Here is a 536,781-nt window from a genome sequence, read left to right on the forward strand (position 1 = left end):
TCTGTCATCTGGCGTGTTGCCGCTTGCTCTGCTGGTGTTTGTGGCAGAGGTCCGCACCGTGTGACTCATGGTTGTGTCACTGAGCTTGATCCGAGCCCAGTGGTTCTCCTAAATGGCTTGGTGTTACCTTGCACACTATGGTCCCCTCTGAGTTTCTTCCCTGATCTCTATATGGACACAGGCCTAGTGGGTTATGAATCATCTCACCCTTCACCAGAGTGGGAAGGATTTGCTACATCAGCCCTGCAGAAAATTCCGCTGGGTCTCAGTTCATGTGCCTTCACATTCTACCATTGGGACCAACATTTTGGGTCTCATCTATATCATGTGGGAGTAGAAGCAAACTCTGGGGGCCTGGTTTCAAACCTCTCTCTCTGCACATTTACACTGGGTTGCCTTTTTTCCCTCTGGCATGGCATCCTGCCTACCTCATAGGTGTGGGGACTGCCTGAGAGGCAGCCTTCTCCTGTAACCCTAACTGGAAGCAGGATGAGATGCCGTCCCTGCCCTCAGCATCACCCTTAGAGTAACCTAGGGACTCTCCTCCTTCCTTCTGTCTCTACGGCCCCAGAGTGAGGCAATCAGGATATCCCACCCTGCCTCCCTTGCCTCCTTCCTTGTCCTTCTTTTACAGTATTTCATTCATTTGAGGGTGCTCTCTCCACTCCTCTCTGTATTTTAGCATCTTTGAAATTGGGTCTTAGAATTCATGTCATGTCCTAGTTTAACTAGGAGAATGTTTTCTTTCTTGGTGGAGTAACGGAACATCTTACAATCAATGCTGACCTAGTGCAGGCTCTATAGAACACTCCATCTCTTCATTTCTCCTGTAGCACGTTCTCCTACCTTCCACTTGATCTGCACAGCTGAGTGCGTTAATGCCATCAAAGGCAACCCCCCTACCCTGTGGCAGATGTTTCTTGTTGAGTGGGAGCTAAAGCATTTAGTAAATTCATTTTCTACCTGCCCGGATTTCTACCTTACTGTCTTGATCAAGAAGCCCCAGCCAGACACTTCTTGCCCTAGTACTCTAAACCTCCAATGCTTGGTCTCTGAGGTGGATGCAGCATTGAAATCTGATATTGGGGTTGGGGGTAGGGTAGGGAATAAAATGCATCTGTTGAATAGTTGCAAAATGTGATTATCTGTTACACTCTTAAAGTATCATAACAATAAATACTTTTATACAGGTATTCGCTAATACAGATAGCATCAATTTCATGCATAGTTTTTAATAAATTTTAATTGTTAATGATAATTAATTTTCTAACATTGATTGGAAAGTAATATAGATTAAACCACCTTCAAAGATTTTATTTATTTATTTTTAGAGAAAGAGGAAGGGAGGGAGAAAGAGAGGGAGAGAAACATCAATGCTTAAGAGAATCAACGACTGGCTGCCTTTCACATGACCCCAACTGGGGACTTGGCCCATGCAACACAGGCATGTGCCCTGACTGGGTGTTCAACCAGAAACCTTTTGATTCGCTGGGAAGATGCCCAACCCACTGAGCTACATGGGTCAGGGCTACACCATCTTTAAATTCAATTCTTTATGATTTAAGTAAGCATCTGAGAAACAGCACATAAAAATTTATTCATAATGGAAGTATGTTAACTACCCACTCTTTAGGAAAAGCTGGTTTCCAAATGATTTAGATAGGATTACTTTATTTTTTGAAAACTTATTATTTATATGAATATACATGAATAATCAAAAGGATATATCAATATGATTAGAACATTTTTCTCTGAAAGGATATTGGATGGTTCTTTTCCTACCGTCAATCTTATTTTCTACTTTTCTACTATAAGTGTGATTTATTTGCGTATTATTTTTAAAAATTAGGCAAAGTTTTTTTACTGCTATTAGGATTACTGTTATTAGGATTCATAAGGAAAGATAGATTTGTATATGACACAATACTCTGAGAGGAGAATGAGATGGTTATAATTTAATTCCTGATTTATGGTTAAGTCACCTAATTTATTTGGTCCTTAGTTTTTGTTCACTTGTAAAATGGGAAAAAATGCTCTTCATTTAGCTATGAAGATGTTATCAAGTGTATTCTTTTTGCGAGATCAATAGGAAAATTGAGTTCAAAACAAAAAAAGAAAATGGGCCAGAAACAGATACCTAAGCTTACACTCAAGTCTGTACGGCTCTTCCCTGAGAGCAGGAGTCACCCAGAGAACTGTTTCAGTTCCGCCCCCATTTTGCATTGTTAGTAAACACCAACAGAATTAAATGTGTAAACTTCTTCACCTATAAAATCTGAAAGGAATTTTAAAATATTAACTGAAAATGAGATGTAGAAATCGTCACCTTATTAGTGCTCCCTTTGGGATATTAAAGTAACGAATACTGTTGACGCAGTCATGTCTTATAGTGAGCATGAGTAATATGAGCTCATGATCCTCGATTCCCTTCACTTCTCCGAGGCGCACCCTCCGCTCCTGCAGTATAGCTTGAATCGTATGTTATAAATTATGTCGAACAACTTGATGAATAAGGAATTTCCTGTTCAGCTGGCACAGGCAGTCTTCCAGGAAGATCAAAGAGCTTTCATTTCAAGGGACATAGTGCTTTGTAGAAACTGGCCAAGAATAGAGATTTCACCCTTACACAACTGTCACAAGTTTATATGGGAATTTTCTTCAGATCCCACCAAGTTTAATATAACCTTTGGAATGTTTACCAAATAGAGAATAGATGCATTTTTTGCTAATAAAATCCGATTTGAGAAATTCCTCTAACTCAGAATAAAGATGAAAAATATGAAGGTGAACAAACTAAGTATGTAGCTGGAAGCTACTGGGTGCTTTTTATTTATTTATTTTTTTGGATTTTTTTAAACTTTATTTTTTTTCTCATTTTTTAAATTGTTGTTCAAGTACAGTTATCTCCATTTTCCTCCTGCCACTCCCCCCACCCCAGCCATCCCCACTTCCCACCCTTGATCCTTCCCCCTTGGCTTTGTCCATGTGTCCTTTCTATTGGGTATTTTTTATTACAAATTAGAGGATTGATTAAAAAACAAGAAAAAGCAACTTTTTTTTATTTTCTCAAAATGGTACCAAAGAAACAAATTCTAATAATCTAATAACATACATTGTACTTTTGTTTGCATTTACTGATATGTTCGATAATTTCAGACCAGATAATTTTTTTTTTACATTTTCTCCCTTTTTTCAATGTACCTATTTAAGTATATATAACTCAGCTGGACATAAAAGTAATTCTGAAAATTGTAAAATGTTAAGCTATGTCATAAGTGATAAAGTCATTTTGAGCAGTCCTCGTATAAATGGTTAGACCAAGAGAGTTTTGTTATGATAAATCACATCAATTGTTAATATTCAGACACTTAGGTCTTTATCCTACAAGCAGACCACGTTGTTCAGAGTGACTTCGATAGGGAGTATTCTTCCTTCCTGGCCTTCAGTGAGGTGTTAGTTGAAAATTGCAAATGAGCAATAGGTAATTGACGATGTGTGTTGTTGCTTGATTTGATGATCATCACGGTTTCCTGCTTTGCTTTGGCTTTGCAAACACGTCTTTATCATTCACAGTAATACACATTAAACAACAGCACATGACCAATCAATGTATCCTCAGCTGCAATTTTTTCAAATGTAACATAAATCCAAAATACACTGTAGATTTGATCAAAATTGATGTGCAAGTATTTTTATTAGTTATTTGGGAACAAGCTGTATCCTAGAAGCAATCAAAAGCTTGGGAAAACAAAATCAGAAAATCTCAGTGTTCAGTAGTTTATTATACATGGGAGACCATTATTTTCAACCAAAATGGATCTTTTTATTTCTTGTAAGTCAGTCACTGGAAGCACTGATGTTCTGACACTCAAATAAAGAAGCAAATGCATGCCAGTGAGTCAGCTGATCCTAGAGCGCGGACTCTTCTTATCCCCGCTGGCCTGCCTCATTCTGCATCCATCCCAGGCGGTGTTCTTCACCACCCTCTTCATTTCCCTCCCCTGGCCTGCCTTCTACTCTTTCCCTTCCTTTCCTTTCCATTCCTTTGGCTTCTTTTTTTTCTCTGTCTATACATTTTAAGTTTGTGTAACTTAAAAAAAATTCCTATCTTTTCCTTCTTTAAAATTGATAAAACACATTTGCAAGGGTCAAGATACACTACCAAATAATACTGGATTATAAGAAATTCACACACAGAGACTGAAAACATCATGCATTTATTTCAGTTGAGAATACATTATGGAAACAAATAATAAAACATGTTTGGCTTTTATAAGTAGAAAATACTATTCCTACTGATGCTTGATTTTACTAGCTATTTTGGTGAACTAATACTTTAATGTACTTTGTGTGAAAATATTTTGTAATCCCTTAGTTATCATGCAAATTACTGATATCTGTTCTACCCTTGAGAGTCTCTATATTCAATAATTATCTTAACGATGTAAGTTTTTGAAATTTTTTTTGTATGTATGTGCTATTATACTTCCTGTTCATGGGTGACAGTATATGGTTTGATTTTTTCCCTTCAAAATGCCGATTTTCTAAACTCTCACCCCTCCACCAGATTCTTTCTTAATAATACACCTGACAACACAGCCCTATCAGAGGGAGAGGGCAGCCCAAGAAATTCAGGACCTTAACTTTGATTGTGAAGTTGAAGTATAGTTAAGTTGTTCAGAGAATAAAGAAGAAAACACGAAGTATTTTTGCCTGCCTGTCGGTGGGTGTAGCTCCCAGAGACGAGAGGGCAGTTGCTCATCTGCTCTTCTCTGTTTCTGCAGTGTCATCCCTTTAAGAGGAGGAGTATGCGACAATTCTTGATGAGATTCTAATGCTTAAAGGGTCATTCAATTTCACCTTAACTCTAATTTTAGAAATCCATCTTCAAGCATGATGCAACTGTACTACATAATTCATAAAACATTAACTTTTTCCTTAATACCTACTTGATTTTACACCACTTACCAACATATGCTGGCATTTTCTAAAGGATGTTTAGGTCAGAATTCTTGAGGGCAGAAACTATTTTTTTGTCACTCTTAAAAATTTACCACTTATCATGGTTCTTAGCATATAGGAGCAGCTCTGCATATTTGCTGAGTGAATTAAGTGACTGCCAGTATGTCACATTAACTTCGAATAAGCTGTTATTTTTAAAGCATTTACAATGTTTACATCTATTCTCGTTGTAAGAATGGTGTCAGGCGGCTGACAACACAATTAATTTTATGTGTCCAAATCCTGTGTCTTATTGGGCAACACGGTGGCCCAGTCATGGATGGGAAGAACACAGGGAGAAAACGAAGACTGATTCTTTCATCTGTTAGGTCGAAGAAATGGGTGGATATTTAGAAGTGGAGCGACGTGAAACCATCCAATGCGATATAAACTTCAACAGGACTCTTGGGAAAGACCAAAAGCTACATCCGAAATAAACAAGAATGGTGCCTGGTGGCTGATGCCCCCTGGATCGGTGGGCTGTGTTTAGCAAGGGGTGACAGTAGAAAGAATGAGCTCTTTCCTCTCCATCTGTTTTTGGTCCAAGAACAGGGCTGACAGTAAGAAAATCTGTGAAGCAAACAACAAGGTAGATAAATACTAAGTTGGAAGAATATACTAATGACTAAAAATCAGATGACTCAAACTCTAAGAATGCAAAGTAAGGCTAACGTAGATTTGTAGTATAGCTGCTGAAAAACCAATATGGTATACATTTTCCTGGGTGTGTGTATACCTGTGAATTACAGGAGATTGTACATATTAAGAAAGCTTAGAATCAGAGATATGGACAATTATGGAACAACTCTAGGGGAGATGTGGGAATGGAGGAATTGTGACCTGTGAGTAAAAGAGTCTCAGAAGCAAACGGAGCAGATATTGCAGGTTTATTTTCTTAAACTTGCTAGACTACTCCCTATCCACCCTTCGGTTCCACCCACGGTCATCTACACATTCTTTTAGAGACTCTTAAACAGCCTACAAGGAAGTGAGCACACATTCAAAGCTGGCATTGCATTATCTCATTTTACTTACAAACATGGGTAGGAAGTGATGGGGGAGGCAGGTGTCCATCCTTTCAGGGAAATGAAAGTCTGTGTGAGACAGCTGTGATGAGTGCAATATTTGAAGGTAAACTGAGTTTTCTCTAGCGTAATCCTACTTCAATAAGAAAAATACTAAAGATTTATGCAATAGTCTTAAGGCATTCTGGAGAGTAGATGTGATCTGATTTGGGAGAATTCAGGGAAGCTGAGTTGAGGTCCACTATTGGAACACCTGTATAAAGCTCAGATTGAAAAGAGTTTAGCATTTTATCTCTCTATCAGGACTTCTGCATCATTTATTGCAAGGTTAATTCAACAGCAGGCTGCTCCAGTTTGATAAGCAGAGATTGTAACGGGGAACAAGACCAAATTCTTGCTTAGCCTAAGGCCCATAGCTAAGGGAAAAATGATAATAAGTTTAGTTGCAACACTTTCCTGGAACATAGGTACCTAGAAATCTGCAGACTCTAAACACTGATAAGGTTGCCATGGAGAACTACATTCCAATCTTAAATCTGTCTCTGCTGAGAAGGGCGGATTTGAATTCTACAGGCTTCTTGAATTTTCACCAAGCCCCTTTATCTGCTGCGATGTTCTGAGAGATACCAGGAGACACAGACCCAGCAAAACCTGATTAAAATGCCATAAAGCTGTGTGTGCTCTGCTTATGGTTTCAACACAAAGAACATGATAAACATTTTCTTTCTTTTTTTTAAAGATTGTATTTATTTATTTATTTATTTAGTTTTTTAGAGAGGGAAGGGAGGGAGAGAGAGAGAGAGAGAGAGAGATGAATGTGCGGTTGCTGGGGGCCATGGCCTGCAACCCAGGCATGTGCCCTGACTGGGAATCGAACCTGTGATGCTTTGGTTTGCAGCCCACACTCAATCCACTGAGCTACGCCAGCCAGGGCAACATTTTCTTTACAACAGGCATTAATAGAAAAAGATCAATGAAAAAACCAAAATCAAAAGTTTCCTGGCATGTCTTCTGCACAGCTGAATGTAGCGATGGCTGTCTCCACTGCTCTGCCTTTGTGCTACTGTGTCCGCTCAGAGTTTGTTTTAAAAAATCTTTCTCCTAATGTCTTTTGAAATTTTTCCACGTCAAAGCAAATGTCATTTATTGCTCTGTGTTTTCATTTTAAAAATAATATATACTCTTCAAAAGGTTAGGAAAGTAGAAAAGATTATTTCTAGTTTTATCTGGCAAATTTTTATTTCTAGTATGCTTTTTCCTACATTTTAGTGACCATGCTCAGTAGAACTTTTATCTTGCTTTTTAAGTTATGATATAAATCATTTTATATATTATGAAATATTCTTTTTAAAAATTTTATTTTTCAATTACAGTTTACATTCAACATTATTCTGCAGTGGTTAGTCATATTTCATACTTTGCAGAGGGTTTCTCCCCCGTATTTCCAGTCCCCATCGGGCACCACACAGCTATTGCAGTGTTACTGGCTGTATTCCCTGTGCTGCGCTTTGCATCCCCATTGCCATTGTATGACTACCAGTTTGTACTTCTTCATCCCTTTACCTTATTCACTCAGTCCCCAAACTCCCCTCCACTCTGGCAACCATCCATCTATTCTCTGTATCCATGAGTCTGTTTCAATTTTGTTTGTTTATTCTGTTCTTTAGATTCCACATCTAAGTGAAATCATATGGTATTTGTCATCTTCTGACTAACCTGTTTTACTTGGCACAATATCCTCTAGGTCAATCGGTGCTGTTGCAAATGGTAAGATTACATTCTTTTCTATGACTGAATAATATTCCATTTTATGTACTACTGCTTTTTTACCCACTTGTCTATTGATGGGCACTTGTGTTGTTGCCATATCTTGGCTATTGTAAATAACGCTGCAATGAACATAAAGGTGCATATATTCTTTCAAATTAGTGTTTTGGATTTCTTTGGATTTAAACCCAGAAGTGGAATCACTGAGTCATGAAGCAGATCGATTTTTAATTTTTTGAGGTACCTCCATGCTGTTTCCCACAGTGGCTGCACCTGTCTGCCTTCCCACCAACAGCGCACGAGGGTTCCCCTTCCTCCATGTCCTCACCAGCACTTGTTGTTTGCTGTATTATTACATATTCTTAATAAAACTCACAGGCCACATACCATGTCAGCTGCTACAGTTGATGTCAGTAATATGCTACTGTTCTATATTTATTTTGATTCCAATGTTTACTTTTATCAATACTGTAATAAACATAATTATAAAGAATAAATATAATTGCAGATAAAGGTTTTTTATATATAGAATTATTTCCTTTGGGTGTATTGCATAGTTCCATATCGCCATTTAAAGTGGTTCTACAAGATTTGAGACTGTTTTTTTCTGAGCACTGGTTATACTAAAAGATAGCTTTGGTAATCTGACACATGAGAAAAGATGTCTCACTATTATATTACTTCAATTTCTTGCCTATAATAAAACTCTTGCTTATAATATTTGTTTTAAATTGTTTTCTCATTTTTGTTTCCTTTTAAATTATATTTATTAGAATTTCGATGTTAAAATTTTAAATTGTTTGAGTTTACTTGCTATTTTGCTTTGCTTTCATAATAATGAACATGTATTTCTAAGCTAAGAAATCCCTTAATCACAAAATGTTAAATATTAAACTTCATTTTTAATACTGAATAATAATATAGTCACCTGAATTTATTTTTATCTTAAGATACCATGTGATATCCTAAAACTGTGATCACCTGGTATTCTCCATATAAGTAAATAATAATCTTTTTGATGCTTCCATTATCATATATCGAGCCTTACAAATAATCAGGCCTGAAGTCTGTGGCTTTGTGCCTACCTGTACAAGAAGCTGCTTCAGCCTGGTCCCTGACCCCATAAGATGCCTTGCTCTGACACTACACGTACAGGTCACACATTTCCAGGAGCCTCCCTAAGGAGGCCCAAGTTTCTGACCTCTGTGAGGTTCACACCCTTGGTGCTTTCCAAATGTACCTAGCATTTAACGAAACACAAGCACCTTGCTCCTCTCAGTCCTTTAGCTATTTACTTGGTCTACATAGCACCAAATGACTTGGGAAGATAGGAAAGCCCAGGGGAAGCAGGCCCATCTCCGGAGCATTTGCCACAAGCAGAGCATGAAAGGGAAGTATGAATAGGATTCAAGAGTGTTTCCTGAATGACTTTAGCACTGGGTGTGGGTGTCGGGGTAGATGCAAGAGAAGTAAGTACAGGACAGAGCTCTTGCCTTGAACAAAACCATGTTTTGGTTGGGTAATCAGGGTCAGGGTGTATATGTCTGAAATAACACGCACAAGCAAGTCCATAGTGTGGCGGTGTACATGAAAGAAAGGAAACCAAGGCAAACTTGGAGAACGGGTTGGGTGTGACAAAAAGACTTCAGGACCTTCTCCTTGGGCACATATTTGCAGGTTTTGTCTTTTTCTGAGTAGTAGTGCTATTTTTTCTTTTCTCCCCATGTGCCTTATTGGGTGGCCTTTGGTATGTTCCTTAACTTCTCTAAGCCTCAGTTTCTTTAGCTACAAAATGGGACTAACAATAGCAATGATCTCCTGGGGATTATTAGATAATGTATGAAGAGTGCTCAGCAGCAGACTCAAACATGAAACTTGTTTAAGTATGTTAGTCTCCTTCATCACAGTCTATCTCTTTTCCCTCTACCAAGAAAATAAATGAGAAGAATTCAATAACCACATGATTTCACTCATATGTAGGTTATAGAAATGAAAGCAACCAATGAATAAACAAGAAAAACAAACAAACAAAAACTCATAGACACAGACAACAATATGCTGGTTACTTAGAGGGAAGGGGGTTGGGGCATAGTGAGGAGTAAAGGGGTTTAAATATATGGTGATGGACGATGATTTGACTTTGGGTGGTGGGCACGCAATGCAATATACAGAGGATATGTCATAAATTTGTACACTTGTAACCTATATAAATGTACTAACCAATGTCACTCCAATAAATTTAATTAAAAATAATTATTCTCATGTCTTTCCCATTGGCATTTACCAGTTATTGACTTTGGCCCTAGCAGTCTGTTTCCATTCATTAAAAGAAGTTAACCTTTCAGAGTGGTCCAGAATACTGGGGCATCTTAGAAGCTGGTAGATTTTGAGAAATCTCTCATCTTGGAGATTTGGAGAAATCTCTCTTAATTTGAATTTTAGGAACAGAACTGTCCAAGCTCTCCTGCTTGTGATCACTGGAAGTCTGTACGAGGTGGCTGGTCAAAGTCCTGCAGTACATCTCCCCACTGTCCTCCAGGGGACCACAGGCATGACAGCGTCCTTTGTTGTTAGACGGCAGTTTTTCTGTGGGTTTTATCAGCTCTCTTCTGGGCAGAGATAAAAGCTGTCGGCCGGTAGAACAAGGGTTCCTGTGTGACGTACTGAGTGGTTTTGCAAACCAGCCTGGACATTCACCCACTTTGTTTTCTTGTCTCAAAATTTGTTTCCTCAATTATGTCTGACATTTCCTTGTTAAAGATTAAATTTTGTTCCCTTACAGACATTTAAAAAATTCAAATGCCTTTGTCAGAGATCAAAATTGCAATAATTATGCAACGTGAACTACTGCTTACTGAAGGGACTGATGTCTGAATGAAAGAGCTGTTGATGTGCAGTCACAGAGACGGGTCAGTGCTGGTGTCATCACTGCGATGACTTCTTACACAGGTTATACCGTCTTTCGTGCATGTGTGTTTTCATGATCCTCAATATTAATTTTCTCTCAGATAGTGATATTTATAAAAATGGCTGACATTTATTCAGGACTTACTTTGTGCTACATGACACACCAAGCCCTTTAAACATATTTTCTAATTTAAACCTCACAAGGACCATAGGAAGTAGACACCATTACTGTCCTCATTTTACATATAAGGAAAATGAGGCCTCAGAAGTTAAGTATTTCAGTAATTACTGGCAGAGTGTAAATTATTGTGTTAGTAACTTAAACCAGTTCTAGGCAATGCTTGTCTTCTTAAGTATTCTGGTGTACAGTTATGGTATCCTTTTTAGTGATTGAAAAATGCTGTCTTAAGATTTAGCTGGAAACATAAAATTGTACTTTGGAAAGAATTGTTGCAAATGGAAGTAGTCAAGATTTTAAATATTAATATATTTTTCTTTAAAACTCCCATTCTTGCCCTGGCTGGGGTGGCTGAATGGATTGAATGCTGGCCTTTGAAGCAAGGGGTTGCTGGTTACATTCCCAGTCAGGACAAAGTCAGGGCAAAGCCTCGGCTGTGCTCCAGGTCCCCAGTAGGGGGCGAGCAAAAGGCAACCACACATTGATGTTTCTCTCCCTCTCTTTCTCCCTCCCTTCCCCTCTAAAAAAAATTTTTTTAAAAAAATTCCCATTCTTCTCTGTTATCATGACTGGGCCATGAGCAATTCAATAGCAGGCAATGTAAATATCTCTAAGAGCCTGTGACCCTATCAAATAGGTCAAAAGAATTTTCTCATTTTTTAAATTATATTTTATTGATTATGCTATTATAGTTGTCCTGATTCTCCCCTCTTTTCCCCCTTCCACCTAGCACCCACTCCCTCAGGCAATCCTCCACCCGTGTTCAAGTCCACAGGTCATGCCCGTAAGTTCTTTAGCTACTCCATTTACATCCCCATGGCTATACTGTACCTACCTGTTTGTACTTCTTAATCCCCTTACCTCTCCGACCATTCTCCTACATCCCCTTTCATCTCTTTATCTTTAACCTTTGGCATTTTAATTATGATGTATCTTGGGGTGGGCCTTTTTGCATCCATCTTTGTTTGGGACTCTGTGCTTCCTGGACTTGCCTATTTCCTTCACCAAATTAGGGAAGTTTTCTTTCATTATATTTTCAAATAGATTTCCAATTTCTTATTCTTTCTCTTCTCCTTCTGGCACCCCTATAAAGTGAATGTTGGAATGCTTGAAGTTGTCCCAGAGTTTGCTTACACTATCCTTGTTTGTTTTGGATTCTTTTTTCCTTCTTGTTGTTTTTGCTTCCTTATGTTCCAACTCATTGATTTGATTCTCAGCTTCATCTACTCTACTATTGTTTCCTTGCAAATTGTTCTTTATTTTAATTAGAGTATCTTTTGTTTCTGACTGGATCTTTTTTATGCTATTGAGGTCCTCACTAAGATCCTTGAGTATCCTTATAACCACTGTTTTGAACTCTGCATCTGATAGATTGCTTTATCTTTGTTTCATTTGGCCCTTTTTCTGGAGTTTTCATTTATTCTTTCATTTGGGCCATGTTCTTTGTGTCCTTATTTTGGCTGCCTCCCTGTGTTTGTTTCTATGTATTAGAGCTGCTATGACTCACTGTCTTGGTAGCATGGCCTAATGTACTAAGTGTCCTGTAGGGTCCAGTGGCACAGCCTTCCCTATCACCCAAGCTGTGTACTCAGGTGCACCCTTAATGTGGGTTGAGTACACCCTCCTCTTGTATTGAGCCTTGGTTGCTGTTGGCAGATCAATGGGAGGGATTTATCCAGGCCAGTCAGCTGCAAGGGCTGGCTGTGACCACTGACCACAAACCCCTACTCTCTGTGGGGGATCAGCTTTGCAGAGGCAGGGTGGTGGTGCTCTGACGTGATCTAAAGCTATCCGCTGGGTTCACGGGCCCTGGGGTTTCCTGAGTGGTGCAGGCCAAGATCTGCCCCCACCTGTGTTTTGTCCTGGGCCATTGCCTGCATTGTTAAGCAATCTGAGATGGCTGCTACTTGTACTGGGCTTGGATATTTCCAGGCAAAGTCAACCTGTGAATCTAGGGTGCTAGTTCTGGGCCTGCAGCTTACTGAGGCCAGATGCTGCTTGTTTGAGAGGATTTAGGAAGGTGTGAAGCATGATCAAAGATCAGTCATTCCTATGGAAAAGCAGCTTGGAAGGGCTCTGTGGGGTGAGGGCCCAGAAAGGGGACAATGGTCTCTGTTATTCTAGATGGCAGACACTTCAGTTTCTCCCTCTAAGCCACTGGTGCCTTTTAAGCTCCTACCCTAGTGTTGGAGCTCAGAGGGAGTGAATTTGAGTAGGTGAGTCCATGTGTGGGTTTTTAAAGAGGAACTGCTTAGGGCTCTTGCAGTTTCTTGCACAGACTCAGTCTCTACTGGTTTTTGCAGACAGAAGTGATGGAGACTTATCTTCCTGGCACTGAAACCCTGGGCTGGGGGTTGAGGGTGTGGTGCTGGAACTCCTCCCTCCTGAGATATCTCTCCTGAGTTTTTATCCACCACACATGTATGTAGGACCAGCCATTCCATGTCTGCGTCCCTTCTACCAGTCTGGATGCATGTAATTTCTTTAATTTTGTAGTTGTCAGACTTCCATTCAACTAGATTTCTGATGTATGAAATATGATTTTCTGAAATATGGTTGTTCCATATTTTAGTTGTAATTTTGTTGTAGCTGTGCGAAGAGGCGAGACATGTCTGCATACGCAGCCATCTTACCAGAAGTTCCGAAAGAATGTTTAATAGAATGTTAAATTGGGAGTTTTAAGGGAGGCATAAAATACAATAAATAAGACCAAGATGCAAATTTTGCAAGGAAACATTTAAAAAATCAGGGCTATAATGCTTAAAAATCCTTCTCCCAGATCAAAGATATAAACTGATTGGGTGGGCTGTTGGGGATAAGAGGATTTTATGATGATGAGTGCTTTGGAGTGAGCTGCTACCGTGTTCTGAGGCCCACCCTGCCCCTGTGGCAAAGCAGAGGGCCCTGAGCTGAGGGGGTGGGACATGGGGTGAAATGTAGTGATTGACTTTCCTAACTTATCTAGTGAGAAGAACTTCAGATTTGCCACTTGGGGAGTTGGTGTTTGTCCCCATCAGGTAGGGAAGCAATGCAGGCTGATGTCAGGCTCCAAATTTGGAAACAGAGATGTTAAAGGTCAGGAGGTGGGCTGCACAGCAGTTTTGGCGGAAAAATCAGATTTATTGCTGCTTCTGTGTTGGTATGTGTTTCTGTAGTTTTCAATGCTAAGGCATTGTTTCTAGTGGACCAGACCTTGAAAAGAGAGCTGGTTTGGAATCATTCCTAAACTCTTATCTACCAGACAAGAGTTTGACAGTGATCAACACTAACGTTATCAACAAGGGGGCTCATGGGCATCATGTGCTTGAGGTCAGGATACCTGGGGAAGGCCACATCGTCACTTGTAGTCATTTGGCTGGAAATGTCTAATCACATCGAATTATGAAGAAATGTAAGACAAACCCAAACTGAGGAATAGCCTATAAATAAACAGTCTGTATTCTTTTTAAATGCCAATGTCATTAAAGACAAAGGATGGCCAAGGAATTGGTATAGATCAAAAGAGATTGATGAGGTGTGACAACTAAATTCTGTATGTGTCTTGGAGGAAAAAATGCTATAAAGAACATGATTTGGACAACAATACATTGAAATAGGGACATCAGATTAAAGTTTTAGATCATGGTATATTTTCTGGACTTGATAATAGCTGTACTGTGGATATATGAGAATGTCTTTGTTCTTAGGAATACAGTAAGTTTTAGGAGGTAATGGGCATGTTGTATGTACCCAGTGCTCAGATGATTCTGAAATAAATTGTGTGTGTGTGTGTGTGTGTATAGAAAAACAACCATAAAACAACGGTGGCCAATTATAAAAGTTGCTGAATTTGGGTCAGAGTTATATATTTTGTTGGCAAATTTTAGATTATTTCAAAATAAAAAACAAGTCATTTTGTCATCAAGGCTTTCTCACTAGCCAAGGTTTGTTTCGGCCTTGCCCCTTGTCCAGGCCCACACACAACCACCCCCTTTAGAAATGCTAATAAGCACCCCCCCCCCCCCGCTCATCCGGACCTGCTCAATGAGAATCTCACAGGATGAGGCCCAGGGAGCTGTGTTTTTACAAGCTCTCTAGATGGTTCTTATACACACTTATGTTTGAGAAGCACTGGTTTAGACTAGTCTGGACCCGTGCTTGGAGCTGGCGGTGGTGTTAACCCCATTCAGGCTGTTATGTTAGACATGAGGAAAGGTGGGCAGATGTCAGGGAGGCAGGCACATAATCTACCTCACAACAGTGGCCAAGGATGGGGATGAGATGCCCCCTCTACATATGCCTCATACCATTCACCCTTCTCCTTCCACCTTGTACCCGGAGGCCTCAAGTACACACATTTTTTTTTTTGCCCAAAATTTCACAGCAGGAAGTACAAATGATTAGTGTATGTACATTAGAGAATAAATCTGCAGAAATCTCCATAGTGAATAAGGATTGATTATGATGAATTGACAGAGTTGTCCATTCTGGCCCTAGTGAAGGAGTAAGGGCTGGTAGGGCTCTTGCCTCGTGTCCGGAAGATACTTTGTAAAGAGTGGCAGTGCCCACAAGGAGAGGCACCTGACCCCGAATGTCCTAATGTAAGGCAGCTTGGTTGGTACCTGGTATGTCAGACTTGTTGATCTGAGTAGGAAAAGGGGAATTGGAAAGAAAAAGATTGAAGGAATGAAGGAGACCGTGGAGCAGCTTATATACCCATTCTGGTGTGATAAGGTTACATAATTTGCAGAGCTCAGTGCAAAATGAAAATGCAGGCCATTTGTTCAAAAGTGATCAAGAATTTTGAGATGGCACCAGCAAAGTATCAAACCAGGCACAAGCCCTTGTGTGCACGTGGTGCCCGGGCTACTGCACAGGTGGCACGACCATGAAGCAGGCCCTGCCTGAATCTCCCATGGGCAACAGAAGGGTGAACTTGCAACCCGAGTTGGCTAGACAAGCGGCAGTTGTTAAGAGAGCACTGAAATCACACAACCAGTTCAGAACAATACATTTGCCCCTTTCATTCTGATCTGACTTCACTGTCCCAACACACAAGGAGCTCCAATGTGAAACTGTGTGGGTAGGAGTGAAAGAATAGACCACACGCCTTTCTCATGGCTGTCCCATTGACCTGACTCAGCCTAGAAGAGATGAGACCAACATTTTAAACTGGACTGAACCGAGAAGTGTATGTGTGTAACAAAGGAAAATAACTAAATCTAAGGGCTGTCCTTGAAATATCATTGAGGAACAGAACATGTAGATTTTATTGTTGCAAGGGAGTCATTTAAAAGCCCACATTTTATTTGTACCTTATGAAGCAGATAGCTCATTAAAAACACTTACATATTAAAAATTATATTTATTACAAGGCAGGAGAGTGAGGACAGCTACTCATGAGAGGCTCAGTTGACAGACAACAGATTGCAAACCCTTTCATTGCTAGTATTGATCTGAGCATATCCAAGTGAACAAGGAATCTAAATTACCCTGAATGCATCTATGATGGAAGAACTCTTTACTGGAACCTCATTTTTAATACAGTCAATCCTTCGGGAATAAACATTTCAAATATTACACTCTGCTTTTTTTAAATTATTTCTCTCTGTAAATGTTTTAGGGCAATGATGACTAGGGCTTTTGCACAGGAGACTCTTTGAACACCATTTGGTTGAACTGATGTTCATGACAATTACTGTTGTCACCATTAGAGGTAATAAAATATTTAAGAATTCAAAAATTTTGCATGAGTTATTTATCATTTCATTTATTTACCAAATGTATATTGAAGTCCTAAATGAGTAATTGGACACTGACCTCATTCTCAGGGGTGCTTCTATTTTGGCAAGACTCAAGATGTACAGAAATAAGAAGCAGGCAGGGTGGAAAGGGTTAAGAAGGACCTTCAAATGGTTGTGCTCTTAGATCAGGCTAATGGGCTCCTGTTCTGGACACTGAGGAGTTCTGGACAAAGGGGACATGTCCGCAAGGAGTCTGAGCTTTCTCTTCTCCCATCTCTAGACTATACCTGGGTGTCTGGATTCCAGAATCCCATGCATAAATGGGCCCCTACTCGCCTTCCCAAGCGTGCACTGCACAGCTGGTACACATAGGAGTGGTCCACAGTGTGGCCTGATGGTGGCTGTTCGCAGTGATGGTGGGCAGGAAGAATTTGTAAATGAGGGCCAACTCTCCCTGAAGTATTTTGAATAATTTCTTAGCTTAATTAGGAACTTTTAATATTTATAATATTTATGAAGGCCTCCAATTACTCTTGCCCTGGAGACCCACCAATGTTAGAGGCAGAGTGGCCGGCCTGGCTGCGGGGAGTCAGGAGAAAAGGGAACTGTGCCTTGGCAGTATCTGGGAAGCTCCACTGGGGGCGTGGGGCTCGGGCATGTGGAGGTGGGAGAAGGGAAGGAGGAAGAGGAATTTCGGGAACAGGGACCAATCACACTCAAAGGCATGGAGACAAAAACTGTCAGTTCATATGTGGGGAGTCTGGCTTTTCATGAGGAACCCAGATGTGGAAGGGTGGAAACTAGCTCATAAAAGGAGAAGGAGGCCAGATCATGGGCAATGTAAAGGGCCGGGTCATGTTGAAGTGTCACATATTCTGACTGTAGGGGAATCCATTTAGATGGACTGATGTTCACAACATCTGACATTCATGCCAGCTGATGAAAGCCTTTGAGGTTCCTTCTGCAGACAATGGGGCGTCATGGAAAGTTTGAGTGGTTTTGATCATGTCCACTCTGTAAGGTGAGTGCTCTGGCTTTCCACGAGGATGGCAAGTCTGGGAGACTGGAAGGGTGGACATCAATGAGCCGGCAACAGTATAGAACAGAGAAAGGATAGCAGGGAAGGTAAAGAAGACACATTTCGGAGATAATTGAGAGAAGGAAATAGGTAGAGGAGGGAATGAAGACTGACTGCAAGACTTTGTGCCTGGATTCTTAAGAGGTTGGTGATGCCATTTGATGAAAAAGATGATTTTTATTGGAAAATGCAACATTGTGTTCACGGTTTGAAGGCAGAGCTGGCAGAACTGCTGATGGATTGAATGGGGGGCATGAGAGGAATGAGTTAAAAACAACTCCAAGGATAATAGTCAATAATATTGTAATTACCACGGTGCCAGGTGAATATTGAAAATATCAGGGGGAACAATTGGTGAAATGTATGATTGTCTAGCCACTATGCTGTACACCTGAAATCAATACAAAATAATACTGAATATAAACTATAATTGAAAAATAAAATTTAAATTAAAAAAATAATTCCAAGGTTTCTGAGCTGAGCAAACGTAGGAACAAAGTTGCTGTAATAGTTAATGCTGGGAAGACCGTTTTAAGGAGGCTTTGCCGTTGCGGAAGCAGCCTTCGCCGGTTGCTTGACCACCTCTGCCATCCAACACAGAAGTGCGGCTCAGTCCAATCCTGAGACACTATTGGACACCTCAGTGGGCAGTGGGTGGAGGGGCTGAGGTCAGAAGGAAGAAAGACATTAGGTTTGAGTAAGTTTGTACCTGTTCGTTAGCCATTAGCATAAATACCCACTTGTTTTGTAATATGTTGTCCACAGATAGGTTGTGCCTAGAGGAAGCAATAAAAAACAGTAATGACTTTGATCAATAGTTGTTGAGCAGTGCCCTGGCCAGTGTGGCTCAGTGGCTGGAGTGTCTTCCTATAACAGGAAGGTCAAAGATTGGATTTCTGGTCAGGGCATATAGCTATGCTGCGGGTTCATCCCTGGGCCGGGTGCATATAGAGGCAACCGACTGATGCTTCCATTGCACTGATGTTTCTCTCTCTCCCTTCCTCTATCTAAAACAGCACATGAAACTGTCCTCAGTTAAGAAATAATAGTAGACCATCCACTAGATATATGGCGCAGGAGAGTGCAATATGAGGAATAACAGAATGTAACCTGTGCATCTCTTTGATAAACAGATACATCCATTTCCAAGGTCCTCATCTTGTTCTGACTTAAGTTTTTGAACAGCTCATATGACCAATGTCGTGGAGGCACCCAACAGTAATGTTATGTGTGTAGACAGATGAGGGCTTTTAGCATATAACAGGAATATCTAAGTTGCTAATTAACTTTTCAAAGGAGAACACAGAAGTAAAGACAGATCTGTCAGCTCTACAGTAGGACAATGACTGGGTCTAGTTTATCTTAATACTTACAGGCTTTGCACTGGCATTTCCTGGATTCTGCGTCTAACACTCTATTCTCGATCCTCCAGGCTTTCTAAACACAAACATTTGAATATTAAGCTTATTCTTCTTTCATGTTCCATTATGTGTTTATAAGGCTCAACCCAAACCATTTTTGAGCTGTAAGATACTTTTCAACTGTAAATTACAATTTTGGCCAGTTGCACAATTTGGCACACACCCCTCTGCACGCCCTGAGTTCCTCTGCTTTTTTGCAAACCTGGCTCTGTGGGGATTACCTGGGTCACAATTCTCAGGGTGGGGAATGTCCTAACCACCGCCCAAGGAGTTCACCCTCCCCAGGTGGTCCAGAAAGACAGGGCAAAAGGCTTCTAACATGGTGTTATAGAATGATGGGGGCTACAAAAGGAACAGAGAAGGTGTTGAGCTTTAAGAGCAGCATTTTTAAAAAGATTTTATTTATTTATTTTTAGAGAGGGAAGGGAGGGAGAGAGAGAGGGAGAGAGGGAGAGGGAGAGAGAGAAACATCAATGTGCGGTTGCTGGGGCCATGGCCTGCAACCCAGGCATGTGCCCTGACTGGGAATCGAACCTGTGATGCTTTGGTTCACAGCCCATGCTCAACCTACTGAGCTACGCCAGCCGGGGCAAGAGCAGCATTTTTTTAAAAAAGAAATATTTTTCAATTACAGTTAACATTCAGTATTATTTTTTATCCATTTCAGGCACACCGCATAGTGGTTAGACAATCCTATGCTTTACAGCGTTCCCCACACTGCCAGTTCCCACCTGGTGCCACACAGAGTTATCACGACGTTATTGACTACATTCCCTGTGCTCTACTTCACCTCTCTCTGACTGCTTTGTAGCTACCAATTTTAACTTAATCCCTCCACCCATTTCACCCCCCTCCCATAAACCCCTTCCTCCGTGGCCACCATCAGTCCGTTCTCTGTATCTGTGAGCCTGATTCAGTTTCATCTGATCATTTACTTTGTTCTTTAGATTCCACATATAAGTGAAATCATGTGGCATTTGCCTTTTTCAAAAATCAGCGGCTTTAAAAGTAAAGAAACGAAGACTGTCGATGAGACAGTGGCTGTGGGCTCCAGAAGGTGGACGGCTAAACCTGGGCTTGGAGTCAACCGCGGGAGGTGCAGCCTTGGAGACTTAAAAGAAAGTTCACCGCCAACCGTTGGCTACAAAAATTGTTGGCTCGGCCAAGTGACGTTTCCCTCCTTGGGGGCTCACCTGCACCTGGACGTCTGCTGACAGGTCAAGTTTCACTAACGCCATGTACTTGAGGCAAAAACCAAAACTACATACTCCAAATAGAGACCCTTTCTTCCTCCCTCCCTCCCTCCCTTTCTTCCTTCTTCTGTCTCTTCTCACCCTCTTATTTTTCTTTCCTCAGTATGTATTTATTTTTTATTTCTGTTGTTTTTGTTTACTTCAATACCTTCCCCTCCCTTTCTCAGCAAATACCCACCCCACCCTCCCCACTCCTGCCGCTCCTGCTCCTCCTTTTCATCTTCCCGCGAGTCGCTGGTTCACCCCACCGCTCCCTTCCTTTGCACCCGCCTTCTCGCCAATTCTCATCTTCGCTGCCCCCTTCAAGCTTCAGGAAAGCATTTCGGCCCCGCCATCCTTCACTGTCCTAGGCGGTGACTGCCGCAGCCCAGGTCTGGCCTCTGCTGGGCAGCTAGACCAAGCGACCTCCCCGGCCCTGGGCCCCTGCCACCCCTCCAGCGCCTCCCCTCGGCCCATCCGCACGCTGGCAGACTAGAGGCTTCCCGGGTGGCCAGGCCTCCCCGGAGTTGCACCGCCCCTGCCCAGCTCCGCCCCAGGCTGCCGTTCCCTGATTGGCCTTCTACTCCCTCCTCCCCGAGCTCCTCTCCTCCCCTTCGCCCAATGGGCACCACCACCTAGTCCAAAAATTCCCCCGAGGGCAACGAGAGGCTTGCAACCACCAGCTCCTTCCCGGTGGTGTTGACTGCATTGGAGGGGCGCAGAGAAGGGAGGGGGCTCGGGGGAGGGAGGAGGAGGAGCAAAGGTGTTGGAGAGAAAACTTCTGAAAGGAACAGGAAACCTGCTGGGGAGGCGGCCGCTGCGGATCTCGGGGCGTCAGGGCTACGCTCATCGCTGGGTGTTCGTGGCTGCGACTTTGCTCCTGCCAGCTCCCCCGGCTTGGGGCAGGGCTCAGCCGACAGTCAGGTCACTCCAGCGGTGCCCTCTGCAGCTGCTCTCGGTGCGGCAGTCGTGCGCTCCGTTCGCCTCAGCCGCGGCTGCTCCCTGGAGAGGGCTGCGAGGCGCAGAGAAGAGGAAGAACGTCTACTTTGGAGCATGAAGCAGTATGTCTGATAAAATGTCCAGCTTCCTCTACATAGGGGACATCGTGTCTCTGTACGCGGAGGGCTCGGTCAACGGCTTCATCAGCACCCTGGGGTAAGCCGAGGGTGGGCCAGGCGCGTTGCGTCTCCTGGGAGCTCTGGGAGCACATCCCGCTCCTCCGTGCGCCGCTGCCGCCGAGCGTGGCCTGGCGGCCGGCAGGGTTTGCGCCTGTGGACAGCGCGCGGCGCTCGGCTCGCCTGCGCGCAGGAAGCGGCCCGGAGAGGCACGATTTTCTCATGAAACTTCATCAGCTTCAACTCAGAAGCACATCCGAAAAGGAGGAAGTGATTCAGAAGCCCTGAGACAGGCCCAGCGGAGAAGTCTTCGCAGGCTTCTTTACGGGTCGTGCGATCACAGTGTTTGTTTTCCCCTAAAGGTGAAAGAACGCACCTCCCCTCCCCATCTTTTCTCGCTCCCGCTCTCAACCCCTGTCTCTCAGGGCCAGGTTTGTAAGAGCTGGCGATAAAAGTCCATGGCCTTGGACATGACACCCAAGCGAAGTAGTGAGCCAAAGTGTGGCTTTGCCCTGCGGGAGCAGCAGCCCGTGCCCTCTTCCCTTAAGTAATTTCCTTTTGGCCTTGCCAAACCGGGACTCGCCCGACTGTCGGGGGCGGCCAGGGGCCCGCCGGGGCTGTAGGACCCTAACAGGTAACGTTGGCCTCTTGGGCGCTAGAACTCAGACCGGCTTTCTCCACTTCCCCGGGCCTTGGCCCACCGAAATGATGAAGCTCTTCGGGAACTCGACTAAGTGCCGAGCTCTTGAGATTCCAGTTGATTTATGAATGGGATACATATATATGTAACAGTGTGCTAGATGGTGAAATAGGATTTCCGTGATTGCTAGTATTTTCTCTCTGTTTTGATTGAGAATACCAGTTCACAGTTTAAATGCACACTGCAACACAGATCGGTGCGCATATGTTTCTTTTGTTACCCCACGGTCTCTGTACGTAGAGTGCTGAGTGTTAGAGAATTCAGACTGCGGACTTGGTGGTGGCTGGTCACTGTTTTCTGCTCTTCGGTTTTAGAGTGCGTGACTTAACCGGCAGTGTCCCCAGACTGTGACTTCCAGACATGTTACAAGGAGTGGTGCCTATTTGACAGGGGTCGTGGAACTCACCAGCATTTCCACAGTTTCTGTTATTAGTGCATCCTCCCACCCCCAGCGGGTAAAAGAAGGGAGATTTAAGTTAAACTCCTTAAGATCAATGTCATTTACTTGTGAAACTGAAATGAAGGGGAAAAAAACAACAACAGCGTGGCCAGTGCTTATGCCGAGTTTGTAAGTCTTCTGAAATAATTCATAGGGTAAGTGCAGTTTCAGGGACCCGCCAACATTTTGCAGATGAACTCCGCTGCATTTCACACTTCTCCTCAAACTCTGCCTGGGGCAGTTAAGCAGGAGGTGCACCAGGGTCAGAGTGCTTGGGGTCAAATCCTGGCTTCTCCACTTGTGAACCTTATGACCCAGGCAAGTTACATAATTGCTCTGTATCTCAGTTTCCTCATGCGAGAAAATGAAATAAAATAAATGTGAACAATAATGGTTTCTGTCTCAGAGGGTTGTGGTGAGGAAGTTAATATATGTAAAGTGTTAGCATGATACCTGTCCATTAGTAAGCACTAATATAAAGTGTTAACTGTTGTATCTGAGCAATAGTTACAGCTGTGGACAAAATAGTAAAAAAGAATCAGGGATAAACTGTAAAACAGACCAACAAAAGGTCATGTTTTTATAGTGTATGGGTAACTGTACCTATATGTACAATGCACATACACATATATAATGCATATGTATAATGCATATATGCATATTATATATGTATGTATATAATGTGTATATACACATACATACACATTTAGGGCTTTGGATGGGAAATCAGGAAGCTACAACTTTAGCAGTTGTGGAGTTTGCCCTACTGGTTTTAGAGATAGAGAAACTGAGGGGAAGAGACTTACTACACAAGGAGCAGAGGACATTAATGCCAAAGCTGGAACTTTCCCTGTCTCCAGATTCTCACTTAAGTGCTAGTCTCTTTGGTTGCACATCATAATCTTTAAGCCTCGAGTTAAAAATAAGCTTGACCTTTCTTGGAGCATATATGTTTGTATAAATATTTCTTATTTGTATTCAGGAGTTCTTGCTGGTGTTTTGAAAACTGAATTTCCTTAGAATGTGTTTGTGCAGCATTATTTTTCTGTTAACAAACTGAGACTTGTCGAAGTTAGTATGACAAGACCTTTGTGCAGCTAATTCTAAAATGAGGAAGGATCTTTAGAAATGCTGTATTGGTGAAGCTTGGTGTTTTGATTTGATATTATTTTTCTTTAACCTGTGGAACCTCATCACTCTCAGATTTTTAGGAGTGAAAAAGCCCGCAGGAGCTTGTGCCATGCCACATAAAATGTTCTCTAGGCAGAGTAGCATCATCTGCTGTATTCGCTTACAATGCAATTGGTAGAGATTTATTCTGCAAGTTGGTTTTAGGGCTTTGAAATCAAAGCAGCGTGGTAGTTATAGTTTTTCATTATATTGTTGTAGGGTCAGTATTTATATACTTTCTGTACCAAAGACAGAGTGCATACTTACTTCTACTTGAATTTCCTTGCTCTTCTGTTAGTTGAAGATCTTGGTCTAGGTCTGTTGCTAATTAGCCAGGTGACCTTGTTCATATCATTTATTCTTTTTCTGTATCCGCTTGTCTTTGGAGACTAAGGACAGTATATGCTGTGTCCATCCCCTAGGTGTATTGTAAAATTGAGTGAAAAAGACAGAAATGAAAGAGTCCATTTTTTTTAAAGTTACTAGGAAAATCCACATTATGCTTATATTTTTGTGGCCCTTAAATTTCTTCGAAAGGTGTGTGATTTGTTGAAGTGAATCAGGAGCTGGGTCAGAGATACTGGCATCGTAGCTAGCCAACAGTGTTTGTTGCACTTAATATTAAAAACTCAATGAAAGAGCTAAAAATGAGGTCTAAGGTTTCTGATTTTTATTTTAGATCTTTATCTATTTGACATTTTTGACAACAGGATGGTTTTTTAATTTTAATTCTTTAATTTTTATCCTTACCTGAGGACATGCTTCTTGATCTTAGAGAGAGGGTAAAGGAGGGAGAGAGAAAGAAGGAGAGATACATGGATGTGAGAGAGAAACATACATTGGTTTCCTGTCCCACACGCCCCGCCCTGACTAGGAAGAACCCGACTGGGAATTGAACTTACTACCTGTCCAACTGAGCCACACCTCTCAGGGCAGGATGGTTTAAAAAAAAAACCCAACATAGGGTAATTAATAAGAACAGAGTTTACACATTTCAAGGTAATTAATGTTTGTCTGCAAATAAATTTCACCTGATTTTTAACATTGACCTGTAAATAAATTTGGGAGGCTATACATTGTTATTATTTAGCCTGGGAAATTTTTGCAATAAGGTAACACATTTTTTTAGCTGAAAAAAAACCCCCGCTGAGTTTTACTATGTTAGAGTTTAGCAGACCCTCCTTAGAGACCCTTCCAACTTGAAAAGTGGAAGGATTTTCTTAGGCTCTGTGATATAGCTCATAAATGTGGCTTTTCAGTCTGTGTGAAATTAGAATGCTCCAGTTGCAAAGATTTGCATTTTCCCTTTTTCCTGTAGTTACTCTTTAACCAGTATTTACCTGATGCTTCTGAATCTTGCATTGTTGCAAACTGAGATATTATTCTCCCTGTTTGTGTAGGTGCAAGAGGGGCCTGTTTGTATTTTCTAACTTAATTTTTCATCTAAGGATCTATTTTGGAACACTTACATAGATAGACTTCAGGAAATTTGCTTTAAATCTTACTGAATGAAAATGGTGAATATATTTTAAATAAATGAATTTTTTGCTACTGGCACATTTTAGGGTTATAGTTTCTATTTTTCCTTTAAAAGGGAAGGGGGAAGGTTTGGAGTGTGTTGTACAATTTCCAATGCAGTCCTTTTGCATCGATTGTCCTTTTGAGTCGATTGTCCTTTTGAGTCGATTGTCCTTTTCCCCTCCCTCCATTATCTTTATTCTGAGATTTATTTCCCTGGTTGTTGCCACATCAGACACTCCACATGTCTGGGTACATCAGTTCAATCAACGATCAGGCCGCACACAGTGGCAGTGAACATAGCAGGATTCCCAGGATGAGTGGGATAGTGGAAGCAGTGAAAGGTATATAATTCCTTCATTGTCTCTTCTCTGCAAGGTTGATTTAGATTAGTAAATGACAAGTGGTGTATATATGTATTGGTGTGTGTGTGTGTGTGTGTGTCTGTATTCATATGTTTAAGTGACTGCTGCCTTTGGCTTGAAGTGTTTTCTTAGGATCTACCAAGAGTCAACACCCACTAATTCAGGTCTCAGAAAACTATTAGGTGACCACATATTAAGGCAGTGACTGCAAAGCATCATAGTGGTCTCATGAGCAATTGGAAAGCTTTGGTCAACTGCATATACAACGGTAGTCCCATAAGATTATAAAGGAGCTGAAAAATTTCTATCACCTAGTGACTTCTTAACCATGGTAATGTCTGAGCACAAAACATTACTCATGTTTGTGGTGATACTGGTATAAACAGACCTACTGCACAATAAGTTGTATAAAAGATAGCCTATGAAATTACAGCATAGGCTAGAGCATCTAGGTTTGTGTATGTGCAGTCTATGATGTTCGCATGAGGAAATCACCTGAGGATGCATTTCTCAGAAAGTGTCTCTGTCGTTAACGGGCATATCTCTCTAGTCCCATAGCCAGAGAGCTTGGGGCCCTCATTTTTACTTTGTGCTTGATTTTGGCCAACAGTGAACTTATCAATTCTTTTGTTTCCATTGTCAAAGATGGACATCAGGTGGGGTGATGGTGGGTCACACAGCCTATAATTCTAAGGTAATTCCTTAGATGAACAAAACTGTGTAAATGGCTACATTTTATTGTTCTCAATTATAGTTCCTTAAATTTCTCTGCCTGATCTTTTTTCTGGCTTAAATTTTTTTATATTTAATGCTTACATATTGGATTTATTATCTTTTCTTCTTTTGCTCAATTATGCTAGTTATTATAGTTTAAAAGTCTTTTCTTAATAGGACTGTGTGATTAGTGTAAAGTCATAGATGAATGAAGGGATGGTTATAGTCAACTTTTATTTTTGCATAATTTGTGACGTAATCTTTAGTATTTTCCAAATAGAAACTTTCCAAGTAACAGCCATTATTTCCTGCTAAAACTAGGCGTGTAAACTTAACTTTGTTTTGACTAAGGCATATGTTAGTGTGATAAAAATATTTAAAAATTCATTAGACATTTGCATGTGTTGCTTAGTGGGGAGGAAGAAAAAAATATAATCTTGAATACTGAGTTGTTTTGGAAAGTCTAAGGATTGGTAGTGTCATGTCAGCTTGAGTACAAAGAGTTTCTGAAGCGGTGCACATAAAAACTATTATAAGCTGAAAGGTTGACTGTTTCTTAAACTTAGAAGTCATTCCATAAATAACATTGCAGTTTTTAGACCCTCTCTTGGAGAGATCAGTCAGATAAACAGTCATCCCTCTTCAGGTGCCCCTGGTGCTTGGCTTTGGTGGAACAGAATTCAGAGGCAACTGCTTGGCCTCATTCTAGGTTTAACAGAAGCTTGCTTTTCTTTCTTTCTTTCTTCTTCTTCTTCTTCTTCTTCTTCTTCTTCTTCTTCTTCTTCTTCTTCTTCTTCTTATATAGGTAGCACTTTGGATAATTACGTTTTCCTTTTGGAACAGTTCTTATACAGGTACTATGTAGATAACTTAGAGAATATAGACAGAATACCATAGACTCAAACTTTAAAACTTAAATTCCAGGCACAGGATGTAGCTTCATGTATAAATATAAAAGAAGAAATAACTGGACTTTTCTGACAAATTTAGAGCATAATAACAATGAATTTTACTCCTTTTTTTAATGACAGAATTTGGTTACGGAGCCACCAGATTATAATCAAAGTAGTGAAAGTTCAATGATCATTCACTCATTCATTCATTTATTGAGTGTGTAACACCGAGCCTTTGCACTGTGTCGATGCCTTTTCTGTGATCATCTTTCCACTCCCATGCATGTTTAGTTGGGGAAGTTTAATACACACCTTTAGGAAGTTGTTATTCTAATTAGAAATATGTAAAATAAGATACATGGAAAAGATACATGGAATAAGATACATGGATACATAAGATACATAAGAAAAGAGAATCAAATAGTGTTGACACTGCACGGTGAATGGATGGGTGGTTTTAAATTCTGTGTCTGACATATTTCCTAGATTCTATGCATGTTTCATTAATTACATATTTATTACTTTTATAGTCAGGTAAGTCCGCTAAAATGAAAATAATGTTTTTAAGAATTCTTCAGTTTCTTATTACTGTTAATGGACAATATTTATTTTAAAAAACATAAACAAAGCATTTTTCTGGTCATGGTCAATGCAGGAAAACCACAAACTAGGAAATTGCATGTTGCTGAAATAGATGGTCATATGCTTCCCATAAAATATTTTTGTTCATTGTTAGTATTGGTATTTTAAAATGTATTATGGAAAATTATTTGGCCAGTAAAGCTGAGTAATTACAGATGCTTGATTTAACTTATGTAGTAACTGTATGGTTTAATTTTAGAAGATGTCTGTTTATACATGTAGGAAGTATGCTCTTTGGCATGACTGTCTCGGTCATTTTAGTAATCGTGGTATTCACTATGAAACTTTCATTGTCTGAGTTAGTTTCTTTAGGTATTAGTTTATGAGAAATTGTGTGTGTATGATTGAAATCGATCGATTAAATGTTTTTTTGACTATCTTTGAAATGTATAGATTAGGTCTCTCAAAATCCACATCAATGGTTAACAATAGCCATCTTATAGTTTATACTAATACACTTTCACAGATCCCCAACTCTTAATTAAGAATAAGTTAAATTGTTTACAGTGGACAAATTTGATAACCTGCTTTAATCAAGCAATCAAGGGTATAGTCACCAGCTGATGTCCTGTGATGAGAGCAGCCCTTCACGTTTGTAATATTTTCCCCTCAAAAACCTCACTCCAGTATAATTAGGAGAAAAAAAAATCCAAACTGAGGGATGTCCTAAAAATATACCTGACTAGTATTCTTCAAAACTGTCAAAGTGACTTAAAAAACAAGAAATGAAAAGACTGAGAAATTGTCACATTGTAGACTCAGGAGACATAATAACTAAATGCAGTGTGGTATACTGAATTGGGTCCTGGGACAGAAAAAGGATGTTCATGGGAAAACGATTGAAATTCAAGTAAAATCTGGAGTTTTGGTCATAGTAATGTGTGAACGTTCATTTCTTGGGTTTGATGTACTATGGTTATATAAGATGCTAACATTAGAGGAAACTGGGGGAAGGGGTGAAGGGTACATGGGAACTCTCTGTGTTATCTTTGAAACATCTCCAAAATTATTCCAGAATAAAAAATTATGTAACAGAAAAATAAATTATCAAGTTATTCAGCTTTAATCCTACAATTAACAGCATGTCCACGTCATGAATGAAGCCCATGCAACTTCCCTGGTGATGTGGTTTATGTGAGAGCTTGCTGCAGATTGAATCATTAATTCACTCAACAAACACTTAATGAGTTCTGTGTGTTGGGGATACAGTATGAAGAGATGCCAGATATTAGGCAATATTTAATTATTATCACAAAAAACTCAAACTTCCTTTGAGAATTTGTAGTATCACATTTGACTGGGATTGATGGGAGACATAAAGGCATTTGAAACCTTTTTTGCTTAAGTATTTTAAATGCCACAACATAAAGAACTGACTTTTTAATCCTTGTATGCTTACCACCCAACATAATTCCTGGTGTGTGTAATAATTCCATAGGAGGTGTTTAATAAATAATTGTGAAATCAATATAGTAGTTATATGGTAATGGAGATAATACTAGTATTGAATAACCACAACATAAAGCAATTTTCTTCTCAGTGCCATAATGATTTTGAAAACAGCATCACAGGGAGTTATAAGAGGATTCTTTGTCTCTGCCTGGTGTGACCTGGGAAGGCTTCCAGGAGGAGGTGGTATTTGAGTTGAACTTTGAAGGACAATTAGGATGGCTATGTGTCTCAAATCTGTGCCCATAATTTCATCATATATTGTTGATAATATTTTCTTTCATTGGAAGAAATTGGTGAAGTTTTACTGTCCATTTTAATAGCTACAAAAAGGAAGCTAACAATTTGATGTCATTGTGATATGCAAAGCTAGAATATATAATCTATGAACATATTTTATGCTTATTTACCAAATGTGAGAACTTTAAGTTTGGTTCAGACCCTCTGAGTTTATTTAGATTGCCGTCATTCCTTGTCACGTATGCTGAGTTTAACTGTGATAATGAGAACAGGACTATAAAGTCCAGTAAAGAAGAAACTAGGCAATTAGTTGGGAGAATTTATGTAATGTTTCCAACTCCCTTGGGTGTTTTCTTGTTAATCCTTTCTTCCTTATTTCTCTCCATTTCCAATGTTTCAGAGTTTTTCTTCGTAAATCAGGAACTTAAAGTCTTATAGATCCTTGGAAACTTTGGTAATAAGGACAACTTTTGTAAAAATTTTTAAAAATTTATTTTTAGAGAGAGGGGAAGAGAGAGAGAAAGGGAGAGAAACAACACTGTGTAGTTGCCTCTCGCAAGCCCCCTACTGGGGACCTGGCCTGCAACCCAGGTGTGTGAGCCCAGGCTGGGAACCGAATTGGCGACCCTTTGGTTCACAGACTGGCACTCAATCCACTGAGCACATCAGCCAGGGCAGGACAACTTTTTATCTAAAATAGTTCTAAATGATTTTTTCCCCCATTATAGTACCCATGACTACTCATGCGGACACACACACATGTATACTCACAAACTCCCTCTTGGTATAGATGGTATACCATCTATTGTATTGTGTGTGTGGAGTCCAGTATACCCCATTTTCCTTTTGGTGTTTGAACAAGTGATAAAAGCTGTAGATAAGAGCCCCATGAATGCAGAGACTTAGGAAGTGAACAAAAAGACTAAGGAAGTGAACAAAGCATAATCTTTACCTAAATTCTTAGAATTCAAGCATGATTACTGAGGTTCTACTACTAAGGTGTTTTATCCTCTGTTAAAACATCATCATAAAAATCTCTGTGAAAATTACAAAATGCTGGACTTTACTGTTACAGTAGTTATTCAATTTCTCAACATAGTCCTAGAGAAAAGAGGTTTTTAATTAAGTAATTCCTAGATATCTAGCTCTCCAAGACCTTGTGGTAATGACTAATTATGAAACAATCACTAACAGCAGACATTATTGCTCTCCACATATTATCTCCTATTAAAAAGAGGACTCTTCAGATTGTGTAAGGAATTATGTGAATCATTAGAGCTAAATATAAGAGCCCAAACAAATAAGCGAAAACCAATGAAAAACGAAAAACAAAACTGAATCAAAAAGGTGTTGATTAGCTTTTCTTGTGGTAAATCGAAGTATATAATTGGTAAAAATTTCAGAGAATAAAGTGCTTTCCAACTCATGTTTCAGTCCACATGTAGTTAAATTATTTGCAATCTTTGTATTGAATTGTTTCAGAACTTTTGAAAAACAATCTATAGGTATTCCTCGCTATTGTAATTCTCATTACCTGATCTCAAGGCCCAAAGGATTTGGAAGGCAAAGGAGACTCGTATATCACTTTGCCCACATGGATAAAGCTGAACAATTGAAAGATTATTTTATATTAGAAGTAAGATTCTTTTGGGTATAAGGAGCAGAAACCATCTCTGGCTTAGCTTAAGCAAAGAAGGCAATTTATTATGAGGATGTTGGAGGAGCTCCAAGAAATTGAATGAGACCTCAGCAACTGAGTGTTAAGAAAGGCAGACACCCAGGGCTTCTGTTGGAATCTCAATAGCAGATCCGTTTCTCTGCGTCTTGCATTGCCGTGACTCAGATACAGCAATTCCTCAACTGTGTGTCTCTATACTTAAATTTCCAGTTCAGAGTGACAGAATCGGCTCCACTTGGATTATTCCCTTACATCCATGAAGGCAAGTCTCAATGCCAGATCTGGTTACCTGGGAAATCACTGTGAGCAGGGTTTGATTTCTGAGGAAGTGTGGTATGACAGACAGAGAACAAAAAGGACCAGGACATGAACTTAGATGTCGTTGCTTAATAGGTAATTTAACAGTAACTTCATAGTGCCTTTTAAAAGAAATTGTGGTAAAATATACGTAACATAAAATTTATCATCTTAACCATTTTTAAGTGTAAAACTCAGTGGCATTAAGTAAGTGCATTCACAATGGTGGGCAACCATCACCGCTGTCCACTTCCAGAACTTTTTCATCATCCCAAATAGAAACTCTCTACCCTTTTGACAATAACTCCTCATTTTCTCTCCCCTGCCCCTACCCTCTTTATAATCCCTGGTCTATTTTCCGCCAATGAGTTTATCTATTCTGGGTGCCTTATATAAGTGGAATCACACAGTATTTGACATATTGTATCTGGCTTAATTTACTTAGCCTAATGTTTTCAAGATTTATCTACTTTGTGGCATGTATCAGCACTCCATTCTTTTTTATTGCTGAATGATGTTTCATTGTAAGGATATGCCACCTGTTTGGCCATTCATCAGCTGATGGACATTTGGGTTGTTTCTACTTTTTGACTATTATGAAGAGTGCTGTTATGGATATTTGTGTGCAAGTCTCTGTGTGAACATATGTTGATAATTCTTTTGGGTATACCTAGCAATGGAATTGTCTCAGCCTTTCCTATTCTAATTTTCCTGCTTTATATTTTTTTTCGCATTATCATATTAGGTAGAATATATTTTACTATTTATTGTATCCAGTATCTATCACCTGTTTATTCCTGGTAGAATTTCAGCTCTTGAAGGCAGGGATCTTTGGTCACTGAGTATCTCAAGGGTTTGGCTCCATAAATATTTCATGAATGAATATTTGTTGAATTAGAATATATGTATCCTCAAATCTTTAAGTAACTGCTCACATTAGTTCCTCTCTGGAAAAAAGCCAGTGTAATTGTTTTTACTTATTAAATATTTTGAGAATCTGTGCAGGTAATTCTTTTAAAATGGATGAAAGTTGTCACTGGATTTATGGTGCCACTAAGTCTTGCTATATAAAATAGAAACTTTAATAATCTCTTGGGTCATAGATCTGTACTTGCCTACCCCAACATCTGATAAAACTTATAGTTTGGAAAAAGTAATTATATAGCTTCATATAATGGTTTGCATATTATAGCCACCTTAAAGAAAAGTTGTTATTTTTGAAAGTTTAGCTTTGTTTTCACATGTGCAAAGAGTGAATTTGTAAGCATTTTGTGGGATTTCTTAACTTAGATTGGCTCTTTCTCTTGATCGATAATACTGTAAACAATGCATGCAGTACTTTGACTACTGTTGGCAGAAAATTTAGTTGTAGATAATTTGCTAATACAAAACCAGAGAGTAGTTGAGGAATAAATACAAGGGGACACATGAGCACTTGTAGTTTTAATTTTATTTTTCCAGACAGATTCAGGAATGTGTTTGGAGAAGGTTAAGCATATAAATACAGGTTGAGGAGACCCAGTGGTTAATATATTTGTTGCTCATTAATGTGTATGCTATCTATTGATTAAGTCTTTTATAATGTGCTTTGCCTCAAGCTTATTCCCAAAGATACTGATTTGGCCATTCTCTTTAAGAACTTGCAATTCAGTGTTGTTATCCGCTCTTATTCTTGGATTCCTTACAGATAGCAGTGTGCAAATGAGAACTTTGAGAGTATACTTGCATATAGTACACAGAAATAAAATGAAAGATATAGGTATGTACAGATTATAAAATAATGTTTAAAAGTAAAACATCCTAGCCCCTCTAGTTCTAACATGTTATGGTCCTCTATGATACATGTTTAAAAATGTTTAAAAATGTATTATCTTTAGAAAAGTAATTTTGAGATGAAAGATACAAAATATTATCAGAGTTTTGCTTCATTTCTGTAACATCCAAACTAATCCAGTTGAAGCACGTCATACCAATTAAAGACAGTGACTTAGAAAATCTGTTACCCAAATCAACAAATACTGTTAACTTAGTAATTCAAAGTAAGTTAATGATTTAAGGACTAAGTAACTTGTGTTTGGCTAAAGTGTTCAAGGTCATTGCTAATATCAGGGACATAACTACTTAAACATTTGCATTTCAAGTAGATTTTTGGCTTCAACCATGTTTTCAAAGAGTGTAATTTCAGCCCTGGTTTGTTTAAAGAAAACCAGGGAAGGTAGAGAAAGGAATTTCGTTGTATTCAGGGCTATATACTTGAGGCTAGGGATGGTAAATATTGTGACATTTTAAGTTAAATCAAGACTCTTTGACAATGAAAGTGTTATTTCAAACTTTACTAAGTTAATCCATCTCTAAGATTTGGTAACAAATGAGAAAAGGGCCTTTATTTACCTTACTTCCCTATTGACCTGGCAGGATATGATTTAATAGACGAGTTCCAATTCTAAACCCGCGTGAAGAGTGAGCCTCCTTTCCTGACCAGTGCAAATGAGGTCATTGTTATCTCTTGGGGCAAAACCACGAGCTCATTTCTCAAGTCTTAGCTGCTAGAGAATCACTCACAGTCTCTAAAAATATCATAAAATTGCAAGCATTAAAACACTTTGTTAATTGTTGGAGCATCTGAATAAAAAAATTGTTTAAGTAAATTATCGTGTAGAGGTTTCAAGAGGCAGTAATTAGTTGGGCAATAGCTATCCTTAAAGTTATACTATAAACTTTTCCTAAAGAGTAGATCAACATTCACATTGCACATTTTTTTCCAAAGTGGAAGTTATAATGACTATAATAAACATCAAAGAATTAATATCAACTGCATAATTTAGTTTGAACCCTAAATTAGAAAAATGCATATCAATTTCAATTTCTATATCTATATTTATTCCTTCAAATTTGTTTTTTCCCTTCTTCCATACTGACAGAAGTACACATTTCCTGGCCTCCCTTGCAGCCAGGTGTGGCAATGGACTAGACTTTGTGGTAAGGCCTTACTTAAAGGAGGCTTTACACTGCCCTCCTTCCCTCCCCCGTCCCCCCCACCCCCTTTAGTTCAAGTGTTTCTAATATAGACAGGGATAAAGCCATCTTGAACCATGCTGACGAGGCCAATCTGTTAGGAATAACAGAGAGTCAAGAAATGAACCTACTGCCTGGACATCCTCACATCCTGGCTCTAATATATCTACAGAAGGTGGAACTGGATGGGCTGACAGGGCCAGATCATGCATTCCCCACTAAGCAGTGTGAACCCACTGAAGGAGTTTTAAGCAGGAGAATAAAATAATCAGGTTTTGCTCTAGAAAGATCAGACAGTGGTAACAAGGGAGAATGTGGGAGAGGGCAGCAAGTGGTAGGCACGGGAGGAATTGGGGTGACACAGGAAGGCCGCCTGAGTCAGGCGGCCGTAGTGGGCCTGAAAAGTAGCTTGTCATCAGAATCAGCAAAGCGCCGATATCTCTGTTTGGTGTTTCACCTTAGCCCTGGAAAGATTTAAGAATTAAAATATTCATTGTTACCTTTGAGGCTTCACTACTTTTAAAAACAGAATATATGGACTTGTAAGAAGTTTCTATTTTATTTGCTTACATTTAGATAAAATGTCATTCAGCTCTGCGTAACTTCCTGCTTTTCCAGGGTTCTGAGATACAAGCCGCATCTTGTACCATGCTCTCTTCCTCTGGCCCTCTGCTTCAGGCACAAACGTCTGTTATTTTTCCCCTGTCTTTAGTTGCACAGTAATTCTGAGCTCCCTCTTGCCACAGGGCCTTCTCACATGTGCTTTCCTCTGCCTGGTAGGTTTCCCTCCCAATCTCCATGCCTTTCACCTGAGCAGTACCTGCATGTCACTCAGATTTCAGCTCCATGACTCACCTGCAGTGACCTTTTCTGATCTCCCAGACTGTGAGCTCCTTTTGCCTTATGTGTGCTTACACAGCACCATCTTCTTCTTTCAGAAGTTTTATTACAGTTGTCGTTTTAATTTTACTTCTATTTCTATGATTGTTGGATTGTATGTTTCTCCCAATGGACTTTAAACTCTGTAAGCTTAGTGACTGTGTTGTTCACAAATATGTCCCCAATGCATTGCAGATGTCACATAGTAGGTACTCAGGAAATATATTGAACAGATGAACACCATTTTAGCACCATGGTTTAAGAAGATGGGTTTTTGATTCAGACAAACCTGGTTTCAAATTACAGCTCCACTGTTTTGCATGGTAGGATCTTTGGAAGTTAATACTAAGACCTCAATTTCCTTATCTATAAAGTGGTATTATTCCCTTATTTATATATTGCCTGGATGCTTAATGGCAATTAACATATGTAAAACATTTAGTAAACATCAGGCACTTAAGTGTTAAATAGGTGGAAACCATTATTGTTATTATTATTATTACTATGACTATCACTATCATTATATCTAAAAAAAATCATCATGGCCCTGATGGGTGTGGATCAGTTGGTTTTGGGCATCATCCTGCAAAGCAAAAAAGTCGCTAGTTTGATTCTGGCCAGGGCACTTGCCTGGGTTGTGTGTTCAGTCCCCACTGTCTGGACGTGTGCAAGAGGCGGCCAGTCAGTGTTTCTCTCTCACATTGATGTTTCTCTATCTCTCTCCTTCCCTTTCCACCCTTTAAAAATAAATAAATCAAATCTTTAAAAAAAATAAAAAAAAATCAGCATGAATATTTTGGGAAGATTGGCTGAGTTCATTTTGCATTGATGTTAAGAGTTCTGCTATGTGATGTTTATAAAATTTTGTGGTAAGTCAGTTTTTAAGCTGATATTTGTTTAGTAGGCTGTTCAAAGGCACAGGGCCTTATCTGTTGTTTATTTTGGTTTTAGACCTTTTTTCCCCTCCTTACTCTGATAATGCAGATGAATAAATTGCAGGCACTTATATTTATTTTTTCTAGTGATTTGATACATGCTGTCCTTTGATGTAGTGCAAACACCTGAACTGTGTCAACATTAGTAATAAGCCTAAAATTGCTTGGCATATATATATATATATACCATATTATCCTTGACTAGAATTTTCAAGTCTTGTTTCATTTTAGAGCCAACATGTTATTTTAGTTGCTAACATTTCATTCTGACTAGAACATAGAGAAAACAATTTTGTTTTATTTATTAAGACAAAACAAATGTTTCCTTTGGAGCCATTAGAATAGAGGTTTCTTTCACAAGTTTCCATTGGACAGCTGGTGCTACTGTCCTCCCTCTGAAGTTTCCTGCTGGACAAGAATTCCTGTTGGACATCTGTGACTGTTAGAGGGATTGGCAAAAAACATTTGTTTAATTTGGATAATTAATCAGTTCACAGATAAATTTGTCTAGGCCAATTTTGTCATATTTTAAACTGTGACTAATCTAATTATGATGGCTGCTTCTCTTGGGAATGCTAATGACTTCTAGACAAAACCGTAGGGATCTGAAAGGAGGAAAATGTATCTTGCTCCTGTTTCTGAGGTGTGCCTATGAACAGAACTTATTCAGGTCCAAGTCTTCTTTTAGTTATGCTATAGAGGGCATTTTACTATAATATTTACTGGAATCTGTATGTGTGTGTGTGTATACAGGTATATGAGTTATATGAACCATTGAAAATTTAAGCACTAAAAACACTTTTAAAAAAGCAATTTGCAAATGCTTGCTTGAAAATTTCTCTTACATTTCCTTTCAGCTAACATGAATTCCTTATGATGCAATTTATGTCAGTTTGCTATTTCTAGTCATATTGGAGTAACTGGTAATGGATGGAAACTTGAAAAGTGCCCCATTCCTTGTTATGACAGAGAACGAGTGAAGCTGAAGACTGTTTCTTAATCAGGACGTTTTGTGGTTGTAAGAAACAGAAAACCCAGTTGGAACAAAAAAGAGAGCTTTGCTTTCAAGGTAACTGAAAGTCTAGACATGTTGTTAGAGACCCTTTCTCTTTATTCTCGATTCTGTTTTATCATTAATGTTAGTCCTAACCCCAGGCACCCAACCGCTGGTGGCAGTGTGGCTGCTCTCAGCTTTGGCATTACTGTACCCTCTTCCCTTACACCCAGAGCTGGAAAAAGAGCAGCTCATTGCCTCAAACTCTAGAAGTACTACCACAGTCATCGCTGTTGCTAGGACTAGGAGAGTCTCACTCTTAGCCAAACACCACAGCCAGGGTAGGAGATGTTCTGATTACAAAGGTGATGTCATCAAGCCCTTGTCCATCCTTGTCAGGGCTCTGTTGCTAGAAGGAAGGAAGGCAGTGGGTGGTGGAAAGGCTAAGACAACACGTGTCCATGGCAACCAGACAGGACCAGCCCTTGGCCTTCACTAAGCCACATGTCCTAGGTCCTTACAGTTGTGTTTTAGGATGTGAAGCCTTTCCTTTTTTTGATACTTATGTAAAACTGTTCTCTTTCCAGTTTGCTGCTTTTGGGCTTTATACCAGCACTGTTTTAGTGGAGTGTTTCCTGATGAAAAGGAGAATTATCTGAGGACTTTAATGTGCCATGCCCAAGCCTCAGTAGTCCAGCCTGGTCTGAACTTTTTTTTGGCATCAGCTCCTGCAGAAAAGGATTCAGAAATCAAGGGTAGGGGTCATAGTAAAGGGTCAAAAAGGGAAGGTATCCATTTACTGTACTTGAATGATACCTCAGTAATAAAACAAGGCACCCTGGTCGGGGTGCTCAGTTGATTGAAGTGTTGTCCTGTACACCAAAAGGTCACAGGTTTGATGCCCAGCCAGGGCACATTCCTAGGTGGCAGGGAGTGTCCTGAGGCAACCGATTGGTGTTTCTCTCTCACATTGATGTTTTTTTCTCTCTCTCTTTCTTCTTCTTTCCCTAAAATCAATAAACACATCCTAAAAAAATAAATAAAAAAGGGAGGGGAGTTTATGAAACAACTGGATAAAAATGAGTACATGATTCATAAGCATCTGAATAAATGTGCTTTGATAAGTGAATTTCATCCATGAAAGTATATTCATTTGAATCTATTTATCACAGTAAATTTGATTGTGAATGTATTTGCTTTTAGATAGCTTTTGTTTAAAAAGAGGTGGCTTATCTACTCTATGGAATAATTGTGGTAACTTATGTGTACATAATGTCTAAGAATTAATTATTATTATGTTGGACATGTGTACAAAGCAGGATGCACTATAAGCTAGATTTAAAATATAAATTTTTAAACTAAAAATCATTAATTTAGATCTTAATAATGAGGCCATTTTTGTTGCTAAACTGTTTGTAATTAAAAATTCTCCCAGTAAAACAAATATATTTTGTGCTAGACCTAGATATGAACTATAATTCCTAATTAATATGCGTTTGACATGAGACATCTGTGTAACTGTTTAGAAAAGACACAATATGTTTTTCTAACTCCCAAGAGTCAGTGTCTTCAACTCTTTTTTCTCCTATCTTAAATATTGAAAACGTGAGTCCATCTTGCATTAGAGGTAGGTTAAGATATGACTACCTAGAAATCATTTAAGTTCAAGGTTGAAGTTGAATTGTTGAGTAAATAGATGTTTGATAATGAGTTTCTAAAGGCAATGTGGATTTTGGAAAGCGGTTTTTAATTGTTGAGGTTTGAATAGTATTCTACCCTAAAGAGGTTCTGAGAACTTAGGCAAATATTTAATCTCTGCATTCAGTTCCCCATCTTTAAATGGGGAGGACTAATACTACTTGTCTTCTGTTCGTAGTGGTTCTTTGGGAGTAGGAAATGACATTATACTAGTGTGAATATTTGGAAAGCTAAACTGGTATGTGCTTGATGTTTTTTAATTTTTTTTTATGAGTTAGTATACTTTCTAATTATCCTGGCAGCTGATGCCATCATTCTGCATCGATGTGGCCTTTCAGTGACAGAGCTTTGGTGTACAATCCAGAAACAACACATAATTGAAGAATTGTTTGTCTCCCAGTGGATGTATTTTTTTCCATTTATTTGGCTATTATGAGTGGTATTCTAACTTCCATGTGCAGAGCTAAAAGGACTTGTAAAAAAAGTTGAAAGTTGTGTTAGTTTATGGAAAAGAGTGCCTATATTACTAAATCTACATTTGGTCACTGTATCTTGTCCCCTAAGACAGGGTAACTGTGGAGGTTTGTTTTCTGTTTCTTGATTAGAAACTTGGTTGGAAATTATCAGCTTGACAAGAGGACTAGATCCTAAAAACAGTTGCTCAAAAAGACAGTTTTAAAAGTACTTCAGAGAAGTATTACTCAAAGTCTATTCAAAGCTTGACATTATAAAAGGAAAAGAGTGAGATAGACAGATATAGATAGAGAAATAAGGAGACCACGCGTGTGTCCTGCTGGAAGAAAGTAGCTGGCTTTATTCATGGCTGAGGATGACATTGTTTTTCTCCCACTTGTCCAGGGAGAAAGAGTTATACCGTCTTGGAGGGAACTGGGAAAATCTTACCAAAATGTCAGAGGAGATTGCCTATCCCTTGGGAGACATCTTTTAGAGAAGAGTAAAGGTAGTGGGTATATGGTGAATATGAATCGGTGGTGGGCTAAAAAAATTCATTGTGTACATTTGATTACCTGGGCTTCAGTTTTATTTGTCAGGATGGCAGGATGTTGAACAATGTTTCTTTTTTTTCTCTTTTTCTTTTGTATTGTAAAGGAATCTGCTTTTTGTAGCCCAGTAGTAGGAGCAGCCAAAATGAAAGCACCAAATCACATTTGTAGAGGAAGTTTTGGTGAGAAAATAGTGATCACGCATCACCTGCTGTTTAAATCTCTCTGGAAGACCTTTTGGTGAATAAGGGAAAGCGGTGACCCTGATTCCTGTTTTTCATTTTTACCAGATAGGAATCTGACCAGTGTCAGTTTCGAAGGAACCGTTTGGCAGATGAAAGGAGATACCTTTCCTGTTGGGTTCAGGAAGTGCAAGTATGAAACTGGCTGTATCTGTGCTTCAAAAGGAATCAGAAGATTGGGACTGAGATATTTCCATCCATTCAAATGACGGGCAAATGCAGAAGATGATACCTTTCTTGAGCTTGTCTTTGTAAAATTATTTCTCTCTCATTTAAAATTCTAAAAACGAGGCATACAAATTCGAGGGGAGCTTCTATAATTTTAATTTTCCTATGACTTTCCAGAGTTATTGACATTTTCCTTGCTGGTACTTGATTGCTCTTTTGTTGTATTAAATTATAACATAGAGACTGCCAAATTTAAATTAAGTTGTGAAGGGAAAAGAAAAAAATAAAGTTGGCCATTGATGATAGCAACATTTGTCAATGGGGCCCTTTAAAACTTAATTGATACGACTGGCTGGCGTAGCTCAGTGGATTGAGCTCAGGCTGCGAACCAAAGCATCACAGGTTTAATTCCCAGTCAGGGCACATGCCTGGGTTGCATGCAATAACCCCCAGCAACCGCACATTGATGTTCCTCTCTCTCTCTCTCTCTTTCTCCCTCCCTTCCCTCTCTAAAAATAAGTAAATAAAATCTTAAATATATATTTATATATAATAAAATAAAAAAGAGGAAACACTTCAAAAAAAGCTTAATTGAGAGGAGGTCCTTCTTTGGAAGAGATATGTGCAGTTTCTTTGCTTTTCCATAAAGAAAAGTTATCCAGTTATATGTGGCCATGGACAGCGTCCTTGGAAGATGCGACTGTGATCTAGAGGAGAGCATCTGTTTTCTCCTCTTCTCCATACAGCCCTTAATTATGGTGTTAATATTTGAGATGCTTATTTGGGGTTAAAACAACCAGTCATTAGCTGTTTGGTTTGTTTCCTTTGGAAAAAACCCCCAAAATTAAAGGAGCTATCTTCCTAATACATTTGAAAGGAGAATGATGTCTATGAAATGCCTGTTGAATAGAGTGTGTCTTCTTTGAAGAAAACTCTGCGAACATTAAGATATGAGAATTTCCATAAGAACTTTGATAGTCCTGGCTGGGTATCTCATTGGTTAGGGTGTCATCCTGATACACCAAGGTTGTGGGTTTGATCCCTGCCAGGGCACACACAAAAAGCATCCAGTGAATGCATGAGTGATGGAACAACAAATTGGTGTTCCTCTCTCTTCCCCCGCTATCTAAAATCAATGAATAAAATTTAAGGAGAAAAGAACTTTGAGACATCTTGATACCAAAGTAGGGTTATGGTCTAAGAATTTTTCTTAAACTTGTTGGGGTTCATATGTCCCTTTGAGATTAAGAGAAAATTTATGTTGCAATTTCCCATGAATATACACATATTTGAGGATGTACAAGACTTCCTGAAGTCTCCTCCTTGGACCCAAGCTCAGGAGTACTTATGCTAACATTCAGTTGTGGCGCTTACACTGAAATGTAAGTTCTGGACTTGGTCCCTCTTGCTGTTTCCCCAGTGCCTAGAACAATGCCTGGCTCATAATCAGCATGCAATGAATATTTGTTGAATGAATGAATCAGTAACAAAGTGAACATATTTTACTTTTTGGTATGTGGCTAGCTTGGAGTTTCTGGTTGCTTATACTTTATCAGCTCTTTACTAGCTACGAGACCTTCATTTACTTATTTACTTTTTTAAAAGTTTTTTTTTCTATTGATTTGAGAGAGAGAGTGGGAGAGAGAGATATCAGTCTGCTATTCTACTTATCTATGTATTCACTGGTTGATTTTTGTGTATGCTCTGATGGGGGATCAAACTCACAACCTTGGCGTATCAGGACGACACTCTAACCAACTGAGCCACCTGGCCGGGGCTTCACTCACTTCTTGTGCACGGAACAGAAACCCAATCAGTTTAAATGAACTAGAAGATTTTTGGTATGCATTACTGGGAGTCCAGGAGTACGTTCTGGGTCAGGTGCAGCTAGAATCAAGGCTTCAGATGATGAGATCCAAATTTTGTCTCCTTCTTCACTTCTTTTCTTCTGGTAAACTTTTTCCACCCATGGTGGGGAAAAATGGTTTTTGGCAGTTCTAGGTCTACATTACCCTCATAATGCCTGATCTTAGAAGGAGATAGAACCTCCTCCTTTTTCTTTTATTGTTCTATCTGCTTCTATAAAGGCACTTTGGCCCTGCTTGGGTTGGTACTCTTCTCTGGACAAGTACTGTGTCAGGGGTGATGGGAGAGAGAGGGGCCAGCTTAGGTCTTATACCCTCCTTGAGTGGTAGAGGGGTTCCATCATTTCTTAACCATGTCATATTAAGAGTCTTAAATGGGAAAGAAGTTTCTCAAAGGATAAGGGCAGAATAAAAGGTAAGGTAGGCCCAAGGCATCTTTCATACATAGTCATGCACTGTGTACTATTTCAGTCAATGATAAATCGCCCATAGGATGGTACTCCCATAAGATTGTAAAGGAACTGAAAAATTCCTGTTGCCTAGTGACATTGTAGATGTTGTAAGGTTGTAGCTAAAAGGTTGAAAAAATCAACAAGGCTGTGATTGAGATGACAGTCAGGTTTAACCTGGGTGTGGATGAAGGTGACATGGAGGAGCTCCTAGAGGTGGTTCCTGTACAGCTGACCAGTGAGGAGTTGCTGGAACTGGAATGGGGTTGCAGAGCTAAAGAAGGGGCAAGAGAAGATAAAATTGTGGAGGATAAGGAAGAACCCCCAAGTAAATTCACAGTGGAGGGAATAGCAGAAGCTTTTGCAGACCTTTACAAGGTCATGAAATGCTTGAACACATGGATCCCCTGACACCAAAAGGTTTACATTAATAGCGAAGAAAGTTCATGGGGCATTATCTGCTTACAGACAAATCTATGATGAAAAAAAGAGACAAACCAGGCAAACCATCATGGACATATTTCTGAAAAGTGTGGCAGCTCCTTCAGCAGGTGTTCCAGAAGAAGGCCTTGCTGTTATCGGAGATGACAGCTCCCTGCGTGTCATTGCCCCTGCGGGAAAGGATGTAGAGGGAGAAGACGGTGGCACTGATGGTTCTGACCCTGGGTAGGCCTAGGCTAATGTGTGTGTTTGTGTCTTAGTTTTTAACAGAAACGTTTAAAAAGTAAAACAAGATAAAGATAAAAATAGAAAAAAGTTTGTAGAGTAAGGATATAAGGAAAATATTTTTGTACAACTCAACACTTACTTGTGTTTAAAGCTGTGCTCAAAAGGATCAAAAGTAAAAAAAAAACTCTAGAAAGTAAACATGTTATGGTAAGCTAAGGTTGATTTATTATTAAAGGAGAAATTTTTTATTGTTGATTTCCCAGAGAGAGAGAAGCATTGATGTGAAAGAGAAACATTGATTGGTTGCTGCCCACATGAAACCCGACTAGGGACCAAACCTGCAAACTTTTGGTGTACAGAACAATGCTCCCGCCAGCTGCTAAGCCACCTGGCCAGGGCTCTTTTACATCATATTTTTCCTGTACTTTTTCTATGTTTAGATGTGCAGATACTTACTGTTGTGTTACAATTGCCTGTAACGTGCTGGGTAGACTTACATCCTGGGAGCACTAGGCTGTCCCACAAGCCCAGGTGTGTGGTGGGCTGGACCATCTAGGTGTGTGTGAGTGCACTGTTTTGTTCGCACAACCGCAGAACTACCTCGTGTTGAATTTCTCAGAAGTTACCCCTGTTGTTAAGTAGTGCATGGCTGTAAATTAATGTTTAACTGTGTGCGTCATGGGCAGTAGGACTAAGTCATTTTTCTTTTATTAAAAACCATGTTTGAATAACATTTCACCAAGAGGTTGAATAAATTGACTTATTAAATTGATTATTAAGTGTTTACTCAGTGCCAGACACTGTCTAGTTTTTCGACTTTGAAGTACTTAAGTTCACCTTATTTATGATAACTACTATGTTGCTATCAATACTAATTGCCATAATACTGTGTGGCAAATAAATATCAATAATATGTATAATTTCACACCCAAGTCAGTATAATAGCCCTTAAAGAGACAATAGCTGTTTACATCTCTCCTGAGTTTTCCTGCTGTTCTCTTTAGTTAGGATACTGATCACTTCTGGGGGGCATGTTTACGGACCGGACCCTCTCATCTGTCCCCAGGGTTACTGCGCCAGTCTCTAGAGCAGGCTCTGCTCCTGTCTCCCTCACTCCCACCAGTCTGTGCTTCGCTCGGCAACCAGAGGGCTCTTGTTACATATCAGCCAACCACGCTGACCTTTCTCTGCTGCAGACCTTCCACTGGCATCTGTCTCGTTCTCAGTCAGAGTCTTTACTATGACATGGGAGGCCCTTTAGGATCCGGCCCCCCTCATTCCCTGGCCCTTCTGACTTCCTTCCCAATCTGTCACCTTACTCATTTTCATCAGCCGTCTTGGCTTCCTTCCTTGCATGTCCTCAAACAGGGCAAAAGTGTTCCCACTGCAGGATCTTTGCCCTGGTCATTCCCTCTGCCTGGAATGCAGTTCTACATACTCCCTCACCTCCTATAAGTTTCTTACCATGCTTTATGTTTCTCTTTTTTCCATATCATTTATCCCTTAGCACACTATCTGATTTATGGAATTATTATGTCTATTGTTTGTTGGCTCCTCTCCACCCTCTCCCATAAGGGCCTTGGCTTTGTTTGCTCTTAGGACAATGCCTGGCACATAGTAGCTGCTCAGTAAATATCTGTGGAATGAGTGAATTCCATGATGGAAAGATTTAGATTCATTTTTTTCTGAAGTGATTACCTCACTGGTGAGCTTCTTTCAACAATTAAGTGCTAAGAATAAATAATGATGAAAATGAGGGTAGCTAATAGTTACTGAGTAAATAGTTTGTGCTGGGCATTTATAATAAATAATGTTGATGGTGATGATGGCTAACATTTATAGAATGTTAAACTTAGTACTGGGAATGTTGCATTATCAAATCAGTTAATTTTCAAACCAGTCCTTTGAAGTTATTACCAATGTAATCTCAACTTTATAGTTAGTTCAGAGAAGTAACTTCCCAACATCACACACTTATAGAATAGTACAATTATGACATTAGAATTCTGAAAGGAAATAAAATACTGTTAAATTTATATTATCCCATTTTGTCCTATTCTGGCAGAAGCCAATAATATCACTCTTTGGGAAATTTTACTTGTGGTTATGAGGATTACTGTTTGAAGGATTAGGGATTAGAACTAGGAGTATCCTTACATTTAGAGATAAATTCATTACTTAAGACTACTAACAAATTCTACTTTAAAAGCACTACTATTTCTGCCCCTAGAGGCTGGAAAAAATTTTGTCCAGCCTGGAGGCGAGGGAAATAATTTAATTTAACACACATATGTGTAGCTCTTTTTAGTCACCAGACTTTTCTGCTTGCTTTTCTTTACCTTTGGTTTTACCCTCAGTTGGCTCTGCTCCACAGAGGGCCTGTGGGTCGCTTCATTATTTTCTGGTAAGGATTCACTCACTCTGTCCCAGAAAGAGAGGTCTCTGCTTTTTAATTAAAACACTCCAGAAGAGGGTGTATCTGTCATTGCAGCCATAATCACGTCCTTGCCAGTAACACAAACAAGTTCTTTGTGTACAGAAATGGCTTAAAAGTGTGTCTTATACCTATTGATTCCATCCATACTAATTATAGGTGTGCCTGTAGAATGACATTTGTGGTGTTTTTAAAACCCATATTTATTCACATTTAGCCACTGTTAATTAAATGTCTGAAGCTGTATTTCTGAAGGAATTTTGTGAGTGTGGGAAGGCTTTGTTTTGTTTTGTTTTGGCAGTTCTTAGAAATGTCCCAGTTCCTGGTTGATGCAGAAACAAGAGCCATCTGCCCGCAGCTTTAACAAGATAACTTTTATAACCTGCAACTTTCTGGAAAAAAAGTCTAATTTCTATGCTGTAATGACTGTGAAAATTGGTCTGTAGTTGCCAGGAATTTTTCTTGCCAGGGTACTTCTCTTGCCAACTATTTCCTCCTAGGTATGTTTCTCTTTTATGTATAATTAGCCAGGAAGTGGTAGTTTGTTTTCATAGCCGTCTCTTTTTGAAAAAGGTGTCATAGTAAAGGAACAGGGAAGAGGCAGATCCGTCCAGCTGTAAAACTGATCACCAATGGCATTGTACTCAGATTTCAAGGCAAAGAAATGTTTTTGTTAAATTTCTGTTCTGCCTAGGAGTTCGTACTGACTGGGTTATTTCTTTGAGGTCTCTTTTAGCTGTTCATTTTTAGAATATATACTTAAGTGTCCCTTTATGGTTTGCTGGAGGGATGGCCCAAGGATGAACAGTTGGAGCATCATTACATACTTCATCTTTCCTTCCTGTGATCGTCCCGCTACGCCATCATCAACCTCATTTTGTTTTTTTGCAAGTTGTTTTCTTTAGCTTTGTGGCCATTAAAGTATCAATTCATTCTTTCAGCAATTATTTTTTGTACACTGATGACAAGCCAATCACTGTGCGAGGAATTGAGGATATAAAGATTAAAAATATACTGTTGTGGTCCCCAAGGAGCTCAGTGTTTATTAGAGACATGCAGCTGGGTGTATAATATGATAACAATTTGAAAGGGTGCCTGTCAACTCTGGTGAGATCATAGAAGGAGACCCTAAACTTGGTTCACTATGAGCCAAGAGAATAATATTTTTTAAAAGCCTGTACATTTAGGCTATAGTTTAGAAATATAGTAGGGATATGAAAACCCAACAATTAAAAGACCTGGTATATTAATGTGCTCAAATAGAAAATTTCTCCAGTTGTTGCATCTCATATATCTCCATGAGAAGTTACATGTTTTATGTACATGCTTTAGATGTACGTACATAAGGATGATTAATTATGGGTTTCAAAACATGTAGCCTTATTAAATTTTGTCTGTCCTATCAGTGATTGAGAAGTATGTTGTAATCTTCCACCATGGTAATGCCTCTGTTAATTTCTACCTGTAGTTCTCTAAATTTTGTTTGATATAATGTGTGGATATTACACGTAAGTTTAGAATTGTTATATTTTCTTAGAGAGCAGAAACACTTCTCATATAGTGGCCCTACTTACTGTGCATATTGCTTTGTCCACTTGAAGTCTACTTTCTGATACTGTCCCTGCTGCCGTAGCTTCTCTTGGCTAGTGCCACTCAGCTTCCGGTCTCGGGAAGACTCATGTGAACAGCACATGGCTGGATGTCTTCTATCCAGTGTGAAAATCTGTCTTTTAAATAAGTTAAAAATTATACTTATTATGATTCATATTGACTTATTTCTACCCTCTCACTTTGTGCCTTACATTAATCATAATTTTTCACTGATTTCTTCTTTTTAAAAAAATACTTTGGGATCAACTGAATTTGCGCTTATTTTTTTCTCCTTATTTTATTTCTTCCTCTTTATTGGTTTTGTATTTATATACTCTGTTTTCATTATTTCAGTAGTTTCTTTTAAAATTATAATACACATACCCTGATTGGTGTGGCTCAATGGATTGAACGCCAGCCTGCGAATGAAAGGATCACTGGTTCCATTCCCAGTCAGGGCACATGCCTGGCTTGCGGGCCAGGTCCTCGGGGTGGGGGGAGGGGGGCGCATGTGAGAGGCAACCACACATTAATGTTTCTTTTCCTCTTTTTCTCTCTCCCTTCCCTTCTCTCTAAAAATAAATAAATATAATCTTTAATATACATGTTCAAATTATAAAGTCAATTGGCATTTTATCCTGTTCCTGTGCAGTTTTGAACCCCAGGGCTACTTAACTCAGGTCACTTCCTTTCTATTCCTGTGCAGGTATCTGGTACTTCAGTGCCGTGCTCTTTTAAACCCACATGTTAGTCATTGTTACTCTTTTGCACTGAGACAGTGTTTATTTAGTTTAGTGCACATGTTTCAAGAGTTTTCTCTCCCTATTTTTTATCAGAACTCATATTTTTCTACTAAGGTAATTTTCCTTTTATCAATACCTGAAGCACATTGAAAGTCTGTTAGTGGTAAGTTCTTAGTTTTTACTTATCTAAAAATATTTTGATATCCGCCCCCATTTTAAAAGTTAATTTTGCCCAGTATGCAATTTTAACTTGATAGCCAAATTTTCTTTCATCATTTAGACAAATGATTCCACAGTCTCTGGCTTGTATTGTAGAGTCTGGGAAGGTGACAGCCCAGTATACTGTGTGTTCTGTATCAGTGGGCCCGTATCTTTCATTAGCTCTGGAAATTCTCAGCCTTTATCTCTTCAAATACTGCCTCTCTTCTCAAAACCTGACACCACTTAATTGTGTTGGTCAAAACTGTAGGGTCAGCACAGAAGATCTGCTCAGTCCTTTCAAAGCCCAGTTCATGTTTCTAGTCTCTTGAGGCCTCTCCCAGGCTCTGTTCCCCACATTTTCTGTGGTGACTGATGAGATATGGAAGCATTGACTCTCAAAATTGGAAGGATCTATCATGATAAAATGCCTTCATTATTCTTGTTCTATATTGGTATCTTTTCTTAACTGGAATCATAAAACATCTTATGTATAACAAACTGAGTAGCAATAATGAAACTTTCATAATCACTGAATATTCCTGCCTTGGAAAGAGTTGTAGAAATGTGCCCAAGGCTGCAGTGACACTCAGCTATGCTGGTGGATTCAGGAATCTTATGTCAATGTTAACGTAGATGGAGGGATTCAAAGTATACTTCAGAGTGTCTAGTATTGAGATTTGCCAAGACATAGCTACAAAGACATTCCAGAGACAGAGCATCAAAGGATTTATAGAACTCTGGTACTTCTGGGAAATGAAGAAGACAAGGGATCTAGATGTCAAAGCCTTGTACCAAGGCTTGCAAGTGGAGCCTTCTGATAACCCCAAGATAACCCTGAGACCTGAACCTGGTCTTTGATATGCCTTCTCCAGATGACTAATCCTGTGATGCAGCACGGCAGGTGGCAGGAATCTCTCCATAAGGAACTCATTACCTGTGTTTATATCAACACAAGCCACAGGAAATGTCAGTAGTCCCCTTCGCCAGGAATGAAGCGTAAAGGAGAAAAATCATCCACAAAGGAAAATAAGAAATCACTTATTGTTTATGGCTATCATAACAAAGAAGTTTCTGCTTAAATAATTGTCTCTCTTCCATTCTGTTTATTCTCTCCTTCCAGGATGCTAATGTATAAGCATGGTAACCTCATCCTACCTTTATATTTATTTCTTAACCCCTCTTTCATATTTTCTCTGTCCTTCTGTTTCACTTTGAGTAATTTCTTAAGATCCATCTTCCAGGGTATTAATTAGCTGTGCCTAATTTACTCTCTTAAACCTGCCTACTTATTTCAGCAATTATTTTTCATTTCTAGGATTCCTTATCAAATCCATCCTTATCAAATCCATTTTTGATGGGTTCTTATTTTTTGCTGTTTTAAAAAAAAGTTATCTTTCATGCTTGTAAACATTTATAATAGATGTAGTTGTCAATTAAAATACCTGCTTGAAGTTGTTTTTGCTGATACATGCATAGCAGCCTGTTGCCTTATCAGTAATTTTAAAAATATTTGAGACCATATTTCTTGAATTTAATTTTCAGTATAACAACTGTAAACGCTGGACAAAATATAAAAAACAACTTTGTGAAGGTGTGGAAGAGTGACCAAAACCAGGCAGAAATATGGGGTAGGGGAGGGGTCTATACTTGGAAGAGAGTGTCGCTAGGTGAATTTCTCACTTGATGACCTTTCTGTGAGAGCACCTTCAGATTTGTGCCAGCCAGGTGGTGAAAACTCAGGATCTGAGCTTGGCCTACTGAGTCAGTATTTCCAGAGCCTATGATTTTTCTAGCTCTTTGCAGATGCTTGAAAACTGATAGTAGTTAAGTCAACTCAGCCATCACTAAACAATTGATTTCAACTCCTAGAGAGACCCATTCGTTATCCTGAGAAGTACACCTTGCCCATACTTTGACTTTCAGGGGGACAGCAATGGACAGGCTAGGAGAAAACACTACCCAGATTGACTTGCAATAGTAATAGGTTCAAAGATATCTGGGAGGCAGGGTATGGAGGATTAGAAGAAAAAGAAGCACTGGGTTCGAGGAGAGAAAGTCATGATTTCTTTCTTTGGTTGGGTTAGGGCTTTAAGCTTTCAAATACTCAAATCCTTTCTGAAATCATGGTCTGATATCCACGTTCCTCTTTGAATGGCAATGTGTAACTCAATTAGTTTCTTTTCCTACCAGTTGCCTCAATATTCATACTCTGAACAGAATTGTTTCACAAAATGATGGCTTCTTGCAATGATTTCGAAAAAGGTACCATGTGAATGACAGCATTCCTATTGTAGTCCACATGATACCTATTTTTTTAAAGGTCTTTAATTCATTTGGTCTTAGTGGATCAAAAATTTAAATATAAGGATTATCTAGTATTTTCAAGGTTTCCTTCCATGTAGTAGCACTTCAAAATTTAGTGTTTATTGTGTAATTTAAAAGTGGTTTAAAGTGATTTTGTCTTTCATGGAAACATAACTGGAAACATTTTAAATACCCAAGGAGAAGCACAATCTCAACTTGGGAAGGCACCCATTTAGAAATATTAGCAACAACCAACATGTGCATGATTGAGAAACTCACATAAGGAGTTACATACCTGTTTCATACTTAAGCTTGAAATACTTGTGTTAGTGAAAAAGTATTATTAAAATAAGACATCTGAAAAGAGAAGAGAATGCTAAATTGTATTGGTTTAACTTTTATAACCCTCAATGTCAAGTAGCAAACAAAAGCAAATTTAACTCTTCTGCTCGTCATAGACAGGTAAGATGAGTCCAGCAGTGAGGATTTGGTATGTTGCATCTGTGTTGCACTTACATGTTGGGACACTTTTTGGCAGAAATTTTGCAGTGAAGTTACCTCCTGCTTTGCTAGATTTCTGGCTTTGTGCGAGATTGTCTCCACAGGGCCCATCAGATATGTGAAATAAAATCGGATATTTGTAGAACCTAGTATTTCTTGTTAAGCTACTGTGACTTATGAGACAAATTAATTTGCATACAAACAATAATCTACAGGCCTTGAGGTTGGCTCCTAATTTGGGCAACTTGAGTATTGGTAAGTAAAAAAAAATTCTGTATTACTACATAGCAAGATCTTAAGATCTTAAATGGTGAGTGAGTGGAACAAACTCACATACTAGAACTTTGCTTGGAATGCTGAAATAATGTGTACACTTTAAAAAAATTGATATAAACAGTTACACTTTCTAACTACAGTGCATAAAATATTATAAATAATACAATCTGCTATTGAAGGATACCACAAGCCAACTCTAATTACAAAACAGTATCAGAGAAATGAATAATCACAGAAATAGAACGAACTGGGAGATCACAACTGACCCACTTAAAAATGAGGCACAGGAAGGCTAAGTGACTCGCATAAACACAGCTGATGATGGAATGGCTGATGAAGGGTCAGAACTGAAGTGTTTTGTCTTCTATTTTAGTACTACTTCTAAATGGAGGGGCAGGAGGGAGTTGATGTTTCAGCGTGGTAGGGAATTTGTGGTAGGGAACAGTTTGGGGAAGGAGCCAAATTTATTTACTTTTGAAATAGTTATACAGTGTATGAAATTATTCATTTATTCGTAATTTATTTGTGCTCCTTCTGATGGACGTTCGTGTTTTCCCATTTTGCCATCTGGAGCAGTGTTGCCTGAAGCACTCTCGCACGTGTCTCCAGATTCACATTTGCAAGCGTTTCTCTGGGGGCCATATCTATATACCCAGTTAACATTACACTCATATATTTTTAAAAAGTCAATGGTACTCTGTTTACTTCAAAATTTACAAACAGAAGACCTCATAGGCAAAGACAGCAGTGTTGTAGTGACAAGAGGTGCAGGGGGCTGGGGCAGGGGATATAGTAAAAGCCACATGTTTTTGATTCATGCGTATGTATAAAATCAAAGTATCTACTGAAATCTGCTCATAGATACCTTGGAAGGTCTAATAGTTGAATGATTTTTTTCTTATAAATTAAAATGAACAAACAATTTACAGTTATGACCTTGTAAAGAGAAGAGAGATATGAAGGATAACCGGTTTTACGATAGCTGAGTTTCCGTTGACAGATTGAGAATTTTAGGCGAGTGCTGTAATTGCTTCACTTGCTGATTCAGACCTGACAATAATAAATGCAGCCCATTAAAAGGGCACTATTATGTTGAGTTGAAAGATGCTGTATGAGAAATTGTTATTTAGGGCAGGCCATCTTGGCCTTTGATATTTTTGATAATTTTCTGAGATGCATCTGCATGGGGAAAATTTCCAGCCCTTTCTTCCATCTACTATTATGCAATCATTTCTTGGTTCCAGGTATTTTTACTGTTTATAGGATCTGCCAAAAGTGACACTATTGATTTATTCCATGATTCAAAGAGTCAATCAGTCACTCACTCCAGTAAAATTATTGAATACCCCCCATGTTTGAGGCCTAATATTTGAAGTTGGGCATGTTATGGTGAAGAAAACAAAAATGAGCTCTCTTGGAACTTATAATTTACAGTGTTAGAGACATGTGTAACAAGGAATTAGTATGGAGTGCGAGCTCTATTGATCGAGGTGTGTAGGTACCACGGGAGTACAAAACAGGCATTCCTGGTCCATTTAAGGAAGGTTAGAGCCTGGTTGGCGTAGCTCAATGGATTGAGCTTGGTTTGCGAACCGAGGCATTGCAGGTTCGATTCCCAGCCAGGGCACATGCCTGGGTTGCAGGCCATGGCATGTTTCTCTCTTTCTCTCTTTCCACACATTGATGTTTCTCTCTCTCTTTCTCCCTCTCTTCCCTCTCTAAAAATAAATAAATAAATCTTTTAAATTTTTTTTAATAAAAAAAGGAAGGTTAGAGCGCTTTTACAAAAATACAGATTCTTATTCCTGATTCCCCAAAACTTTGATTTTGTAGGTCTATACCAAAGAAGCCCTCTGTTTTTGTTGTTACTCTTATTATGATCGTTATTCATTATTTTAACTCCCCATAGGATTCAGCCGATTAGCCGCTTTGGGAAACACGTTATGAGTGATGAAAATGGGCAGCGGTCATGGCAGGGTCTCAAAATGAATTATCTAGAGATGCAGTAGATGATTTCCGGTGCTTTCTACTCAGAGACTATAGGTTGATCTTTATATTTGTCCCTATTCAGTTGTAAATTCTTGTCCTCGGATTATAGAAGAGAACTGTCCCAATGGCAGATGTGGGCACCTTTCTTATCAGCAGTACACATGAAAAGATCCTGGAGTTGTTTAGCTATAGAGACCAATGAACGTCAGAGGTAGCCTTGACTGCCAAGGGAGCTACCAGGATCTTAGGATGCCTCACTGTAAAGTTAGCCTCACAAAGAAGGGGGAAGAGTCATCTGTCCCACTTGTTTGGGGCACATCTGGATTCCCGTGGATAGTTTCTAGGATCCCATTTAGAGTGGATTTTGACACTTGGGTATATGGAAAGATGTGGAGCTCCTTGGTAAATATCCCAGTGAGGAAGAACTGGAGAGAAATAGCCTTGTTTATTTCAGAAAAAAAGAATATATGGTCTGTCTAGTTACAGAAGGAAGAAATGGAAGCAAAAAGGAAAGTTGTTTGAGAAGGAAGTCTCACTTCTTCACTGACCGATATATGCATATAACAAATATTTATTTAGTATCCCTGTCACTAATTCTAGAAGATGCCAAGGATATAATGGTAAACAAGATGGATTCAGTTCTTGACTTAATGGAATTAGTTTTTTTAAAAAAATATTTTATTTATTTATTTTTAGAGAGGGAAGGGAGGGAGATAGAGAGAGAGAGAAACATCAATGTGTGGTTGCTGGGGGTCATGGTCTGCAACCCAGACACGTACGCTGACTGGGAATCGAACCTGCGACACTTTGGTTCACAGCCCGCGCTCAATCTACTGAGCTATGCCAGCCAGGGCTATGGAATTAGTTTATTGGGAGATCCAGACAGTTAAGCAAGTCATTATAAAAAATGTGTTAAGTTTTGTGGTGGGAAACACGGGGTGCTATTTCACCTCCATATGAGACACATTTCTAATATCAGTACTGTCAGAAAGTTGGTAAATGAGGAATACTCTGGCCCTGGAGGTAGGTATTCAAGAAGAGGGTGTTGGGAATATTGTAGAAGTTGTGCCGATGATTACCATTAAAATCCTGTTTAACTTTTAGCTTAAATGATCGTATATGTCAGTGATTTTCAACCCTTTTCATCTCATGGCACACATAAACTAATCACTAAAATTCTGTGGCACACCAAAATTCACCAAAAATATATTTTTTGCTGGCTTGACCAAAAAAAAATAGGTATCAGTTTGATTCATTCCACTAGATGGCTATTGTGTTGGCTTTTGTCATTTTTTAATTTGACAATCTAAGGGATTGCCTCCTGACTAAATAGTCAGGTATTGTAGGTTTAAAAAATTTTTGTGACAGACCAGTTGAAAATCACTGGTATATGTCTTTATAACAGATTCACACTTGCTTCTTTCTATCTTTCCCTTTCTTCTATTCCCAGTTCCAGTTCTTTAAGTTTGCACAATGAAATGATGGTCTTTGTGATTTTTACAGACATTTGGGTATAAGGAATAGGGCAAATTCTGAAAACTGAAGTCATCATTGATTATGTGTTTACCTGAGCTACTAGGTAATTGAGGGTAGGTATACGTGTTTATATAAATGCACTGTGATCTGATTTACAGCTTTAGTTTTTCCCAGTCCTCCGATGGCCAGCCCATGCGGGTGGGGACTCTCAGCTGCATTCTAGTGCGAACCTGTAGTTCCCTGGGAGTGGGTAGACACCAAGAATGGGTAGAATGTCATTGCTACTTTTTATATAATTTTAATATGCTCTAGAAAGTAAGACTATGTTTTTTTATTATGTTTAGAATTCTTAACATGTCGTAACTCATTAGAAAAGTGGACCTTTCCCTCACAGCATGTTTTAAAAAAAATGCAGTGTTGTGTTGTGACATTCTCATGCGCCTTTTTCATTCAATGTGATGGACTGAAGTTGGGTATTGCAGGGGGTTGGGTTTGCTTCCTGACCCAATGTGACTTCCTGTTTCTAAGAAAACAGTTTTAAAAACTCTTAAAAGGAATTTCTTGAATGCTTGGCAGCTCTTGTAAAACCACATTTTTGTAAACTAGTGTGAATGATGTATATTAAAAAAAGCAAAGAAAGAACCTTATTGCTTCACTAAATTAACATTTTGTTTTGTGGAAAATGGGTCCTATAGATAAATCTGGTGACTTAGGAAGTGTCTGCTTCTGGTAACCAGATACACCAGGAACCACACTTTCAATTTGGATGATCAGCCTAGCTCAAGTGAATGTTTAATCACAAATTGGGTTTTACTCTGTGTTGGAGCTGACGTGTACTAGGGAGTCTGGTTAATATTTTTTGTTGTTTTTAAAAGAAAGTTGCAACTTGGTCATTTTCCTTCAAATGAATTCACAAACTTAGAACTAATTCACAAGCATTTTTACAATATCCTGTGGGAAAAAACCCAGTTATTCCCACCACTCAGTCACTGCAAAAAATGAATGTTAGTAAGTCTTTGGTAGTTACATATTCCTCTTTGGACAGGAGAGTCATATTTCTTGGTTCTCAGGGCAGAAATTCAGCTGTTCTCTCAGAATTGTCCTAGAAATTGGCTTCTCATAATTATTTTAATAGGGATAAAATATGTTTTTTGTAACCACAAAGGCAATTTATTAATTTGATTAATATTTATTTATATATTTATTTTAAAAAAATATTTTATTTTTTATTGTTCTTTACAGAGTGGGGAAGGGAGCGAGAGAGGTAGAGAAACATTGGTTGGTTGCTTCTCGCATGCACACGGCTAGGAACCTGGCCCCAAACCCAGGCATGTGCCCTGACAGGGAATCAAACTGGTGACCCTCTGGTTTGCAGGGTGGCGCTCAATGCAATAAGCCATGCCAGCCAAGGCTGATTATTATTTATTGAGTACCTACTATGTGTCAGGCACTCTTCTAGAAGCAGACAGTATGATGAGGAATAAGGCAGGCAAAATCTTTGATTTTATTTATCTATTAAACACTTATTTAAGGGCTTACAATATGCCAGAAACTGTACTTAGTACTTTGTGGATAGTAAGTCATTTAATCCTCCTGACAGTGCTGTGAGGTAGGTACTCTATCCTTACTTTGCAGGCCTGAGAGGGAGGAGCAGAGGCACCTGGCTGGGACGTTGCTGAGCCAGGGTTTGAATGTGGGGTGAGTGCTTATAACCACCCACTCACTCTGCGGTCACTCTGTAAACCTGTCCTCGTAAGCTTACACATTGCTTGTGAGAAAAACAAAACACACACTCAGGCAAAAAGGGAAAATAAAAACTACAGGTAATCTGACCAAGGTTAAAAACTACAGGTAATCTGACCAAGGTTAAATGTTCCCTTCTTCTAGTATGTGTATGTAAGAGGTGTGTGTGTGTGTGCGCATGTGCTCATGCGTGTGTGTATGTTTGCAAGCATATATGAGATCTTATTGATTTATTACCACTTCTTTTCACAACATATTATAAATGTTTGGCAGGCTGGTACATTTTCCAGGTAGAATTTTACATAACTCTCCAGTGTTCCATGGTGCGTTTATGTCATGATTTATCTACCCAGGTTCCTACCGCTTAACAATGTTGAATTGTTACTTCAATTTTGAGTGTCATAAATGCTGCTTTAATTAGTCCCTTTATGACCAAACCTTTTTGTAAATCCATGATGATTATAAAGTTTTTTAGTGAAGAGTAGTAAATATACGATGCCCACGTGCCATCTGCGCTTTTTGGCTCTGATGAGGTTGACAATGTCATCATGCTTTCCCTTCCAGGTTGGTGGATGACAGGTGTGTGGTGCACCCGGAGGCGGGGGACCTTGCCAACCCTCCCAAGAAGTTCCGAGGTAAGACATAAATATATATTTATGACGTGACCTAAGGGGATGAGGCTATTTTTCTATCTTAAAATAAGTAATGTTAAAACTTTATTTAACATGGAACTTTCTAATATAAATGTGTTCACTGAAAATGTTTTCAATAATTTCTCCATTGTTTTTCTTCTTTTATACATTGAAGGATTTATAATGAAAGAATAGTTTCCATGTGATTTTTTTTTTTGCTAGACAGTAGCCTATCCCTTCAAAGGCAATCTTAGAAATTAACTGCAAGAGGCCACTTTTCAAACCAATAAATAAGATACATATATATTTCTGTGACAGTTATACTGTAAGTGTTAGTGTGCCCTTAGCAGCTCTTTAATTTGTCTTCATAAAATCTCCAGGAAGGTGACAGTGATGTGTTTGCTTAGCTTTTAAAATGCCACTTTGGTTGGTGTGTAATAGCTAACAGTTGTCTTAGAACCCTTTTCTAAGTAGAGTTTTATAAGTAGCTTGATAATATCACTGAGAAATTGGTCATTGTAGAAGACTGAGTCTTATTCAACTGTTATAAAAGAAAAATTAATAGAATCTGCAAAGAATCATACACAACTAAAACCAGTAATTAAAAGCTTGCTCAAATCAATCCCCAGTGTGTATGTACTTATAAGAATAAAAATAATTTTAAAACAATATTCCTTTCAAACACACTGTCTAAGCATCCTTCTCGCAGGGTGAAAAGTGGCTTTAATAAGTGGTACAGATCTGGAGAGAGGGCCCAGAGCCATGTTGTGATTTGCGACTTACTACCCTGGGGAAGGAAGATGTTGAGCATTTGGAAAATATTTCACATATTTCACTCTGTGATAGGCACTTTCCACACAATTCTCATGATAAGAATATCATATTTTATTCTCCTTAAACTCAGAATCTCAGGGAGAGAGTGACAAGCATAGTAAATGTACTTTGAATTACCTTGGTCATTTCGAATAAGAGATCTAAATTTCTCCTCAGGTGGAAAAATTCACATAAGACAGGCTGTGGGAGACACACTGCCCACTAGAAGCACCCACAGATGCTCATTAGGGACACTCTTCTAACCTGGACAAATGAGGTTTTTCTCACCATAAAGAGGTCCCACTGAGATTGTTGTCAAAACCCAAATATGTGTGTCTGACACTTTGAAAGGCCAAAACTCACAATGTCAAAGTTTCAAATAAGAAAAGATATTTTGATTGAGAAGGTGCTGAGAAGATACAAGATCTAATTGTGCCTCAAATCCACCTTAACAGACTAGGTTAATGGTTTTTAAGGGGCTAGGGGAACAGGTATGCAAAGTGCTGGTGGGGCACATTTTAATTGGAGGACCTTGGAATGTGGCTATTTATAGTAAAGGGGCATCGACACTGAATCTTCCTGGACAATGGACCTTTGGCTTCTGGAAGGGTTCTGCTGTTCAAGTTCTGGCTATGTCCTGACTCTTGGGTTTAGTGGGGTGATGGTAGTATCATGATGTTAGTGGGACTTTGGTTCCTGGTGCATCTGGAGGTCAAAGGTTTCTCCTTTGCACGTGCTTTGGCCACATGACATACAGTTTTGGTCTGTTGTCTCTGAAAGACAACTTAGTATCTCACTGAGCATGATAGGACCAATTTGAGCTAGTTCTGCCATTGCAAGGATAAACTTACAATAAAACTACTATGAGGGAGAATCAGCAGTTGTCACAAAACTTGGTATTCCAGAACACCCTGCCAGAGACTATACAATCAGTGATTTCAAAGATAGAAGAGGGTAGAGAACCCTAGTGAAAGAATAGAGAATATGAAAAAGAACAGATGGGTTTTAAAAAGTTTGATCTAGTATATTTATAAAGATGAGAAGAGAGTTAGTGCTTTGGCAAAGAGACCCAAGGAACTCACCTAGGATACAGTACAGAGATACAAAAAAGAAAAGTATCAATGAAGTAACTCAGACAACACTTATGGTCAAGATGGAAGTGTAGGTAAACATGGATTGCCTCTTTCCACAACCACATCAAAATTACAACTAAACTACAGAACATCCATCACTCAGAACCATCAGAAATTGAGCTGAATGGAAGTCAGACAACTACGAAATTAAAGAAACCACATCCATCCAGACTGGTAGGAGGGGCAGAGATGCAGAATGGGCTGCTCCCACATCCACACATGCTGGATAAAAATTTGGGAGGGATATCTTGGGAGTAAGGAGTCCCTGACCTACATCAGACCCCCCCTCCCCCCCAGCTCAGGGTTTCAGTGCCAGGAAGATAAGTCCCATAACTTTTGGCTGCAAAAACCAGTGGGGACTGAGTCACTGGGGAGACTTCTGGAGTCCAAAGCAGTTCTTCTTAAAGAACCCACACACAGACTTATTCAGACTCACTCCCTTTGAACTCCAGGGCTGGGGTAGCATCTTGAAGGGCACCAGTTGCATACAGAGAGGAAATGAAGTGTCTGGCATTAAGGAACTAGTTGGAGGACAGTTTTCTTCCAGACAGAAAGGTGGGCAGGGGCCATTGTCCCTTTTCTGAACCCTTCCCTGAAAGAGTCTCAGAGCCAGCAGGTGGGTTCCATATCTAAGACTCCCTCAACCTGGCTAACACTATTTGCCCCACCCTGGAGATTCCCTGAGGCACTGTGCCACCCAACTTATGGCCCACCCAAGCTGTTAACAGTGGCTTTTCCATATGAATAGCTGGTCTTGGCTCATGTTTCATGACTTCCTGAATCCTCTCTAACAAGCAACAGTCAGCCTCACTGAGCCCTCAGCACCCAGTACCTACACCTCTTGTTAAGTGGCCTCAGTCCTGGTACAAGCAGCAGCCAGCCTAGGTAAACAGCTTGGCTTTGCCTGGGAACCTCCAAGTCTGGCACAAGTATCAGCTATCTGCAGATTGCTTTATAGCTTATGCAGCATGGCCCTGGGCAGAACACAGGTGGGGGCTGACCTTGCACTGTACTACCCAGGAAACCCCAGAGCATGTGCATCCAGTGGACAGCTGCAGACCATGTCGGAGCACCACCACCCTGCCCCTGCACAGCTGATCCTCCACGGAGGGCAGAGGGCGGTGGTCAGTGGTCACAGCCAATTCTTGCAGCTTACTGGCTTGGGTAAATCATTCCCATCAACCTGCTAACAGCAATCGACTCAATTACAAGAGGAGGGTGTCCTTAGCCCACACAAAGGGCACACCTTGAGTATCCAGGCTGGGTAATAGGAGAGGCTGTGCTACTACATTAGGCCACACTACCAAAATAGGGAATCATAGCAGCTCTACCCAATATATAGAAACAAATACAAGGAGGCTACCAAAATGAGGAGACAGGGAAACATGGCCCAGAAGAAAGAACAGATCAAAGCTCCAGATAGAGAAATAAACAAAATGGAGATAAGCAATCTGTTAGAGCAGAGTTCGAAACAGTGGTTATAAGGATGCTCAAGGAACTTAGTGAAGACCTCAGCAGCATAAAAAAGAGCCAGTCAAAATGAAGGATTCACTAATTGAAATAAAGAACAATTTACAGGGAAACAACAGTAGAGTGGATGAAGCTGAGAATGAGTTCAATGATTGGAATGTCAGGAACCAAAAAGACAACCACTCAGAACAACAAGAAGAAAAAAGAATACAAAAAAACTAAGGTAGTATATACAGCCTCTGAGGCAACTTCAAGGGTTCCAACATTCACATCATAGGGGTGCCAGAAGAAGAAGAGGAAGAAACTGGAAATCTATTTGAAAGAATAGTGATAGAAAACTTCCCTAATTTGGTGAAGAAAATAGACATGCAAGTCCAGAAATTGCAGAGAGTCCCAAGCAAAATGAATACAAAGAGGCCCACTCCAATACACATCGTAATTAAAATACCAAAGTTTAAAGATAAAGAGCAGCAAGAGAAAAGAAGTTAGTTACCTACAGGGGAGTTCCCAAAGACTGTTGGCTGATTTCTCAAAAGAAACTTGGCAGGCTAGAAGGGATTGATAAGAAATAGTCAAAGTAATGAAAAGCAGGGACCTACAGCCCAGATTGCTCTATCCAGCAAAGCCATCATTTAGAATAGAAGGGCAGATAAAGAGCTTCCCAGACAAGAAAAAGATAAAGAAGTTCATTATCACCAAACCATTATTATGTGAAATGTTAAAGGGACTTATTTAAGAAAAAGATCAAAACTATGAACAACAAAATGGCAATAAGTACGTATTTACCAATAACTGAATCTAAAAAACAAACAAGCGAGCAAGAAAAGCAGAGACAGGATCACGGACACAGAGAGCATTTTGATGGTAGCCAGATGGGAGGGGATGTGGGGGAATGGGTGAAGAGGTGAGGGGAATAAGAAGTATAACCAGGTAGTTACAGAACAGCCATGGGGATGTAGAGTACAGCATAGGAAATGGAGTAGCCAAAGAACTTACACGCGTGACCCATGGACATGAACAATGGTGTGGGGATTGCCTGAGGGAGTGGAGGGTGCTGGAAGGAAGGGTCAAAGGGGGAAAAATGGAGACAACTGTAATAGCATAATCAATAAAATATACTTAAGAAAAGAAGTGAAAAAACATGAATGAGTTTGAAGGACAGACTGAGAAGGTTTGGCAGTATCTAATCAAGTTCTAGAAAGAGACGCTAGAACAAGTGGGAATGAAGCAGTGTGTGAAGGGACGTGGGTGCAGACTCTCTGAAACTGAAGAGAAACCCTACGCCTCAGGTGCAGGAGGCACGTGGAGTGCAGAGTGGTAACGGTGCACAAAGCCGCAGCCACAGAGGCTCTTCTGTGTGCCGTAGCTCCCCGAAGAGAAAAAGTTTTAAAAGCAAACTTGGGCAACAAAATCTGTATTTGTAATTGTAAAAGGATAAAAGCATGGGGTTCAGGTTTTCACTGTACTTCTCGCTGGCTGTGTCATTTTAACTAGGTCACCTAACTGCTTTGAGCCTCAGAAGACATCTGTCATTGGCTGGTGCCAGTAGGGGTGGGTAATAACAAGAGCAATGCCAACCACACAAGGCTCTGTGAGGCTTGAAATCTTTCCAGGGAATAAATATGAAAGTGTTTTGTCATTATACAAATGACAGTTAGAGTAGGTAGGCACTGTGTGGTTCCTTTAAACATATGCAACTCTCCTCTTACATGATAAGCTCTTCAAGGGCAAGATTCTATTCTTTTCTACCTGTGTTTTCCAGGCATAGAGCTTTGCCCATAATAAACATTTCTCCCCTCCTCCAGCAAAAAGATAGCCATTGGATGCTTTTGAATGAGAGACCCAAACTCTGCCTGGGATTGTACTGTTACATTGGTTCCCAGGGGTGCCACACACTCCACTACCAGGAGCGTAGGTACGCTTATTTCTCTGTCAGTCAGGGGTGAGTTATCTATCAAAGATAAATTTTCAGGTCTCGTGGCCACTTTTTTCTTTTTCTCTTTCCCAGTGAAGTAAATTATTTGAAAGTGCAAAGATTATTTTAGTGTGTCTGAGGGAACCCGTAGGTAACAGCTTTACCCAGCAGGTAGTTATATAGAGACATACAGATATTTGGCGTCTTACTATTCAGCGGGCACTGGGTCAAAGCAAGGATCCCTCATGGTGCTCCATCCAGCTCCTGGAGGGCTGGCTCCTCCTGGAATCTAACATTGTCTGTGCTAGCTTGCTCTAATTTCCTATCTCTAGCTTAAGACTAAACTATTTCTCTTCCTCCACTCAGCCTGGGAGAAGGAAGGTATTTTTCCTGTCAGAGATTCAGGGTGTCCTTTTATAGCTCCGACTCTTCCCCTGTGACTTTGGAACACATCCTGATGGGGCCCCAGAGGAGAATTTCTGGAGACAGGCTTGTATCCGCCCTAGTCTTCAGGGCTACTCAATAGCCATGAACTGACCTTGGAGTTCCCAATACCTAGTCTTTTCACTTGGTTCACAGCTCTTGAATCACACCATTCTCTGCCCAAGTGTATTTCCCCTGCCCCTTTTGACTTTAAAAACCATAGCTTTTCCACAGACGTGTCTCCCAGAATCACCACCCCTGCATTTCCAGACTGCTCTGCCAAGTTTCCAGAGTACCCTCCCTCAATATTACTCTTTAGATAACGTGAAGAAACAATAGCATGCAATTCACCGCACCTCAGTTATTCTGGCCTCAGCCAGACAAATGGTATTCTCAAATTTATTTGAAAAGATTTTTGCTTTTCATACTCTGAGTTTTCAAGTGAATCATGCAATTTTAGAGCTTCTAGGCGATTAAAAGTAGAGTATGACTGCCCCAGTTTTTTGAATGAGGAACTAAAGTTCCAAAAAGGCTAAAATGCTTTTCCTCAATACACACAATTATACAATGAAATGTTTTTTCTTGACTGTCACATTGCCTCACATATGAACAGAGGAAACTAAGTTTTAACAAATAAACAGCTTTCCAAGGGTTATTAAAACTTGGCAGACAGCTACTTTTCAGTAGAAACCACACAATCAGAATACTATTAACAGAAGCACAGTGGCTTTCTCTTAAGTGAGTATAAGATTCCTTTCATGATGAAATATTCTCTATTTTTAAGAGATGAACTTTAAACTTTGGAATAGACTCAGACACACAGAGGAGATGTATAGGATGCACTATGAGGGAGAGTTCCCTTCTACCCAGTCTCTCCAGTGTGAGCATCTCACATGTCGTGGTGTGTGAGAAGCTACCATTTTTGTACATTGTTCTTGGCCGAATTCCAGACTTGCTTCAGATTTCATCTGTTTTCCACTATTCTTCTTTTCCCATTCTGGGTCCCATCTGGACCCCGTGTGGCCATCCGTCATCATGGCTTCTTAGTCTAATCTGGCCTGTGACACTTTCCAGGTCATTTTTAGTTTTTCAGGACCTTGATACACTGCTGGTGAGGTATTTTGTAGAATGTGTCTTGGTTTGTGTCTGCCTAATGTTTCCTCATGATGAGGCAGGGGATAGGTTTTAAGACTCCTGCTGAAGTTCAGGGTCCTTCTTGTGTCATGTCAGGGGTACATAATGTCAACAGGATTTATCACTGTTCGTATTTTTTGATAGACAGTGTAACGCTCCCCCTCACACTAAATGATGGTAGCTATTTTTGTTGATTCTATGTTATTTTGAATTTCCTTTTTTTCTTGTTCCTTTACGCGCTTCTTCCCTACCCCCACCCCCCATTCTCTAGAGAACCCCGCTGTTGTGTGGATTTTTCCAAACGTGTGTGCTTGTCGATACACGTTCATTTTCTTTTAGAAGGAGTAGCTCATATAAGTCAAGCAAGCAAGCTTTGTGTGTCCTTTTATTACCAGTGGGGCGATGAACAGAAGTAATGGAGGACAAAGTGAACCACTCTCCAGGGGGACTGAGGGAAGGAAAGGAAACCCCTTCTCTTGGTTAATTAGATACTCCCCAGGGGTTGGGCCATTTGGTTTCCGAGTTTCCAACTCTGAGATTCTGTTGTCATTGACACATGACACACGACTATTTTACAATCTACCAGGCCTACCAAGTGACCACTTCTGGTGAGCAAAAAGTCATTTGGAACCAATAAGTCAGAATGCAGCAGGAACTGATACTGAAGTAAGGATTTCTTAGCTGTGCAGTGGAACACTCAGGCAGGTAGTGAAGACAGGGGACTTGGAGGGAGATGGACGAGATCTTTCTTTTTTCAACCCAGCTCCTTCTCTTCAGATATTTCAGGGAAGTTGTTTGGAAGGCTAAGACTTTTACCTTTTGCTTCTTCTCATGGAGTTTCCACACTCAAGTGTGTAAGTGAAAAAGTCATTTTGCGAGGTATGTAGTTGAACTTTTTTATGTAGTTGAACATGTCAGTCTTGTGTCACGCAGTGATTTTCCAGTCTGAGCCAATTACAAATACTTCCTCTACCACTGTAACAATAGCTTTATTGAATTCCTTCAGATTTGCTATTAGTGTGATTTTTTTTGACGAAGATCCAAACTGTTTCTGATTTGAAATAACTAGCATTTATTGTGCATTCATACATGCTACACTGTGCTTGGGGCTTCCTATGCATTGTTATTTAGTAATCACAGTAACCCTGGAAGTGGACATTGTTGCTATCTTAATTTTGCAGTTGAGAGAGTTAAGTGTAAAGAAGTTAAACAACAATCTTAAGGTCACTGAAGTCATTGCTGAAAGAGTTGGGACTCAAAGAAAGTTTGACTCCAGAGCTGTTTGTTTTTAATTACTCCAGCACACCATCCATTGAATTATACCCTCTTCAGATTTTACCTGTTGGTCCTGTTCAGCCACATAGATTAAATCTAATCCTTTCCCCACAAAATGCCCTTTAAGTATTTGTTTAGAATGATCATATCCCCACAAATCTTTTCTTCTCCAGCCTTAATTTTTAAAAATTCTTTTACCTGTTGCCACTACAATTGTGAAGTAATTTTTCTCTGGTCTTCATCATACTGCCTTGTTCTCTGGTTAGGCTGCTGTTTGGGAAACCAGCTGACAGTCTTACGGCAGCTCCCTTGTAGGTAACTAACTGCTTTTCTCTTTCTGCTTCTAAGATTCTTTCTTCGTCTTTAACCTTTGGCATTTTAATTATGGTGTGTCTTGGTGTATGCCTCTTTGGATTGATCTTGTTTGGGACTCTCTGTGCTTCCTGGACTTGTACATCTATTTCCTTCACCAGGTAAAGAATTTTTTTCTGTCATTTTTTTTAAATGGGTTTTTAAATTTCTTGGTCTTTCTCTTCTCCATCCAGTATCCCTATGATGTGACTGTTAGTACTTTTAAAGTTGTCCCAGCCCTGGCTGGCGTAGCTCAGTGGATTGAGCACGGGCTGGGAACCAAAGTGTCCCAGGTTCGATTCCCAGCCAGGGTACATGCCTGGGTTGCAGGCCATGACCCCCAGCAACCACACATTGATGTTTCTCTCTCTATCTCTATCTCCCTCCCTTCCCTCTAAAAATAAATAAATAAAATCTTAAAAATTAAAAAAAAATAAAGTTGTCCCAGAAGCTCCTTAAACTTTTCAAATTCTTTTTTTGCTGTTCAGATTGATGTTTTTTACTTCCTTATCTTCCAAATTGCTGATTTGATCCTCTATATCTATTCTACTGTTGATTTCCTGTAATGCATTCTTCTTCACTCATTCTATTAATCATTTCTGTTTTTTTTATAATGTTTTTTAGTTGGTTTTATGTTTCCTATCTCTTTGTTAAAGTTCTCATTAAGTTCATCTACTCTTCTCCTAAGTTCACTGAACACCCTTTAAACCAGTGTTTTGAGCTCTGCATCTGGTAGATTGCTTGTCTCTATTTTGCTAGTCCTTTTTCTGGAGTTTTATTTTGTTATTCCATTTGAGACATGCTTCTTTGTCTTCTCATTTTGGCTCCCTCCCTATGTTTGTTTCTATGTGTTATGTAGAGCTGCTTCATCTCTCTGTCTTTGTCTTATATAGTAGGTGTTTTTTAAGGCCCAGTGGTGCATCCTCCCTAGTCACCCAAATGGGGCACTCCACGTTTGCCCTGTCTGTGCACCATGTACACACTCCTGTTGTAGTAGAGCCTTGATTGCTATTGGCATCTCAATGGGAGGGATATGCCCCCAGGCAAGTTGGCTGTGAGGACTGGCTGTAATGACTGTGGAGGAGCTGTTATGCAGGAACTGACCCCACAAAGCAAGAATCGCTTCAGTCAGGCTCTGGTTCCCACTGAGTTCACTCCTTGATGGTGGTTGGGTATTGCTCTGGCATGGTCTGAAGCTGTCCCTCAGGTGCACTGTTTCTGGGGCCTCCCAGGAGGTGCAGGCCAAAGTCAGCTGCCTGTTCCCTGCCTGGGACCACCTGACATGAGCTACAAAGCAATTTGAAGATGGCTGCTGCTTGAGCTGGCCTTGGAAGTGCCTGAGAGAGGCCACACTGTGAACCAAGACCAGCCACCACTAGTACCAGGCCTTGGAACCACTTAGCAAGAGGTACAGAGCACATTGAGGCCAGATGATGTCTGCTTGAGAGATTTTAGGAAAGTCTGCAGCATGAGCTAAGACATGCCATTTGTATGGTAAGCCACTGGAAACAGCTGGGGTGGACCCACAAGTAGCGTTTGGGGTGTGTCTTGAGGAATCACCAGAGTGGGGCTAACAGCCTTAGCCAAGTTGATGGAGACTGGCTTTGTGGAGGGAGTGTTCAACAAAGAAACAATGGCTCTGTCAGCACTTCTGTCTGGGAGAAAGCTGCTCCTCCAGCCCTTGCCCTGAGGTCAGACAATTCAGGTCCTCCTCTCTGTCTCTGGCACCTTTTGAGTTTCTCCCCCAGTGCTCAGGCTCTGGGTGAGAGAGTCTGAGTAAGATCATGCTTGAGCCTTTAAGAGGAAAGCCTGGGACTCCAGCAGTCTTCCTTATTTAGCCACAATCCTTGTGGTTTCCACAGCCAGAAGTTATGGGTACTTAGCTTCTGGACACTGGAACCCTGGGCTGGGGTGCCTGGTATGGGGTTGAGGCCCCTTGCTCCTCATGGGGGATCTCTGCAGCAGAGATAACCCTCTTGATTTTTAATTGCCACACTTAGGCATTGGACCAGCCCATTCCTCATCTCTGTTCCTCTTTCCTGTATCAGAGTGGCTTCTTTTTTATATCTTTACATGAAGGACTTCTGTTCAGCTAGATTCCAGGTGGTTTTGAATAATGGTTGCTCTATAGTTCAGCTGTACTTTTAGTGTGGTCATGGGAAGATGCAAGTATCCCATTTACCTATGTCACCATCTTGATCAGAAGCCCTATTTTATTATAATCTAAATTTAACTTCATTAGTATTAAATATGCATTTTAACATATGAACATGTAGTGTGAATAGCAGAAGACAAAAATCTTCTACATGTGTTAAGTGAAAATTTTTTTTAGGTTATAGCATTTTGTAGTTTGCTGCTACTCAAAGAGATGGAGGGATTGAAAAATAAGGAAAAAAGACTCATGGACATGGACTACAGTGTGGTGATTGCTGGGTGGAAAGGGTACAAGGGGTATAAATGGTAGTGGAAAACTACAATAAAAAAAGAAGTTTAGAAAATTGCAATGGGCCATAGCTGGTGTGGCTCAGTGGATCAAGTGCCAGCCTGCGAATCAAAGGATTGCCAGTTCGATTCCCAGTCTAGGGCACATGCCTGGGTTGTGGTGAGCCAGGTCCCTAGTAGGGGGTGTGCAAGAGGCACCCACACATCAATGTTTCTTTCTCTCTCTTTCTACCTCCCCTCCCCTCTCTAAGATAAATAAATAAAATCTTTTTTAAAAAAGAAAATTGCAATGGATTTGCAAGCTAACAATTAAATGATTTATGCTAAAACATCTTTAAAATTCTTTAGTTGAATGTTACTATAGTGTTGATCCTGTGTATTTGTGGTGATTCTGTTAAGAATCTTCTATAGCTAATCCCCTATTAAACTCTTAAGTGGCAATGCAAATTAGGTAATAAGTTTACCCTTCTTAGTGAGCTTTCAGAGAAGGAATGAAATAAAAACAGATTATAATGCCTCTTTGCTTTTCCTGTTGAAGCTAGTCAGGATTATAAAAGTACTTGCATCTTTAAATACTTTAGTCTCTAGTCAAGGAAAGTTGCTGTGGTTCTGAGTGGAAAAATAGGACTTCACACTGCAAGTGTGTGATGAATTGCTGTTAAGGCAGCACTCACACAATTAATTGTGTATCTAAAACATATACAGTGTATGAACTTTGATTTGTGGCTTTAAATTATGAAGTCTAATTCCCTCCCTCAGGAGTAAGAAGTAATGGGAAGAAAATGAACACTTGTGATACTTGTGATGTAGTGGAGTGAGAACAACTCTCTGACTCCTTTTCTTACTAATCATGTATCTGGGGCTGATTTTCCCGGGCTGCTGGCTCGTGTGTAAAGTTTTCCTTCCAGTGTTGTCTATGAAGTTAGTTGTGTGTCCAAATCCCTTTTAAGTACGGAAGAAGTACTTTTTGTCTATGAGTGTTTCAACTTAATAGCCAACAGGACTCTTTCCAAGAATAGAAAGTCCTTAATATTGAAATTTTTAACTTCGAGAACTTATGATGGCTTTATCCATTACCTTACTTAATTCTTAATAACCTCATTTTACAAATGTGCAAACTGTACTTTTGAGAAGTAGAGTAACATGCTTGAGGTTGTAGGGTGAGGCCGCTTGCAGGGTGAGGCAGGTTTGTGTGAAGCTAGTGTTACTTTTTAACACTCTAAGATCTTAGATGCATTTAGTGGAGACTTATTGAATATCTACCATGTGCAAAGTGGTGTGTGAACCAGTTGCTATGGTTCAGATGAGTCAAAAATGAACACTGCTCTCCAGGGATTTCTAATCCAATGAGAAAGATAAGGTGAGTATATAAAGAATTCCAAGTGAGGAAGCAGATAAGGGCTAAATGAAAAGGTGTGGTCGAAGTATAGTGGGAGGATGGAGATTTTAATTTCCTGTTTGGAGAGATGAAGAAATCTTCTTAAGATAGCACTTAACCTGTAACTCCAAAGATTCGTACCCACGGGGAGGGGACATCTAGGCTTCTCAGGCCTAGTATGTACCTTGTCGTTAAAGTACTTCTTAGGGTAGTAATTGGTTTGCAAAGCTAAGTTGCATTTCCTCTTTAAACAGTAATGGAATGTTTGCTATTCTTTTGAGTATAATACTGAGACGAAAGATCTTTATTTATCTGAGTATAAATAAAACCATTACCTCAATCTAAATTTGTTCTTCAGGAAATAAAGTAAATCAATGTTAACTAAGTATGACCAGAACTACTCTACGATCACTGCTGCTAATCACACACATTTATTTAGTCCTTACTGTGTGTCAGGTAAGGTTCAAAGGCTTTATATTTTGTTTAATTTAAATTTTTTTGTTTTTATTAATTTTATTTATTTTTTTCATTACCATTTAGTCCCCTTATACCCCTTCCCCCCAGTAATCACTACACTGTTGTCCATGTAAAGGCTTTCCATTTTAATAGTCCATTTAATCCTTGTGCAACTTTAAGTAGTATGTACTAGTAAGATATTATTACCTGCTGTGTTAGATAAGGTGCTATATCAGAACTAAAGAGCAACAAAACCAATGGGTTATATAAGATACCATTTTATTTCTTTCGCAACAGATCCTAGGTGAGTGATCCAGAACTGTCTTACAACTCTGCCATCCTCACACGTGGCTTTCAGAGTTGCTCTGATAAGTCTCCATTTTTCCCTTGGTAGAAAGTGGGTAAGAGGAATCAAGAACAGGAATATCCTTTCACAAGGACATCTGGAATTGTATATATTCAAGTCCTATTCATGTCTTAACAGTTTCCTCGTGTGTTAGGTAGATCCCCTCCAATAAGTCCATGGCCTAATATCCAGCCCTGTGAATGTTACCCTATTAGGAAAAAGAGCCTTTATAAGTATAATTAAATTAAGACTCTTGACTGAGATTATCTCGGATTACCAGGTAGGCCCCAAATCCAATGACAAATGTCTTTATAAGTGACAGGAGAGGAGAAGACACATGCATTTAAGACAGGCCATGTGAAGACAGAGACAAACATGGAATTATGCTCCTGTAAGCCAAGGAATACCTAGCGCCATCAGAAGCTGGAGGAGGCAAGAGAGGATTCTCTCCTAGAACCTTCAGAGGTAACATGGCCCTCAAGACACTTTGACTTTGGACCTCTGGCTTCCGGAACTATGAAAGAATAAATTTCTGTTGTTTTAAGCCACCAAGTTTGTGGTCATTTGTTATGGCAGCCATAGAAAACTGATGCCCATGGCTGTGTCTTGCTGCAGGGAGGCTGTAGAATGTGTTAGTGGGCTGGTCACGTGCTTGCCTGAAACTCGGTAACTTTGTTACCTAAAGGAAGAAGAGAGTGGGTATTGGGGGGAAGGGGTAATTTTTTTTTGTCATATCTCATTTTGTGGATGAAAAATGTTAGGTACCAAGAAGTTAAGTAACTTGCCCCAAATCATACAACTAGAAAGAAGCTAACCTTTAATCGAAATCCAGACTCTTAACCACTAATTACCCTGCCTTAAAGCCCAGGGGGATACAGAGAAGAGGACTGTAATTGGCTTGGGGATTCAGTGGAAGAATGGAGGTGAGGTGGAGCTATGGAAAATGGGCAGCTGTTATCCAGGTGGGAAGGAGGGGTCGAGGTGGAAGAGGCATTTCTGGCTGAGTCACAGAGGTGTGGAGTAGCATGACCCATTTATGGCTATGGTTTATAAGAATGTTTAAAGTGGCCCTGGCTAGGTAGCTCAGTTGATTAGAGCATCGCCCCAATACACCAAGGTTGTGGGTTCGATCTCTGTTTGGGGTACATACAAGAAGTAACCAATGAATGCACAAATAAGTGTGGAACAACAAGTCAATATTTCTCTCTTTCCCTTTCCTTCCTTTCTCTTTCTCAACTCAATAAATAAAAATTTAAAAAACCCCAAGAAGGTTTGAAGCTTAGGAGAATGTGTAACAGTGGCAGAGATGAGCTTGGGGTATAGTCCAGGGCCTAACGGCCTTGTATGCAGTACTGAGGCTTTTGATTTTTATGTTAAAGATAGTGGAGATATATTGAAGGGTTTTAAGCATGGCTGTAACATCAGCAGAAAGGAGAATTTGAAAGACTGTTCTCTTACCTGGAAAGGTTGAAAATGTAGGATGGGATATCAACCAAGAGACTGTTAAAATAGTTCAGAGCATTTGATAATGGATTAAGATAGTAGCCATAGATAGAGAGAAGGGGATGTGCTTAGGACGTGATGACTAATTGTATGTGGCAGTGGAGTAGGAAGTTGGGGTGAAGGAGAGAAGGTGTCCTAGGATTCTCCCAGGTTTCACATTAGTAGCATTTACTAAGCTATGGAATATAACAGAATCTAATCAATAGGGGTGGTAATTGTATCAGTTCTCTATTACTCTGTAACAAAACATCCCCAAAGTGAGCAGCTTTCTCAGGCTCCAATGATTTAGCTCATGAATCTATAGGTTCACTGGCTGACTCTTTTGTGCTGAGCTGGCTTGGCTGACTTTTACTGAATTCGCTCATGTATGTGTTGTCCTTTGACAGCTGGATGGTCTAGAATGGCTTCAGTCACATATTTGCCCATGTATAGGTTGTTGATGGGGGTGGCTGGGCCAGGTGTCTCATTGTCTGGGAGCCTAGTTGAGAGTCTTCACATAGGATTTTAGTGTTGTGAGAACAGCAAGAGAGGGCAAACTCCAGTGCTCAAGCACCATTCAGACCCCTGCTTGCATCACACCAATGTTCTATGGCTAAGTTCAGATTCAAAGAGTGAGAAGTGGACTCAGCCTTCTGACGCTGGGAAGCTGTAGGTCACCTGCAGAAGGACATGCATACAGGGGTTGGAATCTTTTGTGGCCATTTTGCAGTTTGCCACAGTAATGAATTTGGTTCTGGCATCCATTCTGCCAAAACCAGAGGTGGAGAAGATCTATGAGATTGCTGGGTATGTTAATCTAGAAGCTCCAGAGAAAAGTCTAGATGGAAAAGCAGATTTGAAATTTACTAGCATATGGATAGAATTAAAAGCTGTGAGGGTAAGAAGAAAAGAGTACCCTGAACAGATCCCTGGGAATGGCAACAGTTAAGTTGCCCAAGGAAAATGTAACAATTTCAAAAGTCACAATAAAGTACCACTGCAAAAATGGCTAAATTCAAAAAAATACCAACAATACCAAGTGTTGGCAAGGATGCAGACAGACTAGGTTTTTCCTACCTTTCTGATGGGTGTACAAAATGCTACAGCCTTTTCATAAAGTGTTTGGCAGCTTCTTATAAAGTTAAACACACACACACCATGTGCCCCCCCATCTTACATTTAATTACCACAAGCACCGACAACTTAAGGTCACACAGAGGTCTGTACATGAATGTTTACAGTGAAAACTGGAAACGATCAAAATCGCAACTAGTAAATGAACAAATAATACACACAATGGTATATCCATATAATGGAATACTTCTCATTAATAAAAAGGAACAAACTACTGGTAAACCCAACACCACAAATGAATCTCACATGCATTATGCCAAGGGAAAGAAGCCCGTTTCAAAAAGCTACATGATGTATGACTCCATTTATATGCCATTCTGGAGAAGGCTAAGGGGAGGGAGGTTGCGGCCCTGGAGGTGTGAATTTATCCAACTTGACAAAGAATGGACTGGAGTGAGGAAAGTAACCCTGAGATGGTTCATTTAGTTGGCCCAGAAACACGCTGTAGACTTCACTGAAAAAAATGAGGTCTCCCCTCTGTGTTCTTCTGTGGCTTTTCTCACCCCTAAGGTTGGCTATGTGGAAAGATGGAGAAATGCCTTATTTGCCTCTCTGGGTCTTCATAGGAAAGTTCTTGGTGAGGTCTTTGGATACAGCTACCATTTTAATTTTGGGGAAAAGAATGATCCTTATAATAGTACAACAAAGTACATTTGACTCACTTTTATAGGATGTTTGATCTAAAAGGCTTGGAGGGTTGGAGTATTTCTATGCTTATTAACTTTGTATTCCTTAGGAAAAGAACCCCAATTATTTTATTCCAGTGGAATTTCCTATAGGAAATGCTTTCTTTTTTATAATAAATGCATTCTTTTTTAATAATATGTGGTGAAAAGAATGGACTGTTTGTAGATTTGTAACTATGGCTCACTAAAAAACTCTTCGGTGAATTAAATAGTAGCTATTTTAAATAAACTATTTTCCTTATCCTCTCTTGTCATGTATTAGGCACATTAAAAAGTCAAATCACTTCAGTTCTCACATACTCCATGCATAAGTAGTCTCTCCAGTGGGAGGGAGAGTGTCACACACATATTTGTTATTTTAAGTGGAAGTGTGTGTGAATTGAGATTGTACCTATATGGTTTATGGTAGAGGTGGGCCTTACTTGTTTTATTCTCTTCTGAGTTTTAAGTAAATTAATGAAAGTTATATTTTGTTTATGAAAGTATCTGTGTATTTCCATAAAGGTTACTAATCATTAACTTATTCAGGACACCACTAAAATAAAAGATTGATTTGTACACTGTGCATTCAAGTTCAGGTCAACTGCCTTTCCTTCCCAGGTGTTAATTTAGTGAGTGAGCAGTTTAAAGATCTTCTCTGATCAGGTGCCCTTGCTGACATTTTGTGGTTTTTAAGGTAAATACAGCAACTTCAGAATAAAGCAAACATTACTGGCAGGTGGCATTGTTTGTTTTACAAATACTTGGAAGTAGTTTGGAAACTTTGTCTTTTAAAGGATAAGATAGGTAAAAAACTTACAGCCCTCCAAAGAGAGACCCAGCCTCAGTTGGCAATGCACCACCAACTCACCCTTGCTTGCACCGAGCCTTGCTTGCCACTTTTTAGCTGGCGACCCCTACAAAGAGAGATTTGTGCCCCGACAATGAAAGTGCTGGACCCCCAGGAACTCACTGCTTACTAAGTCTTGGTACAGTACTTCTCTGTTGTTTTGCTATGTGACTGTGATTGAAGTGTGTGTGAATCTTCCACTGGAAAAATTAGAGGTACTTAAACTTAAATTTCCAGAAGCTTCCAGGCCTGTGCAGAAATAGAAGACAATAAGCTCATCTAGAGAGTGTTGGAAGCATAGGTATATGCTAACAATGGGTTTTAAACTACATTTTCTGCCCTGGCTGGTGTAGCTCAGTGGATTGAGCTCAGGCCTGTGAACCAAAGGGTTACTGGTTTGATTCCCAGTCAGGGCACATGGCTGGGTTGTGGGCCAGATCCCCAGTTGGGGGTGTGTGAGGGGCAACCACACACTGCTGTTTCCCTCCCTCTCTTTCTCCTTCCCTTCCCCTCTCTCTAAAAAATAAATAAAGAAAATCTTAAAAAAATAAACTAGCATTTTCTAAACAACAGCAGCTTCAGCTCTGTTTAGAAATAGGACGGAAGAATAAATCCTTCTGGTTCTACTTCATGCACTGTGCGAAGCACAAGTACAGCTGTAGTCGTTGTAGAAAGTTTCGCAGTTATGCAGCTCATAGTCTGATCGTATCTGCGTAATTAAATACTCCAATGTGGGTAAATATTGAAGGAGAGGAGTTAAAGTTAATTGTGGGCTTAGGGTAGGAGTTGGTTTCAGTAATGTTATATAAAAGAAAAAAATGCAATACCCAAATGTCATGTTTAAAAAAACAGTGTGAGTATCCAGTGGACAAATGTAAAAACAAAGCAAAAAGCAACTGATTGAATGTAACTAATGTTTTGGCTTCATAACAGTGGACGTCCTTTAATTCCTGTTTCTTTCTCAGCCTTGTTTTCTTCATTAATAAAATTAAAGGTAGTATGTGCACTGACTGGCTTCTGTGTAAGCCAGGAGAACAAGAGATGGGTAGCAGTATGCTACAGGCTTCTTTGGATATTCTGTCTGTTCCTTTCTTGCCTTCCTAAATAAAGTTTATTCATTCAACAGCCTGGAATCCAAAGTTTCATCACTTAAATAGCTTAGACCATAAATAGCCTAGAAACCCTGACCCAAATATTTGGTTCTTGGAAACTGATGGCCACTTTTTGCAGAGAAAGCAAAGGAAAATAAGAAGCACTTGTTACATGTGCCGTGAGTCATGCTGTTGTGGTGCATAGCAACCAGGCACCCCGAAGACAGTCTCCCCCGAGGCTGCCCCAGGCCGTGAAGGGGGTCAGTGCAAAGTGTGGACTGGGTAACACATGAAGTCATAGGACAGAGGCTGAGATGTGGGTCCTCAAGGTCTTTTTGGGAAGGTCTGCAAGATCCAGCTGTTTTCACAATGATACGAAGACATGACCTGCCTTTTCCACTTTTATTCTTTCTTAAGTGTGCGGTGGAGTTTTCCAGATGGTGTCATGTCTCTCTGTTGGCCAAAGAAACGTATGCTTATGTTCTATTGTGCTGTGAAGTTCTTTTAGTTTGTCATACAGTAAATGCAGAGAAAAATAGCCCACAAAACAAAATCTCTTTGGGGTCTGCAATAATTTTTAAGTGTGTAAAGTAATCCTGAGATCAAACAGTTTGAGAGATGCTTGCTAGAGGCACAGGCAGGTAGCAAGGGTCAGGCATAAGCTATGGGAAAAGGCAGGTGTGAAAAGCAATGGATAGGCAAGGGACAGGCAAGAGTGGTAGTCAGGGAAAGTAGAAATCAAGAAGCCAGCCGTGTACCAAAGACACAGGACAGAATGTGGGAACAGGAACAATAGTTATTTTCTGAGTGTTTTTCAAGGATCAGCTTTGTATCTCTTGTACTGTGTCAACAGCAGGATAGGCCTTTAGTGAATATAAGTGAATGATTGAGTTGATAAGTATGAAGACTGTAGAACCAAATATGAGTGGTGATGAGAAATGTGAGTTGTGATGCTCGCCACAGTATTACTTATAAAGGAGAAACTTAAATATGCAAAAGTAGGAAAAAGATTTGTATGTCCTGATGTGTCCTAAGTGGGTATTTAATATTTTCAAGCAATATTTAATGACATGAGAAAAGGCGGGCCTGGCCTGGTGGCCCAGCTGGTTGGAACATTGTACTGTACCCCAAGAGGGTGCTGGTTCCCTCCCTGGTCTGGGCGCACACAGGAGGCAACCATCCATGTTTCTCTCTCACATCAGGGTCTCTCTCTCTCTCAAATCAGTAAACGTATCTTTGAGTGAGAACTAAAAAAAGGAAAGAAAATGTGGGAAAAACCCTTTATGTGAAACTGTAGGTACAGGGTGGGGCAAAAGTAGGTCTACAGTTGTTTGTATGGAAAGTAAGATAATAATTAATAAATAATAACACAAGAATAAACTGTTTCACATACTTACAACTGTAAACCTACTTTGCCTCTTCCTGTACAATCCATTTCCAATTATCTAAAACATATATGTGTGTATAAGTGTGTATTTTGGCAAATGTATCTGTTTCTCTAAGGATATACACTAAGATGATAACCATGGTTAACCTTGTGGCATGAACAGAAGTGGGACTTTTATGTTCTTCATGTGTTTTTAGATTTTTCTATTATTTATTTATTTATTCATTTATTTATTTTTAATTTTAATCATTGTTCAAATACAGTTTTCTCCCTTTTACTCCCATTCCAGCCCACCCACCCAACCCTCCCCACTTCCCTCCCATTACCACCCTCCTCCTAGTTTTTGTCCATGTGTCCTTTAAATTTGTTCCTGTAAACCCTTCCCATTCTCCCCTGAAATTCCCTCTTCTCTCCCCCTCTGGTCACTGTCAGCCTGTCCTCTATTTCAGTGTCTTTGGTTATATTTTGCTTGTTTCTTTGTTTTGTTGTTTAGGTTCCTGTTAAAGGTGAGATCAAATGGTATTTGTCTTTCACTGCCTGGCTTATTTTGCTTAGCATAATGCTTTCTAGCTCCATCCAAGCTGTTGCAAAGGGTAGGAGCTCCTTCTTTCTTTCTGCTGCATAGAATTCCATTGTGTAAATGTACCATAGTTTTTTGATCCATTCATTTACTGATGGGCATCTAGGTTGCTTCTAGCACCTAGCTATTGTAAATTGTGCTGCTATGAACATCGGGGTGCAAAGGTTCTTTTGAATTGGTGTTTTAGTGTTCTTAGGATATAGTCCCCGCAGTGGAATTGCTGGGTCAAAAGGCAGATCCATTCTTAGTTTTCTGAGGAAGTTCCATACTGCTTTCCATAGTGGTTGTACCAGTCTGAAGTCCCACCAACAGTGCACTAGGGTCCCCTTTTCTCCACAACCTCTCCAACACTTGTTATTTGTTGCTTTGTTTATGATGGCCATTCTGACTGGTGTAAAGTGGTATCTCATTGTGGTTTTAATTTGCATCTCTCTGATAACTAGCGATATTGAACATCATTTCATGTGTCTTTGGATCCTCTCTATGTCCTCCTTAGAGAAGTGTCTGTTCAAGTCCTTTGCCCATTTTTTAGTTGGGTTGCTTGTCTTCTTAGAGTGCAGTCTTGTAAGTTCTTTATATATTTTGGAGATTAAACCCTTGTCTGAGGTATCATTGGCAAATATGTTTTCCCATACAGTTGGTTCTCTTTTTATTTTGATACTATTTTCTTTAGCCTTGTAGAAACTTTTAATTTTGATGAGGTCCCATTTGTTTATTCTTTCCTTTATGTCCCTTGCTCTAGGGGACAAGTCAGTAAAAAAGTTTCTGCATGAAATATCTGAGATTTTCCTACCTACATTCTCCTCTAGGACTTTAATGGTGTCACAGTTTATATTTAAGTCTTACCCACCTTGAATTTATTTTTGTATAAGGTGCAAGTTGGTGCTCGAGTTTCATTTTTTTGCACGTAGCTGTCCAGTTCTCCCAACACTATTTGTTGAAGAGGCTATTTTTACTTCATTTTATGTTGCTGCCTCCTTTGTCAAATATTAATTGACCATAGAGACTTGGGTTTATTTCTGGGCTCTCTGTTCTGTTCCATTGGTCCATGTGCCTGTTTTTATGCCAGTACCAGGCTGTTTTGATTACAGTGGGCTTGTAGTATAGTTTAGTGTCAGGTATTGTGATCCCTCCTACTTTACTCTTCTTTCTCAAAATTGCAGATTTTTCTATTTTTTTCAGTGATCACAAACCCCAAGTTTTTCACACACATACACACAGTTTTCTTTTTGCCATGAGAAAGACATTTGGGTTGTGTCATATTGGGATAGCTTTGGTTTCCAGCTCATACTTTTAAAAAAATTTCCTCACTGCCTGCGTGAAGTGAGCCTGAAGGTCCGTAGGCAGCAGAGGCAGACATGAATTACAGGAGCCATAGTTGTTCTTTACCATGGAAGACACGAATTCAAGAACCCACTTTAATTCGTATGGCAGTATCTAAGGCTCCATGGGAAAATCTTTAACAAGTTACATACTTGGGAAGGAGGCCTGGCTGCTGCAGGGTATCAAGGAAAGGACCAGAAAGCTTGGAGCAGCAAGAACAGGAAAGTGAAGAAGGAGTGACTGCCCAGAGGATCTGCAGCTTTGCCTGCCCTTTGACCTTTGGGAGGGATAAGACCTGGGCTGAGAGGTCCAGCTGGTTGCAGTGGTGTTCTGCACACCAGAGAGGCCGAGGTCAGCGTGCATCCTGATCCAGATGTTCTCTCTCATATCGATGCTTCTCTCTCTCCCTCCCGCTTCCTCTCTCTCAAAAATTAGTAAACATATCCTATGGTAAAGATTAAAAAAATACATGGGCCAATAACAGGAGGGAAATGTTAATACATAAAAATATATATTATACCTTATACACTCACACATACATACATACTGCTGGCTAAGTTTTTAGGGGTTTGAATTTTCTAGTGCTGTGGAACATATATTTGCAGAAACATGGGTTTTAGCTGTCTTTCCCATAATTGCTAAAAAAGAAAATCATAAAAATATTCAACAGTTTAGAAATGCTTAAGTGAGTCATGAAATATCAATGTCATTAAAAAGAAATATGTGCACTTTTCCATTACAGGGGTATCCATTTCCCTACTAAAGTACACGTTCTAGAAAGGCAGAAAATATAACTGTTGTGTTCACGTCTTCATCCCCAGCAAATATAGGGCTTGGGTACACTAACTGTCGAATCAGTGAATGTGGAATGTTTTTCGTTATGCTCTTCTGTGTGTTTAAAGTAGTTCATAATGAAGAAAAACGAAAAACAAAAGAATTCACCTACCCTCATTTCTACTGTGTAATATTTTGCTTATTAATAAGGATTCAAAGAGGATCTTTTGTTTTATATTTTAAAGTATTTTCCTTTAAATTTGTTAGTATGATGGAAATAGTAAGAGCAACACATACTTTTTGCCCTTCTACAATATTGGGAGCTGCTATGTGGTGCAGATGCCTCTTTGTTCCAAGTGTCACAGTCCACAACCCCTGACTCAGGATCCACTGTCACTCCAGCTGGGGGGAGGGCAGATGAGGTGTTAGGATTATTTCACAGATGAAGCCAAACATCCACAGGTAAGAAAGGAAGAGGGGAAACGTGGCCGCTCCTCTTACTTGGTAAATACCACTTGTTGGAGGAGGAGAAAGGGGAGAGGAAAAGACAGAAGCTGCCCATATGGGGTCAGCGGTAGCTTCCCCCTGTTCATCCACATTTCTCCACAGTTTGGGCTCTGCTCTCTCCAAGGGCTAAGACCTGGGGACTTGTCCAAGGCCTTCTGTTAATTCCATTTATCTCAGGGTTTAGTAGATTTATATTCTGCCATTTTTTATTTAATTTTATATTATAAGTAATTTCCTTCATGGCCACAAATTTATTATATTTATTATTTACCCTTTAAACTCACTATGGCCTTCCTTAAAAAAACTTTTATTGTGAAATAAAGCATATATTCAAGGATAGAATGAACATAGGTGTATGTGTATAGATACGTATGTGAGAGTATAAGACTACCAAGAATGTAGTTACTAATGGGACAGAGCCCCAAAGTATCCCTGCTTTAAAAAAAATAGTCATTATTATTTTCAGAGCAGTTTTAGCTCCACAGCAAAATTAAGCACATGGTACAGAGAGGTCCCATAGACCACCGGCTCCCATGAATATACAGCCTCCCCTTTATCAGCATTTCTCCGTAGAGTGGCGCATTTGTTACGATTGGGGAAACTACACAGGCACATCATTATCGCTCTGGTCCACAGTTCACACAAGGTTTCATGCTTGCTGTTGGACATTCTGTGGCATTGGACAAATGTACAATGACGTGTATCCAATATTGTACTATCACAAAAGGCAGTTTCACTGCCCTAAAAATCCTCTGTGCTGTCAATTCATCTTGGTTGCTTCTGAATTTTTTTTTGGGGGGGGGTCTTTCAACTATTTTATATTTATCACACACACACCACCAACAGCCATCATTTTCACTTTATAAATGAGAAGTTCAAGTCAGGTAACAGACCAAGGCCTCTAAGCGCTGGTGCTAACTCTTGCATACTTTCTTTCTCAGGGGAGTTGGCAGAGGAGCCGAGGCCCTCATAGCTTTAACTCCTAGAACCTGCAGGTTTCTGACACACAGGTAGAGGTGCCAAGAACCTACACCAGACCAGAAGACAAAAGCACTTGTGAACATTTAATGATTTCCCATCCATGTGGCTTCAAGCTACCAGCACACAAGCCCCACCAACACTCTTAATCTTCTCCTCAGCTCTTCTGCTGAAGAATTTGGCTTTCACAATGACAGGCTGCTTTGGGAGCTTTCCCTTCCCCAGAACTTTGTAGTAGACTGATCGCACCACATCAATGATGGGAGCGGCTCCGGTCTTGTTTTTGGCAGCATTGACCCGCGTCTGCTCACTGACCAAGGTCCATAGTTTATCCAGGTTGACAGTGGGGCAGAAGCTCTGGTTCCTCTTTAAGTGGTAGTGTCTCATACCAACTTTCCCAAAGTGACTTGGGTGATATTTGTCAAAGTTGATCCTGTGATGATGCAAGCCACCAGCATTACCTTGGCCTCCTGGGTGCTTCCTGTGCTTACTGATGCGGCCGTGGCCATGGCTCACGTGGCCCCGAAGTTTCCAGGTCTTCCTCAGTCTGGATGGCATGTTGGCGGCCGAGACGCAAAAGCTGCTTCTGAATTTTTAAATTATGAGTAAAGTGGCTAGAGAGATCAGCGTCCAAGTTTTGAGCGGGATAAGTTTCATACGGGCTGTGTGATTGCTGCATCAGATGTTGACAGTATGCTTACTTTTGTAAGAAGCCATCAAGTTGTGTTTCAGAATGGGTGTACTGTTTTGCATTCTCAACATTAGTGACTGAGAGCTCCTGATGCTCAACCTCCTTGCCAGCATTTGATGTCGTTAGTGTTTTTTTTTTTGGCTTTGGGGCATTCTCATAGGTATGCAGTTGTATCTTGTATTAATTTAGAATTTCCTAAAAACATATGGTGTTGCACATCTTTTTACATGGTTGTATGTGATCTATCTTCTCTCTGAAATGTCTATTTAGATCTTTGCCTTGTTTTTACTTGGGTCATTTGTTTTCTTATAGTCAAGTTTTAAGAGTTGTTTGTATATTTTGGATAATAGTCTTCATCAGCTGTGTGTTTTGAAAATATTATTTTCTCAGTCTGTTGCCTGTGTTCTCATCCTTTTGACAGTGTCTTTGCAGAGCAGAAGTTTTTAATTTTAATGAAGTTCAGCATTTCAATCTTTCTTTTGTGGATTGTGCTTTTGGTATTGCATTGACAAAGACACTGCCATACCCTGGGTCACCTAGGCTTTCTCCTGTATTATTTTCTGTGAGCTTTCGTTTTGCATTTCCCATCTCGGTCTATGATCCATTTTGAGTTAGTTTTTGTGAAGGGTATGAGGACTGTGTCTAGATTTATTTTTTTGCATATGGAAGTCCAGTTGTTCTGGCATCATTTGCTAAAAAGACATTCTTTTCTTCATTGTATTGCCTTTGCTCCTTTGTCAAAGAGCTGTTGACAGTAACTACTTGGGTTTATTTCTGGACTCGCTGTTCTGTCTCATGAATCTGTTTTTCTGTGTCCTCACTAATGCCACATTGTCTCAATCACAGCAGCCTTAAAATGAGTGTGAGATTGGGGAGCCCTTCTCTTTTTCGATTTGAACAAGTTTAGGTGGTCAGGGAAGATTGATACCAAAAATGTTCATCTTTTGTACTAAAGAGGCTAGGTTTGAAGATTTGGCTTAAGACATTTTGGTCAAGTGTGTGTGCTAATTCTGAATCTGTAATCAAGAAAAACTCTCCACCCAGACACAGGCTGTGTTCGGATACTCAGCTAAGCCTCTTCACTTCCCTGTGTAAGGGCTGTGTGAGCGAAAGGATAGAAAAATGCCATGGTTTCAGTGTCCCAGTTCCTAGCACCAGAAAGAGGCAGTGGAAATGGGCAGAAATTACCTACTGATAGTACTGTTAAAAAAAATATGAATGCCTACCAACCAGCTTCAGACATAGACTTACAAGTACCTAAGAAGTCCCTTTTGTGCTCCTAAATAATTGTATCTCCTTTCTTCCCCCACCAAGGTTACTATTATCCAGACCTTTACATTAATCATTCCATTTCTTTTCTTTAGCTTTGTTACTTATCACATATATATTCTTATGTATCTCTAAATTACATGTACATGTCTGATTGTTTTCTGGGTCCATGAACTTGGGTGGGAAAAACATTACATTTTTAATTGTGTTATCTTGGTTTCATGAGTTTCACTACTTTGCTGCCTTCAATTATAAATGCTGATAATAAGCCAGTATTCTGATAAATGGGCCAAGGGCTTCACCAGGTTACCAAAGGCTCTTGGCACTTTCCTGCCAGGGTATGTTTCTAGGAGCAGTATTGCTGGGTCTTAGATAACATGTGTTTTTTACACGGTTATGGGGAAACCCTCAGAAGCTCCATTCTAGCCTTTCTCACCAGGATCGCTCATCTGCCACAGAACATAGACAATAATGTAACTCTTCAGTTCTTTAAAGGATGGTGCATAACCAGGCTATTCAACATGGGTAAGACTGAAGTTAATTCACTGTACAATGAATCCCTTAGGGCATTAGGGCTTACTTCTCTGGTGGAACCTAAGTGTTGCCACCCTGTTCCTGACTGGGAGCTTTTCTTTCTGGCACTGGGTGTAATGGAGTCAGACTGATTTGGGTTTTGACCCTGGCTCTGCCACTTCATATGTATGTGATTTTGAGGTTCCTTAATCCTGCTCCCTCTCTGTGTGCACACTGTAAAATTGTTGTGAGCGGAAATCAGGCTCTTCCACGGGATCACAAGGAAAGCATTGCAAGGACCCACACACTGGAGATTGTGGTGTGGTATGGTTTATTTGGGTAGAAATAGAAGCTACAACCCCCCACCTCCGCCCCGCCTTCCCACCCCCGGTTTCCATTTTCCCATCTCTGTCTGTCCTGCCTTGAAAAAAGTCCAGCTGTAACCTCAGGAAGGCCCAAAGCAAAAGCCAGTGCAGAGTGTCTGTTTCACATTAAAGCTTAGTCCTTTGGAGTCCATGCAGTCTGCTGAGGGCCCTGGTAGCTGCTAGACCCTTGTGGGTGCACGCTTCCCTGCAAGAGAGAATGCATGGAGCAAGTGCAGGTGAGAGAGAGGGAGATTCTTTGTTCCTCTGGGGTTATAACCAGGATCTTGAGTTTGGGATGGGCAAGATGTTTTTTTTTAAATTGGGCAGTGAGCTTCCCAAGTTTTCACAGACTTTGGATTGGTTCACAGCCCCTGGTTAGACTGACAGGCCTCTATGGGCCCCCAGCACCTCCTCCTGCACCTCCCAACCATCAGGTAGTGGAGGGGGGAAGGGAGGAGTGTTCGTCCCCTTGGCTGAGCAATGCTGTGGTCCCCTGGGGTGTGAAGCTGTAGCTTCCTGGTGAAGCAAACAGGCTCATGCCCCCAGTTTATTAAGGTAAATGTCTAATTCCCTTTGCTCTCCTTTTCTTTATTTATAACCTGTTAACTACAGACAGTAACACAATGATGGTGTTATGGACATCTTGGCGTTATTTGAAAATTAAATAAAATATTTTGTGTGGAGTAACTGGCACATCTACTGGCACAAAGTAGGGTCACTAACAGTTGTTTTTTTTTTCTAACCACCATTCCCTAGATTATTAATAATCAGAGACATGGATATTAAGATAGAGTTAAATTTTCCTTCTTTCCTTCCGTCCTTCCTTGACATGCTGAGACTTGTTTTTAATTTCATCTTTATTATTCCAGTATGATCGTATTTGATTTTGGTGACCTCCATATTGCTGTGACGTTCTGTAGGTCGGACTTTGCTCAGGCTTAGTGGCAGAGTTAACACTAGTCACTGGCAGCTGTAGAGAAGATGACGCGTTCTGGGCTTGCCGGCTGCTCTTTCAGTGTCTCAGTGCCCCGTCCTTCGGTCCGCGCCACCACCTCTACAAATCTTCAGTCTTTGAAGGAATCTTTCTCGTCTTTCACTAGGCAGTTTCTGTGTGCCAGCTCATAGTCTTAGTAATTTTGTATTTAATTTCTCTGGATTTGCTTGGTGTTTGCAAAGCTAGTGTAATTTCCCTAGATAAGATATAATTTACAACCGAATGACACCTCACAATTTAAATAGCAGCTGTGAAGGGCAGGCAAAGCATTACAAGCTACTCTTTCTGTTCCTCTGCACAAGAGCTATGCTGTGATGAAATGAATAATGTTTTTTAGGTGGTACCTGGGTTTGCTACTGTGGTTTGATTTACATGGACAAACGGAAAAAAACTCATTTGAATTCATTTTCAAATGCAGCACAATTCTCCTGTGAGAGCTTTTAGAAAGAATAGCTGTCTTGTTACTAAGAGAAGGAAATTCTTTGTTTGTTCCTATAATGGCCCATCATCTACTTTTGGGGGAGGGAGTTTCTTTAGAAAGGTGAGAAGTTATATGCATCGTTCATTTCTAAAGTACTTATTGAACACTTTTTGTATGTTAGGTACTTAAAATTTAAAAAAAATTTCCCAGCTTTATTGATAAAATTGTATGTATTCAACATGTGCAGTGCGAGGATCTGACACAGGAATGTGGAGAGTGCATTGTAAACAGGACAGATTCTGCCCTCGGGGAGCAGATGGCTTGCCCTGCCCAGAGGTTGTTTAAGTTTGGTCCCGAGCTCAGCCGTGGAGGACACTGTGGGTGCAGGGATGACTGTGGTTCATAGACGGTGAATAGCCTGTTGTTGGAAAAACCTTAGGTTTTATAAATGTTTCCTTTGATATTCCCCTTGGCATTTAATGAGACAGTTTAAAATAAAATGCTGCCTAATTTCATTTGAGCTGAGGAGAGTACAGAAAATCTCTCTTCCCATCCCTGTGCCAGTTCAGAGGGAGGAGCTCTAGACTGTTGAGGGAGGGGCACGTGGGTTGCAGCAGGTGAAACACCCACAGTGGAAACTGAAACTCAGTGGGATAGTCAGGCTGCCGGATCAGCCCCTTGTTATACTGGGAGCTCTCCTTCAGCGTCTGGTCTGTGAAGGCTTGGGCATCTTTTTTCCTGATGAGAGACTTTATACACTGGATTTGTGTCTCAATAGAAACATTACAAAGTTGAAATATTTCAGATCCATTATGCAAGAAGGACTATGTTTATAGGGAAAAGATAGTGTTAAGGGAATCCTTTTGTTCCTCACCAAGAGTCATTGATTTAACAAAAGTGATCAGTTGTCCTGCAAAAACAATCAACAAACACACAAAGAGGGGAAGAAAGTAACATTAACAATCATCTGTTGTGGACGAGGCAATATTTGGTTATTTCTAAATTTTCACATTCAACTAAACTTTTAACAATGAGGAGACAATGTCTGTTAAATGAGTACTTAAATACACTTTTATGTGCTATGTATGTCTCATTAATGAAGAAAGAAGAAGTGGGGGGTGGGGAGGAGTGACACAGGTGGGAGGAGAGGATGAGAAGGAGGCCTCAGAGACAGAGATGGAAGAGAGAGCCAGGTGGGGGGAAAGGGGCTGGGAGGAGAGGTAGACTATTAATTTGGGCAATTTTCTTCAGGATCAAATTGTAGTTACAATAATTGCCCTTTGGAATTCTAATTAATGAATAAATAATTATTCTGAACACTTCTGAAGATAGATTTATTTATTTATTTATTTATTTATTTTTAGAGAGAGAATGGAAAGGAGTGTGACAGAGAGGGAGAGAAACTTTGATTGTTTGCCTCTTGCACATCCCCAACTGGGGACCTGGCCTGCAACCGAGGCCTGTGCCAGGACTGGGAATGGAACCGGCAGCCCTTTGGTTTAAGGGAGGATGCCCACTGACCCAACCCAGTCAGGGCTCTTTTGAACACTTCCAGAACTGTCTTTGAATTTCTACCAGTTCTCAGGTAGGGGAGTCATAACAGACACCTCCTACCCTTACCTGCCCATCTTCCACATCCCAAAGAGGTATATGTCTAAGGACTCTGCCTAAAGAATGGCCACAACATGGGGTCCTTTATGACAGTACAATAAAATTAAACAGATATCAGTTTGGATCAGATGGTCAGAGAAAGAGTCACACTTGAGTCAAACGTTCTCAGGTACTCAAAAAGTTGTGTTTATATGAAAAGTACCTACGGATGGTCCCTGACTTGTGGTGGTTTGACTTACGATTTTTTGACTTTAGGATGGTGCAAAAGCTATACACATTCAGCAGAAACCGTGCTTCAAATTCTGAGTTTGGTTTTGCCCCGGGCTAGCAATGTTTGCTTTGACACTCTTATGATACCAGGAGGTATCAGGCAGCCCCAGCTGCCAGTCAGCCACAGGATCAGGAGGGCGAATAACTGATACTCCACAGGGTAATTTTAAATGCCTTTTCAACCTACAGTAGTTTCAGTGGAGGGTGAGTTTCTCTGAATGTAACTCCATCATAAGTTGAGGAGTGTCTATAGTCATCATCTCAGCGGAGGATGTAATAGGAGAAACAGCCTTAAACATTCTGAGGAATTTAGCGTGAATAGACAAGAAGAGCTTTATTGTGAACAGAGGGCTGTTGAAGTTAAGATGAGTTGCAAAGATGTCTAAAATGCAATATTTGAAAGATTTAAAAAAGATTGTTTACTCATGAAACTTATTCTGCATATGCACTTTACCTCTCAAGACTATTACAGTGAAGTACATTAACAGTCTGAAGAGCAAACATCGTTTTGAACCAGGCAGCACCAAACTGAAAGTAGTTTGGTGTGTTCCAATGGCAGAAGCTAAAAGTGAAGTTCTTAAAGAGACGACATGAAAGCAAAGCCATTATTTGATTGGTTATAGGCTACCGAGGCCTTAGAGTCACCCCAGTCTAATGACACCTTGCTTAATTAATTTAGCAAGACTATAAACACATTGCTCTACAATTCTGTGAGAGTCTACTTGTGGTAAAAATGATTTTATGTCTGGGTTTAAAATCATGTTTTTCTATAGTGTTGGGCTAGGACCTCTATAACTTCTAATATAAGATGACGCTTTTGACATTTCAAGCACGGTTGATTTGAGTTGATGGAAGTTTATTGTTGGGACACAGGGACGTGAGGGAGGGCTTGAATCAGCCTCAGCCACCAGCATGCTCTGGCTACGACACTGGCTCTAGCCGTCTGAGGTTAGTCCTGGCGCTGCCACCGTGACTGCAGGGACTCTCCCCTCGGAGTGCGCGGCCATTGTCCGGAACGGAGGGTGGTAGTCTTGCAACTGTTCTGATTATATGCCCTATCAGAAAAAAAAGTAAGCATAATAGATATACATTTACTTACAAATTATACATATGTATTACTAGTGGGTTGGCCAAAAAGCTCATTTGGTCTTTTCCGTAGGATGGCTCTAGTAACGTTTAGTTGTCTTTAACTTCATTTGAAACAATTTTGTTAGATTGTATTGTGACAGCTGTCATATTAGCAAGTATTAAAAAAAACTTCATTGGCATTGGTGAATTTTGGGGTAACCATTTTAATATTGAAGATGGAAGAAAATAGGCAACATTTTTTGGCGTATTATGCTCTCTTATTTCAAGAAAGGTAAAAATGCAACTGAAACGCAAAAGAGATTTGTGCATTGTATGGAGGAGGTACTGTGACTGATCAAATATATCAAAGTGGTTTGCAAAATTTCATGCTGGAAATTTCTTGCTGGATGGTGCTTTGTGGTTGTGTAGACCAGCTAAAGTTGATAGTGATCAAATCAAGACATTAATTGAGAATGATCAACATTATACCACTCGGGAGATAGCTGACATACTAAAAATATCTAAATCAATGAAGTTATTGGTGAAAATGAAAAATGTGTCTCTTATTTTATGTAAAAAAACCATAGGGACTTTTTGGGCCACCCGATATAATTCTGAATTTTATACATTATTGAATATGTACAAAACCAAATTTTTAATGGAAGTTAAAAGAAAGTGTAATTTAGTTTTTAGTATGTTCTTCCACACCCTGCTACACTGGGCACTCCTTAGAATGGGCACACCTGCTTTGGAACGTATTGTCCTGTATTGTCCTGCTGTTTTTGCCATTATGATGGCTCAGCTGTTTTCATTGCCGGGGCGATGTTAACTAGCTGCATGATCTTGGGCAGATGTCCTCATTTAATTTATCACTATTTGTGAGGTGTTGTGTATGTGTGTAGGAGTAATTGTAGCTACCTCGCAGAATGGCTTTGGAGATTAAGTGCAACAAGATATCTGAAGATGTTAGCATAGTTTCTGAAATATTAGCTGCTTTTTCTAAAGCCATGGGAGAGCTTCTCTCCATTCCACTTTATCTCACCTCCTCTGTTCACTCATAGTACCCACTTCCTTTTCTTCTGTTTTAGGATTTTTTTTTCCTGGTTTCATTCTGTGTGTTTTTACTGGCTTTCTTCCTAAGTCTCATATACTGAGAGAGGATCTGTTTGGGCTAATTGGTTGTAATCATATGTTCCAATTTCCCTGGAACAATCCAGCTTTCGAGACGAGTATTGCCAGTGTAATTACAGTGGTTCGTTTAACTTTTAGAGATGTCCTGGTTTGGAAGTAAAGGGCACGGTCACCTATGAATCAGTCACCAAGTACAGAGAACCTCTGCTGGGGCAGGCCTCTTGAACGAAGGCTATCTCCTTGGCCTTGCATAGCCTAGAGCTGGTAATTTTCAGATGAAGGTGTTAATCTCTGGTTTACCCCAGCTGTTACCAGAAGAGAGGGCTCTGATAAGTTACTGTTTACAAGGAAATGATTAGGGCAGGGGTGAGTGTGGGGTACTGTCAGAGAGATGTCTGGTGTTGAGGTAACTATGACGACATAGAACAATGTACTATATGGAAGGGCTGGGTGGTTGGAGTCTATAGCTATGGTAACCATCTGCCCAGGTTGCAAAGTGAAAATCAAGAATTTATTGGGCATTGAACTTGGAAACCTAAATCTGTGACCTGAAGCTCAATATCATGGTGAATAATTTACAAATTGAGAAGAAGTTCTTTTAGTTTGGAATGGAATGTGCTACTTTATGTATTATGAACATTAATATTCATAATAGGAGTTGAAAATAGGTCTTCTTGTTTTTCTCCTGGTTCTCTAGAAGGACCAAAATAGTTTTTTTGTTGTTGTTGTTGTTCTTCTACTGGTTTATTGAAGACTGTTGCTCTTTGTCTTGTGAGGTTTTTCAGTTCTGGCTCCATGCTTTATACTTTTTGGCTACTCAGCAAATATTAATTAGCAGATGTGAAGGTTTTTCTAACAGTGCTGGGGGAAAAGCTCTCTGTGATTAGTAAATCGTGCACACATTCTTCACTTTCAAGTGATTCATAGTGTTTAAAATTACTGATTGAGTCAGGGAATCTATTAGAGACATCCGTCATAACAAAGGAAATTTTTTTTTGTATTTATTCCTACTTTCGTGACATTTATGGAAACTGATGACATAAGAAGCTAGCGGACAAGTTAACTTTTGCATTAAGTGGGGTCTGTAGGCTGCTAGATCTGAAACAAGCACAATATTCAGCTATGATCCTCAGACCTGAAATATCACACTCCTGACAACGTCCTTGAAAACAAGGGCCTCTCTTTCTTCTCCTAGAATCAAGGGCAGGTGGTGAATGTAGTGGGAAATACCAGTATTTCATTGTTTTCCAATTCAAAAGACTGAATCGTTTAGGGGATAGAATAACACCCCTAAGTCTCTCAGGAAGGAAACAATAATATAGGTTTGGGGCAGGGAAATTTTTTCTAGAATAAAGAATCTGTTGGAGAATATGGGAAAGGTTAATGGATTAATGACATGGATAGGTGACTTGCTGGTGGAGACTCAAGAGGAAGTAAATAACTTTGCATTCGATGTAGAAGAATTTTTGAACCAGAAGTTGTTAAAAGCGGTGTTGGAAGAAATGGATCCAGTGCTCTGGAGACTGGATTGGAAGGGGAGAGAAGGGTTCTGGAGAGTCTGGCAAGGACACGTACAGTTGTCCTGCTGAGAAGTGGTGAGTGGTGAGCTTCAGTGGAATTTTAGCAAGCGGAGAGTGGTGACTCTAAAACAGAACAAGAGACCTATTAGAAAGACCTTATGGAATTTGGTTAGACAAAACTTTATGATATTTGAATGAGTGGCATGAAGGAGAGAAATCGAAAGTGGGTTTGAACTATATGAAATTACCAGTAATTGCTTTTTAAATCTATGAAAGTGGTAGTTTTCTGTGGTTTCTTGTAATACATACCTACTGGAGATTGCTATTCTCAAAAATAGGTGATGTTATCAATGAGGAAGCAAGAATTGCAAGGGTAACAGTACTAACAGTTAAGTGAGGATGAAGGTTTTAAGTGATGGAAAATATCTTCAGAGTCTCGTGCTAGGAGCAGAGTTAATTGTAGAACTGAGAACAAAATGAATGAATGAATGAGTAAATAAATAAAAGCAAATTTCATGAATTATTTTTCTTTGAAATTTTAAACATGTACGTTTTTATGTACTAGCTGAAGGTTCAGATAAAACAGTATGGAATTTGAAACTGGGCTAAGTAGTGCTTAACCCATGCAGAGAAACTTTGGAAGACTGATTACCTCTTCAGGCAGTCTGGCCCTGACCAAAGCAATTGAGCAGTTTTGAATAATTTGGGTATTTAACAAACAAGAGTATTCTTGTGAATTTGAAAGGGGATTGAAAGTATGCTTTTCCCACTTTTATAGTCATTCTTATGTAGCTACTAAGAGAATTAGATTCAAGTTAATTAAGAAACCCAACAAAATAACACACACAATAACTGATAAGAGAACACTTGAGGTCTTTGGAGAAAAAGGCAGGTGTAGACAACAATGCACTCTTTTGAAATACCCAATTTTGCTGATCTACCTTGAAAAACCTCTGCTTTTCTTCACGAGGATCTTATAGGTGAGCACTGTGTAAATTAGTTCCAAATGGCCCAGCGGTGCCCCGGTGAAGACAGATAACAGGATTGCCAGGCTGGGTTTGTGATGCTCTGAGCAAACCAGGCACCACCGGGGCCTCTGGACGGGGTCTCCCACAGGCTGTTTTGACACAGATGAGTTACTAGACCAGCTCTCCTGAGTAGGACCAAGCAGCAGCTGGGGCAAGAAGTTTACATGTTTTAGAGTGGCAAATTGTCAGGTTGTTTCTGCTCATTTTCTATTCAAACTCACGTCCAGAGCTTCCTGAATACCACAGAAAACACTGGCCCTGTCTTCTCTGAGCTCAGTAAATGTGGGTCAGGGGGCGAACTAGAATGGGCTCATTCTCCAGGTTCCCTCCATTTGCATGCATATTTTATTGGGTCTTCAAAGAAGCTGCTCATGGATGCCATACAAGAATGTGTGTGTGCGTGCACGCGTGTGCGTAGAAATATTACATTTTGAGTTGTTTGTGCTCATTGGGGTATATGGCAAGAGATGTTTCACATTTAATCCTGCTCTATCCTCCTGGCTAGGAACTCCTGGGTTACCCAAAAGAAGTTTAATTTGAACTCCCTCTGAATTTGAGGCAGTTGAGAGGGAAGTTGGTAAAAGCAGCTCTGCCTAAAATAATTAAAGAACCACAAAAACAGTTTATAATCATTGTTGGAGAGTGGTAAGTATTGTAGGTGTTTGAGAAGGGGATTTTTGTGAGCAGATATAGTCAGGGAACACTTCTGGGAAGAATGACTTTTGTGTTTCAGAATTAATATCCATCATTACATTGGCAGTCATTGCATACACACTATTCCAGTCTCTGTTCTGAGTAATGGGGCTAAAATTTGAGTTTTGCATAAGAAACCATGTTGGTATATTTCTCTTCTTACAGGATAGGGACAGCCACTTAAATGCTTTTTGGTAACTGTGTTCCACAAAACAACATTATGACCACCATAGTTTTTTCTTTCCCTTTCCAAAACTAGCGAATTCATAGTGTTTGCCTGGTTAGATTATGGTGTGTTCCTACAGACTTCTGTACCTTTTGTCAGTGAGGATTCCGTTGAGGAAATCCTCCTCTGGAGGCTGTGGTTCTGGGAAGAGGTCCCAGGGTGCTTCTTCAAGCAGTGTGAGTCAGCCAGCTCCGTAGCAATTGCCCCAACAAGCAGACAGTCCCACATGGCAGTGTGTGCCATCGAAAAGTAATCCGGTACCATGGACCAGATGGTTGCGAGTCTCCTGAATTTACAGCTCAAATAAACTTTTGTGTCTGTGGTGCAGAGGGTTGCTTTTGTCTTTGGCCTGGATCCAGTCACACAGAGTGGGAACATCACAATATGTCACAATATGTCATCATTAGAAGTGCAATCCAAACGGCTCCCACTTAGTGAAGTCACATCTGCTTCATGTCTGTTTGTTCAAGGATAAAAGGAAAGGGCCGGAGCGCCAGGCTTCTTTTAGGTTCCCACGTTTTCATCCAGCAGGCGAGGAGCTCGGAGGTCTGCTGTTCGTCACTCCTGGCCAACATCAAAGCCCCCCATTCTGGCAAGGCCCTCGCTAATCTGTGGGCGGGACAGGCCTCTTTGACCCTGGAGAACATTTATAACGTTGTGACCTGGGAAATCTTCCTCAGCCTCGTGGAACATTTTATCTGAAAAAAGTGGCACCTACCATCATTTGCCTGGCTTTTAACAGAAAGCTTCTGACAATATAAATGAATAACATTTTCCTTGCAACAGTGTTTTCCTCCATACTCACATTTTCCTTATAAAAGATCATGGTAACCACTTTCTCAAAAAGGCCATGTAGATGGTAAAACAATCAAGAAACGAGAGCACTTTCCCTTTTGCTTTATTGTTTTCGTTTTACTTTTTAAGTGTATTACAAATAGGATCCAGTTAAATTCTAGGTTCTGTGCTATGTTTTATTATCTCTTGTTAATGGTCAAAGTAATCCATTCTTATGATAAAAAAAATTCAGATTGTACCAGAGGTTGTGGAATTCTATTCAACATCCAGGAATTAATATGACAAATATTTATTCATGTGTGTGTATTTACTCCTTCAGGAAACCCTCACTGGGCACCTGCTAAGACCAGGCGTTAATCAGATGGTGGTGTGCTGTGAAGGAAAAGGAAGGAGGGTAACAAAGAGCACTGGCTGGAGAGGGGCCACCTGTTTACACTGCCAGGGAGGGCCTCCCTGATTTTTGAGCGGAGGCCTGAATAGGGGAGAGAGCCTGACTATGCAGAAACCTTGGAGGAAAGGAAAGGGCAAGGGGCACACCAAGGTCGAAGGCCCTGAAGTAGGTTGTACTGGATGAGTGTCTGAACTACCAAGCAGGGTGGGTGGTCAGGGTAGAGCTGGCGAGTGGCCTGGGGGTTGTAGCTGAAGAGGGGTTGGGGAGGAGGCCAGCGGCTGGAGGGTTTGAGCAGAGGCTGGTAGGACCTAACTTACCTTTTGTGCCCCATCCCCACCCTGGATGTGGAGAATCAACAGGCAGAGGGCCAGGGGCAGAAACAGGGAGACGCTATTGCTGTAGCCAGGGGAGAAATTATGGTGATTTGGATCAGGTTAGTGAGTTGGTAAGGAATCAGGTTGTAGATATATTTCCACAGGAGAACCCACAGGGGTTTTATTGTTATTTTGAACATGTGATAACAAGCAATGGGAGTCAAAGATGGCTCTGGGGTTTTTAATCCAGGCAACTAGAGAGGTGAGATTGCTTTCCTGAGCGCATGCTGTGTGCCAGACACTGTTCTGTGGGGTTGACATGGTCACAGTGTTGTGAATTTCAGCAGTTACAAAATCGTCACAGGATGTAAAGTGCAGTGTAGGAAACATAGTTCGTAATATTGTAATATCTGTGGATGGTGCCCGGCAGGGCACTGGAAGTATTAGGGAGAACACTGTGATTGTCTAATCACTGTGCTGCCCACCCAAAACTAATACAAAGTAATATTGAATGTAAGTTGTAATCGGAGAGTAAAATAAAAAATAAGGTGATCAGAGGAAGAAAAACATTGTAAATACTCTTTTTAAATTTAAGGTTTTTATTGCAATATAATTCATATACCTTAGAATTCACCCTTCAAATTGCATAATGCAGTAGGGTTTTCATGTATTTGAAGGTTTTGTGACCATCACCACTCTTTAACTCCAGAACTTGTTCATCACCCCAAAGTGATCCTGCCATTAGAAGCCACTTCTGGTTCCCCTCCTCCTTCTACTGCTGGCAACCACTAATCCACTTTCTACCAGGGTGGGTTTATCTGTCCTGGACTTTTCATATAAATGGAAACACACAGCAAGCCTTTTATGTGACTGGCTTCTGTCACTTAGCATAATGTTTTTAAGATTTATCGATGTCATACCATGCATTAGTACATCTTTACTTTTTTTGGCTAAATTATATTCCATGGTGTTGGATACCATATTTATTATTTATCCTCAGTTGATAGAAGTTTGGCTTGTTTCTAATTTTTGGCCATTATGAGTAAGGTCATATATGTTCCTTATAGGACATGTGTTTCATGGACGTATGTTTTTAATTTTCTTGGTTATATAGCTAGGCATGAAAACTATGTATTATTTTGTGGCTGGTTTCTTCTGTTCAACATAATGTCTGTGTAATTCATTGATGGTGTACGTAGCAGCGTTTCATTCTTTTTCACTACTTTTAGGATTCCATTCTATGACCACGTCACGGTTTATCCCTTCTTTGACGGATGGACGGTTTGGAGCTATGAGGAATAATACTGTGTTGAACATTCTTTACGTGCCTTTTGCTGGGCACAAGCCCTCACTTCTCCTGGGCATGCGCACAGGAGTGGGCCTGCCATGTCATTCCATTTCTTCATCTGCCGCTCCACGTTGTGCAGACACGCTTGTTCACGTTGGCGCGGGGCACTCCCTTGGTTCTCTGCAGACCTGCTCCCGGAGCCCGGGCGAGCATTTAGGAACGAACGACTCGTCTTTCTGTTCCTTTTAAAGCAGTTGGGACTGGTCCTCTCCTTCCTTTTGTACTTTTTTCTTCTGCTCATTAGCATAGCAGAGTTTGACTAGCGGCTGCCTACGAATCACTATGTTTGTATAGTTACAGGCTTGAGAGCCTAAAACAGTTAGCATGGTTCATTCCCTTATAGTAGGGTCTTACAGGATTCTGAGGGGTCTAGATGCTTCTCAGAATCTGATAAAAGCTTATAGGTCGACTGATAGAAAATGCACCTGTGAACATACACACACGCATGCACACACACACACATACACACACAGAATTTTTCTAACACTTTTTAGGGGATTTGTAGACGTCTATAAATCCCATCCAGTTGTGGGTTCATGGTTTCCAGATTAAGAACTTTTTCTATTTTGTAATGCCTTAAAAAAATCAATACTCTTCAGTCTTTCCTGACTCTTTAAGATCTTCTCTTCCAAGCTGTCCCTGTCAGCTGATATAGACATGTGAACAACTGTATATGCATAGATATAATACTGGCTAATACAGAGATCATGGCCAAGCTGGCAAAAGAGGGAAGAATTACTAGCACTCCTGGTACTTGGAAAAGTCATTGTAATTGTTGTGCAGTCCTCATTGTTTTCAGTTCTGCTAGCATTTGAGAATTTTTCTGATTGCATTTTCATTACTTCTGTGAAACTGTCTTAGTAGAGAGGAAAAGGGATTACAGTTGAGCTGGTCCCTCCCAGGCTGAGACGCCACGCCTTGGCTGCAGGGACAGCTGGCACCTGAGTGGGAGTTGCACACCTGCATCGTCTCCCTCCCTCACCAGGAGCCTCACCCTCCTCAGCCCCATTCAGCTTCCTGTCTCCTATTTTCTTCATGGGTGAATTATGGGTGCTACGCCATCGTTGAGTTAGGGCATGTGTGGACTAAATGAAGTAGACAATTAAACAGTCCATAATAAACGAGATCTTTTTCTTAGATAAATGAAATTTTTTGTTTAAAAATTTTGGGTTTAAAACTTTTATAAAAATAATAAAAAATACAAAATGGAAGTAATTTTCCCTCTTCTGCGATGCTCATTTCCATTCCTCTGGGACAACCACTGTTGAGGGTTTATGTTCCCAGAATTTGTATCGAGCATCGAAAAACATGGTATGAATTTGCAACACTGCTTCTGTCTGCAACACTGAGATCATGTTATATGGTGCTGTGCAGCCTGCTTCTTCTACTTTGCAGGGTAGCACAGCTACGCTTCTGTTTGTGCTGTGTCTGTGCTTATTTATTTACCTTTCTTTTTCTCGTCTTTTTTTTTTAATAAGAGCATCAGAACCTTTATTCATAAGTATTATTTTGCATTTCCCAATAGACATATTCTAGCATCTCTAACAACATTCACTAAGGTGGCTCTCTAAAATATTTTATAAGTACTGCTAGAGGAGTTAGGTAATAAACAGATAATTCCTTAAATCCTGCCTCCTTGCCTTTCTTTTTAAATGCTTATTTTCCTTTATTTACTCATTTTTAGAATAATGAGTTGCTACCCTGACCTCCAAAGATGACCAGTAAGTATTTTTTGTAACTGTGAACTGGAGGATTTTAACGTATTCAATGTGCTTTACCAATCCAGTCATTAATGTGGATGCTCAGACAATCTCATCTGTGTTTAGTAGGAGCCTTTTTGGTCCTTTGATGTGACTCAGTAGTAGTTTGTGTTGGCTTCTTCACTTTCAAGTCTGACAAGGTATTCCAGGCTATTCTTTATTCCAAATTAATATTACATTTTGGATTAAACTCCTATTTTATTCTGTGCTGTGCTTAGGAAAATTTGCCTCACTACGTTTAACCAGATCTACCTGCTTCCCTCCTGGGTGTGGTTTATCAGTCAGTCACCAGGTATTTCTGAGAGCTGCCATGCGCAGGGCAGCCGGCTGGAGCCTGTCGTGCAGCAAACAAGTCACCCAGTCTCCTTCCTCCCATGCCAAGTCAGCCACAGCCCAAACAACAAAGGCAAATCCTTGCTCTGTCTTCAGAGTGTATCTTTAATTTTAAGAACACTTATGGGAAACCACTGATCCATAGAAAAGTAAGCAGTTTTTCTATGCATAATATACAAGTTAGGGCCATATATAAATAGAGTAATGCATTTTTCAGTTTTATTGTACAGTAATTCACATACAATAAAATGCACCCACTGTAAGTGCTCAGTTCAGAGAGTTTTGGTAAGCGCATACTGTTGTGCAGCCAACTCTATGATCGCACTTCCATTACCCAAAACGTTTCTTCTTGCTCCGTTGCAGTCAGGCCTTGTTCCCACCTCATTTCCAGGCAACCGCGGACTTTCTTTTAGTTGAGATAGCTTTACCTTTTCTAGAATTTCAAATAAATGGTATCACATAATGCATAGTCTTTTGTGTCTGGCTTCTTTCACTGAATGTGGTGTTTTTGAGGTTCATCTGTGGGTAGTATTCCATTGTTCAGACACACTCCCACCGTTAGAGTTGAGTTTCCCCCTCCCCCGGCTTTGGCCACTAGGAATAATGCTGATATGTGTATCTGCATACAGGACTTGGTGTGGGCATATGTTCACATTCTCTTGAGTATACCTTGGAATGGAATTGCTGGACCATGTATTAGATCTGTGTTTAACTTTTCAAGAAACTACCAAAATGGTTTGAACATGGCTGAACCATTTTGCATTGGTACCAGGAGTGAGTGAGTGTGTGCATGTACCATATATGCGAGTTCCCATTGCTCCATACCTCACCAGCACATGGTATTGGCATCCTTTTAAACGTTAGCCTTTCTGGTGGGTGTGTAGTTGTATGCAGTTGTGGTTTTAATTTGCATCTCCTTAATGACGAGTAATGTTAAGCATCATTTTGTGTGCTTGTTGATCTTCCATGTATTACCTTAGTAATGTGTCCATGTTTTATTGGGGGTTGTGTTATTTAATTGATTTGTAAGAGTACTTTTTATAATATGGATTCACATCTTCTGTTAGGTATGTTTTGCTCTTGCAACTTAATTTTCAGTAGAGTTTTGATAAGGAAATGTCCTATTCATCTATATTTTTATTTGGAATAAAAAAGATATAAGCTTATCCAAAGAAAATAATGATTCACTTTAAGCACAATTTTATGATCCTAGGGAGAGAAAGGAAAAAAGTTCAGAGATGAGATAAAGTAAATATTGGAGAAAGTGAAAAGGAGAAGGTAAAGAAAATGATTAGGAAAACAAAGATAAAACAGAAAAGACAGATAGAATGAGAGAGAACCTGAGAAATGGAGGAAGAGAATATCAAGCAAATTAAAGTCATGGAGAAGAAAGAGAAGAACAGGTTGGACAGAGGACAAAAAAACCCCACAAAACACAGGGAGAAGAAAATGCCGTAACTGTTTCTTATATTTCCCACATCCTGTGTCAGCTACTCTTGTCTCTTCTCCCAGTGTTCTACGTTTGATATCCAGCCTGCTTTCTGGAAGTCCTCTCTTTCCTCCCACTCCCCAGTTCCCCAGTCTTTTACTTCTCTGGCTTTCAGACTACAAAGTAGCTGGCTTGCATGGGTCCTTCCATCTTTAGAGTATAAAGGTGTAGACTTTGAAGTCGCCTGGGTTTGAATCCTCGCTCTGCCACTTGCTGACTCTGACCCGGGACAGAACCTAACTTTCAAGCTCCAGCTTCACCACCTGTAAAGTGAGAATAATAATGGCATCTGTCTCACATTTTTCTATGAAAATTAAAGAATTCTTGGGAAGCTCTTATCATGGTATTTGACCATTCAGTCTCAGCAGCTGTTAGTGTGTGTTTGTGTGCAGTGTGTGTTTGTGTGTGGGGGGGTGGGGAGATGTGTTTTGTGATTTTTCTGCTCATCTTCTTTTAATCTGGGAGTATTTTATCAAATCAAAATAGTTAAGTGAGAAATTATTGCAAAACAGCCATCATGCTTCTGAAGCTATGAGATATAAACACAACTGTATTTATTCATCTGGAATGTAGAGTTGGAAGTAATAATAGTGAATATTTATGGAGTGCTTTAACTGAGTATTGTAACTTAGTACATGCAGCTATTTAGTTAGTAGAAGAATATTACAGGGTCCAGGGGTGGAATTTCCTGGTCTGTTTAATAGTGAGACACCAAACCAAATCAGTGTGATAAATACAGCTGAGCAGGTGAGAGGGCTAAGCTTTCCATCAGCAAATGCAGGGGATGAACCCTGCATGCCAGTCCCCTCTGCCCCGATTCCCATTATAAAAGAGCAGGTGGTGTTTGGAAGGGACCTCCCTCCCAATGCACGATCCCTTCTGCACTTTTTCCCCTCTGCCACTGCCTGCACACAGCTGAAAAAGTTTACTTGCCTCTGATTAATTTGTATTTTTTGGACTTCTCCTATGGCTGGCAAGATTTTCCTTACATTGAACAAAACTTTGCTTTGATTTTGGGTCCACATGGAAAAAAGTGTCTTCCCTCTTTCACATGTAGATCTTCAACTGTATAAAGTGAGATTACGCCCCCTCTCTGCTTTCTCTGTCAGGCAGCATCTCCCGGTCCCCACTCTTGTGGCTTTCTGTGTTTAGCGTGCTGTCCCGTTTGCCTAACTTTAGACACAGGCTACTCTGTTAGGGTGCCACTCTAAATGTGCCACCTGTGACTGAGCCTGATATTCTGGGTGTGTGTAGTTGAGCCCGATTGTCTGGATGTGTTCTTATTTCTGAGGGTTGCAAGGCCATTTTTGTATTAATCAGGCTAAGGTGGCTACCTCAGCTTTTCAGCTTCCACATCACAGGACTAATTTGTTATATTTGGGGTGATCATATACTTTATCATCCAAACAAGGACACTTTTGAGGATGGAAGAGGACACCATAACTAGGCTCAGGTAACAGACATGACCCAAATTGTCCTGGGCACACAGGGATATATGGTCCATTTAATTGTATTAAGTTGAACTCGAGCCTAAGGTATAGCTTCCCCCCGCCCCCCGAGCCTTTTAATATTAGCGGTTAGTAGCCCTGGTGCTCCCCTCTATCACATACATAGGCAGTTGATTTTTTTCTGAACATAAATGCAGAACTTTATATTTAACCTTGTTTAAAGTTTAATTGCACTGTTTGTCCTGTAGAGATTATTGAAAATCTAGATTTTTGTATGTCAAATTAGCTAATTCTCCCTAATCTTTGTCATCTGAACATTTGACAAACAACTTTCCTGCCTGTTCTTGCCAGATGTTGGTAATCTAAAAGGTCCCTTCCCCAGATCTGCAGCAGGACTCCCTCTCCCCCTCCCCCTCAGGGCGCTATCCAGCTTCATCTTCGGGGGTAAACTGAGAACCAAGATCTTAGTGTGTTCCCTTTTCAGGTATTTGCATTTTAATAGGAGACAAAACAGACTGTAAAGCCTTTTAGAGAAGAAAGAGTAGGTATCTAATGATTGTTTCCCAGGTAACTGGGCAGGAGTTTTCACCACAGACTCTGATCATCTTTCCTGAATGCAGATAATAGGTCCCGAATGTAGAGTTATGTGCGAACGTGTTAGCTAATAAAAGAGAGCATCTGCAAGATGCTACAGTAAAGGTAGAGGTCAACCAGAGTGTGAATAAAAAGGTATTTTTAAAAGGGTATCTTCCTGTTCCACTGTAATTGCCTACATAAAATTTTTATGGTTCAGTTACTAAAATTATAGTTTTTGTGATTTCAAAAGTCATTGATAGAGCAAAAAAAATTTCACATGGTCTTCTGTTTCCTCTCCCCTTGCCCACAGTGTCTCTCTCTCTCTCTCTTTCTCTTTTTAAAATTTCCATTGCCTTTAACTATAACCTGTGTACATGTGTAGTCCTCAAAAATAATGACTTTCAAACACTTTTTATTGCAACATTCCGTAAGAAATACGTTTTACATTGTAATCCAGCTTGTCTGTGCACACACATATACACACTCACACCAGAAACAAGTTTCTTGAAAGACTACTTGCTACTTGTAGTGTGCTCTCTTTCCTTTCTTTCCCCGTCCCATCCCATCCCATCCCCATCCCATCCCCATCCCATCCCCATCCCATCCCCATCCCATCCCCATCCCATCCCATCCCCATCCCATCCCATCCCATCCCATCCCATCCCCATCCCATCCCCATCCCATCCCCATCCCCATCCCCATCCCATCCCATCCCATCCCATCCCACTCCATTAAAAAAAAAAAGGCTGACGGGGACCAAATACATTGGTATCCAACCTGGTGTGTACAATTCCAATTGATGAAACACTGCTCTGAAGTTATTGTCCATTGACTACTGAATGATTCGTAGAATGCTTCCTGGTGGTAGTCATGAATAGAAAGCTAATCTCATTTGGGTGTAAATCCACAATAATGATGTTTAGGATTCCATGATCAGTTTTGTTCTTATGGATAAAACTCTGCTCAGGGAGGGGCTAGCACAATAAACTGATTTTGTTTTTAGGTCTCTTATATGAAACTAGTAATTCACTCACTAGACAATGCACAGCAAGTAATTCTTCAAACTAAGTATCTGTTACATCACTATAATGGCATAAAATAGCCTGTGATAGACTTAAAAAAAAATTGAAGCTGGGAGTGTTTTATTGCCATGCTAAAATGAGTTTAAAAAGGCAAGCCTATTTTTATAAAGTTAATTTACCTGTATTAACAGGTTAATTGTCCAGCTATTCAAAAATTATTACTTTCCAATGGAGGACTTGAAGCAGTCAAGTTCCCTGCCTCAGTGTTTCTAGCTTGCTCCTTCTGTTAGGTCATTGTTATAGATAGTCAGGTGGTTTCTCTTCCATACATTTTTTGGTCCTTGTAGAAGTTCATTCAGCCTGTCTTGGAGTATGAAACCAGAAACAGCTAGACTAGCATGTTAGGTGTTTAAATTTCAGTTGTGTTTTTTTAAATTTTAATTGGAGAAATATTGAATGTCTTTTATTAAATTATGAAGATAGGCTTTGGAGACAGATTGATTTGGATTAAGAGTTTAGGTAAAAATATTCTGAGTTTTTCTTTTCTCATGTTAAAACTAATGCTTACCTCAAAAAGTTTTTAGGTGAATAAATGAGGTAATATACACAGAAATATATACTTATACATAAAAATGCCAATAAAATAGTATATAAAATAATTATATATGTGTTATCTATGTGTATATATAGATATATGTACATTTGTGTATATATAAATTCATATCCATTTTTTTTCCTTTTGGACTTGATATTTGTGTAATGGGGTTTATAGACTTGCATTTTGATTTCTGAATTAGTCTGCTTATTACACTTTTTTGATTATCTGTGTTAATATGACATGTTGAGAATAGGAAATTAAATAAAAAATTATGCATTATGACATTTTGATAGTGCTTAATGCTAATTAAACCTTAACAAAAATGAAAATTAGCATCAATGCCTTTGAATTTTATTTTTTGCTCCCACTCCAGATGAAGCAAAAAAATAAAATTTCCTTTGTTTTTGAGTATTTACCCATTGATGTATGAATCAGGTAATTAATGTTTGAGACTAAGATTTTATAATATTCCTATTGATGTCTTAACATTTATTTAATTATATAGGCACATGTGGCACATTTCCCATGAAAAAATGTTCATTAGCTTCTTTTGCAGTATTATAACTGTTGAATATATATGCACCTTGACAGTATTTCTCTAGAGCTTGTGTTGTGCTGGAAGACTGGGATGGGAAGGAGATGGAGGCCAGTCTGTTTCTCACTGTCTATACCTGCTAAATACATTAATAAGTGCTTTAATAAATGTCATAGCAAGTCAATCTTTAACAGACTGAAATCACATCATTTGTGAAGAAAGAGGAAGCCTTAGTATTTGGTAATAAAATGGTATTTTTTGAGGTGATCCTGTTATGGAAATCAACTTGAAGTGGAGATGCCAGATGGATACTGTCTCAGGGTGTGAAGGCTGTTGTATAGAAGCCAGATTAGATGTGTTCTAAATGACCTTGGGGCATATATATGTAGAATTATGAGCAGTATTTCAAATGAAACAGATTTTGCGTCAATATGACGTGCCTGTTTGCACATGGCACCACTGCATAGCAGCAGAACTTTGAATTGAATTCAGAGGCTCAAATTTCTTACCAACTTTGTGAACTTAAGAAAAGTCTCAGTTTCTTTCTCTGGAACATGAAGAAATAATTCTGGCTAACTCTTAAGGCTGTTGTGAAGATCAAACCATCTTTATTATCAATGTGTAGTGCTCTTCTCAGTTTGCATGGTGTTCCATGGCAGTCAACTGCACAGAGCAAACCAGGTGGCGTTAGTGTCTCTACACCCCAGAGGCCAGGCAGTCACTTGTCAGGGCATCCCAGCGTCCTGTGCGAGGCTCAGCTTGTTCACACCAATAATTTATTTTTATGTAGACATTTTATCACAAAGGACTGAGGCAGCTCACTCAGCACGGATTTTATCGGAAACTCCAAGTTCTAACATTTTAATAGTCTATAACTACAAAAGCCCATTTTTCTCCTTGTTCAATAGTGCAGTAAAATAGCTGGCTTTTGCCTAGAGGAAGTTATCCTGCGGTCTTCATGGTTGCCCATTCATGGGTTGTGATATGTTTTAATGTTTCCTAACACCTGCAATACATTCTCTTTGGCTTTTGTAACATTCTAGAGGACTCTTCCCCGTTCAAGTGCCCCTCTATGCCTGCCTTAGGCTGTCATCAAAGGAGGCGAAGATTAGTTAGATATTTCTGTGTTCAAGGAAAACATATTCCTTTTTAACCGCTTAGCGCAGAGGGCTTTATACACACACTCTGCTTCAGGATGTGTTTCTTAGAGAAACTGAAACAGAGCTACAGTTGTATTTCAGGCTAGTGAATGTGTATTCCTTTTCCCGACCAACTCTGAATTCTAACTGCCCCTGTCTGCCTGACCCTGACTCTCCCAAGACCCTTGCCCTCTGTGGAGCATTCTTATCACTTTCTCTTTTATCATTGGGAAGGTCCCATTGTCTTCTTTGAACTCTGCTGCATCCTGTTTGTATCACAAAGAGAAAAGCTCCTGTCCCCTCACTCCCCACCTTTCCCCACATGGGGATAATAAAGCCCTTGGCAACCACATACCCTGTAATCAGTGTGAGATAATTTTATAGGCTCCAGTCAAAGAGCCATTTCTTAAATGCCCACTTTGTGACAGGCATTTGCCAATGGTTTTATATGTCTTGCCTCATTTAAATCGTAGGAGGGAGGAGAAATGAAACAGAAAGCATTCCTCCCACCATTACCAAAGGAAGTTGCTGGTCCCCGGGTAACGAACTTGACACATGATAGCTTCAAATGGAGTTCCACAGACAGTTTTGGGGTGCGGAACCTGCCTTAGATACAGATGTTTTAGCAAGTGTTTGTATCCGTACAAAGCAAAAGCATTTAAGAGCTATTTAGATGGGCATTGTAAATGGAGGTTTAGACTGGTTTCCTGCCAGATCTACAAGGGATCATGGCCGGGGGTGGGGGGGTCGTTTATAGCTATCCAGGACGTGGAGTTCATGCTCCACACCATTTGAATGGCTTTCGTATTTCTTCCCTCCGCAGGCGTTCATCAGTAGGCTGCAGATGCCACCGTGTCTTTCAGTTTAAAGGGAACACTTCTGTGGGGATGAATCTCCTTCCACGGCTGAAAAAGAAAAGTGCTTTAATTCTAAGGCGTTATTTTTATCATGTTACGTGGCATGTTATATTGTGTGAAGGTGGCACGTTCTGTCAGATTTCTAACATTTCTGAACTGTAATTTTTGCAAAATTCTTGATCCCAGGTCTTTAGGGTAAGCTTTTCAAAATATTTAACTCAAATTATTTCCTTTAATTTGTGCTTTTTGGTGTTTCCTCTATGAGGCCAGTATTTCCTTTTTGATTATTCTGGGAGTCTTGCAGTGCTGAAGAGATTGTTGTTACCTAGTTAACAAGTGACCCTGGGCAGATTTCTGAGTAGAAAACCCCCGAAACCTATTTGTGAGCTGTGTATGTAGCTCTAATGTTAGAGAACGAGCAGGCCAAGGGACAGGGAGCTGGGGAAGGAGGGCAGGCCGTGGCGGACAGCTCTGAGACAGATGGATTCCCACTCTCTGGAGAACTCGGGGGTGGGGGGGTGGGGGGTGGTTGTGGTGGTGGTTATTCCAGGGCTCCACCCACACTGGTGCTAGTGATTGTGTCTGCCTATTTTTAAAAGATGTTTCAAGGTAGTGGAGATTGCATCCGCTGCTCTCTGCCATGCCATTTAAAAGTATTTGAGAATTTTATACAAAACACATTGCGGCATCTTAAACCAATGGGGTATGTGAATTGGGTACTTTTGGTTTGTGTTCAGGTTTAACTGACAACTCTACCTTGTGTTGCTCATTTTTTTTTCTTTCTTTTTTTTTTTTTGCTGAGAGCTTTGTAAGGGTTTAGTTATCTCTTAGTCTTAGCGAGCCATAGCTGAACAAATGAAGCAACATTAATAATAGAATCTGACATTTATAGTAGGGCTTTAAAGTTCACAGAGTACTTTCACACAGGCTATCTTTTGTGCATATCTCAGAAGCTGTGCATTAGGCATGGCAGGTGTTATTGACACTTTTATTATACAATAAATTGAGAATCAGATAAAATATATTACTAGCTCCAGACTAGTTGATTGTTTCCCAAAGAGACAGAGAGAATTACTCACACGCATATGCACCCACTCGCACACCCATCCCCATCCCCACCACCCCCATCAACCAAAGCGATTTTATGGAAGTCTGGGTGCCCTGCGTCCGCACCCCCTGCCCCACCAAATAGTCCTGCAATAGCAGTTCCCATGCAGGAGCTGGTTGGTTATTTACTGTAATGTGAAATGAGATGCCACCTGTGGGAGGTTGCTGAAGAGGGCCATAAAACCAAGGCCCTGCAAACAGAAAGGGCATTTGAAACCCAAGGCTTTGTATTTCAGACGGAGTGGGTGGAAGCTTGTTCATCTGGCCATCTTCCCTTTCCCCCTCCCTCACCTTTGCGCACCCCGCATCTAACGGAGCCTTCAGCCTGTTGATTCTGATGCTTTCTTTGAGGTCTCCAATTACCCCACAGCCCAGTTTCAGATCCTCACCATCTGTCAGCACGCTGGCTTCGTGCCGGTGTTTTCGCCATTTTGTTCACATCACCTTTCACATGGTGTAAGAGTTTAAAACACTTTACAAGTTCGACGTTTTCCATGAGACGAAGCCCATGCTCCGTAGCCTAGCTTGTAGCTCTCGGCCGACCTTGAATTCCGCAGACCGCTGCGTTTTCATTTCGCAGCCTGGGCCACAGTTTCCCCGGGAGGTTAGCAGATTCTCAGCATTTCCCTCCTCTGCTTTTGGATGCCCTTGGCTCTGTTTGTACTGTTCCTCCCCTCTGAGCATTTCAACCCCTTTGGCAATGTGCTGAATTAGAATTGGTTCCTCAAAACTTGGCCCGTGTGTTCTCCTTTGGAAAACTTTCTGGCCTTCGCTTGTGAAGTTGGCCACTGTGTGCCCTACAGCACCCGTCCATAGTTCCACCGTGAAACTCTAACACTGGGTGCATGCCTGCCGCCCCACTAGGCCCGTGAGCTCTCTAAGGAGAGGAGGGTCTGAGCGGTCCGTCCCAGCAGCTAGACCTGCCGGGAAGCCTGCATTGGCCTAATGCGCGGCTGTGCCTCACAGAAAGTCCAGCTCAGCACTCAGGATCCCAGCACACCCACTTTCCTTCCTAGCTACCCAAAGACATCACTGATCAGGAGCGCTACTGGGGTGGGTTACAATTTAGGAAAAATATTTCCTCTGTCAAAGGAGCATTTACTAAGGAACTCAATTAAAACTTTGAACTAATGGAGAACCTAATTTTTCTCTTTTCATACACAGAGGTCACAAGTGTAGGCTGCAGATTAGTGTTCACTTCTACTTAAAAGTTTGTGTTTTTGCTGCACTAAAACAATGTAGAGTTTGGTTACCTGCCTAATATAGGATAGTCAGGAACAGTTTGCATTAAATTGGGAGTGCTCTTTTGGGGATAGAGGTTGTGAACCACCTCTATATTTGTGCTTGAAAAAATTTGTATAGTGTCTTTGAAGCTGCTGATCTATAGGGAATAACTTCTAGGGCTTACAAGATATGTTACCAGGGTCAAGTTAGTTGGTTTTCACACACATGTGCCAAGTCGTGGTCCCTGTGTCATATTGTATTGTATTTGCGATGGTCTCTCACCTGCCTATTAGCAGTAAGGAAGTGCCTGTCTTCTGCTGCTACATAAAATACTTACACAGCTACCTCAATAACTTTTAAACCATAAAGTAATAATTAGTTTTCTACAGCCTTAGGTATTTATGTGGGGGAGGGTCAATCAATTGAATTTGTATTAAAAAGTCATTATTTCTTCTAAATTTTAAAAGTTCCTTTAAAAATTGTCAGAATTTTTGATTATTTATGCCATTCTAACAATAAATAAGTGAGATTTGAAAAGAGATCAAGTCCATCATTTAATTTTATATTTACTTTAACAGAGAATAATAGAATGAGCTTGTATAGTATTGTCAAGATTGTAGCCAAAATGGATGGATATTAGAGTTGATAGAATTTTATTTTTTTGACACCTTTGAACAATGAGAATGATCATAAATATTAATGCTTCAATGAAAAGGAATTTGTTGTACTGAATTCATATATCTTTTGTGAGAAAATTAAAATAATATTTGGGTTTTCTATATCATTACTCATTTATAAAAGAATATTAGGAATTGGCCTTTGTTCTGGATTACAATCCACTCCACAAACATGCAAAATTATTAATTCTTTAGTCAAGCTTCCATTTTCCTCATTAAAATGAAAAATATCTTTTGCTTTTTTGACTTAGTGGTATCACTAACTGTATTAATGCACTATGATATCCTATCTTGATACTGAGTAGTAGAATTAGGACTGTAATCTTGGTTTAGTTTTTGTTTGTTTGTTTATTTTTGCTTTTTTCCCCTTCATAACATACTGTGTCTCAGATTTGCATACTATATTCATCCCAGGTATGTGGAAACTTGGGGAATGAATGACCCAAAGGTGATTGCTGTAACTGCTCTGATTGTTTCTATTTTTTTGCCTCAATTTGCTGTCAAAGACACATATCATGAATAAGTAATTGATTATGCAGGGTCAGATATGGCAATGAAAGTCACTAATGTCATTCTATTCAATTTTTGAGACCAGATACTACATTAAAATTAAAAAGTGCTTCTAATATAATGGTTACTTTGTTTAGCTTTCTTTATAAATTATGCTAGCTAAGTACCTTGGAGAAACTTACAGTAATGAAGAATGGAGTATTTTCACAGTCAAAAAAATATTTGAAAGAGGATATTATAAAGGGAATTTAAGAGTTGGCTGGAGGATGGGCTAGATGACTTTTAAATGTTCTTTATTCTTGGGGATTCCAAGATTCCAGTGCTAGGCTGAAGGAAAGTCTAAGAAATGCTGGTTCCCTTAGTTACGGTGTTTTCTTTGTTGTTGTTTTTTTATAGACTGCCTCTTCAAGGTGTGTCCTATGAATCGATATTCTGCCCAGAAACAATACTGGAAAGCTAAGCAAGCCAAACAAGGGAACCACACAGAGGCAGCGTTGCTGAAGAAATTACAGGTAAGAGCCAGACTTCTATTTGCCTGGCTTAGGCTAGGCCGGGTATAGCAATAACAGATCTATTTCGAAGCCTCGTGATTTCCCTCAATACACAGAGATTTAGAATCGTTGTAGCAACACATTGAAACTGGGAGAGAGTTTTGAAGTTATAGGGTGTGATTACTGATTTCCTGGTGTGTAGGTAATACATTCCGCTGCTGTTTTTTAGGGTGTGTCAGACTAATTCAGAGATTCACATCAGTCTGTTCAGAATCTCTGTAGGAATATCAAATCCAGTTCTATTTTACTTGGCATAGTAAGTACTTAACTTTTTTTGAAAGACTGGAAAAAGAATTAAAACCCAGTGTTTCTAACTTGGGCTGAGTGCAAATTTGATAGAACTTAATTTGTGTCATTAAAATATCTGTTACTTTCAGAGTTGGAACTGCATTTTGAGACTTTTGAAATTCATCTACCATCCTGGTTGGTTTCTCTAGCAATATTCCTTCTGAAAGTAATTATAAGACCACAGAGCCTAGTAGTTTTCTGAAATTTCCAATATAAAAGCATCCCAAGTTATTTGTTAGTATTAAATTGAGAGAATTATCACATTATAATCATGTATTTAATTATTGTCCCCCCCCCACCGCCTCCACTGTAAGCACCAAGAGTAAAGCAACCAGCCTATTTTATTCATGGTTGTATCCTTTTTTTTTTTTTAAGATTTTATTTATTTATTTATTTTTAGAGAGGGAAGGGAGGGAGAAAGAGAGAGAGAGAAACATCAATGTGCGGTTGCTGGGGGCTGTGGCCTGCAATCCAGGCATGTGCCCTGACTGGGAATAGAACCTGCGACACTTTTGTTCGCAGCCCGTGCTCAATCCACTGAGCTACGCCAGCCAGGTGTTTGGATATTTATTATTAAAAAAGATAAGTGATAAATGATGGTGAGTTTGTGAAGACAAGAAACCCATGTACACCTCGGGTGGGAATGCAAGTTGGCACAGCCATTACACCCTTATTTCTTTGTCAGTTATTGTATTCTGTTTACTATGTTTCTATGTTGAATATTTGATAACCATTTTATAGCATGCTGCAGAGCTGGAACAAAAACAAAATGAATCAGAAAATAAGAAACTTTTGGGAGAAATCGTGAAATACAGTAATGTTATTCAAGTAAGTGTTGAATTACTTTTCCTTAAAAGAGGTGAACGTTTTATGGACAATTTGCAAATAGCATTAAAATTTTGGGGTACAAATAGTTTGTTCTCCGGTGGTAATTGTGGATGTTGTGATATTTCCAGTTAATGTTCAGCACGCTATTCCATGTGTTTGGAAGTAAGTTTGTTGTGTACACATAAAGCAGTGAGCTCCTCTAGACGTATGCACAAGTTAGTGTATCCGAAGGAAGAACACAGGGGAACAATTTTTGAAGGCCTGTAACAAAATAGTCCTTTGGTATTAATGGGACTGACAGCCCTTTATCTTTTCATTTTGTAGAGAGGGGAAAGTTTTTAAACTGTACTTCTAGGTGGAAATCGCCCTTGACTTGTTATGAGAAGATCTATTTCAGTTAGTGTGCATGCTGATTTTATCTCAGCTGCATTCCTTTCTTGTGTTTCACTCAGATCTTTTAGCTTTTTACTTGGTAATTTGTTAATTTATGCCCCACCTTGTTCCAGAAAGAGTCTGTAAGGCATTTTCAGAAATACTCACTACAGATCAAAATAAAACAGAAATAAATAAAGCAGCTGGGTCAAAGGGAAAATAATGGTAAAGTCAGGCGCGAGGCGTATAGTTTGGTAAACTTTGGCTCAAAGCCTTTTTGATGCCCGCTGAGCTATAAGGGAGGCGTAATACCTTACAGCATCTGCATAGGTGGTCCATAACGTAGACCCAAATCAGAGGTCTAGGAGCACAAACATTCCCGGGAAGAAGACCACGGAGGTATTTCTAAAAGAGCTCTCATAAAGAGGACACTGTTTAATATAGTAAACAACAGCCTTAACAACTTCCTTACAGTGGATACTATAGTGAGGCACTTCATAGAGCTGTTTTAAAAATAATATCCCTGGTGTTTTGCTATTGGCTGATGGCAAAATGCCAGAGCATGAGGCCATCAAAGCGGGTCTATGATGGGACAAGGTGAGGGCACCTTGGTCTGTAGGTCCCTGAATCTATGAGTTAATCTAATGACAGATCATGTAATGCCAAGGGCTATATGTCCCTTGGATAATCCTCCATAAATAGAGTTTCTCTTAACCACATTTTGATTACTACTAAGTGCCAGCAATGTTTCTTGTCAAGAATATATGTGGACGTGTTTGCATGGCAGGGACTGAGGCACGGGCTCCGTTTAGGATGGTGGACCCCAAAAGAGGGGTGTTGGCCTATGAGGGCTTTTATTGGTTTATGGTAAAATGAGACCAAGGATATTATAATGAGTTTTTCAAAAGGCTGATTTCTTTTTTTCAATTCAAGAATTGCCCTTTATTTTGAGATATTTTCCTTCTTATATTGTATTAAAATCACCATTCATTTTTGAAGTGATTATGATAATAGACAGGAAGGTTATCTGTTCTAGTTTTTCTACTCAGTAAAATAATGGTTTGGAAAAATTTGTCCATGGAATGAAAAAAAAAATCCCAGAAACGGTGCCTCTCCATGCATCTGAGAAGCGGCAGGCTCAGCATCCTCTTGCGGAAGCTGTGCAGAGGAAGGAGGATTAGGGCTGTCTGTGGGCAGGGGTGGTTACCAGTACTAAGTGGGCCAGTCCATCATTTTTGTTTGGTGGTTTTTCTTTAGTATATTCTGTTTCTGTAGCTCTGCAGGAATGTGGTTTGGGGGAACTTTCAGGTTGCCTCTGGAAAGCCTGGTTTTATTCTTCTATTTATAAATAGATGAAAATCAGTCAGAGGTGTCCTCTCGTTTTCCTCATGTGCTCAGTCCATTAGGAAGCAGAACTGGGGGTGCAGGTGAGGAAGCAACCAAAGAAGTCAACTTGCAAAGTTAGTGAGTTTGGAGTTTAAGAAGAGCTTTGTTTAATCTCTACCCCAAGCCATGCTTAGTGGGCACATGATACGTTTGTTAATGTATCTAGCAATAAGGTGGTAATGCATGTATTTCCCTGCAGCTACTGCATATAAAAAGCAACAAGTATCTGACCGTCAACAAGAGGTTGCCCGCTTTGCTGGAGAAGAATGCCATGCGCGTGTCCCTGGATGCTGCAGGAAATGAAGGGTCTTGGTTTTATATTCATCCCTTCTGGAAGCTGAGAAGCGAGGGTGACAATGTATGTAAATACAAAATTAAGAGAAAAACCATGCATTCGTAAAGACAATAATTTGTATTAAATGAGAGAATCCATAAAATAAAAAGGGAATACAATTTTCAGTCTTTCACATTGTTTATACTAGTATCTCTAATAGGTTAAAAGCATTTATTTATAGTACAAATTGTGCTCAGGGATTATAAAAAGTGAAAATTCAAATTGACTTAATATCATTTTCCAGCTAGAATTTGTGTCAGAAAACTTAAGTAACCTTAATAGTGGCTGAGCCTTAGGAGAGAGAGGTAGAGTTTGCTTCTCTGCCTAATCGGGAGGCAGCAGGGCTGTAAGGAAGAAGAGCTCTGCTTAGAAGATGGCGCCTACTCATGTGAGTGAATGCAGTAACACAGTGAATCATGACGGTCCATTGTTTACAGTCTGTGTGTCTTAACAGGTGTGTAAATATGAGGAGCTACAGATTGACACCTGCTGGTTGATGGCATTTAACACATGTTGCGGAATATGTGCATATTGTGTCATGTAAATTTGGTAGCTGCTAAAATATTTTCTGCCACTTTACAGAGTAAATAAAAAAGCATGTGGGATAATTCACTAGGGTTCATAGTAAGATACGTTGGTGTGTAACCAAGTAGCAGGTGATAGACCGTAGCACAGGGGAGATGCCCAGTAAATGGCGGTTGATAGTGAATGCTGCATCACTTTCCTGAATAGAATGCCTTGCAAATATTGGGTCAGGTGATCCAGAAACATGGTTGAGGTTTTACAAAATGAACATTATAAAGCAGAACAATGAAAAAGTATAATTATTCTGATAGTTTTCTCAATTACGTTTTAAATGTGTAGGATATTACTTGTCTTAGAAATGTCTTTTATGGTGAATCTGTTTTTCCAGTGAATTTTGAAGTACAAAGTCTATTCTGCAGGATGCACGTGTCATGGTATAATGTGTTAATAAGTTATCTGGTGACACCCTCCTTAGGTAAGGCCTGGGTGAAGCATGGCATGCAGGAATGTTATGCACTTTAAGTCTTGTGTTGATCCCTCAAGAAAAAAGTCTTCCTTTTTTTTCCCTTTGGCATTGAGTGATGTGTGCTGTCAGCATGATATGTGTTTTAATTTTGGTAGGTAGTTAATTACAATCAACTCTCCATTACTCAGGGACTGCTTATGTTTATGAACAGTCTGTGTCTTTGACGCCCTTTCTTGTGACGCTTGTCCCCCTCTCCAGTGCCCCACTGAGCAGTGTCTAGTCTGTAGGTTAATGAAAATTAAATGTCAAAACACACAAAACCTGAGCTCAAGCTCTGAAGGAAGCCCATGAAAATGGTTGGGTAAATCGGGCCATTAGATGAGCTGTAGGTTTATTAATGCATTCTATCCTGTTTATTTATTTATTCTATCTCTTCCTTTCCCTGCTTCCACATGCCTTTATAGGGTCAACAGAGAGTTGAATGTAATGAACTATTTCAAGTAATTAGTGGTATTGGGGAAATAAAAACAAACTGCCACCCAAACACTCCATCTTAATTAAAATGGACATTGTAATTGTTAGGTGCAATAGAAATTCTTCTTACATAGATGTGCTCCATAAAGCATGGCTAAAACAACCTTCCACATTGCTCTTTGCTGAAATGGCTCACTGTTGTTGCTCACCACTGTGCAGCTTTTGTATGTGATTAAGGATGCTGTGAAAGCCTGAGCTCAACCACAGCTCTGTATTTGCCACATAAATAATTGTGTTGTATGCTCACTTTCTTCCCTAGCAACAGGCAGCATTTTTTTTTTTCTGAAGCCTACTGTGTTTTATTGGAGGCAAATGCAAAGACTATCACCTCATAACAAGTGGTTTAGTATTTACTAATTTCCTTTAAAAGCATATTAAACTAAGAGGAGAAAATTGCAAGGTTCAAAGGACCTTTAAAAAGATATGTTGTTATTTAGCAATTACTTTCAGCCTGCAAGTATCCAACAAGATGTTTGGTGACTGAAATGAAATGGAAGAATGAGTCTGGGGAGAAAAATGCTCATATCTTCAAAAATCAATGGTTCCTACCATTTGTCATATGTCTTAAAGAATTGTGGGATAGTTTGGGGGGGGGGAATAGATTCGTGGATTCCTCAACTTCCGGCTGTATAGAAGCCCTGGCTTGCGGTCACTGGGGACAGCCTTGAACAGAGTACATAAATATTTTATTTTTGTTTATCTTCCCATGATCGAGTAGTTCATTTTTCATTTTCAACTTTGATCTAAGAAGACATTAGTTCTTTACTGTGATGGTAGACTTTAAAGGTGAGAAAAGGACAGGTTTCGTTCAATAAGGAGAAAAATTCAACTCTTAGGGAAAGAGACTCTTCAAATAGCAGGTAGATTTTGCTATTTTGCCAAACTGTATGCCTTGGATTAATAGCAAAAGCAGGACTAAAAGTCTGATGTTTTTGTCTTCTCTTGCAATGCTCTTTTCACTGGACCAGATGCCACTTCAAAGGAAGGGTAGCTGCTAATGGTATTACAATATTTTTCATTTTCAGTCAAATCCCAGCTTGAATCTCACATGGCTGTTATGTAGAATCAACAGAAGTGCTTTTGGAATTGCAATTTTTTTTTAGCTGTTTGTGCATTAGAGTGAATGTGATGTGGCAAAAAATGACTTTGTCCTAAAATTCTGTATTTAATGTACAGCTTCTCAGAAGGCACCTGACTTCTGTCGGTGGCTCAGGCCCCGAGCTGCACTCTTCTGAGAATGTTACCCATGTATTTATCCAAGTTACCTAATTAGGTGTGTGTTCTTTGAGAATAGGAAGTATTTCTTTCCTTCTTCTGTATTCTCCCTGGCACCTCTTACTGTTCTTTTTATTTCTTGTGATTGGCATGTTGTCTGTTTCATTTCGAAGTCTCGTTCAGCTTGGCTAGTCAAAGGAATCATCAGGAACATGACCGAGGACCTGGACATGGGTGAATTAATGTTGTGCCCTCCCTGTGAATACCATTCTTATGAAACCTTGGAGTCTGGAACATTTTGGTTATGGGGCTGGTCTCTTAAAATTGTATAAATCATTATGGGTGACGTTTTGTAGCACATATATCATATAGATTGACTCAAAGCTTACAAACTAAACTATAGTAAAATAGTAAGACCAAAAGTATTCTTTTAATTGGAAGGACATAGCTAAAAATATATCACTACATTTAGCAACTTAATGGCTGATATTTACCCTGGCTCAGGTAAGAATGACACAGTAAACCAAACCCAAGTGTTCTGTAAGAAACTTGGAGAGCAGATGTCATGCCGGCAGGGTGTGGAGTCAAGTCCTACCAGGTACAGTGTGGAGGGCTCCCGGGCTGCTACGTGGCTCTGAGACTTGGAGCTGCCTTGGTGTCATGTGCAATAATAAGGTTTTTTTATTTGATTGTTTATTCTTTTTGAGGATGTTGGAAATATGTTTATGTCATGTTGACTTCTATATGTTCTTGTTTATACTTAATTTTTAAAAATACTTGTCAATTCATGGTTTAAAGATAGAAAACAATATAAAGATGTACCATGAAAAATCTTCTAGTCTTTTTACCATCACCCCAGTTCCCACCCCTCTTCCAGTTAACCATGAGAAGGATTCCTTATGCGTATACTATTACTCCCTTCCTCCCTTTTTTTTAACACAACAACTTGGCCCCCTTAACCTCTCACTTATCACTGTCTCTTGTTGATCTTTCCTTATCTATACGTAGAGGGCTTCTATGGTGGGTCTTTGTGAGTCACACCATCTGATTGATGACGGACTTGAAAGGCATGGTGGTGTATAGAAGCTATTTCTGCAAACCCAAGAACAGCCTTCCTTCCCTCTGTTAGTGAGTTTCAGGCTTTTCTGTCCTATTTCAATCTCCATATACGTGACGACAGTACCATATGTGAGTGTAGATGCTGCTATACAGTCTATAAAAGGTTAATTTATATTGAAAATGTGAAATTATGTTTCTTAACGTCTTGGTCTGGGTTAAGATACAGGGAGAAGTTCTGTTTATTGTTGTTGTCTAAGTCCTCATTTGTTTTTCAGTTATCTATAAGACTAATTTATTCTAACATTCGGTTGTTATGAAATATACAGAGGGAAGGTGTTTGTTTTCATTTCCGAGATGGTGAGCAATTCTATAAATGAGAGTGTAGGTGATACAGTAATAAATCTTTAATGGATCTTAATAACAAAAGTAACTTTATTATCTATAAAATTAAACTGTTCATTATTATCATTAAGAAAGCATAACTCAATCTCCCCACATTGAGTTATAAATAAAAGTACTTGAAGATAAAGCTGATAATGATAGCATAAATAAAAAATCAACTTAGGCTTACTCTCTGAGGCAGTTTTTCCCATAATGAATTTTAATTTTTTATTTAAAAGTAAACACCAGGATTAAGGAGCAATATTAGTTTGGGATGTTTAAGGTAAAACTGAGCCAGATGCCCAAGGCCCAAACAATAAACATAGTTCTAGCAGGCTGTACCTAATTCTGCTTTTCCTGAATCCAGCTGACATTAGAATGTTTAATAAATTTCTGAGATTATAGGTAAGATCAAATTTTAGCAGATCTGTTTTTGATTTCAGAGAATATACAAATGTCTATCGTTATCTGTTTCCACTTGAAGTGGTTCTAATATTAAGGCATATTGGTTTTTGTGGCAGATGTACTCACAGAGTGAGTACATCTCGCACCCTGCCGGGCCCACAACCTAAGGCCGCATGGGGAGGAAGAATGACCTATGCATCGCTGTGGTTAAGAAAGCTCTAACTGAAACGGGAGACTAGTAAGAAAGGGCCTACATTAGCTTTATGAATTCAGACTAATGGACACTATGGAACCTGAGCATGTGATCATTTATTGGAAGAGTTTTACCTCAAAGAGAAAAAGAATTTAAACAGGCCAGGTGTTAGGTCCATAAGGAAGACTTTTGTGTAGTTATTTTTAGCTTCAAATTTAGCACCAATGATCCATGCAGTGTCTCAGATTGCAATGTATCTCTGATTCCTAGATTGTCGTGGGAGATAAAGTCGTGCTGATGCCGGTGAATGCAGGGCAGCCGCTGCATGCGAGCAACATAGAGCTGCTCGATAACCCGGGGTGTAAGGAGGTAAGTTCAGGGGGAAAGGAAACGAATGGGATGATCTTCTCATGGGAGAAAAAAGAATGTTTATGGTTTCTTTAATTGTTTTCATAAGCTTAATGCCAGTTATGTTAATTAATACTCATAAGGTGCAAATAGATAATGATTAGTTATTGCTATTTTCAGATGGTCCTTTGAATATGTTTGTATTGAAGGACATACTTCATTGGCCAGAGCTGTCTTTTTTTTTTTTTTGCTTTTACTAGTTGAAATAATAATTTCTGGTATAACATGGAATCTGTTGTCTTATAACTTAACATTTCTTCATTAATAGGTGAATGCTGTTAATTGCAACACTAGCTGGAAAATCACTTTGTTCATGAAATATAGTTCCTATCGAGAGGATGTGCTCAAAGGAGTAAGTATGTGCGACACCAAATATTTGCTGGAAGAACTGAAGGTAGTTTTACTGACCTTCCAGATGCAAAACCTGGGTGTTACTGGTGTTCATTGTTTAGAGCAGCGATTTTCAACCGGTGCGTCACAAGAATTTTTAGAGCGTGCAGTACCTGACTATTTAGTCAGGGGCACTGACCTCTTTTCCTTTAGATTGTCAAATAGCCAACACAATAATAGCTGTCTGACATGAACCAATAAAAATTTTATCTATTTTTTGTTATATTAGCAAAAAAATATAACGTATTTTTGGTGTGCTGCAGTATTTTAGTAATTAGTTTATGTGTGCCATGAGATGAAAATGGTTGGAAAAAGCTGGTTTAGAGTGACTATAAACCTATAAACTTAGAATGCGACTATGTGCTCACTAAGAGTGTTTTTTTGAGTTTCCCTTTTTACATTTTGAAATGTATAAATAATCATTAAAAGCCAAGTAGAGTATCAAAACTAGAAAGATACACCTGTTTCTTATGTCTTATGGTAACACTTTTCTTGGAAACAGTTTTCTTGACTTGTTTTTCTAGGGTGACGTTGTCAGACTGTTTCACGCAGAACAGGAGAAGTTTCTGACCTGTGATGAATATGAGAAAAAACAGCACATTTTCCTTCGCACAACCTTGCGTCAATCAGCCACTTCTGCTACTAGTTCTAAAGCACTCTGGGAAATAGAGGTGTGTAAAATACTATTTCACTTTCAATAAATATATCAGTAATACAAGATTCAGTAGGCTGATTTATTGTTATAGGCTTTATGATAGACCAACAAAACAATAATTTCTGTGAACTGACTTGCACCTCTTCATTGCTGTGACTAGTGAAATGTTATTACTTCCTTTATTTATCTTCCCTGGGGCATCTCCCTTTCTCTGTCTTGTTTAATTCGGGCCTACAAAGGATTTTGCTTTTCAAAAATCCATTGTGAACTGTTTGTTGTTGAGATTGGTAAGACTGAAGGCCATGTGCCTCACCAGCACTGGAGTTAGGATGGAGCAGGGTGACTCACCCTAAGTGAGCATCAGAGCTCCAGTCACTGCCAAGGCCACTTAGCTCTTCCGGGGACACCACTTGTTTCCATTGGGGTGAGGAAATCCAGGGCTTACAATTCATTCCATCTTGGAAAAGCATTTTTAAAAAGGATTTTATTTATTTACTTTTACAGAGAGTGGAAGGAAGGGAGACAAACACACATCAGTGTCTGAGAGATGCATTGATCTCTTTTGGGGCCTTGTGCACACCCCCAGCTGGGGACCTGGCTGCAACCCAGGCAAGTGCCCTGGCTGGGAATCAAAATGGTGACCTTTCAGTATGAAGGCCAGCACTTAATTCACTGAGCCACACCAGCCAGGGCTGAAAAGTACTTTTAAATGTTCTAATATGGTAGAGTAATTAGGAAAATGTAAGATACTGTTTTTTCTTTAAAGAACCTTTTATTACAGAGGAGGAGATTAGGTATGTATAGTCACCTCTAAACAAGCCAACATCTGATAAATTCCATCTTGACGTAACGGACGCCCATGCTTCTCTAGTGGTTCTCAGCCACTTCAAACCCATCACACCCCTTTACAGTATGTATTCCCTAATCCTTTCTTTAACATTCTGAAAAGAATTTCATAGGTGATATTATCTATACAGTCTCATGTTTAAAAATTAATAAAATGTCAAATTCTAACATAAAGAAGAAATAAAAAGAAAATAATTTATAATAAAATAATATGTATTTCAACATGTCAGTATCTACCCTGGAAGATATTATTTATGTCTGTCTTTGATGGATATGTTTGGATAGGAGAGAAGTGGTAAGTGAAGAGGATAAGACAACCTTCTATATGAGTACAGGAAAAAGAAAGAGCACTGGGGAATGTGGACCTTAAATTATCTAGCATGAGGAGAAGTAATAACAGAACAGACATATCTGTACATGATCAAAAAAGAGAGAGAAATAACCATAATTCAAGTAGGGGTAATAACACTAATTACAGACTATTGAAACAGAGAAAATGAAGAAGTATGATGTTTATGCAAATGAACTGAGCCTTAATTATAACTGTAACATCAAAATAATTCTCTAAGTTATGACATGGCTTGTAATAGAGATGAAATAGCACAAAGAGCACATTTTCTACCTTGAAACCCACTCCATGTGGAGGCGTACGTTCAGTCTGCGGCATGAAGGAGAGATCGTACCCTTCCCCAGGCGCCGGGGAGTTGAGAAGGCATTGGGGAAACAGGCGCCACCTGAGGACTCCAGCTGGCAACTTCTCTCATCACGGTGGGGCAGAAAGAGACGTGGCCTAAAAATAAGTTCATAATTAAAACATTCATTGTAACACCATAAATTTATCATTGTGCTCCAAAAATTAAAAAAAAAGTAGGGATAGCAGTAATGTGAAATGGTATTTGAAACTTCATTAATGAAATACAGTGATGAAAAAGTCAGAGCGTGACTTCCCTATCCATGGGTTTTCTGCATTTCATGTGTCTCTCTGCCTGTTTGATGTTTGGCTCTAAATTTGTTAAAAGGCATTTTGATCTTCTTTCTAATATATTTGCTATTAGTTTTATAGCATTTGCTGTAACTGTACCACTGCACACTGAAATCCATTTCAACAAAATGCATAATTGGAAATGCTCTAACCCACTGAGCACTCAATAATTTTGAGATGTCTTGAATTCATTTAAGCTTCTCTCTTCATAGTGTATTTCTCTTAAATTATTGGACCGTTCCTATAATGTGATGTAGAAGTTTTAGTATGATTATGTATCAAAGTATTACCAACTTACATTTGTGTAGGTTTCTTTCTGTAGGAGATTTGAAAGAGGTAGGCTGTGACACATTCCTCTGTTGTGTGTTGTATCATTCAGGAAGCCTGAGCATTAGGTATTTCAAGAAAAGAGGCATTTAATATAGGAAATTAAGTTTCAACGCTATTGGAAGGACTGAATGGGGAAAACTGGGGTGGGGAAGAGTGGTCTTATCTGAAGATCTGGCAATGCAGCAGCACACTACTGCCCGTCCTGTGAGCCGGCAGGCTTCTCCTCCTGTGCTTCAGGAGTCCCCACCCACCCCGCCCTGCAGGAGCCTGCACCCCACCCTTGTAGGAGCCTGCACCTAGCAGCTGCTGCCATTTTCCCTGGAGCCAAAAGAGGACCCTCTCTTTTACTCTGCTTTCCATTCTCATGGGATGTCTCCAGAACCCCACCAGCCATGCTTCCAGCCCCTGGAATACAGGGAAGCACAGAAGGGTGGAGGGAGGGATGGCCCTGAGTGTCACACATAAGAGCTAGAATGGGTGAACCCTACTGTGGTCTGCAGGCTGTGTCATATTTTGATCACTGCCCATTAATGCAAAGAGCATCCCTCCAAAGTCACTGTGATAAATGAAAGCATCTTCCTTTCTGTATCTCCATATCATTCCCTAGGGAGCTGTACTACCATTGCTAGACTGACTGATGTGTAGGATTGCTCTCAGCCTGGGATCAGTGGTGATCTTCCAGTTATTTGTTAACCTGTAACAGTTGTATACCAAATATGTGTGTGTGTGCATGAGAAAACCAATAGATTTATCGGATTCTCATATGTATCTATGACTTCCCAAGGGAATGAGAATTCACACATTGACAAGGTCACAATTGCTAGTGTAATTAGCAAAGGATTTATGAAAGAAGTTTGATTTGAGAACTGAGCCTTGTAGGATGGGCAGGTTTTTGGTTATAAGAGGAGCGGTTTTAAAGACTTCATCCAGCCATGGTGGTCGCTCAGCTGGCTGGAGTATCGTCCCAATACACTAAGGTTGAGAGTTTGATCCCCAGTCAGGGCACATATAAGAATCAACCAGCGAATGCATAAATCCCAAGTGGAACAACAAATCAATGAGTGTTTCTTTCTGTCTCTCTCCCAGAAATCAGTAAATAAGAAAAAGAAAGACTTTACCCATTTAGAAGTATTTTCATAATTATTATTTCATTTAAGCTGTTGGAGGAGAGGAAAACATAGAAGCTGGAGTCTAACAAAAGGCATTAGAAAGTTACATATAACACACAGAACTTGAGACTGGGGTAGGAGTCCAGAAGTGGTCAGTATTAATACAAAGGAGGTAACCTTTTGAGTGACAATAATGAAAAGTTTTCTTAGCATTCTGATATGCCTTATGATATTTAATCTTTATAATAATTCCATGAATAAATCCATTTTATTTTTTAAATTATATTTTATTGATTATGCTGTTACAGTTGTCCTGATTTTTCTCCCTTTGCCTCCCTCCACCCAGCAATCCCCACTCCTTCAGGCAATCCCCCCAGTATTGTCCATGTCCATGGGTCACACATATAAGTTCTTTGGCTACTTCCCTTCCTACACTGTACTTTACATCCCCATGGCCATTCTGTAACTACCTATTTATACTTCTTAATCTCCTCACCTCTTCACCAATTCTCACCCCCTCCCCCATCTAACCTTCTGGTAACTAACTTCTTTTCTCTTGTTTGTAAGAGTCACTCTAATCTTTGACCCTTGGTCTTTTAATAGTGATGTGTCTTGGAGTGGGCCTCTTTGTGTCCATCATAATTGGGACCCTCTATGCTTCCTGAACTTGTATGTCTATTTCCTTCACCAAAATTAGGGAAGTTTTCTTTCACTGTTTTTTTCAGATTTCCAGTTTCTTACTCTTTCTTTTTTCCTCTGTATCCCTATGAGACAAATGTTGGACCTCTTAAAGTTGTCCCAGAGGCTGTTTATACTATCCTCATAAAATCCATTTTATACATGAAGAAGTGGGCTTGAAGATGTTAAATTATTTGCTGTGATTATATCATAGTAGTTGGAAGGATGGGACTTACACACAGTCAGTCATCTTCAGGCTGTAGAACCTGATTCTTGCTACTGTACAAAGCCACCATCATAACTACCTATCAAAGCTTCTGCTTTTATTCTCAGTGAGCCTAGTGGCTCAGCATCTGGGGAAGGCCAGTTCCAAGGACAGGTATCAAAGGACATGGTGTCAGTCACAAATACGCAAGGGAAGGGCCAGGAATTGACTGTAATGGTAATATTTGACACAGGAAGCAAGCACATACAATGGGATATAGACAGTTTATTTAATAAATGGTGTTGGGAAAACTGGACAGATACACACAGAAAAATGAAACTAGACCAACTTTGCACATCACGCACAAAAATAAATTCAAAATGGATCAAAGACTTAAATGTTAGACCTGAAACCATACAAATCCTAGAAAAAAATATAGGCAGCAAAATCTCAGATATTGCTTGTAGCAATTTTTTATCTGATATATCTCCCCAGGTAAGGGAAACAAAAGAAAAAATAAACACATGAGACTACATCAAACTAAAAAGTTTTTTTATAGCAAAGGAAATCATCAACAAAATAAAAAGAGAACCCACAGAATGGGAGAATATATCCCTCAATACATCTGATAAGGGGTTAGTATCCAAAATTTATAAAGTACTTACAAAACGCAACACCAAAAATCAACCTAATTGAAAAATGGGCAAAGGATCTGAACAGACACTTCTCTAAAGAAGACATACAGATAACCAGTAGACATATGAAAAGATGCTCAATGTCACTAATTATCAGGGAAATGCAAATTAAAACCACAATGAGAAACAGTCTCACACCTGTCAGACTGGCTGTCATCAATAAATCAACAAACATCAAGTGCTGGTGAGGATGTGGAGAAAGGGGAATGTTTTTGCACTGTTCTTGGGAAGGTAGACTGGTACAGCCACTGTGGAAAGCATTATGGAGGAACCTCAAAAAATTAAAAATGGATCTGCCTTTTGACCCACTGATTCCACTTCTGGGAATACAAGCAAAGGAGCCCAAAACACTAATTTGGAAGAACATAAGCACCCCTATGTTCATTGCAGTGTTATTTACAATCACCAAGATATGGAAGCAGCCCACGTGTCCATCAGTAGATGAGTGGATAAAACAACCGTGGGACATTTATACAGTGGAATACTCCTTGACCATAAAAAAGAAAATTTTACCCTTTGCAGCAGTATAGATGGACCTGGAGAACATTATGCTAAGTGAAATAAGCCAGTCAGAGAAAGACAAATACCACATGATTTCACTCATGTAGAATCTAATGAACAAATGGATATAACAAGCAAAACAGAGACAGATTCATAGATGGAGAGCAGATGACAGCTAGTTTTGTGGGGAGATTTGGGGGGTGGAGGGATCAAGCAAAAAGGAAAAAGAATTCATGGACAACAGTGTGGTGATTGCTGGGGGGAGAGAGGTATAAGGAGACTAAATAGTAATGGAAAAAATATAATGAAGATTAAATTAACAAAAAGAGAAAAAGGAAAAAGGCAGAGCCAGGAGTTAAGTTAGTCCAGACCTCCAGGCCTGGACATTTGTGGTTCTCTTTGCCCGGAATGACCTCTTTCAATCTCTCTGCATGGCTGTCTCCTTACCATCTGGGTTTCAGCTCACATACCATGTCCTCATTCTGTGGGTGTATGTATTGTCATATGCTGATTGTGCATGCTGATTGTCATGTCCAAGGTAGCCTTCCCTAGTTCCTCAATCATGCCCTCTGTGTACTGCCTCCTGGCACTTGCCAAGTCTTATTCATTGAAAGCTGTAGTCTCATTTATTGCTGTGTCCCTATTGTATAGAAGACTACCTGGTATATCATGGGTTTTAAGTGCTGTCGGTTGAATGAATGTTTGAATAATAAATGGGGGGAACACCACCACATTTCCAGTTTGGGCCTGGGAAAATGCCTTTGGGAACAGGGCTGTATTTGTAGCTGTAAGGCATGAGCCTCATGCATGCACAGTGAGTTTACTGTTATGTCCTGTGCTCGTTTACGGGAATTTTGTTTTTCTGCCTTATTGTCCTCTCACGGAAACTTATTAGATTTGACAAATTAGCATTTACATGTGGGTACCCTGTGCAAACTGTTGGCATTGGCTTACTGGGTACATGAGTATCCTTTAGCCATTATTGTCCTTGCTCTTTGTGTCTGTAGGTGGTTCATCACGACCCATGCCGAGGGGGTGCAGGACAGTGGAACAGCTTGTTCAGATTTAAACATCTTGCAACTGGAAACTATTTAGCAGCAGAGGTAAGACTGATGACTATAGTGCTATTAAATTTCTGACTCTGAAATAGTGAAATAGGCAATCAGGTTTTCGAAAGAGTATTATGTTTCTAGGAGCGAGTACAAATTAGGAACATTATACAGATTTCATGATTGCCTATCATGTTCTGGGTTGGCAGATAAATTTTTCTTAAAATGTAAATATTAACTGAAGCCTTACAATAATCTTTGTCTTAAAAGTAAACAACAACAGCAGAACCCTGGAGGCTGGTTTACTGCAAGGTCTTCACCTTCTCCACGGAGCTTCACTCTTTCAGAAGGTCTGCACTGGAGAGCTGATCAGTCCACTGTTGTAATAGAGTCCAGATAGTTTCAGGTTCATCTTCAGTGGCCAGTCTTTCACTGTTGGGTGGCTTTCATTGTTCAGACCACTGGAGAGGAAAGGGTTTTCCTCCTGAAACACAGGCCTGACCAAAAAACTCAGTAAAAATGGTAAAAACATGTAAAGTCTTTCCCTTCTCTGCCAAAAGCATGTTGAGAATATATATATATATATATATATTCTCAATATATATGAATGAAGGATGGGTAGAGGTAATACATACATGTTTTAGAAAAGGTTTGATTAAAGTTTGGTTATCTAATTTGAAAATAATTTTGAAAATATTTGTAGATGTATAAAAATATCCATTCATTCTACTCCTCTCAACTCGATTTCCATTTTTTTAAAAGATTTTATTTATTTATTTTTAGAGAGGGAAGAGAGAGAGAAAGAGACAGAGAAACATCAATGTGTGGTTGCTGGGGGCCGTGGCCTGCAACCCAGGAATGTGCCCTGACTGGGTCCATTTTTTAACTTCAAATTTCTTTTGGGATTTGCAACCAGAATTTGGTCTTAGAATTTTTAGTGTAACCTACCTAACTTTGGTTTTGGGTGTGAGAGAGGGTAAGGAGGTGGGGATGGGAACTGATGAAAAAAAAGGTGTGGCACACTGCAAACCCCTATAAACACGCTGACCCCTGTCCGAGTCAGCACCCAGCCCCGTGGCCCTCTCCATCCTATTCCTCTGGGATAGTTTTCTTCGTAGTGTTAACCACGATCTGATTTATTGTGCATTTTATATTATACGTGCATATTGTATTTCTCTGTCAGAGTGTATGTTCTCTTAAGGCAGGGATTTCTTTCTTTTCTTTTCTTAAACATCACCACTGTTTCCTCAGAATCTAGGATAGTGCCTGGAACTTAGTAAGCATTTGGTGAATATTTTTGGAATGAGTGAAGCAATATAAAGAAGTTATTCAGACTTCTATAAGCGTAGAGGATGGGAAGAAGAATGTAGGGATTTGTATCTGAGAGGCCTTTGGAAACACATTTGGGCAAATTAATTTCTCTGAGCTTCAATATCCTCCACTGGACAGGCGGGATAATCACAATATTTGTATAATAAGATTATTAAGAGAATTAAGTGAGGTCGAATGCTTGACATAGTGTGTGGCTCAAGGTAAACATCCAGTAAGTTATGCCAGCGTGATTAACTTTATTATATGATAAATAGGGATTGTTTCTACTTTAATAAATACTTGACTCATTGTTTATGAATCTGCTCAACAAAAGGAAATACAGCTTTGCAATTTGTGGGCTACTTACACTGTAAATGTTTTAAAGGATTTTTAAAAGTAACCCTTGGAAGCAAAATTAAGTAGTAAGGTAGAAAATTTTGTCTAAAGTAAAAACTGGAAAAGTCTACTAGATGTCTTATAAAAGATAAATTAGGATTAAAATTCTCTTGGCTCTTATGTTAGTGGTTATTTTTCTTAATTCACTTTTCAATCAGTGGCTGTTTAGCTCCTGGCATCTAGAAAAATGATATAATTACACATTGTTAGTTTTCTGGTTAATTTCTGTAATTAAATCTTGTATCATTTGATACAAATGATTAGATTATTAAGAATTAAATTGTTTATTAACTTTAACGAAGATCCATGACTTCAATACATAAATTAATTCATTGAAAATTGAAAAGTAAAAAGAAGTTCATACCTTTAACAGAATTTGAGAGGCCAGCTTTTCATTGTGTATCTAGAGAACACAACTTTAAATGTCAAATACTATTTTGTCCATGAAAGGGTCTGGTGTGTTTATAGAATATCTTCTTTGACCTCTAATACTACTTGAGATAACATCTTTTTTATGGCAAGGTGCAGGAAGGAAAATTAAACATTAAGAACATATCTGAAAACTGAAAGCTAAGCATCTGTTTTCTACTGATTTTAACCAGTGTAACGGAATGGTGGCTTCTGTGTGGTATTCCAGTATCAGCAGAGAAATGCTGACATCTATTAGCTGGGGTTTCACACTTCACATGTCAGCTCCATCCAGGCAAGATCCCAGCACAGTCATCTCTCCGCTGCTTGTCCTGCTGGTGTGCAGCGTCCGCAGGTGTGGCCAGGTCACCATGATTATAGTCACTGTCACTTGATAAAACACTGATTTTCAATTCCGATTCCACAACAGGTGGACACTAGCCTGAGACACTTGAAAAACAGTGATTAACCTGTTATCATTTTGCTTTTTAAAGGTGCCCAGGTCTTTAATTTCAAAGCATTGTTCCCATCACTGAGGTAGAGCAGGGAGTTCCCTGCATTATGAGCTGTAACTTTCTAGCAGTATTTGTTTTACTCTGTTGTACTCTTCTTTATATGAGAGAAAAAGCTCCACGGCTTTTCTTTATTTTACGTTTCAGTTTTATTTTAATATCTAGATACTACTTAAAAGATGAGACACATATTGGGGTGTTGAAAAGGCAAGAGTTAGGAGTAATTATTTTGGAATTTATAGAAACAGCAAACATGAAAGCTTTGAGATTTCATACATGCTTTAATATGTTTTTTAAGTGTCCGATAAATGCACAGTCCAGTAGAGAATACTGCGGGTAGAGAAGGAAGTAGAAGAGTCAGTCTTTGCCCTTAAAGAATTGGCTGTCTAGGTCAGAAGAGAGCAGACAAGACACGATACAGGATTATCGGCAGGCAAGGTCCCGTAGGGCTGCCGGTGTGTGCAGGTGCGGTTGGGTTAGAGTGAGATCAGCCGAGGAAAGCTCTTGGTTGGGGTCAACTTTTCTGTGGCTCTCAAAGAAAGTAATAGACCCAGGTTGGTAGAGAAATAAAAGGACAGTCCTTGTAGATATTACCAAAGAGACACAGAGAAAGATGTGGAATGTCTAAATCATGTGTGGACAATATTAAAAGAGAGGCCAGCTAGAAGAAAAGGGTTCTAAATGAAATTATTGAGTGACAGGTTCCTTTGCTTGAAGATTTTGAATGAAGGGTTTGAATGTGATCTAATTTGTAATAGGAATGAAGTTTGAAGTTGATCCTGGTAGCTGCCTTCGAAGGTGGGTCTAGACAGCTATTTGCAAACATTTGGTAAATACCAGTGATGTCATTAGAGAAATCTAATTTCTGCCCTTGAGGCGAGATAAATGTGTTGTGGCACCACGAACCGCGGTGGGGCCCTGGAGAGCACTGCAGTGCAGCACACGTTTGGTGGAGTGCCGGGGAGGGACGGGGGCTGGCGGGGAGGCCAGTGGAGGGCCTACCTGATGGAAGAGTAGGGCAGATGGGGAAGAGAGAGAAAGCGTGTTCAGGGAAGGAGGCGTGGGGTGTTGTACAAACTAACTTCATAAGTGTGACACACATGCACATCATGCACAGGATGTGTGTGCGTTTGAAAGCAGTGGTAGAAGGTGGGTGGGGGGGGAGTGGTGGGGCCAGACAGGTAGGGCAGCTGACTTTTCCAGAACCCGTACATTAAGCTAAGGAGAATGGGTTTGTCTTTAAAGAGCTGTGTTCCAAATAAGTCTTTGTTCAAAGAAGAACACTCCAGAATCACACTGTCTAAGACGGTAATCACTAGCCACATGTTGGCTGTTTAAATTAAAATAGGATTATTAAAATTTAACAAAATTGGAAAATCAGTTTCTCAGCCATACTGGTGACATTTCAGTTGCTCAGTAGTACACGGTGTCAGACAGTGTGGACAGAGAACATTTCTGTCACTACGGGGACAGTGGTGCCCTGGAGCGTTTGTGAAGCAACTGGAAAGGATTGGGTTTAGAGGCAGAAAAGCCAGATAGGAGACAAAGATATGATACCTTCAAGGAATTTTGAGGACTTGAACCAAGATGAGATCAGCAAGGACTTTGAAGAGAGTGATAAGATCTGAAGACTGAACCACAAGAAACATCCTCTTTGAAGGGCAAAAGACTGGAAGCTTGGGAAGTCAGAAAAACAGCTGGAGAGTCAGGTGGGCTGAATCACAAATGCCAAGCCAGGGGAGATAAGAGTTTCAGAGAAGGAGGAGTATCGTCAGAAAGGTTAGGAACAACATGTATTGACAGCATTTGGCAAGAACATGGTCTTTTGTGGCTTCACTGAGATAATTTTTAGTGGAAGCCAGAATGCAGGAAACTAGCAAATGGATATGAGTGTAGACTGAGCTTTCATACCATGGCTGTGAAAAGGGAGAAACAGAGTTAGTAAAGGGAAAGTAAGAGTTCTATTAGACATGTTTTTATAAAGTCTATTTAAAAAATAAGATGGATGAGGACTGAGCTGATTTTCTATTACAGGGAAATACCTGTCAGACGCGCAGGATTTGCCAGTGTATCACTACTTTCACCCAGCCTTTCCACTCGAACGTGCATGTTTATCATTTGAAATATTACTCTAATGTGCTTGAGGTGTTCCTGGTGAATTTGATTATGTATTCTTGAACGGACTTTGAGTTTGTGGTGTCTGTATTGGCCCAGGGGGCAAAGAGAGCCTAGTATAGTGAGGCAGAAACAACCTCATGTGCACTGCTCCCGCTCTCTGACTTTAAGCAAATATTTCACCTCTTTGAACTTCAGTTCCCTTGTGTGCAAAAAAGGTGACTATATGTTACATGGGGTTACTTTGTAATGAAAAGAAAATGGGGAATGTTCAGCACCTTGTGCATAAAAGCAATTCAGCAAGTGTTAAGTACCTTTACTTTCATTGACAGGAAGGGGAGAGAAAATGCAAGGTACTGATTATTATTATTATTCAGAGCAGGTATTTGTTTGCCAATCAGATAACTAATAAAGGATGGGGGCATTTTACTGGCTCACCACTTCATACCTTGTGCCTAGACCAGTGCCTGCTGTTTAATTTACATTTAGTAAATGCTGGATGATAGAGTGGACGAATCATAGACACTAGAGGTTGTAAATCCAATCACTTCACTTAAATGAAAAGGAAGCCCTGGCCCAGAGAGGTGATTTATTCTGTCTGGTTCAGGGACAAGATAATGGCAGTATTTGAGCTGAATGCTAGACTTGCTGTGCTTCCGTGGTTCTTAGCTGAGAGTGACCTTGTCACCCCTGGTGATGTCTGGAGACATTTTTATTGTCACAAGTAGGGAGACAGTGCGACTGGTGTCCAGTGAGTAGAGGCCAGGCATGCACCTAAACATCCCACACTGCACAGGGCAGCCCCCACAACAGCGAGCTATCTGGCCCAAAACGTCAATAGTGCTGATGTGAGAAACCCTGGTCTACATTGTACTGACATCACACAATTATTTATTGACTGCCTGCTAGGTGGAAGCACTATTTTGGTATTTTGAAGAAAACGAAGGTGCTTGTCATTTGGTCCTTGTCCTCTAAGAGTTAGCACTCTCAAGGAGAATGATGTTAACTCAATCACTGGACATTGAGATTGCCTTTGCAGTTGTTTTCATCATACATATACATTTGAGATAACTGGTTTTGCGCAATGTTTAAACTATTAACATCTTTCGGTAGCCATGATTAAATATCACAGTAAGTTGAAAAGACTGCAACCTTAAATCTAAGCACAAATGAGAAAAAACACTGAAAAATTTACTTACACTTCTTAAATACAATACAGTATTTAACCAGCACTTGCTGGGTGGCTAAATCCTTCAGAAAAATGTAATAAGCCTATTGTTTGCAAAGAAATGAAGGAGGCACCATCCAAGGGAAATTAGACCATTTCATCTGCTGAAGTTTCTGTAGTCTAAGTAGAGAGACAAAACACATAAATTGCAAGCTATTTAAGGATTGCACCATTTTTTTTTGTGAATTGTAGAAAACATCCAGGAATCAGAACAATGATTTAAGCTATAATACTATTTAGATTTTATTCTGTAAGGTACTATTATAGGTCTTCTCTGATTCCAATTTCCAGTGTGGGGAGGGATTTCCTACACATAAAACAAACAATTCTTGGGTGCCAGCTGAGAGTCCTACAATTTAATCAGTTCTGACACAGCCTACACAGAGGTCGTATCAGGTTCCACAGGTGAAGGGTTCAGTCCTACAAGGCTGCTCCCCACCCCCACCCCAGCTCCACTTCAGACACCAGTGGGACCCACCGGCTACAAACAGGAGGATCCCAGGGCCTCCCCGCTGGATTTGATTAATTTGTTAGAATGGCTCACAGAACTCAGAGAAACATTTAGTTCCTTGACTACCAGTTTATTTAAAGGGATATTTATAACTCACGAAGGAAGAGCAAGATGGAAGAGATGTACAGGGCAGTGTATGGGGGAAGGGCTCAGAGCTTCCATGCTCACCCTGGGGGCATTGCTCTCCCCAAACATGCTCACCAACTGAAACCTGTTCTTGAGTTTTTATGAAGGCTTCATTATATAGTTATGATTGATTAAATCATTGGCCATTGGTGAACAGGTCAGCCTCCTGCCCCTCCCCCCATCCAGGAAGTCAAGGGTGGGACTGAAAGTCCCAGCCCTGCAATATAGCCCCATCCTGAGGTTAGGGAGGGGCCTTCCAGAGTCATCTTCTTAACCTTACAGAAGACACCTTTATCTCTCGCCACTTTGGAAATTCTGAGAGTTGTTGACGCTCTGGGCTAGAAGGGGAAACAAAGACAAAATTTAAATTTATTATTATAATTCACAATATTACAGATACTAAAGCGAATCAGGGTTTAGCAATGGACTGTTGTTCAGTTTAGAGATTCCAACAGTATTGCTTTGTAGAATTCAAGATCTGTTTTTAAGGAATACATGATGCTAGGAAGCCGTGGACAAACTGTGGAAGGACATATTTGATTGTGAATTAGATAACAAAGACATCTGTGGCTTCATCACATAATGCACTGCAGTTAGGTTCTGCCCCTGCAGGGTCAGTGTCCATGGGCCCTGCCTATAATTAGGCCACATGAGCCGAAGGAAAACAGCCACAGGTTTTGCCTTTAACAAACAGCATGGCTGGCAGCTGGCAACTGGCAGCACACTCATGGCTGGTTTACATGGATCTCTCACTCTGATCCCTGTATTAGTGTGGGAGAGCCCACAACTATATCTGTGAGGGAGAAAATAATTTTATCATACTTTGAATATCATAATAAGGGAGCCTCAGCAAATAGTTCTTCCACAGCTGTGGGAAGAATTATAAATTAGGTATCACCATTTCTGATCCACTGCTTTCTACATTCTCTTTCTTTGAAGATTACTAAAGCAATGACTTTTGATGAAACAAGATAGATTCAAGTAGTGCAAAATAAGTTTACTTTTAAAAATTTTGCTTTTTGACAACTTACTTATTTGTTTGTAGGTAGGCAAAACTTCCACCAGATGGCAGTAAACACTTATTTCCTAATTGCTCAGTAGACTTTGGATTTAATTAATTAGTTAAAAACTTAGTATTCAAGAACTTGTACATTGGCACAGAATCTTATGAATATAAGGGTGTAGTTTTAAATATTCCTATATTTAGCTCTTTGATAAATGTAACAGCCTCAGTATGTGGAAAGGGCAGGGTTTGTATGTATATGTATACATATACATGAATATAGTAGAACATGCATACCTGGTCCTATACACACAAATAAATACTTACATAGCAAATAGACATTACATATCAAAATGTAAATTGTGCTGGCATGTATAAACATTTAGTAAGTGTTGTTTTTCTCCTCTTTTTTAGCTTTATCAATCAGAATAGACTGGCTCTGAGGTGCCAGTAATTAGAGAGAGGAATGTACATATATAAACATTTAAAAATACACACATGAAGATTTAATGACTTTAATATCATTATATAATTTAATGTATTGTAGAACAATAATAGATTAAAATGCATTACATTATTAAAAAGTAACATTTTCCTTGTGAACTTAACAAGATTTCTGTCTGTTCCTTCCTGTTGTTTAGGTGGGTGTTGTGGTTGTCTTTCATTTGATCAGGTCCTGACTTTCACTGCCTGGGTGTTTATTTGCTCACTGTCCCTCTGCCACTTCTCTGTTCTGACTTGTCACATGCTCTACATGGCTTCTTTCTAGTCTTCTTTGGCCATTTAAATGAGAACTCCCTTCGAAGGATAGCAGTGGGTGTTTGACCTTTGTATTCTCTCCTTGTCACTCACTCCCATGGCTGCAGTGGTCCGTGAACTTGATCGCAGATGAACCACAGCCACTGAAACTCAGTACACACACCCGAGACTGAATTGTTTCCCTGAAAAATAATGAAGTTTCTGAGTTCAGGTTGAGAATCTGAGCGTCGTGATAAACGTACTTTTCTCTCTCAGTTTACCCAGTCGTGTTCTGCTGATTCTGCCTCTGTACAACCTTTCGTATCTGTGTTCTCCTGTCCATCTCAGCATTATCATTTTTGTTGGCACTCTATCCCCCTCAGTCCAGCCGCCACACTTGGTTCCTTTGCCTCTTCCATCTTCTGTCTTCATCTCGTACTAACCATGACCAGTTGAGGATTTTTAGTGCTTTGATTCCACAAATGTTCTCCCAAAGACATTCAAGTCCTTCTGAAGATGCGGACACATTAGCTTACAGTGGCAAGTCCCCACTGGGCTGCAGGAAGTCAGGTGCTGGCGTAACTAAAAGATGCAGCCATGGAACCTTCAGACCATTGCTTCCACGTGGCCTTGCCACTCACCAGCGGAGAGACTGAGCCAAGTGTTTCACTTGATGTGTACCAGGGGCCCCCTCCATAAACTGGGGCTAGGACTCACTTCTAATAGGAAAATTATAAGGGGAGATGATTAACCTTTAAAAGCATATAAAAAGTGTTCCCTGAGTGACATTTATGGATCTCCTCTGAGCGAGCCTCCTTTCCTCACCTGTACGACCCGCACTCCCGGCACTGCCTGTTCGCCTCACCCCCTCTTTCCTTCTCTGCCCGTGATAATTCCGCCCATCGTCAGGACTTCTCTCAATTGCTCCCTTCTCCATGAATTTATTCTTGAATAAATTTGCCCACCACAGAGTCCTTCTCCTTCTGACCTATATTATTTATAAATCATTCATTTCTATTTTATATCTCTTGTCACATTCTACTTTGTAGGCTAACTATATTTAGGTCTTATTTCTCCTCCTAGATTGTAAGGTCTCATGGTCAGGGACCATACTCTCTTTGTCTTTGCTAAAATACCATATACCACAGTGCTTTGCCCATTACAGAAGCTCTATTAATATTTATTGGCTATATGATTGAATAGCATATTAGATCATTTTCTCCAATGCCAGATTTATAATTTATTTTTAACATAAAGAAATATTTTCTTTAAAGTCCTAAAAGATTCAGGAATCTCCACACGACTATGTATTTTATCTTCTTTTTAAGAAATTTTTTGATTCATCCTTAGTCTACTTACATTAATAATTGCTGCTCTTATTGTATTTAGAGAAATAAAGCAACAGTATAATTAAAACATATATTGAAGCATATATTTATTTGGCCTTTAATTAATATGGGTAAATTTATATAGCGAGGGATTTATGGCTGGCTTCTCTTCCTTCTCCTTTCCTTCTCCCCAACCTCCTCCTTATCCTTACTATTATTATCTCTTTAATAAATTCACTGAAGCAGCAACTTTTTATTAATTATTAAAAAACACACTGTAGCCTGAGAGACACAGGATGAGGCAGAATCGAACTGATCAGCACCATCTTTAGTACTATTGCCACAGACACGAAGATGTGAAGTTTAATGACACATAATTAGTATGATTAGGCATACATTTTTCTCACTTTACAGATTTGGACCCTGAGCTCTGTGGGGGTTAAGTGACCTTTTTGAAGTTCTATGGTATTTCCCTGCAGAGCGGAGTCTGGAATCCAGCTCCACAGCCATCTCTGAGGGACTGAACTGGGCGACCCTAAACGTGTGAACTATGTGAAGACTGGATTTTAAAAAGTAGCATTGTCTTTGGGGTAGAATATGAATTATGTTTCACAGCACATAAATGATTTTGCATTTGACTTAGGTACGTTAATTCCTGTTTCTGCACATATTTCAGTTATGGATGTGATACGGCTTCCGACATGATTCACGTTACAGTGTTGCAACCAGTTGTTCCAAAGTTTGTTGAGCAAACTGTGACCGTCAAGTTTGCCCTTGGCGAAACACGTTGCATGTCTTTGGGACATAATTTTAGTATGGATTTTTAAAATTTAAAAGTCTAAATTCTTTAAACTGAAAACAAATGAAAAACAATGAAATAGTGATACTTGACTAAAAGAGCTGAATAAACCCCTTCTGGGCACCTGTTGGAACTTTCTTTCTTTTTTTTTTAAAGATTTTATTTATTTAGTTTTAGAGAGGGAAGGGAGGGAGAATGAGAGAGAGAGAGAGAGAGAGAGAGAAACATAGGTGTGCGGTTGCTGGGGGCCATGGCCTGCAACCCAGGCATGTGCCCTGACTGGGAATCGAACCTGCAACACTTTGGTTTGCGGCCCGCGCTCAATCCACTGAGCTACGCCAGCCAGGGCTGGAACTTTCATTGTTTCAAAATAAAAGTGTGTCTTTTTGAGTTTGATTAACCAGTAGACTGGAGGCTAGTTAATTAACTATCTATTTGGCTTTTTACCTTTCATTCTTGAATTCCAAAAGCAAGATAATGCTGTTTTGTTATTAATTTTTTTATTTATAATTCAAGACAATTTAAGGAGACTGGGGCACATATCTCCATAGAAAAGGGAGGGTTAGCCCCCGCTTTCCGCAAGCGCTGGCCCAGCACTAACAGGTGACTTGTAGCTGGCTTTCTGTTTTCTAACTCTCTCTATCCCCCAACTGCCAGTTTCATTATTTATATTATTTTTATGTTACATTTTTTTCTGATCATCCTATTCTGTTGCCTTTGCATAGAAGAAATGTTTACTTGTGCTTTCCCGAGTGTGCCAAACCATTTCCTGTACATTTATTTTGCATTATACCATAGAACATATTCAGAGAAACTCTGAGAAAGAATCTTACCCTTTTCTAACATACTTCGTCATCAGTCTCATGTTGTTGTGTTTTTCCTTCCCTCCTTCCTTATTATCTTTCCTTAGAGCTCTGTGTAGAACCAGATGGGTTGAGTGGATGGTCCTCTTGTTCCATTTTTTCTTTTTTTAAATTCTCAATCCTCTTTCCAAATTTTTGGCTGCAGGGCAGAGTCAAAGGCATGTTCCATGTAGTTCCCAGTTCTAGCAGAGCTTGACTCCACTTACCTGGATTCTATTGCAGTTGCTTCCCAGCAGCTGCCTCCCAGCCCCCAATCTTTTTCTGTCTCTGTATGATTGTGCAGTGCAATCCCAGCACAGAGCAGCCCCAGCTCTTTCTCCTTTCTCCCTTTTGTTCAGGCAACGCTTCTCAGAAAGCCCTCTGCCGTTGTCTGTGTCTCTGCTTTCTGTCCATTGTTTTCTGTGCTTTGTCATAACTCTTTGGTCTTGAGAAGATAGAAATAGGTAACAGGACAGTGGTTGGAAGGGCTGGGCAATTTTCTGCTCAGTCTAACATCACAGCAGCTTCTTAGTGATAGAGAAACCCTTCTCTTGTTGGTTGGGGAATAATCTGGGTCTCTGAGTCAGGGGACAGATGTGAGCGGGAACCACAGCAAGAATCCTTTTAACTGTGTCCACATGGCCACTGGCTGGGAGTGAGGTGATCATTTCATGGATATGCCATGAGATAAAAACTGGGGGGTTAACTGCCTCAGCACTGTCTACTTTATAATTACTGTCAATTCACTGAAGGTTCGGGGTTTAGGTTGTTTTTCAGCCTTAGTTTTCAGTGAGGTTGGAAGTTTTTTATTTTGTTTTGCTTTTGAGTTTTTTCATCACTTTTGTTGATAATTATTGATAAGTTGGGAGGAACATTCCTCATGGATGCTAGCTAAGTGTCATTTTGAGGAAGACTCCTGACCTTATATTTTAAATGGCGACTTTAACTACCTGAGGTTTCATAGTATATACACCAATTGATTTACATTAAAATGATTAAGTCCAATTGGACACCTCGATATTTTGAGGAAAAACATCTTACGAATTGGTTGTTTTACAGATTATGAACTAGTAGGTATTTCAGTACATCAAAGACATCCTTCTGAGACTGCGTGGTCAGGTGGGAGTCGGGAGTTCTGGAGATGTGTGGGCTGACACACGGGCAGAACTCAGCCTTCCCATTGCCATGGCCCCACGCGCTGCAGTCCCAGCCCAAAGACACGCACTGCTGTGTGTGTGTTTCCATAGGCCTCCTGCATCGGTGGCCCGCACGTCCCATACATACCTGATACCTTGTTCCTCTTTTGCTCAGTTTTCTTTTTTCATGCATATAGCATGTGGAGCATGATCTCGAATCATTGTTAAAACCCTCATTTGCTCTGTTTTTTAAAACCGCTGTCTGAGTTATGAAGCAATGGCAGGTTTTGTGGTATGTGAAATGAACTCATGGATGCTTCCTCCGACGAGGTGGGATTGGCAGTTCTTACTTGTTCAACAATGTCAACTGATCTTATATAAATAAAACCCATACACTTTGCATTTAGCTCCTGTCTCCTGAAACTAGTGTTTGAAGGTAATGTTTTAAATTTTAATATCTACTAATGGTTCCTTTCTTAGCTTTTTTCATATTAAACTTAGTTAATGGTATAATAGTGAACTGAAGTAAAGATCATTGGTTTTATTAATGTGCTTTTAATAGCAATTAAACTAGTTTTGTTTTGTTTTTTAGCTTAATCCTGATTATCGGGATGCCCAAAATGAAGGAAAAAATGTGGTAAGTAGAATTGTGCCCCCTGCCCCCCAACAAATTGTAAACATATTGTTTAGATTTTTATATGAACAAACTGAAAAGTTAATAGGAAATTTCAAGACTAGGGTCTCTGAGGGAGATTCTGTGAGCAGAGGCTATGGGTGAAAAATGAAAGGTAAAAGGTGATATGGCTTAGATTATAAGATGTCCATAGTGGGTGTTTACAGAGATTTCTAGCAACTTGAAGGCCATTTGTGATTGAACGCTGATGACAACTAGCATCTTGCAGATATGGTGGGTCTAGGTTTAGTTTTCAGATGTGAATAGAAATTAGGCAGGAGAAATGGAATTATGGCATGATACTAAATAGGATAATCTTTTAAAAAAAGATTTTATTTATTTACTTTTAGAGAGGGGAAGGGAGAGAGAGAGGGAGAGAAATATCAATATGTGGTTGCCTCTTGTGCACCCTGTATCGGGGACCTGGCCTGCAACCCAGGCATGTGCTCTGACTGGGAATCCAGCTGGTGACCCTTTAGGTCTCAGGCAGGTGCGCAATCCAGTGAGCCACACCAGCCAGGGCACAGCAATCTTTTCTGACTCAAAATAATCTGTGTTCTACTTACAGGGAGGTTCCGAAGCACCAAACAATTAGATGACTTTTCTGGTATTCTAAAGTATGCTATTCAAAAACTTCTCAATCCTATTTTAAAGCCAGTTTTCATTAAAATATTTGTGCTTATTCACTCTGCTCATTTCATCATCATGTAAAGATGATAGTTTTATGATTACAACATGACTTAATTCAATAAAAAATTCAGAAATTCAGGACAATTTGAAGTCATACAGATGGATGATGGGCACATTTTTATTTTTTGTAATTTAGCCATATATTTTGATATAAAATAGATGCAGTCTATAATTCAATTTGCTTAGGAATTTAATAATCCTTTTTTGAATTGGCAGTTGTTAGTCCTGTATTATCCAAAATTCTTCTGTGTGATAGGAAGAGTTGGAATGTTTAATTAAAATTACTATGTCTTTGCATTGCTACACAGCTTTATGTTTTATGAGGATACGATGTGGGGAGGTGAGTCCAGTCAGAATTTCTGGCTCTGAGACCATCCTGTTTGGCTCCTCTCTCCGTCTATCAGGATTCCAATAGAAATAAGCTAAAGTATCAGGTCACTGACCCAATGAACACTTGAAATTGTATCTAAAGGTAGAATTAGGCTTATCAGAGCAATAGGATCCTCAATGTTTAATTCAGTGTTGTCACCCTGTGTGACTCTTTTCCCTCTGGTTTTCCAAAAAGATGCCACAGGATTGCCGGATTCTTACCATCCTGTGATTTAGAAAAATGCTCTCTGTCGCCATGTTTTACAAGCTAAATATGAATCATAGCTTGTCTGGTTTTGACTGTAAGCTCGTCAGTGGTCTTCTAGTCAGAGACCACCAGGAACACACCGGTACTCGAACAAGGTGGGTTTGTTCCTCATCTCTCACACGTTATGGGGAACCTTGAGGCATCTAAGCAAAGCTTTGTGAGGAAGAATGTATCATAGGACTTGGGCTTGTACAAGATGATTTGGAGGAGAATTTAAAGAAGCGAGCTTTTGTGCTGGACTGGAAGGCTTTCAGGAGGTGTTATCTGTGGAGAGGGCAGACAGGAGCCAGGCTAACGCTGTCATTGGAAAGAAGCAGCAGTCACTCCTGTCAGCTCGGGGAGAGGGATCTTTCATCATTTTTGTGGCTTGGACAGTGTTCCTATTTTGTCAATGTTCAGACATGATTCCGGAGTGGTAGTGTTTTGTCTCGATCCATCCTAGTCATGGGGTGGCCTCATCTGCTGTTGAAGTTTTTCGACATTGTTCGTGTTTGACCAGAGAACACTGTGACCTTGCTGTGAGTGCAGGGCCAGCTCCCAGCCACACCAGTGCCAGCTGTTGGATGTGAGGGGGTGCTGTTCTCTTTACCTAGGTTTGTTTCTAAGATATTATGTGACTTCTTCATGGTAGAGCCAAGAGAGTCCTACTCTTAGTATCACCATTGACTTGTGTTGCCTTGGACAAGCCAGACAGCTTTCCTGAGACTCAGTTTCCTCATCTGTGTAGTGGGATGACAGTGTTTGCCCTGCAAGCCCCGGCTGCCTGCGGCAAAGTTACAGTGTGATCAGACAGACGGCAACTCTTCGAATAAAGATGGTAGTCTGAAGGTGCGGCGTGTTTCTACTAAAGGGGAGTCATCTCAAAGCTTCAAACTGTGCAGTTGAATTACATTTCTGAGCTCATCTCCTTTCAGCTGCGTACTGCTTGGTGGTGCTGCTGATACTTCTGGGCAGTGCTGAGTGGGAGGATATAGAGTATGAAGTTTTATGGAGCAGCATAAAGAATGTGAATAACAAATGCATGATGACGTTCACTCTTTGTATCAATTTGCTTTCAGATAGATTCAGTAGGGTTTTTCCTCCTTTATTCAGCTCTGAAGGTGAGAAAGAGCACTCTTCTGTTTCCGCAGCATGTAGCTGCAGGTAACATAGACGGGACTGCCTTTGCTGTGGGAGATTATGACTGGATGTCATCTGCCACTTCAGAGACACATCCAACTGGAGACATTTTATTTTATCTTTTTCTCTCCAAAATCCCTAGCTTGAAAGTAAATAAAACTGAGAATATGGAACAATAAAGCTAACAATATGGCTCCTCATTTAATAGACCATTTACCACCTACCAATAATTATGTTTCTGTGCAAAAAGGAGCCAAACCAAACCAAACCAAAGGAGCAGGTAGAGTTTCACCTGTGAAAAATGAAACCAATTTCCCAAAACAGAACAGAATGCTCTCTCACCCCAGCTCTGGGTTCCAGCAACACAGGGTTCACTGGGACCATGCTAATTATTTTCTTTTCTAATTTTCCCTGTGTTGTCTATTTAATATCCAGTTAATATTTTTCCTGTAATTTGTAAACCTGTATCAAAATGTTGCCTTCCTTTTTTGAAGTGTCAAAGGTTAATGCATGGTGCTGCTGAAATGAGTCCGTGTGTGTCAGAGCTCCCATTAAGACCCAAATTGCTGTATTTATTCTACAAAAGAGCCTATTATTTCCAATCCTACAAATGTACAGCCTCTACAGGGACTCTGTAAATATTGGAGCTGTGTCAAGCCCAGCCGGGAACCTGGCAGTCATTAGTTTCTTCTCCTTGAAAGGCTGCATCTTTTCAAATGGCTCTTTGAGGGGGATTTTTTTTGGCGGGGGTGGTAGAGGGGAATAGCACCACCCACTTTAGCCTTACCACATTTAGGTGGAATGCGATCTAATTTTTCAAGGGAGTATCTTTTGTCCATGCTGAGGGTTCTTGACCCCAGCAATATTGACATATTGGATCAGAAAATTCTTTGTTGTGGGGGACTGTCCTTTGCATTGTAGGGTGTTGAGTAGCATCCAGGGACTCTATACTCAATGGTACCAGCAGTGGCTCCGCCTACTCCAAGCTGCGGCAACTATAAGCGTATCTGCAAATTGCCAAATGCCCCTGGGTGCCAGACTGTCTTCCTGTTGAGAACCATCAGTCTTTGTGCATAAACATTCATAAACAAAAATGTTCTAGAAACCAGGAAACTGTGCTGAAATAGACTTGAAAATTCTATTCTGTAGGATTTTTTTTGGTGGGGGGAGAGGAGTTGAGGTAGGTATTCGATTCTGAAAGAAGACCCCCAAATTCCCTTGAGTTTTACAGTGGTAACGTGATAAGGAAAAGAAAGAAAGGGGGTCATGTTAGGAATTGGTTTGAGAATAACAGATTGTTAAGGAATGGCAAAAGAAGTGCTTGCTGCTTTAAATGACAGGAGTGTGTCTGTTACATAAAGTCATCAGTAGGAGCCCCAGAGGGGCTGAACAGAAATACACAGATGCCTGCACGTGATCTTGCTGCTGCGGCCCCACACAGGTCTGAGTCAGCCCTGAAAACGCATACATTGTTTCTTACCGAATGTCTCTGGCTCCTAACAACAGAAGTGCAGCGCGATGTCTCTGCTGAAAATTCGATGACTCACAAATGAGTCAACAGAGAAGGTGTTACAGCAGACTAACTGCTGTGTTGCCGCGGGCGGCCGGAGGCTGGGCAGGAGAAGCCAGGAGCCATTGTTTACCAGGCTGGCTTTGCATAAGGGATTTTCAACTCATGTAACCTGCCAGGCTGTTCGCCTTTCCTTCCAAGTGAAAATGCTAGTTTTATAAGAGCCCAGCAGCCTAGGTTAATGTTCTGAGGCCCTGCCTTCCCTAAACTGAGTGTTTTGGATAGCTGGCTGATGTTAAATTTAACACCTGTTCAAGCTCTGCTGTACCTTAATGTATTTTCATGATGCAAGAAGGAGGGCATTGTGCTTCTGTAATTCTGTGTGGGGAAGTAGTGTTTTTGTGTCTTTTTTTCTTACTTAGAAAAAGATATGGGTTCCTATCTAAAAGCCACAAGCTCACAATTTTGAACAGAACTGTCTTTGTGTTATCGAAATGTAAGACTGATTTTCTTGTATATTGTAGCTTGATCCACACATCTAAAACTTGTATGCTTATAACTCACTATTCATATTTCATTATTTAAAAATTTTGAGAGGCTGGCTTGAAGTTTACTGTCAAACTGAAGTAAGGCCTTTATGAAGGCATGTGTAAGCAAATTATCTGAGTAAAAGAGATTAAAACCAGAAAGTTTAAGAATGCAGCACTCTTAAAAACCTTCTAAACACGTCGAAAGCTCTTATTCACACAATTATTAGGTTATTTATAAATGAAACTTATCTATTCATTAAACTTTTTCCCTTCAAGGACCTAAGTAAATTATTTAGGGGTACAATCGTACATTCCACTTATACTATGTAATTAAAATTAAACCGTAGGTCTTAAATAGTACGTGTAATTCAGAATGACCTTTTTAAATTAGCCCTAAGAAATAAGGTTTTTCTATGTTTGCAAAAGATTTTTATTGTTCACTGTAAAATAGGTCTCTGATTACTCTCTTTGGGATCTCACAGGGAGACATTACCAAGGAGGATTGGGTAGAAGGGCAGTCTCTAGGAACCTGGATCTGCTTTCTTTTTATAAGTCTGGAAAATTCATTTGATTGATACTAGCATTTCAAAAGGGGAGTGCATAGAGGTGGGTTGACTCCTGCTACATTAACTGACAAATGAGTGATGTATAAACCATGATGCCAACTTTCAGTTGCTAAGTATATCTAAATTGTCAGGTCAGTTAATGCATTTTCCTTAAATGAAAATCTATTTCAAAAACTAAATTATAATTAGAAGATTGGTGTGCAGGGGCTCAAGAAATTAGATGACACATATTCCTTTTATGGATATGGGATTCCTCCAAGAAGATTGAAATACTAAGATTGTTGCTTTTATGCTAGGCAACTGTAAGAGAACATTTATGATCCCCAAGAGAGACCTGTTTCCGATAGCAGTCACTCTATATTCCCCCTCTCACCTAGGTCTGGTAGCCACAAATCTACTGTCACTCTCAGTTTGCCTATTCTGAATATTTCATATACAGACTCATACAATATATGGCTTTTTGGGTCTGGCTTCTCTCACTTAGCATAATGTTTTCAAGGTTCATGTATATTGTAGAATGTGTCTGTACTTCATTCCTTTTTATGGCCAAATAATATTTCTTTGTGCATATACCACATTTTATTTATCATTCATCATTTGAAGGACATTTAGGTTATTTCCACTTTTTGGCTATTATAATGAATGCTGCTATGAACGTTCATGGACAAGTGTTTTTGTGGTCGTATATTTTCATTTCTCTTGGGTAGATGCCTAGAATTAGAATTGCAGATTACATGTTATTATTTTGAGGAACTGACACTCTTCCTAAATGGATATACCATTTTATGTTTCCTCCACAGTATATGAGTGTTAGGATTTTCACATTCTCACTAACACTTGCTATTGTCTGTTTCTTTGATTATAGCCATCCCAGTGCACTTGACTAATTAGTAATGATACTGAGCATCTTTGCATGTGCTTTTTGGCCATTCATATATCCTCTGTGGAGAAATGTCTATTCGAATCCTTTGCTCAGTTTTTAATTGGGTTGTCTTTTTTTTTTTTAAGATTTTATTTATTTATTTTTAGAGAGGGAAGGGAGGGAGATAGAGAGAGAGAGAGAGAGAGAAACATCAATGTGCAGTTGCTGGGGGTTATGGCCTGCAACCAAGGCATGTACCCTGGCTGGGAGTTGAACCTGGGACACTTTGGTTCCCAGCCCATGCTCAATCCACTGAGCTATGCCAGCCAGGGCAATTGGGTTGTCTTTTTATTATGGTGTAATAATAAGACACCATATATCTGTGTTGTAAGTGTTCTTCATATATTCTGGATACAATTCTCTTATCAGATACATGATTAAATATATTTTCTTTCAGACTTTTTTTTAATAGACACTATTTTTTGTAGAGCAGTGTTAGGCCCATAGCAAAACCTGGAAGTTTTTCTGCCTTTTCATAGTTCAGAGGTGCTACCAATTTGTGCACCCTTTGCAGAAGGCAACAGAATGACACTGCAAGCATTTCCTGATGCAAGGAACACGATATGCACAATCTTGGGATGGAAATGCAAGTGAGTGTTCTGGAGTGATTGGGTGTAAAGTTTCGTTGTCACAGCAGCCATTAACTAAATGCTGTGGCTGGGTACTGACTGCATTCGTTTGCCTTCTGAGCATCCCTTCCCTCCCCCACTTGTATTCAACTTCTAGTGATGGTACAACGACATCTTTCTCTCATTTAAAAATTTTGTTTGTTTCAATAATATGTATAATTAATTATTTTTATGAACTTAATTGCCAAGCTTATATTAACATTTTGGTTTCTTTTGCATCAAATTCTTCCACAGGGGATTGAGACTTGGGAGAATTCAAGTAAAAATACCTAATTATCAGTCTTATATGGTTGCCTGCTTAAAATGTTAAACTTCTACTAGAAATATTGACTGATTTTCAGATCACCATTAAGGCTTTTATTTGTGAAGATCTCACTTTATTTCACTTTGTATGCCATTATAGTATGTTCTTGGTTCTAATGGAAACAGCCAATGAATGGAGTGGGAATGCTGTGGGTGATTCCCCTTCTCTCCAGGTAAATGTCCCAATTACATTTTTGGACTTAGGCAAGAGCTCTGAAACACGGCCTTGCTTCCTCTTCGATTTATGGAATCTAGGTGACTCAGCACACTGTTTCTTCTCTGTGTTTCTTTAAATGCGGAATGGTCCACACAGCCACTGTGTAAACAGGTTTCCTGGAGGGAAGGGAGCATGACTGTGGTGACTTTCAGTGCCTCGATAATTCACACAGATTCAGCCATCCCTCCAGGACTGCGTGACTTGTCACTGTTGATAATAACTCCCCCAGGGACTGTCAGGACCAACCTGCTATTTTTGGTTGATGTGAAATGTGCGTAGCTATAATCCAATGAAGAAATAATATGCAAATTTAAAACTTACCTCCCAATTGATTGGAGAGTTTAGTAAGAAACCTGATGAAAGTAAATAACCTTGTGTCTTCTCAACAGAGAGATGGAGATCTTCCGACTTCAAAGAAGAAGCGCCAGGCAGGGGAGAAGATCATGTACACCTTGGTCTCTGTCCCACATGGAAACGACATTGCGTCCCTTTTTGAATTGGATGCCACAACTCTTCAGAGAGCTGACTGCCTGGTTCCACGGTGAGAAAAAGAGTTATGGTTAAATTATACCATTTCTTTGAATGATTTTACTGGTAGGTAAGAAATTAAAATCATAATGTTAATCATAACATTATGACGTTATAATAATGTACTATATCATAATCTTTGTGATATAGAGGGAGAGAGCATCAGTGAAGAGCAAGTGTATAAAAAATCATGCATCTTTTTGTGAGTAGGTTAATGTAGTTTGCTTTATTTTCATAAATAATTAAAATATGCAGGGCCAAAGAAATTCTGAAAAATTCATGAGACCCATTTATTCTTATTACTTGTATAGACTTTGGTTACTAAAATGAAAAATACCCCAGAAGCTTTTTATTAATATTTATATAGTTTATTTTTATGGTGTTAAAGTCCATATTTCATTCATTCTTTCATTCTTTCAGCCATTCAGTCAACAAATCTTTATGGAACATTGATTACATTCTAGGCATTGCTCTTGGCATTGGGAAGACAACAGTGGACAAACTGGTTATGTACTTGAATCTAAATGGGAGAGAGAGGCGATAGACGAACATAAAATATAAGGTCAGGTCATGAAAGTGCTTTGAAGAGAAATGGTAGAGTTTGGAGAGAGTTCTGTTAGGTATGAGTGTTCAGAAATGGCTTCTCATTTAGGATATTTGAGAAAATATCCAAATGATTTCAGGGATCAGTCCTCTCTGTTGGGAATGTTTCGAGGGAACATAAAATGGGAAAATCTTGAACTTTGCCAGGTGTGCTGAAGGACCAGCTAGGGGACCAGTTGGACCTAAGTGAGCCGGAGGAAGGAGGAGGGGGATGGATAATGTGGTAGCCAGGACTTCATGTAAGAAAATATTTTACATTTTTTTGCTGGTATTTGATTACTTTAATTAAGATCTTTTGCCTACAACTGTCTACCTTCAGCAGTAACACTATCATGTAGTCTCTATATGCACAGATGAGTCTTGCCCATTTGATTAGGTCTAGTGGGATGGTTCTAAATTGTCTTTGATAGAGCATGATTGTGTTTGGCCTTGGTCAAATGGCGGTGGTGAGGCTTAAGGTACTGACACAAAATGCAGACATTGTCGTGTAGGTTACTCTCAAGGGAGGGTGAAAAGGTGCTATTCTAACACTGCTTTTTGAGCTTCCAAGGGTGTTTCATGATTATTCTCATTCCTGAGAAATGTTGCCAAATCTTGGCTTCAGGTGAGCTTTACCTCACTCTTCCCTGTTCTATCAGCCTGTAAAGAGATCCCCTCTCCTCTGAAGGTTTTACCTGATCTAGGTCTGTGATTTCTCTTCTGTGTATTGGGATGGGATCTTAATCCTTATTATGACTTCCCTCATTTTGGATTTAAACTCAGCAAAATGGAGTCCTTCTTGAACTCCAAGAAAGTTTGCATAAGGAAATGATACAATGATCTCACTATAAAGTGCACAGACCCATGACAAGTCCCCGAGACTTGCTTTATATGAAAGTGTTAGTCTATTATTATTTAGAATCTTGAAGCCTTTCTCACTATAAATTGGAACTTTGTATTGATTACTTTGCATTAAAGCTAATGTTAGTTAACACTTAGTAATAACTACTCTTACAATAGAACTCTCAAGCACTTTCTAAGTACTCAGCCCTGTGTCAAGCAACTGTTACAAATAAGGAACTAGACACTCAGAGCAGGGCTTTTCAAATTGACTTGAAACATCATCACCCAAGGAGCACTGGGGCCTCTCTGTGTCCCAGCCGCAACAAGAGGCTTCGGGGTGGGGTGCAGGCTTTGCTTTTTAAAATCATTACCTGCGTATGTGATCCTGGAGTGTGTGAACTCAAAATCTACACTCTGAAGCACTATGCTACAATGCCTTCATATTTTAGACATTCAGATTATATCAAGATCTTAATAGCAACATATTTATGTGGCATAGGTCCTAAGAGTTATTCATTTCCAGAGTTCTTGTAAAAAATAAAATTATACTCAAGTGCCATCTGGAACCCAGCAATCTAGGAGGACTCGACGAGCATGTATTGAACAAGTACACCAGTGAAGAGCAGGGGCAACAGGTGCAGGGCTTAGTAAGATACGGCTCAACTTTCCAGATGCTTAAAGTACACTGGGGGAAGGCAACTGAACCCGAGTGACATCTCTGGTGTAATTCAGTGCAGAGGATGATAAATGGTAAAGGGGTTATTTCAAAATTTCTGACTATTTGGATAAGGGATGGATCTTTGCTATTTTAGATTTTTGAAAATAAGTCTTTATTTTATCTACTTTTATAAATGAGAGAACCATGATGTTGAATGAATCTCTTACTTTCTCTGAAGCCCTTGACATTTTATTTGATTTTCTCTCATTGGCCTTTTCTGCTTTCTGCCTCATGTCATATGATCTGGTTGTGTCCTACAGTTCTTCCTAAATTCACAGGAACTGGAAGGCAGAGGGCTCACCACAGTAGTATTTTTTAATAGACACTTAAACTCATGTAGGTTAAAGAAATGATGAAAGATTCACTAGAAATGATAGTACTTGAGTTGGGTGAAGTTCTAGTTGTCCTTGCTCGGGCACTCCCCGAGTTCATATACAGGTGACACTCACTGTCCCCAGTGCCCTGAATTAGCAACTACTCTGCCATTGCTCCAGACATAAACTTGTTGTATGTGTGTTCCTGTTTGAAGACACCTTCCTTAATATATATCTTTGATTCATTAACACTGAACTCACAGCCGTCAGAACTATAAGTCATGACTGAATGAAGCTTATCTAACATGAGTATTTTCTCCTTATGGCACAGCACAGCCTTGCTCTTAGGAATAGTAGGCAGCACTTCAGCTGTATGCCTGGGGGCTGTTTTAAACAGCAACTTCACCACCAAAGAGAATATAAAGGTGGAAACATGGTACTAAATAGACCACGAAAGGACACTCGTTTGCAGTTTGTGAGCAGAAACAAGGGGGCAAAGCATTGCCTGGTCCAGCCTCCCTGGGCATGTGTGTGGTTCAAACTCTTTGTCACTCTGCATGTTTCCGAGGGTTGCCGTGACAGTGCCCTGAGCACTGATTTGGGAGTTTCAGATATAGGGAGTAGATGAATTCACAGTGTGGAAGGTATGAATAATGAAATCAGCTGTGTATGCTTTTACGTGCAGACGATTGAACTACAAAGAGCACTGCTATCAGACCGCAGTTCTAACTGAGTCGGTTACTCGATCAGTGCTTCTCACCTTAGCATCTGTCAGAAGTGTCTGGAGAGCCTGTTAGAATACTCATTGTTGGGCCCCACCTCCCAAGTTTCTGAATCACTGGACTGGGATGAAGCTCAGAATTTGCATTTCTAACGAGCTCACAGGTGATGCTGGTACCGCTGATCCAGGGGCCACACTTTGAGAGCCACCGGTCTGGGTGAATAATCCTGCAGGCTTTGAAATGGTCTACAGTTCAGAAATTTCCCATTAACCAGACTGATCAATACTTGAATCAGTTACTAGTCTACAATACATTTATGTTCATATCATGTATGAAATTGTTAAACATGCTCATATGTAAGTAGGCTAATTCTTTTATAATGTTTTTTGTATCATTTTGCTTTTAGGAACTCCTATGTTCGGTTAAGACATTTATGTACCAACACATGGGTAACCAGTACCAGTATCCCTATAGACACAGATGAAGAGAGGCCTGTTATGTTGAAGGTAAATGTTTCTGAAAATGGTTTAATTTTCAGCCAGACATTGTGTAAATGGGATTAGGGGGTGACTGGCATGTTCCTTTCAACCCATCTTCAGCAGTGTAAGAGATCACTGCAGTTCTTTTCATCAAGTGCTTGTGTCTGCTGGTTGCTTAGGCAGCTGAACTCAGTGGCTTGGCTTTAGCAGGGCTGTGTGATTCAGGAAGCTGCAGCACAGATACCAAAGAGTAGGAGCAGTGTGTGGGAAGGGGAAAAGACCTCAGGACCGAGTTTTCTCTGCTCTGTCGAAATGGAAGTAAAGGGCGAGTGTGATTAAGAGATGTGTATAGGGACAAGGGTGGATGTGGGCATGGACAATCTGTGTTGCTGCTGCCTTTCTTAGAGGATGTTGAAGGTGGGAATTTTGTGTCTGGGTTATCTACCCCTGATTTGCATTTCATAAACTGTATGAAGATATGTCAGTACTTGAAGAGTATTGCATGGTCATTGAAAAAGAAACAACTCATCTGAACAGAAAAAAAAATCACATTGCAGATTGGAACCTGCCAAACAAAAGAAGATAAAGAAGCATTTGCCATTGTGTCCGTCCCTCTGTCTGAGGTGCGAGACTTAGATTTTGCCAATGATGCCAATAAAGTGCTGGCAACCGCGGTGAAAAAGCTGGAAAATGGCACAATAACTCAGAATGAAAGGAGGTGAGTAACTTTTAAAAATGACTCAATTGTCCCCTCCCTGCAGTAAGCCTCAGGTGAATGAATGACTCTCAAGGAATATTTCGAGAGATCTCAATTGCAGTGTGCTGGTTCCAAATGAGCAGGTCCTAGTGAGTGACTGAAAAGGAAGGAGGACATTCAGTCTGCTAGAGTACTTACTTTTCTGTTTTAGTTTGGCTAGAAAACAGTTGCTTTTAGTTACTCTCTGATCTCTCTCTTTAAATATTTCATAACACATTGACAGTATCTTTTGTTGCATTTGATTTGATATTTTGGATTTCTAAAGGTTCTCAAAGAAGTAGTTGTTTTTTTTTTTTTTTTTGCTCTTATTCAAAATACATTTCTCTGCTCAGGTACCACAGCAGAAACAAATATATGATACCAGAAAATAATCTGTTTGTGTAGCTCTCTGTCCTTATAACTCCCTCAGAAACACTGGATCCTTGATTCTTCAACTCTGATTTTGGAAATAAGTGAGCAAAAGAGTGGTATTGACAGCTGTCAGTGATCTTGTCTCTACTCTGTGCCAGCACCACGTTAGGCACTGTAAATATGCTTTCTCTAACCTCCAAACAGCCCTCACATGGGCATTATTCCCACTTTACATGAAGGAAAGTTGAAAGCTTCAACAAACTGGGTAAGCTCACATTGTCAGTTAGTGTGGGATTCAGTCATCTGTGATTCTGAAGTACGTGTGTCCCTGGGACCCCAGAGCAGAAGCATTCTCCGTATTTCTCCTCTCCGTGATGCTGCTACATGTGAACAATAAAAACCACTTACTGATTTCCCAGGCATTCATACACTGGAAATCTCATACACAGCTGGTGAGATGATTATGGGTATAAGCGCTTTGAAAAATAGTTGTGATAGCGACTAGCAAAGTTAAAGAAGCCACCCTCCTCTTCTAAGAGAAATCATCCAGTGTTTGTCCTTCTGTGGTTCACTTATATTGTCACATGTGACAGAGTTTCCTTATTTATAAGTTGAATAATATTCCATTGTATGTATGCATTTTCTTGATCAATTCATCCATCCATAAACATTTAGATTGTTTTCAAATCTTAGCTATTGTAAGTAATGCTGCAAAATAGTCTGACTCATAGAAACACAGGGTAGAATGGTGGTTGCTGGGGGCTGGCGGTGAGGTGGAGGGGGGCGAGATTAAGCATTGCTATTTAACGGGTATAATGTTTCATTTTTATAAGATTAATAAGTTCTAGAGATTTGCTGCATAATATTGTGCCTATACTTAACAATACTGTATTGCACGCTTAAACATTTATAAGAAGGTAGGTCTCATTTATTACCACATATACACTTGCACAAAAAAAGAAGCAAACACTTTATGACTCACCACTTCCACTTCTAGGCTTAATGCTTTTGAACATCTGTCCAAAAGATGCTCCCACACATGTGTGCCAGGACACATATTTAAGAGTATGCAACCTTATTCTGAATAACCATAGACTGAAAACCATCCTGCTGCCCATCACCAGTTGAACAAGTGAATGCCACTTTGGTATATTTGTACAATGGAACACAGTGTAGAGAGGAAAATAAATGAAGTACATCTCTGTATAACAACATGGATAAACCTAATAAACTTTGGATTGAGTGAGAACTAGACACATTCATTCACTATACTATTTGTTATTTGTAAAGTTTTAAAGAAGCAAAAGTGAGCTCTTATTTGGGCTGCTTAAGCAATTGAGTCATGCAAGGAAATAATTGTCGCAAAAGTCAGGACGGTTTTCCCTTTAGAGGATGTTCCGCTTCCTGTTCTAGGCAGTGGCTTTATGGGGTTTGCATTGTAAGTATTCCATAACCAAACATGTGAGTTTTATGAACTATTAGAAGTACATCTTACAATGCAAAGGGAAAAGTAGTCCACCTTGATTCCTCTTACCCCTACCAATAGAACATCCTAAATACGCAAAAAAAAAAAAATGGAGCACCTGCTTCTTGGCTTCCTCTTTTCTTACCCCCTTTCCCCGCAACAAACCGGCATTCGAAAATGGCTAAGTGTGTATTCAATTGTACCTGCACTCCTGTTGGAGGTAATGAGTGAAGGCCAGCGGCGGAAACAACCGCTCCACTCCTCCACTGATAACTAGGTACCAGAGCTGAATCATGACCAGTACTGGAATCCGATGTGCATGTGGCACTTTTTATTTGCTTCTTATCTATGAATGCTTCCTTTTGATGAATCCGTTTCTTAGTCTCTGTTCCTCTCACATATGCACAGAATTTTACTCAGCCTCACTGGAAGAGTCCCCCTTCTTAAGCATCAGTGTTTCTTCAAGAAAAAACAAAAACAAAAACAAGTAAAGATGTAGAGTGCTAGTGCTCCACCCTTGCTGGCTGTAGCCCTGTGCAAATCTCTTCTCTTCAGTTACTGCTGGAGAGAATCTTAAATTAAGCTCTCCAGAAAATTCCAAGCAAGGTGGAGGGCCAGGACTGACCAGGGATGACACATTTCTACTTCCCCTGCTTCCTCCCCCACTGTTTTAGAGCGAAAACATCATAGCAAAGAGAAGATCTTGCCTGAGACATATGAAGTTGCAATTATTAATCTTAATTTAGTCATTTCAGAAAAAGCCACCCTCCATCAAAATTCATTCAAAGCTGCCTGTCAGGACAGTGGAGCTTGTGGCACAGTTGAATACATTTATATTATTGCCTCGATTTTAGAATTCAGTATAAAATTCTTTCTGAAAATACCTCACAACTCTGACTTTTTCCCTCCTCTGGAGAATGAAGTTATTGTTAGATATTCTTTTAACTGGAGGAAGAATGATACAGGGTCAAAGGGAAGGTGTTAGAATATTATAGATTGGTTTCAAAATGCCTGTGCCGCTCCAGCCCTCTCTCTCATCACTCCCCCTTGCTCACCCCAGGGATGGACCCTGGAGGCACAGCTTCTGTGTTAAGCTCCCAGATCCTCAACCTTGGATATTTTTCAGTGGGATTTTCTGATCTTATTCTGTACAAGTGCCCTAAGAGGGAAAATGGAAGGGGGATATCTATGTTTCTTTGTTGTAAAAATTTTATTTTTGCTTGTCCCATGACACTTCGGGAATGCTTTTAATCTGAATATTATGTCTTCCATCAATTCTGAAAAATTCAGCCATTTTACTTCAAATGTCGCTTCTTCGTTTTTTCCTCTCGTCTCTCTTTCATAACTCCTATTGAAACGAGGGGAAATGACCTGCAGGCTCGACTGCCTGCTGCCGCGAAAACCAAACTCATGAGAAGGGTGCTGGAGAGAAGGAAAGTGGTTTATTCAGGTGTGCACAACCTGAGGAGATGGCAGGCTCATGCCTCAAAAGCCATCTTAACATCTCAGGGTTGGCAGAGGGTTTTATAAGAGGGAGAGGGAAAGCAGAACAAAGACATCAAGGGGAGAATGTTGAAAAGTTCTTTACGCTCAGATGAACGCAGTCCATTCTCCTAAGGACGTCGACACTGGTCAGGTGATGGTCTGGTGTGCGTCATCTTGGTTTTACACCATCCTGCTTTTACAGTGGAAGGTCAGCAAATCTCCCAGAGCTGGGGTGACTGAAGATCCAAGTCTGTATCTTTTGAAGTTAGTTCTTATGATTCTTATACAAACATGGTGTTATTCTACAAGCTGCATATCAGTCAGAGTCAGCATTTACAGAAACAGTGTTAAAAGAATGTTGAGGTAGATTACAATTCTCCACTTTTACACTATTACATGCCTGTTCGAGCCTCTTAGTTCATCCTCCTGTCTCTTAACTGTCTTTTATTTGTCTTTTAAAAACTTTCAGTGCTGCTTTCTGGATGATTTTTTGATACTATCTTATAAATCACTGATTTTTCTTATAATGTATGTAGAATAGTTTATCTTCATGAATTAAATTTTTATTTAAATGATTATAACTTTAGTGCTAATGGTTCTTTTGCATATCTGCCTATTCTTTATTCATATTTGCACTTATTATATATATTGTCTTTTTTGCATATAATTTCTTATTGCTTTGAGGTTTGAAAACACATTTTTTTAAAAAGGTTATTTTAATATTGTTCTGTTACTTGCTTTATGTTGGTGACAAACTGGCCTTCTGATTTTTCAGTTTGATTACTTAGTCTGTCTCTATTCACAGATCATCTCAGCTTTTCCTATTCTATGTATTGGAGAAATTGAAATGTAGTGAGGATTTTGAGATATAGTTTGAGTCAATAGTAAAAAATGTGATTTCATTTTAGGAATTACAAATATGGCTATTCTCCCTTAAGCAGAACTACCCTTTATTGCTGGTCACTCATGGAAAAGCGTCCAATAGTGTTCTCCTATTGGCTGCTTTGTTGTTGGGGTTCATGGGCTTTACTTCATAACAGTCATTACAAACGCCTGGTCGGAGCTGGATGTGGGAGCGGGGACTGGAGGAACTGGAGAAGGGATGTTCTTTTAAAGATTTAGGTGACACTTAATGCATTAAATATTTTCTTGATTAAATAATTTTTATTATAAAATACTTTGTTTTACAGTGTTCCAATGCTTAGTGTTTATTCACTTTTCTCCCCCAAAATTAACACCACACAGTAAAATTTCCTTTTCATTTTGCAATAGGTTTGTAACCAAATTATTGGAAGACCTCATCTTTTTTGTTGCTGATGTACTTAATAACGGACAAGAAGTTCTGGATGTGGTTATCAGTAAGCCAAACCGAGAACGTCAGAAATTAATGAGAGAGCAAAACATATTGGCACAGGTGAATGCTTTCATGTACTAAATGTGCATAGTCCTAAATTTGTACTAAATTTGAATGTTTGCATGTACTAATTTTTCATTCTTTGAATTACACAGTACTAGTTTTTAAGTCAGTCGATTAATTTATTTATTGCTATATAACAAGTTACCCTAAAACCCTCTTAGTGGGATCAGGAGTCTAGGAGGGGCTCAGGTGGGCAGCTGTTGCTCACGGGGTTTTACCAGGCTGCAGTCAAGGTGTGGCCGGGGCTGCAGTCATCTCAAGTCTTGAGTGGGAGGGGAGTCACTTTAAAGCCCATTTACGTGGGCCTCCCCACAGGGCTGCCTCAAGAGCCGGCAGCTTGCTCTCCTTAGAGTTGAGTGGTCCAACAGAGAGTAAGAGGGGGCATACAGATGGAAGCCACTGTCTTTTTATGACCTAATCTTAAAAGTCACATCCCATCAATTCCAGCCCATAGTCAAGCAGACAAGATTACATAAGGGTATGAATTCCCGGAGTCAGGCATCATTGGGGGCTGTCTTGGAGACAGCCTACCACAGATTTCTAAAGAACTAACATGGTCAGAATACCTCTATGGTCAAATGTGCTGGGATAATTTTCTAGGTAGGATTTCGGGGAGAACTTGGAAACTGCCATCTTTATTGCTTCCTACTTCTTTCTCCTTCTTCACAGGAAAGTAGGGTAGTCTATTCATCGGCTCACAAGTGCTCAATATAATATTTTTATCCCAGAAGTTTTTTACCCCAGAAGTCTATCACTGCACTGATGTTGTGTCTTTCTGAAATTGTTTAGAACATGACAGTAAATTAATTTACTTCCTAATAATATGTACGTATGAATGTGCCTGATTTGATGTGTTCTTTTTGTTTTGTTAGTGGCTATGTAAACTAATGGGTATTCTTTAAGTGTGGACTCAAGAAAATACTTAAATAGAATCATGTTAATATACATGTACTATTTGTGAAGTTGGATAAGGCAAACAGTTCACATATTGTCAATTAATATTGTCTAGCTGGTTTTCTGAAAATATAAAACAACATTTTTCTCAAAGAAAATAAAGGTAACAAATCTAATGAAACAAAGTCCTTTCTGACATTAGCTGGGTTTTTTTTCTATAAATCATTTTATTTCAAGGACTTTTAGGATCTTGAGTAATTTATTATTATTTTAACTAACACGTCAAAATTTTATTTCAGTATTATAAAAATAAAATCCAAGGTTTAGTGAATAGAGAATTATTGGAGGAACTTTAATTCATATTGTATTTCATAAACTACAAGGATAATTTCTTTCCATTTTGTTTTCTTGTGTTAATGCTCATGCCCTTGCCTGGGTGCTTTTTGGTAAATGTTTACTCATTCTGCTAGCACATCTCCAGGTGATCCTACCTGCTGCTTGCTGCCTGAAAGAGTTATTTTCCTCAATACTTTTTAAGTACTTCCCAACCAGTAACCTTAGAAGAAGAGTGTGGATCACTGGATACCACCAGCTGCCCATGTGCGTCCCTATTGGTTACATTTAAATGCTGATACATTCATTGGTTTGGGAAAATCTTTGTGTATCAAGAACAATAAATTAACTATTTTATAAAGAGGTTTAGAAGCAATATTTGAAGGTGATTTTCTAATGTCAGCTTCAGATAAAAATAAACTTTTAAAAGTATTATTTTGATTTTAGAAAATCATAAAATAGATGTAATTGTAGAATCTATAGAAATCAAACTATATTTTAGTTTATCTGAATATTTTGATGTAATGTGGTACAACCCAACATGTTTATATTTCTTATTTTAATAAAATTTAATTTCTAAAAAGAATTAAGAGTTTTATTTAAATAATGTTTTTGTCACTCAATTTTGGGAATTTTCTTGTCATGTTCCTTAATGTGTTGGTCCTGAATCCTAAATTCATTTCATCCTTTACATTAATATTTTGAAAGTGTTTTTGAGTAAATGTTGCTTATTTAAAAAAAATTAAAGCAGATGGCAAAACATGTACCTCCATTCATCAGAATAGGCATTGTTTTCTTTTTTTCCCTAATAGATATTTGGGATTCTTAAAGCGCCCTTTAAGGAGAAAGCAGGAGAAGGCCCAATGCTGAGACTTGAAGATCTGGGAGACCAAAGATACGCGCCCTACAAATACATGCTGAGGCTGTGCTACCGCGTGCTGAGGCATTCGCAGCAGGACTACCGGAAAAATCAGGTCGGAGTGCGGCCCCTTCTTTTCACCTCTGTTTAACATTTAAAGGATCGGCAAGGTTCTTTGGTTACTGTTCTAGATCATATCAAATAGGAATGGGAAATCGGCCCTTTGCCATGAAATGTTTTATATTGGCAACACACAAAAATGACCTGTAAGTATTTTTGAGCTGACCTGTATTTATTCTTCCATGGAAGATTAGAATTGCCGGGGAAGGATGCCTGAGTCCTTCTGTGTGCACGGTACTAGCTCCTGCTGGGCAGGAGGCATACAGGGGGCAGTATGTAAAGAGGACTGAGACATTTCTTGGCACTTCTAGGAACACGTGAGACATCACATCATCATGTAAAGGCCATAGAGTTTACCGTCTTGTGGAAAAGATAGGACTTGTGTATCTGAAATGTAAGGGCAGGACAATGAGGGGACGTGAGAGATAAAAGACAGCGTCACAGGAATTCGGAAGAGGGAGAGCTCAGCTGTGGCTGCGGGAACCCGGGAAGGTTGCTTGGAGAAGAACGCATTTGAGTAAGATGAGAATCACTCATAAATTTTACAGGCACAGGCATTTTAGTGAAGACGGATCTAAGGAGAGAGGATGATGGTTGCTAGCTAGCAAGGGCACTTTTGTCCAAACACATTCCTGACTGCGGAGAACAGGGAAGCCAGGTGTACCTAGTGATCCAGCTAAACATTGTCAACTGCAAATGAAATTTCTTGTCTCATTTTTATCCTAAAATTACATAATATTTTGTGTTCAATAATATGCATGTTTACTTAATATAAAATTGTTTAAATTATTGTTAGGTAATTTAGTGTCCTATTTTTTTCTTAGCTCAACTCTCAGCACTTCTCACAGCTTCACTTCACAGCTTCACTCAGTCGGTACCGAGTTAAGATGAGGGACTGAGGCACAAGTTTAAATAACTTGCCAAAGATGATATAGTTTTAAAACTGAAGACAGTATTCAAACCCAGGCTCTTGCTCATCCCAGTATTTCCTCCTAGTAGTTTGAAAGTTTCTTGGCAAGAAAAAAAAATTTACTTTAAGAAAAATGTGTTAAAATACATTGGCTTTGAAATTCTGTTTAAAGATTAAGAAAAGGTCTAAAAACAATTTGTAGAACAGATTAGTGAGAAGATAAATGATATGGTAGGGAGCAAGAGCAAGGAAGGGGACTATATAAACAAACCCTTAAATACTTTTAGTGTAATCCTAGTTGCAAACATCCTTCTTCCCAAGTGAAAATGCTGCCGTTGGAATTCTTTTTCCCAGGTTCACTGTATTCCTTTGACATGTCAAGATAAAGAGTGGTTTTTATTTTATTGGAAAAAAATTAAGTTCCAGAACATTATATGACAGACCTTCAGAAAATCAGTGTCTCGGAAGCCCCCAGTATGAGGGTCTGTGTTATTCTGTGGAGGCCTGGGGTGAGGGCAGGGGGTAGAGATTGCCCAGTTTATTCCACTTGGCCTTGTGTCTCTTTGTGGGTCTAGAAACATATACTTGGCTAGACAGGCCCTCCCTCACACATACAAGCATCTTGTTATTAGAGAGATGGAGTTGACTGAAAAAAATCAATAGGTCTGCAGAGCTTACCTGCCTCTCTCAGTCCCGTGGGCCCATAGGGGCACCATCTTTGACTGTGCTCAGCCCTTGGAAGGGACCTGAGGGCTCCGTTTTTACAGTGCTGCCCTGTGCTTCAGTGCCAGTCTCGTTGGGTTTGGCTGTTCTGCCAGTCCCTTGCAGGTTGCTTGGGCAGCACATCTTAACTGGCGTCCTTTCCCAGTCCTTCAGGGTGTGGCACACGAAGGTCTTTCTCAGTCCTCTTGGTCTCAGCAGGGACTCGGAGCCTAGTGCACTGGGCATGTGCAGTTTCTCCTCCGAAAACATTCACCCTTGTGACAAGTATAAACACACACACAACGGACACTCACTCTCACAATTTCTCGTCTCCTTTGTTCACTCTACTAGGCGTACCACTTCTCCAGGGAAGTCTGTAGTCACTTAGGAGGGCGTGCTTTCTGGTTTCCTTAGAGAATGTGACTGTGGGTGGACCACCCTTTCTTTCAGGATGTCTCCTCAAGATGTAGATCACTGAGCTGACGAAAGAAAACAGTTCATAACATTCACTGAGGGCTGGATTTTATTTTCCCTCACGTTTTCATTCATGTCCCAGTTCAGTCTCAGTGGTATTTGAAAAATAGTTTTCTCATTTCTGTTGAATTAAAAATGCTTTGTATTAAGCATAGAGCAGCTTTATGATATTTTTAGAGCATGCTTTCTAAAATGTAAGCAGAATTACCTTCTCCTTTTTGCATTACTACTCCGTTTTCCTTTATCCACATCTATGTTTTGTAGAGTCTTAGTAGGGAGTTCTTTTCTGACTAAACACCAACCCAAATCTTTCATATTGAGTCTCTATTATGATTTATAGAATTTGGCAACATCTCTACTTTCTTTTGATTATTTGTCAACATCTTGATCTATTTATCAAACATCTTGGAGGTTTGCCTTACACTACAGTATAATTACAATAGTCATAAAAGTGTTTTAATCAATATGTATCTTTAAAATGATGTACTAATGGAAGACAGTTCCTTCATTTAATTGGCTATCCACTTAAAGCTCTTATTTTGAAAGGCCACAAAATTGCTGCCTTGAATATAATTATATTTGTGCAACCAATATCATTTACAAGGAATAAATAGACTTCAGTTAAAAAAAAGGCAAAACCACTGTCTAATGAATAAATTCTCCCAACAAAGATACAGAGATACATCCCCAAGGAGAACACCCAAGAAGCTGAAGTGAGAACGTTTTGACTCTGGACGGGGGGTGCGCTCAGCAGCGCTGTGGTTGCGTGAGGTGTCTTGCTTGCACACAGAATGTGAGAAATGAGCAGGAGTGGCTTGGAATGCAGGAAAATTAGTGCGAAGAATAAGGGCCACATTAAATAATGCACGACAGGCAATCCCCACGGACTTTCTCTTGCCCTTTCCCATAGCTCGGAAGGATCTGCCTCTCCAACCTCAGCTCTTGTTTCCTTTTCACTCCCTGGCCCCTAGCTACAGTGGTCCTGTTTTGTTTATAGATCAGGAAAAGCTTGGTTTCACTACCACGGAGCCTTTGCGCCTGCTGCTCGCACCGCCTAGGTGGCTTCTCTTTGCGTGCTCCTCCTTTTTATCATTTTCATCATTTCAGCACTTTAATCATTTCCCTCCTAGCGCAAATGTCACTTCCTTAGCATCGACTCCATCTAAAGTTGCCATCTTTATTCCTTTGTTTGTTTCATTTTACTTATTAACATGTAAAATGATGTTATTAGCTCATTTACTCACCTGTTTTTCTCACTAGATGAAAGCTGTATGAAAGCTTATCTATCTTGTTTACTGCCATATACCTAGTGCTTGGAATGTAGTAGGCTTTCAAGGAATACTGTATTTTTCTGTGTATAATATGTTCCTGTGTATAATGCACACCCACATTTTTGGTCCAAACTTTCAGTAAAAAAAAAATCTTTCATTTAAAATTTTTAATCCAATTTTTAATTTACATTTAGAAACAAAACTGATAATCATATTATTTTGCATATAGATGTCATTATTGCTTTCTAGAGTTACACTTTTATTGTGTAAGAATAAGTAAAAAAATTAAAAACATTTATATAGATACAGAATTAGTATTACCCATATATAATATACATCCTTCTGTTTCCCTTGAAAATTTGGGCAAAAAAGTGCACCATATACATGGCAAAATATGGGTATTTATTGGATGAATGGATCTGATCAATTAAGTAATTAATCATATTATCTTGTTTGATAGCTTTTAAAGATAAAAGTGGTATAAAATCTTACCATGATTTTAAAGAGAAGATTTAATAGATCATTGTAGTATATTGTACAAAAAGAACCCCCCTAAGTCTACCTGGAGTCTTTGTGTGGCATGTAGATCTCATGCCTCATAAACAAAATATCACAGAGTGATTTTCTTCCATAATCATGTGAAAATCATCAGTTACGACTTTCACTGAAAGTTACAAGACGGTCCACTGTTAGGGTGATGGAATCCCTAGTTACCATGCCATAGATATTGTTCTTTAGCTTGGTTTATTTTTGTTTTGACCATTTACATTTCGAAGGTATAAGCACCCATATTAAAAAATATTTCTAGGTATTAATTTTTTATTAAAATGTGTTATAAATTAGGTATATGCTAATATTTTTGCTTCCTTCCTCAAAAAGTCCTGTTTATTGAAGAATTATTTACTTGCGCTCCTTGGACAGTGATCTTCAGTGAGGTTTCTGTTATGAATAATTCAGTCAGTGGTGCTGACCATAATGAAACCTGTTATTTCTGAGCCATTTGGCAGTGCATCTGACAGCTTTTTTTTTTTTTTTTTGCAGGAATATATTGCTAAGAATTTCTGTGTCATGCAGTCCCAGATTGGCTATGATATTTTGGCAGAAGATACCATCACAGCTTTGTTACACAACAACAGAAAACTACTAGAGAAACATATCACAGCAAAAGAAATAGAAACATTTGTCAGTTTACTCAGGAGAAATCGTGAGCCAAGGTTTGAAGTGGTCTATGCAGTATTCTTTTCTGGGGGGGCAGATGGCAGCTTTTTGCTTTTATCTAAGAACTTTTTAAAGTTAAAATTATTTTATATCCCCTTCATGGACAAAACTAGATGGGGCTTATTACTGTACTAATTATGTATGATAAAGACTTACTACCTTATGAGAGACCAAATCTCTTTCTCAACATATTTAAGTGTAATTGATTTTCACTATGATATCATATTATTTATGGTACTTTATAATTTTTAAAATATTCATATACCTTATCTCATTTAAATATTTGCATGTTCTCACAAAGTACACTGGTTATAGGTTATTATCACCTATATGAGGTGATAATACAGAGATGAGGAAAAAGAAGACAAAAGAACAATTTGCTCAAGAATAGCCCAATAGTAAGGAATAGAATAGAGGTTCTGATTCCACATCAAGTTCTTTTTCTATTGCACCATGCTGCCTTACCTGGGAGAAATGAATGCAGAAAAGTCAAGCAGATTGATAAAGTTTTCTTAACTAATTAGCATAGCAAATAAATGTTGGAATGTACCAATGGTCCCAATGGCCCCCTGACTCCACTTTGATTAAGTGTGTGCCCTGTTCTTATTTTACTCAGTATGGCTTTAGCTTTGATTGGCTTTTGTTTTGATACCCTGTTCTGGGGTTGTCTGACTTTTGGGCAGACACGTGATTTTCTTAACATAGTAAGTCAGCGTGCTGCAGGATGAAGATCACCAAATAAACAGAAGTGAACTTACATCCTTTTTTGAAATAATATTTGTATTAAGTACAAATCACTTGATGTTTGTTTCTAATGATGTAGTAGATAAGCAACACATCAGAAAAATGTTTCATGGAAATAATATTTCAAAATATATCTTAAAAGTTATTTTTGTTATATCCCCAAATTTACTTTTATTATGATCTTATAAAATGCCTCTTTTTAATCTTTGATTTAATTTTTTTGCCAGATTCTTGGATTACTTATCAGACCTGTGTGTGTCCAATACCACCGCTATACCCGTAACTCAAGAACTCATCTGTAAATTCATGCTGAGCCCAGGCAACGCAGACATTCTCATTCAAACGAAGTAAGTCCAGATAATGGGGGCATCTTCTTCTGTTCATTGTTTATAAACATTATGGTTCTGTATCACGTTAGTGAGCTTCTTAATAGAGTTTGTATGTATTCTTAATCTCAAGGCTGGTCTCAATGCAAATGGACAACCCCATAGAGAGTGCCATGCTTTCAGACGACATTGATGATGAAGAGGTTTGGCTGTACTGGATTGACAGCAACAAGGAGCCTCACGGCAAAGCTATCAGGCACCTTGCTCAGGAAGCCAAAGAAGGCACCAAAGCTGATTTGGAAGTTCTTACCTATTATAGGTAAAGTATTGTAGAGAATTGTCATTCTCAGTCTCACATGTTCATTGAAAGAGTCTGTGAAACCTCTAAAAAATCAGGTGTCCCTGGCTGGCATAGCTCAGTGGATTGAGCACGGGCTGTGAACCAAAGTGTTGCAAGTTTGTTTCCCAGTCAGGGTACATGCCTGGGTTGTAGGCCATGACCCCCAGCAACCGCACATTGATGTTTCTCTCTCTCTCTCTCCATCTCCCTCCCTTCCCTCTCTAAAATTAAATAAATAAAATCTTTAAAAAAATCAGGTGTCTATGAGGAAGAAATTTAAGAAGTCATTGTGAGTTTGATCCCTGGTTGGGGCATGTGTGGAAGGCAACCGATTGATGTTTCTCATATCAATGTTTCTCTCTCTCCCTCTCAAATCAGTGAAACAAATCCTTGGGTGAGGATTAAAACAAAAATAAAATAGTCACTACTAGGGTAGCTAAAATTTATAATATTATTTAAAATATTAAACATAAAGTTAACATCTGTGTTTCCACATATACCTCTTGCAATTTTCTGGTTTCCCAGGCATTTGGAATTGTTGGGGCTGTTGTGCAGCAAAAGTTTTTTTTTTTTCTCTATTACTGATTGGAGTTGGTGCCAATGAGGATCTAAGTAATGGAGTTGAGAGAGAGCCAGAACTAGAGCCAGAGAAGCTGAGCCAGCTGCAGGCATGGCCTCAGAAAGGGTTAGCCAAGTAGTTTATAGTATATGGTGCTTATAAATATGTGGAGACCTAGGGCTTAAGAGAAGCTGGTGTCTGTGGTTATGAAAGTCCAGCAGTGGCATGTGGCAGCGGAAGTTCTGGTGGTAGTTTCTGGTGGTCAGTGTGTCGTGAGCAAGAATCTCGCTGGCGTCTTTAAACTTATGGGATAACAACTAAGGCAGATGCTCTTGGGCCAAGTTGGGCCCAAATGACAGGAATCTGAGAAAGGCAGAGAAAGCCTCCTGTTCCCTGGTTTCTACTGCTCCAGCACCAAAGCCAAAGGCTAATTCTTGATCTCAGAGGCTGACGCATCCAAGTGTACTGATGCCATTTGGGTTGATCACATTTGGTTTGGGAATTGAGTGGATCTAAACCTAGAGTGTAGATGCTAGAACCGAGAGCTGAGTGGGACAAGGGAAAGTGGGGAGAGATGGCTTCAGGTGAGCTGTAACCCATGGTCTTCAGGGTCAGTGTATTTCCAATCCTCAGAAACCTAGAACAAAGACTCCAGTGGTTCTCCACCAGAGACATTTGCCAGAATCAGCAAAGGAAATTGCAGCTGAACCGACATGGAGACAATTTCATTTGTATAATTTAATTACTTAACCTACCCCCAACAGAGTTTGACTCCAGTACTTTTAGGAATATTGGTGTCATGAAGGTAGATACTGGCTCATACTTCTATATTTAAGAACTTTATGAAGATAAGACAAATAACATATGTTTGAAATTTTTAAGGTACCAGCTCAACCTCTTTGCAAGGATGTGCTTGGATCGCCAGTATCTGGCCATCAACCAGATTTCGACACAGCTGTCTGTCGATTTGATCCTGCGGTGCATGTCGGACGAGAGCCTGCCGTTTGACCTCCGAGCGTCGTTTTGTCGCCTCATGCTCCACATGCACGTCGACCGGGATCCCCAGGAGTCTGTGGTGCCTGTTCGCTATGCCAGGCTCTGGACAGAGATCCCCACAAAGATCACGATTCACGAGTATGTTTGGAAAAATTTCTCAAAGACTTTGCATTCTGTAGATGAAATAAAAAAACAAATGATATCAATTTTGAAATACAATACATAAAAAAGCACTTCTGTGTTCAAACTCAGGTGGTTATCTTCCAACTGCATATAAAATACTCTTTTGGGAGCATAAAATGACAACCCTGGATAATAAAAAACATCATCCTGGAAGCCAATTAACAGAAGTCATATTAATAATAGGCATACCAATTTGTTAAGTGCTTAATGTTGTGGTATACTCTCAGATAAGTGCTTTACATGTGTTACTTTTTGTCACAGTAGCCTCACTTTACAGGTGAGGGCACAACATCTACAAAGGTTAATTTTTCTACCTTGCTTAAGAAGCCAGGAAGTCAAAGTATGTATATTTTCCTATTTTTTAAATGATTGCAATCAATTTAACTTGCTTTCTATTCTGTCTTTGCAGATATGATTCTATAACAGACTGTTCCAGAAATGATATGAAGAGGAAATTTGCACTGACAATGGAATTTGTTGAGGAATACTTGAAAGAAGTTGTAAATCAGCCCTTTCCTTTTGGAGATAAAGAAAAGAACAAATTGACCTTTGAGGTATTTTTTTTTTTAAAGATTTTATTTATTTATTTTTAGAGAGGGAAGGGAGGGAGATAGAGAGAGAGGGAGAGAGAGAAACATCAATGTGAGGTTGCTGGGGATTCTGGCCTGCAACCCAGGAATGTACCCTGGCTGGAAATCGAACCTGGGACACTTTGGTTCCCGTGCTCAATCCACTGAGCTACGCCAGCCAGGGCTTACCTTTGAGGTATTTTGAAAAACTGTTCATTTGTGAAGTTACTCAGTTTTTCCTGTCAAAAATGAGATACATGGAATGTAAAGATTTTTTTCTCTACAATATTTAAGATGCTTTGGTAATTGGATATTTAGTTCGTGAAGGTATGATTCCCTCTGCCATTGATTAAAACATAGATTTGATGCTTTCATTATACTAGATGTCCAATGCAAAATATTTTATTTGTAATAAGCTACTGCTTTCCTTGATTTTTTTGAGTTTCATTCTATTTGTGTAAGCTTTGATGCATTTAATACATATTTATCGTATGTTTGGATACATTTTTCCATCTCCATGGAGGTAATGCATCTAGCTTCATTAAACTGAATTGAAACACCTCTTGTTATAATATCATTTTGGAGATATAGTGACAAAATTGTAGAGAAGATGCTGCTATTACCTGGTACCTGGTACCTGCTGTTGGTACCTGTGGGTATGTAACAAATTACCCCAATGTTAGCAGCCCAAAGCAACAAACATTTAGTACTTCAGAACTTCTGTGGGTCAGGGGTCTGAGAGGGCTTAGCTGTGGGGTCTGTTCATGACTGATGTGGGGTCAGGTTGCAAGCAGGTTATTGCCTGGCGGGGGCAGTCACTTGGGGTGATGATTGTTGGTGGCCATACTTTCTTGTTGGATGTTGACAAGGTAGCCTTGTCATAGGCTGTGTGTGTCCCTGTGGCACAGCATCTGCCTTCCGCTGCGGGGAGAGAGAGAGAGAGAGCCCAGCGTGGAAGTTGCAGTCTTCTATGACCTTATCTTGGAACTGGCATGCCATCCCTTCTGCAGTATTTCGTTTGTCACACAGATAACCCTGACACAGTGTGGAAGGGGACCATACAAAGTGAGCCATCTTGGAAGCTAGTGTGTCTTATAGTATCTGGAAGACCACAAAGCCAGCATAGGGAACATATATTTCTGGACAAATTTCATGAATAATATCCATTTATTAAAGTAATTCATTGCTGTAACCATTTATTAAGTGGTATCCTACTGACTTACATGAGTTAACATTTAGTTAAGAGGTAAATCACTCTAATGTAGACTTCTTTAATTCACCTTTATACACCTAAAGTCTTGTCTTCTTGCTTCCTTGGTGGACACCTCACCTTCTTGTCACGTGGGACTTCGATGAGGTTGACGAACTGGTCTTATTTTGACTTAGTTCTAAACTTGAATAAATCAGAGTTAGTGGTTACTTTTGCAATATTTAAATTCCTAGTTGTTAAGAATTAGAATGTTTAGAAATACCTGCACCAATTTAGATAATAAAAAGTCAAAGCTAATTTTAGTTCCTAATGTTTTTCTTTTCTTTTCTCCCTTACCCCATTTTTTTTATTAAGGTGGTCCACTTGGCTCGGAATCTTATATACTTTGGATTTTATAGTTTCAGCGAATTATTAAGGCTGACAAGAACGCTTCTGGCTATCCTCGATATTGTCCAGGTCCCCATGTCATCGTATTTTGAAAGATTAAGCAAATTTCAAGATGGAGGTAAGAAATTTTGAGAAGAGTTATATTCTTTTTGATACAGTTTGGAAGTGAGATATAAAACCAAACATACAGAGAAGTGGTTGTTAACATGCACCTAATAATACACGTGTACAAATAAAAAACAATCCAATGGTAGGACTAATAATACACTAGATTTGCAAACATGCTTCTTTATTCCTAATGCTAAAACTTTGAGAGATAAATTGATAAGGTTAATGAGTTCCATCTTTAGCAATGAACATATGGTCAAACCACTAGAAAAAATATTATGTGTTAAAAATAAAAACATCTTGGTATTTGCGATCATCCTGGTATGTGGCATATGCTAGCTATGCTGCATGGCAGGGTTTAGAAAAATGCCAAGAACAGGCCCACGAAGGGTCATACTGGAAAAACAGTGAAGGCAAAGCCAGTGTGGGAGGCAGTGAAGTGAGTAGGAATGGGCTTTTGAGTCGGAGTACCTGTGTTCAAGTCCTGCCTTTACCATTTATTAGGTGATGTACTTACCTTCTCTAAGAGTTCCTTTTCTCATATGAGATACGAAGATGATAATACTAGTATCTTCCTCACAGTTTCCCTGTGAGAATTAAATGAATGCATACAATATATTCAGAGTATCTGCAACAGTGCCTGCTCATAACGCAATACAATTTTGATGGTGATTGTCTTTATGTTGAGTGCCCCTGAGGTAGAGAATTGTTTACAGAAAGTATATTGCAGGGTGCATTCAGGGTATACACCTGTGAGGAAGTGAGGAGGATGGGATTGGGCAGACAGAAAAAGCTGACCCATGAAGCAGGTGCAACTGAGACCTCTGCTGATTCTATAGGGAGCTCTCTTGCATTAGGATGGCCCTTTGACGGATTAATTCAGGGGCTGAGTTTTGAATCCTTGCATCAGCCAGCTGTTGACTGCTGGCTCTGTCATGGAGGGGGGATGTAGTCTTGAGTAAGACAGGTCCCTTTGGGGAAGGGTCACTCTTAATGACAGCTGTGAGAAGTCACAGCCATGATTTGCAGCACCTAGGGGAAGAGACACCTCAGCTCTGAAGAGGGGGGTGGGTGGAACACAATGTATCCACTACAAATTCCACTACAAGATTTAAAAAGTAAAGCCAGAAATCTGAATTCAGATATAAGGAAGCAATGTCTGGTTAGGAATTATAAATGAGGGACCTCCAGGTATCTGAAGTAACTAACTGCCGCTGTCTGCATCTGAATTCCTTCTGTGTCTCCTACTGTATGACTGATAAGAAACAAATCAAACCACATAAATCCCTCGCCTTCAGCAGAACTGGAAGACAGAGGATAGCATAAACTTTAGTTTCTGTATGTAGAAAAGTAACATCAGTTTTCAATAGGGCTGTTACATGAGTTTTCACTGTAAATCTTTGTGAACAATTCAGGGTTTCTGGAAAAAAATTGTGTGGAAGGGAGAAGAGGGGATTCTGTGAAAATCATGCTCAGAAGAGTAAAGTGTATCCTAAGTGTGAACATACTGGCAGAGAATCAGGTAGATACAGAAACACGGAGTACAGAGAAAGGGACTTAACAATACTTTGGTAGCAGTGTGGGGAAAAACAGTTCTAGGGAGAAATGAGATTAAAAGTAAGGGAGGGGCACCCTTTGGAGTCTTGTTGGTGAAGGAAAAATAAGTAAAGTGGAGAAATCTAGAATACCACAAGATAAAATAAAACTGAAAATGGAAGGACATGTAACTTCTCTCCGGTCCTCATCCCCAAAGCCACTTTAAAGAAACCAGTCACTTTAAAGAAACCAGCACATCAGAGGGTGCTCTTGAACTCAAGATCTTGTAAACTGGCTCATACTGTCAATCTTGTCTAAGAAAGGACTAGATGTAATCAGTCTTTATTTATATGAGACTACTATAAGATCAAAATAGAATAAAGAATCAAAATATTTCAGTTGGTGGAAATTCCTCTTTGAAATGCAACTATGAAGCAGAAGAAAATGATAACACTCTAATTTGAATTAAATTTATCCTAACAAATATTGGGGTATGAAATCGTCTTGAATCACAAATTCAGAAACTAAGGTTAGAAATGAAACAAAACAAAACAAAACAAAACAAGAAGAAATGAAATTCAAGTTAATTGAACTTAGGAAAGAAACAGAATGAAATGGTCGACTTTATTTATTTATATTTTTAGAAATGCAGACTAAATTACAAGATGTCAAAGGGAGAATAGACCTGAACAAATGTTTAGTAAGTACTGTTGAGCAAGGCAAGTGAACAATGACGAGAATGTCAACGACATAAAGAAACAACTATAAAGGGTCAGAGAGGAAGTGGTTGAAATGGAAGAAAGACAAAGAAGAGCCATGGTGTGGAGAACTGGAGTCCCTGAAGAAGAACAAAATGTGGAACAGAACTGATATTAAAATTACAATAAAAAAAACCGTTCTGTAAATAAAAAGATAATCTGAATTCTACATGGTGAAATTGTCCAGAATGGTAATCTCCAAGACATAGAAGAATACAGCTATTACATATAGTGTATATTCAGAAAGAGGGTAAGAGGGAGAGAGGGCCACTTTGAAAACAAATGGAGAAAAAGCGAAAGGAAAGATGTTTTTTGGTATGATGCTTTAATAATCTACAGCTTGCTTTAAATCATTCTTAAAAAGTTAGGTGATCTTGACTTTTGGTCTCAGTGCTTATATTTTTCTTCCAGAGTTTGTCCATAAAGCAAGTATTTTCTTCCTCTGAAATTTTAAAAATCTTATATGTCCTGTCCATTGTTTAGTTCATGTCTGCTATCTAAGACACATTTTTACTTTTTAAAATACTTTATGATTACTATATGTTCTTGTGAGCTCCACTTACCTCTGGACATCTTAATTATTCTTTTAAATACCTGAGAAACACTAATGATTTCATTCAATAAGACTATATGGAGTAACTGTTGTATGCCATCACTGAGAGTAAGAAATGAACAAGATAAACCAAATTCTTAGCCACAGGGAGGACAGACAATTAATAAATAAATAAATAGGCAGGCCCCCTGTATCCTGCTGCCCACTGGGGGAGATAATCAGATAATAAACAAGTGAATATGACCCTGTAACATCAGATGACACTATGAAGCACAGTGAAGTAGGACAGCATGGAGAGTGATGGAGTCACAGAGCACTTATTTTTGTTAGAGTAGATTGAACAAGTCTCTAACCCATGGGCAGATACTTATATGCATCAAGGAGGAAAACCCTGAGGCAGAGTAAGCTTGGTTTGTGTGAGGAGCAGCAGAAGACCATTTGGGCCGAGGCAAAGTGAGGAGAAATCCCCATGTATACAGGGTCCAGCAGAAGTAACGCCTGCATGAGTGTGGTTGGCAGGGTAATAATGTGGGTGTAATTATTTATAGCTTTAATTTGAACATTTCACCTAAAATGTTGTATGGTGTGTTTGAGTATGACATTGGTATGTTACAGAATTACATGGTTATGAGTTTGTACTAAAGATAACATAATTAAAAAGGGGTGTTTTTATACTGGACCCTGTATATCGCATGAACCAAAACTCTGAGGTTTCTTTCTTCTGAGACTGGTATGTCAGCATCTCTTAATTTGGAGAAATGCATTTTCCTAATTTGTAGAAAAGGGTTGGTGGATTTTGACTCTATTTTTGGAATCTAAATGTGCTTTCCCCCTGTGGAGTATTGCATACCCATGAAAGTAATTTGAATGTAAGGATCATAGTTTTAACATCACTTTAATTTATTTTTTAAGATCACATCTCTTGATATGTACAAATTGGAGGGTGAATCATTTCTTTTTTACATATCTACGATTAGGTACATGATGTAAACTGAGAAAATATAGTTTGTTCTTAAGCATGATTTGATAACAATTATAACTGTACTGCAGGTGACACGTCTGAAAGAAGCTTTCTTAATTTCTTTGAACCCTAAAAGTCCTTGTTAAGGAGTCATTTTTTCTTTTACTAACATTAAATGCTTATTTAGTATATCACTAACTTGCATACATTTGGAAGTACAGTGCTTTTTTAGTAAAACATCCAAATCTAGGTTTCTTTGAAACATAGCTATACTTGCAAGACAAAAAATAAGGCACTGTGCTTTTTGTCAACAGTGCCTTGAGGTACATTTGAAAAAGTGACTATGAAGTTTTATTTTTATAACTATACAAAATAGGAAAGAATGTGCTTCACAGGGATACGTCATTTGCTTACAAAATTGCCAGTAATGCAAATGCATTGAGTTATGCATGGATTTCAGATTGTTTCGTAAAAAGTTTTTTTTTTAAAGTATCAATATAGAGAAATATATTCAGGGAGTTTAACTAACTTGCCTAAGATCCCTTAGTCAGTAAACGGCATTGCTAAGAATTAAAGTGCAAGAAATTAGTCTTTCCATCCTTTGTACCACTTGATTATTTATTTGTCCGATGAAATTATGTTTATTGAGGTTAGAACTTTGCTCATAAATTTTGTTCTTTTATTAGCTTTATTGTGGTGACACTGGTTAGTAGGGTCACATGGGCTTTGGGTGAACACTTCCGTGATACATGTTCCGTATATTCTCTGTTGTGCCCACTGCCCAAAGTCAGGTCATCTTCATAAATTTTAAAGTTAACACCCATGGAGAGCATCAGTCTTACAATATCTTCTTTGAGTAAACAAGATACAGAGTTTAAAACAAAGAAAGGGATGAAGCAACATCCTGTGCCTCTTGCTGTGGTACATACAACATCACCTATTTAATATTTCTGACAAAAATTCATAATCTAATCATGAGGAATTATCAGAGAAGTAGAAATTGTGGGATATTTAATAGAAAAACTGTCCTGAACGCAAAAAATGTCAAAGTCATAAAAGATGATGGCTGAGAAACACCCTGATTAAAGGAGATTAAAGAGATATGACAGCGAAATAGAGTATGTGATTGTGGATCAGGGAAAATATCATGTACAGAAGCATTACTGGCACAGTTGACTGTATATTATGTATTAGGTTATAGTATTATATCAGTTAGATTTCCTGAATACTAACAGTAGTGTGGTTATATGAGAGAATGTACTTGTTTTTAGCAAATGCATGCTGAAGAATTAAAGGTTAAAAGGCCACAATGTCTGGAATGAACCCCCAAATGCTGCAGGAAAGATCTATGTCCTGCATATATGTAGGGAGAGAGAGAGTGGGAGAGCAAGGGAGGGTGCAGATGTATCAGAATTTGTGACTCTACCAAATTCGGGCAGAGGGTATTACGGCAATTCCTTGTACGATTCTTGCAGCTCTTCCCATACATATACTTGAAAAGTATTCCAAAACAGAAAAGTTAGCAAGTTAAATAATTAGCCAATTAAGAAAATGATTTATTATATGATGACACTTCAAACTTAAAGCTTGATCCTATAGCTCTACTATAAGGTGTTATTATAGCTGAGTTCGATTGGACTATAATTTCCTAACAAAAGCTCTGTTAGACTCTATAAATCCTTAACAAAGGAAGCAAGAAAGAACGCATTTCTGGAATCTCCAAATGTGGAGACAGGATTGTCAGGCCTGGGAAAAATTCCGGTGGTACAGGGTGAGACGGAGGTTGATGCCAGAGAGGAAATCCCAGATTACGGGAAGCACTTGGGGAAACAACTCTTCTCTTCAAGGACAGCCGTGGAGCCTCTGCCGTGTTGCCACGTTACCATGCCCAGGGCCGTGTTGTCTTGGCTCTTTTATATCCACAGCATCTAGATCATATTTTCCAATTTCAGTGAAACTTTATTTTCAATTGGAATTCATGGGCAAAGCACACTTTTTAAAAAATAGGAAGTAATTTTGCAAGCATTCTTGCCAGACCAACCAGTTCCTTCAAGCAATACTAGCAGTTTTCTGCTACTGTGTCTGGAAAATTTTCTGTAGTAGAACCAGGTTTTTTTTCTTTCTTTTTTAAATTCTTCTGATCTACTTACCTCTTACTGATTCTGCTCCAGCTTAGGTGGGGTTGGGCATTCAGAGAAATGGGGCAGCTTAGACCTGGGAGCAGAAGAGGAGGCGTGCCTGGAAGGAAAAGGAGTCCTGGTTCGTGCTGGCCTCCATGGCCCCTGTCTGGAACCAGGTGGACACGTGCAGCCTTCATTTGTTTTTCTTGGAAATCCTGCAGGTTTCAATGTCCATGATTAGTCTTCAGAGTGATGGGGATAGCTGGCTTGGGAGGCGGCAATTACAGAAGTTTTTCTCTTCTGGGTGCTTGGGTACAGCGCAGCCCACCTCCATGCCTCTGTGAGTTGTCCTCCCTCTAGAGCCGGCTGGGGGTCAGAGTCAGGTCCCAGGCTGTGACTGCTCACCATCACAGTTGGCATGCTCAGCAGAAATTGCTGGGCTCAGAAGCAGCTTTTCATATTTCTGCCCTAGAAGTGGTCCATTCAGAAAATTATCCAGGCTCACTCACATGAAGACATGGGGAGTGGTCCTGCACAGGCCTTGCTGTAGTGAAGCAGAAGATTCTAATCTTCAGAAATCTCAATCCTTTCATTGTCTGTGCCTCTCTTGGGAAAAGATACTGTTTCCAAACAAATGTATGCACTCCTAACAGGCTATGTTTTTCTTTTCTTTTTTTTTTAAAGATTTTATTTATTTATTATTTTTAGAGAGGGAAGGGAGGAAGAAAGAGAGACAGAGAGAAACATCAATGTGCGGTTGCTGGGGGCTGTGACCCACAACCCAGGCATGTACCCTGACTGGGAATCGAACCTGTGACACTTTGGTTCGCAGCCTGCGCTCAATCCACTGACCTGTGCCAGCCAGGGTCCTACAGGCTATGTTGAATCAGTTTGCTTTGCCTAACACCTGTTATTTGCTCCCAGTGATTTAAGAGGCACAGGCTCCATTAGGTGGAATTGATCTTTGGGGTGGAAGGATTATGTCCAGCAGTGCTTCTCTTTGTCATGTATAGAAGGTAAAAGCAAATGTATATAATGGCTGGTAAACTGGGTACTTTCAATATACTTTTTAAAGTACATTCCATTGTAAAAATTACACATTTTTTTTTCTCTTTGTGGTTGCCAAAAGATAGGCAGTCTAAGGATCCACATTGTTGCTAACTAAGACCACTTTTTACAGCAGGGTACATACCTGTATTTTGTCCTATTGCACGGTCATTTGAATAGATGAGGACAAATGTGAATCTTACATAGGCTTTTAATGAGCCACATAACATGTTAACTCTGACTAGTGAGAGCATCATCTCCATTTGAACAGAGTGTAGAGCTTGACAGTGTCTGGACATGGTTTGGGTCTAATTCAGTTATTCTTTCAATATCCTTCAACTGATCTGTGTGTAGTTGGAGTGGAACTGGTGTGCAAATTTGAACCTGCAATGTGGAGTGATAAAGTCTTACCCGCCTTTGGTGACTTTTAGGCCTATTTAGGATATCTAGGTCACCATCATCATCTCCTTTCGCAGTTGTTTCCCTGCCCTTGAACTCACCACATATAAAAAGGCAATATCTCAGAAAACTGCTAAAAGACCAAATGAGCTAAATAGTTTCTTTCCATCTTCTATCATTTTGTTTTTCCACAACTCCAAATTCTTGAGAGTTTCTGTAGTTGAGCCCTAAAATATGGGTCTGTTCCCAGTTTGTTACTAGATGATCTCCTTTGTCAGTATACATGGGGTCTGTCCAGAAGGTATCCAGCCATGTAATATGAAAAATAGACACCTTTATTGAAGAAGACAGAAGATACAAGAAACACTGTGCATAGGACAACGATGACTCAGTCCCCTTCCCCTTCAAAGTAGGCACCTTGGGACCTCACACAGTCTCCCATTCTCCACCAGCAGCCCCATCATATTTTCCTGAATCTCATCAATGTTCTGAAATTTCTTCCCTTTCAAAGGTGATTTTAGTTTTGGGGAAAATCAGAATTCTCAGGGGGCAAAACTGAGCTGTAGGGGTGCTGAGTCATCTGGGTGATCTGAGGTTTTGCAAAAAGACTCTGCACAACACATGATGCATTAGTGGGTGCATTCTCGTGATGAAGCTCCAATCACCAGTTGCCTATAGCTGCAGCCTCTGAGTCATCCAAATAGTTTTCATGGAGGAATGTTCAAGCTTAATGCAAAATGTGATGGAGGTTCATTGCTCTACTCTCTCAGTCATTTTGAAGGTGTAAGTCACGCAGTACACATGCTCACTCAGTGATGTCTACCGCCCCCACTGACTGGTACAATGAAGTTGTCATTGTTCACACACACATTCTAGTCCACTCTCCTTGGCTGCTGGGTTACATTGATGCCCTGTAAACCATTCTTGTTATATCAACAATGGCTAGACTTTTTCCGTACAGATCTTATCGTATGTTATAATATTGAAAGTGGGAAACCACTTAAGAAAAAAATCAATGGAGAATTCCATTTACTTTTAGGATTTTCTTTCCTTTGAGGTTTAAGGTTTGGAGCTGAAGTACCTTAGCTTTTAGAGAGGAAGACAGAGGTAACCACAATATAAAATTATTATCCTGCCCTTAAAGTATTGAAGCTGCATGGGGTGACATGCAGCCCTGTGGGCCCAATCCAGGGTAGGAGAGAGATAGGGAGGGTAGGTAGTGAGAGGGACTTTGGACGTATGTATGTCCAGAAGCAAGCACCCTTTGCCCTAGGAGATTTGGGGAAGAGAGTAAGAGCATGCTAACTCTCCATCTAGGGGCAAAGAACCAGCTGCTTTTTCAATGAATTTTTTTACCTCGCCAGGGACCTCACATGGTCCACCTTCAGATGCTTTTTTTGGCAGCACAGTTGCTGTTAAAAAGAAGCAGGGAAATTGAGATGGGAGGTGGAGCAGAAACATTTCTTAATATTGTGATATGGGTAGGAAAGAAAGAAAATATATACAGGCAAAATATCTGCCAGAAAATGGTTTCTTCCTTTATAAAATTAAGAGGCATGTCTAAATATGATCTTTATAGTTACTTTCAGTTGAGAACTGTGATTCTTCGAAGATTAGTATGAAATTCTCGTTCACTCACTGAATGACATTGTTTTTAATGGGCACTGCAAAAACACCACTTTTAAGAGATATCCACTAAGCTTACCTCCTGGTTAGTAGCTGTGATTGCTCTGTGTAAAGACACCAGCTAGAATGCCTTGAAACCAAAAGCCTTAGTTCACTTAAAATATTGAGTATGTCACAAAAAAGCAAGTAGCCAAGAAGGGACTTACCTGGGTGCCAGGAAGGACTCTGAGGAGGTATATCTGTGGAGGTGGGAGATGAAAAAGAAGGTGTAGTGTCGATGGGCCTGCACGGAAGATGCAGGCAGCTTCATGTTAAGGACTCTTTAGTGTTCCTACTTCTCCTTTTAAGTTCTCACCTGCCTGAGCTCTTTTCAGGTCTTTATGAAGATTTCAAGTTTGCAGTAGAGTTCACGGTGCTCAACCGTTAGCAAGGTTTACTTATCGGGGAAAGATACTACATTTACCATTTTTCATTGAAAAATTTTTTCATTGATTTTTGGATTTAATTTTTCCCAATACCATTCTGCCTCTCAAAATTCTCATTTAGATGGTTTTCTCCCTGTTCTCCCTCATTTCTGCTTTCAGTGATGTCCCTTTGCTTTAGATAGAATTCTCTTATCTCCACTGTGTGTCCTGTTCCTCACACCTGGCTACTTCACTGGGGCTGTTCTCTTCTGCCCGCACCTTCTCTCTATCCAAATCATGTGCTTCTCATAAAGGATGCTTTAGTCTCAAAGAGGAGGCAAGAACAAGTGTGCTATCCTATCACAGCAGTAGGTTTTCTCTTGTCCCTTTGTGTGTATACAGTAGTCCCCCCTTACTCACAAGGCTTTGTTCCAAAGTCCACAGTGGATGGCCCCAAAGTATGTTTGGATAGTACCAAATCCTATATATGTATTTTTTTTCCTATATACCCATAACTTTTTCCTCCAAGGAAGCACTTAATGGCTTCTCTTTGGCATATCCAAATTGCCAGCATCATTACTCTTGTGCTTTGGGGCCATTCTTAAGTTAAATAAGTTACTTAAACTCAAGCGGTCAATACCGTGGCAATCAATCTGATGAGCAAGAAGGCTACAGCATGGAGACACTGGAAGAAGGGATGATTCACATCCTTGGAAGGATGGCAGGAGGTTTTATCATGCTACTCAGAATGACATGCAATTTCAAACTTGTGAATTGTTTATTTCTGTAATTTTCCATTTAATATTTTTGGACTATAGTTGACTGTGGTTGACTGTGGGTAACTGAAACTGTGGAAAGTACAACTGTGGATAAGCGTTGGGGGGGGGACTACCGTACTCTGTCAGGGGAACATGCTGTTTTCACAATGCCTTGAGATTATTTCATTGATTTTTAAATGACAACAATGATGACAACAGTCTCTTGGCAGCTCTAGAATTACTTATTGCAGGTTGTGTTCCCTAGGAAGCAGACTCTGAGATAGAGACTAGTAGAAGATTTCTTAGGGACAGCTGTTAGGATCAGCGCCAGTGGAATGGGAGTGAAAGAAGCAGGGGTGGGCAGAGTGAGAAATTGGGTTGTGATGCAGTCATACTGGAAGCTTCAGGAGGTCTTTCAGAGTCATCTCCCATTGGAATGAAGGGGCTGAGCCTTTATGCCCCACAGGCCTCCCTGTTCGAGGCAGCCATGTTCAGTCCAGTCCATCCTCATTAAGGGCTGACACGTGAGAGGGCTGTCCTCCAAGAAGCACTCACAGCAGCTGAGGCCGTTGTCCTCCTGTCCGACAAGGGAGTCTGGGTAGCACCGTCATAGGACCCATCAGAGGCATCTTCCAGAAAAGTACCATGGCTGGAATAGCTGTGGATCAAGATTAAGTCTCGTAGGAAATGGAGAATAGGAAGAAAAGTAACAATGACTTGAAGGCATTTAAAAGCCTAACAAAGTTCTAAACAGGAGAAAATTTTCTAGAATCTATCTACTTCCAAACACCCCAGAATCACTGGCCTCAGAGCCCTGCTTTAGGCAGCAAGTCTCTTCTGAACCCCTCTTCAGATGGTAAAGTGATGTGCTGATCTTCTGCATCTGGTTCTCTCGCCCGCTCTGTGCTCTGCGGACTGCACTGCTAAGTCCTTTCTGGGTTACTACATAATGTCTTTTACACACTTGTTTTTCTGCTTAAACTGTAAGTTTTAGGAAAAATGCCTGTGTCACTGTCAGGTTCTTTCTTAGTTATCAATAGTGCCTGAGGGGACCCCTCCCCGCTTTCTGGGATTAATTTTCTCTCTGCATAGCAAGACAGTTTCAGGCACATGATCTCCACTAGATCATGTTCTTTTAAAAAATCAAATGCATGTATAAAAATAGGTGAAAAATAACTGCTTTGTACTGAGTTTCTCCATGTGCCAGGCCAAGCATTTGGCAAAGGATTACTCTATCTAGCATACCTCTAGATCTTTTGCATATTTTTATCTTTAATCCTTATCATAACCCAGCAAGCTAGATATTATGGTCCCTTTTTGCCCAGGAAATAGGCTCTGTAGAGAGGTTAAATAACTTTGCCTATGACCATTCACCTTGCAGCTTGCAGAGCCAAATTTTGAATTCATATTTCTTTTCTTTTTTCCCCTTTTTATTTTTATTTTTTCCTTCCCTTTAAAAAAAACCCCTACAGCTCTACAGTTTATGTTCTTTATGCTATTGTCATACCGATTTCTAGATAGATGACTTCTTCATTTGCAAATACTGTTTTCTGCATGTTCCAAGTTCCCTAAGAAAGTGTACAAAACAATAGGCGTTTACTAAAGACTTTGATTTAACTTGAAGTGATGGTACAGGTCGGATCAAAAAGTTTTTAAACCAAGAATCATCCCTGCAGGAGTGGTTGTTTGGCTTGTCTCAGAAACAGACTTTCAGCCACAAGTCTCAAGAGTTTTACCATTTAAATATCTCTTGGAGGTGGATGTTCCTCTTCAGTCCTTGAAGTAGATGTCTGCCTGGGCCCCCTGGCTCTGTTCTGGCTCCTTCTCCACATTCCAGCATAAGGATCCTTCCACATCACACTCTCTACCTCTTTTACTTGCTGTCATCATCTCTAGAGAATAATACTCCTTTTTTTAAATTGGTACCCAAAGGGCTTCATAAATTGACTTAGATGTCTCTAGTTCTGTTTCTTGCTGATTCCCCTGTCATACTGAACAATTTTACTTCCTAGATACTTTTCTAGGTGCTGCTTCTGTATTTCATACATACTTTCATAACTTGCTTGTCATTAGGATGAACATATGTAAGTCATATGCCTTTTATGAATATACATGCATTCGAGGGGCCAAAATATTTACAGATCCTAATATTCCAAATACATATTTATGTCTTTCTTTTGTTACTTTTGTAATTGTTTTTATGTCTTTTTCCTAATAGATTTATGAAGGGCTTGTGACTCTTAGGGTTACTACCTAGATAATTCAATAATAAACATTTAAATTTATTGATGGAGAGAGCCAGAGAGGGGAGAAAAACTATGAAAAACAAGTTTTATTTATAGTTCTATAGCTGATTTGTCCCATGCCTAATATATTATTACATACATACCTGGCTTTCAAAATTATTGAGTGAAATGCACTTGATGAATTATGTAAATTATGTTTTATCATAAATATGTATGTGTTTGAATGACAAAAATGTTTTCTAGATCATGACATTCAAAATATATAATTATTTTTCTTTTATCAGTTATGAAATTTTACTGTGGCTTTCCAGACGTCCAGTGAAGGGGAGATAACCTGACAAATACCAGTGCAGATTAACATACTTCCTGGTATTTTGTTCCTGCAATTTTATTTTAGCACTTTTAGTGATTACTGTTATACCTTTCCAGTGATCTCTGATACACCATCTTAATAGAGTTACATGGCTCAGGTACTCACTTGTTAACTGTGTCAGTTAATAAACTTCAGAAGGACTCAATGAGTATGGTGGATGCACAATTACCATGTCACCGTAAGTCGTGAAGTGACTCTACAACTTCCTTATAGTTCTCTCAGTCTGGGGTTACACATGAAGTTTTAATGTGTAAAGTTAGGTTTGTTACACTTTGTAATCTGTTTGACTCAGCAGAGGCAGAAGACTCTTGATTCTAGGTTTGTCTGTGTTTCTGTGGGAAGTGTTGCAAACAAAGGCATCGTCATGTAGCGTTTCGGGTTTTGGTTTTCCAAAGGTATCAGCCACCCAGTGGGGGAAGTTTACTGTGGAGTTTATTCCTATTCTTTAAGCCAGGAGTCCCCAACCCCCGGGCTGTGGCCTGTTACCAGTCCGTGGCCTGTTAGGAACCAGGCCACACAGCAGGAATGAGCGGTGGGCAAGCGAGTGAAGCCTTGCTGGCATTACCGCCTGAGCTCCTCCTCCTGTCTCTCCCCCACCACGTCCATGGAAAAATTGTCTTCCACGAAACTGGTCTCTGGTGCTAAAAAGGTTTGGGGCCACTTCTTTAAGCTGTAAAGTGACCCTGAAACCTCCGGAGTTACCTGGGAGTGAGTGATGGGACTGACTGCTGGCACCCAGGAAGAGCTACTGCTGCTACCAAATGGAGTTACTGGGACAAAATCAATACTTGCAGATGACCTCACAAAAAGTGAGAATGATGAAGAGGACCATGTTGTCCTCACTTCCTCTCTGTCCCAAATGTTTTCTCAAATTATAAATATTGTTTGAGCCTTACTGATACCTCTGGGTGTTAGTTAGTGCAGTGGGGTAGGTTCCCCAGTTCTCTCAATTTCTGGTCAAGAGAGTCCACCCGGGATGTACAATAAGGCACGCTATAGAACCCAAACATAGATTATAGAACCTTAGTGGGTAAAGGGGTTGTAGAAACCATTTACATAATTGATGAACTTCAGACCTTCATAAAATACCCATTACAAATGGTCATCTAGAAGAATCTCCTCTGACACCAGAGTAACCAAATTTTATTGCTGCGAAAGACAAGTCTCTCTTATTTCCAACAGCTCCAATGATTAGGCTTCTTTTGTCAGGTTATCGGAAATATACCTGCCTCTAACTTGCAGCAAGCACCCCTACTTTTGTCCCCTGGAGCCACACTGACATCTAACACCACTTCCCACATCAGTTCTTTCTACGTGTGAAAATGGTCAGCGTGTCACCCGAGTGTTTCATCCCCTCTGTTCGTGATCTGCAGTTCCGGGAACAGTTCGTCTTATGAGGCCTGCACATACAGTTTGATCACTGGTTTGGTCAGCATAGAGGCAATGCCAGTTGTTTTCTCATTCGCTTGGAACACTTTTTTGATGCAGCATAGGTTAAAATGAGCATTTTTGGCAACAGTGACATAGTATTGATTCCTACTGAATCTGAACACAACTAAAGTTCTAATTTTTGCTCTGTTATGTCACCTTTTTCCCGTCATATACTCAGTTGATTTTATTTAAACTTAAGTACCTATACTTAGGTTTATATTTTTATTTTATATTTTTATTTTACCTTGTTGTATTTAACCTATTAGTTTTCATCCTGTTGATGTAGTTTGGGATTTGGGGGAGTCATTCACTGTATTAATTACCCTTCCTTGTTTCATGTTATCGTTACATTTGAGAAACATGCCACTTTATCCATCTCTGACAAAAGGTTACTGGATCGAAGCAACCACAGAGCAGAAAGGAGCCAGAGGCCCTCTGTGCTTCAACAGTGATTGGTTCATTAATACTGCTGGGCTGTTTTCATTGAACTCAAACCCTATTTGTGAAATTGTACATCATTCAAAATGTTTACATTATTCAACATATGTGCCTCTAAGAGGTTTTGCTGGTGATGGTGAGGAGGAATGTAAGGAAGGGGATTAACTGGGGAAGGGCACAAAGGAGATCTCTGGAGTGATGAAGAAGTTTGCTGTGTGGATGACACATGATTTATATGGGTGCATGCCCTTTCTTGTCAAAACTGCTGAAATTTTGTATTAAAGATCTCTGCATTTCACTCTATTTAAATTATATCTTAATTATAGTATTTTTAGTATGTAAATTCACTTGGATTACCAACTGTTAAGAATTAAAGATCAATTTTGCAAGTTAAAATCTTGAGGTTTGGAATATTGAAATGACTTTGTCAGTATTTGACAGTGATGAAATCCAAAATAAGATGTGGAACTCAACCACTGTTTTGGATGAATTGCTTTTTCAATTCATCCTTTGAATAACACTTCTTTAGGATGTGGGATGGGAAATGATTTTCTTCTAAGCAGTCTACTTGATATTCAGAAAAAGATGGATAATAACATTTCTGTATTTTAGTAACATGTTTTCAAAAGGTTTTACCTTGTTCTATTTCTAAGCTCTTGGAAAGTTGGGACCTGTAAATGGATTTCATAACCCAATGTGTTCGGTGAGTGTTTATTTAGAATGAAGAAAAGTAGGTGCCAAATTATCTACTTTATCCATTGAGTCCTATTTATAAGCCACTCGTCTGAAGGACTTTTCCTTTTAGAGGCAATATCGTGTGTCAGTCGCGCCATAGTGCAAGAGGTTGTGAGCCATGGTTATGATCTGGAGCCACATCTCTTCATTCATCAGTAAGGGGGGACCGCTGTCAGAGGACGTATTGAAACTGAGCAGAGTTGTTTTTCCGGGGTATAGTGAGAACATGCACACGTTCTCTATTTTTAGTTTTGAAATAATGCCTTACAATTATAGAATAGCTTTGATTCTTCATGACTTTTTTTTTGCATGTATTGTATAATTTTATTCTCACAAGAAATTGGAACATATTAGGATTAAGATTCTGAACATTGGATAATGAAGTAATTTGAGAAAGATCACACTAATCTAAATCCTTCACTCCATCCAAATCCTAGGTCAAAATTACATTCCTCTAGGGAACCACTTTCCTTATCCTATAATAGTTTTTCCAAGTGGAAACGATTTCCTGAGCAATTGTGTATACTGCCTATGCTGTACTCTTACTGTTTCATCTGCTTTGTATTTGTTCTGAATTTCTTTTTTGGACATGTTTTATGTTTTCCTAGCCACATTGTAAATTCTTCTACTTCTCCTATCCTTCCTCCTCCTATGCCCATACTATAGAGCCAGACGAACATTACCATCTTAATAAATACTTTCTGAACAAGGGCTGCCCTTAAAATTAAGTTGTGTAATATAAACAAAATGCCACAAGTAATGTGTGGCCCATTATATAATAATAACTGGTTGGATGAGATCACTTGGGAAAAATGTGAGCAAATTTATTATTTGATTAATAGTAATTCCACATTTTCAGTACAGTGTTCATTAGAATATTTTCTTTCTGCATTTGGTAAATTCTCTGCATTCTAGTATACAATATTTGGAAACTAGGAAGGTGGTGGTCTTCTAGCGGAACAGGGTGGTGTGGGGTAAAGATGCACACTGACGTCAGTTGACTTGACTCCGAGGCCCTGTCCCTTTCTGACAATACGAAGTGGAGCACGTTCCCCCAGCCCCTGCCCTGCTCCGGCGGCGGGGCATGTGGACTAGCAAAAGACATGGGATGTGATGTGTCCTTGATAACAGCAGATTCCATGGTCTCTCTCATCTCATCGTTATCTCTTTTTTATTCTTTTTCTTTTTAACAATTAAGTTTTAAAGTAACATGAAATTATATATGTTTTTTAAAAAAAATTTAGGAAAGTATAAAGGAAAGCAAACAAAAGCTCACCTTGATGAGAAACAGAGTACCTTTAATGTAGTGATGTTTAATTTTTTATGTGAGCCTTATGAATAAGTCATTCTCATTTTTAATAATTCATTTGTTAATCTAATCCTTTTCTTTTATTTGTGTATTAATTTAACAGCCATATACTGACTGGCTATTGGGTGTCAGGCACTATTCTAGGTATTGGAGAGAGAGCACTAACCCAGGCCAGATGCCTGTCTTCGTGGAGCTTCTGTTCTTTTCTAGGGGCGTACAGTAATCACAGGGAAAAATATCAAATGTGGTGTGTGAGGGTCATAATGTGATGTCTAAAATGAGCAGGTGTGTGGATCCAGACCGATGGCAGTCCTTCTTTAGAGAAGGTGACACTGATCTGAGGAGGTGATACTGTAGCAGGAATCAGAAAGTATCGAGGGAGCCAGCCAGAAGACCAGCCAGATAAGAGACCTCCAGGCAAAGGAATGGCGGGTTTCTGCCCGGTCCCGCACATGGTGTAGAAACCTGACGAGGACTGGAACGCTCGCTCTCCGAAACCTGTGTCTAACTTGGAACTGGGAGTGCTGCTCGCCCATTGTTTTCTTGGGGTGTTAAATTTTGATCTTCCATTTTCTCCATATTACCTGTTACTCTGCTTATATCACTACCTTAATTAAGCCTTTGATCTTGTGTTAATGTTTTTGTTTTCTTTGCACATGGAAAAGTTCTTTTATAATCCAGACCCTTAATCACTGGGAGGAAGCATTGCTCTAGAGATTGTTCGAAATGGAAAACGTCTCTAGTTCTAGAGTGTGTGTGGTTTTCAGCAGGTGGAGGTTTATACAGAGCTGCTGAGCAGGGATGGGAAGTAGAAAGACTGCCTGATTATATCTTTATGGTTTAACAGCATTCTGTTTCAAATGAATTACTAAAACAGTGGATGCATTTATTCAAATCCAACTGTAAAGATATGTTTCAGGGGAATAAGGATGATTTTCAGATGATTCATTTTTTGGTTGCTATTACTGTAAAACACTGAGCTGACTTTAGAAGTCACAAAACAAATAAATTGCTATGAGCAATTATTCACAGAATTCTTCTAATCAAATGCCTATTTTCTCTTATAAATGCTCAGAAGGCTGTCTATTTATCTGATATCTAAACAACTGGAAAATTCAAATTATCATTTTTATTCTTATGTCCTCATAGCAGAAAGCTATTTCTAGCAGAAAGAAATAATGGATAAAGATGACTTAAAACACTAATGGACATAAGGTAAATTTAAATCAAGTAGGATGCTATTAAATGTCTTATACCTTCTATGTATCCATAAATTGTTAAAGATTGTGGAATCCAACAGTGATCACTGGCAGTAAAATGACTATTGAATAGGGAAAAATTAAATTATGGTTAGTAAGGCTTTATTGTTAGATAAATACTTTAGTGCTTCCTATGTCTATGGAATTGGTAATATAAACTTGGTTCATTTTGAACTCTCAAGGAGACAAAGCAATGTATTTTTAATCCATTCCCAGTCGCCGCTCCTAGTATGCATTTTGCTATGCCTGTTTACTTTTGAGTTTTCCTGTTGACGCAATTAGGAATAGTACAAAACTGTATAGTTATGTAATGAAGTAACCTAAACAGTTTATCTGCTTTTGTTTCTAAGCAATTTCTTCATACTTTTACTTAACAAAGATGACTCCTATTTTTTCAAACCACTTCAATACACTTTATAGGTAACTCTAAATTCTGACTCCCGGGTTCATACAAAAGACATAGAAAAGCTGAATTTCTAGGGTATAATTTTTCCAGAGGATTTATATTATATTATAGTAGCCTTTTCACTGAAAACTTTTTTGAAGCATTAACTAATTATAGTTGAGAAGAGAAATAGTAAGGTTTCTTCTTTTGCAATGTTGCTGACTGATCACCTCTGACTTAGTCTAGAATTAGAAATTTTTCTGCAGAAAAATGGATATCAGAGCCTGCACGTCTGTGATTTATGTGATGTTTGAATTATGTTTTTCAAACTGTAGTAATTCACAATTTAAGCACTTCTTCCCACCACCAAGCAACTACAGAAAAAATATATAACATTTTTTAATCTGAGACCTCTGAGCTGGCCATCCACGGAGATGTCAGGAGAGTGTGTGGCAGCCGTGTCCTCCAGGCCTCTGAGGATGTGGCGCATCTGAGGATGTGGTGCATCTGGAACGAACCCTCCCATTTCATCGACAACATGTGTTATATATTATCACGGCTCTGGTCTCCAGATTTCGATTTCATGGTGACAGGATCTATATCTGGGGGAGGAATTGTCTGGGCTAACTTCCTGTGTAATAATCACTTGGATATAATGATTATTTTCCATGTAAATCTAAATAAGATGCAGACACTGCGGGTGCCAAGGATTTCTGTGTGAATCAGGGGTAAGAATAACACAGGAGCCTGTTCTGTGTTAGTGGTGAGAAAGCATGTCTTGGAGGCGAACACATAGATGTACTCTAATCAAGTTTCGGATAAACGTGTTGGTTGAATGTGGATGACCCCGAACCGTTGCCAGCTACCAGATGTGCATCCCTGAAATCCATGCAGCACACATCGGGGGTGTTTGGAAATACTCAACTGCTATGGTTGTTTGAGAACCACAGGCAAGGAAGCATGCTGCCTTGAGGTTATTCTGATACAGTAGGGCTGTCAGAAATTCTTTGTCTCAACTTATCCAAACTTGGAAATTACCTTACATGTTTTTTTCCTTGTCTGCGTCCCCCCACCCCCGCTTTTTTGTTGGCTTATGCAAGCAGCAGTGTGATAAGAGGTGCTAGACTCTCAGAGTGAAAACCCAAGTTAATTTCTTCCTGGAAGATGCCTCTCTAGAAAAAAAAAATGTTCACTTCTTTGCCTTCTCAAAAACACACTATTTGAGCACCACCCTCTTTTATGTATACTAATTTCAGATATGGATAAGATAATAAACTCTGAAGGGCGTTGCGTCTTCCACATTATGCAAATACTAGTGGTTACCCATGGCTCAGTGGGAATTGTTGTCTGCCTATGTGGGACCATCAAGATTCTTTTGAGTCATCTTTTGACTATTTTCCTTTTCTTTGTTTGTTTGCCTTTCGATCCTGTAGGTATTCCCACAGTTTATGTTCTTGACTTAGAACTGGGAGTTTTATCTTGTCCCCTCTTATTTCCATTGTCCTTTCTCTTGGTTTGCACCCTGACACACTTAGGGAAAAGAAAATTTTTGGCCAGCTTCTTAGGCCTTTGCTTGAGGCAAAGCTCCATGAACACCCACGAAGCAAAGACCACTGTTGGGAAAGGAAAGTGCACAATTGTTCTTTTGAATCGTTGCTGCTCGGGAAACAACAGTCAGTCTGGGGAATGTAAACTGTGGCAAGGTCAGGAGGAGCCTTCTCTCTAGCTACTGGGGTGGGTGCAAGGAATGAGCGCGTGTGCAGTTTTAGTGGAAGACAAACAAGTGAGAAGCCCAACTCAGAAGAAGATGCTGAAGAGGAGAGATCCCCTCACTGAAATGATCGTGTTTGATGCTAACTTATTTCCTGTAATTACCTCAAGTGTAATTGCCCTTGTGGATTTTGAATAACGATTATCTGTTCAAATTGGATGAAAGAATGGGAAGTGTATTGGTTAACCCGTGCTTCTTCACCAGGTGAAACTTTCTTTTTTAAAAAATAAGGTTGAAACAATCTTCCCATAAGCTCTTTTATAAGCAGTGAAAACAAAGCTAAGAAGGCCTTGGTTTGAGGTAGGATTAGGACACCAGTCACCATTTAGATATTTTCATGGAATCTGTGTTCCCACAAACAACTCACTTTTTTGTGGAGATTAGCAACCTTTCTTTCCCGTTATTGTAAATGTTAGAGCCTCTTGGAGTGACAGTTGGTGGGACCTAACATGTTTCAGAAAGACCTGATCTGGATGTCCTTAGAGTAACAAGTTATTCTTGATGCATCATTTGGAAGCATTTTCTGAGAAAAGTAAACTTTCATTTTTAAAATCTTGTCATTTTGAAATGTGTCTGCAGTGTCTTCATTTCATCTGCAAGGGAAGGGCCAGCGCAGTGCTGATGCTGCCCCTTTTTCTCCTTAATGCTGCTGCTGTCATGGTTTCAGTCTGGTTGTGACCAGCTGGAGCTTGCCGCTGTTTCCCCGGGTGCTTTGTGTGTTGACTTGGGGACTTTTCTTGTGCCAGGAAACAATGTCATGAGAACCATACACGGGGTGGGAGAGATGATGACCCAGATGGTGCTCAGCAGAGGTTCCATCTTCCCCATGAACGTGCCTGACGTGCAGCCCAGCATCCTCCCCAGCAAGCAAGGGAGCCCCGCCGACCACGAGGACGTGACCGTGATGGACACCAAACTGAAGATCATTGAGATTTTACAGGTACATGGCGTCATGAAACAGCCACAAATACCTGATTGTACTTACTGGTTTAACTTCTTATATTTTTTTGCTTCAAATCACCGTAAATATTCTGAAATGCTCTTGATCTAATTTTACTTCTTTTAAGATAATGACAAGCCTAGTAAGAAGTCTCACACTAATGCTGTTTAATATATTAATTATGTTTTCTCATTTCCATTAAATACATTAATGATGCTGTCTAACAATGATGGAGTGCTTTGCCAGGGACAAAACCTCCTTCCTATTTATTTTCTTGTTTAGTGTTAACCCTAATTTACTTTTACCTTCATTTCAGAAGGATTTCAGAGCTGGCAAAGTTAATGATTGAGTTCTAGCCCTTTTCCTATTTTTAAATGAATTGCACACATGATTCTATGTATCCAGATTTATCATTGTAGCAAGAAACTAACATAAAATTTTATTTATTATTAACAAAATTTTAATAATTGGTTTTAATTGATTTTAGTATTTTATGTAAGTGACTATCTCTGTATTTTTGTTGCCAAGTGGCCAGGAATAACATATATAATATATAAAATTTATGTATAATGCAATATATCATAGATATAATTTATATATGTGTGTGTGTATATGTGTGTGTGTGTATATATATGTGTGTTAACCTAGCTTTATGAATTTAAAGAAGATAAATTGTTATTTCATGCCCACTGGTTTAGTGAATACATTTCCCACTATGGTACCTATGAATTTTTAACACTTTTTTAAAGTTTGAAAAGTAGTTATGATACTTAAATTATATATATATAGCATTTATTTCAGATTTGGAGAATGGAGCCAGGAGTTTTCAAAGATGCATTAAGATTTAGATACAATTTATTGTCTTTCATCATAATTTAAAGTAGACTAAGCTACCAGAAGTGGGTCAGTAGTCCAGGAAAAGCCTGTACATTTTTATTTAAAGTAATTAGATTTATAATCATAAAAGGTTTTACAGTTCCTCCAGGAAATCCGAGGGCCGAATCCTGAGAAATATTGGCAGGCCTCCCAACAGTGTGTTCAGGACCCTGAGAAACCCCTCAGTCCTCCTGTTCTGGAACTGAGGAAGGTAGTGACCGCCTGCCTGACCGGTGGGCCTCCTGAGCCCACAGCTGAACATCGTCCTACTCCTGGGACGACCTTATAGGCTGCTCTTTTTAGCCTAGAGTTACAGACAAAAGCAGCGTTAAAAAAATCCCTAACAGCTAAACAATGATGAGAAGGACACCCTATGTCAAGGCAGGTTAGGGCTGACTCATTGTTGCTGCCTCTTTTGGGCTCTTCATGGATTTCTTGTTGACGCTCTGCTCTCGCTGTTTTTCTATGTGTCTGGGGCTGGGTCTGATTCGCTGGGTCTGTGTCTGCACTCCTGGGTGCTGGGTTTGAATGTGTTTCCTTTTTAGAAGACCTCTTGAGGAATTTCTTTGTGGTCGCATTCCTTATGCAAGTCCCCTGCTTTCTGCGGGCCCTTCCTCCTTGCCCCCTGTTCTCCTTTCTCTTCCCCATCACTTTGCATAATTCTCCTTTTTCAGTCTGTTCCTCTGTCATTCTCTCTGCCTATGTCTGGCCCTCTCTCAACACTCTCTCTGCCTCTTTTTAAAAATTTTTTTTATTTTATTGATTTGAGAGAGAGAGAAACATCTATTTGTTGTTCCACTTATTTATACATTCATTTGCTGATTTCTGATGCACCCTGACCGGAGATTGAACCGGCACCCTTGGCATATTGGGATGACACTCTAACCAACTGAGCTACCCAGCCAGGGCCTGCTTCTGTGTTCATTCTTCCCTTTCCTTCTTTCTTTCCTCCTTCCATTGATTTTTCATAATTAAATACAGGGTCAGGCAAAAGTAGCTTTACAGTTGTGAGTACACAAAACATAGTTTATTCTTGTATTATCATATATTAATTATTATTTTGCATATAAACAACTACAAACCTACTTTTCCCAACCTATATATAAGAGGAAGAAAATTTTTATTTTGATTATATGTATAAGATATAGTTCTATGAAGTTTAGTAACTTCAACTAAAAGTTACTGTTTCATTAATTGATATTTTATTGATTTGTTCTTTACACAGGTTTAAAATAAAAACACATTTTTTAAAAGCACTTGCAGTCTAGCTTCTGCTCCCACCATTCTGCTCAGAGCTGCCAAATCCACTGATGCTGTCTCAGGCCTCTTCTCCCACGACCTGTGTCCTGCTTTGAAAATCCCCTATCAGCTAGAATCAGTTCAGACAATATGTGTTGCCGTCCGTGCTCACTCCATGCTAATAAAAGAGTCTCTTTCATGTTTGTTTTTTGCTCTGGATTATATGCTCTTCAAAGGCAGGCTTTATATCTGTGGAACTCTGTTTGTACCCTGGGTGCTTTCCTCAAGTACCTAGCCCAACAAATGTTTGTTGGATCTAACTGAACATAGCTAACTTGGAGCATGTTTGCTGCCCATAAGGAGCATAAAGGGGAGAGGGAGAGAGAGAGAGAGACAGAGAGACAGAGAGAGATTGGCATTCAACTTTGGACCTGTAGGTGTAAATAGTGTGTTGGGTGAGCAAAAAGGAGAAAAATTGATTTTGGCTGGGGAACCAAAGAAGGCTTCAGTAATACAAAAAAAGAGAGAGAGATTTAAATTGGATGTTGGAGGATACCTCAGAAGCTGGTTACTGGTGAAGAAGACTGTTCAAGGTGTAAAGTGGACACTGTGAACAAATGTGAGAAGGCAGGAGGGAAACTGCAGGTGTTCCATCCTGTGCTGTGGGAACAGAGAAGTAGGGGAGAGAGAGAGAATGAGAGAAGGGGCAGGAGAAGGAAGGGGAGGTGGGGCGAGATTCAAGTGAGACGCAGTGTGAAATAAGGTTAGATGGTACCGCAGAATACCAAGTTTTCTGAAATTGCATGATCATTGTTTACTGTGCAAATGGCACTCGTGAGCGGGTAGGGGCATGACGGCAATTTTGCTGGGACAAGGGTTACTTCAGGGCTTAGGCCAGGCACACTGGGTGGAAGGTGATGCTGTGGAAGACCAGTTCCTTATTGTTGACTCAGAAAGCTGTGGGACTTATTTTTTCCTCTTTGATCTCCACTATATTCTATAGCACATGATTTAGCGCCTGACACTTGCCTAATTATGTCACAAATATGTGTTTTGTTTTCCCAACTCAACCATCGGCTTCTTGAGGGCAGTGACTTCGGGGGTTTGCATCCTTCCCAGCGCCGAGCACAGACAGGAATCTTATTGGCACTTTGTTCCTGTTATTGTGTCACGTAAGGAGAACAGGGACAGCCACACAAACCCAAAGGAAAACAAGCACCAGTGAGGCACATTCATGCTGTATCAAGGTGTGTGACTCCAGAGCTCCTTGGACCCTAGAGCCAGGACTGACTGTGGTATCACTACCTCTTCATATAGACCCATATAGGGTACCTCCACCCTGAATAGTCAGAAAGTAACCATGGAAAGGCAGGTTTTCTTCTTTCAAAAAAATGCTTTGGGAAGCACATCACTTTTCTTGGTTTTGTGACTGATGAACTGTATGCACCTGAAGCGTTAAGCGTTTACCAATGAATTTCTAACTAGTCTATGTGATACCTTGATAGTTACATTCTTGGTGTTGTGTATTGAATTGTATTTTAAACACTGTGCTAACCAAAGAAAATTATGTTGCTTCTAATGTTTCTTGTAGTTCATCCTGAGCGTCAGACTAGATTATAGGATCTCCTACATGCTGTCAATATACAAGAAGGAATTCGGGGAGAACAATGAGAGCGCTGAGACGTCTGCCAATGGCTCTCCAGATACATTGATGCCATCAGGTATCTCCTTTGTCACAGTATCTACTGGTTGTTTTTTGTTTCCCTGAGAACTTAAAAATACATTTCATATTTTAAAACACAGTGGAAATAATCTCCACCAATGACACAAAGGGACTGAGACAATGTTAAATAACCACCTGGGATGGCAGGGAGAATGCTTGCTGTTACTTGGTGCTTGAGTGCAGTTTCTGCTGTAATCTTCAGAACTCTGCACAGTGGAGGTACTGCTTATTGTGCCATATTACAGATTGAAAAACCAAGGTCAGAGGGGTTAAAGTTACTTGTTAAAGGTCGTAAAGTGTGGAGCAGGGATTCCCTCTGAATTCTCTCCAACTCTAGAGTCGAAATCTTGTAAGCATTTTGCTATTTTGGTGAAAATCCAAGGGAATTTTCTTTTTTCTTTTTGACCTGGATCAAAGAACAATGTGAAAGCCATGGACAGCAAAGGTGTTTTATAGGAAGCCACTGTCCAACTCTTGAAATACAGACATGGCACCTCCTCATAAGTATGAATGTGTGAATGTGTGTGGTGATTTTCCTGTGCGTATGTGTGTTGTTTTCAGCTTTGCATGGTTATAAACTGTTCCTGTGTTTCAGTTTTCCACATTTAAAAAGTATAAGAATAAAGCCACTTTATCTCTGAGTGTAAGACCATAATAATGAAAGAACATAAAAATTATTGTAAAGATGTTGTGGCTATAGAAAGTACCTTATGAAACCTAAGAAATACTAATTGCCATTATTCTGGACAGATTAGGCCAGCTGCAGCAGGCTGTAAACTGTATCACATCAAAGATTTAGCCAGTTAACAGGATTCTTTTTCTGCGGATAGGATTTGTATACAGATAGGAAGCTCTTTTCTAACCACAGCCGCTGTGATGACATTAGGAACCCTCCTCTTTGTATGTCAATCAATTTGACAGGGATGATTCGGTGATCTCAAGTGTTTAGTTAAATTGGATGCTAGATCAAGTGTTCTCCTGTCTGACTCAGTGCCACACAAAAGACAGCATGCCTTTGCACACGGGTAAGCTTGCCCGAGTGAGAAGTCATTCTGGCACATTTGCAACTGTGTTGTTTTTATGCTTCCCAGAAATGCAGAACCCCAAAGGGCTGTTTCCAGGAATGATATGGCAGAACCAGAAAGTCTTGCTGCAGGTTGCATTGACAGTAGCATAAAAATTACTGGTTCTCAGGAGCCAGAATTCTGGAAATAGGAGCTCTACATGTCAGCAAAGTGTGGGAGGGAGAGTGGGGGGCACCCCAAGAAAACCGGTTCTCTGATTTACCTGATGTCTGGCATTGGTTGTATTTGTAACAGAGAGCTTTCTGGGGAGAATTCATTTTCCCTTTTTATATCTTGCTCTGTGTTTTTTGACTATGCCTTGGAAATGAGAAATCAATTGTGTATTTATCATTTAAACATGTTATCTTAATCAATATACCTTTAAAATGTTAGTTGTGGGGATGGGTGAGGAATCATGGTGGGTTCATATAAAAATAATTGGGCACTGGGTCCCAGGAGAAGGAGGTACAGAATTTGAGATGTAAGCTTAGGTAAATAAACTGTGTCATTTTGAATTACTATATAGTCATAAGGTTCATTATAGGTATATTTTGATTTTTTCAAAAACATTATCTTTTCACGCCATCACCCATTTAAATGATGTGTGTGTGTGTGTGTGTGTGTGTGTATGTGTGTGTGGTTGACGCATATATACACACATAGAGATGAGGTGGCTTCGTAAATGGTTCTTTCTGACTTTTTAAATATATCTTTTTTAAAATCTTAATTTTTATTTATTTTTATTATTACCATTTATTCCTTTTTTATACCCCCCACCCCCTGCAATCACTGCACTTAAATATAGCTTTGACTATAGCAATATATATATATTTTAAAATGTAAAATTCAACTTAAAATATTAATATCTAAGGTAAAACTATATTGTCACTTATTTTTTAATCCTCACCCAAGGACATGATTATTGATTTTAGAGAAAAGGGAAGGGAAGGAGAGAGGGAGGGAAAGAAACATTGATGAGAGAGAGAAACATCGATCAGTTGCCTCTCACATGTGCCCTGACTGGGGACCAAACCTGCAACCCAGGCGCGTGCCCTGACCAGAAATTGAACTGGTTACCTTTCTGTTTACAAGACGACACTCCAACCAACTGAGCCACACTGGCCAGGGCCAGTGTGACTTTTAAAACTCTTAATTGACTTTTTGTGGCTTAAAGGAATCAAGACAATTCTTAGGCATATAAATATACATATTGTGACTGAATTACAGTAAGATAAATAAGAGATTTTACCCTTTATCTTTGCAGCTATTGTTCCTGATATAGATGAAATTGCAGCTCAGGCAGAAACTATGTTTGCTGGAAGGTAAAGTAACATTTATGTTTCTTTATGTTGTAAATAAAATTTTACTCAGAATTTTATTGATAATTTGTTATTGTTTACCTCCTAGGTCTATCTAATTTCAAGTCATAAATTTTGCCAGAAAGGAAGCTGCTAATTTACAGTAGAAGAGAAATCAAAACTTTTTCTTTAGGTCAGGTAAAAAAGAAAGGCCAAGAGAACTGAGATCAGTGTATCGAACTTTTCCCTGAATTCTTTTTCTTTCATCAAATAAATGACAGCACACCAATGACCTTTAGCTCCCCTGGTACAGATAGTGCTGCATCTTGCAAAACATTACTTCCCTAAATCAGAGGAATTTGAGGCAAGGAAGTCACTTCTTTCACTGTCACCATTAACTTTATACACGAGAAATAAAGATACTCTCTGCCAATTGTAAATATCGGTGATTAGAGAAAATGAAACGCCTGTGTCATGACCGCCCTCCTTTGCGATCGGGAGCCCTGCTGTGTATTGTTTTTATTTAAACTTGTTTCCTTCGATTTCAGAAGTGAAATTAATAGCAGTCAAAAAGAAAACCAAAAAAGTAAAATGTCTAAGCGACAAATTATTGAGTTTCTAGCATTCATTTTTGTTGCCGATTCGCCATGAGAGCCTAAACGAGTTTATATACTGAGCCTTTTGTTGCATTTGCTTTGGTCAGGAAGACAAACAAGGAAGAATGAAGGATCAAGGGAATTGGAAGGATTTTTATCTCTAGAGAACGTTTGTTTAGCTTTTTTAAAACTGTTTTTGCTAGTTTTTGTTGTTACTGTGTGTTGTCCTATTCAAGTGTTTCATTATTCCCAGGAAGGGAGCATAAACCAGTGTCTGATAGTCGCCTCACAATGAGTGGAATCTTGCTCAGAGTCCACATGAATGAAGCGCACAAAGCTGCTGGGGTGGTGGTGGTGGTCTGCATGTGCGCACGTGCTCTAGGGGAAAACAGCCCTTGGAGCACATCCTTCCGAGTGTGTCTTCCCAACCAACGTGAGGTTGGCTCGATTCAGATTCCCATCTTTTTTCTGTGCCTCATTGACCAACTCATTCCCGTGTGCCCAGCAAACAGGGCCAGTGCTGCAAACCCACGTGCTGGAGACCCCCTCTGCCTTGGACACACTGGGACAGTTGGTCACCCCTGCTTTCGTGGACAAACAAGCTTCCCTTTGTGCTTTGTTTCCTTATCAGTTACATGAAAGAAGAAAAAGAGTAAAAAATGTCTTCCTATTTGCTTTCCATTTTGGGGAAAGAAGTGACATGACTCAGAGTGTATACACGGTTTTAACTACTTTTGAGTAGGTTTGATATAAATATAGGTTATGTAATAATTATTTTTGGTTTCATAGAAAGGAAAAAAATCCAGTTCAACTTGACGATGAAGGAGGCAGGACATTTTTGCGGGTCCTCATTCATCTGATCATGCATGACTACCCTCCTTTGCTGTCCGGAGCCCTGCAGCTTCTGTTCAAGCACTTCAGCCAGAGGGCGGAAGTTCTACAGGCATTTAAGCAGGTAAGATTGAGTACCCTTGGGGGTTCCAGAGCAGATGCTCTGAAAGTGTTGATGATAACATCCAGTCCGACTTCACAGTTGCACTGTTAATGAGACTGTGCAGCTGTTTCTGGGGACACTTTTTTTGTATTTAAAGGTGGATATGGCCTTGTCATAGACCAAGACATGATCTATTTTAAAAAGAGTTCCCATAAGTGATTTTCAGTTACTATCTTTAATGTAAATGACAGGCACTAAGATTTAGGAAGGCACAGGGGGATAATATGGTATTAGGAATTTTGTTGCCATAGCTACTATTTTGACCTCAGATTTACTGATAAATTTGGGTAGGAAAAGCAGTAGCACTGAAATAAAATGTTATATGATTGAAAAATGTTGACATATAAAAGAAAGGAATTATTATGGACTTAATCTTTCCTTTGTTATTTTTATTATTATTTTTAAATTACTTTATTGTTCAATTACAGTTGTCTGCATTTTCTCCACACTGCTTGCTCCCCACCACTCCAGTCAAACCCACCTCTCTCCCTTGCTTCCACCCTCTCCCTTGGTTTGTCCATGTGTCCTTTATAGTACACATGGACAATCCGTCTCCCCTCTGTCCCCTCCTTGCTCCCCTGTGGTTATTGTTAGATTGTTCTTAATTTCAGTGTCTCTGGTTATATGACTGAAAAATGTTGACATACAAAAGAAAGGAATTATTATGGACCTAATCTTTTTTTTATTGTTTTTGAATGACTTCAATCTTGAGACTTAATAATAAATACCTAAGTGCTTACATGTGTTTCACTAATATTTATTTTATTTATTAGAGCATTAGTCTTCCATAGGAAGCTTTAAAAGTGTTTAAAAATGAAATAAGAGTAATTATATAAATTGATATAATTACACATATATGTGTTTATCATATAATACATATAAATTATGATAAATTAAAGTTGATAAGAGGTTTAGACTGTATCAGTATTTTCTTCCACTTATTTTTATGTTTCTACTTCTTTTAAAACAGGTAGAGTCTCAGAAAAATTAACTTTAACAATGAAATTAGAATTACAGTACCTTTTATTTTAAATTACTCTTTAGCACTTTGAAAAGCTTTGTTAGGGCTCATTCCTTTTACATATGTAATTCTTTTTTTTTTTTCAAGATTTTATTTATTTATTTTTAGAGAGGGAAGGGAGGGGGAGAGAGAGAGAGAGAGAGAGAGAGAGAGAGAGAGAGAGAGAAACATCAATGTGCGGTTGCTGGGGGTTCTGGCCTGCAACCCAGGAATGTACCCTGGCTGGGAATCGAATCTGGGACACTTTGGTTCCCAGCCCATGCTCAATCCGCTGAGCTACACCAGCCAGGGCTTACATATGTAATTCTTAATGACATATGAATATATTGGATAGAGTTTACAGGTATTTCCAGGTAGATTTTCATGGTCAATATACATTTAAAATATCCATAAAATTCTAGAAATATTAATCTTCAACTGATAGAGAAATGTGTTGAAAGACTTGGAATTTTAGACATAAAGGAAATAGAAATAAAGTCATTAGGTAAATTAAGGGTTGAAATTCTTCTGTTTCCAGGTGCAATTGCTGGTGTCCAATCAAGATGTAGATAACTACAAGCAAATAAAGGCCGATCTAGACCAGCTTCGACTGACCGTAGAAAAATCCGAGTTATGGGTTGAGAAGAGCAGCAGCTATGAGAATGGAGAAATGGGTGAAAATCAGGTGAAAGGTGGTGAAGAGCCAATTGAGGTTTGTTTTCAATATCTACTTTGAAATAATTCAAATAATATCTTTTAAATCGCATGCACTACAATCAAAATTGTATATAAAGAAAAAAAGCTTTTTAGTAATAGAGCATGGAATTTTTCATTTGCCAAGTCAATTAACTATAAACCTGCACTTTGAGTAATTCTCATCAATTGCTACCACATCTTACCTCATTTTCCTACTTTTTCACTCTTTTTCTTTTCCACTATAAATCATATAATCCAGAAATCAGGACAATAGGAGGGAGCAAGATGGAGAAAAAGGTGCAGGTCTTAAACGTAGACCTAAGAAAGGAGGTGAATTTTTGTTGTTACCATTTACTGTGGCTATTTATTGCAACTTGTAAATCATTCCTTTCATTACTGCATGTTCTAATATGAGATGTAAAAATATCTAAATGAAAGGACTGATGGTGTACTTTATTGTCAACGTGAAGATACCAAAAATCTATGTTTGATCTAAAGAGTGGTAATATGGTGATCATAAACCTTCTACTGTATTAGTTTTAGTTTTCAGTGGGTTATTCAGTTGCTATTTTCACATTTCACTAAATACTAAACAACCATTAGGATTTTTTAAGCAGCATTTTGATGGTAATACTTGGATAAGCAGCCCAGTGCCAATATCATAATTGATAATATAGTTTCTTAAAATGTCTAAAGTTTTAGTTGCCTTTTAATCTGCAGACATGTAAACCATTTAGAGGGGTTTAGCTACCTCCTGCTTTTCTGTTTGTTGGAATACCCAAAATGTTTTGTAGTGAACAGCGACGGCAGACTAGGAGATAGAGTCATCAAAATGCTGACAAGTTCCAAAGGGAAGTTCCACTGGTGGGTTTCTGCTTTCCACAAAATTTTTGACTCAATCTTTTAGGAACTTTTTCTGTGATTTCATAAGGCTTTTCTTGTTGTTGAAATAGAGTTCTTCCACAGCATATCTGAGGAAATTTGACATTCATTTAGTAATTTTTTAGTACTTCCTATGTATCAGCAATTTTCAACCATTGTGCTATCAGAATTTTTAAAACATGCAATACCTGAGTATTTAGTGAGGGGCACTGACCTCTTTTCCCTTAGAGTGTCAAACTGAAAAATGACAACAGCCAACACAACAATAGCTGTCTAGTGTGAATGAATCAAAATTATACCTATTTTTGGTCAGATCAGCAAAAAATATATTTTTTGGTGTGCTATAGAATTTTAGTAGTTTATGTGTGCCATGAGATGAAACAGGTTGAATCACTGCTCTATCCCAAGTCATACAGCAGACATTTTTATACAGGTTATTTCTTTTTAAATGTTACAACAAACCTTGGAGATCATTACAGAGATCATAGGTCTAAGGATGAATCAACCAAAACCCAAGGATTTCCTCCCTGTCAAGCAGCTCTGTGTGACTCAACTGAGATTTTTAACTCAGGCCTTTTTGTTAAATTCCAGACTCTTTAATGTAAGATTGCACTTTATGATATAAATTTAAAATTTCTATTTTGGGTCAGTGCTATATATTTTTATAATCACATATGTTAAGTTTTCAAATTTATTGGTATAAATTTGTTCACATTCTTTTAGTATCTTCTATATCTGTAGCTTTATACTCCTTTTTCAATCTTGATATTGTTTATTTTGTCTCTTATTTTCTGTGGCTCCACCTTATCACAGTTGTACCTACTTCGTCCTTTTTCAAGAACCTGCTGTTGGCTTTGTTAAGCTTTTGGATTTGTTCCCTATTTTATTATATTTATTCTACTAATTCTCTAAGCTTTTATGTTGGCATACTTTTCAAACTTTAAAAAATTTAATGGTATATTTTTCTTTTAGGGAGCTGCATTCCATAAATTTTGACAAATGTTATTTTTATTATCGTTTGGTATTAGATATTTAAACATTTCCATTATGATTTCTTCTTTGGCTCAGAATTACTTGGAAGTGAGTCTTAAAAGTTCCAAATGTATATGTAATTTTTTGTTATTGAATTCTGTTTTAAAAAATTATTTTATTGTTGTTCAATTACAGTTGTCTGCATTTACCTTCCAGCACTCCCCCACCAACCTCAGCATCCCCACCTCCCTCCCTCACTTCCACCTCCCCTTGGTTTTGTCCATGTGTCCTTCATAGTTGTTCCTGAAAACCCTTCTCCCCTTCCCCTCATTGTCCCCTCCCACCTCTCCTCTGGTTACTGTCAGATTTTTCTTAATTTCAATGTTTCTGGTTATATTTTGCTTGCTTGTTTGTTTTGTTGATTAGGTTCCAGTTAAAGGTGAGATTATGTGGTATTTGTCCCTCACCACCTGGATTATTTCACTTAGCATAATGCTCTCCAGTTCCAGCCATGTTATTGAATTCTTAATTAATTGTGGCCAGAGAATGGAGTTACGATGCTAATCAATTTTACAAAAATATTTTGAGACTTGCATTTTGACACTTTCACCCATCAGGCTTTACAAATGTTCCATGTGGCCTTGAGGAAATGGGGAAGAGTGCAGGATTCCTTATATATGACTAGCAAATCAAGGTTATTACTTGTGTTTAAATTGTCTATTTACTGCTATTTTTGTTTTTTTTTTTTTTGACACCAACTGTTGAGAGAGACTTACTGACATTTGCCACCACAATGTTAGGTTTACCATTTTTTTTCTGAGGTTCTATTAATTTTTACTGTATGTGTTTTAAGTCTCTTTTATTGTACATTATAAATTTAACATTATTTTTTACTAGGAACAACTTTTATTAGTTGAGAGTTCTTTTCTTTCACTTCTGATTCTAGGATTCCAGTTCTTCTGCCTCTTGTTGCTTCCGTTGAGAAGTTGGCGGTCCGTGGAGTAGTGTCTTGCTTTAGCTTCAGAACACTAATTAAATGTTTGCTAAACTTCGTTGTTGCCTCCAGACCTATTCGGTTCTGTTTGACATTTTCCACGCATGGCACTTCATGCTGGATCTGGAAAGTGTCTTTAGATCTACCCGAGTCTCTTTAGGTTCATCTTTCTTATTGGCGATTTACTTCTCCTGTTGAGTTTTAAGTTTCAGCCATTGTACTTTTTCAGACGTGAAATTAGATTTTTTCAAATACATGTGGTCACTTTTGGTTATCTTTTGTTGCTTGCTATTTTTGCGATTACATATGACTCTTTTATAGCTCATATGTAATAATTCCAGGATCTGAATTACTTGGGAGTGCCTTATGATTCTCACTCATGTTGCTTGTTTTGTTACATTTTTGGTCATCTTTGGTTATGAGCTTATATACTTTTTATAATAGACTTTAGTAGAGCACTTTCATATTGAGAAAAAAATTGTATAGCAAGTGCTGAATTTTCCCATATGTTAACTCTTCTCCCCACTTCTCTGGTTATTAACATCTTGCATTAATGTGGTACATTTGTTACAATTGGTGAGCCAATATTGATACATTATTATTAATTAAATTCCATAGTTTGCTTTAGACTCACTCTTTGAGTTGTATAGTTCTGTGGGTTGTGAGAAATACATGTAATGTGTCCATCATTACAGAGTCATGCAGAATAGTTTGACTTGAAAGATCTTTCTCTTTCACCTGTTTGTCCCTTCCTCATGGACTCTCGAGCCTTTGCAACCACCAATCGTTTTACTTTCTTTGTAGCTATGCCTTCTCTGGAATGTCATATAGTTGGAAGTATACAGTATATAGCATTTTGCAAATGGTTTCTTTCATGTAACAATATACAAGGTCTGTCCAGAAGGTATCCAGCCATGTAATATGAAAAATAGAGACATTTATTGAAGAAGATGCAAGATACAAGAAACATTGTACATAGGACAATGACACCGCAGTCTCTTTCAAAGTAGGTACCTTGGGCCACATACAGTTCTCCCAATGGCCATCAGCTGTCCTGTTGTATTTTCCTGTATCTCATCAACAGTCTGAAACCTCTTCCCTTTCAAAGGTGATTTTAGTTTTGGGAAAAGCCAGAAGTCACAGAGCACCAAATCTGGAATGTAGGGGGCTGAGTCACCTGGATGATTTGATGTTTTGCAAAGAAACTCCACAAAAGATGTGATGCATTTGCAAGCACATTGTTGTGATGAAGCTGCCAATCACCAGTTGCCCATAGCTGTGGCCTTCTGAATCATCTGAATCATTTCCCTTGAGGAATGTTCAAGCTTCATGCAAAATTTGATGCAAAGTCATCGCTCTACTTGCTCATTCATTTTGAACGTGATGGTCACACTGTACACATACTCACTCAACAGTGTCTACCACCCCTACTGACTAGTACAGTGAAGTTGCCATAGTTCACACATGCGCATTCCAGTGCACTCTCCTTGGCTGCCAGGTTACATCAATGTCACGCAAACTGTTCTCACTATATTAACGACAGTTGGACTTTTTCTGGACAGACCTTTTATATTTGAGGTTCTTCCATGTTCTTTTATAACTTGCTAGCTCATTTTTCTTAAATCACTGACAATACTCCATTGTCTGGATGTTGTGCAGTTTGTTTATATATTTACCTATTGAAAGACATCTTGATTACTTTAAACTCTGGGCCATTATGAATAAAGCAGCTCTAAACATTCGAATATAGACATTGAGCTTCTTTCTGTTTGACTTTAGACTTGGAGGTTGAAATCTGGCTTGTTTTCCCCTTCAGAGTATTTGTGATGGCCTGTGAGTGTGGTCAGGGGGCGCTGGTAGCCTGAGATCAAACCAGAAGGCAGGAGTCTCTGGCTGAGCTCCTCAAATTTGACACTTGCTCAGAGTTGCCTTCGTCTCTGTGTTGCACAGCTGCTACTATAGACATTTGCCTCCAGGGAAACTTACCGTGTTGCCTTGATTCTGGGACTTCTCTGATCTGGCTTCAGGTTACATTTTTTTCCCTTTGTAGGGGGAGGTTGTAGTCTTTTGGGGTCATTCTTTATTTTCTGTTAACCCAGAAATGCATAATATAGGTTTTATATCAAGGATCTAGTTGTTTTGTAAAAAAAAGCCATTAGCAGTTTTAAGTTCCCTATTCTTGCAGAAGCCCCTGGGAATATGTTTACTTAGATACTTAGTAATTTAAAGGTATTTTTTTGTGAATGTAGATTCTTTGGAACTTTATATGTGGAACGCCTCTGAGGCTTATGTGTAGTCCACAGAAGATTTCATTTGCCTCTGTAAGGCCCTTTGAAATAAGACATTTTTTAATCACGTTAAATGCATGTTTTGGCTTGGGAGTTTTAGAGTCCCTTTATAAGTGGGAATTCTAGTCCCCACCTTGAGTACCAGTGGGCTTGTTTTTATCTATGGGGGCTCAGGAGAGTTTTCTCCTCCATCCTTTTTTTGGGGGCTTCTACCAGCCAAACCCACATCAGGTACCCTTTGCTCTTCTGTGGGCCTCGTCTTTGCCTGGTTTAGTACCGTGGGCCCCTCCTTCAGGTTTGGAGGCAGGTCTCTGATCAGACCTTCCTTCTTGCTTGGGGACAGGCTTTGCTCCCTCTCCCTGGTATGTGTGCACAGGAGGCATTAACACCCTGTGTCCAGGTTGTCAGGTGCAGACTGAGGCTCTCAAGGCCAACAATAAATCCAGTGTTTGATAACTGCTTGGAAATTCTGATGTATTTGGATACAGCTCCTTAAAAGAAAAATATAGTGTTAAATTTTATTAAAGTCTGAAAAGTATGCCAACATATTTCTTTTGGTCTCCATGTGCGTCTTTCTCTTAACTAAGAAAAGATATTTTAAATATTCTATGTATCACTTTTAGATGTGCACTCAGAGAGGTTCCTCTGCACTTGTACTTTATCATATTCTACATTCGACAGTTCTCAACAGGGGGAAACTCTTTTATTTTGCGCCCGTATATGTGTCCCTGTGACGTCTGTTTGCCGGTGCCCGATTTCAGGCAACACCTCCCCTGTCCGAACCCCTCCCCTTGATGGTGATGCCAGGCTTCCCCAGAGCAGAAGCCTTCCTTGGAACGTGCTGCTTCAAGTGCTGCTTGAGTCTGTTCACCGTCACGCTGACTTGCCTTTGTATAGACACATGAATTTCTCATTTCCCTTCCGAAAGATTGATCATCTAGAATCAAATCTAATATCCGAGATACGGCTCTTGGTGACAAAGAGTGAACATGCAGAATGGACACCCTTAAAGCAATCTGACATGGTGTTTGATTCGAACCTGAGCTGTGTAGTCCTTGTGGGCCTGACTACTTGGGCAAGGCCTCAGTGTACTGAAGGATTGGGAGGATTCAGTTAGCTAATATATTCAAGAATAATAACAAGAGAAGCAGAGTTCAATGAGAATAAGTGATTCGTATTTGAAGTAGCTGGAATTTGGGAGCCTTTGAAGATTCTTGGGTAGGGATATGAGTATATCACCTGGCAAACTTTGTATGGCAGAATCCAGGATGGTTCAGCAGAAGAAGAGACTAGAGGGATGGGGACCAATTCGGAGCCTCTTAGCCAGGTTCAGGTGTGAGGTTATGGAAGCATGTACTAGGGAGGAGACTGTAGAAATGTATACAAGTAGGTAGATTGAAAAGCTAGGAGAATAGTTCATTATAACAGATTAATACATGGAGACAAAAGTGAGAAACTACAAAGTTACTAACTTGTACACAGCCAAATAATCTATATTATGCAATGAACCAACTGCCAAAGGCAGTGACAATTTATTGTAAACAGGATGAAATGTGTCATAATGTAGTAGGCAGTGTGCAGTCCAGTGGGCCAATGGCGATAATCATCCTTTGTTCAGTAAATCTTTACAAAGACTCTAAACACAGGATGATTGGCATTGTTTTAAAACAGCTCATGATGGTCTAACTTTGTACCCACTTAGATATCAGAAGACCAGATAGCATTCATGTGATTCTTCATTTTAGTAATAAATATGTTTCTGATAACATAAAGAAGGGTTTTTTTCCCCTCAGTGGTTAAATTCTGTTTACTCTGGGCAATAAATGTGAATTTACCGTCCGTTCATTAACAAATCTCAGCCTGTGATCCAAAATTTTCCCATCACTGTAGTTGATCTCTTATAAATAGAGAAGGCAATGGGGTGGATTTGGTCATGTAATAAGCCCATTGCATCCCTAGCCCCTGTAGCTCCATTACCTATTGTATGTTATGATATTTCCCTTTGTTAAACTCATCTTCCAGGACGTTAGTAACTATACCATCATGGCTGGAAGCTAAAAGGCTAGAATATAAGGAGTTGGCACGATCAGTGGCATTACTAATTCATCCCATTCAAATACATGTCACCTTCTAAATATAGGAAGGAGGGATCAACTTAGGAAATCGAATCCGAGTGGGTTAAGTCAGGATTGCCCTTTATGTTCACCCACCTCTTTATATAGAGCTGAGAAGCAGGTCACTCGGGCACCACAGTGCTTTCAAGAGGAGTGCTCACTCCTGTTATTTATTTTGGTTGTTAATTATTCTCCACAGGGATTGTGTGTCTATATTGGTATATCTGTGTTTATCTTCCATCTATAAACCCTTTGTGTGGCTGCCTGCTTCTTTTAAAAACAACTTTCACTGATCTAAAGTCTGATGTTTAAACCATCTGTTTTTTACTTCAAAGACTATATTTTCATTGTCAGTGTTTCTAATTGATTCTTTGTAATACCTATGCATTCTAGATTTATATCTGCTGGTTTTTACTCTGTAGTTTTTGTTCTTTTAATGGATATGTGACATAAGGAATAGAATTAACTGAAAAATGTTCCCAGGGACGCACTCTGGGTCGTCTGGACTACACGCCGGCCAGACTGTTTTCCCGAGTGTGGTGGGGTATAGATGGGGGGCAGCTGTCTTCTCTTCTAAGAGCCATACCCAAATTTGGGTTCTCAAGGGACCTGTGGCTTCTGCTCCTCAGTAGGAGCAGTCCAATTTCTATGGGGCCCCTAAGCTGGAGTCCTTGGTCAATTCCTCTCAACAAAAGGCGCTAAAGACAGCCTAGTGCTAGAAATTTGTATATGCCTTGATTGGTTACTCACAAATTTGCCCTGTAAGAAGTTTCTAGAGGTAGGGGCGGCTCCTCGGAACTCTGGACCCATACCCTTGTTCAGCAGAGTGCTCAGCACATTTTTGTGGGATGAGGGAAAGAGGGGGCCACATGCCTTCTCTTCTCTTGCTCACACTCAGCTTGTAGTTTTCTCCTTCCCCATAAAGCTGTCCCTTATCTGTGCTGAGTGATGGTGCCGAGGCATCATCCTGAGTAGGTGGCAACCACAGAGGGGTCCATCTGGGGTAAGGGATGGTATTTTTCACTTTATGATTATTTTAAACAGCTTTATGTTTACAAGTCCTTTCAGAAGAGTTCTTGATTGTTTGCATTTCACTGGGAATGATAAAAGCTCATTGTTGAGTGTTTTGCGTTGTCTTTCTTAACATTGACTTTCCTCATAGGCATTGGAATCTTAGTTTGCAGATTTATCTCAGTGAGGGAATGAATTTAATTCCTTTCTTCCTTTTCTCCCTCCCTCTCTCTCGTTCCTTCCATCGCTTTTTCTCTATTTCTCTCTAGGCACATTTTCCTTGACTGATGTTTTTTTCTATTACGTCCTCTTCCCATTACTCTTTAAAAGCAAAAACTGGTTTCCATTCTTTGCCTACCACATCTGATCTTTTCTCTTTGATGAAGCAAGCAGGCAAGGAGGCAGGTCCCTCTGAAGGATATCTTGAAAGAGAATTGTGCTTTCCCAAGTGTTAGTACTTTGATTCTGCACAGCAGGAAAATAGTTCAATATAAACTTTGTTTCTTTGGCAAAACTTGTGATTGACTGACTCCTGATGAAAGTAACTGGCAGACTGTCTAACCTTCATGACTTGGTACCAAAAAGTTCATGTTTTTAGACAGTCTTCCTCCATGATCTGACCTGTGAGGGACACTATGGTAATTGCATGGAGAACTTTTATCCACTAATTTTGGAGAGAGATTTCCTGAGTTTTCCTTTCATGGGTTTTTTTTTTTGAAAGATTTTACTTATTTTTAGACAAAGGGGAAGTAAGACAGAAACAGAGGGAGAGGAACATCAATTCATGGTTGCTTCTCACATGCGCTGCACTGGGGGACCTGGTCCACAACCCAGGCATGTACCAGGGAGGGATCAAACCGGTGACCCTTGGGTTTGCAGGCCAGTGCTCAATCCATTGTGCACACACCAGCCATGGGCCTTTCATGAGTTTTATTTTCTTGTTTTTATTTTCTATTTTGTGCCCCAGACCTCATCATATATTTATTTTACTTGTTTATATGACATTTATTGTTCCTGTCATTTATGTCAGAGCTAATGCTGCTGGAGTGATTGCTAAAGATGAGTATCACTTAGCAAGTCCTTCACAAGGCATAGATTTGAAAACTAAGTTTGGTTTTGAGCCACATGTTACTTTACACATCCTCATTCTATTTGGTTGTAATGCAAATTCTTATATGTAAAGCTTTTATCTCCTGAGTTTGGCTCTTTGAATTACTTCCACTATAAGAATCTTTTCCCTCTTGTGTCTGGCCTGCATTTAAATTAATGCTGTTTTAGCATAAAATGATTTCCCTTTATGTTACAAAGAACAGTTACTATTTTCACTTTGTCATTTGTTCTCAATTTAAGTTGTTAGTGAGGATTAAAGTTCCTATATGGGTTCTTTTCCTCAGCAAGTGGCTTACAAGGAAACTGTGGAAATTGATTCTTTCAAATCAGAACATGTACTCGTATGTGTCCTGAGCCCACGCATCAGCATTTCTGCACCGTTACCTTGCTGAAGAGTGGGTCTAAAGGAAGGTGCTGCTTCCTCCCTTGCCTATTCAGTACATTTCACCCCTCCTTGCAGCGGCATCGGGGTGTGCTACAATATGTTTGGGGAGCTTCTTTCCCCAGCACTTCAGGTCCCAGACACAGTCTTGACAGTGCTCCGTCATGCTAGGTCACTCTGCTGACTGAAGGGTTGCCTGTCCTTTCTGCATTTTATGTAATCATGGCAAGGATTATGTAAAAACATATTCTATATTTTATTATATAAATATTATAAAAAGTATTATATAAAAAGTATTATACATTGCTTATTATAATGGGTGTCTGTTGCATTCTCACAAAACAGCTGTTCATTTACAATGAAAATACCTGTCACGGGTGTATTGCCTATTTTCCCCAATATCTCTCCAAGTGAGGAGAGTACACTCGAGTGGCACATCCTTTTTTTTTACTGTACTTATCAGACATACAGATAGCCAAGGCTTTGGGGGTGTTTTCTAGGACCTCAGAAAATCATTATCAAACACTAACTCACATGACATCAAATGAGTCAGAAAAGTAGCAATATTATATTTGTCTTGGGACAAAGGAAAAGGAAAATAGGTTTGGGGTAAGGTTAGGGCTATGTGTTTACCCTCTGGGAGGAAAGGGATTTAGGCTTGAACTGAGCAAAGTCCGGAGGGAGGTTGTCCACCAGTGTTGGTGGACGCAGCCTCTTCGTTGGACTAGAGTCCTTGGGCCATGTCCTCTAGCAGCCTTCAGTGCCAGGCAGCGCCGAAACAAGCAGAACCTGTCAGCCATGACCCATGATGGCCCAAAGTAGCTTTATAAGCAAGGTCCTATAAGTAGATTGAGGGTGATTTTGGGGATTCTGCAACCCCTTAGATGTCTTCCTAAATGACTGGTATGTGATGTTACTTTTAGATAGCAGGAGAAAAAAATACCTCACCATCCCACAGTGAGGTTATCATTCAGTTGTCTGAAGGAGGTGACATTTATTATGCTTTGGAGGGAAGTGGGAAGGGAAAGGGGAGATTTTTGACATCTGAAGTTGGGAGGAGGGTGATGGGTGAATGATTCCATGGGTTCAGTTGAAAAGTGGTTACAGAAAGAGAAGGCTAAGGATACAGATGGTGAGGAAAATGCTTTGCAGTCTTGCTGAGGAAGGACATGCTTTAACTTCAGTGGGGTGGGGACAAAGAGAAGGCATGCATTGAGCTGTTTTAATCATGCAACTGCAAATGTGGCAGCTCTGCATTGTAGGATTTGGTAAGTTCTTTCTTAACAGCATGATTTCCTTTATTTAAACAAAAGAGATGGATCCCTATTAATTGGTGCCAATGTTTAGTTGAATCTATAGTTCATACATTGTCATTGTCTTGTATTGTTTTGCTTTTGATGTAAAAGAGTGTCTTTGCCTAATGCAAAATAAATTTTGGAGAGAAGCTATAATCAAATCCAGTATTTGTTTAGGTATTGACTCTTTGAGTCTCTACCTAGAATCCTGCTGTCCTTCCAAGTACTAGACTCTTCTAGAAATTTCTAGATCCTTCTAGACTATTGTTGCTATATTGTTTCTGGACCTACTACTTTATGTTACAATATCTACTATGCAATTAAAATTCTAGCTGCCTTTCTAAAATCACTTAACTAAGCAGTTCCCCATATTCCATTAGAGGAAATAAATTTAAAGTCTTCCAGATAGGAAGCAATTACAATAAAGTGCAAGGACTTTTGGAGTGCCATCTTTATTCTTCATCACTGTTGTCAAAGGTATTTTGAATATCTACGATAAGCATGCTACTGTTCTTAGGGTTACACATTTTTTTGAGGTTACTCAGCTTCAGGACTTCAAATAAGTTACACTTGACATTTTCCATCTCACTAGTATTTTGTCATTAGAATAGAGCTAGCATTTGGTGGATTTGGCCATTGACCTAGGACCAAAGTTGTATAGGATATTAAAAAGAATCATTTTCTGCTCTTTCTGGAGGAAAACTCTTGAAACACCTTCCATTTGGAGTATTTTGGCATCAAACTAAGAAAACAGAAACCTAACTATAACAATATAATTAACACATTTGTAAATTCCAGTGCTTTGGAATCATCCAGTGCTTTGGAATCATCCAGATGTCCTGTGGGTTCATATTTTTGTTCAATGTAATTATATTGAATCATGTTCTGAAGTGAAAAGGGGCTATTTATTGAATTCTCCAGTAGTTGTCTCCCTTTGTTGACTGCTGGCAATTTTCAATTAAAATAACTATTCTTTTTTTATTTATTTTTATTTTTTTAAAGTATTTTTTAAAGATTTTATTTATTTTATTTTTAGGGAGGGAAAGGAGGGAAAGAGAGAGACATCAATGTGCAGTTGCTTGGGGTTATGGCCTGCAACCCAGGAATGTACCCTGGCTGGGAATCGAACCTGGGACACTTTGGTTCCCAGCCCGCGCTCAATCCACTGAGCTATGCCAGCCAGGGCTAAAATAACTATTCTTCATAATTTCTATACTTACAGAGGTTAGCATTGTCTATATCCTCCCCTGGGCTGAACTAAAGGGCATTTTGTAATGCAGGAGGTTTTGCCTGAGATTACTTTTCTTAAAACAAGTCCGTTGCTTTTTCTTCAGGTCATTATTTAAAAAATAGACTTGAATATATCTTCCAAAGGCTTGCCTTTATTTTTAACTGATTTTCTAACAAGTTGACATATATCAGAAAGATCTCCTTTCTACCTTAGGAGCTTTGTCAGTCTTTGGAGTTGGTAATATCCTAATCCTGCTGTGTAGTACAAAGCTGGTTTTCTTTAATATTTCTTCTCTTCCAGAAAAAAAATGAATATGGTCTTTTTTAAAATCGGACCTCCACTTTTGTGATCAGAAAGGGAAATTTAATTATATTCCTAGGTTTTGCAATTTCTACTCACAATACATTATTTTTGCTATCAAATTATTTGTCCCATTCTTTGACCTCCAGTCTCTTTCCATCTAAATAGTTTCCGTTAATATTAGCACTTGGACTGCTTCCCTCCTCTGCACTGGCTTCACTTACATATACAGTTTTTCATTTTCTTCCACAACACTTGAGGATTCACTTGGTATTTATTATCTTGCATTTTTTCTCTTTCATTTACCTGGGGTCATGTCAGACTGCTCCCATTTTCCTCCTAGAATTTATCAGGAGAGATAAATGACACAGCCCTGGAATCTAACAGTAGTGTGGTGAATGCTGCCAATGTTCATATTCTTTATATTCATATTCGTATTCTTTTTGCAGTTCTAATTCTGTTCAATAAAAGAGACAGGTGGTCAGAAAGGTAGCAGGCAACCTTGAAGAGTATCATGTCACAACAAAACAAACAGAGTAGGGTGTAAAGAAAAGGGTAGTGAACCACAGAATCAAATGGTAAAGAAAATTTTGGTCATTATAGTCATTGGCACATCAAGCACTTTTAGCACAGCATGATATGGATTATTCTTTTGAGAAATTTAATGGGGACAGTAATCTGAGGTGCAAGACTACTTCTCAGAATGGGCAGGATCCCTGAAAGTGCTTGGCTAGCCTCAACTTGCTGTATTTTTAAAGAGATGAGAAAGAATCAGTAGAGGGTGGAAACTACCTGTGCACAAAAAACAGGAAGGCAGCTGGGAGCAGAGGCAGGGAAGATGGTATTTTCAAAATCCACGCATCAAAAAGTTCTTTCTCTCTAAGGCACTGAAGGGAAGGTAGACAGGTTTGTGGAGGACACTGGGTGTTTTCAGATGGAAAGAGGAAATGTCATATAAGGAGATTTCCATATGCTCAGTAAAGTGGGAGAAGCAGTTAGCTGCTAAGGTAGAGTTTGGATGGGGAGCCTCCATCTTGGACCGTATTTGCCTGGGGAGAAGCACAAAAGGAATACAAAGCTTACCGAGGAGTGGTGAACCCTTGATATCAATAGAGTCATTCTGCCTGCAATATTTCATCAAAAGTCTTTGACTAGCACGGCAAGTTTTTTCTTTGTTTCTTGTTTACGTTAATTTTGTGATTTGTTGTGGAACATGATACAAACAACAGCTTGATACAAATGAAATCACATCTGTTGGTTTCATATATTTTTGTTGCTTTTCCCTGAGCTTAAATTGGGGTTGCCTTTAGCTGAGAAAGCCCAGTACCATCAGCTTAGGTGTGTTTTGTCTTTTTGTTTGTTTGTTTTGACTTGAGTTGAACTTGACATTTATCCCAAGTGCAATATTTTACACTTTGTACATCAGGAAGGTAATCAGCATCACTTCACCTAATTGCCCACTTTTTTGCAACATGCGCTGTCAGTTCTTGCCACTTTCTGCATGCTGCTATGTTTTTTCTTTCTGCAAGGCTGTTGGCTAAGGTGACTTCTTCACCTGACCGGTGTCCCCTGCTCTCCCACAAGTCTCTCATACTTAACTGGTTTTCATCTTTCAAGACCTTGGCTCCAACTTGACCTTCTTCATAAAGCTGTCTAAAACTATAGCTAGTTTCTCTCTCTCTCCAAATAGTGAATTCTGTTCAGTTCAAATCTTTAGTTTTATATTTCTCACTGTTCTCTTAGGTAGATTGTGGTTTTCTTATGGAAAGGACCATGTCTTATGTTTCTTCTAGATCCATTCACCTTGTCTAATACCAGGCAGAGACTAAGTGTTAATAAAATTTTATGTATTAAAACTGTTTGTAAATGGTGTTTTATTTTCCTATGGTGACTCCAATAGTTGGTATTTAAAATCTGTACACCATATTTATATATTTTTTGTTTCATGCTACAGATAGTGGTTGATATAATGGAATATCCTTGGTGTTCCAGGTCCTTTTAACAAGCTTCATTAATTTAGCAATTTGAAATATAATTTTACTTTAAGTGTTATTTTCCTTTCTTTATTTGGGTGGTTTTGTACGTGCTTGGGTGGCTCTATGTCAGGACTCGGTACGGATGTCATGGTGACCTGCCAGTGAATTCTCGGGTGAAGGTATACTTTCCTCCCATTCCTGAAATGCTTTTCATTGTCATTCAGTTCTCCTGTACTCTTTTTTTCCCCATGAAGTTCATCCCTGATGATATAATTGTACCTTTTATTCCCTGAATTTTTACTCTTCCTTCTCTTATAGGCAATATAAAGATGTGATATGTATGGTCAATTTAGTATAAGGAAATACACTGATGATGTTATAAGTAACAACTTTTCCATTTTCACTTAACTCAGTTATCAGTAATGCCATTTACCTTGCAATTTGGTTGTTATTGGGAAATGGTAATTTGCATGGCTCATGTAAGCCAAGGAGCTTTTTATTGGATAAAAAACATACAAAGGAAACATTTAATTGAGTAATAAATTCTTACAAAATAGTTACAAAATGTAGTTATTATGTATTAAAATAAATAAATTTGTTACAATGCTATATATGGCATAAAAATATATATTTGTTTTTATTTCAGGAATCAAACATTTTAAGTCCAGTGCAGGATGGAATGAAGAAACCTCAGATCGACAGCAATAAGAGCAATAACTACCGCATCGTAAAGGAGGTCAGCAGAAGTGAAATATTTTTACTTGGGTTTATGTTTGCATGGCAAATAATTTTTGTGCAGAAATTATATTTAATATTAGGTTGGTTGTATTTACTGCTCTTCTTTTAAAAGATTTTGATTAGGCTAAGTAAACTCTGCATACAAAATAAAAAAAGTCGGAATCAGCATCAACGGTTACTGAAAAACATGGGCGCTCATTCGGTGGTGTTGGATCTTCTGCAGATACCCTATGAAAAGGTTAGTTCTTAGCTACATCTTTTCTTTCATTTTTTTATTCTGATGCAGTTTTTAACATAAAGTTATGATGAATTGTTCCCTTGAACTATTTGAAAGTTAGTCACGGATCTGATTCCCACCACCCCATGGCCCTTTAGTGTGTATTTTCTGCAAACAAGGACGCTCTTCTACATAACCACACAAGCACCATCCACATGAGCAAAGAGTGTGACTCTTTACTGCCACCTGATCCTCACAAGCTACTCACATGACCCCCATTATCCCAGCTGTGTCCTGTTTGACAGAAAGGTCCACTTTGGGAAACAGGTGCTCCTTGGTTGTCATATTTATTTTAATCTTCTTATGCTGGAACTTTTAGGACCTTGACACTTTTGAAGACAGATCAGCTATTTGGAAGACTGTCCCTTCTTTTTGGTCATCTGATGTATCCTTGTGATTAGATTCAGTTCTGCGTCTTGGCAGGAACTTAACAGAGGTGATACTAAGTTCTCACCACTTCTTGTCAGGTGACACACAAATTCCGTTTGTCCCATTGCTGATGTTCACTTCATCACTGGATGGTGTCTGCCAGGGTTCCCCACTGTCAAGTACCCCTTGTTCCTTTGTAATTAATAAGTATTTTGTGGATAGCTTCTTTGAAGCTAGGTAAATAGCCCATTTTTTAATCAAACTTTCAATTTATTTATTTAATTATTTTTACCAGAGTGGACTTGTAGGTGCTCATTTTACTCAATAGGTTATACTAGTTCTCTATTATTATTTATTTGGATTCTCAGGTTGTTCCAGAGTTGGCCAAGGGAGCACCTTTAAGCTAGTGTCTCTGTCCTCTACAGTGTCTCCATTGTTCTCTGCTCTTCTGCACATGAGAATGTTGTAGGATCACCTTGCATTCTTCTGGCTTCAACTCTGGAATGAGCCATTTCTTTAGGGAGGCCCCAGTTCTGTTTGAGGGAGAATGTTATTTATAAGCAAAGTTTTGAGAACTAAGTGTACTTATTGCTACTGGGGCTTTGCCCCTGCAGACCCTCTAAATATACAAAGCTAGGGAATACATGTGTGTGTGTTACTATAGTTACTCATTTATAAGCACTTGGTAATAGCTAACCTATCATTACTACTGCTGCCTACTCTTCCATGTGAGTACTTTCTGTACCTCATTCAGGCTCCGACACCTATGGGCAGGTGCCCTTTGTGTCTCTCTTAGGCACACGTGCCATGCCAGGACTTGTTCGGTGTAGACGCTCTCACACTTGGACTTTTAATCTTCGTACTGCATTGCCCCATACCTCTTAGTTACATTTAGTATGCAAATTTATAAATTCTTCCATTCCTTCAGTGGAATAATTCATACTGTGGCAGAGAATGCAATAAAAGCATTATTGAAAGACAACCAAAGCTATAAATCCTCAACATTTATTATTTAAATTATTTTATCTTTCATTTTGCAACATGGGCATTGGACATATGATCAAGACCGTTCTTTTAATAATACGAGTAGCATTGAGCATTTTACTCTGACTTCGTGTTATAGGTTTGCTCAGGTTTAATAACTGAAATGTTCAGAAGCAAAAAGAAAGGATAAGAGTTTCAAAGAAATATTGGACACAATAACACTGACCCTGGTGTTCTTCTGTACTGTCCAGCTCTTCAATGGGAATTGGATATTCCTGTGGCCGAAGTTCCTTTCATGTCTTTTAACTATTCTTGGATTACACAAGTAAAGAAAGTGTTAGTAGAATTTAAAACGAAAGTTTCCTATTTTAAAACTAGGAGGGAGTTTCTGGACTTATTGATTATATGTCTTGTCAATTCATCCCATTTTAAATGTGAGGAAATGTGCCTATTAAGGATCTCAGGCTAGTTGTTTTGTCATAGATGACATGCGCTGTAGACTCTTAGATTAGGAAAAACTTTAGATGGTTTCGGTGGTATTGTTAAAAGACCACTTTTAAGAAGAGAACTTTGCAGCCTTTGTAACTTTTGAGACTTAAGTTTCTTAATGAGAGTCCTTTAAGCAAATGATAGTGTTCTGGGACTTTGGGAAATGACCATGAATCAAGAAAACAGCCTTGAGCATAAGTGCACTAATAGAGCGGAGAGCCGTGGTTCAGAAGGTGGGGGTGGGGGCTGGGTGAAAGAGGTGGAGGGACTGAGAAGTGCAGATGGGCGGTTACAGAACAGTCACGGGGATGTAAAGTGCAGCATAGGGAGTATAGTCCACATTACTGTGATAAGTATGCATGGGGCCAGGTGGGTACCAGAAATATTAGGTGGAACACTTTGTAAAGTATATGATTGCCTAATCAGTATGCTGTATACCTGAAATCAATTTCAATAGAATAACATCAAAAGTAAACTGTAATTGACAAATAAAAATAAAAATACACTAAATAAATAGGTAAATAAATACATGAGTTCAGGAAGGGGGACAAAAGGAGAGAGGGGAAAAGAGTAAGGGAGAAAGCAAAGAGAAAAGGAAAAGAGAAAGAGGTGGAAATAAGAGACAAAGCAAATAACAGAAGAGGCAGAGGGAGGGGAGAGGAGAAAAAGGAGATAAGGTCAGACATACACACGGAGAGAGATTTAGAGGGTGGGGGAATAGAGGAAGAGTAGAGAGAAGAAAGAAGGTCGGGCAGGGCAGGAGGATGAGGGAGCAGGAGCAGAGAGGAGCAGAAGAAGCCCGAGGAGGGGAAGGAGGTGGTGGGGCAAGCAGTGGGAAGGGAGAAGGCTGAGAAAGACAGGGATATAGAAGGTGGGGAAGGAGGAGAAACCAAACGAAAAAAATCCAGGGAGATCCTGATTCATAGAAACACTAGGAAAGAGGGAAACCCCAAGAAAGAGGAGGATTGGAGGGTGCGGCAGAGAAGGGAGAACCAGAGAGACTGCGAGGGCTAGACCGAGAGGGAGGGAGGACAGAGGAGGGGTGCGGTGGAGGTGGGAGAAAGGGCAGCTGTGCACAGTGATGGGAAATCGTAGTGAATGATCAGGAAGGTTGGGGAGAAAGGGAGGTGGGCTCTGAAGTAAAGAGGCATCTGAAAGAGGGGAGCACAGCTGATAATGGGAGGAGAAACAAAGAATCGAGAAACATCTAGGAAATGGGGGAAGAGGTGTTCTGTGGGGGTTACCTCCAGGAGAGAGATAGAAACTAAAAAGACGCAGAGAACGTGGAACATAAAAGAGTGGCAGAGACAAAAAGCGAGTGTGTAGAAGAACTTATTTTTGAGGACTGTTTTTGCCCTGGTGTGTTTGCTTCTCTCTCATGTGCCACTCTCTAACTTCCAGAATGATGAGAAGATGAATGAAGTGATGAACCTAGCCCATACATTTCTGCAGAATTTCTGTAGGGGAAATCCACAGAATCAAGCTCTCCTTCATAAACATCTGAATTTGTTTTTAACTCCTGGTGTAAGTATTTTCATGTCTTTTAATATTTGCAGTAAAGTGTCCATCAGATTTATTTTAGTGGCACTGGTGAATAGAATTTTATTAATTTTCATCACCTCATTCTTTTTTCCTTGTAGGGGTTCTCTTCCTAAAAGTGAATATCTTTTATTTCCATTAAGGAGACATTTAAAGAAACTTGAAAAATCATACATTTTACCTGAAAATGAAGACTTCATTTATGTGTGTGTGTGTGTGTGTGTGTGTGTGTGTGTGTGTGTGTAGTTTAATGTTAGGAAAAAGAGAGAAGATGACAATGCCATAGTAAGATGCATATGAAAAACTCAAAGGTAGAGTTCACAGTGCTCAGTAAAGTATGGGTCAGCTGATACTAGGGAAGAGCTCACTTTGAATAACAGATAATTAAATTATTCCCAAGAACGCTGTTGCCCACTGTTGATCTGTATGTTAATAAGCTCATTTTTCCAACTCAAATCCTTTGTGAGCTCAGTTTTCTTTTAGTGGTGCATGATGTCATTGTATTTTGTCGAAGATGTCCACAGAAAACTCACTATGGCTTTGCATAGACTGTAAAACCAAGCACAAGTGGGGGTGTTATTCTAAGTCCCATAGAACAGAACATTGGTCTTTTCAGAATTACAAGGGCACGTTCTTCTCTGTTTAGCTCCTTGAGGCAGAGACCATGCGGCACATCTTCATGAACAATTACCATCTGTGCAATGAAATCAGTGAGAGAGTGGTGCAGCATTTTGTGCACTGCATCGAGACTCATGGCCGCCACGTGGAGTACCTGAGATTTTTGCAAACGATCGTAAAAGCAGATGGTAAATATGTGAAGAAATGCCAGGATATGGTAATGACAGAGGTATGTTCTTGGTTTGTATTTTGTCAGCTTCACACAAACGATATGCTGCAACAAATGTTGTCTGTTAATTTAGAGTGAGAAAAAAACTCCAACAACAGAGGTTTAGAAAATAATTGAATCATGATAACTTAAGCCCAAATATGTGTTGCTTAACTCTAATGAAGTTGTATAAATTGATTTTATAATTGACCAAGAGCTTTTCTTTTCCTTAATGAACCTACGTATTTTAAATAATAGGTAAAATCTTACAAAATGTTACAGATTATTTAGAATGAAAGTGACAAAATTTTACATTTTTAAGTTTTTAATGTATTACAGAAATGGATTAAAGTCTGCTTTTCTAGTACCTTTATTACTCTGTTCCTGAAATCTAGAATGGGTCTTCTCTGCTAATATTTGCAGAGGGCTTTGAAGGGAATTTAATTAATAGGAATTATTCATCAGTGATTTATTACACATGTACACTTAGCTATTTAGCATAAGTTAAATGTTTAAGAAAAACAAGTGAATGAAGTACTTAATATATTTTGCCATTTTCATTGTGATCTTTGAAATCAAGTGAGATTTATGCATTGAGTTACTTGCTAGGAACCAAGTGAAATGTTGGAAAACTGACAGCTTTTTGAGCCCATTTGGGTGAATCAATGCCCTGTGACCTAAAGGTTTTCTGAAGGTCTATATGGATTAGAACAGCTTTCAACCATGGGTACCAAACAGTTATGTAGTAGATTATTTTGTTTTGGGGGACTTGCACAAAATTACGTATTTAACTTTGGGAATGAATGTGATTTCTATATTGATACAATATGAGTCCCTTCTGTTTCATAAAAATCTTAGGCTTTGAATTTTTTTTTCATGTTCAAGCACAATGGTCTCCATTTCCCCCTCCCCCTTCCCCCCACCCCAGCCGTCCCCACTTCCCTCCTTGATCCTAACCCCTTTGGTTTTGTCCATGTGTCCTTTATACATGTTCCCTTCCCCTTGAACTTTTAATGTAAATTTTTGTTATTAAACATTTAAGGAACATTTTAACTTGTGAAATTTACCTTTTTCATATTTATATTTACATTTATATTTGTTCTTCTTTGCCTAGAAGTGTGTGGAAACTAAAATGATTTTGTATTATGATTATCAAGGAAAGAATTAGAATTGGAAAGCGGCAAATATTTAAGCCAGTTCTATGACACTTAGAAAGTGAAGTGTTTCTATGTATGAAGAAGTGTTTGTACCTCATATTGTGTGAAAATATAACACATATTTTGACACATATACATTCTCTTTCGACAAAACTCTCAGAGTAAGCCAACTAATTCTTATCAATTTAAATAAAACAAAAATTATATAAGCTGTATTACCCACCAAAATATCTCACAGTGGGGTTAGAAAATTGGTACTTATAATAGAAAGGCAATAAGACATTATGGATTTGGAGCAACAAAATTACCACCTACTGGAATTTTTCATTAAAATTATATAAACAAAATATGAAGGAAAATTTATGTCCTAAAAGTTTGTCTCCTCTCTCCCTCTTCCTCTTCCTCTTAAAGTCTTCTTTTCCTCTTTATTTCTCCTATCTCTGCCTTTACACCATCCTTTACTGATGCTCACGACACATGTAATTTCCAGATTATTATAGGGTTGCATTTGGCTCAATGTACTTGCTTATTCTGTTACTAGTGAAGAAGATGGGGATATATTGTTCTGCTTTATTATGTTTACACTTTTCAGATTTCTTATGCTTTGGCAATGGAGTCTTTCATTTGCAGTAGAGGGAAGTAAGTTTATTTGACTACTTTGCAGGTTTGATTTCAGTGGGTAACTCACCAATGAACAAATTACTATCATCCATGTCATTTCCTTCTTGCCCCCATCCACTGCCCCCATATCTCCCCTGTTGGTTTTGGTAGCATTTGGTAGATAACTAATCACTTGGCACCTGACTAGAATCCTTTTACCATCCCGCCTCGGAGTCGTTCTGCCTTTGCAAGGTTATCTGTGTTTTTACAAAGAAATACACATCTCCAGATGGAACAAGCCTTTGGCTATAGTGGCAAGGATGCGGATCTGGATTGCTATGTAGACTTGCTTATTATCATTTCAGTTGATAAATGGAGGTGAAGATGTGCTGGTATTTTACAACGACAGAGCATCATTTCCCATCCTTCTCCATATGATGTGTTCAGAGAGAGACCGAGGGGATGAGAGTGGCCCCTTAGCCTACCACATCACCCTTGTGGAGTTGCTGGCAGCTTGTACTGAGGGGAAGAACGTCTACACTGAAATCAAGTGCAATTCCCTTCTGCCCCTGGATGACATAGTGAGGGTGGTGACCCATGATGACTGCATCCCTGAGGTAAGCCCGACGGAAGCTTAGCGGCTAGAGAATTGTTAATACTTTTTAAAGTGCCCAAGTGCCAGAAGTCCCCATATTACTACTTATAATGGGATAACATATTTTGTTGAGGAACTGTGCTTAGTTATATGAATACTTGTTTAGTTCCATAAAAAACTGTGAAAGATAATAAATCTTTTTAAACCATAGTCATTGAAAGCTACTACAGGAGTGTGAATTCTAAATATGGCCATGTGAACAAAATGAAAGATTCACTTGTAACTTCTAGCATATTGTTGGGAACAAAAAAGATGCTCCATAAATAATTCACAGTCATTGGTAGGAGAGGCTGAGGCGGTGCTGTGGGATCATCTATTGGGCTCTGCAGGTTTATCTTGCTTTATAAAATAGACGCATTCTTGGGAATATGGACACGCGTTTTGCTTTATTCACATATCAACTTATACCCTCTGTGCTAGTTTGGCTCTAATAATAGGGAAAAAATTTCATTAGAAACTGGTTGTCTGCCAACAGGATTAATGAGGCTTCCAGGAATATACATTGTAATAATTTCTTTCTTTTCCACTGTTGTGGTGTGTTGTTGAAAATTTCGTAAATTGGTGATACACTGAATACGGTATAAATACCAACATTTTAAATCATAGCAATGTCAAAGGTGTCAGGTTAGGGTAACTTTCCTCCTTCCAAGTAGAATACGTAGTAATGGACTTGACAGTATGCTTTGTAGAGTTATTGACATCTCAAACCAGGGGCACTTCCTGCCCTGATTGGTTTGAAATATGATGGCAGAGAGGAAGCACAGTATTGTGATTGAATCCTCGGGTTCTGTCTTTATCTGGGACCTTGACTCTGTCCGTGCTTCTCTCCACACACACTGCTCTCCAGCCGCCCCACTCGTGCCTCTTACGTTCGGCTTCTTCACTCCGCTTCTTCCTTCAGATTTTAAATGCAAGCACGACTTCCTCAAGGAAGACTTCCCTGGCCTCCTGTCTATAATCTGAGATTTGGCATTTGAATTTTATTAGGTAATAAGTATCTGTATCCCTCACATCCTCTTCCAAGATTGTAAGCTCGATGAGGTTCAGGAGCAGAAACACTGAGGTCTAGAAGCGGTTGAGGCCTAAAATCAGCGAGATCTGTTTCTGTTCACCACTGTACTGTCTGAGCCCGAGCCCCTGCTTAGTAAGTGCGTTTGGAATGAATGAGTGATTTATAGAGTGAGTCAGCATCCTGGACCCATTACTTTTTAGCAGCATGACTGGCTTCAACAGGTTAGTGACCTTTCTAATCTTCAATTTCCATAGTTCTAAAGTGAAATAATTAGAGTAGGGACATGATAGGATTGTTGGAGGATTACATTAAGATATTACATACAAAATGCTGAAGGTGTTTGACATGTAGCAAGCAAAGAATAAATATTAGCTGCTGTCAAGGTGGTTATGATAAGTGCACCGAATGGCTCTGATGTCCCCCTGCCCTGCGGTCGGTCCTCGACACAGGTACCCAGTCGGTGAGCGCTCACTTGAGACCTCAGTCAGCTAGAGATAAGAAGTACTTAGGCCATGAAAGCTGACTCTGCATTGCTGTGGTTCTAACTTGGGTCCCATGAATCTCCTGAAACTGTGTACATGATTTCTTATGTGTCTATATATATAGATATATAAGAGGTGGGACCAAAAAACTGCTACTTATTTATAAAAAAATTATATATTTATTCTTACATGTTTAAACTCTAGTCACCTTTAAAGTACTCTTCATTTGATACAATACACTGATTGAGATGTTTTTCCACTGCTCAAAACAGTTTTTGAACTCATCAATTTTAATGCCTTTTTAGTGCTTCTGCTGTGTTTTGTTTCACCTCTTCCACATCAGCAAAACATTTCCATCTGGGACTTTTCCATCTGGGAAACAACAAAAAAAATTCTCTTGGGCAAGATTTGGTGAATAGGGAGGGTGGGGCAGGGGATCAGGCTGGTTTTGGTAAAAAACTGCTGAATACTCAGTGTGGTGTGGGCAGATGTGCTCATAAATCACCCATTGTGAAATGGGCAAACGTGAAAGAGTCTTCAAAAAAATTCACTGAATGCAGCCTCTCACAACAACACCAGCTGGTGCAGTGATACAGGTGGGTGCCTAGAACACTCACCTAGTGGGGAAGCCTGTACTACAAATGGGCCCACCCTCCAGAAGATAATTCCTTCCTTTTTGGGGCCTCCCATATGTATACGTTTTCTGGGGAGATTTATAAGTCGTCATATTTTCAATAAAAAGAAAGAAAAGAAGAAAATGAAAAACTATTGCCCTACACATTTAACAAATGTTACATGTTGGTAATATTCACCCTAGTCATTTATGAGAAATTTTGCTAAATCTAGAAAGGAATTTTAATACATCTTAAAATAAAACAATTTCTTTTGTAAATCGTGAACCTGTTTTTTCTCAGCAATAGTAATTTAAATAGTTCCGAATGACAACAAAGTATTATTTAGTCCACACATTTAAACATGACATTGGAACTCTCTTCATTGCAAGTGACAGAAACCCAACTTAAATTAGTTTAAATTTTAAAAATACAGGAATTTTGTTGATTCCTGTATTTGAGAATTTGAAGGATAGCTGTTCAGATGGATTAAGGGATTCAAAGAATGTTAGAATTCTTCCCATTTTTTGTTCCCTTTTTCTTCGTGGTTTTGCCTTGTTTTCTTCTTCTGAGCATGCTTTTCCTCTGCACACTGGGAGGAGATGGTTTCTTGGGGTTCAGTTTTACCTTGTCCCACTTTAGCAGGGAAGTAGAGGGGTGGGGGAGGGAGGGGGAGAGAGAGAACATGGCAGGGACAGAGAGAGCAGGGGAAGGGAAGGGAGTGGAAAGAAGAGAAGGGCAGGAGAAAGGGCAAGGGAGCAGTTTTGACTGCTAGTGCCTCAAGAAGACTTGGTTTAAGTAACTACACATCCTCACACCAACCTCTGGGCCCGAGGGGACAGGATACGAGATCCCGTGTTTCCCTGTGACCGGTCAGGGGACAACTTGTACTTAGTAAAAGAAGGGATGTGGGATTGCTTCCTGGGTAGACACATAATGTGCTGTCATCTACCATTGGTATTAATATAGATTTTATTTAACTTTTCATAATTGAGATTTGAAAATGAACAATGAAGAAAACTTACTTTCTTTTGTATTTGAAACTTGTACAGGTTAAAATTGCTTATGTGAATTTCGTTAATCACTGTTATGTTGACACTGAAGTGGAAATGAAAGAAATTTACACAAGTAACCACATTTGGAAATTATTTGAGAACTTCTTGGTGGATATGGCAAGGGTAAGTTACACTTCGACCATTAAGTATTACTTCACGTTCAGTAAAGTTGTTGATATATATTGGTTTGTTATTAAATGGAATTTTAGTGCCCTCTTTACATAGGTTAGAGAAGACATTTGGCAGATATCAATTGGTATTCAACCTCTTATCATGAATGAAATTACAAATCACAGATGGAAAATATCTCAAGAGGTCTTAACTGCTGCTTTTGGGCGGAGAGCTACTTGAGCAGATTACTCACGACTTAGCATTGCTCACTGTTGCTTATTTAAGTCTTTGGAAGTGTTCTCCAGTAATTGAATAACTACCTAGTGTTTTTACTCATGCCAGTCAAAATATATTCTGCTTTTAATTTCAGTCCATTGACTTGTGTTTGACTGTTTAGCTATTGGGCAGGGGTGGGGAGTACAGATTGAGGAGAACATGTGGGGCTGGTTGGTGTTTTTTAGACACTGTCTAGCAGCATATGTTTTGCTCCATTAATACTGAGGGAATGAATGAATGAATAAAGGAAAGAATAATTTTTATAGGTTGCACTTAATTTTAGTTAGTATATCTTATCCCTTTTTTGCATGATGAATTACTATTACTTTCAGGGTTTATTATTTGAGTTTTAAAAAAAAATCTTCTGTGCTTTTCTCTTTAAAGTTAAGGGACATAAGTTTGAAATAGTAGTTTCACTAACAGAGGATAGACCTATGATGATGGCCTGTCCCAGTCCTCTGGTTTCCCACGTTCCTGAGTGCTGGTAGATGTCAATGGGCCTCACATAGACATGCTTGGAGGAGTGGGGTTAGTGAGGTCCACATATTCACTGTCTTATGAGAATGAATGCTGACTATTACCTGTTAGTTCACAGCTTCCCCACACTTCTTTCTGGAAAGAGGGAAGACAAAGGGGATGTAATAAAACATCAACTGCAGATCCAGACATCCAAGAGCAATCTTGGATAATAACATAAATCATGTATTATGCCGGCCCAGGAACTGAATTATTTAGTTGAGACTTGCAGGTGAAATGTGCGCATTTTACCTTTGGCGCGGTGTAGTATGAGTGAGATCCACTATGGCCAAGTATGTGCAAAGACAGTTTCTGTTCTTCGTTTCTCTAGAACTCAAAGGCACCTGGTGCCTTCTTCATGAAAGCGTGCAGATATGGAGAAATCGCCCTGTTCTAAGCAGGATTTACATACCACTCCTAATTGACACCCCATGCCCCACCCCTGCTGTGACCTTATGAAAGTCCTTGTACATGATTGGCCACAAGTATCTCCAGAGACCTTGAAGTGAAGGATGGCTTATATGCTTATGACAGCTTTAAAAATGCACGTGCAGAGAGATAGTAAAGAGATTATAAACTGATTCGCAGAGTTGCACAGTGCTATGGACTAAAGATAAGCTTGAAAAAGACCAAGGTCACATTCTAAGCAGCATGAGCTGCAAAGCTAAAAAGACTTTTATTTTTTAAACCAAAGAAAGCTGATGACAGCTGCCACTGATTATGCTACCTTTGAAACACTCTTTCAGTTGGTGTGTTCATAAGGCTAAGATGCATATATTCTTTTTCTAAAAAAGTACACTTGTAAGAAGGAGTTTTATTTTCACTGTTTTAAGTAGACAATTAATATTTATTGTATAAAGACTCTGGGGGAACTTCAGGATCTTTGGTGTCTATTCACTCATTATGTCTAACCATGACAGCTTAGCTGTACTACAAAAAGCATTTTTCTTTCTGTCTTGTTTCCCTCTTATTTATATTTTAAAGCAGCAGCTCTCTTATCTCCTTACCAAGAATGGCAAGGAGTCAGCCTTTCTATTTCAGGGAAGGGGCAGGAAACCTGGCTTTTCCATGTCTGATTTGTCTTTCTCCCCTTGAAGAAAGATTGAGGAGCTACTACACACTTTCAATTCAAATATAAAAAGTGTGGTTAAATATGTAGCCTGTGGCTTTCTAGGCAAATTTTTAGTTCAGTAGAGCAGTATTTCTGAAGCATTAGAATTATCTGGAGGATTTGTGAAATCATGATTGCTGGGCTCCATCCCCTGAGTTTCTGATTCAGTGGTTGTGAGACTTTGCATTTTCAGCCAGTTCCCAAGTGATGCTGAAGCTGCTGGTCTAGGGACAATACTTTGCAAACTATTACAGTTGAGCATGGCAGTTAAGAGTAGTTAAGTTTAGCCTTTTTAGAGGCATTAGGCAGACCAGAGTTCAAGTCCATATTTTGCCTCTTACTAGCTCAGTTACCTCGGGCAAGGCACTTACTTCTCTGAGTCTGAGTTTCCTTATTTATAAAAAGAATACAATAATAACAGAGTCCTTATAGGGTCACTGAGAGGACTCAGTGGGATACTGCATAGACCCTGCTTGGCACGTACTTGGTAAGAGAGCGGGTAATATCACCCATTTCATCCGTATCATTGTAACACCACTGGTAATATTACAAGGTTATAATAGCCTTTAAAACAATGTCCAAAAGCTTCCCCAAGACCTATACCAAATAATAATGTTGAGGATAACCAAAAGGGAGCCCATCCAATACAGACAAGAGCCAGAAACCAGATCCATGAAGCTGGAAAAACACAATGGTGTCTTAACATAGAGATGGAATAAATTCACATGTTACGACAAAGGTATAAAATCCTGGAACAGCTGATTTACACCAGTGAGTAATGCTAAAGGTAACCCTGAGGCGAGGTATTTGGTAAATTGGACCTAACGCATCATAGGATCTCATAGGAAGAGACCAGCAGTCATACAGTTTTTAGCCCATGCCTGTATATATTTCCATGAACAATTTTCTCACTATTTTTGAGACAACTGGTTTTATTATTGTACAATTAATTGTTAAAACCTCTTCTATTGAGATGAATTTTTATGTAGTATAATTTTTACCTATTTCTTCTTTTGCAGCAACTTGGAATGATTCATTTCAGCAAAGCGTAGGTGTCTGCTGTAAGCAGCACATTCTCCTCACTAGTGATCAACTTTGAAATGATAAAATTGCACAACTTAAAGGAACTTGAGATCATTTAGGTTGACCTCAGACTGTACCTGAACTGTGGAGAGATTATTTATTAGCCCAGGGTGACTGGCCCAGCTGCAGCAGGGCTGGGAAGTCTGCTGCAGTCTAATCCAGTGCTTTTCTCATAACAGCTTCTCCGACACGTTCCAATAGTCTTATCATTTTCTCCATGTCTCCCAGTGGCTCCTCTTCTGATACGGTTTCTGGGCTCATTATGGTTTTCAATATACTTTTGGGCTTTCTCTAATTGGCATTTTTTTAAAATATGTCATTTGGGATAGAACCCAGTGCTTCAGGCAGGATCTGCCAGCATGAGGCAGAGTATTATTTTCATAGAAATTTGGTGAATAATCTTATTTAACAGGCACAGGAAATACTAATAGGTAGTGACATGCACGCCACCTTGTACCTTTCTTTTGTTTCTCTGGAGTCAGCATGACCAGAAGTTTTTTTTGTTGTTTTTTTTTTGCTCGTGGGTAAAGTTCTCTATTAAGACACCTTAATTAGTACCTTTCAGTTTCCTGTTTGCACCCTCTTTTCTTTTATCTTGTTAAGACCCATATAAGAAAATCTTTCTGAAAGACATTTTAATAAACTGCTGATAGGCTGTGTCTCATACCTAGTCCATTCTGATTTGCTGACAGAGACTGCATCCATGTCCTGTAAGCAGTCCAGAGTTAGGCCAGCAGCAAAGCCATTAGACCAATGAAAAGTTGTTCCACTGTCTTCTGAGCACTTAATGACAGACTGCTTTGATCTATGTTCCAATGCAGATAAAATTGGTGTTTATAGGGCAGAAGTGCTTTTCTTTGCCTTTATAACTGATTGTTTTTGCGGGGTCAGGGGATTTGAGTCGTGATGAGGAAGCACATGGAGGGAGGTGGACTGTGGTTAATGTTAGCCTCAGACTGTATTTTTTTCTTTTAAGGATGTTTCCAATTTTGCTATCAATTTCAAGATTCTATAATGGCCAACAGTACTATAAGTGATGTATGGGCAGGATGAAATTAGACCAAGCAATGACTTAAGAGGCACACGTAACATAGTGTCATGTCATTGTCCCATCAATCACTGCTTAACAAGATACATCAGAGTATTTTATTTTCAAATACATCACTTGAGCCATTCTTTCTCTTTACTTAGCTTACCAGATCATAGGAAGTGGGAGTAAAGACAAAATTTATATGTACTTTGAAACATACTTTCCAAGGTCTTTAATTTGTTAGGTTTGAGTAGGTTTTCTTTGACTGATGGTTTGCTTCTATAATTTTCTTGACTTCCTTAAGTGGAATGAACCATTGAAAAGTCTTTAAAGGGTTCTTTTTATATAGTCTTATTAGCTGGCAATGCAGGGAAGTGGAGGGCATAAAATATTATATAAAGCTTGTTCTTGAGGTAGCACCTTTCCCTCAGGTGTAATTCTAGTTTTCTACTCAACCTTCATGCTGAATTATAATGATGGTTCCCACATGCAGTGAGCACTGTTTGGCTCTTCTTGATTGATGATTGGTTGGTCCCTGTCCTGAATCATACTTTTTGCCCTTCACAACATTAGCAGTAATTATCATAATTGATCAGTTCCTCCTTGAAACACTTTTTCAGTTGGTCCCCAGGATATTTGTCCTACTTCATTGGCCACTCCTCTGTTTCCTGTTTCCTACAAGTCTTTCCAGCTTCAAATATTGGAATGCGCCAGGCTCAAATCTTAGACCTCTCCCTTCTGTCTCTGCAATCATTTGCTTGCTCATCTCATCCACTCTCCCAACTGTGGTAACAGGCTGATTGAAGCTTGGACCCTTCCCAAGCTTCACACATATGTCTAGCCACACATATCCAACCACTTCTATTCGCCATACTATTCAAAGTCCTGGTCACAGTGATCAGATGAGAAAAAGAAATGAAAGGCATCCGAATTGGAAAGAAGGAAGTAAAACTCATTGTTTGCAAATGATATGACAGTGTACACAGAAAACCTTACAGACTCCACCAAAAAACCACTTGACCTAGTAAGTGAATTCGGTAAAACAGCAGGATACAAAGTCAATACTCAGAAATCAAAGGCATTTTTGTATACCAACAATGAAATATCAGAAAGAAATCAGGAAAAAAAAATCCCATTTGCTATGGCAATAAGAAAAATAAAGTATCTAGGAATAAACCTAACCAAGGAGGTAAAAGACCTGTACTCAGAAAACTATACAACACTGAAAAAAGAAATTAAGGAAGACACAAACAAATGGAAGCATGTGCCATGCTCATGGATTGGAAGAATTAACATCATCAAAATGTCCATACTACCCAAAGCAATTTATAGATCCAACGCAATCCTCATTAAAGTACCAATGGCATATTTCACAGATATAGAACAAACATTTCAGAAATTTATATGGAACCATAAATGACCCCAAATAGCCACAGCAGTTTTGAGAAAGAAGAACAAAGCAGGAGGGATCACAATACCTGATATCAAACTGTATTACAAGGCCACTGTAATCAAAACAGCCTGGTACTGGCATAAGAACAGACACAGACCAAAGAAACAGAATAGAGAGCCCAGAAATAAACCCAAGTCTCTACAGTCAATTAATATTTCAAAAAGGCAGCAGAAGCATAAAATGGAGTAAAAATAGCCTCTTTGACAAATGGTGTTGGGAGATCTGGATAGTTACATGCAAAAAAATGAAATGTGATCACCAACTTATACCATACACAAAAATAAATTAAAGGTAGATAAAAGACTTAAATATAAGTTGTGACACCATAAAAATCCTAGAGGAGAACATAGGCAGGAAAATCTCAGATATTCCACACAGCAATATTTTCACCAAGATATATCCCCTAGAGCAAAGGACATAAAGGAAAGAATAAACAAAAGGGATCTCATCAAATTAAAAAGCTACATGGCTAAAAAAAAACAGCATTAAAATGAAAAGGGAACCAACTGTATGGGAAAACATATTTGCCAATGATACCTCAGACAAGGGTTTGATCTCCAAAACATATAAAGGACTCATATGACTCCACTCCAGGAAGACAAACCAGTTAAAAAATGGGCGAAGGACCTGAACAGACACTTCTCCAAGGAGGACATACTGAGGGCCCAGAGACATACGAAAAGATGCTCAGCATCACTAGCCATCAGAGAGATGCAAATTAAAACCACAATGAGATACCACTTCACACTGGTCAGAATGGCCATTATAAACAAATCAACAAACCACAAGTGTTGGAGGGGATGTGGACAAAAGGGAACCCTAGCACACTGTTGGTGGGAATGCAGACTGGTGCAGCCACTGTGGAAAATAGTATGGAATTTTCTCAGAAAACTAAAAATGGAACTGCCTTTTGACCTGGCAATCCCAATAGTGGGATTATACCCTAAGAATTCTGAAACTGCAATTCAAAAGAACCTATGCACCCCAATGTTCATAGCAGCGCAATTTACAATAGCCAAGTGCTGGAATAACCTAAGTGCCCATCAGTATATAACTGGATCAAAAAACAATGGTACATTTACACAATGGAATACTACACAGCAGAAAGAAAGAAGGAGCTCCTACCCTTTTCAACAGTATGGATGGAACTGGAAAACATTATGCTAAGTGAAATAAGACAGGCGACGAGAGACAAATACCATATGATCTCATCTATAAGTGGAACCTAATCAATAAATCAAACAAGCAAACAAAATATAACCAGAAACACTAAAATTAAGAACAATCTGACAGTAATGAGAGGAGAAGGGGAAGGGTTTTCAGGAACATGTATAAAGGACACATGAACAAAACCTGAGGGGGGTGGTATTAAGGATGGGAAGTGGGGATGGCTGGGGTGGGAGGGAGTGGTAGGGGAAAATGGAGACAACTGAACTTGAACAACAATAAAAAATGTGGGAAAATATTAAATTTTAGTTAGGTAAAATTAAATAAAATAAAAATTCCAGTTACTCAGTAGCACCAGCCACATTCGAATGCTCAGAGAGCACGTGTGTCTGTCTAGTGGTTACTTTCTTGGACATCACAGATTATAAGATTTCCATCGTGGTAGATAGTGCTGTTGGAATGTGCTACTGTAGCATATGATAACTTATTTAACCCAATCTGTCATCTTTGGCAGAGTGGCAGTTATTTTTAGGGCAAAAGAGACAAGGGACATCCTATATGCAAGGGAAGAAATGTTAGACATAATTATGCCTAGAAATTTCACTTAATATTTGTTTTTCCAGTAACTGATTTTAAATTCCTACTGTGTGTCAAGGTGCTCATTACATGCAGTGGTGAGCAAGGCAGACTAGCTCCTGGTGTCCAGGGACTTATTTCTACTGCTGGGGACTAAATTTTACTTGCTCTTGTAGAAACCTCCATGGCTGTTTCCTCACTTCCTTCAATTCTAGGTTTAAATGTTGCCTTATACAGAGAACTTCTCCAAGGAACTTAAATGAACCAGTAATCTTTGACTATACCTTCTCTGCCGCACCATGCCCTATACTGCTTGCCCTTCTTTATTTTTCTCTAGAGTTTGTTATTTTCCTCATTTTACCACTTATTTATATATTTATTAATTTGTCTACTGTGTATTTCTCTTGATTAGAATAAGGGCTCTAATAGAATAGGGACTTTACTTTTTCTGGCTCACTGCTCTAACTCCTAATCCAACATTTACTTGTAACATAATAATTTACGTCCCTAAGTGAAAGTCCCTGGCATTTGACAAACATATAGTAAAATTCATCTGGAACTAGAAAGGGACAAATATTTTAAAATGTGGATTTATTGTTTTCTTGGGAAAGGCAGTGATGGTGGATTTGTTTTTCAACTTGTAAAACAATTTACAAATTGAGAATCATTTCATTCTTACAGAGTTGGGTTAAAATGCTTACAAATGATGAGACATGGTGTGTAGCAGAGATTACCGGTAAAAGATGTACCAGTAAAGATTTAAATAGTGACTAGTGACATACTATAAGGCAAATCTTAAGTAGCCTAAGAGTGAGGCAAGAAATCACTATTCAGTAAATGTTTGGAGGACAGCTGGATATCAGTAAGGAACGAAATTAATCAGACTAGAAATCTGGTTACCTACAGCAGAAAATTCTGGATAGCTTAAAGAGTTAACTGGGAGTCAAGATGTGCATAGGGATGATAGAAGGGCTTCTGTAAAACACTAGAACAAAAATAGATACAGTATCCTTTTCTTTTGTGGGTTTTTTCTTCTTTATATTAAATAAACAGAAACGATCTAAATGAAAAATAGTGCTTGAATGCTAAGAATTATTTTACTCAGACTTTAAAAAAACTTCTTTTTACATTTGACTTGTTATATTTCTATGATAATATATTCAAATTATACACACTTTGAAAATAATTACACTATTCATATTGTGATGAAGATATATTCAAATTATGTGCACTTTAAAATCATTTATTATAATACAACATAAATCAGAGAAAAATCTTGATTATAGTTATGTATTTAGTGGTTGTGCTGAAATGAAGACAAAAATAAATTTGGTGTAATACACATGTAATAATTTACAAATTATGTGTCTTATTTTGTTACTCAATACTTTGCCAGCTCATCAACAGAACATCTTGTCTGCACAATAATTAGTTTCATTTGTGTGACATTTTGCCTACTTTATTTAAGAAAAAAAAATTTAAACTTATACTTTTTGTTACCCAGGATTTTGAGGGAAGCCTTTATCTAGACATAAACTACATTTATTAAACCACAGACCAAAACAAACCCTGTTGGCACTTTAACAAGGGTGTCTTCGTAGATACTGCCCTAGCTCTGGAGAGCCCCACACAATTCTGTGGGATGTCACTGGGTGAGGAGGAAGGGTATTTGGGCGGGTTATGGCAGAACTGGTCTGCTACCTATTCCACTTTAATATACCTTTATCTCACAGATCAGAAAATTTCCCTATCAAAGCTGGTGCTGGAAAAATGCTAAATGCAGTAAATCCTACTTCATCTCCATCATGGGAAAATCAATTTTATATTAGTTCTGGGGCCACATTAAATTTTTGTCCTCAGTTAGATGTTCCACAAATATAGCCTAATGCCAAGTTAACCTGAAACAAAATAATAGTACTTTCTTATGCTTCCACTTTTTAAATTAATTGGTTCATTCATTATACAACATTTATTGAACATCTTGTTATGTCATGCACTATGTTATATGCTGGAATGATAATGAAAAGATTATGCAATTTGACATAACTTATTTCCTTTAATTGCATTTTTCCTACAATAACTCTACGGGATTACTTGTAATAGAGCCTTGTCAGGTAGATGCCATTTAATAGATGAGGAAGAAGTGAACTGCCCCAATGGGAAGTGACTTGGAACCCAAGCAAGCCCTGTGCTGTTTCTACCGCCCTCTGGCAAACACTGTTGGTTTTCAAATGAAAGCACTGGGGAATGTGGTATGAGAAAGTATTTCTCTTCTGTGCGTTTATTTGTGGAAAAGGTTTTAAAGCAATATTACAGTACATTATATTTATTCTTTTGCTTAGTCACCTTCTTGAAACATCTGGAACATATGGCCACCATAATATTTGCCCACCATAGTTCTGCGAATATTTACTTCCTTACTCAACCCTAGTTTTTCCACATTGTATCCTCTCCTCCCTTTCTTATTCTTTTTATCTCTGTTTCTTGTCTTTTCATCACTCGTGGGTTTTTTTCATTTGTTTTTCATCATGTATCTTAGCCTCAGAAATTTGTCTGCCCTGATGTACTTGGAAGTTTACAGTTTGTTTAGCAAAATTTAATCACATGTGAAGAGCAGAGTCTGTGTTCTTCTCTGATTCATGCTCAGCTCTGCCATCGTCTCTTCTTGCTTGCCCTGCCCTGAGAAGCAAGCCCACAAACTCACACGCCCATGCTTCCCACATAAATCTATGGATTAAAAAGTCAAAATTTTTGGAAAGGATTTTATCCTCTTTAGGCTTTCTGTTTGGATTGGTATGTAAGTGAAGATGTGTAGTCATAAACCACTATTTATAAACAACCATTTCAGGACAATTTTTAGAAGGTCCCAGCATAAGTTACAATTCAAAGAGGTGATACAATGTGTCATTTTGTTTCTACCCCCAGGTGTGCAACACAACCACGGACAGGAAACATGCAGACACCTTCCTGGAGAAGTGTGTGACCGAGTCCATAATGAGCATAGTGAGCGGCTTCTTTAACTCCCCGTTTTCAGACAACAGCACCAGCCTCCAGGTAACCTCAGCAAACACACGTGAGGGCATTCCTTCCCACAGACCGACTTGCCTCATGTGAGTGGGGAAAACTTTAGTCTGGTCGGGAAGTCATTTCCTACACTTCTGAAGTTCACCGTTCTGTCAGATTAATTTGCTATTATCCTGTCTGAGTTTATGAAACTTCATGTCAGTTACAGAGGCCCCATCTTCAAGTTCAATCATTCTTGCTCTCCCTCTATACACAATGGGAACTTTCATATTGTTTATGGACTGTTTGCCAAGTGGTGAAATAAATTATGTAATTCTTTAAATGGGCAGGCATTTTTGACACAGTGATTTCACTTCAGTAATTTATCCTGAAAGAATTAGCAGGATTTTATATAGTAAGATTTTCATTCAAGTCTTTATAAATGTAAAAATTGACATCCACCACAAACAGGGGAATAGTTAAGTAAATTATAGTATATCTGTAGTATGGCTTTTTAAAAATAATTTCAAAAGAAATATTGATGATTAGGAAATGATCATAAAGTAAGGGTAAAGGAAACAGGCTAACGAATTGCCTTATAATGTCACCCAAGTTTATACACATATATATGTGGAAAAACTCAGTCAAGTATCTTCAAAATTGTGATACTAATTATCTGTACATAGAGGGACTATTGGTGATTTTCATTACTACGATTTCCAAATATTTTACAATGTTTGGGTGTTGCTCTTATAAAAATATCATTTCAGTTATACTTTCTTTAGGAAAAACATTAAAATAGTTTGAGAGAACCATTTCAAAATTGTTGTCTCCTCTGCTTACCCATTGTGTGAAACCAAAACATACAATCAATCAAACAAATAAATCTAGAACACCTTCTCTCTATTTATACTGCTAAATAAACAAGAGGTTATAAAAAATATACTTAAATTCATGTCATTGACTTCAAGAAATGCCATATTATTTCTGATTAAGAACATAGTTAAAGTGCAAATAATTGATTTTTTGTAGTGTCTGGCATGTGCTTGTCATGAAGTGGGTATGTAATAAATATTTTTTCAATGAATATGCATTAAATAGCTCTGAAACTAAAAGATGGTGTGTGTTTTGTTTTCATGAGCCTTTTGGATAATGCACAGACACTGTATCAGGTGTGTTAATGGTTTAGTGGCCTATTTGCCTGCCTTCTTTCTCTCTACAGACTCATCAGCCAGTTTTTATTCAGCTGCTGCAGTCTGCCTTTAGGATTTACAACTGCACCTGGCCAAACCCAGCACAGAAAGCCTCGGTAGAGTCCTGTATCAGAACTTTGGCTGAAGTGGGTAAGTCAGAGTGTTCAATTTTACTTACTTTACACTTTGTTAGAGAATCAGGCTTTTGGCTAATAGGGAATACAAGCAGCTTTTCAGTTTATAACATAATAAGAAAGCAGGTATAGATTCTGCAAAGCTGAGCAGCAGTGATCAGCAAACAGTTCTGAGTATTGCATAATTTTGGGGAGGAGAATAGAATTATTACCTTTTTTTTAAAGATTTTATTTATTTATTTTTAGAAAGGGAAGGGAGGGAGATAGAGAGAGAGAAAGAGAGACATCAATGTGCGGTTGCTGGGGGTTATGGCCTGCAACCCAGGCATGTATCCTGGCTGGGAATTGAACCTGCAACACTTTGGTTCGCAGCCCTCACTCAATCCACTGAGCACCAGCCAGGGCTAATTATTACCTTTCTTTTAAAATAGTTTAAAATTTATTTATTTTTTTGTTTAATCGTTCTCTTTCTAAATTTAAATTTAATATTGCATATGGCACTGTAAGCCAGCTCAGTAAGATTTTATAGGAATGGGTCTAGTTGAAGTATCTCAGATTTTATTCTTGAATTATCTATTAAGTAGCCTGGCTTATTAATACTTTCATATGGTAATAGGACTATTTGAGGGCTTTTTGGTTTTCTAATTTTGTTTGAAGTCCATCTGTGTTTATTGAGGGTCTATGATATGTAGAAGGCCTCAGAAATGACAAATGGCAAAGGTTAGTAAATTCTGGAAAGAATTTCTCATAAATTTCCCTCTTTTTTCCTCTTCTCTCTCTCTCTCTCTTTCTTTTCTTTCTGGTTAATTAGAGCCACCCTATGGATGGCAGAGGGGAGGAGGGGGAAGACTTACAGACTTGGCTGGACTTAAAAACCAGAGGAGTGTCACCACTGCCTCTGCACGGCGGGGGCCCTGCAGACAGCGGGAAGGGCAGCCCACAGTGTGTGCCCTGACTGCCGACGGTGATTGAGCACTACCCTGTGCAGTGCTGAGCAACTTGCATTCATTCTCTTATTTAATCCTTAGATAGCTTTATTGATTATTTACATTTTGCAGATGCGGAAACAATGATCTAGATAATGTAACTTGGCTAGGGTTGTATGTGTGCAAAAGTGTTTGATAAGTGAATAGATGATTTAACTAATTGACCATTTTACATGTTTTCAAGTTTTCCCCCATACCGAAGCGCTATTGACAAAATTTAATGACTGCTTAATTTTAATTAGAATAAAGTAAAAAGCAGTCATAACCCAAGAGGATCAACTGAAAATTATTAGAACTGAGTGACTAATAAGGTTTATCTAGGTGTTTAATTATAAGTAAGTATTAAACTTGATAGATTTTTTTGGTATACTAAAAAGAAATAATACATTGTAAAAAAGATATCATTCACAATAGCAATAAAAATATTACTTAAGGGAATACTTAAGAAATGTGAGAGAATATATTATAATACTATGTTGGAGGATAGGAAAGATTTTAATAAATGGAGATATATACTATTCCTGGATTGAAAAATTCTATTTGTAAGGATGCTGGACATCGTTGGAGGCAGAAATGGCAACACTGAGGCTGCCCTACTTTGGAGACATCATGAGAAGGCAGGGTTCTTTGGTAAAGGCAGTAACGCTGGGAAAAGTAGAAGTCAGCAGGAAAAGAGGAAGACCAAATAGTAGACAGGTTGGCTCCATAAAAGAGGCCGTTGGTGTAAGTGTGAGAGCTAAGCAGGGCTATTTCGGAGAGGACATTGTGGATATCACCCATTCATAGTGTTGCTGTGGGAGCCTGCTCGATGGCCAGTGACACACAAGCATGCTAATTCTCCTTGAACGATAACTTCCATGCTTCCAAACCCAGACCCCTCCCTCACACACACCCTGTTCTCCTCACCGCCCATGTGGGCTTAGGCACCCCATGTGGGGCCACACCCCACAAGGATTTGTCCTCTGGCAGGTTGGCCTCTCACCCTCTCCCAGGAGGCTCCCCCAACCTGAGTCCAGATGCTTGCTGCTCAGAGAGCCACCATCTTCACCTAGCTTGGCGTCTGACTCTGTGCAGGGTCATGGGGTCAGAGGAATATCCTCATCACCTTTGATACCCTGTCAGGCTCTCCTTCAGTGTGGGTGCCCTCCTCGCCCCACTCACGTTCTGATTCTCTGCTCTGGGCAGGCTTCCACACAGGCTCCTTCACTCTGTTTTGAGCTCCCAGGCCCTGGACCTCCTCATCTCCTGGTGTACTTCTTGCCCAGCGTGGACACTGAACTTGGCCCCTCCTTAAAATTTCAGGACTGAGTGGTTCCAAAAGGGAAGGGAAGAAATCACAGAAGAGGCCATAATATGTGTCAAAATAAAGAAGGACATAGAAGAGAACCTAGTTTTTATTTTAAAAGGATACATATAGTAAAATGCCCAGAAGGCTATAAATAAAATATTAACATTTGTTTTCTCTGAGTGGGGGAATTATAGATGAATCTGCTACTGTTTATGCTGTTACATAACTTCTGAGCTTTTAATAGTATACTTTTCAAATGATAATAAAACATTACTAAAATTTTTATTTGGCTCAAATCCGCTGGGAAATAGAGCAACCATGAAAAGACAAAATTCCAAGGAAAACCAAAGAAATATGATGATGTTATTTTTTTTTCATAGGAACACATCACCTCAGCTGCTGAGTATACTTCTATTTTTACATTTTAAGCAAGTCTCCCCTCTTCCTCTTCTTCCTTTTTTTCCTTTCCTTCTCCTCTTCCTTTTTTTCCTCCTCTTCTTCCCTCAGTATTTAGCAAATGCAGTGGGGGAAGACACCAGTAGACCCTGCACAGAGCGTGATGGCACAATGCTCACAACAGCTAGAAACTGAGACCCAAAGGACTTTGGCGCCCAGTGCGATGCCTTCTGTCTGAGGCCGACCTCAGCGGCCTTCCTCGTGAGGTCCTGTCTCTTCTTGTCTAGTAGGGCAGCAGGGCTTTGGGGATTTAAAATGGTCACTGAAACTACATTAGTCTAAAGATATCTTTTATTTCTAAGCATTTCTTTGTCTACCATTTCCTCTACTGACCAAAACCCTTATGACCTAACAGGAAATTTTAGTTACTTTTTGTATGCTATAAAGACATGTGATGGGAAGTATTGTCTAAAAATTATTTTAAAATCTCTAAATCTGTAGTCAAGAGAGGTTTTGAAGAGTCATATTTTGGTATAAAATCTCACTTTCATCTTTGTGAGAAGGCATGTTTTACTCTTGCTCTTCCGTGTTTTTACTGTCCGTGTGAGCAGTTAGGGAGCTCTGGAAATTCCATTCCTGCTGTTCCTCTGCATCCGTGCCTCCCCTTCCTCCCTCTCCGTAAAGGCCTTGATTAACCCTGTATGACTTCCTGCTTGGACCCATGTAAGAATTCAGTGCTCTCTCCTCTCTCTTTCCTCACTTTAACAAATCTGCTACCAGAGTAATCTTCTAGAATTGAAATTCCACCTGTGCCAACAATGGAGCCCCAGCCTTCAGTGGCATCCCTTTGCCTAACCAAGTAAGGATGGAGTCCTCATTGCAGCATTAGTGGCTTCCACAACACGACCCTGCCTCCTTCCTTTTTGACCTCACTGCCCTCTGGCTTTCACACCCCTGCTGTGTGACAGCACCCTGAGCCACATGGTGTTGCTCACACCAGAACTTTCTTTTTCCAGTTTCCACCACTGCCATCTCTCAGCATCTTTTCCATTACTCAAATTCCACTGTAAAGCCATTCTTGACTCCCTTACCCGCCTTGACCACCGTTTCACCACTTACACTTTTCCTATGGTCTTCAGTTTATTCTCGCTTATGTCATCAGAAGTCCATGCCTGTCTCCTCTATTAGGTTTTGAACGATGATAACCATGAAGTGCCTGTCAAAATTAATACACAACAGTATGGTGATTGTGGGGAAGATGGGGGTAGGTGGAGGTGGAAGAAGGTGGAAGAGGAATAAATGGTAATGGAAAAAATACAATAAAAAATAAACAATTAAAAATACAAAAAATTAATGGAAAGCAGTTGTCTAGGATGAAGAAGGTGAAATGCAGATTCTGCTTTGCAGTGGTTAGACTGCATCTTTTTTATTGGTGAATGCTGACCACAGAAAAGCATGTAACCAAAATTAAAGGCATTCCAAAGTGAGCATCCATGGTAGTAAAGGGATCTAAACCCATCTCACTTGAGTAGTGATTAAAAACCCTTGAAATATTTAGTCAGAGATATCTGAAGGGAACATAATGATTATCTTCCAACATTTGAAGGTGAGAATGGACTTTTACAGCTTCCTAGGAGTAGGTTGTAACTAATATGTGACAATTGCAAGGGGCAGATTTTTGTCTCCCTGTAAAGAATAACTATTTTACAATTCTCTTCTAAAAACCTAAGGGTCACATTTTATTCTTCCCTTTTGCTCACTTCCATTAAGCCCAAGAGCAGATTCTGTGGGTCCCACTTCCTGAATACACATTTTTTCTTTGTCTTGTGTGACACACTTGTCCAAATCCACCATTATCTGACGTGAATTACAGAGGAGTCTCTGTACTGAAACCCCTACCTCCACTCCTGTCTTTGCTACATAGCAGGTAGAGTGATCTTAATTTGTAAATCAGGTCATATCACTCACCTGCTTAAAACTCTCCATTGCACTTAAGATTTGTATTCCTTACCATGGCTTAGAAAGTTGTTCATCATCTGAGCTTTATCTTCTCTTACTTTCTCACCCATCCACCAAACTCTGCTCCGTCCACACTGATCTTACTTCTATTTTCTCATCTACAAAAGGCATCCTCTCCTCTTAGGGCGTTTGCATTTGCTGTTCCCTGTATTCAAAACCTCTTCTCCCAGATCATCCTGTGTTAAAAAGTTAAGTGCTCAGTGAAGAGTTCCAGTACATTCCACATAGTGTCCCTGCTTCTGCCCCTTATCCTGTCTTCCTATTTTCCTTTCCTCTTAGCACTTCTCATTATTTTAAAACATCTTGTTTGCTTGATTCTTTGTTGACTTGTTTTTACTTCTTTGTTGTCTGCCTCTCCCATTACAATGTAAACTCAGAAAGCAGGAACTTTGCTTTATTCACTGATTGTCAAGGCCCAAGAGTGTCTAGTGCTGACTAGCAGTTTAATGAGTGTTTGTTGACTGACAATAATCCATGTGCTAATTTTTTGGAGATGGTGAAATTTACATTTGAGGAGGTTTAATAAGTTGCCCAATTAGTAAGTATTTGAGTTGGGTTTGATATCCAGGTTTTTGTGTATGAAGTTCATGCTATATCATGTTACCCCAGAAGTACTATCTTAGGAAGCTAGAACATAGAAACTAGAACTATGACAACTTGGCTCCCTGAGTAAGGATCTGTCTGAAGTTTTATAATTCAGGTGCAAAATCACTTTTGTGTCTCAGCAACTCTTTGAGAATACAAAGAAACAGTATAAATTAACACAATTCAAATGTGCAATAATTTATAATATTAAAGAAAACAAAGTATACATATTTAATAAAAATATAACAAAGTCAAGAGAATAATATCATGTTATCAAGCAAGTTTTCAGTGCATTTAAAAATTGCTTAAACATGCTTCTGTAAATGCAAATGTCTATTACAGTTACATTTACATAACACTTTAAAGTTCTCCCAAGTATATTAGTTCAACTTGTCTATCATCAAAAACACTCAGGTCTTTTTAAAATTTGTCCATTGGATACAAAAGGTGGTAAAACTCAGCAAAGGCACTTACCTTGCTGAGAGCGGGAGCATTTATCAGTGGTGTGTCCTATGATGCAGACACACATGTTACCCGTTTCACAGATGGGCACCAAGATTAGCGAGGTTAGGCAACCTACTCAGGGTTACACAGGAAGGTGGGGGCAGGGCCAGGATGGACACCCCTCCTCGACTGACATGTTAGCAGACCTTCGTGATGCTCTGCTATCACCAGTCAGTTTAAACAAACATTGCATGTCTTATACCTTGAAAATATAAAAAATGTGGATGAATGTTAGTGTCCTTGGTCAGTCATTGCTCCGTAGTTTACTCATTTACATAAAATACAGCAGTACATGTCGGAAGTACTTTGAGAAAGCCCTGGCCAGTGTGGCTCGCTTGGCTGGGTGACATCCCACAAACTGAAAGGCTGTGGGTTCAATTCTGGGCATGGGACATGCCTGGGTTGCAGGCTCTGTGCTCCGTCCCAGGTCAGGGCACCTGCAGAAGGCAACTAATCGATGTTTCTCTCTCACATTGATGTTTCTCTCCCTCTCCTTCTCCTTACCTTCCACTCTCTATAAAATAAAAAATAAAAATGAAACATTTTTTAAAAAGAAGTACTTTGAGAAAAAACACAAGTATGGAACTCCAAGAATGAGTTCCATATTATTTCACTTAAAAAAAAATTCTGTCCTACCTATTTCATAATCTTAAAATGATTTGGGGGATTAATATTGGGTACTTTGTTGGCAAAATAATCTTTTTTCCAAATAGAAATTCTGTAAAATATCTTTTACAGATGGTTTGAATTATCAGCATTAATCTTTAAGCCAATTATTCCTCCCCAGTTTGAACATGTATAAAGTTTTAACCCTTTAAGAAGAGAAATTCAGTCTCTTAAAACAAATATATCTATTTTCATGCACCTAGGGTGTTATTGTTGACTATAAGAAGAGCTTAATGTAATATATTCCTGTAATTACACTTAAAAAAACTCTATTATTACTTCAAAAAATTAAATCTGAATAAGTTACAAGATAGGACAAAATTGTATAGTTTTCCACATATTTATTAAGTCAACTGATTTATAATGATCCTTCATTATGTGAGCGACATTATTCTAGTTGTTGGGGAAGTATAGTCTGTCAAACCGTATTTCCTGCCCTGAGTGATTTTCTAGTACTTTCAGGGCAGATATGACATGTGTAGAAATCACAAAGCAGCGAAACTAAGTACCTCATCTGTTATCAAGTTCTAGAGTCTGTCTCAGTACTCAATAAATATTTACTGTATGAATAAAATAAATGGATGATGACAGATAAGTGAATGAATATTCTTCTGTCATTGTCTGTATCCTATTGTGTGTCTGTGTTCTAATTTATTTAACCCCATTGCTGGATATTTGAATTATTTCCAATTATGTTGCCCATGAGGCAGAATCAGGTAATTACCTAGGAGTAGAATTTCTGGGTGTTTTAATTTTGACAGATGCTGTCTTCTGTAGATTGTTCAATTTATATACCACAAGCAATGCAGGGGAGTAGCTCTCTCCTTGATAATGTTCTCAAATCCTTAGATTTTTGACAATCTTATAAGTAAAACATATCATCATAGTTTTAGTATGTGTATCTCTTTACGTGAAAGAGAAGAAAACCTTTCTATGTGACTGAGTCATTGCTATTTCCTTTATAGCAAACTGTCACTTCTTGTGATTTGCTTACTTTTTCTAAAGGTTTTCTTTTTTAAATAATTTGTATAGCCCTTCATTTATTTATTAATTAAATGAACTGTTTGCTTATAAGTAACTATATTTCCTTAATTTTTCATTTGTCATATGAATTTTTATTGATTTATTTAAGCAGAAACTTACTTTCTTTTAGGCTTTTTGAATTCTTTTTTATCTTCAGAATGTCCTTGATCAGTATGAGATGTTTTTTAAATTCCCATTGAGAATTTTCATGGTTGTAGGTTCTCCGTCTCTCTCTTTGTGTTTTTGATGTGACTATTTACAATTTGGAGTTGTCTGGAATATATTGAGTTGTTGGGTATATAGCATATAATCAAGTTAATTTCTTCCAGATGACTAGCCAGGTGTGCCAATACTTGTTCGTGCATAACCCATACAGTTATATTCTATATTCAGTTTGGGGATTAATTCGGTGTAGTTCCAGTGCCAAACAGGAAAGATGCATTTCATATCTTTAATGTTCGTTGTACTTAAAAACACTAGCACTTCAGTACAGATTTATCCTGGATATTTTGACATGATGCAGAAAAGGTGCCATTCTCTGCCTACCCCATGACACCTTTCCTGTGCACCTACCGTTCCGGGGGGCCTGTAGAGTAGGGCTTGACAGCCAACCGAGAGTTCTAATTAATGCTCACACTTCCTGTTGCCTTCCCTCCTACCTGTCAGTTTATCTCTGCAAGCAGTTTTTCCCAGGGCACCTATCACTGCACTGTGCTTATTCTCAGACATTCTGGTCTGGCAGATACCATCAGTAATTTTGTCTAATTAAAAATTTTAACATTACATACAATATTTTATGAATAATCATTAGAAATCGATTTTGATTACATCTTAAAATGACTGCAAAGACTTGTCATATCCAGAGAGTTTTTCAGGATTTATAAGGCTAATTAGTAGGTGTGCCTAATGATCACAGTACCTGTGAATGAAGATGGCTCATTTCGGAGAACTAGCTCTCTCAAGGCAAAGTTCTACGGAAGATAAATGTGTTAATAACAACCCATGCTCTCTCCTATTAGTTTTTAAGGACTCCATATTCTTACTCTCAGCAAGACAGTGTCTCAGTTGCACTCTAACTCAGCAGCACAGTCATAGCATTTCTTTTTTAAGCATTTTGAGCTTGAACATGACCACAAAAGCACACAGTTGGAATTAATGCTACATGCCAGAAGAATGACTAGTCGTAGTAAATTCATTAGTTCTTTTTTATGGAGAGGAAGAGGGGGACAGGGAATAACCCATAATTCCAAGAGTACATCCTAGTTCACTTTTCAGTATACTATTTATAACAGAATCTTTCTAGCTGAATAAAAGTAAGCTAAATTTCAATCATTTTTTGGTTGCATTTGAAAAAATGTCATTCTAGTTATTAGTGCCCTTGTGAGATCATGAGTGAATTCTTTTCCTAGTCACAATTTTTTTTCTGCTTTACTTTTAAAACAATATATGGAAAGCCATATTCGCATTTTCAACTTTGCTTTCAAATTGGTATTTATAATATTTTGACAGTGCAGAGAATCTATTTCAGGACATGACTTTAAAGGTATTAATATTTTAACATTTGCTCGAACACTTTTTATTAGTATCTATGCAGCTGACTCACTTTTAACTCAGTCTTTTTTCCCCAATTGAACAGTTCATTTTCTTTTATTTCCTGGAAATTATGATTTAGCCCTTGGCTGGAGTTTAGCTTTTGGCATGAGACAAGGGTATATGTTACCCATATATTGTGCAATTTGTGCTAAGACAGAAGACTAGAAAATAATTAAGGTGGTACAGTTTTGAGAAAATAAATCTCTTTCAACAAGTTTTGGAGTATGGGAACCTCCTCCGCCTGGTTTGTGCTGGTGCTGGTGCTGGCCACAGTGGGGTGGCGGCTGCTGCTCACAGGGGCATCAGGGAATCTGGAAGGTGGGCGAGATTTTTCAGACCTCACTAATGGGGTGGGGGAGCTGCAGAGCTAAGAATAACGGAGGAGCGGCCATTGGGCTCCAGTTCCACTGGTGTCACTAGAAAAATATTCATCGAAAACTTCTTTGTGTAGGTTATATTCACAGCAACAACACTTATTTGATGCATGGTTGTATCTAAAGTCCCTGATTTTTAAAGGGGAGATAAATCCCAGTCCCCCACCCCCATTTGTTGAAATGGTAGTGGAAGTTGGCTGTACTATGTTTTGAGCAATATGAAGGTTTACAATTTCTGTCACTCAGAAAATAGCATATAAGCAATATTGTCCTCTGACTTGTAAATGTTTAGAGCAAACCTGCTTATGTGCGAAGCAGCTAGAAAAGAATGAGAGTCTTGCCAAGATGTGATGGTGGTGCAAGATTAAGTATTTATAAAAATATGTGCAGCTTGGCAGTGTCTGTCCTTCAGACGGGACAGGAGTGCAGATGCTCTGCTGTGAGTGATGGGGATAAACGACACATTGTTTGCTTTGGAAAAGGGAAATGTATAGTGAGTACGAGGAAAACATTCACTAGGGAAACTTAGGCAGTGGTGCAATTGATTGTTTAGGGTTGTCTTAGAGGTGTTATTATTGCCATAAAACTTCAGCCTGAGCTCTTATTTAAATTGGTAACTTTTTGTAGGGGTATCTAAAATTGTTTATTTTCAAAGAAGTTTTTAAGTATCTTTCAACTTCAATGTTGCTACTATTGTTGCTTTCCTTTCATTATATGAAACAAGCCAGATTTATTCATTCATTCTCATTCCTTCCCCCCATTCTTTCCTTCCTATTTTCATTCACTTTTTAAAAAAGTCTTCTATGGACTATCATTATAACTTGAAATAATATCCTTATGTATCTGTCTCTTGATGTAGCAGCTCTAAGTAGTGTCTATATGCTTGACACTATGAAAAATAAAGAAATTAAAATACTGCTGTCATTTTTAGCCCTTCTCCTCCACTCTACGTTCTAATTATTGCTTGATACATTGTAGGGTTTTTGTTGTTATAACTGTGACATTTGCACTCTATCCTAAAATATAATTAAATATCTTATAAGTTGATAAAGTTTAAAAATAAATTTTTAGAGCTTTATAATATTATGCTGCGTAAATATCTTTCACAGTATAAATATTCCAGACAGAAATATAGTGCTATGGTATTGAAACTTTTCCCACTGGAGAATTTTCCAACCATTCGTATCTAATAGATCTTCCATTTGTCTCTAGTTTTATTCTCTTCTTCATGTTTTCAGCCAGTTGTTGTGATTTCTGGTATTTACCTTGACATTTGCCTGGATACCTTTCTTGTTTTTGGAGGGAGACATTTTCATAGGGGTTCAGAGAAAAATTTCTGAGCCTTACATGTATGTTCTGAAGTGTTTTTGCTCAGGTATCACATTTGATTTTTAGTTTAGATGGGCATAAACGCCTAGGTTCAAAATCTTGGTCCATCTGGTCTTTGAAGCCATTATTCTACTGACTTCTAGTGTTCAATACTGATGATGGGAAGTCTGGTGCCAGTCTGACTTTCTGTGGGAATCCTCTTTCTTCTTGGGACGTTTTTCCTGTTTTCTCTTTGCTGTTGGCACTTATATCAGTTTTGTAGGGCTGTCGTAACAAATACCATATCTGGGTGGATTGAAACAACAGCTCCGGAGGCTAGATGTCTGAAATCAAGGTGTCGGCAGTAACAGACTCTTTCCAAAGACTCTACAGATGAGTTTGTTCATGCCTTTCTCTTAGTTTCTGGTGTTTTTTGGCATTTCTTGGCTTGCAGCTGGACAAACCCAACCTTTACCGCCATCTTCACATGGTGTTTTCCCCTCTGTGTGCATCTCTGGCTCTCTCCTGTCCTTGCGGAGTCACCAGTTCTATTGGATTAGGGTTCCACCCTTATTTAGTGTGACCTTGACTTAACTTGATTACATCTGCAAAGACCTTATTTCCAGATAAGGTCACATTCATAGATGCCAGTGAATGGGACATCAACATATGTGTGTATGTGTGTGTGTGTATAATGCTGTTATAGGCCATATATATATATATATATATATATATAATTCAACCCATAACAGCATTGCACATTTTTACAAGAATATGGCCAATATGCTTGTTTAATCCTGCTTAACATAGAGTGGGCCCTTTCAGTCTGGCAACTTAACATCTTTCTTCAGCCTGAGAAAATTGTCTTTTATTATTTGCTTAATTATTTCTTTCCTTCTATTGTCTCTGATATTTCTTTCTAAAACTTATAATTGTTAGATATTTCACTCCCTGGATTTGCTCTCTTTATTTCATCTTCTCACAGTTTTATTTTCCCTTTTGATCTTTTATGTTTCATATTCTAGAGGATTCCCTGACTTTTCAAGATTATCACCTTGGTGTTGGTCCCTGGCCTTTTCTTTTTCAGCCAATTTCTGGAATGTTTATTTTGGCAATCATGATTTAATTCCCAAGATTTCTTTCTTTTTTCTGATTTTCTAATTTTTCGGATGCAGCATACCTCCACTCTTTGAGGACAGTAATTAGTACCGTGTTCTTCCCTGAATTGTGTCTGTTTTTACTGGGGCTAGTTCTTCTCAATGCCCTTGGTTTTCCCTGTGAGTCTTGGTGGTGTGTCTGCAGTTACAGAGGTCTGTAATGACTGGCATAAGTTTGCAGTGCAGTTTTGAAGATCTGTTTCCCTCCCTCTCTCCCTCCTTTCCTTCCTCTCTATGAATACAGCATTTATTTGTCTTCCCTCTGTCAAGCCCTGAGCCAGGCTGCCTGGGGAGGAATAGGAAAAGGCACAGACAGGGCAGACAAGTTGCAAGAGGAAGAACCATGGGAGGTGGCAATGGCTCCTTCACATGGTGAAGGGGATGAGAAAGGCTACCATCAGGCAAAAGAGCCCCCTGGCCTCTGAGAGGGCAAAGCCCAGAATGGCACAGGGGAAGAGCTTCAGAGAAGGGTTCCTGGACTGATGAATGATGAGGCTCTCAAACACAGTCCCGATTCCAGCCCCAGAGCTAGCCACCCTGACTGTGGCAGCCCCAGCCCCAATGACCTTGGCTGCTGGTTAGATGTCCCTGGAAATGGCACTGGTCTGAAAGCTGCAGCTAGAAATAAGTGGGGGCAGGGGACATGGGGCTGCCAGGCTGCTGAAGCTGTCATCTGTGAGCATCTCCAGCCGTTTCAGCACCCACCGCAGACAGTGGCCAGCTCAGCAGCTAGCTGAGAGGTGCTCCTGGCCAAGGGGGCCTGGAGACAAACTTGGTGTAGGCGCACATTTTCAGGGGATGAGGGGATGTGGCAGGAGAGCTGCTCCCAGTGTGGAGAAGACCGAAACTGAAGGTCTGTTTCTCTACTAACATTCTCATATAAATGACAGGGCTGACCCAGAGTGAGGGGCTGTGTAAATGATACTCAGGCTTCCTTTGGATGTGTGTGCATGTAGCCGAAAGGCAGGCTGGGAATACCACCAAGTGTTCAAATAAGGAGGGCTTTGCTCAAGGGGTTGGAGTCTTCCGTATCTGGAAGCTGCCAGAAGCTTTTTCTGGAGCTGTCTTCTTTCTCTCCCATTCCCTTCTGATTTCAGTGAGATCTTTAGAGTAACTTCAAGCTCTGTGCCACCTCTCCATCAAGTCCTAACACCTCCTTCTCTCCAGGCGGGTACTCCACCTTCTGCAGAGAACATTCCTGCATTTCCCAACTTTACCCTCTGAGTAAAGCCCACTGCTCCAACTGCTCTGTTTGTGCTAGTACGAGGGAGGAGGGCCTTCAGTTTCCAGCTGTTCAGATGCTGTTCTTCAGCGGCTTCCCTGGATGACTGGCCCAGACCTGTCAGCACTCTTGGTGTTGGTTGACTCTTTGTCTGGGAAGACCTGTTCTAACATGAATCTCTTCTCTTGCTTCTCTGATGGACTAAACCCACCATCACTCTGCTTGCAAAAATGCCTCAATATTTCTGTTTCCTCATGGCAAGCATTCTCATGTTTTAATATTGTCATGTAAGTGTGATAGAATATAAATTTCAGGTGATTTGGGGGAAGTAGGACATGTACTGTGTGCCATTTACCAAAGCAGAATTTTTATAATCTTTCATTTCAAAAATTTATTTCTTTCAGGTATTTTATCACTTAAAATTCTGCATGTGTATACATGGACAAGTACACACTGATTGTATTAATGGATGGGCTGGCAGGATTTTCTTATGTGTTTTCTGCCTGCTTTCTTGTTTTCCTTGGCACCTGGGAAGCTACAGATTTGCATGGTTGTTATACAGGTTTTTCTATAGTGATGCTGTACAAAGTACAATTCAAACATTAATCATACAGAAATCAAATAAGTTCTTGAATGTTTAATAAGACTACATTAATAACTGGTCTTGAAATGGAAATCGTTTTAGATGAAAAGCTTTTGTAGTTATGTAAAATAATTTAATGGATGAGTTTAAAGATTTGATGCTTTTTTCTTTTTAAACTAATTTCATTGAGATATAATTAACATAGAACATCGTATTAAGGTATACAACATAATAATTTGCTATATGTATGTATTAAAAATAATAACTGTGGGTTTGGGGGGAGTAGTGAGAGAAAATGCAGACAACTGTAATTGAACAACAATAAAATAATTTAAAAATAAATAAATAAAAAAGAAAATAATAACTAAATTTAGTTGACATCTGTCACCTCACATAAAGATGCTTTTTGATGAAAACTTTTAAGATCTACTCTTTAGCTACTTTCAAATATACAATACAGTATTGTTAAGTCCCAGAATTTATGTATCTTACATTTTTTCTTTATTCTCTGTTTATAAGGTTATTTTGATAATGTGTAAGAAGCTTTAGTCAAATTAAGAGGAAAATATTTAAAATCTTTCTTTTTCAGCCAAAAATCGTGGAATTGCTATTCCAGTGGATTTGGACAGCCAAGTTAATACTCTGTTCATGAAGAGCCATTCAAATATGGTGCAGAGAGCGGCCATGGGCTGGAGACTGTCAGCTCGCTCTGGGCCCCGCTTTAAGGAAGCTCTGGGAGGGCCTGCCTGGGATTACAGAAATATTATTGAGAAGTTACAGGTACACTGCTAGCATGAAATGGCATTACTGTTTTCTAAGTTATATTTTTCAACATGTGTCATTACATCAATGAAATATAGATGAAAATATCAAATTCTACTTGGAGACCAGGCTTTATGTTATAATTTCTTGCCAGTCGTATTGGATCAGAGCTCACCCATATGAATTCATTTTGCCTTATTATCTCTGTAAAGACCCTGTGTCTAGTTACCCTCACATTAGGAAGTACTGGGGGTTAGGAATTCAGTGTATGAGTTTTGAGGGAGACATAATTCAACCTAATAGCAGATATCTTCCCACCCACGTAATTATGGAGAATTTCATCAGAGCGAGTCAGGGTATGGTGTTGAAGAAGTGGTCAAGACATGAACTGGAATAAATCTTATGATAGGTCCCATGTAGATTGATTGGTGGAGGTTCAGAGTTTTAATAGATGAGCATTATATGTGATTAAAAAGGCAAGTTAGGCTCAATGTGAGGAACTCAAAGGCTATAGGTCATTAAAATTGGGGGGGTTATAGTGTCATTATATGTGATTAAGCTGTTATTGGTTTGCAGGACACGATTATCAGGAAGAGAGTAGAGGAAGGCTGATTAGTTAAGAATGACTGAAGATCTCAGCTGTGTAATGGCATGAATGAAGTGGAGAAACAGGTGTTACATGCAATAGTGAAGGCAGGGCCCGCAGACTTGGTGCTGTTGGATGGGGACAGAGGACAAGATAGGTGTTAAAGAGGCGCTGATGATTAGAGACGAGGTGATATTATTGTCTCTTTATTGTAAGAGGCAAGGAATTTATATACCATTTTATAGTATGTCAAGGAATTTCTCCATTGGAAGAAATGGTTAGTTCTGGATTACCAATGACACATAGAAAATCTTTATTTTAGCTCATCTGCAGGCATGCTCCAATTTATTCCAATTTGATGAATACCTGTCATGTCTCCATTATAACTCCAAACACTGCAAGGGCTATAACAGTGATTTTATTGGCTTTTCATCTTGTGCGTATGTCCTTAGAAGTTTTATATAAGTTACCCACTCCTCCCTTATCTTATAAATAACAAAAGAGACCCAGGCAGCATTGATAGAGAACACCAGACTGTACTTAAAGTACAGGCATCAGTGCCATGGAAGGCGGGGGGCATCATCTTCAATGACATTCCTACATCTCATCCCTGGGTAGTATTCTTAGGCTTGTCACATCTTCAAAGGATAGAGTCTGACTTAGGTCTTCACATGGGTTCTCTTTTGCTTTTTTCCTTAGGATGTGGTGGCCTCCTTGGAGCAGCAGTTCAGCCCGATGATGCAGGCTGAATTCTCAGTGTTGGTTGATGTGTTGTACAGTCCTGAGCTCCTGTTCCCTGAGGGGAGTGATGCAAGGATCCGGTGTGGCGCTTTCATGTCCAAGTAAGTGACCTGCAGTCTGTGATTCCGCTAGTGATACCAAACTGAGCTGGCCTCTAAGGTTTCTGCATTTTACTCTGCCGGTACGTGACAGTCCCCAGAGTGTGTCAAAGGTCTAAAATCCATGTTAAAATATCCTTCCAAAAGAATTAATTTGATTTGATTGAAAGTCATCATATTTCACTAAAATTTACTGAAAGTGAAATGTGTCATTATTGGGTGCAAAATATCACATCAAATAATGTTTTGGTTCCGATGCTGTTCTATACCTATATGGTGTGACCTTTGAAAGGATTCCTATTTAAAGTCACCAATTTTCATTAACATAGAAAGCAAATGGCGCTGACATTTATTGAGGCCTTGGTATTGCCCTATGTGTGTTTACCTATTTTATCTAATCTGCACGAACACTCTGAGAGACGGAGAGGTCAGCCTCATTTGAGAGATGAGAAAGCCAAGACTCATATGTGCTTCAGGTAAAGAGCTGTTCAGTGTCAGACTTAGGTCTCTGCCATGTTGTCCTTTGCAGCATCCACTTATTTCTTACAGCATTTTTGTGGTATTGTCAGATCTGTTATAGCTAATATGTTTATTCTAGACTATTTCACTTTAATGCTAAGTGATAAATTTCAAGGAAGATCTGCAAATATAAGCAGTTGTGAGAAAAAGTAGAACTAGCCTCAGAAAGAAGAGACATGTCTTATCATGGAGGACACTTCATTGAGTGATTTGCTAGTGATCCCATGTAGGCTCAGGATGGCTAGTCAGAGGTACTTGGCCTTCTTGGGGACAGTATCTGGGTGGAGAGTTGGTTGAGGCTGCCAACCTCCTTGACTGTCACCCATCACAGCCAGTTCCTGGGTGGTTGAGGATATAAGGATGTTGCTGAAAGAGGTCTCAAACCTCTTCTACTGACTGTGGTGTACCAAGGCAGAAAGTGAAGAACTAGGGAACACAAGAAGTGTGTTCCTTCCTTTTACCAGTGAAAGCTGGGATTTGGGGAGAGAAAACAAGATATGGGATGAGAAGAACGGCCTACGGGATTATGCTGAAGAACAGGTGGAGTCCTACATTATGGACAGACTCATGGATTGTTGGCTTTAGACCCACAGTAATTTAAGGGACTAAGAAGAATGTGTCTAGACACTTGCCAGCTTTGGTTGATGTGTTGTACACTCCAGAACTGTTCTAATTCGTAGTAGAAGACTTAACCAGTCTTCTAATAAGAATTTTTAAATTCTTATCGGGAGGTCCAGAGTGTGTGCCAAACTGATGACTTTGGAGGCCATTAGAAAGAAAATTAAGTAGAGGTGTTGCCTAGTGATTTAGTATAAAAATAGGGTCTTTGAAAAATGCCTTCACCTCCTATGAATATATATTAATTTTTAGAATATGGATTAAAAAGTAGGTAATAGACCTGAGAATTTTATGGAACAGGGGCTGCCAAACTCTGGCCTGTAGGCCAAACTGGTAACCTTGATTATTTCTGCAAATAAAGTTTCATTGAAATACAACCACACACATTAATTTATATGTCATCTGTGGCTGATTTCATACTACTACTGTAGAGTTGACTAATTGCCTCATCTGTACGGCCCCAAAAGCCTAAAATATTTACTATTTGGCCCTTTAGAAAAAAAGTTTGCTGAGTCAGTGTCAAGAATTAAGCTGCCAATACAGTAGCTGTACATGACTATTTTAATTAAAACTTAAGATTAATTAAAATGAAAATAAACAATTTACTTCCTGAGTCACATTTGCTACATTTTAAGTGCTAAGTAGCCAGATGTGGTTAGTGGCTAACAAATTTGATAGCACAGATACAGAACATTTCAGTTATTACAGAGAAGGTTCTATTGGACAACGCCATTCTAGAATGTAAAGATACAGGTCCTGAGAAGATGTTATAAAATAACTCTGAATATCAAGAAATACTGACCTGTGCTCAAGGTGAGGCAAATCTGTTGCAGCTTCAGGAAGAAGGCATCTCACCTACATTAGTGGTTAGAGAAGAGATTTTTGTACTATTACTGTTGTGTCATGGCCAGAGGCCCAGGAATGTTTGTTTTCTGCTCTAGTGCTTATCCTATTCCTTCCTCACCTCTGTGAAGAACCAGAGGTTTCATCTGCAAAGATATCTATTGAAATTAGAGCCCCATTTTATTAATAGCTATGCAAGGGGCCTGCATTACTATGCAGTGCTCTCTGGTGGAGCTTAGTTAGAGAATATAGTTGAGATGTAGACTTGAGTGTGGCTTCCAACCTTCTGAGATGAATTTAATTCTTAGAACTTGTTGACTCAGCTGGGTCTGCTGGAGAGTGTGAGGGGTACATCTGGGTACAGAACCTGAATTTCCATGTCTACTTAGTCACTTAGAATGAGAGAGGAGAGAAGGAAGAGAGAAGAGCATAGGTCAATGTAGGTGTTAACCATTAAGGGGTCTGGTTAGGATCCATTCAAATAAGCACTTGCTCTTCCCTTATGAGGAGAATCTCAGTGTTTTCAAATAATAACTTAGGGAAGAGAGACAACCATTAATTTAGAAAATGAATGAGGAAAGAACATAAAATAGAGTGCATCTCATATAGTAAAGGTAACTTTGGTGTGTTTTACAAACATACACACACATTTATATGGTGGGTTGTTTTGTGAAACTTGTTTTTTCCTTAGATCATAGAAAAAATGTTTAAAAGCCATTGATCTAACGCAGTGAAATATTATGTGATAAATGAACACTTTGTAGAAATCCCTAGCAAGTCATTCATATATAGATATAGATATATAGATATGTTCAAATGTTTAGTGAATTAGATATTTTATCTAAAGACAAGTTAGAGAGGAAAAGAAATAAAAAAAATTTACAATGCCTACTAAAACTGTTTTCATGGATCCAAAGACTATTATGTGAAAGAAAGGACCCAATAGCAGAAGTTTTAGAGAGATGGGTTTTTTTCCTTGCAAGAACTTCAGAGCAGTTAATCTGCCAGCTGGACCTGACAACATGGACATACGCACCTTGCCCAGATGTAACAAGTCTGAAAGGAAATCACTGTTTCTTCACCCCTTCAGCATGACAGAGATGCCATTTAAACGTATCACTGCCCAGCTACTAAACCAGTCTATAAATGTTAGGAGTCTACCGTCTCCCCTTTCTCCTCTTTTACCACTGCCCATGTGCCATGACTTGCCAAGTCTTGGCTATTTTATTTTATTATTATTATTATTATTTTATTAAAATACAGCTGACTTGTAATACCATGTTAGTTTTAGGTGTCCAACATAGTGATTCAACATTTCTGCACCTTACCAAGTGGTCACCACGACAAGCCTAGTCACCATCTCTCCCGTGCGAAGTTTCTGTGCCATTGCTGACTGTGGTCCTGGGCCACATGCTCCATCCCTGTGCCTTCTGAACACAACCGGAAGTTTGCACCTCTCAGAACTCTTACCTGTCGTGCCTTTTCCCCTGCTGCCCTCCCATCGGGCATTCATCAGTTTGTTCTTTGTGTCTGTGAGTCTGTTTTGTCTTGTTTGTTCATTTGTTTTGATCTTTAGATTCCACATGTGAGTGAAATCAATCATATGTTACTTATCTTTTTCTATCTGACTCACTTCATCTAGCATAATACCCTCTAGGTTCATCCATGTCATTGCAGATGGCAAGATTTCATTCTTTTTTATGACTGAGTAATATCCTATATATTCATATATAAATATATATACACAGACACAATGAAATATATATATTGTATGTATATCCCACAACTTTACCCATTCATCTATCAATGCACACCTGGCTTGCTGCAGTATCTTGGCTATTGTATATAATACTGCAATGAACATTTAGGGTGCATGTCTCTTTTCAAATAGTGTTCATTTTCTTCAGATAAATGCCCCAAAGTGGAATTGCTGGGTCATAAGGTAGTTCTATTTTTAATTTTTGAGGTAACTCCATACTATTTTCCCTAATGGCTGCATTGATTTATGATCCCGCCAACAGTGCATGAGCGTTCCTTTTTGTCCACATCCTCAGCAACACTTGTTAACTGTCTTTTTTGATGACAGCCACTCTGAGAGATGTGAGGTGGTCTCTCATAGTGGTTTTGATATGCATTCCCCTAATGATTTGTGGTGTCAAGCATCTTTTCACGTGTCTTTTGGCCATCTGTATGTCTTTTTGGAGAAATGTCTATTCTGGTCTGCTTCCCATGTTTTAATGTTTCTTTTTAAATGCTGTGTTATATGAATTCTATATATTTTAGATATTAACCCATTGAGTAGTTGCCTTTTTGTTTTGTTGATGCTTTCCTTTGCTGTGCAGACTTGGCATTTCTTTTCTGTTTGCTTCTTGTGTCCTTACCCGATGACATGCACGCTTTATCTCTTGCTTTGTTCTCATTCTTCCACATCGTCTTTCCCACTGTCACTGATTTATTTTTTTACATATAGGCAGGGTCATTCAGGTCTTTTAAAACAGTGGTTCCCTGTTTTTTATAGAGTCCATTTTAGACTCTTTAGCGTACTGTTCCCGATTGCTTCTTTTCAGACCACATCGCTTCCACTCGCCTCTGTCTTCCACGACATTAAGTGGTCAGCTGCCAGTCCAAGCACTATCATTTCCTGAATGTGAGGATCAGTTTTCTGCCTCTGCCCTTTGTTCATACTGTTCCCATTGCAGGGATGCCTTCTGTCTCTTCCTCTTCCTGCCAGGTGAAATCTTCATTGTTAAATGTCATCTCTTCACTGAAGCCTTCTCTGTCAGCCTCAGGCAACGCCCCCAACAGAACGTAATAGCATCTTTGCCTAGTTTGTGGCATTGCCAGTACCTCTGCTGTAGCACTTATCATGTGACCCAAGAGGTGCCTGTGTGCGACCCAGTGTTGCCAGGACTGGCTTCACAGTCCTGTGAGACTCGAGAGATCGGCGAACTGTGTCACATCACCAGAGTGGTGCTTCAGAATCTTGGCTCTGAAGTCGGAGGGATCTGGGACTGTGCCAGGTGCCACCACTCAGTAACTGTGTAACCAGAGGCAAGTTGCCTTGTTTCTCTGGACCTCAGTTTTCTCATTAGTGAAATTAGTCTGGTAGTGTAACCTGCAGCATTGGCTTGTTGGAAGGAGGAATTAAAAGAATCCATGAGAAGTCTTTATGTATCACTCTGACACCTGAGAGGCCACTCACCAGCCATTATTACTGAAATTTCACTTTCCCCACAGTACTCCTGTTATGGCACCGAAATCTGGTAGTTCCATTATATTCTATATCAATTTGCTTTTGTGAGGAAGACATACCTCACAGGGTCATTTTACAAATCAGATTTTTAAGAGCTGTTTATGCGAAGCTAAACTATAAATTCTGATGATGAACATTTTACCTACTTTGAGTTATTGGGAATGCTGTGTAACTGTCTTCCTCAAACTTTTCTCCTGACAAGACACTGGTGCAAAGGTTACCAATATAAAATTATTTAATTCAAGTTTTTGTTCAAATGATAGCAAAACCAGTAAATGGATAGATGTTTTAATGTGCCTTTTTTGTTGCTTTTGTTTTTGTTTTGCTTCTAATCACAAGAACTGCTTGTTACTATCCAGCTCAGACAGTGAAAAACAGCACATTATTATTCATGGAAACGGGAGAGCAGCCCATTGTGCTAAGGTTGCAGTGTTGTGTACCACTGCTTCTGCTACAAAACTAATGTGATACAGAACATAGAAAATAATGTAGCATAACATAATGTAATGAAATGTAATATACTGCAAATATATTTCTCTACCAGTAAAGTTGTTTTAGTTCATGTGATGGGATTAAAGATCATCAGTGTTTCATTGTTTTTCAGAGTATTGTGTCCCACTAAATATAGGGTACCTGAATAAATTTAGAAGCACTGAGGTATTCTGCCTGTAATACAAAGGATGCTTTATAATACAGACTCTATAGCTTAAGGGTAATTAAAACTTTTTGAAAGCAGGCATCTATCTTGTTTACTTCATGTTCTCAAATAGTAGTGTGATTTATTTCCCTGTAGCCTATGATGGTAGTATATAGCTTGAAGAAAAATCACTGTTGTATTTAAGGTTTAATGTTTTGCTTTAAGGTTGATTAATCATACAAAGAAACTAATGGAGAAAGAAGAAAAACTGTGCATTAAAATTCTTCAGACTTTACGAGAAATGCTAGAGAAGAAAGACAGCTTTGTGGAAGAGGTATTTTTTAAAAATTTTTAGTATTTGAAAGTAAAGTAGAATTTCTAGAATACTGTAACTGATGAATTAAAAAGGGTTATTATATAATTACTTGGTTTACACATTAATGGCATATGTACTTAGACGAATTAGTTAATTTGAGTTTTTATGGTATTTATCTCATGTCTGCTTTCAGTTAAGACATAATGAAGGTTAAAGGCTCAGGTGTTTAGTTTATTTGTTTTTTAGTTTATTTTGTTTTTGTTTATTTATTTATCTTGAATATGTATATTTTTCTCATATAGCTTCCATGAACCAAATAACCTTTTTAACAGTGAGCAGCTGAGATGCATTATTAAGATTGTGTATAAAGTTCTGCTGTGTACTGAAATGTTCTATGCATTTTGGCATGTTTATTTTTATTGTAAATATATGTTCATGTCATTTTCTATAATATTTTGCCAATTATTATAAAATGATACTTTTTAAAAATAAATGGGATAGTAAGTTTCTATTCTTAACTGTATTAATTTAAATACTGCACAAATGACTTTCAGGAAACATCAGCTTAAAGATAATAATTGTCAGTGTGTTATTAAAAATGACAGATCAGGTACTTATTAAGAGATAGCTAGCAATGTGTTTAATACCCAAGGTTATACACTTAAATATAAAATATAAATCTAGTGTAGGGTTTTTTTTTAAGCTAGCTACTTTCACTTTTATGTTTGGTTTTAAACAAAATTTGTTCCATGCTCCTTAATAACATTTGATTAGTTTCTGTAATACTAATTTTTGATGTGTTCAATTGGAAGGATTTTATTTATTAATTTATGTATATGCTGTCAAATTCCAATAAGATTGTAGTTGTAGGTTTTTATTTTTTAAAAAGCAAATGTCTCTTGTAGGAAAGAGCTCCGATAGAATCCTGAATATTAATAGAGGGGGTGTAGCTTCAAAATACTCTGAGTCACATGCTTGATTCAGTAGTCAAATTTACTTTTGCTTTACACTAGTTCTCTTTAGCATTTAAATTATGTTTGGAAAACAATCAAAAGAAAGACAGTCATTGCAATTTCAGCAAATGTTTCTGTGACATAGGACTCAGGAAAAAGCTTGTAAGTTTGTGTATGTGGTATGTTTTTAAAAAATGACAGTTCCTTGGGACGTTTTGTTGTCTTTCTCTGATTCCTCAAAGTAATGCTGTAGGTAGTTTATTTCTGACTTTAGTGCTAGATCCTAAAATAGAAAAATGGGGCCAATATAATTTTTGACAGAAATGTTAGGTTTACAATAATAGTTAACTTGTGCTTAACAGGACAGAAATGATTTACCTTTCAATATTATGTAACAAATTATTATTGAATTACTCTAAAGAAAAACAGGAAAGATATCGAGTAAGATTTTACTTTGACTAGGCAAGAGTATTTTAGCATGTTTTTTATACCACCTTAAAATAAATTATATTGGCATCAGTTTCTCCCTCCCACCCCACCCCCCATGATAGTTTAGGCTCTCATTATCTCTGGACCAGAAAACTCCAGGAATCTAGTTCCCTAACACCTTCCTGATGGGAGGCAGGGCCGCTGTTCTCATAACTCCAAGGGGTTCCATTTGCATATGCTAAAATGTGAATGTCACCACCGGGACCAAGTCTTTAGGGAAAAGTGAAGATGAGAAAGGCTAGTTGGGGTGATTCCCTCAGTCATCTAACACATATATTGTGAGCAACTAACTGTTAATTGTCGGTTATCATGTCTGGGCACCTGGGATACAGCCATGGATAACACAGCTTGCTAAGGGCCACCATGGGGTACAATGCTCATGCCAGTCACCTCTTTTGTTTTAAAGATTTTATTTATTTTTTAGAGAGAAAGGGAGGGAGGGAGGGAGGGGGAAAGAGAGAGAGAGGGAGAGAGAGAGAGACATCGAGACATCATTGTGTGAGAGAAACATCCATCAATCGGTTGCCTCTTGCATACCTGCAACTGGGAACTTGGCCCGCAACCCAGACATGTGCCCTGGTGGGTAACAGAACCAGAGATCTTTCAGTTTGCAGGCCAGCACTCAGCCCACTGAGCCACTCCAGGCAGGACACAGTGGGCTCCTCCAGCAGTCTGCAGAGATCTTGAGAGCATTTCAGATGCCTTCAGGGACTCTGTGCTGTCTTGGTGTTCCAGGCCCTCCCTTAGATCCCCTATGCTTTCTGCCCCTACCCTCCCTCATCTGTTAGGGTCCAGAAATCTGTTGCTCAGTGTGCCTGAGAAGTCCCTCAGGCTGTTCCTGCATGGAACCTTGCTGCAGCTGGAATCATGGGTTGCTAAAATCCAAACAAGCCTTGTACCCCACCAGTGTTATCTTTGTGGAGTAGCTAATGGATAGTGCTTACCAAGTGTTCCAGCCAGCAGTGATTACTATCTTGTTAGAATTACCAAAAGACTTTGTGTCTCTCTTTTATGACCCTTTGGGCTGTTTCAGAGTATTTAGTCCAATCTTCTTGTTTTATAAATGATGTCATTCAGACCTAGAGAAGTTATGTGATTTCCCCAAAGTCACATAGCAAGTGCCAGAATGGGGTTTAAATTGGAACTCCTTCTTCAGTGCCTAATCTTATTTATTAGATCATATCCAACTTTTAAAAATATTGTATTCCTATTAATAAAGATTAATATATTTTGTACAACATGTTTTTGGCTCCAACTTTTAAGTCATAGGCAGACAGAATATAAGATAGATTATAAAGTCCAAAATGGCTACAGGCTTAGAAAACATCCAAGAAAACATTAAATAATATGGAAATGTAGTCATTTAACTAAGAAAAGAAGAACCTGATAGAGACTTATAAGTATTATTCCTTAGTTTCCATGTCTACTAAAGACAGAATAAGAAAAAATATATTGCTGAAATAATTCTAGATTTTGGATAGCTTTTTAATTCTGAGTTTGAATTAGAATTGGAATGAGAAGCACTTCTAACAGTGGAAGTAGAAGACTTTTCTTTTCCCAGGAAATTTTAAAGGAATGCATATTAGGTCTAGAGTGATTGGGTTACCTACACTTGGAGAGAGTCAGGACTGGGTCATCTCTATGTGTCGTCACTGAGTCCTGCTTAGACAGCTGGTGCTCAGTCACCCACGACAGTGGAGGGCAGCCATCGAACGACTCACCAGTCTGGGTGATGGGCTCCTGGGTAACTGATTCTGAAACTGGCCAAAGCTATTATCTTACAGCCCCTGTGCTCTCAGAAGAAACCCTGGTTACCAGTAGTGGGATGATAGTTGGCTGTGCTTTCAGGATTGTATTAGTTTCCTACTTCTCAAAACATCCATGGTTTAAAATCACATAGATTAATTATTTATAGTTTCAGAGGTCAAAAAGTTAAAATCAAGGTGTTGGCAGGGGTGCGTTCCTTCTGGAGACTTCAGAGGAGAATTCATTTCTTTGCCTTTTCTAGCTTCTAGAAGCTGCCTGTGTTCCCTGCTTTGTGACTCCATCTTCCATGTGCAAAGCCAGCAGAGAGTAGCCCCGCCCGCCCCACATTGTCACTTCTCTTTCTCTTACTCTGACCCTCTTACGTCCCTCTTACAAGGACACGGTGATTATATTGGACCCACCAGGATAATCCAACATAATCTCCCCATTTCAAGATCCTTAACTTAATCACCCACAAAGTCCCTTTGCCATGTAAGGTGACACATTACAGGCTCTGGTGGTTAGGGCATAGATGTCTTTCAGAAGGCTATTATCCAATCTATCACTATGATCCTTTTCCTGACAGTGAAAAGTGACACATAGAATAGAGAGAGTTTACCTGTGGCTGATGAAAATTATTCTGTAGGACAGTAGGGCAGTTTAAGTGTGAATGAATATTTTAAAATGCTTTAAATTTATATCACTTAGCTGTTTTCAAATTGTTTTAAAATGTTTTGCTACCTTTCAACAGCAATTCCAGGAAGTACGTAGGGCAGGCAGTGCTGCCTCCACATTTGCAGTGTGGGGAGACTCAGAGGAGTGCACTGCATTTCTTCACACAGGTGACCCAGCACCTGGCTGTCTAACGCCTGATCAGCTGGATTGCTGCTGCTTGTGTACTGGAGCATTCCCAAGAGATCTCTGAGAGTTAAATCAAGACAAAAAATCATACCAGGGTTTTTCACATTAGCTATCCTAATACTACATTTAAGGCTTTGTTTATTTAAGTTTAAAATATCACCTGAGAAGAAAACCTCTATTTTCATTTTTGTTTCTTTGTTCTCCAGTACCAGAAGTTGTGTGTGTGTAGCTGCAACACATTTGAAAGTAGAGCAGTGAAGCGTGACTCCACTTCGTGGTGGAGTCAGGTGCCCTTGAGAGCAGTCCCTGCCTCTGACATTTCAGTTTCCTGGTCTCACTAGCTTCTCTGTAACAGATGTTGAGGAAAGCCAACATTTAACTATATTTTATCTGACAGTCAATTATCTTACAAACATTTACAATTTATAATACTTTTGATCACATTTCCTAAATTAATTTTACTTAATATTCTTTCTCGTTTCACGTTCCTAAGTTTGTGCCAAAGGTTGAGAGAGAGGCATTATCTTGAAGATTCTCAGCAGTGTACTAATATGAGCGAAGGAAAATGTAATTTTCTGTTACATGTATTTATATGTGAGGTCATCTAGTAATCACGTAGGTACTATATGTTATAGTATGTTATAGTATTTATTTATATTGAAGGATGAAACATGAAAATTATCCATAGTCTTTAAGGGGGAAATTACTTGAGTTTTATAAAAATTCCATGCAAGTATTCTTTGTTTAGTCAGTTCTGACAGAAAAGCAAAAAATTACAAAGAACGTAACTCTTAACAAACTCGAGAGCTCAGTATTCCTTTGGGATCGGCCATATTTGAAAGGCTTTTTAAAGCTAACAACAACAGGCATATTTATTTGCATCTAAAAATGTGTATATTGGGGAATTTGAGGAGGGAAAAAGAAGAGAAGGAATGTTTTAAAATGGTTTTAGGGCAGTGTGGTTGCTAACGTTCTCAGTCCTTAAAGCCATTTTGTTCTCCTCCTGTATCCCTGACTGCTCTCCCACAAGAAAGGAAACACCTCTTGAAAAGAGTAGCTTCGTGAGCGCGCCATGCCTTTATTTTGTGGGTTTAAATATACTTTATGTCCAGATCTGATGGTCTGCAGGTGGGACTAGAGATAAAAAGAGCTATATGGATTGAATAGGGCTGGGCTGATGGGTGGGGGGTGGAGGGGGGGTTATTGCAGGACTGTATTCAGAGGCTTGGTGTGGTTTTAAGGATTTGGGGGGGGCAGTCAGTTTTCTTTATATTACACTCTTTACTACATATTTTCATTAAGAACATTTCATTTCTAGAACATTACAAATTTCTCTCATAAAAATAGAGAAACATATATAAATTCTAAATAGTAAAGGTTACAGACCACTGATCCTAAATATGTCAAATTTGTAGTGTCTTTACTTTAGAATCAGAAAAGATAATGAGTACCTGCAATAGTCACCGAGAGCCTGTAGAACTGAAAATTTAAAGTCACTTTCCTTACATTGTAGTAAAAGAAGTTGACCTATTTCAAATGCCAATCATAATTTTCCCTGTGAATATATTTCTATCTACTCTTAAATTACACTGGCATACCTATAATTTACAAAACAACAAAGATGTTTAGTCAAGTTCAATATTCTTAAAGTGTTAGGTTTAAACTGTCATATATTCTTGGAATACTATTGCAGAGAAAGCCTGAAAAAATCTCTACAATAGCTATGGTGAGATTTTAAGCACTGGTTGTTATAAAGTAATAATAGCTAGCATTTATTGGGAGCTTACTCTATCTCAGATACCGTTCCTGATCCTTTTTATGTATTATTTAATTGCCAACCGTGTGTTATAGGAAGTACTATTATCTCATTTTACTGTGAGGACACTGAAGTATGGAGTTTAAGGCCACACATCTAGTAGGTGGAAGAGAGCTGGTATTCCAACCCAAACATTTTGTCTCCTGAGCTCACCTCTTAACTAATAGGTTACAGCCAATTGGCACATATGACTCCTATTTTCTCATATAGTCAACTAAATAAAATGAAAAATTCTTTAATTTTATTCTTGACAAAATTGGCACATGTGTACTGGAAAGCATAAACCATTTATTCTGTGAACTGCTTAGGAAAAACTTGAAGATTGCAGACCGAGCTGACTGAGGACACTATGATGCAATAGTTGCAGGGGATTTTTAAGATTTATGTTTATAAACCTACAGATCAATATCAGAGCTCCCAAATCCTATCCTGTGATCATGGCCTATGTTGTTAGTAGCCTGAATATCAATATACAAGCTCTAAACAATACTGTATAAGATGAGCGTTGGAGTCAGCCCCTTGTGGAAATGTGGCATTCAACAAACAGCACAGCCTCTAATTGAGAGCTGTGATCTTTACCAAAGCCCAGGTGGGGGAGATGGTATTTACACACCGAGCAATGATGGCAGGCAGTGGCTTCTTGGTTTGAAAATTGGTATCTGGAGGGAGGAGGAATAAAGATCTTAGAAAATGATGCCCTGAGTTATTTTAAAGATACATTCCATCTTTTTAAAAAAGAACTGTAGACTTTACTGTCAGCTGAGTTAACAAGAATTTATTCTTTTCTTCAGTAGGAAAAAGTTATTGTAATTAATCTTTTATTTCTGATTTTGAGGAGCAGCAAAAAGAGTAAGTCAGAATTATACCAAGAAACTTGACTCCTACATGAAATATACAGACCTGTCAGTCTCAGCAGGAATTGCATTGTTGTGAATTTGTAAATTGTATCAAGCTCCTCGTACTGTAAGATCTTGCAGAATCATTCACCCTCTACACATACTCTCATTTCACTTTCTGGGTGGCAAACAAACAAATTTAAGTAGAGTTTCTACACAGGGTGCACTGTAGCTTAAGAATTCGATAATAACTGTTTTGCTAAGGGAAAATACATTTCCGTTTTAGCATCAGTTGCATTTTGTAAAATTCCTCATTGAATATATTTTAGAAGTGACTACAGTTTTCTGTAATGTTCTAATGTTTGAAACTGGATACAATAAGGATGCTGTAGTAATTTGTTACCGTCGTATGCTGTATCATCTTAATCATCCCTATATTGTAAATGTAATGTGTATATGTTGTTTTAACAAGATGAATAAATAGTGAGAAGTATGAAAATATGTTGATGTCTCCTTACAATAAGAGATCTATTTTAGAAACAACATGAGTGCACTCTTCCACTGGAATTTTTATTTTATATTTTCATCTTGGCAACAAAACTTTGATCACGGAAGGTGGGTACAAAGTAACAGTGGCTTTTAGAAATTTACTCTTCACCCGTAGGGCCATCTTGGTTGGCTGTAAAAGTGACACGTTTATCAGATTTATTAAAGTCATTGTAACCTAATTATTATAAAAATTATTAAGTCCTTAATTACACTTTGCCTTTACTTTCTCACTTTAAATCTGTCGACATTATTGCCTCTGTGGTTTTTGAGGTATGCTATGATTCTGAAGAGACCAATGACTAAAAGGTCATGATGAAAATATTACCAACACTGAAAATCTAGCTGGGTGTTTATTGCCTTCAGTAAGTGTAAGACATTTGGTAGTTCATGATTGTAGGTGAGCGATGATATATGATTAAAAAATAAACTTGGATAACATAAAAAATAAGAAAAAACACAAAGAAAAAAGAGAAACATTAAAATTAATATATTATTAAACTATCATGTTAATTATTTCCACTTAAATCTAATGTAAACTCTTCCAGGAAGCATTCCATGATGACTTTCTTTTATCTCCATGTTATACTGGTTTGCAGTTATTCCGGCACTTAAAGAATTATGTCTACTTAGTGTAGACATTTTACTATCATGCCTTTTAGAGATTTTCTTTGCTTTTTTTTGTTATTTTATTTATTTTTTCATCCTCAGTGAGGACATGCTTATTGATTTTAGAGAGAGGGGCAGGGAGGGAGGGAAAGGCGGGGAGAGAGAGAGACAGAGACAGAGACAGAGACATTGATGTGCCAGGGAAACATTGATCAGTTGTCTCTTATACACACCCCAACCAGGGACTGAACATGCAACCCAGGTATGTGCCCTGTCTGGGAATTGAAATGGTGACCAACCAACTGTGCCACACCTGCCAGGGCATTTTTTTTGTTATTTTAAATAAATTAGAAACTTTTTAGGATAGATCTGATGCATAAGATGAAGAAATGCCCAGAAGGCCTTTTGATGCTGATATACTGTGAGGGCATACTGTACTTCCCTCCAGTTCTGCGCCACATGCCACATGCCACACGCCACACTCCAGTAGTGTGCCATTGAGGACAGAGACCGGAGATCTCATTCACTGCGATATTCCCTGTGTCCAGCATTGCACTCTGCATGCAGTTGTTGCTCATTGCTTACTGACTGACTGATTTACAGAATAGGAATAAATGTTATCAACTCTCTGCCAGTACAACATGTTGACCTTCACTAATCATATCCAAGAAATAGATTCTAGAAGTACCATGCCATGCTCTACTTTGCATTTCTTTGTAACTCAGGAAATGGCAGGTTTCTTGATGCTTAACACTGCTTCCAAGTTTGGCCAGCAGCAGAGAGAGCTACAACACAGGGAGTTGGTGAGGGAGACTATCTTGCAGACAGCGCCATGTCCAATGGGCTTTGTATTTGTAGTCTTTGCTTGCTGTCTGGCTTGGAAAGCAAAGGGGGAAGAAAAGGGGGTATCCCCAGACATCATAACAATGGGACCTCAGCCAAGGGAGCCTGGAACAAAGGAAGGATGACCGGATATGAAAGCAAATGGGAGAAAGGCTACAGCCACTGAGCTTCCCTTCCCTGAGAAGGACAAGCAAAAGACACAAGCCACAAAGGAAGTGGGGTCAGCCCACTGTTAAAACTAGAACATGGTAGTAACTAAGGCCCAGGAGAGAGGCTTAGCCTCAGTCATCTGAACTGGGAAGCTGAGTTTGTCACATCAGCTGGAGTAAGTAGCCACTGAGTCCACCATCTATTGCAGCATCAGGCTCTCCTGCCGCAGGACAAGGTCGGTGTCTGGGACTGCTGTGTGCTGCTACCATTGTGCAAAAGAAAAGGGAGATCAATGTTGGGAAATAGATGGGGCGTGATCCATTTCACTTCTTCTATCAGATACACTCATCTCTGGACTAGTATTTGGACAGGTCTTCAGAGAGTAGATAGACAACCTCCTTAGTGCGTGCGGTACCAAAGTGCTATAACTATTGTTCTTTAACTATTGTTGACCACATCTCCAGAGAAGCTATCTGCAAAGCAACAGTGTGTGTGTGTGTGTGTGTGTGTGTGTGCACTTGGACCCTCACAATAAAATCTCCGAGGAGGCAGTCTTTTTCTGCAGTTTATAGATACGAAGACTGAGACCCAAAGGGTGGAATGATTTAGTAAGAATTATACCATTTGTAATGGGCAAAAAGCAGGGATAGGATTCAGTTTTCTGATTGTACTGGGTATATGAAGCTTCTCCACATGGTAGAAGATTAAAAAATGCTGGGGGAAATAAATGATCATTTAAATTTGATTTTACATTTTGGAACCACCTCCTGGAGATTTTTACTTCTTTGACTACCTCTAGAAGAAGGCTCAAAGTTCAAGAAACCTTAAAAAAAATAGCAATAAAAAGGGAAATGTATTCTCGCCCACTTTCAGTAACTAAAGTGTGCGCTCTGAATGACAGTTACAGCTCACACTTGGTGGTGTTTACAAGCTAATAAAAGCCATGTACCTGCATAAATGCTTCAGAGTTTTAATTCCCTTAACCCTCGTAATAATACATTCAGGAAACTGCAGCACAGAAAGGTAACAGAACTTGCCCAAGGTCACAGAGCAAACAAAACAAAACAAAACAAACGTGATGGAGCCAGGATGGAAACTCAGGCCCTCGGGCTCCAGAACCCCTGTTTACAGTCACTACGTGAGACTGTCTTTCGTTGCGTTCTCTGTTCAGCTGACGAAGCTGCAGGAATGTCACCCATGGCTGTCAGAGGAAAATGATTTTCTTGTGAAAATAACATTGCCACCTGAAGATACTGCTTCTTGCCTTTAATGATTTTTGAGCATCTGCCCTTCACTGATTCCTTCAGGGGAGGCTTGGTCTCTGCACATTTCATCCGGTGCTGGGGAGTCTCAAGCCTTTTGTTTTTTTAATAAATCTTAGTTACTTACAATAAAACAACACGTAACATGTTGAATGTTTACAGATAGCTCAGTGCAGTTGTTGCGTTTATCTTTCCTCAGTTGTGCCTAGCTTTTGGAAGAGTTTTTAACTAAAACTCCAAGTCTAGATTATACTACTTGTACATTGACGGCAGAAGGGAAGCAAATGCGACGTGTTTATGAACACACATAGCAGCTCAGTCTAATGCATCTGTGGTACAAAGCAATCTAAATGAGGGCATGTGAACAATTAAAAATCAGATCAACTGCTTATAATTAATATCACATCGATGGGATAATGCTGAAGATAACAGCTCAGAGACATGCAGTTATTGTTGCCAGATTTCCATCCCAGGCATGAGTTTCATTTTCTCCCAAAACGCCAAAGTACAGTAATCAGGGGAGTACTTCCTAAAAGGTAAGTGGGAACCAGCGATAATCTCACACTTGGGTGTAACTCTGAGAAGGATACTCTCATTAGGCTTCTCATCGTGGACCACCATGGTGTGTGCTGTTATTTATTCATTGATGCCTTCTGCAAATAGGCTGCACCGTTGGGAGAGTTGGCTGAGCCCCCTGCCCCCATGGCAGAGTTGACAAGGCCCCTGGCTGCTAGGCCGATTGCCCATGCTCTTGGAAGACAATGGTGATCTCAGTTCCACCATACTTCTACCATCTACCCTGGCCCCACTGTTAACTCGGTGACGTTGCGTGTCTCCTTGCCCTGACCTACCATTTCTCTCCCCCTCTGTCTCGCAGGCTCTTCCTCTCCTGCCCCTTCCCACTCAGCAAACACTACTTATCCTTACCTCCTTCTCTACGAGTTCCCTCCACTTTCTGGCTTTAAATGAAGACTCGCTGTCCCTGGAGGCCACCCCGCTTTCTCAGCAGCTCTGTCAAGTAGCCTGTCTTTTCTGTCGCATCTGCCATTTGAAGAGGCTTTGTGTCCTTGTTGCTTCTCATTGTCATTTCTAAACTGAGTCCCCTGCCCTTTAAAAAAAAACCCTCAGCTCCTTTGAGGGTAATCAAGGCCCTCTGACTGTATCACCTTGGCATCTGCCAACATCCTTGTCATTCCCTGTTATCCACCCAAGATTTCGGAACCTGGCTTACATTTGCGTCTGGGCCCCAGACCTGCCATCGTCTGGTGTGATTTTAATCCACGTGGGCTGTGCATCCGACACTCTGGCTTCTCAGGGCCTTGACCTCTGCAGCTGCATTGACCTTCTGCCCTCCACATCCATCACCCACTTTTTCAGTAATACCTGGGAAGTTTTCAGCACCAGGGACTGGTGCTTCATAATAGCTAGTTCAGGCATCCCATTGGCTGACCTTTACTCTTTCCCATTCAGCTTGCTTGTATAGCTGCCCCACTGATGACTGTCCTTTGACCTAATCAGAACCACTGGCCTCTCTTGTTTCCCAGTTGCTCAGCTCGCTCCTTCCCTCTGCTTATTAACTTGAGGTTTCAGAGTCACAAACCCAACTGTTGAGCAGCTGTTTAAGACAGGGCATAACAAACAGTCCTGGCAAAACAGTGTGGAAGAGGGGAGGGGTGGTTCCTTATGAGAGAATTGGAGCATTGTTGCCAAAAGATGGGGGAAAGGATGCCAGGCAGGCCAAACCAAACAGCAACCACTCCAATTTCTTCTGTCATTTCTTCTCTGGACTGATTGAGTTATTTAGATTATTTAAGTTATTTGGCTGGTTTTCTATTCATGTTGCACTTAACTCTGTATGCCACTTCTTTCCAAATGCAACCAGAAATCTTGGCTCACAGTTCCCTTTACAAAAAAAAGCTTCCACTCACTATGTACACAGGCACGCTGTGTTCTCCAAAACTGCAATGACTGAGGCTATCTTTCCTCAAGGCTGAGTAAACATATGGGTGCGAGAGCGCCACTTCTCAGTCTGTAGCCTTTTGACAAGGCATCTGCTGCAACATTTTTTGTTCTTGGATCGTGGACTGTTGTTTGCCGATTGTTTTTATAAATCTGAATCTTTGAAATCTTGACTGGCATCAAAGTTGTTCTTTTTGGAGTCTTTGCTCCTTTCTATGCGCCATCTTTTAATAGTTGTCTCATAACACACCACATTTTTCTTATGAAAAACTTCTCTTTCAACAGTGGGGCTAAAATGTCTAACTCAAAAACTTGTGGGTCGTTTTGCATTTGAAACCATTCTTCCTCTATGTGGCTACATGCATTGGCCTTGGAGTAATGGCTCTGCATTCATTTTGCAAAAAGAAGTCATGAGAGTACCTCAGGAAGACATTGAAGCTTAACTTTCCCATCAGCTTGACTCAGTCCCAAGGTAGATAATTATTCCTTCTTACTCTGAAAGTATAAACTTTAAAACTGAATCATGATTTGGAACTGGGCCTTGAATACCCTATTCAGTATGTTCACTAATGGCACTTGATGCATGTTAATTCCTAATCATACCTGTGCATGAGAAGATAATTGGAAATTCTGCAATGGGTGAGACAGGGAGCGCATCTTCCACTGAAGGGTGTTATTTAGGGACCATGGATAAAGCTTTGCTGGACTGTGTGTCCGCTGCCATCTTTAAGTGGTACATATAGAGCATCGTAGGTGCTGTAGGCAACTTTGGGGGTTAACTCCTATTTTATTTTACTACTACTTCTAGGGATCAGTAATTCAGCATGTTTTTAAATTGTTTCAATTACTGTTCAATTAATACAATAATTTTTTAACGTTCAGAATAAAAGGCACCTTACACGGATAATGGACCTTAAGGCCTGTTAGCAAAACGCCATCCGTGTGTGAAGCCAGTGACAGCAAACACAGTAAGTGACTGACTTGGAAGGAACATTAGTTGATCACAGTGTGGCAGGGTCTTCTCTTCCTCAGCAGCCTACCTGTTCAACATTCCATTTAATTTATTTTAAGAGGTAGATTATAGGCTCTCATTATAAGATCCTGAAAGAGATGCTCCATTCTCAGGATTTCATAAGTGGTTTGGGTTTTCATTTTCATTTTTTTAAGGCAGAATATTCTATTATTAATGGAGAGTTAATAAATTGGAACATATGGTGACTCACTGATGAGTGATGAAATTGTTATTTCTTCAGCTTTACCTAGAATCATGTAAAAATTACTTTTAGAGTTGAAGAGATTCTTAATGTTTTGCTATCTCTAAAGGCTGTGTCATGGGTTGGGAATGTATCTCACAGTTGAGATCAAGCCCTGTTTCTTCTGGGGTCTGTTGGCCAGAGTCAGCTCTGTTCTGCATCTGCCATTTTCTGAGAGTAAAATGAGATTCACATGTTTGCATACCATCGTATTCTTGCCAAGGATACTTGCTGGAAGGAGCATGCTGACTATTTCTGCTGTGCCTCTATTGTAGGGAGGGAGGAGAATCTCACAAAAATTGGACACTATTCCAGAATTTGGCCAGATGCTGAGGAGTACATGAAGGGCCTGCTCTGCCAATGGCTAGTGACTCCACATGGTTAGGAGGACAGATGCGTTGAGGAGTGTTCTTCTGGTTCAGAGATGAGGCACCAGAGAGAGGCTGTTTGGAGAAAGCCTGGCCTCACTTGTATGGTTTTAGGTGATAACCAACAGTTATTGAGAACCTCCCATATGTTATATCTCATGCTTTGATTAGATACAAAGGAATGATATTCCACCTCTGTTAGTTTTCTGGGGCTGCGATTACAAAATACCACAGACTGGCCAATGACAGAAACTTCTTTTTTCACAGTTCTGGAGGCTGGATATTCGAGACTAAGGTGTTGTCAGCAGTTATGTCTTCTGAGGGCTGTAGGGGAAGGATCTGTTCCAGAATCCTCTCCTTGGCTTGTAGATGGCCATCTTCTTGGTGATTTCACATGGTCTTTCCTCTGTTCATGTGTCTTTGTCCAAATTCCTCTCCTCATAAGGACACCAGTCATATTGGATTAGGGCCCACTCTAATGGCCTTGTTTTCATTCAATGGACTGTTTAAAGACACCATCTCTAAATATGATTCTGTTATGAGGTCATGGGGTTAGGGCTTCAACATAAGCATTTTAGGGGTGATGTGACTCAGCCCATAACAGCACCTCAGGCTTTTAACTACGTACAGATAAGATGTGCACAGACATTTCTGTGTGTGCATCTCGTGTTCGTTTTGTTGAGGGCGGCCAAGATGCACTGAGCAGACCGCTGGCATCTGCAGACAGAGATTTAGGAAGTTCCTTCTAAACACTATATTTAAATCAGTCTAAACCAACACAGGAACATAGAAAAGGGATTTTGCTTTCTTCCTGTTTCATGTCTTAATGTTGAAATCAGACAGATGATTGGTGTGAACACCCCAGTGACACTGATGGGCACAGGGACAGATGTTTGGTATTGAATTGAAACATTAATTTGTTCTGCCTGGTTCTGAAAACACTAAATGAGCATTTTGAAAATTTGAAAGACTTTTAATGTTTGTGATATTCTTCAGCCTTGGACTGACTCTCAGAAGCATAGATCAGTTTATTTTTTTTCTGGAACACTTTGACAATGTTTCAGCACAACTGTGAAGAATTAGAAGTTTCAGATATAGTTTCTGGAGTTCCTGTATGTACTACAAATGACATTAAATGATTATTCTGGAATATCATTTTAGCAGTTTGTCATTCTGGTCCTCTCATAGCTAAATATGTGCTTAAATGCTTCACTGAAAAATGTACGTTTTCTGGAGGAATGGTTGATTACTATTTACAAGTTATGTAAACCACACAATTTTATATTTATTTTGTAAGTGGCCAGTTAATTTTTATATCCACAAAGAAATAAAGTTAATTTAAAAAGACAATCATGCAAACAGGAATACCATTTTTAGCCCATGACACAGCCTAACCTGAATGCCTTATTCCTCGTGCCTCTGTGTGGGAGCTAACAATGAAATATAAACTTGCTTTATTTTAAAAAAGAAAATGAGTCAAGATGTAGTGTTACTTTTGTAAATATCCCGGTTTGTAGGATATTTTACTGATATTGTAGGGCAGCATTATTTTCTTCTCTTAGGTGTCAAGTTTTTCTACTCCCTGCATATTTTAAAACTGTTCTCTCATGTCAACAAAGGTAGGAAAAGCAGTGTCAGAGAAAGAGAATTCAAGACCATTCACAGCATAATTCCTTCTGTCCTCCACGAGTAACTATTTGCATAGCTAAATGGAGATTATGGATAATTTTAATTTTGATTCTGGTATAATCTCTCTCATGAGATTTGAAATGATTAGTTAGTGAACTAACTGCCCAGGAAAAGGGAATTGCCTAGTATCATTCACATACACATTTATAGGTTCCACATGTGCATGCAGTGAACATGAGGCATAAAGCATGATAGCAGAGAATGACAGGTGTATGTGAGAAGATGCCACCTGTTAAAAATGAGACCGAGGTACATTATTCTGGAAGTAGAGAGGAAGTCTGAGTCAAACAAGCATAGCAATCCTCAGAGCATCACTACAGATACGTCACAAGCTAGGAGGAGTGATACATTCCAGGAACATTTTTTAAACCAGTATTTATACCTGTCCTCCACTGAATTTCTCTCAATTTAGCTTTTTATTCCAATTTAATACACACAATCAGTGCGTGACAAATAAATGTTTAACATTGGGTTACCAACTTCAATGTGGGAATTGTTTATCTGATGTTATTGTTCACTGCTGTCGTATTCAGCACAGTTACTGACGTGTCTTACATAACACTGCAGTGTGTCGTGCTTGTTTGTACTTTGCATTTGCCTGAGATTCTTCAACGCACAGAATACAATGAGGTGCGTTAGGAAAATCCATGGGTATCTCTTGGCATCCAGGGAGCTCTGTACAGAAATTAACATGCTGATCCACTCATCTTTGATCTTACCCTTAAGGGTATTTGTGATAACAATGTACTATAATCGATTTTTCTTACCAAATATAGTTAAGTACTCAGAGGCTGTATCCAAACCTAAAAATGTTAATAGCTCAACACTAAAAGTGAGTCTAAATTAAATCATAATAGGGTTTACTTTAAAGAGGTTTATTTTTTACTTCTTTGCTGAATATAACTTTTTTATGATTTAATAGTTGTTAATTAGATACATGCATCAAGAGAACCGAATGAGAAAATAAAATAGTTCTGAAAAGAATTATTTCTTTATTTTCTCTGAACTTATTGCTACAATCCCATGTGTCTGACAAAGCTACGTGCATGTGGGCGTTCTCTGCAGAGCTGTACTTGTACCATCTCAGAAAGCGACGGCGGCGGTGGGGGGGGGGGGGGCTGTGCCTAAGGCTGAGCTTGACCTCAGGGAGCACTATACCAGGCGCACTTCCTGAAGCTGCAGTGGGAAGTGGGACTCACTGTGTGTGGGGACCATGGCGGGGCTGACTCCCACAGTTCACAGCCCCCCTGGGGGAGCCCCAGAACAGCAGAGTCCTTCTACATTTGCTCCTGAACAATCAAATAAGAGAGAAGGGGAGGTCAATCTTCAGGGTATGATTAAGGAAATTACCATCAGGAAATTATTATTGTTGACAGCACAAGAATGAGGTTTCCATGATGTAAACATGGACACAAGAGAATGGCTCAAATAAGTTCAAGTATTCTGTGGCCTCTGGGTCTTTCTTTGAGGACTTCAGAATTTCAGAACAAGTGATTGAGAAGTTAGCTGGCCTTCTGACCCCAGATGGATGAGAGAACAAAATACTATCTATAGGTTCTTGCCTATACACAACTTTATTTAAAATGAACTTAATCAATATGACTCAATGTAGACCCAATTTGGCAACTAACATAATCTTGGGCTGTGTCAAGGACACTGGTCTGGGCCAGTGGGGCTCTCAGTCTGTCACCTGTTAGCTGTGGGATCTGGGACTTCTTGGCTTTCATCTGCCTCATCCATCAAGTTAAACTAGAAGTTGAGGCTGAGCCATGTGAGTATGGAAAATAATTCAGTAATTAATAAAGAATAATATGAGGATAAACTCTGTTTCTCATACAACTGTAAAGCTGCTTTTGCCCACCCTGTACTATACATGCCATCCTCCTTGCTTTGTAGCTTAGGAGCAACAGATCTTAACATTCTCCCTCACATATGTTCATAATGTGTTGTTGGTATTGATGTCTCACTGTATGCTGCTGCTGAACTATGCACTATTGCCAGATTCAAGGATGCTAAATCCTTGATTGGCTCTGTGAGTTTGGGGACTACTAGCATAGGTACATTTCAGTCAAGACTGACTAAAAAAATTTTTTTCTGAAATCAGTATTTGGAACTAGTTTCCCCACTAAGTCTACCAGTGTACTTGGATTGAAAGGTAATTGTTTGATTTCCACTTCCTAAAATGTGGAATGTTCAGCTCTGTCGGAATCATATTGATTGGTGGTGCATGTTTAACAACACATTAAGAATGTGATGCCCCTGTTAAAAATTATACTCTTCAATATAAACAACAAACATTATCAAAGTCCTGCTTTGTACAAGGTACAATACCAAGTTGTGAGGCATCAGAAAGTATCAATTATCTGCCCACAGGAAGTTGGTGCTTTAATGTGCAATGCATGCCGTGTGAGTACACATAAAAAGTAAATAGTACACGTTAAACCTCTGCTACCTGCTAAGTGAATTATATAGGTTTTAGAGGCAGAATGTTAAGTCATGCACCAAAAACATTTTGACAGGTTTGGGATGGCTACAAGCCATTTCCTAGGAATTATTCATAAAGCTTGAGACTAAAAATGAGGGTTACGTTAACTTTGCAGGAATAGAGCACTATGGGCTTTTTGGTCCTAGGGAATTTCAGGTTGAAGGAACAATTTTAGCAGGTCCTCAACTGTCCTGAGGACTGAGTCTTTAGTGTCTTCCTCACCCTGAATTTCTCTGACTAGTCAATAGCATGACCATCCACCAAACTTCTCAATCAAAACCTTAGGTGTCGTTCTTGATGCATCCTTATCCCTCATCCCACACAGCAAATGCGCCAGCAGTCCCACTGCTGCAGTCTGTGAATGGTTTTTGCACACACCCAGCTGCCTGGTGCCCCCTCACCCTGGTCCAAGCCCATTATCCTGCCCCCAGATATGGGCCCCTCCTGCCTGGACAGCCACAGCCCCTCCTAGCTCACCTCCTTGATTCCATTGCTTCTAACATCCACTTCATTCTTTCCATTGAATAATAATTGTAAATCATAAGTCAGATGATGCCATTCTCATGTCATAAAACCTTGGACGTTTTTCTGTTCCTCTTTAAAAGAAAAGTCCCGTTTCTCCCCAAAATATAAACAAGGCCCTGCAGGATCCACCTTGTGCCATCTTCTGAACCACTTTTCTTTATTTTACTATATGGTAGCCATGGTGATGTCCTTTCATTCCTAAGATAAAATAATCTCTTTCCATTTAGAAGTTTTGCACTTGCTCTTCCTTCTGCCTGGCATGCAGATCCTCTGGCTCTGTGTGTGCCTGGCTCCTTCTGTCCTTTCGGTGTCAGCTCAGTTGTCACGCTCCCAGCTCAAATGCTCCCTGACAGCCCTATCTAACGTAACTCCCCCCCGCTGTCCTGTACGACGCCACCCTGTTCATTTTTTCCTAGCACATCTCGGAAAATGGCAAACATCCAGTTTCTTTTTTTGTTATTGTTTACTTATTTATTATTTGTTTCCTCAACAGGCTTCTTAACTCTAGGAGGGTAAGAATCTTGTGTTTTGTATTTATTACTGTATCTTCAGTAATATCACAGTGTCTTTGATTACTCAGGAACCATTTGTAAAGTGAATACAGAATGTGGCTTATATAAGCAGAGGGAGGAGAAAGGGGTGCTGCAGGCTGGGTGAGAGGGTGAGCAGAGATCTGGGCGCTGAGTAGTACCTAGCAGTTAGGAAGCAGCATCCGAGTCCTGCTCTCTGGACAGGGGAAGCCCGGCAGGAATGTTGACCAGGGTTGGAGGTTGGGGCCTGGGGCTGGGCCCTAGGGACTGAAAGTGAACTAGTGTAAATGGTAAGTGAAAGTTATGTGCAGAGAAGAGAACAAGAGATGAACAGCAGAAGAACCCTGTTAAGCCTGAGAGGGTGAGTCCAGGGTTCTAGAGAGAAGGTACCAGAGAACATCCGGGGAAGTGCGTATGGAGGGCAAGGGGTAAGTGCACAATAGTTCAGGATGTGTGGTTTGTGAAAAAATCAGAGCACTGTTCTTGCTGGGAGTAACTGTGCACCCATGTACATGGTGCACAATTTTATTCCAATTGTACTGGGAAATCAATTTGGAAAGTAAAGCTACTTATAGAAGGTCTTGAAGTAAGAGCTATGTGGCAATATTAACCTTGCAGGCAGTCAACAGGAAGCTACTAAAGAAAGACTTTCAATCCGTGATTCGATAAGGTTGCTCTTACAGGGGTGCTATTGGTGAGAAATGCTCTACGCAGAGAGGACAGGTAGGAGAGATTGTAGTTGTCCAGCCAAGAGCTTCTGAAATACATTTCTAACGCTGTCCCACTTGAGAAGCACAGGCTTTACGTGTCTGTCCTAAGTCCCAAGTAAAAACTATTCAAAGGGATTGATGCAGTGAAGGGCATGAGGACCTGGACTTTGGGGAGCTTCAGGAGAAGGGTCAGCAGGAACATGACAGTATCTCTTCTCTGCCGCTCCTTGACTTCCATGTCGACACCGCCTTCGTGGTAGTGCCATGTTCTGCACTGACACCTCTTTCAGCCTCCTCTTTCTGACTCTTCTCTAAGCTGATGGATCAGGGGACAGAAGCCTGCAGAGCCGGACTGCACTATCACCACCCATCAGTAGGTGCCACCTTCCCACAAGTGATTTACCCCACTCTGAGAGTCTAGCCTACGGCTTGAAATGAATATTTCATTTTATCCCATATGTATTTTGTGTTCTCCACAATTATAAATATTTATTGAGGATACATGAAATCAAAGCAATTTTTTTTTTTTTTTGCTAAATCAAGTCACTTACAAGGATCTGGTCACATTTTATTCAGAATTCTGTTGTTTAATGATAATTTTCTACAATTAATAGCCTGCTTATTTTTAGCTACTCTGATATTACATTAATTATTTTGGTAATATTTTTATTTGGTGGATTACAGACACGTTTTAGAACCAGAAAAAATATGGTTCATGTATTTTGTCTTTACTTTTTTTCTCCATTTAATATTTCCACTACCACAGACAGTTCTACACCACAGTCCTGGTACAGAGTAAACTAATCTCTCCTTTTTAAAAAGAAACACCTGCAAATACCACCATGTGCCTGGGTCCAGGATCTTGTATATGATATGTTTTTAAAAATTTGAAATAAAACATGGGTAGGGGCTTATTATTTTAGAGTGTGTTGTATTATATATATTTATATTTGGGTACAACATTAGCAATAAAATAGAAAAAAGACAAGAGATAAATGTCTAGGTGTATATAATAGCTCCATAGTTTCAAATCGAATTACACGAATTGATAAGTAATATACTTAATATTTTTAAACTCTATGTATTCTAATTGATCTCTGGAAGTGAAATGACAAGTGTGCAAGACTGGGAATTAATAGGGGCCCCTGTGGCTCATGCTCAGGAAGAGCCAGCTCATGTCTGACATCTGGTTCTACTCTGTGCAGTGTCTTACATGTATTCCCACACATTCCCATTTGAAAATTCATTTGAAATGGCAGAGATAATATTTTATATTTTAGTGTGCAGGTGAAATGCACTATTTTCCTTACTCTCATGCTTTATTTCCAGCTACCAAATGTGTAAGTTTTTCTCCCATTGACCAATTCTTCACCACCAGCTGGGTGTCTGACAATTTAAGTCAATTCTGACACTATCTACCTGGCGATAGCATCAGGTATCGCCGGTTAAGGGCTCAGTCCTACAAGACTGCTCCCTCCCTTCGCATGCCAATCCTAAATCCAGGCCGTTATCTGGGCTTCTGACTGACTGGCTATAAATCTGAGGTTCCTGTGACACACCCCCACCCCCTGAGTCTGATAACTTGCTAGAGCAGCTCACAGAATTCAGGAAAAACAGTTTGCTTACTAAATTACAAATTCATTACAAAAGGATGCAGCCCCCAGAACAACTAGATGGAAGAGATGCTTAGGACAAGGTGAGTGGGGAGAGGTGTGGAGCCAACCGGAAGCTCTTCAAACACCGTACTTTAGGGACTTTTATGGAAGCTCAATCACATCAGCATGTGCAGTGGATTGTTACCCCATTTCCAGGCCCTCTTCCCTCTCTGGAGAGTGGGGAGTAGGAGCTGAGAGTTTCAAACTTGTAACCATGACTTGGTCTTTCTGGGGACAAGTCCTCATCCAGAAATCCACCAAGAGGTGCCTCGTTAGTACAAAAGACTCTCCTGTTGTCCAGGAAATTGCAAGGGATTTAGGAGCTCTCTGTCAGACACTCCTGTCACTCCAAAAATTATAAGGGTTTTTAGGAGTTTCTTGTCAGGAACTGGGGTGAAAGACCAAATATTAGCTGGAACAGGCGGAGAGACCAATATATACATTTCCTACTATCTCAGACTTAGTTATTTGAAAAGTAGGACATCTGACATTTGCTTGCTTGTTCAGAAGCTGCAGTACGCACACATGGGTGTCTTCTATCCTGGTGTAATCTTGTGTGCTGTGTCACTGGTGTTAATGCGCCACTTCTACCAGTAGGGAAATGGTCCCTGTTTTATTTGCTGCTGTGGAAGTCTCAAAACATGTGACTGTCCATGTGAACACTCTGTGCAGATTAAAGCTGCAGGGCATGATTGGAGGAGACACAGGCTGCCAAGCCACTGAGGCGGCTAAGAAGGCGGCCCCTGCCAACGACAGCATGGGATTATGTAACGCCTGCAGTGTCTGGCACTGAGCTCCACTGGAGACACATCACGTGTCGTGCAATGCTCTTAGCCCTGAAATTCAATTAGATTGCTCTGAATGATCCGTGAGTCTGCATGAGATAAGCTTTTACTGCTCTACACTAGAAAGCAAATGGGTTGATTAGCTGCACATAAATTGAGAAATTGCCATTGTAATTCCAGCAAGGATATTTTCATTGTGTATACATCATCGTGCCACAGAGCAGCATAATTTAAGCATTATGTAACCTGGATAAATAATGGGGGAAAAATTCAACTCTCATGTCAGAGAAAAAAATGTTTTCTTGCACACATTTAGCAATAGATTTTCTTTTTTAAAACTAGATTTTGCCATTGTTTGGGGGAATCTGTTTAAAGGCTACCAGTATTTTTCTCTAATGTCATGATCTATGAATGAGAATAAAGAAATTGATAGAATGATAATTTAGTGGAGGGGAAGGAATTTTATTAGAAAGAATATTAAATTGTGAGTTCAGTAGCTCTTTAATATTGAGCAAATTTACTTTCTTTGTGAAATTGTAGCCAATCAATTTAAGGAATTGGAAACCATCAAAAATTAACCCTGTGTTGTATGGCTGAGACTTTTTTAAAATCCTCACTCCAGGATATGCTTATTGTTGAGAGAGAGAGAGAGAGAGAGAGAAAGAGAGAGAGAGAGAGAGGAGAAAGGGAGAGAGAGAGAAACTGATCCTGTGCCTCCCAAATGTGCCTCCACTAGGGATCAAACCCACAACCTTTTGGTATACAGGGCAATGCTCCAACCAGCTGAGCCACCCTGCCAGGGAATTGGCTGAGACTTCTTGACGTCTTTTCACAAAAGAAGATCTGGGATGGAAGAGGAAAAGTAATAGTAAATGTTGAAAAATTGAGACCTTGGAAAGAGGCTGAAGATTAGTTTATCATATGAAGACCTTAAAAAAATCACCGGGAAACAAACAAAATCAATGATGTGAGCTTGACCTCCCAGTCCTTCTACCCTCATTTTTCTCCAAATAGAATTTAAGGTTTCAGCCAAAGGCCCTGGTGAGAAGTTGATATTCATTAAAATTGTTTGGGACGTTGAGTTGAAACCAAAGGCACCGAGTTGCAACATTACGCAGAGGACTTCCATTTTGTTAGACCAGCGGGGATTAGGTGTACAGCTTCTTTGGGATTGGGGTGAAGATTTCTTGAATTAGAGCAAAATCAGTGCTATTGATTTTTCCTCCTGTTGCGAAAAGGCTTTTATTTTACTCGTATCCTTTGAAAACCTTATTAGGACATGAACTTGCTCAAAATAAACCAATATTTTAACTTTAATGTAAATGGATGTTCATGAGAGGGCTGTTTCCCAGCATGTCATAATAAAACCCAGATATTGACATGTTTCAATAGATTATCTAAATTTTGTTTCAGATTTGACATGCACATGTATCTCTTCTTCATTTAATTTTTCTAACTATCTGCAGTAGGTATTCCATTTACCCAAAGGAAAACTTGATGGGTAGAGAGATACCATGAGCTTTCCAGGGTCACTTCAAGCAGGGGACTGGACAGAGGTTCTAAAACAAAACGTAATCATTTTCATCCCACTATACTAGTGATCTCCAAATGCTGTTCCATGGACTGGTGACAGGCTGGCCCACATTTCATGGAAATCCTATTTTATTATGCCTACAGTGACATTCTGGGAAGCTATCATTTGTAAATCACATCCCAGGTGATTATGACGCAAGATCAGAATTGCTAGCTACTACTGGTCTAATATTCTGAGCCGTAGAGATAGCATTAAAACATCTCTATTGGCTTTTTAACAGAAGCTGTACTTCTGTGTATATGTATATGGGTATACATATATATGTATTTCTATTCATCCTTGTGAAGATACATACTTATATATAATACTGCACATTCAAGCCCAAACTGTAAAACCACAGTTCATTATTTTTTGTTTCTTGATTAAACTTTAACTGAAAATACATCTTTCTAGGATAGACATAAAACAGTCTGTGGCTACCACAGACTATTTTATAGTAGCCAAAAGAAAAGAGTGGGAAGTATAATTCAATAAATAGCATCTGTTGTTAGAAGACTAGCCTCTAGGTCTTAAATGGAGGCTAGCTGTTGTAACTTTGTTCAATGAGTGAATTCAGAGTTGGTTGAATGAGTCGGTGATGGAGGGATGGCTCGTTGTCATTATTAGCGACTGTGACTTGCTGCTGCATCTTTACGAGATTTAAAGAAGGGACCAGCTCATCCCCTACCCCACCATCATTGAGCCTATTTTTACTGTTTTCCCTTTCCTGTTTGCATCTCTAGAAGGTGACGTATGACCCATCACTGCTGGGCCTGGGGCTCTGTGAGATCTTTCCTCTCTTTGTCCTTCCCTGCTGCGTCTGCATCTTTCTGCAAGATCATGTTTTGGGCCACAGATACGCATTTTGAAGGGGAATGTTTGCAAAGGCTAAATTGATTCTGTGAACCTGCATATTTTGACCAAAGCACCATGACTCAGGCTTTGGATAGAATCCAGTGGGAACTCTGCGTGCACTGAATCTGAAAAATTTACAATTCTACAGTTAATAACCAGGGTACAGACAACTTTCAGAACCTGTACTTTCTAGAAACATTCTTAATGGTATCCACTGCCAGAGTACATTTACCAAGGATATGACTGACAGCTATTAAGACATTTTTCACTTAATATGTAGTCTTTATGTAATACTAGTATTACATAAAAACAGCAGTAGTTTTTCAAGTGTTGCGCTTATGAAAAAGTAAGTAATAGTGAAGTGTGTTATGGTTTTATGAACCTCGGTCATGAATGAATAAACTTTTCTTTGTAGAAGAACTAACTGTTCATGTCAGCTTTGCATAACTATAGAAAATGCACCACCTCACAAAAATGTTTCAGGTAATAAAATAAATGAAATCATCATTATCCAGGTTGGTTAGGGGGAGTTTCTTTTTGAGGATTTCTATTATGGGAAGGAAACTATTTAAGGGCAGACTCTGTTCTTTTTAAATGTACTTTCTTTCACAATGACTCATATTGTTACATTGATGTGATGATGGTTCAGGAAATAATTTATTCAAGTGTTCTAAAAAGGAAAAAAAATATATTTTTACATGAATGAATTCTTCCATTACTTGTTCTGCTATAATTTTGCAAAGTTATATTAGCCTATAGAAGATCCATATCCATGAATATGTAATCTTATTCATGAGTAGTGTGTGTTTAAAGAATAAGAAGAAAGATTTGCTTGGTGTATTAATCAAGTTTGAATCAGGAGATAGGAAAAAAACAAGTTGTTTTAACAACTTGTTCACTCTTGCATCAGAATTGAAGAAATGCAAAGCTAAAAGAGAACAGTAAAGTGTCCTACACATAATTTCCAGAAGCAGCTATCACCTCTAGGGCTAGACCAGAGGGAAAGGATTGTAATTACTAAAGCTTAGGACCTAGCAGAGGGGGTCCGTGTGGCTGGATGCTGACAGGCTTCTGAGACCATCAGCAAAGGCCAGAAGCTGATGTTTCCAAGGGAAAGGCATGTGGGAAAAGCTACAAACTGGCTTAGTTGTAGCCATGGGCAGGAACCACCCCTGCCAGAATAATGTCTGGCAGGAATGCCACTCAGGGAATAGGAAGCGAAAACAGCAGGTCAATAGGGAGCTCACAGGAGGTGGGAAAGAAGGAACAAGTCTCTTTTTCCTCCAGCCTTGCAGTCTTGCTCTCATGCCTCCTGTGGGCAGAACACAGCCTGGATCTAGACAGCAAAGCAGGAATAAGATTTAGAAAATTCCAGCCCCGCCACCCCAGGGGCCAGTTTGGAGCTGAGAGGCAGTGGCTTAATAACTGGCACGCTCAAGTTGTTTTTGAGAGTCTTAGGAAAATTCTTTCAATTAAGGTATTTTATTTAAAATTTGTTTTGCATCTTTTATTTGTTTCTCATAGAATTTTTTTAAAATTTTACTTTTCAATTATGGTTTACATTCAATATTATTTTGTATAGCTTCAGGTGTACAGCATACTAGTTAGACAATCATATATATTTTACACAGTGTCCCTCCCAATATTTCTAGTACCTCCCTGGCACCATACATAGTTTTTACAATATTATTACAATATTATTGACTATATTCCCTATGCTGTACCTTACATCCCTGTGACTGTTTTTGTAGTTACACAATAGAAGTTATTTTAAATTTCATTTTTAAGTAATATACCACATAGTACAAAAATACTGTAAAGAAAGTAGTTTCTCACTTTGGTGACTCTTGTATCCTTTCCTGCTCTCCCACCTACCTCCAACTAGATAATCACCATTATGTTATTCATGTACCCTTTCAGAATTTCTTTATGCATATGCAAGCAAATATAAATATATATTCTTACCTCTGTCATTGTATTATTTATCATACCACTCTTTTGCACCTTGCTCCTCTCATATTATTTAACAGCATATGAGAGGGGACCTCCCTGCCAAAAAACATCATTATCTTCTGGAGGGCAAGCCCCTTGTAGTGCAGGCTTCCCCACTAGGTGAGTGTTCCAGGAACACATCTGTATCAGTGCACCAGCTGGTGTTGTTGTGAGAGGCTGCTTTCAGCTTTAATGCATTTTTTTTGAAGACTCTTTCAGCACATTTGACCATTTCATGATGGGTGATTTATGAGCACGCCTGCCCACATCATGCTGGGTTCAGCAGTTTCTGACCAAAGACGGCATGACCCCCATGCCCCACCCTCCTTATTCACCTGATCTCCCCCCAACTGACATTTTTTTTTGTTTCCTCGGATGAAAAAAAGTCCTGGAAGGGAAACATTTTGCTGATGTGGAAGAAGTGAAACAAAAAATGGCAGAAGCACTAGAAGGCATTAAAATCAATGAGTTCAAAAACTGTTTTGAGCAGTAGAAACAACTTCTCTATAGGTGTATTGCATAAATGGAGAGTATTTTGAAGGTGACTGAGGTTTAAACATATAAGAATAAATACACAATTTTTATACATAAATTCCATTTTTTGGGTCCCCCCTTGTTTCTTATTGATATTGCCATATCAGTACATAGAGAGCTTCTTCATTACGTTAAATCTCATTACGCTAATGATTCTCTTATTGCTTCCAGTAGTTTTTATTATATTCTCTTTGGTGTTCACAGGATAAAATGACATCATCTGCAAATACTGATAGTTTCCAAATTTTGTATCTCTAAAATCATTTCTGTCTGCTAATTGTTTTGGCTTGTATATGCAGCACAATATTAAATATTAATGGTAATAGTGGACATTTTGTCTCTTTCCGGCCTTATTGGGAATGCCTCTAATATTTTCCATTAAGCGTGATGCTAGAGTTGAGGACAAGATAAATATGTTTTGTTTTGTTAAGGAAGTATCCCTTCACTGAGATTTTTTTTTTTAATCAGATGATGTTGAATTTTGTCAAATGGATTTTCAGTATTTAGAGCGCATGATCACATGACTTTTCTTTTTGTATTTAATATATTTCTTTCTTTTATTTTTTATTGTTCTATGTAATATATTTCTTTAAACTTCCTATATAGATTTCCTAATATTTCTAATATTGAGTTGTCTCTGTGTTCCTGAAACACACTCCAAACCACACTGGGTCATGGAATGTGCTAAACACACACACACTTATACTTATAAAAAGGTTATAGTTATTTATCACTGTTGATCACTATTTGTCAGGTTTTTATATACATTTTACTTGTTTTATAAGAAGAATTTGAAACTTTTTCTCATTTGCCTCTGCTCTGAAATAGTTAAAGAGCATTGGATTGATTTCTTCCTTCACATTTGGTAGGATTTTCCTGTGAAACTATCTGGGCTACCAGCTTTTGGTTTAGCTCTTGCACACTTTTCTGTCTTTCTTCTGTAGAAATGGTCCTTTTAAATTTTGTCCCATTTTGGTTCAACTTTGGTAAATTATGTTTTCCTAGAAAATTATTTATTTTATTTGGGTTTTCAAGAAAATTTTGCCTGGAGATGAAAAATTATGTTGATTGTACAAAATCTTATGATCTTTTAAATTTCTGCTTCTTAGGTTATTTCTCCTTTGTAATGTATTTCTTAATATTTTAACATTTTATTTTTCTTTATTTACTAGGTTGTCTGATGGTTAATATTTTTCATTTTTCAAAGCACAAGTTTAAAAACTTATTTATTGGTACTGTTTATTTTTCTTTACTAACTTGACATACTGTATTTTTATATTTTAAATTTTATCTGGCTTAAATTTTTGTTTTTAAAATTTTTGAGTAAGACATTTAACATATTTTTATTGCTATGAGTGTTTAAGGCTATGGATTTTTCTCGCAGAACTACTTCAGCTAAACCCCATAGCATTTCTCTATGGAGAGGATCTTAACTATTGTTGTTTTCTAGAAATTCTGCAATTTATTTTGAATTTTGTCTCTGGACCAAAAAGTTAAGGACATTTATTATTTTCCAGATGCAAGGGATCATTTGTTTTCAAATTTTAAAAGCTAATTTTAGTATTCTTGTGTGTTATAAATGTTACACTCTTAAAATCTTCCTGACTTTTAGGCAAATTACCATATTTTGCCATGTATAATGTGCACCCACATTTTTGACCCAAACTTTCAGGGGAAAAACATCTTTCCCCTGAAAGATGTTTTAATTTTTAATTAAATTATTTATTTATTTATTTATATTTAGATACTTGTGTTTTTGTATTATAAAGGAATTCTAGCATTTACTTTTGAACATATTATGGTACAAGAAATTTCATGTAACAAATAATTGCAAAACACAAGAACAGACACAAGGTATTTCAGGTACTACCTATGTATAATGCTCATCCTTACTGTTTCCTCAAAGAGTTGGGCAAAAAGTACACATTATACATAATAAAATATGGCACATTAACAATTAAATCAATAATACAATTATTCTATTAATAGAATTATTGATTCAATTAATAATTAAGTGTTAATAACCAATTCTTAATAATTAAATTAATAAGCAATAATAATCGATTGGTAAGTAATTGGTTATAATTAAATTAAAAATAAAAATATCAATTTTATTATAATTCTATTAATAGTAAGGTATTATTCTATTTTAAAATATTTATCCTCTTCTATTTCTTTGATTTTGTTTCTCTTATCTCCAATTATGTGAATGTTGAGTTTCTAATCACTATCTTTTTTCTTTCATTTTTCTCTTAACTTTTAAAGAATTTGTTAATGTCTATTTTATTTTTTTCATATTTGTCATCTGTGTCCCTCTGTTTTCCTAGTGTCTGTCTTCTTATTTGTGTTTCATCCAGTTATTTATTCATTTCTGAAGAAATATTTTTTTTAGTTTCATCCACTACTATGTTTTCACCATCTCTTTTCCTCAATTCTTTTTGCTCTGCTATATAGTCTTTTTAGAGCTGATTTCGTCACAATTTTGAAAAAATGCATGTAAAAAATTTTGGTTAACAATTTAAATTTCTATGTATCACTCATGAGTGCTATTTTTTGCTAGGTTGTGCTGCTTCATTCCGCTGCCTTTTCCCTTCTTTCATGCCCCTTTTATGTGTTCTTCCTGCTGATACCTCCAGTAACTTACAGCAGGTCTTCAAAGACCCCACAGCTCTCTGCTTTCCTGCCATCACAACGATAGAGCCTGTCCTCCTTTCTAAAGCTGTAGCTCCTCTGCCTCTCTGCTGTTGCCTTTCCTCACCCTCATTCTGACTCCTAGTGCTACAAAATGGAATGTAGATTTTATGTTTCTCTGGTGGGCTCCTCAGGAGGCATATTTTTGCCTTTTCTTTTGGTGTTGATGCCGGGCCACCTCACCAGTCTCAGTGGTCCTCCTCTCACTTTCTACTGCGTGGCCCTGGCCCGATGGCTGCTGTGGGCAGTGCTCATAGTTCTCTGTTGTTTTCCTTTTGCTGAAGATGAATTTTCAGGGTGTCAGTTTATTCTTGTTGTTGTTTTCATGGATTTCCACAGCAGTATGATGACGCTAAATTAATTAGCCATGCCTCTACTGGAAGTCTGCATGTGCTTTTACAGAATAGCATCTTAATATCAGGGCTTTGATAGTTTACACAGGTGTTAAAATAATTATAGCAGGTACTATTCAAATGTGGAAGTAAAATAATGTCCGCATATCCCCCAAAAAGTCACCATTGAAAATGAGGGAGATGCTGCTTTTCTCTTTCTTGCCTTTTATTTCCTTAAAAAGAAAAGGTTTATTATTGAAATATGGTGCTAGTACTTTGGATTTGCCAAAAAATTATTCCATTAACAAATGATATAAAGCTTCTAGGTTTTTTTGGCATTTTTTTTCTTTTTATATCCATAGGTTCTTTTTCCTTTTTCTCTTATTCTCTTGCTGGTACTGGAACAAATTATTTTAAGCTGAGTAAAATTTGATGGTCCCTGTTTTTCACTGTTCTTTTAGGTGTCTTGTTACTTTTGATTGCACAAAATATGTGAGTACTGAAATAGAAATTACTTCGTATATTTGTTAAACTGTCCAGAGTTTAGGAGAATAATTTTCTACCATCTTACTTTTAGTTAATGAGAAAATATACGGATTCTTTTTTGTTCGAAGGCTATTTTTTTAGTCTGTTGTTATAACTCCAGACAGCAGCAGGTAATTGTGTTTGCCTGAAGTTTAAATGCAAGTTTTAATTGATAAAATAAATAATGTAAGGTCAACTTTTCATGACCCCTTAAGATCTTTTCTTGGCTATTGTTAGTAACCAAACTTAAAATGGCTTGAATTGAGATTAAAGGTAAAGCTTTAGAATTAATTTTCCTTTTAAAATATGGTTCTTGGCAACAGTCAGGATATAAAGAAACTGAGATCAATGTCCCAACAGTGTAACTACACATACAGTAGCAAGGTACTGGAGCTGACAATTTTCAAATGATAGTAGCTGGTTATATAAGTCTCCCAAGATGGCTCGATGCACTATTGTTTCCAGACTGAGCTGGCAGTAACACGTGCCAAGGCAACAGGCAGTCAGACGAAAACATAACAATTTACTTTCCAGTAATTATCGTCACTTCTAGCCAGGCTGGAACTTGATTGATCCAGTACAGAAGAATATCTTTTGTATGGATTTATTTCAAGCCCAGAAATATCAGGACTGTAGTAAATATTCCTATAAATCATTTGCTGGACATCAGTGGGAGAAGTAGCAATCATCACTTTGTTCCTTGTGTCACAAACTAAATGGATAGAAATTCCAGCCAGTACAGTCTATCAGTTCTTCTGTCTTCTTCCTCCTTTCCTCATTTTTTCATTTCTCTTTGCTCTTTTTTTTTAATTGCAGTTAATTGGAAGCTTTTTACCTGAGAACTGATTATACTAAGGAATTGAGCTCATACTTCTTACATAGCTAGTAAAATAACTAGAAGTAAAAAAATCTTGTTTCATATTGTTCACAAGTATCACTTCATTCTTGGAATACATATTTAATTGTGGGATTTCTAAGTACTTTCGGAGGCTTATTAATCCTTAGGCTGTTGCTGTGAAAGGGAAATTATTTTCAGAGGTTCGAAAGTGGGACGAATGAAAATGGACAGATGACAAGCTGAATTGCAGAGAGTTCGAAGTCAGTTGATTTTCCTTCTCTGTAACTTTTATGAGGCTAGATCTATTTGGGGTGGGGGCGTGTATTGTAGTGATGAGGACTGGGAAACAATGGAAAAATTTGAGAGCAGAGATACGGCAAAGAAAGGGGGAATGCTGCAAGAAGTTAAGGGAAACCTGGAAAGACTCCGGTGTCAATGGAATTGTATTCCCAGATGACTTTGGCTTGTGCTCAGAGCTAGTGTTTGCTCAGACAGAGGTGGGTCTGGACCAGATACCTTCAGGAGCATCCCAGCTGGAGCTGCCCTGGACCAGACCAGGGACCACCCATCCAGGTTGACCCGCAGTGGCCCATATTGTTGAAGGTAACACAAACTAATGAAGCAGATAAGCCCGAAAACCTCTGTGGCTTAATATAATACAAACTTACTGATGTGGGCATAACAAAAGTGAAAACCCCAATGTGAGTTTTCTGTCAGGGCCGCTTTCCAATGACCTAGCTCTCTGGAGCCTTGGGTTCCTTCCACCTTGGGGTTCTGCGTCTTCCTTGCTTGCTTTGCCTTTTTGCATCAGGGTGCGAGAGAGAAAAGGACACAAGGTCCCCATGTGGACTGAATCCATGCCACTTCGGCTCACCTTCAGTCTACTCCACTCAGTCACGAGGCTCCAGCTGACTGCACGGAAGGCTGGCAGGGTCGTCTTGTTGTATGCCCAGAAGACAAGGGAAGGATTTGGGGAACAGCTGGCCAGCCTCTGGCACGTGGCCTCTTCTGCAGTAAACCAGAGGGTTTGTCTTACTCTCTTGCATTGATAATGACAGATTTAACAGGGCAGGGCTATCTGATGGATGTTTATAAAACTTCTTATGTTTTCCAGAAGGCACAAGCATATGAATATTCTTTTATTCAAGCAGTTTAAATGTTAGCATCAACGCAATATCATAATGGATCTTGATTCTGACTTAAGCAGAGGCTTTTGAAATGCAGGGTGGAAATGGCTTTCACAAACTGGAGAAACCTCCAGGGCCTAAGTGCAGTGTACTGTGCTTCACTGCGATACTGCAGGGTCTCCCTGGGGAGTGTCTGCCCAGAGCTTTCCAGTTAAAAGTCGGTTCCCTTCTCTGTCCAGTCAGAGGTAAAACAAGGGCAGAGGGACGTTGTCAGTGGAGGTTCGAAGTGAGATAAAGAGTAGGTGAGGCAGAGCCGTACCAGGAGGTTATTTCAGGTGACAGAAGCTGCAGAGCACAAGATTTGATGCCAAAAATGGAAGATTGTGTGGAAAGGCATCGAGGAGGTTGCAGCTAAAGAAACTGATGGAGGCTGAAGGGTGAAAGTGAAAGACAGAGATGCCTTAGGCTTTAAAACTTAATTTGCAGCTAGAGTGGATTTATGGAAATTCCATCTGCCCTACCATCCTCCAGTTGTTTTTACACTGGTCCCACACATGTCCCAAACAAAGTCACACGTATGTCTATATGTTGGTCTCGCATATGCTTGAGAGTGATTCTTTTCTATTAGAGGCAAAATAGGATGAAGGATATTTATTTCATAGTATCACTTTATAGGTGATTTTGAAAAATGAGAATCTGATTCTATGAAAAATTTCATGAGGGAGATGTATCTGGAAATAGAAAGAAATGCCTGAGACAACATTGCTTACAAAACATTACTGGAGGTCTGCTAAGCCCTTGAGATTCAGTGGTAGACTATCTGTTACATCCTCATAGAACTTAGAGTTTAGTGAGAAAGTCAGGTACCAACCGAATCGTTGAACAAAGGGATTAATTTCTTTTCCTTACTTCATTACTCCCAAGAAGTCCAGGGTGTGGTAAGCCTATGGCACTGGAGGATGCAAGTTTAGCTAAAGGAGAGGTGTCTAGAAAATGTTTTTTCTAGGAAAGTGACATTTGAGCTGTGGCCTTGAAAGGTGACCAGGAGTTGTAGGTGAAGGCGCCAGGGGAATGGAGAACACAACAAGTTCAATGAAGAACACGCACTACTGATGGGCTGATACTGAAAGCGATCCCTCCGTCCTTGAAAAAACTAGACACCCTGAAGCAAAGGGATTGCAGGGCAGGGATTGCTTCCAGCTCAGGTGAAAAGAGACGGAGAAAACGGGAAGAACTGGGGGGGATTAAGAGGACAGTGAATACAAAATAGAGGGGAGGAGATGGGGCAACAGGCAAGAAAAACTTGATTAGATCAGAGTTCTGCTCCATGGAGCTATTTTTCTAGGTAGAGTCCTTGTACTGCCAAGTCCTGGCTCAATGGTTTCAGTCAATGTTTTCCAGTTTTTCAAAAGCTGTTTTTATTTTAACATTCAATTAAAACATATGCACACATTTCAAGAATATTTGACTTTTGATGTGGGTCTAGGTACCCTGTTAGTTTGCTGTGAGCATCAAATGACATATTTGTGAAATTGTCCTGACACATAATCAAATATTGGTTCAATTTGATTAGCATTTACTGATTTATTTGTCTCTTTTATTAAAACAATTTGTGTTCTTTCCCCTCCCTCATGCTGGATCTCATGGAATGGCTGGACTATGGTCCAAAGAAAACAACTGTATTCCCAGGCATGCTGATTATCTCTTGAGTTCTGGGGGGAAAACCTGACTTGATTGCCTAATAGTGGAAGCAATTTGGGGACATGGAAACAGCTGATGCCATGACTTTCCCGCCTTCTCTGACTTGTTAAAGGTGTTTAAAAACAGGTGTTTGGTCAGGTCTTCTCAGCAAAGTGGTGTAAGGAATTTCTCCTTTTCTTAGGGGAGCTTCATGTGTTTTTCTCATGGTTTATTTTGTTTAATTCTGAAGTGGTTGGTGAATAACACTGTGGTTTTCATGCTACATCTGGAAGATGTGCAGTCTTATTTCATGGGAAGGAGCAGAGGGATGGTGGGTGGAGTAACCTGGTTGTAATTACAGTGTACATTTATTTGGAAAGATCAGCATATTAGTATGCAGTGGCCAGATTAATTAAACTTGGCTGGAATAATTCAGTCTAGTTGATTCCTATAAAAGCTAAATATTTTTTAAAATCTTGAGGTTTCCTGTAAACCTTATGATGATAGATGCATTTTAAATGTCTTTTCCTTTACTGTGAATTCTGAAACAACGTAACAACTATTCTTTTAAAAAGCCGTGCCTCCCCTTTCACCCTCCTTCCCCACCCACCTCCAAAAAACCCCCTTATTCACTCACTTATCAACAAAAATTCGAGCACATTTCTTTAGGAAGATGTAATTTTTTTACAAATATATTACGTGAAGCATAATCTTTGAGAAGTTGTTTATAATTTTTAGTCTCTACACCTTAAGTAGTGTGAGGTATCCATGGAAACCGTCTAGCCTGTATCAGTGCCCTGGACTGCCTTCCCACACAGGCCAAGACGCAAGCCGTCCTAGATACTAGCTTAATTTATTGTGCCTTAAACATTAGGCAGTTTTAACAAGAAATTGGCTCCTAATTGACACATACAATTTTATATTTAATTTGCAATTTGAGCCTCTTCACATTTACTAACAGATGTAACATTCAAAATGGGTGTCATTATACTACATCTGTTGCACAGATGCACTTCAATGCAAAAACTTTGTGGCAAATAGCAGTAATGCCTCCGCCACATAGCACCACGTTAGACAGAACTGACAGTGTTTTCTTTAAGATACACATTTAAAAAATTATCAAAAGAGTGAATTTCTTTCCAATCTAATTTCACCAATGTAATGGATTTATTTTATATTTTTATATCAGCTATATGGAGCTGGCCCCATGTCATAAAATTCACCCTGCTGAAGTATACAGTTCATGAATTTTAGAATATTCACAGATTTGAAACAATACCCATGATCTAATTTTAGAACAGTTTTATTACTCCAGAAGGAAATCCTATACCCATTAGCAGCCACTCCCAAGACCCAGCAACCACTAACTAGTCTGTTTTCTGTTTCAATGGATTTGCCTCCAACTTTTAGACATTTCATATAAATTCAATTACAACATATGTGGTCTTTTTAAAAAAGATTATTTATTTATTTATTTATTTATTTTTAAAGAGAAGGTAATGGAGGGAGAAAGAAAGGGAGAGAAACACCCATGTGTGGTTGCATCTTGTGCACCCCCAACTAAGGACCTGGGCCTGCAACCCAGGCATGTGCCCTGACTGAGAATCAAACCGGCGACCCTTTGGCTCACAGGCCGGCACTCAATTCACTCAGCCACACTAGCCAGGGCTAAAATATATGGTCTTTTATAACTGCCTTTCCCACTTAGCATAATGTTTTCAAGGTTTATTCATGTTGTATCATATCAGTAGTTCATTCCCATTTTAGACAAATAATTTTCCATTCTGTGACTATATCACATTTTATTTATCCATTTAATATTCCATGGGCATTTGGGTTGTTCCTACATGTTAGTTACTGTAAGTAATGCTGCTATTAGCATTCATGTACAAATCTTTTTATTTCTCATGTGCGTATCCCTATAAATGGTATTGCTGGGCCATATGATAACTCTGTGTTTCATCTTTAGGAACTACAACAGAGTTTTCAAAGTGGTTGTACCATTTTATGTGTCACAAGTTTATGCATCCATAGTCTTGTTTATTTTTTGTCTTTTTTATTGTATTTTAGCCATTCTAGTTAGTAGGTATGAAGTGGTGTCAAGGGGTGATGTTTTTTAAATAGAACAACTTTGTGCTACCCATGTTTCATAAATTAGTTAAATGCATTTCTCTCATTTATTTACTTTTCCATTGCTCTTAATCTGTAAGTAAATATACCTATTCTCTCAATCAGTGTTGTCATTTTTCCTTACTAATTTTTAGTCAGGCCCAACTCAGAGCATACGACGTCAAAACTGAAGATGGTGGTGAACTTAGGTGTCTTATAGAACATATAGCGATGAAAAGGGGAGAATGCTGAAAACAGAGTTTGATTATAAGATTGAATCTCCAAATTCCTAGTATAATTTATAGTTCATCTTGCTTTATGTGAACTGAAAAGTAGTTACAAAAGTGATGGCGCATGCTGTGAGGCTTAGTTGTGTTATACTGCCTGCTTAAAAGACATTCTTACTTTTTCATTCAGTACAATTCTTCTCATCAGGTCTAATATGCCATCAGTTCTATCACTAGAAAGAAAATGAATGTTGCCAATTAATCAATGGTGACACACCATTGATTTCAGAGTGGCCTATAATCTGAAATATTAAAATGTGTGTCAGAATTATTGAAATACTATAGAAAGGGAATTGTGTTTCTTCACTTGTGGGTTTTTTTTTTCTTTTTTGGAGGCAAACCAGTCATCTATGCTTAACAATACCCAGGGGAGAAAACAAGAGTTTTAATACCAAAGATTTGATAAATAACTTTACAAATGTGCATTAATATCTAGCAGTATAAAAATGATATATGATACATACAGGCACATAAGTACAGATAAAGAGGAGTTAGTTATCGACTTATTCTTTCCTAGTTCAAGAATATTAGATGAGCATCCCATAGTTGACTAAAGTGATTCATTTCCCTCTCCTCTTTAATTTTCTAATTAAAAAGAGCTGATTTATCTCAAATTTAATTTATTAAAGATGCTAAGCCATGTTTTCCACCTCAGAATATTTTTTCTTGTTTATTTCAAAAGCTAACTTCAGCAGGGGACCCACAGACCTGTGGAAGTCCGTGCTGACAGTGCAGTAGCAAGCCAGCACCATGGCTCTACCAAGCAGCTAGGTTTTGTCTCAGCAAATGTGCTTTGTATGTTATTCAAAATAAAGTATTAGTTTCTTAATGCCCTGGATTCCAGTTGCAGTTGTAGGTAAAGTGGTAAAATATCTGCTGTGGTGTATGACATCAGGAATCAAAATGATTTCAAAACAGTGTTCAAAAGGGCTGAATAAGCCAGGTCAAAGACTTTCTGAAAAAACCTCTTCCTAAAGTAGGCATTTGGCACTGCGTCCTTTAACAAGCTCAGAAAGCTTTTGGTTTGTTTGAATGGGGATCTCGTATTCTTTTGATAATAATTGTATTGGTGCTTTGACGTACCGATGAAAGTTTAAAGAATTCCTAGTTTTCACTAGTTCTAAGTCACTGTCTCATAGCTTTTCACTGTGAAATTCTTTGGAAATTATAGTTAACATATGAAACACAATTAGGAGGTCATGGAGCAGATAATTGCTTATATTAGAGTAGGTAAAATATGTGGTCTCATGGACAGTTTGATGCCAGGAAGGATCAAAATTAGAGATACTTTTTGATGTCTAACAATAAGCACTAAAAGGAAGTGATTTTCATTTTATGATGGAAAAATGAGATAAAATAGAATTATCTTTAATTTTAGTATGTATTACAAATTATGACCCAAACATAGTATTTTTAAAGAAAATAGGGACTTTTTAAAATGACATTTGCATATTTGAGATTATGTTGTTAAGTCAGATTCTTGCATGATGTACAGAGACAAGGTAGTTTCTGCATTTTTCAGTAAAATATGAAAATTCTATTTTTACAGATGGATTGTAACAAGGGAAGAGTGTGGATTTGTTTTTGTCATATTAGCATGTTCAGGTTGAGTGCCCGAATTGTTCATCTTTACTTTTAAGTGGTCTAACAGTTTGCTCGTTGTATTCCAACACAGCTGCCTTCTTTTAGCCATAGAACGTAGTTAATAAATTTGTGTACTGAAATATTTAATATGCAAGTAATATTGAATATATCTCAAACAGTTGCCAAAGTCATAAGACATGATGTATAGTATATATCACAGTCTTAATAGATTGCATTCAACACTGAATTTCATTGGTAAATGTAGTGATCACTCCTTCAGAATCGTTGATTTGTACCTTCATTCAAAAATAATTATTGAGTACTTAATGTGCCAGATTTTGCATGAGGTGTTGGAGTTCATGTCAGCCAAAAAGGGAAAGAAAGGCATAGTCTCTGTGTTCGTGGTGCTTATAATCTAGAAGTGGAGACAGAAATCATCTAAAGATTGAAGTGAATAAATATAAAACTAAAACACAGGGAAGTACATGTTGTTATGAGAGCGCTGAATGAGAATTGGCTTGGTGAGGTTGAAGAGGATGACTGTGATGTGGCTGAGCTAGATCTAAAGGTTGGTTAGGATTCAACTAAGCAAAGCTGGGAGTCCTGGGCAGTGGGGAGGTGGGGGTGAGGGGCTCTATGAGCCTGGCTGGCAAACGGGAATATCATCTGCTAGTGTCTTGAACCTGAAGGGAACATAATGAGTCATTGAAATTCTTATGTTCCAGAAGGAAGATGTACCATATTTTGCCATGTATAATGCACACTCTCTTTGCCCACATTTTTGAGGGAAAAATAAGGATGCATGCTATACATGGGTAGTACTAATTCCATATCTATATAAATGCTTTTAATTCATTTATTTATGCTTATGTGTTAAATGTATAACTCTAGAAAGCAATAATGATATCCATATGCAACATAATACCCTGGAATACAATAATCACTTTTATTCTAAATACAATCAATAAAATATTGAATTAAAAATTAAAAGATTTTTTCCTGAAGTTTGGGTCACAAATGTGGGTGTGCGTTATGCACAGAAGCACATTATCCATGGCAGAATATGTGGATTGGCTCAGAGAACAACGATGGTAAGGGTTCGAGATTTGTAGGTGTCAGATCATGAATGTTCGCCTAAGCCATGCTGTGGAGTTTGGTCAGTGTTCAAAGAGAGGTAGAAAGCAACAGAACATGATATGAAGAAAACAACCATAATTATGTTTAATGTAAGTATTTTCTTTTAACATAATTTTGACTTTATAAGAAGGAATATTACAACATCATTTTTTAGGCATAAAACATGATAACATAAGGAAGACTCATGAACCCCCAACCAGCTGAAGAATGAGAACATCTTGTATCCACCTATGTGCTCTTGCTGTCCCTCTTGGAGACAACCAGCAGCTCACATTTTTCATGCTACACGGCATGTCTTGTAGGACTGTTTTTTTGTCTCTCTTGCTCAACTTTGTTTCTGAGATTCATTAAGGTTGTTGTATGTTGCTGTGAGGCTCTAGTTTATTCATGTTTACTACTATACAATATTGTATTCTTGGAATATACCACAATTTATTGGTCTATTTTCCTGTGAGTGGATATTTGGATTGAAAAGAGTTTTATATATTTAAAAATATTTTACTTTATTTTTCCAGTTGTTTTCATTTTTATTGTATTTTTTTTCATTACCACTTATCCCTCATAGCCTGTTTCACCTCCACCCACCTCTTCTCTTGCAATCACCACATTGTTGTCTATGTCCTTCAGTTCTTTTTCTTTTTTGCTTGGTCCCTCTGCCTGCAACCCTTATTTTCTGCTTGTTGTTTGTTTTGATCAATGCTAATATGAATGTGTAGGATGTGGTACTATGTGTCTCCTGGGGCACATGTTTTAGAATTGCTGTGTGAGGACATATGTTTTCCAGAGTGGCTGTACATAAAAATCAATTTTCATTCCCATAATTGAGCCACATACTCTCAGCATTTGGTTTGTGAGACTTAATTTTTGCCAACCTAGTGGTGACTTATTGTAGTCCAACTTTGTGTTTCCATAATCACTAATGCAGGTGAGCTTTATCATGTTTCTTGGCCATCTGTGTTTCTTAAATGAAATGCTGTTTCAGTTCCTTTGTTCACTTTTGTACCAGAGTATTTTTTCTCACTGATTTGTAATCATTTTTTATATATTCATATGTTCTGAATTCTAGTTCTTGGCTGTTTTATAACCCTCTGGATACTGAATGGGAATGAATTAGAAGGGCACCAGGTAAATATGGAGAGAATGGTCAGGAAGCACAGTTTTTCCTAATGAATAATTATTGCATGACAATTTTATAAATATGTTTAATATTTTCTTATATTTCCTGTGTTAAATATTAGGACAGAAAATTGCTCTGTTCTGACAGAATTTGGAATACTGGTCTTCGTACTAACATTACTTTAAGAAAAGTTGATCTAAATTGGCTTCTGAAGAATTCTGCTTTGTACATGCTCTAGGGATGGTTGAAATCTATGCACATGTAGGTGTTAATTTTCTGAAACCATAACATACCTATGAAGTTTGCTTCAAAGTAATTTATGAAATGAATGCTGTTTTTCATTAGCCTTTTCTCAAAAACTTGTGTAAGGTGGAGTGGGATATTTGTGTCAGCAGCTGAAGGCTATGGCTTCTGGCACTGGGCATAGTCATGTCATATATGTATAGTCATAACATGAATCAATTCATGTTATCTGTGAATCATAACATGTATCTCTGTGTGTGTGTACACACACACACACACACACATATGTATATACATATACATATATGTATATATATATATATATATATATATATATATATATATATATAAAATCAGTTGTGCAAATCTTATTTTCCTTTCAACACTAGAATAAATATTATAGTAACTGTTTAGCACTTTTTGTGGGCAAGGACATAAAGCTTTTCATATATAATTTCTAATCTTTAAAATAGCCTTGCACTATGCATATTATTATACACAGATGGGGAAACTGAGTCTCAGGGCAAGTAAGTAAAATTCTGGAGATCAAAAAGCCAGGGGCAGAACCAAGACCTAAACCAGTTATGCTGGTTTCAGAAACATTATAATTTCCACTAAGTACACAGCTTTTCAGTGCTGTGAGCTTCCATAAATTGCATGTATTGTGTGTTAATTGTGTGTAGATACTCTCATTTAATACTCAAGACAAGACCTTTCCTTGAAGGAGTGCAATGGAGACTTCATCTTCATTCCATAGATTCCGTAAGTTTCTCTCCTGTCTTTGGAACTTCTACATATATTCTGAATTTATTAAAATTTAGCCTCATACTTCTTTTGTTAAAATGTTTGCATTGATTGATAATTAATGCAAGTGTTAATTTTCTTTTTCCTTTTTAGGGACAATTCCTAATATTTGGGAGGAAAGGAATGAGGTTTCTCTTTCTGTCCCTCTCTCCCCCTCTCCCTCCCTCTCTTTCCCCCTCTACACTCTCTCTGAAGGCGGTGGGACTTTTCCCACATTGTTCCTCTGACAGGTCTTCAGATTCATGTGCCCTTCTCACTGCCCTTTGGGCCAGCACTCTCTTGATTGTAGGTTAGTAGATCATAGCTTGGAGCACAAAGATTGCACTGAGAACATAAGAGACTCCATGGAAACAGGGCGGTGAACACAGGATTGCAGAGGAGTGCTGGTCTCTCCTTGTTGTGTATTGTTCCTTACCTCTTGTTATACCACCTTGCAAAGTTGAACTTAAATATTAATCTTTACTAAATGATGCAGAAACATAACAGGAATAGCAGCACTTGAATGTCTAAAATAGCAAGCTAAATATGACTTTTCTGATTATCCAGGAGGAAAACTCTTCCATTGGACTTCATGTTATTTTTCAGATCAGGTTCGGCTCTCTCATTCATTCCCATGTCTTCCCACTCCTCCTCTATCCTCCTGTGTTCTTCAAGACCTCCCATAATCTGAGTCTATTTTTGAGCTTTATACCTCATCATGCCATCCTTCAGGCACACAGAGTCTTTCCAGAAGCTTTGAAATTACCACTTAAAGTTTCATTTTCCTGGCTTTTGCTGTGAGTGCACGTTTGCATTTGCGATGTATTGATTCCCCCTTTTTCTTTCCACTAACAAACGGTACTCTAGTAGGGTTCTATGCTCTATACCAGGGGATTATGGGTTTAACTTTAGTGGTTGTGTGTGCTGCCATGAGAGTATAATTTTATGAGGTAGGGATTTATGATATGTGAGTCTAGTAGTTTTGGTTCAATAGGGAAATGGTATCTAAAGCTTGCCTGTTCAGCTCTTGCTTATTCAATTATCTCTGAACTCTTTATGTTCTAGACGTCAGATAAAGACAGTTTACTCAGAACCCTAAACAATTATGAGCAGAAAAATCCATTCTCAAGTACTATTGGTAAGGGGTTGCATAAAATCTCGACCTCTGAATTTAAGCAAGACCCTGTGTTAAAATGGTTGGAGTGTATGAATCTGTTGAGTATGCTATCAGAAACTATGTTTCCTTGAAATAAAATACTGAGAGGCTTTATTATACCCCAAATAAAATAGTTTCCTTTTTTCCTGACTAGTTATAGGGAGCAGACTTATCTCCTAAAAAGCCTTCTCAGCAACCCTGTTTGTTTAGAGGTTATAATACTTGATAAACTTTGAGTGATGACTGAAGTCACTTTTATGTCCAGCATTGCCATTAAAATTTTAAATATCATCATTTGCTGTTTAAATGTTTAAATTCACAAATGGAATCGAATGGTCTGGTGAGGATTTTGTATGTTGTAAACAAGTATGATATGTCTCAACTCAGCATATTTGAAAATTATTTTAGCATTTGCTGCACAATTGCTTTGTACACCCCCTTTCCTAGTTCCTGACCCATGGTAGCAATGTAATATGTCTTTACAAAGAATATTTTTAAAGAAGGGAAGGAGAGAAGATGGAAGTAGACTGTCATTGTGGTATATGAATAACTGGTTTGAAAATTTTCTATGGCTTTTGTTTATTTTATAAACTCTTCTTCACTAGGCTTGTTGAGACATCCATATGTTTTTCAAGATTATAATGATCATGACATTGTGTTGATGGAGAGCAACGTGAATGTGTGAATGTATGCGATAACTATTCCTATCAGAGTTGGTGTTTCTTCTCTTATGAAACCTGGGGAAAAGCATTTAGGGGAAGAATTGGCCTCTGCTCCTTGGAGTCACTGACCAAGAAGTTCAAACCATAAGACAGCTAGGTGATAGGGCACTGGCCACATTTTCCCAGTGGAGTTCCTAGAAGATGGTGGGCCAAATGTAACTCCATTAGGATACAGCTGTTATAGTGATTTATTTAAAATTAAAAATGCACCTTTTTACCCTTGGAAATTCAAATGATGAAAAATATCTAATCAGATATGCTGTCATTAAATGAAATGATTAAGGAAACACCAAACTAGGCTAATACCAAGTTTAATGTTGAAGTGAAACTCTGTGAAGGCTATGGATACCAGCAATCACCCCCTTGCAGGGCTTGCCCAAGGCTATTAGTAGCTAATCTTCATTCTTTCAGGAAAATCCCTAAATTAAACATCTTTAGTTTGCAATTTTTATTACCCTTTAAATTTTCAGTTGAGAACTTGGTTTTCTAGGATTTTGGTTGTGGTATTGTATTTTGATGTCTTGATGATATTGTCCGCAATGGAAAAAATATTACTTTAGTATATAAGCTTTCCAAGGGAAAGGGAGCGGATGTGAAATCAGTATCTCATCACACTGTTGAACTCTTCATTCTCAATGCCGTTAACTCCTGTTAAGGCCAACGGTATTGTGCTCTCTGGAAAATCAAAGAAAATCAGTCCTTCTTAAAACTAATAAACTTTTGTTATCCTTTTTATCTGTGGAAGGCACTCATTTTTAAGCTTCCTAGTTTTTGATGCACTTGGGGTGGTGCAGCAGGAAGCGGCCCGGATAGAAGCGGCCCTCCCAGATGTCCAGACTGTCGGCACGGCTCCTCTGGCCACAGAAGACGTCTTTTTATGGAGATGTTTTGTTGTAATTTCAGAAGGTGATTGTTAGTTATCTTGGCTACTTTACATTTAGCACATCTGGGATGTGTTCACATGAAGACATTGGCTAAAAGCTATGTCTTGTGGCCTGGAATTGACTCTGATATTTAAAAGACTGGAAAGGACATTTTTTTGCTACTTGGCCTGATCCAACAAAGACACCTTCGATGGGAAGCTCAGTCAGGAATTCATTTTGGAATTGAAGAGCAAGTACAGAAGTGAAACTTCTTAATTGCTGTAGAATTCTGTTCAAAATGGCTTAATGTGCTTGTAGTTCTTCCCCAAGTTTCTGCCATGGCAATAGTAGCTCTGAGACAATAATTTACAACCCTGGCACCAGAGTCTCTTGACAGTGGTCCTACAGTTACTTTGTTTGAGTGAAAGGAATTTGTAGAAAGGACTCACATCTGTGCTGTCACCATTGACACCCGTCGCCGTGGAGAGCGCCCTGAGACATGTTGGAACAAATACTTGTGTCTCATCCCTCAGCTCAACTAGATGCTTGCCAATAGCGCTCAGTTCTGCTAAGCTTGTGATGCAGCAATATCTAAAGCTTTTCCGTCTTAAGTGAGGATGACTAAGACAAACAGAACATAATCCTGTTCTATCTGAAGCTGTTGTTTGTTCACTTTTAGCACCAATTGTGGAGTTTGAACTAAGGTAGAATCTTTTCCACTTTAGTTGAAATTGTAAAAAATGTAAAAAATGTTTACACTGGAAAGGGTAAAAATATTAGCTCACAAGCATGTAATTCTAAGGACTGATTAATAGTGGACAAATTAGGATTTTAGGGCAGTTTATCATTTATTATTTCTGCCTTTTTCATACTATCTAAGAATTTATTTTACTTTTATGGGAAGGTTTGGTATAAAGTGAGAAAGCATATACAAAAGCACTTTGTAAATTATAAACTATTCCATAATCTGGATAATATTAATAATACCAGCAAGAATAACATCAACTATGCACAACTTGTATAGCAGTTACTGTGTATCAGGATTGTTCTATGTACTTTACATATTTTCACCTATTTAATCATCTCTGAGAACCAATGATGGTAAGAGTAATGACTATTCCACTTGACAATTGTGGGACTGAGGCACATGGTGGTAATGTAACTTGCTTAAGATCCTCCTATTAGTGTGTGGCATACAGGGGAATGGAACCCAGGCAGTGTGGCTCCAGAAGTGAGAAACAAGACACAGGGAATCCCCTCCCCTTTCTATGGCATTCCTAATGTTGTAGTTAGAAAATAGATGCTTCTAACTAGGCTGGAATTGGGTATGAGGAGTGTTGCTTATCTGCCCAAAGAGAATTTAGAAATAATGGTAAATAGCATGCTTTTTAAAAATTTGGTGTGACGCAGTTCTATTCTGTGGTTGGTTTTGAATGACTTTATTCTTCTAGCAGTATAAAAGGCATTTTTTAAAACAAATGATAATTGCAGTTTTCAGTCTCCCTTTGAAAAATATTTTTGTTTATATCTTTGGGCTTGTGGAGTGATGTGGTTTAAACCCCCTCTTACAAAGAATCGAAAGGGAGCAATTTAGTTCACAAGGGCCCAGGCTTCTATTCACAAGAGGTTCTCACCCAGACAGTGACACCTCTTGTGTAATTTCAAAAAAAAAACGCCTGGATTTTCACATTTTTGAGCTGTACTGATGGCAGCTGAGCCAACTGTATCTTACAGGATTAGAGTAATAGGCAGTACATCAGCTTGTAGAGTGAAGACTGTGATCAGGACAACGAGCTGAGCTGCCCTGGAAAGAAATTTAGTCCTTCAGTTAAATTTTCTACCCAGCTTACAACTTCAGTCCCATAGTTTATGGGTCTAAAAGTTCTGTTATGCCCTCTCCTTTTACTGTCATAAGATACATAGTAGAAGCTCATTTGACTCCAAAGAAATATTTTGTTTTTCTTCCCCATTTGGAAGGATCATTCTTTGGCCAGCTGAAATTAATTCAACTCATAAAACTTTCTCTTAAAAAAAAAAGGGAAGCACTATTCATTTCTAATGTCATCTCTAGGTGCCCCACTTAGGTGTCATAAAGGATAGTAGAGTCGTGTTCACTGGTGGAATAAGCTGTTATACCTCACTGTTTCTTCCAAGACTAGTCATCACCTTTTCCCACTAAACCCCTATATACAACAGTTGTAAAGGAAGTAAACATGAAATAGGAAGCTGTCATAAATTGTTTGTGCTCTAAAACTTAAGTATCAATAAATAAAAGTTGCTATAAGGATAAACAACTCCAGACGCTTTGAGTGTCTATTAAAATTCTTGGCACTGTGACATTTGGGACACATTCATTGCACACTGGCTGTGCACAAGACAGCTTTGCTCTGATGACCACATGGGTTAATAGGAGAGGTATACATGTAAAGCCTCTTCAGAGTCAGCCGTTACCTCTTCAGTGTTTCTACAGGGCCTAATACACATTTCTGTGATGGAACTGACCTTATTGTAAACTCCTTGAGGGGAAAGTTATATCTTATTGACTTAGATAAATCCTAAAACACTGTAGATACCTAATCACTTATTTGTAGAATGAAGAGGGAAGATGGGATGTGTCCACAAGTAAAATAGAGGACTGTTTTAGGCAGAGAGTATTAAGTGACCAAAGAGAAAGACTTAGAAAGCTGTGGTTGAGAAATCATCGCCTAGTTCACTTTGGCTCAAGTATAATATGGGAAGGCAGGGCTGGAAGCTACAGCTGAATGTGGGGGCGGGGGCTCGGCCCGCAGGGTCCCCCCAGCTGCCACGGATGAGAATAAGTCTACCAAGACATGATCTGCTTGGGGAGGAAAGGTGGCCGACCTCTCAAAGGAGAAGGGCCAAGAGCCTTTTCCTCAATGGGCTTTTATTGGGTTCGTTTACATAAGAATTCAGGTAAAGCTCATTAATCATTGCCAGGCAGTAAGGATCAAACAATGGATAACAAAAAACTCTGAGGGCCTATTTTGAGTCAGGGTCAGATAGCTAAAGAGCTGTAAAACTTTGAGGAACAAACTTACTTCTTATTTGGACCCTTATCATTTAATTGAGAGCATTCTAAACAAAGCAGATTTCACAGGATTTTACATATTTTTTCTTAGGCCTGATCACCCAGGGAACCTGCCCTTTCCAGCACAGGGCTGTACCACCCTATCATTGTTTCAGGCTTAGGTGGAGCAAGGGAAGTAAGGCAGCCAAGAGATTAGGAGATTTCTTGCAGACAATGAGGACTCAGGATTTGTCAAAGCTGAGGGGTGGGGGATCCATCACCCCCTTTTGCTGTAGACCCCAAAGTCCTTTCTTGGGCCTCCCACGTGATCATGCCTGTCTTAGATTGTTCCCCCCTTGGGGAAATCTTATCCATCATTGACTAACCGACCAAGCATTGGGAGCATTATTAATGAAGTAAAAGGAGCAGAAGCGATGCTCCTGCCAGGGGGATAAGCTTTTGTCCCCTTGGTGGCTTATGGTCCAAAGTCATTCCCTCAGCCTTAGCCTTGGTGGGGGTTACAGCTTCTGAAACCAGCAGGGCAGTTCCCAACAGCTGAAAGATTGAATAGGTAGGACTTCACACATCATTGTCAAGTTGGGGGGTTAACAAATGATCCCTTAAGTTTACAGCCTAACTGACCAAAATGACTGTGATCTCCTTAAAATAAATGGAAATTGAAAGGAGAACAGATTTAGGAGAGAAGGACTAGACTGTTCTGAGAAATTGAGTTCAAGGTACCAGTGGAACCTCCAAATGTAAACAAGGAATTTTAAGAGGAAATAGGATGAGAAGCTTAGGAGAGCAAGGTCAAGGCTGAGGAAGCACATTTGGCAGTTGAATCTGTAGAAGTGATTGTACAACCAAGGATCAGGCCCAGTGGCTGACAGGGAGAGGGAAGATGAGGAGAAGGGGACAACAAGGAAACTGGACATAATCTTAAGGTCTTGAGCAAAGAAAACCAAAGAATGATAGAAAGAGAGAAGGAGCAATAAGCACTGGGCACAGCATGAAAGGGGGCGTTCAGAGAAGCATGGGGAAATAGCCTAGAGTTTGCAGTAAAGGACTGAGTTCAGGTCTTGCTCTCAAATGTTAACTGAATGATGTGCAGCTAATCGTGGAAGTTCTTGGGCCATTGTTTCTCTACCTGCATGGGAATAACACCTCAGTAGTTGATGTGATAATTTAAATACTTTAAATGAATATGTTTTAAGTAATACTTGATAAATTACTCTATTTTTACTGGTCTATGAAAATAATAATTTATTTTTACTCTATTACTCTATTACTAGTCTATTAAAAGAATAATAAGCAATAAAATGGGAGATTTTAGGTTACCTATATTTCTTAAGTACATGTGAGTGACCATATCGCAAAATAGATTATTTTTTTAAGATTTTATTTATTTATTTTTAGAGAGGGAAGGGAGGGAGAAAGAGAGAGAGAGAAACATCAATGTGCGGTTGCTGGGGGCCGTGGCCTGCAACCCAAGCATGTGCCCTGACTGGGAATTGAACCTGCGATGCTTTGGTTCACAGCCTGCGCTCAATTCACTGAGCTATGCCAGCCAGGGCTAAAATAGATTATTTTAAAAATGTCTTGTAACCACTACAAAATTGAAGACTTAAGAATTTTAAAATGGCATGTTTCATAAAGGAAGGTACTGTTTTTACCCACTATCTTGTTAATTAAGCTCTTAGAGATTAAATATGATTCATTGTTTTATCAAGCTTAATTTTTCTACCTTGTTTTACTAAGCTCCTCTAAATAAGGCTTTCACTTTTCAGTTCTTAGGGCGTTTGTTAACCTGTTTCTCTTCAGGTGCCACTAATATTCTTACCAACTCTGGGACCCAAAACTTTGGAAGCACCTCACATTTGTAGCATTTTTTTATTTTCTTAGTATAGTCTAACTACTATATATACTTTTTTATTTCCAGGAGAAGCAAAATCATTATTTTCTTGGAAAATATCTGCCAAATTTTATTCCAAAAATATTCCAAAAATATTATGCAGTATAAAATTAATTTTCCCACATCTCAATATCAATGATGAAATGCATTTAAGTGTCACTTTAACATACTGATATTCTTTTATTAGGGAACGAAACAATAACCAACACCTCTCTTGTTCTTGTTATTAGGGTAGCACATTAAGAAAAATACTCCTGAATCGATACTTTAAAGGTGATTATGGAGTGAGTATAAATGGGCACCTTTCTGGAACCTACAGCAAATCTGCACAAGGGGGAGGCAAGTCTTTTCATTGTTTTCTTCATTTCAAGCTTCTCATAACATTTTTATGCTGGTACTCTAGCATTTTAGTTAAAATAGTACAAATATAAAAATTTCATTTAAAAAGCACTGTTATCAATGATAAAAATAGGAGGAAATCCTATTTGCAACAACAACTCGAGGGCATTATGTTACATGAAATAAGTCAGATAGAGAGACACAAATACTCACGTGTAATCTCACTATGTCTAATCTAAAGAAAAACAAAATCACAGAAACAGATGAGCTTTGTGGTTGCCAGAGGTGGGGGGCAGTGAGTAGGGGTATTAAATGAAAGTGGTCAAAGGTACAAGCTTTCAATTATAAATAAGTCCTGGGGACATAATGTGCAACGTGAGGCTATCCTTAATGCCATATTGTATGTTTGAAAGTTGCTAAGAGAATAGACGCTAAAAGCTCTCATCACAAAAGAAAAAATTACAACTATATGAAGTGATGAATGTTAACTAATCTTTTATGGTCATCATTTTGCAATAATGCTTATATCAAATCATTATGTTGTACACCTTAAATTTATGTTGTATGTCCACTGTGTCTCAATAAAACTAAAACAATAAATGAAAAGCATAATTAAAAACCTTTCTACCATTTCAGGGTCATAAAACAACATTAGAATTAATTTTGTCTTTTAACTTTGGAAATTAGTTACCATAATTTCTTAATATATAAATTAAAGACAAAAATAACACAGTTTTCTTTTTACTAAAGTTTTTTTTATTAAGAAAAATCATTTACAGGAGGTATACATTTAATAAAAAGTTACATGTCTACAGGCTTTTGTTTTTTAAAAAAACTAAGCTTCTAATATATTTAACTTTGTAGGGAAAGATTCCCAATTTTAAATATTCTTAAACTCTAAGGATTCAAAAACCTTAAATGTTAATAATGTCTGTAAGGTTTATTTAATTTATATTTCCTAATCACAGGAAGCTTTTCTGGACAAGATTCAGATAAGATGGGGATATCAATGTCAGATATTCAGTGTCTACTGGATAAAGAAGGTGCTTCTGAACTTGTCATCGATGTTATAGTGAACACCAAAAATGACAGAATTTTTTCAGAAGGCATTTTACTTGGCATTGCATTGCTGGAAGGAGGAAATACACAAACTCAGGTACCTACTTCTCATGATGGGCATTACATTTGTTATCTGCATTTATTTACTTGTCATAGAAACCAAGAGAAAGTAATATTTTTTTTTCTTTTAGCTTCTCATGACTATATACAAACCAGCCTTGTATCACATTTTCCTCATAAATATATTTGATTTGCTGCAGATACAGAGCTTCACAGGTTATCCATTGAAGCAGAACATCCCTGAGAAGCATCCTTTCTAACATTAATACCAGAAAGTCTGAGTTGCTTAGGGAAATTTTAGGCTAACTTTCAGCAGATAAAAATGACATTCGACTCATCTAAGCAGTAAATGTATTAATAAAAGAGGTGCTGTGCATAAACTCCTCCCACGGTATTTGGCATCTCAGCAGGTCTCCGTGACGTCCAACGCCCCTTTCCACGCACACATCCCGCCCATACACATATTTAGAAGTTGAGAACAGTAACATTACTGTTGCCCCGAGTCCCCCAGCACCCCTTTCCCTGATGAGTCTGCAAAATGGATTTTTCACTCAGCAGGGCGAGAGAAGACCCATTTCATTTGTTCATGCCGCTCAGGGCGGGCTGATTTGAAAGTCATCATTCATCCATGTAGTGCTCTATGACAGCAAGTAATATGCTCACCTGCCTGCAAGGCTCAGACCAGTATTTCCAGAAGTATTTCCATTTTCACCTTGAAACTTCTGCCAAATTTCCTCTGGGTTCCTCCAAACCCAAAGGGAGAGCACCCTGTGTGAGCCTGAGAGCCGAGCAGTGCTCACGGAGGAGGCGCCTCCGCCTCCTACTCCCGCCGCTCCGCTAGCCTGCTCTCTCTTGCTAACCTGATCTCTCTCTGTTTGCTGCGGTCAGGGAAGAAAGCCATGCTTACACGTAACTGGAAATTCCAGAATCCATTTCCCCTACTCATGGCACATAGAAGCCACACCTAATTAAGAAATAGAATATTTTCCTTTAGGGTGATCAAATATAAGGAACAACAGGAATTTCACGATATGAAATACCCAATACCAGGGACCTTTAGGAATAAAGGCCTCATGAACAGTAAATAGCACAATGACAAAAAGAAAGAAAGAAAGAAAGAAAAAAAAACAACCTTAAAACATTCATACTTCTCAGTTAGAAAACATTCTAATAAATTATGGCCAAGAGTGATAGCTCTGTGACTGAAGGGCCCTTCTTCACTGTGTCTTCCCTGACTGGCTGGGGCCTTTGGCCATTACTCCTTTATCTGAGATCCTGTAGCGCTTATTTCTTTAATACTCTCTTGGCCCTTTGCCGGTACTCCAGCACAGGCTCTTCTGAGGGACGTTGTATGCAACGGTGGAGGGGTGGTGGTGGGATTTGGGTGGTTTTCTTGGAAATTGTCTTCCTTCTACAACCAGATATGCAGCTTGGATTTTCTTTTTCTTTTTCTTTTTTTTTTTAAGATTTTATTTCTTTATTTTTAGGGAGGGAAGGGAGGGAGGGAGATAGAGAGAGAGAGAGAGGGAGAAACATCAATGTGCGGTTGCTGGGGGTTATGGCCTGCAACCCAGGCATGTACCCTGGCTGGGAATCGAACCTGCGACACTTTGGTTCGAAGCCCGAGCTCAATCCACTGAGCTACGCCAGCCAGGGTCAGATTTTCTTAAGAAATTGTCTAAGGAACTACATAATGTTAGATGTAGATAATCCAGAGAATATAAGTGGAAGAATTGTGGGGCATCTTTAGGTAGAAGCAGTCCTTGGGATTATAGTACTTTCTAGATTTCTGTTCCTGGGCCACTGAGGGTCATCAGATTGGATCATCTTCTTTTGTTGTTACTTGTGTGACATCTTGCCTCTCCAGTTAAATTTCATTTTTTCTTAAAGTGGGTGGTCATGCTCTATTCTTTATATCTATAGTACTTTATATCCATTCAACAGATATTTTTAATGGAACAGAAATAAATTATTTTGTATATGGAAACATTGTTTTAAGATGGGTTGTGACCATTTCATTTACCAGCCTTGTCCCATTCGGTTTCTCATGTATCTGCATTGGTGTGTCACCCAGATGTCAGCTCAGTTTTCCCGGCTCAAAGAGACCTGGGTGAGGTCAACTGGAATCCTATTCCTTGTTCTTCAGCAGGCTGAAAACCACGACTCTTCAAGACTTCTTCCAGTCCCTAGGGGCTTGTACATTCTCATGGTCTCCTTAGCTACTCATGCCTTCCTTAGTTCATGGGTTTTCTTGATATCCCTATCTCTGTGGTACTCAGATAGGACTCTGATTCTCATACTAGCTACATAAGTCAATTTGTATGTTTAATATACTTTATTCAAAATTAGTTGAGGGGGAGGATAGAGCAGGTACATACTTTACAATTTCAAATTGAACATTAATGATGAAAATAATGCTTCCTAAATACCAGGCACTGTTTTTACTGCTTTATGTGTATTAACTTGGTTAATCCCAACAACAGCCTATGAGGTAACTTTTATATTGTCTTATTTTAGCAAAGAAAATTCTGAGATAGGTGGTTTAAATTTCTTATCCAAGATCACATGGCTCATTAGAGATAGAGTCAGGATTCGAACCCATGCAGTCTGGCTCCAGAATCTGTGCTCTTAACCGCTATAAACATCTTTCTAAAATAATCTTCTACCTCCTCCTCTTGGGAAATTTCTCTGACTGATTCACCCTGTATCATGCCCTAGTCTTACTCCACCTCTCTAGTTCCTCACTGCATTTCCTTTTCCTGCCCTCCCACTTCCAGTCCCGCCCCTCCTTCTTCGGGGAAAGCCCTTTCTTTGTCACACACATCTGTTTTTCCATCTCCCTTGGCTCCTGAAAAAACCTCAGAGTTTTCCCTATACTCCAGTCAGCTTATGGAGATCGTGTCCTAATCAAAAACCCTATCTTCAGTAAAGGAAATCAGTATGCTACCTATTGAAACTATATATATATGTACATATTTAAAGCACACTTTTTAATCTTTATTAAAATTATAATGTTTAGATTTGTAGAGCCCTGGTTTAAAAAAAGGCATGGTCTGTGTAAATAATTTGTTGTTTTGAGCTTAAGAAGTTACTTGATAAATTTATGATTTAGAGTTAGAGAATCTAGATTTAAATCCTAGCTCCACCAACCAGTTACATAATATTGGGCAATTCACTTGTCTTTTCTAAAGCTCCTTTTTCAAATTTTAAAGTGGAAATAAGAACACTGTGTATTCATCACACAGCTGTATTGGAAGTTTCAAAGAGGTAATATATACCAAGGAGCTACATAAATTATAAAACTTTGTTTTAATAGAGCCACAGAGTTCCTGTAACTTCCTCATCAATGTATTGGAACTAACCCCCTTCAACTTTCTAACTCCATTATATATTGAAAATATTAGGGTTTAAACAGTAGCTTAATTTGTGGGTTCAGAGAGTTCTGTGAATGCTGCGTTTATCCTTTGAATTAACAGAACGAGCTCAACTGTTTCACTGTAGTTGCCATGGTAACTGTGGCTTTTTGGCCTGCTTTCTTGAGGGGTTGCTAGCCTTCTTCTTAGGAGCTTCCCCTGCTAAATATGAAGCCAGCTTCTAAGGCTTCGTAAACCACTCTATGAATATACATTGCTGATACCGAAAATTTCAGGCCAGATAACCATTTCAACACCCAACATCACTAGCGTCTCACCTAGAAGTTGTAGCAGCTGTGGTCGTAGTTCTGGGCACTCCTGCTGGAAGGCATATCTGCGGGAGCCAAACTCCCCAAAATTGGCTCTTTAGATTGATTGAATTATGGTCAATTCTACTTGACCTGGAAATCTTTGTTTTTTCATATGTTTTCTTCACAGCGTCTCGCACCAAGGTTATATAACTCTCTTAATCACCACAGTCAATGAGATCATTATCTTCTAATATTTTTACTTTATTTCTCTTGTTTGTGTTTTGTCTAGCCCATCGTTTTAGTATCAACAAAATTTCCCCACCCAGTGCAAATTCTGTCTTCTCTAGAGTGTCTCACTTTCCTTTCTCCTGCCTCTTCTGGATGTTTCCACAAGTCCCTAAGCAGATATTTCCCAGGTCCAGTATTCCCACCTCTTACTAAGATATACTTCAATCATCCTTTTGGTGTGGAATCCTTTCTACATCATTATGAACTGTAAAGCAGAATTCATTTTATGGTGGGCTTATCTCATGCAAAGCAATGTAGCTAATGAAGTGCCAAAGGACTTAGTCCCTATTTATCAGTGGGTTCCTGTGAGTGAGGTTATGATGGTCACATAGTCTAAACTAACTGTACTGCAATTTAGATAAAAAGAAAGACAACAATTTGTACTTCTCCATAAACTCATTTGCACAGGATGATCATTGGATTAATTAGTGGTTGTGTTCCAGATGACAAACTCATGAGGGCAGGGACTGTGGCTGTTTTTCCTTTTTGTTCCATCTCTAGTGCTAGCATATTGTCTGGCAGATAGTAAGCACTCAATAAATATGTGTTCAATTAATACATGACTTTATAATAACATAAAAGCCAAAGTTGCATGCAACTTCTTTTATTGCCTCTGTAAATTTTAAAAATAAATAGGATGAATTAAATAACATATGGAAATATGTTGGAATTGAGTAAAAAGTGCTAAGTAAATAGAAGCTATTATTAGTAAACATTAAGTAATACAGGAGACTGGCAAAAGCTGTCAATTTATTACTTATGAAATGATAGTGAGCAGCACATTAAATATGTGATCTAATTTATATGCTTATGTTTATTTCAAGCATAAAATACTTTTTTTCTCCACTTGGATATTGATATCTTAAAATATGTTTTCTTGCAGTATTCTTTCTACCAGCAGTTACATGAACAAAAAAGATCAGAAAAATTCTTCAAAGTTCTATATGACCGAATGAAGGCTGCTCAGAAAGAGATAAGATCAACAGTGACAGTTAATACCATAGACCTAGGTAACAAAAAAAGGGATGATGACAATGAGCTGATGACTGGTCCACGAATGAGAGGTAAAGAAATATTTGAGTGTATGGGAGAGTAGAAGGAGAGGAAAGAGGATAACACAGTGTTTAGATCTCACTTGTCTTTGTCATCTCACTTGTCTTAGTTGAGTGAAAAAACTCTACAGGATCAAAGCCAAACAATGCATCATTGATGCAAAGCAACTACAGCAGGTCCTTGAACATCGTTGTTTCATTCAACAAGGATCATTTTGTGATAACATTGATGAGATGGCAGAGGAACTTAACTCTTGTTTACAGGATTTAGCCAAAATTGGTTTTGTCATATGCCATTTTGCTTGAAGTCGCAGAACCTATTGATGGCATTAAGTGAGGACCTACTGTAGTAACTTGAAAATGTTTGATTTCCTTGTGGAAGGCATCGTAAAGACCAAGTGTCACAAACCTTTTGAATGGTAATGAAATTTAAATTTTAAGGACAGAAATTATAGCTCTAGACTCTAATAAAAGATTCTTGGTTTTTCAAATAATGAAGTCATCAGTGTAGTAAATACATATTCTAAAAAATTAGCAGTTTGAAGTTTGCCGTATCTCCCCACCTTTTTGTATTCATCAACTCATATTTGATATTTATCAGAAAGACACAAACCTCTCTAAAACTGGCTAAGCATTAAGACCTGTTTGTAGCATCCCAGTGCAAATTTAACTTTTTAGTTGCTACCTCAGATTCTTTTTGGGAAGTTACTGCACCTCTTGTCAGATGATATTTAATTCAGTTGTTACAGAATTTGGGCTCCTGGCAGTCTTTTTTCTTTTTTTTTTTTTCAGTTAGCAAAAGGAAATTAATTTAGAAATATAAGAGTACTTCTTTATTTTCAGTAAGAGATTCATCATTACATTTAAAAGAGGGAATGAAAGGGCAATTAACAGAAGCTTCTTCAGCAACATCCAAAGCATACTGCGTATACAGGAGAGAAATGGATCCAGAAATAGACATGATGTGCACAGGGCCAGACGTGGGAAGTGCCGAGGACAAGTCTGCAGAGGAAGTAACAATGAGTCCTGTGATCACCATCATGCAGCCGATCCTGCGGTTTCTTCAGTTGCTGTGTGAGAATCACAACCGGGAACTGCAGGTATTGTCCTAGTCTGTGTGAAAGCTGAGAAAATAGCCTATGGTTGCAAGCAGTTGAACTCAAAACTAACAAGGAGAATAGGAGTTTTGGAGATAATCCATAAAACCAATAGTGCTCCTCTGAAAGAGGAAGACACTTTTGTATCTAAGTGATAAAAATAAAATTCCTTTATGGGTGAAAAAGTCAGGCTCATCAGGTTTCATTCTTAACAACCTCAAATCAGGTTGTTTTAACATCATGTTTTAACATCTGTGAACATCAGCTAATCCTAGTATTCTGGTGTTTGTTGAGTAAGTCACATTTGCCTCAACCTTGTCTTCATAGTTTTATAGATTTTAGGGGATTTCATCATTTACAGCCCAATTCATGTTTCATGAGTGAGGATAGAGATTACATTCATTTACCTTTATTAGAAATAGAGCTAATATAGAAGATGATTTTTTACAACAGTGGAAGTTGCTACCTCTGTAAATTATTATAGTCCTAGTCTTACATCTTCTTTGGTACATTTCCCTTGTCAAGTCAATGAACTTAGGGTGACCTAGGGATTTGGCTTTTTATTTTTTTAATTATTTGTACACACTGCTTATATCACCATGGCAAAACCACATGAAAGGTGAAAGAGTTTCTAAGAACACATATCTAATAATAAAGAGACAGGAGAGTTTGAAGTTGTTTTCCCTAGTAAATGTCTAGACCAGAGATGTTCAACCAATGTGCTGCAAGAATTTTTAAAACGTGCCAATACCTGACTACTTAGGGTCACTGACCTCTTTTCCCTTAGATTGTCAAATTGAAAAATGATAATAGCTAACACAATAGTAGCCGTCTGATGTGAATAAACCAAAATTGTACCTATTTTTTTTGTCAGAATAGCAAAAACAATATTTTTTTGGTGTGTGGCAGAATTTTAGTAATTAATTTATGAGTGCAATGAGATGAAAAAGGTTGAAAGTTGCTGGTCTGGACTACAGGTGTTCTGAATTATTAAGAGATGTATTTATGTAAATTTATTATAATCCTCCAAGGGGATAAGGGCCGGAATTGATTCACAGCAGACACCATGACCCTTGCAGACCACCGTACCACCCCTCTTTCGAGAGGGCTGCTGCAGAGCTCTGGCCTGTGAAGCCCAGAAGCATTACGTCCAGAGGGAGGGCACTGGATATACCCTTCATGCTTATTCCTGATCCATCTAGTCTGTCCATGTAGGAAATAGATGTATTATATAGAATCTGATCAAACATTTTACTGATAGGAGTGTGGGATAAAATAATTTGAAAATGCTACTTATAAAATAGTTTTGCTTTAATAAGAATAAATGGTAGAGTTATTGAACAGCTAATATGTGAAAGCAACCCACGTGTGCAGTGACAGATGAATGGATACACAAAAATGTGGTGTATCTGTAGGATGGAATATTATTCAGCCTTAAAAAAGGACACCCAACACAACATATGTGAACCTTGGGACATTACGTTAAGTGAGATGAGTCAGTCACAAAAAGACAAATACTGCGTGATTCCACTTATGTGAGGTCCCTAGAGTAGTTAAAATCACACAGAGGCAGAGAGGAGAATGGTGGTTGCCAGCAGCTGAGGGAGAGGGGATAGGGAGTGGTTGATAGATACAGACTTTCAGCGTTATGAGAAGAAAAGGGTTCTAGAGGTATGGGTGGTGGTGATGGTATCTCAATATTATAACTATATTTAATACCCCTGAACTATACCCTTAAACATGAAGATGGCAAATTTGAGTATATTTTACCATAATACAAAAAATTGGGGGAAAATTGCAAAAAACAAATGAAAGAATGAATGGAAGAAATAACTTCAAAATATAAATATATAAATAGAAATAATAACTTAAAATGAAAGCTTTTATTTTTGTTTACCCTCTCACAAGGTTTACACACCCCAAGAAAGCACTGTGAACAGTTTGTTTTTCCTTCCAGAAATTTTTATGCACATGTAACCCTATTGATCTGTAAGCCTGTAAACATTTTCTAAAAGCACATTGTATAGTATTCCTCAACTTAGTTATTTTTAGTTAATAATGTGCTTTATTGCTAAATTACTTATTACTACTCTATATTTATATCAGTACATGTTGGCACACCCCATTTTTATAACTTCAAGATATTCCAGTGTTTGGGTGTGCTGTTATGTATGAAACCAGTCACATTATTATGAATATAGTATGGTTTCCAGTTTTTGCTATTACGTAGTATGCAGTGAATCTCTTGTGAAGATATATATATATATTTTATATACAGTAGTATATATAGTATATATATTTTTATATATATATATATATATTTTTTTTAGTAGTGAAGTTGTAAGTTGGCTGAAATTTTTGATAGGTATTCTCAAGCTGCCCCCAAAGTGGTTGTATCATTTAGCATGTGAAGCTGCCCTGTTTCTAAGGGATCATTACTTGAAAATTTGGTTGCTTTGTTCCATAATGAACTTCTTCCTAGTTTCCTTTTCCTTCTCTTTTTCTTATTACCTATTATTCAATCCTCTCTGTATAGTTTTAGGATAATGACATCGAGAAATGCTTGATAAGAACTATACTGATAAATATAGGTGCTTGAGGTGAAAGCCTAAGAGTCTTCTTTTTTTCCCCTTAAACCTAGGATGAAATTTAATGAACATGAACACTTTCTTCTAAAAAGCAGTTCCATTCCACATTGTCCTGGGGATCTTTTTGAGTTAACAAAATATACACAGAGAGAACTAAAAACAGCAGAGTGATTTTTTTTTAACCCTTAAGCTATATTTCCTTCTGCCTTCAGAACTTCTTGAGGAATCAAAACAACAAAACAAATTACAACCTTGTCTGTGAGACCCTTCAGTTCTTGGACTGCATCTGCGGAAGTACCACGGGCGGCCTGGGCCTGCTGGGTCTCTACATCAACGAGAAGAATGTCGAGCTGGTCAACCAGACTCTGGAAAGCTTGACTGAGTATTGCCAGGGGCCGTGCCATGAAAATCAGGTAATCATGAAAGCAGTTCTTAATGCAAAACTATTCATGACTAATTGGGGTCAAATTGTTAAACAAGCCAACCCTTGTGCGCATTTCAAAGATCTTTCTTCTTGCTTTGCCAGGTATTTTTACTTTCCTAACAAAACATACAAAGACTGAATTGTAAACTTGCAAATACTATGCCATATTTTAATTTAATTTCATTATAAAAGAAAATTCTTATGAAAATGTTTCAGATAAAAATCAGACTTATCAGAGAGAGTAAAAAATGCTTCTTCATCATTGCTGAGTTTTCATCTTGTAGTGACTCTTTCTAGGATTTGTGGAACAAACTCCCTTTGGCTTCCGTGGCTCCACTACATTGAGGAGTGTATATGATCCTTTTCATTGTCATGGTGAACTGGTAGAACACAGGAAATAGGTATTATTGCCGACATTTTGCTAATGAATAGGTTCTGAGTCAGAGATTAAGTGGCATTCCAATGTTTCAGAGTGACAAATGGTAAATTGTAGAGCCATTCTGAAAACTCAGGAGTTTTGATTGAGTCTAAATAGAGTGTTCTTTTGACTATATTACATTTTCCAGGGCAAAGTTTCGATTCTTGCTTCCAGAGTGTTTGCCTCTGAATCCATTTTGTTGGATATCAAGGACATATTGTGGGAGCAGAAGACAGGACACCTGAATGAGAGGGAGGGGTGCCACCCTTGACTTTATTAATTGACTGTTCACCTCCATTCAAAGGCCATACAAGCATGGGAGGAAAAGTTGTCAATTCACAAACATTTCTGGATATTAATTTTCAAGAAGTCTTTGAGACCAAACATCAGTGCTTAACATAGAACATAAGTATGAAAAATAAATCTGCTTTTATATTGCAAATTATATGACCTATATACAAATATATAGTGCCTATATATAAACATGTATATACACACAGGCACACAAATATATACATATATAACATAAGTACACAGGATAGAACACAACTGTTGATATAAACAATTTGTTGTGGGGTTACTGTTTCCCCCTCTTGTAATTTGCATATGACACTGTGAAATGTTTGTGGATTTGGCTCTTATTTTCCTGGATTTTATTTCAGTCTCGTAAGGCTTTGATACAACACAACCTAACTGGTGATTTAAAGTTAAGGAAAAATACACAAATTCAGAGATTTGCTTTTGTTGTTGGTAAAACTACATATATCCATAATAGAAATTGTGTGTTCCATACTTTGAATCTCGTAAGAGGATGAAATTGAGTTTTGAAAGTAGTTTACTTAATCAGGTAAGCTCTAAAAATAAAAGCTGATACTAAAACAACATGAATCCAACATACACTGATAATATACTTAATGTGAACCCCATGCTCTGCAAATGTGTGTAAGGAAAGAAGGTTTCTAGCAAATTCCAGAGGTGATTTGCAAATTGATTCTAAGTTTGGCAAATATTGTAATGATCAGAAGAACCTCAGGACATGTAGAAGGTGAATGGAAAACACCTTTCCTTTGTGTCGGAGGAGTACGTTTCCTTATGAAGGAAGTGTGAAGGGAGAAATAAGCACATCCTGAAAAATACTGTAACATTCATTTTGGGGTTACTTTGATTTTACTCTTTCTCATTTAGTTGCCTGGGTATTGATTTTTCAAACCTCTCAATACTGGGTGCTGCATAATATAATATAATGTTATATTATATATATTATATTATTATATTATATATATAATATTATATAATATTATATTATAATATTAGCTCCACAAATTCTTGATTTTCCTAACTTTCATATAAACCCTAACCTTCAAATTCTGACATTTATCTCTCAGGACATTTAATAAACTTTCCCTCTATAAATCACTCAAGTTTAAGGAATCTGCCACCACAATAGACAGATTGTCCCCAAACCATCAGGAGGTGCCTGTAGTCCCTGTGTACTGCTTGCTGCCCAGCATGTGCACTAGCAGCACTTGCCACTTGTTCAGCACTAAGTAGCAACTAAATTGAAATGCTGCATCAGTACTGACAAAGTTTACTTTCAAACTTCAGGCATATATTTTGGGCACACTCCTTTCATAAATGAGAATATTCTCTTAGCCAGGATAAATTAAATCTTAGAATTCTAAATTTAAGAAACTCCTCTACCGAAGGGCATATTAGAATTTGTTGAGGCCCTGGCTATGTGGCTTGGTTGGTTGGAGCATCATCCCATACACCAAAATGTTGCAGGTTTGATCCCTGTCAGGGTGCTTACTGAAGGCAGCTGATTGATATTTTTCTCTGTCTCTCCTTTCCTCTCTCTCTAAAATGAATAAAAACATATCCTTGGGTGAGGACTAAAAAATTTGTTGACTGCAAGAGTATTTAACTTAACCAGTGTTCTTTGAAATTCTCTAAAAATGGTTCCTTTTAAAAGATACCCATTACACTCTCTCTCTCTGTGTTCTGCGTATGAAGTCAATACTGTACTACTCAATTAGTAGTCAGACTCGGTGCAAAAGAACAAGTCAGACTTAAATCTTTGACTTAACTTTGTTTTAATATGAAAGCTCAGTGTTAGTTATATTTTAAATGTCAAAAAAACTATGATGATTCTGTTATTTTATATCATGTGACTTCTAGTGCTCCTATGTTAAAGAAGAATTATTTTATAAACATTTTGTTTCCTAGACATGTATTGCTACTCATGAATCTAATGGGATTGATATCATCATTGCTTTGATTCTAAATGACATAAACCCTCTCGGTAAATATCGAATGGACCTGGTGCTCCAGCTAAAGGTAGAGTAAATCCACTCTTCAGTGGGAAAGTGACATTGTCTATAAACTTTCTTTCAGAGTTAACACCAAATCTCCAAGTAGCTTTTGTAAAAACCAAGATGTTACTCTATTTTCAACAAATGAATTGACAGAAAGGGTTAGTAAAAGCACAGTGCACACTCAATTTCTGATAAAATGTCAAATAAACTTGGAGGTAATGTTCAGTTGGAGGGTACTTTATTAGAAGTTCTTTTAAGTAACTGCTTTGTTTCACTACTTCTCTTCTGCTTTTATGTTATATTTTTCATTATATAGAGGAGCAAGAAGTGTTGAACATTCACTGTACCATATTTTTAAAACTCATCTTCACTGCAGAATTCACTTGACAACTCACAGTTAATTAGAATGTGGAAAAGGAAGGCTGCACTTTATTGTAGTTTTATGGTTCTCTTCTTTCTAAAAGTTGTTTTCTCACACAATGGAATCTTAATTTTTTCCCAAATACCGTAAGCCATTTTACACTGCTCTTGAGAACTTACGTTAACTGAAACCATGAGCATACTTCCCAGCAGCTCCATTTCTCAGAGCTTACATGGTGTGCAATTGAGGTGAATTATTAGAGACCACATTATTGTATTTAGTGTTAAACAGGTGATCAAATCATTGGTTAACCACATGTTTTTGTTAAGACAGGTGTATCCAGTACCTTAGCAAACATAATTAAGTTTCACTTAGTATGAGTAAATTTATGGCCAAGAAGAATGATATTTTTAGAATTTTGTTCCTAAATATAGATATAGGTAAATGCATATGTCCTACTTATGTGAGGATTATACTAATGGCTCATAGTAAGCTCGTGTTTCTTTTAATATAATACAAAGTTTGTATTTTCCACTGTTTTGCCATATATACAAGTGCTGGGTCCTTCCATACACAGATTAAAGCGCAGCTGATCTTGGTGTGGCCTGAACTTGTATCCCGTTTCTCATCAGCATCATGCTTTGGCTTGGGAAGCTAGCCTAGACCTCGTGACAGATGACTTAGTTTGAGTTACCAGAAAAAATGCTTCTTTCATCTTAATTCATCTCTAGCCAATTCATAAAGACACAACATCTAAAACCCTTAGCCTTTAGCTTTTCCAGTCCTTTATTAGCCTAAAGGTTATCCCTTGAAGTCTCATTTTTAATCGATATAACTTAAGGGGCGAAATTACTGAATGATTTCCCTCAATCTAAAGCAGAGTAGAGGCATCCTGATGACTCAGGAGCCCAGACTTGTGTAAAGAAACTGAATGATGGGTTTGACTTCAGAGGACAAAGATATTCTCAGCTATTCAAGTGAAGATGCTGTTTTGAAAAAGGGTCATTTAAAATATCATTCATGTTATGAAGCACAATTTAAGTATACCTTTTCAAAATATGATGGAGATATCAAGGTATGTAAAAAAATACCAAATGAATGGATTTGATTTGAAATATTTACAATATGGTTTTCTACCTAAACAATAAAGTATCTGTACTTTTCTTTAAAAAAAAATCTATGAGGCTCTGTGTATAGTGGCCAATAAGACAACAATATTTGTAAGACAGAATGATATATAGTGGCAAATTTTAGGGGCCTTCCTTGGATGCTTTTGATTATAAATTCTAGGTAACATTACAGATATACCACATTAAAAATGTTAAGGTCTTGTTTTATATAATTTACCCTTGAATTTAATTGTTTAATTATTTATGATTTTAAGTATACTTCCTTCTCTATACTCATTTGTATACAATTTTATGAATTTTTCAAATATACTTCTTAAATTACATTTTATAACTGACCTGTGACTATGAAGTGCTGAATTTGTAACTAGGTCATTTTGTTTTGTTTTGTTTTTAAGACTCTAGCTTCCTTTAGAAGAAAACCCTCTCTTAACACTGCCATCTGCTTTTGGTTTCTCAGTGTATGTAGGCTTTTCTACTTTCAAATTGATTCAGATTTCAGGAGATCATCTACAAGTCTCTTCTTATTCTTCTAACATAGTATGAAAAAGAAGATTGGTTAGAAAAAAAAATACCATAATGCCAATAGCATTCTGAAACTGGATGTATTTGAAGGGTATTATGCATCAGGCCTGCTGGGTGAGGTTCATCAGAGAAGACCAGGGTTGTTCCACAGGGTTTTAGTTTTGAATTCTCTAGGGTCAGCTCAGATTGCTCTAAGGATTTGAACTCTCTGCTAATCCTGGAACCTAATTTTTTAGGTATGTTATTTGTATGGACAAGATGCTAGATTATAAAAATACACAAATCTGTAAAATTATAAAATAAAACAGAAAAAAATTAATGCCACCTCCGCCACAAAATACTAAAATCTTTTCAGGGAAGGCCCATGACATGGGTGTATCATCATGTCATCATCTTCATCATCATTGTCATCATCATCATTAGTCATTTAAAGATAATCTTTAGATTGTACTTCTGAAAGAAAAAAAAACAGCTGTATAGAGCTTGGTATTAAAACTACTCAGTCAAATTAATTTGAAAAACTTTAACAGAGTTTCTGTAGAGGATGTCTGTGTACCAAACAGCTGATGCAGTTTAAGTTTTCATCCTGAAGGTGTTAATTGGGGGTCACTGAGAAGCAGTGTGAAGCCATTTGACTGTACTTCTTTTGTGCTGCCATGAGAGGTTGTGTGTAGAGGTTGAACTTTTTGACCACTACAAAAACACTGTGGAAATGCCTCTCAGGAAGTTTTTTTATCATCGTGCAATGTGCTGCAATTCTAGGGCAGCGCTCTTGAAAACAATGTAAAGAAACCTCTTTCTAAATGATGAGAATATTGTGCTTTGTGTGGCAAGACTTCCTGTAATTCTGTGCACCTATTCTGGGTTATAAATCAACTGCATCAGAAACATTTTTGATATCTATAGGTAAACTGTTTGAGATAATATATTTATAAGTCAAATTAGAAAACATCAAAGACAACTTAAACTATTTCATTCCTTATTGGACAACAACAAAAAATATTTTTCTTGTGCAACCCAGATTATAAACATGTAGCATATATACTGTCATATTGTGGGACTAGATATCAATAAATTTACATTTTATTTCTAACTCATGAATTTAGAATTTTATAAATTTTCAGTAATTACTGCACAAATTTAGAATTTTGATTTGATAATATGTATTAATGTTTCATATTAAACACAGTATGCTAAACTCCTTAAATTATTTACCATTTCTGTGAAATATATCACCGATACTGGATCAGCTTACTGTCTTGTTAAAAATGTCATCATAGAAATGCCCATTAGGGAATAGTGAAGAAAAATATGATTATATTTTAATGCATTATGTATAAATTCAATCTTATTTTTAAAACACCTTTTCAACAATATTTAAAATAGCCCTTGTAACTTATCTCCCATGATTCATTATTTTTATTTTGTGTTGACAATAAGGTAAAACATTCTATTTTAAAATGCTAATAAGCCAAACCAAATTAGCAGTTTAAAATTCTGTTTGATTAAAAAAATGGTCTTGGTAATCTCAATTAAAAGAAATGCAGGGGATTGTTAACCCATGAAATAGATTGTTCTTGTGCATTAACTCAATCTGTTTCTCTAGAACAATGCCTCCAAGCTTTTGCTGGCCATTATGGAAAGCAGACATGACAGCGAGAATGCAGAGAGAATTCTCTTTAACATGAGGCCCAGGGAACTGGTAAGAAAACTTTCGAAAGCCGGGTTACTAAAGTACAACTGAAAGGGATAATTCTGTAGTATGCATGTCAGGGAGATGTCTAGTGCTCTACCAACAAGTGCTCTTCCGCTGCTCTATCAAGGCGTAATGACACACTACAAATACCTCAGAAGACCCCATGGCGGCAAAGGCCGGTGTAATGTGGGTCTTTAATGATTTCATTGGTTTTATCCACACTTCGCACTTTTCTCAACCAGATTGCCCCACTCTACTAAACTATCCGTGAATTCTTTTTGACAGGAAAAGTTCACTTTAGTTTGTGTATTGGAATATATGGGGAAGGTATATGAAAAATGTTTGTATGTCTCAAAAATTATATTTATACCTCTTTCTGAACAATGAAAATAAAACCAGTATCTTTTAAATTTGTTCTTATCAGTGAAATGTTGCAGACACTTGTTCTAGAGAAAAATTGGAGACTTAAGGGGGATTCCACAGAGATCATTAGCGGGCCTTCCTATTGTAGAAGTTATATTTTTTCCACATGGAAATCATGAAATAATATCAGCATGCCTGAAAGCATTGGGTTTCAAAAGTACCGAGAACATTTTCAAACCAGGTAGCTTAAATCCTAGGCTTAGGAGCACCACTGTTGGTGTTACGGGGAAATGCTGTGGAAGGCATTCTTTTGCTCTCCGATAGTAAGGAATGAAGTTGGGGAGGGCAAATAAAGACAAAGATAAGATGCATTTTGATGTAACATATGTATAATGAGTGTCTAGTGTCTGCATGGCAGTGGGCTAAGAGGGGCAAGAAAACTTTGCTTTAGTTTGTATATTGGAATATATTAGGAAAGCGTATAAAAAATGTTTGTACCCCTCAAAACTTATACAATATTTATACCTGTTCCTGAACAATAAAATTAAAATTAATACATTTATACTTGTGGTTAAATGGGGTAATGGGTTATGTATTCATTCAAAAACAGACTGTACAATAGCTCCCTGAAAATACTGTTTCCTCGGCCTACAACACATTTATCTCATCATTCACTTCCTCCATGCCCACCCTCAACCTCCTGACTGAGTTAGTGCCCTGGCCCTGTGCTCAATTAGTGCCTCCTTGCCGTGGGGGGGTTTGCCTCTTGAGGGCAGATACTCTGTTGTATCTACCGCAGGGTCCTCAGTACAAAGTCGAATGTGCAGCACCATGGATCTCTGTTACCTAGTGGACCTTTAATAATAAATAATGGCTCCTTATTACGGCTCCAGAGTCTCCTAATTCATGGGAACTTTGGCACTGTCAGCATTCAAAAATGAAAGCAAAGTCTTCCAAGGAAAATAGGGAATATTGTTAAGAAAATACTTCCCTGTTAATTTAAATAGAGATGGTTTCCAAGGCCATTTTCATTGAGTTCTTTGATGCTTTTCAGGTCTTAGGAAGCATGCCAGCTTTTAATTTTACTTCATAAACAATGTAAAAGGCATGCTGTTTGTGGCATTTCAAACCTGGCTGTTCCTGTTGGTGTTTTTGATAGGTGGATGTGATGAAGAATGCCTATAACCAAGGATTGGAATGCGATCATGCCAATGATGAGGGTGGAGACGATGGTGTTTCTCCAAAAGACGTTGGACACAATATTTATATTCTGGCCCATCAGGTATCACATTTTATATCTTTATATGATTTTGCTAATCTTATCAATTATGTCTTGTGTCATGGCTTGTCATCATATTTTCAAGTTCTGGTTCCTTCATTTACTCAGCACTTACCCTCCCCACCCTTGGGCCAAGTAGGGGGGAAATCTCCCAGAATGCCTGACTCTACCCCCAGGGCTATGCTAAAGGCTGACACACACACACACACACACACTTGACACCAAAAACCACTGGTCCAAGAGGGAGTCCTGTGTCACATCCTAAGGAGTAGGTAAACGCTGGCAACAAATGGAAGTCTTTAAGGAGAAAGGGTGAGAGGCTACTGAGAAGACAGAGAGTATAAAGTAGGGAGCACATTTAGGTCTAATCAGGACAAACCTTGTATAGGGCTTCTGACTCTGTGAATTACAGGGAGGCATGCTTCTCAATGGTTTCCATTGGAATTTTACCAAATATTAGGCTAACATAAATTCTTTTGAAGGAACAATTTCCATTTTATAACAACTTAATAAAAACAGGTGCTTGATAACTATTACTTGTTAAATTGAATTCTATTAACATAAAGATCTACTTCTAATACATAAGTTCTAATTTTATCTTCTAATGCAGGTTTAAAAAATTTCTGCTACGTAAATATAACTAGAGACGTTGAAATTAAGAACAGACGGACAGTAACCAGAGAGGAGGTGGGAGAGCATATGGGGGGAAAAGGGGGAAGGGTTTTCAGGAACATGTATAGAGGACACATGGTCAAAACCAAAGGGAGGGCAGATCACTATTCAGGGTCTCATTACAGTCCCCGTGTCAAAGTCTATTTTGTCTGATACAAATAGTGCTACTCCAGCTTTCTTTTGGTTTTCTTTTGCATCCCTTCACTTTCAGTCTATTTGTGTCCTTACATCTGAAATGAATCTTTTGTTTGCAACATATAGATGGCCTTGTTTTTGTTTTTTATCCATTCATTTACTCTATCTCTTTTGATTGGAGAATATAGCCCACTTACATTTAAGGTAATTATTGATAGGAATGTGCATTTTGCATTTTATTAATTGTTTTCTGGATTTTTTTTTGTAGTTCCTCTCTATTCCTTTCTTCTCTTGCTCTCTTCCTCTGCACTTTGATGACTTTCTCTTGTGGCATGCCTATTCCTTTCTCTTTATTTTTTGTGTATTTACTATAGGTTTTGCTTTATGATTATTATGAAACTTATACATAACAATTCATATTCATAAGAGCCTATTTTAAGTTGCTAACAACTTAAGTTTGATCCCAGTGTAAAGTTCAACATTTACTAACTCCTCACAATTTATATTTTTCACATCACACTTTACATATTATTATCTTGTATATCCAATTCTGTAATCATAATTATTTTTACTGCTTTTGTCTTTTAACCTTTATATGAGCTTTATACGTAATTAATTTACTTCCTTTACTATGTATTTACCTTTACAATGAAATTCTAAAAGATACTAACAAAAAATTGCTGTTGTTTTGTAATAGTTGGATGATTGAGAAGCTTTTTAGGTCTCTCATAGTATAGCAAAATACATATATAAGACAGTAAAAAGATAAGAGCAGATGGATTATAGCTAGAAAGACCAAAAGGAATTGTAGGTATTGAGGAACTAAGAGCTAAGATGAAGGACAAGCTGAAGGAAGTGGAACACGGAGATTTAAGATGTAGAAAAGATGTAGCTTTAGAGAAAAAGAGAAATAAGGTGACAGGAATTGTGTCAAGCTAGAAAAGGAAAGACTAGAGATTGAACGTGAGTGGAAAGAAAAGAATCACAGGCTGATACTAAAATTGCACTGGCCACTATAACAGATACAGAGATGTGGCGACATAGCCGTGTGTGTGTTGGGTAAGGAGTTCCTTCAGAAGCTGTGGCATTGTGGAGGAGTGAACAGTACGGTTTAGAAGAAGGAATTAGGGAATATGGCCACCCGTGTATTCCTGACTGAAAGCTAGTTTTGCTCCCTCTGGAGAGTTTATTCGCTGTGTATGAGTGAGCAGCATCATAAAAAAGGCCAGATCATGTAGCTTTTAAGAAGGAAATGAACAACCAGACCAGCCAAGTCAGTGCTGGAACCAGTTGAGTCAGATAACTTCATGTTCATACGGATAATGTTTAAAAATACAATCTTACATTACCAGTATAATATGAGTAACAATAAAAATGCCAAGGTCAAGAAAAGCCTTTGTTAGGTCAGCTCAGTTTAAAGCAGATTAAGTATAACAGAGAATACAAATTTTAAAAGGCTGAGGTAGATGTTGAAAATAATGGAGAATGAGAATAATGCATGCAAGAGCTAGTTACCGGTCAAAGGGTAATGATGGAAAATATGAAAGAAGTTAAAAATAAAGACAGCATAAAAGTCAGTGACTTTGAGGGATCTGAGTTTGTGAGAATGCTGGGAGAGAGCGGATTAATTAAAAGGTAATGGTGAAATTGTCCAAGGAGTGGGAACTCAGCAGTAGTAAAAAAGGAACAAAGGGTTAAAAGCAACATAATTGAAATAAAGAGATGTGAAAGTGGCTTGAATGGATATATGGAATTTTATTAATTTTCCCAAAACCAAAATGTTAAAAAAACAGTAGTTTGTGAAGCAGTGATGGTATAATGTAGACATATGTAAATAAAGCCGGACTTCAGGAAGAGGGAGAGTATCAGACTGAATAAAAGAAAGGGATTCTGAATTGCTAAATCCTTTAATGCTCATGATTACGTGGTGAGAGTGTGAACATGAAAAAGGAGTCCATATGGTTCCTTCTAGGAACCCATTGAAAAGAGGCACAGCAACACATATTGAACACTGTGTATAACTGACAGTGTGGAGCAGCGATTTTCCACTGGTGTGTTGCAAAAATTTTTTAAACGTGTAATACCTGCCCATTTAGTTAGGGGCACTGACCTCTTTTCCCGTAGACTATGAAGTAAAAAAGGACAACAGCTAACACAACGATAGCCATGCAGTGTGAATGACTCAAAAGTATACCATTTTTTGTCAGACTGGCAAAAATGTAACTTTTGGTGTGCCACAGTATTTTAGCAATCGGTTTATGTGTGCCACAAGATGAAAACGATTGAAAATCAATGGTGTAGAGGTAAGCAACTGTCTCTTACTTTCTTACAGTGACACAGACAGCTGTTACCTCGTTACTTTATAAGTATATTCTTTATGGGGTGACTCCTCCTACCAGTTTTTCATGAAAAATTGTTTGCACTCTTAGAAGAGAACCCACTGTGTTCTTTTGATCTTTCTACAAGTGGCCTCTTTGGCTTTCTCTGGGCCAGGGTACTGTATTTCCTTTCTTGAGAGGCCGTACGCCACTGCTGAGTTCTGTATGATCCTGTTGTCCAAACAGCTTCCACTTGGTAGGCACAAACCAGTGTGAAGCAGTGGTTGTTGTAAGCTTTGCCTCCGGAGTGGCCGTGGAGCTGTGCTCCAGGGGCTTGGCCGAGCCCAGGTGTCACGGTTTTCAGGGCTGCCGTGGGGTTGTTTGGCTCCTGCATGCTGATGACCACGCAGATTGGTTTCTGCCTTTGCGCAGTCCAGTCATTCCAAAACCGAGGTTCAGCTTCCTCCTTGTTTTACTATAATCATCTTTTGCACAGACAGTTTATTTTGGCACCCTCAGACTTTCAATTTTTGTTGTTATTCTTTTTATGGTAGTGAGGTAGTTCTGCTTTTCCTACCGTGACATCCTTTTTGGTCCTTCTTGTGGTTGGTGTTACAAGAAACAAATAATGCTTCTTGTAAGTGTCTTGTCTGATCTACATAAAGCTATAAAAATACTTTAAGAAGGGAATTTCTCAAGTTCCCATACCATTATGTCGTACAGAGAATTTCCTTAAAATGAAGCTGTGTATCCTTTTGGGCCTTTTGTCCTCCACATGCTGCTCTAGTCTCGGCTTTTTACATTCTGCTTCCTTCCTGTTCTTTCTTCTCCTTATTCCTGTATTTCTGCACAGCAGTCACTGCCCACAATCTAGAACATTGTCAGTACTTTGTTTCGTTGGTCCCATGGAGCAACTTTTATTTTTCTGTTTGAGATATTTTATTTTATTTCATTTTATTCTCTTTTACTCAACTGTACTCTATTCTATTCCATTTCATTTCAAATTTAATTCTCCCTGAGCTTTATTAAGATATAATTGACATGTACCACTGAGTAAGTTTAAGGTGTATGATGTGTTGAGTTTATACATTTATGTATTGCAAAATGACTAGCACCGTAATATTAGCTACCAACTCCATCCAGTTGCATAATTACCATTTCTCATTGGTGATGGGAACATATAAAATGTACTCTCTTGGCAACATTCAATTGCACAGTACATTATTATTAGCCACAATCACTAGGCTGTACATAACATCCCCAGAGTTTTTAAAGATTATAACTGGATGTTTGGATCCTTCGGCCAATATCTCCCCATTTCTTCCACCTCCCAACCCCTGGTAACCATCACTCTACCCTTTGTTTCTCTGAATTTGACACTTTTAGATTTCACATATAAGTTGTATTATGCAGTATTTTTCTTTCTCTGTCTGATTTATTGCACTTAACATAATGCCCTCAAGGTTCCTCCAAGTTGTTAGAAACAGCAGGATTTCCTTCTTGCTCATGGCTGAGTAAGATTCCAATGTACACACACACACAAACATGGTATGGCAAAAGTAGGTTTACAGTTGTGAGTACACTAAACACAGAGTTAATAAAGCTATTGTAATAATCATAACCTGCATGTCTTTTTCCATCTATATCTGTATCTATATAGATATATATCTATATCTATATCTAATCTCATATCTTTATCCATTCATCCACTGATGGACAGTTAGATTATTTCATATCTTGGCTATTGTGAATAATGCTGCTATGAATATGTGATATCCCCTGTTTTAATACCTATTGTACTAGAATTAAGAAGTATATAGAGAAAGAAGCATTAGATAGCAAGCCATTAGAAAGCAAAAATACCTCCTGCTCATAAGGCAAGAAAGAATGGATCACTTTAAATTGGCTATATAAAAGTCTATTTCCTTTGCCAGATTAGGGAAGTTCTCCTTCATTATGTTTTCAAATAAAGTTTCAATTTCTTGCTCTTCCTCTTCTCCTTCTGGACTTCTATGATTTGGATGTTGAAATGTTTAAAGTTGTCCTGGAGGTTCCTAAGCTTCTCCTCATGTTTTTGAATTCTTGTTTTTTCATTTTGTTCTGGTTGACTGTTTATTTCTTCCTTCTGCTACAAACTGTTGATTTGAATCCTGGTTTCCTTCCCTTCACTGTTGGTTCCCTATACATTTTCCTTTATTTCACTTTTCATAGTCTTTCCTTTTTCCTCTATTTTGTGACCATACTCAACCATTTTTGTGAGCATCCTGATTATCAGTGTTTTGAACTCTGCATCTGATATGTTGGCTATCTCTTCATCACTTAGTTGTATTTTTTTCTGGAGCTTTGATCTGTTCTTTCATTTGGAACCTAAAAAAACAAAACAAAAACAAAAACAAACTAAGCAAACAGCTAGAACAGGAACAGATTCACAGAAATGGAGATCACATGGAAGGTTATCAGCAGGGAGGAGGAGGAGGGAGAATTGGGGAAAGGTGCAGGGAATAAGCATAAATGTTAGGTACAAAATAGATAGGGGTAGGTTAAGAATAATATGGGAAATGGAGAAGCCAAAGAACTTATATGTATGACCCATGCATATGAATTAAGTTGCAGGAATGATGGTAGGAGGGAGGTACAGGGCAGAGGGGAACAAAGGGGAGAAAAATATGGGACAACTGTAATAGCATAATCAATAACATATATTAAAATAAAAAATAAATTAGCTACATGAAATTATTTTTAAAATACAGGCTTGAAAATTCTTTTCAAGCATTTCCCCATGTCACTAAATGGTCTTTGAAAATGTAATTTTAATGTCTGCATAATTGTTCCTTGTTTGAATGTACCATAATTTATTGAATTACTCCTTATTGTTAGGCATTTAGTTTTCTAATGTTTTTGATATTATAAATCATGCTGTGATTAATATCCTCATCATATTAATCTTTGCCTGCTACACAGATTCTTTTCCTAGGGTGAATTCCAAGAAGTTTAATTACTAGGTTGCAGAGTAGTAACTATTTTATGGTTATTAGTGCATATTATAAAATTGTTTTTCACAGTGTGTGATATACTCATTTTAGTGAATTCTAAAATTATTACCATAAAAAAAAACTTTGCCAAGCTAATAGTGTTTGGACCATAGTAGCCCCTCAACAAATGTTTGTTGAATGAATTAATGAATTATAGATTAAATCAGATCTCATTTTAAGTCACATATTTTAGATTACTAATAAAGTAGACTGTCTTTTAATATGTTATTTGTTTATTCCTGTTTCTCCTGTAAATTACTTAAAAATGTGTTTATCTATACTGTTGGGGTTCATTTTTTTCCTGGTGAATTTTAATTAAGGTTAACAAACCTTAGTCATCATCATTATATCTGCTTCTCCCTGATTCATTTGCTTTTTAAATATTTTAATGCTAGTTTTCTTTCATAACCGTGAGATCTGTTAAACACTCACATAAATTGTCTTCTAATGTGTGAGGAATTCAGGTTTGTAGTCAATTATGTAATTTTTTCATGTTATCATTCAGAAATAATCAAAAAGTAAGTTCTGATGCTAACTCATCTCTAAAGACAAAGCCCCAGACTCGGGAACAGCGGCACTCTGTGAGGGCGGGTTTAGAGGAGCTCAGTGGGTGTGGTGTAGAGCATGGGTCACAGAGGGACCATTAGGGGAAGAGACCGGAACTTAAATTAAACCACCTTCAGGGCCAGTCAGGGCATGTGAATGAGTGATTTGGGGACAGGTGTGACTGAGGCTATCAGGTGATAGTCTTCCAAAGCACCACCATTGCTCCCCTCTGCTGACTTTCCGAATGGGATTGCAGGCCCTGGACTTCCATTTTTCTACTACTTCAAAAGAAGCCTGAATTTTGAAGTTTTTGAAACATGTGAAATCTCTTAATTTTTAAAAGTTAACAACTCATTCAAATTAAAACAAAACAAAACACTGAGTAGTCCAAACAAAACTCACCAGCAAGTGGGATGCAGCGCAGGAGCCAGAGTTTGCCACTTGTGGACTGAAGGATACAAATTTCTCATTTATTCATCACTCAGTTGAATGGATTTTTGAGTGCTTGTTAGATCCCATACACTATGTTAGATACCAGAAATACTCACTGAAGAAGGCCAGCAAGAGACCAGCACTCAGGGAATTTACATTCTGCCCAGGTGTCATAAAGAGTAGACAAACCGGAAATAGCAGATAGTGAACCCAGCTATGCAGCAAGTGAGAATGAGATGTGAGGGGACACAGTAACGAGGTGCCATTGTAGATTGGGTGATCGGAGGCTTTCTCCGAAAAGGTGAAATTGAAGCTATTTGTAAGTGAGAGAGGAACAACCAGCAGTATGAAATAGGAAGTTAAGGGAGGAGCATCCCTGGGAGTAGCTGGAAAGCAGCAATGAGCCTGGTATGTTTGGAGGAACATGAGACCTGTATAGCTGGACCCTTAACCAGCTATTAGCACTTGAATATTATATTAAATACATGGAATGTACCTAAGACTTATTTATTATAAGACGGTCATTCAAGAACATTTATTAAGCTCCTCATGTAAAGCATTGTTTCAGTTGCCAAGTTGGAAAGATGAGTAAAGATGCCATCAAGAAACTCGCAGTTAAGCATGTGTGCAGGGGGAGAAAGAGATAAATCATTATAATTTAATGTGCTTTAGTGAAAATGGAGGAATGCACAAAATATGCTTCCCTTGGGAGTCAGGAGAGGACTCATGGGAGAGGTAACACTTGGACTGAATCAGGCAGGACAGAAGGATAGGGAGGACATTCTAGGCAGAGGCAGCAACTTCTACAAAGATGCATCACAGGTATTTCAGAGCAAGGAACTTCTTTTGGGTATATAGGTAGACACGTTTTGGTATCTACTGATGTCTTTATATAAAACAAATTACAGTTAATTTGAATTTAGTCCAAATCTTTGATAATGCCTGTGATTGTGGCATTTAACAAATGTTCAATAAAAAATGTATAAATGAATGAATGAATGAATGAATGAATGACTAGGACAGGACATACTCTAAAACTGTAGTATTTTATAATTTATGTTATAGTAAAAAACTGAGTAAAAATATTTTGCTGTTATCATCATCCTTATCATCATCAAAGTTAATGATATTTTTCCCACTGGGGTATAAATTCCTTATGCTCAGACATAATTTTTGCCCTGTTCCTGTGCCAAGAACATACTTAGTATATAGTAGATACTCAGGAAGTATATGCGGGAATAATTTCTTGCAAAAACTCATGTATACTGATAATCTTTTTATGTAATACAGGTACTATGTAAGATTAATAGAATCCTACAAAACTGATGTTAGCATTCTAGCAGTCAAGGATATTGTTCAACTGTGCACTCTTCTTTTAATTCTTGTAGGTCACTCTTTGCCAGTTATGTCAGCAAACCACATAGATAGGTCTCTGTAACATCTTTCCTTATGCCAGCCACTTTTATTATTTGCTCATGATGCTACCACTCCTCTGAACTAATAAAATATCTCCTCCTGTTCTTAGCACTCATTTTAGTATTATCTTAGTTGCTCTGAGATCCAAATTGAGACCTACTTACTCCTTTTCCTAGGTGAACCAACAATGATCTGATCTTGGTTTGGAATTTGGATGTTATCTTTACCCAAACTTTATATATACTTTCACACTAGCTTATGCTCGATATCATCATAGAATTGTTCTTTGCTTCATGTATGTTTGTCTTGGCTACTTAATTCGTAGTAGATTCACAACATTTAGGCCCCTATGAGGCCTTATTTGTTTTTTAAAGGAAACTTACTACAAAGAAAAATATCATAGGAACAATGCTTAGGTACAACAGTTTAACTCCTCTAGTAGGCATTGATGTGTCTTTCACCAAGCAGCAAGGAATCTTTGGATTACTGCCATCTATATGATCTATCAAAACCACAGTTAATGGGAGCAATAAAAATGCAATCTAAGAAATGAATTGAAACTGGACTCTCCAGTTGTTAGTTTGGTACAACGATTTTGATGCCAAGTTTAGTGGAAGCAATTATTTTTCTGCCTAACATTTCATGCTTGGTAGATTTATATTTATTTCTGAGTGATATAATTATTAGAGCATCAATCTGAATTCTAGCAACATAGAAGACCTTGGCCATGCCTCTGGCTCCTTATGTCTGCTCTGACTTGACTGTATCCATTAAATTCAAAGTCTGTTAGGAGAGCTAGAGATATTAGGCAGGGCTGTTTCTACATATATATTTTTCTAGGCAGGAAAGTATGTTGCATGTCCTAGCATATTTTAGATCCTTGGGGTGTTACACTGCCCTCGATGAAAGCCTTTCAGAAGAGAGTATGGTAGGACTAGCCATTGTGTTGCAAGGACTGGGGTCCTTTGTGTCATGCTGAAAGAATTTTCTAGGTGTCCTGATAGTCCTCATTAATTTATTTTTTCCTCAAAAATTTCATCTCAGGGCTGTACTTGCTTAAGCTGCATTCATTTTAAGGGATGCATATACATTCCTTTAAATAGCTAAATTTTAATTTATGCTAAACTCATATGAAATGTGTTTATTACTCAGACTACTGAAAATGTTTTCCTTTGAGACTTAACGCTACTTAACCTCTCCACAGCTTTGATTTTCATATCTAATACGTAGTAATCAGCATTGCCTCATTTCCTTTAGAAACAGGATGGGTTTGTAATTGGTATACATAACTTCCATCTTTAATATCTTGAAGGGTTTTAACTAACTTACAATTACTCCATCTTTATTACTGCTTGTAATGCAGAAAGTAGAAAACACAGCTGGGTTTTGAAACTCACAGAGGCACATGTAGCTCAGTAGTCTGTTGGCCAGAATGATGTACAAACAGCTTAGCTGTTGTTTACCCCTGCACCCCACATTTTCTGCATCAGCTGATTATGTCACTCAACTTCTCTGACTTTGTCTTTCTCATCTAGGAAAATATGATGGGAATTCATGAGCTATGTTTGCAGAGCAAACTTACAGAAACTTATATGGACACCAGAGAGTAACTGGACCATGGTGGCTCTTTTACTGGATTAGACTCTGTTTTAGATAATGTGACAGAGTAACTAATGAGCTACTGGATAGTTATGTATTTATACCTTATCTACTTATCAAAGGAATTTGATGTTGAATAAGAAATGCACTTGTATAATTAGACTGTTAGAATATAAAATCAAAATCCTTGAGAAGGAAAAGGAATCTGAGAATGCTATGGGGCTTGGTTAGTATTCTTACTGTTTATTGGTGGTAGCTCTGAGTTTCATGGTAACCAAGAGTGAAGAATAAAGGGCAATACAATTAACATCTACACTATTTATAATGACCAACTTTTTCCTGGTGTGTATCTAAAATGAATTTATACAAGGGCATAGAGCAACAAGGGGAACAATGTTTTCTGAACAGTTCTGCATAACACACCAGATAAAAAATGCACATAGCTCTTTGTAGTCCTTGAGGATAAAAAATGATCAAAACATCTGAGTTATAATCAGTATGTATATAAATAAACATGAACAATACAACCATCAAAATATATGTTTACTTCATTAAGGGACTTAGGTAATGTATAAACTTTTCAATATTTGAACTTAGTTGAAAACAGACATTTTAAAATATGAGGAGATTATTTTATTAGATTGTAGAAAATACACTTCTCCTAATTACCCAACTACATGAAAAACCTGTTACTAGTCTTGGCTACAGATATTCAGAAATATAAGCGACTAAAGGCACTTTGACTGAAAACTTAACAAAAAAGCAAGTTTCTTTCCAAAAAAAAGGAAAAAAGAAAACCAGAATTGGCTATTTTCCCCATCCCCAAAGATGTTTTGCTATGTTGCTATCACAAAGCAGTTTGAGGTAATAAAATATATGATTATTAACTAATAAAATACATGATTATTAACTAATTTTGCTTTGAGCATTAATTCTGTATTTCTTGGTAGCCAAGGCAAAAAAAACAAAAACAAAAACAGGAAAGTTACAAGATTCATATGTGATGCAAAAGCAAAACAAAACAAAAACAAAAAACCTAATACCAACTATTAGTGAAGTACAAAATTCCTATTAATTCTAAGAGGAAGTTATTGAAGAACCCTCGTGTAGGAAAATTAATCATTGGTGGTGTTATGGAGGTTTAGATAAGCAGGCCTTCTTCACTAATACAATTTAGTAATAAAAAATGCCTATCTCAGCCCAAATATTCACAACAAACAACAACTGGATCCTCCACGTATTCTCTGTAGTAAGAAAAGGTAAACGGATTTTCCATTTAAATCTTAACATACTAGGTGGGTTGGCAATTTTCTACACAAACATTCTGCACATGCGTCCACCATCTGCACAGAATCTGGTGCATGGTAAGTGCACCATAAACATTAAGCCTCATCAGAATTACTTCCATGACCTTCCTCTTCTTCACTAATTCTTTATTTGATGCATGTTTATTGACCACCCATGATGACCAGGTGGTGTTCTCAATGACAGGGTAAAGTGATGAGCAGACAGACAGAAATCCCTCTCCTCCATGAGCGTACCTTCTCGTGGGGTTGTCTCCCTCCTTGCAACAATGTTGCACATTTCTTCCAGGAGCAGGTGTTCTACAGACATCAATTTTGCAATGGAGGGGGATTGCATGGGGCATAAAAATGAGATATAGTCTTTACCATCATGGAATGTACTGTTTATTACATGGAGACATAAAAACAATTGCAGTGTGGCAAGTCCTGTGGAAGATGTGTGTCTGGGGTCCTCTGGGATCTCCACTGGGAGTGTACATGGGAAGGTGAGCATGTGGCAGAGACAGGCAGGAAGAGAGACTTTGTTTCTCCTCTGTACTCCGTCATTTGATTATTCACTTAGCATTTAAGCAGGCAAATTTGCTTCTCCCAAACCCCCTAGCCCACTGGTTCATAACTCTCTTTCCTTCCATAGCAAAAATGATCAAAATATTATATGCAATTGCTATCTCAATTCTTCTCTTTCTGTTCTCTCTTAAATCTATCCCCGCCTCTCTGCCAGGATTTCATCCTTACTGACACCAAAACAGCTCATGGTGAGGTCACCGGTGACCACCACCTTGCTAAATCTAGTGATCTGTTCTCATTCCTCATCTTATTTCATTTGTCACTAACCTTTCACAGAGTTGGTCATTCTCTTCTTCTTGAAGTAATTTCTTGACTTCACTTTCCTGCAGCACAATTTCCTGGTCTTTGTGCTTCCTTTCCAGCACCTCCTTCTCAGTTTTCCTCACTAGTTCCTAGTCCTTCTCTGCTTCCCCTAGAAGTGTTCTGATCTGTGTGTTCTAGGACTCATTCCATGGATCTCTTCTCTTCTCAGCTGACATTCACTCCCTAGATGATCTCATTCAGTCACATGACTTTAAACACCAGCTGTACCACGATAAATCCCAAATTTATATCTTTAGCATGGGCCTCTATTCTGAACACCAGACTGGTACATCCAACTGCTTGTTTAAGATCTGTATTTGAATGTCATTTTAGGCATCTCACACTTTATCCTTAATGGAACTCTTGATTCTCCCACAGTCTTTCCAACTTAGATACAAACCCAGACTCTCTGACTCTTGACACCTGAGCTCCTCGTCATCACTCCAACCCGCTGCTGAGTTAATCCTCCCCTGTGTTTTCTCATCACACACTGTGTTCACTCTGGTCCTGGAATGTCTATCACTGAAGTGCTGTGGCCTATTTGTTAGTTTGCTTCCTCCACTAGACTCCAAATTCAGTGAAGGCAGGAGTAATGTTTTATTCACGAATGTGCTGCCTAGTATACACTGCTGTGTTTGATAAAGTAAATGCTCTTGATTGATTGGTGAATAAATGAGTGACTATTACAGTTATAAGTGCTACAGATAACTAGGAAGGAAATAGGTTAATATTGGTTGGCATTACTGTAAAGGGCTTTGAGAAGGTACCAACATTTTAGATGGGTCTTACATATTGATAAGATGTAGATAAGCAGCAAAAAGGGAGGAAGGCCTCGCTATCACAGGGAAGGAATGAGCAGGGGAGGAGGTAATATTCACCATGACATGTGTATGGAGGTTGGGTACTCTGTGGCTTTGCATCAGGGATGGAGAAAGCAGTGGGATGCAGACGTGGGAGGTCACAGTGGAGGGCACATCTTACCAGATGCCGGAGGGCTTTCAGTACCAAAAAAATAATAATAATTCAGTTGAAATATTTGTTGAAATGTGACAGAGCATAAATTTCTGCTAAACTGTTCCTTAGGGTACTTAGTTCTTATTTATGTTGCCATAAAAATTAATGAGACATTAATGATTTTGTAGAATGCTAAACACAATAATGCAAAAATAAATGGCACAGACATCTGCTTTACAAGATATCCCCCAACTCAAAAGCATTATTACAAGTCCTAAAAAGATCTTTTAATGATTGTGCTCGTAATCATGCCCTAATTTATACCCTAGCGTTATCCAGCAAGTATTTAAAGATAAATCAATTAAAAACAAACCCATGAGGAACTATAATTAGTAAACACATAAACCAATATGAAAACACTTATGTCAAAGCCCTAAGTAATATTCTGGATGTATGTGTTTGTGAGTGAGTGTGTGCTTCCGGGTATCTGACCCTGTTTATGGATTTACTTGTTTTTCCAGCTCAAATATAAATGAAGAAAAGTTAACTCTTTCTCCTGAAGATACCTGGTAGAAATATGAGATAGGATAAGATGGCTGGATGAAGAAATCCAACTAATAACCTTAGACAGTAGATTCAGTGGTAGAATATGAAGATGGTGTATGAAAATAACATTTTTCTGATGTAATAGCTGAGCGACTCCTGGAGGTATGTAAGCCTTACAAGCCGCACAAGGAGCTTGCTCAGCTTTTGTTTTGTGGCCGTGGGTATATTTTGAGTTTCAGAATTACTTAGAGCAGAGGCACCGGAAAGTGGCAGACCATTGTTAACAAAATAATGCTGGAAAATAAACTGCTGAACTAAAAGGTCAAGCTTCAGAAAAGGAAGTAGTTATCCTTGGCCAGGCCAAAGAAGTCCTTCTTCTACATCACAACCAAGTAGTTATGTGAAATTGTATAGTAGGGGAAAGTTCTGGAAAGTCCCTTGCAGGACTTACATTATCAATGGAATAATATCTATTTTGGGGATATAACCTTATTGGTTCAAAAGATATTTTATAGAAGTTTATATATGTATATTATCTTTGTATCATCTATCTATCTATTTATCTAACATTTTGTCACATGTAATGTGCAAACAATTTGTGAAGTCGTGTTACTGTTTTATAAGGGGTTTGCAAACTTTTTACAAAAGGCTGCATAGTAAATATTTTAGGCTTTTCTGGTTATATTGTCTTTGTGTCAAATATTTAATTTATCATTCTAGTGCAACCCCCTTCCCCTGGACAATACCTAAACAAATGAGCATGGCTGTATTAGAATGAAACTTTACTTAAAAAATAAAAAAACAGAGAAAAACAGGCGGCCAGCTAGATTTGACCCACCAGGCACCATAGGTCGCCAAACCATGTTTTCGATGGCTTTTACAATCTTCACAGTCATAATTTCCCACATTTGAAATATCCCTTTGAGTAAGAATTGATAAGTCATTTATTTTAAAATATTTTTCATGTTTCTATTCATAATGCTCGGTTTGCTTTGCATGTAAGTGTAACATACACACAGACATACATGTAAAGTTTTTGCCTGGTTAAAGAGAACACATTAGAAGTACTTTCTTTCCATTGCTGCATTTATGTGATTTTAGTACTCTGTGAAAAGTGGAAGCCTGAACAAAAATGAGAATTGAGTAACCAACTGACAGGGCAGGCACATGCTCATTTTTCTGAGAGTATGAATGAATCAAATATAAAACAGGAGTACAAGTGAATTGAGTAGAACAGAAGCAGAATAGGAGAACATGAAGGCAGAAGCAATTGGATGAGACGGGTGTAAGGATCTAGGTCAGAAGGCAAACTAAGGAAACAGCGGGGGGTGGGGGGGAACAGTGTCCTTACATCTGATACACAGCTTCGGAAACCCTGTGTGTCCAAGCTGGGGTCAAACAGAGTTCTCAAACTGTAGTGTGCTTCAAATTCCTGGACCTCATCCCCAGGGACTCTGAGTAAGTCTGGGGCAGAGCCCCTAAATGCTTTTTACTATCTAGCCTGGATATTTTTATTCAAGTTGTCCATCAGCCACAGTTTCAAAAAAAGCTGCTTCCGACTTTTGCCCTCCTTAACTTCCTTCTCTAATTGTCTAACAGTCTGATCACCTGACCTACATATAACCTCTTCTCCTTTTGTGCTTCCCACTTTCGTGCTATCAAGGTAATCTGATTATTACCTCATTTTCATATCTTGAACCCCTACTTCTCAGAAATTAAAGGAATTAATCCCTGCTATTTATCAATAGGAAAATCTCTTTTTTAAAAATAGCTCATACCAAAACTACTGATTAAAAACCATAACCCTCTCTGCCCTGCACTTGTATTCATTGGCTCCGTGAGGTGTTATGAGAATCTGGAGCCTGTATTGCTTTATATGTAAAGTTTCTAATACCCAAACAAGAAAAGGGGGCCAGAGTGTCTGGGCACAAGGAAGGAGAGGGAGGGTCAGAGATGAGGTTGAGGAGGTAGGCAGGGTCAGATCAAGAGGGCATGCAGTTCTTGATAAGGATTTTGGCCTTTATCCAGGAATGATTAGAAGCCCTTTCCACCACCCTTTTCTAAAGGCCAATAACTTCATCTAGCTGAGTTAATGGCTGGGAATGGCAGGAGGAGAGTGGGGATGATGGGAGAGTCTCGGATAACTCCCAGGTATGGAGCTGGTGGGCGGGTAGATGTTGCCACATTTCACAAGCCTGGAGTTAGAGAAGGCATAGAGGTGGAATGAGGAGAGAAGAAGCTTGGTTCTAGACCTTTGGTGTTTGAGGAATTTATAGGACCTTGGGTTGGAAGTGTACAACATGCAGTTTATTAGATATACTTAGTTCTGAGGAAAGAGAGATAGGCTTGGAACATTGCTATACAGAGGCGAAAATATATTGATGCTCTTAGAAATCGTGGATATAGATAAGGTTACCCAGGGAAAGAACTGGAATGAGAAGAGTAAAAGATCAGGAATGGAACCCTTAGTAATACCACCTTTAAGCCTGCAGAGGTCACAGTAAAAAAAAAAAAAATAACAGCATAGGTAGTGTGTATCCAAGAAATACATTCATTACTAATATGTGCTGAAATGACAAAAAAAAAATCCCTGCAAATTTGCATCTATTATATTTATATAATAAAATACAGGATTTTTATTTATTTTCAGTTACAATATGTAGAAGTTATTAAACAAAGAAATATAAAAGCATAAAGAATGGATTTTTTTCTTTGCAAATAATGGAAACATGGATATTGCTAAGAAGAATACAACCAAAAATGTTTTTAACATCAATTAATCAGAATCTTCAATAGTTGCCTTTGCAAAATGTTTGTGACAGTCATCACAAAAAATAGTGTTATGCTCAAGGCATAAATACTTTTCACAATACTTGCAAAAATATTTTAATAAGTGACTTGTTTTGGGTGCATAGTACCTAACACGTGTTATAACCAAACTGACAGCTTAAAGGAAGGGAGGAGGAAGAAAACCCTACAGAGACTGGTTGAGAATGCGAGGTCTGAGGGAATGGGACTTGAAGGTGAGCTAGGAGACTCTTGAAGAAGAGCGAGACCAGTGGCCCCAAAGAACTGAATACACAAGGTGCAGCATAAACCAGACCCCACGATTTGGCATGTAGCAGGTTATCAATGGTCTTACCAAGAGCAATCTTCACGGAATGATGGGACCCAAAATGGACAGCAATGAGCAGAGGAGGCTGTGGGATTACGGCCTGCACAGGAGGTACATTCCAAAATGCACATCATAGTCAGAAGCAGTGATTCAAAGCAGCCAAAGTTTCCCCTTCTGATCCCGATCTGAAGCAGAATGAAAGTGAAATACCAGTTATAAAATGTAGAAGGGAGGGAGAATGTGCTGGTGACATTACAACTCACATGGTCCTGCTATCTTTCTGAGCAACTCTACTTGTAGTCCACTGCAGGTGATCTCCAAAAGAAGTGGTGTGTGTGTGTGTGTTGTTTAAAATGTCTGTCCTCCAAAGTTTCTTAAGGTTCCTCGTGTTTATATTTGCTTTCCTCTTAACACAGCAGTATTACCTAAAAGCAGTACCTGTAAAGGGCTGATAGGAAATACTCACAGGCTCCAGTTCGCAAAAGCAGATCATTATCTGCCAGACAGGAGATTTGTTTTAGCTTGTACCCACTCTGCATGATGCTTTGTGGTTCTCATCTGGTAGGGCATGCTGTGGGATCACAGCAACGGTGCTAATTAAATGTCGTTGGGTTTGGGAGCTGCAGTGAAGCCTTCCTGCTCAGATGGCTGAGACAAAAGCAGGAAGCGGAGGCACATCAACTCTCCTGAAGCTCATTACTGTGGGGCAGGGCTCAGATTCAGACAGCCTTGGAGCTCAGATCCTAAATGGATGCTACAGGAGGGCCCCCAGATGAACTCCAAAAGGAGTAAATGAACACGTGTCTATACATTTTTAACAGAAAACAATTTCTCTGGGCAAGTTTGACTTGAAATTATTCTCCTATATCACCCCCTGTTTTATGGATTATATTACAGATTCTTGAAGTGCCTCATATTTAAGTTGTTTTTAAGTTGATCATTCCCACATGTTCGACACTGTCACAGACTAAGGCAAAAGTTTTCCAAAGTATTGCGTTGGCCAAATAGTTCATTTGTTTTTTTTTTCGGTAAGATGATCGCCCTAGTAGCACTTAGTTGTCTTTAACTTCATTTGAAAGAATTTTGTTAGATTGTATTGTGACAGCTGTCATATCAGTGGGCATTTTTTTTTAAAAAAAGCTTATGAAAATTGGTGAATTTTTGTTTAGCCATTTCAATATTGAAGATGGAAGATAATACACAACATTTTTGGCATGTTATGCTTTATTATTTCAAGAAAGGTAAAAACACAACTGAAACAAAAAAACATTTGTGCAGTGGATGGAGAAGGTGCTGTGACTGATCAAATGTGTAAAAAGTGGTTTGTGAAGTTTCATGCTGGAGATTTCTCACTGGACGGTGCTCCACGGTTGAGTAGACCAGTAGAAGTTGACAGCGATCAAATTGAGATGTTAATTGAGAACAATCAGTGTTATACCACATGGGAGATAGCTGACAAACTCAAAATATCTAAATCAATAAAGTTATTGGTGAGAATGGAGAATGTATTGTTTATTTTATAGAAAAAAACTAATTAAACACACGTATCATGAAAAGATCAGTGCTTTGAGTACAGGTGGTGATAGGCAGCCAGCCCCTTCCCAACTTCTCTCAAGAGCCCTGAGTTTCTCCTTTCCTGTGTGTTGGAATTTGAGTTTACTGTGGCATAGTGAAACTTAGTCTTGAAATGATCGTATGCCTCTTCCTGGAATTACTGTGAGCTCCCTTTCTCAATGAGTGGTATGATGCTCTAACCAGTTCTCAAACTAGGAAGCTGGCATTCATCCCAACGCCCTCGCCCCCAGCCTGGACAGCATGTCCATCAGTTCTATGCACTGGAAGTCTTCCAGATTAGCCCAGTCTTCTCACTGTTACTACCAACTTCCTCCTTCTGCTATTGTTGTTTCTTGCCTGGACAATGGCAGCAGGCTCCTGTCTGTTTGCCTCCATTCAAGGCCCTAGTCAATCCACTTTCCACAGGGAAGTGAGAGGGATTGTTTTTAAATGCCCACTGGCCATGTGTATCTCTTCACTAAACATTTCAGTAGCTTTCAATAGAACAAAAGTATATGCTGACTAACATATATGTGACTTTTTATGTTTGTGTTCCTGATTATTCTTACTTTTTTATTATTTTGCCTCATTTATCTAGTACTTTGTCTCAGGTGACATGTCTCATCAAATTGTCACAATAACTCACTGAGTTAAATGTTAATAAAGTACTGTTATTAACCTTATTTCATAGAAGACAAAAATGAAGCTTAGTGAAGCTAATTTTCTTACCCATGGTGGCTCTGTTAACAAGTACGATAGGAGGGATTTGAACCCAGGTCTGTCTAGAGCCTGTGATGCTAACCACTGTACAATCCTACTGTCTAGCCACCTCTGTCAACATCCCTTTTCTGGCACAAAATGTTCCAGAATCTGCCCACATCCTTCACTACCACCTGGTCCAGAGTCACCCCCCTCTCTCTCCTAGATCATTGCAAAAAGCGTCTAACTGTTCTCCCCACTTCCGTTCACCCGTGCATTTCTTAGTGTCCTCTCGGGCCCAGCAGCTGCACTGAACCCTGAAGAATGTCATGTCGGTTATGTCACCACTCTACTCAAAACCTTCTAATTCTTCTGGGTTTCTGAGCCAAAGTCAATTTTTTCCATTGCCTTCTAAAGCCTCCCAGTGTGACTTGGTTCCTCTGTCCCCTCTTCCCACTTCTCTGGCCACCTTTCTCCTTACCTGCTTAAGCCACCGTGATACCACGGCTCTGCTTCGAAGCCAGGAAACATAATCCTGCTTTGTGTCTTTGAGTTTGCTGTTTTCTTCTGCTTTTAAAGTTCCTGTTAAAATGGTCTCTGACCATTTGATTTAAAACGGCTGCCTCCATCCCCCTCGTGCTCATTGCTCGCATCTCCTGCTTCATTTCCCTCTTAGCACTTTCCCACTTTTACACACCATGTGCTGGTTAGTTTATGTCTCACCCACCACCAGCAAGTCAGCTCTGAAAGGCCAGGAGGTTTGTGTGATCTGTTCACTGTTGTAACCCCAATGCCTAGAGAATCACTGGGTACACATCAGAGGAGAGGTTCATCATTAGGTATTTCTGAATGAACCTACAAGGAATACACTAATCATTGCATTAAGCTCATGATTGCTTAAGTTATAAGGAGAGTTTATTTTTGTTTTGAGTTGGGATAAGTGGGTCTTTATGTTTTAACATACTTTATGGATCTGAGAACATTGTTTCCTTTATTGATAACTCACCATATAATACCAAATAAGCTTCTAGTGCAGGCAGTACCTTTGTTTATAATATCAATATGTTTATATGTAATAGCTATGTCCTTAAATGTCTTATCTACCAGTTAGCAATATATATTTTTTATTTTTATTTATTTTTAGAGTGAGGGAAGGAGGTAGAAAGAGAGGGAGAGAAACATGAAGGTGTGAGAGATACATCGATTGATGGGTTGCCTCTCATATACCCCCAACTGGGGACCTCAGTATATTTTTTTAAGAAAGGAAACTAAGTTTTTCCTAAACGACTCTGTCTCAATTGTTTTCTCCCTTCCTCTCTCTCTTCTTTGCTTGCCCCACCCCCTTTTTTTTTCCATTTGCAACCTGGGTAATTTAACTTCTGACTAGATAATATTTAAAAGGGTGTTGGATGTCACCTATTGAACAAATAACAAACTATGTGATCAAAATTCTCTTTTCAGTTTGATTCAACTGATCTGAATCCTTAGAGCTGAGAGATTCACCTTGCCACCTCATTTCCTCCTTTTTTAGGCTTTCCTTTAAATGCAGACGTTGGCTTGAGCAATACATCTCTCACATTTGAGAATCACTCTAACAAAAGCTAGCTCTTTTTTAAGCAGCTGTTGATGAGACAGTGAAACACAGAGGTAGCATGAGCATATTTCTCAGTCTGATGTAACTTAGAAATAGAAACCTTCAACCTGAGGTTGAAACGCTTTCAAGCAATTGAGCTTCAAGTTCCTGAAAATTATGTCATATTGCTTCTTCTCAATTCCCCATATTCCACCCCCGATTTTACAGCTGGCTAATTTGTGCGCTTCAGATGGGATCCCTGAGCACACTGGCAGTGTGAGAACTGTTGTGGAACTCATCTTTATAAATCCAAGCCTTTAATTAACCCACTTTAAAGTGGCTTTGTCAAGACCATGAGCACCAGAGAAGCAATCGACTGATTCTTTGAATAGGTATTGCCACCAAAGGGAGTAGAATAGTGATACTGTGCTCTTCATTGAACCTGGCTGGTTCAGGAACTTAGGAGCATTAGGAACACAGTTCCTGTAATTCTCTTTGATAGAGTATTGTAGGTATTACTGTTATTTCACAGTTGGATAAATTAGACATAAAAAGGTCAAGTGATTTGTACCTGTTCCTATGAAAGGTCAGTGGCAGAACCAAAGATATCCCAGTGTTGTAATCAGCCCACTCACCCCCACAATTGCTTTGAGAGCAAGGACTATAAATTTTCCCAGTCAACCACAAGATCTATTTTAATATGGTCAAAGGGCTCATAAAGATGGCTTTTTTTTTCACCTCGTTGCCATGGGGAAGAAAAGAATCACAGGAAACAGTGAAAGAATCAGAATGCTTTTGAAAAGATAAGCAATGCTATAATTCCTGATTTCTTTATGTTGTGAGTGAATGACTGATTGCTTTATTCTATTAGCAATAGAAACTAAAACATCCTTTACATTTACAAATTGTAAATTCAACATTTTCTAAAATTCAATCTCTTTTGGAAAATTAAACACATTTATCATTAAAAATTGAACAAACAAAAACACTCTATGCCATTCATCGCTCTCTGTCCACTCAGCCATCTGTACACACATTTGATAAAGACTTAGTAAGGAGCAGTTTGGTGCTAAACAGTGCTGTGGATGCATGGAACGTAACAGTGACAAAAGAAAATTCCCATCCTTCTAGGGCTTCCATTCTAAGTGAGAGAGATTTAAAATCAAATAAATAATAATTCACATACACATAATGTTATTTTATTTATTGAATAACCTTTCAATAAATAATATTGAAACGATCTCTCATATTAGAATGATTTTTCTGTTCTGGTAGTGTTTCCCAAACCACATTTGAAAAATCACTAGGGCGGGTACATGACAGTAGATACCCAGCAAATTCATTTCTGGATGCTTGAAGAAGCTATTGAAGGAGGATTATCCTTTCATCTCTGGATCTGAAGAAATACGTTGCTTTCTTGATGCGAATAGTGAGACCCACAAATTTCAAAGACTTGTCTTTATTTACACCAAAATAAATAGGGTCTGAAAAATGTTTATCTTTCATCAATTCTACAAAAGAAAAACAAATACTCCAAGATAAGTGTATCTCATTAGGAGTTTCCTATAGATTAGTTCCTACCTTTTTTTTTAATGTTTACTTATATTTTGGATAACCCCACTAAACATGTAGAATGTCTCTTCTTGCTTCTCATCTTGAAATATTTTATTTTTTAATAGAACATTATAACAATAATTAATATAGAAAATTTTGTGAAATACTAATTTCAGATAAGAGCCACTTACATAAAATTTATTTTCATATAGATTTTAGTGAGTCATAAAATATTGATGTATATTCTTACACCAATCACACAAAAGCAATCACACAATATACTTCATTTAATTTTGCATGAAAAAATGTAAAATGATGGGAATTTTCCTTAAAATCATATTCTTACTAAAATACCCCTATATATAGCTTCTAATAGATCAAAGGAGGTGAAAGTATGGCCTGTTTTAGTTGAAAAAAAAAATGGAACTAAAGAATAAATTTGACTTAAATAATTGTAAGGAAAAGCTTATTTTAGAAAGTAATTTTATTCATTTATTTTTTATGAAATAATCTTATAAATTAATATATTTATCATATAATTATATAAATTTCCTTATAAACTAATTTTTTACTTCAGTAGGATTTTATTACAGAGAGCTTTTTTTTGCAAATTGTTGAAAAATATTTTAATAATATTTTGTGATGTGTAAATTATATAAAATTCAAACTTCTGTGTTCATAAATACTATTTTTTAAAAATCCTCACCCTAAGATACATGTATTGATTTTCTTATAGAGGGAAGAAGGGTAGCAGGGGCAGGAAGAGAGAGACAGAGAGGGAGAGAAAAACATTGATGTGAGAGAAAAACATCGATTGATTGCCTCTCATACATGCCACAACTGGGGAACAAATCCTCAACCGAGGTATGTGCCCTGACTGGGAATCAAACCTGTAACCTTTGGTGCATGGGGCAATGCTCCAACTAACCAAGCCACCCAGCAAGGGCCATAAATACCATTTTATTAGAACACAGATATCATCTGTGGCTCTACAGTGCAAGAGTTGAGTAGTTGAAACAGAGTCCCTCTGGCCTTCAAAGCCTAAAATATTCACTATTTGTTCCTTTACAAAAAAAGTTTGCTGACCCCTGATCTATACTCCTCCAGCGCTCCCCCTGCCCCCCACTGTCCATACCTCATCACTGGATTTTTTTAGAAGTATATTCTATTGATTATGCTATTAGAGTTGTCCCATATTTTTCTCCCCTTTATCCCCTTCCACCCCCCTCCCTCCAGCATTCTCCTCCCCGCCTCCAGTTCATGTCTATGGGCCACACATATAAGTTCTTTGGCTTCTCCATTTCCTACCTATTCTTAACTTCCCCTCGTCTGTTTTGTGCCTACCAATTTTGCTTCTTATTCCCTGTACCTTTTTGCCTATTCTTCCCCTTCCCCTCCCCCACTTGTGATCTCCATTTCTATGATTCTGTTTCTGTTCTAGTTGTTTGCTTATTGTTTTTCCTTTGGTTTTTAGGTTCAGCTATTGATAGCTGTGAGTTTGTTGTCATTTTACTGTTCATAGTTTTGATCTTTTTCTTTTTCTTAGATAAGTCCCTTTAACATTTCATATAATAAGCCCTAGCTGGTGTGGCTCAATGAATTGAGTGCTGGCCTGCAAATCAAAGGGTCACTGGTTTGATTCCTAGTCTAGAGCACATGCCTAGGTTGCAGACTAGGTCCCCAGTAGGGGGCAAATGAGAGGCAACTACACATTGATGTTTTTCTCCCTCTTTCTCCCTCCCTCCCCCTCTCTCTAAAAATAAATAAATAAAAATATTAAAAAAAAACACTTTTCAGATATATAAGGGGTTGGAGATGATGAACTCCTTAACTTGACTTTATCTGAGAAGCACTTTATCTGCCTTTCCATTCTAAGTGAAACTTTTGTGGATAGAGAAATCTTTGCTGTAGGTCCTTGCTTTTCATGACTTTGAATACTTTCCAGCCCCTTCCTGCCTTCAAGGTTTCTTTTGAGAAATAAGCTGATAGTCTTATGGGTGCTCCTTTGTAGGTAACTCTTTTTTTCTCTTGCTGCTTTTAAGATTCTCTCCTTGTCTTTAATATTTGGCAATTTAATTATGATGTGTCTTGATGTGTTCCTCTTTGAGTCCAACTTGTTTGGGACTCTCTGAGCTTCCTGGACTTATTACTCTATTTCCTTCATCAGTTTGGAGAAGTTCTCCATTATTTTTTCAAATTAGTTTTCAATTTTGTGCTCTTCCTCTTCTCCTTCTGGTGCCCCTATGATTCGGATGTTGGAATGTTTAAAGTTGTCCCAGACGTTCCTCAGCCTTTCCTCATTTTTTTTGAATTCTTGTTTCTTCAGCCTGATTTGGTTGAGTGTTTATCTCTTCCTTTTGTTCCAAATCATTGATTTGAGTCCCAGTTTCCTTCCCTTCACTGTTGGTTCCCTGTATATTTTGCTTTATTTCACTTTGTATAGCCTTCACTTCTTCCTTTATTTTACAGCCATACTCAATAATTTCTGTGAGCATCCTGATTACCAGTGTTTTGAACTCTGCATCTGTAGGTTGTCTATCTCCTTGCCACTTAGTTCTACTTTAGAGCTTTGACCTGTTCCTTCAGTTGGGCCATATTTCTTTGCCTCAGCATACCTGTTGTTTGTAGGGGGTGGAGACTTAGGTATTTGCCAGGATGAGGCAACCCAGTTCACTGTTTTGTGGTGCTATATGTGGGGGAGGGGTCAGAGAAGCAACAATACTGCTTGCTCAGCTCACCCGCTTTCAAGAGACTGGCATTTTCTCCCACCACCGCCACCACAACCCCCACAGGTTTTTACTGTTAAAGGTGGTGAGGCTTCATTTTGCCTGTGTTGGAACCCTGGGTTACATGGTCTGTCTTGCTGCCCAGTTATTCCTCTCAGCTATCTGCACCCAAATGTGGGACCACCCAGTCTGCCAGCCACCACCTCGCCCTCCTGGTCCACCAGCTGCTGCCTTGCCGCACTTCCTCTCTGCTTCCACTGTCCATCTTCGCGCCTCCTGCCAGCTTGGATGAATGTTTCTCCTTTAAGTCCTTGGTTGTTGGACTGCCATACAGTTTGATTTTCTGGCAGTTTTGACAGGTTTTTGTTTTCAAATTGGTTCTTTCCTTTTTTGTTGTTGTTGTGTGAGGAGGTGAAGTGTATCCACCTATGCCTCCATTTTGGCCAGAACTTCTACAAAGAGCTTTTTAAAAGAGCAAAGTCAGCTCAGAAATTGGAAGCTATAAGTAATAAATAGCCACATTTTTTAAGTAAAGAAAATATTTTTATGTCTAATTTCAATTGTTTTGAAAAATTTATTTAGAAAAGTATTTACTGTTATTAAGAGTGTCAGAATGTTTACATTTTTCCTGAGTCATAAAAGAAAAAAACTTTAAAAACAGTTACTTTTTTATGTTTAACTTTAGATTTTAAAAATAATGGATTTCCTGTCAAGAATCTATCAGGGATGTCCAGCCTTTTGTTGTCTCTGGGCCACACTGGAAGAAGAAGAGTTGTCTTGGGCCACACATTAAATACACAAACACTCATGGAAACTGATGAACCAAAAAAAGGTTTTCAATAAATTTACGATTGTGTGTTGGGCTGCATTCATGGTCATCCTCGGCCGCATGCAGCCCGTGGGCGGGGGGTTGGACACTCCTGATGATAAAATCTATTTGGTCCATGGTTCTCCTATGGCAGCGGGATTGTAATCCCCTGCATGGCTTGTTAAAACAGGCCCCACACCCAGAATTTCTGATGAAGGTCCAAGATGGGCCCAAGAATTTTCATTTCTAACAAATTCTCAGGCAACACTGATGCAGCTGACATAGAGACCATACTTTGAGAACCTTCCTGTTATGATGAATATTAGCAATCAGTGGAAAAGCTAGATTCTTCATCACAACAATTTGTAATGCTTTATATGAAAAGCATAGTGCAAGAATAACTTACTACCTCACATCATTTAAAAATGGGTTGTTTATTGCCATTTACTGTGTTTTTTTTGTGTCTGCTACCTTGCCTCACATCAAGGGTTGAGCTGTCAAACATTTATTTACTGTAATCACTAAATTTTTTATTGATTTTCCTGTAGTTTCAGACAGACCCTAATGAATAGGCATCTAGTCCTCTGAAAATTAGTTTTAAAAATTGGTGAATTTCTTGTCATTTGTACATATCTTTGCCTTCGTTTGGCCACCATTGTAATGGAAATAATAACCTGACCTCTAGGAAAAAAGTAATTTATTTTCGATAGTAAATAAATAAAACCTATGTTTTTTAAATTCCTTAGATAAGAATTCTATGGTGAATGGTAATGCTGGTGTTCTAGGGTCCCTCCTTCTGTACTGTGGGGGCAGGGAAGGCACCAGTTTTTTACTCCCCTAAGGTCCTGAGTATTTGACTGTGACGAGAGGAAACAGTCTTGAGGGCTCATGCTTTGCTTGGGTCTGCAGCCCTGTGGTCTGCTGGTCAACAAATCCTCCACAGCTGCCTCTCAAGGTGCTCAGGAGTTTGTGTGCTCTCTTGCACATGCTGTTCCTCTGAATGAACACCCTCTCTATTCTCCTACCTGCTCATTGCCGCTTTCCTCTTGGCCGTACTTTCTTTGGGGCTTTCTTTTTGAATTTTCAAGAGCCTATTTTGAAAATCCAGAAAAATGAACATGTTTCTTTTTCTTTTCATTCATTCTCCATTCAAATTCTTCTCAAGACAATATGTATTGGGCTAGGGAACAAGGAATCTGGGAAAGAGAAAAAAGAGAAAAAGAGGAAGTAACATTTTAAGAAAGACTGAGATTTGTTACTTCTTGCAGCTGATCTATTCCCTTACACTGTTTGGTGGAGAATCAGGACTGTCATCTGCTTTCCATAACCAGTCTCTGACACTCTTCGGGATTTTCTCTCCCCTCACATTACCCCTCCTCCCCGCTCACTCATGCTCTCACTCCTCTCCTTTGGGAAACACCACCATTTCCGCCTTGAGAACCAAGCCCTTCAGAACCTCAGACTTGAACTGGATATTGCTGGGGATTTCCCAGAGCTTCAGTTCTGCTGACTGAAGTGGAAAGGGTGGGCTCCTCTCTGGTAGGAATGCCTGAAGCTCATTTCCTCCTAATGTCTCTAAGCCGGCAAACATCCCCTGCCACAGTGAGTAATTTCTTGCTGAGACCACACAGCTGAAATGTCTCATGTGAAAAAGACTATTCTTCTTTAGATGTCTTCAACCCTACTCCCAGAAGAATAATGATTCTGGCATCAACATTCTAGCAGGAGTGTCCAACCTGTGGCCCATGGGCCACATGCAGCCCAGCATGGCTGTGAATGTGGCCCAACACAAAAATCGTAAATTTGCTTAAAACATTATGAGGGTTTTTTGTGTGATTACGTGTAGCAATGTATTTAATATGTGGCCCAAGACAACTCTTCTTCTTCCAGTGTGGCCTGGAGACACCAAAAGGTTGGACACCCCTGTTAGGAATAGTTATTTCTTCTCTGGGTTATTTTCTTCAAAAGGACCTCACAGCACTGAGAGTAGCTCTGGACAGATGGGCTGCCATTCCCAAATGGATTCTCTCTAGTCCCCAAATTCCTTTTCTAATAGAAGCAGAGAGAATGGGTAAGAAGATGTCAGTTTATCCTGCCACAGTTAGAAGAAAAATCCCTTTATGGGTTGTATTTGTACTAGCTTCTGCTGTAGACTGAACATTTGTGTCCCCCCTAAATGCATTTGTTGAATCGCAGTGCCCGATGTGCTGGTGTTTTGGAGGAGGGGCCTTTGAGGGTGATTAGGTTGTGATGGTGAGCCCTCCTGAATGGGGTTTGTGCCCTTGTAAAGGAGACTGGAGAGAGATCCCAGTCTCCTTGTTTTCTCTGCCAGTGAGCTGATAGTGAGAAGACATCTAGTCATGAGGAAGGAGCCTTCCTGGACACCAGATGTGGTGGTGCCTTCATCTTGATCTTTCAGCCTCCAGAAATGTGAGAAATAAATTTCTGTGACTTGGAAATTACCCAGTCTATGGTATTTTTTGTTACAATAGCCCAAACAGACTAAGACAGCTTCCCAGGGCTTCCATAACATATTACCCCAAACTTGCTATCTTATAACGTCAGGCATTTACTCTTGCACACTTCGAGGCTAGAAGTCCTTGATCCCAGTGTCAGCAGGGCCATGCTCTCTCTGCAGGTTCCAGGGTAGGATCCTTCCCTGCCTCTTCTTAGCCTCTGCTGATTGCCAGCACATCTTGGTGTTCCTTGGCTTGTATCACTTCAGTCTCTCCCATCATCAAATGTTATTCTCCCTGTGTGTGTGTGTCTGTGTTCCAATTTGCCTCTTGGTACAAGGATACTATTCATTGGATTCGAGCCTACCTTAATCCAGTATGATCTCATTTTAACGTCACTGTATCAGTCACAGTCACAAGTACTAGGAGTTAGATCTTGAATGTATCTTTTTGGTGGAAATGGTTCAACCCACAGCAGTCTTCTCTAGCCAGACCCCTCGTGTGGGCACTGAGCATGGCTCCGAATTCTTGGCCTGTCTCCCACTCCCGATCCCTCGTGACCATTTTCATGCAGACCCTTCTCCAGGCAGAATGGTTTCCTCATACCATCTTCTCTCTCCCCTCGCTACTTAGGAATATTTTATACATTGCTTAAAACCTTTATTAGTTGCACTTCCTGCGTGATTGTTTTTTGAAAGCCATAAACCCAACATGAGTCCTTGTCTTTCTGCCCTTATTTTCCCTCATATTAATTACTTTTCTGTAATCATTTTAATTCCTCCAACTAGAAAGTGGGTTGTTTAAAAGAAGAAAATAAGTCTTACTAATCTCTGCAATTCCACAGTAGTTTTATGCTTTGCACACAGGATCACTAAATCATACAAAAATATAGGGCTTGTGTATTTTAAGCATGTTGGAATAGGTAAAACTTTAGTTCATTCACTCTTCTGTTGATTGCTCTCTGCTTCCAACAGGAAGAGCGTTTGGTATAAAAGCATTGTACAATTATTAACCGGAACATGGAAGGCAATTATTCTGCCTTCAGGCTCTGGCTCCCTTTGTGATCTTTGGAAAGGCAGTTGCCTTATCAATTTTACCAATTAATAAAAGTAGAACTCGCATGAAAAGCTTCGCAGATGAGAAGTGCCAAAGAATAATTATTGTTGAATATCATTCAAGTGCAATTGCTTGATTTTTTTACTCCATCCTTGCTTGGACCAAAATGGAAACGAACATTAAAATACCAGCGATAAGAAGATAAATGTGAAATAGCTGTTACTAAACATGAAAAGCCCGAGGTAATCATCTCTGTTCCCCAATCTGGGGTTCAAAGAACTGCACGATGTTGGTCAAAGACTCTGCTGTGGGTTATGTGTGTGCTTGCAAGTCCGTGTGCCTTTTACGCACATGCATGTTTTATTTCTATTTAGCATTGTATACATATTTAAATGAAAAATATGTCATGATTAATAACGAGGTACATGATTTTTCTTTTTAACACAAAATGAAATACTCCCTAGCCTTTATTGGCCATCTTTCCCTGTGGGTGATGTGTCTTTATTTTCCTTTTCAAGCTAACTATCCACCAATGCTTCTGAGCCCTTCTTCACTAATAGATACGCATTGACCTGCTCGTGTATTATGTCAGGGCTAGTTTTCTATTTGTATTAATGAGCTGCTAAGAGTTATTTATTGGTAAAACTATTTTGGCACTGCTTACTAAGTAGGCACCATGTCCACACAATACATAAAACAATTACTACTCCTTTGCCTAATAAAGATTGTTGTCGATGACACAAAAGTATTTGTAGGACCCGGAGAGTTCTTTCCTGTGACACTGTTCTCTTTTAGCATGCGGTGCTGCTGCCCACGTTCAGGCTCTCATTATTACTGATATTGATTGTTGGCTAGGTAGTTTTCAGGCCGTGTTGTACAGTGACACCAGTGAATTCCAAGTCCTGTTGTGAGGGTCTCTGTCAGGCAGAGGTGGGTATCATAGATGGCTGTCTTGAGTGTCTTCATTAGCTGTCGTTCAGTTTTTAATTAGTATTTAAATTAGATTTCTTACTGTGATGGCTCTCTACAGATGTGCTGTCCGTGTCCAGAAACTTACCAAGTGTTTTCACCATTGGTTTCCAAAGCATTTAAAAGTAAATGATGCTATTGTTTCTTTGGGTCCTAGCCTTGTTCTCTTTATTTAGCCATAGAAAGAAGCACACGACAGGGGATAGTAAACAAAATGTGGCTACAGAACCCATTACTAAAGAAAAACTGATGTCTTTGGTAGGCATTGTGGCCATGCTACATACTATTTGTAATAGACTTACATGTCTAGGAGGCTAAATATTTTTAAAGCTGTTTGGCATATGTTAATTGATATCTGAGAATTTGTACTATGCTTTTAGTAAACTGTAAATTTGGACCAGGAATGCTCTGTATTGGTACCAGACATTTTGACACATTTCAGAATCATTGAGATATTCTTCACGTCTTTTGTACTTTGTCTACATAACGGGAATGTTATCTTTGCTTCATATAGGTTTCTGTTCAATGTTTGAAGAGTACTCGGTTCCTCCCTCTCCAAATAACTCACAATCTAGCAGGAGGGGTATAAGTACATGAATAACCATGAAAGAAGAAAAAATATTAAAATATTTTATTTCTGCAAACACTAGAATTCTCCCATTAACTCATGTCTAATTAGATTTTTCTGGCCTTTCTCTTTTATCAAAGAAGAAACAGAGATAGTTCATTGATATTTAAGAGTCCTTGTCCACTCAAATGCATAATAAATGTCATGAATTAACCCATTTCTTAATTGATTCTGCAAAAATTTATTGAGTCTATTTGATGTGTCAAGCTCTATTTTTGGCTTTAAGAATATAGAGGTAAGACCAGACCCTCTTCCTTGATGATGTCACAGCCCACTTGACAGAAATCATTGTTCCTAAGTTATAATATCAGAAATTTTAGTATCTAGGTATGCACAGGGCACTATCTGAACACAGAACAAGGAAGACAAAACTAGGCCGCTTTGTCAGGAAAGGTTCTTTTTAAAAAAAAATATATAGACTTATTTATTTACTTTTTTTCCATCACCATTTATCCCTCTTTCCCTCCTCTACCTCCACCCTCCCCCATCAATCACCATGCTGCTGTTCCTGTCCATGAGTTCTTTCTCTTTTTTTTTTCTTTTTTGCTCAGTCTCCCCATCCACCCATCCTGCTTCCTGACAGCTGCCAGAAAAGGTTCTCAGTTTCAAAGTATATAAAAGATATCCAGGTAGAAAAAAGTGATGCAATTATTTGGATTCTGTTTTATTATTATATATTTCAAAATTTCCAAGCTATGTATAGATTATTTGTATAATCATGAAAGCAAATATTATGTTAAATGTTTGAACATGTGAAGGAAATCCTAGGCATTTTTAAGTGCCTGTTAGAGTGCTACTTATTTACAATAAGACAAGACAAATATGGAGTCATCTCATTAAGGCTATAAGAAAAAGGGAAGACCTACTATGTTTCTCTGAGTCAGAATATACTCAATGAAAATTATGAGTATAGATTTTCACTATCATGTCACATAAAATAACATTATTGGTTTCTTAAAATAATCATAGTAATTTTTGACATTATAAAGCACAGGTAGCAAACCCAAGGCCCATGGGCCGAATCTGTCCCTCTACCTTGTTTTATTTGGCCTGGCACCTTGTTTCTGCCTGATGGTAGCACCAAACTCTCACTTAACTATTAAGGATTAGTTACATTTATACAGTCATAAAATTACATTTGGCCCTGTGAATGCAACCTCGAGGCTGACATGGCCCCTGGTGAAAATGAATTTGACACCCCTGTTATAAAATGACTTTAAAGAAGGAAATGCTTTTTAATAAATACGTTTATGAGAAAGTATTCAAGTGAATGCCTCACCTTGAAAATGTATCTTTTACTTAAGATGTAAGAGTTCTAATACTTATATCCAAGGTATTAAACAAATATACATTGAGCATCTACTGTGTACCAGACACTGGACTAAGCATTGGAAATGTATCAGTGAACCAAACAGATGAAAATCTATGTCCTCTAATACATAAACCTACTTTTCTCTTTTTTGGTATATCATGAATTTATATTTCAGGAAGGTGGAGTTTTATCACCTATTTCAGTGGTGATAATGACATAAATTAGTCTATACCATTTAGTTCCACTGAATTTGTTTCTTATCTTACTAAAGGTTTGCTGCTCCATATTATGAGGTATCTGTATAGACATTTATCAAAAAATGGTGGGCTATGAATGCTTCTTTAAATTTCCTCTAACTAAAGTGCTCACAATTTCAGATCCTTCATTTTCCCTCCAAGATTTGTTGGGTCTTTTTTTTTCAGTTTTAAATATTTTGTTATTCAATTATAGTTGTCCCCATTTCCCTCCCCCCCCCATTGCTCTCCCCTGCTCTACCCACCCTCCTCTCCCACATTCAGTACACCCCCCTTGTTGTCCATGTCCCTGGGTCCTATATATACATGTTCTTTGACTTGACCCTTCCCCTTCTTTCCCCTATAACACCCCTCCCCCACTCTGGCCACTGTCTGACTATTCTTTATTTCCATGTCTCTCATAAGCCTACTTTCCTTCTTTTCTTTTTTACTATATATTATATATTTCTATTGCTGTTCAATTATAGTTGTCCCCATTTCCCTCCCATTATTCTCTTCTACCCTACCCACCTTCCACTTTCAATCCCCCCCATTATCTTGATCCTTCCCCTTCTTCCCCCCATTATTCCCCACCCTCCTCCCCTCTGGTCACTGTCAATTTGTTCTTATTTCCATGCCTCTGGTTCTATTTTGCTCACTTGTTTGTTTTATTGATTAGGTTCTACTTTATAGGTGAGATCATATGGTATTTGTCTTTCACCACCTGGCTTATTCACTTAACATAATGCTTTCCAGTTCTGTCCATTCTGTCATGAAGGATCTAAGCCTACTTTCATATGGGAGTGATAGTTAATAAAGAGATGGATTATAACATATGGCATATCAGATCACAGTATGCTGTGGGGAAAAGTAAAGCAGGAAGTGGCATTAGATGTGTTAGAGAAGGTATGTAAGTGGATTACTTACAGCATGGTTATTGATAAGACAGTATTTAAAAGGTGCCCTGAAGTAAGTGAGGAAGCAAGCCATGCAGCTGTCTGGAGGAAGGGAATCCAGGCAAAGGGGACAGCAACTGTGAATTCTTGAGATGGAAACACACTTCTCAGGTTGAAGGAATGGTTAGGAGCCCAGTGTGGTTGGGACTGTGGGGAGTTCAGAAAGATAGCCGGGCCAGATTCTGTGGTCCTTATCGGCCCTGGTGAAGACCTGGCTCTCACGCTAAAGGAGATGGCAGCCTTCAGAGGCATTTGAGCCGAAGAGGCGTGATCTGATCACAAGGATCTGATCATGTCGGCTCCTGTGTTAAGGTTAGACACCAGAGGCCAAGGATGGAGGACGGGGATAGTTAAAAGGCTACTGCACTATTCCAGGTGGCTCTGACAAGGGTAGTGATGGACATGTGAGAAGCAACTTGATGATAGACATGTGGGTCCACCTGTCAATCACTGCTCCCTGCACTTTATCAATAAGTTCCATTTCAAGTGTATCAGTCTGACTAACCCTTCCTGAGTAGTATTCCTTCTAATTCTTCTAGCATCTCAGCTCCAATATATTTCTTAAACATTAGAAGCTACAATTCATTGATCCTACCACCTTTCTTTGTCCCTCATGGCTTCACTCCCTTCCTTATTCCACTTAGACTCCATGTGCCTACTTAAATGCCTTATGGCAGGAAACAGACAGCTGAACCTCTGGAGAAAAACACACAAACATGCTTACCAGCTTCATTGACTGGCCTCACAAACATGTGTACTGGCCATCACTGGGTGAATGTGTTTCTGTCTAGGACAAACACTTCCATTTACATACTAGATGATTCCATTCTTACCTAGTTAAGATGTTACTCTAGCAAATGCTTCATTTCTCTCAAAAATTAAACAAACATGATATTATAATATCCATCTTTTGAAAACCCTCCCTTATGCATTATCCATTTCTCTAGCTACCACCCTATTTCTCGGCTCCCCAGGAGTGCTTTTCAAGAGTTGCCCGTTCACATTGTTTTTGACTTCCTATCCTCCTGCACTTATTTAAACTTAATACATAGGTTTTGGAGTCCATCACTCCCTGAAAATGCTACTGTCAAGGTTACCAGTGACTTCCAAGCTGCTAAAACCAGTGGCCATTCCCCAGTCCTCACTTGATTAGACAGTCAGCAGTATCTGACACAGGTGATCAGATCACTCCCTGCATCCTGAAGCTCTTTCTTTCTTTGGTTGCCAGGGCACTTTGTCTCACTGGTTTTGTTTGTGCCTCGCTGGCTCAACTTTCTCAGTCTTCTTTGATGAGGCCACTCATCTTCCTAACTTGTACTGGAGATCCTTGGTTCTTTTTTCTCTGTTTAAGCATACTTTTAGGGATCTCATTAACGCTTATGATGTTAACTATCAGCCCTGTACTGATGATCCAGCCCTGACCTCTGCCCAGCACGCTTGACAAACATGCACAGCAGCTTGCTGGTCATCTCCTCCTGGATGATGTCATTAGCTTCTTGTGTCCAAAACCAAAGTCCTGCTTTTTTCCCCTAAATATGCTCCTGCTGCAGTTTTCCTTATTAAGTGGCATTTCTAAACTTTTAGTTGCTCAGGTTAATAATTTTGGAGTTATCCTTAACTCCTCTCTTTTTCTCAAGTCCCTGATTCAGCCTGTAAACAAATCAGGCTAGCTTTATCTTCAAGAACCAGCCCTTCTTTAAATATATGCTAATGATTTTAAATGACTACAGTAATTTTATTTTGAAATGCATTTAGAGTTTTGAAAGCACCTACAAGTCACAAGTTAAATGACTGTACTTTAAAATAAAAATGTGTATAATTCACATTTAGTAAAAAATAAAATGTAAATATAAAACAGAAAATGGATTTTTGAGTGATTTATAAATATTCCTAAAAGTCAATTCTGAAAAAATAGTTTCAAAAATGACTTACTCGAAAGCAGCATCAATGGCATGAATATTTAAGTTACCAAATTATCACTTACAAAGATAATATTTATTTGGTTACACAAGTTCTGGATTATTGTTTAAAATTTATTTCCATTCTCTATAATCACAATGTGAATTAGCATTCCATGAATGATACAAAGACTTATTTATTGCTCTGTAATGTTGATAAAATACTGATTCTGAAACTACACTGCTTGAGTTCAATACTGGCTCTATTATTTTCTAGCTATGTTATCACAGACAAGTCTTTTAAATGCTCTATGCCTTAGTTTCCCCATCTATAAAATGGGGATAATAAGAGTGCCAACCCAGGATTTCTCAGTAGTGTCAAATGAGATCACGTACATGACTATTTAGGGTAGTGACTGGCACAGAGTAAGAGATAGGAACTGCGTTAGGAATAAAATGTTATATGGAGAGTCTTTGTTACTAGAAGCCCTCAGGGAACTTGAAGCATAAATAGAATATCTGAAACATTAAAGAAATTTCCAGGTTTCAAGAATAGTTTAAGATATCCATAAAATAGTGAAGGCAGTATGTGTTAGTTATCTAGAAAGTAAGAGAATTAGCCAACAAATGCCATAGACATTCAAATGAGAGAGATTACTTCTACTAACAGTGGTTTATAATTTATGGTGAGATTTTTGGTTTTTAAATGTTAAGTTGTAATTATAATAAAACTGAGATATGTGCCCACCAAGTGCCAATTTTGACGTATGAATATGAGAAACAAAGGAGTTCAGTACAAACTTAACACAGAGCTTTAATTAGACACCATAAGAGAAACTCTTCTGAAATATAGCTGCCTATTTATGTGCATATAGGAAGCTGCCATTGATATTGGTACCATACACATGGGATTATCACACTGTTGACCAAGTTGTTGTACATGTTCATCTAGTTTAAATTTATTATGGGGAATATGAGTTATATGTCACTGGGATTTCCTTTTTCCTGACACAATTGTACATTTATGAAAGGTATAAATTTAATCAACATATATTAATTGAGTGGAGAAGACATAGTTTTCTTGTGCTAAGAACATGTACATATGTTATTAAAATATGATTGATGTAGGAATAGCCAATCCCTGTGAATTAATTTTTTATGCCTTTCAAATAGACATACTTTCCTGAAATGTAATTAATTCCCATTAACCCCAGAACTGTGAAGCTATGTGCATACGTAGACAAAGTCATTTCAAAGTGTGTCTCCAGGAAAGGGGAAATATCTAAAACCTTTTTTTTCCCTCTTTTTTCCTCTAGTTGGCCCGTCACAACAAATTATTACAGCAGATGCTCAAACCAGGGTCAGATCCAGATGATGGAGATGAAGCCTTAAAGTATTATGCCAACCACACCGCACAGATTGAGGTAACAATCTATTATTGCTTGAAAGAGACCGACTGTGAAAAGATATATTTCCCTTTTATTTCAGACTATTTTTATAATTGTTTCCTAGGATAATGAAGCAAAATTGATATAAGCTATAAAAGTATATACTAAAAGACAAGATATGAGGAATGATCTATAAAAATTTGAGATGCACATTTATCAAAGTTGTCTTTATTTTTTGACCAATACTATATTTAAGTTTTCTTTTGTACTAATAAGGTGATTTTTATTCTGTTTTGCTTCGGTCATGGAAGCAGTTATTTCAGAGCAGTGTTGTTTTAGAGACAAGATTACTTTAATAGAAGCTATCATTTAAGAAGAGATATCTTTTTAAAAAACTATAGGAGGCTTATTAAAATAGAGATCTCTGTCAGAAAGTATTCAGAAGTATATGAAACACAGAAGACACTAATAAAATTTCCATGTTGGTAGCATAAACTTGGATGGTTTAAAAGTTTTCATTTTCAGTATGCAACAATTGACCTCCCTCCCCGCCCCCATAAATGAGACATTCTTTAATGGCCAGTGGCAGATCAGGAGTACGTGTCAACACAGACTTATCATTATGTGTTGGGGACCCATCTGGCTGTCATTGACTAGCTATGGTATCATTTGGACACTAGTAGGTAGAACTAATCAGGCAGAAGCACAAGTACAGTAGTTGACACTTGTCACTAGTAATTTACATTCATACATTCATTCACTCTGGCAGACATATTTTAGTTTTCAGCAGATTGTATGATGGGCATCACTGCTATTAATTCCTAAGATATATAATCACTATATCTTACAGCTTACCATTGCCCAACCTTTGGAATAATGAACATTATCTTGTGTCTCACAATGGATCCCTTAGTAATATTTATAAACTTTAATAGTGCTGTAGCTCTTGCGGGAGACTTGACCTAATGGAAACACCATGAGCTGGACCTGCAGCAAAATATCACTCACTACGTCAGGTGCTTAGGAACAAGGGGGCTGACAAGGTCAGGAAGCTGGAGACATTGATAGAAATAGAGCATCAAAGCACCAAGGTTCCGAGGAAGGTCCCAGAAGCCAAAATACAAAGTTGGATGGTTAGAAGAGATCAGGAACAGCAGGTACACTGAGTAACCCAGAGGTGGGGGTTGGGTTAGTACCTGTGTGGGAGAGATGGGAGCTGCTGTTGAAGTTGGTCTGTTACTGGTTTCCCAGCAGTGAGGAAAGGTTTAGCTGTGAATACATAAATTAGGTAAACATCCACCGAACATTTTACTCTCTACAGATTCTCATGCTGGTTCAAAGACCACCTCGTATGGCCTGCTCAGAAAGGTCACCCCTCCTTTCTCCACATGTTCATCCATTTCGTCTCACTGTGCTGCCACAGCAGTTTGATCATTCAGTTTAGTTGAACCTGGAATGTTGCTCCATGTGTGTCACTTGTCCCCTCCTGGAGGCAGGGACTGGTCTTGATCATCTTTGTATTTCCAAAGCTGAATACTGGATCTGGAATATAACCACAATAATGAATGTTGAAAATAATAGCCAACAAATGCCATAGACATTCAAATGAGGAAGATTACTTCTACTAACAGTGGTTTATAATTTATGGTGAGATTTTTGGTTTTTAAATGTTAAGTCGTAATTACAATAAAACTGAGTGAGATATGTGCCCATAAAGTGCCACTTTCGATGTATGAATATGCAGAAGCATAGGAGTTCAGTACAAACTGTTAACATACAGCTTTAATAAATTATTGGCTTTCTGTCTCTAAGTTATAGACTCAAAGATCTTGAAAAATAGGAAGGACTTTGTGGATTATGTGCCCGTGCCTGGCCTACCCACCACCCGAGGAGGAATCTCTGTTGTAATCGTTCTGCCCCTGCTTTCAGTTCTACCTGTGGTAGAGACCTCACTACTGTAGGAGGGAGCTGATCCAATTTGGAGCTCTAATATTTAGAAAAAAATTGGGGGGCAGAGAGTACACACTAGCCCACTGTAATGTTTACCCACTGTTCTGAGCATCTGCTCCCCTGTCAACAGGATAGCTTGGCTCTAGCATTTGAAGACAAATCATGATTACTAAACTACAACCTCATAGATTGGGTTTTATGTTGTTCTCCACTTTGAATTCCCCAGAACTCCTCAACTAAGGACTGAATAAGCATTCGTTGGATAAATGTATTGAAAAAATTATCTGTCTGTGCTTTTTGACAGTTAACACATTCCCCTTTCCTTCAGTCATCTCTGCAGTTTGTCCGTGTTCCTTGTAATATGTGACAACAGCCAGAATCAAACATAACATATCACAAACGGGCTGAATAGCTTGGCTCGTAGCAATCAAGACACGGTTTCTTAAATGTACCCTGAGATTTTTTTGGAAACGTTTGACACTGTTGGATCATGTAAACCTTCCAGCCCCTTCCCCACTTAGTTGCCTGTCATACAGAATAGGTCCATTTCTGCTTCTGTGAAATTGATTTCTTTTAAACCTATGTTTAGGAATTTTTACTTACCACCCCTAAACTTTCTATTGTTTGTTTCATCATAGTGTTTTCATGTGTAGTTTGGGTATATACCACACTATTTGGGAGAGCTCTGTTACAAATAACAGAACACTAGACTGACTGTTGTTTAAACAGTGAAAGTATTTGATTTTCCCAGATACCAGTAGTTCTGTGACTGATTTAATGATTCAATAATATCTTCAAGCACACAGGCCTTTCCATCTTCTTCTGCTAGGTCTTCTTTATTACATTGGTGATCTCTCTCCTTGTGGCTGTAGAATGAATGGCTGCCAAAGTCTCAGGCGTCATTCCCTTCCCCTACCTTTTGTTCTAAGCAGGAAGAAAGAAGATACAGACAAAAAAAGTTCTTTTATGCTAGGAATTTGGTTTTTTTATTGTTATTTTTTTTGTCTCAAAGGCTTTCTGCCTTTTCAGGAAACAAAGTCTTTCCTGGAAGCTCCTTCTCTCCGTCCCCCAGGATATTTCTCCATGTGCCTCATTTTCCAGAACTAAGTCTCATACTCACCAACATACCAGTCAGTGGCAAAGGGAAGCAGAAGGCCTCTCTGGCTTAGACCAGTGTTGATTCATTCATGAGGGTTGGGCAGAGTCTATAAACTTTCACCTTGGAGATTTGGTCTACACAGACTCTTGTTAACTTAGTAAAACTGCATGAAAATATTAGCCTGTTTTTTTAATTCAACGATAAATTATCACAAAATGCCAAATAAGGGAAGTTCAAAATAATGAGTATTTATATCTAGGTATGGACTAGATAGGTGTTATACCTATGAACGTTATGTTTTGCCATGACTAGGAAAACAGTTTAATGATGTAAAGCACCTGTGTCTGACATTATGTTGAGTCTGTCATTTATTTCCCAGCAGCCTTTTTAAGGAAGAACAGGCTAAGAACAAGATACAAATATACCACGTGCTGGGTTTAAGGTGACTAGCCAATCACTCCTAATTAATACCCTCTTAATTCTGTAGTACTTCACAAAAATAAAAATAGGATTAATGTTAACCCAGAAAGAATTAAGATTTTGGTTTTTGTTATTTGTCACCAAGTATAGCACTTATGATACTTTAATCGGTTAATTTTTCCTACTTAAAGAGAAACGTGTAAAGTAGTGCAATAAAGGACTATCTTGGATACTTCAAGCTGGCATATTTTTTTAATTAACTGAATTTATAAAATACCATGAATAAACTTGTGCTAAAAATAGAAAATACAGTAAGACTGAGGTGACTGAAGGCTAAAACACAGGTAAATCAATGTTTTCAGATTGTTCGGCACGATAGGACCATGGAGCAAATAGTTTTTCCTGTCCCCAATATCTGCGAGTACCTCACGCGAGAGTCCAAGAGCCGCGTGTTCAACACAACTGAAAGGGATGAACAAGGGAGCAAAGTGAACGACTTCTTCCAGCAAACGGAACACCTCTACAACGAAATGAAGTGGCAGAAGAAAATCAGGAGTAAGTACTATGAACTAAGATGATGAGTTTCTGGGTAATGGTAGATAAATTAGTACTCTGGGACACGATGTTATTGTTTGAAATTGGTTTTAAATATTTTGCCATCTGATGTTACTGAAATCACTTACAGACTTAAGAATGTAAGCTCAGTCTACCACCAGAGCTGAGACACCTGCGGCTTAATGAAAACAGAAACCTCTGTCTAATTAGATAATCTTTTAGTGCTGATCCCCTAGTTTTATAAATATTATGAAATACAGGGTTGCAGCTGTATGTTTCAACTGTTGAACAACTGCAGTTTGAAGTCCCTGAATACACGCTGACCAGCCCCAGCAGTCGGTGAACGGGATGGAGAGATGCTGGCACCAGCCTGCCCATCCTCTCTTGTCTTGTAATTTTATGATGGAGTGGGCTGTTTAATGCTTTTCTGAAAGTCATTCTTTCTTTCCACCTATCTTTATATTGCCAAGTCAAACTAAAAGTTTTGTGACACTTGTATTCAAATAGAAATGTTATAATTATAAAGTTAAAAATGAGCATAATACAGTTGCCATGCCTTATTTCTCAAACCTCAAGTCTATTTGGAAGTACTCAACTTTAAATTTAAAATATTTTAAGTTTAAAATTAACAAAAAAAACTTAATCAATCTCTCCCTTTATGTCCATCAAGTTTTACTTTTCATATTTAGGTAGTCCTATGTTGGGTGAGTAAATGTTTACTAGGGTTTTATCCTAATACCACATGATTTCACTCATATGTGGAATCTAATGAACAAATTGTGCTAGCCAGGAAAATGGGGACAGACTCACAGACGGAGAGAAGGTGACAGCTAGTGGCGGGGGGCAGCTCAGAGGCTGGAGGGATTGAGCAAAAAGGAAAAAGGACTCATGGACATGGACACCAGTGTGGTGATTGTTGGTTGGGGGCATATAAGAGGTCTAAAAGATAATGTAAAAAATGCAATGAAGATGAAATAAAATACAAAAGAAAAAATAAAATTAAAAAATTTTAAAGGTTAAAATTAAAAAATTTTTAAGGTTTAAAATAAAATTTAATTTTCTCAGATAAGTAATATCATGAGCTTTTAACAAAAATTGATAGGTAGAAACTCTTGATTAGGCCTTTGCTGTCTTTTGGGGAAGTTTTCCAGAAAAACAGGTATATGTTCTCAATAGGTCTATTCAACATCGCTTCATTATTCTAGCTTTCTAGGAATTTTAATGATTGTAGTTTTTGAATTTGAGTGGAGCTTGAAACATACGATCCTTGAATATAAGATGGTGTCATGCATTGTCAGCCTTTCCTAGCAGAATATATAAAAAAAATAAAGAAATTACTCTCCCTTAGCATTTTACCACATAGAACCTTACAGAATTCAGAGAAAATCTGGTGTGTTAAGAATACATATGAAGACTTGACATTTTTATTTGGGACGGTTGACAAACCCATATTTTTATCCTTGACAAAAAGGTAAATTGCATAATGAACTAGTGTTTGTGGGGTCTATGCTTTTTTTGAATAAATATTTTAGAATAAACATTTATAAAAAACAAGTCTTAAAATAACTTCCAATATACATTTTACTTTTAAAAATTGGAAGTACCTTATAGTGAGGTTATATACAGAATCTAATTCATCTGATGGATTTGTTGTTACCAATGTATGCATCAACATCTTCTAATTTTCTCTTAATATTCTGCTTTTAAAAATGAGGACTCCTAATTTGGGAGTGATGGATATGCAGATGTTTAGAGTTTATGATAAATTAGGCAACTCAGTGCCATGGGTATTCACAGCCCATTCTAGTGTTGAAATGCTCCAGTCCACGGAAGAAGGCAATGTGTCCTGAGGGTAGTACAGTTTATGACTGAGAAACGTACCACAGAGATTGGAATTCACTGAAAATAATTGAAAAGTTTATCATTTTTATTTGGAAGTTGATGTGCTTTTCCCCCTCAGTTAACTCCACGTTAAGTTAGAGAATGGACCTGAAGGAGTCATATGGTCAGACTGGTATGCAGACAGGTATTACATACCTGTTCAATTACTTAAGAATGGTGGAAAGAACTGATTTTTGGCTGATGTAAATTGTGTTCAATAGTTGCATTTGTTTTTCCATTCTGCTGACAGAGTCCCTTTTCTGAAAATAGTCAGCAAAGCCTTTGTCACTTGTTGGTAATTCTTATTGTATCTTTCACCTCTGCTGTTGCAAACCCAAAAAGTTCTTAGTAAATATGAATGTTTAAAGCTTAAATAACATTTAAAATCACTAGTTCCCAGGAAGTGGTGCTGTGCCATGCTAGTGCATTTCAGAGTTTCAGGTAACTCTCTGTGTCACAGGAATTTTCATCAGAGATAGATGTGTGCTGGGGTTTGGGGGTTTTTACTTGACTTTAAGGCATTGGAATGGTACAGATGTCTCAATTTTACTCAATTATATAGCAGTCTATATACCATTCCATTAAAAAAGGCCCCAGGCAGCTTCTAAACTGTCTTTTCCCCAGTCTGCTCTAGGGAATATATTAGAATCACCCTTTCTGTCCACCTTTAGCAATTGCAAAATTATGCAGCCTTCTACAATTTTTTTGGAAGTGGCAAATTGGCTAAAGGATAAAGAAGGAATCAACTAAAACCCTTTTTATGGTATTCATTATAAACTTTCAAAAGAAGTCATATTAAATGTTTATTTAAATATGCTTCATGCTAGTTTACAAAAAAATGCATTTAGTAAAATGTTATTTCAGCAGGGCTAATGTGTTGAAACCAAAATTTAGTTTCTGCTCTGTCCTGTTGCACGCCCTCTTTACTAGATAACCCTGCACTGTTCTGGTTCTCAAGACACATCTCTCTCTGGGGGAGCATCTCCTTCAACTTGGCTGTGTTCATCAACTTAGCTGTTGCTCTCTTCTACCCCTTTGGGGATGATGGAGATGAAGGTAAGTGCTTGTCTTTCTTTAAAGGATAAACATTTTAAAGTTCTAAAATAATACTGTTAATGCATTTCTTAACTATTTAGAGCTTCAAAATAATAATGGTTGAACTCTTGTTAAGTAGATTTTTCTATATGCATTGGAAGTAGAGAATCATGGTAAGTGGAGTAGGCAGGAAACTATGGTCAAACAAAGTGTTTTACAAAAAGTTCATATACAGGAGAGCTATTAGGGCTTGTTATATATTGATAAATAACGCACTGAAAATTATTATTTCTACCTATTATTGCTGAATGGATTTTAATATTATGTAAATATATGGGACAATTAAGGGTTTATGCCAAATATTCTTTGTGATTACTTTAAATAGTGGAATTTATGTTTTACCCTCTTCTCTATGCTTTCTGGATTGTCTAAGGTTTCTATAATGAGCATACATAAAATCTGAAAAAGTTTAAAAATGTATAAAACAGAATATGATAATAGAGACTATCTCAGAGTAAAAAGTTAACTCTTATTTCCAGAGTAGGACTTCTCTATATGAATGATTGACCATAAAATTAAATTAAAATTTTTTTTCTATTCAGTGATTCCAGAGAGAGAGAGCAAGGGTGGGAGGGGGAGAGAGAGAGAAGCATTGATTTATTGTTCCATCCATTTATGCATTCACTGGTTGATTCTTGTATTCACCCTGACTGGAGATGTAACCATGATGTATCAGGACAACACTCTAACCAAATGAGTTACCCAGCTAGGGAAAATATGAAATTAGTATTATTAAACTAATATTGCATGATATTTTACAAAAGCAAAACCAAGAGAAATGATCTCATTTTAAGTGAAATGGGAAATATTGTATAGAAGAAATAACCACGTGGTGAGACTGTAGAAATTAAGTTGTGTTTAAGTTTGGCAAAGTGAATGGGAAACTTTGTTACTGATTAGGGATATAATCAGGTAAATAACTTCGGAATGTGTGTGGAAAGAATGGCGAGGAGGAAAGGATGAGAGATGCCAGCAAACAATAACCGCTCAAGGTGCTTGTGTATCTCATCTGTTCATAGGGTGGATTATTGTGAGTGTTTAATGACCTGTCATGAGTGAAGCATTAAGAATAGTTCCTGGTAAAACTTAGTTGTTATTGATGTTACAAGGTAAATGTTAATACTACAAAGGGAAGCCCAATGAAAGGGATCATATGATGAGAGCAACAGGTATTTGAATCTGTTGCAGAAGAACTGGAGGTGAGCAGGAAGGGAAATGGGAGCCCAGGAGCAATTTGCTATTTTAAAGGTTAATTAAGATAACAAACATCAAAGTCCTAACAGTTAGGTATAGTGATCATGAATAAAGCTTGATCTTCTGGAAGGCAGACCAGTATTTAAAGAAGAATATGTGGCAATGGAGCAGGTGTGAGAGTTAAACAGCAATGAAAAACATAGCGAATGTCTGGTCATCCATTGTGGGGAACGTGCTAACATAACAGGTAGTGCAGACAGCTTTCTCTTCGCGGCGTTTAGTCCATTTTGTGCCATTAGCATTCTTGGACCAGAAGAATGTGACTCTTATAAGGAGAAAGGTCCAGCTTGAAATAATACATTAGTATCATCTCCACCCAGAATGCTAAGAATAAATTGTAGGAGCATAAATTCTTAACTAGGGAAGCAATTCTGGAAATTATCTAATATCAAACCCTCATCTGACGGATGAAAAGATGGAGGCCCAGAGAGATTAAAAATTGGCAGATTGCAGAGTAGAAGATTCACTTTTTGGTTCCAATCCAGGACTTTTCTGCATGGGGGACTGGGTTGGAAACATAACAGGAAGGTATCAAATCTTCACACAGGACATAATGTTTCCTAGTTTCTTTCCATGATCATATCTTACTGGACCCCCAGAGCCAACATATGTAGCCTCTGCTACCACCTATTGAATGTGAAATATAATGGTGATGGGCAGCGCCACTCCTCTAGAGATACACTCTTTGCTTATTCAGGAGAAAGTAGAATGCCTGATACATTTTTAATAGTTACCTGACTAACATCAGAGTAGTAATGTTGACCATAATAACAGTAGCTGATGATATGTACCAGTCAGATCGGGTTAGGCAAAATACTTGGGACTTTAATACATACTTTCATTTAATCTTCCTGACAATCCTGCAAATAAGCACTTCACCCTTATGGATAAAGAATCTGAAGTTTAGGAATAGTTGCCCAATAATTGGGGAGTGGAGTCCAGAAATACGTATTTTTTTAACATGCTCCCAAGGTCTTGCTCATACAATTGGTCCTTGAACAAGAACTTGAAACCACATATATAGTAGAGTTCAGAATAAGGCTCCAACCTCAAAAGACATAAGAGTAATGAAAACAAGACTGGAAAACCACGGTGCTTTGTCACCAGGTGCAGATGCAGACTTCACTCTTCAAAAAGGGCTGAACAAAAGTTAACAGCAGTCACAAAGGTGGAGATTCAGTCTTAGCTGTCTGGGTGTAGGGTTGGTGCTAAGAGGGGAGGGAAGGCATGAGCTGCTATTTTTGGCAATATGGAATCCCAAGGTTATGTTAGGGTAATCCAATTATAGTTCTAGATCAGTTATTTAATTATGACACAATGCATAAGGTTAAATTTTTGTTCTGGATTAGCCAAGTCTCTAACCTTCAGTTGCACACCATACATAGCTAGAAAGGCTGAGGAGATGAAGTTAAGACTGCTGCGTGCACTTGGCCATCAGCACTGGCTGGAGAAGGAAAGTTCTGTGCTGGATATGCCTGTTCTCTAACGCCCCATTTTGTGAGACATGGGCTGGATGACTCCTTGTCGGGAGCACTTTGAGGCACCTTAATTAATTGATCATTAAGATTCCTTCCAAAAAGTGCTAAAAAATGAAATAAATCAATGGGGACAAGTCAAAGAACACAGCATCCAACTTGAAAGATCTCCCAGTGGCCAAATCTGGGAAATTTGAGAAAAAAAAATATTGATAGTAATACATAATAACCCATAGAATAAAATAAAAATCCAGGAGTCCATTTTAATTGTGAGAAGAAAAAAAAACTATTTCAAACAATGGTATGCCAATTAATAAATGCAGAAGGAATAATGGAAATAGAATGTCACCACCATTTGTCAAACATCACAGAGTCATTGATAAATTCCAAAATTAATGTGTTAGATGAAAACTATAATGATAAACAGGATATTGACATAGTCTTAAGGCATTTCCTTACAACATACTTATTAATTATTAAATAAAAATAGTAACTTTACAATGGAAAATTACTTTAAGTGATCGATATTAATGTTACCAGTAATGAGACCCAGCAACCCTGGGGGCCTCTTGATATGATGCTCTGACAAGGACGTTGTGTCATTTGCCAAAAATGCATAAGCTGACAATGTTTCAGACAACCCAGAATGAGGGACAGTTTACAAAATAATTGGCCGTTACTCTTCAAACTTATGAAAGACAAGGATTGAGATTCCAGTTACTATGCATGGATGCAACGGTTGGACAGTGAAGAAGGTTGATAGGAAAACAATTGATTTATTTCAGTTATGGCGTTGGAGGAAAACTCTGCAGTTACCCTGGGCCACCAGAAGGGCCAACAAGTGGGTCCTACAGCAAATTAAACCCAGAACATCGCTGGAGGCAAAAATTTCAAAGCCAAAGCTGCCCTACATTGGGCACATCACAAGAAGGCGGGTTTCTTTGGAAAAGACAACATCACTAGGAAGAATAGAAGGCAGCGGGAAAGAGGAAGAGAGGCTGATACCGTAAAAGGAGCCATAGTGTCAGGAGTTGCAGCTGACTCAACAACATGTGACACACACACCAGATTGAAAGAAATGAAAAGACATGACAACTAAATGCCATGTGTGATCCTGGTCCAGAGGAAGAGCAATCATCAGGCAGTTGATGATCTTTGAATGAGGTCTATAGGTTAGACAAAGATTAATATACTATTTCCTGATAATTGATCAGTATAATACGATTATGTAAGGTGTTGACATTTGGGAGATCTAGGTAAAAGGTATATGAAAATTTTGTATTATATTTGCAGCTGTTAGATAAGTCTGAAAGAGTTTTGAAATGAAAGTTTAAAAAAATAAATAAATATGAGTAGCTGTCCAACCCTGAGGTACCTAGATTCTGGATATAGAAGCTGATTATGAAATCTCTTCATGAATCTGGGCCAAGAAAAGATGAAATGAGCCACCCTTCCCAACCCCACACCCTCAGACAAGCTGCTCCAGGGTCCCTGTGGCCAACGAGGAGGTGAGGACAAAGGAGCTGGCAGAGGGAATGGGCTGTGCGTGCTCTCCCAGCACAACCATGTGTGAGCTACTGGGAACTGCTTGTGCCAGATCTCTGCTTCACGTTTGAGTTATAGTATTAACGGAGAGATAGCATCTTCTGTCACCCTGCTCAGCAACCAGAGGGAGATACTTAAGGGGGGCTGTGATTCTCAGAGGATCATTTTATAGGGCCCTCCACCCTCTCACTGGGTACAGAAAATCTCCTTTCATTGACAGGCTCTGAGGAGCTCTGTTTAAATGTATTCAGGAATCCAGGCTTTATTTGTATGGCTATAGGTTTTGGTTTTTTAAAACTTTAGTGAGTTAATTTATTTATTTAACATATGATTTCTCCAAAAAAAAAAAAAAAGAAAGAAAAAAAAGAAACCTGTGCTGAAGTTGAGATATGAGGCTAAGCCGGGTGTGGCTGAAGCAGCAGCTGTGGATGCTAGGGAATCTCCTAGCAGTCTGCTCGGAAGTTGAGCATTGTCATGCCAACCACCTCTGCCCAGCTTGGCAAAGGCAGGCTAGGTAGTGGAGTAAATTGCTGTCAAGGGAATTCATTATATTCAGATAGCATGTGATTTTTTTAAAAAAAATCATGGTTGAATGTAAGGTGTAGTTCTCTTTTCCCTCAAATGCCTTGTGTTAAAATAAGTTTTTCAAGGTGATTTTGATGCATTCAACTTAATAACAAGCATTGATGGCATGTGGCGATATGCCAGATAACTGTGCTGAACTGCAGGGATAGAAAGGTTGGTAAAGTTGTCTTTGTCTTCAAGAAGCTCAAGGTCTAGTTAAGAAATGAAGAAAGGAGTAAAGCACAAGAGAAAAGACCACCCGTGGATGTATAGGTGGATGCCTGCCGTAGCTGCTCGGAGGCGGAGGACAGAGAAGGCCTGTGAGCCTGTGTGGGAGGCAGAGGATCAGAGAGAGACTGGGAAGTGAGATGCAGTGCATTCTCTGCAGCAGACTCCAAACTAGTCAGTGTGAGGCAGACAGGAGATTTCCATTATGCAAACTGAATTGAGGTCTCTAAGTTTGCTATTTGAATTTTGTTTTTAGAGGACACACTTCATACTTTCTAAGATTTAAAAATGTATAGAATGAATTCTTATTATTTCATTATAAAAGCAATACATGCTCATTATAGAAAACTGATACAAATGTGAATTATTAAGTAGAGAAGACAGTCCTTCTTCCTGCCCTTATCAGGTAAAAATTGATTTTTATAATTCTTACTATCTTCTCTAGGGTTTGTCAGGGGATTTTAATTTTTTTTTTTAGAATTAAATCTCAGCTACAAATGAATATGTCTAGTCTTACAAGGTATGATTTAAATTATTGTCAATTGACAATGGTGTAAATTAATAGCCACTGATTATAACTTTTAAGTTTATCTATTCACAAATACATATTCAGCATTTAAATATGTTCAAGGTACCATGTGAAATGCTATGTGAGTTCTTTTTTCAAAGGGACCAAATGCCCAGCTTTAGGTTCACGGTTGTAATTTCATACGGAAAAGCAGCTTGGATGGGCCTGTAAGTTGGGTGGGACAGAGTTTCTGGGGATCTTCAAGGCAGGTCAAACAGTGTTAGCCAGGTTGATGGAGTCTTAACACATGGCACCGGTTTGCTGGCTCTTGGGGGGAGGGTTGGAGAAACAGACAATGGCCTCTGCTTGCCTTGATGGCAGACACTTCAGTTTCTCCCTCTAAGCTACTGGTGCCTTTCAAGCTGCTACCCTGGTGCTGGAGCTCAGAGGGAATGAGTCTGAGTAGGTGAATCTGTGTGTGGGCTCTGTAAGAGGAACTGCTTGGAACTCCAAAAGTTTCTTTCACTGACTCAATCCCCACTCAATGGTTTTTGCAGCCAGAAGTTATGGGGACCTTCCTTCCTGGCACTGGAACCCTGGGCTAGGGGGCCTGGTGTTTGTCTGAGACTCGTTGCTCCTGAGATATCTCTCCCAGATTTTTATCCACCACATGTGGGTGAGAGACCAGCCCTTTCCATGTCTTTGCCCCTTCTGCCAGTCTTGATGGATGTGGTTTCTTTAATTCCGTAGTTATCAGGCATCCATTCAACTCAATTTCTGATGGTTCTGAGTGATGATTGTTCTATATTTTAGTTGTAATTTTTATGTGATTGTGCAAAGGGGTGAGCCATGTCTGTCTATACTGCCATTTTGACTAAAGGCTTGCTTTATGGCTTGCTTTAACACATAACATGATAAAAACAAAGGTTGCAACAATAAACATGTGTAAACCAATGCTGTTTGCTACCTGGCATTTTGTTTTCTTTTGAATGTCTAATAGGATCTTTTCACCTACTTTTGATCTTTTAGTACCCACTGTGAACTCAAAGGCTTACACAGAATTCATTGCAGGAGTCCAGATAATCCCACCATTTTGATGACAACACAAAAACCCTGTGTACCACAGGCCTTGTGGTGTTTTGCATGCAGAAGTTAATTTTAATAACAACAAAAAGAAATAATTAGTAAAAAATCTCCACTTTGTTGTCGCCCCTCTGACTTCACCAGCCTCCCACACATGGTTGAGGTTTCAGCTCTGGTCTAATCAGCCTGGGAATGTTGCCCTGTGATTTGCTTCGGCAAATCCAGCAGCACATGATGCACGGAGGGGGGTTCCGTAAATCCACGTAGGTGTAAACATCAATGAATTGTGCTTCTTTTTAAAGAAATATATTTTCAAACCCCTTTTTGGACAATTTTGAATGAAATTTTGTTTTTGATAGAATTTACTTTTAAAATATTTGAAACTTTTGTTTCTGATGGTTTAAGTAGCTCAATATTTTTAAGAACCCAAGTTGGCCTTCAAGCACACACTTCCATATGTGTTCTTTAGATTCATGTACCTATGTACACCCACATGTGTTTTAACTGTTAAAACTTGTGACTATTAAGGACTGGATATTCTTCATTGTGAATTCTTTAGAGGAATCTATAATGTAGACCTTTGATAATAACAGAACAAGCAAAGGATAAGTGTAATGGAAAAATACCAGACTTCACATGATGTAGCTATACACTTAATGGTTATTAATCATAACTTGTGAATGATAGCTCCCAAGTGGGATACCTCTATCAAAGGCATTTAGCATATGTAATTCCTGTAGGAGACAAAGACGAAGAATTCTCAGGCTTAATGAAAGGAGCACAACTAGTGAATATGTAAGCAGCCTGAAATTAATCGCAAACTTTCTGGAAAGAAATGTAATGAGTAATGTGTTCACAGACATTTCCTCTAAATACACAGTGTGTACAGTAGGGTGTTTTGAAATTTAGTGTTCCATGGCTTGACTTGCTATATGTGTTATATAAAAGTGACAAGTATTTTAACATTTTCTACCTTTGTTCTTAGGAAAAATAAACTTCTTCCACATTTTACAGGTATACTTTCTCCATTGTTCTCAGTCCTTCTTTGGATTGCAGTTGCAATCTGCACATCGATGCTGTTTTTCTTTTCCAAGCCCGTGGGTATTCGGCCATTCCTTGTGTCAGTGATGCTCAGGTCAATATACACAATAGGGCTTGGGCCGACATTGATACTTCTCGGTGCAGCTAATGTAAGTACTTCACTTTGTACTGTTGTAGATTAATTAGGAGTGTACTATATGTAAGAATTTAACCATGTGCTTTAATTCATGTATACACAGTAAATTGTAGTTGATTGTGAATCTGAATTAACCTGGGTTTAATTTGTACATTCTTAATTTGGAGTGAAAGAAAAAAATGACAAGTAAAATTTGGTATACTTACAAAGGTCGCATTTGGGGCGTGATCCAGTTCTGCCACAAATTTAATCCAATCCAGTTTTAATGCCTTCTGCATTCTGTACCAGCAGCTATTGACAAAAATGACTTTGAGCCACTGTTAACATCCTGAAGTGACTTCTCAATCATATAAGAAAGATTAAATTATATTCAGTAGAATTATAGAACTGAGTATCTTTGATAAAATGACCAAGGAAAAAGAGTTGTTGTATGAGAAGCTATGAAATTGGGCTCTTTTTATTTGAACAAAACCTGTACACTTGTGAAAGGCATAGATGAGATTGATATTTTTTTCACTAAATTTTAAAGTATTAGAACAAAGGAGACCATTTCAAAACTTAAATTAGGTAAGTTTAGAATAAGTAAGCCAAAATACTATTCCAAATAATGGCAGTTGTACCCAAGAGAACATTTTAAAAGACTAGGCAACTTTCTACTCGGGAGCTACAAAGGGATATTGAGAAAAAGTAAATCAGCAGGTTGATGAAAGAACAAATGGACAGGTAAACAGATAACTATATATTGCTAATATGTGTGATGAAATACTTTTTATACCTTTTACTGGATTTCTAGCATAATGTCACACATTCTGATATCTGTATATAGGCCTTATCTCCCCAACTACGTTATACAATTTTTATGGATAATGATTAATTATTCAATGTCAGGAACATCATTGGTATTCAACAAATATTTCTTAAATAAATTGGCTAATGAATGAGGGAATGAATGAGGGAAAGATTGTTTTTGTATTATGCATTCACAGTGCCTTGCACATTAAATACATGGCAAATATTTATGGCAAATGTATAAATTGAATAGTCAGTCAGAGTTTTGAGAATTATCGGGCTGAGTTAGCATGGCCAGTTCTATGTTTCTGACCCTTATATTATAATTTTTCAAAAATCGGATATGAAATATATGACAGCTCCTCATTAGCTGGAACACTTAGTCAATCAAATTACCTAGAACCCTTTAATCATTGTCAATAAAAGAAAGTGCAGTATACACACAAAGAGATCTTTCAGCACAGAATTTTGTAAAGCACCAAACGTATTATTCTGTCAAGTCTCTTGAGGACAGAGGTTGTCACATCGATAGACAGAATCCTGCCCTTCCCACTCCCTCCCATTTCCATTTGTTTCATCTTAGCACAATACCTGGCACTTAAACATTCAACAGTTGTTTACATGAACTGAACTTATACTTTCAGTGCTTTGGAAATAAGGTGCTTTTGCAATATTGCCAATCAGGCTAATTAAGGAATCTTCATGGATTTATCTGAATTTTTATGAACCTATTAGTGTGTTCAGCTTGTTATTTTTTCCTTAAAAATACATTAAATATTGAACCAAATTATATGAAGAAACAAACAGTAACTGGTCCTGATAAGACATTGATACAAGTAAAAAAAAATCCAAGTTTTATAAAGTAAAAGAATAGCTAAATAGAGTTGGGCCAAAACCAACAAACATTTCTGAGGCCTCAATGTAATAGGCACCGAAAATGCCAAGAGGTAGAGGATGGGGTTCTCGCCATCCAGAAGCTTCCAGAATAGTATGTAAAGAGAGAAAGAATAACAAATTTAATGTCTACTGGGGAAACCAAAAACATTTGAAATACTTTACTTTTTCCCCTCAGGGGATAGGATAAAAACATAACTTCTGAGTGGAATTGACTAGCCATATTAGGGACAAGTTTTATACTCTAGTTTCTTTTTTTTTTTAAGATTTTATTTATTTAATTTTTTAGAGAGGGAAGGGAGGGAGGGAGAGAGAGAGAGACAGACAGACAGACATCAATGTGCGGTTGCTGGGGGCCATGGCCCGCAACCCAGGCATGTGCCCTGACTGGGAATCGAACCTGCGACACTTTAGTTCGCAGCCGGATCTCAATCCACTGAGCTACGCCAGCCAGGGCTATACTCTAGTTTGTTGTTGAGAAGGAGTATGCATGGAGACATATGTTTCTGATTAACTGCATGAATCTGTGGGCATTCTGATAGGCGTCACAACATAAAACGTCCACGTACACAGCCTCTTTCTAACTGAAGGAAATAATCAATTTAGACTGGGGACAAATTAAACAAAATAATTATAATTTTCATATTATAGATATTTATTTTGTTTATAGTTTTGATATTCTACTGGTTAATAAAAATGTTTTTGCAAATAATTATTCACCTTAATTTTTAACATAACAAACTTATTACAAGACTATCTATAGTTGACCATTTCCCAGGAAGCAGGGAAAAAGAATAAATGCAAACACAATCACGTTTTATACCTTAGGTTTTATATATTTATTAACTTAATTTACACTTAAAAGTTTACACTGTATAAACAGGTGAAATTCAAGTGCTGAAATGACTGGTGTCACAAACAAGATAAACAAAAGGAAGTGTCTCATTGACAGTGAAGCCTAGCTGGGGGGCAGGATTCTCCCACAAGGGAAACCCACAAGCCTCTGAATTTCACTCTTCCCATCAGTGAAATGAAGACATTAAAACCAATGTCATCCTGATAAATCCAATCAAAAAAATTTTTAATAAAAAAAGCCTATTTTATCCTCACTGTGTTGTCGAAGTCAGTTGAGAAGATCAGCACGAAGATGACAACAGTGACAGTGACAGCCATATCACGGCAGTAAAGTCTACTGCTCACCAGGTGCCTAATATGTGAAGCACTATTTAATTGTAAAACGTTGCCACCACGATCCTGAAAACGTTTGCATTTGGGTTCATGGAGAGTTGTTCTGGACTCGGTGTCTCTCATAGCGTTGAGCAAATGCAGAAAGTTCCTTTTTTATTTTGGAAAAGGAATCAACTAGGAGGGGAGAACCTCAGTCTGTGCTCTAAGTATTATCAGTTTTTATTTTTACTTGTTTCTAAACATTGAAGTTCTATTTAAATTGCAACTAGTTTCTTTATCTTGTCACAGGAGTCATCTCAGTATTTGAGATGTTTCCAAAGATTCAAATGTTTTTCTCTGATATAAGGAATATCTTATAACCCAGTACAGTTTTCTTCCCACTCTCTGTGTTACATTTTCAGTTATTGGTAATGGAAATTAACATATTTTTGGGCAAATGTAAACATATATTTTATAAATATGTAATCATTTAATTTTTTCACACCATTAAATTATTTATAAATCTCATTTTGATAGATATGTTCAATCACATGGATTTTACATGTGTTTAACTATTCCATTAATTTGTATTGCTTCTGTTTTTAGATATATATTTTTTTCCATAACCATTTATCCCCCCCATGCCTTCTTCTACCTCTACTCACCCCCTGCAATCACCACACTCTTGTCTGTGTCCATGAGTTCTTTCTTTTTATTTTTCCTTTTTTGCTCAATCTTCCACTCCCACCCTGAGCTGTCAGCTTGCTCTCTATCTATGAATCTGTCTCTCTTTTGCTTGTTAGTTCAGTTTGTTCATTAGATTTCACATATGAGTGAAATAATATGGTATTTGTATTTCTCTGACTGGCTTATTTCATTTAGCATAATGTTCTCCAGGTCCATCCATGCTATCACGAAGAGTAAAATTTTCTTCTTTCTACAACCACGTAGTATTCCATTGTGTAAATGTACCATAGCTGTTTTATCCACTCATCTACTGATAGACACCTGGACTGCTTCCAAATCTTGGCTATTGTAAATAACACTGCAATGAACTTAGGGGTACATGTTAGTAATAAATAATAATACAGTAAATACCTGTGAAAGATTTTTTTAATATCTTCTAAACACTTGTTATCTATAGTGTTTTTTCCTTTCTAGGAGTGCCTGGAAATGTGTAATTTATTTAATGGCATTTATAAATCAGCTTCCATTATCTGTAATGTGAGCATGTTTCTTTAATCCTGGACTTGGTCTCACAATTTTGCAGAGAGGTAAAGCAAATGAAGTTTAGCAGATAGCTGTCTATTAATATGCCCCAGTGTTCAAATTTAACACTATCATGCCCTCAGTTTCTTACCCGTAGCTTGTTTCCTGGGAGGGCTCATGAAACTGCTAATCTGAAAGGTTGAGGCCTACCAGGTGTTTATCCAACATATACAAACTCAATTATACATTCTGAATCAAAACTTCCATATCCTCTTCTCTTTCTGTCTCTAATGCATGTGCGTGACTCAAACACTATTTCTCCTATAGTATGGTCACTGAAGGTTCCTAACTGCTTCCAGCATCAGTTGCAGAAACAGAAAACTGCTCCATTGCTGGGAGAAAGCTAGCACATGTCAAACTTAGTAAGTGACACTACAGATTACACCACCCTTGTTTCCTGTACTGTTTTGTTGGAAATTTTAAAAATTTCCAAGATAATTTCGACTACGTGAAAATTTTGCCTTAGGATTTGGCCATACACCTAAGAGTTCAACTTCTTTCCTGCCCAATCATTTATTCTTGCATTTATTTCTCCTCGGGGTGAGCACCTCAAAACAAAAGGACAGCAATTTCTGTGTTTCTGATCTCAACGGAAACAGTGGGCACCACTGCTGGCTTCAACTCCACTTCAGTTCAAGGCTTATTCAAGAGAATAGACATATCCATCAACATCTGGCCCTAGGTCGAGAATAAAAAAAAATCAATCTGAAAACATAAGGCAAATCTTTATTTTTTATGCAAAATTAGCAGAGACCCTTTTAGGCAGAAATGTGTCCTCACTTTTGTGTTATTTGAGAACTGAAATGTATTGCTCTCTCAAGTATTCGAATTCAGTGCATTATTTTTCCTGCATGTAAAGGGCTTCACATAAATAGTTTTCCTGCATACTTTTTTATGATTCAGTTTAGGAAAGTAGAGACTGGGAAACAAATATAAATAGTTTGTTTTAATCATTCCAATTTTTAATTTTATATTTTATAGAACTTCTTATTTCTACTTTGTATTGAAGAACTAAAGTGGGTTAATCAAGGTAGTTTAATTTAAGACAATATTCACTCAAAACAATTAACAAAGAGTAAAATACTGAATATTATTACTTAACCCAGACATTCTTCTTTTCACCATTTTCATAATGTTTCGATATACTACACTTATATCAGCACCTTTTATATAGTTTCTGAGGTTTTAAAATAATGACTTCTTATATCAAACTTGCTCTTGACTGGTGAAGACATTTATTCCACTGTAGCTATACTCAATAATGAACTATAGAGATGTGATAATGGATCCCTACGTAGTTTAGAAAGACTTTCTGTTTCACATTATTCACATTATTAACAAGATAATGAGAGAATTGATAACACTGATTATTGAGAGGAGAGTTAATTAGCAGGGAGGAAATTTAGAAAAGGTTTGAAGTTTTTAGTTGCTATGTCATTAATTTGGCTTGGCTATCTTCTCAACATGTCTCATTTTATTTGTATTGACTTAGATTTCACGAAGTTGAAGGAAAGGGTTTTTCCAATGTCACATACTTGCTTTTGCCTCAAAGTGTTTGCTCCTTATGTTATTTACTGGTAGTCATTCCATAAGGCAATTTCTTTTTTATATATTGAAAAAATCAACAATGTTGTAACGAGCAACCTTTTTTCCCCAAAGTTAGGTTTGACCATGTAAAGCCTAATGTGGTGCCCTTAGATAACTTAAAATACTCAGGGAACAATTTGGGAGAAAAAACTGAAATTTCAAAATCTGTACTTCTTTGCTGATTACAGAGGACAACTGGCTCCTCAGTGTATAAATGACGCAGTGATTCCGGAACCACTTACAGCGTGCTGAGTTATGATGAGTGTGTTCTTTGGAAATCATTGAACAGATCAGTGTCATTGCCAAAGACCCTCAGTCTAAATTTCTGCATTCTAAAATTATGCCACAAGTGGCAATATTAAATATGGTTTTATATAAATACTGCATATGATATCAGTCATCATAAACACTCCAAAATGTTTATGAATTTATGACACATAAAGCTTAGAAAATATATGCACACATTTTACTTATTTTGATGTAGGTATATAGGTATATTTATAATTTTTATGTATTTAAAGTAAATTGAATGTAAAAATAATTGTAATGGCTATTGGTTTGAAATAATACTGAGTAAAGAAAGGGTAAAAAAATCAATGACAGATCTCTGAATATTTTCTGAAGATATTTTTCTGTTATATTTCTAGTATGATGAAAATACCACACAGGTTACTTTCATTATGGAAAATGCAATCAGTGCTATTTAAAGAGTCATTGTATTAAGTGCTCCATTTGCTTGATGAATTGTTTAATCCTTTGAATGGCTCTGCGAGCTGGGAATTCCTTTATTCCGCTTTTCAGAAGAAACAATCCAGGCCTACATTTGTATGACTCCAGTAGTGGCAGCAGTGGTGGGAGCGCCAGGATTTTAATTCGGGTCCGTGTCACCTGCATAACTGGGGCCCTCATTCATCCTCCTCTCTTTTCCTGGACTGCAAAGGATACAGATTCTGCCTGTGTTATGTATACATGCAGATTCGTAAGCAGTCCTGAAAATTACAAAAGAAAAAATAGTGAATGAAAACCAGACCTGTGAATAATAGCTTTTGTCAATGCCTGTTATTTATGTGAGTTTTGGAATAAGTAAGACAGTAAAATCTAATTGTTTCCTCCCTTCAGCTTTGTAATAAAATCGTATTTCTGGTGAGTTTTGTCGGGAACCGTGGCACATTCACCCGAGGATACCGCGCGGTCATCCTGGATATGGCCTTTCTCTACCACGTGGCGTATGTCCTGGTTTGCATGCTGGGCCTCTTTGTGCATGAATTCTTCTACAGCTTCCTGGTGAGTACATCTCTGTGTGGACAATCACTGCTGGGAAAAAATACACAATGCTTCTTCTTATGCCTCTTCCTTTGATTTTTTAAAAGCACAGCCTGACATTTAGGACAAATTATGGTATTTTTAGAATTTCCTAGGCAAAGCGTGAATTGTTATTATTTTTAGTCTTTTTCTCTGCGAAACTACATAGGTGGTGGAATTCTTTATTTCCTCTCTGAGAAGGAACCAACGACCCCACCTCGTGCCCCAGGTTTCATAGCACAGGCTGCTTTTGGTTTCAGCCACATCATGCTTGTCTCTACGTTAGAGATTCTCCAACAGAGTGTGGGAGACAAAAAAGGGAATATATCTTCTTGGCACTGGAATCATGTCATTTTATTTACAGTCCCAAATATTATGTGTATCTTTAGAATGGCATGTAAGTAAGATGAGGGGGGAAACTGACAACCGAGCAAAAAGACAATGAGTTGTTTTAAGTAAAATCTTACAGTTTCGGATTTAATGTCATCACTGTTGTTAAGCTTATCTGCATATATATTTAATTCATCAAATGGATTTTCAGGTTTCTTCTACAGATTTTGGTGTGTGTGCTGTTTTTGTTTGTTTGTTTTTGCTGGCTATCCGATTGTTTTTGCTGGCTTCATACATGTTTTATGCCCATAAACCAGGAGAAGAATCAATGTAAGCATAAGATGTTTTGAAACTTAAAGCACTACCAGGTTAGCACCATGCATAGGAGCGATTTATTTCTCTGTCCTGCCCAGAGTGGACATGCAGGAGAGAGCACCATGCAGTAGAACAGTTCCTGAAGGCACACTGAAGATCTAAAAACGCCATGCTGACCCAGTTTGCTTGCCTCCTGCTTCTCTGTTACGTTATCTAGTACACCCATGTATGGAGACTGAAAAAAAAAGCTAATTTTTCATTGACTCCTAAACACTTGAAAGAGCCATAGTGAAGAGTGGGTTTGGTCCATATATTTAGATTTAAAATGATCTTCTAAGCAGTTGACTAGATTATTCACCAATCAAAAGGAAAAAAAAATTCTGTTTCAGGGATCCAAATGAATTCCCTCTCTGTTCTGGAAAATTTGATTTTTAAAAATCTTCCTGTGACATACCAGAGTTGGGAAAAAAAAAGTAGATTTACAGTTTGTATGGGAAATAATGCAATACATGATAAATAATAATACAAGAATAAACTCTATATTTCACACACTCAAAACTGTAAACCTACTTTGGCTCCACCCTGTATAAAAAACTATTATACCCAGCACTTTAACCTGACTGTGATATGTGCTTCAACCCTCTTGTCTATGAAATGGATAGGGAGCACCTGGGTTTTAATTCAGGTCCACGTCTGGGACCTGAATAACTGGGATTCTTTTCAGCCTTCTCTCTTTTCCTGGAACTGCAAAGGATACAAATTCTGTCTGTGTTATGTTTACATTCAGGCAGAATGCAGATAAGGATAGTATGGGAGACTTATTATCAAAATCTATTAAAAAGACAATGTGAAATGATGTATGTATGATGTATGTGAAAAGGACTGTAAATAAAAGGGAAGGTATTTGATGAAATAAATGTGGAATTGAATGATTATATGAGTTATTAGTAAAGTTACTTTAATTTATGTTACTTTATTTTTTAGTTTTATTTTCATCTCATCTTTTATCTTTTAAATTGCACAATAGGGATGCTAATTTGTTTTCATTGGGTTGGTTATGGAAAGGAGATAATTCACTTGATATTTTGAGTACTAGAAGGAAATTGCAATGGACATAATAACAAGATGGAATTTAAACATATTTTTAAAAATATATTTATATTAAAAAATTATATGAATATGCATTCCTGGATTTGTCCACAAGTGTGAATCCTTTATTCAAAATATTAAAATCCACACTAGATTTTTCTTTTAGAAATAGAGAAAAAGAACCATTAACCTCACCAATGTTAACACCTTCTGCATTTTCAAGATTCTGATCCATGAGGGTAGATTGGGGCTTGGGAATAGGCAATTTTTGCAAGTATCGCATGAGCTTCTGAAAGCTATAAACTTCCAGAAACTCTCCAGAAGTGACCTACAGCCCATTGTCAGACATTTTCTTTAAGCCTCTAGTGAGTTAAAGTTAAGAAAAATCTCCTATGTCAACTAAATGCTTAAATAAGTCAATGCACTGATAAGTTGGAAGTTGAATTTGCATTAGTTAATTTGTCTGTACTAAAGAATGTTGACTTTATTGCTAGAGTTTGCTGCTCCCTCCAGAAGATAGATAGCAAAATAGTTCAACATACATATTTTTTTTTATTTTACGGTCATGAATGACAGTTCCTAAGTTGGGCAAACAATCTAGTAACTTTATAACAATTGTTTGTAAGGCTACAATTAGGTCAGAAAGTAACTGTATAACCCTCAGTACTCAGAAAAACAGAGTCCATGGCCCTGGGGTTTCTGAGAGGATGTGTGACACTCACACCTGATTGTTCCAACCAGTTCAGACATTCTAGTCACTACTCACAGATGGCAGAAGACAAACCCTGGTTATTTCAATTTTAGAAATACTCCTCATTTCCAAACAGGTATTTATGCCTTTTTAAATGAATGTTAAATTATTGCTTTTAATCAGCTTTTGATAATAAAATATATACTTGCTAATGTACAATTTCTGCTTTTTATAGAGCAAAAAATTAAATCATTTTTAATGTTGACCACAGAGAGCAAACACATATCTAGGCTTGACTAGTACAGAGATTTTTCTACAACTAAGCACATAATGGAGAATAACCCATTAAAGGTAGTGAATTAGCAAAATTGTGTATTATGTTTTTGTTCATACTACTGTTTCCAAAAGTATATACTCAAGTAATATGTTTTGCCCTCATTATACCCCTTTACTAAGGAAAGATGCTTTCATTTCTCAAATATTTTAAAATTTCATGTCTTTTCTATTGCAGCAGTTTCATCAAACTGTTCTCATAAATTTGCCTGTAAACACTTGATTAAACAATACATTTAAAGAGCTTGTCAATTATTCATCACTTAGTGAATCTAATTCAGCATTCTCCCTTTAGCCATTTTACATATTCCAGAAGCAATATCAGTAAGACTAAAAATAAGGAATAAGTAGCTAAGTTGGTTAAGTATAACATTATAACTTTTCTAAATTCAAATTTGAAGCTATGCTATTTTCATGCCTCACACAATTGCAATTATGTTGGTTAGAAAACCAATAGATGCATGTTATATGTGGTGTTAGAGTTCTCCTTATTGAAAAACAGTTTATTAATACTGTTAGCAATGGACAGCAATATGTATTTTGGTTCATTTTTAAGGTGTCATTTAGGTTGTTATTTTTTCACAGATAAACTAAAATGACTTGCATTTGTATTTGTAATGACCTTTATATTTATTTATCTTCTGCTCCTTTTGTGTATGTGTGTGTGTGGTGTCTTTTTTTTTTTTTTGTAGCTTTTTGATTTGGTGTACAGAGAAGAGACACTGCTCAATGTCATAAAAAGTGTCACACGGAATGGCCGCTCCATTATTCTAACTGCAGTCCTAGCTCTCATCCTTGTCTACCTGTTTTCCATTATTGGGTTCCTTTTTCTGAAGGATGACTTCACTATGGAAGTGGACAGGCTGAAAAACAGAACTCCCATTACAGGTACTGCTATTACCACTAAATGAGCTTTCTCTGATGGCAGGTATGATGTGTAGGTAGCTTGCTAGGAGGATTACAGATAAACAATAATAGAGGATATGTTTTCTTTCATTCCTTTGAAAACATGTCCTGTTCACTAAGAGCTCCCAACTGTAAAATACTTTTAGGCTGTATATTAGCTCACAGTGTGTATAGGAATACCCTTATCCAAGCAACATTATCTAAGCTCAGTCTCAGTGAGAAAGTTTCAATGATGACTGTATTCCAGAAGACAGTCAACAACTTCAGTGTAGGATAATAGCTTTGGGATGCTTTCTTCATATTTTCCCCTCTCTCCCAAGAACATATGGTATCATTTACAACCATTACTCTATACGTATTTGCTCACAGTACATCATATTATACTTAAATAATTGAAAACAATAAATGTTTTGACCTGAAACCATCATATAGTAAGAAATAAGTACATAGAAATACTCAAAATATTGTCATTAAGGAGCTCAATCCATCAGTACATGGCCATCAGAATTTCTGTACATTTATTTTTGTTGGCTGACTGGTTAGACATTATCTGTTTATACTCACTGTGATTCTGGTCATATGAGGGCTTATTCTTTCCATCCGATTTTGAATGTTTACTTATGCTTTCTAAAGGTTTCTTTTTACCACTTTCCCACCTTTTGTTGATTTGCTGAAATTTCTTTATGATTCTTTTTCCTCTGCTCCTACTTTGCTGAATAGCGATCATAGTTCTGCAGCTTACTGTTAATTTCTGTGGGTGACCTTGTGCTGATGGGTTGTAGGGAATGGAAACTGCAAGATGACTTACTCTCTTAAGCCATTGAGTTTAAAGGTACACGTTAATTAGCGGTACCTTATAAACCATATTCTTTCTTGTCTTTAACAAACAGTTCTTAATTATTAAACTAATGATACTTGGTAGCATCTTTCTTAGACTATGGGATAAATAAATGACATTTAGATCTTTTATTAAGTCTAACTGGTCAAGGCACAGAATATAAGGATCATATACTTAGATCGAAAGTTATTAAACTTGAGACTGAATATCATACCTAAGTATTATTCTCTGCTCTCAGGAACATGAAATATTTTGTGTTAATGTGTTTCTTGTTCTTTTTTTTAGATAAAAATTTTTAAAGATTTTATTTATTTATTTTTAGAGAGGGAAGGGAGGGAGAGAGAGAAACATCAATGTGCAGTTGCTGGGGGCCATGGCCTGCAACCCAGGCATGTGCCCTGACTGGGAATCGAACCTGCAATGCTTTGGTTCGCAATCCAAGCTCAATCCACTGAGCTACGCCAGCCAGGGGTACATTTCTTGTTCTTTAAATGTTCTTTTTTCCCCAGAGTTTTACAGGTATAAATAATTGGAAGAAAAGCTCACATACATAAATACCTCCAAGCTCCCTTTTACTAAACTATCTGTGAATCATAAACTATATGCTCTCAAAATTCTTCAAGTTTTAATTGTTTATGAGGTAGGATCACATTGAGTTACTCAGTGTAGGGTGAGTCTGAAGCCAAAGCATCATAATTCTTGAACTCAGATGTGTCCAGTGGTTATTGTTTTCTGAATCCAGTAGTAAATATTTTTAGTTGTATTATTTATAAAGGAAGTCAGTGTTATTATATTATGAATGTAAATATCTTTTTTAGAAATATAAAAATAGCTTCCTTTTTTGCTTACAAAATAGGCAAAACTAGATGTAAAATGTCAAGCTCTTTACTAAATGTATTCATATTTATAAGAGAAAGCATTAAATTCTGTGAATCTAGCATTTGAGAAGGCTAACAAAGCTGAACTCTTGATTCCTCCTCATACATTGAGAGTTTTTGTTTCGTAGACTGAGAGTGAGTGTGATACTGTGCCCTGGAAAAAACACCCTATTTCATGATATCTTTAATTTACTTCAGTGCCATGTATTAGTGTCTGTTGAGACAAGGCATAAAGTTCATACTTTCAAGTATTAAACACTCTTTACTGCTAACATTGAGTGAAATTACTGAGGGTGACACACCTATGTAGCAAGTAAAATTTGAGGTGCAATAAGTAGGCAGTTCTTCAGTGAATGTATTCATAGTCAGAAAGCCGGGAACTGAGAGAGAGGGGAGGTTGAGAGCTCTAGAGCTGGACAGCAAGAGGATCACAGGTGCAGATGAGAGTGGAGGGCGGAGAATTTGCAGTGGGCTCTGGAAATTTAGGAGAAGGCACACCCTTCTGTAGTCAATCGGAGGCCCCTCCTCCTTCGTCCATCAGGAAGCAGATTCTACTGGTTCCAGAGGTAGGGTGTAGAGGTAGACGAAGGAGGAGGGGCCTCCGATTGACTACAGAAAAGCCTGAGCAGTTGGAAGGAAGGTTCTGCTGACAAGCGGAGGTGACAGTCTCTCTCACACAGGCCCCTTCTTCCCCATTCTCACGGCTGTCCTCCTGTGTCTCACCCTCATTTCCTCTGGCCTGGAGCACTGCAGGACCCTCCTGTGTGGCTTCCCTGCCCGTTGGCCTCCCTTCTGCCTGCCCCAGCTCTTCATTCTGCCACAGCTCTGGCTCCGTTGTCGCTCATTCGTTCCAACGCCTCTCTGAGGCTGGTGCTGGCTGTAGGATGCTTGGTTTAAAATCATTAGCTTAGGAGCCCAGGTCACTCTGCCGTCCTGTCTGTGCCTTTGCTGGTCTCTGTGCCTTTTGGCACATGAACTGTACCCGGCACTGCCCCTTTTCCCTACCTCATCTCCCCGTGTGTCAGTCCCCTGTCTCCTTTAGATTAGTCCTTCTCCAAAAAGCTTTCTTCTTTTTTTTCTTTCTAGAATTTAGAGCTCCCTCTCCTAACACACGACATTACGTTATCTGTACTTCACTTCCTCCAGTCTATAAAATTATGTCTGTACCGCTCTGTGCTCCCGAATTGATTGTTGGTTCTGCAAGGCCTTGACGCCAGGCCCTCAGAGCCTAGCACAGGGTCAGCAAACATTTAGGAAGCAAGGGAATGGCTACCAGAGCACACTCAGACACCCCACCTCTCTCCCTCTCTGACAACTGAAACCCACTCTACCCTTTCCCCCAGTCTTGCCCAGGTCAGGGGTAGGGGCAGGTGGAGGTCAAAGGTGCGGCCTCCCTCCCTCCAGTGGACTCCAGTTCTGGCAGGCAACCCACGGCCCAGGCCACCTCCCCTCCACCTGTCCTAATGCCAGCTCCCACTCACCACGTCCACCCTGAAGTCATCCAAGCACCAGGGTGACCTTGCTGTGGTGTTGCTTGGAAACACACTTGAACATTTCTTCAGCTCTTTGTATGTGAAAATGAACTGGCTCCATGTGAAAAAAATAGGTTTGAGAGGAAGGAACCTCTTCACTTTGTATTAGTTACTAACAACAAACAATATTTTTATAAAAATTGTTTCACATAGATAGGAAGGTTACTCTTTTCTGTTCCCTTCTGGGCCAAGGAAATAACTGGTGAGCCAGCAGGCAGATGGATCCTTGGGGACAGAGGAAGAGAAGAAAGAACCTGAACAGGGATTTGGCAGAAGATTCCTGCTTCCCTGAGGCATTTAACACCCTGTTCCCTGTAAGAACACCCCCGCCTGCAGCCCTGCCCCCGCCACAGGGACCCACCCGTGGCCAAGAGCTCAGGGAGCACCGACTGCACTGGCAGAAATGGGCTTCTGGCATTCCAAGTCTGAACCCTAAACACCTTTGGCCACAGAATCATTGTTATGCATGGTGGTTAAGGTCTACATTATTATTAATACTTTTTCAGCCACTTTAAAAAGGTATAAAAGGCCCTGGCCAGGTAGCTCAGTTGGTTAGAGGGTTGTCCCGATCCACCAAGGTTGCGGGTCCCACCCCACTCAGGGCACAGACAGTAAATACCCATGAATGTACGAATAAGTGAAACAACAAATTCATGTTTTGCTCTCCCTCTCCCCTCCACTTCCTCTTTCTCTAGCATCAATAAATTTAGAAAAGCCTAGTTTTAAGTTATAAAAGCAGATTGGCCCATGAACCTATTCTCTATTTATAAAATTTCTTCAATGGCAGAATTCTTCAGCCTTTCAAACTAAGAGTTTAGGAACACAGCTAAGCTGGGGTAGTATTGCCTTTTATTTACATGCCTTTGTAACTGTGTGTTCATTCCTTGTCATTTGCATATTTGTCTCTCTACCATATTCTACTTTGTTCTCAGGAAGTAACGACGTTCCTACCATGAGTTTAACTTCAATGATGGGAACATGTAACAAGGAAAACTGCTCAACCACGATACCAGCTTCAAATACAGGTCAGTAAAAAGGATTCCAGAACAGTATAAACTTGATACTTCCAGTTGTGTTTATGTGATAAATGTTATTGCTACTTACAGAGTTGTTCTAGGAATTTCATGGTGGTTTGAAATAGAAGAATGGAGGGTAACAGAACCAAGAAGCTTCAAACTAGACAAAGGGCTCCCAACTCTGCCATTTCGTACCTCCACCCTGTTCCCTATATTATTTCCATTCATGAGAATCTATCAAACTTACCTGTGGTACATGCTGTTAAAAATTCTATTTTTAATATTGCACAGCCATACCACACTGAGCAAGACCCTTTAATAAAGAACCTGGAAATGTGTGGGCTTAGAATGAAAACATCTTGGTTCTAATCCTGAGCTTGCCACTTTCTGGATATGTCTGTCTTAGATATGTTACACAGATTTCCTGGGCTTTGCTCAGATGGCTTGCCCAGAGAGGAAAGGAGAGAGCAAGAGACAGAATATGATGTGTTCCCTGCTTCCAAAGGAGCGAATGGAAACATGCATATAAAAATAATTTTTAAACTCCAGTTGTTCTCAATAGTTTGGAAACTATGGCATATGTGGAATTTAATGAGCTATAGAAGGAATTAGTGATCTGTTTCCAGAAGCAGCAACAATTTAGGGAGTATATGTCTTTAGTTAAATATATATATATATATGAGACATTATATATATATATAAAATATATATTATATATAATGTATATAATATATAATATATATCTATATATAAATATATTATATATATTAAAATTATATATATTTTAAAATATATATATAAAAATATATATTATATATAATATATATATAATGTCTCATATATATTTCTTATATCTCATATATAAAGAGATATTCTCTTTATACATATAATATATGTATAATGGATTTAGTCTGTGTTGTATTAGTCAAGGACAAAATTGGATTCAGGGACGATGAAGAAAGAAAGAGTAAAGCACAGTGTAAGGACGGATTTCCCCACTTCCGGCTGGGAGCACTTTGGCTGGGCATAAACGATATGCCTTCATTCCTGAGTTTCCTGTTTCCTTGAGATGTTTGACTGTTGCTTGAGGAAAAACAGAGTCCCTTCTACTGACTGAATGTTTCATGCCTCATAACCTAAAGGGAGAAATAAACACATGAATACATTTCATCCCAGTGTCCAAGCCACTATAGGCACCATGAGCAGTTGCCACTAAGAATGTCCTCCCCCGCTACCTCCTGGGTCCCCAGTCAGCGCTTCCAAACAAAGGGCCAGCTCATTCTCTGCTTTTGCAGCTTACTTGCTCTGCAGTGTCTACAGTCCTGTCACCTGCATCGTCCGGTTTCACTTCCCATTTCCTCAACTGTCCTCACATACTACAGAACTGACTCATGATGTCACACTCCAGGGTGAGAAGATGAGTGGCAATGCTTTACTCTGGACAGTGGAATTTGCAGTCACACCATACTCTTAACCCATATATGGCTGAGTCTTTGCTAAAATGCCGTTCTTCACTGGTTTAGCTGTCAAGCCATACATGCCTATCCTGTACTCATCCAATTGGGAGTTTGGAACTTCAAGTGTAAACCATTTGCTTATTTCTATTTATTTCTGCCAACCTGTAATCCAAGGGCCATTCCAGTTCACCCTGTGAATAGATTTGGAGGTTTTGAGCAGCTGATCTCCATGTTTCAGGTCCCTTCTAGTTCTAAGTTGTCCTGGTACCTTAATGGATTCTGTTTCTGTCGGGCAATGTATTTATTCTCTCTTGTGTCTTCCTCAAGTTTGATCAGCTCTAGAACAGGGACCAGCAAACTATGGCTTATGGGGAGATCTGACTTGTCACCTCAGGCTAAGAATGGTTGTAACATTTTTTGAAGTTTTTTCTTCCTTTTAAGAAGAATGTTCAGTGGAACCTATACGTAGCCCACAAAGACAATTCGTGCTAGAAATGTTGCATAGGATGGTGCTAACAACAGAGTTCTTTACCTCGCTGCTGGAAACATGCCTTCATATTGACGTGGTCATGTTTCTCGCAGTTCTTCACCACCTGAAAATAGGTCTTAAATAAACTATTATTATTTAGCCCACGGTTCTCCATTTTTAAAAAATTGGTATGCCCCTTTCAAAGCCTCCTTGCCAAAGCCCAGCCGTGCAGTGTCTGCCACAGCCCCAGTGTGAGGTTAGCCTCAATCCGTACTGGCTTCTCTGATCGTGACTCCGTCCACACTGCCACTCTAGTGATCTGCTCTGGCGTGTTATCTTGGGGATCAGCATGAAGCTCATTTGCTAGCAGCCTGCAGAATCTGTCACAGTCTCAAATTTAGGTCTGCAGATACTTCTCTGCTCTGATCATTATCCATTGTTTTTTAAAAAACTACAGAGAGCAACTATGAAAACTTGGATATAGTTTAAGTGGTTGGGTGAAGTGAAATAGCTACATAAAATTAAATAGCTCTTAGGGTCTTTGGGGCACCTGGAACTTCAGTTTATTGTCGCTGGTACTTATCTTCTTTTCTACTCAGCATTTTTCTCCTTAACAAAATGTGAAAAATGATGTGTTTAAAAAGTTACTTTCTTGTTAGCACAAATAGTTTAACAACATGGTTCTAACATATATAGTAAACTTATTCCTGCCTTGCTCTTCTGTATCTGAATGTTACTTTAAAATTCTTTCCTTTGCTTTAAAGAAGATATACTTTACCTGCGATTTGATTTTTAAGAACAGAACATTACTTTGCCAGTGAGCCAACAACAAAGCTAGTATCCCCCCCGGCCAGAAAGATGGCGGACCCAGGGAGCCCTGCACAGCAGGTGAGCTAGAGATGCCTTCCCACAGCCCCGGAGCCAGAAGCCCCTAAGGCACAGCGAGGTAACTGCCAGAGCCCAGTCTCCTAGCGCGAGATCTTCAGATCGTACATGCTGTAAACCTAGCCCGGGTCGTGGCTGCCCAGCTTTCTACAGTTCCCCAGGCGTTGTTGATGTTCAACCAGACATTCTGTTCTAATTGTTTCATAGGCTTACTAATGGGGACATTTTGGTCTTAATATTGAAAAAAATGAAGTAAATATTTCTGTAAAACAGAAAGTTAGTTGTCTACCCAGTACATCATTAGATGATGCTGATGATGATATTAGTAATTCAAAAAACCTTACGTGTTCTTTTATTCCTTCATCCACACACCAGTATTTGTTCAGACTGTACTGTGGACCAGCCACCACACCAGGTATTCAGGACACACTGTTGAGTAAACAAACATGGATCCTGGCCCTTTTGGAACTTATAAAATAGTGGCAGAAACATAAAAAGTTATGAAATACGGTGAGTCCCTCCAGCGGTTCTATGATAGGTAGTCATAAGAGAGCCGGGTGGCAGGAAGATCAAACAGAAAGGCTTTTCTGAGGAGGGATTATTTAAACTGAGGCATGAAGGACGAGAAGAAGTCATTCAGGCCAGGAGGAAGGAGAAGTGCAACCTGGGCATAGGGGAAAACAGTATGTGAAGACCCCGAGGATAGATGGGTGTGACTAATTATCTTCATATTAGAGGTAAAATACTGAAGGACCTTAAGTAAGGTCACATGGGTAGTAAATCAGTCTAGCTCCCTGATTTCAAAGACTGTACTCCAGCCTTCTGAGTGTTATTGCCTCCTAATTAAAGGATTAATCTCTATAAATTATTTCTTTCCTAACCCACATGTAGAGGTTGTTAAAATTCTGCCTATCGTATTTCCTTCCCCCCCAAATGCTTGGACAGATTTTCTTAATGCATATTGTGTCCTAAAGGCAATTTCTTAAATAGTCTCTGGTGTGTATTTATCAACTGGAGTTGGTATCCTTCTGCTACTGTCCCAGGGGTACTTGTCAATGTCTCAAGACTTGTTTGGTTTTCAGAACTCTGGGAGGAGTGCTACTTGCATCTCGTGAGTAGAGGCCAGGGACGCTGTTAGCTGTCCCACTGCACAAGATTGCCCCCACAACAAAGAATTTTCCAGTCCAGTGTCGTAGCTTTGAGGTTGGGAAATTCTATTACATGGTCTGTTTGGATATCAGTTTGTAACTCTGAATACAAATTCACAAAAGGCTTCCCATCAAAACCCCTACAACTGCTTACTTACCTAAAATATTACACAAAGAACATCTCTTTTCTCTATGGCCAAATGTGAACAGTCCTTCCAGCTGTATCATTCCAGGGGCAACTCTCCATTTTTTAAGGCTTTGAGTTTGGAATGGTGGGGAGAGGCAGGTATAATTTTTTGGGAAAAGCTCCCAGAGTTGGGAGGAATTTCAGCACTGGAGGTGTGACAGAGACATAGCAGGGAGCCAGAGATGGTGGCGATAGCTTTTCACAATCAGGGATCATTCCTAAATCAGTATTAAAAATTGCAGGAATGCTTGTATCTACTTTTTCTTCTGTGCCCTTTTTGCATTTGACATGGTAACTAATAAAATTCATCTGACTGAAAGTTCCATGGATTTAATCTCGTAGCCCTTTATGTTTTGGCCACATGTATTTAACTACAAAAGTAGAGTGGCAGCTAGAACCTGGTGTTTGCTGTGCAGCATGTTTCACTTAGATTTAAAAATAACTTTTCTATCTCTACAACCAGGATTGAATTTTAATTTGCAAACCCTAGTGTGCATTTGTGAGGGGCCTGGTTTGTTACCTGTGGGCAGCAGGACCACATTACAAAGGCCCAGAAATACACAGCAACATAATAACAAGCCTCGTGGTACTCGGGAGGCCGAGTGGCCAGTTCCCGAGGAAGCTCTGGTGGATGCTGGCAGGGTCATTGTCCCAGCAGCAGCACGGTAACTAGCAACCAACTGTGGCCGAAATAAAAAGGAATTTTTATTTCATTTGCGGCAGACCTCCCCGACTTCCTAGACAAAAATATTCACTTAAAAAATAAACCCAAAAACTGGTTTTCTAGAAAAGTAAGGCCTGTAGAGACAATTTACAAAATATAGTCATAATTATTTTCTGAGTAAAAAAAATCACTTGAATGTTTAGAAAAGGAAGGAAGTTCACAGATGTCTAACATGTATGAGTAATTCAAATTTAATATGTGTTTGTACTTTACTTTAACAAAAGACTGTTGAAAACCAGAAACTGATCAGCCTTAATGCCAGTCTATATGTTGGCTTCCTTCTGAGTGCCCAGCATTTTTAATTGTTTTTTTCCAAGGTAAAATTTCTTAAAATCAGCATTTCCATAATGATTATAATTAAAGTTCAAGACTAAGAAACAAAACACCCAATCAGAACAGAAAAAAAGAAAAAAGAATCCCAAAATGAGGATAGTGTAAGGAGCCTCTGGGACAACATCAAGCATATAAACATTCACATCATAGGGGTGCTGGAAGGAGAAAAGAGAGAGTAAGGAAATGAAAACCTATGCGAAAAACAATGAGGAAAAGTTCCCTAACCTGGTGAAAGAAATAGACAAGTCCAGGAAACGCAGAGAGGCCCAAACAGAAGGACACCAAAAAGGTCCACACCAAGAAACATCATCATTAAAATGCCAAAGGCTAAAAACAAAGAGAGAATCTTAAAAGCAGCAAGAGAAAATCAGTTACCTATAGGGGAACTCCCATAAGACTCTCAGCTGATTTCTCAACAGAAACTTTGCAGGCCAGAAGGACTTGGCAAGAAATATTTAAAGTGATGAAAAGCAAGGATGTACAACCAAGATTATCTTCCCAGCAAAGCTATCATTTAGAATTCAAGGAAAAAATTTCCCCTGAAAAATTTCAGACAAGGAAAAGCTAAAGGAGTTCATTACCACCAAACCAGTATTACATAAAATGTTAAAGGGTCTTCTTTAAGGGGAAAAAATTTTATATATATAACTATATATACCTATTATATATAATATATATACCTATTATATATCTATATATACTTATTATATATAATATATATATACACACATACACACACATATATATAATATATATATATAATAGTCTTGGCCAGTGTGGCTCAGTTGGTTGGGGTGTCACCCCATTCATAGAAGAGTTGCAGGTTTGATTCCCAGTTTAAGTACATGCCTGGGTTGCAGGTTTGATCCTCAGCTGGGGTGTGTGTAGGAGGCAATGGATTGATTTTTTCACATCAATTTCTGATGTGGTCTCTGTCTCTCTCTCTTTCTCCTCCATTCCTCTCTCTCTAAAAGCAATCCTTGGATGAGGATTTAAAAAAATATATATATATATACACACACACATACATATATATGTATATATATATGAATAGTAAAATGGCAATAAATACATATATATCAACAATTTAACCTAAAAAAAATAAAATAAACAAACAAGCAAAACAGTGGCAGACTCATGGATACAGAGAACATTTTGGTAGTTGTCAGATGGGAGTGGGGTTGGCGGGGGGCAGTGAGGTGGGTGAAGGGATTAGGAAGTATAAATTGGCCCTGTCCAGGTGGCTAAGTTAGGTGGAGCATTGTCCCTTACACCTAAGGTTACAGAATCGATCCTTTGTCAGAGCACATACCCAGGTTGCAGGTTTGATTCCTGGTCGAGGTGCATGCAGGAGGCAGCTTATTGATGTTTCTCTCTCACATCAATGGTTCTTTCACTCTCCCTTCCTCTCTCTAAATTCAATAAACATATTCTTGAGTAAGGATTTTAAAAAGGAAGTGCAAATTGGATTGGTAGTTGCAGAATGTTCCTGGGTGTGTGAAGTGCAGCATGGGTAATTTAGTGAATGATACTGTGGTAACTATGTGTGCTGTCCGCTGGGTGTTGGATTTATCAAGATGATTACTTGATAAGTTATAGGATGTCCAATCATGGGGTTGTACATTTGAAACATAATATTGTGTGTCAACTGATACTGAAAAATAACAACAAACAATTAAAATAAAAAAGAGCAAAATAAATGAACAAACAAAACAGAAACAGCCTCATAGATGCTGAGAACTGATGCTTGCCAGATGGAAGGGGTGTGGAGGTGGGTGAAAAAGGTGACGGGATTGAGAAGCGCAAATTGGTGGTCACATAGTCACCAAACAGTCACAGGGATGCCAAGTACACAGAGGGAATATAGTCCAAAAAAAGCAAATTAACAAACTGAAAATTATAAATATATCTCAATGGCAATCTATTGCTTTCTAATAAACCATCAAAAATGAATAATTTAATCATTAAAGCAGAAAAAATAACATTATTAAATACTCTTATTCAAGCATGTCCAGTATTTTAAGAAACAAAAAAAACTTTGTAGTAAAACAGAGTTTCTCAACCTCAACACCACTGACGTGTTGGCCAGACTAGCACCTCAGACAGGAAGGAAATACTTCAAAGCCAATAGAATGCATATGTGTTCCCTTCCTCATATGAAACATTTTATTTGTACTTGAACTAGGAAAAACACATTATTTTACTAATACTCAACTGAATGTGAGAATAATAATCTCATCTTGTTCAAGTATTAAATGTGCTGATTATGTTAAAACTATAACTTTGTGTAAGATTTAACAGCCATTTATTAGTAAATGGCTGTCACGATAGCTAGAATTTATTACACCCTATGCCCCAATGTTCTAAGTTCCTTACATGTGCGCATTTAGTTCTTTTTAAATGTCTCCACGTGACAAGTCCATGTCCACTAATTCTTTCCCTTTGCTTGTAAACAACCCTACTCGCTCACTGCTTTCCTAACTGCTTGTTTCATCACCCCTCCCTTGCCGCCATTAGCTAGACCTTCTTTCTCATGTCTGAAATCTTTTCCTTGCTACATCTGCTCCCTCTCTTCCTCTTAGGTCGTAATTGAACCTTCCTCTGCATTCTGCTATTCCTCCCAAACTAATGTTCTATCATTCCCCTTCCTTTCAGTTACAAGTTTCCTGGAAAATGTTGGCTCCACTGTCTCCTTCAATTTCTGCATCAACCATCTTCTCTTTCACTATTTGTCAACTTCCTGTTGTTTTCTATGATGTAATTGTTGAATCCAGCAACCTTGTCTTGCTTCTCATTGCCCTTGGCCCTTTCGTAATTGGGACATTTTTTGATACCTTCCTCATCTTTAAAGTATTTTCTTCCATCATTTGGGATTTCAGTACTCTCCCAGTTCTCTTGTCTTCTCTAGCTTTTTAAAATATTTCCTCATCTTCTTACTTCCAAGCTTAGGGATCATCCGAGATTCCTTCCTTGTCTTCATCAAAATATCTAGTTCTTCCCTATATCTAGTTCTTCCCTATATCTTGTTCTTCCTTCTGAATTGTCTATTTCTGGGACCTAATGGGACCATCTTTTCCTAAGTCACCTCTGGCTGGAAGCTTTAGTGTGATATTCAATGCTGCTCTCTCCCTTGTGCCTGGAGGCCCATCAGCTCCCATTCATTCGTCCTTTCTGTTCCCACTGTCATTGCCCGGTAGAGGCTGAGAGCACATCGTGCCTGAATTATCGCACCTGCTGCCTAAGTGGTCTCTCTACTTCTGCTCATTCTTTCCTCTTCAATTCACCCACTCCATCACCCCTAGACTACTTGTCAGAAATCACTGCTTTGAATATTTCCTTCTCTTCTCCCATCTCAAGATTTCTACCATGGCCCATTGCCTGCCAAATAAAATCAAAACTCACTAAAACTTCACAGAGACTTTCCAGCTTTATCTTCCACTCCTCTACATGCTGTTTATTTGCTGTTCATCACAGCAGCAAATAATTTTTTACACCTCTGGGGCTCTCTGCCTATGCCATGTGAAATGCCTCTCTACTCCTGTCTCAGTTCATTCAGGGAAAACTTGGAGTCTACATTAATTAGAGAGACTCCTGTCTAATTACCCATGGTGCTAAAGTTTCTCTCTCTATTCTAATCTCTTTTCACTACTTCTGTAGCTTTTATCACATGTTAATTTGTCTTACCTAAGTACAGTAAGTCCTCATTTGACTTTATTGAGAGGTTCTTGGAAACAACATAAAATGAAACCACTTTTATCATAAGCTAATTGATGAGAGTTAGGTTACTATGGCATCTCATTGATATTATAATGAAACAATGTTCAATAAAATGATGTTATTCAAAGACCTGCAATGCATGTTTTATCTCATACTATTTCACCAACTGGATAGTAACCCACTTGCCCCTGTTGAAAGTTCTCCAGTGGCTCTCCACAGCTTTCAGGATCAAGTTTAAACTCTTCATCTCGGTGTATGAGTTTCTCCTTGTCTGATCTCTGCCTGCTCCTCTTCTCACAGCACCCACACTCATCTGCAGGCACCAAAGGCCCAATCAGCCCAGTTTACCTGCAGCTCACCTGCAACTCCCCAAGCACCCTACATGCATTCATGACTGTTTTGCCTTTACTCATCCCATTTCATCTGCCTGGGATGTTTTGCATCACTGATGTTTACTGGCCAAACATGCCTCTCTTTCAAGATTCAATCCAGGTGTCACCTCCTTAAGGGTGCTTATCCCTGACACCCAGCCCATGAGATGCACATCCTTCCTGCCTCTGCAGGACCTTGGGGTATGATACTGCCTTTGTTCATCTGCTGACCTGCCTACCTTTCCTAGGGGAACACAAGTTTCCTAGGGGCTGCAACACCTTCAGCTTCCCACCTGTACTCCTGGCACCTAGCCCAGGGCTGCTGATGTAGTGAAATGAGGCAGGATTGCCTTGGGGAGGCCAGCCTGGTATGTAGATAGGTCTCCAGAAGGCAGCACTTACTGAGGTGAATTTGCCATGACTCAGGGCCTGGCTTTCAGCCTGAGGGCCTGGGAACTTGGCTTAACATATTATGAGTGGATCCATCTCACAAACGGAGAATCTCCTTAACCAGGCTCACAGAGGCTACTGTGTAAAATTGGCATGCCTGTGCTCTAGTTATTAAGGAGCATGTTAACTGGACTATTGCTGGCATTAACCTGCGCTTGGCATTCTCCCCCTATTTATATGCCACACAAAAGCCAATTCTCTCATTGTATATTTGCAACCAATTATTTTATTTCACAATGGCTAATCACATGAATTGTGTGTGGATTTTATTAGCTCGCCTGTTAAAGAACAAACAACCTTATTTCTAAATTCTTGGGGAGAGATGGGAACAGTTCCCTGTAGTTTGTAGGTACTGATTAATAAGTCTTTAATAAACATATGTGTGATATTGCTGATTAAATAAATTCAGATCCTGCCACTGGTTTTAGGAAGGCTTTGATTGCAAGGCTAATTGTGGCAAAGTAACATAGAAACATATTCCATCTGACTTCATTACTGGAAAACCACATCTCTCTTTAAAAACTTCTTTAACTCTCTGACACATTTCTAACTGTTTTTCTTCACGTTCTCCCTAGCCATCCCATTAGAAGGCAGCACCGGGTGTCCGGGACCTCACGGACACGTTGCAAACTGAGCTTTCTCCCTGCTCTCTCTGCCTACCTGTCTCTTCTGCTGCTTTGACTGCTGCCACTACAAGCCCTACCTGTTCCCCATTCCTCCTTCCTCCAAAAGTGGTTTTATTTCTTCTCCTTTCTGAATCAGAATTGCACCTAGCAGCTCACCTCTAAGGTAAGTGGTCCAGCACAGACTCTGCTGGAACTTTGGAGGCTGCCCTGGGTGCCTGCACATCTCTGACTTCAGTACTGAGTGTTTGAAAAAGAAGTAGCTCTGAATAAAGTGAAAAGATGGGCATTCCTCATCCAAGTGATGTTAAAATAAAGTCACTTCACAAGAGGAAAATCAGCCTTTTGTAACAAAGTACCAAGCAGGCTGTTGGTCATGGATCATGTAGACAGAATTAGGCTGATTCTTTTTTTTTCCTTTGTTGGTTATTGTTATTATACTCATGCCTCAACAGGCAGGCTGTGGCTACACAATACCAAAATTCAGTGCCACGATGGTTTTTTAACTTTGTAACAAGAAAAATACATTTCTGCTTACTTACCAATATGAGAAAATCCAGATTTCAGTGTTTAATTTAGTATGATTTTTTTTACTATTTTAGGTGACTGTAAATTATTACCAGTTTGGTAACTTTACTATTCAACAAAGTAAGCTAGGAATTTTTTTGTCATGTTGTATCTTCTTTTCTCTCCATTTTCCACTAAATATTGTCGCATAAGTACATTTGCATAAAATGAATTTTTCACATAAATACTCCATACTCACACTTCACACTTCATATCCATAGTTCCATTCTGGTCATTAAGAAAATTTAGACCTTAAGCACATTAATGAAATAATATCGGCCCTAATTTTTAAACACCTACAATGTGTATGCCAGTCTCTCTGCAAGGTGTTTTGTATATCTTAAATATAATACTCTGGAGGATGTAATCTTTAAACAAACCTCCCATTTTGCAGAGGAGGCTACTGAGGTTAAGCAGCTTGCCCAAGTCCCAGCACTGGAGCAGAGCAGAATTTGAAGCTGAGCCCACCTTGCTTCCTTGCGCACCCTTTTCCCTGCGGCACCCCTGCTTCCGGGGAGCTGTGTCTTCAGGAGGCCTTACCACAGCCTCCTCTGCCCACAGCACAACCCTGCGCAATGAATATTAGGTTTCTTCCAGTTTGTCCTTCTTGTTCTGTCATTTTCCACTGATGAAAGAAAAAACTGCTTCAGTGGCTTTATCGGCCTGTGTCAGTCGTGGGCTGCCACATATAAAACAGCTGTTGTGTGACTTCAAAAACTGTCATGGCACAGTTATGAAAAAATAGATTCTTGGAAGTAGAGAATAGTGTATTTTAAAAATGTGTTTTGCAAAAGGTAAGAGATCCTTCTTTTTTATGACCGCATGTTATTCTGTTGTATAAACGTACCACAGCTTTTTTATCTGCTCATCTAGTGATGGGTGCTAGGCTGTTTCCAGATCTTGGCAATTGTAAATAATGCTGCTGTGAACACAGGGGTGCTTATGGTCTTTTGAATTGGTGTTTCAGGATTGTTAGGATATTATCCAAGAATGGATAGACCTAGAAATTATTATGCTAAGTGAAATAAGCCAGTCAGTGAAGGACAAATGCCATGTGATCTCACTTATATGTATAATGTAATGAACAAAATAAACTGACATACAAAAGAGAAACAGAGGTGTGGATACATGGAGCAGACTGACAGCTGTCAGAGAGGAGGGAGGGGGGTAAAGTGGGTGAAAGAAGATGAACGGATTGGCCCAAGAACGTATATGCATCACCCATAGACACAGGCAATGGTGTGGTGATGGCCAGAGGGAAGGAGGGGGGTGAGGGCTGGGTGGAGGTGGGTGCAGGGGTGGGGGGTGAATGAGGACATCTGTAATAGTGTCAACAATAAAAATGAAGGTAAAAAAATGAACAGAAAACAAACCATGAGTTTGCTTCATTGTTGAATTTGTGTGTTTTTATAGCTGATGAAGAATATGAAGATGGAATTGAAAGGACATGTGACACTCTCCTTATGTGCATTGTCACCGTCCTGAACCAGGGCCTCAGGAACGGCGGTGGTGTGGGGGATGTGCTGAGGAGGCCATCGAAAGATGTAAGCTGCGGGAGAACTAGTTTTTCAAGAAGTACATAATTGTTTTCTTTAAAGCCCCTCTTGACAATATTTATAATACTGTTTTTTGTTTTCAGGGTACTGTCTTGTGTCATTTGTTTTAAAAGTATCATGGTAGCCATTAAACCCAAATCATTGCATGCTAGGATTACACAGAAATCACTAATACACAGAAAACCTGTGTTGTTAGTGGGGTTATGCAGTTGTTCCAAGCTCGAGCTGTGTATTATATTACAGCAGCCACGTCACGATGACAAACACCCGTAGAGGAGTCGAGTGTTACATAAACAGCAGACACTGGGCTATCTCTCGTCTGTCAGCTTTCTCAGGCATGAGGATGTCCTCTCTGCCTCTGAATACGAGTAGCCTTCATTATCTATCCATGATGAATATAAAATTTAAACAAATTCTAACAGGATTTCGTATCTTAACATGGCAAGGCTGAGAAATTTCTCATTACCTGTAAAATCTCAAGCACCAGGCTGGGAGCTTGAAAAAAATCTCAGTCCTCCAACAGGCTGGCTGTATCACGTTGCCGATTCACCTAATGTTTCCGCATCTGTGATGTAGCTGGACTACATGACCTCTGATGTGTACTTTAATACTGTTCATCAGGTAGGAATAGATTGAGCTCTATGTACTTGACCCTGTACGGCCAAGCACAAAGCCTACTCCAGAAACTGATGAATCATTAGTCCTTCCTCAACTCCCTAATCATTGACTTCTGGAATTGATATTTGTATGCCTTTTGTGCAACTTCTGGGATGCAACTTACTGGACCAAAATGCAGTGAGCAGAGTGCCATAGTGGTTTATAATACAAAGTAAGCCTCCATTGCAAGGCGGGAGTGGAGGGAGTGTAAGTCCCTCTGCTAGAGAACAGAAGGGGTTCTGGGAGGAGGCTGTGAAGCTTTTCTCATTACATTTAAAGAAATTGAAGGTAGAAAGTAGGTCTTATTTTCCCATCTCAGAATACTATTTATATTAATTTAGCATATATTTATTGAATATATTCCCTTTCTAGACAATATGCTAAATCACCATGCCTTGAAAATGTATATGTATGCATATATATTTTTTTTATTTTAATTTTTATTTCAGGAGCCCTTGTTTGCTGCCCGAGTGGTATATGACCTTCTTTTTTATTTCATTGTTATCATTATCGTTCTTAACCTGATTTTTGGTGTCATCATTGATACTTTTGCTGATCTCAGAAGTGAAAAACAGAAAAAAGAAGAAATTCTAAAGACAACCTGTTTCATCTGTGGTAAGTGTTCTCAAAATACTAAAATAATAGATGCAACGGCCCAGGAGGGGCTCGAGTAATGTTTATTTGTCATGCTTTGGGAAAATTATTTCAAAAGTGAAAGCTGGACATAATTCAGATTATGTATCTGAGCATCGGACTGGGATCCTCTGTTCCATAAATAGACAGAAGAATTACATCTCAAAGCTATCTTGTCATTATTTCTGCAATTTCTTTGATTCTCTGACTTTAGAATATGTTGCGAAATGCCAAAAGGTTCTATCAACTGACAAACAGATTTTTCATCGCAGCAACATACTGATTAAGTAACAAAATGATTATTTTGTTAGATTGTGAATCCACAGATGATGTTTCCAGCAGCTTGAACTTTTACTCACTGACACGGTGCTTTCAGTTCTGAACTGTGCTGCTTTCTCTCTGTTTTTCTTCTCTCTCTCCTCCTCTGCCTCCTCCCTCCCTCCTCGCCCCCCTTCTGCATCCCTTCCTCCCTACCACCCTCTCATGCCCCCACCTTTCTTCCTTCCTCTTCATCTTCCTGCCTTTCCCTGCTTCTTCCTTCCTAAGGAAGAAAGCAGAGTCTTCTCTTTACATGTCTAGGTCAGATGGAGGAAAGCAAGATGGAGATGTCGAGCCAAGAAAGACGTTGTGCGATGATTTGGGGATTTGGGGGCATGAACCATTGCATCAAAGGACAAGTCCCACAGAGATAAAAAGACACTGCCCTGAAAATCTTCTGCATGTCTCATGGTCTTGCTTTTGCACTGCTTCCTCCAAGCCCTTTTTCTTCACAATCGTAGTAACTATTATGTCAGGACACTACCTCTGAAAAGTGGATGTTTTGGAAGAATGTATCAGTAGCAGTAGAATGTAAGCCTCCTTTAAGACATGATCCTGTTTCCCATATTCTATCAACAAAACACAAGAACAGTATGATAAGACCATCGCTTACCCACCCTTCCTGCTCCTGTAAGCTTTCCCTTCTCTGTGGAAATTCTCTTTAGCTTTACAAAGTTATTAAAAAGCCTGTAACCTGTGCATTTCCTAAAACATTATGGTAACCATCACCAAATTGAAATGTTTTTCTCAAATCTCATCATGAATTTCCTGCTGACCTTTCCTTCTACCTTGAATTACATATTCTCTGGTCCCACCACAAGATCCTGTTTTTCTTCCTAGCCTCTAGATAAGAGGTTCTGACTTTACCATGGACTCCTGGTCACTTCTCTCTGCCCTCCTCTTTATCATCACTTTATGCATATTATTGCCAAATATGCAACCACAGCTCCAGGTTCTGTCCAGGCTTTTGTTCTGTCTTTATTGTTGACTGACAGAAAGGTCTGGCTTCCTGGCAGCCAGCTTCACTGTGTACAAAAACCAGTGCATCCTGCCTTTCCATCTCCTCTCTCTAACCCAGCGACGTGTCCTGACTTCCATATTGCAATGAATGATATCCCATTACACCTTCAGTTATCTGGACTGGGGACTTCTCCATAATTTTTAGCATCTGCTTTGTCCTCTTCCAGGTGTGCTAATGAATCTTCTTTCACAGACTCACTCACTGCCTTCCGCAGATTCCCCTGGCCACACCTCGGTTTTCTGAGGCTCACCCTGGCTCACCCCCAAATGGCCCGCTCAGTATTGCCACACGAATTTTTCTACTTTGAATTCATCCTTACTCAAAAGGCTACCAAGAGCACTGCAGCCTATAACTCTAAAACTCTAATTTTCCTGGCATGTAAAGTGCCCCATAATTGGGCCCCTTCTCTTTTTGCCCACCTTTTACCCAGCGTTCTCATTTATAGCTCAAGTTATAGTCTAACTGTATTACTCAGCTTTAACTCTCCTTGTGCTCTCAGTTACGATGTTTCTGTTGAGAATGCCCGAACTCCTAAACTGTTGAACTCCTGCCCTCATTCCGAGGCCCAGATCTAATGCCATTATTCCATGAAGCCTTCTCTGATCTCACTAACTGGAAACAAACATGTCTGTTCCTCAGTCCCTCCTATCACCCTTAGCTGCATGGTGCTGTGCAGTTTCTGTTGCCTTCTCTCCTTTGTTGGATGCTATCCATTGTTGTATTATAGAAAGTGAATGAACTTTATGGTCCAAGGGACATAGGCCTATACTGCTTCCATGTCCTGGCTATGTGAAGTTGGCCAAGTTTCCTTTCACCTTGAACTATTGTTTCCTTACCTGGAAAATGGGGACTATAATGCCATATTTGGGGGTGGTGGCAAGTATAAATGACATCACTTGTGTCAGAATTCCTAGCTCAATGCTTAGCTGAGAGTAACCACTGAATACATGTTCATTTCTCTTCTTTAAGAGATCCAGATCCTTGTTTTATTCATTTTAATGCTTCCATAGCATGTGTTAGGGGTTGTTCATAAACATTTTCTTAATGACTGACTATCCAATTAGCTCCAAATTAACATCGTCTCTGTATTGATGTGCCTTATAACCTATAAAAGAAAGATACAACAAGTAAGTACTAAATTAATATATACTACAAGTGAAAATATCTAGGTGCACTAACTCTGAGTTACTTCAAATTTTGCCATATGTGGGGTACTGTTTCTGTGGCACCCACATGCCTGTGGGGAGGCAGGGACACCAGGAGCGCAGGAGAGGTTGACTCGTGGTCTATTTTCCAGAAGCCTCATATTTATTCAAAAGATTAGAGTGGTCATTTAGGTAATTTAACCTAGGAGTAAATTTAAATTGCATTTTTATGTTAGTACAAATAAAGTGTTGTAAAGTAGAACAGATTTAGTGTGAACATTTAAAATAAAATAGAAACATTTTTAAATATTCAAAAGTGGTGCCAGGTACTTTTAGCTGCTAATCCCTGGAGCATAAGGGTTGTCTATTCTCTACCCCCAAAGGACCTTCCGTTCATCAAAAACATGTGATGAGTGTTATGATGAGATATATCTAGATATGCATGCATTCCTGGAATTGCTTACCGCATGTAAGACTTAATACATACCATATAAATTATGTGAACTTCATTACAGGAATGGTTAAAGCATTTGGGATATTTGGGGGTTGTACTATAAAACAGTCGTGATTAATCTACAAGTGGTTCTGGGAAGAGGAGGGTGTTAAGTTGTGATCCAAAGAGGGATGACGTGCCAACAACAGAAGAGAGAATCTCCACCGTGGGAGCGAGTTGGCTCCAGGAGTGCACCAAGTGACACACACCCAGAGTAACAACAGAGGAGGTAGTTGCTGTGGTAGGTGATGGGAGCAGATGGGACTTTTCTAGCCTTGAAGTCAGTGACCAGATGTTTGAGAGGTATGACTCAGAAGGCAATTGCCAGTGATCCAGAAGGCGGTCATGATGGGGGGATAATTAGCAGATGACAGAACTGAAGCAGTAAACACAGAAAACAGATCGGCTCTGGTATCCACAATAATTATTAATTTTTAATCAGTAGAGGCTGAAAATTCAGGAAGAAAGACCAGGTGTGACAAAATAACCAAATGGAAAAAGAATTTAATGATGTCAGAATTCCTATGGTAAGGATAGTTGGGTTTCTAGAATTAAAGATCTTTCTAGATGATTTATTAAGAGATAAAGACTATATTGTGAGAGAGGAGCCACCTATGTCTTTCTCTCATTATATTAGTCCCTTATTATCTGTACTTACACATTAAAGTCATTCATTCACTTACTTGTTCAACAGTTACTTATTGAGTATCTATTATGTGCCAAGGCATTGCAGTGAACAAAAATAGACAAACACACAAAAAGCACTGCCATTATGGAACTTACTTTCCAACACATACAGAATGTCAAATAATGACAAAAGCTAGGGGGAAAATTAAGGCAGAGGACAGAAGGGGGATGCCTTGATGCTGGGTGGGTGTGTACCTTTAACTTAGTCACACTGTGTGGGAAACACAGCCAAGTACTCGTATAGTCATATTTTTCCTGAAAAGTTTATATTGAGCACACAGCGTTCCTTGTATGCTTTCCTTTTTCCTGCCCCATCAATTCATTTAATTTCAGGTGGTTTATCCTTGAGTTAGCCTGTTTACATCTTGAACTCTCTGAAAGTTCCAGCTTCCTACCTAACATTCTAACCCGGTTGTTCTATAGGCATCTTAAACTCAACACATCCCAAATCAAAAGTGTCCTCCCTCCAAAATCTCCTTTTTCTCTCTTGCTTTAGTGATATTGCTTTAAACTCAGTTAATTCAGAAAATTCAGAGTCACCCTTGGTTTCTCCTGAATTTATGTCTCTAATTATATATCACACCCTTTTAAAATTTCATTCCAAGTTTCTCTTCCATCTCTCTTGATTTATTCAATTATCCTGTCAATTTAGTTGAATGCCTATGGTTTACCAGCTGCTATACCAGGTGCTGGTAATACAAAAATACACCAGACAATAAAGTAGTCAAGCTTAAGACAGAAGCCGACCAACTTTCATTGCAGGGTATTTTGGACACAGAGAGGATCAACTAACTGGTTGCGTCCGGGGGTTCAGCTTGGTGGCCGTAGTGGAGCTGGGTCTTGAGGAAGGAATGCCTGGAAGGCAGGGAAGACACTAGGAGAAGGCAGAGCATTTTCAAAGGGTTTAGTGTGTTTGGAGAATGGTGAGAAAGTCAGATTCCAAGAAGTGGATTGTCAGAGCCTGAGTCTCAAGGTCACTTCAAGTTCCTCGGTTGACAGGGACTCCATTACACAGGTAAATAAAAAGGGCTAGAGAAACAAATTTTTGATGAGTTCAGTTTGACATGCTCATAAGCTATCCAGGAGGATTTATCCAGGAGGCAGCTGCCAATAGAAAGTGCAGTTGAGAAGAAAGGTCAGTACTGGAGATAAAGATGGAGAAATTGACAACCTAATGATGGTCGAAGAACAGACAACAAAGCTTAGCAAGCAAGAAGCAATGAAAATGAAAGATAACCAGTTCCCCTCTTTCGCATTTCCCCTCTACAACCCTAGCCCCTGGGACTCCCACACCCAGCCTCTTCTCTCATAGTCTCCTCTGTAAATCCTGCCACAGGATGTTACTGAAAGCCCAGCTCTGGATATGCTAGTCTCTGCCCAAAACCTTCCGAACAAAGTACAGGCTCCTTAGCTTTGTATTTAAAGTTCATTATCGTTTGTGCCAAATGTACTGTTTCATCTTCATTTCCAAATGTTCCCTTCTGACCACACCAGGGGAACAGACATTCCCTCAAACAGGTCGTCTCCTTTCATCTCTAGCTTTGCCATGACATTTCCTTTGCCCAGATGGCAAAAGAACATGGCTTTGGCATCAGACATATTTTTATTTAAATACTGTCTGACTTTCCACTAACCAAAGGTGTTTACTTGAGCAATTAATTGAATCCTTCTGAATCTGCTTCCTCACATGCTAAAAGGTCAGATTGCATTGTTGGAATTATTGTCAGCATAAATGTGTGCTAAGTAAAAATTAAATATCTTTTATTACCATTCCTCTCTTTTCCACTTGCCACAATCACATTTGAAGGCCACACATTCAAAGCTTTGCACCTCCTTGCAGCAGTTTAAAATGTACATGGTGAGAATTCATTTTGCCTCTCTCTGTGTTTTGTTGGCAGTTTATACCACTTCAGAATGTCTGTTGAGTGTTTTCTCTATCATATTATGAGTTAACTGATAGTAGACACATTGTTTTTATAGCCATATGTACCTTGCAACAGGGGGATAAATGCTTGAATTGAATTCTGAGAAAATCTACTTTAACATTTTCTTTCTCTTTTTTTTTGGAGTAATAGCTCTGTTGAGATATAATTTATATACTTTACTACTCATCCATTTAAAGCACACATCAATGGTTTTTAGTATATTCAGAGCTCAGCATCTATCATCACAATTTTAGAACATTTTCATTGTCTCCAAAAGAAGCGTTATACCCTTTAGCTATCACTACTCCCCTCCCATTACCTTTTATCCTCCTCAGCCCAAGGCACCCTTTGAGCTACTATCTGCCTCTGTAGATTGGCCTATTCCAGACATTTCATAAAAGTGGAATCATATACTCTGCGGTCTTCTGTGACTTGCTTCTTTCACTTAGTATGACGTTTTAAAGGTTTATGTTGCAGCATATCTCAGCAGCAGGTACTGGTATTTGGTTTATCCTTTCATCAGGTAATGAACATTGGATGGTTTCTACTTTTTGGCTATTGTGAATAATGTTGCTATGAACAATTTATGTCCAAGCTTTTGTATGGGCATATGTTTACATATATTAATGAGAGAGAGATACAGGGTCATACAGTAACTCTATATTTAATCTTTTGAGGACCTGCTAAACTGTTTTCCAAAGTAGCTATACTATTTCACATTCCCACCCCTAGTGTATGATGATTGTAATTTATCCACACTATCACCATCCCTTATTATCTATTTTTGATTGCAGCCATACTAGCAGGACATTTTGTTAGTGAAATATCCTTAAGGCATTGAATCAATATTTTATTTAGTGCTGACTACATACTAGGCACCATTCTAAGCTATTTGGATCATTAGTAAAGAACAGACATGGATATATCTGCCTATGAACATGCAAAAAAAATGATAAACATAACAAGTTCCTGGGTAAATTGACATTTCTTTCTTTTGTGCTGATTAGCAGGCAGGATTTTTTTGTGTACCATCGTTTTTCTGTCTTTACCTTATACTTGTGGTCTAGTTTGATTTAACAGCATTGATATGGCTAGATTCAGTCTGTTAGGAGTTGCTAAGCACTATAGAAAAAAGAGGAGAAATGGGAAAGAGTTATTAAGAGTGTCCGCACAAAGGAAAGGGTTAGGTGACAGGATTAAATAGGATGAATAGGTGAAGCCACATTGAGAAGGGGAGATTTGAGCCACAACTTGAAGGTGAGTGAGTTAGTCAAAGACATACCAGAGAGAAGGGTGTTGTGGGCAGGGGAAATGACCAGCCCTAAGGCCCTCAAGCAGGAGTCCGTGTGCAAGGAGCAGCAAGGAGATCAGGTTAGGGAGGCTGTAGGGCCCCATCACTTAAGGGTTAGTAAATAGACACCACATGGGACATACTTATACTCACCAATTATTTATTGTTTATCTGAAGTTCAGACTTACTGAGCATCTTGTATTTTATCTGGCAACCCTAATGGTAGACTATTTTAACAACTTCAACCTTTAACCTGAGGAGGGGAGGAACCACTGCAGGATTTGGAAAAGGGGAGAGTCACTATCTCACTTAGATTTTTAAAGGATCGCCCTGGCTGCTGTGTTGAGAATAGGTTGTGGAGAGTAAGAGTGGGAACGGGCCAGGAAGGCTATTGTAATAATCCAGGTGAGAGATGACAGTGGCCCAGCCCAGCGTGGTAGTGGTGGAGGTGGTGAGGAGTGATCTGATTCTGAATATATGTTGAAGGTAGAGCCAAAAGAAGAATCTCAACCACAGACGGGATGTGGTGTGTGAGAGAGGAAGAGGATTCAAGAATGGATCCTAGACTTCTGGCTTGGACAACTGGGAGCATGGTGTTGCCATGGAATGGAAAGAGGACTGTGGGTGGAGTGGGGTTGAGGGAGATGTCTGGGTTCTATTCGGGTCATGTTAAGCTGACGGTGGGTCAAGTGAGATGAGGCACAGCCATCAGCTGGATAAATGTTATGGTATTTTCCATTAAATATTCAATAATATAACTTAAAAGGTCACTCCATTTGGGACAAATTTTTTACTTATTATACATTGTGTCTGAATATTGAAAGTACTTTCTTCCTATCTTCTCCTTTTTTAAAAGAAAATATGCTTAGGAAAAGAGTAGCCAGGATTGGAATTCAATTTCCTGGTTTCTTCTCCAGTATCTGAACTGCAAAACCAGACTGAATCCCAACATCCCATTTTCTTGGCTTCCTCTTAATTTTTCCGTAAATGGTTTTCTTCATCTCCAATCATGTTCTTTTATCCAGTCTTCAACCTTTGAGAAAAAAATAATGCTCCCCAGATCCTTCCCTCAGTATCCACCCAGAGACTGAAAATGGGCCTGGAATTGAGCAGACCACCCCCTTCCCCACATGCCTGGGACAGAGTAAACTGAGGGGCCAGGAGAGTATGTGAGTCCATCTTACAGTCCGAGCCCAGATCATGGTGGGCGTTCGCTTACCCTTCACGGGTCACAAGTAGTTTTGAAGAGAGACTCTCAGTGGCCTTCCCTCGTTTTATGCAAGTTCCTGGATCAGATGACTTTCTTCTGTCCTGATTATCAGGTGTGCCTTTGCTTGCACAATCATTTTTTACTTCTTTTGCTTAGACTTGTGGTCCAGTTTAATTTGACAATTTTGATATAGTTATATTAGAAATTATCTGCAAATTTTATATCTGTAATAGGACTGTGCATGCCCATGTATCCATGGGGAGAAAAATGTTTGTTGAGAAGAAATCTATAAACTATGACCTTTTATTCTGGAGGTTGTATGTACTGTGTTGTCTTTAATCATAACATTTTAAATTGGTGCATTCTTACAGAAAGCTTTTTTGTACATAATAATTATGTTTGGGGGGAGGCTAAAAAGTTATGTGCTAATTACATGAAAAATTACATACATTGTGTTTCCTGTGTTTTGTAGGACTTGAAAGGGACAAGTTTGATAATAAAACTGTGTCATTTGAGGAGCATATCAAGTCAGAACACAATATGTGGCATTATCTGTACTTCCTGGTCTTGGTGAAGGTTAAAGACCCAACTGAGTACACTGGACCTGAAAGTTATGTGGCTCAGATGATCGTGGTGAGTGATCAGGTGGTTTGGTCTTGACTATATTGGATTTTGTATGCTTTTCCTTCTCTACCCTGCCCTTCTCCCATTTTGCTGACTTTTAAATAGGCCTATCAATCACTGAAGTACTGCTGTACTGGCTGTCATTGGTTCCCCGTGGGCTTCTTAGTTATGCAAACCAAATCTAAGTCTCAGGTGCACAGATATTTACTGAAGAAATCTCTGTGCAGGGAATAGCACCATCTGTTATCTTCTGCTCTCGTGCCTCCTGTTATTGCTAATGTCTCAATTCTCCGAATCTGGAACTTTCCCATTGGCAAATATGAACAGAAGATTCATACTTTAAGAAATTTCTTGAACTTCAGAAATCAAGGGTTTAAGGAAGGGAAGGCTACAATGGGAAAACACTGGGTATCTGTCTGTATATACTTTGCGTAGGTTTATCAGTGTTGGTGATGTATCTGCAGCAATCCTTCCACATCCAGCTATTTATAACTCTGCATTAAGATTAACATCATTGCACAGAGGGTGTTTGTCCATGATCCAGAGTTTCTCCTGTTTCAGAGAAGTTTAAAATTGACTGACTTAAATAGAAGTCAAAGTTACAACTTTAATGTCCATGATATACATTTAGTGAGTGTCATTGCATTGGATATAAATTCTCATATTCTTATAATAAACTAGCTGAATATTGGATATTTTTTTGTTTTTCTTTTTTTAAAATATTTTAATTATTTATTTTCAGAGAGGGAAGGGAGGGAGAAAGAGAGAGAGAGAGAAACATCAATGTGCGGTTGCTGGGGGTCTTGGCCTGCTACCAAGGCATGTGCCCTGACTGGGAATCGAACCTGCAATGCTTTGGTTCGCAATCCGAGCTCAATCCACTGAGCTACACCAGCCAGGACTATTTTTTTGTTTTTCAAAAATCACCCTGCACCCTGGCTAAGTGGCTCAGCTGGTTGGAGCATCATCCCATCCACCAAAAGGTTGTAGGTTCAATTCCCAGTCAGGGCACGTGCCTAGGTTGTGGGTTAGATCTCCAGTTGGGGCACGTGTAAGAACAATCAGTCGATGTTTCTCTCTCTCTCTCTCCCCCCCCCTTGGAAATCTATTGACATCCTCAGATGAGGATTTTTTAAAAATCACCTACAAAATTACATTATCTATTTGAGAATAAGGCCTGAGAAGAGTCATGATTCCCTTCGCTGCTCGGTCCCAAGAGTAACGTTCAGTGAGCACCACCAAATGGCAGGAGAGGCAGAAACAGTGGCTCCCTGTCCTTCTCTTGGGAGCTTATCGTCCACTCAGGAAGACAAACGATGATACAGGGAGCAACCAAAGACACGTTCAGAAGCTAACACGTTAGTGAGTGCAAGTTAATATTGCAGTAGTTCACCTTACCTGACAATATTTATGTCACAAGAGACCTAATATAAATTATGTCATAGTTCAGCATTTTCCATGCTTTTTTATTATTGACCTGCATCCTACTATAGGTTGTTTTCTCTGCATTCATAAGGTGATAGTAGACAGAACCAGTGTCCTTTTTTTCACATATCCTTTTCTTCCTTCTCTTCCTTCTAAATGAGGAAAAAAGATCATCATTTTGGGGATGTGCATTTATAGTCATTATTTTATACATTCTTGATACTGAGCTGCTCAGGGACCATTTGTGTGAAGTATTTTGTTTCTGCTTGCTGGGGACTAAAAAACATGTAAATCATTACATTTAAAGTATGACCTCAGATTGCTATACTTTACCAAAGTATGAGTTTAATATATAGGAGTGTGCAGAGTAGGTTCACAGTTTTCATGTGGAGAAAGACATGCAGGTCTTGATTATTACAATAGCTACCTACCTGCATGTCTTTCTCCACATGAACAACTGTAAACCTACTTTTGCCCACCCCTGTCATTATTGGGCATCCATATGTCCCCTGAATTAAATGATTTCAGGGAATACACTGAAGAGTCTGATATATTCGTTCTCTGCCAAGGTGTTTAGAGTGAAAGGGAGAGGGGAGTAACAAGCTGAAAGTAGAATAGGCCACGTTCCCCAAGAGTGGAACAAATGAAAATACGTGTAGGCTTAAAGATGTGGAGTGACACCTGACTGGGCTGTGGCAGAGTGCGATGGGGAACTGGTGTGTGTGTTTGTTACAGTGCATCAGATGGGGAGGCTTTGTGCAGATGAGCAGTGTCTGCTGGACTAAGAGTGAGTTCCCAAAAGCGGGGCGGCCTGATCGAAGGGATAAATATGGGGCGCTCAAGCACTCAGGGGCTAGTTAGTTGCCCAGTTCCACTGGCACATAATCTACCTAAAAGGAAACTCTGAGAAATATGACAGGAAAAGTAAATTGGACTTTTGAATAATTAGGTGTGGGTATTTGGACATTATTTCATCAGCAATGGGAAGCCACTGAAAGCTTTAACTAAGGGAACGATGTGGCCTAGGACAATAGTCAGGCAGTGGTGTGTAGGCTGGTTTGGAGAGGGGGAAGATGATGTCAGAGGTGGTACTGGGCCATTGCTGAGACTAGGGGTGGGGACATGGAGGAGCAGGAGATGTGGAAGGCTGCAAGACAACACTTGACATTGTGAGCCTGGTCGTTGGAGAAAGGTGGTATCTGGGTTTCAGAAAGTCTCTCTGTTAGGAGGAGGAGCTGGTCAGAAAAGAGGAGTTATTGATTTTGACGTGAGACTGGAGACTGAGTCATGGATTAGGAGGGACAGTGAAGTGACAACAGCATGTACCTTAGAGCCAGAAAGATCTGGGCTCAGACTTTGGTTTCATCACTTGTTGTGTGGTCTTGGATCTTGTGGTGAGTCTTTGAACCTCCCTGTGACTCTGTCTACTCATCTAAAGACAGAAAATTATTGGTGTGAGCTCAGTGAGATGATATGTAAAAAGTGTCTAGCACAGCGTAGGTCCTCAGTAATTGACAATTTTCACTGTGACTGTCCACATGGAATGACAATGAAAACCATCAGGTTAGAGAGAGATGGGAAAAGGGAGAGCTGTGAAGAGAGAAGAGAAGAGAGAGAAAGCTAGAGAACCTGGGGCATCTCCCATTTAGGAAAAGGAGAAAGACAAGTAAAACAAGCAGGAAAGAGGACAATAAAAAGGGAAGAGGGAGAACCAGAAAGTGGAGTGTGTCAAAAGCCAAGAGATGAGCATTTTAATGCCAGAGCTCAACAGATCATTTGCTACAAATTGGCCATAAAGAAGGACGGGTCGAAGTCTTTAGAAATTGTAATGAGGAAATTACAGGTGACTTCTACCATAAGAGAAGACTGCTCTGAAAATACAGACCCATGTTTGGCCTTAACATTAAACCCAGCATTTTGCCAGGCAATTGTACTTGAATTTTTAAGTATCCATGTACTTACCTGTGTTTCTGTCCCTCCTCTTCTATCAGAACTCTGTCCAGAGCCTTCACAGGAGGGATGAGAGCTCACAAGCTTATTCCAGCATGAATTGTTTCTCTCTCATCCAAGCAGTGCACATCCAAGAGAAGAGTCAACAGTCCTGGATTTCAATAGGCAGGAGAAGGAAAAGTGATATTAAGCTCAGGACTGATGGAAACAAGCCATTAGCATGGGAGATTGTTCATGAACTCAAGTAGCCTTTTTGAAAAAACTTCTAGAAGTCTATAACTGTTGAACCCAATTCAGAAAATTTGTTAATCTCAATTTGGTGGAGATTATGGTTTTGTAATCTTGATGCTCCTAGAAGGAGAGTGGATTTTAGAGCAAATAGCAAGTTGAAGCATGTCTACAGCTCAGTTTAAAAACTTTTCTCTGTCCAACCCAGAGGCAACCACTCCAACAGTTTGGTAGGTAACCTTCCAGGTATTTCCTACCACTTTTATTTTTGCTCCTTAAAAATGGGTTTATTTACCAAGTTGATTTAAGTGCTTGCTTCTTAATAGGACTTTGAAAGAAGCTATAATTCTTTATAATTGAGGTAGCTTTTATAGTTAAGGATTTATACAAAAGAAAAGGAGGAAGTTCCTTATATTGTTTCCTAAAACAACTCATCTGAATTCTACTACACTGTTTAAGTAAATATGATTTGTACCTTGGGACCCTTAGGAAATGCCTCCTGGCTTTTGGTGAAATAGGAAAAAAAAGAATATAACAAATTTGGAGGATGTTTCTCCCTTCTGTATACTTTTTCACTTCCAACGTTTATACTTTATTACTATGTGAATAAGGGAGATTTATACCAAATGCATTAAAACATACATTATTAAAAATTAATATATTGCTTCTAGATATTAGAACCTAAGGAAATCTATTTGTGCCTTTAAATCCATCCAGTGATAGGGTCAAGATTCTGAAGTAATAATAAAAACTTAAAACTTCCTCATCCCTGCCTTCAGTTCTAAAACAAGCTGTTTAAATATCTACTGTCTGAGTATCTGAATTAACACAAAGCATTTTCTGGAATATTGTTAGAGGAGATGTGAGTAGATCAAGGTATTTGGAGGAATAGATTTTCTTTTTGCAAGCAAACCTTCATTTTTTATAAGAGAATTGACATTTTGAACTAGAATTTTTGGGAACAGAAAATGATAAGGGAAAAGGGAAGGCCACGTAGGAAAGTAAAATAATGAAAGGGAATTAAAAAAAATTAAATACAGAGGAAAAGGGTGTAAGGGATAAAAGCTGTAACCTGTACTCATAATGGCCTTTGAGCGTCACCGAGGCCTTTTGCTTCTCCCATCACCCAAAGGATGATTGAGGAGGAACCAACAAACTAGAGATCATTAGGAAAAATTGCCCAAAGCTTTTAGATGTTGCTGTAACATTTTTGGGGACATTTTCAGACTTTCAGTGTTCATTTGCTAAGATAATGTTAGGGGCCTTTGGGGATATATTTTTTAAAGGTGTTATTTATTTATTTTTAGAGAGAGGGGAATGGAGAAAGAGAGGGAAAGAAGCATCAATGTGTGGTTGCCTCTAACATGCCCCCAACTGGGGACCTGGACCACAATGTGGGCATACACCCTGACTGGGAACCAAACCCATGACCCTTTGGTTCACAGGCTGACACTCAGTCCACTGAGCCACACCAACCAGGGCTGGGGATATTTATTACTCAATTTGACAAGCAGCAGGGTCAAAACCAAGGTACCTGGAAGAGAGGCACGACATGTACTCACAGAGCGCTGTCTCCCTTCAGTGTCTGAGTGTCCAGGTGGTACTGAGCTGCAACCGGCCCCTGGCTGGCAGTCCTCCCCAGGACTGTGGTTTCAGAGGGGCCTTTTCCCCATTTTAGTTCATGACTCTTTTATGTTCTTCTACTGATTTGACAAGACTAAAACCTGTTTTGTGACATTGCATCAGTGTCACGCAGGACAATTTAACTCAAGTTTTTGTTAACATAATTGTCTATCTTGACACACAAAAATAATAGTAAATTTCTAAATGGCCACAGCCAGGAATTGAGTGGCTCTTTGTTCTATGGAATACCAGGGCACATTAAAATGCCTGTGATACATATTAAAAGCAATTCGATAAACGCTGAGTCTCTCCCATGTGCTAGCAGCTGTGCAAAGGGTTTAAATGTAGGATAAATAAGAAATAGTCTCTTCCCTCAGGAGGCCCAAAGTGCTTATTGGATGAATAAATAAAATAATGAATGAATTAACAAATAATGGTTTCTTCTTAGCCCTCTGGTAGTTGGACATAATTTACAGAAAGATACACCAAAATAGCTGGAAGAGTTAGGAACATGAACTTCTCATTAGTCAAATGTTATTTTTCCTCTTTTTTAAAACTCAGAAGGTAAAGAGGCAGCATGAAGGGCTATGTCAACCGAATCAAGTGTAACGAATGTACCGCTAAAGATTGGACTTGGGGGACAAGGCATTTTCATCCCTCTGTCATCTCTCCCACAGCATTCCTCAAGCCCAGCTCCTGCCACCAGTGCACAGACCCTCAGGAGAGTGCCTGTAGCCACTCTCCTAGCAGAGGGCAGACGTGTGCACTGGCGGGTTTGTCAGTGTAACTCATCCTGCAGCACGAATTCTTCCCTGTGATAATCTGTTAAGACCTCAGAGAGGGATGGTCCCTTGAATGAGCTAGAAAAGAAATTGAGTGACCCCTTGCTTTAGCTATGCAAGGAAGAAAAAGAGCGAACGAGTTTCCAGATGTTGTTTTCTGCGTCTAGAGCTCAAAATAAATCTTGCTTAGTTAAACCATATTTTTGAGCAGTAACCGTTGGAAGAAGGGGATGTTTGGGCTCGTGAGTGACACCTAGTCTTCTAAGATTTATGGGCACCCCTCCTGCATGAGCAGTATTGGCCAACTTAGTTTCTTCATTATTATTGTGTTTCATCATTATGAAATTGTATGTTCTGATTCTATTATTTCTAATTTACACTAATTGCATAATTGGAGCTAATTGAGACAATTATATAACTACCCAATCTTTAAAACCTGTTTGAAAGACTTTAGACCTTAATAAGACACTTTTTTACATGTTTACATTTCAGGGCAAGCCAAGGGGGTCCTTGCAACTTGGAATGCACAATTAAGAATTAAATGTATACATTCAAAGAGCCGCCACCTTCACTTTCCACGTTTTAAGTGGAGACATATGTCTTCAATTTAAGAGGGTTCTTTTTCTTCCCAGCTTTAGAGTTCATTGTCATCATGGAATCTAGACTCAACATTATTCTAATTTCCTATTTAGTATTCATATGTAAGATATATGAGTTGCCACGTTTTTGCACACATGTTAACATCTTTCTAATCTTCTTGTTCGTTTGTAAAATAGAGACAGAGAGGGTGAGTATTTACCATATGGCTGTACGCAGAATCTTCATCTCAAAGACTATTCCAGTGTTCAAGTTATTAGACCTCAGTGCTAGAAGTGGGAGTAGGATGGGATCCAAAGAGTGTTCTCAAGAAACTCATGGATGGAAGTGGGGTGGGGAATAAAGACAAGGGCAGGCAGCCCTGGCTGGTGTGGCTGGCTGGTGTGGCTCCGTGGATTGAGCGCTGGCCTGTGAACTGCAGGGTCGCTGGTTCAATTCCCAGTCAAGGCACATGTCCGGATTGAGGGCCAGGTCCCCGGAAGGGGGTGGGGTGCATGTGAGAGGCAACAACAGATTGATGTTCCTCTCCTTTTCTCCCTCCTTTCCTCTCTGTATAAATAAATAAAATCTTTTTAAAATGTGGGGGAAAAAAAGACGAGGGCAAGCAGGTGAGGTGTCGACTCAGAGATGTCATCAGCTACTTTCTGGGTTCATCAGAAACTCAATTTTCTGGTGTCCAGATAATAGTCCTCAAAGTTCAATAAGCAGAAAATGGATTTTGTTACTTTTTCTAATCAGTGTCTAAAGAGAAGCTCAGTATAAAGGAATAAGCCTGGGTGTTAGATTCTGATGTTTGGCTTTTTAGGATTTTCCTCTACAAGGTGGTGGAAAGACTGTATTTGTCTCCTCTGCACTTCACTTCGCCCATTGATGAAATAAGTTTCATCAGCCAGTCAGCTCTCAGAATAGAACCGTGTGAAACTGTGACTGGATCCTGAAGGCCTCCTGCCAGGCCAGGCCCTGTTCTTTAGTTTCTGGATCGTGAGGACAAAGGACAGGCAGGGATCCCAGGGAAAGAACCTAAGCCGAGAAGGCTGCAGGGTCCTAAGGGGAGAGGAGAATTTGGAGGGCTTGGGACAATGGCTAATTTGGCAACTAGGAAATACTGCAAGCTTTAGTAACGTACAGCCATCTGTACGTACCAGCTATATATTGACCCGCATCTAATAAGACTTTCCTTATATAGATACTATGAGGATTAAATAAAATCATGCCTACCAACAATACTACTGCCAATTTCCTGACATTCGATGAACGCTGACTGTATTCCAGGTGCTATGTTTGACACATGTGATCTCTTTTAAAGCCTTGTAACGACCCTAGGAGGCAGTCTGTTATTACTATCCCCATGCTGCATGTGGGGAAACTGAGGCTTATCAAGGGCTGGTAACTTGCTCAAAGTTGCACACGTAGCAGAAAGGGATGCTGTGTCCTTAATGTGCCAGGCACATGCAAGCGTTCAATAAATGTCCCGCTGTTATTCGCTGCTGTACCGAGATATAGCAGCAAAGCTAGAAGCAGTGGTTCCTTGAAGAGCAGGCAAGGCCACTGTACCCAGCACTCTCAGCAGCATACCTTGTGCTCTGCCGAAGAGGAACTGTGCACACTCAGACCAGGGCCAGGCAGGGGGTGGGGGGGGGGTGCGGGGAGACCTGGCTGTGAGACAGGAAGTCAGCTGACCAGCCTACAGTGGCAGGAAGGCCTGAGAGGAATTCTAATAGGAAAAGACTTTCTCATTCAGAGTTGACGGGCAACTGCAAGCTTCCCACAAAGATTACAAGCATTGCAACTGCAGTATTACAATGGCAGGCACGAAAGACAGAGGCTGCAAGACAGAGGTTGCAATTTAACTTGACAAGCATTTCCCGGGGAGCACTAGACATGAGGCACTGACAGAAACAAGAATAAATATTGTCACTGCCCTCACAGAGCCACAATTTAATAGAAAGGACTGCTATATGAGTATTCACCGGAAACTATAGGGCAAATTAGAACTCTGGTCAGAGGTATAATACACATACAAACACACAGCAGCTGGAGAAATCTCTAAACAAATTATACTGTTATGCCCCTGCTTAAAACTATTCAGCAGTACTTGGAATATAAACCAGACTTTTCCCCATGGTCCCCTCTACTGTCTGACCCGGTCTGCTTCACCAATCTCATTTTATCCCCCTTCCATAGCCAACGACAGTTCAACCACACTGGCCTTTTTCTTTTTCTGGAAAAATGCCACCCTTCTTTCCTGGTCAGGGCCTTGACATGTGGGTGCCATCCATTTGTAGTTGTCCCCCAGCTCCTTCCATGCGTAGCGCCTTCCCTGACACCCCCATTCCAGTTAGCTTCTGTCCTGTCACCCTTTGGAGCACTCAGAATAATCTGAGCTAAGATGATTTTTATATTATTGACATATTTATTTCTCTACATCATGGCTTAGGCATTTACGTGTCTGTTTTGTTCACTGCGGTATTCTCAGCACTTAAATTAACCAGGACATAGTAGGCCCTCAGCACCGATCTGTTGGACAAAATGAGTGTGACACATAGAGCCTCTGGAGCCCAGAAGACAGGACAGTCTCTCCTGGTGGAGGCATGAGGCACAGTTGCACAGAGGAGATTATGAGGACCTTAAGAAATGAGGAGGCTGTCGTCAGATGGGAGGAGACTATATTCCAGGCAAAGTGTGTATCTTAAAGGGAGAGGATGAGAAGAGAAAAAGAAAGGGAACTAAATTTATAACATGTGCTAGCAGCCTTGCATATTATTTAATTATGCCCATTTTATGTAAATTGAGGCTCAGTGAAGTTCATTATCTATCCACAGTGCCCCGCATAGATGAATGCTTGGACTAGGATCCAAACACAGATATTTCTGGGGCCAATGTCTACGATTCTACTGTTAGCTGTGCCTTTTTCCTCAGAAGAATCAGGCAAAATTTTACAAAGATTAAATACGTGTAAGTCAAGCGTTGAATAAAAGGTGGGGGAAAGAAACTCAGACCAAAAACTAAAAGATGTCCTTTAGAAGGAGGAAAGCTCTTCCTGCTCCTCCAGTATTTTAAGGAATTAGAATTTGTAGTCTCTAAGCTGCAATAGTTAAGGTGTGATTAAAAATGACTGGAGAATGCAGACCAATCCGTCCTTGTTCATCAGTCAAAGATTTGTGCATCCAAGAAACGCAGGTTGTGTGCTTCCTGTGCTCCAGGCACCAGGCTGCCTGGAGGATCAAGGTGGAGGCACGTACTGTAACTTCTTCAGGAGGCAGAGAAATGAAGCGAAGGGATGGTAATGGCACAATGCAGCTGGGAGCCTGCTGCAGGGCAGATGGCCGGGGAAGGGAGGCTTTACGAGGTCATGGCTGGGTGTGTGAGTGAGTCAGGGAGGTGAGGATGCAGCAGGTGGAGGTAGCAGTGGGCCTGTCTGGAGAGAGCACCAGGCTCTCCAGAACAGGGAGTGAGGTGGTAATCAAGAACCAGATCACAAGAGCCTTGTGTGCTTGGAAGTTTTCACTTTACCCTGAAAGGTAAGGGAAGCCTTTCAGAGATATTAAAGTGAAGATACGAGGTCAGGTACATATTGTAGAAAACATGTTCCGTGGCAGTGTAAGAAATGGATTCAAGGGGGCTATCTTGGGGCAAGAGAAAAACAGGTAGAAAGACTTCATTGCCCACTAACAATGATGAGAGCTGAAATGAAATGCCACTGGAGACTGAAAGGAAATGATGGCTAGGAAAAAAATCAGGTAGAGCATTCCCTGCAGGGAGGGCAAGGTGGTTTAGGCCTCCGGCCTTGGAGAGTTGTTGGGGGTTGAGCAGTGGGGCTCAAATCCTAGGGGTTCCCCAGGAGTCAGCTGGGGCCATGTGACAATCTCAGTTTGCATAGGCACAACTTGGGTATCCAAATACACATGTTCAGTAAGCAACTAAACACGTGGGCCTGCAATTCCAATGGGAAGTCAGTAAAAATGAACTCATACAAGGATACAATTTCAGTCTCTTTTACACACTAGGGTATCCCAGGAGTATAGAACAGTGCCTGGTATATAGTCAGTACCAAAAAAAAGACTTGATAAATGCTCATATGTGTCTATGAGTCACTGGAGCATACTTGATAGTTGAAATCACAGGTTGGATGAGGCTATCCAAGGGAGATTATATAAAGTAAGTAAATCAGAGAGCATGCCCTTTGATGGAAGGACCCAGAGCTCTGCTATTTATTTATTTATTTATTTATTTATTTATTTATTTATTTATTTATTATTATTTCACTGTTGTTCAAGTACAGCTGTCTGCATTTACTCTGAACCACCCCCCCACCCCAACCATTATTTAATACCAACAATAACTAATAATAATAACGTCAAGAGTCTACCACCCAGATTTCACTCATCAAATAGTAGAACCAGAAAGGAAGAAAAACAGTCTTCATAGGAGGGCTCTGGAAGAAGATTTAGCCAGTGAACCTAGATAATGTTTATGGTCACTGTGTGGATATCCTGTGACCCAACATCAGTCAGTTTTAGTGAGGGATTCTGCTGCCAGCCCAAATGTTGCAGGGTGTCCAGCCTGTGGCCTGGGAGCCGCATGCAGCCCAGGAGGACTATGAACTCAGCCCAAGAACAAAATTGTAAATGTACTTAAAATGTTTTGAGATTTGTGTGTGATTCCATGTCACAATGTATTTAATGTGTGGCCCAAGATAAATCTTCTTCTTCCAGTGTGGCCCAGAGATGCCAAAAGGTGGGACACCCCTTGTTAGAGCAAAGTGATTTGGATTTAGTTCCGTATATAGAAGCATCTTTGAAATTGTGACCTATTCCAAGTCATTTATTGTAAATTTATAAAAAGAGGTTCACATCTCGGATTCTCATAAACTCAATAAAAGATTTCTTCCTGCTGTTCCAGGAAAGAGAAAAATCTAGAAAGAAAGAACTTCAGAAAGAAAAAGAAAGAAATTCAGTTCTCGTCATTAGCATATGATCTTGTTCAATTCTCAGTTGGTTTTCCGGAACAATAAAATCCACATTGTTAGGACTGATAGATTTTACTCAGAAATTATGGCTTTCTTCCAGGGAGTAACAGACTTCATCAAAATGTAAGTTGTGGGAATGAGAACTGTATACTGTAAAGACACACAGCTTTTGTATAATGGTTTTTAATAGACTGGCATAGTCCATGCCATAACATGAGCAATTAGTTAGGATGTTATTTGCATTTCAGAGACTAGTCATTTGACATCAGGCTAATGGAGTCAGTTGCTTTTATGGTGATTTAGAGATCAATATGGTGATTTTGAAATGATAGCATCTGTGGTCTGGTTACCCCAGGTCTCTGAGTCAGTTTCCTTATCTATAAGTGGGGATAATACCCCTATTTACTAGGATTCCTGCAGGGATTAAATAGAATCGCATATGTCCCAGTGCTTACCACAGTGTCTGGCCCAGGGATATTGCTCAACAGATATTTGGTTGTTCTACTTTTATTTAAAATATTTGACTACTTAAAACAATTTGGCTAAATTTAAATACTACTTTGCAGATTCAGAGCCTTCTTAAACCTTTTAATGTTCAAACACATTGCTTACTGATCCTGTGTAGTGCTCTTCTTAGAGGTTAGGTAGTGGTGGACGTTCATTTCTTCGGTGAGTACTACCTGTGAAATCCTAGGCACTGGGCTGGCTCCTAGAAGGGAGACAGAGGAGATCAAGGTAGGTGTGGCCTGCCGCAGAGTTTCCTGTGCAGAGTAGAAAGCAGATCCTAAAAATGCAGCAGTTTTTGCAGTTAGAGAGTATTACCACTGGGACAGATCAGGTAGGACTTCCCTATCCTGTGGCCTGACTCAAACTCAAGTCCACGTGGCTTGTTCCTTTGTTAAACCAAAGTCAGGAGTTTCTGTTAACACTTGAATTGAGCCATTGAATCCATTTGAGTTTTACAAGTACTTTTAGGACAGATCTTACCCAAGGAGGCATGCTGTGGTACTGTCCATAGTGTCCCAGAGAGGCCACAGGGCAGGGCTGCTGTGAAAGGGAGTGGTAGGAGCCGCCACTGGGCCAGAACAAAGATTCTGTAAGAATGAATTTGATCTCTGTTACACTCATCTTGAGGGATAAGGGGAGCATGCTTTGCCTTTATCTTGACTAGACGATGGGAGCAACAAAAGACGTCTCCTTCATTTTTTCAGAGCACATTTTCGGCTTCTTTAAGTGAAAAACTTGCAGCATTTTTCAGTCATATAATCAACTTTTTCATTTTTTCCAATATTTGTAAATGATCCAGTATAAAGCACACATTTTGCTTTAGAAAAAATATTCTGGCTTTCTTAAGTTCCCTCCTGCATGGGTGTTCCACTGTCATTATTAAGTCCTGAGAGAGGTTTTAAAGTGTTCATGTTATTCTGTGAGGTTATTGATCAGCATTTCAAACACGATTGACATAAAGAACCCTAGTTTACCACAATCTGAAATGCATAAATAGCCAAATTCAGAGGAGGTTGATTTGCAAAAGCAGCTGTAACTTGACAAAGACATAATCGCCTAGGGTTTTCTTCTAGCTACCTGGTGCAAAGTTGGGACATAAAGGCCCTTGGCTCTGGTGCTACCTGTGCCTTTGACTCCCAGGCACATCAAGCCCTCATTCACAACAGGAGTCTAAGTGGTTTCCAAAGTCACTTCTGTGCTGGTTCTACAATGCTGACAACTCCAATATTTAAAAAATCTCTTTACATCAGAGTTTGAATGTGTTAATGTTTCATATTACACACTGGAAGCATTGTGGCCGGAGTTTTATAATGGTCAGAACTTGACTGTTTCCATTTTATTCACTGGGAGGTCATGTATGGTTTGACCCCAGCCCTCCCCACCCCCACCCTGCTTCACCCCCAGCAACGCTGGCTGGAGTCTAGGTGTTCAATCCAGATGGTCTACAGTCCACATGACCACACATCCATGCTACTGGCCTTCTCCGTAGGACAACACTAATTAGGAACCAGGCTGTAAATTTTTCTCTATGACCTGGAACCTAATCCTCTGAGAGAAAATTAAACTGTGAAACTCTGGTGGGGGTTGAGAAGTTTCCACAGTCTCGGGTCGCACCGGTGCCGCAGGGCATCGGAGAATTCCTATTGCCTGAGCTGAGGGCCTAGTACCATTTGGAAGCACTAAATCCAGTTTGAACTACTATTTTATAAAAAGACACAGTACCAACAGATATATAATAACTCATTTTATTGGAGGTGATATTATTCTTACTTGAGAGCATCATGTTTTCCCACCTTGTTTTCTAGTATATACCTTACTTCTACCCACCCCCCCAAGAAAAACAAGAAAGAAATATGCATGTGGAGTGTTGAAGGGGAGTTAGTGGAAATGTCCTGTGTGTGAGAGAGTGACAGTGTGACATATGGCTTTAGACACAGATTGGGGAACTTTGGGAGCCCTGGGCAGGTAATTTAACTTTCCTATAGCTCAGTTTATTCATTTGTAAAATGGATAAGCATTCCTACCAATACTGTTCCTATGAAGATTAAACAAGTTAATATTTTTTAATTACTTTATTGTTGTTCAATTACAGTTGTGTGCATTTTCTCCCCACCCCTGCCAAACCCCCCTCCCTCCCCTGCTACCACTCTCCCCTTTGGTTTTGTCCATGTGTCCTTCCCAGCAGCTCCTGAAAACCCTTCTCCCCACTGTCTCCTACCCCCTCCCCTCTGGCCACTGTCAGATTGTTCTTAATTTCAATGTCTCTGGTTATATTTTGTTTGCTTTTTTCTTTTGTTGATTATGTTCCAGTTAAAGGTGAGATCATATGGTATTTGTTCCTCACTGCTTGGCTTATTTCACTTAGCATAATGCTCTCCAGTTCCATCCGTGCTGTTGCAAAGGATAGAAGCTCTTTTCTCTCTGCTGCGTAGAATTCCAGTATGTAAATGTACCATAGTTTTTTTATCTACTCATTTGCTGATGGCACTTAGGTTCCTTCCAGCACTTGGCTATTGTCAATTGTGTTGCTATGAACATTGGGGTGCACAAGTTCTTTTGGATTGGTGTTTCAGGACTCTTAGGGTATAATCCCAGCAGTGGAATTGCTAGGTCAAAAGGCAGTTCCATTTTTAGTTTTCTGAGGAAATTCCATACTGTTTTCCACAGTGACTGTACCAGTCTGCATTCCCACTAACAGTGCACCAAGGTTCCCTTTTCTCCACATCCTCTCCAAAACTTGTTTGTTAATTTGTCTATGATGGCCATTCTGATAGGTATGAAGTGGTATCTCATTGTGGTTTTAACTTGCATCTCTCTGATGACTAGTGATGCCAAGCATCTTTTCATATGTCTCTGGGCCCTCTGTATGTCCTCCTTGAAGAAGTGTCTGTTCAAGTCTCTTGCCCATTTTTTAATTGGGATTTTTGTCTTCCTGGAGTGGAGTCATGTGAGTTCTTTATATATTTTGGAGATCACTTGTCCGAGGTATCACTGGCAAATATGTTTTCCCATACAGTTGATTCTCTCTTCATTTTAATGCTGTTTTCTTTAGCCATGCAGAAGCTTTTTAATTTGATGAGGTTCCATTTGTTTATTCTTTCCTTTATGTCCCTTGCTTTAGGGGACATATCTGTGAAGATGTTGCTGCGTAGAATGTTTGAGATTTTCCTGCCCATGTGTTCCTCTAGAACTTTTATGGTGTCACAACTTATATTTAAGTCTTTTATCCACCTTGAATTTATTTTTGTGTATGGTGTAAGTTGGTGATCAAGTTTCATTTTTTTGCATGTACTTGTCCAGATCTCCCAACATCATTTGTTGAAGAGGCTATTTTTACTCCATTTTGTGCTTCTTCCCCCTTTGTCAAATATTAATTGACCATAGAGACTTGGGTTTATTTCTGGGCTCTCTGTTCTGTTCCCTTGGTCAATGTGCCTGTTTTTATGCCAGTACCAGATTGTTTTGATTACAGTGGCCTTGTAATACAGTTTGATATCAGGTATTGTGATCCCCCTTACTTTGTTCTTCTTTCTCAAAATTGCAGCAGCTCTTTGGGGTCATTTATGGTTCCACATAAATTTCTGAAATGTTTGTTCTATATCTGTGAAATATGTCATTGGTACTTTAATGGGGATTTCATTGAATCTATAAATTGCTTTGGGTAGTATGACCATTTTGATGATGTTAATTCTTCTCGTCCATGAGCTTGGTACATGCTTCCATTTGTTTGTGTCTTCCTTAATTTCTTTCTTCAGAGTTCTGTAGTTTTCTGAGTACAAGTCTTTTACCTCCTTGGTTAGGTTTATTCCTAGGTATTTTATTTTTCTTGTTGCTATATCAAATGGGATTTTTTCCCCTGATTTCTGTTTCTGATATTTCATTGTTGGTATACAAAAATGCCTTTGATTTCTGAGTACTGACTTTGTATCTAGCTGTTTTGCCAAATTCATTTATTAGGTCAAGTAGTTTTTTGGTGGAGTCTATAGGATATTCTTTGTATACTATATAGAAAACAATGACAGTTTTACTTCCTTCTTTCCAATTTGGATGCCTTTTATTTCTTTTTCTTGTCTGATTGATGTGGCTAGGTCTTCCAGTACTATGTTGAGTAGGAGTGGTGAAAGTGGGCATTCTTGTCTTGTTCCTGATCTTAGTGGGAAAGCTTTAAGTTTTTGCCCATTGAGTATGATGTTGGCTGTAGGTCTTTCATACATGGTCTTTATTATGTTAAGGAATGCTCCCTCTATTCCCACATTGCTGAGTGTAAACAAGTTAATATTTATACAGTATCTAACACATAGATGTTTCATTAAATTTTAAAATATTCATTAGTATTTGAGGATCAGAATAAATAATAAATTATTATTCATTCAACAACTCTTATTTAAAGTCTACCATATCTGTAGTAATGGGTTAGATACTTTAGGGGAACACAAATGGAGGACAAATAAATTCTCAGCCTTTAAGAATCTTGGGCCTCATTGGGGGAAAACACTATGTGGTCATGAAGGTTGGATGATGACACCAGGCAGTGACACTTGATTGGCTAAAGATCAGGCTGGTGGGGAATGGATGTTGTCTGTACAGGAAAGAAGCACACTTGAGTAAATGATAGGAAAGCACAGGGGGACCTGCCCTAAATTAGGTTGGGGATAAAGGTAGCAGTGATTAATTGCTCAGGATAAGGACTTTCTGCTTGATGCCGCAAAGGAGAGACATTGATGAGTTTTAAGTAGAGGAATGCTTTGACTTTTTAAATGGAATTTTTAGGAAGTGTCATAGTAGGTTGTAGTAAAAGGACAAGAGGTTGAAGAAAGGGAAACCAGTGACAATCACACCGATGAAATATGTGGTGGAAGGAACCAGAAATAGAAAGGGAGGGAAGGGTGAGGTGGGACAGTGATCTGACAAAGAGCGAGGACAGGCTGATGACCTCGTTCCACCACCCACAAGCCAGGAAAGCTTGCCTCCACCACCCACCTGCCTCTCTGGCTTTTTTTCCTGAAGTTTCCCATTCAGCCAACCTTGTCTCCTGCTGTTCCCTTTAACTGAAACACTTATCTTCAGAAGCTAAAATCCTCCATTTCTGGCCAACTCTACTAAAGAAGACCCCAAGCCATCTATAAGAGCATCTTCTCATATTTTACTCAAAGCCCTCAACACTGCCTCAAATTATTTGCCTGTGAATTCATTAACTTTTTTTTAATTGTCTTTGTTTCCCTGGACACTGGACTCTTGACTATCTTAGTCACTGTTTCCCCAGTAGCTAGAACAGTTTATGGGGATGAAAGGGCTCTCAACAAATATCTATTGAATAAATGAATGAAATAACTGATCTATGATGTCCTTGCAGCACTATTGATGCCCTGAGTCCACATGAAAGATAAAATAAGAAAATTGTTTGTGGACAGTGGACTTAAGAGAAAGCAAAAAATTTATGGTTTCAAATTCAGCAACTATGAAAATACTTTTTTGACTGAAATATCGGTAGTTAACCCCCCTCCCCTTCAGACATTCAGGAAAACAGTGACTTGGGTGGTCAACTCATTCCATGTAGGATGACAATGGGCAATTCAGAGGGCAGTGACTTCCTGGTTCCTGGAGATAACGGAACTGCGTTCAGAAGAGAATATTGGTCAGAAATAGAGATGGAGCTCGGGCAATCATATAGGACTCATGTTTGCTAACTTACCATAGTAAAGACTGATGTGTTTAAAACCATAAGGGGAGCTACTGATGTTTAAATGAAAATTCCACCCAGAAGAAAATAACCTAAAAGAAAATGTTAAGATATTTTAGCTTTGTAAATCAATTTTAACATGTACTATTTACATGAATTTGCTTACTGTTTAAAACAAACTGGTGGAAGGACTAAAATGCTCCCTTTCCATTAACACCTGACTGTAAATAAATCATGTTCCCAGGTTCATTCTGTCTTATGCAGTGACAGTGACGCGGATGCTATTCTGTTACCAACTAGTATACTGCAGTACAACACTGATGCTAATAACCATGCAGAATTAGCTCAGATCCCACACGTTAGAGGGCACCTTCCCCAACAGCATTGCCCTTACTTACCTCAGATGCCAGCTACCCTGTGGGTGTCCCCAGACCACTGGCATCTCTGCCCAGCTGGCTACAAACTTGGGGTTTCTCATAACCCTTTCAGGTTTGACTATTCACTAGAATGACACAAAAGTCAGAGAAACACTGTACTTTCAATTATACTTTTATTATAAAGGATATTGATCATGAGGTCAGGGTGGGATTCAAAGCCAGTGCTCTGTACCCTCTCTCTGTGCAGCAGGGTACATCATACTCCTTTCATGGTGATGTGTTTGCTAACTAGGAGGCTCCACTGAGTTTCAGTGTCCTGAGTTTTTATTGGACTTTATTCCATAGGCATGATTGACTTCATCACTTGCCATAAAATTGAACTGTTTTAAGTCCCTTCCCTGCCCCTGGAGTCATGGCTGACTCAAAGCCTCTAGAGACTTGGTTGATCTCTCCAGTGACCAGCCCCCATTCTGAGTCATCTCACCTCTGAACATAAACTCGGGTTTGGATCAGGAGACTCATGAATAAAAAGATACTCCTGTCACTGGGAAATTCCAAGGAATTTAGAATCTCCTTCTCTAGAATCAGAATCAAAGACCAGTCACATTCTTTACTACACAAAAGCTATATTCCCCATTTTCTGCATGTGCATTTGTTCCTTCTTTAAGCACTTAGCTGGAAATGTTTTAAACCTTAACTAGAAGTTAAGGCTCCTCATTCCTCTCTCTCTCTACACTCCATCAAAATACACAAGATACACTCCATAAAAATATGTCACTTACACTATTCGTTGAAATAGATATGACTCTATTCCTTCCTAAATCTTCTCCAAGTCTAGTCCAGATAACCTCCAACCCTCACCTACACTGCTGCCGGTGCCATTAAACTGGTAGACTTCCTGCTTCCATTCTGAGTCTTCTTCTACTGACTATTCCTCAGGGAACAAAGTGATAATTTTTAAAATGTAAATCGAATATTTCTAGCCTCCTAGTACATAGAATGCAATTCAGACTTCACGCCCAGGCCTGTGTGCTTTGACACCCGCCGTCCCCTGCCGCAATTTCCTTCGTCAGCTCCAGCCACGTTCTTCTTGCTGTTCCCATAATACATCAAGCCTGTTTCTCTCTGAGGACCTTCAACACTCTACTAATTCTTTTACATCCTGCATGTCTCTGCTTAAATGTTACCACTTCAGAAAGGCTTTCTCTGGTCACTTGACTGTATCCTTCTTAATCTCTTACCCTGCTTGTTTATCTCCCCACCTATTGAAATCTGACATGATATTATATATTTACTTTTTTTGTATGTCTTCCTTATGTGAATATAATCTGCATGAGGTCAATGACTTAGTTTTGTTCATTGCTATATCATCAAGACTTAGAGCAGTGGTAATAGGGATTTAGTTAATATTTTCTGAATGGATGGATGACTGAATGAACAAACAAATGCACAAAAAATAAGTAATAGTATATCTTAGTCACTTAGTTTCCTCATAATGCAGGTGATGACTAGTAAGCAAACAGGCATTGGAGGAAGAACACAGGTGTTAGACTGTCTGAGTTTATACCCCAGCTTGGCTACTTCCTTGCTGTGTGACTTTGGGCATTTTGTCTCAACTCCCTGCCTCAGTGCCGTTAGTTAAAAAAATGAACGATAATATTATTTACCTTGACACTTAAAACCATGTCTGAAGACTTTCAGTAATGAATGAAGGGAACTCTTCAATCTATACATGTTCAAATGAAAACTCTGATCAGAGAATCCAACAAGTCTAAAATTAATTTATTGGACATGAAGGACTGAGTTAGAAATTGAGAGACATAAGAGAGCTTAACTAAGTTATTTAACCTCCTCTTGCTTCCTTTTATGAAAAGCAAAGGAGATGAATTAAATCTATCAAAAGACCCTTCTATCTCTGATATATTGTGGTTTTATAACCACAACCACAAGTCTGGATAGACTTGAAAGCCAAAGGTTGAAAGGAGAATCACATACCAGCCTTGAAGAAAAGCAGTGGAGCTCCCTTCCTTATAAGGTTCTGCACATTCAAGTGGTCACCAAATAGTCCTACAGTGTCAACGAAATTTACTTTGCAGGACATAACCAGTCACTGCAAAGCATTGTTTAACTGGTTATCATTTGGTCACCATCCTTGGCTTGAGCAGGAAAATGGCAAAGAAAATGGAATTGAAGCTGGAATCAAACTTAGGCCAATAACCCATGTCAACCATATCTTTTCTGTCCCATTCTTTCTCTACTAAAAAACTGCCTAAGAAGGAATAGAAGTTAGTTTGTATCATTAGTGAAAAACAGGGTACAATCTAAGGGGAATTACATAGAAACAGTGATAGAAATGGCTAACACATGCGAATGCAGTTTCTTTATCTGGCAACATGAAAATATTTGATGTGTTTCACCCCTAGTGGCACAGTGAGCCTTTGCAGAATAAAGAACTTATTTCTAATGCTCATTCTTTTTTTTCCAGGTATATGCCTTAGTTTGTTTCTTTTGCTAGGTTTCTTCTCTTCATACAACTTGATTGTTTCATTAATCTTCCATATCTGCATTATCTGAGTTTTTGTCAGATTTTATATGCAGTTGCAAACCTACTTTGTGAAATCTTATCCTTTCCTAGCCTCATCTTTACATCTCTCTCTTCTTCTCAGTAGTTTGGTGGACGTGAATGTAATAGCAGCTAAGATCACATCATCTTTAATAAAGAAGAAAATACAGAGTATGTAGAAATTAGAAGAGCTATAGAAAAAGAAATCAAGCAAATTGGCAAATTGCGTCTATGGGACAAAGTGCAAAATGCTTGTTTCATGCACTGTCTATTGAACAAGTTTGTGGAGAAGATGGTTAAAATGTATGTGGAAAAGGAAAGAACCATTTTGTTAAATTTCAGTGACATCGATTCATTTTTTTAAATTATGAAATCTTTCATTATTTTCAACAACCCTTGGTATAGTATTTTACACAATTGCCTCAAAGGACCTTCAGAGATAAAAGTATATATCTGCAGTTGTAAATTGGGTGCATCCAATTTACAATATAGATATAATAGAAGCCTCTACAGTCACTTCACAGAATTCAATAGATCAAAAATTGCAACATAGGGGAAAGTTGAGGTTTAAAGTAACCCTCAAAGTTCACAAGTAAACCTGGCATTGTTTTGAATCAGTCCCAGTTCAATGGGAGTGGGTGTTCCCAGTATGGTGGGAGTGTGAGTGGTTTTCTGTGGGACCAAGTAGTCAATTTCAACTCTTTTCTGTCAACTGCGGGAAAGAGGTCACAATGTTGGTTTTATAAAGTGAGAACATTAATTCTTCCAAAATTAGCAAAAATGACAATATGACTTTCCCTATGGTCACTGGAAGTGCCAGTGTAGGCATCCTTTTAGAAGTGACTGCTCAATAGATCATTTTATTGTGTTTTTTTTTCCTCAAAAGGAAACATTCAAGCAAAGTGAGCTCCCCCAGGTCCAAGTGGGTGCTTCCCTCCTGTGATGAATGTAAATAGTGGTAAACAAAGGAGAAAGAATAGGCTCATAAAAACTTGCATCCTCTTTAGTTTTCTTATCCTAAAAAGGACTTGGTAGATTGCATTTGGGTTATTCCAAAAACAACAAAAAATGTACCTTATTTTGAAGATAGAGCTGAGATGGGGATGTAGTTGGATGATCCTGATAAAGACAACCTGCTAATGAACAATATAAACATAATCTGAAGCCAGTTTTTGTAAAATAGATACCTAATAAATATCAAAATATCAAACTAAAATTAGTAAAAAGAATTGTTGACAAAGGCTTTATTAGCAAAACAAGTGCAGTAGAATGCGAAATGATAGTTACAAGGTCTGTCCAGAAGAAGTCCAGCCATTGTTAATATAATGAGAATAGTTTGTGCACCATCCATGAAACCTGGCAGCCAACGAGAGTGGACTGGAATGTGCATGTGTGAACAATGATGACTCCACTGTACCAGTCAGTGGGGGCGGTAGATGCTGTTGAGTGAGCATGTGTACTGTGTGGCCATTGCATTCAAAATGACTGGGTGAGTAGAGCAACAAATCTGCATCACATTTTGCATTAATCTGGAACATTCCTCCATGGAAACTATTTGGATGATTCAGAAGGCCGCAGCTATGATCAACTGGTGATTGGCAACTTCATCATGACAATTCTCATGTATCACGTCTTGTACAGATTTTTTTGGCAAAACATTAAATCACCCAGGTGACTCAGCTCCACTACAGCCCAGATTTGGTGCCCTGCGACTTCTGGCTTTTCCCAAAACTAAAATCAACTTTGAAAGGGAAGAAATTTCAGACCTTCAGTGAGATTCAGGAAAATATGACAGGGCAGGATACTTTCTGGACAGACCTCGTAAAGCTGACCTTTATTACTTATTTGCAGTTTAGTTGGGTTTCCTTATTTTTCTCTCCTTGTTGCTGTAATTAGCAATTAGGCTAGCAGAAATGACATTTTCTATACCACACTGGCAATTAGTCTTTAAAGTTTGCAAAGAGAACAAGGAAAGCAGGGCTAAACTATTTCACAAAGAGACCAACTGATGTAGGAAATGGTGATATTTGTGGCATAATCACTGACCACTTGTCCACAAGCAAAAGAGGATATTTGACTGGTAATTAATTTAAAATAGGCTCCATCTTGTATGTTTTTTTAAAATCCTAGGTATTTTTATTTTTTAGTTTAAAAAAATTTATAGTTATCATAGTACATCAGATGATGTATGAGAATACAATGGTCTGACCTAAAAATGCTCCAATCAGAAATGCCTCCTGCGCAGGCGCCCGTGGTGGAGGCAGTAGTGGTAGAAGGGTTTCCCCTTGCTTTCCTCTCTTACTATTGCACCTGAACACCTTAGCTGCCCTGCACGCATAACATTGTCTTAATCAGACAAAACCGTTTCTAAGAAGCATCGTACTGAACCCTTTGAATGATAGATATTTACCTTTTAATTAAAACATTTTATTCCTTTAAGTAGTGCACAAACATTTTCCATAGTTTATTTTCCATAGGGAACCTTCTTTACCTTCTTTAATAAATGTACATTTATTTTAGAGTTTAAAACTGTAAACTCATATGTGTATATGTATGTATGTATATTTATATAAGGTGGTAAACAAACACGAACAAGTTAGGGTTTCAAGGCTGTCATGTGTCCTTAATGAAAATTGTGATCTATTACTTCTGAATTCCTAGGTCTTGAGTCTGAAGATATAATATGCCAAGGAAAAGTAACAATTTCATAAAAAATGATTCATGTAATTAAAGTTGCAGGAGCCATTTCTTGGATCCTGGCATATTTAGGGAATGTCAAATGCTTTACTCTTATATTAAAAATAGTGTTAGGTACTCAGGCTACAGGACTTACTAATTTAATTTTTATTCTGTTTAGTTTCATTGCTCATTTTCCTTTCCTCAAGTCCTCCGTGCTCAGACATGAAAACTGTCCGACTTGCTTTGAGCTTCCAGTTTAAGGTTGCTAGTCAACCCTGAAATACAACTGTGGCTTGCTTTGGTACTCGGGCTGAGCCAGCATGGTACCGGTCAGCTTCATTTCACAATTTATGTTCATTGCTGTCATTCCCAAATTATACCAGACAACTGTGGCTAGGATACTGCCTTGCCTAAAATGCCTTATCCCTGATCAAATGGGAATGCAATGATGTTGGGCTACTACCTGGGGAGGCTTACCCACTGCAAGTCACTGGATGATTTTTCAGGGACAGGGCTGCAGACAGGCCTTTTCTTAGGTGATAAATTGTAGATCCTGTACTAATCATTGCTCAGATTCTTGACACCGAAAGGGCACACGGAATGAATTGGGGTGGGAACACACTAATCAGAGATGTGATAAAGCAGAATGTGAATGCATTGATTTAACAAGATAAATTATAATACACAAGTGGAACAGCCACGCACGATGACTGGTCAGTGTATTTTTTCCTGAGAAGCAAGATTACAATCTGAAGGTTACTTAATAAGCAGAGGTTGGGAGCAGAGGGAGTTAGTTGGCTGCATGATATGCATATTTAGTGGATCATACTGAGTGAGGCTGATGCAGCCTCATCGCTGCACAGAGCTGTAGACTAGAGTTTAAAAGAGAACTTGAATTCTGTTCTGTCTTTCTGTTCCAGTGAGTCCTGGCTTTGCCACCTAACCAGCTCTGTGACCCTAAGAAACACCTGATCACTCTAGGTGTTGGTTTACTTCTCTGTCAACTGAGATAAGACTAGTTCCTAGGGCTATCGTGCAAGTCCATTCATTACCAACGACTTATGAAGCACGTGCTGTGTGCTGGGCATTATCTGAGGCACTGAAGAACAGCAGTAAACAAAACAAAAATCCCCACCCTCATGAAGTTGGTGTTGTAATAGCAGGTAATCAACAAAATAATAACATTGTATGCTACATGGTGAAGGATGCTGCAGACAAAAATAAAGCAGGGAAGGGAAAGTAGCCAGGGTGGTAGAGCTCCCACCATGTAGTTAAATGTAGTTAAATACATTGAAATAATAAATATAAATAGGACAGCACCTAAGCTCTCTCTGGTGTGGCTCAGTGGATTGAGCACTGGCCTGTGAACCTAAATATGACAGCACCTGGAGTATCACTTTTTTTTATTCTAACGTTATTGTTACCACTGCTCCTATTTTATCTTCCATGCGGAATGTGTGGAGTCTAGCCAGAAACCCTCAGGAGAGTGCTAGGCTCCAGCCAGTTCTGCTGCCCCCTGCCCCATTTGTTCCAAGCTGACTGTCTTCCTCTTGATTGCCAGAGCTGCCTTTAGATGTGTTCATTCCCCTGGTTAATTAACAGTTGGGTCTTTCTTTGTTCGGGAAGGCCTGTTATCCTTGAGGTATCCCTGTACACATTTCATTTATCAGCAGTTGACTTTTTACATCTAACCTTAAGCACTGTAGAGGTGTCTATACTTCAGAGTGATCCGTAGGACTCTTTCATAAGACAAGACCATATAAAGGATTGTGATACTTCATGATCCCCAGAGAAAGGGTCTTGGCACCCAGCAATATAAAGCTTGTATTCTAGTTCTAAGTTTCTCATTGTCTGTGTGACACTGGTGGAGCAATGGCAGTTATGTGCCTTAGTTTTCCCCCTTGTGTCTTGGGAACAGTTAGGGCTGCCCTTCGTGGGGTTCACAAGAGACTAAAATGAATAACAAACATGCAAAAGCAGTGACGTATTTAAAGTACTCTGTGATTGAAATAATACCAGCTTTTTGTACTTCATTTTTTTTTCCTACCTATTCCAATCACCCCCCCCCCCCCGCCCATCCCACAAACCTAAGTAGGAGTTGAGATGGTAAAGCACAGGCTTAGAGAATCTAAGGCTGCAAGGACTAGTTCAGCCTTGCAGTCCGGCTCAGCAATCGCTCTCCCAAGGGAGGATCAGAGAACAAAATTACCCAAGATCAACTGCCAGTCAGTTTTTTACCTTCTGTCTCCCGGTTACGCATCTTTTCAATTACATCATGAATTGCTGATGAGGAAAGTGAAGGCACTGACCAGGATACAAGAGAAGATACCTGTAAATGAGGTTGGATTGCTACATAACGGTTAGGCTTTAGTGTCAAGCCAAGAGACCAAAAGATTCGATTTTATAGGTTGGAAATGATAATGTTTAAGAAGAGGAGCAGCTTGTGATGGCGGTTTTATGGAATCCTGGCAGCCCTGTAGTAGAGGGAAGGGTGTTATATGAGAGACATAATAAAAATATCATTATAAGTGATCAGGGACAAACTAAAAACAGCAGACGGGGGAGTGATGATAGTAAAAGTCTAGTCACAATTATGCATGTGTGCCTGTAGCCCCCAAGTATCCGAATGCTTGCCAAGCACTAAACAGGGAAAAATCCAGGTGGTCCTATGGTGTATGCAACAGCAAGGAAACATGGAAAGACGTGTCTCCTAAAATGTTATATTGGCATTTATGCTCCAGAAGCACTGTGTAAATTGCTTTAGTTTTGATAAAGAATACCTTCTTTCCATCCCTGGGTTTGACCTTCAGCTCAGGCTGGAGGTAAATTGACAGTGACCGGCTCAGAGGGAGAACCTGTCCTGTGCTGTCGGGGACTGGGCAGGTGGCTCTCTGCTCTGTGCATCATTCAGTAACACTCAGCTGTGTGTGATTCCAGACTGTTGAATGGGCATTGGCACTTTCGCCCCCGCTGGAAGCCTAGGGATGCAGTGTTCTCCAGCCCCTGCGTCCCCAGCGACTTGGAAGCTGGGTGTATCAGGAAGGCCTCATTGCCTTGGGCAGTCATCATCAATGTATTAATTATGACAGGATTCCCTACAATAATGTGGTGATCCTGCGACTGAGGAAATAGCACAGGAGACTATTAAAAGTGGGATTTGGCTGATAGAAAGTTTATGTTGTACGTTGCATCAGCTACTTTTATCCTCTAAAATTTGGCTTTGCAAGAAAATGGTTCTCAGTATAAATAAGATTTTTCTAAATTAGCGGCTTAACCTGATGGCACACATCTAAATAATCTCTCCCTCACTTCTTGTACTAGGCATGCCATTGGGATGTTGCATGTCCCTGTATTTTGTGATGAAAATTGAGTCACACTCCCAGTGCATGTGGGGAAATTGTTACTCAAAGAAATCCTATAATTATTCCTTTAGGAAAGAAGCCTTTTGAAATGAATTTTAAATAACTTATTTTGTTTGGTGGGTTTTGCAAATCTGATTTTTATATATTGCATTAGTCAAAAAGCACCTGTATCTTAGATCAAAATAATTAGATGTTTTTTCTAGTCATGGGTAATTGTAGACAATCTAAACCAATACAATCTGTATTATATAGTTGTATTGCCAAATCATTCCCCACATTTTTTCACAAATTCAAAGAGAGTTATGAGGCAATGGGGCAGGAGGGACAAGGGTTGACTCTGATGAACAGAAATGTGGGGAATGATACATGTTTATATGATGCATAAATCATGATCAGGGATATAAATCCTAACCAAATACCTAAAAAATGTTGCATAGGTGTTTCTCTAATTCCTATTAAATGTGAGGCTATTGGTAGTATTCTTTTAAACTCTGAATAATTACCTAGAATTCCAAAAAATTATTCAACTTTGGGATAAACAGCTACAATGCCTTTTTAAAATACTTACACTGTCACACAAGGATGTAATCAAATTACATTAAAGTCATAAGAGAAAGAAAAAATATTCGTATCTGCCTGGTGAAATTTATAGGATGTTACAGAACATCTGTTGGAGAGCTAAGGATAAACTCAAGTTCTCAACAGGACCTTGGAACTCTTGGCTACCAATGCTGGCAAAACCATCAATTTTCCATTCCTGGCGACAAATTTGAAATCCAAATAAATCCTGTTTGTGAGGGCACTAAAAAGCCTTGTCAGCTCCGAAGTTCAGTAAGCATGCCTTCACTGGCAGCATATTGCAGCCACAAACCAGGCCAAAGTGCAGGCATCTCCTATAATCTAATTTTCAAGCGCAGAGTACAGCAAAGCCAAATATGGCTCCAAGGTCAGGGCTTCTTGAACACAGTTCACAGCATGACCATGGGCTTGGGTACCCGGCAAAACGAAAGGTCAGCATCACTTCCCCAAAACAGTGTGCCTTAAAGAGAGGTGATGACGAGAGAGGAGAATCACTTGAAGTATCAAAGTGGTTCTCTGCACCCATGAGTAAGATAAATTAAAAAAGAAGGAAGTAAAAGAAGACTAATAGTGTGTTTAGTAAAATACAAGGGCCAAAATAACCCTGGAAAAAAGCCTCTCTTTCAAGTCACGGTCCAGATATACAAACGGAGTCAGCTCTGACTGTGTGGGCACCACCCCTTAGGAAGCCTGACCACAGTTCTTGCAAAGAAACCGAGACAAAAATAGAATTCTTCCATTCCGAGGTAACCTCCCTTTTCTCTGTGTGTGTCAGTGATTTTCAAGCAGTAGATTTTGAAAGCCATAGCAACTTGAGGAATTTGCATTTTTAAAAAGTGGGCATGTATAGGCAAAGATTGTATTTGCAGATACGGAACAAATGAATAGGCTCCTCGTTTCCACAAGGTTACTAAGCAGTGGGGTGGGAAAGAGTGGAGGGAAAACCCTCCAAAACTCCCAAATAGCAATTGATGTGGGAAAATTTAAAAGCTGAAGTCAGGGTGACTCCGTGTTCTTGTCTCTGAAAATCTGTGGACTTGAGGGATGTCATCATCCCCTGAGGCCTGTTACTGAGCCCTCCTCCCACTCTCTCATTCTCTTTGCCCCAAACATATGTTCCTGCCTGCTACACCCTCACAGCCCTGCCCTATTCCCATTCCATCGTCCACCCACCAGAAGCTTGTGCATGGCATTTGTTTTTCTACAGCATTTTATCAACTCCTGACAGAAATCCTAAAAGACAGGCTTTATTACCCCATTTTCAGAGGAAGAAACTTAAATAATAATGTCCTCCCATCATACATCTAATGAGAGGCAAAGCTGGGATTCAGAGAATGTGAAACTGGAAAAGCCAGTGTATGCTGCCTGTCACCTACCAGACCCAATAAGCAGAGACAGGGGTTGAGTCTTTACTGGTGCTTTACTCAGGTGGCTGTCGATCTGAGAAGACAGCGGGTTATGTACCCTGACAGACCATCTTAAATTCCATTTTAAACCTACCCTTTTTATAAAGAGAAAAATGGTGTAGATAAAGGGTTCGGAATCCAGGGAAAAAGTTAATCAGATGAAAGCTGCAGCATTCTTTCATCTGTGCCCTGGGCGGTGGGCGTCTCACCCTGGAGCACACTGGCTCAGATGCCATCTTGGATTGCTTGCAGTCCCCCTGAGACACAGAGGTGGAACTGCTTATGGTCTCCTGGAGTCAGGGTGGGTCACACCTTCAGTTCCTGGAACAGTAGCTTTGACATGCATTGGTAACTAAGATTATTAGCTATTACCTAAACTAAAAGTTTCCAACTCTTGAGTCCCACATCAAATAGGTTGCCTTCAAAACTCCTCCCTTTTAGATCATTGCCCGCTCTCTGGGGTCCCTGCACATTTAAGCGTGCTCATGGTTGGGTGCTGTCCAGAGTGGTTTCACCTTGGTGAGTGTTTCCGCAGAGCAGAGACCTTCCCGCTCACGGCACAAGCCACTTCACCTTTTACTGAATGTTCCTCACCTCCGGACCCTGTAAAAGAGCAGTAGCAGTAGCAGAATACTCTTCTCCTTCTGCATCCTCCATTTTGGCTCTTCCAGGTACTCCGCTAGCATTCACTGACAGCCTGCTGCTGTGTGCCAGACACCGTGCTAGGCGCTAAGAACAGTTGAGACGAAGCCCTGCTCTCCTAGAACTTGCACTCCATTTTTGGAAACAGACAAGAATATAATGTAGGTCATGTCAGGAAACAATGAGGAAAAACAAAGCAAGTGAAAGGAGTAGAGAGGGACGGAGATATATTAGATTGCATTGTCAAGGACAGCCTCTCTGGGGAGCTAATGTCTGGGTAGATGGGGTAAGTGAGCAAGCTGTGGAAAGATCTAGGGGTCAGCCAAAGCCAGTCCCTGGCAGGAATGGGCAGGACGTGAGGGAGAACTAGCAGGGTGGCCACATGGCGGGAGCCACTGAGGAAGGTAGATGACAGCCAAGGATGCAGGAGGACCAAGAGTGAGTCACATAGGGTCCCCTAGACTAGGAAAGGCATTTAGATTTTAAGCTAGAAAAATTTGTTCTAAATAAATGTATCAGTGCTTCCACATTTTGATTCAGCATCATCGATTATTGTACTAAACAAACTTCACCCTTGACAAGGGAATGGGTAAAACACACTGGAGCAAATAGTTTAAACCACAGAAAATTCACAGGCCGGTGGATTTCAAATTGCTCTGAACCCCTCAGGCAGAACAGGGAGGGAGTAAAGAGAGAATTTATTTAAGATCACAATCAAACATCATCCTTTTTCACTTTGTTCTTTTGCCATAAACACACCCTGGATAAATCTTTATGCCTTGCACGGTCATATCCTCAGTGTGTACATAACTGTAGGCCTCTGAGTGTGTTCTGTCATCTGTAGCTCTTTTAAAACAGTCCAGTCAAACAGCCACTATTTACAGGTCTCAGACCAGCAACACTTAGCAAAATTAGAGGCCCAACTAGCCCAGTTTCCTGGTCACTTGTCTACTGCTTTAATGGCGACCTGCCCCTCTTACCATCTGCAGTAGCTGATGGCCACATGGCCCACCACCAGAGGCGCTGAACAGAGTTGGTGCCTATTCTGACCCCTGCTATTCCATTTCAACCCTGACTAGGGGTATGCAGTTCAGTTCTGGCACCAACCACCCAGAGTTAGCACAAGCCCTATAAGTTAGAGGGTGTGATCCCCAACCTCACTGTCCTTACTTCAGACACCACTGTGCTTGGGGGTCCCCCACCACTAACACTTCTGACAGACTGGCTATAATTTCAGCGGTTCCCACAATCCCCTCGGGTTCATTTGTTCACTAGAGCAACTCACAGAACTCAGGAAGGCATATATTTATGTTTACAGTTTCATTATAAAGGGTACACGTCAGAAAGACCAGCTCAAAAAAGAGGCACAGGGGATGAGGTCTGGGAGGGAATACAGGGCTTCCACACTTTCTCCCATGGAATCCAGGTACGTCATCTTTTCTGCATATCAGTGTGTTTACAAACCAGAAGTTCCACTGAGCCCCAGTGTTCAGAGCTGTTATTAGGCTTTTATTGCATAGGTCTGATAGATTGAATCATGGGCCACGTGATTGAACTTACCTTCAGCCTCCCTCGCCTCCCCGGAGGTTGGGTTTGCTCAAAGCCCTAACCCTCTAATACTTGTGCTTGGTCTTTCCAGTGACTAGCCCCCATCCTGAAGCTATCTTGGGGCCCACCAGGTGTCACCTCATTAGCATAAACTCAGGTGTTATCCAGGAAACTTGCGGATAACAAAGACATTGCTATTATTCAGGAAATTCCAAGGATTTCTCAGGAGTGTCCAACCTGGGGCCCGTGGGCCACATGAACCCAGGATGTGGCCCAACACAAAATCGTAAATTTACTTAATGAGATTTTTTTGTTATTATGTATCACAGTGTAAGTAGTGTGTGGCCCAAGATAACTCTTCTTCATCCAGTGTGACCCAGAGACACCAAAAGTTTAGACACCCTGAAATTTTAGAGCCTTCTCTTAGAGACCAGGGACAAAGACCAGTCAGGTCATTTATCATACAACAGTGTCCCAGCCAGGGAGGGTGACGAACCTGGGAGTGGGCGGGTCTGCAGTAAGGAGCGGGGTAATGGAGGAAGGAGCAAGTTGGAGGAAAGATGTGAGGTTAAAATTGCCCAAGCTGTTATGTGGACCATTAACACATGTATATATGCCCATATTTTGCCATGTGTGATGCACACTTTTTTGTCCAAATATTTGAGTGAAAAATAAGGATGCACATTATACATGGGTATAATGATTACATACCATGGGTATAATAATCCCATGTATAATGCACACAAAAGGTGGGTATGCATTGAACATGGCAAAATACAGCACATGGTTTCCACTCTTGAGATGTGCATCATCTCATTAGAGAAGCAAGATATAAACTTACATTAGGAAGCAATTTAAAAGTTGGTCTCCCTGGCCGGGTAACTCAGTTGGTTAGAGGTTGTCTTGATACACCAAAGTTGCAGGTTGGATCCCTGGTCAGGGTACATATAAGAATCAACCAATGAATGAATAAATAAGTGGAACAACAAATTCATCTCTCTCTTTCCCTCTCCCCCTTCTCTCTCTCTCTAAAATCAGTAAATTAAAAATAATGCCTATGTTCATTATAAAATGTCTCAGGGCAGTATCTGAGTTCTCATGAGCAGGGGAGCATCTGTGTACATCAGCTGATCATAACCAGACATGGTATTTTATTGACTGTCTCTATCGTGTGCCGGAAACAAGTTTTACATGTAGGAATCGCTTCAGCATTTGTTTTGATCTTTTAAGTCTTCTCTCAGATTGCTGTTCTATAAAAACAAATAACAAGGAAGTGTTTCAGATGTGGAAAAATGGACAAAATGCATAAAGCCTGAATAGTGTCAGCTGAAAAATTGGGGAATTTATTTGTGAAATTGCATAAAAATGAGAAATGCAATACCTGCCGCATGATCAATGATTGTTTCTACATTGCATTTGTGTCAAACTGCTCTGTGACTCATGACTGCAGTTCCTGCTCATGAATCCTTTGTGTCTTTTATGCCTTGGCATCTTATCACTATAATCAGCCTAGGAACCATTGTTCACAAAGAGCCACCCACCATCTTCTGGAGTTACAGCATACCATACTTTTGTTTCCGCCTCCCCGTGTCCTGGGCAGCCATAGCTCTGCCCCATTGGAAGTTTCCCTTGTTCATCCTACTTGAAATTACCTCATGTACCAGCTGCTTGGCAGAGCTGTGTGTCATCACCTACAGCCGCTGGGCTCCTTGTATTCAGAACAGCTATGGACCCAGTTAGTCAGCTGTAGATGCATTGGCAGCCATAGTAAGCTCCTTTCAAGCTGTGCACCATCCTGTAGTTGTTCCAAGTCCCAAAGCCAGCTAGTCCGTGGTCACTGCTATCCTCTGCAAAGCTATAATCTAACTTAGAGTTCAGTCTCATTTTGACATCCTGCCCTGCTTGCCCCATCCCAGAACATAGTGGTTTGGACTCAAGTTAGATTTTTTTTTAAATTCAGCATCCCTAAATCCACATGATGTTCTATTTGAAGAATCTAGTGAAGAAATTTTAGCTCTTTGATGCTAATGAACAGTTTGGCCTGAGTGTAGTAAGATTTCTTGGGTACAACTTGGCACATCATCGTGGTCCAACTTTGAATTTATTGTTAGGTCTCAGCGTTGTGTTGACCTGAAAGAGCCACTCCCAGCCTTTATCATGATCATGCTCCCGCTCTTGGTGATAGACTTCTGAAACAATTCTGAGAGCGGTAGAGAGGCCAGTGATGGTTAAAAAAAAAAAAAGATGAAACAAAAACCTAAGGATAAAAATAAAAACCTAAGGATAAAAATTGAATTGTTTAGGGAAGGTCATTGGAATTAAGAAATTTTAGAGGGGTATTAATATCCATCTACTTTGTATGAGAAAAAGAAATAATTGATAAAAATGAAATGAGAGTATTAAGTATGGACTACTCCCATGAGAAATGTATCAAAATCCATTTTTATAAGCAACTTACAAGTGACCTAAATACTTGTGAATTCCTAGTAGATAATACCTTAGACTCATCCTCTCAGCAATTTACATACATAAACACAATTTTCTAATCTATATAGGCTGCCCAGAGACTGTTACAGAACTCTTTCATTTTCCTAACTAGTTGGTCCAGGTATCATAAATTATAGTCCCGAATTTAATGGAACCCAAAGGGACCGTAGTTTTGACTGGAACAGTCCCAGTTATGCGATTGACTCTGCAAAGTTTTTAATCACACTCCTTTCATTCTCAGCGGTGTCCCTGTTTAGCCAACAAATTATGTGATCACTCAAAGTGTAACATGAATACAGTTAAGGATTTACTTTAAGGTTCATCCAATGATTAGTGATGTTAAGATATTACCCATTTGGTCTTGAACTATCTAGAGTGGTGGCTCTGAAATTCAGTGCATATCAGAATCACCATTGGGGCTCATTAAACACAGTTACTGGGCCCCAACCTCAGAGTTTCTGAATCTGTAGGTCTGGGGCATGGCCTGAGAATTTGCATGTCTAACCATTTCCCAGTGATGTCCCTGCTGCTGGCCCAGGGGAGACACACTTGGAAAACCACCGACCCTTTCCCTCCGCTTGGCTAGTATTTTGAAGACAAGGGGACAGACTTAAGGATAGACTGAACATGTTAAAAGAACAATTTGATAAAATGTCTTAATATCAGGGACTAGTAAACAACACATCAGCTGGCAAGCTGGCCAACTGCAAGTGCAGTTTAATCAGATTTTGGCATTTAGAGCTCTGCCGTGATGACCACATGCTGGATGGACCCTTCACTGAGCTACCCTGTGCAATTTTAAGATTTGGTGACTATTCTTTAAGAAGTTTGCTCTCCACAGGGGGCAGGGGGAGGCATTTTTCTTTTTATTCCAAAGGAGGAATTTAGATAGTCTTTTAGAAGATTTACCCATTTCTTTGTGTGAGACAAACCTGTATGTGCTATACATATATGCCCATACACGTACATATATGTGAAGGAAAAAGGCAGTGAAATTCAAATAGCAATAGATACAGTTACCAAAATAGATTTTAATTCCATTTATGTGTTGCTCTTGACTCTAGTGTTAAAAGATTTCTGGGAACCTTTTTCCTCTAGAAATAGTATTTTCTGTATAGGCTTTGTGTGTGTTTGAGTGTGTGACTTTCCTTGAGCTCTACATGCAAATTTATTATTCTTTTTAAAAAATAAATTTGTTATTTTTAATTCTCCTTCTAATAAATTACATACAGTGAAGTTGAATGTGATGATTATATTTGAAAGAAGTTTCAGGAGAGTCCTGTCAAAACATCAGACAGAACTTAAAGAAAGCTGTTTTGATTTACATTTGAAAAAGAAATTTATCATTTATTTGTCAACCCAGGAACTGCGTTTTAATTTCAAAGGACACAGCTGGATCCTTTCTCTCACCTTTAGGCCCTAGTTTGTCAGACAAGAGTGTTTTCCAGCCCTTCCCTCCTCACATACCTGAGGTCTGCATCTGAACTCCTGTGAGGACAGCCTATGTGTTGCCATCACTGAGTAACACTTGTCATATACATGGGGCATGTTCACCAGGCATGTTCACCAGGCGTGAGGCTAGAAACCCAGATGACAGTATTATGGGTGTCCCTTAAATATCTGAGATAACGCCTAGCCTGCCAGCAAGGGCACCAGGTTAGTACAAGGGCGGGCAAGAAGCCCACCTCGCCCCCACTTCATTGAGCAATTAATGGGATGAGGTAATGAAGCACTCACCCTTAGCCAAACTGGTTACTGTGACTTCAGAAAAGAACACTGGTTCCAGATCATCTTCCTAAGGCTGAAGGTCCAGGAAACCAGAAATGGTGTCTTTCCCTCTGGGACCTTCCAGTAAGCAGGTGGTATCAGCATTGCTCACGTTCCTTTTGAGAACCATTTCTGCGGACCCCTTCAAACCAAAAGTGCAAAGAGGGGAATGCAGGGGCCATATCGAGGCTTTGGGGAATGGGTATGCTTGTTAGCCTAGGAAGCTGTGCATAGGATTTTAGAATGGAAATGTAGTATAAACATAAGGCTTAGAAGAAAATGGTAACCAGAAAAACCTTAGCAAATGGCCTTGTAACAGCACATTCTAAGTGTCATCAGAGAGTCTAGAAGCAGAGGTGAAGGTAGATATGAAATGGTTTATTGATATTCCACTCCAATACAATGCATGGTATGTTCAATGTGTTACCCCTCAATAGCAATCTATTGCAGCACTCGGCAAAATTGCAGTGAACATAAAGTGTTGATGTGTTTCTATCACTGCATATGCATCTCTGATATAATGCCTGAAAGGTGTGTTTCTGGTTTTCTTTTTATTTTATTTTATTTACTTACTTTTTTAAGAGAGAGAGACATCAATTTGTTCTTTCATTTATTTAGGCATTCATTGGTTGAATCCTATATGTGCCCTGACCAGGGATTGAACCTGCAACCTTGGTGTACTGGGACAATGCTCCAACTAACTGAGATACCCAGCCAAGGCTGTTTTTGATTTTCAACAAATAAGTCCTTCAGTACATCCCAGAAGAAGTAATCAAGGGGTTCAAGTCATATGTAATTTTTTTTCTTCACTATAGTCTCTATTTTCTTTGGCAAGTTCAGACACTAAGCTGTGACATCTCCATGACACACGAAGTAGTTGGGTGCAGGGAAAGACAGACAGGATATCCAGTTACACAAGGTAGAGGCCAAAGTCTGGCCCCGCTGGTTGTTACACCTGTGTGACCTCAGGCAGGTCACCAATCCTCTTCCTGCCTCAGCATTGCCATCTGTAAAATGGGAGTGTTCACAGTCTCCACCCAATGGAGTTATTGTGGGTGTGGGCTGTAGCAGGACAGACGTGCCTGACACTTGTGAGGCAGCCAACAAATGGCATATGTCATTGTAATATAGAACCCCAATGCTTGCTTTCTCTTTAGCTTACAAACAGGCAGCTTCTGATGTGCATCTAGTAGAGCTAAAAAGATATAAGACAGTCCCTCCAATGGTTTGGTTCACTGAAACCAGTCTCATTAGTTTTTCATCTCATTCTGATGCAGAGTGAAATTACTATAGTCTTTACATGCTCTTAAGCCTGGGGTCCATTAATCATCAATAGGGACGGATTATATGTATGAGAGCCAGTCCACTATGTAATTTGGAACAACTTGTCCAGAAGTGGAAATTAAGTGCAGGGACATCTGCTGCTGTGTTGTAAGACCTCAAGGAAACCTACACTTTCTAGGTTTCAGGCTGGGAATTTATAATATGATGAGCTTGGGTTCTGTGGTTTCAAGGTTGCCTCTAGCCTAAATGCTCTGTTTCTGTTAGCTCACTTGGCAAACTGGAGATTTGTCTCAGCAATTTGATTTTTAAAGTTTGCCTTGAATTCATAGCTCACAGAAAGACAAGCAGGAAGAAACATAGAGACACCTAGGGTAACATGCTGGTTTTACAGATAAGGAAGTGGGGACCCAGAGAGTAAGGCTTTTTTTCCCCCTTATATCATATAACTAGTTTTTGGCTGAGCTAAAACCAGAACCCAGGTGTCCTGACTCCTATCTTGGTGCTCTTTGCGTTATTCCACATTGCCTCTTCCCTGTAAATGGATATTCACCTTTAATAACCACATATGAAAACAAAACACAGCTAAGCTTTGACTGACACTGACAACCTAACATTGTATTGAGTAAGTACAAAATTAAATAAGCAAGTTGATCTGACTGCTGGAAGGACTATTTGAAAGATTTTTATACTTCTCTTTATCCATCTTCTGGTCATCTGGGAAAATACAATATTATTAGAATTTGGGGATAGCAAGATGGTTATGGTTAGCATGCTCTGTGTGTCCATCTTCAGAGATGTGACTAGTTTATCTCAGGGCTCTGCATTTTAAAAACCTTGAGAAGCTCTGAATTCCCACCCACCAAGTCACTAGGATCTCACTTTGTAACCTCCGAGTCTCACAGTTAACCTGCAACTTCCCTCACTTTATATTGCCCTGTGGTCAAATATTTTCATTCCTGGTGAAATAAGGAAATGATTTCATATTGACTAACCAAAGTCAACATGGGAGTCTGCTAATCATGGTCACGAGATGCACACAGCGCACATGAGTAACCGAGAACAAACCAGACCTGACTGCTTTGTTAGATGGCGGATGCACTGCAAGTCAGTGTGGTGAGGAAGTGGCGTCCTGTTCACTGGTCCCTGTTCTGCGTGTCTGTCCTAAGGTTCTGGTTTAGGCTCAAGTCCTGGCCTCAACTTCCTCACCCTGCCCATGCTGAGCCTTCCACAGAAGCCACTCATGGTGCCATTAGACAGAGAGAGGAACCTTTGGGTATTTAATTGGGAGCCACTGTCGATGGAAAAAGTGTATGCAGCAGTTATTCTAAGAACACTATTGTATTTTAGTTATTCTAGGGAAAAGGATGTACTTTGCACACAAATTTGAAGAAACATCAGTTACAGAAATTAGTTTTAAAAGATTGGTTTTATTCACAAAAAGAGGACAAAAACAATTTAGGTTGGTAATTTTTTTCCATTTTAGGGAGTGATGTAACACATTGAAGTAAAGTTCCTCAAAAATTAAGAAAAAGAACTACAAAACACTCCATATGGAAAAAAATCATAATTATACTTTTTTTTAGTTTCAGATTATGGTCAGTTGACACACAGAGGAAGGGAGCAGTGAAAACACAAAGCACACGAATGGGCGAGGAAAGATGGAGAAACACGCAAACACAGAACAGTCCAAGCAGCAAAGGAAAGATGAGAGAAACCAGAGGATTCAGAGAGAATGACTTTTAGGGACTGAGAGAAAGGATGACAAGCACCTGCTGTGTGGCTCTCCTTCCCAGTCCCTAGGCTCAGCTTGCCGTTGTTTTTACATCCTTTGATTGAAGTCTTTCTCTCCACATAGACTGTCCATTCTGTGAGCACAAGGGTTGCACTGGGCTTTTGCTCACCATTGTTTTCCCAGTGCTTAGCACAGACATAGTAACACAATAAGAATTAGTACATGAAGGGATGAACAAAGGAACCAGGGAAGCAAGAACGCGCAGGGAAGAAGAGTCCTGTGGTCCTAGGGCTGGGGTGATGCTCCCCTGGGAGCTGCTGCTGCTCCTCAGACGCAGACGAGGCTGATCCCAGTCCCTAAGAAAACTGCAGTAACGTCTCCTTGAAGACAGATCCTCACATATGTTCTCTTTGGCCAAGTTGGGATCTGCTAAGCATCTGAACAATGTTTTGCCTGTTCCTTTTGGAAACTCTCTAAAAGTTCATTTTTCACCATCCACACCTTGGGTATCACTTTGTCACCTGGTACCTTTTCCCCCCAGGCTCAGCTGCCTGAGGCGCTCAAACTTTCCCTTCCATCAACCCCCTGGAGTCCGCCCTGTTGCAGACCAGCCCTCCTCTGCCAGCACTCTGCCTCCTGGACTCTTTAAGCCAGCTGGCAGCAACTGCCCATGTTCCCAGCCGCTTGGTACTAAGGGCCGTAGAAGACGGTCAGCAGACTTGGCTCCACATTGCCAAGACATCACTGCATCTTCACCCTTCACGTTGGAACGTGCACTTGTCCAACCTTCCACATCACTGTCCTCTAATATCTCCTGTACATTCATCACAGATTCTGGCCCATGGCCACCCACAGCTTCCTAATCCACCCCAAGCACTGGCCTCCTTCAGGATGATTTCGAGGACTTTGTGCATGATTTATCCAAAAGATTAGCTCTGCTAATATATTGATTTTTAAAAATCATAATAAAGTATACACAACGTAAAAGTAATCATTGTAAGTGTACCAGTTTGTGGCATAGAGTACATTCACGTTGTTTTCCAATCATTACCACCATCCATCTCCAGAGAATTTTCATCTCCCCCAACTAAAACTCTGTACCTGTTAAATACAAACTCCCCAAATTCACTGACATTTTTTCAGATGCAAGGCACTCTCATTCTAGAATTTTCTTTTTCTAAAGTTGGTCTACTTTCAGAATTTTAATCTCCTGTCTTGCCAAGCAATCTCAATGCTCACAGATCTGGGTTGGGAACCCAGCTAAAACATTTGCTAGCCTCAGTTTCTTCACTGGTAAACTTCAGATAATAGATAATACTATACACAATTCACATGCCAAAGAGATTTAAAAAACTGAAGTTCATTGGGCTGTTGAAAGAACTCAGTGCACATAGAGCCTTCAGCTCAGTCTCTCCTCCACCCTTCCTTCCAGTCCCCACATTCACTGCTTTGCTGACATTCCTGGGCTGACATCCACACACCTTTGTCTTTCTGACACCCATTCCAGGGGACACAGCGTCCTCTCTCAGTCCGACTCTCTGCCTCCACTGCACGTCCACCTGGGCTGTTGGTGAACAGTAGTGGCTGCTGGGGTCACGACCAGCCACGGCCTTCCACTGCACTGGGCCATCCACCCTGCCTGCAGGCACTTCCTGGGCCCCCTGTTCAGCTTTAACAAGCAACCCTAGTGGATTTTGATACACACAGTGCGCTGTCCACTTTTCTCAGAGGGCTGTCCTAATCCACAAGCTCCTTGAGAGCAGACGATTTACCTCCTCTGATTTTCGTCTCTAAATACCTGGCAATAGATGTAAAAGGATTGATTGAATGAATGAATCTGGCTGTCACTTAGCATTTCTGAATAAGTTACCATTCTCCTTTGAAATGCTAATTAACTACAGCTGTTTAAATGCAGTTTAAAACTCTTCAATATGTTTTATCCTTAATCCTTTATCAGCCCTTTTCATTGTCACTGGGCATAGGAAACTATAAAAACTTGTTATTCTCAGACTAGGACAACTACCAAAATGAAAAAAGAACCGACCGAAGGCTAGAAGAGACTCAGACAGGAGTTCAGAGAGACAGAGGTTGGGCCTGCCCACAGTACCTTAGGGGAGGAAAGTACTCCATTGACTCATTCTCAGGATCTGTCAGGCAGAAGTCTTTGTAGCCACTTCAGTGGACTTTTCTGGGGTAGAAAGAAGCATAAACAGGAAGGTCGTAGCTGGGGATGTTGGAAGAAGGTGACTTGGAGAAATAGATGGGTCAGTAGGAATACCAACGGACAAGCCTAGTGGGTGGTGGAGACACTCCCCTGACTCAAACCCTAGCTCTCCCATTTCATAGTTTGTGACATGGGTCATTAAACTATTGGCGTCGTTTTGCTTCCTCATCTGTAAAATGGAGACAACATGATGTACTTTGCAAGCTTTTTTGAGGATTCAAAATGGAATATAAGTAATGCACAGTGATTCTGTGATGTTAGGCAATCAGGCAGAATTTCCAAGGGAGCTGGGTATCAGGTCAGCCCTTCTTTTCTACCACAATGGAGGGGAAGTGTGTGTGCACACACCGTGCGGGTGCACACATACACACACACCCCTGTATGCAGCCCACCTAGGAAAACAGAAGTAGTACCAACTATTGCCCTCTGGGGAAGTCTGCCCTTTCTGTAATAAAATGTTTCCAAAGGGGGCAGACAGAGTAGCCTAGGGCCATGCCCTCCCACTTCCCTCTTCCCCCAGCTGATCTCTGAGCTCATCTCGTGGAAGTGGGAGGCAAACTAGCGTGGGTGGCTGGAACTGAAACATCTCTTTGACCACCCTCCTATTCCTCCTCCCCTTTCTCTTTTGTGCGGAGAGGAAGGAGAAGCAGCTCAGGCCTACACTGTACTCCTGGAGCAGCTCTCCCTGGCTCCAGACCCCACCTTGTCTCTCTCTCATCAAGATTCGCTGGGCGCCTGAAAGGCTCAGGACCCTGCTCTAAATGTGTATCCGGAACCTCCCTGGGAACCCATAAGGAGTTGGTTGCAGTATTTAAGATCTTCCCCCAGCTCATGAAGATCAGTGTCTAACCCCCACTTCATTCCCACTCTCATCCCCTCCCCATCCCTGCCTAGAAAAAGTACTTTTTTCTTCAAGTGCTTAGAAACTGATTTATATGTTAATAATAATGAACACCTACAGTCTTTACAGAACTTCAGGCTCCCTTCCATACTTACTCCCTTCTTTCTGAACATGTATTTCTTTTAGGAGAAGAATTTGGACTGGTTTCCTCGGATGCGAGCCATGTCCCTCGTTAGCAATGAAGGTGACAGTGAGCAAAATGAGATTCGGAACCTGCAGGAGAAGCTGGAGTCGACCATGAGTCTGGTCAAACAGCTGTCAGGTCAGCTGGCAGAGCTCAAGGAGCAGGTCAGTGTGCTCAGGGCGATGGAGCTGGTGGGGGGAAATCGTTCACCACCTTGAGTGAGGGGAGACCCAGAGCCTCCCGGGAGCAAGCTGCGGAATTTATAAATTCCTATAAAGAAACTCTGTGTTGCACTGTTAGAACCACCTCTCCTGGGCGCAGACGATCCCCTGTCCTGGCGCAGAAGGGAGGCCACCAATCAGTGCTTCTCACTCTCCTTTCCTCTATCTCTAAAAGCAATGAAGACATGTCCTCAGGTGAGGATTAAAAAAAGAAGAAGAACCATCTCTCAGCAAGCAAAGGCTTCTACTTATCCACCTCCCCATCATGTGTGAACCTTCTGGTACTCAAGGGAGGAAAAAGGTGTACATGCCAAAATACAAAGACCTCTTTACACTTTTTTGATCAAAAATCATATTTTCTACCATCAGAGTAATTACTAAACTCATTGGAAAGGCAGATCATCATTAGTATCTGTCATTTCAATCCTATAATCAACCCTTTCATCAAGTAAAATTGCTAGCATCTGTAAAAATAATATCAAAAGTAACTGGTAGCTGTTAAAATGACTACGGTGATGATGATGAATATGTGACAGGCAAGGGCTGCTTTGAAAGAACCGTGGTTTCTGTTTCTTAACCACAGAGAGGGGTCTGCTTTGTTTTCTCTGTTTATGGAAATTCACTTAAAAATATTTTCCCTGTTCTGAATAAATATATTCTATATGATGCCAAACGGGCTGTAGGTACTTGGAAAATGTGGACCCCAAATGGTATGGCTCACCAGCACTGGGAAAGAATGAGGAAATAAGCTCAACACACACACGCTGTCTCTCTTTTTCCCCAGATGACAGAACAAAGGAAGAATAAGCAGAGACTGGGCTTTCTCGGATCAAACCCGCCCCACGTGAACCATCACATGCCACCACACTGATACCATGGGGGAGAGCCGTGACTAGCCTTTCATCAGTGTCCTGCCTGATCACTGAATAAAGAACTGAGATGGAAGAGAGTGAACAGTGCCTATTGTTGAAAAGTTAAAAACAACCAAGTGCCAAGATGTTGACTGGTTTAGCTCCGAGAACAATTTATAACTGTGTTTTTATGGTTGAGAAGACCAAACTTAAAATGCAGCCTCTAGAGAGCACACGTCACGTATTCTTCACACAGTGTGAAATAACTCGCTCACGTGGATGGAGAGGGTGGGAGAGACAGGGCTGGAGGGGTGCTGTGCAGGGAGAACTACCTTTTGCTAAGTTGGTAAGAGTCAGTTTTATCTTAAATGCTGACTGCACCCTTTGTCATGGTCGGTTGGACTTGCTTTCTTTTAATTATTGCATATAGGTCAGTGACACATGAAGTCACACTCGGGTGGCTAAGGTTTACTGTAGAAAATAACTGAAAAGATTAAAAATGAGAGTTGCAAAGAAAAATGTCACTGCTTCCAAACCGTAGCTGTCACTGAGCAATTTCCTAACATGCAACACGATGGATTTACGGCTCTAGCAGCTGGTGCTTCGGAGCTTCGGCCCCTCCAGCTGATGTCACAACGGGACTGTGAGCGCTCTCTCCCAGATTCGGACGGAGCTTTGTCAGTGTGGAGCACAAGAGGAGATTTTCATATAACTTGTTAAAGGCATGTTGTAAATCCTGTGTAGGCTCAGATTTTAAAAGATTTGGGGAAGAAACAGCTGACAGTAAGCCCCCGGGAAGACGTTTTTGAAAACATATGTGTGCTATTAAAATATATTGAGATTAATAAATGAAAATGCTTAAAGATGACGGGAAATTCTGAGAAACTTACGATGGCATTTTATAAATATGGAGTAAAAGCTATTTGATTTATGTTTGCTGTGCTTAAGGAACTGAGTGGTTTTATTCCTGCAGTTGGGGGGGAAAATCCAAGAAATTTATTGAATACTCAGAAAAATGCAGCATATCTATTTTAAACTGTATCAGTGAGAGCTTTTTGGAATGTAGAAAGATAATCATCTCTTCCCCAAATTGTTTTTATGTTAAATTATGCAACTAGAATTCGTGGCGGGAGAAATAACCTGCCATACTCATGTTATTCTTAGAACTGATGCTTTGAGAGTGTTGAAGCAAAACTGGGATAAGGAAAATGTGAGGAGAACCACTGTGTGGTCAGGGAGCGAGACACATGACACCACAGTCAGGAGATGCTTTGCGATGACCTTCCGGCCCCACCCCCACGAGACCTGAAAACTGCCTCCAGAGTCTGTAAGCTCTGACACTGTCACCACCAAAGTTGAAGTTCCAGACAAGATTTGCTATGATGATTTTTAAATCTTTTCAATTGGTTTAATATAGTTTAAGCTATTGGGTCATAAAGTTCTCAACTCATTGGTCTAGGTAGATTATAGAGGATGCCTGAACCAGTCCCTGTTAAAATCTATACTTGGAGTAAAACTGTTGAATTTTGAGCTGAGTCTCCTGGCACCCCCGCATCCCCAGTCCCTCCCCAAGTTAAGTGTTCTTCACACTGACATAATAGTATTTTTCCTGACCAGTTGCTGAGGGACCATGCCAAAGAGATGAAGAAACAGATACATATCTGCACACAGCACAGAACTTTGAACTCAGTAGGCAGTCCATAAATGTATGAGAATTCCACTGTGCATAATCACCTTTAATTCTTTATTAAAACTTTAAACTATATCACATACTTGGGTTTTTTTTAAATGGCTTGAAAACCAAAGTAGAACAAAGCCTCCATTATTTTAATCCAAAACCATCATTATAACAGCACTAGATGCAAAGTACAGTTCAAACTATTTTAATCAGGCAGAGAGTTTTGTGCACAGAGGAAAGAAAAGTGGTGTATTGAGCATATTCCAGTATAGGAACATACTGTTTCAATACAAAATCAAATATTTTTGATGTCTGGACATCAAGAGAATAAATTAACTTTTATGGAGAAGAGCAACCTGTCCTTTAGACATTGAACTGACTAGTTTTTTCTGAGACTGTGGTAGGGTTTTCCTGGGGACCAAGCCTTCAGGTTTGCAGCCACTCACCACATCACCACAGGCTGCCTCCTGTGGGAAGCGGCCTGCAGAGATTGCAGCCAACAGGAGTCTTACCTGCTCAGAACCGAAATATTTCTCACTTGTGTTTCTCTTTTCTGTCTGAAAACCTAGAGACTACAAGACAATTAACAAAAAAAATCAAACAAGGCATTTTGCAGGCTATTAATTCATGAAGAAGATAATGCAGAAATTTGATAGCTGATTTATATGTGTTATATATGTTTGTAATGCAACCAGAATATTTGACCTAGACAAGTATTAATTAACATTTTCATATTTATATAGTGACATTAAATACAATCATGCTTGATTTGGATGTTAAGGGGAGTGTTTTACTATTTAGTTGCTAAAATCCACATGAGGTTAAAGTTATCAGCTAATGCTGAATGTAATTTTTAATTTAAAAAAAAATTTATTTTCCCACATTGTCCATTCTAAGGCCCAATAGTTTAAGAAAGTATGTTTCCTAAATTAAAATATAATTTTTAGGTGAGAAAATGTATTATACTAAGACTATAATATTGATAAATAAATTGTATACATGTAAAATGATCATTTTCTACCTCTTAAAAAGTTAGTTTAGAAAAGGGCTTAGAAAGGCCCTTAAAAAGTTAGTTTAGAAAAGGGCTTAAAAAGTTAGTTTAGAAAACTGAAATTTTTCTATTGGTGAAGAGGATGCAGTTTCTAGTAGGTGGTTGATAATATCAGGAAGATATTTCACTCAAGTCAGAACTAACTGTGTTATTTCCATATTCTTATTGTTTTGATGGCTCTTATTAGTTTATAGTTGTTTTATTACAAACGGTAGTATAGTAAGGACCACCCCTACCTCTATTCCTGTCCTAGGACTGAGATGTGTAGAAAGACTGGGGATCTGAGGTCATGGAAGGTGAAGACTGGGACTTCCTATGATTAGGGAAAAGAAGGAGTATATGACAGATAACAGGAAGAAAGGGGCTTACCGTCCAGGGGCCCAGTAGATGGGGAGATAAGTAAGTAAATAGTACACGGACATAATGATGTACCAGAGTACAGACTCAAGAGATACTGCTTAAACGTACAGAGGACAGAGCTCTGTGGAAGAGGAGCTCTAAGAAACGTGTTCCCTCAGCTGGTCTTAAATCTATATAGAATAACAAATCAGCGTATTAAGGGTCTGGCCCACAGACCCTTTCCCCTATGCCATGACACATGATACAGTGTGAAGGGGGGTGGAGCAGGCATCTGAAGCAGAAGCACAGGACCCTGGTGAGTCGCTCAAATGGGTGAAACTGTGGAGTGCACACCGAGTGTAGGGAGTGCGAAGGCCATGGTGTGCTTTCTGTTTGCAAAATTTGATGACTAGTTTCAGTTTTTAGACAATCTCTGAGTCCAGTTGAGGCTCTCTAGTCACTCATTTGTTCTCTCTGAAATAATTGTAAAGCTATTCCATTTAGTAGAAGAAAATACCAAAACCAAGCACAGGAAATAAAATGCACGTGAAACTTGAGAATTCTGAACACAAATCCAGGTATCATCTCTGAACTGGCAGGTTTGCACAGACTTGAATAATTCATAAAATTATTCATAAAAAGTGCTTTGTTCATTTCATACCAAGTTTCTAAATAATTCCATCAGTATGAAAGTCATTATTATTGCTATTTTACATAGGGAAGCACGAGGGACAAAATGTTTGGTGACTCGAACTACACTGATGAACTAATCCTTATGGACCAATGTGCCCAGCACTGATGGGGAGTTGGCCAAAGCCCAAATTGGCAAACTCCTACTGGTGTGTTTGCATGTATATATATTCTCATTGTGTATGATACCCACACAGGCTTAGTGGACACATGTCCTTTGGTCATCTAGGATTTCCTGGTTGTTGACACCCAGCGCTTCGAATGACATTTCCCCTCAGATGAGAATGAAGCATGCGACAGCTGAAATCAAAATGAGTTGCATGAATCACATGCAAACCATGAATAGAATTCTCTGCTCATGTGGGCTTTTGCCAGTGTGCCACCGTTCCTTGAAGAAGTGTGGCAAGAGTTGTCTTGTTTTGTCTGAAATCAGAGGAAAGTTTGGAGGAGGGAAAGTGGACCATGAGTTCCTCCTCCAGTGAGAGATATTGGTGCAAAGGGCAGGAGTATGTGTGTGGAGAAGAGTGTGATGAATGTCAGCAAGTGACCCTGCCTCTGACTGGTCAACCTGGGCGGCTGAGGCTTCAGGGCACAGCCGCAGGCCAGAAATCAGTGAACTTTAGCCTCTCCTGTGTTCCTCCCAGACAGCAATGGTGCTAATGTATCACATGGAGTCGGCTACATGGCAAACAGAGAAACACAGAAGCCAAACTTTATGCAGATAGAAAATTGTAGGAACAAAGATCAGTTGTTGCATTCAGTTTGATTCAATTTAAATGAAAATTCTGGGTTTTATACTTCATTGTGGATTTTCCCCTAAAGGACCCTGTTCTTTTTTAACTCTGGTCCTTGGGGCAAAATCAGCTCTACATAGAACTGTCCTCACAACCATGGAAATGTGGACAACTCCGCCATCTATGGCAGCACATCCTTCCAAAGTTCTCCTCTCTAATTGATTTGTATAGGAAAAAGCTACTGAGGTGGTTCCCTGTTCTTGTAACTGTGCTTTTAGTTTTGTGTTTATAAGTGTCTTCCCTTTTGACAATTGCATCTGCCTTTTTGTATGCCATGACCTGTTCCTTCTCTTTAAATGTAGAGCAAATGTTTCTTTGTGATTCTGGTCTCCTCCACAGTGAATTCAAGTAAAATTTCTGTGAAGACAATACCTCACACATAGACACAACTTTATAAAAACTTAATGTATTTTATATTAAATGGGTTTTATCAGAGAAAAAATCATGACAGATAACATGGACTGAGAGATTCACAGTGGGATTTCACGCCATGCAGTCACGGGAAAGAACTGGTGAAGAGCTCTGTGGAAGGCTGGCGCTTCTGTGTCCAGACGTGGGCCTGGAGTAAGTCAGTCAGTGGGGCTGGCAGTCAGGGAGAAAAGTGGAGTGTGAAGCAGGGAAGAATGAAACTGGAAACCATAAAGACAAACACATTTGCATCTAGCTCTCAACATCTCCAAACGGCATAGCCCAGGGGACCTAAAAGGAAGCTGGTGGCCTTCACCATGGATTGCATGTGCATCTGACCCAGGACTCAGAGAAACTGAAGAAAAAGATCTGACAGGAACTGGAGGACTACAGGCTGGCAGCTGCCCCATGACAACCAGCTGAGCCAGGAGATCAGGCTGTGAGCTGCAGCCATGCCCTTGCCCATTCCTTCTGAACTTAGTAGCTGGAACTTCACTTCCACCTTCCAAATCTCATGAAAATATTTTCTTCTGGTCAAAATTAACCTGTAATCCTATGAGAAAGGGGATTCTGGGGAATGAAGTTTCAGCTAAGCCAGATTTACATAGAACAAAGCTACTCCACTGGAGTAGACCTAAATGTTCACCAATAGTGATGCTCCTTTTCATACTGGATGCACAAAAGACACATTTCCCAGCACCCATTGCAGTTGGGTAGAAACACATGACTAGTTATGACCAATGGATTGCAAGTGCAGTTGACAAGCTGAAGCAATAAAAAGTCCCTGGACAACCTCCAGTTTTCTCTCCCCTACATCATCCATGAAGGCCAAGATGGAACCAGCCTGAATCCCTGAGTCACTTCTTTGAAGGGAACTACCCTGGAGATTCTTGATACACACAGCGGAAGTGGTGTGAGTGAGAAATAAACTTTCATGTGTCAAACCATTGAAATTTTGGAGTTTTTTTGGTTGTTAAATAAATGAGCTTGGAGAGCATGTGATTGTTACTGTAACATTACTCTGCCTACCTGACTAATACAGATGTGTATAATGCACCAGAAAATTGACCCAAATATAAAGCTTCTGGGATGTATCTAATAAAACTGTAAAATGAACACCTATATATGCAAAATATTCATTATATCCTTAAATATAATTCAAAAATTGAATGCAGTCCAAAGGTCCTGTAATTTGAATATGTTTAAAAATTATGATTCACTCATAGGATCAAGTGGAAATCTATGAGAAGTGTATAAAATGAAGCAATGTTGGAAAACAGGATAAACTTAAAAGATGACTACAAATTATATATACACCATTAACTATATAAAAGCATGTTTCTCAAAAAGACTTGAACAAAATACTCTATATTTGCTTTAAAATAGCCATAGAATGATATTGTACATTATTTTCCTTTTCCTTGTGTTCCAAACTTTAGGTTTTAAAATTGACTTGGGTAGTTTAATAATATTTTTACAAGAAAATGAAAGTTGTATTAAGTCCAGCAAATGATTCTTATGAACAGATTATCCCAAACTCATTTACATTTTTATAGGATCAGTGGAACTGTAGAGTAGGTGAATACATAGCCAGAGTTTATACCGATTTCAACAAGACATTTAAGAAAACCTACAGGATACTACTATGGACAAGAGAAAAAAAATTTGTCCTTGATGAGAGTAGATTTCTGCACGTGGATGATTCTGCTAAATGTGACATTAGAGTAAAATATCCTTGGCCTATTGTTAGATCTCTGTCCTTGGCCTTTTCCTGACCAACATTTATTTCAATGTCTAGAATAAAGAAATAGATAGCAAAATTATAAAATGTGGAGATGACATAAAGTTGGGAAGTAGAGGGAACATGATGGATGACAGAGTAACAATAATGTCAGAAAACTGGAATGATGAACAAAGCTATTCTGATGAACTTTAACTGTGAGAAAGGTAAAGTTTGGCCCCAAAAAGCTCAGTTGCAAATATATAGGATACAACAGATAGCCATTTGTATAAAAATAAAACTTGGGATTCTAAATAACCTCTATGTCCATATTTATACAATCAGTTATTTTAACATGTTTATTTAGTGTTTATTATATTATAAAAAATATTGCAGTGATCCAGGCAAAATGTAATAAGGGTTTTATTTCACAGAGTAAGTAACTAGGGGTAGAAAGAGGGGTTACATATTTAAAAAGGGAGACTCTACAGAACTTGGTGTTCAATTGGGTGAGGAATAAGGAAGAGAGAGGAATCCACAGTATGATTCTTGGGCTTTTGGCTTGACTGATGGGAATATAGTGATGCTGTCCAATGAACTAGGGAACACTGGAGGCATAGGCTGCGGTCAGAGTGGAGTGAGACTAGAAGATGAGTTTATTTTGGATATACTGAGTTTTACTTCTATAAGAGGCATCCAGGAAGAAATATCCGCTAGATAGTTGGATATATGGGTCTAGAGTCCATGAAAGAAGTCAGGAGTAGAGATAAAAGATTTAAGTCATCGATAAATACATGGCAGTAAGACCAAAAGAATTAACGAACACTAAAGGACAGAGAGTAGACTTTAAGAAAAAAAAGATCAAGGATAGAGCCCAAAGAAAATCTATCAAGAGCAGAAAAAAAAATGTGAGAAAGAAAAATCAGAGACCTGTGCAAGAACACAAAGGAATGATGTTTTAGAAGTCAAAGAAGAAGAGAGTTTCAAAAGGTATGAAGAAGGTATGGAGCTTTCTATCAAATATGCTAGTAGTACTACTTAATAAGCAGACTGTCAGAGCCTCATATACCTCTTTCTAACTTTTTGTTCATAATCATAAAGCCTAGAGCATAATACCATACATAAAAATGGGATATAAAAACTAGATACATAATCATAATAAGCTAGATAACAATACCATGCCAAATGCTAAGAAAAGTCTATTACAGAATTTTTCTAATTACATCTGGGCCACACACTAGACATTCCATTCTCAGCTTCTGTTCCTGGATAGCCTAAGGTAAGAAAGTAGGAGAAAACTTTGACTCACTCTCACAGTTTGATCCTAATTCATTTGAAAACAGGTGCCCATCCCCTTTTCCATGAGAACTATGTTCTGAGTCAGTCAGTTCCCATGTCAACCTTTCCGTCCTTTCCCACCAGACTTCTCATTCTACCTCAAGAGAGATACATCCTGTATGTGACACCACACACAAGTCAAATGGGGTGGGGGAGAAGCAAGGCGCACCTTGGCATGGGTAGTCAATGGAGGGAGAGTGCAGAGTGACCGGGAGTAATGCTTCCTGAGCATTGTGGTTCTGCACACATATTGAATAAAAACTAATGCACTGCATGTGACTCAAAGAGGACCCAGAATCAGTGTAGAAGGAAAGCACTTCTGCTTCTTTAAGGATTATTTACCGGGCACTGCAATTTGTGGGGCCAGCCATGCCTGTCAATCTGTTCAAGCAAGAAGAGCAAAGTGGGAGTGAAGAAAATGGTCTTCTACCAAAAAGCTCTCTGGGCTCTCCTTCCTCCAGCATTGCCAATGGAGGGCATCTGGAAAGGTGGCACTCGACACGCTCAAGGGAGCATAAGACACCCTCAGGCACCAAGTCCCAGCCACACTTTCATGTCAACCTTCACATCATAGGCATACAACTGAATGAAGAACTAAAAAGGAAGAGCTGGAAAAGCTTTATCTGTATCTGAATTTTTTAATTTGGTTACATGAAGAACTATAGGTGAAGTAAGTATAAGCTCAGGAAATATTAAATGAGAAGCATGTTACTATCACTAGTTAAAACTCACTTCTTGATTGTAGGCTCCAATTCTGGGGCTTCAGAAAGATCTGAACCTCCATAAGTTCACTGTAAAAAATCACAATTAATGCATATGTATACATATAAATCTCTCTGGTCACCCCATCAACACCAATATTGAAAAAATAAGAAGTTCTGAACCCAGGGAGTCTGATTCTAAACTCCATACTTTCAGTCACATTCCCTCTGGCTCCCTTAAAGACAAACAGGGGATATAGGACAAGTAATGTCTGAGGAGAAATGGGCATGGAACAGTGTTGTTTCATCATTAAAGAAAGGTAGAGGCAGGAGGAAAGGTATGCAGTTCTCAGAAGATAAAGGTCAAGGGCAAGTGCCTGAGGGATGGGAGGTAATGAAGACCAGCTCTGCCTCTTCATGCATTTATTTATCCACCAAATACTGTCAGGGTCAAAGAGTGTTCCAGGCACTGAGCTGGGCATTGGGGTTATAAAGATGAATAAAATCTATTCACCCTTCTCAAGGAGCTCACATTTCAGGAGTGATATAGGGCAATACATATTTTGGTACCATGTAGTGAGGACAATGGTCAAAGTATAGAAGGAAACATGGAAGCACAAAAGATGAAGGTGCTTTATCCAAAGTGCTGAGAGAGATTGCACAGAGGAAATGCTATTTGAACAATTGAATGAAAAGTTAGAAGTGGCCAGGGAAAGAGCTCAGGGAGAATGGGCATTTGAAGGTAGAGTGAAAGCAAACAGAAAGACAGAAGAAATGAATGGTGTTCATGGAATGGTCAGTCACATTGCTTGGTGGGTCATGGAAGAGTAGCAAGAGCCAGGCTATGAAATTACTCCAGGTTATTACCCTAAGGAAAAATTATGAGAGTAGAGGTGGGAGAGTTGAAGCTTTTATACAAGAAGCAGAGCACGATCTTATTTTGGTTTCAGGAATGTAATGAGGCAGAGTAAAGGATTGAGTGAAGAGGAAGGAGCTATCAATAGGAGGGTCAGTTAGCTAGGAGCTTGTTGCAAAGATCCACCCAAGAAAACAAAAGGCCCGTATGAGGGCAGTGGTGGTTTGACAAAGAAACAGGGACAGACCCAAGAGACTCAAGTGAGGCAGAGTTCCAGGATTTTACACCAATAGAGAGAGAGAGTTATTGAGGATTACTTTAACTTGTGAGAGAGGGTAGATGTCCATTAACAGGGAGAGAAAATTTGTAACAGCGAGGATGCTTGTGACCTATCGCGTTTCAGGAATCTGCAATGCAACCAGATGAATATTACAGTAGACTCTGTAATTGCTGAGACAAAATATCATCACTGTGATCTCCTAACACCTTGTTTTCAATGCTAGATATCTTCACTGTAAAGATATTAGTGATGGATGGTTAGATATTTGGCAACAGAATTAGTTTCCTGAGCATTATAGATGAAGATGCAATAATCGGGGTATACTTTGAGTTCAGTTAAGTAGAACCAAGATTTTATCAAGTTTTACAGTACTTTGATATATGTTGTTCCTTTTAAACCTCCTCCCCCACCCAGCAATCCTAAGGGTAGGTATTTAATAACCTTCCAAGGTAATATTTAATATTCTTTCAATTTTACAAGTAAAGAATTGAAGTCAGTTGTCTTGGTTATCACATGGTTAGTTACTAGCAGAGCTAAGATGACCACTTTCCTCCACCTTGGCCTATAGAGAAAGATCATCCTCGTGATGCAAATACACTGAGGTCAGAACTGATCTTTTCAATTCTTGTGCTCCTGATGTTTATCAGGATACCCAGAACATTGACGTCTGTCGGTGCATGATAGCACTGAATCACAGAATCTGTCATCTGTGGAATGAATAAATGCATGCCAACCATCTACCATTCCAGAATTCCTTTGTGAAGAAATATGACTACATTCCTGAATAAGTATTTTCCTGGAAATAAAAAATTAAAGGTGTTTGGCAGGTGGGGATGTCATTTCATGTGAAACAGCTTGGGAGAGTCCGTAGGTTCTATGAGTTAAATAACACACATGGGGGAATTAATTAATAAAGAGAATATGTAAAAAGAGATATTTCCATGTGATCTAATCAATTTCCCAAAGTGCCGGCAAGAAGATCCTTCCCTGAAGCTTACCTGAACAGGCGTTTTCATTGCTTATTTTCGCAGGGTGTGTCTACACACCAGCCCTCCTTGCCTGCTCCGCTTGCCTCTCTAGATTTTATTATGTGACATTTTCATTGAGCTATTGAAATTGGATGTGTCAGACACATTAGAAGCCATGGCAGTTGTGGCAAGTTAGTTGATATATTTTAAAATAAACCAAGAGGGCCATGTAGATGTCAAGGGAATAAATTGCCCTGTTTAGCAACAAGTGATTTATTTAACTACTGAAGACAGGGTCCAAGCGATGCCAAGCTGCATCCATTTTAGAAAAAAAAGCTGAGCTATTTTCTGAGAAACCTCTCATGTGGGACCAGAATAAGAACAGGAGAAGTTTATGAGAAGATTAATTAAATTCTTGATTTGGGGATGACCCCAAGGAATGAATTTTATTTCCCCTGTGCTACAAAATTGACCTCGTAGCATTTCTGAAGGTAAGACGTGTTCTAGAAGCATCCAGTATTAGCACTGACCCAGACGCGGTGGCTTCCCTCCAGCTGCAGCGGCAGCACTCTCCCCAGCTTGCCTGCGTCCTGGAGCGTGGTGAGCGGACAGGCTGAAGTCTGGGATTGTACCCTTTCTTCCTCTCGCTGTTCAACCTTGGCTGGTGACTGCTAGGTACAAGGAAATCAATAGATGTGAAGTAATTGCAATCTAAAGTTGCAGAAATACAGCACAGCAGCTGAAAGCACAGGCTCTGGAAACAGAAGACCCAAACTTGCCTCCTGGATCTGCCACTTAAACTCACTGAGTGATTGTAAGCAAGTTTTCTGGCCTTTCTCCACCTCATTTTTCTTGCCCGTAGATGAAGATAGCGACAGTGTCGATCACATACAATTGATTTGAAGTTACGTGAGTTAGTGCAGTTGCGGAGAGGACCACCTGCAGCTGTCCCTTCTCTCATCATGGATACTGCCCTCTCCAGCGGTTCATTCCCTCAGCGTCTGCACGTGTGGTGTGTAGTAGCCCTCTTGATCCAACACCCTCCAGGTTTGACCTTATTCCTCTTCTCTCATTCACATCAAAACTCCTCATTTGCTCTTTGATCCATTCCAGACCGATGTTTACCCCTGTTATTCCAATGGAACTGTTCATCGAAATCACCCAGGGCCTCCTTTTTGTGTAAAGGTCAATTTTAAAGGTCCATGGGATACAACTTTTCAGGAGCAAGTGACACATTCTTGACACCCTTATTCTGAAACACAACTCTTTCTGGGTTCTTTCTTGTTCTGTTGACCATTCTTTCTTAGTTTCTTTTACAGACACTTACTTCCTCACTGGAGTGCCCCAGGAGTCAGCCTCAGGAACACTTCTCTTCTTCCACACTCCCTAGATGATTTCATCCAGTCTCAGGCTAGCTACAAATATAAATTCAGATACATGGCCGTGACTCCCAAATCAATACCTCCAGCCCCAGCATTTCCCCTGGAATGTCCCAGACTCCAACTCATTTTTCATATCTCCACTAGGATGAATAATAGGCCCTTCAATCTTAATACAGGTAACCCTCATTATTCGCAGAACCTGTGTTAACAAATTTGTCTATTTGCTAAAATTCACTTGCGACTCCAAAATCAATACTTGCTGTGCTTTCAGTCCTTTACAGACATGTGGAGGGCTTCGGGAAAACTTGAGTCACTGGACATGCACGATCCGGCTGAGGTCAAACATGGTGATACTCCACCTTCTTGTTTCAGCTCTCACAATGTAAATAAGCATCCTTTCGTGATTTGTTTCATGCCACATTTTTTTCATGTTTGTGCTTTTTGTTGGTAATTTCACTTTTTTAAATAGTCCAAAGGGTTGTGCTGATGTGCTATCTAGTGTTTCTCAGTGCTGGAAGGCTATGATGTGCCTTTTGGAGAAAATATATGTTAGATAAGCTTCATTTAGGCATGAGTTACAATGCTGCTGGCCAGGAGTTCAATGACAAAGAATGGGAGAAATATCTTAAGTAAGGTGTCTTTAAACTGAAGCATACATAAAACAAGGTTGTGTGTTGACCAGTTGACAAACACATGTGTGATCAGGGCCTCACAGGGTGCTAACCCAGTACTTCTCCCAGCAACAATGGTCCCGTGTTCACGATGACTTTGCAGAACACAACTATTGCAAGTAATGAGAACTGACTGTGTGTTCAAAACTTGTGAATTCCTCCCACCTCATTTTTACCACAGAAGATAACTAAATTCTTCCCGTTGGCTTAGGCCAATTACCTTCGTTCATATTTTTCTCTCACCTCCCATATCCAATACATCAGCAACCCCTTTAATATATTCCTTTGGAATTGCTCTGCTTCGTTTACCTTCATTATTTTAAGCCTGGCCCGACCATGATCATCCTGATGGTGGGCTGACAAGAGCGATAGGTTACCCTGTTCCCATCCAAGACCATCCCCACCCCCAACATGCAGGTAAGTCATGTCTTATTTCTGCTTTTGGGAATCCTGCAATGGCTTCTCGTTTGATTCAGAGGAAAGGCCGAAGTCCTCATCATGGCATTCAGCTATACAGTCACCTTTGCTGATCAGTCTAACACATCATGACATCCTCTCACCTCAAGGCCTTGCCCCTGCGCTCTTCCCTATTTCAAACATTCATCCTGCAGGGATTCATTCACCTGGCTCGCTTCCTCACTGCCTTTGTGTTTCTCCTCCGTGGCAGCTTATCAGAGAAGACTCCCCTAGGTGCTCTCTAACCTTTTACCCTGCCTGATTTTTCTTCATGTCAGTTATCACCCAGTATGCCATCAATCTGTTTATTGTTTCTTCTGAGGAGAATATAAACTTTTTGAGGACAGGGACTTTATCTGTAATGATCACTGCTGGTTCCCCAGTGCCTGCGATAGTATCTGACACAAAGTAGATGCTGAATAAAATATATTAGTAATCTAATGGATTCTTCAATTTCTTTTACAATACATGGAGATAATGTTATTCCCATTTTTTAGGGCAACTTATCTGCAACAATGTTAAGATGTACTTCAGACTGCCTCCCCTACCTATGTGGCATGCCCTTGGAGCCATCTGCAGCCAATCTGCTCAGGGAAGGCACATGCTCTCACCACATCTCAAAGCCGGGCACCAGGAATGTCGGGATGACCAGCAGCCCCTGCCTCTTGACTTTGGTAAGGGGAACTAAGCATAACTGTGTTGCTTCAGAAAATATCATCTTAAAAGCTCTATAATAGATTATGTGTTTTGATTATCTCGTAAATTACCTCTTTTCTTCTCAGTATGAATTACGGAGGAGACAGCTTTGTTCTCAAAGGAAGATGTGCCACTTGGAAATTTTTGTTCCCGTACAGGATGCACTGCCGTGAGATCGCCACCCAGCCAGTTGTGGTATTGTGACTCAGGATATTCATTTAGATTTAATGCTTGGAATGTTAACTGCAAGATTCTCAGGTGTTAGGGCCCTTACCAAGGATGTTTGCTTAACTCTGAAAGAAAGGTTTCCTTCCTTTGGAACATACTTCCTGGTCAACAGGATCAGGTGTTGCTTAATAGATATTAAATAGATACAGAGTAAACAGTGGACTTATGTGGGGGAAGCAGCTGCTTAGGCAAACTCGCTCTTTAACCTTGCTCAGCAAGCTAGAACTTTAGGGCAGAGCTGGGGCCAGAAGCCACGTGCATTGAGGATCTAAGAAACCACCCACAGACTCATCAGCCTTCCAGGCTCAGGCTCCTCACACACAAATCCCACTCTATTCCCAGGCCAGAGAGCCTCCAGGGCTGGGATTGCTCAAGCCTCGGTTCACAGACGTGTCACTGTTTTCGTTTGCTCCGTAAGTATGCATGCAGGTCGGCCCCATCTGCGACAGTCCAACTGAACAGAGACTCAGGGAATGGATATTTATGGCAAAAAGAACACACGTTCATTGGGAAAAATTTGAAACATATAAGAAGAATCATGAGTAAAAAATGGGCATCATAATTCTAAGTCCCAGAGACTAAATGCTGTTATCGATTTAGTGTATAGCCTTGCAGTCATTCATCTCTATGTGTGGGAGTATAGATAGTTTTAAATAAGTTGGATTATTCTAACAATGTTGTTTTATAAATAATTTCCACTGACTATTCTGTTGTGAACATTTTCCCAGGTCACTAGTTATGCTGCTGCAGTGATTTTTTTGAATGACTGTCCAGTATTCCAACATAAATATGTACCATATTTTATTTAATAATGCTTTACAGTTTAACATGTAGGTAATTTCCAGTTTTGATTATTAAAAATAACACCGTGATGAAGATTGTAGAATGAATTTAATATGCATTTCTGATTATTTCTAAAGACTGAATTTGCTCAAGTAAAATCATGCAATCAAAATATATGAGTATTTTTAAGGCTTCAAAAAGTTTTTGCCAGTTAATATTCCTCATAAAGCATAAAAGGGTCCCTTTTCCAGAAGTGGCTTTTAGAGGAGGCTACTACTACTCTGAGAGTCCCTTTTAGGGTCCCCCTCTCCTTGATGGAGCTAACCTGCGCCCCAGAAGCACCCGGGGCCCCGTGGGCAGAGGCTGTCTCTGCACTTCCAGGCCTCCTGGGCCACAGCTACTCATCTCTGTGGCAGGGCGGGCGGCACATGTGGAGGTCAGGTGATGTGCATGGGGTCGTGTAGCCAGCAGTGACTCAGCAAAACCGCTCTGGCTCCTGAACTTCGCTCAAATCACAAGGCTGAGTGCACTCACTTTCCTGAGGTCCATTATTCCCAAATAAGCAAAAACAATTAAAAGAGTCCACTTGCACATGAATTTGTGGATATTACTTTTTGGAATAACTGGTTCATCCCCAAAACTTTGCTCATTGGTGACACCAAATGCTATATAATCCCGCCTTCTTTGTCCTTTTTGCAACCAATCAGGGAATGAATGATCTATAGAGTTTACCTTCATGACATTATTTGCAATAAAGCTGTGTCGTGGGTGTATCCAGGTGTCCATCAGAGATTCTCAGACTCAGAGATGTAACTGCTGAACTGGATCAAAACAAAAAATGTCATTCATTATGACTCATACATAAAACTCAAGCAGCCTGGTAAGGCACTGCAACACCCACACCAATGTAAGAAAACCCCTGGTGACACAGACTGGCCCTCAGATGAAGGCCTCTGGTGTACATCTTCCATTATTCAGTAAACCAAATTAAACTCAGGCGTCCTACAGTGAGCCAAACTATTAGGACCCATTCTCTGCAGGGGGTGGGGCCAGCACAGGAGCAGGACTACAGCTGGTCTGTGATGGGGCTGTGCTTCCATCCATTTACAAACATCTGTCTGTTTCTGGGTACTCCCTAGATCGGTGCCTAAGAATTCAGGTCCTCCGTAGACACTGCGCTTTGTTCTGATCCTTAGCCACAGACTGTGGGAGTTGAAGCCCACATGCCCCTTTCAGTGGTGGCCCCACTCACAGAGTGAGAGAAAGCAGAAGAGTATGAACTCAAACCCACAGCGGGGAAGTGACTTCTGACCTTGGAGGGTAGATCATTTTCATCCTCTACAATTACAGATGAGCCTAATATACAAAAATGTATCAAACACACTGAAGAGATATAAGCTGTAGCATAACTGTTGAGTTAATTATCTGCAGATAGGAATAACAAACACAAAACCTAGCCAATCACAAACACTCCCAAATGCAGGGGGCTGTTTATAGAACCAGGGGCTAGGGATTCTTTTCAGTACGTATTTGCATGAGATCAAGTTTCAGGGAGGCTTTTGATTTTTAGCTGGAAGATGATGATGGAATTTGGAAAGGAGTCCCCGAGACAAAGAGCAAGCTGTGGGAGGACAGTGAAGGGGTGGCGTGGCCTTTGGTTCCTTCAAGGGCCTGGAGAGTGCCTTTGAGCTCTAGGAAAAGAGGGATTCCAGCCTCTTCTGGGACCCAGCTCTGCCCTGATGCTCTTCTGATCAGCTGAGCTGGAACCTTGGAAGCACACTGGGCACAGCCCCAGATGAGGCTCAGGACAGCTCTTGCCATTATGGCAGGAGGAGCAAGGTTCCTTCAAAGGAACCCTGTGAACAGAGGACACTGAGGAGGGGAAGCAAGAAAAAAACAGTCAAAAGCCATGTGTGATTGTATCCGGTGGACTCCCTCCTGTGTTCCTGTGAGAGAACTCTGGGCACTCCCAGAAACACTTGGGTCAGGGAGATTTTAGTACAAAGGCCTGGAGGGAAGGTTAGGGCCAGAGTAGGAAACCTAATTGTAAATGCTTAATATGTCCATCACACCAGAGTCCTCTGTTTGAATGACCAACGCTCGGCATTCAGGTAGTTTCCAGTTTTTCATAACACTGTGATGAACATTAATACTTTTAATACATTTTATTAATTAGAGCAGTTTTAGATTCACAACGAAATTGAGAGGTGGTACAGAATTCCCATATATTGCAGCCGCCACGCATGCACAGCCACCCCCACTGTCCACCTCCCCCACCAGACTGATATACTCGTTACAACTGATGAATTTACAATGGCACAAATTTTACCTCCCAGGGTCCGTAGTTTGTCTTAGGGTTCACTCTTGATGCTGTACACTCTATGGGTTTAGACAAATTTTTAACGATACACATCTACCATTAGAGAAACATACAGAGTAGTTTGTGCCCTACAAAAAAATCTCTGTGCTGTGTTCTCTCTCCTTACCCATGACAACCACTAAACTTTTTATTTTCTCCATAGTTCTGCCTACAGTAGTCAGGTTTCTCCAGAGAAACAGTGTGTTTGTATATATATATATCCAATCGCATGAACCAATTTCTTATAGTAAGTCATATATATGTGTGTATGTATATGTATGTATATGCATATATATATGACTTGCTATGAGAAAGTGGTTCATGTGATTACAGTGGCTGAGAAGCCCCGTGATCTCCCACCTGCAAGCAGGAGGCCCAGGGAGACGAGGGGTATAATTCTGCCTGAGTCCAAAGGCCTGAAAACCAGGGGGGCCAGTGATGTAACTCTGTGATAAATCTCATTTTTTATACATTGTTGGATTGATTTGCTAACATGTTGTTGAGGAGTTTTGCATCCATGTTTAAGAGAGATATTTGTCTGTAGTTTTCTTGTTAATGTCTTTGTCTGGCTTGGGGATGAGGGTAATGCTGGTCTCGTATTAACAGAATGAGTCAGGAAGTCTTCCCTCTGCTCCTATCTTCTTACCACTGAACCTATCTGGACCCAAAACTTTCTGTTTTCAGTTATTAACTATTGATTCAATTTCTTCAATAAATATAGGCCTATTCATATTGTGTACTTCTTCTTGTGTGAGTTTTGGTAGACTATACCTTTCAAGGAATTAATCCATTTCATGTAGATTATAAAAAGTGAGGCTGTAGAGTTATTCACAGTATTCATTTAGTATCTTTTTAATATCTGTGGGATCTGTGGTAATGTCCCCTTTTTCATTTCTCATGTTAGTAATTTGTGTTCTTTCTCCTTTTTTTCGTAGTTAGCCTGGCTAGAGGGTTATCAATCTTATTGATCTTTGTAAAGAACCAGCATTTGGTTTTATTGTTTTTCTCTGATTTCTTCTTCTCAATACCATTGATCTCTGCTTTAATTTTCTTTATTTCTTTTCTTCTGCTTCTTTTGTATTTAATTGGTTCTTCTTGTAAGCTGTGGTAAAAAGCAGTGTTCAGAGAGAAATTTATAGCATTAATGAATCTATCAGAAAAGGAGAAAGATTTAAAATCATTCATCTAAGATTTCACCCCACAAAACTGGAACGTGTATTCTGCTGTTGCATGAAATAGTCATTAGAAACCATTATATTCAGTTGATTAATAATGTTGTTGAGCTCAACTAGGTCACTCCTGATTTTCTGCCTGCTGGGTGTATCCATTCTGTTACAGGAGTGTTGAAGTCTCCAACTGTAACAGTGAAACCATCTTTCTTCCAGCATTTATATCAGTTTTGCCTCATGTATGTGACACTCCATTGTAAGGCACATGCACATTAAGGATTGTTACGTCTTCTTGGAGAACTGACACCTTTATCATTACGTAATGTCCCTCTTTGCCCTCGATAACCTTTCTAGCTCTGAGTCTGTTCTGTGGGAAACTAATATAGCTATCTGTGCTTTCTTTTGATTAGTGGAAGCATGCTGTATCTTTCTCTGTCAATTTACTTTTAATCTACATGGGTCTATATTTAAAGTGGATTTCCTATAGGCAACTTATAATTGGGTCTTTTTCTTTTGATCCACTGTAACAATTTCTGTCTTTGAACATAATTTTATGTGTATTCCTGATTAAATTCATATGCATATACCAACATATTTAATATTGTGTCTACTTAGAAATCAGATTTAAGTTATATGTTGAATATTAGTTTTCACATATATACATATGAAATTTGATGACTTTTTACAAATGTATACGTCATGTAACTACCTCCCCAGATCAAGATGTAGAGTATTTCCAACTCAGAAAATTCCCTGTGTCCCCTTACAAGCTCCTGCCCCTTCCTCACGCCTCCCTGGCAATCACTGATCTGGTTTCTGTCCCCATAGATTCATTTTGCCAATCTAGAACCTCATAGAAATGGAATCATACAACATGTGATCTTTTGTATCTGGATGATTTCACTTACAATAACGTAGTTGGTATTTATCCATGTTGTTTTATATGTCAGTAGTTTGTTCCTTTCTAATGCTAAGGATCCCATTATATAGATATACCACAATGTTTTCATTTATCTGTATATGGTGATTTGTGTTGTTTTCCAAACTTTTATAAATAAAGCTAGTCTGATTATTTTTTCTACATAGCCTTTGTAAACATAAACTTTTTTTCATGACTAGGTACCTAGAAGAGTAATTTCTGGGGGGTTTGGTGAGCTGATGTTTAACATTTAAGAATCTACCGAACTGTTTCCCGAAGTTGCTGCACCATTTTGCCCTCCCACCAGCACCCGTTCCCGGTCTCTCTACATTCTCACCAACACGGGAGTTTTCAGTTCTTTAATTTTAGCCGTTCTAATGGGTATGACATATTACCGTGGCATTAGTTTTTATTTCCCTGATGACTAATGGTGTTAAGAATGTTTTCACATACTTATTGGCCATTTATATATCTTCTTTTGTCAATCTCTGTTCATGTTTTACTCACATTTATTTGTGTTGTTTATCTTTTTTAAAAAAAAGATGATTTATTTATTTAGCTAGAGAGAGGGGGAGAGAGGGAGAAAGAGAGGAGAGAAACATCAATGTGAGAGAGAAACATTGATTTGCTGACTCTCTCACGTGGCCCCACCTGGGGACGAGGCCCACAGCCCAGGCGTGTGCCCTGACCAGGAACCTTCAGGAATGCTCTGACCTTCTGCTTTGTGACCTTCTGCTTGAACGATGCCCAAGCAACTGAGCCATGCTGGTCCGTGCTGTGCTGTTTATCTTTTTAGTATTGAGTGCTAAGAGTTTTTTTTAAATATATTCTGGATTCAAGTTCTTTTTCTGATACGTACATTAAAAATATTTTCTCCCAGTTTGTAGCTTGCCTTTTATTTTGTTTCTTTGATGAGCAGAAGGTTTTAATTTTTAAAGTCCAATTTGTCAATTTTTTCTTTTACAGCTAATAACTATTTGTGCATGATATTAGGAAAAAGTATCCGTTTGTTTTTAAAACTCTAGTTTAAGATTTACAATTGACTCATTATAGATAATGATGAGCAGAGAACAAAAGCAAGCTAGCAAGCAAATAAATTTTTTTTCAAGAGTTTAACAACAGAACAATTTATCTTAAACCAGGAAATCTGACCTTTAGTAAAAGTATCAGAGGTACTAAGTAACCATTTCCCAAAGTAACCGATGGCATAATAATATCCATATGTTGTATACATGTTGCCATGAATTCACAGTCTGGGGAAGAACCCCAACATGTATACATGTTGCCATGAATTCACAGTCTGGGGAAGAACTCCCTGGAAGGCTTGTTTAACCCTCTGCATGTTGACTCCCTTATAGGAGAGGGTTTGCAACCCACCCTGCTCCAAAAGTCTCCTGCTACGTGACCGCAGCTATAGACTAACAAAGTGATTACAAGAGACAAAAAAAATAGAATTTTGTTGATATTTACTTGAGGATAAAATTAAGTGGCAGTTTTGAAAATCATGTATAAAATGATCTCCTACCTTTTTTATGCTGGACAAAAGCTTGGTGCTCATCTAGGCCTTACTAATAAGGCATAGACAGATTAAGGATGGACCACTCAAGGGATGCTATAGGTTCCACTGCCGTAAATGGCATCACTTTGCTGTAGACACTGGCAGTTCTCCATTAACAAGTGGACAGTACCCTGATCTTGATTTTGAAAATCAGCTCTCTTTGACTTTTAGCAAATAAATTACTCTTTCTAAATTTTTAAAAATATGTAAAGTAGGAATGCTACCATTGGTCATTGTTGTAATCATTAAGTGATATAACACATGTGGAAACCTCAAACACGGGGCCCATGTTATATAGGAAAGATACTCAATAAAGTTACGTGTAATCTAAATGAATTGTATATTCAAGGTTGCTATTTAAGCAAAGGATTCTATTAAGCTACCACAGACTATTAGAACCTTGTCTCAAGGTAGCTTTTCGGACTTGCCTATCAGTAAGGACTCTATGTAAATGCACCACCAGATAGTCACTTGTGAGCAGAGAAAAAGTCAAATCCAAGAATGAAGAAGGAACTAATCAAAGACAGAAGTATTCCCCAATGTGGCTTCCATACCTTGGATGGGGTTTCACCTCCTGGTTGAGGTTTCACAGCAGGGCAGCCAAAGTGGATGATGTTGGCTGATGTCCTGGAGGGAGGGAAGAAAACCATAGGGGTACGATAACAAGGAAGAAACAAATACAAAGTCACTAAGTCAATGTTTTCTTATTTTACATTTAGTTCTTATCTTAAATTACTTACTGTTTCAACAGACTTTTCTAAATTACAATGGGCCTAGCATTCCTCTGGATACTTTAGATAATTCAGAAATGAGTGCCCACATGAGACTAACATTTAAATGGGGATATTGAGTGAAGCAGATTGTTCTCTCTGATGTGGATGAGCCTCATATAGTCAACTGAGGCCAGAATAGCACAAAAAAATGGACCTTCCTCAAAGTAAGAAATATGTCTTCCTGCCTGATGTCCTTTAAACTAAGACATTGACCTTTTTCCTGAATTCAAATGGAAACACCATCCCTTTCTGGGTCTGGAATCTCCCAGCTTTCATATTAGAATTTCACTCTTGGCCATTCCAGGTCTCAGGTCTTCAAATTCAGACTGGAGCTAAACCAGTGTGTCCCCTGGGTCTTCAGCTTCCTGACTCACCCTGCACAGATCTTGGGACTTGCCAGCCTCCCTCATCACATGAACCAATCACACACACACACATACACACACACCCTACTGGTTCTATTTCTCTGGAGAACCCTAACTAAAACACAGACCATGAACATTTAAAGAGTTCTAAAAGACAAGATATTATAGAGAGTGGATCTGCCAATGAAGGCCTTCAAAATCAGTCCACACAGAACTCCTCTCAGAGCTCAACAGTATGAGCTGGTGAAGGGGAAGGGGTTTTATCCGAAGAACTGAAGCACAGGGTTGCCTTGGCCATTAGGTCTTCAGTGAGTCTTGGTTCCAGTGTTACCCCATGGCTATGACCCCATGGCAGAAAAAAAAAAGGCCCTCTTTGCTCTAATGAGTTTATTTCTTCAAAGAGATGGATAAACCTGGTATCTAATGTTATGCTCTACTCTGATATCTCCACATATCATATAGATTCATAAACTTAAAAAATAATATAGTACAACTTTATATCATTATAATGTAAATATTATATTATTTCCTCATATGAGGCCCTTTTTCTGGCCCTGGTATATGTAAGAGGGTTTTGGAGGACTAGAAATGAGAACGAGGGGGCTAAGTACATATGACATGATTTCCACATCAAAGGCTTTGCTGAGCTCAAAATTGCCTTTCTCCTGTAACACTAACCAATGCTCCTAGACAACATTTATGAACATGTCTTCCCATAACTGATTTATTTTCTACGAGGCACTCCCATCTCTCAAACCAGCTGATTTTTGATAATTACTTAGCCATCAGTACCCTAAATACATTGAAAATTTTAAGTTGGACAAGGCTTAAACAAAAAATCTAGACCTCTTATCTTGCCGGTATGGCTAGTAAGTAACAAGAAACCTCTGGTCATCATCTGTTTAAATATTCACCTGTGGTGTCAAGGTGGGGGTCATAGTGAGATCATCATGGGACCATAGTAGGGGTTGGGGATAAGAGCTTGTATCACTGAAGATGATTAAACCAAAGAAAGGAATGGAGAAAATCTGGTGCAGGTGAATGGGAAGAGAGGTTCACTACAGATAAAGACCAAAGGAGCATTTGCCAGAGAATGAGAGAATGAAATCTCCTTCTTCTTAGCTATACCCATTCCTCACAGCATGTTCTTCCAATTTGCCCATTTTAGGGGGGCATGTGTTTGATGAGTAGCCCCTGCCCTATGAGATACTTCCTTGTTGCTAGTACAAGTCACTGCTCTGGGCATATGATCCTTTGGTATCATCCACTCTTGCTTACAGAACTTGAGCAAGATCTTGTAGGTTTAGAGCAGTTGGAGAACAGCAGTATGGGTGATGGTGTGGGTTGAAATTAATCACAGCTCTGGTTGAAGAGAAACAATGGAGAGAAACAATGAGAGATTTATTTATGAAGCAAATATTTGCTGAGCATCTATATCATGTGTAGTATTACTTGGATGGGCAGTTAATAAAGAGGAAAAGAATAAAGACACTGAAAAAAGAAGGGATCATAAGTCAAAAAGGGATAAAATATGGTTATAAAGTGAATTCACATCCCTCTGGAATTTAGTAGTAAGGATGAGAGAATGGACATTGAGGAATAAACAAGCAAATACTGGAGAGTCATTCATAAAGACTTGTATGGATCATTCCCTACTTGTCAGGCAGACGCATGGGGCTGTGGGGTGGAGGAGAGCAGAAAGAGACAACAATGAGTAAAATGCAATCCCATCACTCAAAGACTTCATAGTCTAATGGGGGAAACAGGCAAATAAACAAGTAATAAAGTTATGATGTTGCAAAGGCCATGATAGAAATACAAATCCACCCAGATGTGTCAGGATCCCAAACTACCTCAAGCAGGGTTCTGGCCTTGGCGTAAGAGAGTTGCCTTTGCTGAAAGTTTAACCATCTTTGAAGTTCAGGCACTCAGATATCAGGCCTCTTTCTCTACTGGTAGATACAGGAGGTGATGCCTTCTGCATGCAAAATAAGGAGCCCTCTGGCCTTCACACTTGGCTTTTGATAGCCTGTTACTCAACTGTTTGTTACGTTTCTGCAGAGCATCACTGGACTTTAGCAACAGCTAGCCACATATCTCAGACACTTGATACATTACTCCTTGTGGTGTATTCTCTTCCACCAGTACACCTTCCCAGTTCACCACATGTAAAAGCTTCAGCCACTAGACAGATAGCCACCTTGTGCCAGGGGCTATCTGTGATTCACTTTCCAGCACCCATAAACTCTCTACCAGCCAGCAGTCAAAACTGAACTTACTATCTATTTTCTGAAGCCACCCTAGGTTTGGTTCTCCAGAGGGTGGTGCTGAGACAGAGTTTGGGGTCAAGATATATGTTAGGGTCCTGACCTGTGTGGCTCAGTTGGTTGGGTGTCATCCCACCAAGTGAAAGGTTGCTGGTTCAATTCCTGGTCAGGGCACATGCTTGGGTTGTGGGTTTGGTCCCCAGACAGGGTGCATTCAAGAGGCAACTGATCTGTGTTTCTCTCTCACATCCATATTTCTCTTCCTCTCTTTCTCTCTCCCTTCCCCTCTCTCGAGAAATAAATAAAATCTTTAAAAAATAAATAAGAAAAAGATACGTGTTAAGGATGAACACCTAAAGAAGAATGATGAAGGAGCAGGGTCAGGTAGAGAAAGTTGAATGTAGTGGGAAACCCAAGAGCCAGGATAGCTTATTAGTCATCCTGCACTGGGCTGACAGCTAGGACTTTTTTTTTGCTTCCCTCAGTCATAGATGCAGGCCACTGTTATGCAGATGTGAGACCAGGCAGAGTGACTCTTTGCAGCTGAGGGAAACAGTGAAGAAGCTGACATTGAAGACTGTCAGCTCAGCACCAAGGGTCAGCAAGTTATTCCTTCAAAGGGGATCTGGATGAGGCCCAAGCCAAGAGAGTCATGGTAAGGAGTTATAGATAGATGATAAATGGATGATGATAATAAATAGGTAGACAGATACATACTTAGATAAATACATGTATATACATACATGCACAGACAGGTAGTTGGTAGAGGTGCAGACAGGCATACATGTTTGTGCATACAGAGAGAAAGAAGAAGGAAAAGGAAAAGAAGGGGGAATTATGAAGTGGCATTAATATTTTCTATGAATTAAGAAGGCAAATTAATTTGTGAAGAGCAAAGATGTGTGACTGGACATTTGAAGATGGGCCCTTTGGAAAGATGACTGGGAGGAATGTTTCAAGTCTTCTGACAGAATTTTCAAATAGCCTTGATTTTTCAGATCAGTTGAAGTTTAAGGTATAAATTTGCAGGAGACAAATCCCATAAGATTTTGAGTCTTTATTCTATAGTCTCAGATTGTCAAGGGGTAGGTTCAGAGAACATAGTGGGTGTGGACCAGGGTCTAGGGTTGGCATAATAAACAAGGCAAATTGTCAAATGGATGGAGGAGTCTAGGATGGTGAAGGTAGTGTTGTAACAGCTGACCAGGGAGTCCAGATGGAGCAGCTGCCAGACGGAGCATCAGGTGGAGTCAGAGGGACTCCTCTGTGCTAGTGTGGTAGAAAGAATGGTAAGTGATTGAAGCTAGTGTAAGAGTAGAAGAGGATTTTTCATTCTTAGGAGTAAGTTGAAGAGAGAATAGATGAAGAGGTTGTAACAGAAAAATGAAAAGACACATGTTATGATCTTGGTTGGGAGATTTACGAAAAGTCCCAGGAGAGAGCTGTGCCAGTAGGAAGCTGATATAAAATGAAGGTGAAAGCCAGTGAAGTTGTGTACAGCAAGTGAATGTGAGGTCAATGTGTTGTCAGCATCATTGTCATTAGGAAGTTTTCAGTAAAGGCCGGTATAGTTAGATTTGAATTTTAGGTACTGCACAGAGCAAGGTAATAGATACCATGTCTGGCCACTAGGAATTTATTATCTAAAACCCTGGGAAATGATGAAAACCAACTTCTTCATTCCAGGAAACATTCCACTTGCTTTTTCTAAATTGAGATAAACCTGGAAAAAAGTTTTGGTCCCAGGTATTAGGTCTAAAATATGAAAATACGTTGAAATCTACTCTGGTGGACTGAGGGTCAGGATACATTTTTTAAAAGCAGACATCGAATGGCTTCTTCTTTTTTCATTTTCTACCACAATGTCTGCTAGGCAAGGAAAATGACTCATTATTGAATTGAGTGCCAGCGGCCTGACTCATTCAGAAACCTCTTAACCACCTCACCCAATCTTACTGTACTTCAGCTAATGATATTGTCCAGCTTGGGCTGTCAGGGTCATGCCTCGCATACGGGTAATGGGTTTTATAGCTGGTCCTAGAAGTAGGCTAGCAGTGTTAATTCCCATTTTAGCAGGACAGAAGATGAACGAAATGAATCACCTTAGGCTAGACATTGAAAAGGGGGTGAAAGTGTTCTCCTTACCACTGAAACCTGCAAAGCATCTGCAGCAAAACACTTAGTTCTAGAGCAGACATTCCAGGTGATGGTTTGAGGTCTGAACCCAGTGCCGACACAGAAATAACTGCGACCAGATTCAAAGAAGTGATAGCATGTCTGCTAATGAGCAATTTGGGGCAGGGATAGTGAATTCTTTTTCAGCTTTACATATCCTGTGCGTAGCACAGAGTTCGGTGACAAGTACTCAAAAAAGAGGATACTTGTTAAATGGATTAATAAATGAACTATCTTAAATATTGATTTTTGTGATCACTGTCTTTCCTGAGAAGAATGTTATACAAGGCACACTTTGTAGCGAAGGCCAACTTTGAAGGTCCCAGCAGTGAAGCACACTCAAATGCAAGTATCAAGGAAAAAGAGCTCTGTTGCATGACAGTCTTCAGTGTCCTTGGTCTTACCCTTTGACTCAGTGTTTGATGCGAACATCCACATAGCTCCTGAGGCAGAGGTAGGGAAGAATCACAGCATAATTCCAAACAGACCCCCCACCTCTCTGTGCTTGGGCTCCCCAAAGCCTTGCATTTGTGTTTGTCATCTGAACCTTAGGAGCTTCAGTTGGACCCTCTGTGGTGCTAGTAAGGTAGAGAATGCAGGGCATTCTCAGAGCAGTCAAGCCCAAACAATAAATATTCACTGACATATCTACAAGGAAGTCATTGGGGGTTACAGAATGTAAGATATAGGCTTTGTCTCAAGGAGTTTGCAATCAGCCCAAAGAGAAAAGTTGTGAAAAGCGTGAAAAGGTGAAAATAAAAGGTGTAAATAGCAATTCAAGATAAAGATTTGTCACAAGGCAACCCATGACTAGGCAGCATTTGACATTCCCCTTCTGGATTCCTACCAGAAGTGCATCTTTATTCAAGTACTCACTCCACCCAGGTGAAAAATACCCACCCCACCCAGGAGATAGAGGGGAGGATGACCCGCTGTCCAGACCAGAGTTAAGTCCTAATTAGTAAGACAATTACTGTGCTACTGTTATTGGTCCAGCACTAGGCATGTGACAAATATTGGCTTAACCAGCCTGAAGGAAACTGATAGCCACTGCCCAGGGAGAGGTTTCCTACTCTCCACCGCTAAATGCAAGTAAAGAAGAGTGTGGCAATGGCTGCTTTTGGCAGCCACCTTATGACCACGAACAAACCAGACATGGGATGGCAGAGTGGAGAAAACCTGGGTCTCCAATGCATAGCTGAGTCCCTGAATCAACCTTGGAGCCTATCCTAATTCAGGGCTTCCTGCTACATGAGATAATAAATTTCTTCATTGCTTAAGCTGGCTTGGAGGGGGATTTGTTTCCAAAAGGATCTCAAGGAGACAATGACCAATTGCCAAATGTGTGGGCAGATAATAATTACTGTGAGAGTTCAGAATGGGGAGAGTTCACATCAGGCCAGAGTGGTCAGGACAGCATTCAGAGAAACAGAGGCTTTAAAAATGAATAGAATTTGTACAAAGGAAAGGCAGGAGAAAGGCATTCCAGGCAAAAACCAGAAGATGAAAGGAATATCGAAGAGCAACAAAAGAATAGAGAGTGCAAAGTGAGGTAAGAAAGGTCAGATCGGATTTTAGAAGACCTTGAAGATCAAGTTAAAGTACCAGGGACTCTGCTATTTAGACACGAAGGCTTTAATGAAGAGTTTGAACAAGCAAATTGTCTGTCCCTGCCTGAGCATTTGAAGCCAGGTCCACCTACCACAACATGATATTCCTGCTGGTCCATAAAAAATGTTTTAGACATTAGTGGGCATTTTAAGCAAATGGCCCACACTGCTGGCCCTTCACCCTGACCTGCCTCCACATTCATGGCTCTGAGATCCTGATGTTTATCCTATGTCTTTGGCTTCTGCAGATTAGCCTCTCATCCAGCTCACCCCATCATCTCGCCCTTGTTTCTTATTTCTCGTGAACTCTGGGGTACCATGCTCCTCTGCAGTAGAACCCCACTGTGCTCTTGTTGGATGCTTTGCTTTCTCACAGGCCAGTCCCTATCCCAGGTACTCAGGAGAGAATAAGAGGGAGAAAGATTTAGATAGAAATGACAGGTCAGAAGTGAGCCAATCATGGCTATCCATGGTTAGAACCAAGGTTGTTTTAAGGAGAGTCACCTAAGGAATTCATATATATGCTCTACAAAGAGGTCTCAGGAGTTAACAGGAAAAATACAAATGACCTAACAGAAAAATGAGTGAAATGGTAACCCACTTGAAAAGGTGCACAAATTCCTTAAAATGATGGGAATTCAAATTAAAGAAACAGTGAAATATCACTTTACCAACACCTATTACTCTAGCAGAAGTTAAGAAGAGCTCTACTACCTGTTGTTGGTGGGAATGTAGGCAAAAGTGTACTAATACGTTATTTCAAGGAATATGAAGATTTACAACCTTATTTGGTGATGGCAAAATGGCAACAACTCTTAAAATTAAAAATACATATAGCCTTCAGCACAGCAATCCACTTCTGTTTTCATCTTGTAGAAATAAAAGCAATACAAAAGACACACGTGCACACATATATTGCAATGCTATTTGTATGAGGAGGAAAACTGAGACAAAAGAGAATGCTCATCAAAAGAAGAGGGATGGAGTAAATTATAGAATATCATGCAACCACTACAGTCCAGTCGTGTTCTGCCAGGGACTTGCAGGGATTGACATGGGGATTTACCTGCAAGTGCCTGCCAAATGCTAGGCACATTTCTAAGTGCTTCACAGGTATTAACTCATTGATCCTCATAAAAATCCTATGAGGTAGAATTATTATAGAGAATGTAAGTAACCTGTCCAAGGATGCACTGTTAGTAAATGTCAGAGCTGGGTTTCAAACCCTTAGGGGTGTAGAGTTGCTGAAATTAGTGAAGTGGGAAGACTAAGAGTGGAAATCCAATTATTAAAAAAAGAAAGAAAGAAAAGCATCAGACTTTACTATTTTAAAAGTCAGGTGTGAAATAATAGCATTTCTGCATTATAAATTTATATAGTTGTATGTATAAAGAACATTGTTTTTTTTAATGAGAAGTCATGTAATCATAGAATCTTAGTGTTGGAAAGGAATATAAAAGTCATGTAACATAATTGCCCATCTGAGGCTTAAAGTGCCTTGATCATATCTGTGCTCAGTTGTCAAACATACCAGAATGAGAAAATTAATATGTGTTTCAGGTAGTCCTTGTTTTATTTAGATCTCTGATTTTTATCAATTAGTTTTTGTTCTATCACTTGGTAGTCATACAGAATATTTTCTCTTCCCCCAAGATGCCTACCAAATATTTTAGAGAAAAATATCATATTTGCTCTAGACATTCCCTTTTCCAGGTGCCCAGTTCCTTCAATGAGCCTTCAACATGATTTTGAGTCTCCAATAAATATGTCACTCCTTTACAAATGTAATCTGGTTTGTCTATATCTCATTTTCAAGCATGGTACTCACAGTGGGACACAATACTATATATATTGCTGAGATATATATGATGTCCACTCAAGTTTCTGACCCTATGTTGATACAAACTAAGATAATGTTTTGCTTTGTGATGACCAAACCATGATGTTAGTGCTAAGTGAGCTTTTTGCCAACTAAAAACACTGTTTTTATTACTGCAAAGCTCTCTCACATACATTTTATGTTGAGTTGTTTTTCAGATGCAAATGCCACTCTGGAATGACTTTTGGAGAGAGAATATCCTGGTTTGAATCCTTGTTCTATTGTACCCTGTGAAACTGCAGGAAAGTCAATTAGTTCATCTAACCTTAGTTTTCTCAATGCTAAGGTAAGTATAAGAATTACACTTACAGAGTTGCATTAAGTATTAGAAATGAAGTGTATAAATGGTAGTCCATGTAAGTACACAATACAATATAGCTTTTTTTTTTAACCAATTAATTGTCGTTACTAGACTTAGTTCACGATACCAATATTTGGGGCCAAGATTATATCTTCTTCATGTTAATCCTTTATTCTTGCTTCATGTCAACTGCCACAGAAATCTTATCTGACTGACTAATCTTCATCCTTGGGTAAGGTCAACAACTATTTATTCCATCTGATTATTCTTCTCTCCAGTACTCCTTTGGCTATTTTGCAGAAAAAGAAGGTAGCTTATTTCTTAAAGCCAAAACCTTACCTATTGCCAATATCATTTTACTTTTTTATAATTCTACAAAAATCACCAGTAGTGGATTCAATGATCTCATAAACCAGAACAAGTCTCATTTGGAGCAATTAAGGGAATCAGACTATCCCATCAATTTCACTTTTACCAAGACATTCTTTCTTGTTAAAGTAGAAGCTCCCCTTGTCTCTCCCTCCACTTACTGATTGATGATGCTGCCGGCAGAGTGAGACAAGAATTTGTCAGATGCTCTAATTTTAGCCAAATGAGACTCCCTACAGATGCCTTCCTGATTGGAGTAAGCTTCTAAACTGTGTTGAGATCTGGGTCAGGGAAGTACCTGCTCTGCCAGCTGGCTCCAAGTGTGTTCTCTTTCTTAAAACCACCCATATGCCTGTCTGGTGTTCTCATTCTGAAATTTATACATTTCTACACAAGTGTGTACATCTTTGTGACATGCAGCTAAACTGCATCCTCTCCTCTAGAGTTAGATCTGTTTTTAATCTATTGAGCTTGGAAAATTTTCACCATCTATCACCTCCTTACGTCCCACTTCCCACTTCCCTCCTGAGCTTAAATTTCATTATTGGAATAACTCACAAGCATCTCAAATTTCTTTTCTTTTTTCCCTCCATTAAACTCACCTGGTTAAACTCTGGTTCTGATTATATACTATATTGTGCCTATATCCTCAAGTCTTAACAATTTTTTTTGGGGGGGGGGAATTATGTAACCACGCTGAATAGTCTTACTTCAAATTTATGACCACAAACCTCAAATGGGCAAACAGCACTGCCTGGCACCTACCACTTCATTTCTCCAATAGTTGGTTTGCCACTCCTAATTGACTTTTTTTCATACATCTCCTTACTCCTCAAATAGGCAACATCCACTCTTCTCCCCTCCCACTGACCTTCCACATACTAATGCCTTTTCTGTTCCTTTGTGTTTGTTGCTGCCTCTACCTTGACTGCTTCGCTCCACTCCACCTTCTCAAGTTCATGTTTTACTCCTTTATTTTACTGATGTCTCTGTGTTGGCCTTTCTTAAACACCTTAGCTAGGGGAAAATCCTTCATCACCAACTCTCTTTTTCTTTCATAGTAGTACTTATTTTTACCTGAATGTTTTTTAATATTTTTTTCTACTTGTAGCCAAATTATATATAATATATATTAAATGTTCTGTCCGGAAAAAGTCCAGCCATGTCCAACCATTGTTAATATAACGAGAATGGTTTGCACAACATCGATGTAACCAGGCAGCCAAAGAGAGTGGAACTGGAATGCGAATGCATGAACAATGATGATGTCACTGTACTAGTCAGTGGGGGCAGTAGACACTGTCGAGTGAGCATGTGTATGTGTGGTTGTCACATTCAAAGTGACTGAGCCAGTGGAGCAACAAATCTCCATAATATTTTGCATTCAGCTTGAACATTCTTTCACAAAAACTATTCAGATGATTCTGAAGCCACAGCTATGGGCAACTGGTGATTGGCAGCTTCATCATGACAATGTGCTGCTCATGTATCACGTGTCATGCAGAGGTTTTTGGCAAAGCATCAGATCAGCCAGGTGACTCAGCCCCACCACAGCCCAGACTTGATTCCCTGTGAAAAGTTATGTTTATACCCTAGAACTTTTCCTAAAACAAAAATCACCTTTGAAAGGGAAGAGATTATAGGCTGTCAATGAGATTCAGGAGAATATGATCGGACAGTTGATGGAGATTGGGAGAACTGTGTGAGGTCCCAAGGTGCCCACTTTGATGGAGACTGAGGCATCATTGTCCTATGTAGAATGGTTCTTGTATCTTCTTTAATAAATGCCTCTACTTTTCATATTACATGGCTGGATATCTTCCGGACAGACTCTTTCTCTCTCTCTCTCTCTCTATATATATGTATCTACTAGTAGAGTGACTATATATATATATATATAGTCACTTTTTAAATTCCCATATGCATATTCTTAATTCTTTCTGGATGCTCCACCACATTACCATTCATAATATCTACCTTACTGAGTCCAGATATTTGGCTCCAAAAGCTACCATCCTGCAGTTCCAAACTTTACAGGTTGTTCTCAATGTAGGTTGTGTAACTATTAAGTCTTCTCTTCATTCTTTTCCTAAGTTGAATCCCTTCTTCGCAAGATAACATGTTTTGCTCATTCTTGATTTATTTCTTCTTTGTGCTGGAGCACATCTTCTGGGAACTAGGACATCTAGACTCACAGACCCCTGAGTTATATGAATTGGAAGCATAATTTCCCACCTATGAGTGACGGTAAGAAGGACCTCTCCTATTTACCCTCTTGTTTCCTAGATCCATTTATTCTACCTATAGGAGGCACCACACAATATCATGGTTATTAATTTATGGAGGCTATTCTTATCAAGGATTCTCCATAATAATTAAGCCCTGTTGCTCTAACATATCCATTATATATATAATGTATTTACTTTACTCCTAAGAATCTGGAATAGTATTAACTATAAACCATCCTTGGAAAAATTGAGAAAAGAGTCATTCAAATAATTTTTGATGTGGCTTAAATCTCTCATGGAATTCTGATTAAGAAAGAATGAAGCTATGCTTTATGCCCTAGAGCAGAGGTCTGTTAGGAACCTGGCCACACAGTAAGAGGTGAGCTGTAGGCAAACCAGTGAAGCTTCTTTGTCTGTATTTTCAGCAGCACCCCATTGCTCACATTACTGCATGGTCTCTGCATCCTATCAGATCAGTGGTGGCATTAGATTCTCATAGGAGTGTGAATCCTACTGTGAACTGTGCATACGAAGGATCAAGGATGCATGCTCCTTATGAGAATCTAATGCCTCATGGTCTGAGGTAGAGCTGAGGCAGTGAAGCTAGCACTGAGAAACAGCTGCAAGTACAGAGTATCTTTAGCAGAGAGGTTTGACTACACAGAGACCATAATAAATCAATTGCTTGCTGATTCATACCAAAATCTTATCAGTGAGTGGCAAGTGACAATTAAGCTACACCTGGTGGCAGGCTATAAAGCCACTGCCCCCTACCCTTGATGCATAGAAAACTTGTCTTCCATGAAACCAGTCCCTGGTGCCAAAAAGGTTAGGGACCACTGCCCTAAAGGATAACATCTTATCTTTATAAGTAGTATTTTCAAGCAGGCACTATGCTTTTAAAAGACCATGTTGTCACTCTTTCAGCTTCTTGGTGTGAATAGACCAACAGGCATTATTTTCATATGTTCAATGCCATGTGTTTACTATAAAGAAATGGTTCTCAAATACTAGTTTGCATTAGAATTATTTGTAAGGCTTGATAAAACCTAGACTTCTGGGTCTTACCTGAGACTCATTCACATTTTTGCCAGGATCCAAGAACCTGCATTTTTAATAAATTCCCAGGTGGTGATGATGTTACTGGTCTAAGGACCACACTTTGAGAACCAGTACTGTATCTAGTGTATTATTATACAAGATCCCAAGGCAATGGATCACTCTACCAGCTTTTGGATAGTAGTACAGGCTGAGGTCCTGGAAAAGACAAATCCATACTCAGAATATGTGCCACTGTCTTTTCCAGGTAGAAGGGGTCCAATGTAATCAATTTGCCACTAAGTGACTGGTTGATCTCCTTGAGTGATTGGATCACATAGGGGCTTTGCACTGGTTTGTATTAGTGGCAGATTGAACCTTTGGCTGTGAGAGGACCTGGATCAGCCTTGGTGGGTGAAAACCCATGCAGTTGATCCTATGAACAGCCTCCAATCCTGCTACTATGGTACTCCGCTCATACTCCCATTGTGATAGCACTGGAGTAGCTAAGGACAGAGGTTTACTGATGTCAGCTTGTTAAGTCATTCCCTGTACTTGGTATTTTGGTGTTTGTTTGTGCTTGATGCTGTTTATTATGTAGATAATCAATGTTGCAAAGACTTTCACACTTTGTGTTCATTCTCATAGGTCCATCCTTATTATCTTCTTGAATTTGTTGAGACTTGTGGCCTAACATATGATCTATCCTAGAAAATGTTCTATGGGCACTTGGGAAGAATGTGTGTTTTGCTGTTATTTGATGGAATATTCTGTATATGTCGTTAGGTACATATGATCTATATTGTTCAATTCACTGTTTCTGTATTGATTCTTGTTTGGATTATCTATCCATTGTTGAGAATGGGGTATTAAAATTCCTAAATATTAATTGCATTGCTGTTTATTTATCCTTTTAGTTATGTTTGAATTTGTTCACATGTTTGTGTTCCAGTGTTGGATGCATAAATGTTCCTAACCGTTATATCTTCTTGATGAATTGACCCTTTTATTATTACATGATGACTATGTCTCTCATGACTACTTTTAGCTTAAAATCTATTTTGACTTACATGAGTGTAGCTACCCCTGCTTTCTTTTAGTTAGATTTTGCTTGGAATATCTTTTTCCATTCCTTCACTTTCAACCTATGTGTATGACTTTAAATGTAAAATGTAAGTAGCATGTTATTGGATCATTTTTTAAAAATTCATCCAGTCACTGTACATCTTTTGACTAGATGGTTTAATCCATTTACATTTCAATAATTATTTAAAGGTAAGGAGTCACTATTACCATTTTTGGTAACTTTTCTGACTACTTCGTAATTCCTTTGTTACTTTTGTTCTCTCCTGCTGTCTTCCCTTTTGATTTGATGAGGTTTTGTGGTGATATGCCTTATTCTCTTACCATAATTTTTTGTGTGTTTACTACATGTTTTTCCTTTGTGTTTATTCTGAGGTTTACATAAATGTCTTATAACACCTTAGTTTAAGCTGATGACAACTTACTTTAATAGCACATAGAAACTCTATACTTTCTCCTCTACTCACATTTTAGATTACTGATGTTACTACAATTTGCATTTTTTATATTGTGGATCCACTAACAAATTACTGTAGCTGTGGTTATTTGTTTTTTAAAACTTTCAAACTAGAACTGTAAGTGATTTATACATCACCATCACAATATTAGAGAATCAGTGATGATGAGCTTTCTCAGCATTTGTGTTTGAGAGTCTATCTTTTCTTCATTTCTAAAGAACAGCTTTTCCAGGTATAGTATTCTTGGTTGACAGAATTTGTTTCTTTCAGTATTTTGAATATATCATCCCACTCTCTTCTGGACTGAAAAATTTCTGCTGAAAAATCCGTTGGTAGTCTTAGAGGGGTCCAATGGCTTCCTATCCAAACTCCTCAAGTAGCTACATGAACAGGCCCTCGGGCTCTGTCTACCTATCCGACCTTCTTTCTTTCCCCTTATTTACCACCCTCCAGCTACTCTGGCTTATTGCTTGTTTGAAACTTTCCAGGTAGTCCTCTCTCATGGCCATTGTGAATGTGGTTCCCTCTGCTTTGATAATTATGTCCCCATTCTTTCATATTGTGGGTTCATAGAATAATTCAGGACAGCATTCAGATTTTACATCCTCAGAGATACCTACATTGACCACCTCCCCATTGAAGGTTTACCACCCACTTCACGACATCTCCACTGTCAGTCTCTTAATCTTACCACTTTTTTCATAGTACAAATAATCATATGAAACATTTTTATTAATTTACTTGCCATCCTGGTTATATTTCTCTCTCCCCCTCTGACTTTTAAGTAAGCTACATCACTGAATGGCTCTTGTCTCTTTATGTCAGACGTGAAAATCTCCTCACATCCCAGCCTTTATCAGGGTGCTCTACTCTCAGCACCCTCATAAAGTTGACACTCAATTCATATTTGTTGAATAAATGAGTGAAAAAGAAATTTCATCTAATATTCAAGTCCAATTCCAACCAATTTTATTGATCTGCATGAAATTAAGCCAATGGTGTATTTACAAACAAGCATAGGCCCTCTAAAAAGCCAACCTCCACTCATCACCTTCCAAGCACATAGATTAGCCAGTCTCGATAGCTCTTGGCTTCCTGCAGAATATCATAGCCTCTTTCTTGAACCCAGTCACTCTAACCACTCTGGGACCCAATTCACAACCTGCCCCCACTGCCTGCCTCCTGGCCTCTTGCTTTATTCCTTACCTAAGGCATGCACTTATTTTGAAGTCTCCTTAGGTCCCAGTGGCAGCTACCTGCACCATCATCTCCAGCTCCCCTTGTGAACTCCGCATGCTCTATGCACTGATATTGAAGGCTGCTCCCCATGCTACTTGGGACTCACCATGACCTTTCCCACTCTGTTACTGCCTTCCATGTTTCTACTTGCCACTCTCCAGATAAAACAGTTAAACTGTTTTACCAGGTGAATCTGACAGCTTTTCTCGTGCCTCCACTATACTGAGTTAAAAGTCTTCTGGTTCTGTTAGTCTAGCCTCTAGGTCAGGGGTGTCAAACTCATTTTCACTGGAGGTCACATTGGCCTTGCAGTTGCCTTCAAAGGGCTCAAATAATTTTAGACTGTATAAACGTAACTACTCCGTAATAGTTAAGGAGTTGAAATTACACTGGTCCTTTGAAGACAACCACAAGGCTGATGTGGCCCTCGGTGAAAATGAGTCTGACACCCCTGCTCTAGGTAGACCCATTCTTTCTCTGCATGTGAAATGTAAACCTTCCATTCCTGCATCACAAGGCAATGGGCCCCAAATCTAAATCCAGTTCATCACACTATCTAGACAGGCAGTCATTTACCTATTAGCTCTTCCCCTTTCATCTCAATTTCAAATTCTTAATAGAATCAAGTGATAAAAACAGCGCATGTGCCCAAAGTAACCTTTTGCTATTGTACAAGAGTTTGTATTCTCTAAAGACTCTCCTGAGAGCCTCTGATGTTCTGTTTTTAAAATTCAAATGCTGTCTTTTCATTTTCTCTTTGCAATAGCCAGATTTCCTGTGGACAGGTCTGGGCTTTAAGTATCCCTTTACAATCAGTTGTGATGGAGGCCAATATTTATTTGTCCCCACACTTCTACACATCTCAGAGACCTTTCCATCAGATACACCAGAACCACTCTTGCTTTAAAATATAGTTCCTTGTAAAGTTGAAGTCCCCGAGTCAGGAGACCTGCATATACCACATGAAGGAATTAGCAGGTGAAAACAAAAAACATATGATAGAGGAAAATGAACCCAGTCCTAAGCAAGAATTATGATGACCATGGATTATCTGAGAACTTTTAAAATCTCCAAATGGAAATGGAGGGATCAATGGAGCACTTCATGTGGTGGTATTTTTTTTATTTTTTCTTTTATGGCATACCATCAACTTTGCAGAATATTCTATCTCTGAATCAAATGTTTTGCTGGAATTTCTTTCACAATTAAGTTATAGTCACAGTATTAAACAATAATAACTCCTGGGAAATGAGAACATCATGCTTCTTTCCAAATTGATTAGTCGGCTTACTTTACAGTAGTCAGTTTATTTATATAATTATGAATGCAGCTAATGTTTCAAGCTTCACAGCTATAGCAAAAAGTGCTGGAAGAAACAAGTAGTTCAAAACAGCCACCACTAAGAGAATAGAATCCAGCAGCCCCATGGGGTTTGGTATCAACCCTCAGTTCAAATGTCAGCTCTATCAGTTATGAGTCTGCAACATCTAATCTCTCTGAACTTTCCTATATTCATATGCAAAAACAGAAGTGAAGCCTCCTTTACGGTTGTTCTGAGGATTTAATGACATAGCCTATAGGAAAACTCTGGCACAGTGCTTGATACCTGACCACTCGATACATGTTTGTTCACTCTTCTTCCTACCAGATGACAATCCCAAACCCTCAAGTTCCAGACCCCATACACGTATTAGACAGTTACTGCCATACCCCGAGGGCTGCAAAGCTTTGTTCCACCTTCTGAAAAGGTCATTGGTTGGAACATTCCTCCTACACCCACCCAGTAGTGTTTAGAAAGGAAAATCTCAAGCTTTTGCTACCAGGGGGATGTTTAATGTTGGAATATAGAGAGTTTCCATGGCATTTGTGTTTCAGCTGAGTGGGAATTTCAATCCAGACTTCAAAAGAGAACATCTTAATTCTATCAAAAAGTATGTACATAGAAGAGGAGCAACAGAGGCAAATGAATTGAACCCAATTTGAACAGCATCATCAGGTACACTGAGGGAGTGTGCTAGTTGGTTTAGTGATGAAGGCCCGGACTTTCCTGCCATATCTCATCCTGTGTTCTTTGCTATAGGCAATTTTGTTTAAAGTCATGTAGAGTAAAATGCAAAACTATGAGTTCAGTCATTTGCAACAAAACATTTTGTTGTTTTCATGAAGTTAAGGAAATTCTCAAGTGAAGCAAAACCTCCGGAAGAACAAAACTGTGGCCTTGGCCAGCATGCCTTCGGTCTCCCCTCCTGTTCCCCCGGCAGATATCACACTATGGCACTCTCTCCCACTGGCCTCGGGTCTGGTATCAGAACTGCAGCAAACCTGTGGAGCCCAGAGTGAGCAAAGGTAGGTGAGCAGCTCTGATTACGTCTCCTGTCGAAGTGTACTGCATGCACGCTGCGCTGGCTGTGGATAGAGTTCCCTTCACAAAGATAAAGAATAATATATTCTGTCAGATGATGCCAACATGTATTTGCTACTGATTGGCCCCAAAGAACTTGCTTCTCTGTTGCTATTCATTTGGACTTTTGACCTCAACATGGTTTTGTTCCTATTATTCTGAATGCCAGACTTGGCCCTATGTGGCTCACAGCTCTGCTTTCTCCCCTGCACACACCCAGCACCAGACCTCCCTTCAGATGGCTGTTGGGTGCAGCCGTTGCTCACAGAACACAGACAGGTCTCTAGGACTTTCCCAACAACCAACTGCTTTTTACTATTGCTCCTGGGCAGAGCCTACTGTGGCTGAGCAGGCAGCCACACTCTCGGTTGTCCTTACCTGGTCTGATTAAACTAGTTCTGGGAAGCTGCTCCGTGGGGCCCCACTTTGCCTGTCCTGGCCTTGTCTGGCCCTGGCACTGGGTGGGGTGTGGGAGGGTCTTCACAACCCACAGCTTTCCTCAAGGGACAGCTTGTACCTGAGTCAGCCCACGCCAAAAGGGCGGCCTCCTCTTCCTTTTCTGGATTTGTGGTTCACTCGTTATTCTTCAACCCTACCGCAGTTGCCTTGGCAGCCACACATGCTGGGGCCTGCCGAGAAAATTCTGCACTCCAATTTGGCACCTGTTCGTGGTAGCAGACAGGCCTGAACTGCTGGAAGAACACAGGCAGGATGACTTAGGTATCAAACTGACTGGGGCAACGTTGGCATCCCTTTACATGGAAGTGACCTGCAAAGCAGAGTTAAAGAAATTGCTCCTTTCCTCCCTCCTGTTAACAATAAATCTCTATGCCCCAGGACGGCCTCAGTTTGGCAGGTTGACACCCAGATGATTTCTAATGGCCTACGTGCCGACCGCAATGCAAGCTTGAGCGCTGCCAGTTCAGCCCCCACAGAGAATCCCTTCTCTGGGGATGAGAGGTGCCATTCCAAACCCCAGAGAGCTGGAATGTGTTGCATGCAGCTACAGTGAACAGTGGTCAGCTGAATCAGAGGAGCAAAGGGATGGCCTGTCTGCACGGGAAATGTTAGTCCATGCTCTGAAATCTGAGACATAAAGAGAAATTTAGCCACAGAAGAGCTATAGTTCCAAAACTGATAAAAATGTTCCAAAATCTCGCTCTGTCATATGCTTGATTACACCAATCCTTGAAAAGGCAAATGAGCCTCCATCTTCATTAGAGCTTGGGAAAGGATGCATAGATGGTTCTGACTTCTGTTTTACTCTCTCCACTCCAAATGGCTGCTACCAAAAGGAGGAAAGGAGAAGAGACATAAATAACACTCCATGGACTGTCTCATTTGCTCTGGAAAACCTCCTAAAAGGTTAATGTGGTGCCTCCTGCTTCTGGGCATGTGTGGGTCACATGCTGGGAGCTGGGAAGCCACTCCGAACTCCTGCTGTGGTAATGCCCAGCCAGGCGGATAAGGAAGAATAACAGGCAGCACACACGCAAGCTTGGTAAACCGGTGTTGACTTCAGGGTTATGTCTGTGACTAGGAATCACATGAGGAGAGAAGTCTCAGTCTCCTTCCACAGGAGAAGAATGGAGGAAGAGAAAGAAGGACAGAGTGATTAAACTCCCCTTCAAGGCATCCAGAAGGGAGAAAACCCCTCAGAAAGCCACCATCTGCCTCAGATGACACTGGAAGCATCAGGATCCCTTCCCCTAAAAAAGGGACACCTCAATTCCTAGTTGGCACGTGATGGATTTCCCATGCCAAGTATCCTGATACAGGCATTTTGTGGCCAGGAGTAAGGAGGGGAGGAAATGGGTCAAACCCCACTGGAGACTGTCTCATGGGAAAAAGCCAAATGGCTGAGTTACTCTGTTTCCCTGTAGTCTGAGAGTGCTCACGCTAGCAGGCAGGGAGCCCAAGCCTCACACAACTGCACAGGCGATAAGGTACCAGAGGTCCTGGCCAGGCTGCTGCTTTTGCTGTGGGGGAGAAAGTGGCTAAGATTTGCTGGAAGATGTGGGGCTCACTGGGTGAGGATGTCAGTGGAGAAGGTACAGAGCTCACACGAAAGAGGCAGGGCTGTAGGATGCCTGTAAAAGTGCGGCAAGCAGTGCAGCTGGAGTGGTCTGAAGGCCACTATGGCTGTGGAGCAGCTGCCCTAACTAAGTATGCTGATGGAAAAACGGACCAGAGCCTCCGAAGGCGACAAAAGCAAGAAGAGTGAGTTTGGCATCAGGATGACCTGGGATGTGAGGACTGCTACCTGCCTTTCCCCTGCCACCTATCGGCCTCATGTGGCTCTCATGTGCCAGCAGAGGCTCTTGGATCCATGTGGCATCTGCTCCCACTGGGCCTGCAGGTGGGCCTCATGCCCGGAGGCCCTGTGAATCACCTGCAGCAGGAGGAGATCATCACTCTCCATCTGCTGTCCCTGCTCTCAGCCTCTAAATAGAGCTGGCAGCTGGAAGGCTGCAATGTCAGCTTTTACCCCCCTTTCCTGCCCTGCCCACCGGAAGTGAATGGGCCTGGGATCGCTACCCCTAATGCTGTCTAGCTGTCCAGGGTGGGACCACTATAGCTGCTAAAGTCCCCCAGCAAATGCAGTGTATTGTGAGTGACATTAGAATGGGTCCTTCAGAATCAGAAAGTAAACAGTCTGTGGGAACTCTGGGACCCGCTCCTCAGGGATCAAGTCAGGCAAGCCTCACTGGCCCTCCTGATCTTGAGCGGGAGGTAGCCCAGGGATGGCCACCTGAAGAAGCCTGTTGTTTGTTTGTTTGTTTGTTTGTTTGTTTTAGCCACTTGAGAAGGGGGCACTAAGAAGCAAATTACTGTTGTGCTTTTGCTTCTTTTAATATTATTTAACCTGACCACAGTTATTTAGGGAACCTTATAACCTTAAAGATTCCAGAGACCTCCAGGGGTCTTCCATCCTGGTCTCTTCTTTCCAGGAAGCTCTGTGCCATTAAATAATTCAAGACAAAAGAGAAAAAATTTTAGCAGAAAAAATTCATCCTCTTCCTACCTGCAGTATCTGCCAGATGCCCTGAAGATTTCACAGATGACAGAGTCACTCTATTACAATAACATGTACTCAAACCAAGGAAAATGTATGGTGGAGGCTTGGATTGATTTCTTTAAAAACATTATTGATTGCTTTCTATATGCCAGTCAGCAGTGAAACAGGTGCAGGGAGATTTATTAAATTCCCTGCAGACATAACTAGTATATAGGAGGATCAGGGTTAGAACCCATGTCTTCTCAAGTCCAAGTCCAGTGCTCTTACCATAATGGCATAAGAAAAAAAAGGAAATAAGAAATCTGATTTTTAAACTCCTAATTATGGAGTTTCTTTTAAACAACACAGTTTCAAAGAATGCATTTCAGAATTTGCAAAAAAATCTTTGCCATTAAATTTTATAAGAACTGTGGTCCCAGGCACTTTGGGAGCTGTGGGTTTCAGTGCAGACATGGCCAAGTTCAAGAACCACACCACGCACAACCAGCCCTGAACATGGCACAGAAACAGCATCAAGAAACCCCAATCACAAAGATACAAATTTCTTAAGGGGGTGGACCCCAAGTTCCTGAGGAACACGCACTTTGGCAAGAAGCACAAGAAGGGCCTGAAGAACAATGCCAAGGCTATTAAGGCCCTTGTAAAACCCAAGAAGATCAAGCCCAAAATTCCGAAGAGCAGTAGCCACAAGCTCAATCAACTTGCCTGCATTACTCACCCCAAGCCTGGAAAACATGCTCATGCCAATATTGCCAAGGGTCTCAGCTCTGCCAACCAAAGTCCAAGGCCCAGGCTCAAACCAAGCCCCACACTGTGGCTTTGGCTACAGCTTGGACTCAGGCTCAAGCTCAGGCTCAGGCTCCCATGAAGGCTCCAGAGTAGAGGCTTCTGTCTGCCAATGTGAGCACGGAAGGCCTGGTATGACCTGTAGGCTGCTGTCTGCATGGGGCTGGTGTCCTCCTGCGCTATGTGTGCAAATAGACCTGAGGCAGGAAAAAAATTCTTGGGAGACCCAATGTCTATATAGCTAGGTGCTTCTAAAACTTAAGAAACAAACATTTTCACAAATATGATGAGCATAGTCCTGATCATTTGGCATTCTGATGCTGTGCTTAGCAAAACCCTTTCTCTTGGTTGCTCCTATCTAAATGACTAGGAAGCCAAATGGGTGGGATCCCAAGTAAGAAGGCATCCTATAAGATGAGGCTCATGGCCTGTCCTGTGGTAAGGAGGCTTGCTATACGGCCACTTGATCCACTGACAAACTTTCTTTAAAAATCAGAAAGCACTTATAATTTCATGTGCTGCACTTTTGAGAGACCCTTTCCCAGCACCTCTCCCTCAGAGTCAGCAAACTTGGGGAAGGTATGCGGGTACTCTCCCACCCCTCATCCACAGCAGCCATTGTTAATCTGGCACGGCTTTCTTTCCCATTGCCCTTTGAGGTGACTCCGAATTCTTCTCAGCTCAGCACTCAAGACAGCAGCTGTCAACAGAAGGAGTTGATGCGTGAACTGACACCCAGTTACCTGCTCCTTTTGACTCAGAGGGGTGCCCGAAGCTCCCATTGTTTTCTTCCCTTGCTCTTTGTTTTCATTCAACTGTGCTGGGGTAACAATTTACTGAGATACACTGAGATGTGCGAATTAAAAATAGTTTTGTATTGTGCAGTGGCTTCTCTGGTCACTCTTATTGGACAACAGGGAAGGGACAAGAAAGGGTTCTGTACTTCCGACTGGCATGCCTCCAACTTTTTTGTGTATATGAATGAATCACCTAGGGAAGTGTTCAAAATGCAGATTATGATTCCTTAGGCCTGTGGTTGGTTCTGAGTTCTGCATTTCTAATGACCTCCCAGATGAAGCTGTTGATTTGGGGCCTGCATTTTGAGTAGGAAGGCTTCTAGACACTACCATAAGCTTAGCCTGGTGTTGTAATTCATATAGTCTCTATAACTCTTCAGCCTCTCTTACTTAGTCCTTCAGAGTTCCATTTCCTGACTCTGCTTCTCTCAGGGGCAGTGTCTGGGTGTTAAGGAAAGGTAGGTCTTCAATGACCACAGGGTCGAACCAGGAGATGGCATCTGCAAGCCCACATGGAATGCATCACACTTAGCCTCCGCTGTGAAGTGGCTGGTGGGATTGATCTACGGACTGGTGACCGCTAAGTTTAGCTGGTCTCTTCTTTGGGCCTGGTTGTGTTCAGATTCCCAGAAACTAATCTTATAAACTGATCTTACAGAGATAGTATCAATGACATTGATATCCTGTGTTGACCCAAAGAATCTATGAGCATTTACAGAATTATAAGCAAGATGGCAGACTGAAGTTTGGGGGCAGGGGAATTTTCAATGCTTCTCAAATCACAGGTGACTACCTAGGGATAAAACTATGTACTAAAATACTCACTGTCTCCAAGCCTCAGTTTTTTTTCTGTAAGTCATACCCATACCATAGGGTTTTTGCTCTATGCAAAGAGAAGTTTTTAGAGTCCTCCCACAGCTGCAGTGCAGCACAGTGCATCTGCTTTTGGTTTCATCTCAGTCCAAGTGAAACCCGAACTCTGTTGAAGTAAGAGGTTGGAAGTTAACATCAAGTATGCCTGAGGATCCTAAACCCCAGATCTTGAGAGCTCGGGTGAAACTTAATGATAGGTGACTTTTTACTAACTTATCATTTAGCCATCCATTCATCCATCTATCTAGCCAAAAACATTTGTTAAGCTTTTAAATGTGTCACACACAGAGAGCTGCACTAGATGTGAGTCAATCTCTTGAGGTAGCTGAACATATAAAGTTCAAGGCCACAATTCAAAAACACAGATTTTCTATTGCCTTCATTTGTAAGTGGAATATAGCATAATTTCACTCCCACGTAAAACTTGATTTCAAAGTAGTCTTGACTTAAGTCCTGTTGAAAGCCCCTTTAAGCAACACTCTAAAGAGTCACTGACATTTTCTCTGGATGCTGCAGACCAGAGGCTTTTAAAATGCTCTACAGATTGCCACTGAGAGCTCTCATTTACTTGCAAATCCACTTGACTATCAAAAGTGAAATGAGGAGAGGAGCCAAAGTCTTGTAAATAGAAAGAGGTCATTATTGCACTGATGGAACCAAGTTGCTCAAACCTTTCCACCAAACTGATGAATTCTCCCAGCCCCTTTCAGTTTGTTTCACATTTTGGAAAGAAGGAGCAGACAGATTGGGTGACTTGCCCAAGACCACAGAATGTGCCACCACCAGAGTTTGGAATAAGACATATCGTTCCTGGCTCTCAGGACCTTTCCCTGACAGCTCTACCTTTCTCCTTGGTTCCAGGGATACTAGGTTGCTAGAAAGACAGAAACAAATTAAAAAGTGTCGTACAGTCGTATTATTTTTATAGAACTATTGTATGTGACATCTGCTCCTTTTGAATTCACTCAGTAGATGAGGAAAGCTGAGGATTTCATTATTCTTAGAGCAAATAAGACCTGGTCACCAGTCTTGGAATTGACGGGAAGCCTGCCAGCCCTTGAGTCTTTGAAATGGGAATACTGATGGGCGAGGCTGCAACCCAGCCTTGGATTGAGCCAAGCGTGTCAAAGGCAAGCCACTTAGCCTTCTCCTATGGAGGGGAAATTTAACTCTTGATGCTGGTAGTCCTCATATTGGAGATGTAGGTGACGCACTGTGAATGAGTGAGGGTATGTCATCCTCACTAACACTGTCTCTCCCAAAATGTTCACAAAATTATGGGTTACCTTGCCTGGCACCCCCATAATGCACTCAGATGGGAAGTCAGTCTTAAGTCTCAAATTCCTTAGCTGGTTCTTGCTAACTCCTAGCCATTGGGGATGAAAGGATACTGGATGGATCCTGTTCCCTGGCCAGTCAACACCTGGACAGATCTGGGCCTGGAACAGAGAGTCCAATGGAAGCCATGCTGCTCTGCACCTGTGCATTACCCAGGGTCCAGAGCTACCACTGTGATCACAGCCTGAGGGACAGTCTCTCCATGGCACCTAAGTGAACCACACTTGATGTTTCAATGCCCATCAAATGCTCCCTGGACCCTGTGCATGGAGCCTATGACTAACCTTGCTGAAGCTAACCTCTGCAGCCGGGGTGTTTCCCTTTCTCCAAGCCTTCAGGTTAGCTTTCTCCTCCTTCTCACCAATATAAGTTTTGGCAAGTTTAGAAGGGCACCCTCTCCCACTATAAGATTAGTATGGATTAAGGAACAGGTCTATGTAGCTGAAACTTGGAAGTAGTGCAAGGGTCGGCTGGGTGAGTTATGTAGTTTCTCTTCCCTGGGCCTATGTATCAGCTACCTGAAGAAATGGCCTTAATTGCCCTATGAGTACAATACACACAGTACCACTCTTAGCTAGAGCCTCTGCCCTATATCCCATGCTCTGGAGGCCCCTGCTCAGACCATAGATGAGTGAGGGTTTTCAGATTTGATGGGACATGTTCACCCAGAGCACACCTCCTGACCACTCTCCAAGGCCCTGGAATTCCTGTCCAAACACTCAAGGCCCATTTTCAGGACCTGCTTGGGGCCTTTTCCCCAGGTTCATCCCTGACTAGGGGACAAAGAGTGTTGTGTCTGGAGGTGGTGATGGAGACAGGGGGTTGTGCACAAGGGGGTGGGGGTCTCCACGCAGTGTGCCTGAGGCCTCTGCTGATGTGACTCAAAGCCTCCGTGTATACTTCTGCCCAGGGACCCACACAGGCTAGGGCAAGAGACCACCTAAACATTCTTTTCTGGAATACTTTTCTAATCCCCATCGGCTAGGTGGGGATTAGAAATCCATGAGTTCTTAAATCCATGAGTTCTCATGGATTTAAACATCAGCTTCATGCTAATGACATCTTACTTTATATTTTTTCTCCAATGAACTCTAGAATAGCTACTCAATATGCATACTTGGCTGTATCACGGATATCTCAAACTTAACATGGTCCCAACGGATTTCTTGATTTTTACCCCCACAAAATATTCTATTCCCATCTCCAGTCATCCTCATCTTCATAAATGGTGTCACTATCCAACCAGTTGCTCAAGCTAACAGACATAGGAGTATCTGTATCTGATCTCTCACTTTTTCCCCTTACATCAAATAATCCATCAGTGAATTCTGCTGGTTCTACCTCAAATCTCTTATTTTTCTCTTTTGCCTGCTATCTCCTTGGCTCAAGCCACTAGGTATCTCTTGCTGGTTCAACTGGAATAACTTCCTAGCTGATGTTTCTGCTCCCACACTTGACCTCCTGTAGTCCATTGTCCGCAGAGTGACAAAAGTGCTCTTTTCATATAAATTAGATCATGTCTGTCTTCTGTGTAAAGGGGGAAATGACTTCTCACAGCCTTATAAATGTGGCCCTTGCCTACCTCTCCGTCCTTATCTCATGTGTCCCTCTTTCTCCCTTCCGGGCCTCCAGACCCTACGCTTTTTCATGCCTTGCATAACCAGCAACATCCCATCATGGGGTCTTGGCTTAAATGTCACTTCTTCAGAGGGTCTACCCTGAGCAATCCAGTGAAAAATGGTCCTGATCCCTGGCCCTCTGCACTGATTCTCCTTCCCAGCCTCTTCTTTGCTCCCTAAACAGCATTCATTGTTCTCATTGTTCTTCAAATTATGATGCCAAATGGTGTTTTTCAGTATGTCTAGCCTATTAGAAATAAGTTCTTTTTAAAATCTTTTTGGGGTTTATTTTTTATTGTATTTTTCCCATTACCATTTAGTCCCCTATACCCCGCTCTCACCCCATCCCCACAATCAACATGCTGTTGTCCAGGCTCTTTAAAGGTGGGGCCACATCTGTCTGCTTCACAATTCTCCCCCCTGTGCCCACGGCAGGGCGAGGCACATACTCAGCACTGGGGAGACATTAGTTGTACGTATAATGAAGGCTGGGGCAGGATCTGGTGGATGTGGTGGACACATAAATAAAAATAATATCTTCTACGTCCCTCAGGGACCTAGGCCTAGTCATTTTTCCACACCCCAAAGAGTTAATCACTGATGTTTAAAGTTCCCTTTTCTCCTGATCACTCATATTGGTTTCTAGATCCTCAGCATGTACCCTCAGAGGGTCCCTTTTAATCTGTTTCTATAGAAAGAATTTGAGACCCTGGCTAAAGCTTAACCTAAGGAATCCCACTGGGCCTCAGCTGTTGAGAGAAACTGGCTTCCACCGGGGAGTGACAGGTTTGCTCTGCTCACGGGGGCAGCCCGTCCTCAGAGAGCCCCGTGGGGTTGCTTGGCCTCTGAGATTACAGAGTGCCACTCTGTTTGGGGTGGGTTTTCTTCACTTTGTTTTCTTGTGTGCTCAGTGGCTTGCTCCTAACTCATGGCCAATCACCACACTGCCAGATGGTGCGAAAGATTTACCGGAATTTCGTTTTCAAATAAACCACAAGCTTGGATGAGCTAATGTTGTTCCACATAAAAAAGCCACAAAACTGGACGAATTAGCGTTGTTTCAAGAAAAAAGAACTTGTCCAAGCCATCAGCTCTGCCCTTCTGAAAAGGCTCCGATAGCTGCGTTAAGACATTGGGGGCTGGGGGTCATTCTCGTGTGAGGCCACCACACCAAAGGATCGGTGTGGAAGGAGCACCCCCTCCCTTTACCGCTGACTCCACAGAATAACTTGGCAGTGCCGTGGAGTATTTCATTCTCCCGTGGAACTGAATTGTTTCTGTCAAGCTCGTCTGGGTTATACCGAAAGCCCAAGGATGGCAACAGATCTTCTAGCCTGTTGGCAATGGCTGCAGTCTCTCTCCATGCACACACTGGCTACCAGCTCTCCTGGACAGTGAGTCACCTGACGGCTGCTCAGCAGAGACTCAAAAGCAGTGATTTGTATACTGCAACTTCAGGGTGTGCTCCAGGCCATGCCTCCTTCAGTGGGAATGGCAGTAGAGCCTGGTGGGCAATGCCTCCAAGACCAGAATCCTGGATTCTGACCCCAGGTGCTGTGGGGTCATGGGCAGGTGGCAAGCCTCTGAAGAACACTCTTTTCTCATCCCTAAGATAGAGATAATAATATTAAGCCAAACGGGCTGTCTAAGGACAAAACTGAGACAAAAGTCCTTTGAGCGGAGCTCCACACCTGTGCTAGTCAGTGATCCTGAAAGGCGGAGGCTCTGAGAGGCGGCGACAGTGGTGGTGTCAGTGGTGTGGCTGCCCCCTTCGTCTTGCAGCACTCACAGCCAGTGTGGCAGTGCGCCATCTGCTTCCTGTGGTCAGCGGAGGAGCCGACTAAAGTACCATGAAGTCAGTCAGACCAGCAAATCGATCAATATAACTCGAGCCGAAAGAGCCCTTCTCAGAAAAATCTAAAGAATTACCTCACCTTTCATCCTGTCTTTTCTTGACCGAACACCAGAATAGACCACTTTTGAACTTGTGTTAAGTTAGATTCCTATGAATTTGCCTCCCTTCTGAAATTTTATGTTATAAATATATGTACAGATACGCTAAAGGGGTGCCTGTGACCTAGAGGTTGGAACTTCATTTTACTATATGAATAAAGAAATCTACCCTGGCTGGTGTGTCTCAATGGATTGAGCCCTGGCCTGTGAACAAAAGGGTCATCGGTTTGATTCTCAGACAGGGCACACACCTGCAGGCCAGGTCCCCATTAGGGAGTGCACAAAAGGCAACCACACATTGATGTTTCTCTCCCTCTCTTCCTCCCTCCCTTTTCCTCTGTCTAAAAACAAATAAATAATTAAATAAATCTTTAAAAAAATAAATCTGAAACTTATTTGAGCAGAAATTCAGGTTCATGGACTTGATAATAGTAACCAAAATGGCTACTATTTATTGAATCATCTCTATAAATTTATACCTTTCTCATTTTACAAATGAAAATACTAAAGAAAAACTGTACTAGTTGTGAGGAGGTTGTATTTCCTTGACTTAAGGCCTGGTCATGCTATTCTGTCTCATTAAACTATTTTTGGGTCACTACAGGTGGGCATTAGGCTAACATTAAATAGCGATGATGATAATAATGAAAATAGTAGCAATGGTAAGTTCTAGTTCATTTTCTTACAGGACTTACTTTGTTTCTCAGGGTTTGTTTACCTCACGATGTAATGAATGTTAGTCATACTTCTTAATTTTTGCTCTTTCTGACTAAAACCAAACCTTGTAACTTCTCAGTGGACATAAATATGCCCCTCTTCCCACTTCTTAGACAGGTTTCATATCTGAGGGTTACAATGAGGTTTGGAGGAAACTGTGTTCATTTTGAAGCTTGTCTCTTCACCCTGATACTCCTGGATCCTGGCAGGGGCCTGTAAGAAGACCGCAAATGACCAAGATAGGAAAACCCCTGGCAAGTCAGCCGCAGGCCTCAATAAACACCGCATCTCCTCACAGAGTGCCCAGCTGAGCCTCGAACGCCTGCCCCCAAAGTCCCCTCTGCAGCTCCACGTGGGAGCCTCCGGGGCCTGCATTTCAGAGCCTTCTGGGTGCTTTCCCTCGGCAGGGCAGGCCCCGCTGGGCACTGACTCACTGCTTATCACTCTTTACTAGAAGTTCCGGATGAAGCAACGCAGGGGAGAAATTCACTGTTTCTACTCCCTAAATCTGACCATGACTCATTGTTCGGCAAACACCAAATGGTTCCACATCCTCCTCCTGAGAAGGAGGCACACAGCCTGTTACATAAGCAGCAGTCTACAGCTGCTCTTGGGTAATTGAAAGTGAAGTCTTTCCTGACTGGAAGCCCTGCTGGGAGTGACATGACTCTTTCCTAACCCCACGATACCAATCTTTATGAGGGGAGAAACCCTCTCGGTGACATGGCACCCAGAGCCAGAGTGTACTGTGGAGGGTTGTTTTTGCACAGTAGGCCTGATGTGGGGAATAGCTTGTATTTTCTTCCTTGTTAAAACATGGCCTTTCTGCAGTGTCTCTGATCTTATCTCTTGATGAGCCGGAGCTGAGCTCTGTGGGGCAGAAGAAATCTGCCTGGGATGCTAAGCAGAGGAAAAAACATGGTGTGGGGTTTCTGTGCCTGATGACCTGCCCAACTAAGACCACCCAGGAATGATCAGCTTAGGGAGAGGATTCACAAGAACAGTTTGAACAGTTTGTGTGTGTGTGTGTGTGTGTGTGTGTGTGTGTGTAATAAGCCCAGTGCTGTGATCATAAAAAATAGAGTTGAATGGCAAAGCCCAGAGTAAAAGAAATAGTTGTTTGCCTGGTTCAGGGTCAAGAGAAGTAAGAGACTTTAAATCACTCATTGAAAGAAACAGAAGGGTTAAGACATGATCCCTCTGGGCCCAGTAATCCTGTCTTCTTTCCCAGTCTGCTTTACCAGGGAATTACTTTTGAGGAGTGGTGGGAAGCAAAACAAATTCTGAACATCCATTTCTGGAATCTGTTTCACTCAGAGAAGGCTTGCTTATAAACACCACAGGAAGTACATGCTGATGAAGAGAAGGCTATCTTTTGAAATGCCACCCTTAGGGGTTGGTGTATTTGTGTATGTGTACCTGGCTCCTTGAATGAGACCACAACCCTCCTTAACTGGGCCTCATTGTCTGCATGAGCTGAGCTGGGAAGGGCCTGCAGGGGAGGAGTGGTGGGTGAGGGAACACATTGGCCTCCAGCTTGGCAATGTTGCCATCCTCAAGGGGAGTGTTCCAGGAAACACCCGCAATGCCACAGAGAAATGAGATCCTGGAGAAGACCGGCCTGGGGAGCTTAGGAAGGCCAGAAAAACAGGGGCATTTGGGTAAGAACTGAAGATGGAATGGCGTTGTTAGCTCATACCATGAGCTACTCATATCTACCATGAGTCAGGGGGTTGTCTTGATGTTCTCAGCCTTTCCCGAAAGTCCCAGCCTTTCCCTGGGTAGACATGGTATTATGGGCTGAATTGTATCCCTCCCCACCCGTCAAATTTTTATGTTGAAGTCTTAACCCCCACTATCACATACTGTGACTGTACTTGGAGGTAGGGCCTTTAGAGGGATAATTAAGTTAAAATGAGCTCATAAGGTGAGCCTTAATCCAGTATGACTAGTCTTCTTATAAGAAGAGAAGGTTAGGCCAGAGACACATGCAGAAGGACGACCATGGGAAGACACAGGGAAAAGAAGACCATCTGTAGACCAAGAAGAGTCCTTGAAAGAGACCAATCCTATCAGACAGCTTGAGCTTGGATTTCCAGCTTCCAGAAGTGTGAAACGATAAATTGTTTAAGCCACTCAGTCTGTGGTATTTGACTGTAGCAGCCCTAGCAGGCTAGTATACAAGGGGACTCTGCAATCCCCCTAAGTTTAGAAACCTTGGATTTTCTTTGAAGCTCAAGGCCTGTCCATGCTCTAGGTAGTTCTCAGAAGACAAGTTAGGGCATGCAGAGAGGGGGTGGGGGATTGTAATGCCCTGTTACCATCCCTGCACGTGAATGGAGCTGTGGAGACTGGGTTCCTGAGCTATCTGAGAAAAAGACAAAGGCCCATAAGCCTTGGTAAGTTTTCAGAGACCCTGGTAAGGAAACACAGTTACATGGGCCTTCTACTCCAAGACATTTTAACCAGTGCTGAACAGAGTCTGCTCAACCCACGGGGCATTTTCCCTCAGCCCCACTTCACAGCCCCATTTACCTGGAGCATGGCCAGGCCTTTCGCAGCCCCTGCTCAGTTAAGAAACTGCCAAAGGGTTAGTTTATCCATGTTTTGAGTATATTGAATGAAACTAATCTCAGGCTTTGGCTGAGAGGGTCTCAGATCCTTCAGGAAGAAATCCTGCCTAATACATAGTCTTAGATGGTTGGCTAGTAGCTTTGGTAGAGCTTAGCTTTGTGTGATCTCTCCTGTGAGGCAGGTATTAGTCACCAACGTCAATAGGGCAATACCCCACACACCACCACCACTGCCGCCTAACCTTCCAGAAATCTGGAAGTCTTTTCTAACCTTCCAGAAATCTGATATTTTAACTAAATATTCTGGTTTTGCCTTCTTCTTTCCTTCCTTTTTAAAAAGCTTATTTTAATTAAATGCTCTTTGGCTCCTAACAAAGCTAACCTCCACTGTTAATGGCCCTGGTGTGGGCAGGAAAGGTTGAGCTCGAGCTGACTTTGAAACCTGCTCCAATTCTTTCTCCCGTCTACAACGCCTACGTGAAGCAGAGGACAATGGGGCACTGTGGGCCAGCGTCTCAGGACAGTTCCTCAGAGCTACTTCCTTTAACATTGCTCTTCTCTTAGAGCCCTCAGGTATAGGTGGGGTCGGAGAGAAGCTTCTGGCCTCATCATTTCACTTGAGACAAAATTTAGAGATGCCCGAAAAAAACCCAGAGCACATCCAGCATCTTGGCACATGCTGCAATCCAGAGATGAAGTATATTTTAGAGGAAAAATCAAACCCTAAACCTATAGGTAACGGTTAAATCCCTGACATAAATGCCTCATAAACTTGGAACTTCCAGCACAGCCCTGAGAATGCCGCTCTCTCCCACGCACTGACGGCAGGCCTGGCCCTCTGCCAGGGTGTTCAGTTGCAAAGCTGGAAACTCCCTGACTTAAAACAATGTCTGGGTGTTTCTGCTTCATAGGAGCTCTGCAGGAGAGTAAAAAGTTTAATAAATTTGTTGTTCTATTTGACTTCTCCTATGTGTTTCATCTGCCTTTGTTATCACGTCTATTATAAATATGCCAGCCATAAAAGGCAGGGCTGTAAACAAAGTGAACAGAATGAAGAGATTGCTTCATGTTTATTATCCACTGTGTAGTAGTATGCTTAGGAATTATGCAAGACAAGTCCCCCACCCTGCTCCCAAAAAATAGGATTTAGTCCCTGCTTTCTAGGAGCTTATAAATCAAGGAGTCCAGATAGGAGATTAATCATTCCTTCAGATACATATTTCTAAAACCCATTACCTTTTCATTTTTCAACGTCTTCCTTTTCTTCTTTCCCTTATCCTATCATCTTCCCCACCCCTTCCTCCACTCCTTGCCTTCCTTCCCCAAGTCCTCTTCTGCTGGGCTAGAGGTAAGAGCACAAAGCTAATCTTTCATTGCTCTCTGGGTCAAGGGTAAAAGGAAGTACTTGAAGTTGTCTTTGAAGTAATCTTCCCTTCCCAACCCAATTTTTCTTTGCTGAAGTTGGCTTTTAGGAGGCATGGAATATGGACAAGGAAAAAGAAGTGGATGCAGGAACACCTCATCAAAAAGTGTTTGCTAGCAGGGAGGAGGAGAGAAGAATATGCAAGTGGTAAATTACAGAGAAGAAGACTGACGGGAAAGAGTGTTGATTCGTCTGCAGTATGGTGTTGGAGGAGAACTCTGTGGATACCTTGGGCCACCAGAAAGAGGAACAAGTGGGTCCTAGAGCACTTTGAGTCTAAACATCTCTGGAGACAAAAGTGACAACACTGAAGCTGTCCTACTTTGGAGACATCATGAGAAGGCAGGGTTGTTTGGAAAAGACAATAAAGCTGGGAAAAGTAGAAGGCAGCAGGAAAAGAGGAAGACCAAGTATGAGATGGATTGACCCCATAAACAAAGCCAGCCATGAGTCTACAGGAGCTGAGCAAGACTTCTGAGGATGGGACACCGCGGACCTCGCTCATTTGTTCACAGGGTTGCTGGGAGGCAGAGCTGATGCAAGGGTACATAACACACACAAGTTACAGAATTCCAGAGATGGAAGAGGATTTGGGGTGCTTGTGAACTTATTCCCTTACTTTACAGACAAAGAAAATGAGACCCAGGAAATTGGCAACTTACACAAGGAGAGAATGTAGTCACCAAAGGGTCTAAGATTCAGGCCTCCCTATTTCTACATTAATGTTCCTTCCCTGCATGGATTTCCTTCTAGATGCCAAACCAACACAGGTGATTGGAAAGGCCATCTATGTACCTAATCTTACCCACCACCATTGCCTTTGCCTGCCAGTTCTTTCCTTTGTTTCCTCTTAGCTGTCACATTAAATGACATTGTCTGGGGAGGTCACTCTTAGCTCTTACCTGTGAGAATGGTGGAATGGGGAGAGCGCTGAGTTGGGAGCCACGAGCCTGACCTGCCTCCAGTGACCTGGTCAACCTTGAATAATGCCCTTAACAGAATAATCTAGACCAGCACCATCTAAAAGCATTATAACACAAACCACTAATGTGAACCACTTGTACACTTTTGAATTTTCTAGCACTCACTGTTTAAAAAAGTAAAATGAAACAGGAGGAATTCATTTTAATGATATTTTTAATGAACCTAGTCTACCTAAAATATTATCCTTTCCACCTGTCATCAATAATACAATGTATTAATGAGAGAGTTTACATTCTTTGCTTGGTACCAACCCTGAAATTTTGGGTGTGCCACATCTACAGCACGCCTCAGTTCAAACCAGCCATTCCGAATGCCCAGTGGCCACACGTGGCTAGGAGCTGCTAGCACACCCCGTTTCTGCTCAGAGTTCTAGAAATTCTTTAACCTCGCCTCAAAGAGTACATGCATGTGATGAATTTGAGAGGGGTAGAGATGACCAGCTTTGGATCATATGCTTCCACTTCATGCCAAATACTTCCAGAGGTAACTGTTTTAAGTACTGAGCTTTGGTGTGAGATTTTGTTGGGAGAAGAAATTCCACAGCTAAATAAGAAATTAGGTTGGTATAACCTAACCTGCAAGTTGCACTGAGAGTCTCAGCGCAGCTCAGGAGAGACAGAAAAAGGAGCAAACAGTAACTTGTCAAGAGAGAAAAGGGCCAGGTGACAAGTATGAAAGTGGCCCCGCAGTCCAGCTGGTTGTAAAAGATATAGCCCCATGGCTGTGGCCTGTAAACTGGTGCCGGACAAAGACGGACTCCCTCCCACCTGCTCAGGTTAATGGGTAACGATTTCAGTTCAGCTGGAGCTGCATCTAGTGGGGCTGTCCGGGGGCCCTAAGCTTCTTCATGGGCCGGAGTGTCCAGAACCTGGGTGATTTATACACAGAGGTAATAGGATGCACTCACTGCAGCACACAGAACCTTGGCTCTCTTGCTCCATGAGTATCCTAGCCTGAGCAGTCTGCTCATGGGGGTGCCACATGCGGCTCCAAGGATTTCCCTGCTCTCCTTGTTTTAAACTGTAGCATATACGAAAATAAAACAGCAGAACAGCTGCAAGAGTAAAACAGCTATATCAGCAAAGGACTCCGTGTTGGAGAATATCAGTGAATCCAGCCGCAATTCCAGCAGCCGGCACACCCACTCACTTCCCAGGGCCCAGCCAGCGTGCGCCGGCGCTCGTGGCCGCAGTCTTTGCAACCCAGCTGCTCGGGAAATGTACACATTTTTCTTAGATCATTTTTCTTCATTTAATGAGCTGCTAAGTCGTCCCACTGAATTTAGTTAAGCACATGGTCCCCACCTTTCTGGAATTTCTTAAATATTATGGTAAAATAAAAATGTCCTCTTTGTCAGTTGCCTAAGAATTCTGGAGTCTCAGGAAAGTTGGAGATGAACAAAACATGTAGCCGTCCTTGATATCTTTCCATTTCCAAGGAATCAATGAAAAACATAGCCTAGAGAGGCCTTTTTTCACAAATTAAAAACAGAACTACCATATGATCCCACAATGCTACTTCTGGGTGTTTATCAGAAGGAAATGAAAACACTAACTCGAAAAGATACCTGCATCCCTGTGTTCACTGCAGCATTACTTACCATGGCCAAGGCATAGAATCTCAGGGTCCATTGACAGAGGATTGGGTCCTAAAAGATATATACCTATATAGGAATATTATTGAGCCATAGTGAAAGAATTTCCTGACATTTGCGACAGCATGGAGGGACCTTGAGGGCATTATGCTAAGTGAAATAAGTCAGACAGAGAAAGACAAATACCATATGATCTGACTTATTAGTAGTTGGTGAGCAAAAAGAGTGAAAGTGGTCAAAAGATAGAATTCAACCTTCCAGTTTTAAAATAAATAAGCCCTAGGGATGTAATGCGCATTATGGTGTCCATAGTTAAAAATATTGTATTGTATATTTGAAAATTGCTAAGAGAGAAGAACTTCAAAGTTCTTATTATCACAAGAAAAAATATTTTGTAAGTGTGCGTGGTGATGGATGTTAACTTGTTAACTAGACTTACTGTGTTGATCACTTTGTAATACATACTTACATTGAATTCTTATGTCATACACCTGAAATTAATATAATGTTATATGTCAATTTATCTCAGTTTTTTAAAAAAGTGAGATCTAGTTCCAGACTGATCCTCCCTGAAAGGGAGCACTTGTAATGAAAGTATTTCTAGGAAAAAAATAGCCTGTACATTTTTTACTTTCCAACTCTCCTCCATTTGTTTCTCTCCATTTAGTGACATTTGGGTATTTGGACTGAGTGTAAACCGACATTCTCTAGATGTTTCCCCAGATAAAAGGAGATAACACCTAAGAGTCTAGCAACATGCAATAAAAATAATAGCCTTTTTTTGGTGCCAGACACCATACTGTGCATTTACTGTGACACATCGCTTCGTTTAATTTTTCAACAAGCTTCACGAGTAGCCGATGATTCATAAAAGAGAGACTGTCTCAGTGAGGGTCAGACACTTTCCCAGCAGCACAGAGTTGGGATGTGCGGGACGGGGATTCTAACCCAAGCACAAGGGACAGGCCAGAGCCCATGTGCCTTTCACACAGCTTTCCCTTGCCATCCCGAGGGACCCAAATCTGTGCATTTTTTAAAAGGAAAATTCTATATAATTTCATTGGCCATAATAATAGAGGAGAGAACAACTCCTCAATGTGTGTGTTGCTGCTCAGCATTTATTAATTTGGGAGGGGGTATTACTTTAAATGGCATATACTTAGGTTTGATAGACATATAGAGAAAGCCCTTTATATTTGCAATGAACTACTGATCTAGAATGACATCTTACCTCTGTAGGAAGCCCCTTTCCTCCTAAGAACAAGTATCTCTCCTTACCTCACCTCTTTAATTCTTTCCAAGGGCTTGGACTCTTGTCTTCTTTTTTATAGGGAAAAACAATTGAGACAAGTGGTTTGATGAATTATTTTTCTAATATGTAAATTATGTTACATCTTATAGAACTTTTCAAATGACTTACATTCAGCTCTATACTCAATTTACTTTTCTTGAGTAAAATAAAGTGAAACTTAGCTTTCCCGGGAAAAAGGCAGTGAAAGCATCATGATCTAAGAGATCTTGTATCAGGGCTGTCTGACAACCCAGATATCTTCAGATACAAATGTGGTATCCAGGAAAACTAGCTGAAAAGCACTAGGGTGTCTGTATATTTGCATTATACTAGGGGCCTCTTAGAAACTAAACTTTTCTAGACCCAAATAATGAGATGCAATGATGGAGTGACCTGTGGTCGGACCAATGTTTTGGACAATAGTCCCCATTCTCCTAGATGTTCATTTCACACCTTGCTCTCCTCAACATGCCAACATTTCTTCTGAGCTTCTCTGTCAGCTTATGACCTTTTCCTTATTCCACTGAAACATAGAAGCAATCAGGAAAGAACTTCCGCAAGTAACCACATCTCCCCACATACTTACATGTCCCCATATACCCTGCCTTCTAAGTGCAAGCCCTGTGCTTTATCAGCCTCTCTTACATCATTAACATCACTTAATCTTCTCTCTCGTGTATCAGTATTTTTCCTTTTTAATTGGATTATTTCCATCAGCATACAAAAAATGCTGTTATTTGTCCCATCTTAAAAAAAAAAACAGAAAAACAAACAAAAAAACCTCTCTCAACTCTGCACTCTTCTCCCACTGCTGCCATAGTCCTATATTCTTCTTTATGGAAAATACCTCAAAAGAGTTCTCTTCACTTACCACCTCATTTTCTCCTGCTCCTGTTTTCTGTTGAACCCATTGCACTCAAACTTTCACTTCCACCATGCAATGAAATAGGCCTTTTCAAAGTAAGCAATAAACAAGTTCTCAGTTATTTCTTATTTGACAGACCTGCAGCATTTGACACAATTGCTTGCTCTCTCCTCCTTCAAACACTTTCTTCACTTGGTCCCAGGACACCAAGCTCTTTGTCCATTCTTTTGTTTTCTTTGACAGTTCATCCTTATGTCCTCATATGTAAATGCTGGACAGCCGCCAACATGGCCCTGAGTCCTCTTCTCTTCTGTATCACTACTCTTGGGGATTTCATCAGTTCCATGGTTTTAAATACCGTCTTTGCAAAGGGGACCGCTGAGTGTATATCTCCAGCTCAGACCTCCATCCTCAACTTTAGAATTGCATAACCAGCCACCTGCTTGACACCTTCACATGGTTATTTCAGTCCTCGCAACCTTAACGCATTAACTTGAACCTGCACTTCACGTACTCTTCCCTCTCCCAGCCAATGACAATGCCATCTTCCCATCCTCTCAGAGCCAAGACCTTGGAAGCAGGAATATGAAGACAAAAATAGTACCCATCTCACAGTGCTATTACAAAGATGAAATGAGTCAGTGTTTGTCAAGAACTTGGAACAGTGCCTGGCATATAATTATTACTAAATAAACTTTCATTAAATGATTACGATAAAGAATCATCTTTGGCTCTTCACTTTCTCTCACATCCTATAGCTAATCATCAGCTAATATTGTTGGCTCTTTTTTAGAAATATATCCAAAATGTGGCACTCCTCATCTCCTCTGTTGCTAACACCTTGATCTAAGCCACCATCACCCCTTGCCTGGATTGTTGCCATAGCATCTTAACTGGTCTCCCTGCCTCTGCCCCACTGTAGACAATCCCAACAATAGAAGCCAGAGTGATCCCTTTAAAACACAAGTCAAATTATGCCACTTCTTTGTTCAAAATCCTTTGATAGCTCCCATTTTACTTGGTAAAATCAAAAGGTGTTAAAATACCTCACAAGGTCCTTCATGCTCTATATAGTCACCTCTACCTCTCAAACTTGTCATTCCCACGTGCCTGCTAACACTGTGCTCCACTCACACACTTGCCCCTTTACATGCATACACCAGGAAGTTCTAGTCTGCTATCCCTTATATATTCTGTTTTCTCTCGGCCTTGGTTGCTTTTTCCTTAGTTGCACAATTCCCTCCTTCATCTCCTTCAGAGCCTCTAAGTGTTGCCTTGTTAGAAAAGCTGTGGCCCTCTACTCCACATGCAGTGGTGACTCACAGCCTCGCTATTCCCATTTTCCACTTGCTGCTTTCCAGGGCTTTCCAAAGCCCTTAAAGAATAAACATCAGCAATTATTTGATCACTGGTTACCTCTCCCCCAAGTACAATGTAATCCCTATGAGGGCAGGAACTTTGTTTTGTATATTGCTGTACCTTTCATACCTGAAAGGCACCTGACACAGAGCAGACACTCAGTAAACATTGGTGGAAGAGTTAATGGGTGAAGCCCCATTACGTGTGCAGCTGCCCACTTGCTCCCTTGTAAGATTGGTTGTGGGTGTATATACCCCCAAGAACCCCCATTTTTGAAGAACTCTGAAACATGAGATCCTTCACATTCAACTTTTGCTGAGGAAAAGAAAAATATTTATTCTATGAATGTTATCTGGTTATAGCTGATAAAGGCCTTCTTCTGCTTATGAATACTCCACTAAGACGTGGCCTGTTTACATAATGTGTCTCCCGTGTGCAAACCACTCCAGGTCTTCTGGATAGCAATGAAGTGACAAGTGCCCAATGGACCACCTAGTGGATGAAGTATACAACGTGAGCAGAGGCACGGAGATGAAAAGTGGGTACAAAAAGCCGCTTTAAGGGAAACAGAATAGATAAAAGAGAATAAGGACATGGAGCAACTGGAATGCAGGCTATAGGTTGTATAGCCTATGGAATGTGGCTAATTTTTAAAAATGAAATTGAATAAATTACTAAAAATTGATTGAGCTATCTTAATGAACTGTACTCTAAAGAGAACATGATAAAGATATGCTCTTGTCTATAGTGGCTTCTGATAAGAATTAAATACCTTAGATCTTTTTTTTTAAGTACTTTATTTTTATTTATTTTTTTAAGATTTTATTTATTTATTTTTAGGGAGGGAAGGGAGGGAGGGAGGGAGAGAGAGAGAGAGAGAGAGAGAGAGAGAGAGAGAGAGAGAGAGAGAGAGAGAGAGAGAGAAACATCAATGTGCGGTTGCTGGGGATTATGGCCTGCAACCCAGGAATGTACCCTAGCTGGGAATCGAACCTGGGACACTTTGGTTTCCAGCCCACGCTCAATCCACTGAGCTACGCCAGCCAGGGCTAGATCTTTTTTAATCTTTTATAATAGCTACACTGAGATATATATTTAATAAAACTTATTGATTGTATATATACAGTTAATGAGTGTAGTAAATTTAAGGAGGTGACCAAGAACCACATCCACACATTGAAGAAGTTCCCTTGTATTCTTAGTTTATTGAGAATTTTTCATCATAAATGGGTGTCATGTTTTTTCAAATGTTTTATCTATATCTATTGAGATGATTATGTGGTGTTTGTCCTTCATACTTTATATGAATTTTCAGATTTCAAACCAACTTTGCAATTCTTGGGATAAATCCTACTTTATCTTCATATTATATGTTGCTGGATTCAATTTGTTAAAAATTATGTTAATGATTATTGTGTCTGTACTCATGAAAGCTATTGTTCTTAGTTTTTTCTTGTGATGTATCTTTGACTTTGGTATCAGGGTAATAGTGGCCTCATAAAATGAATTGGGAATTGTTCCCTCCTCCATTTTCTGAAAGATTTTGTGGAGGGCTATTATTATTTTTGTATAGTTCACCCTTAAACAAAGTGAGTTTTAGGGGTACCAACCAACCAAAAGTCTGTGTAAGCTCTTTGCATACTTGGATTCCTGACCTAGGAGTTGACCCTTGAACAATGTGGGTTTGAACTGTGCCGGTCAATTAAAAAAATCCATGTGTAAGTGGGCCCAAGCAGTTCAAACCATATTCTTCAAGGGCAAACTGTAAATATTAAGAGAATTTACCAGTGAAGCTCTCTGGGCCTGGGCTTGTCTTTGTAGGAATATTCTTAGTTATTAATTCAATTCCTTATTAATTATATGCCTACTCCAATTTACTTTTCTTTCTGAGTCAATGTTTGCTATTTGTGACTTTCCAGGAATATGTCCATTTGATCTAAGTTGTCTAAGTTATTGATATATAGTTAATATTTTCTTATAATCCTTTTAATTTCTGTAGGGTTGGTAGTTTCATGATTGATTTCAGTAATTCGCATTTTGTTCCTTTTTATCTCGGTCATTCTGGCTAAAGCTTTGTCAATTTTGTTGATCATTTAAAAAATAACTTTTTATTCCACTGATTCCTTCCATTGTTTTTCTGATTTTTATTTCATTGATTTCTTCTTTAATATTTGTTATTTACATTTTTTCTATTTACTCTGGGTTCTGTTTGCTTTTCTTTTCCTAAGCTCTTTCATGTAAAAGCTTAGGCTATTGTTTTGAAGTCTTTCTTCTCTTCTGATATAGGTATTTAAAACTATAAATTTCCCTCTAAGCACTACTTTAGTTGCATCTCTTAAATTTTGATATGTTACATTTTGGTTTCATTCAGTTAAAATATTTTCTAATTTTCATTGTGATTTCTTCTTTGGACCATGGATTATTTAGAAGTGGGTTGTTTAATTTGCCCATGTTTAGGACTTTTCCAGATTTCTTTCTGTTGTTGATTTCTAATTCTGTTGTGATTGAAAAGCACACTTTGCATGAACTTAATCCTTCAAAATGTACTGAGACTTGTTTTACCTCCCGGCATGTGGTCAATCCTTGTCTAACCACATGTGCTTGAAAGAATGTGCATTTGCACCTGTTGGGAAGAATGTTTGTACATGACAGTTAGGTTGAGTTGGCTGATAGTATTGCCAAGTCTTCCATATTCTTGTTACTTTTATGCCCAATATTTCTATCCATTATTGAGAATGAGGTGTTGAAATTTCCAACTATAATTGTTGAGCTGTCTAATATCTTTTAATTATGTTAGATTTTATTTCATGCAAATTGTGGTTCAACCGTTAGTTGAATTAAATATTACATCTTTTTGATGTAGTATCATGGAAGTTTCATTATTTTTCATTTTTAAGATTATATTGTCATGACTTCTGAACTGTTGCCTCAATTTCCATACAAGTTAAATAGGGTTGATAATATCTGTCATGTTAGATTGCTCAAATAATGAACAAATGGAAACATTTTAGCACATTGCTAGGCCTGTAGCAGGTCCTCGATGTTTAGTCCCTTCCCAGTTCCCTTTTTCTTCATGTTGTGAGATGTGAGTACAAAGCTGGCTTTGGAAACAATTGCAAAAATAGCAATTTATGGTATTACTTTTGTTTGTGGTAAATATTGTTGTACTCCATAGGAAAGTGGCATAAGAGCCATCAGGCAAGCCGGGAGCTGGCAGCATGACTTTCTTTGTTGTCACTGTAAGCTGCTGGAGAGCAAACAGTGTATACTACTTTATTAGTTTCTGCACGATGTGTCTCTCAACACCTATGAAATGAATCCACCAAAACTCAGTGGGCAACTCCTAAGTTATCTAAGTCTTGCTAGAGATATCTCCATTTAGGTGATAAAACTAAACAACAAAGTGGAAAAGTGTTTCACATATAAATTAAGAATTTAAAAATTAAACTTGAGTAGCAGTCACCCTTGAAGTGTAAGTATTTCTGATGTGGAAGGAATAAGGTGGGGAGGGGAAGTAGGGTTTCTGGGAGCTGGAAATGCATTTTTTAATTTGTGTGCTCTCTGTGCATTCATTTTTCTATTACTGGTTAAGCTGGACATTTACATTTGTATATTTTTTATTTTGTCTTTTATATTCCAGTATTTAAAAGTTAAAAATACATAGTTTTCTTCAAATAGGTTAAGTGCCGAGAGGATGATTAGCTGCAGTCTCTGACTGATAATGATTCTAGCTCCCACTGAGTAAGGGTTGACGATGGCATAAGAGCACAGAGTTTTGCATTCACCACCTCACTTAATATGCCATGTACAGAATCAGCAGCATGTACCTTACCACTGTTCTAAAGATGAACTGGGGTCCATCACTGGGGTTCGGAAGAGCTCATCACTTGCCTAAGCTCCCATGAGGAGAAACTGACAGAGGTCAAATTAGAACTCAGGGGCTGTCTGATTCCGAAGTTGGTCATCTTCTTTATGGGAGTGCTATTGCTCTGTGATTATCACACTGACAGAACTTTCCAGAGAAATATACTGTATACAACTATCCTTGGTTTATTTTTATTGATAAATAGAAAAAAGCATTCAAGTATTTACCACAAAATCTCAGGGGAACTGTAATTTCACAGCTTCAAGAACTAGTCCAGGTTGGAACTAAAGAATATCTCTGAAGAGAAAGTACATTCTTTTAATGTTTGAATTATCAAAAGTCTGGATAATTTTGAGATATTATAAAAGAAAACTTTTGTCCAGAAGAGAAAGTAAAAACTAAGGACATTATTGCCAAATACAAAGAAAACTAAACTATGACAAATGTTCGAGAAATTGACATACAAGAAAAGCTATGCCTTGGCTGGTGTGGCCCAGCGGTTTGGGGCATTGTCTTGTACTCCTAAAGGCTGTGGGTTCAATTGCCAGTCAGGGCACTTACTTAGGTTTCAGGTCCGATCCCCGGTCCAGGAGCGTATTTCTCTCACATTGATGTTTCTCTCTCTCCCTTCCTCTTTCCCTTCCCTCCTCTCTAAAAATTCAATGAAAAAAAAATGTCCTCGAGTGAGGATTTTAAAAAAGCTAGTATCCACTTGACCTTGATTATAGGAGCATTCTCCTTAAAATAGTCCAGAAGTTACAACACTGGACCTGTAGATAAGGATACTTAACACTAACACACTATTTGACAGTGTTGTGAAAAATACTCAGTCTTATTTACATAAATGTGATTTGTTGGTTTTCAACTTTTAGAATATACATATTCAAAGCACAGAGACAGTAACATAATAACAGCAATAATAAATAGTAGCACCACTTACTGAGTACTGCTGCTTTTACCGATGTACTGGTCACTCTTCTAAGTGCTTTACACACCTTGACTTACTTATTTCTCACAACCACACTATCTTTCCATCTCTGTAATGCAGTTGGGGAAACAGCCACAAAGAGATTACTTTGCTTATATAAATTTAATTAGCTAACATTAAGTAGAACCAGGTTCGAATGTAGCCAGTCTGCTACAGATTCTGTTGTCATTAGCCAACACTATTACTGTTATGGAACAGATGTGAATGTTACGAACATCGAAGAGGTGAAAATAAATACATGTTTGAAAGAAAACTAGGATTCAGGAAACAAAGAAGTGGCATTAGGAAATAATAAGAGTGACCACATCTTCATCTTGTTTGGTTATTATATTAGTTTTTTACTGCTGCATAACAAATTACCAGACACTTAGCAGCTTAAAACAATATCCATTTATTATGTAATCTTTTCTGTAGAACAGAAAAGTCTTGGCATGGATTAGCAAGGTTCTGCTGAGAGTCTCCTCAGCTGAGATCAAGGACCTGGCCAATCCGTGATCTGATTTTAGGCTGGAGTTCTCTTCCAAGCTTACTGGTTACGGCCTATTTTACTTCCTTTTAGTTGTAGGATTGGTGTCCTGCATGGAATACTCAACAGGCAGTTTATAACAGGCTTTTTGGTTTCTTGCAGGCCAGCAGGAAAGTATCTCTCTGTTGTTTCACCTACTTTTAAAAGACTTACCTGATGAAGTCAGGCCCACTCAGGATGTCTCCCTTTTGATGAACTCAAACTCAAGTATAACTAATCACTGGAGTGATATGCCTTTATAGTTACAGGTACTGTCTGCAATTAAGAGAATGGGATTATATAAATTGTACATAGCAGGGGACAGAAATTTTTGGAGTCTAGGAAGTAGAAGACAGCATCCAAAATAGCTGGTCGGTAAATAGATATTTAATGACGTTATTTAAAATAAAGATTAAGACATAGGAATGCATAACTGTAAGAATGACCAAAAAAGAAAGAGAATATGTAATATAACCAGCAAATGTTGGGAGGAAGAAAGAAAGGAATGTGGGGATCAAACATGAACTAAATTAGTAGTTCTCAGCCCTGACTGCTGGGAACCACCTGAATATCTTTCAAAATGACTGAAGCTTAGGTCCCACTCAAGACCAATTACATCAGAACCTCTAGAGGCAGAGATTAGTTATAGACATATTTTTAAAGCTTCTTAGGGGCTTTCAATATTCAGCTGGGTAGAAAACTGCTGAGCAAAATCTTTATCTTTCTTAGTGCAGAGTTCGGTTAGTATATTAGTTTTGGTTTTCCTTAAAGTTGATGAAATAAAACAATAGAGCAATAGCCATGTTATTCAGAGCTGTGAACATAATCATCAGAAGCAACGAAGTCAGAAAGGGTTACTGTGGCTGCCTCCGAGGAAGAGTGCGGCTGTGGAGACTGGAGGAGTAAGAATTAGCTCTCAGTCTAACCTCTCTGTGCTAATTTCTTTTCTTTTCTTTTTTACTATGTGCATGTATTATGTTGACTTACAAAAATGTTTAAGAGTTTATAGTTTCTTCAACAAGTGAAAAATCAAATCTCCCTATATGGGTAGTACTGAAACTTTACCAGCCAATGTGAGCTGAATTTTATCTATTTTTCTTTAAAGTCATGTGTACTAAACAATGAAACAAGTCCTGCGCTTTACTCCTTTGACATAGAAATACAAAGAATTTTCAATGCTGCCTCATTAAAAATAATTCTCCTGCCTCCTCACAGCTATTTTTACTCCTTTTAAGATGTCAGTGAGTGTTAATTCAGAATAGCTTTCTGTATTTGTATACTGGGGCTGTTGTAGCAAGTGACACCAAGTGGGTGGTTTTAAACAACAGAGATTGATTCTCTTACAGTTTGGGAGTCCAGAACTCCGAAATAAGTTTCACCATGCCCAAACCAAGGTGTCGGGAGAGACAGACTCCCTCCAGAGGCTCTAGGGGAGAACTAATTTCTTGCCTCCTTCAGCTGTAATGGCTGTTGACATTCCTTGGCTTGTGGCCACATCACCACATCAATCACATCACGTCAATCTCTGCCTCTGTGGTCACATTGCCTTCTCCTCTTAAGTTTCACACCACCCTCTGCCTCTCTCATATAAGAATTCATGTGATTACATTTAGAGCCCACCAGAATAATCCAGGTTAATCTCCCCATCTCAAGATCCTTAACTTAATCACATCTGCAAGGTCATTTTTTGCTATCTAAGGAAACATTCACAGGTTCTAGGGATTAGAATGTTAATATCTTTTGGAAGCCAATATTCAGTCTTTCATACTTTTATTCTTCAGATTTTTTATTATTGAGCTAACTTCCAAAGTCTAACCAAATGAAGAACTATTTTTTATTTAAGACCTTGGAATCATTGTGAAAGTAAAATATATAGTGGCGGAAAGTGTCCACATTTTTCAGAGTTAAGTATTTTGCTCAATTATAGTGGCATCTCTTACTATTTTACCTATGTTCTCCCTATCTTATTTAATATTTGACTTCTGTTTTCTTTACTTTAAATTTTTTTAAAAAATACATTATATCTTTAAGTTGGCAGAGGATAAATATGATGAACCGAATAAAATATATATATACAAGTAATTCATGTTTTTATTTACTCTTAGTCCATCATAGTTTTATCCAAACATTAACTTTATTTTTTAAGTATCTGTTTGACTTTTGTACATATTTGCTTTAAACAACAAGAAATTTGTGGATACGCAGTCTCTGTTTACTGGTAGTCTGAAAGAACACCTTTAATAACTAGGTGCTTAAAACTATCCTTTTATAATATTATGTAATATTATGTAATTTTAGCCATATTGGATGTAATCACAGCATTCATAAAAAAATCATCTCCCTTTTCTCTCAGATTTTCCTTTCTTAAAATTCTTGGAAGGCAGGAATGAAGAAAGAAAGGAAAAGAAGGAAGGAAGGAAATAAGGAAGGAAAGAGAGAAAAAAGTCACACGGCAAAAGAATATTTAATGGAATTTCAGAGGTCAACACCCCAAAACATTTGCTTGTCCAAGTCCTTGCACTGCCTGGGTCTTCCGGAGCGGTGCCAAGGTGCTGGAAGAAAGCGAGACCACTGTGGGTAAACAAGCGGGTAAAACTGAAGGCTCCCATCTGGACCTCAGAGGGAGACCTGGTGCTCTCTGCAAGTACGGATAAACCACGCCACTCTTAAATGACTGGTTATTGGTTTCTTAAACTAAGTTGTGTTTTCTCTTAATGGATATGTATGCCCCGTTGTGTCCCTGTTTTTGCCATGACAAAATATTTTAAAAGTCAGCTTTGAAAGATTAATGTCTAGTATGATTTGCATGTGAATAATGCTGTTCCATTTCATGTATTAATTTTATAAAAGAGCTTCATTTTCCAACCTCATTCTTCCTCTTGCATTTTTCGGAGAAATTGTTCATCCTTCTAAACATAAAATCTAAAGTAACATCAAATTTTAAAAACATAAAAATTTTTCATAATCCAAATTCAGTTTTTGTCCTAATCACATATCTTCCCTGCTTACATGTGTGTATATGTGCGTATATACAGATGTGTGTATCATATGTGGGAATGGAAAACAGATGGGATGAACTTCATGTTTTTTCACTGCTTACAAATACGTCAGTGGCTCCCAAACTCCTTCCCACATGAATGTAAACTTACTGACCTCTATACATCCAGCTCCAAGAATGACGACTAACACAAAGCAGGCACTCAATAAACATGTAATGGAGCACTGAATCTTTTACATTTCCTTTCCCTTTTGCCCTCATTTTTTATCCTGTGACCTAGAGGTACAATCACAATTATCCTGGAGAAGCTAAGAGCCATCAAAGACCTATGGATACAATCCTAACAAAAAGTACTGTACCTCAGGGCAGAAGACCAGAGAAAGGGCTGGGGTGTTGAGATCTTGAAAACATGGGGATTTGGAGATGAGTGCTAATACCTATTTGTCTACTGGCCACATTCCCACCCTCCCACCGTAACCTCAGCAGGCCCAGAACAGCCGAGAAACATCTCCTCGGTCACCTCTTCCCCAGGTAACACCTGACATATGGGTTACATAAATAATTTAATAATCTGGTGCCAGTGGCCGTTTCTAATAGATGTTCTTCGGGACAGCGTGGGCAAGCAAGCAAGCTGGAACGACAGCACGCACTCCGACAGCCACCTTACAGACACACCGCCCTGTTCCCACCCTGGAGTGGGCGGCTTTGCTGACTCACTCTGAGCTGGGGTAAGGCCTAGCGGAGGAGACGGCTGCCGAGACGGCCTCCTCCTGGAGGTTTTCTTGCCTCAGAGGAGGAGAGCTGAAATGGAAGCCTCTAGCTAAATAGAATTTGGAAGGCAGGGAACAGGGAGAGTGGTGGTCCTGTCCTTCTCTACTCCAGGATGAATTACTTTCATTATTGCTCATTTTGTGTTAAGGTAAAAGCACACAGATTGTCTTTTTAGTCTTTTTTTTTCTCTTTTCAGTAGTTATCCAAAAGTCTAGAAATTGCTATAATTTAAAGTTAATGAAAAGAAAGTTCAACAGCTGCATCGTATTTCATACCATTCTTCCCGTCCCTCGGTCCGGCCCCTCCCAGCCCCTGCAGCCTGCCGTGGTGTTGCCAAGGGCACCGCACTGAGCAGAGGAGCCCGTTCTGAGGCCAGGGCAGGCCTCCCTAGGGCAGATTTCACGTTAGTTACTTACCCGGCAGGAGATAAGGAGGAGCCTGGTCCTTTTTTCAAGGTGAGCAGGTGAAGAAGGTTTCTAACTTCCCGTGGCTTGGCCAATGATGCTGCCTGCTCCTATTTCACCTACTGATTTCAAAGCCCAAGGTTTTGTAGCTTTAGAATGAATATTTGATTCCCTCCTGCTAATGCAGCAGGGAGGAACATTGCTTTGGAAGGAGTTACCCAATCCACCAGGTTTTTCAGTTATTGTGTGTGTGTTGTAAGTTGTTTTCATCAGTGGTCGTACGAAAGATACAGGTGAAAAAAAAAATCAGAAACAATGGAAGCTTTTCCTGCAGTATGATTCCATTGGCCAGTGACTCCCAGATCATGGTGTTTCTTCTCAGCATAAAATGTGTTAGTGCCAGGCTAATTAATTGCCACTGAAAATTTTATTTAGGACCCCTCTCTACTTTTTTTCTGGTGTGCCGGTATAATTGTGTGACACCTCCTGAGAGGTCCATTGCAACCCCACTAAAGGCAAAAGGATTGACACAACGCTGGAAAGACTGATGACCTGATAAGAAATAAATGCCTTATTACTTGCACACTGAACCTTTTCATGCACCTCGAAGGTGTGGTGCTGAAGTCCTGGTGCTCTTTAGAAGTGCCAACATGTAAGCTCCCTGAAGGGTAAGTCTGCCTTTGAAAGGACATCACCAAAGCCTCAGGAAGGTGACTAGGAGAGAAGAGCTAATGCTCACTGGCAGTAGGAACATTTGGAGTAGAGTCTAAAAGTAACCCTGTATTTGGAGATTTGGAGTTGATGGACTGTCATCCCTTGTTGCAGATCTAGTGCCACATTGAGAAAACCTTGTGCACATTATTTACAGAGAGCATTGTTACATTAACCAAAGACCAGACTTTAATCTAAAAGTCTGAAGTTTACTAGAGAGTTTCTAAGAAAGCGTACTCTGGAAACTGCTTTCTATTTTGAATGTTAATGGTGAGCAAGGATGCCTTAATGGCCAAGGGTGGGTTTAGGGCTGGGAAAGAGGGTTCCTCATCACGAAGTCCAGCCAGAACTGTGCTGTTTTCCTGAGTACCTGCTCAAACATAATAAAACAATTTCTTTCCTCTTCTATCTTGGGCCCCTATTTTCAGATTCAAAGATGGGCTGGCTTACAGGGTTGATAATAGGTAATGTTAATGATAAGCATAGATTGAGCCCTTAGGATGCTCCACACAATGTGTTTCCAGCACATTATGGATATGAACTCATGTGACCTTCACAGTGACCCTGTGAGGCAGGTGCTCTTATCACTCCAATTTTATGGAGGTAGGAATTTAGGTATAGAGTAGTTAAGGAATTTGTCCAAGTGTCTATAGCTAGTAAGAGGTAGCAAAACCTAAACTTGGGTGGCTTGCAATCTGGCCAGTTCTAGAGTCAAGGTTTTTAACCAAGGCAGAGGGGAAGCTCTCCCTACTAATGTCGCATGATCACCACCGTGCACACATTCTCAAAGACGCTGCATAGGTCTGTGTTTTCTAGTCACAGTACTCCTCTTTAAACAGGGTCTTGGGTTCCCGGGATCACCTTTTCCATTTCTCTACAAGCTCATGGTCATTGAGGTTGGGTGCAGATGAGTAACTGTTACATTATTTTGTTGTATTCTTTTTAAAAAGTAAAAGAAATGTCCTGGAATATATTAGCAAAATGACTATAAAGTTTTCTCCCTGTCCCAGAAATAAACGAGACCCTGCTCAGCCTCCTTGAGAATATTGAGCAGAGGTTGTCAATACCTGTTGAAATTAGTGTTGCATAATTACAGGTTCCAATCAAACAGTAAAGTATTTTAATTCATATGGCAAAGTGTAAAAAAAAGAAAGAGGAATTTATGCCAAACATTTATGTTAAAAATGAAAGAGAGAGAGAGATTGAATCAAGTAACTCGAGCATGTCCCTCATGCCTGCTTGGCCTTGGTTCACTCTCCTGCAAAATGACGATCCTTCAAGGGGGACAGGAAGGCTCCCTTCCGGCTTTCATACCATGGCTTGAACACAAGACGTGCATGTTAAAGAGAAAGCTCTGGCAGTAAACTATGAGAGATTATAAAACATTGTTTCCATTTTTATATGTTTCCTTATTACAGTCATACCAATGTAATAAATAACTTTGATTGTAAATAACAAGACTCAGAATTCAAAACTTAAGAGCAGAAGAATATTTCTCCCCTTTGGTTTATATTGAGGGCCATGACTGAGCTTGGAAAAGTACACAGATGTAGAGGGTGGGTGGGAATATAATCTGGGGGTAAAGGAGAACTATGATCTCTTAAAAGCATTTTAAAATTGGTAATATCATTTTTTTAAATCCCACTTGAAGCTTAATTCCTCATAAAACAGTACATGAACCACGGAGGTTTGAGGAAGTCCAGCAGTGTCTCCAAATTAGAGATGGAAGGTTTGCCCATCTCAGTGTATACAGCCCACTGCTTGAAGCTCCTTTTAACTTTTTTATTTCCCTAAAGGCTACACGAAGTATTTATTCTAACCTGGAGTCACCTGTGTCTATGGGAGTATGAGAGTGGCCCGTGGGATGGCTCTGGTCTCTAGAAACCTTACTCTGGCTCTGGCAAGTCACTCCCCCAGGTCAGTGAGCCCTGGGGCTCTCAGACAACAGGACTCTGAGGCCCTCCCTAATCCAGTTTGCCCACTGAATGGAGATCCTGGTTGGGGAAGAATGATAAGAAAATCGTCTGTGTCGCACTTCCACTGTTTGCTAGAGCAAAGGGATTATGGTTTGTATTAGGTTCCAGAAAATAACATCTATTAGTCTGTATGTTTTTGCAGAGTGCTTTGCTATTGGAATTTTTGGTGCTAGCACTGTTTACCTGGTGTCCTTGAATTTTAATTTGTTGACAGTTTATTTTCATTATCACCATCTTCATCAAACAGTTACACAGCATTGAGCATAGAGTCTGTTCTAAATCCAGTGCAGATAACCATTCATTCATACATTCATTCACTCATTTATTCATTGCAAAAGCCCAGGTTGTGTGTTATTGTTTTTCAGATGAAGAAACTGAGGCAGAGAGGCACAGAGTGGGTGGCTTGCACAACATCACACACTGGAATTCAAACCCAGGCTGTCTAATTCCAGAACAGCATGTATGACCTCTTAAGTATATACAGACATTGAATTCTAAGCATCTTTAATATAACATTCTGGGCTTGTCTAAGTCTAGCTAAAGAAGACCATATTTTTGCATATTATTTTTATGTATATGCTAAAATATGTAGTCTTTTTTCAAAATTTTTATTGAATTTATGGGGATGACATTGGTTAATAAAATTATATATGTTTCATGTGTATGATTTTATAATACATCATCTGTATATTTTTATTGTATGTTCACAACCCCAAGTCAAGTCTCCTTTCATCACCATTTATTTCCCCTTTACCATCTCCTACCTCCCCCATCCCACTTTCCCTCTGGTAATAGCCATGCCGTTGTCTGTATCTGTGCAGTTTTTTTTTCTTTGCTTAATCCCTTCACCTTTTCCACCCAGCCCCCCACACACTTCTGCTCTGACAGCTGTCAGTCTGTTCTCTGTATCTTTGAGACTATTTTTATTTTGTTTGTTAATTTATCCCGCTCATTAGATTCCACATATAAGTTAAATCATATTGTATTTTTCTTTCTCTGACTATCTTGTTTCACTTAGGAGAATATTCTCCAGGTCCATCCATGCTGTTGCAAAAAAGAAAACCTCTTTCTTTTTTATAGCTGAGTAGTATTCCATTGTGTAAATGTACCACAGCTTTTTTTTTATCTACTCATCTACTGATGGGCTATGTAGTCTATTTTTAAGAAATTTTTTGCTATATATTTTATTTTTATTGCTACATTGAAGTGATAGATTATTGGTATTTAAATTCTACCCTTTCCTACTTGCTTTACTTTCCTTATTTTTCACCCTATCTCCAAAATCCCCTAAGCCAGAAGCACTTTAAAACATAGAAGAGACCAGGGGACACGTGAGAAGAGATCACAACACAATTAGAAGTCTGTTGGTTTGGTAAATTCCCATCATTTCCATTTGGGAGAAATTTTTCTTGTAGCTTGTGGGTAGAATTGGAATGAAGTCATTCTTAAAAAAAAGAGTTGTGTACTATTTTATTAATTATCTCCAGATAATGTCATTATACAGGGATAGGGTTTCTACAAGTTTCCTTGATGATTTCTTTCATAGGTACACACTCATTGTTAGGATTTTTTTCCTACTGTGTATTCTAAATCCTTCTTACACAGCAAGTTAGCATCATAAAGAAAAATGAATTTATAATGACACTTCCATGAGCCACTCTGAGCACTCTTTTGAGTTGTTCTTGCAGTATAAGTAGTCCTCACCCATTTTTGGATGTAGATTGTATTCAAAGAAAATAGAAACGATTCCATTTTCTCACTTGAGGTGGACTTGAACTCCACTTTGTCTTCTGGAAATAGGAAACCCAAAGAAGTACACTTTGTTCCTACTATTTCAAAGTTTGTGCATTTTTCAAATTATCTTCCCTAAGAAGTTCCCCTGTCATGTATGCAAGTAGCTTCTGCAAGAAGCTTGGGCTTCAGAGATCCTTGTGAAAATCACTATTTTGAAGCTAGAATGGAAGCCCTCTTCTACTCCTAGCTCTTTCCAACTCAGTGAATTAAATATATTAAGACCTGAGCCACATTTTTACACAAAACTCAGCACAGCAAATTTTCTTACACACTCATTTTGGCTGCTGCTGTTTACAGACCCAAGCACTGAACTTGGTGGCTTAGTACATGAAACAGAGGCATTAAGGAAGTGGCAGGGGCAGATGCAGGAGGGGGATATAGCTCCTCACCTCTGCTCTCTCTGCTGCCCAGGTGTGCTTCACAGGGCCGTTGGATACAGCTGCACTTCCCCAAGTTCAGGGAGGGACCCTTTCGGAAAGCTTGGCTGAGGGCTCACGAGTCAGAAAGCAGGGAAAGAAATGTGCTTCTACCTGAAATTAATCACGTAGCTGGTCCCTGAGGAGAAAATGTCTGCTGCAGACAGAAATAAGTAAGAGCTTTGGGGGATCCTTGAAAGACTCCGAGGTCCATGGGGAAGAGAGAGCGGGCTGCAGCAGGCTGTCCCCCTATCTGTCCAGCTTCTCCCCCCAGGGCTGCTCTGGCAGCAGAAGCAGATGGAAATGTCACCTAACGCTGAGTGTTTTATTCCTCCTGGTCCACACCCTGCCTTATCCAGGGAGAGCTCCTTGGCAACACCATGCAGAGGTTCTTTTCATTTATAATTGAATCCTAAGAGGTATATATATATTTTTTCTAGAAGTGCCAGCTTAAAGTAATTGCTAGAAGTCCCAATAGGGCTAATCAGAGATTCATAGAAAATAAAGATGGAGGCAAAGAACTTACCCAATGGGTTTCTGACATTCTGCTCAGAAGGCCCTTACAGTCCAGGGCAATGATCACAGTTCTTGGCATTGTGGGCTATTAATAAGAGCCTCAAAATAAATCCCTGACTAGTGAGATAAGAAAAACTGATTTCATGGCCTGGATAACTCTCCTCTAGTGACCACACACCTTCTACTTTCATCAGCTGTTTATCAAAATCAGATTAATAAATGAATAATCAGATCAGAATTGTTTATGCCTGTTTTAATCTTGAATTACAAGTGACTTTCATGAGCTGTTTGAGCAAAGTACTGTGACCTATAGATGAACTAGGCTTCACATTTCTGGCACCTTGTGCTGAACTCATAATTTTCCAAAGACCGCAGTCATTGAGCTCTTGCTGATTATTGATCTAAGTGAAATAGGTGAGGCTCGCTCCATGGGGGCTGTGGATTCATGGTGATAGATTGTATCTTTGTGATAAGTCATAAGTCACTAATAGTTTATTTTGAGCTCTCCCAAGTGGAAGACAATGGAGCATTTAGTAGGTTGTGCAGTTACGTAAGACATCTCTCCCCAAACAAAGAGGCGGCAGGACATCCAGCCAAAGGATTGAGTACAGGAGGCTGTGTGGTCTGGTGGTTCCAGGGAGAGACTCAGGGCCAAGCTTCCTGGGTTCAGCTACCAGCCGAGACTCTGACTCAGGGGGAGCAGAGCCAAGTCTCTTGGCTTGAGGCAGATAGACTGTAAAACCCAGGAGAGAGAAAACCACAGGTCTGTGCTCAAGGACTCTGGGGGAAAAGCACATTTTGGAAATTAAAAAGAAAAAATTGCACTGTTAAGTTACAATTTGGGACTTTTTCAACAAGAAACGAGCATTTTTCCTGCTTCTCGCTTGACACATCCTCCTCTGGGCAGCAATGTGAAGCCAAGCCAGCCTCTGAGGGTGTTCTGTGTGGGATGAACAGAGAAGCCTGGGGTCGGAGCAAAGTTAGTCAACCTTGGTGAGTTGTCACAGCGGTGCTCAGGAGCCCAACACTGGGGGCAAAGAGGTTCTCATAAATTTCTCCCTTTTCTTACTCATTCTGCCTTTCCACAATGGAATGCCCTCTGAACTTGTAGGAGGAAAAACCCCTTCCCTCAGATGTCTGGCTGCTTCTCTTCAACCAACTTGAGCGGAGATCTGTTTGGCTGAAACCAGCAGCCTGTTCATCTGCAGACCCACATGGGCTCCTGAGTGTCAGCCAGAGCAGGGGCTGATGGGAAATGCTCTCCCAAGTTCCACCAGCTCTGAAACGGATTCTTCTAAGCAGACAGTGTAGGTGGCTACCTACATGGTTGGGTTTGCAGGGACTATTGGGCAGGTCTCCCCTCCCCAGTATAATGTCTCATTTCTCTGGGCCTGAAAAGTCTTCTGATCTTTAGTAATATTCTATTAAAATGAAAATAATGTTTTTTACATGTATGTATTTTTTAATTAAGATAAAAATATACCAGAAGTTCCTTCTAAGTTATAGATCTATTAATGCATTTTAGTCACCTTTAAAATACCTTTCTACTTTTCCAAATTATTTAGTATATGTTGGCATTACTTTTATCTATTTAAATAGATAAACATTAGAATCTGTTATTTTTTAAAATTGTTCCTGTTATCATGATCATTATTTCCAGATTTACATATTCTTCTAATTTTTTCTAACTTAATATCTAAGTGCAATAAACCTAATGGTACATTTATACAATGGATTACTATGCTGCTATAAAAAAAGAAGAAAATCTTACCTTTTGTGACAACATGGATGGACCTGGAGATTTTATGCTCAATGAAATAAGCCAGTCAGAGAAAGACAAACACTAAATGATCTCACTTATATGTGGAATCCAATGAACAAAACAAACTGATGAATAAAATAAAAACAGAGGCGTGGACATATGGAGCAGACTGACTGATATCAGAGGGGAGGGGGAGCGGGAGAGGAGAGGGGAGACTGGATGAAAGAAGACGAAAGGATTAGCCAAAGAACAGATATGCATGACCCATAGACACAGACAATGTGGTGATGGCCAGAGGGAACGGGGTGGGAGAGGGACTGCTGAATGGAGGGAGGCAAAAGGGAGGAAAATGGGGACATCTGTAATAGTGTCAGCAATAAAAATAAAGTTAAAAATATAAGTAAAAGATCTGACTTATATTTCTTCCCTTTCTTCCTAAAGGGAAGAAAATGATAAATATTACAGTAGACTCAAAAATGAAAATATTATTTATAGAGCTTTCTGTATTTGAAGTCTGAACTCCCAGTACTTGAGTTAACAACCATAGTTGAGTTTTATACAAATGGAACAGGGGATGAAGGAGGAGTGGGTTTTGCTGTGGAATGAGGTTGGGGTAAGGGAAGTGGCAGTCTCTTCTGTAGAAGAGTTGACAGAGATCAGGTATATAAATTCCAGAGGGGAGGGTGGCCTTCTCCATCATTTTACTCAATGTGACTGTCCTAAGTGACTTCAAAATCTGGGTGTGGTCCTGGCTGGTGTGGCTCAGTGGATTGAGTGTCAACCTGAGAACCAAAAGGTCGCCAGTTCAATTCCCAGTAAAGGCAAAGGCCTGGGTTTCCAGACAGGTCCCCAGTTGTAGGCATGTCAGTGGCAACCCATCGATGTTTCTCTCACACATCAGTGTTTCTCTACCTCTCCTTCTCCCTTCCTTCCTCCTCTCTAAAAATTAAATAAATAAAATATTTAAAAATAAATAAAATAAAATCCAGGTGTGGGTGGGTGTGAGGGTTTTACCAGGCTGATTGCTCTTACTCTAATCCACCCTAGGTTAGATGGAATCTAGGGTTTTACTTGTGGTCACCTTATACAAGCCCCAAATATACTCATGAAGTCATTCCTCCCTACATTTGCCTAAGTGCACATACTTAGCCATTGGCTAAATAGCCAAGCTTAATGTCTCAAATCTCAAGCTTCTCTGTATTAAGATAAAGCAAGCTCTCTCTTCCTTTTCCATTGTATAACCATCTTTTCGTCACTTTTGTTGAAATCTAGAAAAAAATTAATAAAAAATTAAAAGTCTGCTCTTGCTCATAAAGGTAACTGAAGGAATGTTGTCCATCCTATGAGTTTGTGAATTCTGTTCTGAGTGAAAGAGAATAAAACCATGCACTGACCTTAGTAATCACATGCTTTTCAGACTCTGCTTCCTCTATTTCTGACTCTCCATTGTGGCCAGCACACCATTTGCAAGGATTCCCTGGGTAGCCAATGGTCTAATAAACGCTTGCCTAAGAAGATATAGAGACACCAATCTGGGGTGGATTTCATGAGATTACAATCATCTTCTCTGGTCACAAGTGCCCCTCTCCCTGTGGTCCCTGAAGAGTCATCCTCTTGCTTTCCCGGTCGTACCTGATCACGCGAACACTACCCAGGGAGAGTTTCTGGGGGAAAGGGTCTGAGTAAGATGCAGGCAGAGACAGTGGAACTCCCCACACAGAGGCCAAATTCCCCAGGTTTAGGGACCCCAAAAGGCCCCCGCTTATATCTGTCTTATTGTTCAGCTGCCTCATCGGTATGACCCAAGCCTCCTCCACAGTTCCTGGCCACAGCAGGTGGGCCTGGAGCTCAGCCCAGAAACCTCTGCTTCCTTCTCTGGCAGGTGTTCATGTGGAAGAGGAGGGACAAGCACAGATCCCTCTCCAGGCCCCTCTGCCCCCCACTCCAGTCAGAGAACCTTGTTAAATGGAAGACTTCATGTCTCAGTTGGAATCTTTGTACTTGAATTATTGCCTTAGTGTCTGCTTTTTCCCTAGAACAGCAGATGAGTGTATATTCCATATCCCTTTGGTTAGAGGATCTTCCCAAACAGAAAGAAACACAACAACAACAAGACATCCTCTAAGAATCCATGCTTTGCAAAAACATATATAAATATTTGTTGGAAAGACATGACAGAATGAATAGTCTCCAAACTGGCATCTCTATACATTACATTTATTTTCACTTGCTTACAATCTGAATTTTAAAAAAATACTGTAAGCAGTAAAAGATATGAGTATATCAAATGAAAAAATAACTTACAATAATTTATTATGAACTATAGAGATAGGCTCTATTAAGGGAAAAAGTAGATTGCTGGCTGTAAAATTTCTATAATTAAATTTGGCACAAATTTAAAGATTTTTGTGAGTTTTTTCATACCTAGCTTACAGAATCAAGCTCCAGTTGGTATTTTCCAACTATGCTAAAAAATAAATCTTTTTATGATGCTGGAATAAGAATCAATGACCCACAGAGTCAAGCACACTGGAGGTACTTGATGGCTGGTTTCTAAATAAATAAGGGCTTGTATACTGCAACCTAGCATAGAGAGGAGTGATAATGTGCCAAAGCTCAGTAAAGTTGTGTTTTTAAAAGTGGGGGTTACACATGCTTCTATTACATTAAATTAGAAGTAATATGAACATTAGGAGAAATGTCTCAGTTTCTCCTTCTGCCTGGGAAAAGAACTGAGAGAAGATAGCCACATTCAAGAAACATCCAGATGTGTAATCCAACAAGTAGTGGCCCAGCCAGCACACAATTCCAACAGCTATTGTCAATGAGACTTGGTGCTACCTTACGGTAAAATTTTTGATTGAGGCCCATTTGACAGTGTTTGTGGTTTATAAAACGAAAGTTACAGAGCGGGGAGAGCAAAACAACTACTTTTCTCCTTGGATGTGGGACAGGAACCTGCATCACTGAGAAGTGTCACTAGCTATGTAAAACTAGCTAAGGATGGAAGAAACCAAATGTT

The 536,781-nt window shown here is 39.3% G+C and overlaps 2 protein-coding genes and 1 pseudogene across 2 annotated transcripts; 1 reads left to right on the forward strand and 2 right to left on the reverse strand.

Annotated features, from left to right (window-relative positions):
* Window positions 1-21,021: 21,021 nt before the first annotated feature.
* ITPR2 (inositol 1,4,5-trisphosphate receptor type 2) lies at window positions 21,022-457,579 on the forward strand. The gene is made up of 57 exons (XM_045828972.1): window positions 21,022-21,487; window positions 57,292-57,362; window positions 109,586-109,701; window positions 110,770-110,856; window positions 112,814-112,972; window positions 117,997-118,095; window positions 118,403-118,486; window positions 119,049-119,195; window positions 125,533-125,628; window positions 138,620-138,664; window positions 146,213-146,364; window positions 149,937-150,036; window positions 150,567-150,727; window positions 155,340-155,481; window positions 157,524-157,685; window positions 162,089-162,261; window positions 163,237-163,356; window positions 163,469-163,654; window positions 165,117-165,368; window positions 165,823-165,967; window positions 167,547-167,697; window positions 188,543-188,736; window positions 192,443-192,572; window positions 194,903-194,960; window positions 196,322-196,487; window positions 198,065-198,238; window positions 213,424-213,513; window positions 213,628-213,753; window positions 217,036-217,158; window positions 217,820-218,020; window positions 220,122-220,373; window positions 223,569-223,694; window positions 233,820-233,948; window positions 235,120-235,240; window positions 249,518-249,708; window positions 250,976-251,118; window positions 257,211-257,319; window positions 306,690-306,798; window positions 307,767-307,954; window positions 312,753-312,933; window positions 313,765-314,021; window positions 316,819-317,019; window positions 319,675-319,785; window positions 323,383-323,478; window positions 324,995-325,117; window positions 361,792-361,899; window positions 365,695-365,887; window positions 368,699-368,824; window positions 376,535-376,710; window positions 383,523-383,687; window positions 387,156-387,351; window positions 391,550-391,642; window positions 403,978-404,108; window positions 405,227-405,392; window positions 413,973-414,133; window positions 455,563-455,724; window positions 456,566-457,579. The coding sequence occupies exons 1-57, from the start codon at window positions 21,396-21,398 to the stop codon at window positions 456,650-456,652; spliced, it is 8,103 nt and encodes a 2,700-aa protein (XP_045684928.1). The 5' UTR covers window positions 21,022-21,395; the 3' UTR covers window positions 456,653-457,579.
* LOC123812355 (60S ribosomal protein L27a-like) lies at window positions 81,328-81,824 on the reverse strand. The gene has a single exon (XM_045828973.1). The coding sequence runs from the start codon at window positions 81,822-81,824 to the stop codon at window positions 81,378-81,380; it is 447 nt and encodes a 148-aa protein (XP_045684929.1). The 3' UTR covers window positions 81,328-81,377.
* On the reverse strand, window positions 247,489-247,957 carry LOC123812356 (annotated as a pseudogene).
* Window positions 457,580-536,781: the final 79,202 nt, after the last annotated feature.

This window comes from Phyllostomus hastatus, unplaced genomic scaffold (assembly GCF_019186645.2).
Source record: "Phyllostomus hastatus isolate PE091 unplaced genomic scaffold, TTU_PhHast_1.1 phas_scaffold_93, whole genome shotgun sequence".
In the NCBI taxonomy this organism is placed as follows: domain Eukaryota; kingdom Metazoa; phylum Chordata; class Mammalia; order Chiroptera; family Phyllostomidae; genus Phyllostomus; species Phyllostomus hastatus.

Bases quoted from the DNA above. Each gene is read 5' to 3' on its own strand.
- ITPR2 (XM_045828972.1), top strand. From the start codon at position 21,396: ATGTCTGATAAAATGTCCAGCTTCCTCTACATAGGGGACATCGTGTCT. The intron at 213,514-213,627 runs GTCAGCAGAAGT...TTCTTTTAAAAG, and splicing joins ACTACCGCATCGTAAAGGAG to ATTTTGATTAGGCTAAGTAA. The intron at 368,825-376,534 runs GTAAGTGCTTGT...CACATTTTACAG, and splicing joins TGGGGATGATGGAGATGAAG to GTATACTTTCTCCATTGTTC.
- LOC123812355 (XM_045828973.1), bottom strand. From the start codon at position 81,824: ATGCCATCCAGACTGAGGAAGACCTGGAAACTTCGGGGCCACGTGAGC.